This window comes from Haemorhous mexicanus, chromosome 7, assembly GCF_027477595.1.
Source record: "Haemorhous mexicanus isolate bHaeMex1 chromosome 7, bHaeMex1.pri, whole genome shotgun sequence".
In the NCBI taxonomy this organism is placed as follows: domain Eukaryota; kingdom Metazoa; phylum Chordata; class Aves; order Passeriformes; family Fringillidae; genus Haemorhous; species Haemorhous mexicanus.
The window spans coordinates 6,621,145-7,185,357 of record NC_082347.1 but is presented as its reverse complement, the minus strand read 5'-3'; the positions used below and the strand labels follow the sequence as shown (position 1 = coordinate 7,185,357).

General features: G+C 50.5%; 7 protein-coding genes, 1 long non-coding RNA gene and 1 other non-coding gene across 17 annotated transcripts; 4 read left to right on the top strand and 5 right to left on the bottom strand.

Annotated features, from left to right (window-relative positions):
• Nucleotides 1-205,211: 205,211 nt before the first annotated feature.
• UNC5B (unc-5 netrin receptor B) lies at nt 205,212-264,578 on the top strand. Of its 2 annotated transcripts, XM_059850912.1 has the most exons (17): nt 205,212-205,364; nt 244,978-245,199; nt 251,258-251,401; nt 252,949-253,052; nt 253,649-253,829; nt 254,353-254,520; nt 255,191-255,355; nt 256,026-256,058; nt 256,555-256,749; nt 257,252-257,647; nt 258,223-258,310; nt 258,395-258,563; nt 258,676-258,909; nt 259,732-259,881; nt 260,703-260,867; nt 260,955-261,154; nt 261,872-264,578. In XM_059850912.1, exons 1-17 carry the CDS (start codon nt 205,271-205,273, stop codon nt 262,035-262,037), a joined length of 2,874 nt encoding a protein of 957 aa, XP_059706895.1. In that variant the 5' UTR covers nt 205,212-205,270; the 3' UTR covers nt 262,038-264,578. The 2 variants fall into 2 exon arrangements, with proteins under 2 accessions (XP_059706895.1, XP_059706897.1); XM_059850914.1 differs by lacking the exon at nt 256,026-256,058.
• A 3,049-nt stretch (nt 264,579-267,627) lies between these two features.
• On the top strand, nt 267,628-276,570 carry SLC29A3 (solute carrier family 29 member 3). Of its 2 annotated transcripts, none has more exons than XM_059850911.1 (6): nt 267,628-267,683; nt 268,621-268,881; nt 271,176-271,258; nt 271,925-272,151; nt 273,024-273,186; nt 274,041-276,570. In XM_059850911.1, the coding sequence occupies exons 2-6, from the start codon at nt 268,633-268,635 to the stop codon at nt 274,708-274,710; spliced, it is 1,392 nt and encodes a 463-aa protein (XP_059706894.1). In that variant the 5' UTR covers nt 267,628-267,683; nt 268,621-268,632; the 3' UTR covers nt 274,711-276,570. The 2 variants fall into 2 exon arrangements, with proteins under 2 accessions (XP_059706894.1, XP_059706893.1); XM_059850910.1 differs by lacking the exon at nt 267,628-267,683 and adding an exon at nt 267,926-267,955.
• An 8,658-nt stretch (nt 276,571-285,228) lies between these two features.
• Nucleotides 285,229-481,478, top strand: CDH23 (cadherin related 23). 4 transcript variants are annotated; one of them, XM_059850905.1, is made up of 69 exons: nt 285,589-285,794; nt 296,341-296,415; nt 300,402-300,479; nt 328,259-328,401; nt 331,125-331,172; nt 331,362-331,454; nt 369,386-369,580; nt 373,372-373,500; nt 380,166-380,244; nt 390,291-390,403; nt 392,636-392,824; nt 400,957-401,106; nt 401,872-402,030; nt 416,806-416,870; nt 417,398-417,635; nt 418,171-418,276; nt 418,362-418,489; nt 421,442-421,514; nt 421,733-421,849; nt 422,189-422,301; nt 424,319-424,426; nt 425,595-425,784; nt 426,582-426,727; nt 427,473-427,692; nt 429,250-429,402; nt 430,487-430,600; nt 431,808-431,956; nt 438,910-438,970; nt 439,817-439,965; nt 440,951-441,086; nt 441,271-441,659; nt 441,752-441,853; nt 442,386-442,388; nt 443,428-443,577; nt 444,272-444,400; nt 444,522-444,650; nt 446,840-447,067; nt 462,689-462,910; nt 462,993-463,112; nt 464,942-465,122; nt 465,968-466,101; nt 466,308-466,517; nt 467,240-467,347; nt 467,722-467,824; nt 468,659-468,784; nt 468,869-469,072; nt 469,290-469,748; nt 470,560-470,676; nt 471,240-471,464; nt 471,548-471,717; nt 471,997-472,134; nt 472,290-472,409; nt 472,829-473,006; nt 473,635-473,846; nt 474,820-475,014; nt 475,307-475,417; nt 475,603-475,732; nt 475,891-476,154; nt 476,279-476,440; nt 476,557-476,813; nt 477,072-477,169; nt 477,255-477,375; nt 477,545-477,624; nt 477,923-477,963; nt 478,265-478,325; nt 478,708-478,837; nt 478,920-479,042; nt 479,221-479,334; nt 480,351-481,478. In XM_059850905.1, exons 2-69 carry the CDS (start codon nt 296,346-296,348, stop codon nt 480,675-480,677), a joined length of 10,083 nt encoding a protein of 3,360 aa, XP_059706888.1. In that variant the 5' UTR covers nt 285,589-285,794; nt 296,341-296,345; the 3' UTR covers nt 480,678-481,478. The 4 variants fall into 4 exon arrangements, with proteins under 4 accessions (XP_059706887.1, XP_059706888.1, XP_059706885.1 ...); XM_059850904.1 differs by lacking the exons at nt 285,589-285,794; nt 443,428-443,577; nt 444,272-444,400; ... (32 more) ...; nt 479,221-479,334; nt 480,351-481,478 and adding an exon at nt 285,229-285,385 and having other exon boundaries at nt 442,386-442,670; XM_059850902.1 differs by lacking the exons at nt 285,589-285,794; nt 296,341-296,415; nt 300,402-300,479; ... (32 more) ...; nt 444,522-444,650; nt 446,840-447,067 and adding an exon at nt 461,095-461,244.
• On the top strand, nt 368,886-368,958 carry TRNAK-CUU (transfer RNA lysine (anticodon CUU)). Its single transcript has one exon. It is a non-coding gene; the product is annotated as a tRNA-Lys (tRNA).
• C7H10orf105 (chromosome 7 C10orf105 homolog) lies at nt 433,633-434,028 on the bottom strand. The gene has a single exon (XM_059850757.1). The coding sequence runs from the start codon at nt 434,026-434,028 to the stop codon at nt 433,633-433,635; it is 396 nt and encodes a 131-aa protein (XP_059706740.1).
• VSIR (V-set immunoregulatory receptor) lies at nt 450,569-461,164 on the bottom strand. 2 transcript variants are annotated; one of them, XM_059850908.1, is made up of 7 exons: nt 461,033-461,164; nt 455,496-455,954; nt 454,818-454,865; nt 453,447-453,554; nt 452,203-452,230; nt 451,515-451,702; nt 450,569-451,283 (listed from the first exon to the last, which is right to left on the bottom strand). In XM_059850908.1, the coding sequence occupies exons 1-7, from the start codon at nt 461,094-461,096 to the stop codon at nt 451,246-451,248; spliced, it is 933 nt and encodes a 310-aa protein (XP_059706891.1). In that variant the 5' UTR covers nt 461,097-461,164; the 3' UTR covers nt 450,569-451,245. The 2 variants fall into 2 exon arrangements, with proteins under 2 accessions (XP_059706891.1, XP_059706892.1); XM_059850909.1 differs by lacking the exon at nt 453,447-453,554.
• Nucleotides 481,479-481,683: 205 nt separating the features above from the next.
• On the bottom strand, nt 481,684-491,699 carry LOC132329655 (prosaposin-like). Of its 2 annotated transcripts, none has more exons than XM_059850906.1 (14): nt 491,524-491,699; nt 488,376-488,500; nt 487,651-487,728; nt 487,440-487,565; nt 487,045-487,239; nt 485,979-486,122; nt 484,281-484,337; nt 483,868-483,975; nt 483,374-483,460; nt 483,099-483,282; nt 482,859-483,028; nt 482,700-482,780; nt 482,456-482,563; nt 481,684-482,367 (listed from the first exon to the last, which is right to left on the bottom strand). In XM_059850906.1, exons 1-14 carry the CDS (start codon nt 491,582-491,584, stop codon nt 482,332-482,334), a joined length of 1,560 nt encoding a protein of 519 aa, XP_059706889.1. In that variant the 5' UTR covers nt 491,585-491,699; the 3' UTR covers nt 481,684-482,331. The 2 variants fall into 2 exon arrangements, with proteins under 2 accessions (XP_059706889.1, XP_059706890.1); XM_059850907.1 differs by having other exon boundaries at nt 487,651-487,725; nt 491,524-491,698.
• Nucleotides 491,700-492,295: 596 nt separating this feature from the next.
• PSAP (prosaposin) lies at nt 492,296-514,820 on the bottom strand. Of its 2 annotated transcripts, XM_059850899.1 has the most exons (15): nt 514,703-514,820; nt 506,078-506,211; nt 504,532-504,606; nt 503,715-503,840; nt 503,272-503,466; nt 502,402-502,545; nt 501,822-501,878; nt 499,556-499,624; nt 498,985-499,098; nt 498,108-498,203; nt 497,724-497,910; nt 497,422-497,573; nt 495,747-495,827; nt 495,117-495,224; nt 492,296-494,585 (listed from the first exon to the last, which is right to left on the bottom strand). In XM_059850899.1, the coding sequence occupies exons 1-15, from the start codon at nt 514,755-514,757 to the stop codon at nt 494,550-494,552; spliced, it is 1,629 nt and encodes a 542-aa protein (XP_059706882.1). In that variant the 5' UTR covers nt 514,758-514,820; the 3' UTR covers nt 492,296-494,549. The 2 variants fall into 2 exon arrangements, with proteins under 2 accessions (XP_059706882.1, XP_059706884.1); XM_059850901.1 differs by lacking the exon at nt 499,556-499,624 and having other exon boundaries at nt 514,703-514,772.
• On the bottom strand, nt 508,328-514,694 carry LOC132329653 (uncharacterized). Its single transcript, XR_009487119.1, has 2 exons — nt 514,100-514,694; nt 508,328-513,465 (listed from the first exon to the last, which is right to left on the bottom strand). It is a non-coding gene; the product is annotated as an uncharacterized LOC132329653 (long non-coding RNA).
• Nucleotides 514,821-564,213: the final 49,393 nt, after the last annotated feature.

The following is a 564,213-nucleotide window of genomic DNA, read 5'->3' as shown; positions in this document are numbered from 1 at the left end:
TTCCCACACTCTCCTCTCCTCTGGGTCTTTTCTCTTTCTTAATATTTTTTTTTTTCTTACTGCAGGTTATTTTAGCCCAGTAAACACTTTTTTTTTGGACAGTAAATGACATGAATAAATCCTTTTCCTGTCCTGCCCCCAGTTTATTATTTAAGGGGAGAAGATGATTAAATGCAGCAGGGCTGATTTGAATTCTGTGTTGGCAGGAAGGGGGTGGCTGATGGGGGTCTGTCAAGCCACAGAGTTTGCCTTCATCAGCATCTTGGGAGAAACAGCCATGCCAGCTGCTAAAAACATCTGGTTTGGGTTGTTCCCTCCACTCCCTGTCCCTGCTGTTCTTTCTTTTTCTTTTCTTCTGTAGAGTTCAGCCTTGCTGACTCTGAATGTTGGATCTAGAGGGGTGGCAGCTTGGTTTCTGCTGTTCCACTCCAGCAGCAGTGCCTGGTGAGGCTGCTGGCTTGGACTCCAAGCCAGGGTCAGCCAGAGCAGTAAAAATCCACCACCATCTGCTCCCAGCTTTCTGCAGGAGAAGCTGTCAGAGGTTTGGGGCTCTGTGGTTCGTGTGATGCCAGCAGGGAGCAGGGAGGGCCCCTCTGTGCAAAGGGAGAAGGTGTTTTCCTAACCTTGGTGGCATGGAAACAGGAGCAGAGAGAGCGAGAGAAGCCCCAGCAGAGTTAATTAAGTGCTGCATTTAAGAGGTGGAATCGAATGGAATGGCTTTGCTTTTATTGGAGTTGGCTTTTCCTGCTCTCAGGGCTTGGGGGAGGGCTGAGTACCTGTGCAGTGGGCAGCAGTGCATTAGTGGGGGTTTGGCTGAGGGGTTGAGAGAGGAGGTTTGAGCCCTCTGAGCAGTGGATTTGCTCACCAGCAAGCCCTGAGCCTGCCTGATGGAGGCAGAGGGCTCTAAGTGCTGCCAGGAGGATGCAGGGGTGAGGATCCCTGTGACGGTGATCACAGGGGCCCCAGGAGGAGGGAAGAGATGAGAAAGTTACTCCATGTTTCAGAAGGGTGATTTATTATTTTATGATATATATTATATTAAAAACTATACTAAAAGAACAGAAGAAAGGATTTCATCAGAAGGCTTAGCTAAGAATAGAAAAGGAATGAATAACCAAGGTTTGTCTCTGACTGAGACAGTCTGGACAGCTGGGCTGGGATTGGCCATTAATGAGAAACAACCAGATGAGACCAATCCCAGATCCACCTGCTGCCTTCCACAGCAGCAGAGAATCATTGTTCACATTTTGTTCCTGAGGCTTGTCAGCTTCTCAGGAGGAAGAAATCCTAAGGAAAGGATTTTTCATAGAACATGTCGGTGACAGATCCCCTCCTTTCTATCCCCTTTCTCCTGACCAGGAGATGTGTCCATAAACCCAGCACCTTCTGGAGACTGACCTCACCCAGCTGCTGCCTCTGTGCTCTCAGTCCCATGCTCAGGTCTTGCTGTGTCATCTCCCAGTGGAGCTCAGCCTGGCTAATTAAGCAGGGCCTAAATCCCAGAATTATTTAGGTTGGAAGAGCCCTCCAAGGTCACAGGGTCCAACCTGTGCCCAATGCCCAGCCCAGAGCACTGAGTGCTGCATCCAGTCCTTCCCTGGACACTCTCAGGGATGGGGACTCCACCACCTCCCTGGGCAGCCATTCCAAAGCTTGACACCCCTTTCCATGCAGAAATTCCTGCTGCTGTCCAAGCTGAGCCTCCCCTGGCCCAGCTTGAGGCCCTCTCCCCTTGTCCTGTCCCTGTTCCCTGGCAGCACAGCCCGACCCCCCCTGGCTGTCCCCTCCTGGCAGGGAGTTGTGCAGAGCCACAAGGTCCCCCCTGAGCCTCCTTTGCTCCAGGCTGAGCCCCTGTCCCAGCTCCCTCAGCCCCTCCTGGGGCTCCAGCCCCTTCCCCAGCTTTGTTCCCTTCCCTGGACACGCTCCAGCCCCTCAATGATGGCCCCAGACCTGGACACAGCATTTAAGGTGAATATAAAACCCATAAACAACCAAACTGTAGCCCAGGCTGTGCTGATGGGGTGGCTCAGCTCACTGTGAGTTCAGACACCCCCTCCAGGCTGAGCTCAGCCATCAGAGGGGTTAGGAACCCTCCACCTGGAACAATCAGCAACATTTCCTGTGCTCTGGATGCCATGGAGCCTGGAAGACTCCAACTAATCTAGTTTGGTGTCTGCCTGCACCTTGCTGGAGGGGAATTCTGTCCTGCTGAACGCTGTGCTGTGCCAAGAGGAGCAGGTCACTGTCTGAGGCAGAGCCAGTTCCTCTTCTCAGCATGGAAAAGGAGCTCCTGGACTCCCCTGGCCTCGCCCTCCACTGCCAGGATTTTATTGGGATAGGTTATCTCCTGGTATTTTGGCCACAGAGGATGACTTGCAACATTTCAGGTTTTCCTGGCTTGTCCTTTCACCTGCCTGTCTTCTCCCTTCAGCCCCCTGTGCTTCTGATGCCTGACTTTATCATCTTTGCTGTTTCTAACCCTTTTTTTTGGTCCCTGTCAGAGCCTGATTTCTGCTGGGGGGAAGATGGAAAAGGTCAGGCTCTCACTGGTGAAGCTGATTTAATTTGTTTGCTGCATCTGTGGACAAACTTGCATGTATGTTGCAAGGATGAGCTACCAGGAGCCTCCTGGGCACATGGGCCCCGTGGTTGTTTATTTATTTACCTCTCCTCTGTTGTTCTTTTCTCCCACCTGATCCAGTATTCCCAATTTTACCTCTCCTGCAAGACAAAAAAGCTTAGTGGACTGCAAACAGTAAATGGAGCTGACATTTGCAGCAGTCAGTCTGATACAGGAGGATGGGGCATGCAGCAGCACTTTTTTGGGGGGCTCGTTTCCACTCCTTATTTAAAATCTCTTTTAATCAGGAGCTAATGACAAATTTTGGTCACGAGAGCTGATGCACAGGGGAAAAAAAAAAACAAAAAACAACCAAACCCACCAGTTTGCATTTAAAATAATGCAAACCATTATAAATAGGGAGCTCTGCAAGGATATAATCAAGCTAAATTGCTCATTGTTGCTCTCACCAGAGATGATTTCTTGCCTCTGTCTGGGTTGGGCTGTCGTCTGGCTTTAGGGAGGATGTGTTCTCTCTTTATTCCAGCTATAAACCTTTGCAGCAGCAGCAGCTGGTGGCTGTAAGAGCGAGTTTTTCCTCTGGGTTTTGTGCAGATTAAGCAAATATTCCTGGTGGCTTGGATGCTGCTGTCCAAACTGTGTGGGGAAAATTGTCCTGCAGGTTCTGCCCCTCTCCTCCTGCAGCTGAGCCGAGCCCTTCAGGTGGAGCTGTCCCCTCCAGGCAGGCAAGGAGGAGTCCTGCAACAGGTCACAGCCTGCCAGGAAAGCAGCTCTGCTTGGGAGCAGAGCCCCGTGGCTGCCTGCAGATGGTGTGCACCAAGCTCTGGATTTGAGTGACTCCTCTGTGCAATTTATCCCATTGAAAGCGGCTGAGCCTGGAGAGAATCAGGATGCTGAAGTCTCCAAACAAATCGTGATGCATTTGGTACTTGGGTGGTTTTTTGGTCCTAATTTTCCTCAGCTGTGAATGCAACATAAAAACTGTGCACTTTTCTGTGCTTTAATTGAAGTGGTGGGTTGGGAGCATGGAATGGTTTGGGTTGGGAAGGAATTAAAGCTCGGCCAGTCCCACCCCTGCCATGGGCAGGGACACCTTCCACTATGCCAGCTTGTTCCCAGACCCATCCAGCCAGGCCTGGGACACTCCCAGGGATCCAGGGGCAGCCACAGCTGCTCTGGGCACCCTGTGCCATGGCCTGCCCTTCAGCCCAGGGAAGAATTTTCCCAATATCCCATCTACACCTTCCCTCCTTCTGCTTTTCCCCTTTTTCTATCACTTCATGCTTTTAGGAAAAGCCTCTCTACTTTGTGTATTGTGGAGACAGCCAACAAAGCTGGGCAGCAGTACTCTGGTCTGCTGATTTTCCTACTAAATTATTTTTAAAAGATTATTTAGCAATAATTTGCTTGGTTGTTTCTTCACTGGGCAGCTCCCTGAGAAGTGTGGGTGGCTTCAGTCACTGCTTGGCAGTGAAGCTTGCCGTGGAAATGCCACAGCCTGAAAAACTTCATGGTTGTGGAAGGCAAACGTGGCTCTATGATATCACTCTTGTCCCAAAAATACAGCTTTTGGCTCAATTATTCTGCATGTGTCTCTCTTAAAGCTTTTTTCCCCTTTGCTCCACTGTGTATGGAGCAACTTTTGCTGAGGAATGAGAACGTTCTGAGGGTTAAGTGACCTAATTTCATCTGTGCTGCTTTTGTCTTTCTAACCTCAGAAGGCAGAGACCCCGCACTGAAAAGCATATAAAAAGATTCTAATTAGTACAGGACAAAAAATAAAAAAAACAAAATAAGGCTTCTCTTGAAAAAGGGGACTGATTTTAATCTTCTGAATTAACAGAAGGGTGGAGTTACAAGCAGCAAGTGTGGCACCTGCTTGGATATTCCACAGCATCCTTTTTTTTGGTAGGAAGGCAAGCTCCTGGGGTGGAATTACAGCTCCCATCAAAGAGTGTCTTGTTTGGACATGCTGACAAGCCACTGATGTCCTTGTCAGCTGTAAATGTCAACCTGACTGTCAGGTCTGAGAGAGGTGAAAGAGCCTGGTGTCACCTCCTGCCTCCTGGTGTGGCCCACCTGTGACAGGCTGGGGAACCTGGCTCTGGTGGCAGCTGGGAAAGCCACCAGCTCCTGGCTGAGTGTGACCTGGAGTCCCCTGCCATGCCAGGAGGTCTCCTCAGCGTAGCAATGTGCCTGGAGAGCTCAGTGTGCCCCAGCCCTCCTGCTGGTCACTGCTCTTATCAGAACCCTCTCAGGGCCCTCTGGAGTTCATCAAGTCACCAAGACATCAACTGTGCTAAAATGTGGAAGGAGAAGATGAGAAACCACATTCCAAGACCACAAGAAAGAGACAGCAGAGAGCTCTGAGCCACCTGTAACCAGCCCCATATTCTGAAAGGTGCATGGACAGGAGAAGGCACCAGTAAGGAATGTGTGATCAGCGTGTGCAGCAGGGGCAGAATCTATAAATAAGTCCATAATAGAAACAATAAATGGCTTCTCCTTAATCATGTTGGTCCAGGAGCCCTGACTTTCCCACATCTCAACGCCCTTCTCATCAGCAGCTGGCTCAGGAGGTCCCACAAGGAGCAGAGGAGGCAGGCACCCCAGGAAAGATGGTTTTTGGGGTGGCTCTTGGGAAGAAGCCCAGTGTGTTTAGCATTAGGCACTAGAGCACCACAGCTTGCAGCCTTTTTGGCCAGATCCCTGTTGGGCCTGGTGTTTTTGCCAGGTGGAGATGAAGAGTTTTGCTGGGTGCTCAGAGAACTCTGCTCTCCACCCGTAATTTTTTCGTGTCAGAACTTTCATTCCTCTTTATTACTGTTTCTCTAATTTTTCTCTGGGCTTCTAATGACAGTGATTATGCCAAATGCAGCACATTTCATGTGCTGTGGAAATGACTTTCAGACCCAACTCTCAGGGCTTGGAGGACCATTAAAAACCCTGCTTTTCAGAACTAAGCTTTGGTGTTCTCCCCACTCTATTTCCAGCCCTGTGTTAAGCTGTAAAGTAGTAAAATTGCTGACTTGATTATGTTGCATTAATTAATTATCTCTATAGCAACATGCACTGATGTCATAAATATGGGAATTCAGCAGTGCAGCTGGATGGAAGAGGAGCTAATGGATAAATGGGGAGAAAGCTTCTTTTTTTTCAAATCTCTGCAGTAGTTAAGTAAACAGATTACTAATAAAATAATATTTTGCACAGTTTCTCTTTCACTGCCCCATTTCCCTCGTGATGGAACCTTCTGCATTGCACAGGTCCTGTGTGTTCCTCCTAGGGAAGTTTCCCGAGCTGAAGGTCCCACTCTCAGCCTGCTCAAAGCCCTGCTCTCTTTTATACTGACCTGGAAACGTGGAAATTGAGGCAGCAGAGCTTCTCCTTGCAGGAGGAATCCCCCTGCCTTCAGCAAAGCCACCCTGCCAGGGATGGTTCTCCTTGGGGGAGGGAAGGGTGTGGGCCTTGAGAAGGAAATACAGATTATTTTGGCACTGTGAGGTGGAGGGGGGGGACACACAGCGTGAGACAGGAGATGTCAAGAGGCAGAGGAGATGGAAAAAAGTGGATTTTGGCTCTGAGGAGGCTGGGATGCTTTGCTTAATGTGGGTACAAGTAGTTGTTGCTTGTCTGGCTGTTAGGAGCCCTGGGTTATCTCTGGAAGTCCTGGCTGGCCACTGACAGTCTCCTATTCTGGCTCTTGGGTGGAAGGCAGGAGAGAGGTGTCTACCAGCAGTGCTTGTGCAGTGGGGCTTGGAGAGGGACCCTCTCCCTGTGTCCAGGAGTTTGCAGCAGATGTGGTGTCCTGAGAACCCAGCAGGAATGGCCTTGTGGTGACAACTGCAAAGTCGGGCTGGGGAGAGGAATAATCAGTTGTTGCAAAGGAAGAAATGTGGTCAGAAAGGTCCATCATTGCCCTGCAGGTCTGAAGCTCCACAGAGGTTGAGAGCTGGTGCTTTTCTCACTCGTTTTTGTTGTCAGTCTATCCCCCGAATAATTTTGTTTGGCTGTTTGTTTGATCAGTCCTTCCCAGTCCAGCACGAGGCTTGAGCAGCAAAGGCACTCTGGGGTGAATAATTTATTCAGTTAATCTATTTTGATTTCTGTCATTTGACAGAAAGTCCCAGGCAGGGTCTGTGTGGAGGAGGCTCGGAATGCAGCGCTGCTATTTATACAGCACCCTGGCTCTGGGAAGAGCTGCAGGGATCTGCTGGGTGGGGTGAAGAGCTTGTGATCTCAGAGCACTCTGGGGTGTCAGACACTCCTGAGCTCTCAGCAGGAAAAGAGCTGGGGACGTTGGATTCGTTTTGCACTGAGGAGAGCAGGGAGAATTCACGGGAAGGGTGTGATGGGCACTGCTGGGTGAGCTCTGGGACAGTCCCTGGAGAGGTGCTGAGGGTCCTGTGGAGCAGCCCAGACCATGGGCAGTCAGATCAGGGCTTTTTCTGACTCACATGGGGCAACTGAGAGGCGTTTTAAAAACTTTTATTGCATTTTCAGTCTCATGGGCGGGGTGAGACAATACAGATGTTATAATTCACACCATCACAACCAGAAGGCAACCATTTCCTAATTACATTTTAAGGGTTTCTTGGCCTATCAGCTTTTGCTGAGCATCTGCTGGAAACAGAAAGCCCCAAATATTGCTGGCCTGCTCCTTGTTTAATTAGCTGCCACAGCAAGTCAGGGAAGGTTTAACTCAGAGTGCAGGACACTGCACAAACATCAGGCTGTAAACCACCCTCTCTGCCTTTCTGCCCATGTGCAGGAAGGGTTAAGCTGTAAAACAAGCTGCCCTTTTCTACATAAATTAAAAAACTCGTTAACACGGCAATATTCTGATTTCCGCCGAAAAGTGTTTATTTTGGTAGCCTGCACAAAATTTCAGCTATTCTAAAACCCTGAGATTTTCACAGGCAAGCCTTTCATGTTCCCAGCAGAGAAGGAGGTGAGACACTCAAAGAATCTCTGTTCTTATTTCAGCACTGCACTTGCCAGCCAGATTTTCCAAAGGAGCCCCATTTTTGCTGACATAAATGGGGTTGCTGATGTGCCCAAGGAGAAGGAAGTGCTGGAGAACATATTCCTGCCTGGGTCCAAGTCTGTCCCATCTTATCTTCCCCTTCCATATGTTTCCTCTGTAATGAGAGGAATTATTTATCATTAAAGTGATATATAATTTAAAAATTAAAGTTAATGAATGCTTAAATTAATTTACTGACAAAAACAAATGTCTGTCCTTCAGCTCCTATAATTTTAATTGGAGTGGGCTACGGCTTAATTAACATGTATTGATTGTAGTCCTGAGTGCATCTATAGGTGGGTGGACTGTGTTGGGAGAAATCCTCCTCGGAGATGAGGATTTGCTGATAACATTCTGAATAATTGTCTGGTGAAGAGACAGAAGTCTTCGCTGTTTTCTCTGCAGAAAGCTTTATACAAAAGGTATTGTTTATAATTAAGGCAAAAATTTGGCACGGCCGCTTCTTAGATGGGAAGAGAATTCTGCTGCAAAAATATTAATGGATTGAGTCATTAATTAGGTGCACGAAGAAGACAGAAAATTGGAGGAGAGTTGGAGCAAATAAAGAAGTGGATGCAACTGGAAACTTTTTGGGGGATGAAAAGGTAGGCTTCAGTTTTGTGTTTACTCCCTGCAATCTTTCCCCTGGGCAGGTGCCCCCAGTTCCATGGTGGGGACAAGGAGTGTGTGACAGCAGGGAGTGGCTTTCCCAGGGGTGTGAGAACCACCTGCTTTGGGCCAGGGGGAGGAGAAGACATCCCAAGGCCCCTCCAGCCCCAGATGTTCTGGGAGCCTGTGGAGCTGGGGACAGGCCCTGCAAGCAGGAGCCCAGGGTGTGAGGAGAAACAGAGGCAGCCCTCACTCCCTGGCACAAAACCCTCTGCCTGATGCTGAGAACCTTTCCCCTGACCTGTTCCATGTGGCAAAGGACCCCAATCCATCTCCTTAAAGAGACCCCTGTATTCTCTGGTGTTAGCATTTTATGTTTTATGAATGACCAGAATGAAAGATGTGCCACATCTTTCATCTCCTCATCTTTTGTCTCCTTGCAGCTTCTGCCCACAAACTGCCTGGGCTCCCCTCAAGGGTTCAAGAGGGAGGCACCCCCAGCAGCCTCCTGGCCCTGTGGGGCAGGTTTGGGGTCTGCAAGGGGGAAAAGCCAGAAAATGCTGGTTTTCCCTGGGCAGGACAAGAGGAAACATCCTCAGGCAGGTTCAGGCTGGACATCAGGGAGAATTTCTTCACAGAAAGGGTTGTCAGGCATTGGAAAAGGCTGCCCAGGGAGGTGGTGGAGTTGTCACCCCTGGAATTATTCAAGATGTGACACTCAGTGCTCTGGTCTGGATGTGATGTGGTGATCAATCAAAGGTTGGAGTCGATGGTCTTGGAGGCCTTTTCTGACCTAAATGGTTCTGTGATTCTGTAATTCTGTGGTTCTCTCAGCCTTGGGTTTGAGAGGTTTCTTCTTCCCTAGCACAAGCCCCTCCTTCTTCAAAAACACATTTTAAAATTTGAATTGTAGAGGTGCAGAGAAAACAGCCAGCCCTCTAGACTTGCCTCACATCAAAATGTTTATGAATTCAGATCCAGGCTGCAGAGACAAAGAGTAAAACAGCAGAAGAGGGGATTTATTTTGTGAAGCCCTGTGTTACCTGGGTGGAAGAACTTCACAGCTGCCTCCCATCACCACTTTCTGCACAGGGGATGGGAAGGGGGCAAGTGGAGGTGGTGGTGATTTGGGGAGCCCCTCACCCCCTTTTCTGCACCCAAGCCCAGCTGGCAGCTCCATGTGCTCTTTCTTAGAATCACAGAACCCTTTGGTTTGGAAAAGGCTTCCAAGATCATCGAGCCCAACCTTTAATTCCCCCAGCACTGCCGAGGCCACCACTAAGCTGTGTCCCCAAGTGCCACATCCACCACACCTTTTTTAAACACTTCCAAGGATGGTGATCCCAACACTTCCCTGGGCAGCCTGTTCCAGCGTGTGGCCACGCTTTCAGTGAAGAATTTTTTTCCTAATATCCAACCTAGACACCCCCTGGTGCACCTTGGAGCCATTTCCTCTACCCTGTCCCTTTTTTTCCTGGGAGAAGAGCCTGACCCTCCCCTGGCCACAGCATCATTAAAGTTTTCCTTTTGGCCTCCATGCCCTAGAGGAGGAGGATTTTGATTCCTCCAGTGGGGCTGTGTAAATGGAAACTCCTCTTCCAACTTGTCAAGCCCATCCCTTGCTCTGTCCCTTTTTATGAATGCCATGCACAGGCAATGCCTTCCTGGAGACCTTTTTCTCCCCCTCCAATATATTGAATAAATTTTACATCAGGAAGGAAAGGAACTTGCAATAATGACCCATCAGTGGGTATTTAAGATTGCTTTAATGGGTCACATTGATGTAATCTCCACTTTTTCCTGGGAAGATCATACTGGGCCATGACCTCAATTCATATTTATGTCAGGAGAAACTATATGGTGGAAATGGCTCAGAAAGAGATTTTCCCCACTAAGCAGTCGGATACAAACGTACAGATCTGCCAGAAATGTGCTGGGGTTTGAAGGCAGACAGGGAAATATCAGATGTTTAGGGCATTTCTCTCTTGCCTGGAAAAATTCCTGAAAAACTGGTTTCTCACCCCAGGATGTGACCCAAGAGGGTGTGTGCTCATGGGACCAGAAATGTGCAAGGTTGAGCAACTTTAGGATTACTCTTAGGAGCACTTTTATCATCTTTTTCATGTGAGCATGAGAGGTGTCTGCTGCAGTTTGCCTGGCTAAAAAAAAAAAAAAAAAAAATCAGGAGGGAAAGAGAAATATAAATAAAAGCAATGGAGGTGTACGTATATAAATATAAATCCATAATATAAATATATTTACACATAATATCAGTAATGTTTGACCTTCCAGTCATGTCCTTATGCCTGCTATTCCTTATTGCTCAGACCCTTCTGAAGGCCAAAAGCCAGCCCGGCCTGGGGGTATCAGGGACATTTGGGTTGTCTATAAAATAAAAATAAAGGATGAGAATTGCATTGGAGGCCATTCCTCTTGGCCAGAAGCAGCAGCTCTGTCTTGCTCCAGCGCAGCAGGAAGATGAGATAAAGTTGCAAGTTCACTTGGCCAGGATGGATGAGGGTGCAGGGGAAGGCAATGAAAATCACACAAATTCCCCGAGCTGTCTCGGCCGGGAAGGGACAAACATGACTAATGCTGCCTGGATGATTTGCACAAAAGGATTTCTTGGACAAACTTTGCCTCTCTGGAGGTAAACTGTCAGAGGGCACAGCTCAAGTTTTCTGATGTGTTCATGAGTCAGAATCATTTAATGAGGGAGTGGAGCAGCCTCCCCCAGGCCTTGGAGCCGGGTTACCCAGGGGAGCAACACCAGCTCCCAGCAAAGAGCTCTGGCTCTTGAGGTCACCCCAAGCTCTCCCAGATAAAATCCCTCCTTAGTTTGTATTTTTGGGATCATGGGGAGCACATTTGCAGTGCTGTGAGGTGAGAAACCTGATTGCAAAGAGGCCTTTAGTGGTGCAAGCATTCAAGTGCTGATGCCAGTGCTCAGTTTCTAGAAATGCTTCCAGTGGTTCCCATCTTAAAAAAAAAAAAAAAAAAAGTGTGGCTACACTTAATATTTTTATTTTCTTTTTCTTCTTTTTTTTTTTTTTTTTTTTTGGTACACCACCTAATTTTATTGTTCTTTCTGTCAACCCTTTTGACACACTTGTGAGAAGAATAATTTATTCAGCCATTTTGTCGGTGCCATTATCTCTAGCAGAAAGCCAAAACCTAAAAATTAGTGGTGTGGCACACACACACATAGAGGCTAAAGAAAGAGACTTTCTTCCTTTCCTTCTTTCTCTTTTCTTTTTCTTTTAAAGCATTCATTTGTTGAAAAATAGCATTTCAGGTCAGCGGATATTATTTGTGTTGAACTCAACAAAAAAGATGACAGCAGAAAGCAGCAATTTGAAAAAAAAAAATCAAACCTCTTTTTTGTGCATTTTTGAAATTAGATGCTTTTACTTCTGTTTTCTGAAGCCATGTTTGGAGCCAAAATGAAACTAATGTAAACTTTTAAAAGATGCTTTTTGGAGCTTCCCCGTTGAATCTTCCCCCCTAATCCCCAGATTTTCTCCTTGCTTTAAATTTTGTTTAGGAAGAAATAGTTTGTCTTGAGCTGGCTCAGGATGATCCCACCTCCCTGACCAAAAGGAAGTAAATCCTCATGGTTATTAACTGGTTGAAGCCAGTTGAAAGAACTGGAATAACTCCTGCAGCACAGCAGAGCCTGGAAGTGTCTTGGATCCTCTTGGGCATCCAAGGGAATTCTAAAAACTGGAATAACTCCTGTACCATAGTAGAGCCTGGAAGTGTCTTGGATCCTTTGGGGAATCCAAGGGAATTCTAAAAACTGGAATAATTCCTGTAATGAAGTAGAGCCTGGAGGTCCTGGATCCTCTTGGGCACCCAAGGGACACCAAAAAAACTGGAATAACTCCTGTAGTGTAACAGAGCCTGGATCCTTTTGGGCATCCAAGGGGCACCAAAAACTGAAATAAATCCCATAGCACAGCAGAGCCTGGATCCTTTTGGTCATCCAAGGGACACCAAAAAAACTGGAATAACTCCTGTAGTGTAACAGAGCCTGGAAGTATCTTGGATCCTTTTGGGCACCCAAGGGACACTGAAAAAATGAAATAATTCCTGTAATGTAGCAGAGCCTGGAGGTGTCCTGGATCCTCTTGGGCATCCAAGGGACACCAAAAAACTGGAATAACTCCTGTCATTTAACAGAGCCTGGATCCTTTTGGGCATCCAAGGGACACCAAAAACTGAAATAAATCCTGTAGCACAGCAGAGCCTGGATCCTTTTGGGCATCCAAGGAACGCCAAAAAACTGGAATAACTCCTTTAGCACAGCAGAGCCTGGAGGTGTCCTGGATCCTTTTGGGCATCCAAAAAGTGGATGCTGCTGGAGGAAGAGCATCTGGAGGGGCAGTGACACCTGGCTGAGCTGCAGGATGGGATCCCTGTAGCAATCTGGATTTGCTGTGCTCCTGCTTGGAGCCCCCTCCCTGCTCACTGCGCAGCAATCTCTCCCTTTAGCACGTCCCAGGAGCAGCAAAATGGCCCAGGCTCGTGTGGAAATGGAAGAAGGGAGTGAGAGTTCATTTCTCCTTGCTCTCCCAAGCAGGAGATTCATGGGGTGGCTGGGTGAGTTTAAGGGAACTTGCAGTCTTTTCATCCTGTTGGTGGGTGGATGGATGGTGTGGCTTGGATAATGTTTAAGGCTTTAATTAAGTCAGGGCTGCACTCTCTGCAACAGTTCCCTGCTGCTTTGGGGAGTCATTCCCAGCCTCTTCAGACCTCGTGGGGTGGTGGGATGACCCTGGCTGGATGCCATGTGCCCAACAAGGCTGCTCCTTCACTCCCCTCCTTGGCTGGACAGGGGAGAGAAAATTTAATGGAAGGCTTGAGACCAGGACAGGGAAGGATCACTCAGGAATGAGCAAAATGTCTCACCTTGGGGAAATTAATTTCATTTATTGCCAGTCAAACTGGAGTAGTGTGATGGGAAATAAAACCCAAATCTTCAAAACACTTTTCCCCCCACCCCTCCCTTCTGGTCAGACTTAGTTTCACTCCTGAATGTTCCCCCTGCTCCTGCCCAGCAGTGCAGGGGCTGTGAAATGGGGCTGTGGTCACTTTGTCATACATTTACTGTCTCTGCCTCTTCCTCCTCATCCTCCCCCTGCTGCAGGAGGGCTCCTTCCCTTGGGAAGGAAATATTTGAAATATTCCAAGGTGAGTCCTCCCCACAGGCTGCAGGGGGATGGATCCCTGCTCCATCCTGGACTTCCAGGGGCTGCAGGGGCCACTCTGCCTCACTGTGGGCTGCACCAGCTCTGCTGGAGCCAGGAGAAACTTCTGGCACTTCAGAGGAGCCCCTCCTGTAGCCCTCCACTACCAAAACCTGGCCGTGCCAGCCCAAGACACCTTGAGTGTTAATTTTTCAGCCTAAAACAAGCTCTGGAGACCTGTTATTTGAGAGATTAAAGTTCCAGCACAAACAAACTCATGTGCTCGTTGTTTTTGCACGGGAGATGTTTTTAGTATCATGTTTAATGTTCCAAACAAAGCCATTGCTTGTGGTGTTTTGCAGCCTGGATGCCTTTGAAAGGATAGATATGGACCTTGTTTGATGTTGAGCTATTTGGGGCTTTTTATTTGCATTTTGTGGCTCTTATCTTATAGGCAGAGACTCCTTTCTGTGTCTGTGGATCAGGATGTCACCCACAAAGCTCTGTGGAAATGGGAGGCGGCTCCAGAGGTGCAAGACACAAGTTCAGGGGCCAATGCAAAAGAGGGATGTAGAACATTTTCACTTTGAGGCTTGCCTCATCCTAGCAGAGACTGAAGGCAACTTGTGTTTTTTCCATTCACCTTTGATTTATTTTATTTTATTTTTAAAGCCATCCCAGACTGGCAGAAGGGAGGGAGGTGAATTTGCTGGAAAATTGCAATGCCTCCCCAAAATTCAGTAGCTGCCCCTGGGTGCTTGGCTTCTGGGCATGGCCATGGTGCCAGGGGAACAAAAACCACCTGCAGAACTTCATCAGAGGGCAGGGAGAAGAGGAAGGGAGCAGAGCAGAGGGGCTGTTCCCTCATTGGCTCAGTGGTGGGTGATGAGCATCCATCCCTTTGAGCTGCAGGTCAGGGTGTGAGGGGAGGGCTCTCAGCTTCCTGCAGGCTCCCCACCATGTGGGGCATTGGAAAACTTGTGTCTGATGAGCTTGGGAGGCTTCCTGCTGGTGAGCAATGCCTGCTGGAGGGGAAAGCCCAGCAGGAGCAGTGGGAGGCTCTGAGGGTGCTGCTGCACCAGCCTTGTGCCACCACACAGTGCCATGGGCAGCTCTTGAGTACCAAAACCCCCTCCCAAAGCCATCCCAGCATGGCTCAGGGCTGCTCTGTGGCTTTCCCTTTGGCATCCAGAGCAGCATCTCAAAGGGGAGGGTGCAGGGATGGGTCAGGCAGGCACTGCTGCTGCTGCTGTTTGTGTGAGCAAGTCGTTCTAATGCACTCATCTCTTGTTTCTGTAAGGGTTATAAAAGTAAATAATCTTGCTCTAACACAGTGTCCTTGCAGGGCCTGTGTAGCTCCATGGATAACTCTTCCTAAGGCTGACTTGTGGTGATTAACACTCCACAGAGGGAAATGATTTTTTTTTTAAAAAAGGGAGCAGAGAAGTGAAGCTTGAAGATGCTTGTTCCCTTCATGCCCCCTGTGCTTCAGGCTGATTAGCCTTTGTTTCCTCCTCCAGCACGAGGGAGCTGGTGAGATGTGCTCCCTCCTGCCCTGCAGTGTTGATCCCCGGCACTGTGAGGATTAGCAAGTGGCCAAAAGCATCAGGAGGTGACTTTGCTCTGCCACAAGACCCCTCCTCACAGGCCTGGGCTGCCCAGGGGAGGCTGGCAGCACCCTGTGGACCAGGGGAGCACCATCAGGCTTCTTTCTGTGTGCTGGAGAGGGGCTGGGAGCTGGGCAGGAGAGGCTGGAGTGTCTCAGCCCTCCCTTCCTGGCACTTGGGCTGTGCTGAGCTCACGCTGATGCTGGTCCTGTCTCTGTAATGTGTTTTTTAGCACTCTTCAGAGACCTGCCCTGAGCTACAGCCAAGGGCTGGGAGAACACTGGGAAGTGGGTTGGTACTGCCCAAGATTTTCCTGAAGAGTGTGGCAGGGTACCAAGCACACACAGCCCAGGCTTGCACCTGTGTGAAACACTGAGATTAATGAAAAATGTCCCTTTTTCCCTCAATAGTCTCAGCATTGCACCTCTCCCCATGCTTGAGCTATCTTGCCTGGGATTACAGTCCTGCATTCCCTCATTTTCCAGAAATGTTTTGTCTTTGTGGAGGACAAAGGTTGCCCTGAGCCATCCAGCTCTGTGTGCTCCCCACCAACGTGGCTTCTCCAAAACTTTCCACTTAGTGCTCAAACCTCTTTTGGCCTTTGAAAGCTTTGGCTTGGGAGGAAAATTCTTCCACTCCAGGAGGGGATGCTGCAAAATAAATCCCACCACGGGCAAGGCAGAGGCATCTAATCTTCCTGCTCCTTAGATTTAGCTGTGCCATTAGCCTGGACCCTGCACATAAAGTTAATTTTATAATTTGTAAACGTTGCTGAGTGGGTTTTGTAGAGGAATGTCGGGAAGTGATGGAATACCTTCGATAGATTTATAAAGAACTTAAAGGCATAAAGCTCTCTGCCCCCCTCCTTCTGTCTTGGAGTTGCACACAACAGAAAACACGGCCATGGGAAGGGCTCTGTGGCCAGCACTCAAGCCTTTAATTTTGCTTTTACAAGACAGTTTTATAACATCAAGAAGAATGGAAAAGCTGCAAGGCATGCACGCTCCTGGAAAGTTCTGGATGGGCTCCAGGCAATGTTTGGTGGCAAAGAAAGATGAAGGGCTTGGAAAGAAGAGGAAATAATCAGCCGAGCCAATATTCCTGTTTCTGTGAGCTGGGAATGCCATTGGAGCATGGGAAGGACAGAAAAAATCTGCAACGTCACGTGTTACTGATTGCATCATAACAGCTGCTTCTGCTCCACCCCACTGAATTTTCCTGATCTAATGAAAATGAGCCTTCCCATGACCTGCAGGGCTCAAAAATCTGCTTTTTACTGGTGCTTGGGCTCTCTGTGGAGCTCCTGTGTGGTTCCTCCTGGTAGGAATTCCTCTCAATCAGTCAAATGTTCCCTGCTTTCACTGGGGAGGAAAACACTTGTGGTGCCCAGTGGGTGCCCCTGTGAATCTCCTCTGGGTTTGTTTTTTTTCTGGAGGGAGTAAAAATGGACTGACAGGTTTGGAACTGATTAGTGAAGGGAAGGACAGATGGATGTTGTGACTGCGTGTTCCCAGTTTTCCTCAGGAAACCAGGCCAGCAAGGGGGATGGATGTGACACCAAACCTCCATAACACAAGAGCCTGCCTCAAACAGCCCCACCACAGAGGGGTTTTCCAGGGTTTTGGAGCCACAGATCTGAATTGGCAGGATAACTGATAATCAGCTGAAAATCAGCATGCACAGAGCAGCCTCATCCCACCCTGTGCTCCCCCTCTTTATCACCCAAGGGCTGAGCAAAGCCAAGGCCAGCATCCTGCCATGGCTCTCTCCTGAGGATGGCCAGAAGGTCTGGAGGAGAAGGCTCCTCCCGGCCCAGTTTGCCCAGCTCTGGCTCAGCAGTTTGCAGATTAATCTCTGCCTTACACACACTGAGAACTGTTGGAGGGAGGAAGGATCACCAGGATGTGTTTTTCCACTCCATCAGGATGTGTTTTTCCACTCCATCTCTTTGGTTTTTATGTTCCTAGTTGTGTTTTCTTTTAACGATTCGCAGCTTGGACTCTTTCCTGATTTTTCTTCTCTTTTTTATTGGTATCTTTTTTTTTTTTTCCCCTCCTCTCTCTCTATTGAACGCTGATGGAGAAGGAGAGTGCTTTCCTCCTGCCTACTTAAATCTTTGGCTGAGTTGCACAGAAAAACAGTCACACTTACTGCAGCTCCCAAAGCCTTCAAATCATCAGGGGAGAGGGGAGGGGGGAGCTGCAGAGGGAAGAAAATCATTTGTACAGGCGTAGAGTGAAGAATCACCTTCCTTTAAACTCGTGATCTGTCTCTGTTCCTACAGATTGCTGTCTCTGATCTTTTTTTCTCTGCCCAATATCTCCTTTCTATTATCTCTTCCCTCTGCCTTTGCTGTGATGTGTCCCTTTTTGCTGGGATGTCTTGCTCCCTGGAGAGTTTGAATAAGAATGCTGGGACTTGAAGATCCAGGTTATTGACAAGAAATCATTACTGAAACCTTTTAATGTCTCTTCTGTAATTGATACAGGGATGGGCAAGGGGGGATTTTCCTGTAGACACAGGGTTTTTTTCCCCCTCCAAGTGTCTTTAAAAGCCCTGAGCGTGGTGTCCTCCAGCCATTTCCTAATGGGTTAAAGCATCCTGGTGCCAGATGCTTTGGGGTCTGTAAATATTGCCCTGCTTGCAGATGGATACACTTGCAGGGAAGCAGATGGAGCCTGAAATACTGAGCAGCAGAAGACCCCAGAGTGCTTGCTCTCAGCTGAGCATCATCCTGCCCCCATGTAGTTTGGGGGTCCCCCTTTAAGCTACCAAGATGTTTGGCTGCCCTTGCACAGCTGTTGTGGCCCTCTTGGCCCGAGTTAAGCTGGGCACAGAGAACAAGAGGGGCTGAAAACACCCAAACCTCCTACCCTGGCCACTGGGGGCAAAACCAGCCTGGCTGGGATGAGGGCGCTGGTGTGGTGCCCAAAAGAGGGGAAGGATGAGGGTCCCAGCAAAGCCCCCATTTCCTCTACCAAGACTATCTCCTGACCATCTCCCTTGGTTGTTTTTTTTTTTTCTTCCTCTTTTTGCTGGCATCTGTTGCTAGGAGATAGAAAGCACAGTTCTTTTTGAAGCATCTTCTGCTTGCCTTCTACCTTCCTGGAGAGCTTCAGCTTTGTTCAGTGTCCCTGCTTCTTTCCTTCCCTTGGACTCATCCTTTTCATCTTTCTCCCCTCACCTCCCCACACAGGGGTCAGGAAGGATTTGCCAGGTCCCTGCTTGTTTCAAACACTGCTGTGAGCCTGCTCCCCAAATCCTCTTGTTTTAACTAGCTCAGGATTCAGCATCAAACACCTGCCTGCGAGCTGAACTCCTGTTCCAGATGTTCTTCCCCAGGGATGGAGGAGTCAGGACTAGGGGAAAGGAGCCCCTCTGGGATGTGTGCCACTCCTTCTGCATGCAGATATGCACAGGCAGCTCCCTCCATCTCCTGGGTCAGAACATCCCTTGGGATGTGCAACAGCTTCTCACCCCTCTGCAGGCATTTCTCTGCTTCAGCTTCCCGTGAAAACTTGCTGGTTTAGGGGTTTCCCTTACACAGTTAAAATAAAAAGGGAGGTGAAGGATGCTGCAGAGGCCCGGGTGAGAACAGGGATGAGAAGTGGGTTGGGGCACTGACCCCAGTTTTGGACTCTAAACCACTCTGTGTGTGCCTTTAAAAAAAAAAAAAAAAAAAAAGAAAGAAACCGAAATCAAACAAAATGTGTGAAAAAAGAGAAACCTGTTCTTATTCTCCCAGCTTATTCCCAGAACTGCAGACACAAAGCAGGTGGGCACTGAGGGCAGCAAAATGTTTAGTGATCGCTGAGCGAGGAAGTGACATTTTCCAGCTTGCCTAAGGATGCAGGAAAAATGCATCTGTGTCTGCAGCAGCCCCACGAGCTGGTGCTGACCTATTTAGGTGCCCAATTATGCACACAGGCAGATGCCCTCTTCCCACCTCAGAGCAAGGGGCTGAGCCAGGACAAAAAATTGCCAGAGTGGAGTTTTTCCTGAGAACTAACCCCTCCCACCCCCCAGATCCTGGGATGTCAGCAGAGGGCTCAGCAGCAGCTCAGGGCTTTGCAGCGATGTGTTTAGATGAGATCTTGTTTATTTTCCTTTGGAGGGAGGGATGCAGCTGGTTTGGAGGGAGCAATGAAAAATCCCGGCAGTCTTTCCCTCTCTGCATCCATTAATGCTCACTGAGCCAGGGGCTCCCCCACCACGGTGCCTCTGGTAGCCCTCCAGTGCTCTCTCCTCCTCCTTCCCACCCTGATTTACCATTTCCCATATTTCATTTCTGTTATGGCCAGTGGCAGTGATTGCTTCACACATCCATCACGCGGTGGGCGTCACAGTGTCATGGCTGGTGCCTTTGTTCGAGTTCCAAAAACCTTAAACCACCAAGCCCCAGACCATTGTTAACCTGCCTTTAAAACTGAGGCTGCAGGAGAATTTTCCATGGGAAGTGGTGAAGTTTTCAGTGATTTGTTACCCATCCCCTTTGCAGCCTCACTGTAAGATTTGATTTTAACATTACGGGCACTGAGTTGGGAATGATAACAACATGGAAACGAGAACCAAGGATCGATCTCAAGAGCTAAACTGAGCTTTGTGAGTCAGAAAGAAACTTTTCTGGGAACTTTTTCACTTGGGTCAGGCTGTGCAAGCATTAACTCAGGATGGTTGGAGGCTTCATCATCAGGAATTCCTTTTCCTCTGTCACACCTGGGCAGCACCAGCTGTTTGAGCTTTAATTCCACCTGTGGGAAGGGGACAGCTCACTGGAGGAGGGACAACAATAAAAATCAATTTGCTCTGGAAGGAAGGGCTCATCCTACCTGGCTCCCTAGCTGTGGTGCCACACATAAGCCTTGTCAAAAATGCCTGCTGTCACTAATTGCTCACACTGAGCTGGAACAAGACAAACCCCACACCCAGGGATGCCGCCACCCTTCCACCCCACTTTCCTGCTCTGGGTAACCAGGGAAATCAGTCATGCTGCCCTGGGGCTGGCCATCCATCTCCTTCCTCAGCAGTGGCCAGAGGAAGCCTGGCCAGACCTCTCCCCTGTGAGCTCCTTGCAGGAGAAGGGCTCAGGTTATGGGAATTGCCAGGCTGCAATTAAAAGTTAATATTTCCACAGTGCTGGGCGCTTTGCAGTTGCTCTCTTGGTATTAATGATCTTAAAAAACCTGGCTCTAAATCTGCCTGTTTCTACCTGAGAAATCCTGTCACAAGACCTCCTTGAGTCCTCTGTAGTGGGCACTTCTCTCTCTTTGAGCAGTAACTGCTGGCTCAGAAAATCCCCAGCAACCCAGAGGTGTAAAACCACAAATGAAGTGAGTTTGCCATTTGCCTAATTTTTCTCACCCAGTTTCTGCAAATCCCCTGTGGAGGTGCTTGAAAAGGATGTATTTCTCCTTCTCTTTCCTTGCTAGTTTTGTCATTCTGACAAATGGTTGATGAGTTGGTTGAGTTTCTAACGCTGCTGGAAGTGCTCTTGGCTTTCCTGTTTTCCAGCCAGCCCCGTGATTTCCACAAAGAAATGAGAGTGACAGGCTGTGCCTGACTCTTCCTCTGGCCCTATTGCACCTCACCACAACTTGCTTTCCTGCAAATAACACCTGCCTATTTTACATCTCCACAGCAGCTTTCCTTATTTATTGAAAAGCTGGGGATTCTTGGAGGACATTTCCATTTTTCTCCGCTGTTTCTGGCGATTGCACTACAGCACATTGGTCTCCAGCTGCACCTTTTCCCCTCAGTTTGGGCTGGAGGGAGCCTGTCTGGCTTGCTGAGGGATCAAAAATCATCCCAGGAAATGGTCTGCAAGGAGCAGTTTGGGGATGCAGTGTGGAAACAGCTCAGCAGGGATGTGGTGGCACAGGGGGACAATCCCCTGTTCCTCTGCTCTGCCACGTGGGGCCCTGGTACCTCTCCTGGAGGAGAAGCCATGGAAACAGTGTTGTACCCCTTCACCTCTGCTTTTGGTGGTGCCAGGGACAGCTTTTGCTGGTTGATGTCTCATTTCTCTGTGGAAAATCACGGTGCTGGCTGGAAAACAGGAAAGCCACGACCATTTCCAGCAGCGTTAGAAACTCAGCCAACAGATCAACAATTGTCAGAATGACAAAACTAGCAAGAAAAGAGAAGGGGAAATCTGTCCTTTTCAAGCACCTCCAGGGGGTGGAGGAGACTGGCACGGAGCATGAGAAGTTTGGGATTCTGTGTGGAGTTGTTGAGAGCTGGTCTGGGTCACTGGTGGGAAGGGGACAGAAGGTTCTTACAGGAGGCAGGAAACAGTTTTTGCTGGGCTAACAAACATCATCATCTGAAAAGCAGAGTTGTTCTTCAGCAGAGTCCTGTTTAGCTGTCAGCCTTTACCAGCTGCAAAGACAGCGTTCTGAGTTTCTGACAGGATCCTGAGTCTCTGTGCCTCTGCTTTTCTTAAGATGTCATAGCCAGACACAAACCCCCTCCTGGAAAGAGGATGGCAATTCCCTCACAGAATCACAGAACCACTAAGGTTGGAAAGGACCTCAAAGACCATCAAGTCCTCAGGCTGTGTTTATTAATCTGTCCCCCTTTTCACTCATGTTGAAGGAAATGCCATCTTCTAGGTAGAAAATGAGAAATGAAAGGGGCATGAAAGATCCGATGTTATTGGCGTTGTTCGATGCATAGCTAAACAAAAAAGAATTGCAGAATATGCTGAGTTGGAAGGGATCCACAAGGATTAGCAAAGTCCAACTTCTCATCCCATGTTGCCACGTTTTGCTACTTTTTTGGGGTCTTCAGTTGTCAGGAAGTCCATGGGTTAGACTTCTTCCCCCAGTGCTCAGTGAAGCAGCAATATTTACATCCCGTGGAGTTCTCTTTTCCCGGGAAAAGCAGGAGTGAAAGCTTCTGTTGCCATCCGCTCTGCTGGCCACGGCTTTCTCCTTTTGCAATATGAGCTGCTGTCTAGCCCCAGATGGGATCATATTTAATCCCAGGGACATGGTGGGGTTTCCCAAAGTGCCGTAGCATAATTGGAAAAAGAAGAACTAGTGCGGGATCACGGCGAGACAACTCAGCCGAAATGTGAACCGAGCACACTGCAAACACCCCGGGACCTGCTCGTGCTCCTCAGCACTATCTGTGATCCTTAACTGGTCCAGAAGAGCTGCCAGGATAAAAGAGGAGCCTGTTTCTGTTCCTTTGCAATTAGGCAGCGGGCTCCCAAGCATCTGTTTTCAGGGGAGATCATTGCTGGTGGATGTGTGCCTTGTGTTTTCTTCCCAGGGATGCTGGAGTCAGCCTGGAGAGCAGGGCTGGGAAAGGGCTGCTAGAACGATAAAAGAAATGGAGCTGGTGCCTTTGGAGGGGAGACAAGGAAAGCCTGGCTTAATTAAATTAGCAGAATGAAAGCTGAGGAAGATAGCTGCCTATAAATACACTGGTGGAAGATGGGGAGAGCAGAGCAGCACTGGAGGAGAACTATTTATGCCCGAGGATAGTGTTGGCACGAGAACAAATGTACGTAAACTGGCCCAGAATAAATTCAGCCTGGAAACTGGGAGATTGTTTCTGATAATTAGAGAGCAGTGGGACTATGGAGCAGCCTTCCTGTGGGAATAGAGGGGGATAAAACCCTTCCTGCTTTTTGCAGGAGGGCTGGATCCGATGACCCAGGGGTGCCATGCAGCCCAACACTCCTTCTCCTGTCCTTATTTTCCTGTCATTTCTGCCTCAGCCTCCTATTTATGCCAATTCTCATCACGTCCAACCCTCCTTTCTGTCGCCTGATACGGATCTCGGTTGCTGGCTTTGCTCCCTCCTGATGCAGGTGGCTTTCTTCTAACAGCAATAAATTCCCCACATGGTCAGGAGCCTGCAGCATTCTTGGTGCCTTTCAGTTTCCTTTTGTTTTAAATCTCTGCCCAGTCCTTCTTTGTCCGTTTGTCCTTCTCCCATGGAGAGGTCCAGACAGGGGACAGCTGGTGTCTTCCACCCAAGGTGTCTCTGCCAAGCCCCACGCAGGTAAGAGGCTCCCTGGAGGGGGCTCTGATATGTCCTGTCTAGGTTAAATAGGCACAAAATGGCAATCAGAGCCTATTTCCAGCCCTTGCATCACATGGTGCTGAAAATAATTTGTCCCAGTGATGGAGATTTTTTGGGAGAATCCAGAGCGTCGGGAGCCATGGATGCTGACAGCAGTAGTTTGCAGCCTAAGCCCTGGGAGTTGTCTCATTTGCACAGCTCTTTCTGGGAGATCTCCCACTTGGACAGCTCTCTCTAGGATTGGGAAATGGTAGGATAACTTCAGAATAATTTTGTTGGCTTTTTGAGTGCCTTTTCTCAGGTTTCCCTCCAGCTGTTGTGGAGGGGATGGGGCAGGGAGGTGGCTGAGCTCTCCTTGTCTGCAGGGATGCCCCCAGGAGGGCACCAGTGATGCTTTTGGCTTGTGAAATTGGATGTTTATGTTTGGTTTATGTTTATTTAGGTTCAGTATTTAGGTTGACTTTGTGCTAAAAACATGGGCAGCGGAGGGATGAGAGTGGGTGTGAGGAAGAAAAGGGATTTTTCTGCTTGCAGGTTGTACCTGTTCCCCTAAGCTGGAGCTTTTCTTCATTTATTACCATAATGAAGCCCTGTGAAACTTCCCAAAAGGCTGGAGGCCTTGCAAGGAGAAGCATAAGACCAAATTTCCTCCTTCTACCGAATCCTAATGTTGAATCCCAAGTGTGAGGGAGAAGAAAGGGAAAAATTAGAAGTCTTTGTCAGGTATTATGTCAGCTTTCTGGATTATCAAAGGAAATCTTTTCAGCAAGGCAGTTGAAATACTGGGTTTTCAGGGGAATTAAATGCCAGCCTGTGTGTTTTGGGTGCCTAATTCTTTTAAGGCCTTTAAAAACTCCTGTCTTCATTCACATTCTCTGAGTGTCACAGCTTAACCCGAGCCACGTGCGTGCTCCATCCCACATGCAGACAATTCCTCTTGATGAGGGAGCAGGGTGGGTGCTACTGCTGCCTTCTGCACGCACACAGCTCTGCCAAAGGACTGCAAAGTGCCTCTGTCTGAACTTTGCTCTGCCTGCAGTTAGTTGCAATTACATATTTAGTGATCAGGATCAATAGGGAAGTTGGGGAGGGAGGGATGAGGGATGTGGGAAATAAACCCCTTTTGCTTGATGCTTCACCTCATTTCCCATTTCAAACACTTGTGTTTCTGACCCCCTTAATGCCCATTTTTTGCTAAACCCTGTCTTTATTGAGGGTTTGAGATTCATTCTTATCAGTCCTTTTTTTTTTTTCGTAGAGCAAAGCAGAACAGATATCAGATCAGAACACATTAAAATAACAACCCTAAACAATGCAACCAACCAAACTCATTTAGTAAAGCAACAGTTTGCATCCATCAAGGTTTTTCACTCCCTTAACTCTGTGTAATTGGGCTGCAGGTAAAGCTGAATAAATCATCTATGGAAGGGTAAAAGTGGGGAATTTCTCAGCAGAGTGTGCTCAAACCTCATGGATGGGTCACTGAGGAAGGGCTGTGGGGTCCCCACCGGGAGGAGCAGCCCTGCAGAAGGCTCTCTTTGGATCCCAGCTGCCCTGGCAGCATCAGGGAGGGATTTGGGCTGTGTGGGACAAACCCCAGCAGTGGGGGGAGGGATGCTGTGTGCACAGCACTGGCTGGGGCTGTTCAATCTTCTCTTTGATGCTGCAAGACCTTAAAGGGGGTGAATTGGGAAGAACTGAATTTGCAAAATTCCGCCTGCTCCTTCCAACTCCTCGCCACCCCCACGGACCCACAGGATATGGCCCCGAGGCAGCTTTGTCATTGTCACAATTGCATTTATTCTGATCCCAGCCAGGTCAAACCTGATGAGCCAAGTACAAGGCAGTTGGCTGTGCCTTGTTTCCCCCCCAGATTAAGCCCTTTGCATCACACATCTGCAGAATGACTTCAAAGCACTGAATATCCCATTTTCTTCCTCAGCTCCTGCCTTTGTTGGTTTGGGTTCTGAAGCAGCCAAAGGAATATTGAAATTCTCGTGCCTTCTCCTTATTTATTCAGCATTACCTTGGCTCTGCTTGGTTGGGGTGCCTCCACATGGAGATTTCACCAGCCCAGCTCTGCTGTGCCAGACATGGGAGCGTTTTCCCTGGGTGCAGGTGGAGAGTAAATCCATAATTCTGTGGAAACTCAAACCCAGGGGCAATGCTGTGCTCCACTCCAGCTGCTCTTCTCCTCTTCCCACTGCCCTCATCCTGCTGCATGGCTTCTGGGATGCTGCCCTAGACACCATTTTGGGGGAAATATGTTCAAGGAGATGGAAAACCCAGCTGAGTTCCCTGCTGGAGCTGCATCCCTTCGTGCCTCTCCAGTGTATCTATCTGGCAGCATGAAGGGAAAGGTCATTAGTTTTCAGCCTAATCCCTGCTGAAGCACTGGGCTCCTTCTCCTGATGGCCAGCAGCAGTCTAGAGAGATGCCAAGACACCTGAGGTGCTGGCCAGGGCTGTGGGAAGTGGTGATCCCAGCTGGCAGGTTCCTTTTGCCTTGCAGGTGCTGCAAAGCAGCTGCCAGGTCACCCCAGGATGTGACCCACGGGGCTTTTCCCTGTGGTCTTTAGCCCATTTCAGGGAAAATTCCCTCTCTCCCTCCTCAGCATTAATTGTGGACTCTTGTCTGTGTTTTGGAGGAAGGAAGGGGTGTCTCTGTGCCAGCACTGCCAGCCCAGCATCCCCTCTGGGATACATGAGGATAGAGCTGGCAGCAGGGAGACTCCAGGTGAGAGGAAAAAGAGGGAATAGGGATGGAGGGATGGCAGCTGGAGCTTGCTGGCCCCTTTATCAGCAGCTCCTTCAAACCTGGGCCGGCATCCGCTGCTGCTGGCACGGTCCTGGCAGAGGGGCTGTGCTTGTCCCTCCTGCAGTCACCCCTGTGACCTGCCACCATGGCGTGCTTCCAGGAGAGTCATCAGCTGCTAAAAATAACTGGGGAATAGCTGATGGTGTGGCTTCTCCCTGTGTGCTAGTGGAATCAGCCAGGAGGCTGATCCAGCCAGGGCTGCTCCCCCTGTCCTGCTGCTCTCCCCAGCAGGACGGGGAGGTCACAGTGCCTTGGCTGTGCTCCACGGCCTCACTGCTGCACTTGCTGGGCTGTCACAGCCGGTTTTCTCCTCTGCTCTGAGCCCAGGCACTGACAGGGAAGTCAGCTCATCCAGCAGGGCTTGTGGTCCTTGCCTCTTGCAGTGTCAAACCTCTGGCACGGCTTTGCTGGAGTCTGTGGGCGAGTAGAGGTTACGGGGGTAACTTCACACCAGAGGGAACAAACTCTTCCAGCTCTGTCTCAGCCTTGAGTGGGAGTGAGGAGCTGGTGCTCAGTGTCTTCAATCCAAAGCACAGCCCTCTGATGCTGGATGCCAACAGCCTTAACTTTCTCCTACAGGAAAAAAATCCAGAGTTCTGCGGTGGGAAATCCAGGAGATTTCTGTGTGTGCTGCAAAGGTTCTGTGTCCATCTCGTGATCATCTGGGCTTGCAAATTGCTTTGCTGCACTTCTCCCTTCCCAGGTCTTTGTTGCTTGTTATAACTCAGGCTTTTGCTCTCTCCAGTGGCCTTTCCTAGGAGATGATGCAAAGCCAAGTGACACAGGTCTCCAAGGAGGAGGTGCTGATTCAGCTGGGCTTGTCTGCTGGGGAGGTGGGGAGGCCACAGCTGCCTCTGGGTCATAACCACCTAGAACAAAGCCTGGCGTGCTCAGGGCACCCCCTGGCAGGGACAAAAGGAGGTGTGGGCACCCTTTTGTGTTAAACAGCTCTTTTATTCTGGCCTCTGGCTGGAGGGACCTGTGCTCTGTGACCTTGTGTGTGGGTTGCAAATAGAGAGATGCCCTCCCTGGCACAGCACATCCAGATCTTTAATCAGGGACCTCAGTGTCCATAACCTTGCTTGTAATAGCTCTCTGCAGTCACTGCTAAACATATTCAGCCCTGGGAGCAAATGCTGGAGGAAGCATCTCCATCCCTGCTTGTGGGAAAAGGCAGTGTCCTGTATCCCACTGGCTGTGTGCTCAGGGTTGCTCTGTTAGCCAGGGCCTCCTCATCCTCATCCTCATGGATGTGTGAATTCCTCTGGCTGGGAATGCTGAGTGCCCTTGATGCCTCAGGTTTTAGCTTTTCTATTTTTCAGATTCTGTGCTGCTTCAGTGTGTGGGTCTGGGCTTCATATAGGGGATGGTGAGCTCTCTGCACAGAGCAGGGAGACAAAACAATTCCTGCTCTAGGTGGGCACCAAGGAAAAATGATCCAGGTCTCAGGCCCAAGAGCAGAAACAACAGAAGAATGAAGAGAGAAAAACAAGGATGGGGCTGCACGGGCTGGAGCTGGAATTGGACAGTTAACCCCAATATGGAAATGGAACAGAACTGATAAAAGTGAGAGACCCCGTGACCACTGGTGCATTTTGGGACCATTTTGGTTCACCTGGGGTGCAGCCCTGGCTGGGCTCTTGTGCTGCCCAAGGTGGATCCATGGAGGAGATCCTTCTAATAAACCCCTCCTTTATCCTTTAGCTCTGCCTCTGTTCTAGGTCAGCCTTCTCAAGGCATCACCCTGGCAGAGCAAACCAGGTTCAAGGACTGATCAAATGCTACAAACTTGCCCGTGCTGAAGCTCTGCTTTTCTGCTCTGGACTTCTCCCTGCTTTCCATTCTGCTGTTGTATTTGTGCCTCTTACCCTCTCATTATAGGTGCTATGTTTCTCAGCTTTCCTTTCTGGGAAACGTGTCTGCTGTGTGCCTGGAGCTGCGCCTCCCCCTCGCCGCCCCCGGCAGGAAGCGGGATGTGATCCCTTCCATCCTCTCCATCCCTTCCATCCCTTCCATCCCTTCCATCCTCTCCATCCCTTCCATCCCCTCCATCCCTTCCATCCCCTCCATCCCTTCCATCCCTTCCATCCCCTCCATCCCCTCCATCCCCTCCATCCCTTCCATCCCCTCCATCCCTTCCATCCCTTCCATCCCTTCCATCCCTGCCATCCCTTCCATCCCTTCCATCCCCTCCATCCCTTCCATCCCCTCCATCCCTTCCATCCCTTCCATCCCCTCCATCCCTTCCATCCCTTCCATCCCCTCCATCCCTTCCATCCCCTCCATCCCTTCCATCCCTTCCATCCCTTCCATTCTCACGCCTCTTCCCTCCTCTGGCAGCTGCAGCGAAGTGTGGAGTTCACCGAGGGGACAGCAACCAGGATTCCAGGAGAGATTGGTGTCTGCTCCCTCTCTAACTGCAGTTGCCTCTTTTCTTATTTATAAGTGCAAGCAAACAGGTGCTAAAAGCTTTTTTTTCCCCCATCCTTCTTGCCTGGCACAGTCAGACTCTCTCCTGAGACTTCTCCTTGTAATGTGCTCTCTCCCCCCAAAGCTGCTTCTGCAATCCTTGGCATCTCTGCAAGGACTTGATTTATCTGTTTGTCTTCCCCTCTCCCCTTCTTCATTACAGCTGGGGTTTGGGGCAGGAATGAGTGGAGTCATCCTTGAGCTCTCTGCAGGTGAGCTGGGGGCTGGAGATTCCTGCATTCTGGATATTGGTTTTTTTTCCATGGGGTGCTGTGTCCAGAGCCCTGTTTTGCATTTGTTAAAGCCTAATTCTTTCCCAAGTTAGTAGCTGTGAACCTCTGCTTCAGTGGTCTAAGTTCATGCCCTCATTCCACTCGTGTGTGTGTGGATCCTGCAGGTATTGATCCACCGCTTTGGAAAGAGGATTGTGTGGTTCCTTAACCTTTCTGCTCTGGAATAACCCAGGAAGCTTCATGCCTCCCTTCATTCTGGCTGTTCCTGGTGCATTTTTTAAGCAGGCAGCTAGTAGATGTGCCCTCTGGAAAAGTCTGCTTTGTGGTAAAGCAAAACCCCATCACTGGTGCTGTCACTGGAGAAAAATGTATTCATTACAATTATTCTTACTATTATTTTTAGGAAAGATGTGATCTCACCTCATGCATAAAATTAGTTTAATGGAACAGCAGGAATGGGAGGGAATATTGGCTTTCCTGTGCTTGTCTGGGGAGTGAGTGAACAATTTCTTTGCTCCCTCTCAGGCCCTGGATGAATGATATGTCACTGGAACCACAGTTTTAGCTGAGGTGTGTCCATGAAGGCAGCAGGGAACAAAAAACCAGGTTTCAAGAATTATTTAAACAAAGAGAAAGGAATTTGTCAGCTTCTAAACACTGTCCTCGAGCAGCCAGTGAGGCTGAGAGCTGAGACTGACTGAGGGAGGGAGAAATAGGGGCAGCAAATGCATTTGTGGCTTGTAAATCCTCAGGTAAAGGGGTTACATCCCATCTTGGGTGGAGAGGGAAAGGGGCACCATGTCAGTAGGGTTGGGACACCAGGTCTTGAACCTCTCCTGAGGTTGTCCCTCCTGCTCTTAGCTGCCCCGATGAGCACAGCCAGCAGGCACTGTGTTGGCAGCTCTGTCAAAGTGCACTCGTGCTCGCCTGCCCCTCAAAAACTTCCTCTTTCACTTCACTCCCTGGGGATTGGAAAGGAGAGACGAGGATAGAAGTGATAATGTCATCTCGGGGCACCGAACGCCGGTGACGGCAGCGTGTGCAGGAGCTCTCGTCCCCTCCAGCAGTCCCACACAGCCTGGTCCCTCCGTTTGTTTCCCCTCAGAACTCCAGGTTATCTCAGGGAGAGCTTTTTTTCACTGGAAAGTGAACTCCAGTGAATTTCTCTCTCTCTTGTTGGAAGCAAGGAATTTGTAAAAATTTCGAACCAGCAACTCTTCCTTTGCCGGCAGCCAGAGGATCTTCCCTCTTTGTTCGGAGGAATATCCTGGGCAAAAATCTGCTGAAAACAGGGCTTGTCACAGCTTCTGGGCCTGGGATTTAGGTGGGACCAAGCCCTTCACTCAGAGATGAGAAAAGGAGCTCTCCCCTCCTTTCCTGGAGGGAGAGATCCCTTCCTGCTGATCCCCGGTGTCTTTTTGAGCTTTGACAAAAGTTGCCCACAAGAACTGGGGGTTCTTTGAGTGAGAGGGATCAAAGGATGAGTTGGGAGGGGAAAAAAATGTGGGAAGGAGGCCGTTTCAGGCAAACTCATCTAATTTCCATCAATAGGTGTGAGTCAAGCCTAAGGTTCTGCCTGTCTCCCAATTCCCTCCTTCCCTTGCAGTTCGTATGGGGTGTTTGCCCTTTTCCTTCCTCCACCACTCTTCCCTCTTGGGCTGCAGGAGATAGACACTTTTTAAAATGCAAGGTGAGGGTTTTTTTTTTTTCCCTTTTCAGCTCATCAAATGCTCTCTGGTGGCACCAGGGCTCTGAGAAAGCCTAAAAGACTTGGAGGCTGTATGCAATCTCATTCCCTTCGGGTGCCAACCCCCGGCATCCCTCCTCCAACAACTTCACTTCGTTGTGATGGCTTTCCAACATCTCCTCGCCCTCGGGCTCCTGCAGCTTCTCAGCACCACTCACTGCTTCTGACTCCACTCCCTGTCCTCCTTCCAAGTTGTCTTTGGGCCACCTCCACATCTACTTTGCATTGCAGGGGACAGAATCTCCCCGCAGCCTGGGAGGAAGTGAAAACATGGCCATGAAGGAGCTTCCTGTGCTCTGTGGGTGAAAAATCTCCCCTGCTACACACACACACACACAAAAAGATATAAAATTGCTTTTTAACCTGCTTGTCTGCCTTCTCCCCTTGGTCTTTGCTGAGATGATGGAAGCATTGATCTGACCCTGGCTGTGCCGTGCTGTCAGCGTTCAGGTTGTCTCCAGAGCTCCTCTAAGCCAGGATCACAGGCCAGATTAAACTGGTAGAAAACCTTACAGCTTGTGGGGGGACATTCCCAGAGAGTGCAGGGACTTATTAGTGACAGGGGATCTTGAGGAGAGCAGGCTTTGCTGGGAGATTTTATCTCTTTTTATAGCTGGCGCAGGTGGATTTTTCTGTGATAAAAACTGTAAACACCACAAAAGTCAGAATGCTCCTTCCTGGCTTGCAATAATCAGCTTCCAGCTCTGAACCACCACAGTAAAAGGACCCTACCCCAAAGTAATAGGACTTGGCAGAGGTCAGGCTCTGCTTGTAGGTGATAAGAGAGTTTAGCCTTGAACCAATTCCTTTGGAGGAAGCTGGGCGAAAAGGAGGTGCTGGTGGTGCCCCTCAGGGGAGGAATTTGGAGTTAACCAGCCCCTTAATGCACATCAGAGAATCCACCTCCTCCAATCTCTCTTTTTTTATTTTTGGAGACTGTTTTCCTTGCTCCTGCAAAGAAAGCGGACATTGCCTTTAATACCTTTCAATATTCTCTGCCTGGTGTGGTTTTACTTGGCAGGAGCATTGGGTTTTTTTTTTTTTTGTTATCCATCCTTTAATCTGTTTTTGAGCAGGAAAACACTTCCCCCAAAGGTTACTTAAAGAGTTCTTGTCCAAATAGTGACAACGATGGCACTTGGGGGTTGTGCATCGATCCCAGAAGGCAAACAAACTACACCAACTATAAACCTTACGTTTTTTAATTGGGAAATTGATTTTAAATCCAAGCCTCTTGAAAAATCTAATTAGTTTCCTTTAAAAAAAAACAAACAACAACAACAAAATGAAAATAGGGAGAGTCTTTCTCTCTGTCATGCTCCACCAGGCAAAAGAAAGTGAGGAGGAAATAATTCGTGGCTGCATCTCTGCAGGGTGCCCTGGTGATAACCTGGATAATACAATCTGATTTTGGCCTTGAGTCTGTTCCCTTGGATTATCACATTTCTTCAAGGACCAAAAGCTGCGCTGGTGATTCAGACCCGGAGGAGAATGTCTTTTTAGTGGTAAGCTTTCAGGTTTGGTTTGGTTTTTTTTTCTTCTCCCCAGCCATCAAAGGCCAGAGAGGAGGCTTTTATCATGGGGCTGCTTTATAGAGAGCACGTTGTGGGTATCATGATTAGAGCCTTTCTTTCCTTCCTTCCTTCCTTCAGCCACTTCCTCCCTTCCTTCCTCCCTTCCTTCCTCCCTTCCTTCCTTCCTTCCTTCCTTCCTTCCTTCCTTCCTTCCTTCCTTCCTTCCTTCCTTCCTTCCTTCCTTCCTTCCTTCCTTCCTTCCTTCCTTCCTTCCTTCCTTCCTTCCTTCCTTCCTTCCTTCCTTCCTTCCTTCCTTCCTTCCTTCCTTCCTTCCGCCACTTCCTTCCGCCACTTCCTTCCGCCACTTCCTTCCGCCACTTCCTTCCTTCCTTCCTTCCTTCCTTCCTTCCTTCCTTCCTTCCTTCCTTCCTTCCTTCCTTCCTTCCTTCCTTCCTTCCTTCCGCCACTTCCTTCCTTCCGCCACTTCCTTCCTTCCTTCCTTCCTTCCTTCCTTCCTTCCTTCCTTCCTTCCTTCCTTCCTTCCTTCCTTCCTTCCTTCCTTCCTTCCTTCCTTCCTTCCTTCCTTCCTTCCTAAGAAAAGTGAAGGGAAAAGAGAGGAAGGAAAAGGCCACTTTTGGAGACAATGTGCCTGTATCACCTTGCCCTGAAAGGAAAGGTGCATTTGGAGAGGAGGAGAGGAGGATGTGTGTGGGTGGAAAATCTAAGCCATGCCACACTGGGTGGGTCCATCAGGATCCATGCTGGATGTGTAGCCATTTCCCACACTTCTGTTTAAGTAGGGATCTCCTTGTGAGGTCCAACAGAAGGGCTGAAATCCCAGCTCTCCTGTGCCCGGGTCCTTTCTGTTTTAATCTTTAAGATAAGGTTCTGTGGCTCTCAGTGCAGGACTGTGCTCAGGAGCCTTCACTTGGGAGGTGAGGCATTCTTTCTTGGCTGTTTTCTCCTTGCTTTGGCACAGCTGCAGCTGGTTTTGCACCAGGGAAGGGAAGGAGGTGTGCTGCCTTGTCTCTGCATCCACTTAGGGATGCAGGACTCCACATCCCACAGCTCTCCTGCTGCAGAGGGGTTTCTTCCCCTCCCTGGTCCAGGGTGAGAGGAATGGCAGATTTGTCTTTCCAAACAAGCTGTGGGTCTGCTGGTGGATAAAACCAGCACTGGGAGATAAAAGAAACGATGGGAAGGACTCCTCTGATTGGTGAATGGAAAAAGAGATTTGCTTTTACAAATAAACTTTGGTTTTGCTGATAAATGAAGTTGGACATTGAGAGATGAAAGAAACAATGGGGAAGAAAAACCCCTACATTCCATAAGAATTAGAAATTAAGAGGGAGGGTTGTACATTAGAGGGGAATCTTTGGTATCAGGTGTTCTGGGAAGTTTGAACCTCTCAGGTACCTCAGCCAATGGGGAGAGAGAGAAGGGAAATGGGGCTAGGAAATTGGGATAAAAAGGAGGCTGCATCCTCCAAAAACTGGAGAGATCCCAGGGAATGCCCCATGGCCTCTCCCTGTATTCGAACAAAGTCAAAGGACTCCTCTGTCTCCTTTTTGGACAGAAAGCTCTGGTGTTTGTGGATTAATTTTCCTGACAAGGTGAGGGCTTTCTCCTGGGAGCCTGGGTGCTGAGGGATGCTGGGGCAGAGGGATGCCAGCTGGCCTGCTTCCAGCAGCCTCCCTCCCTCCCTCCCTCCTCACACACCCACAGCCACCTCAGAGCAGGGCTTGTTTGTAGAAACACTGTCAAGCAAAAAATCTTTCAATAGCTCCGAGGAGAGGGACATTTCCAGCTACTCAGTCACCCTCAAACCGTGAAGACGCCACATATCAGCTGCATAAAATTAATTTATTTAGTTAAGGGAGGCGTTAATTAAGAGATCTCATTTATTGTGTTTCTGCAGACAGCTCTCGAGGGCCTTTGGAGTTGTCAGCTCTGGTGACAGCAGGAGCTAATGGTGTCACAAATCCATGGTGGCAGGATTCCTGCCAGGGGAGGAAGTGGGAGGTGGTGGAAGGGGTTGAGGAAGGGGTGATGGCGACGTGGCAGAGGCTTGGGCACACACAGCTGGGGGCTGATGAGAGCTCTGCCCTTCCTTAGACTCCCCCCAGTGAATTCTGCCACAGGTGGCTGCAGGAAAAGCCCAGGGTTTGGCAGAGCAGCTTAGCAAAGCCATGGGTGCCAGGGCATGTGCAGCCAAAAAAGTATTTGGGATGGACTTAAAAGAACTGGCTGTCCATGTGAGCTGAAGTGGGAAGGAATCTTTGATTTATTTGAAATAATCAGCTTTTTCTGCACTCAGAGAGGTTAATTCTCCTTGGTTAATCAGGATGTGTCAATCTGACAACCAAGTGCAGGCCTAGCACCAAACTTGGGGGTTTAAATTTAAAGTGCCTAAGAAAATAACGAATACATTTTATCTGAAAGAATTACATGCTCCAGTACAGCTGTTTATAGGCATCTCCTTCAGGAAAAGCTGCACCAACACTTTTCCCCCCACTTTTTTTATCTTCTTATCATCTTTATCGAGTTGCTTTTGGGGGGAATTGAAATTCTCTCAATGCAGAAAATAAGCCAAAAGGGAAAAAAAAAAATCATACAAAATAGTGGGGTGCTGAACTTGGTGAGGAAGTGGTGCTGCCATCTCCCAGGCAAAGAGGTTTTGTGTTTTGAGCTTTTTGTTTGTTAAACAAAGGAGGCATTGCCTGTGCTTAGGAAATCAGCCCTGGCTCTTCTTTAACACTCTACTAACAAATACATATTATTGCTTCCTCCTTTTTTAATCGATTTTCACTCATTCAAACCCAGGGTATTCATCAGCCTCATGTAGGCTACCACTACTTTAACTTTGGTTGATTTATTTATTTTTTTTAAGCGTTGTTTTTAATGTGTGTGGGATGGCAGTGGCCATACAGTTTGGATGTGCCCCTAGCCCTGCCTCTCCCTGGGTGATCCATGTGCCCCTGCCCCGGGGGAATGAGGCTTCAGGGGAATTTTCTGCCACTGAGAGCTCAGGGTCGGATTTTGTAGCTGCTCAGCTGCTCCAGGAGCGGTTTGAAAACCAGGAAAGGCATTTTTCCAAGCATACCCCGAGGGGTTTTCAGTCCAAAAGAATCACTGGGAGCTCGCCCTGTGCCAAGGGCCTGTGTCCCCAGGGACGTGCTGCATTTTGCTGTCTACCTCTCAGAGGAGAAAGAAACCTCGTCTTGCCTTTGGCTCCCATCAGAAAAGCCTTGTGGTCCTCAGGCAGAGCTTGGCAGGGGTGGAAAGTGGTGAGAGATGGAGCTTTTAGTTTCTGATTTATTCCTGAAGCAACAGCAGGGCTTTCCTGTGGTGGGAGCTGCAAGGAGAAGAGGGTTTCTTTTCCCTATAGGAGATGCATGTCCAACAGATTTTTGTCTTGGGTTTGTCTCCTCTGAAGCCACACAGGGTCTGACCAAGGCTTTTCCTGCGGCAGCACAGTGTGGATTTCCCTCTGCTTCACTGCTGTGCTTGCATCCCCAGGGCTGCCTTGGCCCATCCAGCTCAAAACCGGATCCTAAAATCCAAACAGAACCATGAAACGCTTTGGAAGTGACTTTAAAGAACATCCAATTCCAGCACCCATTCCAGGGACACCTTCCACCAGAGCAGGTTCCTCAGAGCCCCATCCAGCCTGGCCCTGAGCACTGCCAGGGATGGGCACAGCACTCCCCTGGTTATGGGAGAGGAGCAGCAGGGCACTGTCCCAGCTGGGGCAGAGGGATTGGAGGGCTGGCACACAAAACCCACAGTGTGGATGTGTTCCAGGTCTGCCTGGGGAGCATTCTCCCTGCTCATGGAGTGGCCGTGCTGGAGGACAGGGTGCTGTGGGAGGGGGCCCAGCAGAAGATGAGCTCACGGGGGATTTGTTGGAAGCGCGGTGTCGGATCCCATAAATCCACGGGGTTTTGCATATTTCCATATTTATAGATGAAAATTTCCCCAGGTGGCTGAAAGGCAACTGAAATAAAAACAAGGCTGTCAGAGCTTGAGAACCACCAGCAAATCTCTGACAGACCATTTAATACAAATGTATGGGCTTGGAGAACCTCTGAGCTGGTCCCTCAGGGCAGCTCTGCTGGCCAGGAGGCTGCCCAGTGGAGGGACCTGGCTCATGTCCCATGGGAAGGGGACATTGGGCTGCTGGCACTTCCCCTGGGTGCTGTCTTGCTGTCTTGTGTGTGCTGTGATGGTTTGGGAGTGGGCAGGGAGTTGATCTTTGGGGCTGCTTGCTTGGGGTGCCCCAAAGCTGCCAGGGACGCTGGTGGCAGGGCTGGAATGGGGCAGAGGAATGTTTTACACCCTGCAGGGTCTGTGCTTGTGTTCAGCCTTCCTGGTGGAGAACGACTCCTTCTCCTGTGTCCTTTTCCTTCCTGATCTTCAGGTATCATCCAGAACAAGAATTCTCCAAACCACTGGTCTGCATCACCCTCGCTGACCTTCTGCTGCTTCACGAGTCCCTTCCCGTGGATTAATTTAAAGGAGCATCTCAGAGATTTATGCTCCATGACCAGGTGGGTGGAGGGGCCCTGCAGGTTGGAAAACAAACTCCTTTTGGAGTGCCATGCATATCTTCCTGCTGGTTTTTGAGTAACTCTAGGTGCTGTCCACCAACCCTTTCTGGTCTCCAAGAGCAGCCCCAGATCCCAGTGTAGTGCTCTGGCCTGAAGATTTTACAGAATCATGAAACAGTTTGGGTTGGAAGTGACCTTTAAAGTCCAATCCCCTGCCATGGACTGGGTTGCTCAAAGCCTCATCCAGCCTAGTCCTGAATATTCCCAGGGATGGAGCATCCACTGCCTCTCTGGGAGAACTCTGATTTCACCACCTTCATGGTAAAAATCGTGCACCAAATGTTTCTGGAGGCAAACTCCTGCTTTCCTGACGCAAGGACAGGAGTCCTCAGTAATTTTTCTCCCTCTTCAGCCCCAAGGCAGGAGTTGGAGGCTATGGACACCTTGTTTCAGCTGCAGTCTCCAAATCAAAAGGAAATAATTAGTGAAGGACGAGAAAGCTGGGACAAAAACAAGCTGTCAAGAAGAAGAAGAAGGTGCTAATGTGTCTGTCATCCCTCTTCCCTCCTGGCCAGCCCCCAGAGGTGGGAGGCGGGCACTGATGGAGAGGAGGGAGGGTGTCAGTGCTTGCCTGCCGGCTTTGGCTGTCTCCAGACATCAGCTCTCCTCTCAGACATCACCAGACCCCTCTTGCTGCCAGGCCACTTCCTTCTGCTGTCCCCCAAATCCCTGGCAGGGATTTGCTCCACACGGACAGTTTGATGGCCACGACTTCCCTGCACAAGTGCTTCCAGCTCAGGTTTGATCCCCTGCCATGGATTTGTGTCCTAACAGTGCCCATTTCTCTTCGTTACCCACAGACAGGAGTGTGGGATGAGCAGCTCACATGTTGGTGTCTGCAGTTATTAAGTTAAGCAAGATGAATCCCGGTGTCAGCATTTCCCCCTTGGCTTTGCTCAGGGCTCTGCTCCTTCTCTGCAGGGCTCCTGGTGGTGATTTGGGCACAGGGGCACATTCTTGGCACCCTTGAAAGGTGCTGGGTATTTTCTGCCTGAGAAAATCGCTTCCCAGGTCCTTGCTGTCGCCTATTGCCAGGCTGGGGAAACAAGCAAGGCAAAAATCCAGGGGTGCAAACCCCTGGGGAGCTTTGACTAAAGTTGTCCCCAAAGCTGTGCTCTCAAGGGTGGAGCTGTCACCCTCCATTCACAGTCTCCTGCCTGGTGCCATCAGTGATGGGCATTACTGGAGGCTGGTTTTAAGGCTGGCAGTTAATATTTAGGGGGTTTTTGGAGGCTGGGACTTGCTATTTTTTAACCAAACTTTTAAGCAAACTCTTGCACTCGGTGGTCCTGCTGCTGGGAAGCCTCGGCTTACACAGAGGAGAGTTTGCCTGGCCAAGCTTCTGACAGCTGGGATAGAGGGAGCACCCACCCCAGCCTTCAACAAGGCTTTTATCCATCATTTCTGAGGAAAAAGGGGAACCCCTGCCACTCACAGTGGTCTAAAATACCCCGTGAGGGTGCATAGTGAGGTCAGCAGTGTTTGCTTCAGAAAAGCAATTCGGTCCCTGCTCAGCTCTGGGGCTCCGGGAGGTTTAGGGCAGCATTTCTCACCTCTCTGTGGGGTTTGTTCCCAAGTCCTGCTGCCTTACCAAGGGCAGGTTCCTGCCATGCCCTGCAGCACCCATCCCTTTTTCCCTCTACCTGGCATTAGAGGGCAGTCAAAGGAAACCTTCCTCATCCTCCTGCTCCCCCGGCTCTGCCAGCTCTGTGCACCCACCCCGGGGGCACGGGGGGCTGACCTCCAAGCAGCACCCTTTGCCTTGCCCTCACCCTCTTGTTTTTGGCTTCCTGCCCGTGTTTCACAGGTGAAAACCTCTCGTGGTTCCGTGCCTGGCATTTGGGACGGAGCACCCGCAGCCCTGATGGATCCTGGGCACGGTTCCTCCCCTGCCTCTCCCCCTAATTGACATCCCTGAATCTTGTCTCCGTTTGACAAATCAGGCTACTTACTCTAAGTGATGACATGGATAAATATTGCAGGCATTGCTTTTACGTCTGGATACCCTGATAATAAAAGCTATCAGAATCTCTTCCCCCTGCCCCTGCATAGCAATTACTACCCAAGGGTTCCCTCCTCCATCACCGGAGCAGGATGTGCAATTGTGTCTGTGACAGCAAGATTTCCCACTTGCACTGCTGGTTTTGGGCCATAAAACTGCCTTTTTTTTTTTTTTTTTTTTTTTTTTTTCCAGACAATTCAGCAGCAGTGTGGTGAGACTGTGCAAGCTGTGGGTTCGGAGTAGGGGATCCCACAGGAGTCTTTTTGCTCAGGAAATTCCAGGTACCTGTGCCCACTTGGATGGACCTGGGTGTCTGGAGCGGCCACGGTGGGTGCCACTGTGGATCAAGGGTGTGGTTTTGCTTCATAGATGCTGTCCTGGTGCCTTCCTCGAGCCAGCCCCCATCCAGGCTCCTCTCCTCATCTCCACTGGCACGTTGGTGGCTCTCCTGGGTTGAGGCTGTCAAATTGCAGGGTATTATTTTTAGCTTGGTTTCCCGAGGAAAAGCAGCTTATATGATTGTACTGTCTGTCAGTGCCTTTCCTCCCACCAGCCTCCCCTTAACAAGTTTTGAACCCCCTGTCACATTTTCCTGGAGGGATGGAGAGCTCCATGATGTGACATCCCCACACGTTTCCCTGTAAATTAGCAGCTGGGGCCACCTTCCTCGGGAGGGGACGAGGCTGGGTGGCAGCACCAGGGACAGGAGGAGATGCCGGGGAAGGTGCGAGGTGAGAGGCTGGGAACGGTCTCCTCTGAAGGTTTAATATCTCAAACACAGATATTAAGCCTTAATTAAAGTTAATTTCTGGGAGAGGCGTTTCATTACAAAAGGTTTCTCCAGCTCAGGCGTGTCCACACCATCTGCTCGGAGCCAGCAAAGCCCTCGACCCCGCCGGCTGCAGGAACCGGCCTTTCCTGGGAAAAGGGAGCTCCAAAGCCTCTCTTTTCTCCCTCCCTGCCTCTCAGTCTGGCCCATTACTGACAGGAATTTATTAATTTTTTTCAGAGCCTAGTGCTGCTGCTGGCGGGGGAAGGCAGAGTTTTGTCTCCTATGGTTTTCCTCAGAGAAATTTGGGGTTGGTTCTTCTCCTCTCTCCAGCAATTATTTTTTTTTTCCCCTTAAGCTTTCCTTAAGAATTTGTGATTTCTACCCTTTGTGAAAACCGGGTGAAAGTTGTGAAATGGTGGCTTGACTGAGATGGTCACACACACACACCCAGAAGCTCCTGTTCCTTAGGGAGCTGCTCTTAATGAGAGACAGCTCCTATTAATGCTTGCTTACTTTTTAGTCGAGGTCTTTGCTGGGAATGGAATTTTTATGGGAAATCTTAAACCAAACAATGATGCTAATAAGCCGTAATCAAAAACAGGGAGGGAAGGGACCTGCTTCTTTCTCATCCCAAAGTCCTCCCTGAGGTTTCAGAAGGAAGGCTTTTCCTGCAGCAAGATAAAACTAAGATACTTTTTTTTCCTCTTTTTTTTTTTCAACCAGAAGGTGAGAGTGAAACTCCCAGGACTGGTTTATGGCTCGGGCCTCGCTGGGAATGTTGGAGAGAGAGAGGTACAAATCCCTGCTTTGAAGGGCTTGAATCTGAGCCATCTGCATCTCTGGCCAGTGCCCAACATACCAGGTTATTTGTGCTCTGTGAAGCTTTGTTTTTCTTATTTTCTTTCTTTTTTCTTTCTTTTATTTCATTGCTTTTTTTTTTTCCCCCTAAACCACTAAAAACTCTGTGATGACGCAGAAAAATCTGTGGCCTGGGTAAATAAATGTGTCATTTGAAAGGGCTTTTTTTTTCTCCCCTCTGTGTGAGATCTTGGGTTTGGCAAGTTGACATCCTCTGACTAAAAACCATTTTGTCTCAATTGCTGGCCATTCTTGCTCACAGTGAGTGGGTTTTGCCCATAAAGACAGAAGTTGCTGGGTAGAGCTGAGTAATTATCTGTTTAGAGGCCTTTGCTGCTGTCTTCTCTTCCCTCAAGCAGCCACCTGAAGAGGATTATTGTCACACATTTTGATGTAGAACCTGAATCTGTCTCCTGGTTTACTCAGGAGAAATCCAAATGCACTTTCAACGAGCCCAGGATTCCTCGTGAAATGTTCACCTGCTTAAAAAAGGCTTTAAAGGAAAAACCCTTTATTAAGAAAAAAATAGAAGAAAAAGCCGTTTTTCTCATTTTATGAGATGATGGATACTTTTTTTTTTCTGTCTGCAATATTTAGATAAAAGGGGCTGAACTTCTTATTACATTACCTAAGGAGGCTTAATGATGTTTGCCCAAAGTATCTGGTGGTGAAAATTCACCAGAGTCAATTCAGTTTAATTTCTGTTGAAATCCCTTTGCTTCATCCCTTCCTGCTTCCCAAGGGCTGTCTGAGGGTGGGAAATCCTTGGCTTTGGGTTCCAACAGAGACATTCTTGTGTTTGAAGAGGGCTGGAGAAGACCTGGCTTTGGAGATGTTGCCTTGGGGGACCTCATGTGCTGCCCAGTAACACCAATTTATGCTCCAGCTGTTCCTCAGCCTTTTGGTAGCTAGTTAATAGGTTTTTTCCCTTTCTCTCTCCTGGAAATATTTTGAGTTGTAGATGCATTTTTGCCATCAGGGCCCCCTGATCTGTTGTAGGACAAGCTCAGCCACACGGGTGGGGTTTCTCCACTGACTTTGGCACCCTTGCCACTGAAAGGCAAAACCTGGCCTGGGATTTTGTCCCGTTGAATGTCATTCCACATCCGTCAGTCTGGTTCTCAAAGGCATCATTTCCTTCCAAGTGATGCCAAAACTCCTTGTTTTGCCTTGTTTTGCCTCCAGACTGGTGAGTTTGATGAGTGTTGGTCCCCTGTTGTTAAGGAAGTGCTGAATGTGAGTGGTGGCTGAACAGCCTGCTCAGCAAAATCTCTCCAGGCTGCCTCCTTTTTTGGTATTATCTATTATAACATATATCTTTTTTTTAGGCAAAGCATTTCTTTGATTCATAATTCTTATCCTAACGTTCCCCTCCTACAGTTTAACTAATCGTTTGCCCATGTGGCACAATGTCAGATGCTTTTCTGAAGTCCAGATGGTCAAGCTCTCTCACAAAAGACAAAGATTGGCTTTTGTCTTGGGGAAAAAAAAAAACAAAACCAAAGCTGTTATCTCCCAGAAAAATATATTTACCAGGCTCGCCTGACTGAATCCATCTGCGTGAAATCTGGCTGGTTTTACCCATTTTCTTAGATTTTTGCTTTGGGGTCGCTTCTTAAGCTCAGACCAACATGTGGCTGCCCAAACCTCACCCTCTCACCCCTTAAATCTTAAATATTCCCTCATCTTTAGTCTTGCACCCTCCTTCCCCCCTGCTCTCCCTTGTTAGATCAGCTTAAGATGATCTGTGGAGAAAGGAGTCTCTGGGCAGGCAGGCAGAGGCACTGAAGTGATTATTTCCACCGCAGCCAAAGGTTGGAAACCGGTTACAATTATCACTCCTGGTTTTACATGCTAACAGGATTTGCCTTTGGGGGATTAAGTTAACTATTCTGTCACGAAGGTGAGTGTTTTGTTTTGCTTCTCTGAACCAGCCTTTCTCAGGCTGTCAGGGAGAGGAAGATAAAGGATGAGTCCCGCTTTACAAAGCCCCGACCGCGGCTCAAGGCTCGCCTTGCAGAGATTAATTTAGGCTTGTTCCAAGGTCATCTCAGGTGCATCTTATTGTTGAAGGCGCTTGCACTGCTGGAGAAGTGTGGATGCTTTTAAAATTCTTCCAGGCTGTGGATCAAGGGGAAGTGGGGGGGGATAAGCTCTGATGTTCCAAGAAAATATAAATAAAGAGACTCGATCCAGACACTCTGTGTGGTGAAGCTTTCAGGCTGTCACTGCATGGATTCCCAAGCTGAGGGCAAAGAGTTGCTCCAGCCAGAATTTCCACTTAGTTTTTCATTTTGACAGAAAATATCGGGGTGATTGACCTTTTTTTTTTTTTTTTGAACCCATTCCAGGGAGTTCTTGCGACTCCCTGTGAATATCAGCTCCTGAGCTTTGGGTGGCAGCTGGGTTCCACTGCCCAAAATGGGACCAAACCAGGGCTTTACAGGAAAAATGGCACCAGGGGAGGTTTAGATTGGAAAGATTTCTTCGCATAAAGGGTGGCCAGGCATTGGAACACACTGCCCAGAGAAGTGGTGGAGTCTCCACCCTTGGAAGTGCTGGGAAAATGTGTGGGATGGCCCTTGAGAACAAGGTGGTGCTGCTGGTTTGATGGCTGTACTGGATCGTCTTAGAGGCCTCACCTGGTCTTGGTGATTCTCTGGAAGAGAGAAACCTCAGACTGGCTGTGATTTTGGGGAGGAATGACCATTTTTGCTATAGCAAAGCTTTCAACAGTGATGGGAGATCAAGCAGATACAGCCAGTGAGCAGCACAACAAATGACAATGAGAGATTTTTTAGCCTCCACTGATAAACTCAGGTCAATTCCTATGCCTGAACTGTGCGAAGTAGGGGGCTTAAGTTTTGCATTGCTCCAGTTTTCTTTGAGAAGATAAAGACCTTGCAATTCCTAAGGAGTTGTGTTCTTCAGATGTTCATTCCTCCCTGAGAAAGGATTCCCTTAAACACCCCAGGGTAACCATCCCTCCTACCCCTTCAACAGCAGAAAAGCAGTTCTGCTGACTTTATGGGGAAGTTGCAGCTTTAGGAGATGATCAGAATGAAACAAATCCCTGGTGAAATAATTGAAAGGGTCAATGTCTGTAGTTAATCAGTTAAAACTGCCTCTGGTTACCCAGCTGTGTCTTTCATGTCAGCAAGATCTCCACCTAAGATGGATTTGTTTGGTGTTTTTTTTTTTGGGGGGGGACACATGGACAATTATGCTTTGGCATTTATCTCAGGCTTTGAGATCAGCTTTGCCTCACTTCCTCCTTGCTGGATATTTTTTTCCCCTCCTCCTAGTCAGGTGCAGGTTGGAATAACTTGACTTAATGACACTTTTTCAGCCCTGATTTTGGTGGTGACAGTTATTAACAGTTCCACGATAAGAAACAGGTGTTTCAGCATGGTCCATCAGGCAGAAGAAGAACAATGCCTCCCCAATGTCATTGTTCATGATGTATTCAGTGACTGCTGGCTTTATTTTTTTTTTTTCTTTAATGAAGATTTTATTCAACCTCATAGGTAGCATTTACTATTTAGTATGCAGGCTTTGGGCAAGCTAGTGGTGTGGAAAAGCTTTTAATTTCTTTTTAATGCAAACATGGATCTTGCAAGACCTTGTCAAGTGATTGGAATGGGCTCAGGCTCCAGCTTCTCTCAGCATCACTTGGTGGTCCCCTGCAAGAAAATCCTGAGTGTTTCTCATGGGATTTGTGGTTCAAGGGACAGGTCCAAGCCTGAAGGGATCAGGGAGACTCTCCTGGCTACTCCAGTTTTGTAACAAGGAGCCACATCTGGGATGGTTTGGGCAGAAAACATCATTAGTATAATAGGGGCATTGCAGCAGCTCCCGGGCTCTGCTGCCCCTTCCCAGGCTTTCCCATGGATGGGTGGGCGAGGAGCAAAGTTTTGGAGAACAAAGCCGACAAATATCCTGGGCAGTTTTTGTTCTGCTGAGGTGTGAGCATGGATCCCTGCCCTTGCTGGGATTGCTGATCATTTGCTCTGGGCTGTGAGGGGAGGGCAGCTCTCCCACAGCTGCACCCTAGGGTGTGCTGGGCAGGTCTCACCTTCCCCTCTGTGCTCCTGGGGCTCACAGGGAAAGGGGTCAATATGGGGCACAGCAAAACCACGCCAGCCTTTTCCCATCCTGTGCCAGAGTGGGTCCCAGAAGGAGCTGGCATCTCTGTGGGTCTGTGGGACTGGCTGTCTGGACACCTGGTAGGTGCTGGAGTTGTTTGATATCCCTTCAAGGAGAACTTCCTGAGGAAACTCCCCAGGTGATGGGAGAGACAGAGCTGCCAGTGCCGGGACTACAGCCTGAAGGATGCAGCAATGGGCATCTTCTCTTCCTCCTCATCCTCCAGGGATGCTGTGGTCCAGCATCTTCTCTTCCTCCTCATCCTCCAGGGATGCTGTGGTCCAGCATCTTCTCTTCCTCCTCATCCTCCAGGGATGCTGTGGTCCAGCATCTTCTCTTCCTCCTCATCCTCCAGGGATGCTGTGGTCCAGCATCTTCTCTTCCTCCTCATCCTCCTGGGATGCTGTGGTCCAGCATCTTCTCTTCCTCCTCATCCTCCAGGGATGCTGTGGTCCAGCATCTTCTTTTCCTCCTCATCCTCCTGGGATGCTGTGGTCCAGCATCTTCTCTTCCTCCTCATCCTTCAGGGATGCTGTGGTCCAGTATCTTCTCTTCCTCTTCATCCTCCGGGGATGCTGTGGTCCAGCATCTTCTCTTCCTCTTCATCCTCCAGGGATGCTGTGGTCCAGCATGTTCTCTTCCTCCTCATCCTCCAGGGATGCTGTGGTCCAGCATCTTCTCTTCCCCCTCATCCTCCAGGGATGCTGTGGTCCAGCATCTTCTCTTCCTCTTCATCCTCTGGGGATGCTGTGGTCCAGCATCTTCTCTTCCTCTTCATCCTCCTGGGATGCTGTGGTCCAGCATGTTCTCTTCCTTCTCATCCTCCTGGGATGCTGTGGTCCAGCATCTTCTCTTCCCCCTCATCCTCCGGGGATGCTGCAGTCCAGCATCTTCTCTTCCCCCTCATCCTCCAGGGATGCTGTGGTCCAGCATCTTCTCTTCCCCCTCATCCTCCAGGGATGCTGTGGTCCAGCATCTTCTCTTCCTCCTCATCCTCTGGGGATGCTGTGGTCCAGTTTTCCCTGGATTGCAGGGCCTTGCCTTGCTGGAGCAGCCCTTGAGAAGAGGGCTGGGACACCCACAGCCTCTCACAGCTTTATTTTGTACCACAACCTATGGATTTGCCCACTACCTGTTTACTCCCCATTGATTTTTGATATCACAAAGGGGTGGATCAGTGCAAGGCCCATCAAAGGTGCTCAACAGGTCCCCTTGGCCTCCTGTGCGACCCAGTCCTGCTGCTTGGGTGAAAAAGGAGAAAGAAGGATTAATTTGTGATAAATAATGCATTTGTTCCCACTTAAGTGTTGTTTGATCTCCACAGTCTTCATTCCTCTGATGACAGGCACCTCTGTGTTACCCATCAGGGGCTTTAGCAGCCCCCACAGAGCCATGCTCAGCTGATACATCCCTGCCACAGGCAGGGCTCCCATTATTACCCTCTTTCCAAAAATAATAATAATCTTAAAAAAAAAATCCACTCTCCTGTGGTGGCTTTTCACAGTAATTTCTCCAAATGAAACAGTTAATGAACATTAAACATCCTTTTTCTGGGAAGGCAGCAATCAGGAGAGAAGATGGAGTACCCCTTAAAAATCTCCCTGTACATATGAACGTGCACACAGAGCCCTTTCAAGGCTGAGAAGAATTGGAAGTGATGGTAACCAGTATAATATTTAAATGAGTGTTAATTACCATAAACCGTTTGGATTTTAATGTCTCCTTCTGTACAGTATGTAAATCAGGGCTGGAACGGGCTTGTGTGCATGCAGAGGGTGCTGTGGGTGAAAGGAATGTTCTCTAGGACTGGGATCTGGCCTCCTGGCTCTGGCCACCATTCCAGTTCACAGGAGCACTGAGGATGGACGATGGCCACTCTGGGGAGGGTTTCCCCTCTCCTCTTCCCTGCCCTGAGGATGAATTGTTCTCCTGTCTCACCCCTCTCCCTGCCCCAGGCTTCCCCAGGAGGATGCTGAGATGCCTGAAGGATGACTCAGGTTTGGATCTGCTCAGAGGGATGTCTCTGACAGCGTGACACAGCCCTTTTTATTGGGCACTGAGGGGTTTTTATGGGGTTTTCAGCATCCCAACCATGAGCAAGTTGTTTCTGTGGTTTGCTGTACCCACATCCCCACCCTTCGCTTCCCATCCTGCCTCCCTCCAGCTTGAGCAGAGGGGAGAGGGACTTTGCACGAAGCTGCTGGAGACCAGAAGAACCTCAGGCACCTCAACACCTGCCCAGCCCCCTTTTTGTCCTTCCTCCTTGCCCCCCTCTCCCTCCGTGGGGGCCTTGTTTGCCTTGCAGAGTGCTCTCATTATAAATGCATCAGCCTCTGCCGGTCTCACACGCGCAGCCTTCATTTAGCCCTCCAAGCTCAATTACATCTCAGGATGTCTTGGGCTAATTAAGTAATATTAGAACGTTTTCTTTTCTATTTTTTTTTTTTTTTTATCCCTTCCCTAATGCAGCTTTCAAAGCACCAGCCTTGGCTCTCACCCACTGGAGCCCACTTCTCCGAGCCTCTGAGCTCTCCCTAATGCACCTCGCCAGGAAAGCAGGCTAATTACATTTCTGAAGGATGTCATTAGTGTCCTGTTCCCGCTGGGTTTGAGGGCTGGGAACGCTCCCTTAGGGGTCTTTCAGCTTCACCGTGCTGAGTGCCACCAGTAAGGGGTGGCTGGGCTTGCAGGGGAGCTCAGCCAGCAAAGCTGCCTTGCTCTGGGCTTTGTTGGGAGCAATCCTTCTGATGCCTTGTGAAGGCTGGCCTAGAACAGAGGCCAGGCAGAGTTAAAGAATAAAGCAGGGATTTATTAGAAGGAGGTTTTCATAGATCTACCTTGGGCAGCACAAGAGCCCAGCCAGGGCTGCACCCAAGGTGAGACAAAATGGTCCCAACTGATCACGGGGTCTTTCACTGGGATCAGTTCTGCTCCATTTGCATCTTGAAGTTCATTGTCCAATTCCAGCTTTAGCCCAGGCAGTCCCATCCTTGTTTTCCTCTCTCCAGCCCACGTTGTTTGTGCTCCTGGCATGAGATTTGGATCATTTGTCCTTGGTCCCCAGCTAGAGCAAGAATTGTTTTGTCTCCCTGCTCTGTGCAGAGAGCTCGCCATCCCATAATATGAAGCCCAGGCACACTAAAGCAGCACAGAACGTGAAATATATAAAAGCTAAACCTGAGGCATCACTTCTCCTTGGATGTGTTGCATCCTTCAGCTCATCCTGGTTCACAAGTATGAACGGATTAAGCCTCTCAGAGCTGCTGTGAGAAAAGTAATTCCTCTCTAATGGTTGGCATTATATCCACTCTCATCTCCAAGCCTTGGACAGTGCAAAAGGAACAAGGAGGAAAATCCTGGGCATGAAAAAAAGATCAGTGATGCTTCTGGTTTACCTGACCATCTCACCTGCTGGCTGGTGCCCAGAAATCTGATGGAACCCTGGCTACTCAGAGTTTCAGACTTTCTGTGCTGACAGGCACCGACCCCCAAAGGACACTGAGTCTGTAGAAAAAGCTTCCAAAACGGAGTGACAGAACTAAGATTAAAAGTGTGTCGTTTAAATAAAAGTGAGTAATGTCACAGAATAGAAAACTTAGAGTTTTAAGTTTTAGAATAGAGTAATATAAAACAAAAAAAAGAAGTTTTAGAGCAGAGAGTAATCATCCTTCTTTTTCTTCATAAGAAGAGCTGCCCTAGCAGGCACCTCTGGCTTGTGGAGCCATACACCTCCCTCTTTTACCTGTGCAAACCCCAATGAGCTCTGCTGGCTTCAGTGGAGGCTCCTCAGAGGCTTCCCCAGAGGGAAGAGAAACCAAAATTTGTCTGTTTGGGGAGCCCATTGTTTGCATCAGGGATGGGATGCTGGTTCCCAAGGAAACACAAAGGAAATGATGGTCACACCTTATTGTCTCTCTTTCTCTCCCTGGGTGGGTGCAAGGACAATGTTCCACTTTTAGGCTACCAAAGCTCTCCTGGCTGGCCCAGTGCAAGGTGGCCACGGGCCTCCCACAGGTGAGTGCTGCTTTCAGTGGGTGTTAGAGGCTCACAAAAAGAAGTCACCTGTAATTCACAGTAAAAATTGCCATGGAAATTCCTGCTGGTGTTGTGCTCAGTTACTTTCTGTTGTCCTGGAGAGATGCATCAGCTCTGCTAGTGAGGCTGGAGCTCCCTGCCTCTGGAAAAGATGGATTATCCCAGGTAGCCCCTACCCCTGTGGGGAGCCTGATGCCCCCCTCTACCTGCCTGGCTTTTTGGGGCACTTCCATGAGCATTAAGGATGAGGATACTGCTGCCATGACCCTGGCTCACTGCTAATCCAAGTGGGATGCTAAGGTAGGCTAATATTGGATACCTCTTGGGCTTGGTGGCACTCTCTGATTGTGCCTATCTGGTGGCACCTGCTTTGGAAACATCACACTGGAGACAAATTTTCTGGAGCTGTCTTTATCCTTGAGCTGTCCTTGGCTTTATCCTTTGCTACAACCTCCTGGGTTTTAGGAAAGCCTGGATCTGACAGGCCTCTGTGCAGGGATGGATGGGCAGACTGGCTCTTCCCTTTTGTGCACTGGGGTGAAATAAAAGGGATTTTGGGGAAAAAAAAAAAAAAGAAAAAAAAAAAAAAAAAAAAGCTGCTCTAACAAAGCTAAGCTGCCCTGGGAAAGGTTGTACCCAAAAGCTGGTTGTCCAAGCTGAGGGAATCCCAGGTTTCCCACTGCTCTGGCCAAGCTGCCAGCTTGCTGTTGTCTGCCAAGAGAGATGGACATTAATTGAGAGGTTCTGTTTAATTTCAGGGACAAAAGTAGGATCTGGGCTGTGAGACACCTGCAAGGGGGAACTGCTGCATGCAGGGGTGAACTGGAGCAGCCACCTGGAGGTGGGGGACCAGTCTGTGTCCCAAAAATCTCAGAGAGAAACCGGAGAGAAGCACAGCCAGGAGATTGGGCCAGGTGAAAGAAGTGACTCACGGAGAATTTGGGGAGGGGACAGACCTGTCTGGAAGGTAGGAGAGTCCTAAAGCAGTTAATTTCTGTACACTGTGAAGTTCTCAGGAACCTGTTCTGGCTCTGACCAGTCCCATCTGTGATGAGCTGGCAGGGTTTTTATGAAGGTCCAAACTGACATTAAATCCTCTACTTTGTGCTTGCTGGTAGCTGTGAGATTCAGAAGCTTTCCCGCTGAAGGCAGAGTCCTGGCAGTGCCCAGCAGCAAAAAGGGACAGGAGGCAGGAGCTGGAAGCCTGCAGCTGATCCAGCCATTCCTGGTGTAATGGTGCTTATCCAAAGGAGTGCTGGGACTCTGAGCACCACATTTTGGCTCTGTGAGGGACAGCCAAACGTTTTAAAGGCTCCTGTAGCCTTTAATCTGCAGCAGGCCAGAGCTGTGTGTGCTCCCACACGTGTCCCAGGTCAGGAAGCACAGCCTGTGGTGGCTGCAGGGCTCCTGGGGACATGGTGAGGCTTCCCAGCAGCACATCACCTAATGCCGAGGCAGGGGAAGTTTGAGGATAAACAAGAAACTTCTCTGATCCCATTTAGACCGTTGGAGGTTGCCCATGCTGTGATGACACATTCTGCAGATTACAGAACCCAGTAATTACAGCTAATAAGTCCAAGATGTGTAATTACCCTGAAGCACTTGCAGCTAGAAGGCAGAGTTAAGCACGGCTGTTACACACTCCTTAGGTGATCCATGGCTTTCCCCGCTCCCCACAGGAAATCCAGGAGCAGCAGAAAGTGTAGCTGCTCTTTTCCCCACCCTCCTCAGTGCTGGGTGGAGGGGGAAAGCCAGCTCTTTTTCCTGCTTCCATTCCCCAGCTCCAAAATCCCATTCCTTCTCCATAAGAGAGACAATTCCTGCTCGGATTTCAGATCTGGAGTGGGAGGCTCTTGAGTGGAGGTTGTGTTTGTTTTTTCCTCTCACCGCTTTGCTTCCCTTCCTAATTAAAGTAGCTCTTTTGTCAGCCCCTGAATTCCTTCCCACCCTCCAGTTTTCCCAGAGAGGCCTCTTTACAATTTCTGCCTCTAATCAATACACAATTTATATGCAATAACTTTGCCCAGAGAATAGGGAAGCAGCGATCAGCGTTCCTCCTGCAGATCCTGCCTGCCGGAGCAGCTGACTGAAGGTCAATGCAGGCTTGACTGTGACTGATTTTTACTGTCTTTGGGCAACCCAGCAGCAAAATGCAAGCTTTGGAAAACCTCAGCTCCATGCAGGCCATAATGGACAGCGCTGTGCAACCTGCCAAGCATGCTGTGAAGCTGGATCCCTTGGAAAGCTCCTTCTTCATGCTCCTGCAGCCCTTTCTGATGGAAGAAGGGCACCCCATTTCTCCCTAGGACATGATGGATATCCTGAGAGGTGCTGTTTTCCCCAGGTGTCCAGATACTGGGTGCTCTGATGGCAGGTGAGGCTGGAGCCTGATCAGGGAGCAGGGGCAGAGCTCCATCAGGGGTGCTGGGGATGGCAAGGCAATCCCAGACAGAGAACCTCATGCTGAGGGAGCAGCACCTCATTTAACCTTCCTCCCAGCTGGGCTTGCTCTCCTCTGTCTCCTGTCACTTGAGGTCCTGCTGTCACCTCTTCACATCCCTCTGGCAGCACCATTCCCTCTCAGATCCCACCAGGATGGACAAAGAGCTGGAAGGGCAGGAGGAGATATGAGCAAGGACCCAAGAAGTCTCAGTCTGTCGCAATAGGACATGAAACAAAACGACAGGCATGCTGGAACTTCTAAGGTAAAAAAGAAGGGAAGTTTAATTTTTTATTTTGATATATATAGAATTGGAAAAGTGACCTTGGATTGGAGGATGAAATTGCCACTTCTCTAATGACACTGGTCAAATAAACAGCTCATCAAATTTCTCCTCCTCCGGAAAGGAATGCAAAACCAATCATTATTTACATAAAAGCACGTGAGAACTCCGCTGCAAAAATGTAAACATCAGAAGGCTTGGAAGAACTTGGAAGAACAGGGAGACATCAGTCCTCCAGGAAACTTCAAGGGATGGATGCCACCCTCTGTGGCTGCTCACACCCTCCCAAGGGCATGGCCAGGGAAGAGAGGATAATGTCCAATGGGAATGGCCAATTATGGGTGTCTCACTCAGTCAGGGATGCTCCGGCTGACACGCTTAACAAGCAGGGAGGTGCAGCCTCGCAGTCATTTGGTGTCTTATTAATCACATTTAATGTGTAGTTTGCTTTAGCATTGATCATTTGAAAATTCCCTGTCGGAAAGGTTACCTGGATAATTACAGGTATAAATCTCAGGGACGTTCTTGCCAAAACAAATGGAGCGTCTCTGCTCAGGCCAGGGAGGGACCCAAAGAAGCCATGTGTGGAGTGATGGGCCAGGAAAAGAAGGGTGTGGAGTGATGGGCCAGGAAATCTCCACCAAGCTGAGAAGAGCTGAGGAGCTCTGGAGACAAATGAGGCATTTGGGTGGTTGGGAAGAGTTCCTGCAGTTGTCCTTTTTTATTAGAAAAGCAGGAGCTGATGGTGGTGGTGTTGCTCAACGATGTCTTGAGCAGATTTGGGAGAGCTCCTGTGAAGGATCCCAGGAACAGAGATGGACTGGGCTGAGGTCATGAGGTGCCTCTTCCTGAAGGGCCTCAGGTATGGCTGAGGAAGAAGCAGAAGTGCTGATGAAAATCCTTGGTTAGCAGCCAAAAGCTTCAGTCGTTGCAGCCACTGGCTGGAAAATCCATGTTATTTGGTTCTGTCAGTGAAGGAAGAGGAGCTGGGCCCGCCTGATTGTGTTGGGGTTTTTTATATTTGAAGTGAAAAGCTATCAGAGCATCATTAAGTTCACATGTACCCCTAGAAACCAGGGAATGGCCTCTCCTCTGCAGCTCAACATTGTAAAGCCAACCTCACACCCTTCCTCCTCCTCAGATTGTGGCTGTCTCCTGAGCAGAGCAGGTCTCAGATGGAGACACTCACCCTTTTTCACATCCTCTGTCCCCTGAAGGCCATGTTTACCCACCTCCCCCCTTTCTGGAGAGGATGAGGCGAGTACTTGGAGAGAGAGGTGCTGATTTGGGTTTCTGGTCTGTGCCTGTGCTCAACACTCTGAAGGATTAGTCATGGTTCACACTGTCATGATAATTTAAGGTGCAATGACAACAGTGCTTTAGAAGTCAAATATTCTGTATTAGAAGTATTAGTGTTAGAAATAAGAAGAAATATTAAAGCCTTCAGTGTTTTGGATTGCTTGTAACAGCAGGATGTGTTAATTTCAAAGCAAGAAACACAGGCTGGGACAGGGGCCCCAGTGCCCACAGCTTACATTATGAATAGCAAGAGCAGCACACGGGACATCATCTTGATGGAACCAAGGCAAACAGCTAAAAACACTTAAAACACTCCTCTGAAACCACCCCCATGTCTCTGTGGTATCCCAGCCCTCCCTAAAAGCACCGCCTGGCTTTTGTCTTTTACACTTACGTTAGCTGCTTCCAGCTTTCTCATCAGCCTCATCTATAAATTCAGACTGTTCTTAAATAAGACTGGTGCCACACAAAACCACTTCTCCCATCCCTGTGTGCTGTCTAACGATTATTCCCTTATCCCTTTATATAACTGAATCAAGCCTGACACTTAAAGCACTCCCTTAGGGAAGTTATTGGATTTAGCAGGGCTGAAACCAACAGGGTTCGAGAGAAATGCTCTAAAAACCTGAGCAAGATCACATCCTCCCCATAAGTTTCTGAACCACCCTGTAAAATTCTAAAGAAAGAATGAACTTCCACAGGATTTTTTTTTTTTTTCCCCCCGAAAACTAATTATGAGTAAATAGACCTTGGTGCTGTTATGGCTGACCCCCAGAAATGCAGTGGATGCTGCTATCCTGCTTCTTCTTTCCCAGGCAGAAGGATGTTTTGGCTCTGCTCCTCAGCAATTCGTCCTCATTTTGATCCCACATGGAATTTTGTCTATTCCAGATCTGTGGTATAAAGCTCTGCTTTTCCATGGCTCCAACAGTTCTGGCTGCTTGGCCAAATCTTTTCCCCCCCCTTTTTTTTTTTTTTTTTTGGACTTCTGAAGGAAGCTGTGCTTATTTGTTCCAGCTTGAGGGAGAGAGAGTGGATGGGAGAGGAGAGGCAGAGGGACTATAAGGCACTGTGACAGAGAAACTGGGCAAAGATAATTCTCCAAACTTTTCCAACCCTTCTCTAGTCTTCCCAAAACCCCCAACATCCCAGCTTGGCCCCTCAGCTCTCAGGAAAAGATGCTTTCTGTTGGACAAGCAGGATTATGGACTGCCCAAAGCGTTGGTGCTGTGAGGGATTTTGTATTACCTTGGCTGATAATTCTCCCAGGAGCCTGTGCAAATATTCTCATGAATGAAAACTCCTTCTCTGGTATTTGCAATTCCTTTTATTCACGCTGACTTTTCCTTGCTGAGACTGCTCCCACAAAGGGCGAATAAATATTCAAAGTGCTCATGCCTGAAATGCTCCTGCCAATGTTAGGAAACGTTCTTTTCATTCTTTTTCTCGCTGCATTCAAACAATTTCGATTGATGAACCTTAAAAGAAGCTCCTGTGTGGAAGGGGAGGGTGACTCAGGAAGGGGAGAGAAGGATCACATGGTGGTATTAATGTCATTACCTACTCACTAAAGGGAAAGAAACCCTGGCGGTGGCTGGGGACATCTGGATATTAATTGAGAAGCTGAAATGAGTTCATTTAACACTCCTTGCACAGACAATAAATGTTTCATCCCATTGACTTGTTTGTATGCAGGTTTTGTTTTGCCCTCTTCAATAAATGGGGGGAAAGCAGCCACCAAAATGCTCTCTGTAAATCATTCCACTGGCTGTGTTCCCTGTTTTGGGACAGAGGATATTTGGAGACGGGGTTCAGGCTGTGCCTCCATCTCTCTGAGATGTGCTTTAAATTATGACGTGATCAGAAGTGACATCCTGTTCTTCTTGGGATAAGGTAGGAAAAAAGCTGAAAAGGAGCTGTGAAATCCTGGCCTGGCACAGCTGAAGGACCCGAGGGGCTCCTTGCATCAGCTGCACTAAAACACCTCCACTTCAGTCCCCAGCTTCCTCTCCCAGGACCTTGAACTGGGAGGAGCAGAACTGGCTGAGGAGACCCAGGAGTTGTCTCAAAACAGCAGCAACAGCCTTCATCCTTTTTGTCTTGCTGGGGCTGCCCAAAACCTGCTGCCCAGCCCGTGTCACTGTTTCTTGGCATCCCCCCCGTACAAACAGCACCAGGCATGGCTGCCTCAAACATCTCAGCACGAGATCCAAAGAAATGTTCCCTGCATGGAAAAAATTAAGGCTTTTTCTTCTTGAAGTCATAGACAGAAAGTCAGTTCCACTTGTTGCTGATTTTAAAACTGCTCTTACTCAAAGTGTCCTTGCCTGGTGGATCCTGGACTGTAAGAGGGGACAGACCTGTCTTGGTGTGGAAAGTTGGGTGGTCTTTGTGATTAACTCCCTGTCTTACGTTGGAAATGATGGAATTCTATCCCCATCTGTCAGAGCTGGGGCAGTTCTCTCTGCTCATGGGGCAGTTTGCTTTATCTCTCCCACAGCCAACCCTCCCTCCAGGAGATCTCTGCTGTTCATGGGCCATTAATTATTAATTATCTTCTGTCCATGGCCAGTGAGTGTCCCTGCAGGGCTAATCAAATTCCACCATCCCATGGGGAGATGCTCCGCCCAGGGCAGGAGCCAAGCATTCCTACCTGGATACAATCTGAGGTTTCAAGCATTCCTACCTGGATACAATCTGAGCCTGGGAACAGCACAGCAGCCTTTGCCCACTGCATTCCCAGAGGAGCAGCTTTCTCCTGCCCTGCATTCCCAGAGGGAGAGCAGGCCCATCTCCAGCAGCCCTGGAGCTGCAGAGGAAAACTCCCCCCTTGTGCAGGATCCCTGCTCCAGCAGAACCACAGCTGGCACTGCAGGAGGGCTGAGCCCCCCTGGGATGGGACTGTGCCACCACCCTGAGCCACCCTGGGATGGGACTGTGCCACCACCCTGAGCCCCCTGGGATGGGACTGTGCCACCACCCCGAGCCCCCCTGGGATGGGACTGTGCCACCACCCCGAGCCCCCCTGGGATGGGGCTGTGCCACCACCCTGAGCCCCCCTGGGATGGGACTGTGCCACCACCCTGAGCCCCCCTGGGATGGGACTGTGCCACCACCCTGAGCCCCCCTGGGATGGGACTGTGCCACCACCCTGAGCCCCCCTGGGATGGGACTGTGCCACCACCCTGAGCCCCCCTGGGATGGGACTGTGCCACCACCCTGAGCCCCCCTGGGATGGGACTGTGCCACCACCCTGACCCACAGGGGCTCAGAGCCTGCTCTCATTCTGGCAGTGTTTTTTTTTTTTTTGTTTGTACTATTGCCTCTGTATTTTAAAAATTTTCCTAGTTATTTATATAAATTTTCCTAGTTATTTATATAAATTTTCCTATTCCCATATCTTTGCCTGAGGGCCTTTTGATTTCAAAATTATAACAATTTGGAGGGAAGGGGTTTTACATTTTCCACTTCAGGGGAGGCTCCTGCCTTCCTCAGCAGGTCTATTCAAACCAAGGCACTCCCATTCTCTGGGCACTCAAAATAAATCTCCCTCTCCAGGCTGCACCTGGGTGATGGGAGACATGACTTGCAGCGAGGCTGGACCATTCACCAGGTGAATGGAAAACAGGGATGGAAAGGAGCATCCAACACCTCAACTACAGCCAGATCCTGGCTCTGCTCATCAGAGACCACCTGAATGCCCTGTGAATCTCCAGCCAGAGGCAGCAGGTGAGTGTTTTGGGGCTGGGAAGCAGGCATGGGACAGCTGGTGGCAGGCAGCACACAGCTCTCAGCTGGAGTGTCCTTCCTGCCCCTCGTCACTCCTGGCTCCATAAAACTGCTGGAAGAGGAGAAATGGCAGCCTGGAAAGTGCTGAAGAGAACCTCTGAGTGACCTGGGGTGATGTTCCCAGGTCTGGCCACGCCGTTGGCTCGTTACTGCCTACCCAGAACTCCAAAGTCCAACCTCAACCATCAGTATTTTGTGTTTCCAAGGCAACCCCAGCTTTAACAGCCTTCATAATGACATCATTTGGTTGAAATGAGCATGCATGATCTTTTGATTACCACTGGAAATATAAATTAGGTTACTCTCCCCATCCCCAGCCACTTGAAAAATAAATGCATTGGAGGGAGGGGGAGGGAAAAAAAAACACCTCAGAAGAGGGTAAATGGAAAAATCAATTTTTACATTAATGGAGTCCTCGTTCAGCATTTCTTCTCTTTATAGATTTAGATAACAGTGATATCTTAGTTTCACAGAGCAAAGAAATTAATTACTTACTAATGGTGCAATTCAGAAATTAATTTATGTTGTCCATTTAAATGTGTCATTATTAATCAATTTAAAGGAAGAGGCCTGTAAGGCAGCACCATCTGAACTGACTTATGTTGCCAGAGGAGTCTCCCTGCCCCTTCCTTTCTAGAAAACACATAATTCCTGCCACCTGTGAGTTGTACCTTGAGCTGCTCTGGCATCCCTGATAGAACAAAACCAAAATTGAATTCCTTAGGCCTGACAGGCCCATCCTTGATGTGTTTCCCCAGGTATGGGGCACTGACAGGGTGCTGCAAAAATGTTAAAGCTGGTTTTTGATTTTTTAAATTTTTTTTTTTTTTTGGATGTATTTATTTGGGTTCCTGGCCTGGAATTCAAATTCCACACTAAAGAGGCAATGCACAGAAAGAGGATGCTGTCTCCAGAGGATGGAGATGTTTTGGTCCTGCCTTCCTAGCAGGTCTTGGCCAGTTCCTGGGGTTTAGCACACCATGGGCACCCCAAAAGGATCAGGGTGGGGCAGCTGCCCCAGGAGGGTGATAATTAAATTGTCACAGACTTGATTATCTTCTTTTTACTGCTTTATTTCAATGGGAAGAGGTAATAAATCGCACAGGTCTCTTCTTTTTTTTGAGTAAGGCTTGTCCTAGGCTGGAAAGGGGGGTCCTGGACCAGGCAGTGATTAATGAATACACTAAAAAGCACTCCTTGAAACACTGAGGATTTCAGAATGTCACCTCTTCCCAAGTCCAGGCTTTTCCCTGGCAGGCAGGAGCCTGATGGAATGGTTTCCATTGTGCTCCTCTCTCCAGAAATGCTGCACCTGCTGCACACTTCCCTCTGTGCTCCCTGGGGCAGATGGCAAGGCTGGGCACTTGGGAGGACAATCTGCTGAGGGATCTTCTGTTCAAATCCTGTTTGGGCTGCTAGGATGAGGCTGGGATAGCCATTCCTTTCCTGCATTCATGGGATCACAGAATGACAGGGAAGGAAGGGACCTTAAAGATCACCTTGTGTCACCCCCTGCCATGGGCAGGGACACCTTCCACTACCCCAGGTCACCCCCAGCCCCATCCAGCCTGCTCTTGGACACTGCCAGGGAGCAGCCACAGCTTCTGTGGCCCCCTGTGCCAGGGTCTCACCACCCCACAGTGAAAAATCTTCTCCTAATATCCCATCTAACACTGCCCTCTTCCAGCTGGAAATCATTCCCCTTTTTCCTGTCACTTGCAAGCAGGCTCCCTCCATCTTTCCTGTGGGCTCCCTTTGTAATATCAATGCAATTTGGATGGTATCCCAGTGTAAAACAGAGGGATGTGAAGGTCTGGAAGCGCAGAGCCTACTCTGTATCTGTATTTATGGGTATTTCTTTCCTCTTTCCCCCCTCCCCTGCGAGCGAGGCTCACGTTTAACATCTGCTGCAGCAATAATGCTTCTTTATTCGGCTTGGAAAAGTTTAGACATGTGCCCATGATAGAGCAAAGCCTTTCTCTGGCTTCAAGGGTTTCAGATTAGTTTCATGCTCTTCGTCACTGTTTTCTTTTTCAAGCCAATTACTGCCCTGCTGCCCACACCAGGCACATTCCAGCCTGGAAGTTCTTTGTCGAGCTCAAATACTTTCCCAGCGAAACACCAAACAGAGAGAGAGCGGCAGGCTGCAGAATTAATCAAGAAGCCATTTAGCACCTGCAAATAAATACTTTTATCTGAAGATTTTTAGGTTTTTCTTTTCCTGGTTTCTGAGCAGAGGGGCTGCGGAGAAGCTGCTGAGGTTTAACAATGTGGTTTGACTTTAGCAGATAAGGGAGTGTTCTCACCCTGCCTGGCTGGGGCTCACCAAATTCTGATGGAAGGAGGTCACCCAGGCTGGGAGGTGGTGGCAGCATCCCTCTGCCCACCCTTTCTGTGCCCAGGGACGATAACAGGAGTTCAGCTCATCCTGGCTGGTGCCATTCTGGAGCCAGAAGATACCAAAACCTCCAGCTGGTCCCTGGAAGCTCCTGCACCCAGAAGTCAGTGAGGTTGTGTGATTTCTACCACAACCCATTTCTTTCAGACTCCATAAGCCAGGAGATAAACTTGGCTGGGCTCTGGAGGCTTCGATGTAGGAGTCAAACCTTTATTTAGTGCTAAAAGGGAAAACAAGAAGCTATAAAAAAATGTTTGTATATAGAGCATCCAAAATCTTTTTGCTTTCTCCAGTGCAGGAATTGAGAAGGAAACATAAAGCCAAGTAAAAAGCCTTGACTTATTTAATGCTGGTTATCTCCACCCAATTTTCAGAATCCTCGTGCTTTTTAGGATGAGAGAAAAGCAGTCTGGGGCACTGGCAGCCTGATTTTTGTTAATTTCCCTCCTCCTTCCTTCTCTCCTTGTTCAATAACCTCAGAATCCATCTTCTGTGGGGTATTTTGGTGCCCTGGACTTGCATGGAGTCATGCCATGAGCTGTTATTTATCTGCTGACAGCAGCCCCTTAAAAGTGAGCTCTAGGTCCTTGATTTCCTCCTTTACTGTTACAAGCTGTTGAATATAATTTTGGATTGCCCTCACCCTGGAGTTTCTGGACAGCTGGATTTGGTGCCATCCCTGGCACGGGAACATGGCCCTTTATAACCCAAAATCCTTGGATTCTTGTGACTCTGCAGATTCTTTTGTAAAACAACCCTGAAAGAGTGAGTTAGGGATGGAGCAGGGTTTTTGCTTGGCCTCGTTTCTCTTGATCTCTCTTGTTTTACTTTTCCTGGCCTAGAGGATCTCACCCCAATTTCCCTCACTTCTGTGGGATCTGTGGGTTGGAACCTGAATCCCTCCCTCCTCTAGAACAGATCCAGAGCTCCTTGGGCCTTCTGTGTCTTGCTGGGATCCCTTCTTCCAAATTACACAAATTACAACCTGCAACAGTCTTGGCAGCTGCCCCTCGTGTTGGTGGTTTTTATTTTTGGTTTTTTTTTTTTTTTCCTACTGCACATCTTATTCCCACATTTTAATAGCCTGAATTAAGGGTCTCAGCTCTAATTTTCAAAGTACAGCCCTGGGCAGTCATGTTGATAACACCTGCTGGGTTAAATATTGCACCTGCTCCATCCCTGCCTCCGTGACACGGAGGTCAGACATGATGTTACATGGAAAATGAAAGTATTCCCAAAATTGTGGTACCATCTCCAAGCCCCCCTGGAGAGGAGGGGGCTGCTGCTATTCCAGGTTTCCAGCAGAAATCTCTCCAGGGGTGGGGGACGTATGAAAAGGTAAACTTTGCCTAAAGATCTTTGCAAAGTGGGTTTATGTGCATTGATTGTTACAGTGACAATGTTAGTGAAAGAACAAGGCCATCAAAGGAGTTTTTTCCATTCAAGAAAGAGGGGGAAATGTGGGAAATGGATTTATTGAAAATTCTCAAAGCCTGACAGAAGGTTTACATAGTGTGTGCATCTGTGTGCAAACTTTGAGATAAAAAATGCTGACTTGGAAATGCCATGGAGCAGGACAGACATTGTGGAGAGAGAAATGGAACCAGAAACAAGTTTCAAAGGATGGCCTTGCAAAAAAGACTGGATACTTTGGAGAAATGGAGCTATGAAAGATGCACTGTAGTGGGACCCAGGAGGGGTAATTTTAGATGTTGGCTTTAAGGCATTTCCAGCATGGTGTGGCTAAAGCTGATAGGCCAAGAAATACATTAATAATATAATTAGGAAATAGCTGGCTTCTGATTGAGATGGTGTGAATTATAACATCTGTACTGTCTCACCCTACCCATGAGACTGAAAATGGAATAAAAGCTTTCAAAACACCTCTCAGTTGCCCCACCTCTGGGTCAGAAAAGGGCACAGTCCAACAAAGAGAGGAAGCAGGAAACAAACCCCAGCAAGCCCAGCCTGGGAAGTGCCTTGCAGGGGAATTGAGCCTGGATCAGCAAGAGCTGCACCTCTTGACTCAGCAGCTCTTCTGTGCCTGGGTTTATGGTGCAGGGGGGTTTATGGTCCTTGCTGCCCATCTGTCTCCGTGGTTCTGTTAAACCAAGAGAGGGATGCAGCCCTGCCCAGCCAGGAGGTTTGGGGATTGCTGCAAGGAGCAGCTCTCCATGGATCCTGTGTCCCCTCATCCCATGCCAGGCCCTGGTGACAGCTCAGGGGTGCAGAGCAGAGTCCCGTGGCAGGAGGGCTTAGGGCAATTTGCTCCCTCCATGAAGTTAATCCCTAAAGATGGTAACTGGCTTAAGACCTGAAAATAGGATTTTTAAAAATGCATTCCAAGCCACTTCTTTCTCTCCTTCTCCTTGTAACAGTGCAGTCCACGGGTAATTAGTTATTAGGTTAAAAATAAGAATAATTTAAGTATCATTTCTTAATTAAATAATTTAACCTGAAAAAACCTTTTAACAAAAAATAGTTAACTAGTTATTAGGTTAAAAATAAAAATAATTTAAGTGTCATTTCTTAATTAAATAACTTAACCTGAAAAAACCTTTTAACAAAAAATAGCTAACTGGCTGTGGTAACTATAGCTCATAACTCCTCATAGCTCTTGCCACAAACCAGTTTTCCCACTCCCCAGGTGCAATATTTAACCCAGCAGGTGTTATCAACGGGACTGCCTGGGGCCATACCCTGAAAATAAGAGCTGAGACCCTTAATTCAGGCTATTAAATTGTGGGAATAAGATGTGCAGTGTGACCAAAAAAAAAAAAAAAAAAAAAAATCTCAGCCTGAAGATGGGTTGACACATGGAAAAGGAGGAGTCCATTGTGAATGTCCCTTAGGACAGGGCTGTCCCCTCACTCATCTTCAGGATGGGTGAGTGTGAGACACCACAAAGCCTCACAGCAGCTTAATAATAAATAAAAATAAACTGGGGAGCAGGAGGCAGGTGGGGGAGAGGATAGAGATAACGTCTGGGGAGCACATCACTTATTCCCTTCCTCCCACAGCTCTGGTCCTTGGAGGCTCTTCCATCCCAGTGCTGCTGTGGGATTCCCATGGGCTGCTCCTGCTCTCAAGCCATCTTCCCCCAGATCTGCTGAGTGCTCAGCTCTCAGCACCACCAGTAAAACCATCAAACCATCTTCCCTGGCTGCTGCTGCTGCTTTTTCTGAGCACAGGGTGTTGGCCAAGCCACCCACTTCATCCCTTCCAGGCTGCTTCCAAGGGCAATGTCCCACTGCAGCAGGACAGCAGCACATGGACTTCACCTGCTCAGAGGCAGCAGCTCCTCTGGCACTGTTTTGGCCCAGCTGCAGATTATCCTGAATAAAATGAGAGTCCATGGAGAGCAGTGGGAGGCTCAGCAGCAAATAACTGAGGGGTTGGTACAGCAGCTGCCAAGAGCATCAGCCTGATTTGCAGGCTCACAGGTCTGTGAGTGCAGCTCATCTTCCTGGAAGGGCAGAGGATGGCTGGGAGAGAGAGAAATTTGGGAGATGGTTCAGTGGGAAGCTGGCCCTTTGGAGTGACAGTGATTAATGGGGCATGCTTTGCCACTAAGCAGGCTGAACATGTGGTGGGTGTCTACCAACGCTTCTTCTGAAGGCACTTATCTCATAAAAATGAGTTCTCCCATGTATTTGACAAATCTTGATTGATTTTCACTCCTGCCTACCTTTCTGGTCCCTGCCTCTCACAAAAGTGTACGTGGGAGTTTCCTCCAAGACAAAAGTGACTCTGGAGCAGCGAGAGGGAGAGCTGGGGACTGCTCCTTTGACGTGGAGTTTTTCTCCTGGCAGCCATCCTGCCCTACCTCCAATGCTAAAGTCTTCCCCATGCCTTTAGTGCTCTCCAGCTCTACCTGTCAGCCAATTAATCTACATCCTTGGGAAAGTTTTGGCACTGCTCACTGCAGTGCAGCTCTTCTCGATGCCAGCACAGTGGAGAAGAGACTTGCAAAGGGATGGAATTACAGAGGGACACAGCAGAACCTGCAGGAACACCACTGAGTGTCTGTGAATGATGAAAAAAACCCTTTTTTATTAAGCACAGGTAGCTCAGAGGCTGGGAAGGGAGAAGTCAGAGAGATGGGATCACCTTCCCCAGACAAGGTGTGAATGTGCATCCAGGGAGAGATGTTCCCATCTGAGATCAAAGCATTCACAAGCAGCCTATAACCAGGAAAAAAAAAAAATCACAGAATCCCAGTGTCACTGTCATATATTCTGGAAAAATCCCTTTGCCACGATTTCTTCTCCTGGGAAGCTGAGAAGCCTCAGAGAAAAATGAAAACAATAATTATCTGATTGCTTCTCCTGCTTTGGAATGTGGTTGGAGATTGTTTATCCAACATGTGAATTGTTTTTACTTAATGACCAATCATGGTCCAGCTGTGTTGGCATTCTGGAAGCAGTCATGAGTTTTTCATTTAGTATCTTGCTAAGCCTTCTGTCTGTATCCTTTTTGTATTCTTTAGTATAGTTTAGTTTAGTATTCTTTAAAAGAATAAAAAACCATAAATTAATAAATTAGCCTTCTAAGAACATGGAGTCAGATTCATCAATTCCTCCTTTGTCTGGGGACCCAGCAAATAGCACATCCCAGAACAGACTGGGTTGGAAAATGTCATCTTGTGCAATCCACCTGCCATGGGCAGGGCACCCTCCTCTATCCCAGGGTGCTCCCAGCCCTGTCCAGCCTGGCTTTGGACACTGCCAGGGATGGGGCAGCCACAGCTTCTCTGGACAAGATATGCCAGGGCCTCACCACCCTCACAGGAAGATTTTTTTCCTAATATTTATCCTAAATCCTGTCCCTCCATGCTCTCGTGAAAAACCCTTCTTAGGCATTGCTTATATTGATGGCAGTATTTTCTATAAATATATAAACCACCTCACAATTTATCCCAGGGAAGAGCCCTGTGATGCAGTAACAACCCAGATTATCAATATGCAGAGATGGCACCAGGTTGTTGAGGTTGGGACTGATGGTATTTTGTGTTTAGGTTTAAATGCTTATTTTTTAAAATCTATGTTATAGTTTTACAGGTAGTGAGTCTTGTAGTATTTTATTAATAAGGTATAAAATGGTTAACTATTTTTTATAAATTTTTTTCAGGTTAAATTATTTAATTAAGAAATTATACTTAAATTATTTTTATTTTTAACATAATTAACTACTCGAAGTCTGCAATGTGGACTTTTTTGCTTAATTATAAAACACTACTTAAATTTATGAAGAAGAAGGACTAGTTTTTGTTTTGAAACTTTCATTTAAAAAGAAATATTACTATATTCTATAACTCAGTTTTTTTATTTTGTGATATTATACACTTCTAATTAAACTACAGACTCATAATTTTAGTGTTATTAATTAATTTTGGAAGGTTTTTAATGGCTTTAGGTTAAATGTAGTGGGTTTTTTTGGGGGGGTTAGAGCTTGTTAGGATAGGAAGTTTAAAATTCTCAGTATTTAGAACTTTTTATTGCCTTGTCTGTTTCTTTTCACCTCACCTGAAGCTCACCTACCTCTGTGTTATCAGGCTGCCCCCATGAACAGAGAGCTCCTTTTCAAACCCCAGCACTCCCGAAGGAGTTTCAGGCCCTCCAAGTCCTGAGATAGGGGCAGCAAAATACAGCATTTGCAAAGCATTCTTCAAGTGATAAGCAATTCAGAGGTGGAGTACCCTCTCTGGGAAGATGCAGCCAGGGAAATTCCACCTCCAGCAATGGAAAGGTACACCTGGATCCACTTAAATGAAAGGCTCTCGTTAGGCAGGCTTAATTGGGCTGCCTTGCTTAGCCCGCCTGTGAGCAGTTTTGTGGCTGCAAGAGCTTATAAAAGCAGGAGCGAGGCACGCCTGAAGTTTTTTGTTAATTTCTTTTTCTTTTTCTTCTCCGTCTTCTTCTTCGTCTTCTTGGTCATCTTCTTCTTCCTCTTCTTCGTCTTCTTCATTGTCTTTGTCTTCTTCTTTGTCTTCTTCTTCATTGTCTTCTTCTTCTTCTTCTTCTTTGTCTTCTTCTTCTTCAGTGTCTTCTTCTTTGTCTTCTGTCTTTTTTGTCTTCTTCTTCTTCATCTTCTTCATCTTTGTTGTCTTCATCTTCTTCTTCCTATTCTTCTTCTTCTTCTTCATTGTCTTCTTCTTCTTCATCTTCATCATCTTCTTCTTCTTCATCATCTTTGTTGTCTTCTTCTTCTTCATCTTTGTTGTCTTCATCTTCTTCTTCCTCATCTTGTTCTTCTTTTTCTTCTTGTTCTTCTTTGTCTTCTTCTTCTTCTTTGTCATCTTCTTTTTCTTCTTTGTCTTCTCCTTCTTCTTCATCTTTGTCATCTTCATCTTCTTCTTCCTCTTCTTCTTTGTCTTCTTCTACTTCTTCTTCATCTTCTTCTTCTTCTTCTTCTTCTTCTTTTCTTCTTTGTCTTCGTCATCTTCATCATCTTCTTCTTCCTCTTCTTCCTCTTCCTGACGTTTTTCCTGCCTTATTCTGGAAGCTGAAGTTGGAGGAACCTTGAAAACTTGGGATGGCAGGTAGGCAATGTTTGGAGTCTGTGGATGTAGTTGGAATTTCTCAGAGGGGCCACTGCTCTTAGAGAATTCTTCTGTTTTGACTCGAGGCACACAAGCAAGTGAAGAGGCTGAGCCAGCTGCAATGTTTTTTGGAGCTCTTCAGGGCTAAGAGCTGGCAGTCTTTCCTCTCACAAACAAATCCTTTTGGGAATGAGCTTGGATCTGAGGTGCTCTGTTGCAGGATGCAGCTGAAACGGTGCTTGTTGCTGTATTTCTAGAAGGCATTAAATGAAACATGGACTAAGAGATGCTTATCTGGAGAGATAAGGCTCCAAAGTAGCACAAAAGTTCTTTAAAGAAAGCACTGTGTGGGTGAGCAGGGCTTTTTCTGGGCTGTGGGGGTGACTTTGGGCTGCTGAGTGTTGGCTGGGGGCAAAACTCCACAGATGGAGACTGGAATGAGAACAGTTCACTACTGCTTGGTGATCCTGTGAAGTCATGAAAAAAGCTTGACATGCCAGGTTGGACAGGGCTTGGAGCAACCTGGTCTAGTGGAAGGTGTCCCTGCCCATGGCAGGGGGTCAGTGAGATGGGCTTTAAGTTCCCTTACTACCCAAACCCTTCTGTGTTTCTGTGATTATTTTTTAAACTGCTGTAAAAACTATTAGGGCTGGACTCTCAGTCTGGAGTATCCATAAATGTCTATTTTGGGGCTAGGGGCTGCCTCCTTGGGCAGCAGAGTGTGGACAGCTGCCTCAGGTGCTTCTGTGCTCTCCCAAATCAGGGGATGGCCTTGGTTCAGTTTCAGCCCCAAGTGCAAGGTTAGACCCAAGCTTTGGCTGTCACTGCTTTCCTAGGGTTTGTTCATGTGCTGCTGGTGCTGGCTCAGGTTCCTGGCCTATCCTTCCCCCCTGTACCTTCCTCCAGAACTGCAGTAAAAACACGACATGGCTGTAGAAAGGCTGCTGGGGTGTTTTCCAGGCAAATGGCTGCAAGGAAGAGCAGCTCTCTCTTTCCTTTTTGTTTTAACTCTGCTTCTCCTGAACTATGTCACAAAATCCATTAGTTTAGCTAAATTTCTTCATGCTGTGGATTGTGGTATTCTGCTTCCCTGTGGAATTGTGGGTCTGACAAATGAATGGTGACTGCACGGGGACCATCAAATTATCACTCTGGCCACCACTGAGGGATGGATTTGGGGAAAATGAATGTGGATGCTGCTGAATTTTACTTGTTTAGATGTGGGAGCTCTTACAATGTTGGACACAGCTGGGTGTTTTCACCTGTCTGGGGTTCAAGGCAGAGTCTTGCATCTTTTCATTGCTGGCTTTTTTGGCTGCTTGTCCTTGTTAGACTCATTTTGTGGAGCCTCCCATCCCTGCTCCGGACTCCACTGTGGATAATGGGGTTGCCTGTGTTTGCTGAGGTTATCACAGCCCTGCAGTGACCAGGCCAGACTGTTTACAGCTGCATGTTGCTTTTTTTAATAAAAAAAGGACCCCCCTTGTGCAGCATTAAGCTACCAATGCAAAACCTGTCTCGCTGTCAGTGATAGACTAATAAATTAAATTTTCCTACAGGAGCGGGGGTACCTTCTCAACCATGAATATCCATGTGATCCCAGCCATGAAAAGCAGTGTTCAGAATCAAAGATGGTGAAATCTTTTCATTAAAGAAAGAAATCTCCAGCTGGACTGTCTGTTGCTCTCTCTTCCCTGCTGCCCCCAGAGAGCTCTCTGTGAATTCCCCCCTGAGCAGATCTGTCAGTTTGCGGTACTTGGGGCAGCACTTGGGATCATTTATCTCCAGTTATTTTATTACTGCTGGTTTCTGAGCTAATAACAAGAGATGAGGGCTCATCTCCTGCTCTGGGCACCTTCCCATCACTTAACTAACAATTAATAAGCCAGATAATGGAGTGTTTCTCCCACACAGGAATAAACACTGACTCTATTAAACTGCGGCAGCGCAGCATCTCCAATCTGTTCAGAAACTGCAGCCAGTGCACAATCCTGTGCCCTGCTTAGAAGGAGCTGTTTCCCCCAGTCTGCAAGATGAAAACTAGGCTCAATTTATTGTTTTCCAGGCTGGATGGGTGAAAAGTTTCTCACTCACTTGGATTAAGGGACCCTGCTCCAGCAGTGTGGTCACCCTGGGAGAGCTGGGGCCATCCCACCCCTCAGGGATGCTCTGGGCCATGGGGAAAGGGACAGTGGGAGCCCATCAGTGGGAGCTGGTGGCTGGGTTTGTTTGCAATGCACTTCTCTAATTGCTGGAGCATAGGAAGTGCCTGTTTATTACAGTGTGTGTGCATCAAAGTAAATACATTAACTCCATATAAACATTTCCTTGCTGAAAAGCCTCTAATTAAGAGTTCTCGCCAGCAGGCAGCCAATTACTTATCTCAGCAGCTTCGTGTGTCCCCTGGCCTTCACCCACTGCCTGGAGGTTGTGAGGGAGAGCTGGGACCTGCAGGGTGTCCTAGAGGAGGAGGAGGAGGAGGATGAAGGTTTCCCTGTGCTGCTGGGATGACAAGGACAAGACCTGTGTTCCTGTGACCAGCCCTGTGTGCTTCCCTTGTCCTGTAAACCACATCCATGAGCCACAGGATGTTGTGTGAGATGGGGAAAGCCCTTGCAATGTGGATTCAGCACACTGGAACGGCCAGCACACCCCTGAGGTCCCCCTGTGCCATCAACCCTGCACAAACCAGCCCACAAAGCCCCTCAGCCTGTGGCTGTCCTTCAAGGCACCCTTTTTCCCTTCTTCCTCCTCCTCCTGCCACTGACTCTTTCAACTGTTTCACCTCAATCTGTCCTTTCAGAGACCAGCCCCTGCAGAATATTGCTGGTGGCAGTGCAGACTTTTTTGACATCCAGAAGTGTGCCAGACCACTGGGCTGCCATTTGGAGAGATCAAATGATTCCCGTGGCTGTAGAATGATGACACTAGCCTTGAGGGCTGGAGGCAGTGGAGAGTCATCAGCTGAAAGCTGCCCCTTTGAAGTTTGGGATTTCTGGAGATGTCATCTTTTATATCCATCACCAGCCAGGTTGCTTTTCATTTTGTTGGAGAGTTTTTCTTGTCTGGATTCTTAGAGAGCAAGACCTTACTTCAAGGCAGGAGGGATGATGAGAAAGATAGATGAGCCCAGACACTTTTGCATTACAGATCTCTTTGAAATGGAGGAGTTCCAATTTTTCAGAGCTAACAACTTGCTAACACCCCGTGCATTTGTACACAAAATTTCTCTCTGGGCTGGGTAGAAATTGGGAGTTCCCTGATCCATGGGTGAAAATCTCTGCTGGGTCTGGTTTGAATTGTGCCAAAGCTGAGCCTGGCTTTGAGTCAGAGGTGACTAAATGCCAGTGTTTCAAAGCACTGTGTGCTTTCCCAGCTGGGGGGGGTCTCATCCCTTAGGCCCCCCTTCCATTAAAATTCCTGGGACTGTCTGAGGGTGACATGCCATCAGGTTGGACTATGACATGCCAGGTACAGGTTAGGCAGGAAGAGCCTTTCTCCTCCTTAGAAGCAAAGAAAAGTAAAATCTGCCTGTCACTTCTGTGCTTTTAGCACTTTTGTTGAGAATTAAGCAATAAACAATCCAGGCACAAAAATTGTCCAGCATATTTCGATCTTGGCCGTGGTTCCAACATCCCTGTCTTGTTCTGGCATCCAGCTATTGAGGGACCTGCTCTCATTTTCACCTTTTGTCCTGTTAGGGCACCTTGAAAGGAGTAATTATTTATGTTCCCATGGTTAGCATCTGATCCAGGGAGAGAGGAGCTGCTCTGCATCCTGTGGCATCCGCTGGGTGATCAGCCCTGGCCTTGCAGGACATCACTGTGGGCATGCAGCCTCACATCAGCCAATGCAAGTGGCTAAAAATCCTCACTTGAAGGTGCTGAGCCACCTCCTGCTCCTCAGAATCTTTGCCTGAGCAAGAAGTGCTCCTGCATGGACACCACAGCAAAGCAATAGCCTCTGCCTGTGCAGACACAGGCTTAAAAATGTGCTTTAGCCAAAAAGGGACTAGTTAAAATAAATCTTTCCTTGCTGGCTGTGACCTGGGTACTCTGTCTGATGAGACCTCAGTGGCTGTGGTCCTTGCTAGTGGAGCAGCAGCTCTGGCAGGTGAGCAGGCAGAACAAAGCTGTGCTGAGACTCTCCCATCAGCCTCCCACATACATCAATGTCTCGTGCCTGTGAGGAACTCTTGGACAAAAAAAAAATTAAAAAAAAAAAATTCCCCTTGCACACAGAGCAGTGACAGATCTGGATTGTCTGGAGAAGATGAAATAATTTATAAGCTTCGGTTTAATGTTCCTGTTTCCTCTTTTTTTTCCTACAGCTGCCACCTCCCCACCTTCTGTCACTGTCGTCTAAATGAATTTACAAGGAAAAGAAAATACTTCTTGTTAATGTTCTCACACAAACGAAACATTGGCCAGGGTGACAAAAAGGAAAATAATTGATTGTGAAAGCAAACCTCCTCTGAGACAGTCTGAGCATTATCAGGAGCAGCCTGGGAGAGGGACTGGGGGGAAAGGGACAGGGGAGGAGGAGAACAGAGCAGGCTGGAACAGCAAATGTGGCGTTTATGATAATTATCCACGTTTTAATCCTCGTTTCCAACCAAGCATTCACTTCCTTTAATTAGTTCTCGATTAGAAAGAGATTATCTAATAAATTGTACAAATAAAGAGCAGGTTATCTTTGCAGTATTCCTGCACACCAAGTTCTGGAAGGATGGGGACACGGGGATGGGGCTTGAGAGGGACATGGGCATGGAAAACATTGTTTTCCTTTTTTCTCATTTCCTTGGCTGCAAATATTGGCTGTTTCTGGCATTAGCAATGCAGCCAGTGAAGTAAATCCATAATTAAACTGAATTAGCATGTACTTGGAAGTTTTACATGCACAGACACAAAGAAGGTTCCTGCCTGGAGCATTTCCAGTATGATTTGCAGGGGAGGTGGTGGTGGGGGGGGGGGGGGAGCAAATAAAACCGTACAGTTTAGTTAAAAAGCACTTTTGCTGAAATTCACTCTGAATTTTTGTGCTAAGAGAATGTAACGTGGGCTTTCTGGGTGGCTGGGTGAACAGGGCCTCCTTAGTTTACCAGGAAATCTTTGGAAGTCACCTCTCAACTGGCCTCCCTGTGTGTGTGTGTCACCTCAGTGTGGCTGCACTGAGGTCTCTGGGTGATGCACTGGAAGCTGTGAGAGGTGGGTGTTGGAGGGTAATCAGCATTTCTGCCCTGCAGAGGACAAGCCCTTAACCTTAAAACTCAAGTTGAGGCAGCAGATTCATCTACAGCCCCCTGTTAGCTTCTCTCTGGTGAGGAACTCCTCAGACAAATGTAATAATTAAAGCTTTCCTAAATTAAATTTCCCCAGTATATGTCTACCAAAGTTTGGCATCTCTCCTTTAAAGTCAGACATAATCTAGGAAAAATGAGGTCACTGATTTTTTTTTCCTGATTGAACGTTTGAGAATCAAGCTTCCATTGCCCAGGAATTCAATACCACCAGTCAAGTCCTTTTCCCCACCTCTCAAATATCTTCTACTTCATCTTGCTGCAACAATGAAATCAGACTGTGCCTGGCATTTTCCACCAGCATTCTGTGTCTCATATTTTACTCTCAGCTTGGATTAAAATTTAGCTCAATTGTGCCAAATTATCCACTGTGTGCTGTTTTGCCAGGTTCTCAGAGTTGGTGGGAGCCACGTTTCTCTGGGATTTGTCTCGTGCTCTTGTCACCTGAGGTGTGGAGGCAGGTACTGGCTGGGTCAGGCCTGACCCTGCTGCCATCCCTGTCTAGACCTTTCAAAGCCTCTGTGTGACCCCTCCTTGCTGAGCTAGGCTAGCAGGGAACTTCATTTTAACTCCCACAAAGCAGAGCCAGGCTCTGAGCTCTTGCACTTCTTGGAAGATTTCCTTGGGCTTTCCAGCATGGAGCCATGGTTTTGACCAGCTTCACTAGTGAGAAGCTGGAGTGCCATGCTGCCCTGGCTGTTAAAAACAGCTCTGGGTGGCTTTGGAGGTGGGATGCAGCAGGTTTGTGATGCTGAGGCCCTGGGCAGAGGAGCTGTGCATCCTGCTGTGGTCTGGCTCCACCCTTCCCAATGATTTTCTAGGCCTGTGGTTGAACAGTCAATACTTTCATTGTCTGGTTTTAATCCAACTTGACAAGAGAGGAGAGATCTTGGAGATCCTGAGTTTGTGCCAGCCTGGATAAATCACCTGTGGCTCTTCCATTGTGTCACTTCTGGAGCTCATGGCTGGGTGGTGTCCTCCAAGGTGGTGCTGAGGGGCTGGAGGAGCCCAGGATAGTGATGTTGGAAGGAATAAAGGTGTTAGCTTCTGTCTTCAGCTCTGGTGATGAGTTACCTGTGCTGTTTTGGCTGGTTCTCAGAGTTGGTGGGATTTGTCTCCTGCTGTCTTGACAAGAGAGCAGAGATCTTGGAGATCCTGAGTTTGTGCCAGCCTGGATAAATCACCTGTGGCTCTTCCATTGTGTCACCTCTGGAGCTCATGGCTGGGTGGTGTCCTCCAAGGTGGTGCTGAGGGGCTGGAGGAGCCCAGGACGGTGGTGTTGGATGGAATAAAGGTGGGGCTTGGCAGAAGCAGGAGTGAGAGGCTGGGAATTTCTTCCCTGGGTCTGTCAGGAAGCTTCAGTCAAGGACGTGTCCCGCGGGCGTGTGTGCCCAAAGTGACCTCCCCATCGATCGAGACAGTCAATAGGCAGCTACTTAAGAGCAAAGTTCCGTTTTCTTTCCTTATTTCTATTTCTTCTTCTTCTTCACTTTAATTATCTAAGGTAGATAAGCAGCTGCAGGCCAATTAGCAAACAATTACCCGCTGTAATCAATGCTGGTGTGGAAAAAGGGTGAGCATGAGCGTAAAAGCTCAAGAAATGCCTTAAAACACAGCTCTGAGGTAACACTATCCACGACTCCCCATCCTTGAAAGCCCTTTGCCTTAACTTCCCCGAGGTAAAGAGCCAGAAGTGTGAGGAGTTTCATCCAGAAGAAATGGTCAAACTAAGTGAAAAAACTATGGAAATGCTTGGACCCTTTCAAAAGGGCAGAATTAAGGATTTCTGGATAAGGATGGGAACAACAGCTGTGTGATTTTTGAGCAGGTTTTTCCTGGTTTTCTGAGCAGCTTTCGCCTGGGAGAAAACAATCCTAATTTTATACAAGCTGTTATGGGCTCTGCACTGGCTGTTACCATTCACCAATGAGATCTGGTGGTTATAATGGATGGCTGGATGAAAATATCAACTCTGCTCTCAGTGCCAGTCAGAGGCAGTGACTGAAATGATAGGAATTATCAGGAAAACAAGGAACAAACCAGTAAACTGTGTCCTGCTGTGACAGAGGGTACACGTGTGTCATGGGTGGCCTGTCACTGACTCTGGCAGGAGAGGGAAGGGTGGGGAAAGGTTTGGGGAGAGGCAAGAAGGATGATGAAGGCATGGAAGTGGTTCTTGCACAGAACAGCTTAAATGGGTAGGTTTTTGGAGCCCCCTGCCATGTGTGCTAAAATCCCACCCAGACATGGGAATGACCTACCCCAGGGTGTCCTTGTTCATCCCAGGATGAAATTGTCTCCCAGAAACACTTCACACAGACCTTTCTGCTCTCTTTTTCTCGAGCTGGGGGGTGCCTGAAAGGAGTTATTTCCACAGGGCTGCCACCAGGAAAATGCACCCTAAGAACCTTCCCAGACGTGGGGAAACTGGGTGGCCAGTGTAGCTCTCTGATGTCATGCAAGCCAAAGTTGGTGATTTCTTAACTGTATTTGGGATAGGAGGCAGCACAGCTGGAAAAAAATGGGATATTTCTGAGCTAGGAGCTCAATGTTCTGGTCCTGCTGGCTGTGGCAGGCACTTGTGCTGTGTTGTGTGACCCACAAAATGAGGAGTTTATATTCACAGCATCGGGCACCTGGTTTTATTTGGGTGTTGAGAGCCCTCCCAGAGGAGCCTGAAACCTCTGAGCTGTGGGTGGATATCTGGGAGAGCCCGCTCCAGAAGCTGCTGTGGGTTCTGGAGCTGCTCCTGCAGACCCTGTCCCGGTGTGCCCTGTGGGACTGGGCAGGAGAGGAGCCACCCTGGCAATTTCTGCATCTCTGCACCACTGAGGCCAGGCTGGTGAGGGGAAAGGAAAGGGAAGCAACTAGTTGAGATGGGAGCACAAATGCTCTGGGGTGGAGCCCCTGCAGACTTTCAGGGCTATTTTGGTTGCTCTGCAGAAGGATGGTGTTGGCTCAGCTAGGCTGAATTGGCTCCTTGTGACAAAAAACAGAATCCCTGCTTGGAAGTGTGGGAGAATTGAGCTCTTCCCCATTTCCCTGGCAGGTGAGAAGCTCTCAGGGTGGCTTTCTCCTCTCTGCCTGGTTTTGTGCCAGCCCTGCCAGTGCAATGGCAGGTAAGTGGCAACTCAGGTGCCAAAATATCTCTGTGTGAGCAGCAGGTGGACGAGCAAAACTGAACTGTCTGCAGTCCTGGAGAGCCTGGATTTGGAGAGATTTCCAGCAGTCATCAGCAAAAGAAGAGCAAAAGGTGAATTTTCTCCGTGGCTGCCAGCTCAGTCTCTCAGTTTCTCCCCTCCTCACTGTGTGTTTCTCCAAGGAATGCAATCCTGGCTGGCTCTGAAACCAGAAAGAGGGATGCTCGGCCTGGTGCTGCGCTCGGCAGAGCTGCTGGAGAATTAGAAATAGCAGCGTTTTCCTCCCGCATTTAATCTCTCTCTGATTTCCTCTGATGGCCACCAATATTTCTGCTTCATTATATATGACATGCAATAACAAAAGTGGGGCTTTTTTGGTGAAATATTAGCTGCAGGCCAGCGGTTTGCTCGTAATGAACTGTCTGCGTGGAGATCGCTAACTACAGCGTAATTATCAGTGAATAATTCATGGTGAATAATTGAACCATTTTAGCCCTTTCTGCCCAAATCAGACAGTGACTCATGATTTCTGGGAATTATTCTTAGAACACTTTAATGGTGCCTATTTCACACGCTGAGGTCAATCAGGAATATCTGAAGGTGGGCTGTGGCGGGAGGATCCGTTCCCGGGCCAGACAGGAACAGGCTTTTGTTGCAGAAACTTGAAAGAGGAGAGATAAAAACGATTCTCTTTTGTTCCAACTTGCTGCTCCGAGCTCTGCTATCCCCCGAGCAGCTTTGCCTGTGGAATTGGGGCGCTGGAATGTTTGTGGCGAGGTGGAGGCATGGGAGCAGATAACAACACATTCCAGCAGCTGCCTTCTCAGCTCTCCTCATCCCCAGCCCACGAACAACTGGCCTTAAACCCATCCCCCTTGTGGGTCTGTGAGCACCCCATAGATTCAAGGAGCTGTGGGGATCCAGGGGTGAGGAGTTTCCTCCTCCCGTGGATCAGAATGGCACCAGCTCTGAGGGGAGAAGAAAAAGGCTGATGTAAATGTGCCTCCCAAGCCTTCTGCTCAGAGAATTTTGATCTATTCCCCAATTCCCTTTCGTTGTTCCTGCCTTCGCTTCCCAAAAACATACATGATCTGTCACAATTTACAACCTCCGGTTTAAGGAGAACGGGGCAGACAAATTAATCTCTATAAAAGCTCCTTTTTTTATTGCACTTAATGTGCACCTTTTGCCTTGTGTAATGGAGCTTGCATTCTGAAAAAAATAACTTTGACATCTTCCCATTTTATCTCTTCTTTGGCTGCACGAGCATCCTTCTCCCTCCATGTGAGCCAGGGCAACTTCCCTTTCTCTCCATCTCCCTTTCAGTTGCTGTGTTGCCCAGACCTCTCTCTCTGCTCTGTGGCATGTTTAGGTATTGTCCAGCTGCACAGAATTCCTCATTTCCTTCCCTTCTTTCTTGTCAGCACTCTGCAAAGTGCTGTGGAGTCACCACGACTCCAGTTTTCCGGGGTTGTTTTGCTGCTGAGGAGCATCCTGTAGATGATGAAAAGGGGTTTTTTTGGGTGATTACTGTGAACCTTGGCATCCCTCCCGTGCCAGCCTGCTCCAGGACCATGTCCCCCATGGTGGTGGCTGTAGCCTGGTGCTCTCTGGGAAGGGATGTTGGTGCTGAGAGGTGCCCGTGGATGGGGCAAGGGCAGCTCCTGTGCATTTGCCCTGGAGAATTCCTGCCTGGCACGACCCCTGCAGCCCCTCCCTATAATTTTCTGCATCCCCCTCCCTCCCTGGTGCTCCTGAAGGGGCTGCAGAGCCTCCCCCTGGCCGGGCTCCCACGGGGAAGCCAAGTCTCCTTTGACTTTGGCGTGTTAGCCTGTCAGAGAGCTGACCCCACCAGGGATCAGGCTTGACCCCAAACTGTTAAGGAAAAATGCAGACAATCCCACAGCCCCATCCTCTTCCCCTCTGCGCCCTCTCTCCTTCTTTGCAGGACCTGGGAATGTTCAGCCCCGCTCACCCATCAGGGCTTTGAAGATTTGCTGTCCAAAAAAAAAGAGGGGGGATGAAGACTTTGAGACACACAGGATGATTATTTTAGGGCTTTCTAAGAAAGGAGCATTGCCACTACAATTGCAGGAAGCTTCATTTCTAAAGCATTTTTTGTTATTTTGCTCCCAAAAAGGAAAAATCAGAGGCTGACCTGAGAATTGGACCCCCCTGACTCCAGGAGAGCTTCGCCCAACTTGAACTGGTGGTTGGATTGAATTGAATTTTGGCAAATAGCAGCTGTGGGGTCATGGCTTTGCCCTATGAATAGGGCGGCCTTCAGGGCAGAGGAGGGCTGGAAGCAGAGGGAATCAGGTTCTGCTTTCCTTTGGGAATCTCTGGCTTTAAAAAGTACCCAGGCAGCAAATGAACTGCCCTGAACTGCTTCCTCACTTTGAAGCTCAGAATGTGACTTGCACAGTGCCTGTTGGAGAGCTCAGCTGGAGCTTCCATAATCCAAGTCTGGAGAAGAAAAGGGGGGGAAAAAACCTCCACTAAAACATGAGTTTTATCCTTTTGTATTACTTGATGTGGAAAAAACCTGGTATGTCAGCACCTCCTGAGGTCCCCACAGTGCTGCTGAAACATGAGATCTGCTTTGAAACCAACTGGATGGAGCTGGAATAAAAAGGCTGTGAGCAGCATTGGGAAATGTCTGTGGCATCCTGCAGCCACTCAGGGGTTAAAGTAATGTTTTCCTCTTTGCCCTGTTCAAAAAAATCCCCGAAATGATGAAAAATGGGCATGTGTGCCCCTGTGTTCTGGTCCCTGCCAGTGCAGAATCTCTGGGGAGGAGGAGAGTGAGGAATCAGGTTCCCTGAGATGTTGTGGGGTGCAGCACCACTGGAACATGCAGCTGTCCTCCTTGGGAGCTCCACTGCAGGGAAAACCCTTCCCCAGGGAAAATGAAGGCTGGGCTCAGTGAGGAGAAGGCCCACCAGGATCTGGGCATGAGGAAGAACAAGCTGGGCATTTTTGTCTGGAAGAAACAAGCAAAAAAACCCCATGATTATGAAACAGATGTGAAATCCTATGGAAAAGTGAGAAACTTGACAGCAGTTCCAGTGTCTTTTCTCTCTCCACAGCATTTTTGCCTGCTTGGTGATCCTCTCCAAAGTGATGCAATCCCAGCTCCTCCTTCCAGTGTTGATCAAATGTATCCCAATATTCATGCTCCCAAAATCAAGTTATATCTCCTGGATGCCTCCTGAGTATTACAAGGACTTTTACTCTCCAAATCAAGGGGAAGAGAGCACCCAAATGATTTCCCAGGAGGTGAGGGTTCTGTGGATGCTGCATTAGACACTAAAATTACCCACTGGATATTACACAGAGCATGTTGACATGAAAAAAAAAAGAGGCTATTTTCTCTTTCTGAGTAGAAAGAAATTGGCTGTGTGCACTCAGACATGCTCCAGATTTGGATACTGCATCATTGTGAAAGGGATGTGAGGTGGAGAATATCTGGGGTATTGGTATGTAAATGAACACTTTAATTATTGCAGTCTGGTTGCTGATTTCCCATGTCTGGTGCAGCCAGAGCACCTGGATCCTGTAGGGATGGGGAGTTTTTTTGGATCAGGTGAGCAGCTGGGGAGTGGCACATTTGGGCAATGTATGGAGAATGGCTGACCCGTGGTGGGAGATGGAAAAGCAAAAGGGATTTTGGTGCTGTGCCATGAGGTTTTTGAAGCCCACACCTAAAAACTGGAGCTGAGGCAGAGCAGGGGTGCCAAGTGCTCCAGGCTGACCCCCTCCAGGCAGTCCCTGTGCCTCAGGGAGAGCCTTTCCAGGCCCAACGTTGACTGGAGTGTGGCACAGATGTCCCTCCAGCCTCCTCCCCACCCCAGTCCCCCTGCCCTGCTGGGAGGGGGGGAACCCCAAGCCATGCCAGGGCTTTGCCTCCTCATTATCTCATGGATCCCCCCTGTCTGTGCCCTGGGCTTTTCGCAGACCCCCATTATTTCCAATCCCCTTCACTTGTCAAAAGTAATTTGGCCACTTATTATCGGTCAGACAAAACAGCTCTGGGCTCTGCCAGCCCCGACTGGGGGCTGCTTCCAGACCTTTCTCCCCCCCCTTCCCCTCTCTCTGGGCTGAGCTGCTGAGGGGAGCATTCAGCAGGCAGATCCCAGCCCCAATTAGCAGCCCAGGAATTTTAATTAGTCGAGCAGTCAATTATATCAATGGACACCTTTTGCCCTCTCGCCTCGCTCCCCTCTCTCCCGCTGTCCATGGGCAAAGCTCCCAGCCCTGCTCCGAGCTGCCAGAGGGGCCCAGCTGTCCCAGATCCTGGTGCTGGCCCGTGGGTTTGTCCCCTCTGAGGCACAGCCTCATCCCTGACCTCCACTTGAACTGGGGCTTTGTGCCCTCCCAGGCCTGCCCTGCCAGTGGCAGTCTGAGCAAGAGGGACACAGAGCAGGGAAGAGCTTTGGGCTTGGGCTCCGTTCTCCTGCTTGGGTGTTGGGGAGAGGAATGGGATGGGGAGGTTTGGAGAGAGGAGCCTCTCCTTCCCTTCTTATGTGCTTCTTGATGCTGATCTACCTGTCAGTTCTCCTCTGAGGCTGGCTCACAAGCTGGGACACCAGGGGAGCTGCCAGCTTGTTAATGCTGTCACTTGCCTATCAATGAGAATCCCTTTGGAGCTGCTCTGCTATTTCTCTTTTATTTGCTTCCTAAAATTGCCTCCTCTCCCACTCCTGCACTCAGGGCTTTGCTGCATCTCCAAGGTAGCACTCCTGCCCACCACTGCTTCCTCACCTTGCTGGGGCATCAAAAACCTGTCCTAAACTTGCTGGCCCTTGCCATTGATTAAAGTCCTTCCTAATTTTGGTGTTTCTTATAGTTTTGTGTCAAGTGTTGCTCTTTTTGCTGCAAGATCAGGCTGCAGTGAGTCTCAAATCTGCACCAAATCACGTCCTCAAGGTGCTGGATGTGCTTTACAAGGTGACAGAGCTGGTGACAGGACCCTGCACAGGCATTCCCAAATTCTGGTCATGGTCTAAAGTCTTGTCCCAGTTCTTTTCTGAACAGCAAATGCCCCTTTCTGGGGTGTGAAATAGCTTGGTCATCCCTTCCTCCATCCATTCCTCCATCCATTCCTCCATCCCTTCATCCCTTTCTCCATCCCTTTCTCCATCCCTTTCTCCATCCTTTCCTCCATCCATCCCTCCATCCCTCCCTCCATCCCATCCTCCATCCCTCCCTCCATCCTTTCCTCCATCTCTTCCTCCATCCCTTCCTCCATCCTTCCCTCCATCCTTTCCTCCATCCCTTCCTCCCTCCCTCCCTTCCTCCATCCTTTTCTCCATCCCTCCATCCCATCCCTCCATCCCATCCTCCATCCCATCCTCCATCCCTCCCTCCATCCCTCCCTCCATCCCATCCTCCATCCCTCCCTCCATCCTTTCCTCCATCCCGTCCTCCATCCAGCCCTCCATCCCTCCCTCCATCCTTTTCTCCATCCCTTCCTCCATCCTTTCCTCCATCCAGCCCTCCATCCCTCCATCTTTCCACCTTTACCCCGTGCAGGATCTAACTCTGTTAAAGCCTGGCTTTGTAAAGCCGAGCCGGTGGCCTTTGGGCGTGGTGGCGATTGAGCTGTAGCGACCCGGGTTTATCTCCTGCGGTAATTACCGGCTGTTTGACGGCATCTCGGAGGGGGAATTCCCCTCCCACCGGGAATTGCGGGCTCTGAAAGCAGGGAGGCGTGCGCAGATGTTTGGGAACGTGCAGATCATTACCCTGAGCAGCTCGTTCCCCTCTGACGGGGCCATTACACATCAGCGAGATGATCGGGAGCTGACTACACACGGTGGGGAAGGGATGCTGGAACCATCTGGCTGTACCGAGTGTGACGTGGGGAACATCTGCTAGGCACGTGTAAAAATAGGATTATCAGGGAAAAAAAAAAAAAAAAGAGTGACTGTGAAAGGATGTTTTACCATCCTGCCTTAATCCTCCTCCTCCTCTTCCTCACTGTAACGTCAGGGGTTCTCAGGTTGCACTCAGAGTGGTTTTCTCTGTGCATCAAACACAGTTTAATAGCTGTGGGTTTTAATGTGCCTCAAGCACAGGGAAAAAAATAATGGGGTCTGATCTCAATGAAAAGGGGAGGGAAAAGGTTTGGAGGAGAAGGCAAAGGCCGTGGAGGAAACAGCACTTTGCTGTTGGTCATTCTCTCAGTTATGGGCAAAGAGAAAGGGATGGCTCCCCCACCATGAAGGCACTTCCTCCCCTGCAAGGTGCTTGGCAAGGAACTGAGGGAATCTCCTAGCTTCAAACCAGCTGGAATGTGAAATTAAAATACCTTGCAGAACCTCGGGTTATTAATACTTTGCAGAACCTCAGGTTAACCTCCTAAATTTCCCACCAGGGAAACACCAGAAGTGAATCAAGCAGAGAGGAGAAGACCATAGTTAGACAAGGAGAAAACAGCTGATCCCACGCTTCCCTGACAAGCTTCTCTGTTGCTTTGATTGATCTCTGTGAGGAACAAAGCTCTGCCAGGCTGCCAAGTGTCTTGTGTACCCTGTCAGGCTGGTTTGAGTGCCTCTGTCTATTGTGAATGCAAGATCTGAGAGGAATGCATCTTGCTTGAGATTTAACTGTGTTCCTTCTGTTTCCAACCTTTTCCAGCTGTAAATATTCCAGGATTAGAGCAAAACTGGCTGTTTTGTAACTCCTGGGTGATGCAGAGCAGGACAGGCTTTGCTGGTCACAGTGAACTGTCAGTTTTCTCATTAAATTAAATAGATGTGATTCACAGGGATGTGGTACAGGCAGCACATTAACCTCCTCCTTAGAAGGATGGACACTGTTCAGAACACAAAAAAAAACCCTCCTTCACCCTGTGCCCTGCCTTTTATCCCATGCTGTTGGGAGCAGACCTGTGGATGCCATGCAATACTTTGATTTCCCCTTTGACAAAGTGAAGCCAGGGAGGGCAGGCACATTCAGCTGCTGGGACTGGTGTTTGCTGCCTTCTGACAAAGACAGAGAATCTGCTCCTCCTGTGGGGGGAAAGAAAAGCTCAGGAGCTCATAAGTGTGGGCAAAGTGGCTGATTTTGTGCCTGGAGAAGGAGGATGGAGGGCACGTGTCTTCTTTGTCCTCGTTCCTTCCTTCTTCAGGGCAGAGATTCCTCTAAACACCCCTAATATGAGATGAGGATCAGCTTTTTTCACAGCAGTTCAGCCTTCACTTAGAACCCTAAATAACAGCCAGGTTCTTTGGGAAAGGCACCACATCCAGCAGCTCTTAATATTGCTGGACTCACTTGAAACTCCTGGCTGTAATGGCTACAGTTATGAATTAATGGCCTTAAATTCACCATCAGACCTAATGCCTAGCTCTCCTGCCTGCTTCTTGTTTCCATTCTGCCTTCTCATTGCCGTCCCACAATTATTTGTCATTAGTCATTAATCCTGAAAGCATCAGCTTTATTTTCTCTTATTTTCCTCCAAGAAACTCTTGCCTGCTCCCAGGTTTTTATTGTTCACTGTTTTCCATCACTCTTTGCCTTGCCTCGATCTAATCAGTTTTGTACTGCTCTAAAAAAAAGGTTTTTTTTTTCTTCCATTGGGGGAATAAAGCACTGGAGTGAACGTGCCCAAGAGATGTGTGTGACACAGCTGATGCTGCCAGCACCTGGGGGGTGTTTATGCCCTGCTTACAGCTCAGCCCTCTGGGGAGGAGGCAGCATCAGAGCATTTTTCCACAGAACTCTACCAATCCTGTCTATTTTTCCTGATTTTTTTCCTGTCCCACACTCAGCTGCAGCAGGGGAACCTCCACAGGATCTTTCTCCAGGACTCTGGCTGGTGTGGAGCTGTTTCTCCCTGCAGAGCCCAGACCTCATTAAAAGGCTGGCACAGGTGTTTCTGGGCTGAGATCTTGCAGGAAAAGGAGGAAATAATCCAAGAGGGACAAATCTCAGACCTTTGACCAGCACCTGAAGTGAGAACAAAGCATCAGGTCATGTCTCAAAGGCTGTAGAAGAGCTCAAAACCACATGAGGGTGTTTAAATTAACACTCCTCTCATTCTGCCATGCCAGATGCAGGTCAGGATGGTCCTCACTGGGGCAGGATGCTGAGAGAGGCTGGGAGCTGTCCTTGGAGCTGAATGAAGCCTCTGCTACCAGAGCATCCAAATATCTCCCAGCCCTGCATCCCTGGACAGTCCTGTGGGAGAGGAGAGCTGTTAGTGAGGAGGGACCCCTCTGCTGGGTCACACCTCCCAGTCATCCAGTGCCTTGATCCCACAGTGGGGAGATGTTCCTAGAGATGCTGGATATCTGGTTCCTGAGAATTTCAGGAACCAGGCACTGATGCGCAAGAGAACACTGCATTTGACCTGAGGCTGTGGAGAAAGCTTCCAAAATTGAATTATAGAATTGGATTATGGGTGTGGAGTTTGAATAGAAGTGTGTAATATGTGGTGGAAGACTCAGGGTTTAAGGTTTTAGAGAGGGTTTTAAAGAATTTTAAATGTTTTAAAGAATCGACACAGTGATTGCTTCCTCCTCCAAGATCTCCATTTGCTTCCTTCACTCTCCCTGAGACTGACTCCAACAGGGTTTTTCACCACTCCTGAAGTTCTTGTCTTCTTGCTGCTGCCAGGTTTCCTTTCTTCTTCCATCTTTCTCCCCTTGGATCCTGAGTCTTTCCAAGGAAATGGCAGGGGTGTTGATGCTTCAGCTGCTGCTGGCCCCTCTGGTGCCTTCCAGATGGAGAGACTCAGCACTGCTGCAGGTTTTGATTCCTCCCTGCACACACAGAGACTGTAGGATGGGGAGGGATTGAACCAGCAAAGGATGCTCAGGGCAAGAAGGGAGAGATTGTGCACCCATCCCATCGGTGTGGAGAAAGTGGAGACAAAGCAGGGGCCAGAAGAAGCCAGTTGAACCAGGCACATGTCCCACCCCGTGTGAGATTTTGGCAAAGGTGGCCAACAGTGGCAGAAAGTATTAACTCTGATAGCTGAGCACTCTGTGGCTTTAATCACAGAATTCACCAGGGCTCTGGCTGTAGATCCCTGGGCAACAGAGGTTGGGAGAAGGAGGTAAAAGATCTGGGCAGCAAAAAACCCCTGTTTTATTTTTTAAAATATTTTTCCCCTCAGGGTGATTCTTTCCCCCCTGCCCGTCCCCCTACTCAGTGAGACCAAAGGCAGATGGAACCTTTGTTTCAGGGGGTACCAAAGTGGAAGAAAATTGGACATTTTGGAGAGAAATGAGACAAAAACCTATCTATCTCCCAGGAAGACAATAACCAATAACAGCAGAGAGTTGCAGGAAGCAGGGAAATTGTGACATTTAGGGAATAGCCTAAAATTCAGCTGGACATGTGACCAACAGGGAAAACAATACATTTATGAGATTTGGGGACCAACTCCATTACAAACAGTGCTGCTGAAATGTGCCAAACCCACCTCTTCTCCACTGCTAAATGTGGGGAAATGGTGGTAGGGAGGGAGAGGGGAGAAAAGGGTTATTTTTGTTTGGATATGTTGGGACTAGAAGGGATCAAAAGCTGCGCCGAGTCTTCCCTGAAGCACTAAACATTTTTTCTGCCAACCAAGTGCCCAGAACTTGGCAAGGCTCCACTGACTTGATCTCTCTCCAGTAGTCAAATGCTGCTATGGAAATCTTCCAAGGAGCTGATGACTGATCATTAGTGTTGTTCAAAAACACATTCAGCTTTTCAGGCTGGGCACAGCCACGTCAGGAACGCGGAGGTGCTTCACCTTCCAAAACTGAGCTTAGTGCTTCCCAAGGCAGCCTAACTCCCTCAGCCCTGCATCTGCTGCTGTTGTAAGCAGGGAAGGTGAGGGCTGGGCTGGGCTTCTGGCTCAGGACCAAGTCCCCTTGGTGGCAGAGCTTTGGCTGCTCTCACTCCATGTCCCTGCTCATCATTCCCGGGGATCCCAGTCTGTGGTGGTTGTGTCCCCCCAGTCTGGTTTTGCTTTTGTGGGGAATTATAGACCAAACATACACCTAGTAGAGAGAATCTGTGGGGGTGACAGGCATCCAGCAGACATCTGCTGTGTTTGCTCCTGCCTCTCTGTGTGCCCAAGGGAGTGCAGCTCTGGGAAGGATGGATGCCTTCGGCTCAGCAGTTCTCCCCCCATTTACAGCTGAATGGAGAAGGGGAGGGTGCAACACCTTTTTGACTCTGTTTCCCATTGGGAGAAGCCCACAGGGATTTTCCTTGGTGGGTGAGGGGTGCTGGATCTGTCTGTCTGCTTCCTTCCTGATCCTCTCCAGCTACTGGCAATGGAGAGCCATGGGCTGACTGTGGCAGGAACAGATGGGAAGCTCTCAATCCAATAAACTCCCCAAGTTGTCCCTCTGTTTGTCATGGATGTGTTGCCTCCTCTTGGCAGCAAAGGCCTGGAGAGCTCCCAGCCCCAAGGCCACAGGATCCTGGTGTCCCTCCTGGGCGGTCACACAGCAGGAGCAGGGTGGCTTTGGGGACAGCAAAAGCTGCCCCTTTGTGCCAAGAAAGGGAAGAGAAAACCTGGATGTCTCTGGAAGCCCTTCTTCCTTTCCCAGCCCTGGCTCCATTGGAGCATCCCTCTAGGACAGTTGGTTTTAAAGCTTGTGGAAGGGGGGAGCTGTGTTTGACATATGGCTTAAAAAATGCTCATGTGTTCACAGCCCTAGAATTACCCAAACATTGTAGCAGGGCTAAGGGGGAAGAGATCAGCCAAACACTCTATTTTTCCACCTAAAACTAGCTAAGATGGATTTGGGAGGGAGACTGTGAGGGGAAAAACACAGGCAAAGTGGCCCTATTAAAGCCAGGTAGCACAGGCAAGTCATAATTTCAGACCACAGTGCCTGCCCTTTCTCGCTGCCTAGCAGAAATCAAAACAAAAATAAGCTGAGAAACCTTTTTCAGCCTCATTTTCAAAGCCATCTCTGACCAGGAAATAGCCCTGAAATGAGTGTGAGAAGTTAAGAGCCACACAGGGAGACTTAGGAAAGGAGCTGGTGGAGTGCTAGGAAGGTTTGTTTGTGTGCAAAATGTATTATTACCTATCCTGGAAAACACAGGATATTATATTGCTTTAAATTTGGGGTATTTTTGCTGCAAGGCTCCAGAGTGATTTGTGGTGGTGGGGCCGAGGGAAGATAACAAATGGGAATTATGAAGAATGGAATTTACCTCCCCCCCACTTCAGTTATAGTATTAAATAGCTGCTTGTATCACAGCAATTTCTCCCCCTCTCTCCCTTTTCCTTTTTGTGCTGTGCTGAGATTAAAAAAAAAAAAAAATCTTTATTTGCTAATGCCACTTATTTAATTTAATCAGGCTGAAGTACACCTTTAATAAATTTACCTCTGAAATGAAAAATTACAAAGATGTGGCAGAAGAATATTTTAATGAAAACTGATGATGTAGCAAGTTAGAGCAGAATTATGTCCTCTCCCTGCCCTTTCCTAGCACAAAGCAGCAGAAGAGAGCAGCCAAACATCCCTCAGAAAATCACAGGCTGTGCCACAGAACTCTTTTTAGTTTTCCTGTCCCAAGATCTACTCTCTTGAGGGGTTGTTGGCTGATTTCTAGACAGCCTGCCAAGAAATCCAGGAGTAACAGCACCAAAATAAGGCAAGGCAGCAGGATCAGTCTGCAGGATGTGCGATGCCAGGCTGGAGTGTCCAGGTGTTGGGATATTCATGGAAGAGGTTGTTCAAGGGCAGGGGATGCATGACAAGGAGAACTATTCTTGGATGGATCCTCAACCAGTCCCAAATCCACCCTGATTTCCTCCTGGCATTCAATGGTGCCAGCAAATATTTACGTGGCCCCAAGGCTGCTTCTCATGCTGGGAGAGGAGCAATTTGAAGGATGCAAAAAAAAAAATAAAAAATCAACATTTCCAAGTGGCTGTAAGGAGGAAGATCTACAGGAATTCATCAAGGCTGACTTCAGCCTCTTCAAATAACAGGGTCCTTGTCTCCAGAAATGCTGGGGTTTCGTTTTTTGAGCATTTCCCTTTTCTTCTGTGCAGGTGTATTAAGGGAAAAGGTCACAAGGTTATCACCAGGCTAAAGTGCAGCACCACAGTGACCTCAAAGAAGGTCTTGCCTACTCACAGCCCTGTTTTCCTCCAAAATCTCTCTTTACTCATGAAACTGCTCAGCTGTCACGTGGAGGAATGGAAGTTCTTGGAAACTAAACCCAGGAGGTCAGCAAACTTCCAGAATCAGGAGACACACACCTTCTCTTGGAAGCAATGTGTTCAAACCCACCATGTTGGCCAGGTCTCACTCTGGCAACAAATAGAAACGATAAATCTTGACTGTGAAGTGTGAATCCTTCCCTGTTTTGGGCACTTTGGTGTGAATCACTGCCATTTGTAAGAGGGAAGGTCCTTTGCTTAGCTCCGGATCCCTTCCTCATCATGCTTGGTCTGTCAGTGATGTCGTGGTGATGACAAATTTATGACATCAGAACGTGAGTCCCTGGGAGCCATTGTGACAGATGAAGTACTGCAGATCCCCTGCAAGCAAAAGGAAAACTCAGCAGAAGGAAACTCAGATGAGATTTATGAGTCTCCTCCAGGAACCGACGTCACTCCTGGCCTGGGGCCACCACAGCCTACAGGATTTATGCTGGGCCCTGGGCCTTGCTCTCAGGGGACCTGGCTGAGATTAATCCAGCCAAAACCAACACAGGGGTGCCACAGGGGCAGTTGTTGGGCAGAGCTGGAGAGAGGGACCAGCCAGAAGGGGAAGTGCCCCAGGAGAAGTCGAGTGCATGAGAAGCTCTACCCGATGGTCCATTTTTCCAGAGAACGAAGCCAGTTACATCCCTGTAGGACACAAAGCTGATACTGAGTCTTTTGTTTCTTGTCTCACTCACTGGATGGACCCTTGTGGTACTTGAAGGTCCTCCACCAGCCATGAGGAGCAAGGGCCGTGACTTCATTCTCTGATAATGAAGGTTCAGCAATGAACTCTCTCTCCTGGCAAGCGAGAAAGTTGGCACGTCATGTGAAGGACTTCTCTCCCACTTCTCCCTAATTCAGGCTGAACTTCAGCCAGTGGCCTCTGGATCCCACAGCTGCTCTCTTGGGTTGGGCAGACCTTTAATGACCTCCCCTCTCCCAAGCTCCATCAGCTGTAGAACAGAGGTGGCAACCAAAGCTGTCCATAAAACATCCTCTTTCCCAAAGGGTGAGCCGCGTTTTTCCAGGTTTGCTTTTCCTAGTTTCCATGAAAACAAATCACAGTTTTCATAAACACAAACTACCATCTGGCCTGGGAACGTTGGTGGGTGTTTTTATCTGCCTTCCATGGGATTTGCAAACTGTTGGGTAAATCCTAGCGAGGTGAAAAGGAGAAGTTTTGGCACAGCTCCACGGAGCTGCTGCTCCAACTCCCATCGCTCACGCCCTCCAAGGCCGGGTTTGCTACCGCGGGTTCATTTGCCTTGACTTGGTTGAGAGCTCCAGAGCATCATCCCAAGGAGGCTTTTCCTCATCCCTTCACCTGAAAAGAACCACCCAAGAGCTCTTCCTTCAACGCTGCTCTGGCGCAAGCTGTGCTCAGTGGTGACTCAGTGCTGGGCGCGAGCCGAGCACCATCTGCCCCTAGCCGTGGTGTTCCCATCCAGGAGCACAGCTCCAGGACAAACCAGCACAGGACTGGGCTCTACACCAGCACAAACCCAGCTCAGTCATCCTCACCTAAGGAGAAGCTCCTCCCCTGTCCCAAGCTTTAATTAACAAAGCCATTAGCACTGCCATTAAATATTTAGCTCGGTGGGTTGTCCTACCTGTGAGCGGGGAAGGGCAAAGACAGGAGCAGATGGGACAGGGATGATTCAGAGCCTGGTGTTACATCCCAGAGCACGAGCCAGGGAGCTGCTTAAATCAAATCAGGCTCAGTAATGAGAAAGTACAGAATTAGATGCTTTAGCAACCTTGGCTGCCCTGCGTGAGGTTTTGCACCATCTCCATGGGTTGTTTTTTCAGAGCGAGGCGGGATTTGGATGAATTGCCTGGAAGGGTTTCAGTGCTGGATCCGGGCTGTGGGAGTGGAGAGGGCATCTCCAGGGTGAAGGGAATTGAATGAACAGGTTTGTGCTCGTGGCAGAGAAGTATAAAGGGGAGACCTTACCAAAGATGGGAATTAAGCAAAGGCATGCCAGCTTTTTGGGAGCTGGAGAATAGAGGTGGCAAGGGGTCAGCAGAAGTAGGGTTGCCTTCAGTTTCTGCCATTCACCAAAAGAATGGTTTGGGAAAGCCTTTGAATTCCCAGGGGGCTCCAGCAAGAGGATTTGGATAGGTCTTTTATCTGTGCTGAGGCTTCAGTCTATCACTGGCATTCCAAGATGACCGGGAGGGAAGGAAGGAAGTGGCGGAAGGAAGGAAGGAAGCGGCGGAAGGAAGTGGCGGAAGTGGCGGAAGTGGCGGAAGTGGCAGAAGTGGCAGAAGTGGCAGAAGTGGCGGAAGGAAGGAAGGAAGGAAGGAAGTGGCAGAAGGAAGGAAGGAAGGAAGGGCAGACAGACTTGGACAAACACATTTTATGGAGCTTGTTCAGATAGGAAATTCTTCCTCCAAGGGTGTCCATCCAGGATAGAGCAGATCATGCTCAAAACCTCTTCTGGAGAGAGAGCTGGTATTAATTAAATGTGCACAGGGCCAGAGAGGGAATCAGCAGAGCAAACATGAAAATCCTTCATCTTCTCAGGGAATGTTCGTAACCCACCTACTGCATTTCTTAGCCTGGCGTAAGTTCCCTCTCCCTCTCAAAAGAATCAAACATTAAATTAAAAGTTCCTGGAAGAGAAATCCCCAGATTTCACAATTCACACAATTCTTGTTTCCTGGATAGTTCTCATTCCCAGAGCAGGATATTGACATATCCAGATAAGGGTAATTCTGGGGTTCTTTAGGTCTTTCTTGGAGTCTGGACTTGCTTGGACATTCAGAAATGGGAAGGGATGCATTTCTTCGTGCTCCTAATTTTTTTCCATCATTCCTGTGTTCTTTCCTGTGTGTTCTCCCCGCCAGCCACTGTCCTCCTGTCTGAACTACAGAGATTCTTAAAATGGTCTTCTTCACCACACCCAGCCTTGGCTGGTCTCTGTGCCCCCCACGCCTGCAGGGATTAGGAGACAGCACATCTCATTTCCTGCACAATTCCCGTGGGAAGCACCTTCAGCCCAAGGAAGAGGCCCTTCCATCAGTCACTGAGATCCTCTTGATCTGAAGCGTGTTGCACAAACACAAGGCAAGCATAAAGAACTGACTTGGAGCTTGCCAAAAAGGATTTTTATGCAAAAACCATCACAAACGTTTGCAGATGAGAGGAAAAAAGAGAAAAGTATCAATCTGAGCACCTCCTTGGACACTGCTGCTCTGAGCTGCTGTTTCCTTTCCAGTTCTTTCCCTGCATCTCTGAGACAAACCAGGAGCACTCTTGTATTTAATAACAGGGGAAATTCAAGTGATTTCGATCAATCAGCCTTACCCAGGGTCTCTGGAGGACTGCAGCTCCTGCTCTCCTCCCCTTCCCTGTTACACTCCAAAACTACTCAAGGAGATCACATTTGTAGGTTGGCAATTAATAAAGCCATCCCATCATTCAGAAAAAAAAAGGGAAATTGTGTTAAAGTCAGATTGTGGGCTCAACTGCTTAACAGCAAGAAATGTGTGCCAGGCTGGATTTTAGCCTGCTTGGCATTTTTTAAACAAAGCATTGTCCATCTACTTCAACTCAAAGGGCTCGAAAGAGAGAAATAAACGTTTTCCTGGGGCCAGCCTAAAAAAGCTCTTCATCTTGGCTCTGAAAAGGAAGAGCTGAGGATCTGATTGTGCCTAAATGGATCAATTTTTCCCTCCCCTATGAAGTCCATCAAGCTGCCATCTATTGAAATCTATTTAAGCAGCCTCCTCATCTCTGGTGGCCTCTTTGTGGTGGTACCCCTGGGAACTGGGGAAGAAGAAGTGAGATGCACCAGGGAGCTGGTGCAGGGGGGTTAAAGAATAGAGAAAATGAGAACACAGAATCTCTTCCACTCTTTGCTCAACATGCAAGGAAAAAAAAAAATCGCCTCTTCCCTTTAGTGAAAGCCATTAAAGAGAAAGAGGGAAGGAGAAAGGAAGGAAGAGGAGAGTCATTACAAGGCTTTGAATCTGGAGGCCTTTTCAATCTGTTACACTGAATGTAGGTTGCCAGCAAAGAAGAAAAGCAGCTGCTCTGCTGATAAGGCAGGTACCAGTAAAACCTGCCGTGCTCCTAATGAATCCTGACTAAGCACTTTGGGAGGGGAGGGAAGGAAAAACCACTGGCTTGCTGGAGTTTGCCCTGTGGTGTGGCCCTTGTGTGAACCAAGGAGGGACCCAGCAGTTTGTGCTGGGCTTGCAGGATTGTTCCTGGGCAAAAGGGACAGTCCCTGATGGGCTCCAGGGGCATTTTGGCATGGGATGACTGCAGGAGGCAGCTCCTTTCTTCTTGCACCTGATTAAACTCCAGCTTGGGGGGATTGGGAGGAGCTGGCCCTGCTCCTGCATGAGTTTATGTGGGAATTGGAAAAACAGAAACTTCCACAGACACTGACGGGTTTGATTTGCAGCCTTGGGAGAAGCTTGGATTGATGTAAAAATAAAATACAGAGATATTAAGCAGAAAAAATCATAAACTTGTGTTTCTATAGTTGTAAAGTAAGTAGGAAACTGTTTGGGTAAGGTGGAGGGTTTAGAGTCTATTAATGTAATAGTATGGAGTAGGTTGGGAGTTCAGAAGTTATAACAGAAGCAGATGTGAGCATGTGCATGTGAGACAGAAGCCACTGGACAAAAGTATCTGCAGTGCAGCAGAAGTAAGTAAAGGTGGTAGGTTAGAAAAGCAAAATACACCTTGTGGCAACTGTCTATTGGACTAGAAAGTTCTAAAAGTCTTGTAGCAAAGAACTTGTGACTGCTTTGTGCTATGACTGACTGCCTGCTCCTCTAAAATCTCACAGCCTCTGAGACTGATGTTTGCCTGACAATAAATCGCTCTTAGCCTGATGGTGGTCCCATCCCTTCATCTCTAGTGGTGACAGGGATAGGTTTAGGAGGGGCCTCCTGAGCTCCCAGAGCAGGTCTTTTGAGGTTTCAATGTTCCCCAGGGCTTCCCGTGGAGCATTTCCAAACTCAGCCTCCACGGGGGCCGTGGGTTGCTGGTTCAGGGCCAGGTGAAGAATGATGGTGAAGATGCTGTCGTGGGGCTATCCCTACAGCTTCAGGCTTGGGATCTCTGTCCACAATTTCACCTCTGAACTCATTGTGACAAAGAATTTCCAGCTCAGTGCGAGCTCTTTACCACCACCCTGTGCCACAGAGTGAGGAGCAGCGTGTGCCTCCCCTTCTGCCTCCATTCCAGCTGGGAGCAGATGTGTGTCCCCCAGGGAGCCTGTCCCCCTGCAGCCAGCTGGGACAGCAAATGTTCAGGGCCCAACTGCTTCTACCAACGCTGCCTTCAGCAAAGGCAACTTTTCCTTTTGTGGAGAGAAGGAAGAAAGGGTAGAGATGGACGAGCAGGGATGACAACAGTGGGAATTAGCAGTCCACACAGCCCAGAGATGTGTGTAGTAACCTCTTTTATGTCTTATTCTCGCCCAGGGATACCTTTATCTTCTGCAGCAAGGAAGGATTTTTAATCTTCTTCACAAAGACAATCTTTGCAGGAGGAGGAAACAATCAGCTTTTATGGGGCTGTTCACTCCTTTATTTATTTGCAAATTCTCAGCAACAGTCAAACTTGAGCAAAGGATAAAAAAAGGAAACAAAACAAAAAAAAAAAAAAAAGAGAAGAATTCAGAAAAGGTGAACAGAAAGATGGGTATTTTTCTTCTTACTGTATCCCACAGAATAAGAAATGGATGTCTTACATGTCTATAAATAATAGCCATCTATAAGTTACCAGCATTGAGATGTAAATGAGGTAACAGTGGGAATTTCATCTCGTTCAGCATGAAAAATGAGTCTCCTGCTCCAGAGAGTTTCAGGACATGCCTTTGAAGGTGGAGACAGACCCTTTGCTGGAGCAGGGAGCAGTAAGGCAGGCAGGTGACCTCCACCTGAGCCCCCTCTGCCACCCGAGCATCCCCTCCTGCCGAGCCTCCAGCGTGCCTGGGCTTCCCACCACTAAAAAACTGGAGTGGGAAGAGGAAGGGGCTGTGTGCTGCTGAAAAAGGGATATCTGAATTCTGCTTGAAGCCTGGGAAGAGGTCAGTCTGGATCTCCTCCTCTCTGGATTGTCCATGTGGCAGGTGTGGAGAGAGGCAAGGGACTCTGGGCTCTCCAAGCACCGAGATGTTTTTCCTCTTGGTCCGACGAGTGTCTGACAGCACTTTGTATCCATCCTTGTCTCCAATTTTCCATCAGAAAGTTAGCACACAAAGGGCTCTTGATGCATCTCCTCATTCTCCATGAGTGTTTCCAGCCCTGGCATACCAATTTCTCAAGCTCCTTATTAACAATTCCGAAGGAGATCCTATTAAACTGCTGCTGTCAAGTTGGGTAGGACCAGCCTCTCTTCGTCTGTCAAGGAGTCTCCTCTTGATTCCACCTGCCTTAAAAACACAATGAGACAGAAAAAAAAAGGGGGGGGGGGCAAACTACACCTCAAATTCACAGCATTTGTTGGGAAAACACAGGTTTTGATCATTGTTACCTAATTTTATGGGAGCTGTTGTTCAGGCAAGGTTAAACCACGTAGCTCAGAATTAGGAAATCAGGATCACAAAGGTGAAGATCGATCATGGTCTGGCTCCCTCTGAGAGCTCTTGTCAGGAGATGAAGGAAAAAACCTACAATAAATGAGATTCCCCCAGTGCTGTCACATCCCTCCTTTTTGCAAGAGGTTTTTGTTCACAACAGTATGACTGGAAACATCTTTTTGGAAAAAAATCATATCACACTATTGGAAAGATGCTGTCCCTGAAGGGCTTTGTAGTCTCCACTCCTGATTTCTTATATACATATAAATGGCCTCTCACGGATTCTTGGAATGATTTGGGTTGGAAGGGACCCTAGAGATCATCTTGTTCCAACCCCCTGCCAGGGGCAGGGCCACCTTCTTTCACTTATTAAAACACAGAAAAGCAATTAGATCTTACAGCTCCGACTGTGATTAATCATCCCACAAACAGCATATGGACACGGAGAAAAGGAATAGGTCCTGAATCATGTGGGATGTGTTCAAGTAGTGAACAAACTGGGATAATCCGGGAAAACATCTGTTGGATTCTGCAGGCTCCCCTGGAGCTGCTGTTGAGGGCATTCTTAGCCCTAAAACCTGGCCTTGCCCAAAAACCACAGGTTTGTGGATAGAGAAATGCTCTAATCTTGGCGCTTTGTGAACGTGGGGCGTGGAGATTCATCCCTCTGCTCCTCAGCAGTGGAAGAGGGAATAACAGCATTTCTGTCCCGTTGCTGCTGACCTTTCCTTGGAGAAGTCCTTCTCTGATGCACGTGGTTTGCTCACCATCCAGGCTACTGACTTTTTCCTTTCCCTGCCTAATATCCCAGTGCTGCCGTGGTAAATGGTCATTATGAAGCTATAAATTGTTCACAGCACTCCAGTTAGGGAGCTGCACTTAATTGCAGGGGGGGAAGAAAAGGCAGAGGAAAAAACTAGCTGCTGCAGCAGACCTTGATGAGAAGACCCTTGATGAGGAGACCCTTGAACTCAGCAGAAGGCATCCTCAGGTCACTCCAGGGGCTGGAGAGAGTGGGATTAGATGGGGGGGGGGTATTCCCACTGGGTCAAGGGTGTGAGGAGAGAAGGAGGGACCTCTTGGAAGACAGAATTAGGTGGTGCTGTTGGGAGAGTGGGAACAGAGTGGAGGGCTTTTGGAGCTCTGACAGCCAAGCCTGAGGTCAGAGGTGCCATTTGGGCTGTGGATGAGCAGCTTCACCCTTTTCTCCTTGCTGCTGGCATCACTCTGAGTGAATGAAGCACGGCCCATGGTTTACCTTTCCTTTCACACTCACCTTTCACTCCACACTGGGGTGAAATGTCACACTTTCACAGTGCTCTGCAGCTTCCAGGGGGTCTGGGGAGAAACCAAGGGGTGAACCTGGAGGAGGAAATGGTGGCTCTGCTTGCCCCCAGAGCTTTGCTGAAGTGGCTGATGCTGCTGGGATCTAGTGAAGAATGCAGGAATCCATCTGGGATTCCAGCCCGGGGTGGAGCAGCAACCTTGGGGGCTTTATGTGCCAACTTCTGCTAGAGTGTCCCAAAAAGCAGAGTACAACAATTGCACTGGGAGTTGGGAAGAGTGCTTGAGAGTGTCCTTTTCACATTGCACATTGGCCTTCCTTTCCAACGCCTTTGGAGCAATTTGCATGGCATTACCCACAATGCCTGCAGCTGTAATGCTATTACAGCTTGGCAGCCTCTCTAACCTAATGATGACAAACACTGCAGCAATCCTTATCTGCTCTTTGCCAAAAAAACCCCAATAATTATTTGGGGGAGGAAAAAAAAAAAAAAGTGATTTGTCTGCTCTTTTTCCCTCTTCTTTTCCATGCTTTTTTCTTACTTTAAAAAGGAGCTGGGAGAATGGGAAGTTTAGGAAAGGGCTGGCCTTGATGGCAGCTACAAGGTAGAGACCACATTGCTAAAGCACAGCCCATGTCCTGCCAGCCCTTCTCCTGCCTCCTGCTTCTCCCACCTTTTTCCCCTGATTCATTTATTACCAACTATATTTCCTTTCATCCACTTTCATCTCAGCTTCAGGGCAGGGACCTGTGTTTGGCAGAAATGCTTGTGGCTGATGGTTTCTTCTAAGTCTGTGTGGATCTCCAGGCTTCCATGCTCATCTTTTGACAGGAAATACATATCTGAGTGATAAAATGGGATATTCTGTGCCTGAAGATAATTTATGCTTTTCTGGCAATGCTAAGTCAGTGTTTGAACCTAAGATTTTTCCCACATGGAAAAACTCCTGTAGCAGGGCATTTGCAGGCCTGAATTTTGCTGTGCTGTGTTTGGTGGGTGCCTGCCTCCAGCAGAACCACGGGATTTGGTCCCGGGGAGGCCCCAAAGGACAAGCTTTGGAAAGCCAGGGAGACAGCACTTTGGCAGGGTGGCAGTGTGGCATTTTGTCACCGTTCCCTGGCACAAACCCAGCTTTTCATTATCTCCTGAAAGCAAACAGAGCTGGGACAATCATTGCTGTTTGCCCACAGGGCTGAATTGGCTCCTGGCCGCTGCAGCCCAGGTGAGCCCAGGTGAGCCCAGGTGAGCCCAGGTGAGCCCAGGTGACAGGGATGTCCCAGGGGTGGGGCTGGCTGTCCCAGGGGGTGAGTGAAGGCTTTCCTGATGAGCCTGGCACGTGGCTTTTCCAGCCTGGGAAGCTTTCTCCCAGGGAAGCAGGGGTTGGCAGGGGCAGTGTGCCAGGCTGGCCCGGCGGCTGCGTCTCTGCAGACAGAGAATGGGAAGAGTAAAGCTCATAAAACACCCCAAAGAGCTCTGGCTTTGGCTCCTGCAGAAAGCCCTGCCACCTTCCCCTCTGCAGCTCACTTCAGGCATCCCACGGGCTCCTGGGGGACAGCAGGGAGCACAGCCTGGGATGGGCATTGCAGGGGCCAAGCATCCACACCCCAATCCTTTCCTTTGAGTTTAGAAACCATTCTGAAAAGAAAGTCACAGCAGCACGCTGGGAGCTTGCTGAGGTGTAGGAGAGGTATCCAGGTTCCCTTGTGAAGCTGCCCCTCCCTCCTCCTCCCACTCTCTGGCTTATTAATTAACCTCTGTTAATTAAGGCTCAGCTCTCATTGCTAGAAGGTATCGGTGTGTTCAGAGCTTAGCAGGATTAAATATTATTAGATGTTCTTGGATAATAGGAATGCCTCTGTGCTTGGAGCTTTGATTTTCAGGGGCTGGCCTGTAAACTGGAGCTAGAAAACTGAGAGAAAGTTTTTTTGTGGGTAGTCATGCCCAAAGTAATGAGTTTGGAGAGAGGGAAAAAAATAAAAAAAATCTGTTTTCAGCAGCAGAACTCTCCTTAACCTCACCGTGAGCAGCCAGGTGACACAGGAGATGTCACAAACCAAATGCAGGTGCTTTGTCTGGCTGAGATCAGCTGAAGTTTGCCTGGTTTGTGACCCCCTTGCCACGTGTGCTCAGCGCTGAGCCCTGTGGGGCCACCCTATACCCCGGCCTGGAGCGTGAGTGGAGTGTTCTCATCCCTCTGTCCCTTTGTGTGAGGATCCTACAGCAACCCTGCAGAGCAGCAGGAGCTTATAAAGTGAGCAAACATAATATTTACATCAGTAAGAGTGCCCGTGTTTGAGCAGAAGCTAAACAATTTAAAAGAGGAGATTGATTTGTTACGTTAAAGGGTAAAGCAGGTCAGGGTTATGAAAAGAAGCTTTAAATCCCATTCACAAAAGCAACATCCCAAATCCCTGCACTGCTCTTTCAGAGCTGGAAATGTCACAAAGAGATAATTCAGGAGGTGGCACATCAAAGTGGCTGGGATGATGGCCACTTCATCCACTTCAATACAGCTGGACTGGGAGCTGGGGTTGGAATATTCAGGCTGTTTCCAGGTTGTTGGTTGATTTATTATTTATTTTAACTCAGGGGCACAAAGCTGAGAATTTCCCATAAAACAAGAAGTGGGATTCAGCGAGGCAGCTTGTTTAGATAACAATGCAGCAACCTAAAATTGTTACAAAGAGCTTATAAAAGTAAACAAAGCGAGCGTGAGAGAAATTCAAATGGTTCCCTTCCCCCACTCCAGTTAAACTTTTAATTGCCAGGAATTCAAAGCAGCTGCATTTTCTGCTGGAAAAGTGCTCAGTTGCATTTTTATGGCAGCTCCTTTTAATGCAGGAGTCTCAGGAGCAGGATGGGGCCTTGCTCCATGGGTCAGATGGGCTGTGTGAGGAGCAGGGAATTTTGGGGAGGTGTGTGGGGGAAGCCAGAAAGGCTCTGGCTGCCTATTAGGCAGCTCGTAATATTTCATGGCAGGAAAAAAATGAGGGTTATTTGGCCCTGAGTCATGCAATGAATGGCCTTCAGCATGTTTCACCCATTTTCCCATGAGCAGGCTGTGACTTTTTCCTCCCCAAATGAACCATGACAAGCCCCTATCCAAACAGTAATAATAGTAGTAATAACAGTAATTATCCCAGCAGCAATATTAATCATAAAACCCTCTTTTTTTTCTTTTTCCTTTTTTTTTTCTTTTTAATTCACTGCTTTCAAGAGCACTGAGATCACACAGCACTCCTGGGCTGCTGGGCAGGGATCCTGCTGCTCCAGGACCTTCCTGGCCAGGAGCTTGATGACCCAGAGCTTGTCTGGGGTGCACTGAGACCCGTGGGGCAGAATTTGGGCATTCCAAGCTGGTGGAGCTCCATGTGCTTGGTCCCTTTTGCTTCCAGGGATGCCCTGCGTGGGTGCCCCCTCCCACTCACCAAATCCCAGCAGCCTTGCCAAGGGAGAATTAAAGCATCCTCTGATACCACTGAAGTCATGCCTAGCCCCAGGTGCTGCTCTGAGGCGCTGCCCTGTGTGTCCCCAAAGCTCTCTGGGTGCAGGGACATGGTGACACACTCATGGAAGGGACAAGGAAGCTCATCCCACGGGAAAGGGCAGCTGGGAGAGCAGCATCCTGCATGGATGCTCTGCTGCTTGGGAGCTTTTCCCCTCTATTCTTTTTCCCTCTCTTCTCTTTTCCCCTCTCTTCTCTTTTCCCCTCTGTTCTCTTTTCCCCTCTATTCTCTTTTTCCTTCTCTTTTCCCCTCTTTTCTCTTTCCCCCTCTATTCTCTTTTCCCTCAATTCTCTTTTCCTCTCTATTCTCTTTTGCCTCTCTATTCTCTTTTCCCCTCTATTCTCTTTTTCCCTCAACTCTCTTTTCCTCTCTATTGTCTTTTCCCCTCTGTTTTCTTTCCCCCCCTATTCTCTTTTCCCCTCTATTCTCTTTCCCCCTCAATTCTCTTTCCCCCTCAAATCTCTTTTTCCCTCTATTCTCTTTTCCCCTCTGTTCTCTTTTCCCTCTATTCTCTTTTCCCCTTTTCCCCTCTATTCTCTTTCCCCCTCAATTCTCTTTTCCCCTCTATTCTCTTTTCCTCTCTATTCTTTTCCTCTCTATTCCCTTTTCCCTCTATTCTCTTTTCCCCTCTATTTTCTTTTCCCCTCTATTCTCTTTTCCCCTCTATTCCCTTTTCCCTCTATTCTCTTTTCCCTCTCTATTCTTTTTCCTTGTATTCTCTTTTCCCTCAATTCTCTTTTCCCCCTCAATTCTCTTTTCCCCCTCTATTCTCTTTTCCCCTCTATTCCCTTTTCCCTCAATTCTCTTTTTCCTTGTATTCTCTTTTCCCCCTCTATTCTCTTTTCCCCCGAATTCTCTTTTCTCCCTTTGCTCTCCCCACAGCAGCCTCTCTGTAACCAATGTCTGCAGAGTCCTAAAGGACAGCAGATTTGGTAAGCTGTGTCAGGGCTGCAGCAATGCTGGTCCATGGAGGAGTTCCTAACCAAACCAAGGGAATGCAGCCCCCATCCCAATCATCCCAATGCTCTTCTGGGTGCTTGACACCTCAGCAATTCATCACTTTGTAAATATCTTCTGGTTTATTACATAAGCAATAAGCACTTTGTTGGAAATTGCATAACTTATAATCCAATTAAACAATAATTACGTTGTAATGGCTTTGTAACTATGGCATTAATTAACTTTTATTGCCCTGTAAATTAAGCATGGTATTGATATGGAATTGGGAGCAGACAGCTGGCTCTGGTGGTGGCAGGAGAGGGACAGGGAGCCCCAAAAGCTGTTGGGGCCATCACCAAGATGTGTGGTCACAGGGCTGGCCTTAGCAAGAGGGAGCTTTGTCCGAGCTGTGAGCATCCTGCTCCTCCTGGAGAGGCCTCTTTTCCCAAGGAAGAGGTGGCCAGGGGATTCTGGGGACCAGGTTTGTGGCATTGACAAGGAGCTGGTGACTCCTGGAGGAGTGGGAAGCTGGTTCCACCCACCCACACATGGGTGTTCATCCCCACCAAGCACCCAATTCCCCCACGGCTGGCAGGTGCTCAAGAGGTGGGAGCTGTGGTGCAGGATTGCACCACGGGGAAATCCTCCTCCTGGAGAGGGCTCCTCAGCTGAGAGTGGTGCTTCAGGTGGAGCAGGAGGCAAATCCTGCCTGTGCTCCTCACCCCCACTTACAGCCAGGGATTTGGTGAGCGGATGTGTGGGAGGGACACATCCCATCCTGGGACAGGCAGCTGTGCTTTACATGGCTTTCCCTAAGTCCAGCAGGTTGAATCCTGGTGACAAACTGAGGTGCCAAGCTCTGACCAAACACAGCTGCTTCACCTCTGGGGGGATTCTGTGCACCTGCATTGATACCTCGGAGGTGGCAAAGGGAAACATTTGCAGCCTAAACCTCCCAGATTTTGGAAGCTAAATCTCCAGGTCTCACGGGGTTTGCCTCTCCAGCTCCTGAGCACACAGCAGGCAGGTCTGATGAAAGGTTGGAATGTATTGCTCAGGCTTTAGAAACGTGTTCCTTACAGCAGGCTTGCTTGGAAACTGGAGAATCAGCCAGGCCTCTCGGCTGCTGGCAGAACCGGTGGAGTGATGCAGATAGGGAAATGTAACAAAAATAATTATCCTTTTGATCTGGCCTAATCTCTAAATCTCCTCCCCACCTTCTGAACCTTGTTGAACAACCTCTCTGCTCCCTCCTGGGTTTCTGCCTCGCCGGCATCCTCCTGCTTTGCCACGTGTCTGCTCTGAACTCTGCAATCAGCCAGGACCCGCCAGCAGCCAGGATTTGACTGTGCCTCGTCCTAGATTTTTTTTGTGCTGCTTTTTGATAATTTATACAGGCATATTCATTTCGTTAAAAAAAAAAAAATCATCTCAGTTTACATGTGCAGAAGAACCATCTTATCCACGGAAAACAACTGGCTGGGGCTCAGCTCCCCTCCGGGCAGAGCGGCTGCTGCCGGTGGGCTTCCGAGCAGGATAAAACAATTATGGAGATCTGCCACCTTGTGGGAGCTGGGAGACGTGGCAGGACCCCCCCTCCAGCCCCTCACCCTCTGAGCAGGCTGGCTTCAGGGGCGTCTTCAGGCTGGATTTTGGGATGTGCACCTCCATGGAGGGTGGAGGGTGGGGATGGGCAGTGCTGTGTTTGGCCTTGATTTAAACTGGGTCCTTCTGGATGATTCTGTACCCAAAAAGGGGCAGAATAGCTTTTTAGCCACCAAAAAAACCCCAAAAGGCTAAAACTCACCCTCCCTTAGAAAAACAAAGGATGAGGAGAAAGAGCTAAGTGAAGAGAGATGGTGGGAGGTGAGCTGTGGGGATGGGTGATGGGAGTGCCATCCATCATGTTCCCTTTCTCCCGATGGGAATTTCCACTCTCCCTCTCCAGCCAGCGTTCTGGCTCTGTGGCTGCCTCAGTGAGAGCCTCCCCAGCTCCCCATCCCCTGGTCCTGGGTCAGTGGTCCATCTTCTCTTGCTCTGCCCTGCTCTAGAGAGCTGTCAGGGGGAAGGTGGAGGGCATTTGTAGGAGTAAAAATTGGTGTTTGTGGCAGCTTGGTTTTACTCCTAGAGAGTTTGTGATCCTGGAAGAGAGGATCCTGGACGTAGAGAGGCGTGGAAGGCACTCCCCAGCATTGCTCAGAGGCTGCCATACTTCTGCTCCCCTCTCCTTTATCGAATTTCCATTTTCTTTTTAATTGGAGAAGTTGGTTTTTCTCTCACCTGGACGTCCATCCGGCCATGCCCAGCCAGCTGGTGCTCTCACAGCATCCCACTTTCCTGCAGTGATGGGATAGGATGTTGTTACAGGCACCTCTGACTCCAGGTGGGCACCAGGCAGCGGGAGGATCATTTTCCTCTGGCAGAACAATCCGGTGTGTGAGCAGCTTCAGTGACTGAGTGGGGGGGGCAAAGAAGGAAAAAAAGGAGAGGCAGGAAAAAAATAGAATGCATTAAGTGATTTCCATAAATAGCTCTGAGCTGTTAAATGAAATACTTTTCATGGCTGGTCGTGAAACATCTGCAGGGTTTGTTTCAATGCCTGGGTTTTTCCATCTGTCCAGCTCTGCTGGCAGATGTATCCCATTGGTTTGGTCCCCCCATCTCATCCTGGCAGATGTATCCCAGGATTCTGGTCCCCCCATCTCATCCTGACAGATGTATCCCAGGATTCTGGTCCCCCCATCTCATCCTGGCTGATGTATCCCAGGATTTTGGTCCCTCCATCTCATCCTGGCAGATGTATCCGAGGATTCTGGTCCCCCCATCTCATCCTGGCTGATGTATCCCAGGATTCTGGTCCCCCCATCTCATCCTGGCTGAGGTATCCCAGGATTCTGGTCCCCACATCTCATCCTGGCAGATGTATCCCATTGGTTTGGTCCCCCCATCTCATCCTGGCAGATGTATCCCAGGATTCTGGTCCCCCCATCTCATCCTGGCAGATGTATCCCAGGATTTTGATCCCCCCATCTCATCCTGGCTGATGTATCCCAGGATTCTGGTCCCCCCCGTCTCATCCTGGCAGATGTATCCCGTTGGTTTGGTCCCACCATCTCATCCTGGCAGAGGTATCCCAGGATTCTGGTCCCCCCATCTCATCCTGGCAGATGTATCCCGTTGGTTTGGTCCCCACATCTCATCCTGGCAGATGTATCCCAGGATTCTGGTCCCTCCATCTCATCCTGGCTGAGGTATCCCAGGATTCTGGTCCCCACATCTCATCCTGGCTGATGTATCCCAGGATTCTGGTCCCCCCATCTCATCCTGGCAGATGTATCCCATTGGTTTGGTCCCCACATCTCATCCTGGCAGATGTATCCCATTGGTTTGGTCCCCCCATCTCATCCTGGCTGATGTATCCTGTTGGTTTGGTCCCCCATCTCATCCTGGCAGATGTATCCCAGGATTTTGGTCCCCCCATCTCATCCTGGCTGAGGTATCCCGTGATTTTGGTCCCCCTCTCATCCTGATGGCCAAAGGCTGTGCCTGTGGCAGTCTGGGGACAGGGGAAGGTGTTTATTGTCCAGCAGAGCTGTGCCTGCAGGTCTGCATTCCTGCCTGGATGCCAGGGCAGGAGGAAAGTGGCAGCCTGAGGGTGCTTCCCCCAGAGCAAGATTTTGGCGCCAGGAGCAGCCTGAGAGCTCCCAGCACTGCCCTGCTCCTGACTGGAGCTGGCAGGGCTCAGGGCAGGGAGAGGAGCAGGGGACACGTGGGGAAAGCACAGGGATGGTTCTTCCTGGAGAGTCCTGGGGTGCCACAGCCCTTGGATGGGCACAGCAAGGTGGCAGCTCCTCACCTCACAGAGGGATACCTGGTGCCAGCCCAGGGCTGTGACCTGGGCCGTGGGGGCAAGCAGGGCATTAGTGGGGGGAATAAAATAAAGCCCCCTCCTGGGTGGGAGGAGGGGGTAAAAGAGGAAATCCTCAAGGAAATTTCCTTTCCTAAAAGGAAATGTGTTATTTCCCAAATGGCTGCAGGAGGAAAACTCCAGACAGGGTCAGGCAGGACCCAGCCATGGGCACTGGGTGTCCCAGTGTCCCTGTGGAAGTGCTGTCCACCTGGAAGGACCCATGGAATGTGGTTATTAGCATTTATTCAAACTTTTTCACCCGGCCAGCCAGAACTTGCACCTCATCCCAGTGAAAACCCGAGTCACACAGATCTGCTGGAATTCATCGGGCATCGAATCCCTGAAGTTTTTTGAGGTTTTCTTGGATTAGATTGCTGACACCTCCCGGCTTCCCTGAGGCTGAGCAGGCACTTCCAGCAAATCCCAGCATCCAGATCCCCCCTGTGCCAGCTAAAACATTCTGGGATGCCCTGGGTCACACCAAAACATCCTCCTGAGCTGGGGCACGTGTGCTTGTACTTTTGACAGGGAGGGGGAGGCAGGAGCAATAATTAATCACCAAAGATACTCTGCTGGTTTGTTTTAACAACTGGAGTTTAGCTTGAATTATTTATGCTGAAGCTTCATAATGCACTAGGAAATGCACTGCAACACATGTCACCCAAAGAGTGAAGCCTGGGAAATGTGAAACCACACTCCATCCCTATTAAACCTGAATTTAAGTGGGAAGAGAGGACCTTTTTTTTTCCCCCTTTTTAAAATTTTTTTTTCTTTCCAGCGAATTAATAACGTGTGCTGATTAGCACAAAAGAGATTAGTGAGGTTTCTCTCTGTGTGCTTTGTTTCATCAATAGAAAGTTAATTAACAGCCCTCTGCCTTCTGATACCCAGCTATAAGGCAACACCCTGGACCTTAACCTTAGATTATGAGGTTTTAGTTTTCTTTAAATTTAGATATGAGCTGGACAGGAGGTGTTTTCAAAGTTTGGATTTACTCATGCTTTCCACACTTCAGGGTGATGCTGCATGGGGCAGAGCACTGGGGCTCTCTCTTCCAGCATGGAATTATGACCTGTTTCACCCCCAAAACGTTATTAAAATGGTATGTGGAAAATTTGGGACATGGCACAGATAAGCAGGAGTGATAAAAACCAAAAATACAGCATGGCTTGTGAGACAGAGGCTCTAAAGCATTTTTAATTACAGGATAAAGCTTTGTAAAAGAAGAATTTCACCCTGCTACAGCCTCATGGACCCAAAGAGATCCAGAGACTCCAGCCCCGAGGTGCAAATCCCTGGAGTGAGGTAAGGATTTTCTGAGCTCGGGGTGAGGAAATGTCCAGTCCTGTAGTATTGTGGTGCTAGATCCAAATTAAAAATTAAATGAAGGCTAAAAATGTCTTGGAAGCTTTGGCACCCCTCAATATGTTCTGCCCACCCAGACAGACACAGAGTGCTTGAAAAAAATGACATTACACCATGGTCCTTTCTCATACCTTCAGCTAAGGCCTCTCATTCCCTAATCCCTCAGTGGTTTGTTTTCCCACATTTGCCTTTACTTTCCCATAATTAGCTCTCTCTCTCTCCCCATTAAAGCCCTGGCAGAGCTGCAGGCCCCTTCCACATCAAACCAGGTCCTGTCCCCCTCCCCACGGGAGTGTCTGCAGCCTCAGGTTTCACACCAAACCTGCCCAAGGTGCCCACACACCTCTTGGGACCCAGGACATTCCTCTGGGTGATTCCAGACCCTGGCAAGGGGCTCAGAGACCCTGGCACGGAGTCAAACACACCTGTGCCTTCCATTTTAGCCCATGGAAACAATTCCCAACTTTGTGTGAGGATTTACAAGCCACAAGGGTTTGAGTAGAATGATAGTGAATTTGTCACAGGGTGAAAAAGTGGAATTTTGGGGATTAGGAATGGGGGTTCAAGAGGGAAAATGGAGGGGTCTGGGTGTGTCCTGTCCTTCTTGTCCTCCACCTTCTGCTGTGATGGTGGCACTTTTGGATTGGTTTAGAGTAGAGACAGACTGTCTGACATAGGTGATAGGTATTGAGAAATTATTGTAAATAAAGCACAGGTAGTTCTTAGTATAAAAAACTAACAGCACCCCAAGGGCAGGCAGTGTGCCACAAACTGGACAGATCTCAGCAGGTCAGAGAGAGAATGGAATAGATAAGGAAAAATAAACAACCTTGAAAAGCAGAGCTGAGGAATCTCGACTTCTTCTTTGGTCGTGGGGCTGGGAAAAAAAGAGTTTCTAATACCTTGGGGGTCATTTCAGCAACACAAACCCTGAGACACCAGGTGCCACCCAAATTCCTCTTCATTCTTCCCTGAAGGAGACGAGCCAAAGTCCTTCTCCCAGCTCCCCCTCCTGGGTTTCAGCCCTCCCTTTCCATCCCAGCCACCATCCCCGGAGAAACCACAAAGAGGAGAGGCTTTGCCCAAATTAAGGACGAGCCGGGCGCTCCCGGCCTTTGATCTGGTGGGCAGGGAAAATAACTCCTGTGGCTGACAGCAGCTTGGCCCTCCCCTCGCTTAATTAAAGGGAACAAAGGAAAAGTTGCTAATTAAAAGGAACAAGGGAAGGAGGGGGGAGAGCACGAGGGAGGGAGGGAAGGGCGGCAGAGCAGTGTTGGCAGTACCAGGACACTGGGATGGGGAAGGAGCCAAAAGCAGAGCTCTGCTGCCTGTGTCCCTGTGCAGGCTGAGCTGTGCTGTTGGATCTGGGAAAGGGGTGCTGCTAAGGCACCCCAGATCCCCAGGGAATTAAACCCAGGGGCAAGAGGCAGCCAAAGGAGCCGTCTGAGGGCTCGCATTGCAGGAGCTGCTGTGTGGCAGTGCTATTTAATCACAGAGCTGCCTTCTCCCCACCCTCCTGCTGCTCTTGCCAGGATGCAGGAGAAGGTGGCCCATGATTTTGGCTCTGGTGCCTGTCTCCCTGCTTGTGGCAGCCCATGAAGTGGGGGTGGCTGGGAAAGAGGGACTGCAAGGAGCAGTTATGGAGTGAATTTGGAGGCAAACGAGTGGCAGCACCAATGTGTGAAACACTTGGATCTGGAAAGGTCTTCTGGGACTTTCAGAGAGGGGAAAAAAAATAGCCTGGAGGTCCAAAACCCCCTTCTAGCTGTAGGAACCTCTCCTGGCTTTACCTCATGTGGCTTTACCTAACCTCACTTACCTTCCCTTACCCAGTGACTTTGCAGTCTCTGATTTCCCGAGGAAGAGTGACATGCACCAGCAAGGATTCCCAGGCATGGTCGCCTGCAGGACAGCTATTCCTGCAGAGTTTCAGGTTATAGGCTTATCCCTGCTGGCCCTCCTGTGGAAGCTGTGCTGATTTGGGCAGCAGGAAGGAGCCCCTCACGTGGGAATGTGGCTCCAGCCAAGGCTGAGGGAGGATGCTCGGGGAGAAGGGGGGAAACAAGGGATGGGTTCAGATCTGCTCACCCATAACCTGCCAGCAACTTGCAGCCCCCAGGAGAGGTCCATGTGCATCCTTCCATCCTCTCCTGCTCCATGTGTTCCCATGAAGAGCACGTCCTGTGCAGGGCCAGGAGCTGGGCTCAGCAATGCTTGTGTGTCCCTTCCAAGGCAGGATGTTCACAATCCTGTGTTCCTCTTCCAGCTGACGCTGGAGGGGCCTTTCAGAAGCACAAATCAAAAGCTGTTTCCATCTTTACCTCCAAGCTGTCCCTGGTTTTGTGCATAATTCATGTCTTCAGGCAGATGTGCCCTGCCCCTCCATAGATAATGCTCAGCTCCCACTGAAGTTGTTCCTATCTCTACTGCCATGTGTCTGAATCCTTCCACCCTGCAGGCCAGGGGCATTTTTGGAGGGAGACCCTTGAGCAAATCTGCATCCTCTCTGGGAAAGTCTCAACTCTTTTGGGAGATTTTTGTGGTTTTGTCGTGATGGTGATGATTTTACTCCTTGTTGTCTTCCCTGTGAGTTGTCCTTCACCTGCTGGCAGCCTGATGTCGTGCTGACAGAAAATCCAACCTGACATCAGTGGGGTCAAAAAAAAATGTTAAAAAAACCCCAGAAGATCCAAACTGAGAGTTTAACAATGGAATAAACAGCCAGGGCTGGCAGAAGGAGAGGAGAGAGTCAGGAGGGTTGCTCAGGGAGCTGAGCAGCTGCCAGCAAGCAGTGGGGTGAAAAAGTGACGCAGGATGGTGAGAGGGCAAAAATCTCGTGAAAGCCAAGGAGAAAAGGAGGACACAGGGAGTTGTAGGGAAGCAGGAAGAGTTTGTGAGGGTGTCAAGGGAGATTTCCTCAGCCTAGCTCCATCTAAGTGTGCCAGGAGTGCAGGGGTCCTGCTGTAGCTCAGCACTACCCAAACCACCCTGGGCTCTGGGGAAAGCACCACTGACACCTATTGCTTGGAAAAATGCACCCGGTTCCACCTGTCCTGCCACTACAGAGGAGCCAGAGGAGATGAGGGAAACACCCACTTCCATCCAGGAGCCATGGAGGAGAATGGCAGGCAGGGTGGGGGGACAGCCCATCTCCCTGCCTGCTTATCTGTCATTAACCCAGGTGCTAATGAAGCGCAGCCAGACAGCTTCCTGCACCTGATGGAAAGCTCACAAGGAGCACCACTGGCTAATGAGGACATTAGAGGCTGATCTCTCCCTTGTCATCCTCCCATCGTTCTAATATCAGGCTAATTTCGCTCTAATGTGGATTAATTGGCACCTTTCTGCCTGCAAATTCCTCTGTTTTTCTGGAATTGTATTTCCCACCCAAATAAAACTGTTTCCTTGGATTTGGGAGAGAGGTGGAGAAAAGGGGAACATCTCTGCTGCAAACCAGAAACAAGACCCAGACAGAGGCTGGGCAGGAGGAAAAAAACCACATTTCATTATTCAGTGAGCAAATTCGTCTCGTCCATTCCCTCTTTGCTCAGTGTGATGGCAAGGCAGGATGAAAGGGAGCTAAATATGGCAAATATTGTGAGGAAAAAGCAGGGGCAAGCGTCACTGAGTGTCTGGCCCTGCAGACCAAGGGAGCCAGAAGCCCTTCTCTTTGTGTCAATGTCTTTGCTCGTTCTCCTCCTGGGGTGAATTTGGCAATCCCTTCGTTTCCATGTGGTGAGCAGCCACAGTCCAAGCCTTGCTGTCCCATCGTTGTGCTGCAAGGCTGGGGAAGGGAAGGGTAATTGCACGGATCCAGAGCCTGGCTGTGTCCAACTGAGGCAAAAGCTGTGATGGCGTGGAAAGGAGCTGTGAGGAAAACCTCCAGCTCCTCTGTAGAAGGCTGTCAGAGCAAGGCTGGGTGGAAAATCCAGCACAGGAAACCAACAGGGTCTCCTGAAAGCTGTCTAGAAGCGGGACAGCAAATCTGGCACAATGGCTGATCCATCCCTGCTGCGAGGCAGGAAGGGTGATTCAGAAAGGGAAACAGCATTGGGGGAGTTTTGCAAATATCCCTCAGATTTTGTGGACCAGGCTTCTGGGGAATCCAGCTGGGATCGTGTGGAGCGTGGGAGGAACAGTCCAAGGCAAAGCTGTTCTGGTGGTGCATCCACGTGTCCAGAGACGTGTAGGTGGGGGAAGGAAGCACTGCCTTGAGGAGAAAGGACTGGCTTGGCCCTGGATCTCATCCTGTAGGACACCCCTGACATCTGCCAGTGGCTGAACTCGGGTGCAGCTGGTGACAGCCGTGACAGCTCGGGCAGGACTTTGGGATCAATGGTTTTGTGCTGCGAGAAATATCTTCCACTCCCCAGCATGCAATTCTGAGGTAATGCTTCCCATTAATAAGGGGGAAAAGCAGGTTTCTGCAACCTTGGATGTTCTTTGTGTTTCTCATTACTGGTGCCCTAATCGTGTCCCCAGAAAGGAAAAGCAAGATTCTTTTACACCTGACTAGTTCTGCTGCTGTTACTCAGTGCTGCTTTCACACCACTTCCCAAGCCTGCCAAGACACCCTTGAACCTGTTTGGAAAAGGTTAGGATGCTAATTAAGAAAAGCTATTCCCCCCACCCCAAAACTGAGGGAGAGATGTAAAAAAAGCCTGTGTGCTGCGGTTGGATCTCTTATTACCCTTTCTCCTTTTCCTGTGTTATGAGATGTGTGTCCCACTTTTTTCCTGGGGGAATCCGCTGCTCCCGCGGGCCTGGTGTGCCAGAGTGGATACGGGACAAGAGGTTAATTTGTAGCCCTGCCATGCACCAGCTTTCCCTTTGCACAAATATTGATCCAAGGCTGTTCAAATATCCATCCTGGCTGGAATAGCAGCAGTGTGATGCTGCTGCTGGAGATGCACAAGGACATTGGAGGGGACGGGAACGGGGAAAGAAAGGAGAGCTGGGCAGAGCTGCGGGCTGGGCATGCATGTCCTCGCCTTCTCCCCTCCCTTCCCAACTTAAATTTCTTTTTATTGACATTTGTCTCACTGGGCCGAGCAGTCTTTCGAAGGAGAGGGAAGCAGCAGTGTTGTTCCACCCTGGGCATTCATTAGGGGATATTGTTTCAGCACTTGAGCTGTCTGAGCTGCCCGGGCAGTGCTCAGGAGAAGGTTAAATAGAGCTGTTGAGTTCTGGGCAAACAAATCTCCCTTTGCCAGCTCAAAACAGAGGAGAACTTCAGCTCTCCTGCCTCTTGCCCAGAAGAAGAGCAGTCAGAGCAGCTCCTTTGCTGAAGGAGCACGAGCAGGACTGGTTCTGACCCTCGGCAGCCCAAAACCAGTCGGGCTGAGGAGATGCTGAGGTTTTAACCCACCCCGGTGGAGTTTGAGCGTGCCCTGCTTTGCTCCCTCTGCTCCCACCTCGCCCCACGCCAGGGCTCTCCAGAATTCTTTCTCCGTGAATAACGATGAGAAACCTTTGTAAATTAGCTGATTAGTCAGCTCCCCTAATTAGCTAATTACCCCTCTCTGCTTTCACTCGCGCTCTCCCGTTGTTTCCCCAAGCTCAGGTTGGAGGAAGGAGCGCGCACGTGGCCGCGCCGAGATCTTATCCTGCTTTGAAGCCTTTAAACTTGCATGATTCAGCCGTGCAGGGCTGACACGTGGCCGACCTCACACAACTTCTCTCCTCCAACCCTTTTGTGAGTGCTGTACCTGCCTCCTGTGCCAGGCACCAGGAATCTCCAGTGCCGCCTTATGCAACCGTTCCCTCCTCCGTCCCCGCTGCCAGCAGCTATTCCCGTTCAGCTCCCATCCATCTTCCTGCTCCCTGGGACATCTTGCCATTGCCTAGGAAAAAACTGCCTTGAAGGTTCCCCCCAAAGCTGGAGGAGAGGGGATGTGTTGTCTGGAGCTAGCGAGGTGTGAAGGCACGACAGCAGTGTCAGACCAGGCATCCCCCGAGCACAGGATCCTGATTCCGGCACTGACGTGTTCCTGGAAACCTGTGTGAGTACAGGGTCTCCAGCAGTGGGGATTCTCTGGAATATTTCCCCAGCCCCCATGGGGAAATATTCCAGAGTTTGCATAGAAACATTGTTGAAGTATTCCCTGGTTTGTAGATCAGGGACCTCCTCACCCACACGCGGTGTGTTTGTTGGTAACAGCTTCCGCACACGGGCTCTCAGCTAGAAAAATCTGGATTTTTTTTTTTTTTTTCTGAGCTCTTCTGAGCTCCAGGCAGGCACAGTTCCTCTGCTGAGGAGTCCCATGGCATAGAGACAGGCAGGGTACAAAAATAGCTCGTTTCGTTTGTTCTGAACTGGTGAGTTTCCTCTGATGCCCCCAGCCCTTGCTCCAGGAGAGATGGAAACAGCTTTTCTTGTAGTTCTCAGATCTCTGTTGTATCCCTTTGCAAGGCTGAGGAGCCCATACCCAGCTAACATTCCTTGTGCCTTTGATCATCTCGGTGCTAGCCTCTGAAGCTGCTGCTCCCTGAATCTGTGATAGTTACCCTATAACCTCTGGATGGGGAGGAGGGGGACACAACTTCATGGGGAACTCAAGGCTGGGACAGTGCTTGTCTTTTGCTCTTCCCCCCCTGCAAGTCTGATCCTCCGTGGAAATTTATGAGCGTGGTAGAAAGCTGAGAGGGTCAAGGAGAGGAGGCTGTCTTGGTCAGGGGGGCCCAGGAAAGGAGACTGCAGGGGGAAAGTTAATGGATTGTGAAAGGGAGACAGAAGCCTTAATGGGAGAGAGAAAAAAGCCAAGGGAAGTGCCAGGAAAAAAACCCCTCTGATAATCTTCAGGTGGACATTTTTATGTGGCTTTGGCTGTCGTCCATGTGCTACATCTTCTGTCCCCTTCTGCAGGGAAGGTGTGGGAGATGAGCAGGCGCTGCAGGTCACGGCACAACAGAGACCTTTCCCTCACCAGGAGCTACACAGAGGAAGCTGGTTTTATTCCAGCAGCATCTCAGACCCTCTTTTGGGGTGTTTTGGGGTGACTACAAGTACAGGTGACACACAGGGGTTGCTAAGCAAGGACCTTCCTCACCCCACACTTGGTGTTGGCTTTGACACGCTGCTAAGTTGACTTTACTCTTTTGTTGCTGTCACATCACGCTCGTGCTGAGGGCTCAGTGATGATCCCATCTGTAATCAGGGGCAGGATTCCCCCCCTCCTGCTCCTGCCCTGCCTTTCCCATTTACAGATAGAAATGAAGTCTGTGGTACGGACCCTTAAGCTGGTTAGACACTTGAGACTTGGAAGTCCTTAAGCACATTAGCAGCTGGAGGTCCATTATTATTCATTGAATCTCTCCGGGCTGGTTGGAATCCTCCTTTTAATTGTGTGCATTTCCCTCTGTCCTTTTATCACGGGAAGAAAGAAAGAAAAAGGGCGAGAGACACAGCAATCGTGTTATCTCATTACCCATCCTGGCCCTGGAATGGGACACAGGCTGGAGTCTGCTCTTCCCCTCCAGCAAAAGGAGGGAGAGGTGCCCATTTTACATATTAATGGCAAAATGTCACCCCCCCCCCCCCCCCCGCCTCTATCTCCCTTAGCACGCCGCAGTTAATAATTCACATTTCATTAACACGTCTGCGCGGCCTCGCGGTGTTTCCCTCCTGTCAATGAAGAGATATTGGGAAGGCTTAGAGGAGCGGGAATTGGGGCAGGAGCAGCTGAAGCAGCTGCTTCAGGCTGGACTCGAAGTAGATGAGCTTTCAGAGCAGGGGAGCTTTGGGCTCTCCTCTGTGTGTTCATGTTTCAGATGTACTGGGGTCACAGCTCCTCACCAAAAGTGCTTCCAGCCCAGAAGTATCCCGTTGGTCAAGCAGGAATAGGGGAGGAGAAGCTTTGTGCACTGTCACAATCTGGCCTGGCTGTAGTGACAGAGGGGAGGGAGTTGGGAACACCAAAGCAGGGTGTCCTGGTTTAAGGCAAATTGGGGAGAAAATCCTCCAAAAGGGGGCCCCTCCAGAAAGCAAACCCATATGGCCTTTCCCCCCAACTGGTTTGGGAAAGATTCCTCGAAGAGAAATGGAAAGAACCTGTTTATTTGACAAGCACAGCCCCCCCCCAGCACACACAATGAACAATACTGGGTGACACCACTCTGTCACCGCTCTGAAAAAGATGACAAATTCAGAAAGTCTCTCCTGGGGTGGTCACTGTTATCAGTCCCTCCAGCACTGGGGCAGCTGCTGCAGCCACAAGGTGCAAACTCTTGGTGTTTCCCAGGTCCCAGTCCGGAGCAGGCTCCAAGAAAGAGAAAGAAAAACAGTCCAGGGAAAAATTCAGACTGCTTAGCTAAACTAAATAACGAGCAGAAGCAAAAAGCGAGAGCAAAGCAGGAGCAAGAGAAAAGCAAAAAGCAAAAGCAGCACTATGTACTGCCCCATCTCTGTGTCCTGCCAGCTGTGGGGGAGCAGGCTGATAACAAAACAAAACTTTCACTCTTCTTGAAGGCACAGAACACAATATCCAGCATGAACAGCACACACAAATGGGGATACAAGCATCCTAACGTCACCCTAGGACACAGGGCCACCCCCTGACCTGACCACACTCTCACAGCACCAAGCCAGTGGTTTGGAAGGGGGTTAAACAAAACACACCCTGGGAGAAGTTGGCCGTACAAGTCCTGCTGCCAGCCTGAAGAATTTTACATGAGGAAACCTGTCTCTTGAGCTTGGTTTTCCACACGCTGAAACATTAATCAACTTTTGAACCATGTACCGTATGAAATATTCATCTTTTTCCCTTGCAAAAAAACCAAACCATAAACCCCAGCTATCTTCAAAGCTGTCTCATGGCGTTCCATGTTCTGATCCTTTAGGAATTGCTGTGTCATTTTCACCTAAGTTTATTTTGTGATTGCTCAAGAGCGAGAGAGCTAAAAATCATTTCAGGAGGGACTTTACTGATGTGTCTGGGTGTGAGAAAAAAGTGGGCTTTGGCTTGGAATTTTGCTGGCCAGGCCCAGGCTGGGTTTGTTTCCCTGAAGGAGAAGAAAGGGGTTTAATGCCATCTTCAAACTTAATTTCATGGGGAAACCAATTCACGCTGTGATCCACCAGCCGGTGATTTCCTGATTAAAATGTTGGAAGAGAAAGCAGCTTAGATCAGCCACCCTTGAAAGGGGAAAATTCTGCCCTGCTGGTCCTTTAAACTGGTGGAAAACCCTTCCCCAGCAGGCATTGATGTCTTTCAGGAAAGGGAAGAGCCACAAGTCTTCACAGGGATGGGTAAACACATCCTCAGCAAGGCTGCTCCTCTCAAACTTACCAAACAATATGTGCTTGGAAAGGAGCCCTCATAAATAAGTGTAAAAAGAAAATAAAACCCCAGATATAAAATGTCCCTTCCATTAGCAGATCTTAAGGCACTTTTAGAAACATTGGATGAATGAAGTCTCTCCCTTGCCCTGTCTGGGGTAAACAAATCCATCCTGTCCTTCAGCTCGATCTTGCAGTAATGTCATAATCCCACCTTTATTGCATCACTGTTGTCATGGAAATAACTGTGATTTCATAAAGTCTCCGTAATGACTTTACCACAAGATCCATTAGGATGGGAAGATGGATTGTGAAGGCTACAAAAATGCTTTCTTTAAGCAAATGCATACTGGATAATTAGCAAATGCGGCAAAGGGAAGGAATGGAAATTGGATGGGAAAAAATAAATGGGTCCATCTTTAACACGGGCTATTTATGAACATTTTCTTTGATTCGGTTTCAAATGGCACAAAGGCACTATTATAATATTCCAAATCAGCCTAGAAGTCCCATGCTTCAGGGCATAGTCAGCACATGTTGAACAAAAAGCCGAGCCCTACCCTAACCATTTCCCTCTGAGATTCCTCAGGCTTTGGAAGAAAGGCTTTGGGCTTTCCCTGGTGTCCCAAAGAGCTTCCTGCTTTACCTTTGCCTGGCTCAATGGAGGAGCAGGTTGGATGTGCTGAGGAGGAAGATCCTGGGGGCTCTCCTGGCCAGGAAGCCTTTTGTGTCTCCAAGGTCTTTGGATTTGCCTGAACTGGGGAGCCTGGAGAGGGCAACCCCTCCAAGGCCAGAGAGGTGCTGGGACCCTGGACACGTGCAGGAGGCAGATGGTGGGATTAAACCTTGGATGAGGGGGAGCTGGGCTGCAAAGTGGCAAAGAAACTGCTTTGGCTCGAGTCTCATTAAAGGTGTTGGGGGAAGGCTGTGTGAGCTCCCTGTGAGCACCCAGAGGCACGGGGCTGGATGCAATTCCTGCCTGGAAGGCCTGCACGTGCCCCTTGCACTGCACCCTCAAAATACAAGTGAGGGGCTGCTGCCCATTTCCCTGAAAGGAGGCACAGGCAGGTGATTAAAGGTTTGATGGAATATCAGAGCTCCCTGGACGAGAGTCCTGCATCTCTCAGCACCCCACGCATCAGTGCCACCTTGCACTAACAGTTAATGCACGGAGGGATTCCCACTCTGCCTGCTTCTCTCCAAGAGCCTTCTGATGCTGGTGGCTTTTCCCTTATTTCTGCTTCCCTTAGGAGCATCTCAACCCCTTACTGAGATGTAGCTCCTTTTAATTTCTGGAGATTTGTGATGGTGAGGCACGCCTTGCTCGATGCACAGGCCCACGGTGAGGGAGGAGGCTGCAAAGTGCTGGCAGTGGATTCCTGCTCTGACCTGTGCAATCTCTTCCCTCCTGTCCCAGTGCCCTTGTGGCACAGCTCCCTGGGGACACAGGAGCTCAGGGAACAAGGAGGAGCAGGGCACCTGGGTTCAGGGAGGAGGTGTGGGAACAGGCTGCTTGGGAAATGCTCCATTGAGGGCTGCTGGTTCAGTGCTGAAACACCTCTGGGTGAGCAGGGGCTGCCTGTGCTGCCCTTGCCTTCAGAGTTCAGCATCTCTCCAGCTCCTCTTTGCCAGCTCTTCCTGGCGTGGGAGCAGAGAGGCAGAAGAGCACTCGTGAGCTAATTGAAGTGGTCACATCCTCGCCAGCAGCACTTCCCACATTAGCCAAATTCGATCTAAAACTAATCTCCCAGTCAAGACAAATCTCTTCTCTGCAATCCTCTTATCATATTTACATACTGGAATCCAGGGATGGCTGCTGAACTGGGCCATGGTGACACTTGTGGGGATGGCTCCTGAAGTCCCTGGCACTGCTGGCTGGAGCAGGCTCAAGGCACTTGTGACTCCTGCACTCCCCAAGTCCCTGCCTGCCCCGGAGGGGTCTGAGGAGTGGAGGAACTGCAGCTCAACTGCTTAAAGTAGTCTTGAGCTGCTGATCCCTGCTCCCCCTGGTAGGTAAAAAATACCAGCTAAGGGGAAAAAGCCCTGTGGTGGGGCTCCACACAGATACAGGATGATCAGTGAGCGTTATCTCGTTAATCAGATCCTGCCCAACTTTAATTGCCAGCGCTGTTACTGACTGCTGTCCAACCCGTGATGGAGACAGAGCATCACTTGGCCCTGGGAAGTAACAACTTTTGGTGATTAATCCTTGCTGCTGGTCACATGGAGCTGTTAATGATCCCCTGGGATGTCTGGCTGGAGCAGGAGGAGATGGCAGGAGCCCCTCATCCTGGCTGGACTCCAGCTTTGGCTGTGCAGCTCAGACAGACAAAATTCCTCCTGCACTGTCAGCCATCCATTGTGGAACACTAAGGTGAGAGCAGCCAGCCTCGGGTTGTGCCAGGGGAGGTTTAGGCTGGAAAAATTTCTTCATGGAGAGGGTTGTCAAGCCCTGGAACAGGCTGTTCAGGTAGAGTCACCATCCCTGGAGGGATTTAAAAGCAGTGCAGACGTGGCCTTTGGGGACACGGTCAGTGGTGGGGGAATGGTTGTACTTGATGATGTGAGAGGGCTTTCCCAAGCTAAACAACTCCATGTTCCTCCCTTCTTTCAGGGCAGGGAAATGTGTGCTCTGAAACATCTGCTGCAGTTCATACAACCAATGTTTTAAGGAGAGGGAATTCTTCCTGCCTGCCCAAGTGCAGTGAAGCAGGTGACCACGGATGCTGACAGGGGAGGGAAGAGATTGGCAGAGCCCAAATGGGAATCACCTCAGCCCTTCCCATGGGAATACCTCAGCCCCACCTACAAACCAGCTCTTGGACACATCCCAAGCTGCCTTCAGGTGCTTTGCTGGAAAGCAGCAATATCCCAGTGCTGACTCACAGGCTGGGCATTGGGAATGCCACATCCTGGCTCTCAAACTCCAGCCTTGCTGCCACTTTTTCCAAATAGCAAATACACTGTTATTCTCCAGAAATTAATTTTATTCCTTCTGACATCACTTTGGGGCTCACCACCCTGGGCCTTGGAGCTTTAGCACAGAAAGGTGGTCAAGAGGGTTTTTTCCCCCAAGCTTTGAGTTTGGAAATTGGGCACCAGTGAAGGAAGTAAATAGTGTTTTCATTTATTCAGTTAAAAAATGTGATTAAAAAAAAAGAAAACCCCACATAAATCAACTGAAATCAGAACCAAGCCTCCTAAAATGAAACATTTTGATTCACCTTGAAATTAATTTGTTGACTTCCAGAGCACTGGTTTTGGGGTGTGATTTTTTTTTTAAACTGTAATGATTTTTGGGTGATCCTTTAGGGTCCATTATGAACAGAGTCCATCTTCTTCCTTCCCTGAAGACCCTTCCTGGGCAGCTCTCAAACTCTCAGGATGTTTTCCTCTTTAAACATGCTCTGCCATCGATGAGGTCTGTAAGGAATGTTGCCTTTGCCAGCGTGGTGGGGTCTCATGGAGGAGCCAAGGAGCAGCAGGACAGGAATTATCCTGTCTCCTTGGCTACCTGTGCCATCCAGGAGAAGAAATCCTTCCACTGGCAGCCACCAGGCATGTGTGCTGCTTGTCTATGCACTCACTTATTAGCAGTAAGATTTGCCCTCCTGGCAAATCCCCAGAGACTGAAGAACTTTTCCCTGCCAGGGCTGAAAAATAAACCAAGTCCTGATCTTGAACTTACCCTTCTGTGCTCACTTTGGAGCAACTTGTGAGACAAACACCTTATTTACCAGGTGAGTTGCAGAGGTAGCCCTCTGGATTAGGCACATCCTGGCTCTCTCCCTGTGTTTAAATTGCCTTTGATTTAGCCCTTGGAAAAAACAATTACCAACCTTTATATGAAGAATTACAAGCCACAAAAGTTTAAGTAGAATGATAGTGAATTTATCACAAGGTGAAAAATAGATTTTTAAGGTTTTTAACATAAGAGTTCAGAAGACAAAATAGAAGAATATGAGCATGTTCTGTCTTTCTCCTTCTTCCTCTTAGCCTCCATCTTCTGCTGCGATGTTGGCACTTTTAGATTAATTTAGAGTAGAAGCTCACTGTCTAATATAGATAATAAGTATTAGAAAGTAATTGTAAATATTGTACACGTAGTTTTTTGTATAAAAAAATAACACCACCCAAAAGCAAGCAGAGTGCCTCTGTCTTGCTGAAAAAAACACAGCTAGACAAGAGAAAATGTTTTATAAATAAGGTACAATAAACAACCTCGAGACCAAAACCTGAAGAGCTCCGACTCCTTCTTCAAGCACCAAACTGAAAAAAGAGACTTTCTAACTTATCTCAGAGTCACTCTGACCAACTGAGGGCCCTGAGAGCTGCATTTGCAGCAGTCCCCCTGTCCCACCCCGTGAGGTGCCTGCAGATGGAAGGAGGGGACCACAGACACCCCGAGTGCAGCTCCCAGCTTGTGCAGCAAACCCTCGAGGCAGTAGGGCATCCTCAGGGATCTGAGCAGCCCCTCCTGACCTGAACCTCAGGCCGGGCTGTGAAACCAGCTGAGACTTGTTCCTACAGCACCACAGGCTTGGAAATCAAAGCTGAGCTCCAGGGAGAGCACGGGCAGCGCTCAGAGAGCCGGGAGGAGCTGGTGGCTCTGATCAGCCTGACACACTGGTGGGGTCACGGCTGAGCATTCCCCTCTCCAGCCCTGCCTCTAATCACAGCTGCCTCAATTAGTGCTGGAGTAGGTGAGGAGGGACGGATGGGCTGGATTTTCCCCCTGCTGCCTCTCTGCAGAGGGGCCAGTGCAGGTCTGAGAGATCAGGAGCTCTCCTCAGCGCCGGGCTGTGGGGGCATGGCAGCCCTGAGCAGGGCAATCCCTCCCTCCTTCCCTTTTCTCTTTTCATTTCATCACCGTGCTCAGGAATGAGTGGTAACGAGCAAGTCCCCAAATAACCTGGTTTCCAGCAGCAGCCTCGCTTTTCCACTGTGAGCAAAACCTGTTTCTGGCACAGTTTGTCCTCATGTGTGTCCTGCGTGACCCCACAGGAGCCGTGGGCTCTTTGCAGGGGCTTGGGACAAAACCCAGAGCAAAGCAAACCTGTCTGAATTCACCCCGTGGGGGTTCACAGCCCCACGAACCAAAAGGTTGAAAAATCCCTGCCTTGGGAGTCCTGAGTGCAGTGAAAAGCCTTGGGAACACACAGCCAGTGATTTGTGTGAGGGAGGATTTGGCTGAGCAGTAAGGGTTCAGACAAACTCGCAGAAGTGGAAGTGCAGCTTAACGGCAGAGCTGGGTTCATTTGTCAAGTCCCTTCCTTGCTTCTGTACTTGGGAGAGTGAAACAATAATTGGGAGCAAAGCTCAGGTTAATCTTCACTGAGAACACGGTATTCAGTAGCTTTATTAAAAGGGCTGGGGAGGGGGCAGGCACGGGGCTGCTTTGGCTCATTTTAATTTTCAGCTTCATCTTCGGAGTGTTGGAAAATAGCCCCGTGCTCCACCGACTGCGTGAGGAAGGAATCTCAGCTGGAGAAGATGGAGCAGTTGCTCCCTTTCAGAGCAGCCTGCTGATTGTGCAAGTGCCATTAGGCAGCTTGTGGAAGAAGGCTCTTAGGTGTGAAAACTGCTTTTCCCCGTGCCGGCTGGAAAGGCCAACGTGGCATTTGCAAAGCCCTGGTGAGCGTCATGGGTGTGAAACTTCCCTCTGTCCCCTTTCCAAATCCAACTCCCTGCCAAGCTGTCCCTGAGCAGCAGCATCATCACTTTCCCACTGCAAGCCAGGAGAAACCTGGCTTCTGCCTCTTGCTTGCTCTCACAGCTGGCTGCTTGTTCCAGCACGGATCCTCACAGAGCCCCGTGCTGTCTTCCCCATGGGTTTGATCCATATGATCCAGGAGGCTTTGCAGGGTCAGTGTTCATCCAGGGGGAGGAATAAATGCCAAGACAGGTCGTTTTATTGAAATAGAAGTGGAAGGGAATGTATCAGAAGGGTGAGGGAGGCAGGGGGAGGGAGGACATCCCCATCTCCATCCCCATCTCCATCCCCATCTCCATTTCCATCCCCATCCCCTCCACCCAAGTCTCGTCAGGCTGCCCTTGCACCAAGCTGATAAAAGTCTTCTCAGCTGTTGGGTTGTCCTTGTTGGCATCCCTCAGAGGAATTATAGGACCATAATTCACAGCTGCTCTGCTGGGAATCTCCATATACAGGAGCACCTGTCAGGCATTTATCCCTTATGTATTTTTACAGCAGCTTTTACAATAGGTAGAGAAAAGCTCCAGCTGGCTCGAGTGACCTTTTAATCACCAAAGGATGCCTGCAGCTAAAAGCCCTGCACCTGAGGGGACAAACACCCAGCCTGTTGCTTGGAGCCACTTGGCTTGATGGGAGCTGCAGGACTCCTGTCTCCTGTGGAAGGAAAACACAGCCCTGCTTCCTCTGTGCCAGCAAAGGAGTCAGCTCTGGAATACAACAAGAGTGGCAATGCCCTTCCTGAGCCAGGAAAGTCATGGCATGGAGTTATTTTTCACCTGAAGGCCCTCAGGTGGGTGCTTGGGTACCGTGTTTGCCAGCTGGAGTGAGGGCAGGCTGTGCAGGGAGGCAGGCAGGCTGCCTGCAGAATGCTGGGGGTCAGATTTCCCTCCTGTGTGGTATTTGTTGGGTCCCCAGCATGAAGGAGGAAATGAACTTGACTTTATGTTCTTAGAAGGCTAATTTATTATTTTATATTATATTATATTAAAAGAATGGTGTACTAAACGATACTAAAGAATACAGAAAGGATACAGACAGAAGGTTTAATAAGAATGATAATGAAAACTCGTGCCTGCTTCCAGAGTCCTGACACAGCTGGACCCTGATTGGTCATTGAGTCAAAACAATTCACATGAAACCAATGAAACAATCACCTGTTGGATAAACAATCTCCAACCACATTCCAAAGCAGCAAAACACAGGAGAAGCAAATGAGATAATTATTGTTTTCCCTTTTTCCTCTGAGGCTTCTCAGCTTCCCAGGAGAAAACATCCTGGGCAAAGAGGATTTTTCAGAAAACATGCTGGTGGCACTGCTGCACACCTGGGAGAATCCTTTTGGATGTATCAGTTCCCAAGGAAGGGACAAGGGCAGCTCACTGAGGATGGAGGGATGTGTTGTAGCAGAGCTGGGTAGTGGGAAGGGATAAATTTTTCTGCAGGCTCTCAGAGGAGTCTTCACACGTCTCCAAAACCAAGTTCAGCTGCAGGAGCCACCCAGGCTGCAGGGGCTTGGCTCTGCCCCCTCAAATAAAGCTGGTATCAGTCAAAACAAGAGACTTACAGCAGCTTGCTCTAGATAAGTGGCTTAAGAGCCTCAACTTTTGTTCTCAGGGAAATGCAGGTCTCCTCACCAGGTTGCCTGGAAGTGGGGAGAACAGAAGTAGGAAGGAGATAAGCAAAGATCTCGGTGCTCCAAAAGCCAAACAACCATCTCAGAGTCCCAACAACTGGAAGATGATGGATGTGCATGTATGGAGATAAGGACGTGGGAGGTCCTGAGATGGTCTCAAGCTGTTTAAAGGAGAAAAACAAAACAAAACAAAACTGTTGGCTGGAGTCCCACATACACTGTAGGAATACATGCTCAGGTTTTTGGGAGCTCTCTTCCCACTTCCTGAAGGAAGACAAGGGCTTTGCGCTAGTGGAAGAGTTGGGCTTCGTGTGACCAAGTGAAATCACCTCAGTACAGGCCTCCTCCTCGCCTAAGAGGGGCTTCCCATGTGGATTTTACTCCCTGTTTTAGTGGGAAATTGAGGAAAAAATGGGGTTAAATTTCCACTCACCAGCATTGCTTGTGATGGTGTTTGCAGGGGTCCCGGGATGAGGGAAGAGACAAGGATGTTGACTCCATGTTCAGAAGGCTGATTTATTATTTTATGATATATATTATATTAAAACTATACTAAAAGAAATAGAAGAAAGGATTTCAGCAGAAGGCTAAGCTAAGAATAGAAAAGGAATGAATAACAAAGGTTTGTCTGTGACCCAGACAGTCTGGACAGCTGGGCTGGGATTGGCCATTGATTAGAAACAACCAGGTGAGACCAATCCCAGATCCACCTGCTGCATCCCACAGCAGCAGAGAATCATTGTTCACATTTTGTTCCTGAGCCTCTCAGCTTCTCAGGATGGGAAAAATCCTAAAGAAAGGATTTTTCATAAAACGTGGGTGACAATTGCTGCTCCTCACCTGGGTTCACCGCCTGGGTATTTTAGAACCTAGAACGAGCACTGCCCTGCAGATCGTGGGGTTGAAGTGCCAAACAGCTCTGTGCAGGATCTTCTGGAATTCCAGGCTGCTGGAGGGGGCTCCAGCAGTGATGAGACCCATTTGAAAAAAGGGTCCAGCATTGGATTTTAAAGAGCAGCTAAAAGCCAGCATGTGTATGGAAAAAGATGCTGGGAGAGCATTAAGATTTGTTCCAGAGAGAGAAGAGAAGAGAGAAGCACCCAGCTTGTTTTCAGACACAACACTCACTCCTCCACTCTCCTTTATTTTAATTAATTTTTACTAACTAACTAAAAAAAAAAAAATCCTTGAACTATAAGTTTTTCCCCCTTTTCTTTAAACCTGTTTAAACCTACTCTAAACTAAACACCCAGAAAAACACCAACAACTCACACCTGTAACCCACCAAACCAAACCTGATCCACAACATTTCCAACACCAAAAAAACCTAATAATAGACTAAATGAACTAAATAATAAATAAACTAAACTACTACCCAAAGAGGAGACTTTCTAAGTTTATAATCTCTTTTAAAACAACAAAAAAATTATTATTTAATATTATTTAAATTTTATTATTTAAGAAACAATTTTTTTCCACTTTTCTCCAAAAAAATATTTTTCTCCCAAACAAATTTCAAAAACCCAATTAAACCTACTTTCCTAGAAAAAAAAAAAATTAAAAATTCTCTCCCAACTTTACCCTAAACCAAAACAAATACACTGTGCACACCTGGTGACAGTGTCACCACCATGCTGACAGCACAGAAGGGTCCTGCACTGACCCTTTTCCCCAACACCCCCAGGAAATCCAGGAATTTTCTCTTGTGAAGCCTCCTCCAGGTTTTTGTTCCTCCACCAGACACAGAAAGCTCCTGGGAGCTTCCTGCTCAGCCAAGAGCTGGGTTAAATTCAGTGTTCCCTGGAAATGTCTCTTGATATATTTTACAGTTTAATATTTGTCCTCTGTGAAGCATCTTCCTTTCATGCTAAAAGTGCACCTATTATATGCATGGCTTATTCTGAAATTCCTGGAGGATGCTGGAGGCTTGGGCTGTCTGCAGCACAGAGGAATGCATCCCTCCAGCAGGAAGGCTCCCAACTTCATAGAACTCTCAGCCCTTATGGGCTGCACACATTTTGAGGGGATAAATTCACCACAGCAGCCAGGGTTATATTTTCTGGCTTGAAAAAAAACAGAACAACCAACCAACCAAAGAAACAAACAAAAAAAAAAACCCAAAACCAACCAAACAAAAAACACAAATCCACCTAAAACAAACAAACAAAAAACCCCCAAAAACCAAAAAACCCCAAACAAACAAAAAACATAAAAACCCAACACAAAAAAACCCCAAAAAAACTCAACACAAAAAAACCCCAAAACCCCAAACAACAACAACAAAAAAAAAAACAACCCCAAACATTCCCCAGCCAAGTGGATTTCTTTTCCCTGTGCCTCCTGGATTCTTGACTAGAGGCTCCATAATCATTACCCAGAAAAAACCATTCTGGAAGGGCAAGGTGTTGTTTTTCCTACCTGCTGGTGAAAAGTCTTTATCTCTGGATTTGGAGTTGTGACCTCCTGCAGTCCCTCTGCAGATTTAGGAATCTTATCCCACTGACAGTGATTTTTTTTTAAACCAACTTGACAGAGCTTAATTTTTCCACTCTAAAGCTTGGCTTACTTGTCATCAGCTCTGGGGTCCTGCTAGAAGAAAAACAAAGCCTGAAAAAGCAGCAAGTCCTAAATTTTTACTTTGCTGATAGGAGTTTGGGATGGATTTAGGATTGTTTAGGTTGTAGATGCCCCATGCCTGGAAATGTTCACCTCCAGGTTGGATGGAGCCCTGAGCAGCTTGACCTAATGAGGGGGAACCCTGCCCATGGCAGGAGGTTGGAACTGGGTGATCCTTAAGGTCCCTTCCAATGATAGGTTGGAATAAACTGCATGATTTTATTCAAAAAACTCCCCCTCAGTGCTCCTGAATTTCAGTGCAAGCTGTATTCTCACCTCCTTTGCAAACATCAGTCCCTGTTTCCATGGTCCCACTTTTCTCTTGAGGAGAATCTGACCATGCAGGAGATCAATCTCTGCTGGACAGCCCAGAGGAAATTCCCAGAGAAATAACAGGTACAAAGCCAGGCTGGGAAGCTCTTTCTGCCCTGGGCTGCTCCAGGCTGGAGATCAGGCTTGGCACCCAGGTGGTCCCACCAGCAGCATTCCCAGTCCAAACCAGTTCCCACCACAAAGGACTCGTGGGGAGGTCACTTTTCCTTTGCTGCTCACTCGGGGCTTGCAAGACAAATGTCGGATTTGAATGACTACACTGTGGGCAGCCAGTGCAGAAAATCAATTAAAATACCAAGCAGCTTAGAAACAGGAGCTTTAATTACTCACAGGCAGGTCTTTAAAGGGGAATGAAACCATCAGCCCAGAGGAAGGCCTCCTCTGCCCTTATTCCTGAGGTCTCAGGATGTCTCCATGGAGCTTCTCTGAGCATCCAGAGTGGGTGGCTGGATCTCTGCGCTGCTTCTCTGGTGGTGTGTGAGCTCTGCCAGCCCTGGACATTGGTGGGGATGGGGCTCCCTGCAGGTCCAGGTGTTGGCAGCTGGGTTTGCAGCTGCCTGGCAGGGTGTCCCCATCTCTGTGGCTGGAATTTGGGCTTCCCAGCCCCTCTGCAGGCAGCTCAGTGAGCATTTTGGGAGACAAACCGTGCCCCAGCACAGGCAGACTTGCTGACAAAGTGCTGGGCATTAGAGGGGAAAACAACAACAAAATAATCCTGCTTTTCTCAGGGAGCTCCAGGCTGCAGAGCCTGTTTATCCTGTTTATTTGCTTACTGCAACACATCCAACGTGGGCCTTGAGCGAGGGCAGGAGCCGTGGGGATTTTTGGTGGCTCTTTGGTGGCCCAGCTCCTCCTCCCCCTTGCAAGCAGCCCTTGTGCCATTTGTGGGGCTGTTGCACAAGGCAGGCAGCGTGGTAAGAACACCCCGAGCGTGGAAAGCACAGAACAAAACAAAGCACTGATGAAACTCTTGCAGCCTTTCCAGATGCCTGTCCACATCCATGTCCTGCTGGGAAGAGCACAGAGTGAAATAAGGCTGGGTGGGAGCCTGCCAGGGAACAGGCTGAGCTTCTCCTCTCCTTTCCCAGCCCACTGGAAGAGTCTCGGGACACAAGGTTGCTCTGCAGGATGTGCTGCTGGCTGCCAAAAAACAGGAGGAGGGAGCCTGGGTTTATTTTTATGTAACTTCGGGAAGGAAAGGCAGGACAGGCTTTGCTTTGTGCCCCGAATCAGAAGTTTGGACACACAGAGTTTCAGCTCTCCTTCCTGACTGCCTGCCACCAGCAATTCTGAGTCTTCCAGGGGGCTGCCCCCTGGCTGTCATTCCCCCCACCCTAGAAGGAGACAGGATGGTTTAAACCTCTCATCTAGAGGAAAAAAAGAACAGCCATAATAAAAAAGGAATCTGCCTGGGAAGAACAGAGGAGGCTTCTGCCTGCCTGCAGGGAGGAAGACATTTAAAAATATTCCCTGTTGACAGAGAGATGAGTTATTGCAATCCCTGAGCAGCCAGGGTGGGGCAGAGCTAAGAGGCTGTGCTGGGCAGCGAGGGGGCTCTGCAAAAGGGGGGATCCCACCAGGGACTGCTGCTTTTGTGGGGCTCCTGGCCTGGATTGCAGCAAAACTTGTTGTGGAGAGCTCGGTGTGCTCGCACCACGCTCTGTGGCTTCCAGGGGATGGTGGAGCCAGGCTGGGGAAGCTGGAAGGGACACACAGTGTGCCACGGTGCTGTTCTTGAGGGTGATTCAGCAGCTGGAGCTCTCTCCTGCTCTGTGATGTGCTTCTCCTTCCTGGAGAAACCTTCCAGGCCTGAGGGTGCAGAGAACATTGTCTCAGCAGAGAGCTGAGCTCAGCCTGTGGCTCGGGAAGAGGCTCCAGCACCAGGGGAAGGACTCAGGGTGCCTTAGGGACCACTGGGGTGGAGCTGGAGCTGCTCTGGGATAAATGGGGTGTGAGTGCTGCAGGGAGTCCAGAGGAGAGGGCCAGGAAGGTGATTAGAGGGATGGAGCCTCCAATGAGGAGAGGTCTTCTCCTGTCAGGAGAGAATGGGGACTGTCCAGCCTGGAGAAGAGAAAGCTCCAGGGTGACCTAACTGTGGCCTTTTAGAGGGTTTAGTACTTAAAGGGGCTGCAGAGGGACTTTGGACAAGGGGGAATGGCTTCACACAGACAGAGGGCAGGGCTGGATGGGATACTGGGGAGGAATTGTTCCCTCTGAGGGTGGGGAGGATCTGGCACAGGGTGCCCAGAGAAGCTGTGGCTGCCACATCCCTGGAAGTGTCCAACACCAGGTTGGACAGGGCTTGCAGACACCTAGGGAAGGTGTCCCTGCCCATGGCAGGAGGAGTGGAACTGGGCAATCTTTAAGGATCTTTAAGGTCCTTCCTTCCTTAAAACCATCCCATGATGGTTTAATCACAGGATTCCCTCTGGAGTCTCTCCCATGTCCCCATCAGGGACTTGGGACGTGCAATCCCCAGCAAGACCCTGCCCTGCCAGCTGCTGTGCCCAGCTCTGCTGCAGCTCAGACCTGTGGAGGGGCTGTCTGGGCCCTGGGCTGTCATGCCCTGTCCCCACGCAGGTGACAGCCCTCCAGGAGAGCCCAGGACACGCAGCCCCATGCGGTGCCAGTGCCAGCTCAGGAAGCTCCCACGTGCTGGAGCCAAGAGATGACATTGCAGGAACAGCCTAGGTCGAAATAAATTGCTTTCTGGCACTCTGAGATTATCTAAACCCTCCTTTTTCCCAGGATGAAAGGGAACAAAGGCTCAGGAAAGAGCCTGGAATACCATTTTCCCTCAGCCACGAGAGCTTATTAGGAGTGAGGGTAAACAAAGAGATTTGGGGTTCATTCCCTCAGGATGGGGAGGAGGGAAGCAGAAGCTGCTGGGTTTTGAAGGCTGCTGGTGTGGCTGTCAGGGGCTGCAGTGCCTTTCCAGGCTGTGGACTGGCAGCCCTGGGTGCTCTCTCTAATGGCTCAGTTGGGGCATTTTTGGGGTCCCTGGACAGAGGAGGAAAGAATGAATCTGACTCCATGTTTTGGGAAGGTTAATTTATTATTCTATTCGATTATAAATGTATTATTATATTATATAAATCATTTTATACCATATTATATGATATTATATATTTATTATTATATTATATTATATTATATTATATTATATTATATTATATATATTATATTATATTATATTATATTATATTATATTATATTATATTATATTATATTATATTATATTATATTATATTATATTATATTATATTATATTATATTATATTATATTATATTATATTATATTATATTTGTATTATACTGTATTATATTATGGTTATCTTATATTATATTACATTATATTATATTTATTATATTATATTATAAATATATTATACTATATTCTATTATGGTTATATTATATTATATTATATTATAAATGTATTATACTGTATTATATTATGGTTATCTTATATTATATTACATTATGTCATATATTATATTATATTATATTATATTATATTATATTATATTATATTATATTATATTATATTATATTATATTATATTATATTATATTATATTATATTATTATATTATATTATATTATATTATATTATATTATATTATATTATATTATATTATATTATATTATATATACTAAAGAGTAGAGAAAGGATACTTACAGAAGGTTTAACAAGATGTTAATGAAAAACTCATGACTCGCCAGAGTCCTGACACAGCTGGACTGTGATTGGTCATTAAGTCAAAACAATTTACATGAAACCAATCAAACAACCACCTGTTGGATAAACAACCTCCAAACCCCGTTCTAAAGCAGTAAAACACAAGGAAAAAAAAAAAAAAGAGAGATAATATTGGTTTCCTTTTTCTCTAAGGCTTTCTACCTTCCCAGGAAAAAAATCCTGGGCAAAAAAAAAATTTCAAAAAATAGGATAGTAACACTCATTGATCCTCCTGGATCCCTTCCAGCTCCTCGGCTGCCCCCTGGGTCAGAGCAGTGGCAGCACCACTCCTCTGGAGCCAGGGGATGCTGATGTTGGCACAGCTGGCAGGCTCTGAGTCCTCCAGCACATCCCCATCCTGGCTGGGTACAGCTGCTGGCACCTCTGGTGGTGGCACTGGTGCTGCCCTTCTCTCTGCTGAGGTACAAAACCACACAGAAAAAGCAACTTCTCAACCTCCATGTATAAAAAAAATTAGAAATAATTTAATAGTAAATAGTTTTATTAATTTTTTTATTAAATAATTTAAAATTTTAAAGGGAGTGACTCCTCTGGGACAAGTGGCAAAGTCTTTTCCAGAGCAGTGTGCTGAGCTTCCACAGGTGGGGATTTTCTCTGAGGTTTCATAAAATCCTCATTTTTTTCATGGAGTCACTTAGCTTCATTTCATTTCCTAGAATGGTTTGGGTTGGGGAGGGACCCTACAGACCATCTCATCCCAACCCCCGTGCCATGTGCAGGGATTCACCCCTCTGGCTGCTGCAGCCAGGTGACACACAAGATTGCCAGGCCCTGGTGCAGCACAGAGAAGTTTGCTCTGCTGGGTCTGGAAACTGGAGGGAGATATGGAGAGAAAACCAGAATTTTTTTTTAATTCTTAAGGGTTTGGAATGCTGACAATTTGCCATAGTGGAAGCCTTTTTTTTGTTTTTTTTCCCCCCCAAAGTTCCATGTTCCTGCAGTCCATGGAGAACCATGGCATGAAGGGAGAATTCCTTATCCTTTGTTCTGAGCTTCCAAGCTGTGAACTGAATAAAATCCCTCCTTCCTCTTTCCTGGGATTTTTTTTTTCCCTTTTGCCTTTGCTGTTTCTTCCTGTTTGTTTTTTCCCTGTTTCTCCCCCACTTCCCCTTTTTCCTTTCTTTTTCTTTTCCCCTCAGTTCACTTTAGCAAGTGCTTTTCTCCTGTTCAGGAATTGAAGGAGAAGGGGCTGTAGCTTAAAGATAAATCTTTAGGTCCCCACAACTCCTGCTGAAGGGTGTTTGTATCCACTGGAGCAGGGCTGACCTGCCTTTCCCCCTTGGAAGGAAAACTTTGACTTCCAGAGGAAATTTGATGTAAATTGAGGCCACTTTGATTTATCTGTGGGAATACCTTGTTTTAGCAAAGAAAAAAAAAAAATCAAAAAACTTTTATTTTCTCCCCCCACCCTCTGTTTGAAATGATGCCTCAGGTTTGAGCTTTTCTATTTTTCAGATTCTGTGCTGCTTTAGTGTGTGGGTCTGGGCTTCATGTTAGGGGATGGTGACTCTGTGCACAAAGCAGGGAGACAAAACAATTCCTGCTCCAGCTGGGCACCAAGGACAAATGATCCAGGTCTCAGCCCAGGAGCACAAACCCCGTGGGCTGGAGAGAGAAAAACAAGGATGGGACTGCCTGGGCTAAAGCTGGGACAATGAACTGCAAAGTGCAAATGGAGCAGAACTGATAAAAGTGACAGATCCTGTGAGTGGTCATGCATTTTAGGGCCATTTTGGTCCATTTTGTGACCATTTTGGTCCATTTTGTGACCATTTTGGGTCCATCTTGGGTTCAATTTGTGACCATCTTGGTTCATCTTGGGTGCAGCCCTGGCTGGGCTCTTGTGCTGCCCAAGGTGGATCTATGGAGAAGATCCTCTGAATAAATCCCTTCTTTATTCTTTAGCTCTGTCCAGTCTCTGTTCTAGCTCAGCCTTCTCAAGGCTTCAGCACAAGCACAGCAGCTTTGCCTGCTGCTCCAGCTTCTCCCAGCTGCCTGTGGGATTCCTGAGGAGCAAAGGCCACACTTCCCACCTCTTGTGTGGAGCTGGGAACACCTGTGTGTGCTGGTCCAGCCCCAACATCTGCAGTGCATCCTGTGTGGCAGGAGCAGGAGGATGGATGGGCTGCCTGGTCCCTTGCCAGGTGAGTTGGCAGCAACCTGCACATCACTCCTTGAAATTCTCCACGGGCTTTGATGGATGCTCAGGCTCAGAAGGTTTTGGGTCTGTTCAACTGGCAGGTTTTGATGAGAGGCTCTCACCTCTCCCCAGGGCTGGCAGAAGCCGTGGGGGAACAATCCCTTGAGTTCTTCTGTTTCTGAGTTTTGTGTTTGGAGCAAGCATTTCTTTGTGGGCTGAATTTTAAAAGGGTCACGCCTGGTTATGCTGGTGCAATGGTAAAAGTTAAAACTGGGCTTTTCCCACCTCCGCCTTGGGCAGATGGAGCTGTGTTAGAAATGACCCCTAAATTTCATCCCTCAGTGCGAGAGAACAAAAACCTGCCCGGGGACTGAAGCTGAAAGTCACCTCTTTGGGTGGACTCAGAGCTTCCAGAGAGAATCCCAGCTCTCATCCAAAACTAATCGAGAGAAAATTTCCCCAGGAAATAGCGACACAGACCTGAGAGCATTAAACTGGAACTTCACACCAATTAATAGCCAGATAATTACAACCCATCCCCTCCTTCTTGCTGCTGACTTCCCAGTGTAATTTTCTTTTAATTTTTGCTTAATAGGCAGGCAGGAAAGATGAGTTACTCAATGTGCTGCTTGCATTTGATATGTGGTAGACTCAGCAGAAGGGAAGGCTGATGCCCTCCATCCATCCTGGACCAACCTTTGGGTGTGAGGAGTGTGCTGGAGAGACTGATGGTGCTTCTCAGCTTGTCCCTGGATCCCTGGAAGTGTCCCAGGCCAGGCTGGACAGGGCTTGGAGCAGCCTGGGACAGTGGAAGGTGTCCCTGCCCATGGCAGGGGGGTGGCACTGGATGGTCCTAAAAGTCCCTTCCTACCCAAAGCATTCTGTGATTCCATGATTCCACAAAAGGCAGAGGAACTTCCACCAGCCAGGCTCTGCCACACCAATTCCAAGGAGGGGAAAAAGAACAAGAAGAAAGCAGAACTGCAGACTTTCACCAGCATTAAATTAAAGCAGTGCACAGGTCCTGTGTTGGTTCCCAGGCACAAACACAAATCTCAACTCTCCCCCTGCCTGCTCTCTGATAACAGGGCTGCCCACAGGCTAAGATCAGCCTGGGGGTGAGATGCAGAAAAGAGGGAAAGAAATAGAAAAGCACCAGCTTTGTGCAGCCTGGTAAATGTAATTTCAGGTGTCTTGGCCTCTCTGGTTACTCCTGTTCCCTGGCTTCCAGGAAATTAATTCTGCAGAAGGAAAACCCCAGATGCCAGAGTCCATTACCTTGGAAGTGGTGGGAGCTGGGAGCAAACTCAGCTGTGCCAGACAGTGGGTCCTGCCCAGGGAACAGAGATTTCAGGGAGCCATGGACTGGTCTGGCTTGAGTCTTTAAAGCTCATGGTGTTCCATACCTCCTGCCAGGGGCAGGGGCACCTCCCAGGGTGCTCCAAGCCCTGTCCAGCCTGGACACTTCCAGGGATGGGGCAGCCACAGCTGCTCTGGACAAGCTGTCAGGGCCTCCCCACCCTCCCAGGGAACAATTCCTTCCCAGTATCCCACCTAACCCTGCCCTCTGGCAGTGGGATGACATTCCCTGTGTCCTATCCCAAGTCTCTCTCAACATCTCTTGGAGCCCTTCAGGCACTGGAAGGGGCTCTAAGTTCTCCCTGAAGCTTCTCTTCTCCAGGATCCCACTTCTCTCAGCCTTTCCCTATGGGATAGGGGTTCCTTCCCTCTATTCACCTCCATGGCTTGCCCCTGGACTTGCTCCAAAAGTCCTGTCCTGTCCCTCATCCCAGGGCAGCTCCTGTTCCTGCTGCTCCACAGGCTTTGATGCCTCTCCCTGCTGCACTCGTTAAGGTAATTAGATAACTGCTGCCAAGACACTCGTTAGTTTAATCAGTATGCTAATTGGTATTGACCAACTGTGTGGCAGGCACTTTGTCACCTGCCAATTAGCAGTGCCTGGGAGCTGCTCCAGAGCCTGGTGGTCAGATCTTCAGGTGGTTCCCACTGCCATACCACAAATCTTCTTCTGTGCTGAATATTCTAATTCTCACTGACAAATCTAGTACAAGACACAAATCCTACAGCATTTACATACAGCCTGTAAGAATCATTACATTACCATGCTGTGTTACATTTTAAACCCTAAAAACTCCTCTTTGAGTCCCTTCTGCCAAGCCAGGAGGGTCGGCTCTGACCCTTGGAGCTGCCTGCAAGCAGAGGGTGTTGTTTCATCAAAAGGAGATTACTTTCAGCCAGCCACACCATTGTTTTCCAGTTGTTCAGTAACTGAGGGATCTCAAAGCTTGCTTTCATTTCAATCTCTCTTATAGTTTCCATATTCTCAAAAACTTTTGCCAGGCCATCATATTTATAAGGCTTTCCTGTTTCATCTTTCCCAACACACAGCCTGGTGGTCAGAATCTCCAGGTGGGGATCCAAGGAAATGCCCAGGCAGGGGTGGGGCGAGCCCAGGGAAGCTGAGATTACACAGCCCTGTAATCATTCAGGGCTTGCTTGAGATGGATTGAGGTGATCAGTATCAACCACAGTGTTTTTAGTTCTGCCACCAGGAGAGTGGGAGGTGGGATAAAACAGTGGGATGCAGCAGGCAGAGCCAGGGCAGGCCAGACAGGATGGTGGCTGTGGAGGAGTCCAGCTGCAGCTGGGGGCAGAGCTCATGCTGAGCACAGAAAAGGGACAAACCCTCAGCCACAGCTGCTGTTGTCCCCCTGGGGTGCTCTGTGCTGGCCCACCCTCCTCCTGCAGCCCCATCTCACCCAGTGTGTCCAAAAAAAGTGAGTGCTAGCCCTTCCCCATGCACTCCTTTCCCCAGAAATGTTCTGCAAAACCTTCTCCTTCCCCTCCTCTTCCTTCTACTGCGCCGGCGGCCGCTGGGATGCTCTGGTTTGTCTGGGGTGGTTAATTTATTGCCACCATTAATTAATTTCCTTTGGCTAGGAAGGACACATCCTCTGGGACTGTCTGTGTGCTGGAGACCATGACTGCATTGGTGTCACTGGAGTCCCTGGCTGCTCCTGGCCCGGCACAATCAATCAAGTGGCGCCGCTCGGTCCCGTGGCTGACGAGGCTGGCCCTGGGATCTCTTCCCAAAAAGGAGCCCAGGCGTTGCATGGAAAAGGCCACTTACTTCTCCAGGTGGTACTCTGGAGTTCCTACCTCCCTCCCACCCCAAAATGGGAGCTCCTGCCTCCAGCTGTGAGAGCTGAGCTGAAAAGCCAAAGCAGAAGTTTGTGCTGGTCCCTCTTGACTTGGCCCAAATTCAGCCTTTTTTGCAAGAGAACAGCCCTCGCCTTCTCCAGGCTGTGCCTCTGCCTTGGCACACACAACTGGTCCTGGAGCAGCATAGGAAGTGTGAAGGAGCAGGAGCTGGTTGGGTTTATGAGCTATCAGGAGCCCATTTCTCAGAAATACACTGACCTAATCTCACTCCTATTGATTTTGAGCTATATTTGTGCACACACACGGGGACAGACAAGCGCTGCTGAAAATACAAAATCCTCTACTCCTGGAAGGGCAAAAATTGTTTCCTCCAGCTTTGTTTTCAAGCCTAAGGAAACAAAGGAGCAGGCAGAGAGCCTGACCCAGTTTCTGGTGGGTCTGTGAGATGAGTCCCCCCATTCCCAGCACTCAGGAGTCTGGTCCAGGTTGTATTTTAAGGAGGCGCTCCTCCCCAATCCCCAAGGTATCCAGCTGCCCAAAAACATCCCCTTCTGCTTTTACTGCCTCCCTCGCTGGAATATGCAAAGTGGGAAGAGAAAAAGCCCGGGAAAATCAGGCAGAGCAGTTTATCTGACAGGCCAGAGCTCTCCCAGATAAAGGAACAAACAGAGTTTGTCTCCTGGTCAGGGTGACACTTTGCCACAAAAGAAGAGCAGGGAGAAGTTAATTAAACTCTGAAGAAGCCATTTATTAGGAAAGGGAAGTAAGACATGGCTTTTCTTCAATGCTGCAGAAAGGTTCATTATAGAGGAAAGGCATCCTTTAGCAGTTAATAAACTATTTTCTCCCACCTGGCTTTGAGGGATGGCTAACAGAGGGCCTATGGCTCATTTTAATGGGCACTTCTCCAAGGTGTCCATGGCCCACTGGATAAAGGGGTTTAGAAAGCAGCTGTTTCTGAAAGCCAGGGAACCAGAGAGCTTGGCAGGGCTGTAAACAAAGGCAGAACCTTTTCTGGAGCGTTTTTCATTCGCTGTTTCCATTTCCAGTGCTTCCATGCCCTGTTGTGTCCCTGGGAAAAAAGGGTTTTCCTCTGCTCATCCCTCCAGTGAGACAACAGGAGGCTTCATCAGGGACAGCCTTTTCCTGCTGAGGCATGACACTTTAAAGAATCCATTGCCACTGGATAGAGATTTCAAAACAAAACAGAAACCCCTCACCCAAACCTGATTTTAGATGACGAGCCTCAGCAGCTCTAAAGGCCCAGAACTGGGAAACCCTTTAAATCCTGAGTCTCTGATTGCTCCCTGCTGCACTCATTCACTCTGCTCACCCCCTCCCCTGGGGTGGGAAACTGAGACCTCCCACTGTCCCCAGGCTCTGAGATCACCCACTTTCACAGAGCTGCTGGAAAACACTGCAGCTGGAATTCCAGAGGGGAATTTACAAGGAATTTGAAAAGACTACTGGTGTCACTGTCACATATTCTGAAAAATCCCCTTGCCCAGGATTTCTTCTCCTGGGAAGCTGAGAAGCCTCAGAGAAAAATGAAAATATTAGTATCTCATTTGCTTCTCCTGTGTTTTGCAGCTTTGGAATGTGGTCTGGACATTGTTTATCCAACAGGTGGTTGTTGGATTGGCTTCATGAGAATTGTTTTTACTTAATGACCAATCACAGCCAGCTGTGTTGGACTCTGGAAGGAGTCAGGAGTTTTTAATTAGGATCTTGTTAAGCCTTCTGTCTGTATCCTCTCTCTATTCATTAGTACAGTTTTAGTATAGCACTCTTTAATATAATATCATAAAATAATAAATTAGCCTTCTGAGAACACAGAGTCAGATTCTCAATTCCTCCTTCGTCCCAGGGACCCTGAAAATACCACAACTACTTGTTTTAGAGAGTCTTTTTCTCATTTCAGCTGGTGTTAGCTATGCTAAAATTCAACAGCCTTGTTGTCTGTAAAGCCACTGCTCCTGGTGGTGGATGTGACTTTGTCACCTGAATCCTCTGCCCCGTGGAGCCTTGAGAAGATGCTTTTGCACTTAGTGACCATTTAATATTGACAGGCTTTTTCTTGTGCATCACTCCCCTGAATTTGGGGAGCCCAGGTGAGTCTGGGAGAAAATAAAAATAGAAGTAAGAACATTGGGTGGCAATGCTTAGTTAATACCAAAAAGATGAAAACACAGCCAACCTCCAAGAGTGGGAAAAGGACCTTGTGATATTTAGTGAGCAGATAATAAAAGAGCAGATGAAATTCAAGGCTGCTAAATGAAAAACAATGCACAGGGGGGAAGTCATTGGGTTCTGAACTGGCTGTTACTGCTTGGGAAGGAGATCTGAGAGTTGTGCTGGAAATATCTGTCAAAATTACACTGCTGGTCCATAGTAGTCCAAAAAAAACCAGGGAGGTAAGAGAGGCCAAAATGGGGAATGTTATTGTGCTGCTTAATGAATGTCTGGTATCTCCTGCCTTGAGCAATTTGTGAGTAGCCCACAAAAATGGATGGGAAGAAGCCTAGAAAATTATCCACAGAAGGCAAGGGTTGATAAAGGAAGGGCCAGGCATGAAATTGTTGTAAAGCTGGAGAATTAATCAGCAGCGATGGCTCAGCTCAAGAAACACTTGGAATCAGGAGAATCACTGAATCCCAGAATGGTTTGGGATGGAAGGGACCTCAGGGATTATCCAGTTCCAGCCCCCTGCCATGGGCAGAGACACCTTGAACTGTCTCACGTTGCTCCAAGCCCTGTCCAGCCTGGCCTGGGACACCTCACTTGTTGAAGTCCATGAGGTTCACACAGTCCCAGCTCCCCACCTGTCCCTCTGGATGCCATCCTTCTGCTCTGGATACAGGGAAGAGCTTGAGAAGCTTCAAGAAATGAAGGCAAGCTCTTTACCTAGTAACCTGTTAAAAAGTAGGACTCGTTGCCCTAATTTCCTAAAAGCAAACTTTAGGTACTGGAGGCTTAAATAGACTTGGAAAGTGGCTAGATATTTTCACATGGGGACCAAAAAAAAAAAAGGGATGAAGTGGGTTTTTTCTCCCCATCCTGTTCCAGAGCATTTGGTGTGAGAAGACAGAGGCTCACGAGGACCTGCCTTGTGTCCCATCCCGCTGGTGTCTTGGACTCTCTGCCTTTTCCACCTCCATCCAGACCTGCTGAGCTGCTTCTTGGTGACTCTGAGGGAACAGAAACAGCTTCTGCAACAGCTTTGTTAGCCAAGCATGGAATTCTACTCATTATTTTTACTGTGAGTATTTAAACCGTGTGCTGAAGGTGCTTGTGGTGTTTTCCCTCTTGCAAATCCATTGGGAACATCCCCTCATCCTGCTTGGCATCCCCTCCCCAGGGGATCTCTGGGATCTGGGTCTGCTTCCCCAGGCAGGGATTTGCAGGCACAGCATCCTGGGAGCCTGGAGGTGATGCTTCCCTCCTCAGCAGAGCCTGGCTGCTGGCTATCACCTGCCCAATGGTCCCCTTTACGGCCAGGCAGACAGGCTGAAATTCACAGCCACCGCTTACCAAAGAATAATGAAACATTTCCTGAGATGGCAATAAATATCCCCTGCCATGACAGCACTCACCAGAGCCTCTTCGATCCAGGGAAATGCTTTAAAACTCAGCAAAGTGCGATTTTTTTTTTTTTTTTTAAATTTTAATGCCTCTCTACTTGCTGGCTGCAGCTGCCCTGGCTGCTCCCTGTCAGGGTGAGGGGAGCATGGATGGGGTTTGTGGCTCCCTGGAGAGCTTCAGCACTGGCCCTGTAAGGCAGAGGATGACTGAGGAAAACTCCTGCTCCCCAGGCTGATGGAAAGGGACAGGTTTGCAGCTGCTGTCCCCTTCCAAGGGGTTTGTTCTGGTCCAGAGCAGCTCTCTCCCACCCTGAGGAGGTGATGACACCACGGTGTGATTTTGACACAGCCAGCTTGGCTCCTTTGCCCCAGGGGTGTTGCAGTGGGGTGCTCAGCCTGGCCTCTTGGTTGTCGGGATGATGGAGATTGCAAAGAAAAGCCATTCAAAAAATAAGAAAAAAAATTGGTTTGGGACAAAAATTCTCTCTGAGGGTCTCTGGGCCCAGCCAAATGTGGTCAAGTCCTCTTTAGGCAGCAGCAGGTCTGACTGTACTGGATGCAAACCATTTTGTGCTGGTTTCCCCAGAGGGCTGGGCTTCCCTCACCCCACAGAACCAGACCTGTGAGAGCCAGGAGAATATTCTGTGCCAGGGACTCATCCTGCCTCTCCTGCTCTGAGGAAAACCAGCCTGGAGCCCAGGCATGGGGGCTAAATCCAATGCACAGGCTGAATCCAGGAGGAGATGGGGATGAGGCAGCACCAGTCTGGGGGGGTTTGCTGCCTCTGATCTGGGTGAGAGCCTGGGGACAGGCACCCCAGGAAGAAATGCTCCTAGCAGCCCTGGCCATGGAGGGAAGAGGAGGTGTTTGGTGGCAGAAGAAAAGCTGGTGGTGGGGAAGCGATGGGTTTTTCAAAACCTAGCCCCTGAATCAGTCTCATGGATGTGGTGACTTGGAAATGGATCAGCAGAAATAAATAAAGTGGGTTGAGGTCTGCAGGGGGAACAGGCAGCACGGAGCAAGGGGAGGCAGGAGACATCAGATGGCAGCAACCAGCAGAGGAGATTGACTTAATGGGATCAGCCCTCATTTTGTTCTTATTATCAGCACCTTGGGAGTGCAGCTTCTCTTAATTAATTCCTTTGGTCTCTCAGACATGCAGCTGAGGCCTGTGTCCCATCCTGTGGGCCAGGACAGGCAGGGAAACACCGAGGTCCCTGTGCAGTCAGTCAGTGCCAGAATCCCCAAATTTGGGTTTGGGTTGGAAGGGACCTTAAAGCTCACCTCATCCCAACCCCCTGCCATGGACAGGGACACCTCCCACTAGACCAGGTTGTTCAGAAGAGATCTTCTGAATCCTGGCTGGGAAAGAGTGGCTTTTCCCCACATGACACTTGTGGAAGATCCCAAAATCAGCATCCATTTCAAATGCTGATTACAAAGTCAGTTGTAATGTAGGATTCTCTTGCTGGCTGCATAACTGGGCTGAAACACAGCCAGACCTGGCCCTCCCTTCTCCTGCCACCAATTCACTGGCTGGTGGGGGAAAGTTCTTCCCTCAGTCTCCCTTCAATGGTTCACCAGGTTTTTAATGTGGAGCAGGAAAAAAGAAAGAAAGAAAGAGCAAGCTCAATTTATGCTCTTGGTATCACTCAGCATTTTCTACGCCCGTGGTTAAGTTGTGATTGCTATCAAGGCTGGGGAAATCTCCAGAGGCTGAAAATCAAGGTGAAAGCTTGCTTTCATGGATTATTTCCAGTCACTTTTCTTCTGGCTCTGCTAAAAATAACTCAGGAATAGCTTTCTTCGAGCATTCCTATTCCCTCCTGGCTGGAGCAGAGAAGGTCAGGAGGATGAAAGTGAGCAGCAGTGGGGGGAAGGAGCCACAGCACACTCCTTGCTTCTGTGGGTTTGGCTGAGATTTGTCTGCTGGTTTGTTTGGGTTTTTTCACTTTGATCTCCACCTGATTAACTTTCTCTCTGCATTTCTTCCCCTTAGCCCAAAGCTGGGTGTTGTGGTCCTACTGAAGCAAAAGAACTCACTGGTTTTACCCATTTCTGTTTAAAAATATGTGAGAAACATCCCCAAATCTAGATGGGGATGACAATATTTTAAGATCTTTATCCAAGACCTCGGGATGATGCAGTGCTGTGTCTCTTGTGTCAGGATAGCCAACCTGCTTTCCCTTGCAATGGTCATGGGTTTCCTTCATTGCTGGTTGAGTCCCTAAACTTCCTGCAGGATTTTAGTCTGGATTGTTTCATGAGATCCAACAGGAGATAATGGTACCCCAGGAGACAGCCAAGGAGTTTTCTCAGGGCGGTGTCCTGGATTGTAAAGTAAATGTGTATTCTATCACCATCTCTTAGAGCTGGGGCAGTTTGCTTTATCTCTCCCACAGCCAACCCTCCCTCCAGGAGATCTCTGCTGTCCATGGGCCATTAATTATTAATTATCTTCTGTCCATGGCCACTGAGTGTCCCTGCATGGCTGATCAAATTCCACCATCCCATGGGGAGATGCTCCGCCCAGGGCAGGAGCCAAGCATTCCTACCTGGATACAATCTGAGGTTTCAAGCATTCCTACCTGGATACACTCTGACCTGGGAACAGCACAGCAGCCTTTTGCCCACTGCATTTCCAAAGGAGCAGCTTTCTCCTGCCCTGCATTCCCAGAGGGAGAGCAGGTCCATCTCCAGCAGCCCTGGAGCTCCAGAGGAAAACTCCCCCCTTGTGCAGGATCCCTGCTCCAGCAGAACCACAGCTGGCACTGCAGGAGGGCTGAGCCCCCCTGGGATGGGACTGTGCCACCACCCTGAGCCCCCCTGGGATGGGACTGTGCCACCACCCTGAGCCCCCCTGGGATGGGACTGTGCCACCACCCTGAGCCCCCTGGGATGGGACTGTGCCACCACCCTGAGCCCCCCTGGGATGGGACTGTGCCACCACCCTGAGCCCCCCTGGGATGGGACTGTGCCACCACCCTGAGCCCCCCTGGGATGGGACTTTGCCACCACCCTGAGCCCCCTGGGATGGGACTGTGCCACCACCCTGACACTCAGGGCTCAACTCCTGCTCTGACTCTGGCAGGGTGGTTTTCTGGTTTTGGCGGGGGGGTTTTTTGTACTATTGCATTTGTATTTTTATTTTCCTGGTAAAGAACTGTTATTCCTGCTCCCATATCTTTGCCTGAGAGCCCCTTAATTTAAAACTTAAAATAATTCGGAGGGAGGGGTTTACATTTTCCATTTCAGGGCAGGCTCCTGCCTTCCTTAGCAGGCACTGGTCTGTTCAAACCAAGACAGGTGAGCATCCAGGAGAGGAGAGCTCCTGGAGGAGATTCCCAGGGCAAGGCAGCTGGAGCAGGAATTCCTGCCGTGGCTTGGCTGATGAGAGCCTGACTGCAGTGCTTGGGTGGACCTCGGGTTAATTAGAGGTGGAAACATCCTTTCATTTGCAGATAAAACACTTTTCCTGCTGCTTTGCTGATCGCCCTGAGCTGGCACAGCAGCAAGGGGAACTCTCAAGGCATCCCAGCCTTCCTTCCCCAAAATTTCTGCTTCTGGGCTGCCCCAAGGATGCCCAAAGAGCTGACTCCCACATGGAGGAGATTGCCCCACAAGAAATATGGCCCTGTGGAGCCAGGAGAGCCCTGCTGGTCCCACAGCAAGGCTGTTGTGGGGATTTCTTTGGCTTGGTGCCAATTGCAAGTGCCAAGTTTCTTTGGTCCTGGGTTATTGATCCAAGCACTGGAGTTTCTGCCTTGTGTTGCCCCAACTTTTCCAAGGATGGCTTTCCAGAAACGTGGCCCAGGATGGAAGTGGTGGGAGGATAACCCTGGAAAAGCAAAAGGAGAAATGTGTGTTTGTCCAAGGGTTGTGGTACAAACCCTGACTCAGGCAGGGCTTCCTGGAGAAGACATTACAACTTTTTTTTCCCAGCTTTTCCAAGGGGGGGCAAAGCCAGGGTTTTCCCTATTCTGGGAGAAAGGTTTAGGTTTTGAAGCAGAGCGTGCAGATGTGTAAGACAAGGGTCTTTGAGGGTGTTAGAGATGGTCCAGGGGGAAACTAGAAGGGAGCAACAGCCAAAACCTGAGGCAGCAATAATCCCTTCAGCCCTGGGAGGCACCAGGGCATAGCCCAGGGCAGAGGCAGCACCATGGGAGAGCATTCTAAGGCAGCTGGGAGTATAAAGTGGGTCACCAAGAGCTCAGGTGGACTTTAAAAAGGATTAAAAAAAAAAAGCAACATGTGGAAGCATTTGGCAAAATTCCTACTGAACAGAGGAAATACATTTATATTTATATTTATATTTATATTTATATTTATATTTATATTTATATTTATATTTATATTTATATTTATATTTACTTATGTGTATAGATACAAGCCAGCAGCTCTGCCAGAACTGTGGTCCCCTTGTTTTTCAAAGGGGAAGAAAGCCTATAGCACACCTGACAGCTAAAGTGAGGCAAAAGCAATGCTGTATTTTTAGGGGCATGGCCATTGTGAAGAGTTAGGCTGCAATATGCTCCCAAAGATGAGGACCAGACAGGCATTTACAGCATGGAATCCTCAAGTGATTTGTGTTGGAAGGGACCTTAAAGACCATCCCATTCCAACCCCCTGCCCTAGACAGGGACACTTTCCACTAGACCAGGTTGCTCCAGACAGCTGGATCCCAAAGTCTGCAGTAAAATTAAATATCATTGCTGTGGGATGTAGCTCTCTGCCTCGTTCTTAGACCAGGAAACTTTATCTTCATAATAACTTTTATCTGTCATTCTTTTATATTTATCCATTCTCACCCCCTGAGCGAGGTGCTGGCAGGCAGAGGAGGGAGCTCAGCCCCCATCCAGGGGCTTGTGCTCTCATCCTGAGTGTGTAAATAAATAATCCAAGCACTGATGGGATGGCAAAGGCTTGGCCTTGAGGGGGTGTTTGGCCTGAGATCCTGCTCAGTGAACGTGGGAAATAGCAAAGGTAAGATTTCCAGAAAGCTGGAAAAGCAGGCCTAAGAAACAGAAAGAACAGAGAACTGGCTGCAGCTGCAAAGGCTGGAAGTAGGGAAAGTTACAGTGGTACAGCAAGCAAGGACATCAAACCACAGCTTGAGTTTTAGTCTGGATAAGAGAGACCTTAAGACTGCATAGCAAGGTAGTAGAAGGTTTTAAGCTTAATGATTGTGTATTGCTAATAGAAAGAAGCCAAGCAAGCACTGTGTGAAGCAGGTGTACATGTGCTTTTAGTGGTGTAGAACAATTGTAGAATCTAGAACAACTGTCTGTGAGCTTTAGCGATGTGCTGTTGGCTAGAAAGTTTTTAAAATGCTCTGTAACAAAGAAATCTTTGGCTGCTGCTGGCTGTACAGGAGCTTTTGCCATCTTTCTTTTGTCTCAACCATGTAATGAGGCTGCAATAAAAGCTCAAGGCATGTACCCCAGCAGTCCTGTCCTGTTTGTGAAAACAAACTCCAAACACAAGTGAGCACTGGGCCAGCAGCAGCCCCTGGATCACCTGGAGTGGTCACCCCAGCTGTTTGTTGGTCCTTGTTGGAGCCTGTGACTGATCACTCTGGCTTCTGTGCTCTGGTTAGGTACCTGCAGTTTTGGGAGAAGTGGAATAATAAATAACAAATCCTGAGCAGTGAATAACAAGTGCCTCTGCTTGTGCCAGGGGGTCCTTCTTTGCATGCCAAAAGAAGGATTTACCTGCTCTTGCTCTCCTCTCCTCTGTGACCTTTTGTTGGTGTGATGGCTTTGGGGGAGTTGTCCCTCTGGAGCTGTTTGGATGTGCATTAGGCAGGAGAGCTGGCAGCATTTTGGACAGAGAGGTTGTGGGTAACCCATCCTGGAAGTGCTCAAGGAGGGAGCTTTCAGCAGGGGAAGGTGGAACAAAATGATCTTTAAGGTCCCTCCCAGCCCAAACCATTCTGGGACTCCTCCCGCTCAGAATCCACTGTAGAGCCTTTAGGCAAAGGAAAACAATATACAATAAACCCTGGGGGAGGGGAGGAACCTGACCCTAAAGCTTTTTGTTCCAGCACTTAAATAAAGAACCAGATATGATCAGCCAGGTAGCAAAATGAAATTAAGATCAGGGTTTGCTGTTTTTTTGGCTGGGCTTTTCTCCCCGTGCACACAGAGTGCCGCTGCTGACATAGCTCTGGCCGTGTCAGCAAAGGCTGGGAAGGTGCTGGGTTGTTTTTTCCTCTGCCTGCTGCTTTCAGCTGCTGGGATGGAGTCACCTCCTGTGTCACCCCTGCTCTGATGTCCTTTGGAAGCCAGCAGTGTCACCTTTTCAAAAGTGAGTGTAAAGCTGGAACTCATCTACAGCTTTGCTGAAACGCTGGGGGAAAGGGGCAGGAAGGATATGGGAGATAAATTGTCTTTTCCTGCCCATCAAAAAAAAGAAAAAAAGAAAAAAAATAAAAAAAAAGAAAAAATCTGGTCCCCACAATGCCAGCCAGCTAGCTGTGTCAGGGATGTGATGCCACGCTGGAGTTTTGGGGTGGCTGCAACCAGGTTTGCTTTTTTTTTAAGGCTATTGTGCATTTGCAAGGGCAGTGCTGGAGATACCAGTGATGCTTGTGAGGCAGCCCACACCATTGCCAGCCCCTTCCCTACCAGAAGGGAGTTAAAAGCCCTTGCAAACCCCAGTGTGTCACCGTCACATTTTCTGAAAAATCTCTTTGCCCAGGATTCTTCTCTCCTGGGAATCTGAGAAGCCTCAGAGAAAAAGGAAAGCAATTCTTATCTCATTTGCTTCTCCTGTGTTTTGCTGCTTTGGAATGTGGTTGGAGATTGTTTCTCCAACATGTGAATTGTTTTAACTTAAAGACCAACCAGTGCCAGGCTGTGTCAGACTCTGAGGAGAGAGTCACGAGTTTTTCATTATTATCTTTTAGCCTTCTGTCTGCATCTTTCTCTATTCTTTGGTATAATTTTAGTATAGCATTCTTTAATATATTTCAGTATCATAAAATAATAAATCAGCCTTCTGAGAACATGGAGTCAGATTCTCAATTCCTCCTCCATCTGGGGAACCCAGAAAATGCCATGTCTTGCTCTGTGCATGGAACAGCATTGCCAGCTCCTTCTCCCTCCAATTTTATTTCTCCCCCCCAACTTCTTATTTTCCCTAAGGACTTTTGAAATATTTAGTTGATTTTTTTTTTGATCCCCTCTACTTTAGAAAAGGCCACCAGGAAGGTCTTGTCAGCAATTTAATGGGGAGATAAAAGAAGATGGGAAAGGGGGATTGTGAGCAGAGGGAGAGCGCCTGACATCTGGACGGGGCTAATGTGTGATAAGACAGGAGGGCTGGAGGAAATCTGCTCTGCTTGATCTCTGGCCAAGGCAGGGCTTGGACCTGCTGGCTTTAAAGCCAGGTCCATGTGGATGGAGCCTGGCTTGCCCAAATCCCTGCCAGTGCCTGGGGATCAGGTAGATGGAGGCCTGGGGTCCCGCTCACTCGAGTTAAAAGTCTTTTCTGGCTGACTTCAAAGAGCTGTAAACCCAGATTATCTGCACTGCCCGCCTTGACTGGGGGAGATAAAGAATGAAATAAATCAAAAGGGAGCTGCTGCTTGCAACCTGAGTGCCCAGAAGATGGAAAATGCTTGTAGGACCAGCCGTGGGCTCCAGAAAGCCCCGTGATCCACCCCAAACCCAAACACGGAGCAGCAACTAGGAAGAGCAATTTTAGTTTTTGAGCTTGTTAATTATTTGGTTTATCTCAGTGTTTTTCCATTCCTGCAAGGACTTGGGGCTGGAGCAGCTGGTTTTCAGTAAAAACCAGGCAGGCAAACAGGGATATGTTTGGATGCTGCTTTGGGGCTCCTGTGGAATTGAGTGCTCCAACTGGTTGGGTTTGTAGCAGCTCCCTCACCTTGTCCCCAGCCCAGCATGGATCTGGGGGACAGCTCCAAATCCAGGCTCAGTTTTGTCACTTATGTCCCATTTTGGGTTTCTGCTGGTCTCCTGCAAAGTTTTGCTCTGTGCCAGAGAAAAACCCGATGATAAAAGCTCAGCTTTTGGGAAAGAAGTTTTCTCAGAAGTGCAGAAGTTGGTGTGCAAGGAGAGCAAAGAAGTTGTAGTCAAATGCACAAAATCCCTTTTTTTTGGTCTAAGATAGGCTTTAATTTTTTTTTTTTTTTTTTTTTTTTTTTAAGGACAAAAGGCAATGATTAGGCACAGAAATAATTTGGGCTGCTGCCTGTGTTGGAGATAACTCCCCATGAGAGATGCTGGCTTGGATGTTTCTTTCTCTCCATCCACAGGTGAGAATAACTTCAAAACTTAAACCCCATACAGAAAGGCAGAGAGGGAAAGGTTTAATTGTCCCAACTCTGCTGCAGGCTGATAAGCTCCCATTGATTTTCTGTAGCCAAGTCTCCAGAGTGAACGTGGGTGATGTTCCTTGCAGGTGAATGCATGAAAGTTTCTCACTCCTTGGGTATTCCTAATTCTCTATTTCCTATTTCTCATGGAGAGAGCTTGATGCTCCCTCCAGTAAATGACCAATTGCAGCACTAATTTTTTAGGGTTTGGGGGTTTTTTACACCTCTTTTTCACCTTTTCTATTGGCTTCCTATGAACTTCCCTCAAATGTCCCAAGGTGTATCCGTCAGCCTGAAGCAGCTTCATATTCACCCTGTCCTTTAAAACCATCTGTTCCAGTGGTCTAAATCCCTGCCTGTTTCTGCCTGCAAACTCAGACAGAGGGAATAACACAAATAAAGGCAGTACCCAGCCAAGGATTGAACTATTTTGTCCTGGAGAAGACAAAAATATCCAGTTGACTCTTAATCAATTTATTTTGAAAGTTTGTTGGAAAGAAAAAAAAATGAACAGAGGAAGAAGGGATAGTCCAGCAAGTTTTTTGTGCCCTTCAGAAACCTACCAGCTCCAAAAAATTTTGGATGTCTAGCTGGAACCTGGCTGCTTATCTCACCCGAGCCTCCAAACCCACTGAGACTATTTTTTATTTCATCAGTGCTAATTATAAAAGGTGAGTTTGTAGCGATGGAGAAATGTCCAAAGGAGCCAAAAAGGAGCCAAGCAGCATTCAGATGGGGGGAGGATAGGAAGAAGAGAAAGCCCCAACCTCCCTGGAGATGTAATAGGCTTAGTGGTCCTGCTTGTCGGATAAAATAAAAAAAAACCCACAACAATGTTTATAAGAAGATTAGCTTGAACACGGTGTAATTTCTCCAGGGACTGGCCATGTTTGAAGCTCAAACCACCAACTCTCTGAGCTTTATCAGAGTAATGAATTTCCACCACTTTGGGCCATTACAAACCCTCACACCAGCCCCTTTTCCCCAGCTGGAACATCTCGGATTGGGGGCATATCTGTGGGGCTGGGTGGATTTGTGCTGTCCCCTTTTGCTGGGCAGGAGGTGCAGCCTTGGGAGTTAACTTGCTGGAAATAACTGGATGTGACTGTCTCATTTGTGGCTGCCATCCCTGCAGGGAAAAATCCCTGTCTCTGGGCAGCAGATTATCCTCAGGCTCATTACAGCATTGTTCCCAAACAAATCCCCCAGGCTCCTGCCTGTAATCACTTCTGCATAGTGTGGGCAAATATCCCTCCAGGTGGGGATGGAGAAGGAGCCATGTGAGAAATGGGAGCAGGGATGTGGCCACAACCCCAAATGGAAACCACCAGCACTGACCACTGGTCAAATTTCCACCAAAACCGGGTTGGAATCGGGTTTGGTTTCCCTGAAAACCAGTAGACATTGGGTCTGTTAGCCTTTTCCTTGGTTTGCTGAGTTTGTTTTCTGGTTTTTTTTTTAAGAAAAGCAACTGAAGAGCAGACATAAAGCAACCAGCTTTTTAAAATTCAGCTGAAATTCTCAGCAGGTCACAGGTTATGCTGTACTTCCCGTGGCTGTTGCAGCATGGTGCAGCACGTGGAGCTGCTCCAGGGCTTGGTCCCTGCAAGCATTGCCTGGGGCTATGTTCCTTCAGCCCACTTTTTCCAGGAGTGCTCCTGTGCTAAAATCCATAATTCTCGTGGTTTTGACCCATATGTATTTTGTATTTTGGTGTGTCAGAACCAAGAGGCCACAGCCAAGTGGCTCTTTGATATCTGCTCGTTAACAGTGGGGATGTGCTGGAGGTGGTGCCAACCCCAAGAGCAGGATGGTCACCTGTAGCCAGCCCTCAGAGCTTGTTTGGGGACCTCTTTGGTGATATTTTGGGGACAGCCCCTGGGGGAACATGTCAGGGGATGGGTGGGGTTGAGGGGTTTTGATGATGCTTAGTGGTGGTGGTGATTTTTGTGGGGTATGGGGTGAGGAGTCAGTGAGATTGGAGATGTTTGTGGGATGTGGGGGGCAGGCTCGTGGTGCTCAGGGGATTTGGATGGGATTTGTGATGTTTTGGAAGGTTCTGAAGGGGCTTGTGGCGTTTTGGAAATGCCCAGACCCACCCTGGAGCAGCTGGTGGGGGAGATCCTTGTATCCCACCTGGCAAGCTCCTTCCCTGGGATTGCAGCAACCCTCCCTTGGCAGGCAGAGGGAGGCAGGAGCAAAGGTGAGGAACCCCCTCACCCTTCTTCCACCTTCCCCCCTGCTCTCCTGGCTGTCCAGGGGGATGCATTTCCCCCTGGCCCTGCAGACTCCTATGGGAAGAGCCGTGCAAAGGGCTTGGAACTTGTCCTTGCTTTAAAAGTCATTTCTGCAGGAATTCTCCATGGCCACAGTGCCCTTGCTAGAGCAGATACTTGGAATGGGTGGTGCTGCCTGAGAGAAACTCCCTGAGACATCCCTGCCTATACCTCCTTCCCATGACTTATGACTCCTGCACACAGTGAGGAAATTATTTATTCAGCAAGGGAGGGGCTGTTAAGAGAGATGGCTCTTCTTCCTTCTTCCCCCTCCTCCTCCTCCATCTCCCTTGGTGGGCTTGGGCCCACATCCCCTCTTTTTCATCCAAATGGAAGGGTTTATTTTTATCTCTCCAGAAAAATAAGCCTTAAAAGTTCCAAGATGGATCAGCCACGTGCAGCTCTTGCAGGGCTGCAGGGGAAGGAGGCTGGGGGGAATTTTGTGGCCGAGAGGGACAGGAAGGAATAACTCAGGAATATGTGTGGAGGGATATGTATGAAGGGTGCCTGGACCATTCATTCCCATTAGGCAGAGGTGCAGCACCATTAATAATCATTTTACCAGGAGCTGGCCTGAGCCAGGCTGCATTTCTGGAGAGGGAATTTGGGTTTAATAAAAGCAATAGCGCCGTGCATGCAAATGAGAAGGGGTGGCAGGGCTCTCTTCTCCTCCCTGATATTTATTATTGCTCCACCTGCCCTGAAACAGGAACATTGATTTGGCATTAAGAGGGCTGTGCCTGCTGTGTTTCCTTTCCTACCCCAGAATCCTTGGGGGTGAAGCTCCAGAAGTGCTGGGTTCTGAGCAGCTGGAACCCTTCAAGGAGGGCAGGACCATCTCACCTGGCTGAAAGCATCCAACCAGCAGAAATCCCATTTTTTTCAGGGGTTTTCATGTTTTCAGGGGGTTTTACACATCTCAGGAGCCTGCACAGTGAGGTTGGAGTTGGCCAAAACTTTTCTTTTTTATTCAGGAGCTCATTATTTTCAATTTTTTTTTTTTTCCCCCCCAGGGGCTCATTCTTTTCCAGAAAAATCTTTTATCTTTTTATTTTTTCTGGAGCTCATCCTTTTCTGTGTTTTTTTTGTTTTTTTTCCCCAGGAGCTCATTCTTTTCTGGAAAATTCTTTTATGTTTTTTTCAGGAGCTCATTATTTTCTTCTTTTCTGTTTTATTCTTTTCAGGTGCTCATTATTTTCTGGATTTTTTTTTTTTTCCTTCAGGAGCTCATTCTTTTCTAGAAAATTCTTTTCTGTTGTTTTTTTGTTGTTTTTTTTTCAGGAATTCATTATTTTCTGGTTTGTTTCTTTTTTTTTTCCAGGAGATCATTATTTTCTGGAAAATTCTTGTATGGGTTTTTTTTCTGGGAGCCCATTATTTTCTGGATTTTTTTTTCTTCAGGAGCTCATTCTTTTCTGCTTTGTTCTTTTTTTTTTTTTTTTTTTTTTTTTCAGGAGTTCATTCTTTTCTGGAAATTTCGTTTCTGGTTTGGTTTTTTTTCCCCCCAGAAGCTAATTCTTTTCTGGATTTTTTTTATTCTTCAGGAGCTTGTTGTTTTCTGGGTTTTTGGGGTTTTTTTTTCTCTTTCAGGAGCTCATTCTCTTCTGGAAAATCAGCAGAGCACAGGTTCTGGAGGTGGAGCATCACTGCATATTTTACCCACAAACCCAAATGGTTTAAAATAGACAAGACATTCTTTTTTAGAGAAATAAAGGGCTAGAAACCTTTTGGGTCTTTCATGAAGCAGCCATCAGGAAGAAAGGTTTTTAAGCTTGGTGATTTAAGAGGGCTGGGGAATTAGCTTTTCACCAGCCACTCCCTGCCTAGTTGATTTTTTAGGGGAAAAAAGCAGCAAGGCAAAGAGCCAAAGCTGAGATGGGACTGGGAGCTGAAGGAGCTGCTGCAATCCCTGCTCCAGCTGTCCTCACCAGGTGGTGGGGATGGAGAATTGTGGTGAGGATGGAGAATTGTGGTGGGGATGTGGGAACAGGGAGCTCTCCTCCCTCTCACACCATCCGTGCTCCCAAATTCTGTCACAATGGTGTCCACACAAAAGGCCAGGGCAGGGATGTGGGATGTACAGCCAGCAGATCCTGCTGATGGGGTGGGCTGTGACCCCTGGAATGCCACTGGGAAAGGCTCAGCAGGGCAGAGAGGCAATGCAGAGCTCACTCAGACAGGAAGGGTGTCGCCCTGATTTTTTTAAGTTTTTCTGAGCCTTCTTATGTTTACGTTCTTGTAATGAACTTTCTCACACACTGTCTGTAAATAACTTACTGTTTTGCATTCTTTTATAGAAGAGGAGAAATTTGATGGACTGTTGGTTTGCCCAGTGTCATTGGAGAGGTGGCACTGTCACCCTCCAATCCACTGTCACTTTTGGAAACCTATAAATGTTGGAGTCAGAAAATAAGCTTCCCTTTTTTACCTTGAGAGCAGCAGTGTGTGCACTCGTGTTGTTTCGTGTCCTCTAGTGACAGAAGGGTGTGGGTGAGGAGCCTCTCTCAGTCAGAAAACTCTGCAGAAGGAATGTCCCAGGGAGCTTCTCCTGCCATGGTGGTGCCACGCTCTCCTGGCACCTGATTCCCTGGATCTTCTCAAAGACAGACCCCCAGCTCCACCAAGGAGCCTGGATTTGGGTACAGCCTGCCTGGTACTGCTGGCACTTTGATTCCAAAGGGAGTTTAACCAGCTTGTCCTCAGGAAACTGTGGGGTTTTAATTAACACAGAGGGAAAAAAAATAAAAAAGAGTGAGAACACAACATCAGCTGGGCTCCTGCTACGTCTGACACCTTCATCCTCCCCTCCTGGGGAAGCTCTTGGCCAGGCTGTCTGGGGAATGTGTTTGATGTTTCCTTCTCTAGATGGGCAGGCACAAGGGATGATGAGCACAGGGAACCACCCCTGAGGTGTGGGACACCCACACTGACAGCAAACCCCCTACTCCAGGTAAAAACTGGATCCAAGGAGATATCCTCTCGTTTAGCTGAGCCACTGCAATCCTCTTTCCAGGAATTCCTCTTTCAATCCTGTCCTCTGGAACTCCTTTTGTTTTTGCAGGGACACTCACAGGAACAGCCCCTCGCAGCCTTTGCCCCCAAAATCCAGAGGATCAGAACCATGGAATGGTTTGGCTTGGAAGGGACATCAGAAGTCATCTTGTTCCATGAGAAGTCATCTTGTCCCATAAGAAGTCATCTTGCTCCATAAGAAATCATCTTGTTCCAACCCCCTGAAAGAGCAGAGACACCCCTCAGGTTGCTCAGGGCTCCATCCAGGCTGGCCTTGAGCATTTCTAGGGATGAGGCATCCCCAGCTCTTATCTCTTATCTCATACCTGCTCTTTCCATCTCACAGAGTTTGGAAATTGGGCTCCATCTGGTTCTTTCTGATGCAGAGATATCTTCTCATTTAGCTGAGCCACTGCAATCCTCTTTCCAGGAAGATCCTGTCCCTTGGAGCTCCCTTTGTTTTGCAGGGACACTCACAGGAACAGCCCCTTGCAGCCTTTGCCCCAAATCCAAAGGATCAGAACCATGGAAAGGCTTGGCTTGGAAGGGACATAAGAAGTCATCTTGCTCCATAAGAAATCATCTTGTTCCAACCCCCTGAAAGAGCAGGGACACCCCTCAGGTTGCTCAGGGCTCCATCCAGGCTGGCCTTGAGCGTTTCCAGGGATGAGCCATCCACATTTCCTCTGTTCCAGCTCCTAGGGGGATTTGTTGTGGCCTCTGCACAGATTTCCTTTAGAAGAAAACAGAAAATCTAACAGTGGGGGGGATCCCACCTGCTGTTCTCCTCCTTAGGAAAGGAGGAAAAAAGTAAATGACAGAGATTTAGGTTTCCTCTCTGGTGATCCACAGCCTCCTGCCTCGCCCAGTACCCCCAGCTCTTATCTCTCTCTTATCTCTTATCTCCTACCTGCTCTTTCCATCTCGAAGAGTTTGGAAATTGGGCTCCATCTGGTTCTTTCTGATGCAGAGATAGTGTATCACAGGCAAGGCAGGCAGGGCTCTGTAATTAATGGTAATTAATCCCTTAATCCCGGGGAGGTGGAGGGGCTGAGCTGCCCTCGGAGAGCACAGAGGTGGCAGAGCCAGAGCAGGAAAACTGCCCACCCAACACAGCACCAGAGAGGTTTTCTCCCCTCTGATTAGCAACATTTCTAATTTCTGTTTTTCAATAATTATCTCTTAGCACAAGAGGTTTCTTTCCCCCACAGCTGATTGTCATAATCTGGTGAAACCACTTTTGCCATTGAATAAAAAAAAAGGAATTTTTATTTATTTTTAATTTTTTAATTGTTTTTTTTTCAGTTTTAAGGGGAATTAGAGGTGAAGTTTGCTATGTCAGCTTTGCTTCCCTTCTGCCTTTCCTCCTGGCATCAACATTTTGATTTAGAGGTGCCAAAAAGCACCGTTTCACTTGGACAATTTGCCACATTTAATCTGGAACATTCCTCAGTGCTTTCATCCAGTCAATCAAAACTGTTCATCTCTCAGCTTTGCAGCATAAAAATACCCCTTCCTCATTTTTTTTAGGGTAAAAAATAAAGTGTTATGTCAGTTCTTCAGCACCACCAACGAGCAAGAGCAGAAAACATCCAGATTGTGTAATTCCCTTGGAAAATTGCATTTGAATGGAGAAAAATTTCTCCTTAGAATGTTAGTTTTAATTTAAAAATTTAAAAATTATATGCATTTCTATTTATATATATTTGACTATATATAAAGATATATTTGACTAGCTATGTGTAAATATATAAATATACACGATGGATATATTTAATATATAAAAATATTATAGTATATTTATAGAATAATAATTTTATATGTGTGTATAATTTATAATATATTAATTTACATTATATATTATATATACTATAGATTATACTAATATATAGTATATATAAATATTTATGAAATATAATATGACATGGCAATATATAATAATATATTTCTATATTGCATTTTAATATATTTATCTTATATATTTTATATATATCTTATTTATATTTAATTTTAGATATATTTATCTTATATATATTATATATAATTTTAACTATTTATTTATGTATTTTTATGTATATATATATATAAATATATATATTTTTAAAATATATATATATTTTATTAATTCTGCTGGTTCTGGTGCCTTTGTTTCCTTCTCCAGCAGGGAAGCACCACACCCCAGTGCATGCCAGGAGGCACAAGTGGCCTGTAGGATGAAGGCCACGGTGACACATCCTCCATCCTTTACCTCTCCTCCTTCCCACTGGCTCCCTTTGAGCTCTCAAAGCCACTGGCCCAGCAGGAAACAGCAGGGCACTGTTCTGATGGCCTGAATTTCTTCTGAGTCACCTGAGCAGGGCCTTTCTGGCCTTTAATTGGCTCTGGGTTTGTTGTGTTCCCTGTTCCTGTGTCTCCCATTGTCCCTAGATTGGGGCTGAGCATTGAGAAGTTTGTGGGGTCTGGCACAGGGGTGGGATGGGATGGGATGGGATATTGGGATGGGATGGGATTGTGCTGACCTGGGATTCAAAAGGCTGGGAGATCTCTGTAGGATGGGATGGGATGAGGTCAGGCAAGGCAGAGCAAGAAAAGAAGGGGGATGTTTTGCTAATTACCAATAACAAATTTGGGATTTGTTGAAATTTCTGTTCCTGTGTCTCCCATTGTCACCACTGAAATTTCTGTTCCCTGTTCCTGTGTCTCCCACTGTCACCACTGAAATTTCTGTTCCTGTTCCTGTATCTCCCGTTGTCACCACTGAAATTTCTGTTCCCTGTTCCTGTATCTCCCCCTGTCATCGTTGAAATTTCTCTTCCCTGTTCCTCTGTCTCCCATTGTCACCACTGAAATTTCTGTTCCCTGTTCCTGTATCTCCCACTGTCACTGTTGAAATTTCTGTTCCTGTTCCTGTGTCTCCCATTGTCACCAGTGAAATTTCTGTTCCCTGTTCCTGTGTTCCTGTCCCTCAGCCTTGGGGTGAGCACTGAGGAGTTTGTTGGGTCTGGCACAGGGGTGACTTTTACCCCTGGATTTGTGCTGAGCTGGGAATTAAAAGGCTGGGAGATCTCTGTGGGATGGGATGAGGTCAGGCAAGGCAGAGCATGAAAAGGAGGGGGATGTTTTTGCTAGACTTTGTTAGAAATGACACAAATTTGGAATTTGTTGATCTTTGTGCTGTGATGTGGAGCTCCTGGGAGTGGTTCACACCCTTTCCAGGGTTCTTGAGGGACCTTCCCACCAGGGTGGTCTGTGCCCTGTGCCAGCATTCCCTGCCCCTCCCTGTGCTCCTCAGCAGAGGAGGAGCTCTGCATTCTTTGTTTCTTTCTTTTTTTATTTTTTGGTGTTGTTTATTAGTTCTTATTTATGTTGCAGTCTCAAAATGTGAGTTCTGCAGTACTTCTTATTAATGAGCTGAAAATGAAGCTGCAACTCTCTTTTTATAAAGTTTTTAAGGAAAATGGTCTCATTAGGAAATTATGTTTAAATTATTTTTGTTTTTAACTCAATAACTAACTACTTGTGACTCGCAGTGTGGATTTAATTGTTTAATTACACAATATTACTTAAACTCATGAAGAAGAAGGTAAAGAAGGAGTAGTTTCTATCTTAAATCTTCTAAATAGATTTTTATATATATTTGTTCAATGGAATAATACATTAATAATAAATTTGTATAATAGAAATAAAAATTGATGGGATGGGATTGGATCACTGGGTTGGGATGGGATGGGATGTGATCACTGGGATCACTGGGATGGGATGGGATGGGATCTGTGGGATGGGATCTGTGGGATGGGATCTGTTGGATGGGATGGGATGGGATGGGATGGGATCACTGGGATGGGATGGGATCACTGGGATCACTGGGATGGGATGGGATCGCTGGGATGGGATGGGATGAGATCACTGGGATGGGATGGGATGGGATGGGATCACTGGGATGGGATGGGATGGGATGGGATGGGATGGGATGGGATGGGATGGGATCACTGGGATGGGATGGGATGGGATGGGATGGGATGGGATGGGATGGGATGGGATGGGATGGGATGGGATGGGATGGGATCACTGGGATGGGATGGGATGGGATGGGATGGGATGGGATGGGATGGGATGGGATGGGATGGGATGGGATCACTGGGATGGGATGGGATGGGATGGGATGGGATGGGATGGGATGGGATGGGATGGGATCACTGGGATGGGATCTGTGGGATGGGATCTGTTGGATGGGATGGGATGGGATGGGATCTGTGGGATGGGATGGGATGGGATCACTGGGATTGCCAGGATGGGATGGGATGAGATCACTGGGATGGGATGGGATCACTGGGATGGGATGGGGTGGGATGGGATGGGATGGGATCACTGAGATGGGATGGGATCACTGGGATGGGATGGGATGGGATGGGATCTGTGGGATGGGATCTGTTGGATGGGACAGGATCACTGGGATGGGATGGGATCACTGGGATGGGATGAGATCCGTGGGATGGGATCTGTTGGATGGGATGGCATGGGATGCGATGGGATCACTGGGATGGGATGGGATCACTGGGATGGGATGGGATCACTGGGATGGGATGGGATCACTGGGATCACTGGGATGGGATGGGATGGGATGGGATGGGATGGGATGGGATGGGATGGGATGGGATGGGATGGGACGGGACGGGACGGGATGGATGGCATGGCATGGCATGGCATGGGATTCCAGGTGAGGCACAATCCCTGCTGAGGCTGTTCTGTGGAGTGGACCCAGCTGCTGGGGGATAAGGAGGGACCCCCTGAGCAGCTCTGGCATGGCAGGAGCTCCTCCTGGCTGGGTGTGTGCAGGAAGAGCTCCAGGTCTGCAGTCAAGGCCAGCATTAATAACTTTCCCTTTCTTTTAAGAGCCAAAGGACTTGCTGGCTTTCTGCAGCTTTTCTTTCATGGTACAGGAGAAGATTTTGGGGAAGCAGAGCTCGTCTTCTGATCAGTTGTTCAGAGAGCCAAAAGCACCAGCTTTTCCTTCTCTGTGGTGCCTGAATTCCCTTATCTTGTGGCACTTGGAGCAGCCTTTGGGGTTTTTTGTTTGGTTGTTTGGTTTTTGGGGGGTTTCTTTTGGTTTCTTTTTTTTTTTTTTTTGGTGAAAGCTGCACGTGGGAATGGCTGGGAAGCCACAAATGGTGCCTGATGGGAAGCCAGGAAAGATGCCTGCTGAAAAACACCTTGGAACAGCAGCAACCCTTGACATGGGAGGGAAAAAATAGCCCTGGTGCTGTGCTGTGTGCTGGTGCTGTGTGTGTGCAATGTGGATAAAACCCCAGCTGTGTTTAGCTTTGGTTTTATGTTGCTTTGGATGGCTGAACCGGAAAAGGAAAGGAATGAAAAAAGAGCTGTACATGCATAAAAAATAGAGCTGGGTAAGACCTAGGTCGCCTCCTCAATACTTTCCTGCCACCAGATGATTGTTCCTGGACTCAAATCTCTGCTCTGAGTTGCGGCTGGGAATACATTAACCTTTAAAACAACAGTATTAGATTTTTATATATTTTCTTTACCCACAAGGCTGGAAACCTGGTGAATGTGAAGGGCAGGTCACGCCGAGCGAGTGGTCCCCCAGGAAATTGGATTTTGGGGGGTTTATTCATGAAGGAGCACTCAGCATGTTGGAGGTGGTGCTGACCTGGGGCCCAGCTGGCCAGGCTGACCTGGGGGGCTGGGTTCTGTCCTTCCAGGAGTTTGTGGCCACCAGGGAAGCCCAGGCCAAGCCCACAGGGTCCCTGTGACAGCAGTGCTGTGCTTGCATGGTCCTGCAGCCTGGTGTGTCCCTGGGAATCCCAGCTGTGGGAGCAGCTCATGGCAGTACAGGGAGAGGAGAAAGTGTTGCCTCGGGGCTCGTGGTGGTTTTTTAACCCCTCATGTAGAGCAATTAAAGGGCACTCTGCAGAGCTCCTGTGGGATATCCACTCCTGTTCCTGTGGCTGCTCCCTGGGATTGGATGGCAAGAAAATCATGGAATGGTTTGGGTTGGAAGGGACCTGGAAGAGCAACTAATTCCACCCCCCTGCCACGGCAGGGACAACTCCCACTATCCCAGGTTGCTCCAAGCCCTGTCCAGCCTGGCCTTGGACTCTTCCAGGAATCCAGGGGCAGCCCCAGCTGCTCTGGGCACCCTGGGCCAGGGCCTGCCCACCCTGCCAGGGAACAATTCCTTCCCAATCTCCCATCCATCCCTGCCCTCTGGCAGTGGAAGCCACTCCCTGTGTCCTGCCCCTCATCCCTTGTCCCCAGTCCCTCTCCAGCTCTCCTGGAGCCCCTCCAGGCCCTGGAAAGGGCTCCAGGTTCTCCCCCAGACCCTTCTCTTCTCCAGGTGAGCATCCCCAGCTGTCCCAGCCTGGCTCCAGCCCTTGGACCATCTCCATGGCCCCCTCTGGACTCACTCCAGCAGCTCCAGGTCCTTTCTTTCTGCAGCATGGAAACCAGCAGGGAATGTGTCTCCCTGAGCTTGTGGCTTTTAAAGTGGTGCCCTTAAATTTCCATCTTTGCATTTCCATTTTTTTTTCTTTCTTTTTGGCCTGTGTTTCACAGGCAAGACAAGCAGGACACCAAATCAGAGGAGCTCTGTCTGGTGCCTCATCCTCTGAGCATTTCTTCCCATCCTGAGCCTCTGCTGCTGAATTCTTGTGTGCTGAGGTGGTGCTGCAGTTTTAAGTGGCTGGAAACTTTTTCCAAAGGAAGAGCAGGTCCAGTTTGGAAACAACATCTTTTTTAATCTTCTCTCTTGACTGTTGTCTGCTGCTTTTCTGAGTTATTCAGCGAGTTGCAACACAAAGACACAAAGAGAGATGTACTGTTATTATTGGTGGTTGTTGTTCCTGAGTCTTTATTGATTTTTATGAAAGAAATAATAACAATGTGCATGAGGTATCCAGCTAACAAAAGAGGTCCTGCAGTACTCATCTCGAATTAAACACAGAGAAGCAGAATCCAACTGGGATATTGACAGGCAAACACAAAGCTTTGTGTTCCAGGGTAGGGCTGGAGTGAAAGCAGGACTCTGCCTTGCCTCAGCCCACCTTGGTGAGGAGACAGCCAGCATTGTTCTTCTCTGCAGCTCCCCAGCAAACACTTCCTGAGGCCAGCAAGAAGGATGTGCTCAGGGGGAGGGAGCTGCTCCCCAGGCTGGGCTTTACCTGGGGGGACCTGGGGTGTCCCCAGGGCAGCAGTAGTGGGTGTGAGCCCATCCCTGCCAGGCAGGTGGGTCAGAGTGCTGAGCTCCAGCCCACAGACGTGCTTCTGCAGGGCTTTCTGCTTTCTCTGGATTTCTGGTTCATCAAAGCCAGGCTTGGAGAAACCTGGGGGAGCAGGAGGTGTTCCCTGCCTAGAGCAGGGGGTTGGAGCTGGGTGATCTTGAAGCTCCTTTCCAACCTAAGCCATTCCATGGTTCCCTGATGAGCTCAGGGCGTCCTTCCAGCAGTGAGAAGGAGGTGAGGAGGGAAAGCAAAGAGGAAATCTGTCCCTCCTGGTTGGTCTGACTTCCCTCCTGCCAGATCAGCTTGCCACTTCTGACTCAAGGGCTGGTGCATCCCAGGTGGGGAAGGGTGGAGGGACCAGCTCTGGCACTGCTGCTGCTCTGAGCTCCATCCCCTTTATCCAGCCCCAACAGAGGGCTTGGAAAAGCTCTCCCTCCTCCTTTTCCCTCCTTCCCTTCCTGCTGCAGGTTCTCACACGTGTCAGGACATAACTTACACCAGAGAGGCGGTGTTGCTGCTGTTCCACCTGAGAGCAAGAGCTACCAGACACCACATAAAAAAGTGTCACCGTCTTTGTCGCTGGGTTCTCACTCCAAAAATACTCTGATAAGCTCAACGAGGCTCGGGTAATGTCAGAATTTGTCTCCCCCCTGACTTTACAAGGAATTCCTGAGCACGATATTGAATCACAACCATATTGAATCACGGCCCTATCTCTGCTCTTAAATCATTTCCTCCAGCAAAACATCACCCCACAGAGGAAGTCCTTTCAGCCAAGACAAAAATGAAAGTGTTTATTGGTTTGAAAAGATCCCTCTGTGTGCCAGAATCAGTGTGAGAGAGGATGGGAGTGTGAGTGCCTCTGGCAATGCCTTCTCAGGGCACTTTGTCATCCAGGCACGAGAAGGAGCTGAGCAAACACAAATATTCAACTAAACTAATATTTTTGGCACTGGGTGAATTTTGATTGTCAGCTTGAGGTGCCCGAGGCAGCAAACAGGAATGAGATGCAGCATCCTTAAGCTTTGTATTCATGGCTGAATTGATGCTCCTTTTCTATTTATTTATAAGTGTGTGCATGTGGCTCTGGGTATTGCTATTTATCTGTTGTGTGAGGGAGAGATGCTAATGAGGACCTGGCCGGGGTAAAACAGCAAAACAAACAGGGTTTGGTCCTCAGGACACCTAAATCCACCCCAAACTGATGGTGTGGCAGCTTTCTGTGCTCAGGTGGGATTGGAGAGAGGGCCGAGGGTGTGCAGGATGACTGGAACAGGCTCCACATTTTCCTGGGTCAGAATCCTTCCTCCTACCAAGATGTGGGGCAAAAAAAGGAGAGCAGAGGACTGGCTGATCACCAGAAGGTCAAGGCTAAGTCCAAGGCTCTTGCACAGCTGTGGGATGGAAACCTGTCCCCTTCCTCCAGCTGTGCCCCAAATTGGTGCTGCCAGGCTCAACCTGGAGGAGCTGGGCTGGTGTTTTTTGGTTTGTTTGTGTTTTTTGGTTGGTTTGTGGTTTTTTTCTTTGGACAGACACAGAGGAAAATAAACAAGGTTGTCAACCCATGACCTTTCTGAGAAGACAGGGCCACCTTTGGAGCTCCAAACAGTCCTGCTGCTGGTTGGGAGGCACTCTGTGGGGGCTGCAGCAATTATGTGGGATTTTTCAGAGTGTGGGAGCTGTTATTTTCTGGAGTGAGCAAGGAAGAGGCTGAGAGGTGACAGACAGCTTTGCAAGGGAGCTGCAGTTAACCCAGAGTCAAACTGAACTCCCTGGGAGCATCACAAGCTCTGTGTGCTGAGCACTTCCCAGCTCACTGCAGGTGGCCTCACAGAGGGAGCTGGTCCAGCACCAGGTTTGCTCATCTCCCAGGCTGTCCTTATGGGAAAATGCAAGAACCAAGCTCCCTCCTATAGAAAGATTCCAGAAAATTCCCCTCTTGTTCTCCTTACTCACAGCTGGGTAAAAAAAAAAAAAAAATGAGTTGAGAGACGGAGAGGAAAAGGACAAGAGGTTGTCTCTCTGTTTCTCTTCTCAGCTATCTTTGAGGGTGATTCACCCTGCCCAAATTCCTGGCAATTTCTCTCGGTGACCAGCAGCTCTGTCTTGTGTTTCTGACTCATGAACTGCTGGAAGCTTCTTTGGCTGGGCTCAGAGTAACAAAAATGTGAGCGCTGGGTTTGATCCTGCAAGAAGTTGTTCTTGTAGAGGGTGAGGGGCAAACCAAGAGGGGAGAAGCAGAAGATGTGGTGAGGAAGAGGTAAAGATGAAGGAACAAGAAGTAAAACCCCCAAAAGGAGCCCTGGATGTGGATTTTGAGTGATGGAGGGGAAAAAAAAGAACAAAACATCTCCAAGGCCAAACAGATGAACAAAATGATGAAGGATGCAAAACTCTGAGCTGTGGCTGGTTTCCAATTGTGGCAGTGAAATTAGTAATAAAATCAATAAAAATATTAGCTGGGCCTAATAACTACACAGATCAGATTGGATTAGATGGGCATTACTTCTCCTGATAACCTGCTTCTGTTGCCATTGCACTCTAGGAAGGCAGAGCTATCTTGTCTTTTAATTTAAAGCACTTTGAGTCACTTGTAGTCAGAACTGGAAATGGCTGGTCCATGCCCCAGCAGTTAAACCTGTCCTGGAGGCTCTTCTGAATGAAAATAAAGGCAGATTCCACGGAGAATCCTCTGCCTGGCAGCCTCAGAGCTGTGTGTGGCACGTGTGACAACCCAGAGCAAGGTATTGAGGATCAAGGTAGCTAAAACCAGGCTTGACCTGGGCTTTGGACCACAAAAACCCGCCCAAAATGGGCTTTGCAGTGATTTTTGGAGGGTCTGACATCAGCTCCCAAGGCTCCATGTGGTGTCAGAGCAGCACCAAAGCCCTATAGACGTTTTTTGACCACTAAAACCTTCCCAAAATGGGCTTTGCAGTGAATTTTGGAGGGTCTGACATCAGCTCCCAAGGCTCCATGTGGTGTCAGAGCAGCACCAAAGCCCTTTGGGTGTTTGTTGACCACTAAAACGCTCCCAAAATGGGCTTTGCAGTGATTTTTGGAGGGTCTGACATCAGCTTCCAGGGCTCCATTTGACGCTGGAGCAGCACCAAAGCCCTATAGACGTTTTTTGACCACAAAAACCCGCCCAAAATGGGCTTTGCAGTGATTTTTGGAAGGTCTGACATCAGCTTCCAGAGCTCCATTTGATGTCAGAGCAGCACCAAAGCCCTTTGGATGTTTGTTGACCACTAAAACCCTCCCAAAATGGGCTTTGCAGTGAATTTTGGAAAGTCTGACATGAGCTTCCAAGTTTCCATGTGATGTCAGAGCAGCACCAAAGCCCTATAGACGTTTTTTGACCACTAAACTCCTCCCAAAATGGGCTTTGCAGTGAATTTTGGAGGGTCTGACATCAGCTCCCAAGGCTCCATGTGATGTTAGAGTACCACCAAAGCCCTCTGAAAGTTTGTTGACCACTAAAACCCTCCCAAAATGGGCTTTGCAGTGAATTTTGGAAGTTCTGACATTAGTTTCCAAGGTTCCATGTGATGTTAGAGTACCACCAAAGCCCTCTGGAGGTTTGTTGACCACTAAAACACTCCCAAAATGGGCTTTGCAGTGATTTTTGGAGGGTCTGACATCAGCTCCCAAGGCTCCATGTGATGTCAGAGCAGCACCAAAGCCCTCTGGAGGTTTGTTGGAGAAGGCTCTGATGGAATACCTGCTCCAGGTGAGGCAGGCCAGGCTGGGGGTCACCACCTCTCCCAGCTTGGGGTGACCCCAGTGCTCCAGGTCTCATCTTGGCAAAGTCCCAGCCTCAACCTGTGCTCCTCCAGAGCAACTCCAGCTTAGAGAAAACAGCACATTCCAAAGCAAAAGGCACACTGGGCTTTATTGAATTTGCTCCAAACAGTTCTCCATCCAGTCACCCAGAAACTGTCTCCTGCAGGCAACAGGAGTGTGTGGAATAGCTGGGCTTGGAGTTCACGAGTTCTTTGCTCTGACTCTGCACTTGCCCTCTGTTGGGGCTCCTCTGCCATTTTTTTGGGTGGTTTTGGGTTGTTTTGTGTCAGTGAAATAATCAGCAAAGGGAGGGGAAGGACAAAACAAGGGGTGAGGTCACTTTAGGTCTGAAATGAGAAGGATCACCTCAAATCTGTGAGCTGGAGAAGGGGACTTTGGGTTGCTCTCCTGCTCTCCAAGTGGCACCTGGGGGGCTGCTGGGTGTCCTGGACACTTTGGAATTAACTCAACCATGGGAAACGTTGCTCCTGCTCCACAGTGTGCAGGGTGTGGGTGAAGGGATGCTCTAAAAATCTCTGCCTGGGCATCCCCCCACCCTGAATCTGCCCCCCCTTCAGTGCCTGAGGGGTGTTGTCCCAGCTGAGCAGGGAGACAGGGACCCCACAGCATCCTCCCCTCAGCATGGTTGCTGCCTCTGGAAAGAAGTGCTTCCAGACTAAAAATAAAAAGACAGATTGTCCACTTCAGCTGTAATTACCAGCTGAAAAAAAATAAAAACAACAAAAACCAAAAACCCAGGAGGAACAGGAGGGCTGGAGGAGGTAGGGAAAAGAGAGGCAAGGGAGAAAGCAATGAAGAAATGCATTGCAGGGTGGGGTTGTGTCCATCCCTGTGAGGGATCCCACACCAGGGAGGCTGGACCTGGGACTCCCCTGGGCTGCAGAGGAAGGGTTTCTGTCCTGAATTATCCATCTGCCCCATTCCTGCCTGTCCCAGCAGGCAGGGCTGCCTGGGGTTGTTTATCCTTGCCCTGGGGCCAAGGCAGGCTCTTCTCAGGCAGGTCTGTGGTGTCCTTGCCTGGTCTTCCATCAGCCCTGGCCTGTGGAAAATTCACATGGGAGAGGGAATTTCCTCTGGTCAGGAGCCAGGATCAAAATACACAGGGCTGCTGGATCCATGAGAATTTATTTTTTGGGGGTGGTTTTTTGCCACCCTCCCATCCCATCTGTGTCCTGACCACTCATGTCCCCATTTTTTGGCAGCCTTTAAATACCAACCTCCCCACCAGCCAGGCAGAGCTCTGATCTGGATGATGTTGATTTATTTCTCAGTTTTTAGGTGTATCTGCCCCACTGCTTGCAGGAGCTGGTGACCTCAGACTGGGCTGGAGAGGAGGGAGGTCCCAGAGGTGCCACCAGCCCCATCCCTTCCCACCCTGGTGGGTGAGGGGGGATCCTGGGTGTCAGAGGGTGATGAATGAACTGGGAACACTGGAGCAGCTCAGGTGGCTTTCCCAGAGTCACTGACACCTCTTGGCACTGCAGCAGGGGGAGCAGGCTCCTGGGGTGACCAGGGGAGCAGCAAGGGAAGGCAGTGATGGTGTGGCAGAGAGGATTTGGGGTTGCCAAACTCCCCCTCCTCCAGCACCCAGGAGCCCCTGGGTGTGGCATTCACATTCTCTGAAGAAATCACCTGGGCCCAGAATTTTCTCCTGGGAAGCTGAGAATCCTCAGAGGAAAGGAAAACAATTCTTGTCTTGTTTGCTTCTCCTGTGTGGTGCTCACATGTGCAATGTGTTTGGAGATTGTTTACCCACAGGAGATTGTTTCATTGGTTTCATGTGAATTATTTTGACTCATTGGCCAATCAGGGCCAAGCTGTGTCAGGACTCTGGAAGGAGTCACGAGTTTTCATTATTCTCTTTTTAGCATTCTGTAAGTATCCTTTCTGTGTTCTTTAGTATAGTGTTCTTTAATATCATATAAAGTAATAAATGAGCCTTCTGAGAACATGGAGCCAGGTGGATCCTTCCTGCCTTTGTCCAGACATTCCCTGCAAATACAATAACTGGGATCTCAGGGAAGCACTGGCCAGAGTGGCAGATGGAGAGCACAGCACACCCCAAGCCCAAAGCTCTGTCTGTGCTGGTGCTCTCCTTTGAATTCCAGCCATGTCCCCTCTAACGGGGCCATTAACCAGCTCTGTCTTTGCCTTGGCTTCTCAGTCCTCCCTCCCCTCCACATCATCAGGCAGCTTTACCTGCTCCAGAAGATAGGATGGCACTCCCTAAATCTGTGCAAGTGACAGCTCTGAGCCAGCAGCCAGACATGCTCGCCCTTCCTTGGCCGAGCCAAGATCCACCTCTGGCATCCTGCATTCCCTGCAGGAGCGTGGCTATCCCCGAGGGCACCTGCCTGGAATTGGAGCAGATTTACAGCAAATAGTTTCTCCATCCCTGCAGGGCAAAGGGATCTCTGCTTCCTCTCCACCTCTTGTCAACCTGGTCTCTGCCTCGAGCTTTTCTCTGAACACTCCAGCCCAAATTGTGAAAAATGCCAGTCACTTGGTTTTAAAAATTTAAAATTTTAATAGTAATAAAATGTTTACAAAAATAGCAATATAATTAGAGTGATAATAATTTGGATGATTAGGATTTAGGACAAATAGGAGACAATAAAAACAAAGAGTTACAGACAGTCCAGGTACCTTTTCTGGGCAAAATAAGCCTGAAAAAGGCCCCACGTTAACAGAGGATTAACCCTTAAAAGCGACAGCCTGTTGCATATTCATACACCTCACCCATGATGCATCAATTCCATTCAAACACAGGATTCTGTCTGGGCAGTGTCAGCTTCTGCCTCTGAATCCTGACGGCCTCTTCAGGGCTGAGAGAGGCAGGAAGAAGTGTGTTTCTCCTGATAACGGAGCAATAAATTCCCTTTCTCTGGAATATTTGGGTGTCCTGTGGCTGCTATCTCAGTGCGAGTCCTTTCTTTAAAAAAAGTATCTTCCATAGCATAGTTTCTATTTTACCTTTATGTTATAACCTAAAACTATATTTAACACACTACTTAAGAAAATTAACACAGCATCACTTCCTAACACAACACATATAATATTCATTTGAATATTTGCAAAAAGCCAATCCTAAAATAGCATTTTTCACACAAATCTTTGCTCACTGCCAGGGCAAAATCTTCCAGGAAACCCAGCAGGACAGGCACTCATCCCTGTTTGCCTCTGCATGGAAGCACCTCCTCAAGCACCAGAGGAACAGGGGCTGGAATGACTCAAAATTGACTCCTTTTTGCTGGGTGCTTGGTTGGCTTTCTCTGGAGCTGGGGGAAATTTTTAATAGTGCTGACTATTGATAATCTGTCACTGGGAATTTGCTCAGCACTCCCCGGCACCGGCGCTGGAAATGCAAGGTCCTGCTCCCCAGAGTGCCTGGAAACATCCAGAGAAAGCAAATTTGGGGAAGTGGAGAGATGAGGAGTTCCAAGGGCACTGAGAAGGCTGCAGGGGACAGGACCAAGCAGGGCTTGTCGGGGACTTGGAGGAGAAAAGGGAGAGAAACCTGGGTCTGGTGGAAACTCACTGGAGGAGCACCACGGTTTTGGGGTCCACCACATCACCTTGAGTCACATCATCTGCTTTTCTCTGCTCCCTGAAGATGGGGAAACAGGGCTCTGGGAGCTCTTTAAGACCCATGGCTAGAACCACATGGTGATCAGGAGGAAGGTTACAGGAAGATACAGGGAAGAGAAGCCCCAGACAGGAGATGGAGAAGGGCAAGCACAGCTCCGTGTCCTGTCTGTAGCAGAAGGCAAGGACAGAAATAGCCTTTAAAACAACCTTGCTGCAAACTTAAAGTGCATTTAACTCTGTTTTAGTGTCACTTTTATTCCTGATGACCTCTGATCCTGCAGGCTGATCCTTCATTTTCTCCTGTTGCTGGGCTGGGCTCCCGGGTTTGTTTTTCCCCCTTCCCGTGTTGCTCCCTGATAATGTCACTTGGAGTCATGTCATTTGCTCTTCTCTGCTCCCTGAAGATTGGGGAAACAGGGCTCTGGGAGCTCTTTGAGACCCATGGCTAGAACCACATGGTGATCAGGAGGAAGGCTACAGGAAGATACATGGAAGAGAAACCCCAGACAGGAGATGGAGAAGGGCAAGCACAGCTCCGTGTCCTGTCTGTAGCAGAAGGCAAGGACAGAAATAACCTTTAAAACAACCTTGCTGCAAACTTAAAGTGCATTTAACTCTGTTTTAGTGTCACTTTTATTCCTGATGACCTCTGATCCAGCAGGCTGATCCTTCATTTTCTCCTGTTGCTGGGCTGGGCTCCCGGGTTTGTTTTTCCCCCTTCCCGTGTTGCTCCCTGATAATGTCAGGATGAGCTGCTGAAGCCAGCTGCAGTTTTGACAGATGATGTACCAGTTCCCTCTGCTTCAGATTTGACATTTCCACGAGCACTGAACACACATGCTTACAAATTTTGAAAGGGAAAAGAAGCCCCACCACCGCTCTCTCCTGGTTGGCCTTGTGTGAGCGTGTCATTTTGGAGCTGTTGAAAAACGCTGCATGAACGGATCTTGAAGTTGAAACCCTGGTGGCAGTGCCATCCTTGGCACCTTCCTGCCATGTTTTTCCCCTCATCATTACTCCATGGTGCTGGATTTAGCACTCAGAGCTCTGAATATTCCAGGGCTATGCTGTGAGACACAGCAGCTCCTTCCTCCTTGGCAGCCGAGGCAGTGGAACACAATGGTTTGGGAAAGATGATCCTCTGGAAGATGGGAGGAAGAGCTAACCCCAGAGGGGAGCCTGAACCTGAAACTTGGTCTTCTGGCAGAGAAAGAATGGGGTAAAAAAGTGGGAAGAACTTTAAAACCATCAGCTGATATTCTCTGAGCTTCCAGCAGAAGAAGCCGAGGGGAACTTTTCCTTCCGTGTGGATGAAAGCAGGATCAGGCTATTTATCTTTGATGAAATGCCAAGAAATGGTTGATTGTGTTTAGAAGCAGCAAAAAGCTGTAATAAATAGTGCTTGCTGCTCTGAGAAATGAGTGAGGAGCCCAGATCTGATAACTGCCTGCACACCTCCTCTCTTTTGTGCAGTGAGTGATGGGGCTCCAGCATCCACAGGGGCTCTTGGGTTGGAGAACACACCGAGGTCTGACACTTCTGCCACCTCGAGAGCTGACTAAACTTGCCTTGGGACGTCCCAAAAGGGGGACTGGGAGCTGTAGAGGTCCCATTTCCACAGGGCAGTGCAGAGGAGGATGCTGTGGGGCAGTCACTGCACAGAAGAAAAGCAGCCCCAGTGCTGGGGCTCACCTAACTTTGGGAAGCCAGGTGATGAAAATCACCTCCAAACTCCAGCCAGGGCAGGGGAGAGCTCCAGGCTGCTATTCCTTGGGGGAAAGGAAGAAGAAGGACCTCAGAGAACCCCTCTGAATTCACAGCCAGCACCACCCCAATTCCTGTCCAACAAAGGGCTGCTGCTGTTGGAGCTGAAGAGATGTGAGATTTCAGAGGTTGCTGGAGATGCTGTGTTCAGCTGCCTGATGCCACCTCAGCGAGTGAACACCACGCTGAACATTTGGCTTTGAAAATTGGAAGTGCCATACCAATCCAAAACCCCATTATTGGATTTTTTATCATTATTTCTCTTGCACCAGAGCCAGGGGAGCAGCTCACCCTGCCCACCTTGCAGCATCCTGGTTTTCCCTGCGTGGGAAACACCAGCCCATGGCATTGCACAGGCAGTCAAATAATATTTCCCTTCACTAATCACAGGAATTAATGCTGGCTCAGGCATAAAAGAGGAGCAAAAAAATTGATCTTTGCCCCAGCAGTGGCATTCCCCTGCCTGGAATGTGTTTCAGCATCAGCCCTGGGGATGCCAGGGAAAGCAGAGGGACAGGGAGGTGCCAGCTGCTCAGGTGGCACCTCCTTGTTTTTGGGAGTGATCACGTTTGTTTGGGAGGTTTGAACAGAAGTGGCAACAGATGCCCTGTGTAATAAAACCCCAGAAACCACTGTTATGCTTTCAGGAGGGGAGCAGAGGGGAGAAAAAGTGCAGGCAGCAGAGATAAACCCAGGCAGAGCTATGGAAAGGCAATATTTAATAGTTCAAAATTCCATTTCCAAGGTGTGTTACCCCTAGAGATGAATGAAGTATGGACCCCTTTTTTTGGGGGGTTGTTTAAAAAAATAAAAAGGCACAAACCCAAGCATCTCCCACCACCAAAAATTTCTATTTCTCACACCTGAATGAGTGCACCCCCCCTTTTTAGGCTGCCTGGGTCAGTTCTTGTTTGGCATCTCCTTCCCAATGGCTCTGCCCAGGGTTTGATGACCCCACTGCTTCCTGAGGCTGAGCTGAGAGCCCAGCAATTGGGAAATTTTTAAATTGGGAAATTGGGATTTTTTTTTTTTTTTTTTCTGGAGCCTTTTCACCAGGTGTGTGTTTTACCATTCACACCTGAACTTTTTACTAGCACAACTGCAAATCCAAAGAAACTCGTGCAGCTCGGGGAGGATGGGAAGGGGTGGGAGGTAAGGGGCAGTTCTGGAAGCTTCTGGTACCAACTTCAGCTCTAAAACCTGTAACAGGGCCTTGTGACACTGCATTAATACCACAAATAAAAATAATCATCCCTGAGTGGCCTAGCTCTTTTCAGGAGGTATCTGCTTGGATAATTAGTAAATTTGTCTAATCAGCTTGGAATTACCTCCAAAGTGCTCCCTATAAAGCCAGATTGTGCTGCATTTAATACATGTGCTTTTAGCCCTTTCTTCCCTGATTTTTTTTTTTTTTTTGGACTTTGATTGATATTTCTGTGGAGGAGTTTATTTTTTATTCTCTTTTTAAGTGCCTGTGCTGGCTCACAAGTGACTCAGTGCTTGATCAATACTGCTGGTGGCTGTTGGTGCAGCCACTGATGGGAAGCTGGAGGAGAATTTTTCCAGTGAAAGCCTCGAGAAAAATCAGTCAGGGAAGGCTGGTGAGTTTGCTTGGCTTAAATATTCAGTGTTTTCAGAAATGGGCAGGGGAAACAGCCAGTAAACAGCTTTTGGAGAAGGCCAGAGGTACCTAAGTACTCGGTGAAGGGAGTTTAGAGTGACAAATCACATTACCAGCAACCCCCTAAGAAGCAGATTCCCAGTGCCTGTGCACTTGGCAGCAGGGAAGAGCCTGTCAGGACACAAGAAAGGCTTTTCTGGTTCAGCTGAAAGGTTTTTCTGGTTCTGTGCTCGCCACAAAGGCTGTCCTGACCCCCAGCTGTTTTCCTCTCCAGGGAATCCTGGAGTCTGATGTGATTTCTCTGCCTAGTAACACCCAGCAGATTTTCCTGCCTGCATCCCTCTGTGAGCCCACACAAATCCCTTCTTCCCCAAGGTGTGAAATGTGCAGAGCAATGCTGTCGAAATTTGTCTGGGGGGAGGGAGTCAAAACCTCCTTCAGGGGTCAAATTTTCTGGTACAGAATCAGACTGGTTTGGGTTGGAAAGGACCTTAAAGAGCAGCTGGTTCCATCCTGCTGGGATATTCACCTTCCACTACCCCAGGTTGCTCCAAGCCCTGTCCAGCCTGGCCTTGGGTGTCACCATGAGATTTTCTGAAAAATCCTCTTTGCCCAGGGTTTTCTCCTGGGAAGCTGAGAAGCCTCAGAGAGGAATGAAAACAATAATGATCTGATTGCTGCTCCTGTGTTTGCTGCTTTGGAAGGTGGCTTGGACATTGTTTACCAACAGGTGAATGTTTGATTGGCTCCATGTGAATTGTTTTTTATTAATGACCAATCACAGCCAGCTGTGAGTGACTCTCTGAGGAGTCAGGGGTTTTTATTTTTATTTCTTTTCTAGCCTTCTGATGTCTCTTTTCTCTATAATTTAGTATAGTTTTAATATAGCATTTCTTTTAATATAATATCATAATATAACAAATCAGCCTTCTAAGAACATGGAGTCAGATTCATCTCTTCCCTCGTCCTGGGACCCTCACAAACACCACACTTGGGCACTTCCAGGGCTGTGACTTTTCCCTTGGAATGTGCCTTGCTGTCCTTTCCTCTCATTCCAGCCCATGGATGCTGTCCTACACAGGGTGTGCACCATCCATCTTCCCAACTAAGTGCTCCCACACCTCCCAGGAAGGGGCAGATTAAAAAAAATTGGTCTGGACAGATGTCACCATCACATTTTCTGAAAAATCCCCTTTGCCCAGGATTCTTCTCCTGGGAAGCTGAGAAGCCTCAGAGAAAAAAAGGAAAACAATAATTAATTCATTCACTTCTCCTGTGTTTTGCTGCTTTGGAATGTGGTTGGAGATTGTTTATCCAGCAGGTGAATTGTTTTTACTTAATGACCAGTCAGGGTCAGGCTCTGAAAGTGTCAGGGCTCTGGAAGGAGTCAGGAGTTTTCATTATTATTTTTTAGCCTTCTGTCTGTATCCTTTCTGTATTCTTTAGTACAGTTTAGTATAACATTCTTTAATATAATACAGATCATAAAATAATAAATCAGCCCTCTGAGAACATGGAGTTGTGTTCATCATTTCCTCCCTTCGTCTGGGGGACCCTGAAAATACCACAGACAGGGGTTCTTTGTAAAATGGAAACTGTTTTAGTGGGAAAACAGCAGTCTGTGTCCCTAAGTGAGCACTTCCAGGTAATATTTGTGCATTGAAGGGGGGAGGAGAAGGTATGGGGCCAAACTTTGGCTAAAGCCTTGCAGTGCACACGGCTGCAGTGACCTGCGAGGATGTGCCAGCCCTGGGTTCAAGGCAGCCCTGAGAAAGCTGCCAGCCCAGGTGAAACCAGCCAGAAGTGACTCCTCGGAGGGAAGATAAATGTCATCAGTCATCAGCTGTCACAGCTTGTGCAAGGCACATTTTTCTCTCCCTGGTGCAGAGCTGGAAGTGCTCTGGAGGGAGAAGGGAAAGCAGGGGGAGGGCGAAGGGGAGCTGAGAATCCTGAACTCCTCCTGTCCCTTGGGTGGCTCTGTCAGTGCTGGTAGAAAAATGTGAGCAAAGCTGGGGGAAACGAGGCGTGGGACCACCCCAGGCAGATGAAGCAGGGAGATGAATGGGTGCAAAATAAAATTTAAAAAAAAAACCTCTCCAAAAGTCATCCCGGCTGCTGCCAAGCAAGGTGGGGAGGAGGGAGCGTGCTGGAAAGGGTCAGGGCAAGGGGAGGGGATGTGGAGCTGCTTCTCAGCCAGCTCCCAGGTGGTTTAAAGCTAATGGTGAGGAGCTAATGGTGAGGAACAATTCCTGCAAATCAGTTAATTCCAGTCCCCAAAGGCAAGGAAATAATTTCAGTGCTGGGCTGGGAAGGGGCAGGCAGGGATGGGGATGTGCATCCCAAGAGACAAGTCTGTGTCCTGGAAGCCAAATTCTGACCTGAGTGAGCCTCCCCTGCCCTGATAGAAGACAAAATTATAGGTCTCCTCTTCCCTGAAAGCCTGGTTCTTGCTGCTCTGTGTCCCTTGGCAGGGCAAGGGAAGGGAAAGGAAGAATTTTCTGGAAAAATCCCTTGGCCCAGGATTCTTCTCCTGGGAAGCTGAGAAGTCTCAGAGGAAAATGAAAACAAAAATTATCTCATTTGCTTCTCCTGTGTTTTGCTGCTTTGGAATGTGGTTGGAGATTTTTTATCCAACAGGTGATTGTTTCATTGGCTCCATGTGAATTGTTTTGACTCTTTGGCCAATCAGGGCCTAGCAGTGTCAGGACTCTGGAAAGAGTCAGGAGTTTTCATTATTCTCTTTTTAGCCTTCTGTCTGTATCCTTCCTCTATTCTTTAATATAGTTTAGTACAGCATTCTTTAATATAATATAGCAACAAAAAACACTAAATCAGCCTTCTGAGAACATGGAGTCAGATTCATCATTCCTTCCTGCCACAGGCACCCCAAAAATACAATATCTGGGCTTGACCAAACTCGGGCATCTTCCACTATCCCAGGCTGTTCCAAGCCCTGTCCTACCCAGCCTTGGACGCTTCCAGGGATCCAGGAGCAGCCACAGCTTCTCTGGGCAGCCCATCATCATCCCCCTTGTTCATTTTTCCAATGCCACAAGCAGAGAAGAGGATTCCAGCCAGAATTTGTTGGTACAGCTGACGCTCTGCATGAGCAGGGGGGTTTATTTAAGGAAAGGAAACAAGTGCAAAGGTATGAAATTACCTGAGGATTTTGTCTGAGCGTGACGGGATGGGGCTCTGGTGGCACTGAAGAAAAGAGATAACAAGAGAAAACTTTGGCTCTTCAGAGATTAATCTTTGCAGAGATTAAATTGAAGCCTTCAGCTCTGAGCCATCGATTGCATTTCCCTTCCCTGACAGTTTTCTGGAAGTAGAAATTGCAGAGCTTGTTGACAGGACATTTTTTTTTTAGCCATCCAGCAATTGGCTCATTGATGGGCAAGGATCTCCCTAGGGCCAGGCAGAAGGCTGGGATCTGTTGGGATGCCAATGGGACTGGAGGATCTTTAGGGTCCTTCCATCCCAACCATGTGGTGATCCTATGAATTCCAGCCAAGGGAAAGGCCAGCAGTGGCACCTACCCCACCCTTTCCCCCTGCAGGGGACAGGTTTGAGGGCCTGAGCACTCCTCCTCCCACAGGAGCCTGCTGGTGTTATTCCCACTCTATCAGCAGCAATGATCCTTTTAACCCTTCCCTCTGAGCAGGAGACAATATCAAATGGGATCAACTCAGATTTAATAAACAAAAAAAAAAATTTTGAACAGCTTAAAGCACCTGTTAGGCACAACCCATCCACTTCTAGGCACAATCCATCCACTTCTGCCTGTTCCCTGGAGGCCAAAAATTGGTACAGGGCAGTGGAGAAGCACGAGCTGTGCAAGAACCTCTGCACCTGGTGGTGCCCAAGCTGAAGGAACATTTGGGAGGAGCAGACTGGAAGGGATGTCTGTCTCTCCCTGGCTCAGGCCCAAGGGGAGGGGGTTGCAGAGATCAGCTTTCTTTTTTCATTTCCATCATATCTGTCCAGAAGGGCTGGGCAGGCAGAGGAGATGGACAAGATAAGGGAGCATTCAGTTAATTCCACTTTAAACCCAATTCCATTTCCTTTCTAATTAGAGCAGCAGGCATGTTTTAACAGCTGATTATCTCTCCTGGGCAGTTGTGTGTATTCTTCTTGGCTACTCTCTCAGTTTTTCCAAGCAAAGCTCTGCTGTGATTGTAACATAAATAAAAGGGGAGCAGGGCAGAGCACGAGCACTTTGGAGAATGCTCTGCCAAGAATCAGGAGCAAGGTTTCCTTTTTCATTCCTCAGGGTGAAAAATGGAAGGTGCTCACCACAGGCAAACATAAACTCTTACAAGTAGAGCAGAGACCTCAGCAAATTGTTCTTACTAAGGACAATCTGGAAAAAAAAAAAACCTTTCTGTGACAGACACTCAACCCTCACAGATGTTCCAGAACCAATGGATCTCCAACCTGTGCATCCCACAGGGCCCAGAAGAGGCTCTGAGCACCAGCAGCCCCCACAAGCCTCCTTTGGAGCTGAGAGCAGGACACAGGTAAAGGAATCCCAGCCCTGGTGTGGCTGAAGCCTCTACAGGTGGATGGAGCATCACAGGATCCTCTGGGAAAACTCTCCTGCTTCCCAGAGTCTCACTACAAGACATGATTTTTTTTCCCAAAGCCTGATTATTATTATTATTATTATTAGTATTATTATTACTATTCTTATTTTATTTGGGAAAAAAACCCCAGTGCAGAGTTGAGTTTCCCCTCAGCTCTGGAATCCCCTCCCCATCCTTGGGCTGCCTCCACCACCAGCAATAGGCTGGGAAGCCCTAAAATCCCTTTTTCCACCCTTCTTCCACGCTGGCAGCCAATTCCCAGATGTGAGACTGAGCTGGTTTTCCCTTTTCCATTACCTCACCCTCGTTTCTCTTGGCACTGCCTCTCCCCCTGCCCAAGGGCACACTCCTGGGGGTGTATTTTTTAAGGAAAAGGGGTTTTGGCAAAAATTAAGAAAAAGGGGGGGATTTGCCACTGTTGCAGACACTTCACGTTGCCAGGATGGCACTTTAAATGTTCCCATCCTCTTCATCATGTTACAGTCACTGATTCCAGGTGAAATTCACGGATACTCATCCCACAATAAACACCAGGTCACGCAGAGGGAAGAGCAGGAAAACAAAAAGCAGTGTAAACACCAGCACTCCTGACACATTTTTTTTTTATTTTTTGACTCCCTGAAGTCCTGGGCTGGTGCTTAAATTTCCTGTGCTCCATAAAAGCTCATTAAACAGTTTCAGGGGTCATCTGGATGGCATTTTCCTGGCTCCAAATGGGATGAGACAGCTCCGAGTTAATAAGTCCGAAAGGACCACTTATAAAATAAGATGTTGTCACAAGGTGTTTTTAAAATAGCAGGTGAGCTGGCCCATTTGGAGAGCTTAATGGCCCCAGGTTTTAAAAATATCTGTGCTCCATTTCTCCCAACAGATCATAAGTCTGAGGCAGGTATGGATTTTCCTGCCTGGGTGCTGCACTGAGTTCCAGCTTTTCATCCCAGGGGATCTCCCTGTCTGCTCAAAGCCCTCCCTCCCACTGCCCTTTGCCACTGTGGTTTTGGGGATGGGGCTGCAGGGATGGGCGGGAACCATCCCCATCTCCATTTATTCTGCTGGAATAAATCAGCCAAAGTTCCATTTTCCTCATGCAGAAATTCTTCATTCACAAGGCTTGTATTTGTAGGAAATATCAGAAGGCACTGTGTTAAACCTAAGGGGTCAGCAATGCAGCGAGACTCAGTTCATTCATATTGTCTGTGTCCATCAAATTTTCTCTCTCTAGAAATGTTTACATTTTCCCCTTTTTGAGTTCTCGTGGGACAAACTTCATTGGTTACACAGGTACATTTGCTTTTCACCCCCAGAACAGATTGCTGTGTTAAACAAACTTCTCATTCTCCAAACAGCTTCACGTGGGAACTTGCAAACTGCTTGTTAGAAGAAATGACAGGCCAGCTTTGGCAATTCCAGCAGAGCAAGGCCTGATTTCATAAGGCCTTTCTTTTATAAAATCCTTCTTCCTGTCTGTGAGGTGCTGCCCTGCTCCTTCTTCCCAAGCCACTCTTCCTTCCCAAGGCTCAAACTCCTGGGGGACAGCAAAGCTGCTCCCACCCAGGTCAATATTCTGTTTCTTTTTACCTCGTGCTATTTGCAAGAACTTCACGCCCAGCACGGAATTTTCCAACTGCCAAGTGAAATTTAGTCAGCAGAGCTTCCATTACTCCCAATTTTTTCCTCCACCAGAGAGTTGTGCGGGATGAGGGGCTGGAGGAAGGAAAATACGGCCCAGCAGCAGCCAGCAAACCAAACCCAAGCAGAATTATGATCCACAATTTATCAACCATTACGTGCAGGGGATTTCAAGTGTATTTATTGCAATCTGACTGCGAGCAGCTCAGAAATCAATTTGGTAAATGTGGAGGGGAAGGGCGGAATGCTGGTTTTTTGTTATCCTTTCCCTGGTAAACAACCACAAACCCTCAGCTGCTGAAGGGTTTGCCATCAGGGATAGCATTCAGGCCGGGGTGGCTCAAACAATGGGATGAACAAAAGGGGAGGGATGCACAGAAAAGGATGGAAAAGCCTTGGGATGGGCATGGGGACAGGAGGATGTGACTTGTTGAGGCAGGGATGGATCACTGGGAATGAAGCAGAGCCACCCATGAAAGTGGAGGGGTCTGAGTGGAAGGATGTGGCAGAAAGTCTCCAGAAATCCCAGCTCCAAGCTGATGCCTCACACTGGGCACTGCTGAGGTACCTCAAACCCTCAGGTCTGGGCCCCTCCATTCAGGAAGGACTCTGAGAGGCTGGAGCTTATCCAGACAAGGGAATTGATTTAGGGAAGGGTCAGGAGCTCCAGGAGCAGCTGAGAGGGCTCAGCCTGGAAAAAAGGAGGCTCAGGTAGGTAGGACCTTCTTGCTCTCCACAACTCCCTGACAGGAGGGTGCAGCCAGGTGAGAGGCTCTGCTCTTTCCCAACCTAAACAATTCCAGAATTCCATGACCCTAAGCGAGTGGATAAAGGAAAATGTAGTGGGCATGACCCCCAGCACACTGGACCTGCTGGACCAAATCTGAACACCTGAGTGGCTTTAATCCTACGTTAGTCCCTGTCTGGGACTGACTTGGAAAAAGCTTGGCTTTCTCCAGCCTGACCAAGAGCAGCTTGGTGCCAGACTGTGGGGATGCCAGTTGTGGGTTTCTCTGGGTCTGGATTGAAGGCACTTGAGACAGCAGTTCATGTTCAGACTCAGGTGTTTATTATTTCTTATCAGTAAAACAGTCTCACTGCTGGGAGTTCAGCAGCTTTTCATTACAAGGCACAAAATGGCCAACAATCTCTTGTTCCAAGGTCTTTTAAAGCTAAACTATCCAATTAAGAGCTGACACCTGGATTATTTTCCCTTTTAACCCCATAACTGATCCCACAGAGCCCCCAGTGCAGACATTTCCACCCAATTACAAAATGCCACCCAAACCCAAGAAGAAGGAAGAAGAAGCAGCATGAAGAAGAAACCCAGGACAACACCCTGTGCCCTCCATCTTGCTTCCATCCAGAACGTACTAAAAATCCCCAAACCCTAAATTTCCCACCTAAGTGATAGACCCACAGTGCTCTCTATAATCTATTGCACACTTTTGTGGATTCCAGTCTATCTTGAAGTCTAGGAAACTTTCTCCATGAATGAGGGTCAGAGTCAGTGCTCCCCTGGGGGTCAGGGCACCCCAGGGCAGACAGAGAAATATTCCCAGTGCCCTGGGTTTCCACACCAGACTGCTGGGTGGGAAGGGGGAAAATTCCATTTATATCCAGGGAAGGGATGGGTGGAGCCATCCTCCCCAGTCCTCACTCCTCACTTCCAGCTTTGGGAGCCACCAGCCCAACTTTGCCAGGAAAGCTCTCCAAAGGCACAGGAGAGGTGGTGGCTGCCATGCCTGTGTGGAAAATCAGGGCATCTGCTCCCAAAGGTTGGATGATGCCAGCTTTTCCATTTTGGTGATATGCAACCATCTGGTGCACTTCAAGAGACAGGGTTTCTTCTCCTCCAATTTAAGATTAGATGAGAAGCAGAGGGGAGTTTTGCATCTCTTTAATAATGACCTTTTTCCAGGTTTTTTTTTTTTTTTTTTCCTGTTGCACTGGGAAGAAAACTTCTATTTTAAAAGAGAAACTGGGTTTCTCATATGTTCCCATGATTCCTGATGCTGGCACTTTCAATTAATCACTGCAAAGGAGCCACCACGAAAATAGCGATACCAGAACTGAATACCCTCTGGGCAAATGCTGCAAATTCTGCCTGATGAGATTAAAAAATGATAAATAAAATCCTTCTTTTCCTTGGCACCTCTCCTCTGGCTCGTCTTATGCAAATCACCTCAGTGAGGAGAATTTCCCAGGCTGTGGCTGAGGTTGGTCAGTGGGGCAGATCGAAGCAGCAAGTTCCCAGGTAATTATTTATGTGTGAACTCAATACCAGGAGATTAAATCCGAGCCACGTTCTCTGCCTGGGTCCCTTCTCCCACAGAGCCACAAAGTTTAATCTTGTATTTGTTGGGAATGTCCTGATGAAGGCAGGAATGATGAATCTGACTCCATGTTTTTAGAAGGTTAATTTTTTACTTAATAATACTATATTATATTAAAGAATATTATATGGAAGAATACTGAAAGGATACTTACTTAATGCTAAAAAGATAATAATGAAAAGCTTGTGACTATTTCTAGAGTCCTGACACAGCTTGGCTCTGATTGGCCAAAGAGTTAAAAAAATTCACACCAGAATCTAATAAAACAATCACTTGTGAATAAACAATTTTTAATCACATTCTACATGAGCAAAATAACAGAATTGTTGTGGGTTTTTCTCTGAGGCTTCTCAGCTTCCCAGGAGAAAAAATCCTGGGCGAAGGGATTTTTCAGAAAATGTGACTGCCACAGGGTGGGAAACAGAGGAAAAGAATTCAAACAATTATTATCTCTCTTTCTGTAACCATGGTTTGTAGATATGGTTTGCTAGAGTGTGCTCTTGATAGCTCACCAATAGTGTGAGAGAGTGGTGTTTGCTGGACGAAGGAGGAATGATGAATCTGACTCCATGTTCTCAGAAGGCTATTTTATTATTTAATGATATTATATTATATTAAAGAATGCTATACTAAAGCTGTACTAAAGAATAGAGAAAGGATACAGACAGAAGCTTAACAAGATACTAATTAAAAACTCGTGACCTCTTCCAGAGTCCGACACAGCCTGGCTGTGATTGGTCATTAAACCAAAACAATCTCCAAACACATTCCAAAGCAGCAAAACACAAGAGAAGCAAATGAGAGAAGAATTCTTTTCCTTTTCTCTGAGGCTTCTCAGCTTCCCAGGAGAAAAATCCTGGGCGAAGGGATTTTTCCAGAAAATATGACTCTGACACCCAGACATGGCCCAGCCCTTGGATGCAGCATTGTGAAAGGAAATCCCATCCTCCAGGAGGCTTCTCTGCCCTCTCCAAGCTGCTCAGCTGCAAGGAGCCCACCTGCACCAGCTGGGAGGTGGCTGATCTGCAGAATTTTGTGGGTTTTTTACTCGTTTCTGGGTATTTTAGTCCCGTGCAATCGGCTCTCAGGCCTTGCTCCCCTTTCTGACCATTTGTTGTGCTGATTGTTTGCCATGAAAATTTGGGCCTGAGCCAGGGAGAGAGGCAGTCTGTGAGCCAGCTGGTAGCTGGAGCTGAGCCCTGGGCTGATGCACAGGTTATTTTGTGATGACTTGTTTTGATCCACAGCCATGAAGAGGTGAAGGTTTGGCCTTCACCAGACAGGAGTTATCACTCCCCTTAAAAAATCCCCACAACACCAAAACCACAAACTCCACCACAAAAACCCAAGCTCTGCTCACTGACCCAAACGTTTGGCTCCTTCTTCAGGTCCTGTTCATGCTGAAAAAGTAGGGAATGACTCTTCAGTATGAGTTGAGGCTTTATAGTGGATGGTGGTCCACAGGAGAGGGAGATTTTGGGGTTGCTCCACGAGGATTTTGGCAGGACATCAGGACAGGAGGGAGCATCACTGACAACTCCTGCTTTCATTACCTGCTTGCTGCCAGCTCAAAAAAGACTTGTGGTGTAAAAGAAGACTTGCTCTCAGAAAAATTGGGAGGCAAAAACCCCCAAAAAACCAACTGGGATGAAAAAGGGATGATGGGAAGCATGAGTAGCTTTTGGGTCTCGGTGCTCCTGCCTCCCCCAGCTGCAGCTCTGGCAGGGGGATGAGCTTCCCCCATCACTCCCAGGTATTTTGGGGTGCCCCTCTGGGAACTTGGGCTGCTCAGGAGTCCCTCTGTGCAGGACATGGCACAGAATCAGCCTGAGATCACTGCTGGCTTAGAAAGAAGCAATAATTCATGTCTCTGTTCCTGGGTCACACTTGAAATTAATGAATGGCTTTGCAAAAATTGGCCACTTTTCCTTTGATTAATATGGTTTGGACTCTTTTTTTGCCCACAGGTGTCTGAGCACAATCAGGTCATGCTTTCAAGCTCTCTTCCAGCCTGGAAAAGACACGGTTTTATTTTGTAATGAGATGTTCTGCTCATCCCATGACTTCTGAAGCAGGGGGGAAAAGCAAATGCAGTGAGCAACCTGTGATGAGACTGGCATGAGTGTGACGTGGATCTCCATCTCTAAGAGGCATGAACCTCCCCACCAGCATTCACAGGGGTGTACTCAAGTCATCCCAAAGCATTTGCTGCCTGATGCAGGTCCTAAAGGGCCAAGAAGTGGGAGGCTGTCCCAGGGAGGCTGAAGCAAGGCCCTGATGGTGAGGCAGGGAGGTGAAAGTGGCTCAGAACCCCGAGTTTTGTGTTACAGGTGGGTGAGAGGAGCAGGGGAAGTGGCATTTCTGTGAGAGCCCATTGAAGAGGGGTGTTTGGCAGGCACTGGATCAGGGAGGATTTCTTTGTGGGCAGAGGAATATTAAGGGCAGTTTGGAGGTTTTCCTTCCCTAGGGGACGTTGAGGGATGTGTGCATGTAAAAAGGAAAAGCCCCTCAAAAGCTGCTGGGGCTGGAGCATCACAGCCTTCTTGCCACCCTGCAGGAACCTCAGGCCACTGTTCCCTCTCCAGCATCACCCTAATCTCAGTTTGGGATAGGTGCTGCTGCTGCTGCTGGCCTTTCCCTTGGCCATTCCCCTGATCCCTTGATTCATAGGATCACCAAACAGTTTGGGATGGAAGGGACCCTAAAGATCCTCCAGTTCCACTAGGATTCCAACAGATCCCAGCCTTCTGCCTGGCTCTGAGGAGATCCTTGCCCATAAATGAGCCAATTGCTGGATGGCTGAAAAAAACAATCTGGGGGGATTTGGATGCTGACCCCCCCCTGCTCCTTCACCCATGGGAGCTGCATGCCTGGGTGATGGTGACAGCAGAACAAGAGGAGGAAGGAAAAACAACATCTGCACAGGAGGGGAAAATAATCAAGCCAAGGGGAAGGAAAAAACCAACCCAACTTGTCCTCTTATAGCATAAAAGCCCTCCTCCCCTGGAAAGAAATAAAAGCCAGAGTGAAATGAAGGTAAATGCCAGAGGTTTAAGTACTGAGTGTGTTTTAAAGGTTACCTTTCAGGGGGTTGGAGAGAGAGCAACAGAAGGGGAAGGAGCTGGAGCACTTCCCATTGCGAGGGCCACTCCAGCCCTTAATGGATTTTTATATCCCTGTCTGGTTTTGTGACATTATTAAAATTGCTTATTTTTCATTTTTTTCCCCCTTTTCTTCATCTGGGGGAAGGGGTCAGGGAGGGGAGCAGGAGGACAAACCCTGTTGCCATGGCAATATCCAGCTGCACACCTGCATGGCTGATTTGGAGCAAAACCAAAGTTTTGGGCAGTGTTTGAAGAGGAGAGAGAGGATCTGTGTCTAGGTGTGTGGGCATGCTGGGACAAAAGGCACAGGGTTTAATTGCAGGCATGGGGAGGTGACATTTCCCGGGCTTACCTGGTGAGGATAGAGAAATGAGGAGCCTGGAGGAAGGTAAACACCTGTGTATAATGGGAATGCTGTATGGCAGAGCCCCCTCCTTGAGGTCCACCTAGCAAATTTCACCCCATTTCCTACTCAAAAATAAGCCTGAGCTGCCCTCTGGAAAAGCAATTCCAAGGACAGCAGTGGAGAAAGCAAAGTCCTGCTCTGCTTTCTTGGGAGCAGGATTCCTCCCATCCCAAACCCAGGAATGGGGGAAAGGGCTTACCCCAAAGTGGATGCTGTACTTGGGAGTCCTCCTTCAATTCCATTTCCCTGGCAGAAGCTCTGTGCCCAGTGGTGTTGGGAATCCCTCGTGGCCATGGGAGCTCCTGATCCCTCAGAAGGAGCTCTCTGCCCCTAAAGTCCAATTTTCCCCTCCTGTGCAGCCCTTGGGGAGAATCCTGAATGGAAAAAGCTTTGTTATCTGCCTGTGTGAGCTCCTTCCCCCATCCTCATCATCAGCTGAGAAGGGAAAGGGTCTTGGGGTGAGGAGATGTTCTCAGAAGGCTCATTTATTACTTTATGATACTTTATTATATTAAAGAATAATAAACTATACTAAAGAATACAGAAAGGATACTTACAGAAGGTTAAAAGATAATAAGGAAAACTCATGACTCTCTCCAGAGCCCTGACACAGCTTGGCCCTGATTGGCCAAAGAGTGAAAACAACTCCCAGCAGAATGCAATGGAACAATCACCTGTGGGTAAACAATCTCCAAACACATTCCACATGTGAGCACAGCACAGGAGAAGCAACTGACATAAGAATTGTTTTCCTTTTCTCTGAGGCTTCTCAGCTTCCCAGGAGAAGAATCCTGGGCCAAGGGATTTTTCAGAAATTGTGGATGCCCCAGCTCTCCTCAATTTCAGCTGCTCTCTCAGCTCCTGCAGGGAGGGGTTTGTGTTAATCACAGCTGCAGACAGAGGGAGGGGAGGGAATCCCTTGCATGGGGTGCCCAGGAAGAGCTAGGTCCCTCCCAGTGGGACATGGGGGTGCAGAAACCCCTCTCCCACCTGGCCACTCCCTCCATGGAAAAGTTTCATCAGCAACCTCTCAGCTCTAATAAAATTAACTGAATCCTTAATCCAAAGTTAGGTGTGTGTTCTGTGGTTTGGGAGTTTTCTAGTGGTTTTTTTTGTTTGGTTTTTTGAGGGTTTTTTTGGGTTCTATCTCCAGGATCTAAGTGATTTTTAAAAATTACTTATTCCCTTGTTTCTTTTGCTCTGATTTTAACCAGAAATCCCACCTTAAAAATACACTGGAAACACCAGGGGAAAAGCAGCAAGACAAGCAGTTCTTGAGAATTTATGGGGCTGACACAGAAGTCATGGAGCTACTGAGCAGTGACAGGACTGGAAAGGTATCAGTCTTTTTTTTGTTTTGTTTTGTTTTTTGTTTTCTTTTTTTTTTTCCTGTCTGTTTGGGTTTTACTTTGGTCTTTTGGGTTTTTTCTTTCGCAAGAGCAGGGTTTGGCATCCTCCCTTAAGGAAAGACCAGCACCTTCTTGGGCTAGTTCATGGGGTGATGGCAAAGGAGAAAGGATGGGCTCCCAAAAAGGGGAGAAAACCACTGGTTACCCCCTCCTGAGACAATTTACCATGTGCCAGAGTATATATTTAGGTTGGGATTAATTTCCCATGCCTCCCAGCAGCCCAGAGCCCTGCAGGGTCCCCAGTGTCCCCAGTGACAGCTCAATGTGGCCAGACTCCATCAGGAGCCTGCTCACTGCTCTGGGTGACAAAGCCACCACAGTGGGAGGGGGGCAAAGCCACAGGAGAGAGGCAGAGATGGAGATTTAATTGGATAATTCTCACTGAAGCATCTCCTGGTTAACCAGCCAGAACCCCACCTGCATCTTCCCTTTATTTTGCATGTTAACAAGGTTTGCATCCCAGGGAGGGGCTGGGGGGGTGATTAAACCTGATTAAAGCACTTCTACTTGTTCTCCAGGGGACTAAAGGATGGAGCTGGGGGTAACTGCTGCCATCCTGCTGCCCTTGGGGAGCTGGGCTCTTCCTCAGCATGCTCACACACATTTTTGGAGCAGAATGCAGCTGTTGAGGAGCTTGGGCAGCTTTGGTGTCCTCAGGATCAGAAAACATCCAGCAGCAGGGAGAGGAATGACGAGGTGTTGGCATGGAACTGCCATCACAGTGAATAAAAGGAGTTCATTTTTGCCTTTTTCCCTGCCTTTGACCAATATCAGCACAAAGCAGGGTAGTGGGAGCAGAATCAAAGAATCATTTAGGTTGAAAAAAAGGTCCTTTAAGACCCTCAAGCCCAACCATTTCCCCAGCACTGCCAAGCCCAGCACTAAACCTTGTCCCCAGGTGTGGTAGTGGGTCTCTAGCTGGGTAATAATCAGTATTGACCCCATGATCTAGAAGGCATGAAAAAGACACTTTATTATCAGAAATCTACAGTTCTTATAGAAACAGGGGTGGATCTAAGACCTGATTGGTCTCAAAGTAAAAACCTCTGACACACTCTTGGTGTTTATCAATAACACACTCTAGAGAGCCATATCTATAAACAATGGTTACAGAAAGAGAGATAATAATTGTTTGAATTCTTTTCCACTGAATTTTTCATAGCTTTTACACAGCTTCCCAGGATTTTTCTGGGGAAGTCTCTGCCTGCTCTCTGTGGCCAGAGCTGCTGCCACACCCAGGTGACTTTCACCTCCCTCCAGGGATGGGCAGACCAGCTCTCCTCTGGCAGCCTGTGCTGGTATTTGGTGACCCTTTCCATGAAGAATTTTTTCCTAATATCCAATCTAAACCTCCCCTGGCACAGCTTGAGGCTGTCTCCTCTTGTTGTTTTGTACCTGGCAGCAGAGCCTGACACCCCCCTGGCTGTCCCTTCCCATCAGGGAGTTGTGCAGAGCCCCCTGAGTCTCTTTTTCTCCAGGCTGAGCCCCTTTCCCAGCTCCCTCAACCACTCCTGGTTCTCCAGCCCCTTCCCAGCTCTGTTCCCTTCCCTGGACACGCTCCAGCCCCTCCATATCTGTCTTGAAATGAGGAACAACTGAAAATGTCTGGAGCTGTTTGTTTTGCACTTCTATCCATGCAAACCAGCCTGAATGGATGGGTTTCCTTCTCCCAAGGCCAGGCTGGGCACGGACATCAAGCTGGGTTGGAAAGATTTGCACAGGAGAGTCACAGGAACAGGCTTAAAAATCTAAAAAAAAAAAAAAAAAAATTTATAAAATCACTGGAAATTTCTGGAGCATTTCCCATCCCAGACAACCTGACCTTCAACTGGCTGAACTCCCTCCCCCAGTTTTAGCAGCTGTCAGTGCAAACAAAACACAAGGTGGCTGTTCCTGGAAACACTGAGCCACCCCCCAAGCCTGGAGAGAAATTCGTGCTGCCCTTGTCTTCATTCCAAGAACTTTATTTATCTCAGGAGCATCCCAGTGCTCTCTGGGAGCTTGCCCCCTGCTTTGACCCTCAGGAAACACATCCTGAAAGATCTCACTGGGTGGGGGAGCAGGAATGGGTTTGTCTGGAAAGCTGCAGAATGGAGCTGAGGAGCTGAGCCCCAGGAAGGAGCAGGAAGATTCCCCACAGTCCTAAAAGCAGTGGGGAGCCATGGAGAAAGCTGCTGCAGGACCCACTTCTGCCACAGGACCCCACAAGATGGATATTTCCCACATAGGAGGGGGAAAAATCTGAATAAGAAGCTGCTGAGGCCCAATTCTCACAATTAGTGTGGGTAGTTAATTAACAGCAGCGAGTGGAAGGAGGTGACTCAAGGTGACTCAGAGGGAGTCACAGGGAGCATCCCTGTCCCAGAGCCTGGCCACAGCGTGGCTTGGAGCAGCCTCTGACAGGTGTCCTTTAACCAAAGGGGACCTCTCTGAATGCCATCAGTTTGCCCATTTTGGTGCTGAGCCCTGCTCTAAAGATAATTACAATTAATTAGACAGCCTGGCTCCATCCAGGGCTCAGGTTCCACAGGAGAAGTGGCTGCTCCAGGAGCTGCACAGCTCAGGCTGAGAAGGGGTTTTTGAAATCCCTGAGGTGCCCAGGGCAGATGCAGGTTTCAGCCAAGGAGCAGGGGTGGTGATAAGTTATTCTGTTCACTGGGAATGTCTTGACAAAGGCAGGAATGATGCACCTGACTCCATGTTCTCAGAAGGATAATTTTTTACTTTATGATACTATATTACATAAAAGAATACTAAACTAGACTAAAGAATACAGAAAGGATACTTACAGAAGGCTAAAAGCTAATAATGAAAACTCCTGACTCTCCCCAGAGCCCTGATTGGCCAAAGAGTGAAAACAACTCACACTAAAATCCAATGAAACAATCCCCTGTGGGTAAACAATCTCCAAACACATTCCACATGAGCACAACACAGGAGAAGCAACTGAGATGAGAATTGTTTTCCTTTTCTCTGAGGCTTCTCAGCTTCCCAGGAGAAAAATCCTGGGCCAAGGGATTTTTTCAGAGAATGTGAATGTGCCACAGTAGGCACTAGAGACCCCTCAGCACCACCCACCTGCCCCACAGTCCCAGACTCCATCCCAAACCAGGCACCTCCAGCCCCCACAGAGATGTCAGGATCTCCAAAACTCCTCAGTGGCTCTTGTTTTCACCACCTGATCAGAATTCCAGCAGCTGCCACCCTCCTAGACTTCTCCCCTGTACCCATCATGGGGCTGTGGGTGCAGACAGAGACCTTGAGCCCCATTTCAGCATGTGAGGAGGGAAATTGAAGCATTAAAGAGAGCTGGAGAGGCTCTTTGGGCAAGGACATGGAGGGAAAAGATGAGGGGGGATGATTCACATGGACAGAGGGCAGGGTTAGCTGGGATCTTTGGAGGAAACTCTTCCCTGTGAGGCGCTGGTATTGAATTCCCAGAGAAGCTGTGGCTGGCCCATCCTTGGATGTGCTCAAGGCCAGGCTGGAAGGAACCTGGGATGGTGGAAGGTGTCCTTGCCATGGGAGCAAGTTCATCTTCAACAAGTTCATCCTTCCAACCCCAGCCATGCTGTGATTCCATAGCCAGGAAAAAGACCAGGAAATGCAAGTGCAGGCTCACCACAAACAGGAATGCACTGGGATGTGTGGCTGGAGACCTCCACCTGTGACCTTCCCAAAGCCAGCCTGCCTGGTGGGTCCCCCTGCAGACCCCTGGGGCTGCTGGCAGGTAAAATGAAGCCAGGCTGTGCTTTGGGGAGCAGCACGTGTCACTCACCAGAGGATGTTCCCAGCGCTGGGCAGTGACACACATTGTTAGCAGGGCCAGGCTGAATCCAGAAAAACAAGTGAGATGGCACTCAGAGATCAGTAATTCCTCCCCCTCACTCATAACTCTGTCAGCCCTTTCAGCTGCGTTGTCAAAATACGTTTGTCACAGAACAATTCCTTCTCTTCTTTTATTTTCTGTGATTATTATTTTTTCCTTTCTTTCTGACGCTGGCTGAACTCATCCTTTTGGAACAAAACCCAATATTCATTTCCTCTCTGGGCAGTTGATTTTATTATTGGCTCACCTGCTCCAGCAGTTGAAAAGCTGTAAGACTGGCTGGGTCTTCAAAATTAAATTCTGCTGGATTTTTTTTTTTATTTTTTATTTTTTTTTTCTTTTCCCCAGCCTCACGTATTCCATGACTGCAGGTTACTGGCAGGGAATTGAAGATGTACTTGGCAAAGGTACTTTCTGTCTGGGACAGGGATGAGCAAAACAGGAAGCCTCTTTCTCTCTAAATCAGCATTTTTCCAAAGGCTCAGCCTGTACCACACCTTGCTTGTGCCTTGCCCATCTTTTCCTGGGGATGGAGTGGGGCTGCGGGCAGCCACTGATGATGTTCTGTTGGGAAAATGAGGCTAAAAGAGGAAAATGTGGGATACTTTGAGGGGTTTTTGAGGGGAGGAAAGCTCCAGCTCACCTTCAGCTCAGCAGCTGGTGATCTCTCATGGTTTAGCTTTTATATTTTTATTTTGTATAAATAATATTTATATTTTTCAGGTTCTGTGCTGCTTTAGTGGGTGGGTCTGGGCTTCACATCAGGGGGTGGTGAGCTCTGTGCACAGAGCAGGGAGACAAAATTCCTGCTCCAGCTGGGCACCAAGGAGAAATGATCCAAATCTCAGCCCAAGAGCACAAACAACGTGGGCTGAAGAGAGAAAAACAAGGGGGGGACTGCATGGGCTAAAGCTGTAATGGGACAATGAACTGCAAGGTGCAAATGGAGCAGAACTGATCAAAGTGAGAGACCCCGCGAGTGGGTGTGCATTTTGTGCCCATTTGGGGTCCATCTTGGATTCATTTTGTGCCCATTTTGTGACCATTTTGGTTCATTTGGGGACAATTTTGGGTCCATCTTGGGTGCAGCCCAGGCTGGGCTCTGGTGCTGCCCAAGGTGGATCCATGGAGGAGTTCCTTTGAATAAATCCCTGCTTTGTTCTGTAACTCTGTTTGGCCTCTGTTCTAGCTCAGCCTTCTCAAGGCACCACTGGGAGCTCTGCCAGGCCAGGAAGGACTTGGGATGATTCTTGGGTTTGGGTTTCTTCCCAGGTTTCCCAGTTCCTGCCAGGGCAGGATGAATTTTGCTGCTTCAGGGCCGGTGTTGAGGAGGCCAGGAGAAGTTCTGCATTCCACTGCCAGCTTTGCTTATTTTAGCAAAGAGATGGGAAAGATTTTGGGGTAGGGAGGGAGAAATCCATGTGTCCTGTTGCATTGCTAGGACAGGCTCTCCCCAGCTGCGGGAAATGGATTTGTAGAAAATTTTAAAAACTTGATAGAAGGTTGACACAGTATCTATTTGTATGTAAAGTTTGAGATAAGAAATGCTGGCTTAGAAATGGTATAGAAAAGGACAGACATTGTTGAGGGAGAAATGGAAAAATAGAAATAAGTTTTAAAGGATGGCTTTATAAAAAAGGCTGGATATTTTGGAGAAATGGAACTATGAAAGATGCACTGTATTAGGACTTAGGAAGAGTCATTTTAGATGATTGGCTTTAAAGTATTTGTAGTATGGTGTGGTAAAAGTTGATGGGTTAAGAAATGTTTATAGTAGGAAACAGCTGGCTTCTGATTGTGATGGTGTGAATTATAACATCTGTATTGTCTCACCCTTCACATGAGACTGAAAATGGAATAAAAGTTTTTTTAAATGCCCCCCCCAAAAAATTATCAAATTAAGCCCTTTTCTAACTCAAGAATAACACAACCAAAAAAATGTTTTGAAAACTTTTATTCCATTTTTTAGTCTCACTTGAAGGCTGAATTTTCTACAAATCCATTTCCCACACTCATCCAGCTCCAAAATACTCCCAGGGCTGCTTGGAGAGCTGGGTGAAGGACTTGGAAACTGCAGATCAGGCTCTGCTGGATGAAACCCCTCAGCTTTCCTCGGGCAGGTGATGTGACCTCCATCCTGGGAGGGCAGGAGCAGAGTCAGCAGGGATTTTGGGGTGGGACACAGGGGGACAGTCCCTTTTTGGGGGGATTGTCCCCATTTTGGGGTGGGACACAGGGGGATTGTCCCCATTTTGGGGTGGGACACAGGAGGAACAGTCCCTTTTTGGGGGATTGTCCCCATTTTGGGGTGGGACACAGGAGGAACAGTCCCTTTTTGGGGGATTGTCCCCATTTTGGGGTGGGACACAGGAGGAACAGTCCCTTTTTGGGGGATTGTCCCCATTTTGGGGTGGGACACAAGGGAGACAGTCCCTTTTTGGGGGGATTGTCCCCATTTTGGGGTGGGACACAGGGGGATTGTACCCATTTTGGGGTGGGACACAAGGGAGACAGTCCCTTTTTGGGGGATTGTCCCCATTTTGGGGTGGGACACAAGGGGGATTGTCCCCATTTTGGGGTGGGACACAAGGGAGACAGTCCCTTTTTGGGGGATTGTCCCCATTTTGGGGTGGGACACAGGAGGAACAGTGCCTTTTTGGGGGGATTGTCCCCATTTTGGGGTGGGACACAGGAGGAACAGTGCCTTTTTGGGGGGATTGTCCCCATTTTGGGGTGGGACACGGGGGGATTGTCCCCATTTTGGGGTGGGACACAAGGGGAACAGTCCCTTTTTGGGGGATTGTCCCCATTTTGGGGTGGGACACAGGGGGAACAGTCCCTTTTTGGGGGGATTGTCCCCATTTTGGGCTGAGACACAAGGGGGACAGTCCCTTTTTGGGAGGACTGTCCCCATTTTGGGGTGTTAGGCTGCTGACTGTAGCTTTCACCTCCCTGGCAGTATTCTCTGCCCCTTTTCTACTCCTGTTTTTTCCCTGGGAGTCCTGGCAGAGACTTTTGCTCCCTGCCTGCAGCTGCTCCACAAGTTTTGGAAGAATTTTTTTTCTGACCTTAAGATGGGGTAATGGAGAGGTGTGTTAAAAATTTTTATTTTATTTTTAGTCTCGTGTGAAGGGTGAGACAATACAGATGTTATCATTCCTGCCATCACAATCAGAAGTAACTATTTTTAAATTAACTATTAAAATCCTACATAACAAAATAGAAAAATAGTAAAATTACTATATAATTTAATTAACTATTTTTTAAATCTTAATACATTATAAGTATTTCTTATTAACTTTTGTTGCACTATATTATAATATTTTTAAACTAATCCTTTAAAATCACTTCTCACAAATCTTGCTACAATATATTTTTCATAATCTTATTTCTCTCAAATATCTAATCTTATTTATAAAGTTATTTTTATAACTTATTTCTAGTTCTATTCCTCTCTTAACAATATTTATCTTAATCTATAATATCTCTAAGTCAATATTTCTTATTTTAAAATTTACATACAAATATATATTTTATATATACATATGTATGGATGTGTATATATGTTTATATGTATACATAAACATATATTAATATAGATACATTTTGTATATTATATAAAATATTATCTATATATTGTATATAGTATTATATATATAATGATAGATATATTTTATATATAAATATAACTCATATCTATAAATATATAAACATATATAAATATAAATATAAATAATATAAATAAATATATATATATATATACACACAAATATATTCTAAATATAAATTCTCTATTAAATTAAAAATTGCTGTTAAATTTCTTACAAATCTATTTCCCCACAAACAAGAGGCCAAGAGTTGACCTCATTGTTTCCCAGCAGGAAATGGGTTTTGCCAACAACTGGAATTTTTCAGTGCCCTCATGCCATGGAATCTGCATCTTGTCCTACCTGGAAGTGCCAGCCACAAGGCAGAGCTGGAGTTTTTACTGGAAGGAATATTTTTAGCCTGGCAAGGTTGAAAAAAACAGAATAAAAAAGCAGTTTATTCCTTCAGACAGTCGTGCCTTGGTCTGTCCCAGCCAGCACAGGGATGGCACTGGCACCATCCCAGATGGATCCAGACCTGGGTCAAGGCTGGACACGTGTTAGGACAGGAAAATCAATCACAGCTGAAAATGAGAGGAAGGGGAGGTGTGAAAAAACCTGGTGGGTGTCAGATGAGCCCCCTGAACCTGCCCTGAGAGATCTCCCAAATTCCAGGGAGGGTGCACCCCTGGAGTGCTGCCCTGGGAAATGCTGAAGGGGGGGGTGAGCTGGGGGTGCTGGGTGATGCTGCCACTGCTCCCCAAAATTCCTCCCTGGGATGGGGTGGGCTGTAAGAGCTTAAGTGAGAGGTGCAGGACTGCAGGCAGCTCTCCAAAATGCAGTTTATTGGATCCAAGATGTCACAGCCGTCCAGGGTCATGGGTGACAGAGCTGTGCCCACAGCTGTCAGCTCCAGCTGCAGGCAGGCCTGCAGACCCTTTGGTTTTGGTTACAGTGCATTATTTCTTTTTCTTTGCTGAGCGTCCTAATACAGTAGAACCAATCTATATCTTAACTATTACCTATAGCTTATCATAACTCTTTAATTACCATATTCATGCCACTGTTCTCCAATCACTAAAAGTAAGTACATTACAGTTTAAGCTGGAAGTTGTTTTTCAGTTTTCTTGCAGTGGAAAATTCTGAGACATTTTTTCTACTTCCCACATTTGCTGCCTTGTTTGCCTGTGCTCTCTTTCTGCTTGGTAAAAACATCTTCTTCTTTGGGGAGGGTTTGTCCTTTGCTCTAAGCCATAAAAACCCCTTCTAACCAACATTTGCCTCCTTGGTTATCCAGTCAGACAGGCTCAGCAATTCTTTTCTTCTAGATCAAAACTTGCTCTCATTTCTATTCCTTCATCAGACTCTACATTCAAAAATCTTTCTGCCAAGCCCACATGTCTGTGAGACTTCTTTGTCAAACTTCCATCCATCCCAACAGTAGGTGCAGGTGAGGAGGGCCATGCACCCACCCTTCCTCCGGGCTGGCATCTTCCTGGTGACCCTCCTGGTAAGCCAGGGGTAGGAGGATGAGGAGCAATATCTGAAGGTCAGCAGACACTGATTACCAGCTGCAATCAAGGAGAGGGCAGGACCAGCCTGGTGAGTGAGACTGGGATGGCCTGGGCTGTGCTCTGTGCCTGCTCACCTGGAGCTGGCTCCCAAACTAGCTTGAAACCCAGAAGAGGAGGATAAACCCCAGTGGAGTGCGTGCAACACCTGGATTTTAGGATGAGGAGGCTGCAGGAGGCCCCAGGGGATGTGGAGGATGGCAGAGGATGTGTGGCTGGCTGGGAAAACCTCTCTGCCTGCACCTCTGCCCCAGCATTGTGTCAGGACACACAAAGCGAGTGCTGCCTTTGTGCCGGTCTGTTATCAAACCCCTTGCTAAATAAAGACCTCCAGCCTCCCAAAATCAGCACTCCCAGCCACCCTGCAGAGCCCTTGGCTGTGCTGCCCACGGCAGAAGCAGCCAGAACAGGGAGTGGAGATGGGGTGGAGAATGGATCTGAGACCCAGAGAGCGCCAGAGCAGCTGATTATTTTATTCTTTTGGAGGAAGCAATTGCCATGTGGCACTGCCTGGTTTTACCTGGAGGGTGATTATTTTATTCTTTTGGAGGAAGCAATTGCCATGTGGCACTGCCTGGTTTTACCTGGAGAGTGATTATTTTATTCTTTTGGAGGAAGCAATTGCCATGTGGCACTGCCTGGCTTCACCTGGAGGGTGCAGCTGATGAATAGGAGTGTTTCCCTTGCCTCAGGCTGAGCCACAGAAAGCTCAGGAGAGTTTTTTTCCTGAGCTGCTACATTAACACAAACAGACAGCAACGGGAGCTGCTGACACCGGGGTTAATTAAATCCATCTCTCCATCAATTCTTATTCAGCTATTATCGATGGTCATTAGATCAGCGACAAAGTGACAAGCAAACAGTAATAGACTCATCTTAACCCTTGTGCTGCTGGAGGAGGGGGAATGCTGCAGGTGAGGGGGGAGGTAGCTTCTCTGCTCAGATTCTGTCTGCTCTCCCTTAGAGCATCCCAGCTGTATTTGAGTCCTCTCAGTGGCCAGGTCACACTCTTCCAGCAAGGAGGAAGAAGGGACACATTCTTCCTGAGTCCCTCTCTGTCCTTCTCCCACAGCTTCGTGGCCCAAGGTCACACAACCCCAGAAAGGTTTGGGTTGGAAGAAGAAGATTTAAGAATCATCTTGTTTTCCATCTCCCTGCCATGGGCAGGGACACATTCCCCTATCCCAGGCTGCTCCAAGCCTGGCCTTGGACACTTCCAAGGATCCAGGGGTGGCCACACCTTCTCTGGGCAGCCTGTGCCAGGTTCCCACAGGGGCTGCACTGTTCCTCAGTGGATGTGACATGAAGGCTGAAAGCAGCAAGGTCCCACTGCCATGGCACAGAGACAGGGCAGGATTCTCTGGGGTAACTGCACCTTAATGTTGTCCCTTGGCTCACAAAATCCCCCTGGTCACAAAGCTGCCCCAAACTGCCAGGCAGAGCAAATGGGTGATGCCACCCTCAGCAGAGACCCACAGAGCTGCTGTGCACACCCAAGCAACCAAACAAACCATGGAATAAAAACCCAGGATAACTCCACCTGTGAAAGGACTGAGAAGAAGAAGAAGAAGAAGGGAATATTCAGCTCCTAGAGCTGTTCCTTCTTGCAGAAGGCAGAGCTGCCTGCCCCCCTGCCCCACACCCATGTCCTGCAGGCCCTTCCAGTGCCACTCACACTTTTGCAGTCAGCCTGGTGGGGAAAAGCTGTGGCTGCTGCTGCTCTGCTCCCTCTCCCCCTCTGATTAACAGCTGAAATGAGAACTGAAGGCTGCCCAAGGGCTGCAATACATTTTCACGCTCCTGCCACTGCAGCCAACAAGGCAATGTCCAGCTCCCTTCAAGGTCACTCACAACCTTCAAGTGACTTTCCAGTGCTGGTGTTCTGTGCTTTTAGCTCCTGGAGTGAAGAGGTGGGAGTGCTGGGGCTTGGTGCTGGCCCACGTGATGATGGGTTGGGAAATGTCAGCAGTAAAATAAACACGTAATTTGTGCAGGTAAATAACTCAAATAGAAGGTGGTTTTTTGTGGTTTTTTTTTTTTTCTTTTCTGCTTGTAAATCATAGAATCACAGAATGGTTTGGATTGGAAGGGACCTTAAAGATCATCTGATTCCAGAACCCTCCCATGGGCAGGTACACCTTCCACTATACCAGGTTGCTCTAAGCCCCATCCAACCTGGCCTTGGACACTTCCAGGTGATGCCCTGTGAAGGCTGAGCTAGAACAGAGGCCAGACAGAGTTACAGAATAAAGCAGGGATTTATTAGAAGGATCTTCTCAATGGATCCACCTTGGGCAGAACAAGAGCCCAGCCAGGGCTGCACCCAAGATGAACAAAAAATTGTCACAAAATGGATGCCTGGTCATGGGGTCTCTCACTTTGATCAGTTCTGCTCCATTTGCATCTTGGAGTTCATTGTCCCATCCCAGCTCCAGCCCATGCAGTCCCACCCTGCTTGTTTTCCTCTCTTCAGCCCACGGGGTTTGTGCTCCTGGGCTAAGATCTGGATCATTTGTCCTTGGTGCCCAGCTGGAGCAGGAATTGTTTTGTCTCCCTGCTCTGTGCACAGAGCTCACCATCCCCTAACATGAAGCCCAGACCCATACACTAAAGCAGCACAGAACCTGAAAAATAGAAAAGCTAAACTCTGAGGCATCACAGGGATGGGGCATCTTCCACCCCTCTGTGCCTGTATTTTATCACCCTCACTGTAAAGATCTTAAGTGTGTGTAAGGTGACAGCCTAACATACAATAAATACATTTAAAAATATATTTGTTACTACTTTTCTCCCTCTCACGATCCTCCTTGTTCTTGTGAGGCTGGAATTGGTGTGGTCCTGGCAGCAGGGATGTGATTTTCTGGAGAAGATGCCTAAAATCCCTCCTTCCAACCTGTGATGCAAGGACAAAGTTTCTGAGTGCTGGCACTGATGCCTCAGGTTTTAGCTTTTATATTTCTCAGATTCTGTGCTGCTTTAATGTGTGGGTCTGAGCTTCATATTATGGGATGGTGAGCTCTCTGCACAGAGTAGGCAGACAATTCCTTCTCTAGCTGGGGACCAAGCAAAAAATGATCCAGATTTCAGGCCTGAGAGCAGAAACAACAGCAGAATGAAGAGAGAAAAACAAGGAGGATGGGACTTCATAACCTAAAGCTGGAATTGGACAATGAACTCCAAGATGCAAATGGAGCAGAACTGATAAAAGTGAGAGACCCCATGATCAGTCGTGCATTCTGTGCCCATTCTGTTCCATCTTGGGTTCATTTTGGGACCATTTTGGTTCATCTTGGGTGCAGCCCTGGCTGGGCTCTTGTTCTGCCCAAGGTGGATCCATGGAGGAGATCCTTTTAATAAATCCCTGCTTTATTCTTTAGCTCTGTCCAGCCTCTGTTCTAGGCCAGCCTTCACAAGGCATCAGCACAAGTGCCCCACCTGCACTGGCAGGGGAAGTTTGTGCTCCTGCAGGATTTCCTGGGATTCCTGGACACAGTTAATGGTTCAGTGCTGGTTCATGGCTCTTCAGGACCTGCTGCTGTTTTTGTGGAGCTCAGAGATCTCAGAGTGTGCTGCAAAGAACTTCCTTTGTGTTTCTCTTCACAGTGGCTTTTAACACCTGCAGAAGCTGCAACGTGCTCGAGAGCTGGTGGAGAAACAATTTCTGAGCTGGGGCAGAAACAATTTCTGAGCTGGTGGAGCCTTCCTTGCCAGAGTGGGCAGGCACAGAGTGAATACCCAGGGGGAAAAGGAGGCAGGATGTTGCAAGGTGAACGTGTGACACACCTGTCTCCAAACACAGCCCTGCTGCTGCTGAAGGACCTCCTGGATGCCATCCCAGCACACAGCAGGGATGATGGAATTCGTGATTTTTAATGTCCCTTCCAGTCCAAACCAGCCTGGGATTCAAGATGTCTCTAATTGTTGGATCAGGCTTTTTTTTTTTTTTGACCCAGAGATGGGGCAACTGAGAGGTGTTTTAAAAACTTTTATCCTATTTTTATAGAATTTATTCTATAAAATATCTGTTACTTATAATAGATATTTTGATAGATATTTTAATAGATATTTATAATTTATTCTATTTTTATATCATGTGAAGGGTGAGACAATACAGATGTTGTAATTCATGCTGTTATAATAAAAAGCTAACAATTTCTTCTATCAGACTTTAAGAATTCTCTACAAATTCATTTCCCACATCTAATCATCCCATAGCCAAGGTGGTATTTTTATCCTTGGTGTGAAGGGTTACAGGGTGGGCACATTAGGGAATGTCCTTAATTCCAGAGGCAGGGGAAAACAGCACAGGGGATGAAAGCTGATTCCAGCTCAAGGGCTGATCTGAGAGTATTGCCCCCCTCAGCACAGCCCCTGATCCAGGAAAGTGCCTGTGTGTGGTGGGGGTCCAGCTGGGATCCCCCTTTTCCACCTGGGAAAGGGAAGATGTGGCTGGGTGTGAGCAGGGGACAAACACTGAGCAAAGCCTGAGCTCGTCCCTGCTCTGGGAAGGGACCAGGGCTCTGCTCAGCAGCTCAAACTTCACACACACCCCTCCCTCCCCAAAAGGGAAATAATTGCCATATTCATTTGTGGAGGGAAATAATTACTTCATTCATGACACAAAGTCAATTTTTGTCCTGAACCAGAGGAAGCCCTGCACTGACAGAGGGAATTTGAAGGAGAGCAAGAATCAGCCTGGCATTTGTATCCTCAATTAAAGGCGAGAAGGAGCCAGCAGTGAGCTGGGGGGACTTTTCCCCTCTCCCTCTGTTTTTTTGCACATCAAATTAGATAACAGCTAAAATGTTCTGGCTTCTCCAGCTCAGGCTGGGGGGAGAGGAAAGGTCTCCTTTAACATTCTTAGCTGTACTGAAATCAAAAGCTGACTGAGACAGGAGCTCTTTCCCTCCCTCATTTTGTGGCAACTGATGAGCAGATAGGGGCAACCTGTTGGTCCTTTAGTGGGGCCAGGAGAGGCACAGGCAAGTGCTTCACCCAGGTGAAACTGTTTATAAGGATTAAAAGGGAAAATATTTTTTTAAAAGCACTTGGGGCCAGTGTGCTGTGGGAGGTGGTGTCTGGTGTGGGTCCAGGAATGTGGGAGAATGGGAGTTCTAGGTGAGGGGGAAAGGGCAGCTGGCATCCTGCAGTAGGAGCATGAGTGCTCTTGCAGGTAAATTATCAATGGGAGCCTTTGGAATGGCTACTGAGCTCTGGGATGGCTCCAGATCCCTCAGAGCTGAGTGCTCAGCATCTCTGTGCAGAAGGCATCCCGTGCTCCGTGTGGATTGTCCCCTGGAGTCACTCCTGTGTCACCTGCTCTGGAGGGCACTGCTGGCTCACCTGCAGCAGAGAGAGGGGGATGCCTGCATGGGCTAATTAATGGCTACTAAATTATGTGGGAAAAGAGGCAGCTGCAGGTGGATTTTTGTGTAAATATATGTGTTTTTTCCCATCCGCACCACCTTGATTGAAAGGGTGATCTGCGATAGAAAATTGTCAAAACATTGATAAATATTTCAGGAGGAGCCACATACATTGTACAGGGGTTTTCTTAAATCTTTAACCAAATCTTAAATCTTTGAGAGGGCTGTTTAGGAGTTTATTCAGCAGCAGTGAGAGCAGGGAGCCCAAGGGGGTCTGGGCTGTGATATCCTTGTGTGAGGCTCAGCACTTCCCTTGGGATGGGGCTGTCCAGCTCAGCCAGCACCACAGGCAATGTCATGGAATCCTGTAATGGGTTTGGAATCATATAATGGCTCAGGAGGGCCCTCACAGTCCATCTACTTCCAACCCAAATATCCTTAAGGCCCTCCATATGGCAAGCTTTCCCTGCCTCCAAAATCAAGTGCAGAATGTGAAGATCAGCCCTGGCTCCATCTTCCTCCCTGCATCCCTCAGAGCATTCCCAGCCTGTGTTTCTCCTGGGCTCTGGCTGAATGCAATTCCTGAGCCTCACATACTTGAGCACAGCCCTCTCAGAAGGATGGAGAGCAGGTTTGCAAAGCTGTTTTTTCTCCTCCACGTTGACTTTTCAGCGTCAGCACCTGGCTTCAGCAGGGAGCTTGTCCTTGTGGGAGGGATCTGAACTGGAGGTTTGGGGCCAGGCTGGGAATAGCCAGCCCAATCCATGAGCATTTGCACCACGGGGGAAGCAGGGAGCAGCTCTCAGCCTGGTGAGTGGAAAAGTCCTGCTGGCTGGTAGCTATTTTGAGGGAAGGCATTAATTGAGGACCGGGGGAAAACAATAAAGCCATCCCCGAAATAGAAGCTGTCAAAACGTCGTTGCTAGGAGTGAAGCTGAGCCCAATTTATGGTATTTTCTTCCTGTTGCAGAGCTTCAAAGCAGCTGTAAGGGGGCCCAGGTTTGGGGGTTTCTTTGCTCCCACCAGAGCCAAACTTGCCGAAGATGTCCCCGTGCCCGGGGCTGGCGCCGGGCGGGCAGCGCCAGCCGGGCACGCGGCAGGGCAGATGCTTTTCCCTGACATTTAGGAGATGCCTTCAGGGCCCTTTGCATTTGCTGCTCCAAAGATTTGCTTGTTTGTTTTGGAAATTAGCAGCCTTGGAGCTTTTTGATTGAGAAAGCCTCTAAGAAAAAGGGTTTTTTTTTCAAATGGAGGGAAGATTGCCTGAAGGATGGTTTTACTTCCAGGATAGGGAGAGAGAAGAGGGATTTTTAAGGAGTAGTTTTGATGTTTCATGTACAAAATGAGTGGGTGTGTGGTTCTGGGAGCAGGACCTCCTGCTGCATCAATCCTGGAAAGCCAGCCTGGAGCTGGGACCTGGGAGGATCAGCATCCCAAAGGGATTGACTTCTCCCAGCACCCCCAAGTGGGAGCAAGTGGTTTATGCTTCTCCCACCCCACCTTGGGGTGGACCTGGGGAGGATCAGCATCCCAACAGGACTGGCTTCTCCCAGCAGCCCCAAGTGGGAGCAGGGTGGTTTGTTCTTCTCCCACCCCACCTTGCCTCTCCATAAACAGCATTTCAGCTGAAGAAGCAGGATGAACACCTGTGAGGGGAGGAAGGGAGGGAAAAGCCTGCTCTGCTTCCTGGGCTGGGCACATGTGGTGGCCCGTGAGGGCTGCTGGTGTCAGAACCCTTCCTGCAGAATCCTTGTGGGCTGTTCCCATGCCACAATTTCCAAGGACCCCTTAGAAAAAGCATTCTCTTTCCACCAATATTATCTCACAGCACTTGCCATCTCTTTTTCTCCCCCATGCAGAAAGCTGCAAATCGAGACCCCGAGGTGCCCGTGCAGCGCCAAGACAACTCTGGGATCTCTCTTTTAAAGCTATATTTTCCATTTTGCAGTGTTCAAACACCATCTGCTGTTTTGCACGGTGGTGCTTTCACAGGAGGGGAGCGTTTTTAGGTGTAAATTGTTCTTTAAAGTACATATTGACAGTGCTGGAGGCTGGAGAGGCTGGAAAAACCCTACAGAAAGTACCACAGCCCTGGGCTGTAATGGCCACTCTCGCTGTGGGGGGACTTCATGGTTAGATGGATATTGGGAAGGGATTGTTTTCTGTGAGGAGCCCAGAGGAGCTGCCCGTGGCTCCCTGGAAGTGCCCAAGGTTGAGTTGGACAGGGCTTGGAGCAGCCTGGGATAGTGGAAGGTGTCCCTGCCCCTGGACAGGGGGGGTTGGAATGACTCTTTAAGGTCCCTTGCAGCCCAAACCTTGTAGGATTCTATGAATCAAGACCCCAAAAAGACCCCTTGGGTTTATAATAATGAACTGACAATGCTGCCTGTGATGTGCAACTTTCGGGGGACCGGGGTTATTCAGAGCAACAAGGCTTCGTTTCAGAGGGATGCTCCTGACAAAAACCAGGATAATGAGACCACCCCTCAGCTAATCCTCTGTCTCTCTTTCAAGGCAAGTAAAGCAACAGCAAATAACTGCTGGAGAAACTTAGTCCCTGATCTGCAGCACTTCAACCAAATACAATTCCAATAATTGCAGCAGCCGGGTGGCTGCTCTGCCGTTCCCTGCTCCAGTGTCCCTGGGATGGAATGGCTGCAGCCCTGCACTATCCCGGCACTAATTGGCTCTCTCATTGCCAGCTATCACCTTATTTATTTTAGGAGCTGTAATTTATGTCGGGCCAAGTGGCCCAATTACACCAAGGTCAGGGAGTGGCTCCTGTGGGAAGCGTGAGAGCCCGAGCCCGGCGGTGCAGCAGCCTCTGGCCCAGCCTCTCCGGGAGGATGCTCCCAAATCCCTGCATGGCCCAGGCTCAGGCACGCTCCCCAGCCAAGCACAGGGAAGCAAACTCTGATTTTCACACGGGATCTTTATTTTTCTCCCATTTTTTTATTTCATCTTCTCTTTTTTTTTTTTTTTTTCTCCTGCCGTTCCAGGTTCTTGCTGGCAACAACAGCAGTTGTGTTTTGACGAGTTAATAAACATCTCCCCCAGGAGCGAGGGAGCTCCAGCATGCTCTGCTTCACCCATGTTTTACGTCTTGACTAACAGAGCTTGCCGAGCAAGAGGTGTTTTTCTAATCTGAGAACTCACGTTTCCCACCTCTCCCCGGAGCTGCTGCGCTTCCCTGCTGCTGCTGTGATGCTTCTGTTATCTCCTGGAGGGCATCCCGTGGCTGCAGCCCCCCCTCTCCTTTCTGCCACCCCCAATCCCATGTTATCACTTGGATCCCGTGCCTTGGAGCCATTTATCAGCCTCGGGAGTTGAGATAGCAGGGTTTGCCTTGCTCTGGGACCTGTGTGCTCCCATGGCACTGGATTCCTCTGCTGACAGGGTTGCCTTCATCACCAAAAACACCACGAGCTGCTGCTGAGTGCCAGGGCTCTGCAGGGCTGGCACACCTCGTCCTGCTCCTCCCAAGTGCCTCCATCACTGCTCCACCAACACAGAGCCCCACAGCCTGTGGGTTTTGGCAGCCTTGCGGACCAAAATCCAAGATTTCTTCATCACTTTCAGACCAGCATGTGAGGAAGGCCTCGGGAACCTGAAGAGGGACACTGCTCCAGAAGCTGCTGTTACTGGGATGCCCCTCAGGGCTGCATCCTGCTGCCTTCGTGCCTTTTGGCAAGAAGAATCGAGTCCTTGGACGTGGCATGAGGCAGCCCTGGGAAGGTGGAGCGTGGTCCATGGAGCCAAATTGCCAGTTCTGACTTGTAGAACATTATTGCTCCTGAATTATGGATGGTTATTGCACCTCCTGGACAATAAATTATTGAGCTGACATGCTGGATGGCGAGCGAGGAGCAGGGGCCCTGCTCATGGCAGGCGGGTCTGGAGTGTGGTGTCTTCATGGGAAGTGGGGGATGTTTTTTCCTCCTTTCCTTCCTGAAAAAGAGGAAGCTGTCTCCACAGTTTAGCCCTGCTCACCCTGTCTCATCCAGCCAACTGTGAGGGAAACCCCATCTAAAAATCCCTGGTGACGGATCCTGGACAATCCCTGCACTGGGACATGGATGGAAACTCCAGGGTCCCCTGTCTGCCTATTCTGCAGCATCATCATGGGCACTTGTGAGCCCAGTAACCTCTCCTTGCCCTCAGGGGGATGTGGGCCATGGTTTATTTGGCTGATTAGGTGCTATTTATCTCCCAGGCTGTGCTGGTCCAGCAATCCTGGCAAGGTCTGCTGAGCCCTTGTCCGACACGTGCTGCCTGCAGCCTTGGGCTTTAGGGACTCCCTGAGGTGGCTGTTCCATCATGTTTAACAGACCTTGACAGACCCACGTGCCCTGTGAGTTTGCCTAAATGCTTTCTGGGGGCCACTTAGGCTGCAGGTCTCCATAGCACCCTGTGGCAATGAGTTCCATAATTTAATCGTGGGTGGCGTGGAAAAAGCGCCGTCTTTTGTTTGTCCCTAAATCTGCTGCCTGATAACTCGATTTGGACACTCCTAGTTCCTCTCTTGGAAGAAATGGGGAATTATCACTGCCTCTGCACCTGCTCCTCAGCACTGCTGCTTTTATACTGTCCTGCTGTGGCTTTTCTTTCCCTCTCCCTTATTCATCCCTCCTGGCAATTTCCAAGTCTCCTGCCAGCTCTGCTTCACACTGAGGATGAAGATGGGAAGGTCCCTGCTTTGCTTTGTGGCTATGCTGATCTCCCTCTTCTCTTCAGATGCTCAGGAAGCACCACTGATACCAGCCCAGGTGCTGACAGCTCTCTCTGGAGCAAACTCTGGTCTCAGTGAACACCCCCAAGGTGTGTCCTGGTGGTCTGGGGGGCTCACTCCTTCCCCTTGGTTCCCTGTGTGCACATGTGGTCCCAGCTGTTCCCAGCCACCCTGTTGGTTCTCTGTGGACACGTGGAGCTGTTCCCAGCCACCCAGCCCAGCCTCTGCCATGGGAAAGGGTCTTAACATGGGTTATGGCCACCTTGGGAATCACCATCTCCTAACCAGCCTTTCCTGGCCCCAGGGGAGCAGCTTTCACCTCCACCCTCCTGCAGGACACAGATGCTGTGAAGCACCACCAGGGTGGAGGAGAGAGGTGACACGAGGGTCCAAGAGGACACAGGGGGGTTAGAGGGGGAGGGTTTGTGTCTGCCCCTCCCCATGCCCAGTAGGATTTCCATCTCATCTCAAGCTGAAGCCAAGGAGACTCTGGAGTTGGGAGAAAGTGAAGCGCTATCCTTAATCGAATCACACGGCAGCGTCACTTGTAAAGCTCTGCAAAGCAGAAAGGACTTGGGAGCCACTGAACCACAAACTCCTGCTCCCTCCCCAGTGCCTCGTGGAGATCCTGCCTCTCTTCTCCATCTCTTGCCCGTGAGCTCAGTCTGGGAGGGAGCCAGGACTCAGAGACCCCACCTCATTCCCCACACCAGCTATCCCATAGGCTGGAGGATCTGGGGATATGTAAATGGTGTCTCCATCATCTTGGGGTGTTCATCTTGGGGTGTTCTGCCCTCTCTGGTCATGTCCCTGACAGGGGATGCATGATGTCCTGCTAATCAAGGGTGTCTCCTCCATCCTCAGCTCCCATGAAGGTGCTGCATCTTCTCCTGAGCCCCCAAGCATGGAATGTGCCGCCCTGTTTGGAGGTGAGGGGCAGGGCTCTCCCTTGCCTTCACCTCCCTGCCCTGGGCTTAACCTGGGGAGCCCCAGTGTGGGGTGGGGGAGCCCATGGAGAGGGGGAAGGAAGGGAGGGTGCTGGCTGTTTCACCCTCAGGGAGCATGGGAGGAGATCAGGGAATCATAGAATCATGGGATGGTTTGGGTTGGAAGGGACTCTAAGGAACACCTTGTTCTAACCCCCTGCCATGGAGCCATCTGGTCCAGTGGAGGTGTCTCTGCCCAAGCCCCTTCCAACCTGGCCTTGGACACTTCCAGGAATGGGGCACAGCCTCTCTGGGCACCCTGTGCCACCCTCACAGGGAAGAATTTCTATCTTACATCTCCTCTACATCACCCCTCTTTCAATTTCAAACACTGCCTGCCCCAGGAAGCTGGCCCATGGCAAACCAAGGGGACATGCTTAGGTGATCCAGGTGTCCCCCAGCAACAACCTACCTGTCAAAATACACTGCACCACCTGTTTTGCAGGAAAATCTGCTCTGTCCTCCTCCCACCTTTTTCTGCCCTGTGTAGAGAAGTAAATTCCTTGTCCTTTCCAGGCAGCATCCAGGACTTCTCCGTGGCAGGAACAGCATCCTTGCAGCAGGTCTGTCAGCAGGAATTTCTGCAGCCTCCTCTGGTGCTCCCAGAGCTCTCAGGTGAGGAAATCGTCAGCAGTAGGGGATAAAAATGTAATGAACCACGGCTAACTCAGTGTTTACTTCGTGCCTGGTAACAACAAGCTCCCTGTTAAAATCCCCTCTTTACAAAAAGCAGAGGGATTTCAGCCTGGCTGCAATCCTGGAGGAGGGAAGAGGATTTTTGTGGAGCAAGAGTGGCAGGGTGAGCTGGTGGGGAGGCAGTGCCAGGGCACCTGGGCAGCAGCATCCCAGGGAAATCAGAGCTCTCTGCAAGGCTTTCCCATACTGGGGAAGCCCTTCCCAGTGCCTCAACCCCACGTTATCAGTAGCTTTGCTGTGTATCCCTTCTTTATCCCCTGTGTGCTGGTCTTCAGGCACTCTCTCCTTCCTAATGCCTGATTAGGTTGGCAGGACTGTTTGTCCTGATAGCACAGCTATGGATAATGCCATGCAAATTGTCTCCAAGACCTCTGAACCCCCAAATAAAATAGCACCTCTGGCTACCCCTGGCTGCAGCCTTTCCAGCTGATCACAGCTGCAAATAACATCTGAGAGCTTGAAAGAACAAGCTTTTTAAAAAGATAAATAAAACTGTCCTTCTTCCCACTGAATGAAATTTTCTTTGTACCGTAAAGATGTCTTGATAAGTTGGTGCCAGCAAGCCCAGCCTCATCCCAGATCACTGAGATATTTGGTGAGGAGCAAGGTCTGAAAGGAGTCAACAGAGGATGTTTCAGCCCACCTCAGGTCTGCTCTGCCTCCGAAGGAAGTTTGGGTGGGAAAAGAAACCCACCCCTCCCATGACGTGCGGTCAGAGCTGAAGGGCACCGTGACCTTGAATCCCAAACAAGTGAGTCTTTGTCTCACCTCCTGATGAAGCTTTGAGAGTTCCCTCTGTTTATTATTCATCTGATTGCCTTCTTTTTTAACGCTTTCATGCACCCCCTTCCTTCTGCCTGTGCCTGAGAGCCCAGTGTCCAGCCAGGCGAGGTCCCATCCCACCAGTGGGATGTGCTGGTCCTGCTGCACCCCTGAGCTGGGAGCATTCCCTCCCTTTGCCTGGTGCAGAATGCCAGGAACCCTTTCCCATGTACCATCCCCCTCCCCTTGGCTGCACCCAGTCCCTCTGGGGCTGATGGCAAGGGCTGGAGCCTGCCCGGTGCTACGCCTCGCACCTCGGGTCGGCTGCTGGGAGCGGTCCTGCCGCGCAGGGAATTTGATTGACACGTTCACGCCTGGCCATTAGAGGGAAAACGAGGGCTAGTACGTAAACACCTGGGAGGAAAAACAGCCCTTTGCCTTAATGATAGTTTGTCATGTCATATTTTTCTCAAATGGCGCAATGGGGGTAAGTGAACCCTTCATTTGCATGGCTTTAATTTGTATTTTGAATACCAGACCGCCTTAAAAGCTGCCCGGTTTAACCCACCCGCTCTCGCTCGTTTTCCACACTCTGCTTCCCAAAGCAGGCACTTTGAAATTGCACTCATCTGGCCTGATCCAGCAGGAAAACACCTTTTTGTCCTGCCTTATTTTCCCAGAGCTCTTACCCCCAGTGGCAGCACTGCTGGGTTTGCATCAGGTTCATCCCTTCTCCAGGCTCTTCCCTTACAGCTTCACTCCCTCGACAGCAACTGGAAATTAGATTTTTTTTTTTTTTTTTAATTTTTTTTCCTGCTCTTCAGCCTTTTCCGGCACATCCCACTGCTCTGTAAATACTGGCTGAAGTGCAGCTGAGTGTGGGATGCTCGAGGTAGCACTCAAGGCAGCTGCACCACCACTGATGTGCAGGTGGCCCGAGTTTTTCCTGGTTTTTGGGGGTGCCTCTGGCTGAGGGAGAGGGTGGGAGAAGCAGCCTGGGCAGCAGCAGGTCCGATTTTAAAATATATTCTGAAAGGGAGTAACATCCTTAACTAAAGATCGATCTTTCCTTGTGTCATTGAATTTTACACAATAAGTCATGTACATAGAGCCAAGGATCTCTAATTCTTGAGGCTCAGAAGGTGCCTTGGGAAGGCGAGGAACCCCCTGCTCCCATGCCTCCACCAGAATCCAAGGATTATTTGGGGATGATCCCATAAATGTGCCTGGTATAGCTTTTTGAATGTCTTTTGGGGTTGGCCAAACATCCACTGGCACACCAACCAAACAGGTGGAAAATGGTTTCTTGGGGGTTGTGTTGGACAAACATAAGATATCCAAACCTGAAGCATTAGCTAAAGTCACCCAAACATTTCTTTTATGTTGGCTAACTGGCAAGAGCTCATGTCAGCTCCAGAAGGTTCTCCAAGGTGGATTTTCATTCTTTTGGGTGACAGCTTGCATGCAACACCCCAACTGAAGAGCCTCTGCCTCCTGCCAGGGTTTGTACTGCAAGGTGGATTTTCACTTTTGGATGGCAGCTTGCATGCAGCACCCCGATGGAACAATCTCTGCATCCTGCCAGGGTTTGCCCTCGCTCTGAAGGCTCGGAGCAGGCTGAGCCCTGGGATCCAGCCCGTGGCTGGAGCAGCTCGCCGAGCCCAGAGAGTTCCGGCGCCAAACCCACAGCCCTGGCTGCACCGGGCTGGCAGCGAGGCACAGGCTGTAATTACTGCCAGGGCGCCTTCCCCCCGCTGCCCTAGCCCGGGGAGCTGAGCAGCTGCCAGCAATTAAAACTAGTTAGCAGTTCCCAGGATGTTTTAACCATTTCTAGGCGGCCGTGGCAGCCCCTCCTTCCTCAGCGGCTCTTGTTGGCACTCTGATGACACAGGCACTGCTGAGCGTATGGCTTTGCTGAGTTTTGGGGTCTCTCTCCCCCCCAAAAAGCATTGCTGAGTCCTTTTGGCCTCTTCCCCTTCCTCCACTGAGACAGGGTGGGGTTTAAACCTATTCTGAGGAGGGACTCAGTGGCTGGAAAATCACAGCCCCACCAAAGCTTGCAAAGCTGAGGTTGTTTCCAATTCTTTACAAGGACAGAGATATGGGCATATCATGGAACGGTCTGGGTTGAAAAGGACCTTAAAAATCATTTAGTTGCAACCCCCTGCCATGGGCAGGGAGCTTCCACCATCCCAGGCTGTTCCAAGCCCTGTCCAGCCTGGCCTTGGGCACTTCCAGGGATCTGGGGGCAGCCACAGCTGCTCTGGGCACCCTCTGCCAGGGCATGCCCACCCTCACAGGGAACAATTCCTTTTAACATCATCTCTAAATCTCTCCTCTTTCAGCTGAACACCATTCCCCCCGTCCTTGTACTATCTGCCCCAGTAAAAAGTCACTCTCCATTCTTTTTATTAGCCCCCCTTAAGCCCAAAAGGCCACATATCAAGAAGCAGTTGCAGGATACCTCCCTCAGTGTGTGAATTTTATCTTTTATTACAGTGTGCGTCTGCATCTGTTATTTTTATGCTCCTGCAGGTACATCCTGCAGCCTGGATTTTAATGGCCCTTTTTGGGGGAGGAGGTGAGAGGAGGGGTACAAGAAAGGTGGAGAGGGACTTTTAAAGAGAGGGTGTAGTAATAGGACGAAGGGGAATGGCTTCAAACTGAAACAGGGCAGGGTTAGATGGGGATATTTCAAAGGAATTGTTCCATGAGAGGGAGGTGAGGCCCTGGCACAGGTTGCCCGGAGAAGCTGTGCCTGCCCCATCCCTGGAAATGTCCAAGGCCAGGTTGGACGGGGCTTGGAGGAAGGAGATGATCTCGCCGTCCCTTCCAACCCAGCCCGTTCCCGGTGCTGTGACAGGAGCGCGGCAGGGTTTCTCGCCTTACAGAATTTCCGCGGGGGGCTCGGGGGGGGGTCCCGGCTCTGCCGGCGTTGCGCGGCTCCCCCTGGTGCCCGCCGGCCCCGCTGCACAGCGGCTCCCATCCATCCGTCCATCCATCCATCCATCCCCCGGGATGCCTGCGCTGGCCCCGCGCATCCCGGGCTGGGCCGGGCGGGGCGCGGCTGAGCCCGGGCGCAGCTGCTGGCAGAGCCCGCCCCGGCCCGCCCCGGGTCCGCCCCGGCCCGCCCCGCCCGGCGCCGGGCAGCCCGGCAGTGTGGCGAGGCGGGCGGGCAGCGCTCCGCTCCCGGTGCCGCTGCCGATCCCGCTGCCGCCGCCATGCCGCCGCCCGGCCCCCGCCGCCTCTCCCTCCTCCTCCTCCTCTCCTTCTTCCTCCCCGCTCTGCTGCTCCGCCGGGCGCTGGCCGCCGCAGGTAAGGGGGGCACAACTTTGGGGGGCTGTGGGATGAACGGCATCCCCCCAAAAAAGTTCGCTGCGGTTGAGGGGCCCGGCCTTGGGACGCCGAGTTGGTGTTTTTATTTCTTTTTTCTTTAATATAATGGTGGAGGTGTTAGCGGAGGGGGAGCCGGGCGCCCTCGGCGCAGTGGCGGGGGGATGCTCCTGGAGAGGATGATGCTGGCAGCGCCCTCCGCGCCGGGGGGATGCTCCGGTCCGGGGGGGATGATGTTCTGGGTGGGTGCGGGCTGGCAGCGCTCCCCGCTCCGCGGGGGATGCTCCGCGGGAGATGCTCCGCGGGGATACGGGCTGGCAGCTCTCCCCCTCCGATGCTCCGCGGGGATACGGGCTGGCAGCGCTCCCCGCTCCGGGGGGGATGCTCCGGGGGATGCGAGCTGCCAGCGCCGCTCCCTGCCCGCCTCGCCGTGCCGCTTCCTTATATTTCTCTCTCTGTGTATATATATATATATATATTTATTTTTCTTGGCAAAAGCAAAACAAACCCAGCCCTGTTTGTAGTAGCGCCGGCTGTGATTCCCCGTGAGGTCAAATAAGTAACTATTCAGCCTGGATTTTTTAATTTTTTTTTTTTTTACTGATTATTATTAAATCTGCATTTTCATAAGCTGAGCGATTGATGGCCGGGCAGCCGAGTGGTCTTTTCCTATGGCTGTTCAAAGTTTCCTGTACGCAGCCCAATCTTGTGATTGAGATGCACTTAAATCCAGCCCTTCCGTTAGCAATCCCTGCCACAGACAAGAAACAGAGGCACGTCTCTCCTGCTGCCCTCTCTCGTTAGGACTCCTGCGATCAAACTCAGCCTTTCCTCCTTATATTCCCCCCTAAACGCACTCCGCAACTCCTGGACATCCTCAGCACTTTGTCCTTTGTCATCCTCCGGCGGTGGCAGAGCACAGCCGCCCGCGTTTATTCTCCGCGTGTAAAAAGATGTGCTCGAGTGTAGAGCTCAGAAGGGCAGCCCTGTGAAGTTTGATGGTTTTTCGGAGGCTGGCAGAGACCGTGAGCGTGTTGGGCAAGGTCGTTATCCCGCCGGGAATTCGGGATCTGTCGCTCCCCGCAGCTCCCGGCGAGGGTTTGAGGACGCGTCGCGAAGCACAGATCGCTCTTGTTAAGGAGTTGAAAGCGTCTCCTGACGAGCTGATTTTCTAGGAAAATGAACCAAGCCTTCTTTTCTGAAGCGTAATTAAGGTGACGAGGAATTTTAGGGAGGGAGTCTAATTAGATTAATATTTTTTCCGCCTCCGCCGCACAAAGATCCAGTGTATGTCGGCAAATAGGGAACAGGAATGGCACTATTGACTTATCCAGGGGCCCGGACCGTGCTGCAGCAGCGTCCTCCAGCCAGAAGGAACTCTCTCCTTCGGTGGGAAGGGAGAGGTTTGAGAGCTGGCAGCTCCTGCTTGGCTGGGAGCGGTGCCGTGGGGATGGGCAGCGAGGGGCCCGGGGGCTCTGCACAGCACCGGGGTTTTGGGAAGGCTGGATTAGCCAGGCTGGATTAACCAGGCTGCTGTTGGTCAGGGTTTAGCCAAGCTTTCCGTGGATGCTGAGGGGAGTTGGGGGGGGATACCGCTGTGTTACTGCCTGGCTCTGTCCTCTAGTTTTTGTGTGAGTCAAGTTCATGCAGGGGTTGAAATAAAACTGGGCAGGAAGGAGGGAGGGAGGGAGGGAGGGAGGGAGGGTATGAAGAAGAAAAAAAACAAGTTAAACCTGACCCACCTGGCTCAGTTTGAGTCTGGGGAGCTCTCTCAAGGCACTGTGCTGCTAATCTGGCATATGTACGTGTGTGTATAAGAAAGTTTTTAGCTGGAGAGCTATAATTAGTGTTTCTCCAGGAGAGTTGTGTAGTGGTGGCATGTGATGGCGCAGAGGAGGGAGCTGAGATGGGTGCTCAGCCTGGGTGATCATCCACTCCCTTCCCCATGCTTGCCTGGTTTTTAGGGAGAGGCAGAATTGTTTTCACCCAGAATTGTTTTCACCCAGAATTGTTTTCACCCAGAAAACAATTTTCTCTTTCAATAACAAAGAAGGCACATGTTGTTTGTGTCGGGTTTTGCAGTGTGGGGGTAGAAGTGTGGTTTTGGATGGGGGTTTGAAACCCAGAAAGTATCTGGTCCACTCATCCATCCCCAGGAGCGCTGCTGGGTGGGGGAACCCAGCTCCCAACGTGTCCCTCAGCCTGGGGCTTTACCTGCCAGGCTGCTCTCCAGGCTTCATCCTACTCCTCTGGGTAGGAAAACAATTTGGAGTGAGGATTTGGAGCTTGCTTGAGGGTCTTTCCCCACAGGGCTGCACAGAGGGTGTAGGAGGGTGGCTGAAATCCAAAGGGTGACGCTGGAGGTGGGGACTCGGCTGACAAAGGTGGTTTTGGACAGCTGTCATCCTGCTGAAGGAGCATGCTTCCATCCTTCTGCCCTGCCAGCAGCAGGAAAACACCCAGGGACAGGGGGTGGAGGGGGGACAGCAGCACTGCTGTCCCCCAGCAGCATGGGGACATGGGTGGCAGGAGGCTGCCTGCCCGCTGCTGCCAGTGTGTGCAGATGGCTGGGGAAAAAATGCTCCAGGACCTGTTGCCTATCAAATCCTGCCCTTTGGAGGTGGAGGCTTGAGGAGAGGGGTGTGTGGAAGGATCTGCTTGGTGTTTTTTATCTCCTTCAGCTGCTTTGTTGTGGAGCTCTCCCCCTCAGAAGCCGGTGCTCTCTGTGCGTGTAGCAGCAGAAGGAAATACTGGAACAACAACAAAAAAAAGGAGAGAAATGGAAAAAGACTACTTTAGAGGGGGCAGAATCAGTTGGAAATGGTAGTTGTGGGGGGCAGGGAGGAACTCCAGCTTGCATTTACTCTGCTCAGAAGGCAAAAGCTGACCCTGTAAGGAGCTTGGAGGGTTCAGCTCTGTCCTTCATCCCTGGGTCCCTGAGGTGCTGTAGATGCTGGTTCCCTTTCCATCCCTGTCCTAGTCCAACAGGAATTATATATATATAAATATATAAAAAACAGATCTGTATTTTGGGTCAGTTAAGTGAGTCAAGATGCTGCAAGGAGCTCTGCTTCCCTTCCATTCCCAGCAGTGGCATCCCCACAGCTTTCTCCCTCCCACTGGGATAATCCTGGCAGCCCTGTGGTGTTTTGGGAGAGTCCTGAACTGGGCTTTGCTGGGCAAAGCCAGGCTGGCAGGCCAGTGGCAGGCCAGGAATGCTGTGAGGAGAGGACAGAGGGGCTGTGTGGAGTCTGAGGAGTTCATTACAGCAGATGTTGGTGCCATAAAGCCACAGGTTCCTGCTGTTTCCTATTCATTTATATCTTCCCAGCTTTAGTGATGCTAATGTGAGTGAAAACATTTCCTGGGGGGGCTGGGGAGGTGGGGGGAGAGATAAATCATCAGCCCATTCCCTCTGCCCCCTTCCTGCCATCCCACCTATGGGAAGGGGGGATTAACAGGGGTGCAAGGGATGCCTGAGCCGCTCAGTGGCTGCCATCAGCTCCTCCGTGGCAGTTGGAGGCCCACTGGCTCCAATTTTGGTTTTCCATAATCTGCAAAGCTGTAATTTGCTGTAATCAGTTGTATTGTGCAAGCCACCCCTGCCTGTGAGTCAGAGCACGGTGGCACCGAGCTGACACAGCCCTGGCCCTTGGGATGCTGGGCTCTGTGCAGGGGATCTGCTGAACACTTCCAGGCATCTTAGCCCTCCTGGAAGTCCTCAAGGCCAGCCTGGATTGGGTGCTGGTCCAGTGCAAGGTGTCCCTGTCTGTGGCAGTGGAATGAGATGAATTTTAAGGTCCCTCCAACCCAAACCAGTCTGTGACTCCCTTCTGTTCACCTGGGGCTGAAGGGAGCCTGGGTGATCCTTCCCTGGCTCTGCCAAAGCTTTAGAAAGCGTTGTGTGAGCTGTATCCCCAAAAAACAGAGCTTTTGGGGTGAACCAGCAGCTTCTGAGTGGTGTCTCCCCTCACAATAGGCCAGAGCAAATCCTGTGTGGCCTGCAGTGGGGCTGGGAATTCACCTTGGGCTCAGGGGAGCCTGGGTGATCCTTCCCTGGCTCTGCCAGAAATAAGGACCTTAAGGAAATGTTCTGTGAGCTGTATCCCCAAAAAACAGAGCCTTTGTGGTGAACCAGCAGCTTCTGAGTGATGTCTCCCCTCACTCACACCAGGCCAGAGCAAATCCTGTGTGGCCTGCACTGGGGCTGGGAATTCACCTTGGGCTCAGGGGAGCCTGGGTGATCCTTCCCTGGCTCTGCCAGAAATAAGGACCTTAAGGAAATGTTCTGTGAGCTGTATCCCCAAAAAACAGAGCCTTTGGGGTGAACCAGCAGCTTCTGAGGGGTGTCTCCCCTCACATTAGGCCAGAGCAAATCCTGTGTGACCTGCAGTGGGGCTGGGAATTCACCTTGGGCTGAAGGGAGCCTGGGTGATCCTTCCCTGGCTCTGCCAAAGCTTTAGAAAGCGTTGTGTGAGCTGTATCCCCAAAAAACAGAGCCTTTGGAGTGAACCAGCAGCTTCTGAGTGATGTCTCCCCTCACAATAGGCCAGAGCAATCCTGTGTGGCCTGCAGTGGGGCTGGGAATTCACCTTGGGCTGAAGGGAGCCTGGGTGATCCTTCCCTGGCTCTGCCAAAGCTTTAGAAAGCGTTGTGTGAGCTGTATCCCCAAAAAACAGAGCCTTTGTGGTGAACCAGCAGCTTCTGAGTGATGTCTCCCCTCACAATAGGCCAGAGCAAATCCTGTGTGGCCTGCACTGGGGCTGGGAATTCACCTTGGGCTCAGGGGAGCCTGGGTGATCCTTCCCTGGCTCTGCCAGAGTTTAAGGAGCCATTGTGTGAGCTGTATCCCCAAAAATCAGAGCCTTTGTGGTGAACCAGCACTTCTGAGGGGTGTCTCCCCTCACACTAGGCCAGAGCAAATCCTGTGTGACCTGGGGCTGCACTAGGGCTGGGAATTGAGCAGCTTTGGCTTGGGAGAGGCAGAGAAAACCCAGAGAAAAGCCCGGAAAGCTGCTCTGATGTCTGATTTCACACCAGGCATTCATTAAACCAGTAAGAATTTTGCCATCAATCCCCAGCAGAGAGGGGCTGAAACACAAGGAGAGAAGACACCAAGGCCTCCATGGATGCTCCAACCAGGCAGGCAAGGGAAGGGGCCTGGCACAGCCCATGGGAAGGTGGGAAGCAGAGCTCACACACCAGACAAACACATTTTTTTGCCTCTCAGGTTCTAGGACACCCTGCCTGTGCTGGGATGGTGATGAGGTCCCTCTTTGGGACCTGTCTTGGGGGCAGCCCAGAGGCCCCTGGCTGGCTGAGCCCCCTCCCAAGCCCTCCATGAATCCTCCCTCTCCATCCCTGCAGGCTCGGCTACATTTTTATTCTCAGTAAAAATCTCAGTTCAGGAATGTAGGCTCGCTGTGTTCTTCTCCCTGCACAGGGGGTGATGCTGCTCCTCAGGGTCCCAGCTGGGGTAAAACATTTCTGCCCTCGGACAGGGCAGCCTGCAGAGCAAAGCATCCCAAAGGCTGCTGCACCAGGAATTATTTTTGAAGCCTCCTGGTTTTTTGGAGGCCTGACTCACGGCACAGGAATGTGATGGGCTGGCAGCCCCAGACCTGCTCCTCAGCCAGGGGAAGAGCTGCTGCTGCCGTCTCCTCCTCCTCCTCCTCCTCCTCCTCCTCCTCCTCCTCCTCCTCTGGAGCCCGTTCCCCATCCCAAACCGCTGGGCTGGGCTGGTAGCAGCCACGTGTTTGCTGAGCTTGGATTTTTAGGGGATTTTTTTTTTTCCATCCCTTTCCTATTTTTTTTTTTAAAGGGGCTTAACCCCCTTTTTTTTTTTTTGCTTCTTTTAATTTTTATTGGGCTCAGCACCTCTGCTGAGGGAAAGGCAGAGATCAAACGCCAGCCAGGCTGGGAAAAGCTGGGTGAAGCCACGCTGGAAAACGAGGAAAGGGAAGGGAAGCGGGAATTAGTTAGCACGGGGCTTGCTCCAGCGTGTCCTGCACTCTGCCTTTAATCTCCTGCGAGTCCCTCCCTGCCTCAGCCCGGGTCTCCTCTGCTCCCTCCTGCCTGGGGTGGCTTCTCCCACTCTTAGGGAGGCTGATCCCAGTTCCAGAGGGCTCCCGAGACCCACACAGGTGTGGTGTAGCTGGGTCAGGTTTGTAGTGAAACACCTGGGTTGGTGGGGAGCACCTGGGCCTCCTTCCTGGCTGGTGTAACTGGGGGTGTTGGAGCTGAAAGCTTTAAACCAAACTCGTGGTGGCTGGGGGGGTGTCCTGGTCAGGGGACAGTGGTGACAAGTGTGTGTTTCTGCAGGCAGCCCACTCTTCCTCCATGGAGAAAGGGAAGAAGCGTGGAAGCAAAGCAAGCCTCATGTCACCACCATGCTCAGCACAGGCAGGGTGTCCTACAGCCTGAGCTGCATAAAATGTGTTTGGTGTGTGAGCTCTGCTTCCCACCTTTCCATGGGCTGTGCCAGGCCCCTTCCCTTCCCTTGCCTGCCTGGCTGGAGCATCTGTGAAGGCGTTGGTGTCTTCTCTCCTTGTGTTTCAGCCCCTCTCTGCTGGAGATTGATGGCCAAATTCTTGCTTGTTTAGTGGAACATCCCCTTTTCAGCTAATTCCTTGCTGCACCAAGGAGGAATTACCAGGTCCCAAGCCTTGGGAATGGCTGTGAAGCCACATGGGGTACGAGCACGGGGATGGCAGACATGGCAGTGGCACTGGAGGCCCAAAATTGGCCTGTGACTGTGGCACTTGAGTTTATCCAAGTGAAATATAAATCAGGAGCTGCATGCCACTGTCTGCCATGCACAGCTTGATCTGGGTGGACGTGGCTGACAGAGTCCCCCAGCATTTAAAAATCAAATGTTTTTGAGCTATTTTTTCCCTTTGGCTTTGGTTGCTGTGTAAGTTTGAGGCAGTGCTGGTGTGTTGTGTTGTTTGTTGTCGTTTTTTATACCCTGGGAGGTGAAGGGTGTGAGTTGAGACACTCACTACTTATATTATTACTGAAGGGTAATAATATACCTGAAGAATAAAAGTGAGCAGAGCTTTTCTGTCCTGGAATTCAAGGTCTGGGCTGTCCCTTTCTCCAGAGAAGCAAGTCCTTCAGGAAAGCAAGAAGACCTTATGGATTTGGGGAGCATTTTTTCTAATACCTGTGTACACATACACACATATACAGCACAGCTGCCCTCGCTTCTCTCCCCTGTTGATTCCCACATCTTTTGGGAATAACAAAGGAGGAGGAAAAGGGCTGGTTTGTACCTCGAATGATCCCTTCCCAGCTGGAATCCCCAGGGCTGTGAGCACAGGCTGTCAGCCCAGTTGTGCTGGAGCCAGACACAAAAGTCACATCCCAGCATCTCTGCTGCTTCCGGGGGGTCCCGCCAGTGTGGTTTCCTTCAAGACCCCATGAATAACCTTTGCTCCCCTCCTTCACAAGCCTGCACCCAGTGTGAGAGCTGAGGGATTGTTTCCCTTTGAAAGAGCGCGGAAAATCTCATTTTGAGACGTTTAATGCCTGTTAGATCCATCTGCCTTCCTCTCAAGCTGGGGGAGAGCCCAGGACATCCGAGATGGGTGGGCTTGGGGGTTCCGTGGGAATGATGCTGGGGGCATCAGCTGAGGATCCCTGCAGGTACAGAATGCTGGGAAGAGGTGTGGGGACTGGAAAAAAGCTTCTGTGGAGGTGGGGAAATGCTCTTGGAGGTGATGTTGCCGCATGTGACATCATTTTTGGGCGCTTTGTCTCGTGCTAGGGATGAGGTGCAGCACACCTTGATGTGTTGAGCCAAAGGCTGTGCTGGTCAAACGTGGGTGAGAGGGTTTGAGTGCAGGGTGGGAGATGGGGGGTGCTCCTTCCTGGAAGGCACCATGATGCTCCTCCCCCACCAGGCATCCCTCCCTGTTGGAGCCGTATGGAGACACACGTGGTGGCTTTTCAATGATGGGAGGTGAGGGCACAGCTGAGGTGAGAGCAAGGCTTTCTGCACCCAGACTTTGTCCTGCTGTTGCTTTGTGAGTCTTTCCTTCTGTGGGGCTCCTCTCCTCCCCGGGAGCTGCCACTGGCATGGAAGTGACCCCTGCTTGCCCCCTTTGCCACATCAACAGCATTTAAACACCTCTACAGGTCCAATTTAGCCACTAAAACGGGGCATTTGGGGCTGGGTGTGCTCCTGGGTGTACCTGCCCCTCCTGGGGCAGTGGCAGGATGGAGGGATGGGACATTTCCAGCCAAATCCAGGCTTCCATGCCAGGTGGCTTGCAGGGGCAGAAGGCTATTAAAAGGGTTGTGTTGCACTGCACAGCGTGGGAGTTCTCCTTAGGCAGGAGGTTGCAGAGCCCAGGAATTCCTCAGGACAGATTCCTGGGAGGAGGGACGCGCCTGGGGTGCAGCGGTGCTGTCAGCAGTGTCCTCAGAGCTTTCCAGGCTGTGAGGCTCAGGACACACGAGAGGGCATCCACAGCAGTGACTGAAGGCATGAGGCGCCACTGACCCTCCAGTGGACTCTCATGGTGTCTGGGAAACTGTAATTCCTCCTGACTGCTAGCTGGAGGGCTGGAGCAATTGGGATGGAGAACAATCCCACAGCTGACAAGTTGGTATTCTGTCAAAGGTTGGACTCGGTGATCCTGGAGGTGTTTTTTAACTTCCATGATTCATACCAGGGCTTTGGAGGGTTTCATGGAGATGGATGGAGCAAAGTTCTTCCACTGGGTTGATGGGCTGTGCCTCCCTGCCATCTTCAGGGGGTCTGGTTGCCCCTCGTGGGGTCTGTGAGCAGGGGCTGCTCTCCCCCATGGGCCGTCACCAGCCCACGCCATCACCCGGCTGCCTTATTGGCTCCATCTGTTTGGGTTGGCTTGGAGAACAGAAGGGAGGGTGTTTTCCAGCAGCCAGAACGTGGTTGCTATTTAAAACAACCAAAAAAAAAAAAAACAAAGAGAGAAAAAAAAAAATGCGGTCTGCTGCCTGCTTTTCGTCCGTGGAGCTGAACAAGCGTCCCCGCCCTCACCTGGAGGGGCATCTCTGAGGGCTTTGCAGGGCCCTGCAAGCCAGGGCAGTAATTAGCGCTGGTCGTCAGGGAGGATCCTGCAGTGTGGCCGTGCTGTCTGCCCTGGGGCCGCTGTTGCCTTTGGGGTGGCCGCTGCCCAGGTGTGGGATCCCAGCACCTCCCTCCACCCCTGTTTATCCCAAACAAAGGGTGCAGCCTCTGCCTCCCCGCTGCCACGGCTGGTTTGGCAGATGCTGGAGGGTGCTGCGGTGTTCCTGCACTGGGATATTACTTTTGAAGGTTTTTCTTTCCCCCTTTGACAGATGTGAAATGTAGAGACAGGCTTAAAATGAAAGCATGGCTCCCAGAGTCCAATTACACAGCAATTAAAAGTAATCAGTGGTCTGGGTCGCTGAGCTGGAGAAGGGGTTCACAGAAGGGTTTTCTCTGCCAGCTTATCTTGGAAAAGCTTAAATGTCCTGTCTCTTCTGCTGTCTGGGCCCTGGCTGGGGGGCATCTTCACAGAGTGGGTTGAGCATTGCTGGAAATCTGAATTAGGCTGGGGTTAAGCTGTTCCTAGAGCTCCCAGCTCCTCGCTGGGGCTGTGGTATCCCTACCCTGCTGGAGTTCTATCAGTCTGTGTTTTGGGGCATTTGGTGATGTGATGTCGCTGCTGGGTGCACATTGTCATTCCTGAAGCCCCTCTTGGCTGGAAAGAAGAAGAGGAGGTGGCACTTGGGGCTCCCCTGCCAGCTCCATCCAAGCGCGTCCCCCAGGCCTGCAGTTCCTGCTGTCCTCCCCCGGTCTTTGGGAGGAGATGCTGACTCAGTTGTGGAAGCAGGTTTTCCTGCAGGATGTCTGATTCCCCTGCACATCATTTTGGCTGCTTTTCTGCAGCCAGAGCCTTGCAAGCGCCTCCTTCCGCGCTCCGGCGTCGGCGCTAACGGGATTTGTTACAGGAGAGGGGATTTGGCTGGGGAGCTGCTCGGGTGACTGGGATCCTGAGTGTGATGAAGCGGGATGTGGGCTGCCAAGGGCTATAAAACTGTTTTCCTCCCCCTTTTCATTCCCTCTTTTCTTTCTTTTTTTTTTTTTTTTCCATGTGTGTCTCTGCTTAATGGTTTGCTACTGGTGAATGACTCGGTTTGGATTTAAGGACTTAGAGCCTCGTGGCTAATCCCTATCCTGGCTTGTGGATCCTTTGGATACCTCGATATACATAAAGCACATATGATATATATGTGTGTGTATATATAAAACAAGGCATCAAGGCACTTATTTCTAAAATTTATACACCAAGATAAAAAATGTTGGCTGTGCCCAAAGCTGGAAAAGCAAGATCCAAAAGCCGGGAAGAGGGTTGGGTTTTGCTTGGGCTGAGCAGTGACTAACCAGAGCTGAGCTTTTAAAACAAATGCTTGGGATAAACTGGTTATGCAAACTGGGGCAAATTGGGCAGGTTCCTTTGTAGTTTATAGCAAAACCCCGGGAGTCTGGGGCGTGTTGGGGCTGGTCCTGCCGGGGATGGAAAAACCCACACGCCGGCTTTGCAGATGGGGTCGCAGCCGACGGGGAGGGATCCTCAGGGATAAGGAGCAGGGGAAGCCACAGGTTCAGCTAAAACCTTGAGTAACACCGATCCGAAACACAGAGCAGGTCAAAAATAGATGACTTTTCTACCTTTTTGAAGTGTGGTTTTTAATACCTGCTCAGAGGAATCCGTGCTGTGCTCAGCTCCAAGGAGCTGTCAGGCTTGCTGGTCTTGTGCTGCTGAAATTCACCAATTTAGAGGATTTGGGGTTGTTTTGCCTTGGACACACAGGCGTGCCAGCAATGCTCTGCATGCCTCAGGAAGGCTGTCAGGCTCACAGACCACAAGGCTTCTGGTTTCCATCACAGCCACCGCTGTTTTGGCCAGGGGCATCCATCCATCCATCCGTCCGTCCGTCCCACAGCCTTCCCAGGGCTCCTCTCCAGTGCGGTGCTTTGAGGACACTGGGAGCAAGAAGGGGCTCTGAGGGCCCTTTGGGTGGATTTTTAACTCCACCCAGCCCTGTGGGCTGGGAGAAGGTGATACCTGGCTTTTTGGAGAGGCAGGGTAATGCTCCATAAGAATCCCACTTGCTGCTTCCTGCTGGATCAGGGTTTTGGCTCAACAAAGACCAGCTTAGGCTGTCGTAGTCATTTTCAGGGGGAAAAGCCTGGCTGCTGGATGGAGCAGAAAATTAAATGAAAACTGCCTAACAGGAAAATAAAAGATGATTTTTGCACGCAGGCAGGGGAAAAGAGGAGGTGAAGTTGCTGCTTAACCCTAAACATCCTCTGAGTACTGCTGGACCCATTCACCATTCCTGCACCCTGAAGGATGCTTCTTTCTGGCTTGTGCAGAGGGATGAGGTTGGATGTGGGGCCCTGTGAGAAATGGACTTGTAAAGAATTTTTAAAATTTGATAGAAAGCTTACACAGTCTTGTACAGTTGTATGTAAGCATTGAGATAAAATGTGTTGACTTAGGAAGGTTATGGAATAGAGATGATATTGTTGAGAGAGGGATTGAATTAGAAATAAGTTTTAATAAGTTTTAAAATATGGCTTTGTACAAATATTAAACTAAATACTAAATACTAAGCTAAAATATTAAACTGAATACTAAACCAGGACAATTAGATATTTTAGAGAATTAGAATTGTGAAAGATGTGTAGTAGTAGGATGATGTGGGGTAAAAATATAGGTGATTGGTGTTATAAGTAATAGTGGTGTGGTAAACTAAAATCTTAAATAAAATCTTTTAAAACACCTCTCAGTTGCCCCATCTCTGTAAAAGCTGGGAAAACCAACAGGACCTCAGTGGTCCTGTCCTGGCTGGGGAAGGAAACTCTTCCCTTGCAGAGCAAGTTCTTGCTGTGCTGCTCCCCCCTGCCTTTTCAACTCCACTGGCTGTGTTTTCCTCAGTATTTATGGCCTGGCTGGAAGGAAGGGGACGCTCCAGCCGGGTCGTTAATGACCCCTGCACGGAGCAGCAAAGCCCACTTAGCAGCCTCGGCCGAGGGGTTTTAGTGCAGCCTCTCTCCTTCCCTCGGCGAGGGATGGATGGGAAGGGCTGCCAGCACCATTCCCTGCTCGCAGAGAACAAGGGCTGGGGTTTGTGTGCCACGGGGAGGCGGGGGAAGGAGCCTGTGGAAAGTTTAGGGGGGAGAATTCAAACCATATGTTCCGCCCAGGGTCGAGTTGCAGAGCTAAAACCAGCAGGGAAGCCAAAGGAGCCGGAATCCTGCAGCTTGGCTGGGCTTTGCATCCCTGTAGGTGTGGGGGGGGATGCAGAGTGGCCTGCTCAAGGCTGGTTTTATAAAATAAACCCTCCCTAAAAGGTGATTTGGGTCCCGTGCCTAAACCCTCCCTAAAAGATGATTTGGGTCCCATTCCTGGCACTCTGCTGTCCTGTGTGTTTAGAACTGGGTTCTCCAGGGTTGTTTCCAAGCCTTGGGGTTCCTCTGAATAATGCTGGGAAGAGGCTTGTCTGGGTTGTCCTGAGTTCATGGTGTTTGCAAGTTTGATGGGAAGTTGAAGGAAGAAATTTCTGCCAGAAAGGGAGTGCCTGCAGCTTGCTGGAAAAGCAAGGGTGATGTGCCCTGCACCAAGGCTGTCCTTGTGGTCTCTTTCCAGCTACAGAGAGGAGAGTCAGAGGAAAAGTGGAAAAAGTTATGTGCAGGCAGCTTGTAGAGTCCTACAGGCTGCAGACCTGAGCAATCTGAGTGCTTTGAAAAAGAAAACCCAAAAGCAGGAGAAGCACTGAGGTCTCCCAGTAAACTTTTTGAGCTGGGAGATCTCTTTTGTTCCCCAGACTAAAGGCATGGAGACAATATCTGATTCCCCAGCCGGCTCCACGGAGCTGTTTGCAACCTTTCAGCTTGGAAACCATCTGCTCACAGCCCGTGGGGACTGTGCTGTATGTGGGACACAGGGAGAGGGAGGCTCTGCTGTGACCCCTGTGGGATCCAGCCCCTCTGGGCCACCTTGTCCCCTGCCCCATGAGGAGCTCCTGTGCCTAAAACGCCAAAAATCCCCATGGATTTATCTTTGGGCTTGCTGGATTATTTTTTGTTGCTTGTTTGTTTGGGAAAAGGGTGGGGGGGGGTGGTGTTTCTTTTTTTAGCTTCATTTCCTAAAAAAAAAAAAACCTAGACTTTTTTTCCCCTTAGCTGCCGTGCTGTTTGTATGTCTGCATCCCTCTCCCTCTGACTCAGAAGATGTCTCGTAATTAAGCGCCTGTCTGATTAGGAAATTAGCAATAAAGTTTTTATCTAGGCTGGTCGGCCAGTGAGAGGGATCTATTAATATCCCACTTAAAAAAAACCAAAAAAAAAAATCACAAAACATCAACAGCATAACACTTGCCACCTACTATTGGGGAACACAAATGCCATGTGGGAGGGAGGATTTGGAGCAGCAGATCCATGGGAAAACGGCTTTGCTCTGCTGCTTGGGGGACCACAGTGTAGGAGCAGAGATGGTGCACCTGGAAATTAATGAAGGATTGAGGAAAATGCTGGGAAAACCTTAGGCAAGGTGAGGGAAGTGCTGAAGGCTGCTCTCAGGGCATGGAAAAAGGAACTTGTTGGCAGGTGACCTTAATTTGAAGGAAATGTTCCTTTGCTAATGATGTTTGAGATGGAAGGGGAAGCAGGAGAGGAGCATCCCACGCCTGGGTCAGCAGGGAGAGGTGGGGGGGCTTCCTTCCAGCTCTGCAAGAAATCACTTGGCACATTGGATGTGGGGCACTGATGGCAACCACAGGGCCAAAAGGTTGGAGGAGTTTGGGTTATCACAGACTTCTGGGCCAGGATTATCCTGCAGCTTTGGCTTCCCATGTTTTTGGGGAGCAGCAATTCCTGGCCCCTCCAAAAATGGAGCACCAAGGGGAAGGATGGTGGAGGGGAGAGCATCCTCCACTGAGATGGTTTCAGCTGCTTCTGCAGGTCCTCAGGGAGTCCCCAGGGTTTGATCTGGCTGGTGTTTGTCCCTTGGGCAGTGCCACAATAAACCTGGCTCTTGCCTCACTGGGTTTGGGACACTCCTCCAGCTGCCCAGGAGATGCTGTAATCCAAGAGGAGCTGAACCTAGGGAGGACTGGGTGATGAAAGGAATCCTTGTCCTATTGCAGACAATATTGCAGAGTCCCCTGGGTTTTAAAGCATGTTCTTTGCAGAGACAGGCTCTTAAAGCAGTGCAGGAGAAGGCCTGGAAAACCAGGAGGAGGTTCTCAAGGAGCTGGTGGAAATGAGAACCTGGAGCTAGGAAAGCTGAAGTGTGCTTTCTTCCAGCACCAGGATGTTTATTGCAGATAATTCAGAGAGATGGCATCTCTTTGGATAAAAAAAAAAAAAAAAAAGAAAAAAGAAAAAAAAAAGAAAAACAACCTCTATTTTGAGACTGCTGAGAAAGTGACTGCCCCTTGTGATTTTTCACAGCTGAGATCATTTCTGGCTGAGTGAATCCACTCTGGAGGTTTTAGGCTCGATGTGGATGGGTGAGCTCAGAATCTGAATTTTTATGGAGTGTGGGGTGGGGGTAAATCTCAATCACTTTGGACCAAAAGATGCATCAGTGAAGAGAAGACTTTCATCCACTTTTGGGGTGAACTCTGATCTGGAACTGCTGTGCTCTGAGGGAAAACAAGAAACAAGTGTTTGCTGAGAGCACATTAGCAAAAGCTGGAAGGAATTACTCCTCTTTTCAGAAATAGGTAATGCCCATCATTTTGGGAGACACTGAATTTCACAAGTGCTTATTCAGGCCCAGCTTCAGTCTGTTCCCTGGACTGCAGACTTCGGGAGAAGAAATTAAGTCCAAGGCAAAGCAGGCTGCCTGTGGGAGGGACTGAGGCTCAGAGCAGGGCTTTAATTTCAGTGCTGCAGCAGTGTAATAGTGTTGTTTATAAGCTTCTCTTGCCACATGAAAGCAACGTGGCATTATCCTGGTTGGCCCTAAGAGCAGGGAAGCAGCCAGAAGAGGCCTGATTACAGAGAAGCAGCTCTTTCTTCCCATCACTACAAAAGAATAGACAATAGAAACCAGGATCCAGTTTTAGCTGCAGTAATGCAATGCCCTCCTTCTGGTGGTCATGTCACATGCTGCCTGAGTAACTCCCATCCTTGTTTTGCCTGGAAAACCAGCCTTGGAGGGAGGGAGGGAAGGAAGGAAGGAAGGAAGGAGGGAGGAAGCAATGGCTTGGGCTGGGTGATGCTGGGATCAAGTGCCCAACTGTGGGTGGACCTTGTCTCTGGCCACCTTTGGGACCTTCCCCAGCAGTGGAGCTGGTGGGCTGTTGGTTTTTGGGTCACCAGCCCTAGGAATGAGGGGTGGTTTGGCTGGAGCCTGGGGTGTGCTTGGGAGGCTGAGCCTGAGGCACTGGAGTAGGAACCCACAAAATCAGCTTTGTGCTCGCTCCTTGCTCCTGCCATGAGCTTCCCATCCATGTGTGGGGGGGGCTAAGGCATCAAAAACATTGGTTTAATTTTTTTTCCCCTCAAGGATAATTAACTTGATGGTTTTAAGGCGGTTTGGAAGCAGGATGGGGGATGTTCCCAGCTTATTTTGTGTTGCTTGGCTTCCCCAGGTTGGGTGATCTGTGTGGGATTTAAGAGGTGAGTGGGTGGTTGCTAAGGAGAAAGAGGACCCCTCTGAGGCCCTGTTGTCATCCCCATCATTGCAGAAGGTGTGGAGAAAATTCCAGTCGAGATAATTTTTTTAAAGTAGCCACAGGTCACAGCTGCCTTGCTTTGTGCTCTGGCATTCCCAAAAAAGCTGGATGGGAAAGCAGTGCAGGGAAAAACCCACAGCAGAAACCTCACAGAGGGGGACGAAGGGCTGGTTTGGAGTTACAGGGAAGAAAAGGAGCTGTGTTTGTGGAGGGAAAGGTGTTGTAAGATGGGTATTGGGACTGGGACGAGCCAGATGAGGCCAGAATGAGAAAATACATTGTTGAGGATGATTGAGGATGCTGGCCCTGGGGAAATCTTTCACCAGGCTCCTGGTGCTTTGGATGCTGATTTTTCCACTTCTCTGCAGCTTTAAGCATGCAGGAGACAAACTGTCCCTGGACACTGAAGTGGCAGGAGGTGGGTGCCCACTGCCAGCATCACAAGTGTGTGCTGGGGATGCCACCAAGCCCCAGAGCTGGGGCAGCTCCCAGCCTTTGTGGGGTTTAACCCCATTTCCCCTCCTCACTCAGTCTGCAGTTAGGGGCACCTTTTATTACACCTATTTTATGCCCAAGACTAATAGTTCAGGCTGAATATGTTATCAGAGCAGTGTCTGATAAGTTTTCTGCCTCGAAGCCCTGGGGAAGTGCTTGTTCAGGGCCACTGCAATAGATTTTCCTCCTCTTTCCCAGCTGCCTAAAAATTGTGTGATTTTTTTAACTTACTCCTTAACTGAGCATTATTACTTTAATCCGTGGGAAGAAAGATGCAGGGCCCAGCCAGTGTTGTCCTTAAAGGCTTGCAGTGCTGATAGGAAAGAATGAATCCCTGATTGCTCAGATGGGCTCGGACCATGTCAGGGAGGTGACAAGGGTGGAGCTGGTGGCTCGGTCTTGGCTGTGGAGGTGATTGAGGGTGGTGGTGAAGAGGATTTGATGTGGATGTGGAGCAGTGGGGGCGCCAGGACACCTTGGAGGGGGATGCAGAGGCCCCAGGTGAAGTCTGGAAGACAAGAGGAGGTCCCACATGGAGTGGGATGCTGAGCATCCATGGAAGCAGCCTCATGTGCATTAATCCAGGAGCTGCCTGCAGCTCCCCTTTCGAGCTGTAATAGCCAGAGCTGGGAGAGTCAATCCATATCTATTTAAAGCACTTCAATAAATAAAGATACTAAATAAAATCACAGTGGCCCTGCACTCTCTCTGAGCTTCTAGGATTTCCCTTTCCCCTCCCCACGTTTGCTTCTGGATGCATCCGGAGGTGAAGGAAGGGATGGGATGGGAAGGGTCAGGAGTCTTGGCTTGTGTGGGTCACCTATACCTCTCAGCTGTGGGTCTGGAGCCAGACACCAGCCTGGACAAATCAGGGAGGTTGTGCCACCCAAATGAGGGATCATCACCCCAAATCAGGACCCAAATGAGGACAGGAGAGGTGGCACACACATTTCCTCAGGGATGTTTTATTAAAGGCAGTTTTCCCTGCACAGCAGAGGAGTCCCAGTGGTTGCTGTCTTCTGTGGCAGGGAGGTGACAAGTGGGGAGCTGTCTTTGCAAGCCCTCTGTAATGCTAATGGAAGTGCAGGTTGGGTTTTTGTTGTTGTTTGGGGTTTTTTTATTTTCCCCCCTTGCCCCTCCCTTGCCGAGGACTAACCAGGGAACACTTGTTGGAGGATAAAATTAAAAAGCCCGTGGTGGTTTATTTTGAGGGCAGTGTGTTTGCTTTCACTTCATGCTGGAGGGAATTGCTCTGCTGCTGTCAGCAAATAAATAAAATAAGAGCTTTGTTTTAAATTAGACTTTCTTCTGGTAGCTAGTTAGGCGAGCTGATACCTGCAGTTGCATTACCTAGGCACCGACTGTACCCAGCATATTTGAGGCATATGGCTTCTGTCGGCAGCTTCTAAACTTCATTAGCCCCTCATTATGATTTTTTAAAATATCCCCTTAATTGGCTGCGAATTCCCTGGGGCTCTGATGGCATCAGGAGCCCTTCCCTGAGAGGCTGCCCCTGCCAGGGATGAAGCTGGGGGATGCTGTCCGGCACGGGGTACACGCTGCCATGCTTCCCAGCCACCGAGGGCAAACTTCTGGGTCCCTAATTGTGAAAACGAGCACTCGGAGCTCTTTTTTGGGTGTTATAAGAGAATGCAGCCCTCATGCCGGGGGGGAGCTGCGGGAGCGCCAGGCTGGAGCCGCGGCTCCTGTCCCACCTGGAGGGAGCTTGGCTGTGTCTCGCCTCCTCTCCTCGCCGCTGCTGTGGGCTGGCTGGAAGTTCCTGTCGGTCCTGTTGGTGATGGGGATGAGCCCCGGGCAGCTCCAGAGCCGGGGGCTGAGCAGAGCCCGCCGCCCTCCTCCTCCTCCGAGCAGAGCCCAGGGATGAAGGCTCTGGGGTCCCGTCCCACCGGAGGGACTGCGGGGGTCCCCATGCTGAGCCCTGAGGGTTCGGGCTGGTTTGGAAACAGCTCACAGCTCTCACCCGGCATCTTTCGGGGTGAGACCATCGGGAGTCCCTCCCTGAGAGGCTGCCCCTGGCCGGGATGAAGCTGGGGGATGCTGTCCGTGCACCCACGGTGCGATGCTTCCCAGCCACCGAGGGCGAACTTCTTGGTCCCTAATTGTGAAAATGAGCACTCCGAGCTCTTTTTGGGTGGAGAGGACGGGGCTGTCCCTGCTGTCGCCCGGTGCCTGGGGCATTCCCAGCCGGGTTCCCGCGCCCAGGCTTTGCCTCTCTGGGGAAATGAAGCAGAGTCATTATCCCCGGGGATAATTACCGGCCCTTGGCAAGGCGGGGGCGCTTCCGACCCCTCGGGCCGTGCCGGGAGCCGGGGCTGGGCACCGAGCCCCGCGCACCCCTCGGGGTCCCCCCGGCCCTCCCCAGCTCTGCTCGCTGTCGGCAGGGGCCGGGGGAGGGGGTTCTTCCTCCCCCTCCTCCTCCTCCTCCTGCCCCCATGCCGCATTCCTGCTCGGGAGGAGATAAGGATCCAGTCTGGCGCCGGGGTTTCAATGCGCTCCCTGATTATCGGCAGGCGCCGGGCAGAGCCCCGGGCAGCGATAAGTGGGGAAGGGGAGCGGGGAGGGGGCTGCCCTGCCCTGGGCAGCACCGCTGCGCTCAGGCTCAAGCCCACTTAAAAAGCTTTTCCTTTATTTTCCTCTTCTTTCCTTTCTTTTTCTTTTTTTCTGATTTTTTTTTCTGATTTTTTTTTTTTTTTTTTGCCTGTGTATCCAGGGCTGCTGGGCTTGTGTGGGGTTGGAGGGGGTTGAGGGAAAGATGTCCCAAGCTCAACAGCTGGGTTCACAGAATCACTGAATGATTTTGAGTCAGAAAAGACCTTAAAACTTAAAGACCATAGGCAGGAGCACCTTCCCCTATCCCAGGTGGCTCCAAACCCCATCCAACCTGGCCTTGGGCGCTTCCAGGGGTCCAGGGACAGCCACAGCTTCTCTGGGTACCCTGTGCCAGGGCCTGCCCACCCTACAGGGAAGCATTTTTCCCTAATACCCAATCTAACCCTGCTCTCTGGCAGTGGGAAGCCATTTCCCATTGTCCCATTCCTCCAGACCTTTGTCCAAAATCTCTCTCCAGCTCTCCTGGAGCCCCTTTAGACACGGGAAGGGGCTCTGAGCTCTCCCTGGAGCCTTCTCCTCTCCCAGCCTGGCTCCTTGCAGAGGCTCTCCAGCCCTTGGAGCATCTCCTTGTCCTCTTCTGGACTGGTTCCAGCAGCTCCAGGTCCTCCTTGTGCTGCTGCACACAGCTCTGCAGCTAGGGAAGGCCATCAGAGGTCATCGAGTCCAGCATTTGGGCACAAAGAGGTCACCACCAAGCACAGGGGGGTGCTTTCCTCCCTGGGAGGGGGGGACATGCATGTCCAAAGTCACCTGCAGCAGGCACTGTGTCCATGGGACACTGCCCCTTCCCCTTCCAGATGTTGCATTGCACATCTGGGCCTCCCACCTTCCCCACCAGTCCCTTGCAGCTCTTCAGCCAAGGTCCCTTCTGGGTTTTAGAGGCTCAGGGCAGGGTCTTTATCAGCTGGGTGAGCCCACCACGGGACAAAAGCTCTTATCATGTGGGTGTCAGGGCTGTGGCATCTCTGTCTGTGTGCAATTAGACCCCATGTGTCTCCTCTGTGCCAAGGAATCTGGAGGCAAGGAAGAGCCTTATCTTCCTGCTGGTGGCTGGAATGCTCTTGCAGCCCAAAGGCATTTCTCTGCTGTGCTAATGCTGGGGATAAAAAAAAAAAAAAAAAAAACACCAAAAAACCCCCCCAACAAAACCAGGGAGTTTTGACCTCTCTTTTCACTCTTAAGCTTATAAATAACAGTGCAGCATCCTGGGGGAAGGGTGGTGGGGATTGGGTTTTTTCCCTAAAGTTTTTTTCCTCCTCTAAGTGTAACTCTGGGCTGATATCCCAGGAATGTGATCCCTGGTGCTCGTAAAAACCCAGCTTCTGGCCTCCTCCTTCCTTCCCAGGCATTAAAGAGCCAGGCCTTGGGGATGAACTGGTGGGATCTCACATCCACTGGGATACTCCACAACACATGGGGCTTCTAGTTTCCGGTGTGAGCTCTCTCTGAACCTTCCTGCATTAATATTTGATGCTTTTCCTCGGGGTGAGCATTAACAAGAAGTGAGCACCACCAAAAAAAAAGTGCTTTTTTTTGGTTTTAGTGGAGGAGAGAGAGCAAGAAGGAGGGGAGAAAAGCTGAAATGCAATCGTTTTTTATGGCTTTCCGGAAGGGCTTGGATGTGGCTTGGACAGCATCGGGTCAGGAGGAGAAGGAGCAGATAGCCCCTGATCCTCCCTGCCTACTTGCATCTTTCCCTTTCAGGTCGTAAATATAAAACCACTTCTTGAAAAACAAAAAGCTCGTTAAGCTGTCAGCGGGCTCCCTCTTGGAGGGTCGTAAATGTGTCTCTGAGCAGTGGCTTTTGTTCCTGTCATGGCTGGGCTCAGGAACTGGGTTTGGAGGGAGGAGGGCACTGCCTACAGGGGTGCTGGTGGTGGGGCTCTGACCCCACTAACATCCCACTGCTGCTGATTTGAGGCTCCCCATCCCTTCTTGGTCTTCCTTGTGGACCTCGAGGTATGAAGGTGCTCCAGTGGAGCAGGATTGGGTGAGAAACGCCAATCACTTGTTTTTAAAATTCTAAAAGTGGAATAGTAATTAAATGGTTATAAAAATAGCAATATAATTAGAGTGATAATAATTTAGACAGTTTGGATTAGGACAATATGAGACAATAGAAACAAAGAGTTAAGGACAGTCCGGGTACCTCTTTCTGGACAAAATAAGCCCGAAAAAGAACCCACATTAACAGAGGATTGACCCTTAAAAGCAACAGCCTGTTGCATATTCATACACCTCATCCATGATGCATCAATTCCATTCAAACCCAGGATTCTGTCTGGGCAGTGTCAGCTTCTTCCTCTGAATCCTGACTGAATCTTCAGGGCTGAGTGAGGTAGGAAGAAGTTCATTTCTTCTGATAAGGGAGCAATAAATTCTCTTTCTCTGGAATATTTGGGTGTCCTGTGGCTGCTATCTGGTGCAAGTCCTCTCTTTAAAAAAAGTATCTTCCATAGCATAGTTTCTATTTTAGCATTATGTTATAACCTAAAACTATATTTAACACACTACTTAAGACAATTAATACAGCATCACTTTCTAACACAACACATATAATATTCCTTTGAATATTTGCAAAAAGCCAATCCTAAAATACACATTTTTCACAACTGGAAAGATGGGTGCTGATGTCTCTACAAACAACTCGATGGGTGAGGGTCTTTAGGAGAAATGGGTGCTAATGTCTGCAAGATGGGGTTTATGTTTGTACCTTACAGATCTCAGGCAGTTAGAACTCCTGAGCTGTAGGGTGATAGGCAAATGGGTCTGCAGAGGCTATTGCAGAACACAGACAGCATGAACTTCTGAACTTTGGGGGAAAATGACGTGTTTGAGGGGGAAATGTGTGGTGGGCTGCTCGGGCAGGCTGTACCTCCCTCGTACCTCAGCCAGCAGGGAAAGGAAGAGGCAACATGGGGCTGGGAGAAATCTCTGAGCCCTGTTGGGTGGTGGAGTCCCCATCCCTGCGGGTGTCCAAGGACATGGCACTTGGTGCTCTGCTCTGGGTGACACGGTGAGGACGTGTCACAGGTTGGACTCGATGGTTTTGGAGGTGTTTTCTGACTGAAACGATTCTGTGAGTCTGCTCAGGGTTGTGCTGGCAGTGACAGCCACGGTGGCTGTCCCCTGGCGAGGCCGGGCGCCTGGGGCAGGGGCTCAGACATCTGCCTCTGTGTCACCTCATTGATTTCAGCAGAAACAGCTCGGCTCAGCTCCTTGCAGCTCGCTGAGACAGGTGCTAGAGATGATCCAAACAGCCCACAAACAGCAGGGAGGAGCAGGAGGAGGTGATGGGGAGAGCATCCCGTTGCCTTCTCCTGGGAGGTGCTCTGCAAAGGGGAGTTGGTTGCTATTAGAACTGAATTAAACTCAGGTTGTTTCGGTGTGTCTTGTGCTGGTGGTGTTTTCCCTTTGTCCCTGGATAGGCAAAACCACTTTGGGGATCCTTGCCATGTGGGGACAGAGAGGGGGGAGATGCAGAGCTGGCACCGATGTGACCCACGAGTGCCAGGAGGCTGCTGGTGGGTGCAGGAGCAATCCATCCTGGTGTGGAAGGGATACCAGCATTTTATGGCCTGTTTTGCTTCCAGAGGGAGGTTTTCCATGCTGAGAATAAGGACCCTCAGCCCTATGATCTGCTTGTCATTTAGGGCCCCGATGTTTCTCCTACACGATGCCGCTCCCGCATTAACATCTAATTAGCAGCAGCTAAAAAACCCCCACGCCTGAACTGCCTCAACCGGGAGGGGAAAGAAAAGGGTGAGGAATTAAAGATGCAAAAGACCTGTTAGATCATCTGGTCCTTCCTTTGGGATTGTTCCGGCGGTGTTTTGTCCAGTCTTGTTCAAAAAGTCTCCAGGGCCATTACTGCTTCCCTCAGAGGGCTGTTTCATTGTGTACTGAGAGAAACCTTCCTAAATGTAAAAGCTTTATACAATTGAGGTAGAAGAAACAGATTGAGTCATTGTATTGTTCTTTGTAATCAGCTTTGCTGTTCATTAATTTCCTCCCCAAAGCCTTATTTAGGCTGGGAATCTGAGAAAAAAAGCACGTGTGAGGGATGGTGGGAACAGGCTGCCTGGCTCCGGTGGGTTCCTGTGCATCACCCTGCTCTCCCCGACAGCCTGGATGTGTTCAGACACCTCCAGGAGCCCTGGCTACCCCTGGGCTGGGCCAAATTCAGCTGCAAAGATGGGGATGGGTTCATCCTGCAGCAAGGTCTGGCTCTTCTGGGCAGCTCCTGATGCTGGAGCTTTCTCATGTAGCTGGTTTGAAGTGACAGCACAAAAAAAAAGGCTACAGGTGGCATCAGCTGCTGCAGAAATGAGCAGAAAAGAGGAGGCACAATGCTCACCCTTGTGCTGCAGTGGCTCAGGGGTTTGGGAGCTGTGCCCTTGGCTGCAGGCTGTGCAGTGACACGGGATGGGACACGCAGCATCTCTCTCTGTCCCTGACACATCAGATGCTTTTTGCTGGTGGCGTGTTCTGGGTGAGGCTTCTTTAATTAGGTCTCCCTATCCTTCTGTGTCCCAGTGTGTGTTTGCTTTTTTAACCTTGCCAGCCTGCTGGATAATTTTTTCCTTTAATGTGCCTTGCTTGTTTCCCTTTCCAAACAGTGTCCTTCCTCCTCTGGTATTTCAGTGGAAGGTGTCCCTGCCCTTGGCAGGGGGGTGGAATGAGGTGATATTTAAGCTCCCTTCCAAGCCAAACTGTTCTGGGATTATTTTCTTTCCTCCCTGTTTTTCTCCCATCCTCATCCCAAATATTTCCCCAAATCCCCTGCATCATGTCTGGGCTCTTCCAAGGGGGGATGCTCCACACTCAGGCCAGCTGCCAGCGTGGCCCAAACAACGTGTCCTTGTCCTTCATGTCCTTGTGGGACACCTGGGCCACCAGCAGTGTGGTTGGTGGCCCTCAGCAGTCCCACGTGCAATAAGTGAACAGCAGTGCCAGATGTTGTGCAGCCAGCTGCTGCTCCCTCTCCAGAGTGGTCCAGCCTTGGACCAGCTTTAATCCTCCCCTCTGGAATACTCCAGGTGCTGATCCTGGGCTCTGCCAGAGGGAATGGCAGAGGGAGTGTTCTAGGGAGAGCTGAGGGTGCTTTGGGGTTCTCTGGTGAGCTGGGGGGATCCCAGCCTGTCCAAGGAGCTGAGGGAAGCTGGCTTGCCAGGAGTTTGGTGCAGCAGTGAAGGATCAGTGGCATTGCTCCAGGTGTCTGAGTGTGGCTGTTTGCATTTCCTGGCTGGAAATGCAGCTGGAGTTGCACGGGGGAGACAGAAGCGATTCCTGCTGTGATCCACACCGCTCCTGAGCATCACCTCTCTTTCCATTACACCTTCCCTTGCTGTCTAAGGGCTCTGTGGGGTCTCTTGCAGCCCCCCTTTCCTTGTCTCCAGAGCACCCTGCTGGCCGTGGGCGGGTGCAGAGGGAAGCTGTGGGGAATTCCCAGTGAGGAGAGCCAGGGGTGATCCTGCCAAGCCAGCTCTCCTCCCTCGCAGCCCTGCTGGAGCTTACCCAAGCATCAGGCCCTGCAACCTCCCCAGGCTCCCCAGCTCTGTGCATGGGGCAGTGCTGGGAGGCTCTTTCACAGGGCTTTTGGAGGAGGAAGAGCAGGAGATGACAACCAGGAGGAAGAAAATACCTCCAGCCCCTCTGACTGCTCGGCAGCACCTCCTCTGTCCTGGGGAGGAGGATGTGGGGCAACTCCAGGGCTGGGAAAAGAGTGCCCTGGTGCCTGCTGGCCAGCCTGCCTTCCTCCTGCAGTGCTCAGAGCACTGGACCAGAGAGTCCTGAAATTCTCAGGGCACCCTTTATTGCCCAGAGCCTTTCTCAGGGCTGGCCTGTGGTGCTCAGAGCCCTGGACCAGGGTGTCCTGCACTCCTCAGGGCACTCTTAATGCTCAAAGCCCTATTCAAGCCCTATTGAAATACCATTTCTGACTCCTTTTTTAACCTGATTCAAGTACAAACACATTTATTTCAACTGTTTTTACTTTCTTTTTTCTTTCTCAGGTGGCCTACACGGCTGTTTCTGCATCTGCTTAGACCTTAACCCTATTTAGGGGATGTTCTACAATGCTCAGGGGGGGTCCTGAGATGCTCAGAGCCCTTTTTGAGAGGGAATCCTGCAATATTCAGAGCCCTGGATCAGGGATCAATATTGATCAGCCCTGGATCAATATTCCTTGCACTGTTTAGGTCATCCTTAATGCTCAGAGCCCTTCTCGGAGGTTCCTGTGGGGCTCAGGGGATGCTCAGAGCCCTGGACCAGAGAGTCCTGAAATTCTCAGAGCACCCTTAATTGCCCAGAGCCTTTCTCAGGGCTGGCCTGTGATGCTCAGAGCCCTGGACCAGGGTGTCCTGCACTGCTCAGGGCACCCTTTATGCTCAAAGCCCTGTTCAGGGGATGTTCTGCAATGCTCAGGGGGGGTCCTGAGATGCTCAGAGCTCTTTTTGGGAGGGAATCCTGCAATATTCAGAGCCCTGGATCAGGGATCAATATTGATCAGCCCTGGATCAATATTCCTTGCACTGTTCAGGGCATCCTTAATGCTCAAAGCCCTTCTCAGAGGTTCCTGTGGTGCTCAGGGGATGCTCAGAGCCCTGGACCAGAGAGTCCTGAAATTCTCAGAGCATCCTTTATGCTCAAAGCCCTATTCAGGGGATGTTCTGCAACGTTCAGGGGGTGTCCTGAGATGTTCAGAGCCCTTTTTGGGAGGGAGCCCTGCAATATTCAGAGCCCTGGATCATCTTGCACTGTTTAGGGCACCCTTAATGCTCAGAGCCCTTCTCGGGGGTCCCTGTGGTGCTCAGGGGACACCCAGAGCCCTGTGCCGGGGTGTCCTGTGCTGCTTGGGGTGTCTATTTTCCCCTTTTGGAGCAGAGGTTGTGGGGCTCTGCCCTGGCTGGGAGCTGTGGGAGCAGGTACCCAGAGCTGTGCCGGCGGCCGGGCTCGCGGCACAGCCGGGGCCAGATGTTTCCCAGATGTTACTCACTTCCTGTCTGGCCTCTCCACATTTAGCTTTTTATGTACTTGTTTGTTTTGGACTACAAACAAAATAAAAAGGGTTTTTATAACCCTGTTCCCGTGGGGCTGTGAGTTCAGGATATAATCTGGAGTCTATTCACTATTGTCTCGGTCCCCCCTTGCCCTCGGTGCTGTCTCTGGGCACACACAGCCTCACGCTCTGCTTTTGTTACAGTCCTATTTTTCCCACATGACATCTTCCCTCCACAGACCATTTTTTCCTTATTTTTTAATTACTTTTTTAATTAATTTCCTTATTTTTTTTATTTTTTCCTTTATTTTTTTCCCAATCCCCTTCCAGCTCCCAGGGGGAGCGCTGGGAATATCGCTGGGCAGTTTGGCATGGAAGCTGGAGGAGGAAACACCACTTTTCTCAGCCCCAGCCTGTCACTGTGTTGTTAGGAGGGCTCTGCAGAATACCTGTGGTGACACCCAGCATCCTGCTGGATTGCTTTTGTGAGGAATTGTAACCCCTTTGCCTGGCTGAGGATGTTTGGAGAGTGAAACAGCCGTGTAGACCACCTGAAAAAGGAAAAAGAAAGTGAAAACACGTGAAATAAATGTGTTTGTGCTTGAATAAGGTTAAAAAAGGAGTCAGGAATGGTGTTACAAAAGGGAATGCTCTCAGCTTAGGGGTAGGGAGGATGAAAAAAATTATCTAAAAGTATTGTTTTGGCATGCCAGGAAGTTCTGTTAATCACTATAACAAAACCATGGAGTTTTTCTCTCTGGAAAAGATGCAGATCAGAATCTGTCCTGCTCCGTGGGGCTGTTTGGTGGATGCTCCTCTCCCTGTCCCCCTGGATCTGGGGGCATCCACTGGAACACCAGCCTGACTCAAACAAAATGAACCTGGCAGCTTCCTTTCAAAATGTGTGTGTTCAGCTCTTTCTGCTCTCCTCACACTTCATTTATATTTTTTTTTCTGCCTGTTGGGGTTAAGGCCCCTTTTCCTCTTTTCTTTCTCCTTCGCTCTTAATTGCCTGTTAAATAATTTAAATATTTAGGACTAAAGGGCTCCAATTATCCATTAATTTACATTAGTAATTTATATATCAGGCTGAATGGACACACCGTTAGTGTAATGGGTCCCTGTGGACTGGCAGGAAGGGGGCTGCAGTGCATTTTCCTGGAAGCATGGATGTTTCCTTACACCTCTCAGCCTGGCATCAAGTGTGTGAGAGGGACCTCTGCTGTGGGGTCTGGCTTCCCATCTCCTTGGGATGGAGGTGTTTGAGTTTCAAAGGAGCATTTTTGGGTTTTTTTCAGCTTTAACTGTGCCTGCAGGGGGTTGGATGGGAAGCAGATCCAGGCATGGGCTTAGCCTCAGAGTCCAGTGTCCCTGGCCAGTTTCAGCTGGCTCTTCCCCCAGGACTGGGATGGGGCAGCACCTTTTTTTCTGCATTCAGAAAATGTCTGGGGGAGGATTTGGGGGTTTCCAAGGGCTTGTACACGTTTGGTTTGAACCCAACCCAGTGCTGGGCTAGCTGGCAGTCCTGGTGACAAGTCATTGCCAGTGGCATTGCCAGTCCAAGCAGGAATCCTGAGATCCATCCCTGTGGGGGCTCAGGAATCAGGGGCAGCAAAATAAACCCGAAAAAGGCCCCACGTTAACAGAGGATTAACCCTTAAAAGCAACAGCCTGTTGCATATTCATACACCTCATCCATGATGCATCAATTCCATTCAAACCCAGGATTCTGTCTGGGCAGTGTCAGCTTCTTCCTCTGAATTCTGACAGCATCTTCAGGGCTGAGTGAGGTGGGAAGAACTCGATAATGGAGCAATAAATTCTCTTTCTCTGAAACATTCAGGTGTCCTGTGGCTGCTATCTCGCTCTTAGTCCTTTCTTAAAAAAAGAATCTTACATAGCACAGTTTCTATTTTAACATTTTGTTATAACCTAAAACTGTATTTAACACGCTACTTAAGATAATTTGCACAGCATAACTTTCTAACACAACACATATAATATTCCTTTGAATATTTGGGAAAAGCCAAAGGCATTTTTCCCAGGCTGCAGGGCAGGGCAGAGAGGCCATTCAGGGATCGGGCTCCAGGGAGGAGTAAATGGGAGCCCAGCTGTGTGCCCGTGTCTGGCCAGGCTGCGGCCCCGCCCGGAGCTCCCGGGGCTCCCCCGGAGCAGAGGTCGCTCAATGACTCCCATTGCCCGTGGTTAAAGCAATTAGTGCCAATCGTTTATGGAAATGCAGCCGCTGCGGGACAGCCAGGGGAAACGTACCGGGCTGGTGGGCAGCGGGATGTTTTCCTGCTTTTTTCCATGACGTTCAGGATATGGGTGACCCTTTGCCCTTGCTCCCTTGAGAGCTTTGTGGATCACCTGGAAGCCCAGGATACTGCAGAGGGATGCCCAGGATGCTGTGGTGGGATGCCCAGGATACTGCAGAGGGATGCCCAGGATGCTGTGGTGGGATGCCCAGGATGCTGCAGAGGGATGCCCAGGATGTTGCAGAGGGATGCCCAGGATGTTGCAGAGAGATGCCCAGGATATTGCAGAGGGATGCCCAGGATGCTGTGGTGGGATGCCCAGGATTCTGTGGTGGGATGCCCAGGATGTTGCAGAGGGATGCCCAGGATGCTGCAGAGGGATGCCCAGGATTCTGTGGTGGGATGCCCAGGATTCTGTGGTGGGATGCCCAGGATGTTACAGAGGGATGCCCAAGATGCTGCAGAGGGATGCCCAGGATGCTGCAGAGGGATGCCCAGGATGCTGTGGTGGGATGCCCAGGATGCTGCAGAGGGATGCCCAGGATGCTGCAGAGGGATGCCCAGGATGCTGTGGTGGGATGCCCAGGATATTGCAGAGGGATGCCCAGGATGTTGCAGAGGGATGCCCAGGATATTGCAGAGGGATGCCCAGGATGCTGTGGTGGGATGCCCAGGATTCTGTGGTGGGATGCCCAGGATGCTGCAGAGGGATGCCTAGGATGCTGCAGAGGGATGCCCAGGATGCTGTGGTGGGATGCCCAGGATGCTGCAGAGGGATGCCCAGGATGCTGCAAAGGGATGGCCCAATGTGGGGGTGTCACTCACTCAGGGTCACTAAATGTGGCTGTGTTTGAGGGTCCCCAGGACGAGGGGAGAGATGAGAATCTTGACTCCATGTTTCAGAAGGCTGATTTATTATTTGATGATATATATTATATTAAAAGAAAATGATATATTAAAACTGTACTAAAAGAAAGAGAGAAAGGAAACATCAGAAAGCTAAAAAAAGAATTATAATAAAAAACTAGTAACTACTCCAAGCTTCAACACAACTAAGCTATGATTGGCCACCAAGCAGAAACAATTCACATGAGACCAATCAAAGATGCACTTGTCAGTAAACTACCTTTACACTACGTTTTACAGCTATCAGATAGCTACTGTTTACATTAGCTGCTGTTTACATTTCCTTTCTGAAGCCTCTCAGCTTCTCAAGAGGAAAATCTTAGCGAAAAGATTTTCATAAAATATGTCAGGGACACCCAGGGTGCTGCAGAGGGATGCCCAGGATGCTGTGGTGGGATGCCCAGTGTCTCTGCCCTCAGAGGTGCCTCTGAGCCCTGCAGGAGCCATTCCACTGCTGTGCCAGGCATGTCCTGCACCCAGCAGAGCCACGCTCAGCTTTTGGAGATGCTCAGCCTGTTTGTCACTGAATTCAACATGCCAAACTTCATTTTATTTGTCAGCACTGTGTGTTTTGAAGGTCAGTTTTTATCAATCCCTTGGGGTCTTGTAGCACCAGCAGAGGGAGAGGAAGGAGTGGGAGGAAGTCTTGGCTTGTTGCAGCATCAGCAGGGATGCTTCCAGGTGGAGTTCCACCTACACAGGGTGGCACAGACCCCCAAAATGGGGGCATTTCCAGCCTGGGCTCCTCCAGCAGCAAGGGGTACGCATGCTGAGACAAAAAAGATGCTTGTGGGAGTTTGGGCCACCTAGGAGTTTAGTTTGGTGCTGCACACCAGCAGGGATGTGTGTGCCAGAGGACAAAAGGAGGAAAGAGAAGCTTGGTGGTGTGGGAGCACGGGCTCTGTCCAGAGAAGAAAAGGTGGAAATTCCCAGTGGTGAGAAAGGAAGAAACCTGTGGTGACACAGGGTCCAGTGGAATTGAAATGCCAGAGAGGGGAGGAGGGTGCCAAACAACAGTAGGAAGCTCGTGAAGGCTCCCCACCTCCCTGGAAATGGAGCCTGAGGGGAAAAGCTTTGTTTTTTGTGGGGGTTTCCTTCTGTGCTCCCCAGAAAACCCCCCAAAGCTCATGGTTTTTATCAAACCACAGCTTTTTTCCTCTGTGTTAAACCAGGTGTGAGGTGCTGGGAGCCCAGGGGTTTAGAGGGAAAGGAATAAAACTAATCAAAATAATTGCTAAAATCCTTTTGCCACTGGCTGGACACCTCTCTTTGTGCCATGATGGGCTTGAGGTACCTGCCCCCATCCCACCTGCTCCTGGCTTCAGGGATCAAATCCTAGCCCAGAAAAGGGGATGGGGAAGCCTTGTCATCTAAGCTAGTCTCACTGGTGGTTTGGGGGCTTATTCTTTAATAAGGATATTACTGAAAGAGGGGGGAGAGAGAGAAAAATCTTAATATTTGACATTCAGCATCAGCAGGGATTATTTTTTTTTCCTTAAATCTTTTTCTATCCCTGTTTCTCCCCCTCCCCCCATTTTTTTCCTTCTGTTTTCCCCCCGCTGCAGTAAAATGAGAAGGGAAGAAAGAAAAGGGCAGAGAAAGGACAAAAAAGTAAAATATTTCCAGCCTCCATTTGTGGTGGCTATTTTGTTGTTGTCGGGGTTTTTTTTTTATCATAGCAACAAATCTGAAAGATTAAGGGCAACTTTAAAGACTGTATAATAAAGGGACCTTAATCAGCCTCTCCTGTGATGTTCCTCCCCCAGCTGAATTAATGGGGAATTTGAGGCACGGAGTGGACCTTTTCTCTAGTTGTTCTTGTTTAATGATTAAATAATAAAAACATGATGATTAAAATGATTTCAAACCAGGGCAGCGTTGCTGGCAGCGCCTCCCTGGGCTGGGCTGGAGGGCGGGAGGTGATGCTGGGGCGGCTCCGGTGGCACAGGGAGCCCCGGGAGCTGCAGGAGCGGGATGCTGCTCCCAGCCCACGCCTGCCACCGAGCGAGCTGCGGGAGAAGAGTGGGAAAAGCGTCGGGAAAAGTAGGGCAGCAGCTGGCGAGGGGCTGCAGAGAGAGAGAGGCTGGCTGGAGGCGGCGGGGAGCGTCCTTCCAGCCAGCCTTGGCTTCCCGGGAGGAGAGAGTGGGTGAGAGAAAGACAAAAAGGATGGGTGGGAAAAAAACCCTCCCAAAACCAAACACAACCCTCCCCCCCAACTTTCTATTCCTTTTGTACTGCTGTTCCCTTCTTTGCTGCCTCAACTTTCTGCTTTACCTTGCCTGCACCTCAGCTTCCTTGGGGTGGGACGTGCTCAGCCACCTCCTCTGGATTTTGGGATTGAAGTGCCAGCGCCCAGGAGTACCAAACCTTGTGAGCCACTTTTAGAAGGCCTGGCTGGGCTGTCCCTGGCTGGGCTGTCCCCTCCTCGATGGGGTGCTCAGAGGAGTGAAAGCTGCTCCCTCCAGCCCGTGGTCCTGTGGGATGTGCGTGCCCAGGGAGGGATGCCCAGTGGGCAGCAGAGCATCCCTCTCTCCCCAAGGAGCACTGGGAGGTTCACAACCCTCACAGCTCACTGCTGCTGCTGCTTGAAAGTCACTTTTCGTGCCCAAAGTCGCCTCCAGATTTGCACGTTCAGGGGAAAAAAGCAGAGCCACCCATTGCAAAGCAGCCTCCTGAAAGTTGCACTCTCAAGGGGAACGCTGGGGAATTTACATTTAGAAATATGTATGTAATTTGGGTGAAGGGGAAATCGCTCTCTGTCTGCAAAACCATAGACTTTCTCCCAGAGTTAGCATTTTCCAAACTGCAGTGCTCAGTTGAACAAGAGACCCTTTTTTTTTTTTAAATTTCTTTTTTTTTTATTTCCTTCTCTGTGTTTTCCAAGGAGAGCTCGCAGCTTCCAGTTGGAGTTTGCTGCAGTTTGAAGGATAATTAATAATTCTTTGGACTTTCTGGCGTTAACCAGGGCAACAAGTCCCTGTTTGTTCCTTGTTTTCTTCTCCCTTCTCTCTTTTCTTGTTGAAATGATTATTCTTTTCACAACAGGAGCCCAGCACACGCCGTACATGTGAATAAACAGCGCGTTACCGCCTTCTCCGCTGCTGGGGCTTTCCTTTCATGGGCCAAAGCAAATAAATAAAAAGTTCATATAATTATTATATCCATTAAAAGCAACGTTGTAGCTCAGTAAACAGAACAAACTCGACAAGAGGACCGTGACAATGGAATTAAAATAGCACAAAGGGAAGTGTCTGTGCCCGTAACAAGAACCAGCGCTAGATGAAATTTGGAGATAGTTTTCCAACAAAACTGCTTCCCTGAAGGGAATGTATAAAACAGCACAAAAGAAGCCAGCACAATAGAGTGTAACAGGGATTTGCTGCATAATTCCTCCTCCTTTTTTTCTTCCTTTCTTTCTTTCTTTTTTTTTTTTTTTGATTTGAATTCACTCTGTTTTCCGTGGGTATTTACGGGGATCCGCGCGGCTCGCGGCGCCGCTAAAAGCAGAAATAAGGAACAATTTACTCCAATCTGCCTGTGTCGTGTTGTAAATCCATTTAATGAAAAATGAAGAGATTTTTACCATAAGGGATCTCAGCTGTTTACACTTCTCAGGAGGCTTCGCCTTTGATTATCATAATCATAAAGATAAACAAAAGAGTAGTGCCTCCATAAATACTCCAGTGTAATGCACAGCCAACAAGAAAAATCTCTCTCTTTCCAGCTCCCAGGATGGGAGGTGCTGCCAGAGCCTGGCTGTTTCTCCCCTGGGGACTGGGGATGGTAGGAATTTGGGTTGGACTCTGAGCTGAGGCTGGCAGGGGCACAGGGATGCTGAAGTTGGATGCCCAGGATGCTGAGGTTGGATGCCCTATGTGAGGTCACCCTGCATTACTTCACCTCTCAGGCTGCTTTGCAAAAACCTGACCTGAGGGTTTAGCTAAAAAGTCAATGTATTTTTATATTTATTTATATAAGTGAGGTGGGTTTTGATCAACAAGGCTGTTACGTGCAGAAATATCTGTGGGGCTGCCCAGCTCCTCCTTCCCACCCATTTCTCAGCACAGACTTTGCTTTCTTTACTCCTTTCCCTGTCCCCATCCAGTCCTGGTTTAATAAAGGTATGCAGCCAGGGAGGCCAGCTGCAGGCTCTTCCTTTAGCTGGGAGAGGAGGAATCTGGTTTTTGCTTTTTTTTTTTTTTTCCAAGGGTGTAATTAGGGCTGGCTGGGTGCACCCCCTCATTACCCAGGCTGGGGAGGAATGCTCTCTAATTATCAAGTTTGCCTGTCGCCGGGCAGGAGGGACAGGAGGGACTTGTAACCCGCTGGGAAGTGTCTGTCTGTCCTGGGAAATGCCTGTCTGTCCGTCCCTCTCGGGCTGGGTGGGCTCTGGGAGGAGCTGGAGGGCCTGGGATGGAGGGATGGGGCTGGATGATGCCAGGTTTGGCAGGAAGGGACTGTGAGGCTGCTGGAAGAGGGCAGCCAGTGGAGGAAAAGGAGCGAGTTGTCAGGCAGAGAAGTGTGGGGGAAAGGTTAAGTGGTCCTTTCCAGGTTTAGTTATTAATAAGAGTGGTGAGAATGGAGAGGCCAGGTGCAGATTCCAGCTGCTTTTCCTGGCTGGTGGGAGCAGGAGGGGATGGGCTCCAGCTTTGGAGGGGCCAGAGAGGTAGAACAACACCTTCTGCACACCCCTGGACACAGCAGCACTCTGGGTGCTGGGTTTCTGTGCTCCAGCCCCTGCTGAGTTACCAAGCTTGGGGGCACGAGGGTGGTCACCCCACAAGCACAGCATCCCTGTGGGGTTTTCAGCTCAAAATCCATCCTGGAGGTGGGGCAGATTCATGGAATGTTTTGGGTTGGAAGGGACCTTTAGAGATTGTGGGTTTCCAACCCCCACAGTGGGCAGGGGCACCTTCCACCAGAGCAGGGGGCTCCAAGCTCCATCCAGCCTGGCCTGACACTTCCAGGGATGGGGCAGCCACAGTTTCTCCAGGCAGCCTGTGCCAGGGTCTCACCACCCTCACAAGGAAGAACAGCTTCCAGAAATTTCCCCTCTCACTTTGAACCCAAATGAACCCGGGTGCTGGGTACCACTGCTTATCCTGAAGGTTCCACACTCAGCTTTGTGGCTTCTGCTGGCAGCTTGGGGCTGTCCCCTCCCGGGAGGGAGAGGTTAATGAGCCTCACTGAGTTAATGAGGCTGGGGGTTACATCAGCCAGCAGCAGCCCTGGGGACCTGTTACATTCCCTGCATCTCACACTCCCAGTCAGCACTTCCCAGCCTGTGCCTGAGCAATCCCAGCCTGCTGAAGGCACAGGGGGTTGTGGGCTCTGTGCGAGGAGGCAGCAGGGAGAGAGTTTGCTGTGGGTGCCTTCAGATCTCCCAAACCCATGCTCAGTTCCAGCCTGGATCTTGGGTTCTCCTCCTTTCTCCCTGCTGGGATGTAACTCCCGAGAAGGGGCTGTGGCTTGGTGTGGCACTGCTCCACCTCACGGAGACTTTGCCTTTGAAGGTGCCACCTGCTGCTGGGGTGTGTGGGAGGCTGAACTTGGCAAAGCAAGGGTGAGGAGGGGATGCTTGGGGAAGAGAGGATGATGTTTGGGGGAGGGAAGATGCTCAGGGTGCTTTTAGGAGGGGAAGTTTGGGGTGTGTTACCCTGGATGCAAAGTTGTCCCAATGGCAGCCCATGGGAATAGGACAGGACTGGGCTGGTGGTGGCAGTTCCTGCTGAGCTCAGGGATGGGCTGGGATGCCTTTGTGTCCCTTCAGGGCTGGCAGCAGGGATGCCCTCAGTCAGGCAGGGTTTCTGGAATGGCAGGGAGCCATGCCATGGCTCCAGTGTCAAAATTTGCTGGAGTTGAAATGGCAACAGCACTAATCTCCAAATGAGCCTGTTCATACATTCTCCCTGGAGGCAATAGGAGGGGGGATTTGAGGGGGGGGGACAGCCCCACTCCAGCCTTCCAGACACCTCCTGGAGCCCAGCTGGTGGCTGGAGCATCTCTCCCTCTCTGTCTCAGGAGCCAGAGCCATTCCCATCCCTGCTGGGGGATTGGGAAGGGGGATTGGGAAGGCACATGACTCCTCCTGTGGTGCTGCAGATAAGCTGTCATACATTTTTTCATTTCTCCAGGAGGATTTTAACCCACCTGGCAGGTTTAACTCTTCCCTGCCAGGCCTTCCCAGGAGCCAGCACCTGCCCTGAGGCAGGCAGGGATGTGGGGAGGTGGAGGCAGAAGGGGTTAAGTGTCCACAGCCACCGAGATTTAGCTGGAGAAACCCAGGCATCCCAGCCTAATCCCTGCATCCTTCCATCCCATCCCTGCCTGCCTGGGACCGGCAGGAGGGAGGGCTGGATGTGGGTGATGGGCAGCCACTAATGCTCCTGTAATCTTCCAAATATTTGGAGGGATAACAATTGCAGGAGAGAGGATTTTAACGCTTTCCTGGGGAGGTTTGCTTGGCCATTGCTGCAGGGGGGAGTCGCTTCCCGGTCTTGCCATCCTCAGTGCCACGTGTCTGGGGTGGTGGAGGGGGGGTGAAGGCTGGATCCCACCCCGGTGCTGCTCCCTTTGGGGGGTGAGGTGGGTTTGGGGTCGTGGGTCTTGACAAAGTTGCAGAGGCTGGCGGCAAACATCTGCAAATCAGCCCCCAGGGAACAGATGCTGCAGATAATCCAGCTCAGCCCCAGCAGATTAAAATGTGTGATGAGGGATGGGGAGAGGAAAAGAAGTGCCTGTTCCCCTCCTCCCTTTTCCTCTCGTTGCTCCTACTACACTCATCCCCAAGGCTTCAGGATTTGGTCCCGTGGGTTGAGCTGGGAGCTGCCCCCTCTTTTTTGTCTCTCCCTGCCCACAAAGAGCTCCAGACACCCCGGAACAGCGTGCCCCCAAGTCGTGTGAGATTGTGGGATGGTGACAGCCTGGGACTTCCAAAAAAAAAAAACCCCAGAAGAGATCTGGGAAGCAGGCACCCACCTCCAGCAGGAAGGAGGGAAGCCAGCAGATGGGAACCCCCTGCAGACGTCTGCCAGGGAGATGATTACAGGCAGCGGAGCGCGCTCTCAAATATTTATTAGTTTGTCACTGCTGGGAGTTTTATTGCTGGTGTGATGGCAGGACTGGAAATCCCGGCTGTGCAGGGCTCCTTTCCTGCTTTCCCATGCAAAAACATCTCCCCTGCCTGCTGCTCCTGTGGGTCACCGGGCCACAGTGTCACCTGGGGTGGCACCAGAGCCGCGGTGGCCTCTGCAGGTGGTGGAGTGGCGCCCCTGGGAAAGTGCCTGTTTCAGGGGGGGTGTTCTGCAGTTGTTGCTGGGCAGTCAGGGCACACAGCAGCAGCAGTTGCTTGTGCACAAGCAGCGTGTTCCTCCCCCCAGTGACTCTGTGTGTGGATTTTTTGGGGGGCCCCGTGAGTGTCGGCAGAGCCAGAGGTTTCCCATGCGGCGGGTGGCAGCGGGGATGAAAGGCTGGCTTGATGGCTTGTGATAAATGTGCCCAGCATGGTTCTCCTCCCTTTTCTCATCCAATGTCCCCCTTGTTCCTATGCCTTAATTCTTCCCCAGTGTGTTTAAACAGCAGTGAGCGTTTCATGCTGGAGGAAAACGCCCTGCCCAGCTGCAAATGCTGTTTTTCCCAGCTAATTTCTGAATGGAAAAATTACCCTCCCCCTTGGTTTGCTCCCATCCATGAGTCTGGGCAATCTGTGGGGTTGGAGCTCCATGGCATGGCCCCAGTTGTGAGTCTGCCATGAAGAACCCATCATCCTTTTCCCCTGTCTCCTGTTAGAGCTGCTTTTTTGGCCCCAGATCTTTCCTGGAGAGAAACAAAAGATCCCTCAGCTGTCGTGAGTTTGTAGGATTTTAACCTTCCCAACATGCTTCTGGCTTAAAAGGTTCAGGTGTTTTGGGTTCAAACCTTAAACCCAGCAGGTTTTTGTAGCCACCAAAAGCAGATGTTGGATCTGACACTATCCTATTCCCCCACCTTCATCCCCAAAGTCACTGTGCCCATGTGGAGAAGAACCTTGAAGTTCTCATTTGGGCAGAGCCCCTCTCGGAGCAGGGTCTGGATGGGATTTTTGGTGCCACCAGGGGTGTCTCAGCCCCGAACATTGTTCTGGGGGCCCAAGTGGCTCCACTGCAGCCTTCACCCTTCCTGCACAGATGATCCTGGTGAGTCACAAATCCGGATTTTCATCCCCATCCGGCTGTGACTCATCCCCTCCCAGCTCCTCTTGGATGACCTAAAGTCTTGTTCAGCATCACCAAAGTGGTGATGAGGTGGGAGAAAACATATCCTTGCTATTGGCTCTTGGAGAAGGATCTCTCCTCCTGGCCTGTGGTTTTGGATCAGGGCCATGTGCACTTTGGAATGTCACCTCCACAGGGGAAGATCCTTCCAAAAGCTGGCTCTTGGGGATACCTGTGCTCATTCCCAGCTGCCAAGCCCAGGTCTGACTTTGCCACAGGGATGCAGGGAGCATCATATCAGGGAGGTTTGCACACAAGCCCGTGAGTGAAGTTTTGTTGGCTGCCTCTGCTGCCAGTTCGATTATCTCCTGCCAGCCCCCTTTGCCAGGGAATTTAGAGCCGTGGCATCGAAGTGGTTTTTGAAATTAACCAAAAAAACAACACACAAACAACAGAACAACAACACAGTGGATGAAAAATTGATTAGCAGATTAAAAAAAGGGATATTTGCTGCTGTGACAGGTGAAAGGCTGCTCAGCAGGACAGGGGAGCAGGAGCAGTGGCCTGAGGTGGTCACAGGGAGCAGTGTGGGATTTTGTTTCCAAGATTTTGTTCAGGGTGGGAGTCACACACCTTGGCATTCCCTGTCTCCCTGCCTGCCACGGGGTGTGGGAAAATTACAGGTCTGCAAATGAGATGGGGAAGGAAATAACCAGCAGCAGAGAGGTGGGGAAGAGCCAGCCAGTGAGAAAGAGAGAAATTAGCCCAGAGTTTAATTCATTGTTTCCAAAAGAGCAGTTAATGGATTATGACAAATGTCCTACCGCTCTCCCTTAGTGCTGTGTTAAATGGAAATGGAAAGTCAATTTTCCTAAATGGATTTTAAACGACTGACCTGGTGCTTTTTTTTTTTTTTTCCTCTCACTGATTTTTGCTCAGGAGGAAGCCTGGTCATCTTGTTTTCTTGGTGCATCTGATTATATTTTTTTTCCTCTTCCTCCTCCTCCTCCTCCTCCTCCTCCTCCTCCCAGCTTGGGATTCTGATTCTCTCCGTGCAGTGCTGCTCCTTGCCAAGGGTGATGAAGGGAGTGGGCTCCTTTCTTCTCCCTGCCAGCTCTGGAGATGTTATCGTGGGGCTGGGGATATTTACTGTTTTCCTGCACGCTGCAGTGCCTGGAGTTGAGAATCACAGCTCTGGCTGGGGGGAAGAGAGGAGGAGGAAAAGCTCATAACTCCTTTGAGTGTAAAGAAAAGCCTCGAGATGTGACCTGACTGCTAGTGAGATTCCCAGGAACAACAGGTTAAGCAGCAGCATCCCTGTGCACCTGTGTGGGGGTTTTTATTGCTCCTGTGACATTTGGGGTTGATCTTAATGGGCTGGATCTCCTACAGATGATGCTCAGCTTCAGTCAGAGCATCTTCCCAAGCTGCTGCTGGGAATGAGGCACCCTGGAGCTCCCACTCCTAAGGGATAACATTCCTCACGCACAAGTGCACAAGATTTTTCTTGGCCTGGCCTGAGCAGACACGACCTCCAGTTGTTTTTGCTTTTAGAGGGCTTTTGAAAGCAAACAAGCAGGAATATGGAGCTCCCCAGGGCACAGCCCCCCGTTTTGTGGGATAGTGGGAATCCTGGTGGCACCTTTGTGTGATGTTCTCTGGAGGTGGCTGGGCTGGAAGCCATTGCTCACCTGTTGCATGATGCTGAAATCCAATTGCTGGCAGGGGGTGAGATCCCAAATGCAGCTCCACTGAAGGTGTGGCTGGCTGAGATTTGTCCTGGGGATAGGATCAGCATTCCCAAAATGCCCTGCCAGCGTTTTGCTCAGAACATGTCCATGCATTCCTCAGGGCTGTGAGGAGGAGGCGTGGGGTGGGAGACCCATGGGCCTGTGTTTGTTTTGCTTTTCCCTTGCAGTGTCCTCTAGTGAGATCACCCAGCTTTGGGCTTGGGGTATAGGGGGACCTGTAGATGGGGACCTGGTAATCAGGTGGAACAGGATCGATCCCACAGCTCTGGGTTGCTTGCACAGAATCACAGAATCTCTGGGTTGGGCTGGAAGAGACCTCCAAGATCATCGAGTCCAACCCAGCCCCAACACCTCAACTAAACCCTGGCACCCAGTGCCACATCCAGTCTGTTTTAAACACATCCAGGGATGGTGCCTCCACCACCTCCCTGGACAGGCCATTCCAGAACTTTATGACTCTTTCCATTAAAAACTTATTCCTAATATCCAACCTATATTTCCCTTGGCGCAGCTTGAGTCTGTGTCCTCTGGTTCTGTCAATTGCTGCTTTGCTGTTTTTGCTTTCCCACCCTTGCTCACCCGCTGGTGCCACCCATGTGTATGCAGGGTGGGGAGGGTGACACGGGGCAGCTGCTGAGGCTCTGTGTGTCCCGGCAGGGCTGGAGTACAGCGATGTGCTGCCCGAGTCGTTCCCGTCGGCGCCGGCCGAGACGCTGCCGCATTTCCTGCGCGAGCCGCAGGACGCCTACATCGTCAAGAACAAGCCCGTGGAGCTGGTGTGCCGCGCCAACCCCGCCACGCAGATCTACTTCAAGTGCAACGGAGAGTGGGTCAACCAGAACGACCATGTCACCAAGGAGAGCCTGGACGAGGTCACCGGTGAGCAAAGCCCTCCTTGTCCCACTGCTCTCCAAGCCCTTCTCCCTCTTGCCGCATCCACGCTTGTTGAATTTCCTCCCCCTACAAGAGGAGGGATGATGAATCTGACTCTGTGTTCTCAGAAGGCTGATTTAGTATTTTAAGATACTATATTATATAAAAGAATACTATACTAAAGAATACAGAAAGGATACTTACAGAAGGCTAAAAAGATAATAATGAAAACTCCTGACTCTCTCTCCAGAGTCCAACACAGCTTGGTCCCAATTGGCCAGTGAGTCAAAACAATTCACATGAATCCAATGAAACAATCTCCAAACACATTCCACATGTGAGCACAACACAGGAGAAGCAAATGAGATAAGAATTTGTTTTCATTTTTCTCTCAGGCTTCTCAGCTTCCCAGGAGAAGAAATCCTGGGCGAAGGGATTTTTCAGAAAATATGACTGCCACACTGTGGGAAACTGAGAGGAAAAGAATTCAAACAATTATTATCTCTCTTTCTGTAACCATGGTTTGTAGATATGGTTTGCTAGAGTGTGCTATTGATAGCTCACCAATAGTGTGAGAGAGTGGTATTTGCTGGTAACCCCAGTGAGAGGAGGAATGAGTGAATCTGACTCTGGGTTCTCAGAAGGCTAATTTATTATTTTATGATACCATATTACATAAGAGAATGCTATACTAAACTATACTAAAGAATACAGAAAGGATACAGACAGAAGGCTTAACAAGAATGATAATGAAAACTCCTGACTGCTTCCAGAGTCCAACACAGCTGATGGTGATTGGCCATTAAGTAAAACAATTCACATTAAACCAATCCAACAACCACCTGTTGGATAAACAATGTCCAGACCACATCCCAAAGCCGCAAAACACAGGAGAAGCAAATCAGATAATATTATTTTCATTTTTCTCTGAGGCTTCTCAGCTTCCCAGGAGAAGAAATCCTGGCAAAGGGATTTTTCAGAAAATATGACCGTGACACACACTGTTGGTGGTTCTCCTCCAGGCAGGCCAATGGTGAAAGCACCATTGTGGCAGCAGAGAGCAGGCACAGACTTTCCCAGAAAATTCCTGGGAAGCTGTGAGGAAGCCGTGGTGTTGTATTTGAGGGGTTCCCAGATGAAGGAAGGAATGATGAATCTGACTCCATGTTCTCACAAGGCAGATTTATTTTTTTATGATATGATATGATATATGATATGATATATGATAGGATATGATATGATGATATGATATGATATTAAAGAATGCTATACTAAAACTATACTAAAGAATAGAGAAAGGAGACAGGCAGAAGATTTAACAAGATACTAATGAAAAACTCCTGACTCCTTCCAGAATCCTGACATAGCTGGACTGTGATTGGTCATTAAGTAAAAACAATTCCCCTGTTGGGTAAACAATCTCCAACCACATTCCAAAGCAGGAGAAGCAATCAGATAATTATTGTTTTCGTTTTTCTCTGAGGCTTCTCAGCTTCCCAGGAGAAGAAATCCTGGCAAAGGGATTTTTCAGGAAAATATGACAGTGACATGAGAGGTTTTGACTTTGAGACCAATCAGGTCTTAGATCCCCACTGTTCCTATAAGAACTGTAGATTTCTGATAATAAGGTGTCTTTTCATGCCTTCTGGATAATAAAGTCAATACTAATCATGACTTGACTGGGAACCTACTACCACACACCATGATGGTGCTCTGATCACCACACCCCCCAGAGGCTTGGGGAAGTCACCCTGCCTGATTTCACTCTTACCCTTGTGCAGGACTTGGCGTTCTTACAAGGGATTTTGAAGGCAGCATGTTTAAATCTGATTTAAAAGAAAAAAAAAAAAGAAGGGACTGCTTTTCTACAAAATGCCTAATCAACATGTAGGAGTCATTGCCAGGAGGGGTGGCAAAGGCTGGCAGCTTATGCAGGTTCACAGAGGGATTAAGTGTTTAATGGGTAATGAGAGCAATTGCAGGTAGGATTTGAAATGCCTGTTGATGGCAAATGAGCTCTTTTCTGCCTCAGAGGATAAATCAGCCTCTGGCTGCCTGGAATGGGGTGAGAAGGTGGTTTAGGCATTTTAGGGGGGGATCTTGCTCCATGGGATTGGGCTCTGCAGAGCTGCTCAGTCCATGCCTTGAAACATCCTGGCATGAGAACAAGATATGTGGGGTTGGCTATATCATGTAATCAAGTAGATTTGCTAAAATTGGGGTGCTTTAGCTCTGCACCCACCTTTTCTGCACCAGTTTTGATATCTGGGGCTGATCAGGAGTGGAGGACAACAGTCCCATTTCCCCTGTAACATCTGCCCTCTGCTAATCCCTGCAGATGTGGCATCCTGAGGGCTTTAAATCAAGGCAGCCTTTTGAACTGCAGTGGTGCTGGCCTTGGAAGGCAGGCTGGGCTTAGAGGAGAGGCTTCACCAGCCTGGAGGAGCCACCAGTATTTTGACAGAATCTCCTCTTGCCCCTGTGATTTTCCCCACCCTTGCCCTTCCCTGGTGTCTCTTGCTCTCCACCCTGTAGTAGCCATGAGCCAGTCTGTGCTCAGGTGCATCCCTGAGCCTGATCTGGAAAGGGAAGATCCTTTTTTTCCTCTGCAGCTTTTTGAGCCTTTCCTCCTAAAGCTGCTTTAGCCATTCATGGGGTGTTTTTCCTCTAGAGGGAAAATAGTCAGAGATGCCCAGGCAGCCTGTCCCTTTGCTTCTCTGGAGGCTGACAGGAGCAGGGGACACTCTGTTTCTCCCTTTCTGGGTACATCTCCACCTCCCAGCTCTTGCAGAGGCCAGATTTGAAACCCTCACCACTCTGAGGCAGAGTCAGTGCTGGTCAGTGACCGAGCAGCCTTTGCCAAGGGGTTTTTAATTTATTTATAACTTCTGGCCACCCTGGGCTGAGCCAAAGGTCTGTGTGCCCCACACGTGGCACTGGAGGATGCTTAGGGGAAGATCATGGAAACAGGACGAGGAGGGAGCCATGGAGCTGCCCTGTCACCCTCCCAGCTTTCCACCACTCACCACCAGGCTCTCCCAGCTCTGGTGGCAACATCTGAGCAGTGTGGTCCAGCCCTGGGTGGGATCCCCCCTCTTTAATTTGTCTAACTCCTGTTAGGGCTCATTTCTCTGGAGCATCCTGTGGGATGCCTTTAGCGATGTGCAGTGTGGAAAGAAACACTCTGTTTCATACTCATGGAATGGTTTGGGTTGCAAGAGACCTTAAAGATGATCTAGTCCAACCCCCTGCCATGGGCAAGGACACTCTCCACTAGCCCAGGTCGTTCCAAGCCCTGTCCAGCCTGGCCTGGAACACTCCCAGGGATGAGGCATCCATCTGTTGCTGTGGGAACTCACTTGCTTTGGTCCAGCATCTCCCTCTCAGATTCCAGTCTGCTGTGTGCCTGCAGTTTGGGGAGGAAGCAGCACACACCTCCTTCATCCAGGCTTCAAAGATGGCATTGCTGCTATCAGGGGGTGAACCAACAGTGCCTGCAGGTGATGTGGTGCATGCTGAAGCTGCTGGTGTGGGCATCTCTGCTTGGCAGCCTCCCTAAGGAAAAGGGAGCTGGAACCAAAGTGGTTTAAGGTGGTGTAAAAAATCTGCATTTGCAGCCCCCGGCGTTGTTCAGGAAAGCTGCAGGAAAGGGCACAGGGGAGAGCTGGGCACAACATCACGGGTTAACATGGTTAGTTTTTGAGTGTCCTTGCTTAAAAGCTTGGAAAAAGGGACCTTTAAGAAGAAGAAAGGGGAGAAAGAAAAAAAAAAGGAACTTTTAAGATGACGTGTCTTGAATGAGCCTGGCTCAGTAATGCTCTGACTGTGTCTGATCCAAAACATTTCATGCGGAAGAAAGCAAAAATAGGCCAAGTCAGAGAGGATAATTCAGCAGGCTGAGGAGGGCTGGGCGGGGAGGGCAGCTCTGTTTGGGTGCCTGGAAGTCCTTAGGAAGTGACTCCTGTGTGCCACGAGCTCAGTCTTCAGTTTTGGGGCCAGAGGCAGGGCATTTGCAGGATGCTTCCCACCTTTCCAGGGCACTCATCCCACCAGAGCTTCCCAAGATGGATTGGAGCCATATCTGCATCCTGAGTCTTTTTAAAATCCCAAAAGTGCTTGGCCCAAATATACCTTTGCTTTTGGGATTTTCTTGTTGTGGTTCTTTCTTTTTTTTGGTTCCCCCCTGAACAGTGACAAAAGAAATTGTATTTCCTTGTCAGCTCTTCTGCAGGAAGGTGGCAGGGAGACAGTAATTGCTCCTCACAGCACTGGGAGTGAGCTGTAACAAAATTACAGCCGGGGAGCGTGCGGCTCTCCATCACTGTGAAATTGAGGCCTTTTTAAAATAGAAACTGAAAAAAAAAAAAAAAAAAAGAAATAGGCAGGTATTGCTTAAAATAAGGAAAAGTAAGGCCCAAGTCCCTCCTGCCCTTGGTGGTGATCACTGGTGCCCCTGCAGACCAGGGGACTGTGTCCTGGTTGTGGTGGTGTCACCTTTGTCATTGCCCCCCCTGCCATGGCCAGGCTGATTTCTTTAAGGTGTTATTTGTCTTGTTGTATTTGTATTTGTCTTGTTGTATTTGTATTTGGCACAGACAGGGGTGGTTTCTCCCCATGACAAAGCATCCTTCAAACCCTGGTGGGTGGGAAGGGGTGCTTGGATGTTGGGATACTGGGAAGATGTGGGAGAAAGCTGGTGGAGGAGGGTGATGCCTTGAGAAATGGTGAAGGGATTCTGCTCCTGCACAGCTGGACTGGGGGGAAAAAAGAGGCACTTCCACGTGATCCATAGCCCTGGCTTCATCCCAAACCATCCTTCACGGGGGACAGTCTCTCTGATTCTGCCAAGCCCAGAGGAGAAGCCTCCAACCCTCTGTCCTCCAGCTTTGCACACGATTGAGGGACGCGATGCGCCGCTGTGCAACTCTGGATCCTAGAGAAAATGTGGGAATTCATCCACTAGTGCATTTACTTTTGGGTCAATCAACAGTGGGTATCAGGCACAAACTTCAGAAATTAAAAGGGCCTGACGTAAGAAACCTAGAAAAATTAGTAGATGAGGCATGGAGAGTATGTAGTAATAGAGAGGAAGCATATAAGCAGGATATGAAGAAATTTATGGCAGTTGTAAGGGCAGAGAAAGGAGGAGGAAGACAAAGTTGGTGAAACCAGGGAGGTCCATCCTGACTGGGCAAAGATCCATGTGCATTGTGTAGAGAGTTTGGGCACTGGGAAAATTAATCTCTCAAAGGGAGGAGGGACAAGGCAAGAAGGATGGTTGCTGGTGTCAAAGGGGGTTGAAGGGGACCAGGAGATCCTGCCCCAGAGTGTGGTGGTGTTCACAGGGGTCCCAGGAAGAGGGAAGAGAGGAGGATTTGATTTTATGTTTCAGAAGGCTTGATTTATTATTTTATGATATATGTTATATTAAAACTATGCTAAAAGAATAGAAGAAAGGATTTCATTGGGAGGCTTGAAAGGAAAGGAGAGAATGGAATGATAATAAAATCTTGTGACTGACTGAGAGTCTGGACTGTGATTGGCCATTAATTAGAAACAACTACATGAGACTAATCAAAGATGCACTTGTCGCATTCTACAGTAGCAGATAATTATTGTTTACATTTTGTTTTTGAGGCTTCTCAGCTTCTTAAGAGAAAAAATTCTTAACGAAAAGATTTTTCATAAAATGTGTCTGTGACCCCAGAGGATCCCCTGGTTATAACAGTGAGGCTGAAATTTTTAGTTGATACAGGATCAGCACACTCAGTATTGAATAAAACCCTGGTGCCCGTGGGAAAGGTTTATATCATGGTACAAGGAGCCACTGGCCAATCTGAAAAGGTTTGTAAACACCTGAAGTACAAATTTGGGAAACAATGGGGCACTCACACATTTTTTTATCTGCCCAATTCTCCAACAGCTCTCTTGGGAAGAGATTTATTAGAACAATTACAAGCGACTGTTATCTTTAGGGATGGAGAGGTCGCTCTGGGGTGCTGCCTCAGTTTCCCCGCTCCTGGCTGCTCCTGCCCATGGATGCTGTGCCTCTGTCCCCCTGCAGGGCTGCTGGTGCGGGAGGTGCAGATCGAGGTGTCCCGGCAGCAGGTGGAGGAGCTCTTTGGCCTGGAGGATTACTGGTGCCAGTGCGTGGCCTGGAGCTCGGCGGGCACCACCAAGAGCCGCCGGGCTTACGTCCGCATCGCCTGTGAGTGCTGCCCCCAGGGCTGGGCTTTGTGTTCTTCAGGGGCTGGGCTGCTTCAGGGGTGGGTCTGGGCTGCTTCAGGGGGTGGTGAGCTCTCTGCACAGGGCAGGGAGACAAAGTCCTTCTCCAGCTGGGCACCAAGGACAAATGATCCAGATCTCAGGCCCAAGAGCACAAACAACGTGGGCTGGAGAGAGAAAAACAAGGATGGGGCTTGATAACCAAAAGGTGTAATTGGACAATTAACTGCAATATGCAAATGGGCCAAAACTTATAAAAGTGACCCCATGACTGGTTGTCTATTTTGGGACCATTTTGGTTCACCTTGGGTGCAGCCCTGGCTGGGCTCTTGTGCTGCCCAAGGTGGATCCGTGGAGGAGATCCTTTTAATAAATCCCTACTTTATTCTTTAACTCCATCCATTCTCTGTTCTAGGCCAGTCTTCACAAGGCATCACTCCCATCTCCAAATGTCCTTCTCCACTTTCTGATCAGTTTGGGATGACCCATCCCTGCTGGATGACCCTGGCTTTCTGTCCCCAGCCCAGCTGTAGCTTTGTTCCTGAGGGGTGGTGGCACTAGCAGTGTTAAGGCTGCAGTGCCCAGCAGCGTGCTCAGCGCTTCCCAGGGTTTTATTATCCTTAATAACCCAACGTTTATTATCCTTAACAAGCCAACGGATGGCACCTTGCACGCTCAGCGACTCGGTGTCCTCCCAGTCCCTGCTGTCACATGTCACTGCCCCTGGGGGTGTCAGCCTGATCAAAGGCCAGTTAGTCAGGCTGGGCACGCCTGAATTTGCTCAATTAGCAGGTGAGATGGCAGAGCTACAGGGGGACAGCCAGGTTTGCCCAGTCCCAAATGGGTTTGGCTGTTAGAGGGGTAATAATCCAACATGTTATCCAAAACAGAGTGGTGGATCAGCCGTGCTGCTGAAGGGTTATGCTGGGAAAACTGCAGACTCAGAGAACCATAGAATTACAGAAAGTCTGGGGTTGGAAGGGACCTTAAAACTGACCTCATTCCAACCTCATGCCATGGGGAGTGACACCCTCCTCTAGACCAGCTTGCTCCAAACCCCCTCAAGCCTGGCCTTGAACACTTTTTGGAGCAGAGGGTTCAGGAGCCACATGGAGAGGTCTGGGAGCTGTAGCAGAGGATTGCAGCACCATCTAGTGATGCTCCTGCTCCTTCCCAGGCTCTGGAGCAGGACACTGCTGTGTCCCCCACATCCGGAGGGGCTCTGCTGGGAGGGATGAAGAAACAGTGGATAAGCTGAGCTTAGCCCCAAAAGGAAAAGACAGGATGGGGTATAAGCTTGCAAGCACATGAAGGAGGAAATGTATCATCCACCATGTGCTGCCCCAAATCCATCCTGGAAAACATGGTTCTTCAGCTCCTTCCTCCCTGGGCAGGTTTTGCCTGGGCTGTCTATGCCAGAGGGACTTCCTGACCTGAGGGTGCTTGGTGCTGAGGTGATCATCAGAGTTTTGGAGGCTGCCCTGTTCCTGCTGCAGGCTGCTAACCCCTGGCTTCTCCTTCCTCTCCCAGACCTACGGAAGAACTTTGATCAGGAGCCACTGGGCAAGGAGGTCCCGCTGGAGCACGAGGTGCTGCTGCAGTGCCGCCCACCTGAGGGGGTCCCACAGGCTGAGGTGAGTGGCTCCTGAAGGAATGCATGGTGGGGTGTCCCATCCCATCCCATCCCATCCCATCCCATCCCATCCCATCCCATCCCATCCCATCCCATCCCATCCCATCCCATCCCATCCCATCCCATCCCATCCCATCCCATCCCATCCCATCCCATCCCATCCCATCCCATCCATCTCCTGCCAGCTCTCATTAAGCAGAATGGTTTATTTTGGGCAGCACCCTCTCAGCACACTTCTCCCACACTTCCTGAGGTGCCTCAGAGGGAAGATCTGACAGAGGCACCCAGGGAGTTGTCTGGATGGGAGCAGTCACCAGAGGGCTGGGAAGATCAATTTGGGCTGGTTTTCCTACCATGGTAGTGGAGCTTTCCTTGCCCACAGCTGTGTCAACTGCTGGGAGCTGTGTGTTGGAGGGAGCCACAGTGTCTCATCCTTGGCCAAAACACCAATAACGTGCCCCATCAGGCCTGGTTTGGCCCAGTTTCCAGGAGAAATAATTCCAGTCAGAGGCAAGGTTGTCCAGTCAGTGGTTAAAGTGCTGAGGATATCTTTGGTCTTGGTGATGGCTTAATCCCCATCCCTCCCTTTCCTGCCAGGTGGAGTGGCTGAGGAACGAGGACGTCATTGATCCCAGCCAGGACACCAACTTCCTGATCACCATCGATCACAACCTGATCATCAAGCAGGCCCGGCTGCTGGACACTGCCAACTACACCTGCATGGCCAAGAACATCGTGGCCAAGCGCCGGAGCACCACGGCCGCTGTCATCGTCTACGGTACCGGCCCGCAGAGGGCACCTTGGGTGCTGCCTGTGCCCCCCAGCCAAGGGGGACTATGGGCACTTCCTGGCAGTGGTAGGAGTCAATTAGTGCATGGTGTTTGGTGATAACCAATATCTGCAGAACAGGCTTCCACAGGCAGTAAGGAGAGGTTTGAGGTGGAGGGGTGGAGGTGTTTCCGAGGATTCTCGGCTGGGTAGGAGGGTGGATGGAGATGGTACAGATGCTCTGACTCTCAAAGCAGCTGGAAAGCTGTATTTGGCTGAGCCTTGCTATGAAATCAAAGATCTCCCCTGGGCCAGACACAAAAAATATTTGCCAAGTGGAAAAAGGACCAAAGGAGTCTTGAGCATCTCGGGCAGGGGGTGGTGACACGAGAGGGAGTTTTGTGGTTTGCTGTTCACGAGGCTGAGCTGCCACAGGGGGTCACAGAAGGTGTAAGAACTCGAGGCTTGGCACCAGCCCGAGGCTTAGCTGATGGATTGGGCTCCAGAGCTGACTCTGCCCCTCTCCTCTGCAGTGAATGGTGGCTGGTCCACCTGGTCCGAGTGGTCTCCGTGCAACAACCGCTGTGGCCGGGGCTGGCAGAAGCGCACCCGGACCTGCACCAACCCCGCGCCCCTCAACGGCGGCTCCTTCTGCGACGGGCAGCCCTTCCAGAAAATCACCTGCACCACCCTCTGCCCAGGTGAGCAGGGCTCAGAAACCGCCATGCCCACGCTGCCTGTACCCCAGGCTGTGGTTGGGATTGTTGGGATTGTTCAGCCTGGACCAGAGAAGGCTCTGAGGTGACCTAATTGCAGCCTTCCAGCACCTCAAGAGAGCCTACAAGGAACATGGAGAGAGATTATTTACAAGGGCCTGGAGTGGCAGCAGAACAGACAATGGCTTCACACAGACAGGACTCAGAATCGCTTCAGAGGGCAGGATTAGATGGGATAGTTGGAAGAAATTCTTCCCTGTGGGGGTTGGGAGGCTCTGGCATGGGTTGCCCAAAGAAGCTGTGGCTGCCCCTGGATCCCTGGCAGTGTCCGAGGCCAGGTTGAATGGGGCTTGGAGCAACCTGGTCTAGTAGAAGGTGTCTCTGCCCATGGCAGGGTGTTGGAGCAAGCTGCTCTTTAGGAGCACTGGGATAACAGTCCCCAAAGTGGGAAGGTTTTGCTGACCCTGCCCTGGACGGCATGTGGATGAAGTGGAGCAAGTGGTCAGTGGTTGAACAGGGCTTGGAGCACCCTGGCATAGTGGAAGGTGTCCCTGCCCAAGGCAGGAGGTTGGAACAAGCTGCTCTTTAGGAGCACTGGGATAACACTCCCCAAAGTGGGGAGGTTTTGCTGACCCTGCTGTGTCCGTGCCCACAGTGGACGGCGCGTGGACAGAGTGGAGCAAGTGGTCAGCGTGCAGCACCGAGTGCACCCACTGGCGCAGCCGCGAGTGCGCGGCCCCCGCGCCCCGCAACGGCGGCAAGGACTGCAGCGGGGTGCTGCTGGACTCCAAGAACTGCACCGACGGCCTCTGCCTGCACAGTGAGTACCCAGGAGGGTGGCCACGGGCATGGGGACGTGCCGCAGGAGCTGCCACCCTGGCTGTGGCGCTCCGGCATTCGGCCACGCGTTGTTGCCTGTGCCTCCAAGCTGATGGAGCAGCCGCTGCCGCCTGAGTTTTAAGTGGTGTCTTTAAAAAGGTGTTTTCGAGCAGATTCGCCCCTTCCAGAGCTATTTCTTACCTGGAGGAAGAGATATTGGGGATTTTGGGGGATCTGAGTGTGCTGCTGGCATTGAGGCCCCTGTCCCACCCCTGTAGGTTAGGGGTCTCTGCTGGAATAAAGCTGGTTGTGGGTAGGGCAACAGGAGGGGTTTCTCAGTCACCTCCCCTGGGTCACTGCTGGGAGTCTTGGAGGTGTTTTTTTGAGGAAATTAATCCATAATGATGATAATGGTGCTGCTACCTGTGAGTGGGCATGCTGAAGGCAGCCAATGCTGCCACCTGCTGCTGTGTGACGCCACTGTCCCCTTTACTGCCTGGGCATGGGGATGTCCTTGTCACCATGCCTACCTGGGTTTTGGAATGCCCCAGGGAATGATGTTGATCTCCCACACCCCCCACCCTGGGCTGGCTTACCTCCCACTTTCTGTTTCATCTCATCCCCATCATCACCTTCACCTTTTTCTTTTCTAACTTTGTTTTTCCTAACAGATAAAAGAATTCTAAACGAGCCCAAAAGCCACCGTAAGTGCTCATTTCATGGCCATTTTTATTTTGGTTTGTTCCTGTGGTTTTTGTTCTGTTGAATCCATGGCAGGGATCCTGGCAGCTGGGAGAGGAAAGGGTGGGAATATGGAACAACTAAAGCCCACTCCAAAACTCCTGTGGGCTCCTCAGGGTTGTCTCTGTTAGGATCTGAGGGTTGCTCACAGCTTCTTGAACCTGAGCTGCACAAACCTGATATTTCTGGGACTGTTGGTGCTCAGGTGAAGTTTGCACTAGCTGTGGCCAGGTGTCCTCCAAAGGTCTGAGGGCTTCACCTCCATCTCATTCTCTGGCATTGCTCTTGACTTCCTACTCTTGGAAAACACTTTCCATCCTCTTGCCAGCCTTTCCAGCAGGCCCAGGGCACGTCCTTTCACCCATGCCTGAGTCAGTGGTGGGACTGGGGAGCGATGGTGGGTCTTGACTGCTTTTCTGCTTCTCCTTTTTTCACCTCAGTGTCTTTAATCCCTCTCAGTGCTGGAGGCAACGGGCGATGTGGCCCTGTACGCTGGGCTGGTGGTGGCCATTTTTGTCTTCATTGTGATCCTCATGGCCGTGGGGGTGGTGGTGTACCGGAGGAGACGCCGGGATTTCGACACGGACATCACGGACTCCTCAGCCGCTCTGACCGGGGGCTTCCACCCCGTCAACTTCAAGACATCCCGGCATGGTAAGAGCCATGGAGGTCCTCACTAGCCTTAGGGCTAGCAGAAACAAAGTCACAGGAAAGGGTGGATCCTCATTGGACTCCCAGTCCTGTTTTCCCAAGGGAATATACTGATTTTTGAGGGCTTAAAGCTCTGTGGAAGTGGTCAGGTGTTGATGGTGGGAATCAGGGCAGCTTGGTCTGATGCCCCATGGCAGGGGTTTGGGATGAGGTGAGAAGGTCCCATCCAACCCAAACCATTCTGGGATGTCTCCCACTCAAGCAGTACTTCTCCATGTCCTTCTTTCTACTGCTGTCCTCATCCCACCTGTGTTTGCTGCCCCTGCAGACAACCCTCAGCTGCTGCACCAGCTTGGTCTGGTGCCCCATGGCAGGGGTTTGGGATGAGATGAGAAGGTCCCATCCAACCCAAACCATTCTGGGATGTCTCCCACTCAAGCAGTACTTCTCCATGTCCTTCTTTCTACTGCTGTCCTCATCCCACCTGTGTTTGCTGCCCCTGCAGACAACCCTCAGCTGCTGCACCCGTCCATGCAGCCGGACCTGACGGCCAGCGCGGGCGTGTACCGCGGCCCCATGTACGCCCTGCAGGACTCCTCTGACAAGATCCCCATGACCAACTCCCCCCTGCTGGACCCCCTGCCCAGCCTCAAGATCAAGGTCTACAACTCCTCCACCGCCTCCTCCTCCTCGCCGGGGCTGCACGATGGCACAGACCTGCTGGGGGGGGTCCCCGCCACCGGCACCTACCCGGGGGACACGGCCAGGGACGGCCACTTTGCCAACGTGAGGAGCAAAGGTCTGGGCTCCCAGCACCTCCTCAGCCTGCCCCGGGAGCATGGCTACAGTGCCAGTGGCACATTTGGCTACCTGGGGGGAAGGCTCACCGTGCCAGGCACAGGTAAGATGCTGGCTGGGTTGGTGTGGCTGCTGGACCATCATCTTGTCCTGCGTGAGCAGCTCTTTGCTGTCCCAAACGTGGCTCAGGAAGGAAGGCAGAAAGCCATTCCCAAGCCAGACATGTCAGGCTGGAGGTTACAGCCTCCTTGGGCTTGCCTTGGTCTTTTCCCTGCCATTGATCCAGGGCCAGCACCTTGCAAAAAAACCCAAAGATTAGGATTTCCCTCTCTAAGGGAGAAAAAGCGTTGGCCTGGCTCATCCTGGCAAGCAGTGCAGCCATGGGACAGCCTGGAGAAGCTGTGGCTGCCCCTGGATCCCCAGAAGTGTGAAAGGCCAAGATGGACAAGGCTTGGAGCAGCCTGGCAAAGTGGAAGGTGTCCGTGCCCAAGGCAGAGAGGCTGGAACTGGGTGATCTTTAAGGTCCCTTCCAACCCAGAGCATTCCATGTTTCTGTGACCTGTGGGTGTTCCTCTCCGTTCTGCCCTGGCTCCCTGCTCTCCTTGTGCTCTCTGGCTGGGGTGGAGGGTGGTTTCTCCCTCATTCCCTGTGACTGACCCCGTGACTGTGCCATTCCAGGGGTGAGCCTGCTGGTGCCCCACGGGGCCATCCCCCAGGGGAAGTTCTACGAGATGTACCTGGTGCTCAACAAGGCTGAGACCGCCCTGTAAGTCACCCTGCTGGCCACCCACCCTCCTCGCTGGCCACCACGGAGTTCCCTGTCCAACCTGTGTCCCCTGTCCCTCCCCAGGCTGCCCTCTGAGGGCACACAGACAGTGCTGAGCCCTGCAGTGACCTGTGGGCCCACGGGCCTGCTCCTGTGCCGCCCCGTGGTCCTGACCATTCCCCACTGCGCCGACGTCGGCTCCTCGGACTGGATCTACCAGCTGAAAACACAGTCCCACCAGGGAAACTGGGAGGTAAGGGGGCAAGCCAGGCCCTGCAGCCAGCAGAGACCCTGGGGGGCAGGCACAACCCCTTGCATGACGGGCTGACATCCCTCAACATCCCTCAATCTTGATGTCTCTGTAGGAAGTTGTGACCCTGGATGAGGAGACCCTCAACACTCCCTGCTACTGCCAGCTGGAAGCCAAATCCTGCCACATTTTGCTGGACCAGCTTGGCACCTACGTCTTTGTGGGGGAGTCCTACTCCAGGTCAGCCATCAAGAGGCTCCAGCTGGCCATCTTTGCTCCCACTGTCTGCACCTCCCTGGAGTACAGCCTCAAGGTCTACTGCTTGGAGGACACGCCAGATGCTCTGAAGGTAAATATCCCCTTCCCAAAGCTGTTTGTGCTGGCAGCAGGATGCTGCCTGGTGCTTCTCAGGGTGGCCTGGCCCTGGGGAGCAGACAACCTGATGCAACTGCCTGCAAAGTGACCACAATGAAATAACGAGGTGTTTACTGCTTTGCCTGTCCTTCCTTGTCCTCTGCCAAGGAAACAGGGCGGGTGTTGTGTAGCTCCTCTGCTGGGACCCCTCCTGCAGGCATTACACGAGAGGTTTGGCTGCTGATGGGCAGGTTTTTTATGGATCCTGTGTGGATCTCCCTGCCCTGGAAGGGTTTTGTGGCATAGGTAACATTGAGTGCATCACGGGAAGCTGGGCTTTGGATGCTTTGGCTGCCTGGACCCACCAGTGCTGTGGCTGTTTGGTTGCCTGTGACTTGTCCAGTGCATCCTGTTGGGATTGATGTGGTGCCTCTAGGTGGGGATGTAGGCAGGGCTCTGGCTCCTGGCTTGCCTTTTTCTCCTAAAAGCTGCTGGTATTTTGAAGGGATGGTGTTAAAAGCAGATAGAGTGGCAGGAGTCAGGTCAGGAGTGCCTGACCCTTGTGTTGGAGCTTTGTGTTCTCCGAGGAGTACAGAGGCATTTATGGATGCTCACATTAGGAAATTCAAGTTTTAGGTGGGGCTCGTGTACGAGATGAGCTGGCAAGTTCTGTTAGGGTGACAAAAGCTGTTCTTCATGCTGGCTCTTCTTGGCAACTCCTCTCCCCCCTCCATCCTGGCTTTGGGCGTGGAGCTGGGCAGAGGAGCAGCCCCTGCCCTTCTCCTGGGTCTCACCCTGCCTGTCCTGCTGCCCACAGGAGGTGCTGGAGCTGGAGAGGACACTGGGAGGGTACCTGCTGGAGGAGCCCAAGCCCCTGCCCTTCAAGGACAGCTACCACAACCTGCGCCTCTCCATCCACGACATCCCCCACGCGCTGTGGAGGAGCAAACTGCTGGCCAAGTACCAGGTGAGGAGGGGCTGACCTGGGGCAGCTGGCCTTCCAGACTGGGAGCTCCATCTCAGCCAGGCACCACAGGGCTGTGGTGCTGAGTTGTGTCCCAAAAGGACAGAGGAGGAAGGGGATCAGTTTTCTGCTCTTTTTGGTGGAATGCTCTCTGTGAGGTCTGTCACTGGCCAGGCTCTTTGTGCAAACCACAAACAGGACAGGGCTGCTGTGGAACGTGCCTTGAGCTGTTTGATTTTTCAGCATCACTCTCATTACATGGCTATGGCAATGGGAAGATGCCAGCAGCTCACATCCCAGGCAGCAGACAAAGAACTTAATGTTACAACTTACTTTATAACTTTTTGACCAATCACACAAAGCAGAAGCACATTGACAGTGGTTCCATCCAACCACTATAAGCACACATACCTTTGGTTAAAACAATGCTTCCTTATTTCAGATACAATACCTGCTTGTGAGCCTTAAAACACAATGCACAGAGCTCCATTATTAAGCTTGGAACTTTCTAATATCTTGCTAGATAAACTTTTATGCAGCTTAGGGAGTTATTCTAGACAAGCACTAATACACAGACCATTGTTCTATTTGTCCTTACTTTTCTACTTCTTCTAAAATTTTTCTGCTGACCTATCTCATGGCTACTGCTCAGCTCCAGTCACAGTTCTGCTGTCTCTGAGGCTGCCTTTTGCAGCTTTCCCAAAACCCTCTGATTTTATGGATTCCCACAAGGTCCTGCTGTCCCACCTCATCCCTCACGGGGTGGCTGGAGGAGGTGGGAGCTGCTGGAGCCTTGCCTGAGCCCGTGCTTTGGTGGCCCACAGGAAATCCCCTTCTACCACATCTGGAGTGGCAGCCAGCGAGCTCTGCACTGCACCTTCACCCTGGAGAGGTACAGCCAGGCCTCCACCGAGCTCACCTGCAAGATCTGCGTCCGGCAGGTGGAAGGGGAGGGGCAGATCTTCCAGCTCCACGTCACGCTGGGAGAGGTGAGCAGAGGGGAGGGGAGGTGAGGAAGCAGCAGGGGACACACTGGGACATGTCAGCAACATCTCACCCTGTCCTTCCTCTTCCAGCACGGAAGCTCCTCCGACACCCTCCGCTCCCACCACAGCGGTGCCACCACCACCTCCAGCACCACCACCACCACCCAGGTGGGACCCTACGCCTTCAAAATCCCCCTCTCCATCCGGCAGAAGATCTGCAACAGCCTGGATGCTCCCAACTCCAGGGGGAACGACTGGAGACTTCTTGCCCAGAAGCTTTCCATGGACCGGTGGGTGTCCCCAGGCTTTGATTTCCCTTCCTGTGCCCCCAGATGGGAGGCTTCACTCTGTGCTCCCTGCCAGCTGTAGACATCCAGTGGGGTTGTGTCCAGCTGTATGGGTCCATCCATAAATGGGGACATAGCTCTGCATAGTTATATCCATCTATGTCCTTGGACATGATTTTAGATTTTAAAAGAGCAGAGGTTTAGATGAGATATTGGGAAGAAATTCTTCCCCTGGGGGTGGGGAGGCCCTGGCACAGGGTGCCCAGAGAAGCTGTGGCTGCCCCACCCCTGGAAGTGTTCAAATCCAGGTGGGACAGGGCTTGGAACACCCTGGGATAATGGAAGTTGTCCCTGCCCATGGCAGGAGGTTGGAACTAGATGATCGTGAAGGTTCCTTCCAACCCAAACAATTCTGGCATCCATCAGTGTGTCTCCTGTCACTTTGAATGGCCCTTGTTTATCTGGGACAATGGCTGTGCCATTCCCACCTGGTTTCACCCCAGGACCAAAGGGAGAAAGGGTCATTTCAGCAAAGCAAAGCTTACATTGCTTTTGCATGAGCACCATCTCTAAGAACTGCAGATGGTCTCTCGAGGGCTTCAGCACTTGCGTTACAGCATTCCCGTCCAAGTTCATGTTCCAAACAGGTCCAGCATCCTCCCTCCTCCATCTCCAAAGGGCACCACAGCAGCTCAGCTCTCTCCTGCTTCTCCCTTTCAGGTATCTGAACTACTTTGCCACCAAAGCCAGCCCCACCGGGGTGCTCCTGGACTTGTGGGAAGCCGAGCACCAGGACGACGGCGACCTCAACACCCTGGCCAGTGCCTTAGAGGAGATGGGCAAGAGCGAGATGCTGGTGGTCATGGCCACAGAGGGGGACTGCTGATGGTGCTCCCCACGCCTGGGGGGCCAGGAGGACGAAACAGGGGGTGAGGAAGGGTCCTCCCTCCATGGCAGGGGGAGGCACATCCGTCCTGAGCGGGGAGGGCGCTTCTCCCGCACCACTGTCAGCCTTAGAGACCCATCCTCAGCGTTTACAAGCAATCCAAGTGTTACACAGCATTCCTCCTCCTCCTCCTCCTCGTGGCACGGGGAGGAATTAGGGCTTCTCGAGTCGGGATGGGGGCTTTCCTTTTCCTTCTTCTTTTTGGGTTCCCTTCCTCCTCCTTTAAGAGCATTTCTGCGTTGAAGAGATGAATACAATCCCAGGCTTAACTTCTGTCAAAGGCTTCAGGCAGCTTAACGAGGCAAATAGGAAAGAAAAAAAAGGAAAAAAAAAAAAGTTTCCTAGGAAACGCAAATAATTTATTATCCAAATATTTGGATGTGTCCTTTTTAAAAAAAAAAAAAAAAAAGAAAAAAAAGACAGATTTATAAATCTTTTTTTTTTTTTTTTTTTTTTTTGGGTGTGTGAGAGCAAGAGCGCCGCTGTGGTCAGGGTGGCAGAGAGAGAGATTTCAATGGACACACTTTTGTAGGGAAAAGCGTGTGATCCAAGTTGAGGAAAACATGTTTACATGTCCTGGGACCCCCAGGGAGTCCAGAGGTTGAAGTGCCTCCCCACCCCTCTGCTTCAGGGCCAGCTCAGTCCCTTCCCAAGGCTTTTGTCCTTGCAAACTCCCTTTTCCCTGGCAGTGGGAATGACAGGTGCCACTCCACCTGCAAGGAGGAGTGCTGCCCTGGATTTAGGGTTCAGGGTGGAGAGAGTGCATCCAGATCTGGGTATTTTTAATGAATTCTTCCCTGGCATGGTTTGGGGGAGCTTTTTAGGATGACTACGCCTTCATTTACACAACTTCAGTACAAACCAAAGATTTCCAGACTCAAGGCTAAACGGGGGGGATGTTGTAAACCCAGCAGGATTTTGCAGTGAGCACCCCAAACCTGGGCTTGGGGCTCAGAGAGGGGGTGATGAGTGGGTGTGGAGGGGTCAGGGGAGAGCAGGGGCTGGGGGGCTGGGATGTGGCCACTTCAAACCACCTCCACTTCAGGTCCCTGCGCTCCTGCCTGGGTTTTGATGCAGTATTTCAGCACGGATTCAGGGAGGGATACTCTGGTGTTCCCAAGCTGCCAACCAGGCTGAGCATTTTCACATGAGGGACAGCATCATGAGCAGTGCTCAGGTTTCCACCCCTCACTGCAGCTCCTGTTTTTCCCTGGAATAGGCTTTTTATAACGATGGAGAAGCTGTGGGGTGAGTGGAAAATAATCAAGTGGTAGGCAAGGAACGAGGTTCCTCACACAGATACGGTGTCTTGATGAAGGTAAAAAAATTTAGGTTGCCTGCAGGTAGAAATAGTTACTCACTGAGTGCTGTATCTTAGAAATTTGTCTGTTTAAAAAAATAAAAATAAAAATAGGAAGAGGGTGGTAAGCTCAGGATTAGACTAGGTCACACGGCCAGGCTGTGCATTCTCCATCAGTGGAAGTATTAGGAGCATGTCTGATCAGTGTCCTGGAGTGTCTGTGCCAGCCCACAAAGTGCTGGGCACAGGAGCACACCCAGGGAGCCTGGAGAGCATCACCTGCACGGGGCAGCTCGGGAGGAGCTTTCAGTATTGCTGGGACATGACAGGATTCCTGTGGGCAGCTCCTGAGGCACTGCTGGAAAGCATTGAGCTGCTCCCTCCTTGTCTCAGGATCCCTGGGGTTCACTTCTTGCTGGGTTTTCAAGGCTGTGGGAGAGAAGGGATCTTTTCCCCTTGTGCTGGATGGGAAAACTGCTGCTGGGAGAGCTCCTGTGTCACGTGGGAAGGGATTTATCCCTCCTTTGGGTTGCGTTTGACCATTTCTGAGACCCTCTGAGCTAAGGAAGAAAAAGCAAATTTGGAGAGCAATAAACACTCAGTGGATCAATCCAGCTGCCCGTGGTCTCGAGGGCTCCCTTCTCAGTTCCACGGGGCTCTCTGAGGGATGAGAAGCTCTTTCAGGTCACCTCGGAATCTCTCTCGCTCCCATCCTCCGCTTTATGGATCACTGTGCTGGGATGTGTGTCTGTCTGTCTGTCTGTCCCTCCCTCCATCCTGCCCACGGGTGCCTCTCTCCATCCCCCTCCATCTCTGTTCCCCTTCCCTTGGGCAGGCAGCAGCCACCTGGCTTGGCTGAAGTGCATCTTTGGGGAAATTCTCCCCGTTTTTCTGACCAGGGAACCTGCAGCAGGAGCAGGGCAGGGGGGATGCAGGGTTTGCCTCCATCTCCCATGGCTGCCAGCTCCCAGGAGCCCTCCACACCTCCCAGGGCTTTCTCCAGCCAGGCATTTTGGCCAAGGCAGCCCCGTGGTCTGGCAGTGTCCCATCTCTTGCCCCAAAATGTGTTTCCATATTTATATGTCCAGGGGATGGGCCCGGTGGCATCCTCTAAACCCTCACCTGTTTATTCTGTAAACTAAAGAACTGTAAATAAAGTTTAGCATTCCTATTGTAACAAATTAATTTTTATGCAATAAATTATATTTCCTAGTCTAATAAAAAAAAAAAACAAACCAAGAGAAAAAAGGAAACAATCTGTTTAATCTGCTTGCCACTCTGCTGTTCATCACTCACCATTCCTGCTGTGTTTGGCCTCTGCAGGGACTGGGGATCCCTGTGAGATTCCTCTCTTGTATTTGCAGGGTTCCCAGATGAAGGAAGGAATGATGCATCTGGCTCCATGTTCTTAGAAGGCTAATTTTGTATTTTAAGATGCTATATTATATTAAAGAATGCTATACTAAACTATACTAAAGAATACAGGAAGGATACAGACAGAAGGCTAAAAAGATAATAATGAATCTCGTGACTCTCTCCAGAGTCCAACACAGCTTGGCCCCAATTGACCATTGAGTCAAAACAATTCACATGAAACCAATCAAACAACCACCTGCTGGATTCACAATCTCCAACCACCTTCCAAAGCAGCAAAACACGGGAGAAGCAATCAGATAATTATTGTTTTCATTTTTCTCTGAGGCTTCTCAGCTTCCCAGGAGAAGAATCCTAGGTGAAGAGATTTTTCCAGAAAATGTGATGGTGACACTTGGGGAAAGCAGAAAGGAAAAAATGGAGCCCCTCCTGCTGGAAGTGAGCTGGAGATTGATGGATGGTTTGTTTTGGGTGCCTCCAAGCAGGAGGTGAGGGCTCCAGCTGTGGCTCCTGGGCTAAGCCACACTCTCAGCAGTTCATTGCCATCCCTGAGGGATATCCTACAGAAAGCAATGCCCCTTCCAGGACTGGGGGGATAATTTGGGATGTGGGGAATGTGTAGGAATGTGTCCCTTGTTGATGGAGTGACAAAAGTATCCTTTGTCCCCTCAAAAAGGAAATGAGCCCAGAGGTTTCTCTCCTCAATTAGGTGAAAGGACACCTCTTAGTACCTGGGGTACTTCACCTCAAATTCAAGGATGGCTAACTGGACAGGAGCCAAAAAGTCCCACCTAAGCAATTTAGTAGAAAAAGAAGAGTACAAAGAAACCAATCGATTTTGTGAGGTGTTTTACCAGCAGCAAAGACCTCCTGCACCTGGCTGGGTTTTTGTCTGTTTGTTATTTTGCCTTTTATTAAACCTTTTTGTTTCCAACACTGCCACAAAAGCCATCCTGCTGATTTTTAAGCCTCCAAAGGTAGCTGAGCTATCCTGGGTGTGAAATAGACCTCCAAGAGTTTATGAGACCTGGCTTGAGGAGGCAAGTTATTTCTGGAATGGAGCATGGAGCTGCAGCTGCAGGTGGGGCATCCCTGTCCTCCAGCATCCCACTTGGCTTCCCCCCCTGCCTGGGGATTCCTGCTGTTTCCCCACCTGAGATGGACTATGAAGGCACCCCTGGGTGGTGACAGGAGACTCTGGTGGGTGGGAACTCTGCTCAGGTCACCCCAGAGCCCAGCCAGGCTGCTGCCCAGAGAAGAGTGAAGATGAGATTTTGGATGTGATTAAGATTTCCCTTCATGGCTTTTGCCCAGATTCTGAGGTGACACATGGTATTTGCAGGGACGAGGGAGGAACTGAGAATCTGACTCCATGTTCTTAGAGGGATAATTTATTATTTACTATATTATTTTATAAAATGTTATATTAAAACTATATTAAAGAGTAGAGAAAGGACACAGACAGAAGGTTTAATAAGAATTATAATGAAAACTCCTGACTCCTTTCAGAGTCTGACACAGCTGGACATGAATTGGTCATTAAGTTAAAACAATTCACACGTTGATAAACGATCTCCAACCACATTCCAGAGCAGCAAAACACAGGAGAAGCTGAGGCTTCTCAGCTTCCCAGGAGAAAATCCTGGGCAAGGGGATTTTTCCAGAAAATATAACAGTGACAGGGACATATCTGGTCAAAATATTACCTGTTGGAGGTTGCAAGAAATAAAATTTCGTCCATGACGTGCCTACAGTTCACAGATTGCATGTTTCATATTAATGGTGCAATAAACATTTTCATTTTTGTACTAGAGGCAATACATTATTTGAGCTAGTGTCTGCATTTCAAGTAGTTCCATGCACCAACACAAACAGCAAAGATGTGCAAACTAACCATCCAGACTGGCTGGGGGTGAGAGAATTTTTATCTTGATCAGGTCCCAGCAAGGGAAGGAAGGCAGAAGGGTTTGCAGGGAGGTTCCAGGAGCCCCCTGTCCCTGCCTGGGCCACTCCCCTCATCCAGCTCACCGGGACCAGGTGCCACCAGGAGATGGCAACATTGCCCGTGCTCTGGGCAGGAGTGGGAATTCTGCAAGCAGGGAGGAAAAATGGGGATGAAATTGCTTCCAGCCAGGACAGGATGCTGAGGCAGATGCCTTCTCAGGAGGGAGAACCCTTTCACAGAGCCCCAGAGTGGTTTGGGTTGGAAGGGATGTTACAGACAGTCCTGTTCCACACCCTGCCATGGGACATCAGACCAGGCTGGTCCAGCCTGGCCTGGAACATTTCCAGGGATCCAGGGGCAGCCACAGCTTCTCTGGGCACCCTGTGCCAGGGCCTCCCCACCCTCCCAGAGAAGAATTTCTTGCAAATATCCCATATAAACCTGTCCTCTTATCAGCTTAAAGTCATTCCCAATTGTCCCTTTCCTTACATCAGGATTCAGAGGAAGAAGCTGACACTGCCCAGACAGAATCCTGGGTTTGAATGGAATTGATGCATCATGGATGAGGTGTATGAATATGCAACAGGCTGTTGCTTTTAAGGGTTAATCCTCTGTTAACGTAGGGTCTTTTTCGGGCTTATTTTGCCCAGAAAGAGGTACCTGGACTGTCTGTAACTCTTTCTTTCTATTGTCTCATATTGTCCTAAATCCAAATTGTCCAAATTGTTATTACTCTAATTATATTGCTATTTTTATAATCTTTTTAGTACTGGTATTTGGGGCGGAGGGGCGTGGCATGGGGGCGTGGCCAGCCCGTGCCTCCCGCCTTTTTCCTGCGGGGCGTGGTCAATCCCGGCGGGGGGCGTGGCGTTGCCGTGTGTGGGCGTGGCCTCCCTTCAAAGGCGGGGCGGGGCGGGGCCAGAGCCCTGAGGCGGCGGCGGCGGCGGCCGGGCCGGGCGGGACCCCCGTGAGTGTTGAGGGGAGCGGGGCCGGGCTGGAGCGGGGACGCGTGGGTAGAGCGGGAGGTTGCGGGGAAGGAGGGAAGGAGCGGCGCTCCCCGCTGCCGAAATTCCCCGTTTGTTCGCAAAATCCGCCGATTCCGGCATTTCCGCCTCCCCCGCGCTCTGCCCGGCCCGGGGTGGGCTCTGAGGCGCCCGGGTGGGTGCCGGTACCCCGGGCAGGCTCCTGCGGCGTTTTCAGGTGGTTTTCCTGCGCCTGGTGATGATGCCGGGTGTCTCTGTGAGTCATTTGTCACAGCCGGCTGACGTCGCGCTGGGTTGGGAGCCGCCAAGCCCGGCCGGTGCTGGAGTAGTTTACAAGTGGTTTCCGAAAGCCCGGCGCTGTTACTACGAGTTTGCGCCTTGTTCTGCAGAGCCCGGCGGCGCTGCGGGTTTGGCAGCTGCTGTCGGGTGTTTTTTGGAGCGTGGCATGAGCTAAGCGAGATTTCTTAGTCCTGCAAGTCCAAGGGGACGGGTTAATTGTTAATTATTAATTATAGGCGGAAATAGGGCTGGGATCTGCTGAGTCTCGGTCCCTTTCCCCATGCCTTCCCATCTCTGGCTCACTCCAGTGTTTGGCTCCTGAGGTCCTGGCACAGGAGCTGTGGCTGCCCCTGGATTCCTGGAAGTGCCCAAGGTTGAGTTGGACAGGACTTGGAGCAGCCTGGGATAGTGGAAGGTGTCCCTGCCCATGGACAGGGGGGTTGGACTGACTCCTTAAGTGTCCCTGGCCAGGACTTGGGCTAGTGGCCCTGCCCATGGCAGGGCGGCTGCAGTGAGATGGGCTTGGAGCTCCTTTCCAGCGCAAACCATTCCGTGGTTCCACGATTTGCTGGGGCCAGAGGGGGCTGGAGGCAAAGCTTGTGAGCAGCCCTGGTGTGACAATGTCCTCGTTGTTTTTCCCAGCGGGCCAGCACGATGCTCCCGGCAGCCGGCAGCTCTCCCCCGGACCAGGAGCCCCTGCTGGAGGATGCCGTGGGGAGCGGGTACAGCCTGCAGAAGCCCAGGGACCGCTGGCACGGCGCCTACCTGATATTTTTCCTCCTGGGCATCGGGTCCCTCCTGCCCTGGAATTTCTTCATCACGGCCAAACACTACTGGAGGTACAAGCTGCAGAACTGCTCGGATGAGCCCGGCCCGGCGGGGCAGGCGGCCTCAGACCTGAGGGTGAGTGCTGCTTTGGAGGCAGAAAAAATAACCTGTTCTCCTTCCTAATGTGCTCATTTCCCCCCCTCCACTTCCCCAGAAGGTAGGTGAACATCCTCTAGGGTCTCCCCTGCTGCAAACCTGAGGGGAGAGTTTATTTGGTGAATATTTACAAATAACTGCGGGGAAGATGCTTCAAATCCTTTTATGGTCTGCCTTTTACCTGTATTTGGACTGCTGAGTGTTAAGGTGAATCTAAAAGAAAAATAGGGCTTAACCTTTTGCAGGGCAATTTCTACAGTGCAAGGTGTCTTTGTGTCCTTCATGACCTGGTAGGTGTGCCATGAGTATCTCCTTGCAGTGATCAGCATCTGGCTTTGGCATATGGAGCAAGGAGCTTGTCAGGGCTGATGGATGAGGCAGCCTTGGGGTGGCAGGTTAATGGCCTCTCTCTGTCCCCAGAAAGGCTGCTTTCTCTTGCTCCTCCTGCCACAGCAGCATTATTTCCCTGTGCCTCCCTGACTAAGCTGTGGGTTTGTTTTTTTGTGGCTGTGTGGAAAAAGTGTTGGAGCGATGAGGCTGTGTCACATCCTCCTCTCGTGGCAGAGCTTGTTCAGGTGGTTTGGGCACTTTTTGTTTTTATATAAACACAGGGCCACATGTGATGCCCGTGCTTCTCCTCCAATTTCTCACTCCCATACACCCACAGCTCTTTTAATTTTCATAGTTGTTAGGTGTCAGCTGCTGAGGGTTACCTGGGCACAGAGCTGGGCTCTGGAAGGATGCACCTCTGACTGACAGCCATCTCCTGGCTCCAGCCTTTCCACTGCTCCTGATTTCATGCCCTGTGTTCAGTAGCACTCCAGCACCTTTCACAGACCTGGATTCCATTTCCAGCCTGGCAGGAGCAGAATAGAAACTCCTTTGCAAAAGCATCTTGTGTTGAGTTTGCCACCACAGTGCTTTGTTCTGGTTTGGGGCTTTCTAAGGCATCCTGGCAGTGTGTTTGAAGTTAATGCGGGGTTAAACACTTCCATGGTGACACTGTTCCCCATCAGACCTGGATGTGGGAGGAAGATTTGCTTTGGGGTTTATCTTAAGGGTTCAGCAGAAAGGGAGAAGAACCAGGTATGTCCTGCTGTGCCAAAAATGAAAGCATATCTCTGAAGGGTGGGAAAACCCAAGGAGGGAGAAGAGTTGCCATTGGAGATGGATTAAAACCTAGCAAGCAGGAGAGAGGAGTATGGAACCTGATCCTTTCCACTAGTCCAGGCATGGATTAAATTTGCCACCCACCATTCTGCTGCTGCATTAAAAATGTGATGCAGGGGCTCTTAAGTACTTGCCCAATTCTCTCCTCACTGCTGGTGTGAGCCCATTTGCTGGGAATGAATGAATATTTCCCTGGGATGTACTTTGAGTACACTTCTGCTTGGTGCAAAGCATTAGAAAGTCATCTTTCCTCCCCAGAAGCAGAAGCAAATTAACTTTTTAAGCAAGTTTACTGAGTATCCCCAGGATGGTTTGGAGGTTTGTTTTAAGTAGGTGGGTAAATAAGCTGCAGTTTTAGCAGCCAGCTTTGTGTTTTGCTTTGTCTTTTCTCCTGATTCATCATGTGGCCACAGAGCTTTGAGCCTCCTGCTTGGCTGAGCTGATGCCATAAGCACAGACATTTAAATCTCTGCCTATCTGGACCCTCTAGGAGTGATTATTAGATTTCCTGTTGCTTCCAGGGAAGCTCCTGATAGGGAAGAGGAGATGAATGTGCTTGTAAACTGATTAAAAATGATGCAAAGCTGTAAAAAATAATGAACTGTGCAGAGCAAACCTGCCAAGTGCCTTCTCCTGGCTGGATGTGATGAGACCCCATCTCTGTAGCTGAATAAGTGCAGAAAATGAAAGCCTGTTGTGATAGGGGTGGACATGTAGGTCATTTTCTTCTTTGTGTGCATCATCCTACCTGCTGGCTGAGATTGCTGCAGCAAAAAAATGGGATTAAGCTCCTTGAGGGGAGGGGAGAGGGAGCAGCCACACTTTGGTGGTGCACAGCACCATGGCAGCTATTTCTTTCGCTGTTTATTTTTTTCCTTCTGTATTTATGTCCCTGATTTCCTGAAACAGCCCAGGACTATGGGAGGGCAAATCCCAGAATTCCCATTGCCCTGAGCAATTTGCAATGTGGGCTACAACACAACAATGTGGACACCTACACCATAACTCCCTGTGGTGTCATATTCAAGACCTGAAATTCATGTGTTGTTCCCCCCTACAATGTTTTTTACTTTGTTTGTTTGTTTGTTTGTTTTCCCTGGCAGGACTATTTTGAGAGTTACATCTCCATTGCTTCCACCATACCCTCAGTGCTGTGCCTGATTGGAAACTTCTTGCTTGTCAACAAGTAAGTGTTGCTTTGATCCCAAGTGTCTAAGTCACATTTCTCCCTGGCTTTGCTCCTGTCTCCCTTCCAGCTTCCCAGCTCAGGGGAGAGACCACGGGGCATCCTGAGCTCAGCCTCCCTGTGCAGCCAAAATTCCCCTCCTTGCCCCTGCCTGAGTTGCAGCTGGCTGAGGTGAAGTAGGAGAAGCACCTTGCTGCACACCTGCCTGCAGTTGGCTTGAGTAAATAAATTCCTAATTAATTCTTTGGTTAATTGCTTGGAAACAGTCTTGCCTTTTAAAAATGCCTTTATTGTCATCAGGGGACTGGTTGACAAAAGCCAGGCTCATCCAGGTAGGAGCAGCACCTTGCCCTGGCCTTACCAGCCCTTGAACTGGGATAAGAAATGGACCAGCTGCACCTTGTTGCAAGCTTGGCTTAAATCTCAATCAGCCTCCTGCTTTCATTTGTAGCCTTCCTTATGCCACATCAAACTGCTGCATGCTTGCAGGCGTGGGTTTGCATGGCTAATCTCCAGATTCCAGCTCCCTGCCTCACTGCTTCCTCATCTCCTCCCACCTCTCTTTATTTTCTTTACCCTTTCTGCCAGCACAGGAGCTGCCCTCCCATGTCAAACCTTCACGCTGTGGTTTGAAGCACAGCAGTGACTTCTTCCCCTTGTGCCCAGGGTCGCTGCCAGTGTGCGGATCCTGTCGTCCCTCTTTGTCATGCTGGCTGTGTTCCTGGTGATCACAGTGCTGGTGAAAGTGGACACCTCCACCTGGACCACACCTTTCTTCACCTTCACTGTGGGCTGCGTGGCCGTGGTCAGCAGTGCCTCCACCGTCTTCTCCAGCAGCATCTTCGGCCTCAGCAGCTGCTTCCCCATGAGGAACCTGCAGGCTCTGCTCTCAGGTTGGCTGATCCCACTGGGATCGTGCTCTTGGACTTTGCCTGCTCGGCTCTGTGGTTTTCTCTCTGGGGCTTTTGTCATGTGGGCTTTGTTTTAGAAGCTTAACTTTGCCCTAATGATAAAGGGAAGTTGCTGAAGGAGAAACTTGCTCGGTCACATGAGCTTTGGTTTCTGTAAACAGCCATAAACTGACCCTGGAGTGTTGCTGTGTTCAGGGAGAAAGGAGGGAAGGAGGTGACATTCCCCTGCCCTGCCATTTCCAGCAGTGGGATCTACAACTTTGCCTTGTCTGCTCCTTTCTGATCAGCATTTCCATGAGTGATGAGGGGCAGCTTGGGAGCTGTGAGTGATGAGCTCCCTGCAGCATTGATAACATTATAAATGTGCTGTGGAATGCTTGACAAACCAAGAGGAGAAGGGGGGGGGTGGAAATCAGGATGGTGAAATTTTTCCTGGGGCCAAGACAGGAGTGTTTTTAATGAGTTTATCTCTGAGAAGGAAAGCACCACGTCCCTGAGATGGCATTCCTGCCGCTGGTGCCTCGAATCCCCATCTGGGGGAGTGCAGAAGGGAGGTTGATTAGTTTGCTGGTGGAAAGCCAAGTTTAGGCTTTGGGAAAGGTTTGGACTTTTTCTGAAGGACTTGAGCACCTGCCAGCCCTGACCCTGTGTGCTGTGCTGTGTTGGAAGGGGGTGCAGGATGGCACCTGGGCTGTGGTGCAGCCCCACAAGGACCTGAGCTGTGGAGATGGAGAGGAGGTTGTTTGTGCAGCCGGGTGTGGGGCAGTGTTCCCTGGGGACCCGTGCATGTCAGAAGAGGAACTTCTGGGTTGCCCCTCTTGTTGTGTGTCCCTCACTGTGCCCACCACATTCAGGCCAGGCCATGGGTGGCACCATCAGCGCCGTGGCCTCTGTGATAGACCTGGCAGCGGCGGCCGACGTCACCGACAGCGCCCTGGCCTATTTCCTCACCGCCGACATCTTCATCGTGCTCTGCATCGTGGTGTACCTGCTCCTGCCCAGGCTGGAGTACTCCAGGTGTGTGCCAGCCTGCCCTCAGAGGGCTTGCAGTGGGATTGCTGGGGGATCCATGGGACACTCGCCCTGCTGGTCCCTGCCCTGTCACTGCCGCCAGCTGTGCTTCCCCTTTCACCAAAACCACAGGCTGAAACTGAGTTTCAGCCTAGTGCTGAGTTTCTACCAAGCCTTCCCAGGGTCCCCAGCGCTGGCTTTCCCAAAATGTATGGAGTCAGCAGAGAGCCCTAACCTGGAGGCAGCCAGCCAGGAGTGTCCCCATATCCTGTCTGCCACTTGCATGTGTGTGACCCATTGGTGTGGTTGGTGCCCCCAGAGCCCCCAAGGGCCTTCATGCAGTAGGATCCCCTCTGTGAACACTGAGGGTGCAGAAAGATGGGGAGAGGGGATGGTGGGTGTGCAAGGGTCACCTCTCTGTACAAGGTGGGAGCTGCAGGTGTGGTGAGTGTGGTGTTTGTGAGGTTCCCTGGGATGAGGTGAGAGATGAGCAATCTGACTCCATGTTCTCAGAAGGCTGATTTATTGTTTTATGTACTTATATTAAAGAATACTATACTAAAACCATAGTAAAGAAAGATAAAAGATACAGACAGAAGGAAAAACTCATGACTGACTCCTCAGAGTCCAACACAGCTGATGGTGATTGGTCATTAAGTAAAAACAATTCACACGTTTGGATAAACAATCTCCAGACCACATTCCAGAGTAGCAAACACAGGAGAAGTAATCCTGGCGAAGGGATTTTTCAGATAATATGACAGTGGAGTTGCTGGGTCCAGCAGGCATACCTGTGTCTCCAGCTTCTCTCCAAACCTCAGTTGCATTCCCCCCATGCTTCTCTCTGTCTCTTTCTCCAGGTATTACCTGAGCAGCCAGAAGGAGAGCCCCTCTCTGGTCGCCGTGCCCCCTGACAGCTCCATGGAGGATGAGGCAGAGCCAGGAGGCACTGTGAGCTCCTCCTTCCTCACAAGAAGTGCTGGCATCCCCCCACTCCGCCCCATCCTGCAGAAGACCGCCCTCCTCGGCTTCTGCCTCTTCTACGTCTTCTTCATCTCCATCATCATCTTCCCTTCCCTCTCCTCCAACATCGAGTCTGTCAGCAAAGCCTCGGGAAGCCCGTGGAGCACCAAGTACTTCACACCACTCACCTGTTTCCTCCTGTACAACTTTGCTGACTGGTGTGGGAGGCAGGTCACTGCCTGGATCCAGGTGCCAGGCCCCAAGAGCAAACTGCTGCCTGCCCTTGTCCTCCTCAGAACCATCTTCCTCCCTCTCTTCATCTTCAGCAACTACCAGCCCCGGGCTCACATCCGGACCGTGGTGTTCAACAGGGACATCTACCCCGTGGTGTTCACAGCCCTGCTGGGGCTCAGCAACGGCTACCTGGGCACGCTGGTCATGGTCTATGGCCCCAAAATCGTGCCCAAAGAGCTGGCTGAGGCAGCAGGGGTGGTGATGTCCTTTTACCTCGGGCTGGGGCTGGCTCTGGGCTCTGCCTGTGCTGTTTTTGTGGTGCACCTCGTGTAGAGGGGCAGCTGAAGAAGAGGATGGCCTCAGTTTGTTTTAGGGTTTGGGGTTTTTTCCCAAAAAAGTCAGGTAGCCTGTGGTTTTGAGGCAGCCTGCTTGCCTGTCTGGGCAGGGGGGTAGCTGCATCCCGGGGGGATGCAGTGGGAAATTCTCCCTTCTGGGAAGGGGCATCTCCTGTGCTTGGGAAGGTTCTGGCAGATGTTACTCCCCAGTTTAATGGAGCAGGGACCAAAACAGCCTCATCCTCCCCAGGGAGCTCAGGGAAGCACCAGGGCCACAGGGACACCATCTCTTACCTGTGTGCCAGTGGTTTTAAACTGAACCCAGGGCTTTTGGGGGCACCTTGGGTTTTGCTGCTGCACTGTTACGAGTTCAGCCCTTCAGGAGTTGGGTGGTCTTAGGGAGGGTTCACCCCTCACTGAGCTGTGATAGTGGTGTTGAACTAAAAGGGATTTGAGCCCTTCTCACAACTTAGAGAATGAGTAGCAGCTGCCCCAGGGATTGGGGCACAGTTTTGCACAGATTTCACACAATCATTGCACAAAAAAAAAAATTACATATATATAAGGGAAAATGCTCCACTTGGAATTTTGCTTGCTTTAATTTTTCCATGTAAAATTGAACTGAGGGATCATCTAGCTCCTAGCATGGTGCCACTAGTGGTGGGGACTATTCCCTGACCAAGCTGAGAGGAGCATTCTTCCTGCTGTGGCTGTGGTGTGACCCCCAAGGAAAGTCAAATGCTGAGTGAGCCTAACCTGAGGTTTTTAGGGTGTCTTCAGTCTCTGTTCAGAGATCTCTGTGAAAGCCAGGGAGAGGTATGAGAGAGGCCCTGGTGTGAGGTTCACAGCAGAAATCTGGTTAATTCGTGTAGACAGGCACCATATGGCCTCCAGATGTTTTCAGAGGGGTGAGCTACTGTGACACCCAAAAATATGGCCCACCCAAAGACAACTGGCTTTTAAAGTCATTTAAACTCCCATATGCCAGCACAGCCTGGACTAAATCCGATTATTGTATTTATTTTCTCAAATTGGCTGGATTTATGCTCTAGAAGAGGTGAAGTGATCAGCAAGGGTCTAAAGGCAGAGCTTGGCAGTGCAGTGATGCCTCAGAGATGCTGGCTGTGGAAATAGATTCCTTTAAAGCTGGGTTAGGAGCAGATGCTCCATTCCTGGATGCTCTCTCAGCACCTCCTGCTTGCCCACGGAGTGGTGGAGCTGCTGGATGTGGGAGAGCAGCAGGATCCATGCTGGTTACTGCCCCAGGGTGCTATGTGGGTGTGCTGGACACTGGGTTTTTACATCAATCCTTCCAGCAGTGTTTAGTTTGGGCCCCTTGGCAATGCACACACACACAGTTTTGCTCAATGGCTGATTTTTATTTCAACCTTAAATCCACACAAGTGGAAAACGTGTGGGGTGTGCAGTAGTGAGGAGCAGCTTTGTGGAATGTGTGGGCTCTTAATCCTGTCCCTTTGGTGGGTTTGGAGCCCTTTGGGCTCCAGGGACTGCATTGACCCAGGTGAAGGCCCACCCTAGGGCTGAGGTCAGGATGCTGGGGGCCCCTCCTGGGGGTCAGGGCTCCCATCCCCTCCCTGGTGCTGGAATAATGCAGCAGTTGGTCAAAAAGCCCAACCTGGTGCTGGCAACCTAAAATTCTCTTTGTAGCCTTCAGTGGGCCTGTCTTCAACCTGTGCATTTCCCCCCCCCAATCCAAGGAATGATGAGATTTAGCTTGGTTTTTTTACTGCTTTGCATCTCTGCTCCTCTTCTCCTTGTTACAGACCAAATTCCTCTGGAGAGAGAGCTTAATTATCTGGTACTGTTGCTAATAAAGAGAATTCCTGATCCTGTGCAACTGCTGGTGGCTGGAATGATTTCTCTTGGAGGTGCACTGATGCATGCAATTTCAGCTTGCATTTTTTTCCTTCTGGCCATCCCTCTCTCCCAGCCTGGATTCTGAACTCAGAGAAATCCCTGTCAAGGGCTGGGTGAAGGAGCCGTGAGAGCACTGCTTGGAGAAGTTTTCCAGTGGTGTGGAGAGCATTCCTGTGGCAGAGGGGAGTGAGCAAAAAAGGGATTTATCCTTTGGCTTTCGTGGCATGCAGCTGAGGAAGGTTAACAAATGAGGAGAGAAATCAATGCAGATGCAAATTGGGCAAGAACCAGGTCTGGGCATGGAGCAGGGAATGCTGGTGGGAATGCCATGAGGTGGGGGTGGATGCTGCCAGGCCTCTGAGCCATGAGCTGTGGGTGATCCCCTGCAAAAGGGGAGGATAATTTACAGGGAATTGCAGAGAACAGCAGGGAAGTGATCACAGTGCCTGGGAGAAGCCACATCTGCTGCTCAGCGTGGGCCATGCCAAGGAGCTCAAGGTAAGGAAACGTGGGATGAGGAGAGAAATGGTGCTGGAGGGGTGGAATGAGGCTGCTGGATCTGGGATAAAGTAGAAGTGCAGCTGCATCTTGTGCCTGGGTGGGTTGAGTTGATGTCCCTGCCCATGGCAGCAGGGGTTTGGAGCTAGGTGATCATCACATTCCAACCCCAACTTCCTCCATGATCCTGGGATAAGTGCATCTTTGACAACAAAAGCAGCCATGGAGCTCAGTTCCAAGGCTTGGAATGATGCTCTAGCCAGGAGGAACACTGCAGGGATCCAGATCTGTGGTGGAGTTTGAGGCTCTCCAGGATGAGGTGAGAAATGAGAATCTTGACTCCATGTTTCAGCAGGCTGATTTATTATTTTCTGATAGATATTATATTAAAAGAAAATGATAAAACTATACTAAAGAATAGAAGAAAGGATTTCATCAGAAGGCTAGAAAAGAATGAATTATAAAAACCTGTGACTGACCAGAGAGTCTGACACAGCTGGACTGGGATTGGTCCTCTAGTAAAAACAATCCCCATGAAACCAAAGATGCACCTGCTGGTAAACCATCTTCAGACCACATTCCTCAGCCACCAGATAATTATTGTTTACATTTCTTTTCTGAGGCTTCTCAGGAGAAAAATCCTAGTGAAAGGATTTTCATAAAATATCTCAGTGACACAAAAACTGCCTTCCAGTTCTCCAGGAGCTTTAGGAGAGGCAGTTGCTTCCCAGAGCTGAGTTCCAGAGAGAGACCCTGGCTGTGGGCAGGGCTGGATCTGAGCTGGGTCCGTGTGTCTCCCTCACCTGCCTAAAAATGCACTCCCAGATTTTTGTTTCTGTGATCACCACCATCCCCTCAGCTATAGGACACAAAAGAAAATGACATGGACACTGGAAGTTTTAAGGTAAAAAGAATGGAAATTTCCTTTTTGATTTCAACATTTATAGATTTTCAAAAATGACAGTAGATTGGAGGATAACAGTGCTGCTTCTCCAACAACACCAGACAAACCAACAGTTCATCAAATTTTTCTTCTTCCAAAAAAGAATGTAAAACAGTAATTATTTACAGAAAAGTGCTTAAGAAAATTTGTTAAAAGAAGGTAAACACCAGATAACTTGAAAAAAACTTAACAAAGCAACACTCAGCCAGCAGGGCTGTTTTTCCATCTCCCAGCCCAGGAGGGCAGGTGTTGATCTGCCTGGCATGGGAAGGACCTTGTGCTTTCCACAGGGAAACAGCCCCCTCTCCTCTGAGGATGTGAAGTGAGCCATGCAGGCCCTGCAGAATTGCCGAGGGGGAGCCCAGGATGTGAAACTGAGCCCACAGATCCCTGGCACCGTGACCCAGGGTTTGGAGAGCCCCAGTGCTGGCAGCCCAGCACAGAGGGGCTGCTGTGCCTGCCCCACAATGCCTTTTCCAGCAGCCTTTGGAGCTCAATCCAACTGGCCAAGGGGGAAAGGGAGCTGGGAGCTGGCAAAGCAGCACAGCAAAGGCAGTGGGGTGCAAGGAGGAGGAAGGGATGAAAGGGCACAAGGGGGAGGAGATGCATCTGCTGCAGCTTCTGCTCAAAGGAGACCAACTGAGCCTGTGCCTGACCTGGTTTTGTCCCCTGTCAGCTCTGGGCTGCCAGCTCCCCCTGCCTGCTGCAGGGCTGGACCAGGCTAAGTGTTGGTGTTGGGGGGCTTTGAAGCAAACAAACGTGCTGGAGGAGGAAAGGGAATTTTTGTTATGCAGCCATATATTTTTTATTATGTGAGCTATGCTCACATCGGTTGCAAGAGGCTTTCTCCAAAGCCTTGCCTGGGCTTCCCTCTCTTAGTGGAGGGTAGGAATGCTGTCCCTGTCCATCTGTGGCACCAGCCTTTGCAGTGCTGGGACCCCTGGGAGGCAGAAGCACCTCTGAAACCACCTCAGCAGCACCTTGGTGGTGGCCAAGGAGCAGCAGGAAGACGATGGTGTTCCATCTTCAAGGCCCCTTCCAACCCAAACCGTTCTGGCATTCCCTGAAACACAAGTGGCCACTGGGGGCTTGGGGCTGAGCTGATCCTGCCCCTCCACGGGTGCCCCAGAGGAAAAACACAAACCCTGGCTTTGAAACCTTGCCAGCCAGCTGCAGGCTTGCCCGGATGCTGTTCTCCTTTTCCGTGTTTTATGGAGTAATTTGTACTATATTTACACAGCAGCGATAAACAGTTTTTAAAATGGAAGCAAAGAAAAACGCTGCTGGATGAATTGTTACAAAAAAGCCCTGTTTGCCATTCCAGCAGGGGGAAAAAAAAGGGATAAAAATCACCATCCTAGGGACATGCTGTTCATCAGATCTGGGTATTTTTTCCCTTGATTTGTGTGCCTAATGTGAGCAGAAGAAGTCGCAGATGCATGCTGAATTCTGCAGGGAACATATGCATGCATTTAAATCATTTACAGCATTTACTGGTGCAATTGTAAAGCACATTATTTTTCTGCATTTGTAATTAGGCTCCAAACAGATGGTGAAGGACTGTAGCTCCTGATTAGACAGCCTTGTGCTCTGTTGGACGGCGCTGCGAGAACAAACCGAGATGAGAAACTTTTCCTCCTCATTTATCACGCCAGGGCGGGGGAGTGCAGGAGCTGGGGCTGCCTGGGTGTGAATTCCTGGAGCATTCCTGGGCAGAGCTCTGCCAGGCATCCCTCTGCCATCCCCCTGCTGATGGATGGGGCACCCAGACCCCTTTCTCAGCTCCTCTTCCATCCTGGATTTTGTGACCCCGCCTGACTGCGCAGCTCGGGACACCCGGCAGCGCGGGATGGAGCTGCTGTGACAAATGCCTCGGGAATGAGGCAGGAGCTGGGAGCTGAGAAGGGTTTTTAAAGCAGGAGTGGCTCTGTGTCTCTGACAGAGGAGTGATCCCACCTGCCCGGCCTGGGGCAGAGCTTTCCTCCTCTTCTGGGGGCAACCTTGAGCCTTCAACAGCACCACGGGCTCTGCACTGGTTCCTCCTGATGCCTCAGGGTTTAGCTTTTATAATATTATTTTACATAAATAATATTTCTATTTTTCAGGTTCTGTGCTGCTTCAGTGGGTGGGTCTGGGCTTCACATGAGGGGATGGTGAGCTCTGTGCACAGAGCAGGGAGACAAAACAATTCCTGCTCCAGCTGGGCACCAAGGACAAATGATCCAGATCTCAGCCCAAGAGCACAAACCCCGTGGGCTGGAGAGAGAAAAACAAGGATGGGGCTTCATGGGCTAAAGCTGGAATGGCACAAATAACTTCAAGATGCAAATGGAGCAGAACTGATCAAAGTGAAAGACCCTGTGACTGATTGTGCATTTTGTGACCATTTTGTTCCATCTTGGGTTCATTTTGTGCCCATTTTGGTTCACCTTGGGTGCAGCCCTGGCTGGGCTCTTGAGCTGCCCAAGGTGGATCCATGGAGGAGATCCTTTGAATAAATCCCTGCTTTATTCTTTAGCTCTGTCTGGCCTCTGTTCTAGCTCAGCCTTCTCAAGGCATCCCCAGCACTCACTCCCCCTTGCAGCAGTCCAGGAGTCCCCCTTGCTCCTGTCACCCCTGTCCCCCACTCACACAGGGGACAGTTTATCTGGTGTTATTTGCCTTTCTTCCTGAAGCTTCTTATTTTCCTGGCTTGCCTCCTGAAATCACAAAGGTCAAAGTGGGGTAAATGAAAATCACCTGATCCAAATGGGTTAAAGGAGGGGAAGAGCAGAGCAAGGCAGAAGAGGGGCATGGTGTCAGTGTGAGACCCTGGGTGAGCAGCACAGGAGCCCCCCAGGATTCCCTTGTCCAAAGTTCCTTTGTGTCCCCTCTGCTGGTCCCCCCCAGGCTGTGGAGAGGGGTGGTCACCTTCCCTTGGGTTTCTATTTTGAATTTCACTGAGTTAGCAGCGAGGTTAAACACAGGTTTAAGGCCAGGGCTGGCCAGCAGGGAGCTCATCTTCCACCTGGCACAGCCCCCTGGTGTTCCCTGACCCCAAACAGGGACCCAGCAGCTGGGAGGGCACTGCAGGAAAGGTGGCTGTGAAAAACGCCAATCACTTGGTTTTTAAAATGTTAATAGTAATAGAATGGTTATTAAAATAGCAATATAATTAGAGTATTTATAATTTGGACAATTTGGATTTAGGACAATATGAGACAATAAAAACAAAGAGTTACAGACAGTCCAGGTACCTCTTTCTGGGCAAAATAAGCCCGAAAAAGGCCCCACGTTAACAGAGGATGAACCCTTGAAAGCAACAGCCTGTTGCTTATTCATACACCTCATCCATGATGCATCAATTCCATTCAAACCCAGGATTCTGTCTGGGCAGTGTCAGCTTCTTCCTCTGAATCCTGATGGTGTCTTCAGGGCTGAGCAGAGAGGAAGAAGTTCATTTCTCCTGATAATGGAGCAATAAATTCTCTTTCTCTGAAAGATTTGGGTGTCCTGTGGCTGCTATCTGGTGCAAGTCCTTTCTTAAAAAGACTATCTTACATAGCACAGTTTCTATTTTAACATTTTGTTATAACCTAAAACTATATTTAACACACTACTTAAGAAAATGAATACAGCATAACTTTCTAACACAACACGTATAATATTCATTTGAATATTTGCCAAAAGCTAATCAGAAAATACACATTTTTCACAGCAGCCCAGCAGAGGGTGTGGGGACAGGGGACAGGGGACACGGGCAAGGCTGTGCTGTGGATTCTCTGTGCCTGTAGATGGCACCTTTTCCTCTGCTGAGGAAGAAAGAATCAACCTAAAGAGGGGAGGGAAAAATCCCAAGCAGGGCTCGCAGCTAGGAGGGGAAAGGTGCTTCATTCAGGTGTGTGGCACGAAGTGACTCAGGGTGGTCCCACAGGTGTCCCCTCACTGTGGCTGTTGATCCTGATCACCTGGATCATCACTGAACCCTCTCCAAGTTTAGAGGAAATCACAAGGGCTGAGTGAAAAGCCCTTCCAGCTGCACAGGGAGCTGCTCCAAAGGTTTTTTTTTAACATTCATTAACCCATTGTGGCCCTAACAAGCCCAGCCTGGGGCTGCAGGGTGCTCTCGGTGCCCCTAAGAGGGGACAGGTCCTTCTGGCCCCACAGGGGGACAATTCTGTAAGCAGGCTGCTTCGGGCTCTCCAGCCAGGTCCTGCAAGGCTTTTTGGGGCTCACCAAAATCACCTTGATCCTTCTTGCCATGTGCTATCACCACAGGAATGCTTGGCCCAGGGGTAGCTCACCTGGACCCAGGTGTGAGCAGCAGCTGGAAGATCCCTGAGGAATCCCCCCAGAATTAGGGCTAGGCTGAAAAGGTGAGCCCAGTTCCTGCCCCTCCTGCTGTCTCCATAAGATCACCTTACAGAGATGCAATTTGAAACCCAGCACTTCTGTATTCCTAAAGAAAAAACCACCAGGACAAACCCAGCTGCTCTTCCTGTTCTTTTCCTCTTCAGAGAGAGAATTCCAGCAATCCCTTCACTTTTGCTCAGCTTTCTCACCAGCCCTCCTTCACTCAGAAATTCCTAAAAAATACCCAGCATGATACTAATATTGGCCCTAAAATCCTGTGTGAAATGGACCTGGAAATTAATTTCACACCGGAAAAGCCAGCTCACTGTCAGCCACAGCACAGGTGGTGGGAAAGAAAACTCCAAGATGGCTCTAGAAATTAATTCTGTGACTTGGATGAGAGGCTGGCAGGTGGGGAGCTGCCACCATCCCAACCCACACTGCACCTGGAAAGCTGTGGGAGAGGGAGGATGCCACATTCCCCTGGGGCTTGTGGTCTGGGGGGACAAAATCACCCAAAAAAGTGGGAGCAGGGGGTGTGGGCTGCTTTTTCCTGAGCATTAAACCAGCCCTGCCCTTTTATTTAATGAAAAAAGAAAAGAAAAAAAGGATGGTAGTTTGGGAAAGCACTTCCAGGGATCCTTGTGGGGGACTCCTGAGTGAAGAAATGACTGATGGCACAACATTTCATGGGCTGGCTGTCCATGCAGACCCTGGAGGCCGTGGCAGAACGTGCTCCATGGCAAGCAGAGTTAATTCAGTGCCTTAGCAGGGCAGGATTTTGAACATATCCGTGTTTCACCTGCTTCCCATGTGATATTTCATCTGTTTAGAGCCAAATGGTGATCCCAGCTCTCGCAGGCAGAGGAGTGAGCCACCGTGGGGGGAGCTGGATGAGGGAATGTTCCGTGCCTGGGTGGGAAATGAGAGGGGGAGAAGCCCTGCAGTACAATTTCAAGGTTGAGTGAGTGGTGCCAGGAGGCTGTGAAAGGCTCTGCTGAGCTGCTCTGTGCTCACAGGCAGGACGGAGAAGGGAGGTCACGGGATCTGCCTCCAAAAAAATCAGGTTTCTCTGTGATGAGTGAGTGGAGAAAGGCTGGGATAGCAGGGAGGTTATCCCAGCCCTGCAGCTCCCTGCTTTGGGCTTGGTGTTAATTGTGATCCCAGGAGCATCTCCCTGCTCACAAAGCATCACTTTCTTCTGCTGCCCTTTTTTCCCAGCTCTGAGCCTGTGGAAAGGCACATCTCCCAGGGGCTGGCTCTCAGAGCACCACAGATTTCTCCAGCCAGGAGCTGGGGAACACCAGCTCAGTGAGCTGCTTTGAGGTCCAGCCTGCACACAGCTATTGCTGTCCCTGCCTGATTTAAACCAGCCCTGACAGGGAGGTGCAGAGCACTAGGTGCTGAATTCCTGTGTGTTTTGTGAGCCTAGGCACTGAAATCCCCCCAGCCCTCTCCTCCCCAGTGGGAAAGGCTGCAGCCTGAACTCCATCAGGAATGGGGCTGGGAGCCCAGGCCAGGAAGAACTCAGCCTTGTTAGTTCTGGCTTATGTAAAACATCCTCAAACCAGTCAGGATGTGAGCAGAAATCCATGGTGTGAAGCCAGGGCACGGGGACCTGGCAGAGGAGAACTGTGTCCCTGTAGAAATACAAATCCTGACCTGAACTTATCAGGAGAGGCCTTAAGTGAGACATCACCTGTGCAAAGCCACAGCAGCTGCAGGCACCCAGGCCTGAGACACATCTGCACCTGTGGTTTTGCTTTGGTTCCTCCCCTTTTTTTGGCATTTTTTCCCCTCCTTAACTCCCTGACTTCGTGGGCTGAGCACGGCATGAGGAGCCCGGCTGCTGCGTGAGGATGAAGAGGGCAAGGAAGGGATGAAGAGCCCAGGAGACAGAAACCCCCCAGAGCAGGTGGCTCAGAGCCCCACCCTGCACCCTTTGCACTCCTGGGGACCCCAAGGTCAGTGCCAGCCACCTGGGCCATTCCTGAAGGACCCTGACCCAGCCCAGATGTGATGGGAGGAAATCACCTGCCAGCACCTCAATCAGCTGCAGAGAGCTCCCTGCATTCAGCTGTTTGCCAGGGACGGTGGGGTTTAGCCCCAAAGCATCTGCAGGTGTGCCAGGGCTGGCTCTGGGCTGCCAAGTGCCTGCAGCTGGGCCAGCTTTGGTGGGGGAATGCCCCCAGCTTGGGGGGGGGGGGGGGGGGGGGGGGGGGGGGGGCAGAGCTGTGCCCAGTTCCAGCCAGTGCTAATGGCATCATTAGGAGAAGCTGCTCAAGAGAGGTAAAGGTTTAATTACCCCCTCCTGCTGCTGCAGGGGGTGTTTGCCTGTTTGTTCTTCAGGAGGTGAGTGGAGGGGAAGGGTCCTTGCAGCCCCCTGCTCCTGTGGAAGGTGTCCCTGGCCGTGGCAGGGGGGTGGAATGAGGTGATTTCTGATGTCCCATCCAACCCAAACCATGCTGGGGTTCTGTGACTCCCAGGCAAGGCTCCAGGGTGAGCATTAACAGCATAAATTGTGCTTGTTTAGCATTTTAACCCGAACTGGCCGTGATGGGGTGGTAAAACTCCCACGGACCCAAAGCCCTGCTCCTTCCTGGGATGCAGGAACGAGGAGTCAGCCCCTGGGTGTGAGGGTCGGTGTAACTGCAGGTGGCTTTTGTGGATTTGTCCCTTCCAAGGCGGCACGAAATGGGGTGAAACAGGGGCATTTTCCCTAAAGCTGCTCGTGGGGAGGTCTTGGATTGGGGGCGGGGATGTCCTGCCAGGCTTGGGGAGACACGGGAGGGTTTGGCGGCAGCACGGCAGGTACAGCCCCGTGTCCAGCGAGCTTCTGGGGAAGCAACTGGGCAGGAACCTCCACCCATCCGTCCGTCCGTCCATGCCTCCCTCCATCCGTCCGTCGGTCCGTCCATCCCGCCGTGCGGCTCTCCTGGCAGCCGTGCCCGGATCGCTTTCCCCCCGCTCATCTATGATTTATTTCCGCGCTCCGAGCCCTGCCAGCTGCTCCCGCGCACAGGTCAGAGAAACAACAATACTAACAGCAACAAAAAAAAAAAAACCCTAAAAAAAGCGAATTAAGCGCACCGAGGTGGAGTTAAACTTTCCGTGCGCAGCGCCCGCTCGGGCTGAAGTTGGGTTTGAGCGGGCGGGGGCAGCCCGGGATTTGGGGGGCGAGCCGGGGGTTTTGGGGGGCTGGGAGCCCCCAGGAGAGGTCGGGAGGTGGGGGGAGGAGGAGCCGGCACCGAAATCCCGGTACCGACATCCCGGTACCTGGGCGAGGGGCGCTGCGCCGCCCGCGTCAGCGGCTCCCGCGCTCCCTCCCTCCCCTTCCTCCTCCTCCTCCTCCTCCTCCCGCGGCTCACGCAGGGCGCAGGGGGGGCATGGGGGGTCGCCGCTGACACCGGGCTCCGAGACATCCACCGCAGGTAATGCCCCGCCGCTTCTCCTCGCTCCTTGCGGTTTATTCACCCGGGCGGGATGGGGGATGCGGGCATCGCCCCCTGCGCGGGCATCGCCCCCTGCCCTTCCCTTCCCGGGGGGCTCCTTGCCGGGGGTCCCCCTTCCCAAACCTCCTCGGTTTGCTTTCAGCCAAAACCATCCTTTTCTGGGGTCCAGCCCTGCTCCTGTCGCTGTTATTTCGGGCGGGGGGACTCGCTCACCGCGGTGGTTTCCTTGGCAGGAGAGGGGGAGCCCAACCTTCGTCGCCTTTTTCCCCAAAAACACGGCTGTGAATGAGCGGGGATATCCGCTGTCCTGCCCCCATCCCCGGCTCTGATCTGGAGTTCGGGCTACTGGGAAGCTGCAAAGTTTCTGGGATGAGCGGGGTTGGAACTTTGTCCCGGCCGTGGGGGCTGAGCCGCAGTGCCAGCGGTGGGATTTTTAAATCCCCTCCCAACACTACGGCAGCGGCAGGCAAAGCCTTTCCGAACGCCAAACTTGCCCTGAGCCTTTTGGGAAAACACTTTATTTTATTTTTTCCCCCCTCTGATTCTTTACTTGCTGCAACCCTCAAAACCTGCAGTCCTTTTCTTTAAATTTCACCTCTCCTTTCCCCAAATCGCCTCTCCCACCCATCAGCTGGAGGAGAGGGATGCTGGAACGGGACGTTCCCTATGAGATGTGCGTTTTCTTTGTTGTTGGGTTGGGTTTTTTCCCTTCTTTTTTCCCTTCCCTTTTTCCTTTTTCCCTTTTTCCCTTGGCAGGAGGGCTGGCAGCGCGGGCTGCTCGCTCCGAGCCCGGCTCCTTCCCGGGATCTCCCCGGAGCATCCTGCGGGAGCCTCCGTGCATGTGGGATAGAGCTGCTGCATCGAGACGTTTTAATTTTAATTTTTTTTGGTTCTGTTTTTTTTTGAGGGGGGTGGGAACCGGGGAAAAGGAATTCCCATGGGATTTGTGCAAATCCAGCTGGTTGTTTCGGCAGAGTGAGTTTTACCTTTGTGTCTCCTTCCCTCCTGTCCTGGGGAAGGAGGGGAGGAGAAAATCGCTGAGCAGTTCCATTTTCCTTCACTCCCCACCCCATTCCCTCCCTCCATCCCCAGCACAAAGCTTTCTTGTTTCTGGAGGAGGCATGAAAAATACAATGTTTAAAGAGCAAGTTGTAAGACGTTATCTTCGTGGGAAACTGTAAAAATTGATGTTGCCCCTTCTTTTTATTTTCTTTTTATTATTTATTTATACATTTTTTTCGGTGATAAGTGGGAGCAACAATGTTTGGAAGAGGTGGGAGCTGTGGAGCTTGGCTGGCTGAGCCTGGGGAGGGCCCCCCAGCCCCTGTCCCTTTTCTCAGGAGCATCCCCTGGATGCAGCACCAGAACCATTCCAGCTGCAATCGTCTCCAGAGGGATGCCCAGGGCATGGCAGCTCCTCTGTGCATGGAAAAAGGGCAATCCTGCCATCCTGCCCTGAGCAGCTGGGGGTGAAAGGACCCCTCCTACAAAGGATTCTCTCTGAGAAGTTTCTTAGGTGCTCTGCACAGATGGTCTGGAGAGCAGATTATTTTGGAATTTAAGAAGCTTTAGGATATGGGATTGGCTTGGTGAGGGGGGCTGGCCTGTGGCCTCTTGTTAGGGTGTGAAATATCCCAGCTGCTCGCAGCCAGGCTGATGGAGCTGCAGCATGAACAGCTCCATCTGCAACCTCAAACTTCCCTGGTTTTCCCCACTACACTCTCCTGCTCCCTCCAGTAAGACTTCTAACAATGTTGCAGGAAAAATAGGGTTATTTTGGTTTTTTTGTGGCCCAGGACCTACAAAATTCCTGCCTTTGTGCTGATGTTGTTATCTGACTCCATTTCAGGGTGTAGATGGTGGATCTGAAATGGGGAAAAACTGGGAATTCCAATGGTTAGGACCCAAATTTTACAGATGTCCTGGATCTTGCCAGGGGGTTGGTGAAGACCAGGGGCTGGGGTAGCATTTATCCACGGGCTTGATGTTTCAGTGTGGGCAGGAGATATTTGCTCATGGCTCCTGGTGAGGCTCAGTCTGTGCAGGTGAAGATTAGATGGGATATTGGGAATTAAGAGCTGTCAGGATCCCTGGCAGTGCCCAAGGCCAGGCTGGATGGGATTGGAGCCCCCTGGGACAGTGGGAGGTGTCCCTGCCGTGGCTGCATGGTCATGAAGTCCCTTCAGAGCAGAGGGGCACTCCTGGCACACAGTGACACTTCTGCTGCATCCATTTGAAACTTTGTCCTGGGGCCAGGGACCTGGCTTGGGATGGGAGCTGTGGGAGGGCTGGGCTGTCCCTTGGGAGCCTCTGGCAGAGCCTGGTTTGCTCTGCCCTGGTCTGTGTTTGATAAAACCACTGCTCTCCCTAGAGGAGAGAGAAAAATCCTGCTTGGAAGGCACTGGGGGCAAATTCCTGATGGAAATGAGGAAGTGCCAGCGTGCTGCACCTTTGGGAAGGGTGTGGAGGAGAGGGACTGGACAGCTTCAAGGGCCCTCAGGCACAGCTGGGGTCTCAGGAGGGCTCTCATGAACCCTGGTGATGAGCTGTCTTTAATCCCAATAACTTCACTGATCCAATAACTCCATCCCTGCTGCACCTCCTGTCTCCCCATTCCATCCCTGCTCTCAGGGGCTGCTCCTCAGGACTGAGGGGGTTCCTCCTGAGTCCCCCCACCCTCCTTTCCCTGGGCTGCCTGTATTTTTTCCCTGCTCCCACAGTGCTGCTCCCTCTCTCAGCTGGAGCAGCCGGAGGGCCTTGGAGAGGTCTGGAGCAGCCAAGTGCCCCTTGCTGGAAGTTAAGTGAGCTTTGTGTGGAAGCAGCAAGGACTGCTTGATTTGGATGAGGCAAGAAATGGCCTGAGAGCCTTTGCAGCTCTGGTTCATCAGTGTGAAGCTCTTTTTGGTAGATTTTCCTCCAGTTGTTGTATTTTTTTCGCCCTTCTTCTGAAGCATCCCTTTTCCCCCCTCTAAGATCTGACATTCCAGTTACCACAGGCCCAAACAAAATGGCCCTGCTGCTTTTTTTTTAGTGTTGCAAACTGCCAGCCTGGAGCTTAGGGGCAGCTGGAGGCAGGGAGATGGGATAAAATCCCAGGTGCTCCCACAGCCAGGGCCCTGGGCTTGGAGCAGTGTCTGCTGAGCATTTTCCAAGGGCTTCAATAACTCACCCATCTCCTTTGGCAGGGTTTAAAATGCAGCTTGGTGACTGATTGGGAGGAGCTGGTGGTGCTGCCTTGCTCTTGAGGCTGGTGCTGAATCCCTTATTGCTGTTGTGGGGGGACACCCTGGGGCAAAGCCTCCCTCTGCTGCAAAAAGGAAATCCTTGCCTTGAAAGCTGGATGTGGCAAGGAGGGAGGGACTGAGGCAGTCCCTTCCAGCACACACTTTTTTCCCCCCCTTTAATCCCACTTCACACACATCTTGTCCTCTTCTTTCCCTTGAACCCCCTCCCCCCCCTGAACCAAGCAGATGTGTGCCCAGATGTGGAGCCCCCAGGATGTGTGGGCAGGGGCTGGGTGGCAGCAGCACAGCCACACTCAGGGATGCTCTGAGGGAGCCTGGAGATGTTGGACACTTCTCCTGCACCCTTTGGTGGCAGTGCTTGGAATTCCAGCCAGGCTGCTGCCTCCTTCCAGGCAGGGCACAAGAAGAAAGTGTCTGGCATCCCATCCCTGGGCAGCCTTGCAGCCAGGCCCTCAGCAGCTGCCATTTGCCACTTTGTCCATTCCTGTGCCTTTTCTGAGAGCCTGCAGAGAGCCTCCTGCCTTGTGACACCAGGCTGTGCGTGTCACTTCACTGCACTCAGCCTTCCACTTCCTCCTGGAGCAAGAATTCCCACCTTTCCTCCCCCTCCTCCTCCTTTTCCTCCCTCTTTTCCTCCTTTAGGCCAAGCTCTGTTGCTGTTGGCTGCTTCTCCACCTTTTCATCCCACGTTGGCATCATCTGCTCCTCGGTTTTGCTGTGTTGATTCCCTGTTTTGGAGCAGCCCAGGAGCCTCCTGGCTTGGTCTCCATGCCCCATCCCAGCCTTCCTCCTGGCTCAGGAGCTGCTGCTCCAGCTGGAGAGAGGTTTTGTGATGGAAAATGGTGGCTATGATGCCTATGGTGACTAGGAACCAGTGCTGGAGGCTCCCTTGAGCCAGTGCTGCCCCACTTAAAAAGGAAGAAATTGGGAATTCCCACTTCTCTCTCCCCAAAATTGAAGCTTCCCTCACCATGGAGGGGTGGGTGGCAGTGACTGATGCAGCAGGGAGTGGGGGCTCTCCTCCCAAAGCTCCCAGGGTGTTATTTTAGCATCCCACGGGTGCAGGAGTTGAGTTGGATGCATTATTTGGCTTTTCCTTGGAGATGCCACGGTGGTGGTGAAAGGTTTGAGTGTTGCTTATGCAGAGCTGGGAGGTTATTGGGATTGTCTTGTGTCAGGGGCTTGGAAAACCCATGGCATTCCCCATGTAATTCCCAAACCCCTGTAATTCCCAAACCCATGGCATTTCCCATGTCATTCATTCCTAGTTTCATGTCATTCCCAGTTTCATGTCATTCCCTGTGTCATTCCCAAACCCGTGTCATTTCCCACAGCATTTCCCAAACCCATGGCATTCCCCATGGCATTCCCCATGTCATGGGACAACCCCTGTCATTCATTTCCCAAACCCATGTCATTCCCAAACCCGTGTCATTTCCCGTGTTATGGGAAAACCCCTGACATTCCCCATGTCATTCATTCCCAAACCCATGACATTCCCCATGTCATTTCCAAAACCCATGTCATTCCCAGTTTCATGTCATTCCTCGTGTCATTCCCAAACCCATGGCATTTCCCAAACCCATGGCATTCCCCATGTCCTAACCCATGTCATTTCCAAACCCATGGCATTCCCCATGTCCTTCCCACGTCATTTTCCATGTCATTTCCAAACCCATGTATTTTCCAAACCCCTGTCATTTCCATGGCATTCCGAAACCCATGGCATTCCCCATGTCATGGGACAACCCATGCCATTCATTTCCCAAACCCATGGCATTTTCCAAACCCATGGCATTCCCAGTGTCATTCCCAAACCCCTGGCATTCCCAAACTCATGTCATTTCCCACGTCATGGGAAAACCCCTGTCATTCCCCATGTCATTCCCAAACCCATGGCATTCCCAATGTTATGGGAAAACCCCTGTCCTTCCCCAAACCCATGGCATTCCCAATGTTATGGGAAAACCCCTGTCCCTCCCCAAACCCATGGCATTCCCCAAACCCATGTCCTTCCCCATGTCATTCCCAAACTCATGTCATTCCCATATTATGGGAAAACCCCTGTCCTTCCCAAACCCCCGTCCTTCCCATGTCCTTCCCCAAACCCCTGGTATTCCCATGTCCTTCCCCAAACCCATGTCCTTCCCCATGTCATTCCCAAACTCGTGTCATTCCCCATGTTATGGGAAAACTCATGTCTCTTCCCAAACCCCTGTCCTTCCCATGGCATTCCCCAAACCCATGGCATTCCCTATGTCATAACCCATGTCATTTCCAAACCCATGGCATTCCCCATGTCCTTCCCATGTCATTTTCCATGGCATTTCCCAAGCCCATGGCATTTCCAAGCCCATGGCATTCCCCATGTCATGGGACAGCCCATGTCATTCATTTCCCAAACCCATGGCATTCCCAGTGTCATTCCCAAACCCCTGGCATTCCCAAACCCATGTCATTACCCATGTTATGGGAAAACCCCTGTCCTTCCCAAACCCATGGCATTCCCCAGGTCCTTCCCAAACCCATGTCCTTCCCCAAACCCATGGCATTCCCATATCCTTCCCCAAACCCATGTCCTTCCCCATGTAATTCCCAAACCCATGTCATTCCCAACCCAGGCCCAGCCTTCCTGCAAGGACTGGGAAGTTCAAAGGTGACATTTCCTCCTGGACCTGGGTTTTTGCTGAAACGATGGCTCAGTGTCATTCTGCAGCCAATCTTTGTTTCCTGTGGGAAGGGAAATGTCTGGAAGCACCAAGCAAAATACTTCCACTCCTGTGCTTGGCTCAAAATGGAAACAAAGGGCTGGAAGTGAGGGAAACTTTTGGGTGTGAAGCAAGGAGCAGCTCCAGCTTTTTCCCTGGAGGAAGGAAGGTTTGAGTGCCCCAGCTGGGGAGAAAACACCCCTGTCTCCACACCCAGCTTTGGTTTTGGGGTGGAGGAAGAAGGGAGAGGATTTCCCACGCTCTTTTCTCCTGCAAACACCCTCTCAGGTGGGTGGTGACAGGTGCCAGCAGCTGTGTGTCCCTTATTCCCTGTGGGCATCCATATTCCCCCTCCCCGTGCATGCCAATATCCTGGCCTGTATTTATTTAACAGGGAAATTTTATTTCCTTTCGCTGCAGGGAATAGAAGAAAAAAAAAAATTAAAAAAAAAGGGGGGGGCAAATTTTTTCACTGGGAACAAATCTCATTTTCAAGAGTCCTGACAAAATGAGCCATAAAATTACAATATTTCAAAGTGCTTTGTAATTCTGGCGTGGATGGCTCTTCATCATGGAATCTGAAAGCTCAGAAAATATAAAACTCATTAGATTAAAATAAACCACCTACTGCACGGGAGAAAAGCTTATTTATCAATATCAATTTACTTCTGATTACCCTGTTCTGCAATTTGTTATTTTTGGGAATTATGATTTGGGTATGGTTCATGCCAACATGGGGGTGGGAATTAAAAAAAAAAAAAAAAAAATCAGGATTAACTTGTAATTTTTTTTTTTTTTTTTTGAATTGTACTTATTGTAAAGCCCTGGCCAAGAGGCAGTAATGAGGAGAAAAGGAGCTTTTCTAGCAGTGCTGTTTTTAAGGAGCAGAGGGGAAGCTGGGAAGCAGGAGAGGCTGGTTTTTGGTGTGAGGGGTGGTGTTAAGCCATGTGCTTGGCCAAAGGGGATCCCAGGGATGGCTTTTTGGGACGGGGGGTTGGTGGTGGTCCTTGTTGGGCCAGCTCCTGGCTTCTCTTCCAAGGTGGCCCCAGTGATGGAAGAAGCCTGGGGGAGAGAGAGGGGTCCTCCAGCTGCCGTGTCACAGACATATTTTATGAAAAATCTTTTTGTCAGAAGAAGCTGAGAAGCTTTAGAAGAAAAAAATCCTAGCAGAAAGGTTTTTCATAAAATATATCCGTGACACGGCTGTGGGGACATCCTGGTGGCACCTCAGGTACCTCCACCCCACCTCCCACATCCAGTCCTCTGGGGGGACACTGCTGTCCCTCTTTGGGGCACTTCCTTGCAGGAAAAGGGTTTTTTTTGGGGTGGCACCCCCAGTTCCCTGTTGTGGCAGCCGTTTGGGAGCTTTGATTCACGCTTCCATCCACGGAGAGAATTCTGAGGCTTGGGCATCTTTGGAAATGTCATTTCTTTGGGAATTCTGAGGCTTGAGCATCGCAGGGCTCTTTGGGCAAGGGAAGGCCAGGTTGGGGGTTAAGGCACAGGGGTTTTGGCGTGGCTGAAGGTGCCAGGGTGGAGCAGCTCTGCCAGCCAGGCTGTGGGAGGGCAGCTCGGGCAGAGGCGATGCTGCGTTCTCTGTGAGTGCCGAGCAGCACCCTGGGAAAGTTTATTTTAAAATGAACCAGTTCAGGTGCAGAGCCTGTTGAGGCACCCCGAGAGCTGGAGCAGGGAGGTGAGGTGCCAGGGGGCTCCTGGAATGCAGCAGGTGGGATTTGCCACGTTTAGGGAGGCAGCAGTGCTTTGAGGCAGGGGAAAAGCCACTTCCCAGGCTTGGGAAGAAGGAGGCTGAAAGGCCTCTGCCTGAGCTGATTCCTGAGCTTTGAAGCCCGGGATTTGTGTGCACTGTGGTGTTTCCTCAGCTTCCCATTTCTGGAGGCTCTCTGCAGCTCCTTGGGAGCAGGTGCCAGCGGAGGGGGAAACCTCTGGTTTAACATCAGAGCCTTGGCAGCCAGGAGGAGACAGCACCTGAGCTCCCAGGGACATTGCCATGCTGGGAACTGCTTCCTCCAAAGAGCCTCTTTCAGGCACAAGGTGCAATTTAATCTGCTCTTAGTCACAATTTTTTTCGAGTTCTCCCCAGAGACTCCTGGATCCCGTTCCTTAAATGTGCAACATTCGAGTGAACCATCTCGAAGAACCACTGAAGAGCTGCAATATTAATGAAGACAGAGAAAATCAAAATGACATTTTCAGGCAATTACTGACATAATGAAGTGACTGGCTTGGAATATCCAATATTTAGATTCATCATGGCACTCGAAAGGGGATGCTGTCAGCTGCCTTTATTCCTACACCACATAAATTGTTTCCCCACTGCTCTGGTGCTTTTTAAACACGGGCTGTGAAGCTGGGAAATGATGTTCACGCTCACTTGGGCTGATAGTGGTGCTGTTTGAGAAGAAAGTTGGTGTTTTCTTCTGCCATTCTGGCACTGCAGAAGGCAGAGGAGCTCATTTCCATCCCATCCTCTCTGCCTGCAGTGCCAAGAGCTTGGGCTCTGCATTCCCTGCTGGGTGCAGGGGTCTGGAACAACAATGCTGAGGTTCCCCCTCCCCCAAAACCTATTCAAGCAGGGGGGAAATTGAGATGTTTGGTGGCTTTTCTTAATTACAAGAATCCATTCTGCTTTAGTTGGCCAAATGTAAGGATTTAAAGGGCTTGTCAGGGTGCCTGGATTTGGGGAAAGTGGCCATTTTTGTTTAGAAATTTGGCTTTTGGACGCTCTGCTGACACTGAGCAGGAGTCAGAAGCTTGTTCTGCCCTGACTGTGCTAAACTCCTCTGCCCTGGCTGTGTTTTCTGGGGTGATGGGCATGATTGCACCTGAATGTTTTCTCAGGCCTGCGCTGAAATACCTGAAGGTGCACAAAACACACCACAGCACCATTTTTCTTGTCTAGGCACGAGACCTCTTCATCCCAGAGAGACTCCCCGCAGCAAAATAGCAGGAGAAATTAGAATTTCAGGCCCTTTCTGTGGTGACAGGGTTGTTAGGAGCTGTCTTCTGTGACACATCCATCAGTAAAAATAAAATAGGTGTAGCTGGGGCTTTGGAGCTCCTTCAGGAGCCTCCAGGAGGGTTCCCATGTGGGGTATTTTTGGGGTCCATGTGGGGTATTTTTGGGGTTCCCAGGAGGAAGGAGGATTTGAGAATTTGATTCCATGTGCTTAGAAGGCTAATTTATTAATTATATTTGTTATTATTTATTTTATTTATTATATGTACTTATATTAGAGGATGTTAGACTAAACCTCTACTAAAGAATAGAGAAAGGATGTGTACAGAGGGCTTAACAAGAATGATAATGAAAACTTGTGATTTTTTTTCAGAGTCTTGACACAGCTGGCCTGGAATTGGTTATTAAGTAAAAAACAATTCACCTGCTGGATAAATGATTTTTAAATTACATTCCAAAGCAGCAAACATAGGAGGAGAAAATGAGATGATGTTGTGGAGTGTTTTAAAATCCACCTGTGCCAGTTTCCTTGCAGAGGGGCACTTGGCTGAGGTTTTGTGGGGCTGGCTTGGGAAAAGCTTTGGGTCTGATGGTCTGAGCACCCCCAGGTGAGGATGTGGCTGTGCTGGCAGCTCCCTGCTGCTCTTTTATTCTGTGTCCTTAGCGTGGGGAGCCTTGTGCTGTGTTGGAAATTTGGGATGGGGGCAGGCTTGGCAGCCTCCCTGCTTCCCCTGCTCCTGCTCTGTGGCCACCCAGGCGGTGTGAGAGATTCCAGGGGCTCTGCCCCCAACCCTTGGTGCCTCTGCAGGGATTCTGGGTCAAGCTTCTGCCAAACCATCCCAAATCTGGGCGCTGACAGCTCGCTGCTGAGCCACTCCTGGGTCACAGCAGCTCCTCCCAGCTGGGGCTGCTCCTCTGCTGGCCACTGTGGCTTGTCCCCTCACTGGAGAGGAGCTTGGGTGTTGTGTTGTGTTGGGTGTTGTATTTGTGGGGTTCCCAGGTGAAGGGAGGAATGATGAACCTGGCTCTATGCTCTCAGAAGGCTGATTTATTATTTTATGAAACTATATTATATTAAAAATTGTTAAACTAAGCTATACTAAAGAATACAGGAAGGATACAGACAGAAGGCTAAAAAGAGAATAATGAAAACTCCTGACTCTTTCCAGAGTCCTGACACAGCCTGGCCCTGATTGGCCAAAGAGTCAAAACAACTCACAATAAAACCCAATGGAACAATCACCTGTGGGTAAACACTCTCCAACCACATTCCAAAGCAGCAAAACACAGGAGAAGCAAATCAGATAATTGTTGTTTTCCTTTTCCTCTGAGGCTTCTCAGCTTCCCAGGAGAAGACTCCTGGGCCAAGGGATTTTTCCAAAAAATATGACAGTGACACTTGGGGAAGCAAAAAGGAAAAACTGGAGCCCCTCCAGCAGGTGAACCCTGCTTTCCATGGCCAAGGGGATGTTGGAAGCAGAGCATTGATGTCCTGAGGGCTCCCCTGTGGCACAGCCTGCACCCTGAGCCTGATTTAGGGAGACCAGGTCACACCTGACAGTGCTGGACTTGACAGTGCCTCTCTTGTTTGACAGGAACCATGAAGCACCCCGTGGCTGCTGCTGCCAACCTCCTGCCTGTCCTCCTGCTCCTGGAGCTGGTCTCTCCAGGTAGGTCTGTCTCTGCTCTCTCCCTCCTTGGGGATGGGTGTGCAGGGTGCAAAGGGGGCAGTTGCTGTCCTTGCGGTGTGAAAAATGCCAAATCACTTGGTTTTAAATTTTTAATGATAATAAAATAGTAATATAATAAGAATAATAATAATTTGGACAATTAGGATTTAGGACAATAAAAACAAAGAGTTACAGACAGTCCAGGTACCTCTTTCTGGGCAAAATAAGCCCGAAAAAGGCCCCACGTTAACAGAGGATTAACCCTTAAAAGCAACAGCCTGTTGCATATTCATACAGCTCATCCATGATGCATCAATTCCATTCAAACCCAGAATTCTGTCTGGGCAGTGTCAGCTTCTTCCTCTGAATCCTGAGGGCATCTTCAGGGCTGAGCGAAGCAGGCAGAAGTTCCTTTCTTCTGATAAAAGAGCAATAAATTCTCTTTCTGTGAAAGATTTGGGTGTCCTGTGGCTGCTGTCTGGTGCAAGTACCTGATTCCTTTCTTAAAAAAATACCCCACAGACACAGTTTCTATTTTAACGTTGTTATACCCTAAACTATATTTAACACACTACTTAAAAAATTGAATACAGCATCACTTTCTAACATGACACATATAATATTCATTTGAATATTTGCCAAAAGCCAATCAGAAAAGACACATTTTTCACAGTGGTCTCCTGGTGAATACGCAGAGCTGCACTGCTGGGGTGAAGGGGTGGGGGTGAGCAAATCTCCTGCCTCCATCAGATCTTTCATGCCTCCATCCCAGGAAATCGTGGGGACCTTCACATCATGCTCCCAATTTTCTTGCAGCCCTTCCTGGCTGCACACGTGGCCCCTCTTGGGAGAGGGTTGGTGGGACTGGAAAAAGCCTTGGAGAAGGGTGGATGTCCTGGTGAGCCCAGCAGGGGGATCTTGGTGAAAAGCTCTTGGGAGCTTCCAGATGTGGATTGACCAAGGCAGAGCTGGTGCTGGACCTGGCATGAGGTCAATTTGCATCAAAAAACCTCAAGAAAACCAGAGGGAGGGAGGGATCCCAGGCAGGGATGTAAACCAGAAGCTTGTCAGCTGTGTAGCAGCAGAATATTGCAGGCAAGGCTCTCCCCCTGTTTTCAGCAGCAAAATGATGACCTGAGCTGTGCTTAAATATGTGCTGGGGGGGAGAAATAATTCCTGTCCAAGCTGCAAAACCTCTTTTCTAATTCCAGCTGGGGGAAAGGCAGGGCTGTGGGCCAGAAGAGCTTCCACAAGAAGTTCTTCCCACTGATGGTCTGGGTCTTTCCCGGCACAGGGAGGGAGCTGGTGGGACAATGGCCTTTTGGTGTAGAAAACGTGCCTTTTGGGACAGGTTTTGGCACATCCCAGGGTGCACAGGAGCTGTCAATGTGCAGCAAAGCCCCGTGAAAATTGGGATTGTGACATGGCTGGCCTATCCCCCCTGGGTGCTGGTGTGGGGACAGGGTGCCTGTGTGGCTCTGCTGATAAACAATAGGCAGCCTGTGTCCCTTTGATAGCACTGTGCCCTTTGGAATAAAGGCTTTTTCCCCCCTTTTTTTCCCCTCCTGCAGCCTGGAGATGGCTCACCCAGATTGGCAGGCTGATTAGGCAGTCAGTGGATGACATTAGCTGTGAGTGACAGGCGCAGTCAATCTCCCTCCGGTGTCGAGTTGGATCAAGGAGAGCCTCACTGGAGCTGGAGATCCTCTGGAAAGGGAGCAAAGAAGGAAAAAAGCAAGTCCTTTACCTCCCTGAGAGGTCACTTGCCACTCTGTCCCGTTGCAAGTGGGGACTGCCAGCCCAGCTCCCTCCATGCAGTGACAAACTGCAAAGCCCTGGACCTGGAGCCAGGGATTTGGAGGCTCTGCAGCTCAGCAGAATTCCAGCCCTTCTCTCCCAAACCATGCCCAGGGCTTGGGTTGCCATCTCTGTGATAAGCAAGTGCTGGCACAGCTGCTGGGCCTGGGATTGGGAGAAGGGATGGGTGCCTGGGATCACTGCAGCTGATGGAGCAGCTCTTCTGTGGAATTTGCAGGCAGCCCCAAAAAGGGAAGAGGTGAGAATCTTGACTCCCTGTTCTCAGAAGGCTGATTTATTATTTTATGATAAATATTGTATTGAAAATGCTCTACTAAAACTAAGCTAAAGAACAGAAGAAAGGGTTCCATCAGAAGGCTAGCAAAGAAAGGAATGAATAATAAAACCTTGTGACTGCTGACAGCCTCCACTCAGCTGGCTGCCATTGGTCATCAAATAAAAACAGCCCACATGCTGGGTAAACAATTCTCCAGATCACATTCCAAAGCAGCAAAACGTGGAGAAGCTGAAGCTCCCCAGCTTCCCAGGAGAAAAGATCCTGGCCAAAGGATTTTTCAGACAATACGTCGGTGGCACTCTTGCCAGGAGGTTTGCAGAGCTCCTGGCGAAGCCACCAGCTGGGATGTGATGGGCAGGTGGGGCTGGGTGGCTTTGGAGTGTTTGCAGGAGGATGGCTCAGCTCTGGGGTGGCAGTGGGGTCCCCCTGCTCCTGCCTGGCCATGGCTGCAGGACATGGGCAGAGACCTCCACCAGCCAAGGTGTCCCTGGAGCCTCCAGTTTTCCCAGCCCAGAGGAGCCCAAACTCTCTCAGATCTTCACGGCCCCCTCTGGGGTCTCTCCAGCAGCTCCATGTCCTTCCTGTGCTGGGGAACCCCGTCTTGTGCTGAGGGTCCCAGGGGTGGCACATCCCAGGCTGCACCTGGCTGGCTGTGACAATCTGAGAAGGAAATTCCAGCTTTGTCCTGGGATTTGCAGCCCAAAGCAGGGCCCTGCTCTCAGGGGCAGCTCTCCCTCCTCCAGAGCACACAGATCCTCTGTGCTGGCTGGGTTGGAAACCTCCCAGCACCTGCTGCAGCTGGAGATGGAAAGTGCACCTTATTTTTAGCCTGCTGGTGATATTAAGGAATGTGTTTTGGAACAGAAAGGTTTTGCAGAAGCGAGTCCTGCGTGCCAAGGGCTGCTGGGGGTGTTTCAGCCTCATTTGCCTCTCCCAGAGCCTGCTGGCCCCAGTGGCAGGCAGTGACAAGTGTGCTGCCAAGCCCCTGGAGATGCCCTCAGCTCTCAAATAACCCATTTTGTCAGGTTCCTTTTTGTTTTCTTTCCAGGTGCTTAACTCCAGAGGCTGGGATTTAAATGTGCCTTTGCAACAGGGCTGCTTCCAGTGCTCTCCCATTTCTCAGGGTGTTTAACCAGCCTGGTGCCTCAGGAAAGAGGGCAGTGCTGAGAAATCCCTGCCTTGTTATGGAGGGAGCAGCTCAGGCTGCTCCCCCATCCCATGCCCGCGTTCCCAGGAGCTAGTTTGGTGGGATGCACACCTGGCACCTGTGCTTGAAAGGTCTCAGGAGCATCTCCCTCCCCTGGGAGCTGGGCAGGCAAAGAGGCTGCTGAGGTTTGGTCTGTTCTGCTTTCCTGGGATGCTGAGCACGCCCCACCAAACCTTCCCGGGAAATCACTGCGTGCCTCTCCCCCCACCTCTCTCCCCCCAGCAGATCCTTCCTGGCTGACTCTTTCCCCGGCCCAGGCTGCCTTTGTCACTCTCCTACGTGCTCTGCACTTGGCTCTGTCCCCTAATGAGGCTGCGGGCCGGGGGCAGGCTCGGCGCTCCCAAGGAGGGAGTGGAGAGGAGTGAGCCCGGTGATTAGAGGTGAAAGGAGGCAATTAGAGGGAAAGGCAGCGCCCGTGATGGCAGAGGGAAGGAGCACGGGGCTTTGCTGGGGTGTCTGACGAGGCAAAAGGCTCTCAGCTGTGGGAGCAAAGCAAAGGTAATAACCGTGGGCTGAGGCAGTAATTGATGCTCCCAGTGCCTGGGCTGTCGGCCTTCCCCCTCCCCTCTTCCTTTTGGAAAATACCACATGCAGAAAGGCTGGTGGAGGGAAGTGGCTCCTGTGAGCATTCCCAAGCCCTTCCCAGCCGTGGGAAATAACTCCTTGTTTCTGTCCTCTTCCCAGGCCAGGGCAATCGCCTGCCATACTTCATCAACTACTTCTTTGACACCTACCTGCTGATCAACGAGGACACACCTGTGGGTAAGTGGGATGGGCACTGGCTGCCACCACACTCTGGAAAAGTGTGGAAGAGGAGTGTTTTTCTTTGGATGGGCAGATGGAGCTTTTCTTGCTTTCTTTGGCTGGGGATTGGTTTTTAGTAAATGCAGAAATCGACCCGGTCGCTCTGGGCGCCTTCCCAGGCTCTCAGTCCATTAAACTTGTGCTCTTCAATCAGGGCTCCTGACTGCCCTGTAATGGGGGAGGAATCGATTGGGAGGCTGGGATGGAGCCTCTGGAGGTCCCTTCTCCCACCTCCAGCCCGAGCAGACCTTCCTGAGGGAAGGGCTCTTACTGCACCCACGTCCCCTTCAGGGCTGCTGAGGGTCTGGGCAGATCCCCAGGGACTGCTCAGCTGAGCCTTCTGCCCCTTCTAGGGTGCCCTTGGTCAGGAATTGGCGGCCCCAGTGGGATTTGGGGTGGTGCCTGAGCAGTCAGGCAGGATGTGGAGTCTTGGTTTGGGTGGATGGTGGAGCGTGGTGGCTGAGCTCCCCCTCAGGAGAAGCCCTGGAGCTGGCTGGGAACAGCTTCATGGAAATGCTTCCTTGGAGCACCTTGCTCTCCAAGCACTGGAGCCTGATACACCTCATGGAAATGGGACTGAACTCCTATTTTGTCAGAAAATAAGGAGATTTCCTCCAGCCTGCTTTCCAGTGAGACATTATGCCCGTCAAGTCACTCTTAGAATTACTTTGGCAGTTGAACTTCTCTTTTTTTTAACTTTGTATTGCACTGTGTGTGTGTATATAATCGACTCTTAAGAATATTGGCACCTTGAGATTTTGTTTCCAGATGCACCGGAGGGAAATGTCAGCCTGGGAAGTGTTGACACACACAGTTGTTTCTGTGTTTCCTGCTGTTGGTAGGTGTTTTCTGAGTTAAGGTTTATTAACTTCAAAAAAAAAAAAAAAAAAAGGTACCATCTGGAAACACCTTCCTGATATCCTGAGTGTGAGGAGCAGAACTGTGTGTGGTGCCTGTTTCCTAGGGGGGGAAAAAAAAAAAAATTGTATTTTTTTGAGGTCTGTTTGAGCGCCCATCCCTCCCTCCAAAGCCAGCAGCTCCCTGCCTGCTGCCTGCCGTGCCAAAAGGGATCTTAAGCAACAATTAAGAGATCATTCCCCCTCTAATCACTTACAAGAGTAAATTAGTCTTGTCAGGAGCTATTAAGACAGAGAGCTCGGAATTCATTAGGCGAGATTGGGCCAGGGGAGCTGCTGGCGCTGCCGCCGGTCCAGGCTGATTAATTTCTCCCAAAACATCATCAATGCCCATCTGTTTCATTTAGGTCTGGGGAGAGCAATTTTCAGGTGGACTGACCCTGTAGTCAGTTATTTCACCCAGAAGTAATGGGTGAAATAACACACACACGTGCGGAGGGAGCGGGAGGTGGGAGCTCTGGGGAGGGAATTGTAGGGGAAGGAGGAGGATGAGGAGGAGGGATGGGGATTGGTTGAGTTGTGGTGGCATGGGCAAGGCATGGAGAGCCCATGCCAGCTGCCAGCAGCTCTGTCACCCTGTGTTTTACTTGGAAAATGGGAGTACTTACTGGATGAAGCCCCTTGGGAGAAGAGAGTGCAGGAGAGGCACTGTCCATCTCCATCCTGCTGCTGTTTGCCTCAAGCAAAATCACCCCAAGGGCCATTTTGCTTAATCCCAGACCTTCCCAGAGCTGGGAAGGTGGCCCTGCTGCCACAGGGGTTACTGCAGCCCTGGATTTGCCAGCAGCTGGGTGTGGCATTCACATTTCCTGAACATGATGCCTTCACCCAAGGTTTTTATCCTGGCAAGCTGAAAGGCAGCAAGAGGCCTCAGAGAAAACGAAAGCAATTCTTATATCAGTTGCTTCTCCTGTGTTGTGCTCGTGTGGAATGTGTTTGGAGATTGTTTACCCACAGGTGATTGTTCCATTGCATTCTGCTGGGAGTTGTTTTCACTCTTTGGCCAGTCAGGGCCCAGCTGTGTCAGGGCTCTGGAGAGAGTCAGGAGTTTTCCTTATTATCTTTTTAGCATTCAGTAAGTATCCTTTCTGTATTCTTTAGCATAGTATTCTTTAATGTAATATAGCACAATAAAGTAATAAATGAGCCTTCTGAGCACATGGAGCCAGATGCATCATTCCTGCCTTCACCGGTGGCCCTGTGTCACTGAGATATTTTATGAAAATCCTTTCTCTAGGATTTTTCTCCTGAGAAACCTCAGAAAAAAATATAAACAATAACTCTCTGATGGCTGTGGAATGTGGTCTGGAGGTGCTTTACCAAGGTGCATCTTTGGTTGGTCTCACGTGAATTGTTTCTACTTGATGACCAGTCCTTGTCCAGCTGTGTCGGACTCTCTGAGTTGGTCAGGAGATTTTATTATTCATTCTTTGCCAGCCTTCTGATGAAATCCTTTGTCTTCATTTAGTAGATCATTTCCTTTTAATATAATATATATCATAAAATAATAAATCAGCTTTCTGAAGCACGGAGTCAAGATCCTCATCTCCCACCTCGTCCTGGGGCCCCTCAGTCCCCACCCCAGCCCAGCATTTGCCGTAGCTGGGAATGGGCAGGCAGCACTCCAGGCTGGTCAGGGTCCCTGCTGCTGCCAGAGCAGCGTCTTCTTAGCATAATGTAATGACTGCAGTCTAATTGCCCAGCAAATGGATCTGCTGTGAGCAGGACAGGAGTGGGGAAATGGAGATGATCCATCATGTCAGCTCTGTAAGCAGCCCTATAAGCACCTAGCCTGGCTTCAGCCAGGTTTCTCTGAAAGCATTCACGCCCCGACGCCTCGCGAAATGCGTGACAAAAGAGGCTGCCCTGACCAGAGCAATCCCACTTCCCTCCAGCCCAGCGAGAACATCTTGGAATAATGTTGTCTTAGGAGAGTGGGAAACGCTTCACCCGCTGCACTGGAGGTGATGACAGGCACTTGGCCTTGCCCTCAGGCTGTGTCCTGTCAGGGGCACGGCCACCAGGGTGGGGACAGCGTGGCCTGTTGGGTTTGTGAGGTCCCCAGGACGAGGTGAGAGATGGGAATCTGACTCCAAGTTCTCAGAAGGCTGATTTATTATTTTATGATCTTATATTATATTAAAGAATGCTATACCATAATTATACACCCTAACTATACACCAACACTATATACTATAACTATATGCTACAACTATATACTATAACTAACTATATATACTATAACTATATTAAAACTATACTAAAGAATACAGAAAAGATACAGACAGAATGAGAATTTAAAACTCCTGACTGACTCATCAGAGTCCGACACAGCTGATGGTGGTTGCTCATTAAGTAAAAACTACTACTCAAAAAAACTACTATTCAAAAAACCTACTACTCAAACTCATGAAGAAGGTGAAGAAGGACTAGCTAACACCTTAAAATCTCTATCTTAGCTTTAAATATATTACTATATCCTAAAACTTTAAACTCTTAAGTTCTCTACCACGCTTCTATTCAAACTGCACACCTATAATTTCAGTCCTGTCAATTTTGGAAGCTTTCTCTACAGCCTCAGGTCAAATGCAGTGTTCTCTTGGGGGGCTTTGAGCACGGAAAGTCTGAAATTCTCAGCATCCAGGCTTCCAGCAGCTGCCTCAGCACCACAAATTTCCCTGGGACCACGGAGAAGCCCCAAGTCAGCAAGTCCCAGGTCAGGAGCAGTGAGCAGTGCCAGCCCCAGCAGGGCCATGCCCAGTGACCTGGGCTGTGCCTGCTGCTCAGAGCCCCCTTTTCCTTCCCTCTGGCTCTCCCAGGAGCCCTGGGCTGTGCCCTCCATCCTGGGGGTGCACCATGCTCAGAGAGCAAGGCAGACGGATGGATGGATGGCTGACAGGGAATTTCATGGTTGCTCTGCCCTCCTCTTTCTCTGTGCAGCTTTTGCTGAGCTGGCAAACGCTGTGGGACATTTCTGCACTGAATTTGAATGGGCAGAGCTGAACCTTGCTCTTTGCAAGGCCCACATCAGAATGGGCTGGAGCAGGTGCTGCCCGTGGGGCTGTGGCTCTCCCTGTGCCCCTGCAGCCCAAGAGGAGCCAGGGGTAGTGGCTGCACTTTGCTGGCCAGTGGCCACTAAAGGGTTTAGGTTGGTGTGTGACACTTTGTGCCTGCTGGGACACAATTATTTCACAAGGAAACCAAAGAGGAGCGTGGTGTTTCACAGGCAGGGGGGCTCCTCACGTGGATCCGAGGCAGCACACCCCTCTGATATTTGTGGATGATTTAATCCTCTGTCCTAGGCAAGGACTGGCCCAGAAGGCTTTTCATCTCCAGGCTTCCATCCTCCACACTCTGTCTGTCCTTTCCAAGGCAATCATCCCTTCCAACACTGCCTTTTGCACAGGGAGATGCTCTGGCAGCCAGGACAGGTCCCTGGGGGTGCTGGGCCACTCAAGCTGCTGCTGGAGATAATGGTTATCAGTGTGGGACTCAACCTGCTTGATCCCACAGGCTGTGCCCAGGCTCCTCCAGATGCATCACTGGAAGGAAAAAAAAAAAAAAAAAGACCAAAAAAGATGTTGGCTCTCTGATCCCTGCCTGCTTCTGGGCTGATTAAATCGTTTCAGAGCTCAGGGATCCATGGTGGAAAACACTAATTATTTGTTCTTAAAAGTTTAAAAGTTTGATAGTAATAAAATGGTTTTAAAAATAGTAATATAATTAGAGTGATAAAAATTTGGACAATTAGAATTTAGGACAATATGAGACAATAAAAACAAAGAGTTATGAATAGTTTGGGTACCTCTTTCTGGGCAAAATAAGCCCGAAAAAGGCCCCACGTTAACAGAGGATTAACCCTTAAAAGCAACAGCCTGTTGCATATTCGTATACTTCATATATGATGTATAAATTTTATTCAAACAAAAGGTTTTGTTTGGTCAGTGTCAATTTTTTTTTTTTTTGAAATTTAACAGCGTCTCTTCAGGGCTGAATTTGATAACGGAGCAATAAATTCTTTTTTTTGAAAGGTTTGGGTGTCCTGTGGCTGCTATTTAGGTGCAAGTCCTCTCTTACAAAAAGTATCTTAGCATAGTTTCTATTTTAACATTTTGTTATAACCTAAAACTGTATTTAACACACTACTTAAGAGAATGAATACAGCATCACTTTCTAACACAACACATATAATATTCCTTTGAATATTTGCCAAAAGCCCATCAGAAAATAGACATTTTTCACAGTTCCAAGGGTCCCTTCCCACCCAAACCATTCTGTGAGAGGGCAGGGCAGGCTGCCTATCCCTCTGCTGCGGGATTGTCTCTGCTAAACTTTGGCTGCTGCATGTCAATAATCCCAGCTGGGAGGGCAAACACGGGCTGAGACCAGTGGCTGGCCACAGAACCTGGGGACCAGGTGTGTTGGCACTGACAGGTGGCTCAGGATGGTAAAAAACCAACCCCACAGAGCTGCTTTTGCTGTTTTCCTGACAGAAATCAGGTGAGCTGGCAGGCTCTGGAGGACCCTGAGCTGCTGGGTTTGCTGGCTGGGTGGGCTGCCCAGGGAGCAAACAGCTGTGGGGTGCCTGTGTGCAGCAGACAGGATTGATCTGGCCTTTTAGGAAGGGTAATTCCAGAGGAATGTGCCAGGCTGTGAGGGAGACTGCCTGGTTTTGAGCCTTCCTCGTGGCCATTGCTGAGATTCTCCTTCACTGGGGGAGGCTGTGGCCACCTCGCCCTCCTCTTCAGTGTTTATCTATCACCCAGTGGCTGTTTGCTGCCTAAAACTGAATTCTCAGGGCTCTTGAGAGCTCTCCAGAGGAGCAGCCTGGTTTCTGAGTGTGCTGAGGACCCTAATGAGCAGCAATGTTTGAGGAGAGCTCAGGGAGGGGATCTCAGCTCTCCCAGCTCGAGCCCTTTCTCTGTCATTTGAAGGCCCATTGATGAAATTACTTGTTGAGCTGCAGAAAGTACAGCATCTTTAATGAAAACTTAAGGCTAGGAAATTAGTTATTCCCAACATCAGGAAACTTAAGGTTTAAAAAAAAAAAAAAAAAAAACACCAAAAAAAGGAGCCCCACTCCCACCCAAACCCTTAACCCTGCATCATTAAATTAATCACTTCATCAATCACTTAAACTTTCATATCTGCTTTGCTAATAGGCAGTAACATTAATGCTGGTGTTTAAGAAGGGGAAGAGGGAGTATATTTGCAATATGGACTCATTAACATGCCAGGGTAACCTTGCTCCTCATCAAACCACCCAGAGGTTTGATCTCACCACCTTCTGAGCCCTGGCACGGGGGCCAAACCCTTTCCAGGGAGAGGGGGAAAGAGGTGGGAGTTGGGTAATGAGGGCTGGGGTGATGTTTTTAATGTCTGGGATGGCTTCAGCAGCATTAATTATCTGTACAGGGCTGGCTTCTCTCTGGCTGTGCCCTGGTCCTTGTCACTCTGGAATGCCTGGGATGGATGTCAGCACTGCCCCAGCTCTGGAAAATTGGGTCTTCCAGGCTGATTGGAGGCTTTGACATGGGGGGCAAAGCTGAGAAAGAGCAGTGAGTCAGGCTTAACAAAGGGAGAAAATACCCACAGGAGGGGGGAAAAGCACATGTGTATGGATATATCAAGCTAGGAGACATACATACATACATATTTATATATAAATTTTTTTTTAATTTTTTGTGTGTGTGTATCTTTGTGGAGGTATTCTATTAGCCAAGGGTCGTCCCCTGTGCTGGAGGGAAGCACTTACATTTGCACACACTCATAATTTTATTTTTGCAGGGGAAGGTGAGCTGTGATTTCACCATCAGGGAAAAAAAATAAAAGCCCTGGTTGCAAACAGTGGTGAGCATGACTGTGTGTTTTGCCAGACCAGAAACTTGATGTATTTGGGTGGTGTGAGTTTAAAAAAGAAGGGAATAACCCTAACTCCTTTAACCTCTGCTTCTACTGTTGGCACATCTGAGATCTCTGCAGTCTGGATCTGCCCCTGGATCCCTGGAAGTGCCCAAGGCCAGATGGGAAGGGGCTTGGAGCACCCTGGGATGGTGGAAGGTGTCCCTGGCTGTGGCAGGGAGTGGAACAAGGCAGTCTTGGAGCTCCCTTTCTACCCAGACCATTCCATGACACCCTCAATGACTCTTTTTATAGAATTGTCAGGCTAGTGAAGAAAACTTTCAGTGTCAGCTTCTTCCTCTTAATCCTAGCAGTGTCTTCAGGGCTGAGCGAGGCAAGAAGTTCATTTGTTCTAATAAATGAGCAATAAATTCTTTTTCTCTGAAAGATTTAGGTGTCCTGTGGCTGCTGTCTCATTCCTCTCCTTAAAAAAAGTATTCTACATGGCATAGTTTCTATTTTAACATTATAGCCTAAAACTGTATTTAAGACACTGCTTAACACAATTAATACAGCATAACTTTCTAACATAGCATAAATAATATTCACTCAAATATTTGCAAAAATCCAGTCAGAAAATACACATTTTTCACAGGTGTGTTGATGGCTTTTGAATGAACTGCAGCCACTCAGGAGGGGGGGAAAGGGAAGCCTTGTTAGACAGCTCTGTGAAAACATCTGCTCCGTTTGCAGCACTGGTCAGGGCAGGGAAAAAAGCTCTGTGAGCTCCCTCTCCTAAAGATTTATTAATATTGCTGGGTACACGAGGGGGAAAGATTTCAACCACTTGACATTTAATGGTTAGTAACTCAATTTTATTCCATTCATCTGCATGGCTTTGTCAGGTGCCTGCTCTGGTATTGTATCACCACGGAGGTTGTCTTGCTGCCTGTGAGCAATTAGGAGGGTGATTTGGTGCCTGAATCTGGAGAAACCTTTTTATTTTTCCTTTCTAATTGATTATTAGCTTAGAGGTGAGAGCTGGTGTGGTGGAACATAATATCCTTTCATAAACAGTGATGTGGTGGCTTTACTCGCTCTGCTATTTTGGTTTCAAGCAGATAGTTTGAAAAGAAGAGGAGGGGGGGAAAAAGATTTTGAAATAGGAAAAGTCCAAGGGAGATGAACAATTTGGGGTATGGAGAGAAACGAGGAGCATCCTCCCAGGCAGAGATTAATGGTTGTTACTAATGATTTTGGGAAATAGAGGGGAAGGAATAAGATGTGGCAGAAGACTGTAAAATAAGTACCAGCACTGCAGAAAAGCCTGACTCTGGAAATGCACCTTTTCCCACACGGCAGCAGCACCAAATTAAACACATCCTGCTGGATGAAGCAGCATTTCCCTGCCAAGGAGCACTGCTGCCTGGTGGGCTGGGGAGGCAAGAAGTCAGGGGATCACACAGAAAGCACCATCCTGCCTCCACATCTCTGCCAGCAGCTTTCCTAAGGGCATGAAGGGTGGGAAAGGGGAAAAAAAAACCAACCAAAAGCATCTCCCAGGATTTGCAAGTTGTCCTTTGCCTTGGAAAAATTGTGCTCCTGTCAGGTGAGGAGTGAGGGCTTGCAGAGAGCATCAGCCAGAAGTTGTTGCCCACCTGCTTTTCCCCTGAAAGAGTCAGAAATTGAGGCTCTGTATGGGGGGAGGAAAAAAAAAAACCAAGCTGGTTTCATCATCCTGCAACAGGGTGATCTGGTGGAGCCATGAAAATTGGCAGCATCCTGGGAGTTAGTGGCAGGAGAATGAGTTTCACTGGGGCTGGGATGCTCCACAGGCAGTTTCTGGCAGATATAGGTGGGAAAATGTCTCCCAGGAGAGAGGGCAGGCCCCCATGGGTTTTAAACCAGGAGCTTGATTTTGCATCCCAAGCTGTAAGTTGGGGGTGTAACTTTTTTATTTTTCATTTTGCTGGTCAGTTCGTCTCAAAAGCCAAAATTGCTGTGCTTGGTGCAGGCACAATTCTACTGTAAAATCAGCTGGAATCCGTTGGAATCCAGCTGGAATCAGCTGGAATCTGTTTTCCAGTGGTGGTATTCCCCTCTTCAGCCCCCAGAAGTAGAAGTTCACCCCAGGACCAGCAAATCCTGTAGGAGGTCTGGGTTTGCTCTTGGTGTATCCTGCACCCAGGCAGGCGCTGGGATGCTGCTCCCAGGAGAGGAGAAAACTTCTTTTAAGGAGCTTTCCTGTCATGGATCTGCACAGAGCCTCTTTTGAGGAAGGTGCAGGGTCAGTGTTTGGGGTGCCCTGGCTGGAGGGGGTGACAGGGCAGCTGCTTTGGCAGGCAGGGGCTCATCCCTGCATTCCATGAAACCCACTGCCTGTGCAAGTGGCCCCAGGTGGTTGGATAATGGCATCCTTAATTGTGCTCTGAAGGAGATTAACTTCTTATCTGGCAGCCTGACACCTTTATTGTTATTAATGTGTGAATAATGCACTGTGCTGGGGGTTCTGTGCATGACTTTGGTAGCAAAATGTTTTCCTTTTGTTTACTGGTGTCTGGGACTTTGCCACCCCAAGGGTGGGGAATCCCAGAGGTCAAGGAATGCTGCTCCTATTCCTTTCCTTATTAGATGGTCACTGCCTTTCCACTGCAGCTCTTCCTCTTTATTTCTTCTGGGAGCAGGGGTGGTGGGGAGCAATTCCTCTGCTGGCTCTGGAGTTTGTTGGGACATGAAGGACTAGGGACCATCAGTCGGGTGGGGCTTGGGATTTTGGGGTGCAGGCAGGGATGGGGAAGCTTGGGATGCTGCCAGGCATGGGTGAAGGTGCCCATGGGGCTGAGGGGGCTCTCCAGGGCCCCTGGAGAAGGGGAAGGGAGCTGTGGAGGGTGGGAGGCAGCTGCAATCTGTCGGCTCCACGAGAAGCAGTTTCTGTGATGTAACTTGCCATGGAACAGGATAACAAGGTCAATAATGCCTTTGCCTGGGAGAGCTTCAGCCAACACTCCTATCAAAACCAATATTAATTTTCACTAATTAGGAGCTGCAGCTAATGAGTGTCACAGCTAATTTACCTCATCCACAACGAGGGAGAGGAGGGGGTCGGGCGCTTGGGATCAGAGCCTGCAGATCTGCCCCCTCTCTGCTCCCCCTTTCCTCCTGGCCCAGCCTGTGTTTGTCACCTGGGTGGCTTCTGTCTGCAGGGACGTGGCAATGAGTGTGTGCTCCTCTGCTGCCTGCCCTGGAGCACGGGAATGCTTTGGGAAGGCAGGGAAGGAGCTGGATGGGGAGATGCACCGTGCAGCAGGTGTTGGCTGCTGCAGTGAGGGGAGGGCTTGGAAGGATATGCAAGGGAAGTCTTGGGAGAGGAAAGGATGCCTGTTGTCCTGGAGGGGAAGTTGGAGTGGAGTGTTTGCTCTTGAAACTTTAATTTCAGAATTTATTGTGTGTTTTATTATCCCCGTTCCCTTCCATGCATTTTACCCACTCAAATCAGCCTGGAAGGCACCGAGCAGTGAAGCAGTGAGTCTGTCACCATCCATAGTCCTGTGACTCACTCTAGGGGGTCTTTCTCTTGTCTTTGATCCTGGGACAAGCTGGACAAGTGTTGCAGATGTTTGTGGGGGGTGAATTTTTGTGTGCAGATATCTCTGGTGCTGTGCAGGTCACCTTCCTGCCCAGGTCACAGGCAGGAGCATTGCGTGGATGTCACCAAGAGAAAGCAAATTCCTGATTTGGAATTATCCCTGTTTGGCTTGTAGGCTTGGTCTGATGGCTCAGGCAGGGGGAGAAAGGGCACAGTGAACACGTGAAACATCTCTGAAACATCTTTGTACTCTGCGCTTTCCAAACAAGCCGGAGTCTCAGAATCATCCACAGGGATTATTGCCTTAAATAGGAATACACCAGAGAAATCTGTGGGCTGCTGTCAGACAGCTCGTGGCTAGGGATGGCTGGGATTGACTGAATAAATGATTCCCTGGTTTTATTGGTGTTGCCCTGAGTGCAAAGCCCAGGAGCCTTCCCTGTCGGAATTGATCTGTTCTGCCAGCAGCACGTGCACCACCAGCCCATCCTGATGCGTTGCAGGAGAGCTCTTGCCTCACCCAGGGGGTCTTCCCAAACAAACTCCCTTCTCTTTGAGGTGTCTGGGGCCTTGAGAAAGGGGCTTGGGAGAGGAGAGCCTCTCCTGGAAAGCAGCTGATGCCAGAGCATCCTTTTGGGGCATAGCAAGGTGGGAGCTGCTCGTGGTCCTGGCTCTCAGCCCTGCCCGGGGTGGGCTGTGCCTCCAGGTGTGTTCTCCAGCTGCCCAGCTAATCCTGCTTTGGGCAGGTTTATTTGATTTTTTTTTCCTTTAGCTGTTGGACTGGAATTGCCATCCAGCCCCTGGCAGCTCCTGGAAGGTGTTTTCCCTCTGCCTGCTCCAAGACTCACTCTTAAATGTCTGGACTTGTTGTTCCTCAGCAGCTCCTCCTGTGTCTGTCATCAGCCTCAGTGGGGAGAGGAGAATATATAAAGATTAATAATTATTATTTATAATTTATTTAGTGTAGAATAAATAAATATATTTTTATTTATAATTCTAAATATATATTTATTCTATATATAATTCTAAATAAACATATATTTATTATTTATAATTCTATTATTATAGAATATATTATTATATAATAAATATTTATTCTATAATACATTTTATATTATAATATAAAATGTATTATAAATTAAAATACTATTGAAATAATATTATATTCACATAATAATATTGTATATACATAATATATAAATATTATATAATATATTATATATTGTATAACAATATATATAAATATAATAAAATATATTATATAACATATAATATATAGAGATTATAATCATATATTGTATAATACCTTATTATACTGTAAATACATATAAATATCTATTTATTAGTTTTTAAAAATATATAATAAAATACAGTATATATCTTTCTATATAAAAATAGATATAAATATCTATAATAAAATATAAATATATCGTATACTATGACTATATATGATATATATTATTATATATTCTATTATATATATAATATATGTATATCATATACAGGAGAAATTTGTGCCCTGAGGCTGCTCACATTATCTGGTGGCCATCCCATTCCCTGCTTTCCCTTTGGTGTGGGCCAAAGTGGCTGAGAAAGTTTCTTGGAGCTCAGTGCCTGGGGAAAAGCGACCTTCAAGCAGATTTCTTGGGGGGAAAAGCTCCCCCAGGCGTGACAGATTTGGCTGTAAATCTCCAGATGAATGCCCAGGTTCCCAAGGTCTGGCATCCTGCCTGGCACCTGAGCTGCTCAGAAAAAGCCTGCAGGCTCATCAGTCATTTGGGAGCCTGTGGCCATGCCTGGGAGGGGACACCAGGGACAGATGGGACAACAAACTCATCACACAGCCATCCCAGAACCTGAGGAGCCTGGGATTTATGTCTCAGGTGGAGGTGGAGCTGAAAGAGAAGCAGGGGTTTTGCAGGAGAAACCCCTGGGGTGATGGAGACCCCCAGGGTCTCTCTTTTCTCATCTCTTTTTTTTTTTTTTAATGGACAAACTGGTTTTAAAGTAGATTCTTCATGAGTATCTCTTCTTGGTGCAGGTATTAAGTTGGTTATGAATTTCTTGCACTTTCACTCCTAGGAAAATCCTTCCCTTATTCCTTTTGCATTCACTCTTGATTGATAAGGTTTATTATCACTCTTTAATAACCACTGATACAATCTCAGCCCAAATTTGAGGAATTTATGGGAGTTACCAGGCCAGGGTATCTGCATCCTGCCAAGGACAAGGGCTAGAATAAAGGACAACCTTTATAAAAGGGTTTTTTTAACAAAAAAAAAAAAAAAAAAAAAAAAAAAAAAGAATGGCTCTCTTTTAATGGGAAGGAGGAAAAAATGTGCATTTCTTGCTGATGGCAGCTCACAATGCAGCACTGCATGGAAGTGCCTGTGGCGTGGTTGGACTGGTGGAGTGAATTTATTTTGGGGTTTTCTTTGAGGTTTTTAGCTGTGCCACATCCCATGGGGATTGGCAGCCTTTGGGACAGTGTCCCCAGGGCTGTGGGGTCTCTCATCTCTCAGCTGAGATGCACCAAGACTCCTTCAGGGAGATCCATGAGGTCCTTCAGTGGGGCCAAGGGGCTGATGTGGGCTCAGTCTGGAAATCAGTTTTGGGTGGGAAGGGTAGGGAGGGTTTTCTACATCCAACACAGGAAAGGTTCAGCTTGGTTTGCACAGGAGTTGGAGCTGCTGCTCCAAAGGGGCTGGAAAAAAATGGATGTGTGTGACATCTGTTGGGTCCCAGGAGTCTCTGGTGTGTGCCTGTAGCAGGGAGATGCTGAATTTGGTGGTCAATGCCCATTTCTCCCTCACTCAGGGCTCCAGGGGAAAGAGAAGCTCTGAAAGTCTTCACTCTGAGCAACTGAAAGAAAAAAGCCTAAAACTGGGACTTACTGGATCACTTTTCATAAATTTTCACTTTTAGAACAGTCTGTGAAACCTCAGTGATTGCTTTCTTTTTGCTTTCAAACAAGCCAGCAGCTGGGATTTAGCGTGGAGTTCTGCGTGCAGTTTGGATTTTTAAATGGGATTTGCTTTTAGATGTGACTGAGGGAGGTTTTTTTGAGCCCTGGCTGATGTGGACACCGGGTGAGGAGGGGTGTGCAGGCTCAGCCACCCCTTGCAGTTCTGACCCAGCCTGCAGAAAGAGCAGCCAGGCTCTCACAGGTCACTTTGGCCAGGGAAATCATAGAATCCTGTCCAGGAGGAGCCTGGGCTCGTGGCACACCAAAGGATTGCATCAGTCCTGGAAATAACCCTTCACTGCCTCCCTGTCACCCTGCTCTCTCTTGCTGCTGTGGTCAAACTCTGCAGGAAAAGTTTCCTGGAGCTCTGAGACACAGGGGGCACCTGGGCAGGGAGCATCCCGAATCAGGAGCCCATGGATTCCTGCAAGGTGCTGTGGAAGTGACTGAGAGATGCTTTTGGTGTTGTTCTGCCTAAAGTCAGTTAATTCTGGTGTTCTGCTCTTGTTCTCTTTGTGACAATTTCTGGACTGGTACATATATGTAAAACCTTAGAAAAGCCTTATAAAACCAGAACTTGCCATTTCAGCTAAGCTAGCAACTAGCCTGAGAAGTTCTGGTGAGAAAAGAATCATCAGAATAAAAATCAATCTATTCTTGTGAGAAAACAGTTTGCACATGTAATAATAAAAAGTCTATCCAGTGAGGAACAATGTGGGAAAAAAAAGGTAAACCTACCTAGGAAGAAAAAAATTAATAAACATGTGCACTAACCATTACCAACCAATAAACTGAGTGTCAGTAGTTTGCTGACCTATTAAATCCAAACGCAGCGCCTTTTAACACCATATAAAAATAAACTGTGTACAATAAACATTTAGCTACTCTACACCAAGAAACAAGTCTTTGTCCATCACTCTCACAGCCCTGGACCAGCTGCTGAGTGCTTTTTTGGGCAGCTGAGGCAGGCTGGATGCTGTGTGTTTGTGTGAGGATGTGTTCTCGTGCAGGTGCCTCCACAACCCCTCGGAAAGCTCTTTCCAGAGGCAGATTGCATTCCATCAAAATGCAAAGGCATTCCCACCTGACCACGGTGACCATTTCTGGGGGCTGAGCTGCCAGTTGCCAGCACTCAGAGCGACAGTTGCAGGAGCAATTAGTGAGAAATCCTGGGCCTGAAATATGTTTTTAATAAACCATTCACTGGATATATTCAAATAACAAATAGATTCCCGCAAAGCCGAGTCTATTTGCAGACAACTCGCAAATGAGAAAGGCTAAATTAATTGAATGCTCCAGCCACTGGGGATAATGGTCCAGCTGTAACAGAGCTCTCCAGATGTTTGTTTGCAGAAGAGTGTGCTTTCATAGGAAAAGAAAAAACACTCGTGGGTGTATTAACTCAGAAACAAGTTTACAGCTGTGTGCTCGCACGCTCTGCCTCGCTCTCCCACCAGCCGCTGCGGAGCTCTGTTCCAAGGTTTCCTCTTGCAATAAACAGCCTCTTTATGTCTCACTCATTGTCCTCTTGGCCACGTTTAGACATCTGTGACGTGCAGAGTGAGGCAATGGCCCTGGGAAAGCCTCCTGGGCTTCAGCAGAGATCAGCCCTGCCGCGCTCCGGGGCGCGCCGCGTGTTGCGAGTACAGCCGGAGCGCTGCCGCTCGCAGCTGGGGCTGCTGGGTTTTGGCTTTTCCCTGGTTTTGGGCTGGGTTTGCTGCACAGGACCAGGGACTGGAAGCTGTGTGTGGCTGTGGGAGCTCACAGGGGCGAGTGGGAGAGCCTTGCTCGCCGGGTTAGGTTTAATTCCATCCAAAGGCTGGAGCTTTGCCCGACTTCTCCCAGAGGAGCTCGGCTTTATCAGCAGGCTGGAGCCATCAGTGCAGTGCTCCCCATCCATTTCCCTGGGCCTTGCTTTGTCCCTGCTGTTGAACAGGCCAAGCTGGTGGTGAAGCCCTGTAGTTGAGGTGGCCCATTACTCACAGGGAGGGGACAATGGGACGTGGGGCTGCTCTGCAGTGTCTCTGCACGTCGGGGTCATTAATAACCAGCGGCTCCTAAATAGCCTCATTCATCAACAAGCAATTTGTTGCGTGCCCTGGCGGGGCTGCAGATAAGCTCCTGCCTCACACGCCCAGCCACCACCTGCCAAGGGTCCCCCCCACCTCCTTTTTGGCATTTCAGAGGGACAGAGAGGGAGGCACAGGAGGAAATTCTCCGTCTGGGTTGTGCCTGGTTGATGGGCTGCATGTGTTTGTCACCTTTGAGGAGAGACTTCCAAGGCCCTTGGTTGTTTCTCTTGGCTCTCTCTAAGGTTTTGTTGCTTTTGTTGTGGTTGCCCCATCCCTGGAAGTGTCCAAGGCAAGGCTGGACAGGGCTTGGAGCAGCTTGGGATAGTGGGAGGTTGGAACAAAGTGGTCTGTAAGGTTCCTTGCAGCTAAAATCCTGCCACAACTCTGTGATGCAAGGAGGAAGATGTAGGGGGATGGAATATTAGAAAATAAAGATAGTGTAGAAAGTAATCTGACCCCTGAGGAGTTGCAGCTGGGCCAGTTATCCAAGATTAGGAGCAGGCCTGACTTTACCAAGAGTTCTATAAAAGAGTGGGGTGGTTGGGAAGGGCACTGGGGTCAGGTGGCTGCTGTGTGAGGAAGGAAGAGTCAGTGCTCTGAGGAGCTGCCCACGAGAAACACCAAGAAGGAGTGGAACTTTTGTGATGAGGAGACCACAGCATGGAGCCCCTGCAATAAGATGCCAACAGGAAGAGGAGCAGGAAACGTAACCTTTCCAAAACTTGTGTTTCTGATTCCTGCCCCGCTGTTCAAGCCCTGCTTTTACTGCAGCCATATCTTGGGGATCAGGAGGTACTAACTCACCTCGGGAGAGATAAATCAGGAGGGGATTTCACTGCATCTCCATTATAACGAGGCAGAATTCATCACCCAGTGCATGTTTTGAAACCTCAGAGAGTTACGGTGACAGCCCAAGGCCGCTTCACTCGTGGAGCTGAGATCTGCAGACGAAACCTGACCGCCGGCACCATTGCCTGTGCCTTGGGGATGTTAGGAAATTAATCCACAAACACCAGAGGTTTATGTCCAAAAAGGAGACAGAGGAGTCCTTTGACTTTATTTGAATACAGGTAGAGGCCATGGGGCATTCTCTGGGGTCTCTTTGGAGGACGCAGTCTCCTTTTTATCGCAATTTCTCGGCCCCATTTCCCTTCTCTCTTTCCCCATTGGCTGAGGTACCTGAGAGGTTCAAACTTCCCAGAACACCTGATACCAAAGATTCCCCTCTAATGTACGACCCTCCCTCTTAATTTCTAATTCTTATGGAATTTAGGGGTTTTTCTTCCCCATTGTTTCTTTCATCTCTCAATGTCCAACTTAATTTATCAGCAAAACCAAAGTTTATTTGTAAAAGCAAATCTCTTTTTCCATTCACCAATCAGAGGAGTCCTTCCCATCATTTCTTTTATCTCCCAGTGCTGGTTTTATCTACCAGCAGACCCACAGCTTGTTTGGAAAGACAAATCTGCCATTCCTCTCAGGGACTTGGATGCCTGTACCCAGTCCTGCTTGAGATCAAGCACCCTGTGCTATTTGGGCTGAGCGTGGCTGGATTTTTTGTTCCCCCAAGCCATTCAGAGAGCAGAGCAGCTGGGCAGAAGCTGTAGCACGAGGAGGGTTTGTATTCCCTGTGAGGCTGAGAGCTTTGGGGATGGCTCAGCTTTTGTGAGGCACAGATGAGATTTCAAACGAGACGTGAATGAATCCCCTTCTCTGGCACAAGTGGAATTTGCTGACATGTTTGTTTTGTTGTTGGCTTCTTTTTTTTTCTTCTTCTTCTCTCCCCCATTCATATTGATCAGTTCCTCAGCTTGACAGGGCTGCTGGTGGAGGAAGCAGTCCAGCAGAGGGTCTTTCAGCAGGGCCTGTTGCAATGGGAACAAGGGGTAATGGCTTCAAGCTGGAAGAGAGTTGATTTAAATTAAGTGTAAACAAGGATTTTTTGACAGTGAGTGTGGTAGGGCATCTTGTTTCAGTGCTTCATCCCTAGGTCAGGTTGGACAAGGCTCTGAGGAACCTGCTCTGGCTGAAGATGTCCCTTGGCAGGAGGTTTGGGTTAGAAGGACTTTACAAGTCCCTAGGAGCCCACAGCATCCTGTGAGCTCTCCATTAGCATTGTTAATGTGCCTGCCCTACGGCTCTGGGGGTGTCTGACACCCCAGAGGCGTCCGTCAGTCCTGGCAGACCTGCTCCTTGGGCACTGCAACCTAACGAGCTTTATCTCCCACCTGATATTAATTGCAGAACAGCTTCTCTTTTCTAATTAACACGGAGCTATGTTACCTCGCCTGGCCAAAATGCAAAACACCGCACGTGTCACCTTACTCATAAATCATTTATTTTCACCAAGTAGCAAAGCACCTCATTAAATCCATTTCTGGGGTTCTGCTCTTCTCCTGTTTGCCCTGGGGCTTTTTCTAGAAAGTGGGATAAGGGCAAAGAGAAGCACTGAGCTCAAGGGCTGCATCTTCTGGTCTCCTTTCTGTACTCAGGAGGAGCTGGCAGTGGGTGTGTGCCCCTGTTTTCCCAAGATGACACCTGTGAGAGGGTTTCCTTTGGTCTAAGTTAGTTTAAAAAATGAATATTTTAGGAGGGAGTTGGGAAAAAGGCAGGAAGGAACAAAGGAAACACTCCTCCTTCTTTCTGGGCTGTTCATGGTTGCAAAAGTTAATTAGGAAAGGATATTGTCTGGATTTAGGGTTTCAGCTTTGTGTCAGATGTGTTAATCAAGGCTGAATCAGCCAGGCTTCCCTGGAGGAGTCAGTGGGGAGGGTGGGCTGAGTTTTTGGCTTGTTTGGAGACAGGCATGGATGTCGAGCAGGACTCATGGAAGTCTTTGGCCATGCAGAGGGGATGGATTTTGCCTCCAGAGGTGCCAAAATTGGGGTTTGGGTCTCATGCAGCCAGAGGGGCTATGCCAGGATGGGTTTGCCATCAGCTTTTCTAAATAAAAACCCCCAGGCGATGCTGGGATGTTTCTGCTAACCTCAGATTTATGTTTTCCTTTGCTCTTCCAGTTCATCCTGCCCCCTCCCACCCCTCTAGGTGATTCACAAAGAGCTGTTAGTGGTCACATGAAGGCAGCTTCCAGGAGTGACGCTGATATTTAGGGTTTTTCCAGGATTCCCCTGGTATTTAGGGTTTTTCCAGGCTTCCCTTTCCCCATCCTGCTAGGAGGGGTGTGGGTACTGCTGGAGTTCTCAGTCTGATTTCCAGCTGGCAGTGCCCAGCAATGAAATACATTTTCCTGCTTGAGTGGGAAGTAGTCCTGCCTCTTTTGGACCATCCTGTCTGTGCTCCTAAGGATTGCCCTGTCTTCAGGAAAATTCAGGATTTGCAAGGTGCTAGACCTGACCTGATGGGACATCTTGTGCATTTACAGCTCTGCCATAAAAAATTAAATTAATCCAGTGGGATTTCCCCCTTTATGACCCCACGAAGCTCAGTGCTAATGCTTACCTCCCTCCCACCTTTTCTATTTATTCTCCAAACTTATCAAACACAGACTTTCTACTCTGGGAAGTGTAAATACTTCAATTTCCCAATTCCCTGCTGCTCTTCTTGTTCTCTGACCCTTCACAGGCAAAGGTGTGAGTGAACCACCAGTTAATTTCCTTTAAAATAAGTGCTTTGAATGGTTGGTTCAGCTGGTGGGAGCATGATCCCATCCAGGCTGGAGCCAGCTCCTCTCCTTCCCCCTCCTGTTGTGGGGATGAGGAGAGAGGGACAGATATCAATAAAAGTCAATGAGACTTTCTGACAGAGCAGCTTCTGCAAAGGAACTTTTTTTTTTTAAAAAAAAAGGGTGCAAACAATGGATGGAGGAGAATTTGCATAAAACTCATTAGGAAAAAAGTACAAGTTTCATAAATCTTGTGATAAATTAATGCTATATGGTTCCGAACATGATGTATTAATTTTAGGATCAAATGAATGGGTCTGTGATCATTCTTGGTAATTATGAGGCACCCAGGCAGTTTGGAGAGGAAATTATTTTTAAGGGTTTTTTTTTTTTTTAAGTGCTGGAACCCTTTTTTCACCAGAAATATCTTAACAGACCCAAACCCCTCCTTTTACATCTGCTTCTTTTCTTATCTCCTGGGTGTTCTGGTGTCTTATTTGATTTTATTTACTTCCCTCTTTCATGCTGGAGCAGCCTATTCCTTCCCAGACAAAAAGAGACAAAACCCCTTTCAATTTTCAAAAATTCTCCATGGTCCCAGGGGTTTGTATTGAGGGGAAGGCAGGAATTGCTGGATCCCAGCTGGAGCAGGCAGGGAGACATATACCTGGGGTGCTGCTGGCCAGGGGCTTGCCCAGGGATGAGCATTATGTGATTCCCTTTTTTCCAGGCAGGTTTGGAGATCCCACCGTGTCACCCTGATTTTTTAAGATTTTCTAAGATGTTTACATTCTTGTAACGAACTTTCTCACACACTTCCTGTAAATAACTTCTTGTTTTGCATTCTTTTATAGAAGAGGAGTAATTTGGTGGACTGTTGGTTTGCTCAGTGTCATTGGTGAGGTGGCACTGTCACCCTCCAATCCACTGCCACTTTTGGAAACCTATAAATGTTGAAGACAGAAAATAAAAAGTCCCTTTTTTCCTTGGAAAAAACAACGAGTCCGTGTCAAGTTGTTTGGTGTCCTGTAGTGACACCACAGCAGTGCTAAGGTGCATCTGTGATTTTGGCAGCAGCAGCCCAGCCTGGCTGGAGAGTTTTGGTTCAGAAACCCCTGTCTCCAGCCCAAGGAGGTGCCAGTGAGTGAGCAAAGGGATATGTCATCCCAGGGATGTCATCTCCATCCATGGATTGGGTTGGAAGGGACCTTAAAGCCCATCCAGTTCCACCTCCTGCCATGGACAGGGACATCTTCCACTGTCCCAGTTTGCCCCAAGCCCTGTCCAACCTGGCCTTGGGCACTGCCAGGCATCCAGGGGCAGCCACAGCTTCTCTGTGCCAGAGCCTGCCCGCCCTCACAGGGAAGAATCCCTTCCCAATATCCCATCTAAATCACCCTCTGGCAGTGGGAAGCCATTCCTCCTTGTCCTGTACCTCCATGCCCTTGTCCTAAGTCCTTCTCCAGCTCTCTTGGAGCCTCTTCAGGCCCTGGAAGGGGCTCTAAACTCTTCCTGAAGCTTCTCCTCTCCAGGCTGAGCAGCCCCATCCCCCTCAGCTTTTCCATGCCCTGCAGACACACAGCACCAGCACAAAGCCATGTGGTTAAAAGTGGGTTTGGAGAGCCTGTGTGGTACCTGTGCTGCTTTAAGACCTGCTAAAGGTGGGTTTGGAGAGCTTGTGTGGTACCTGTGCTCTTTTAAGACCTGCTGAAGGTGGGTTTGGAGAGCTTGTGTGGTACCTGTGCTGCTTTAAGACCTGCTAAAGGTGGGTTTGGAGAGCCTGTGTGGTACCTGTGCTGCTTTAAGATCTGCTGAAGGTGGTTTTGGAGAGCCTGTGTGATACCTGTGCTCTTTGAAGACCTGCTGAAGGCTGATGGAGGGCACTCACTCTCTCTGTACCATGTCAGTGCAGATGTTGACTTTAATGGGGAGGATGCCAGCAGCCAGGGGCTGCATGCACAGCATCTGCCAGGAGAGCCTCAGGAGTTTTGTTTATTTTAATGATCATGTGAAGAAATTTCAACGTGCCATTGATATTTTTGTGGGTTTTTCTCCTCTCATTTGTGTAGTAGAGTTAACCAAAGTGATCAGTTCTGAGCAAACCAGAGGAGCCCTCCGTAAATGGGAATGCTCAGCTCTTCTTTGCTGCTGCTCTGTCTGTCTTAAACAGCTTTAAAAGATCTTTTAAACAGCTTTGAACAGCCTTTTGCACACCTCTGAGAGCTGGGGGCAGGGCAGGCAGTGCCTCTCTCTGAGGTTTGCCCACTGGCTGTCAGCTCTGCTTATGGATTCTGCCTCCACACTGAGTCCCCACTTAAATAACCAAACACAGCAGAGAAATTACAGGCTCTGTCTCAGAGCATCTGAGGAGCCAGGAGAAACTCTTCTGCTGTGCTTTTTGCTCCCCAGCTTGACAAACTCCCTCAGAAATGGTTTTGACTGCACAGATTTGTTTTCCCTCTTTCCTGTCACCTCTGTGTTTGGCTCCTTTCCCTGCCATACATGACAGCAGCTCGTGGTTCCTGGGCCAGCTGGTCCAAGGCTTTTTCCTCACACCCCTGATGAAAAAAAAACTTCTTTTTTTTCATTTGTTTATTGTGAAAGCCTTTTTTAAGAGGTGCTGGTGTCTGGCTGGCTCTGCAGTGCAGGAGTTGGAGTGGAGGAGCTGGTGCTCCCCATCAGCAGCTGGAAAGAGAAGCGAGTAACGCTGAGCTCAAATTGAATTTTAGGAGTGGAAACTTCCCTGGCCAAGTCCTTCTGGAAAGTTTTGGCTCAAGTGATTGAGCCCACTGCGAGAAGGAGGTCAGGGAGGATCTGTTGAGGTTGTGCTTATGGAATGAGCTACCAGACACCTGCTTTGGGAGAGAGGCTTGGGATCAGGGGATGAGTGGAGCTTGGATGTGCCTTTAGGTTCCCCTGAGTGTAGCTGGGTGATATTGGCCAGGGTTGAAGCTCAGCATGGTTGTGTGGCAGGAAATTTGTTGTTCTGGTTCCCCCAGGGAATGCAGGAATGGAGGTGGAGAGACCCTGGTGAGAAATGATCCTCACTTCCAAAAAAATTTCAAAGGTTTATTAAAACCTTATCCAAAAAAAATGCAACAAGACTGAATAGAGAAAATATTACAGTGCTGGGAGCAGAGGATTTTTTTCCCCACCATGTGCTCATCCACACAATGGAGGTTTCACCTTTTAACCCTTCAGCCCCTCCCAAAGTTCTGTCCATGGACTCCTTCATTGTCCAGTGATGGAATTTTACTTCCTTAAATCTTGATTGGAGGTCAGGTGCTGCCACAGTGATAAACCAAATGTCCTCCCAAATGTCCCAAACCCAGGCACCCCTGATAGCAGCACAAGGGGGAAAAACATAACTATAAACCTTTAAAACTTCTATTAGCATGATCTTTATCTTTAAATTGTGAGAGTCAACCATGGCATTGCTCATCCATCACACCCTGGAGCCTGCAAGAGATGTCCTGAGCCCTCCTGGGCTTTGGATGCCCTCCCAGGCTGGCATTGTCCCCTCCACATCAGGGGTTTTCTGTGCACACTCAGCTCTGGGTTTGTGCCCTGCAGGAAACTGAGGACGCCTCATTCCAAACATGGGAGCAGCTCCCACTTCCTCTGACCTTCTGCTTGAAGCAAGATTTACTTTACTTCCTTGGCCTGGGAGTCAGCACCCTTTTCTTTCCCTCTCATTGCTCAGAGATTGCTGAGCAGCACAGAAATATTGGCATTTCATCTTTTCTTTTCAAAATCTTGGGGGAAAGCATCTCCAGAAGAGCTTTCTATTCCTCCTTTTTTATTTTATTTTATTTTTTTATTTTATTTTCTGAGAGGTGAAAGAGAAAATGAATTAGAGGCAAAGAGAAGGGAGCAGGTGACAAATGAGAAGAATAGGGCTGGAATTTCGAGATCAAATCCATCAAATCCCCTGTGAGGGACCTGTGGTGAACTGGGCGAGTTGGAGAGGCTGTGCTGGGGTGGCTGGGGCAGGAAAGCAGGGCTGCTGGGAGAAGGGAATGGAGCTGGGCTGGCCCACCTCCCTCACAGGGAAAAAAGGGAGCCAAGGAAATGTTTTGTATTTGCAGGGCACCCCCAGCAAAGGCAGGAATGATGCATCTGGCTCCATGTTCTCAGAAGGCTAATTTATTACTTTATTGTACCATAATTTACTAAAATATTATAATATTTTAATTATTACGATATTATATTATTGTAATAGTACTATGGTGTAATATATATTATTATATATTATAATGTGATACAATATTATAATATTGTAATAATATATTATTATACTATATGATATTATATTATACTATACTATTATATTAATTAAATATATTAGATGCTATTATAAATATCTATAATAATATATATATTATAGATTTATATAGAGAGATATATAGGTGTATATATTATATATATCTCTATATATATTATAGATATACAATATATCTATATTATATTATATATATTGTAGATTTAGAGATATCTATATATATGTAGATATATAGATATATATATAAAATATACATCTATATATATAGATATAATAGATATATAATATCTCTATAGATATATAGGGATATAGAGATATATAGATATATAGATATATCTAAGTCTATAGAAACATATATATACACAATATATTATATATATTGTATTAAATATACAATATATATATATTGTATATATATTATATATACAATATATCTACATTATAATATACTATTATACAACACTAAAGAATGAAGAATATTATGTTATATTATACTACACAAAAGAATACAGAAAGGAAACTTACTGAATGCTAAAAAAATAATAAAAAATAATAAAAAATAATAATAAAAATAAAAAATAATAAAAAATAATAAAAATAATAAAAAATAATAAAAAAAGCTGTGTGACTCTCTCACACAGCTTGGTCCTGATTGGCCAAAGAGTGAAAACAACTCCCAGCAGAATGCAATGGAACAATCACCTGTGGGTGAACAATCTCCAAACACATTCCGCATGAGCACAGCACAGGAGAAGCAAATGAGATGAGGATTGTTTTCCTTTTTCTCTGAGGATCCTCAGCTTCCCAGGAGGAAAATCCTGGGCAAAGAAATTTTTTCAGAGAATGTGAATGCTGCTGGAAGTTTTACTCTTGGAAGTTAAGTGTGGTGGTGGCCTTTGTGTAAGGCACTGAAATGATTTTTAACTGATTTTCTGCTGGTTGAAGGAGTTGAAGAATGGCTGAGGGGTTGGTTGCCTGTGCCAGCCTGTGGCCTTGGTGGAAAAGCCAAAATGTGGTGGCTGTGCCCACACAAATAACCCAGAGCTTATTGGTGAGCCCAGGAGAAACTGGTTGTTAAAATCGGGATTAAATGTTAAAATAAGGATTAAATGTTAAAATCAGGATTAAAATGCTTTTCCTATTAAAGCTGAGCTGATGCCTCAAGTCTTGAGCCCAAAAGCCATTGCAGAAATTCCTATTAACTCCACATGGGGATGAATCAGACCTCTTAAAAGAGAAGCTTATTAGGCAGTTAATTAGAAACCTGCTCCTTCTGTGCCCTCCAGCCCAGCCCAGCCCCTTCCTGCTGGCCTGGGTCAGCATCTGGATCTTTCCCTGACCCTGGGGCCCTGCACGTTCCAAAACCTTCCAGGAGTTCTAGGATCATTCCAGAGACTGAGTTTGTTTGTTTTTTCTCCCTTTTCATCCTCCTCTGGAGAGCAGAACCAGTGGAGAATTAATTGGTGGGGTGCAGCCCCTTTTCCCACTTTCCTCCTTGGCAAAGTGGAAGGGCAAGAAAAATGGAAAGAAGAGTGCAGATGTTTACAGCTGCAAGCGAGGTGCTGAGGCCAGGGAACCTCAATGGGATGGAAAGGTGCCCCCCTAAAACAGCCACACCTAAAAAAATATTTATAATAAAACCAGATTAGGAAGAAAACAACAGCAAAAAGGAAAAAAAGCAGCTCCTGAGGTCAATCAAAGTTCAGCACTTGGAGAAAGAAGAAAATCTGTGTATGTGTGAGAAGGGAGAAGTAGCTGTGATTGAGAGAAAGGAGGCAAAGGGAGACAAGATAAATTCTGATTATCTGGTGGAATCAAGACACTTAACTGCCCTGTCTGATTCCTGAGAGGAAACAAATGGAGCCTATAAGTTTGTGCTGCAGGAAGATCATTTGTCCCTGTTCCCTCAGGGAGGAGGCTTGAGCAGCATCTCCAGCACGACCCTGGGGAGAGATGAAAGGTGTTCTCCTTTGGGAGAGGCCTGAGAGGGGCTTCTGACAGATGTGCTGCAGCTCTGGCTCTGCATGCCCTGTCCAGCCTTCCTGATGATGGGGGGAAAACAGGAGAAAATCAATAAATACAAGAAGAAATCAATGGAAGGGAACCCGACCAAACTTTTGTCACGGTGGTGAAAGTGGCGAGGCTTTAATGCCACACTCCTAAACTTAGGGGGGGAAGCTTGGAAAAAAGCTTGGAGCAAAGCAATTGTGGAGTCTCATTTCTTATCTCAGGCCTGTGTTTCTCCTTACCTTCTATTTATTTGTTATTTTTGTGTTTTATACATTTGCAATACTTTTATTTTCCTTTCCTGAACAAGGTTCTCTGAAGGTAGGATGGTGATTACTGCCTGACTGGGAGATAAGGGGAAAGAGGTTTTGGTGCCTCACTTGGGAGGGTTTGTTTAAAATGGATTTATTCTCTGCTCACACTGCTTCTGAGCTGCCCCTGTCTAAGCTCTAATGAAGTTTCTTGTTTCTAACAAATCAAAGCACAGAGAAATGGAGGAATCTGTCACTTTTGCTCCTTTTGGAGAGGAGGGTGGTTGAGCTCAGGGTGCTGTTTTCCATGGATCCTACTCCAAAGGCTGACAGGGGGAGCACATGGAATTGTGATGATGTGCTCTGCCCAGAAATGTCCTGCTTCCTTCTCCAGGTTGTCCTGAATTTAGGAACTCAATTCCCTGACAGCTGGAGGTAGTTGCAGTGCAGAGAGAGAAGAGCTAAATACTAAATGCTTGTTGATTTAGTTATTTATTTATTGCTACAATAGGTTTTGCAGACCACTAATGTTATTAAAACTGGGTGGCACAGGGTTTTCCTGTTCAGCAGGAATTTTGAGATCCTTTTTCTTCCAAGGATGTGCAACCCAGATCTTTTGAAGTATTTGCTATTCTGGAGGGAAATGATGACCTGGTGGTGTGAGGTTTTTGAATGGGATGGAAAGGGTGGAAGCCTGTTCTCCTATTAAAAAAAAAAAAAAAAAAAAAAAAAAAAAGGCAGAAAAAAGAGACATGATCCTGGATTTATTTTGTCCTAGTTACTGGCTTTGCCAGCCATGGAGTTTGCTTTTTTCCTTGGGGCAAAGAAACCTTTGCTAAGGATGGCTTTGAGCATCCTCCAGCATAAAATCAAGCTGCTGCCTTGTTTTATACCAGGGCTACAAGGTTTGAGAAGGTGTAGGAGCTTGGTATCCTTGGGGCTGGCTGCACTGGAGAGGTGAGAAGGTGGCAGATGAACACTCTGGTCACAGGCTGGGATAAAGCCACTTGTTTCTGTCTTTATCCAAAATACCTTTGGTTGTGACCCATCACTCACTTGCACCTGTTGGTGGAAGGAATGTTTGGGGTTTTTTTCCCCTCACAGTAAATTCTAGCTGCTCCTTTTAAAACAAAGCTGCTGTTCCTCCTCCAAACAGGAATTTGGCTGGGCACTGAGTCTTGCTCATTGCTCAGTATCACATTTTGTCCTCTCTGTGGATGTGCTCGAGATGGCCTGAGTCATCTCACTCTTCTTAGTCATAGATGAGGCAGCTCAAGCTTTTAAAACCTTTTTTTTTTAAAAAAGGAAAAGCATTCCTGCTAGCTCTTGAAATTTTGTGGCTTCCTCTTGCATCCAGTCCTGCAGCCAGGCCAGCAGCTTGTAGCTCTGCAGCCTTGGCAAAAGCAGCTTTTTAGCCTAAAAGCCACTCCTGACTTCCCCAAGAGCCCTGTGGCTCTGCAGGCAGGGTGTGCAACCTCTCCTTGCATGCTTGGAATTAATACATTTTTCCCCAAAAGAGTTCAAATTTCCTAGGGCTTCACCTGGCTGCTGGGTCCCCCCTGTTATGTGTCACCTGAGTTTGTACCAACAGCAATTTTACATCCCACTGTGATGAACCCAGTGAGGTTGGTGGCCTTGGGACCTGCTAGGCCAGCTCCTCACTCAAAGTGTTCTTCACCAATGTCCTAGGGCACTAAATTTTTAATCACAAAGTCACTCAGGGCGAAGGCAAACGCCTCACAGAAATCTATTATTTCTTCTTTATCTGCCAAAGTGGTACTCTCATCAAAGAATAAAATCAGGTTTGTTTGACAAGCTCTATTTTCCATAAAATCATGTTGACTGGCATTAATTATGTTCCTATCATTTAATTCTTTATTAATGGAATCTCATATTGGCTTTTTCCATTATTCCAGCAGTGACTGATGTCTCACCAATTGATTGGGAATTGCCCAGCTCACTCTGCTCTCCAGGGCTGAACCAGGCTGGCTTTTTTCTTCTGGTAAAGGCAAGGAAGGAGAGGATCTGTGGTTCAGCCCATGCTCAGCCTGGCTCCCCTTGAGGCACTGGAGCACCGTGGGCGCGATCCCAGCTCTTCCGCAGACCTGCTCTCTGACCAGCTGCATGTTTTCACCATTTCTTCTCCTCTGCCTGGTTTTTTGCTCAGGGTTTCTTTCCTGTCTGTGTCTCCCAGGTTCCTCAGTGACTCAGCTGCTGGCCAGGGACCTGGACAATGACCCCCTGGTCTTCGGGGTGGTCGGGGAGGAGGCGAGTCGCTTCTTTGCCGTGGAGAGCGTCACTGGCGTGGTGTGGCTCAGGCAGCCCCTGGACAGAGAGGTAAAGCTGGGGCAAAAACCACCTCTGCTCAGAGAAGTGGTGGCTCCCCATCCTCTGTGAGAGCTGAGGTGGCTGTTGCTCCCTGGTGGAGGTGGGAATCTGGGTGTGCCCACGTTCTCCAGCTCCGTGGGGACATGGGAAGTGAACATCCTGCTCTGGTTTCACCTGGCCTGTTGGTTTTCCTGGGTGCTAGAATAGCACCTGTGGGTCTGGAAGTAAAGGAATTGATAGGTGGAGGTGATCTACCAAGGAGCCAGGCTGCTCACACAGTCAGGGAAATGTGCAGGCTTCCTCTTTAAATCTCTCTGCCAATTAAATCCTTTACTATTTAGAACAGCGTGTCGAGAGATGTGAGGTATCCCTGCTTATTCAATCTCATCAAGACTTTTCATCCTCTTGTGGATTCAGGCTGCTGGATGCTAAATTTGGCAAGATCCTTGCCTCAAAGCTATTTCACCACCCTTATTTTCAATGGCAGCTTTGGTGTGCAAGGCTGGAATCCCATCCAGGTGCCTGCTTTGCTAAAACCTTGGCCCTTTTTGCATTCCTGGAGCAAGGAGGGAGTGATAGCAGGAAGACTGGGAAAATATGATGTGATTTGAGCAACGTGCTTAATTTCCCCTGTGTTTAGTGCTGCCTTGGCCAGCAGCAGCCTTGGGAAGATCAAACCCATTAACACACCTCTGGTGTTCCCAGTCAGATCCAGCCAGGCATTGGCATGCAGAGGAGCAGGGTGCTGGATGCTCTCGGGCTGGGGCTGGGGGGAAGGCCAAACCCAATTTCACAGTGTTAGGAGAGAGACTTTGGGAAAATAAAGTGCTTTTCTTCACCCCCTCCCCTCCGCCTCCCTGTGCCAACAGCTGCTGGCCTGAGTCATAAATCTTCCCTCATCCAAATGCCTCCTGCTTCCCCATATTTCCCATGCCAGCCTGAAGCCCAGGAGGGTGATCAACAGATTTTAGGTGTCTTGTGGTGTGGAGGGTGGGGAGGGAAGGAGCTGGGCAGAGCTTGGGTGGGCTCAGCTGATCCCAGGGGCTCAAAGGACATGGGAGACAGGAGGGCAGGATGGGTGTGGGTAAGATGTAAAGGATGTGAGAGAGGTGTAAGCAACAATTTATGGTGGAGGAAGTGGTCAGAGGGAAGGGATGGAGATGGGCACAAAGCTGGGAGCAGAGAACACTGGATGCATGTGCTCAGAAAGGCAGGGTGGGGGGAAAGCCACTCAGGAGAAGTGGTGGGAAGGGAAAAGGAAGAGGTGAATTCTTGTACTGTGGAGCAGAAAGAAGGGAGAAGGAGTCATAGCAAGGTAAATGATGCAGGAAAAGATGAACTGGAGAAAAAGAGGAAAGAGCAAATACATAGAGGCAAAATGAATTTTAAAAGATTTTTTTTTTTATTCCTATGAAGATTAGAAGGAAAACGGATTTCTAGAAAAATGGGAGACCCTGAGGCTAAAGAATTGTGTTAAAATAATTTTAGAGACAGCAGTTGGTACGTGGAAGCTTCCTCTGATTATTTTATTGAGTTTTTAAAATTTAAATGCTCAACAGGTTGTTCCTTATCTCCTGCTTTTCCTTTCTTCCCTATTGCGTTGTCCCTGGTGGATGAGGAGGGGGAAGAGAGGGCTGAAAGGCAGGGATGCAGCAGGGTGGGGTGGCACAGGCAGCTGAGCATCTCCTCTCCCTGGGGATTTCAGCTCCTCCTTCTGCCTCCCAGCAGTGCCCCGAGGCAGGAGTTAGAAAGGGCTTTCCCTGGATGGAAATGTGGGAGCAGGAGCGGGCACACACCATGGGGAGCTGCTCCCCAATCCCTTCTCCGAGATGAACTTCGACCCTGGTGCATGCAGAGCTCCTGCTGGCTGCTGCCTGTCCCCAAGCCCATCTCATTAGGAATAAATCAACCAGAGCTGCAGCATGGAGAGCCATTTCAAGCTGCCCTTTCCAGCCTGATGCTGTGGAAACATCGAGGTGCTGTGCTCCAGCAGCTCAGAGCTGGGAAGGGATTGCCAGGAGTGGAGGGGAACAAAAACCACCAGCTGGTGGGCAGCTACCAGATGTAGTGGCCCAATCTTTACACTATTCTTTGGTAAAATAGGAGCAAAATGATTGCTGGTGGGAAAGAAAGGGTCAGAAAGAGAAGATCTGCCTCCACGAGCAATATCTCCCTGCCCTGATGCCAAAATAATTCATTCTTTCCCACTTGTTGCTCACCCCCAGCATCAGTGACTTGAATAGATCCCAATTGCAAGCTGATAATTTAGTTAGAGCAGTAAGGAGCAGAGAGAATTCTGTGGGAATTTTAATGGAATTTCAGCCAGTTCTCTCTACACAGGCTTGTCCCAGGATTCCCAGCTGTGTGATAGGGAAGCTGGGAAAGCAACAGCAGGATTTAGAGGTCCTCACTGAGACTGTGTTGCATTGCCACGAGTCCTAAATCTTGCAGTGTTTTAAGTGCCCAGCTGCCAGTCAGGGAGCTGATTCCTTAGCCCTGCATCCTCCTGTGCCTGTGGAATACACAGGAGCCCTGCTGGCATGCAGATTCCCCAGCATTTTCTGCCCAGTGCAGGTAATGGCACTCCAGCACCTCTCCTCCTCTGGAAGGTCCTGGAAGCGTTTTGCGTGTAATAACATTGGCTGGAAGTCCCCAGCCTGCCACCTGCAGATAAACACTTCAGTATCTTTAATTATAGTTGTTTTTTTTTTTTTCTTCTCTTTCTCTTTCAGACCAAGTCAGAATTCACAGTTGAGTTTTCTGTCAGTGACAGCCAAGGGGTGAGTGTGACTTCTCATTTCATGGTCTGCGGCACGGGCGGAGGGGAGCAGGGCTCGTGGGTCACTTCTGCACCAGGGGAGAGGGCTCACCCCTTGGCCCAAAGCCCAAAACCACAGCCACAAGCTGCTTTTTTAGGCTCTAAATCCACACCTAAAGCTGACATCCTGCTGTTATCCTTGGGCCCACAGGTGATCAAAGGGACAGTCAACATCCAGGTGGGAGACGTGAACGACAACGCGCCGCAGTTCCACAACCAGCCCTACAGCGTCCGCATCCCAGAGGTAGGAGCATCTCTGTCTGGCTTCTGCCTCTCCTCTCAGTGGCCACTCAGGCTTTGGTTTCCACCACGGAGCTGGCCACCGATGCACAGGGCTGTCCTCTTGCCCTAGAGCCTCGTGAGGTTGCAGGAGGATGAAACTTCTGGAAGTCTGAGGTTGCGGGAGGATGAAACTTCTGGAAATTACAGGCTGAAAATGGGCAGGAGCAAAGTGTTTGGGGTGTTGGGGGAAGGAGGTGGGAGAGGAGATGTGGTGCTTTGGTGACATTTTTCCCATGACAAAAGGGAAGTTTGCAAATGGGTGTCAGTGAGGATCTTGTTCTCTTCCGTGGAGCTGAGGGCGTGCACAGCTCCCGTCACAGAGATGACCTGAGGCAGGACTGAGTATTTCCCCAAATGCCTGAATTCTGGCAGAGTGCTGCCCAAAGGCTGCTGCCCTGGCTGGTGGTTTCCTTCAACAGCTCCATGGCAGGACTGGTCCCATGGTGTCCTTGGGATAAAAATAGGTGGGAAGGGGCCACAGGAGATCATCTGGCCCAAGCTCCCACTGATCCAGAGAGAATTTTCATGTTAGGTCGGATTGCTCAGGGCTTTATCCAGCCAAGTGTTGAAATATCCCCTAGAGCAGAGTTTCTACAACCTTCTGCTGCTCTCTGTGCTGGCCACTGCAAGGGAGGTGACATCTGCTCATCCATCAGGGACAGCTTCTGCACCTGTAGCTTGGTCAGGAGTACAGGTCTGATGAGAATTTAGGCTTTAAGCTTCTGGTGCCAGGAGGAGAAGGTGAGGATATTCCATTTGAGACAGGGGTTTAGTAGAGCATTTGACATCCTCCAGTGGAGGAAACCTCTCTTTGCACCACAGTGCCAGGGCAGATTTTCCCCAGACTCTTCCTCAGGGTGTGGGTGAGGTCCCATGTGCCTTGTGTGTGTGTGAAATGGAGCAGCTCTGGTAACTGAGAGGTGCAAAAGATTGTGTTACCAGGGTGTATTTAATATTCCTGCTGCTGCTGCCCTGCCATGCCAGGCTGTGATCCCTCCCCATCCCTCTGCTGTGAGGATGAGGTTTCTTCATTCGAGCTGCTCGAGATGCATGAGCCAGGAGCTGGAGTCTCATCTTTGCACCAAGTCACCTGAAACCTCCCCGTGAGAGTGACACTGGGTCAGAGGCATTTCTGCTGCTCTGGGCACGAGGGCTGGAGAAATGTCTTGGCAAAACCCCCAGCAGGTGCCCCCTGTTGTATTTTCAGGGACCCCCAATGAGGGAAGGAAATTATGAATCTGCCTCGATGTTCTCAGAAGGCTAATTTATTATTTTGTGATATTATATTAAAGAATACTAAACAAAACTGTACTAAAGAATACAGAAAGGATACAGACAGAAGGCTAAAAAGATATTAATGAAAACTTGTGAATCTTTCCAGAGTCCTGACACAGCCTGACCCTGATGGGCCAATAAGTCAAAAAAAATCACATGAAACCAATCAAACAATTCACCAATTGTTGGTAAACAATCCAACAATTGTGGATTGGTGGTAATTGGTAAACAATTGGTAAACAATTGTTTACCAATTACCACCAATTGGTGGTAATTGGTAAACAATCTCCAAACACATTCCAAAGCAGCAAATCATGGGAGAACCAAATCAGATAATTATTGTTTTCATTTTTCTCTGAGGCTTCTCAGCTTTCCAGGAGAAAATTCTGAGCAAAGAGATTTTTCCAGAAAACATGGTGGTGCCATGCCCCCTGCTCCTGCCCATGCTCAGGGCTCTGGAGCCGTCGTGCCTTGCTGCAGCTCCTCTGGGTCATGCTCTGCCTGCAGAGGTCTGCAAAGCAAAAGGAATGGCAGTGGGATGGGAGGAGAACAGGCTCCTCTCCCCTGCCCTCAGACTGACCTCTGGTTTTGCTGCTACCTGCTCTGTGAAGAGATGGAAATGGGTTTCTGTGACTCCCCTGGGAATCAGGGCTGCATTAAACACCAGTTTTTTATATACCTGGAGTATCTGTGCCACGTCTCTTCTTGCTGATGGCTTCTGTCTTTGATGCCTCACTTTTTTTAGCTTTTATATGTTTCAAATTCCCTGCTGCTTTAGTGTGAGGGTCTGGGCTTCACATGAGGGGATGGTGAGCTCTGTGCACAGGGCAGGGAGACAAAACAATTCCTGCTCCAGCTGGGCACCAAGGAGAAATGATCCAAATCTCAGGCCCAGGAGCATAAACAAGGGTGAACTGAAAAGAGAAAAACAAGCAGGGTGGGACTTCATGGGCTAAAGTTGTAACTGGACAATTAACTGCAACATGCAAATGGACCAGAACTCATAAAAGTGAGAGATTTTGTGACTGGGTGTCTCCATTTTTGTGATTATTTTGGGTTCACCTGGGGTGCAGCCCTGGCTGGGCTCTTGTGCTGCCCAAGGTGGATCCACTGAAGCCATCTACTAAATCCCTGCTTTATTCTTTAGCTCTGTCTAGTCTCTGTTCTAGGCCAGCCTTCCCAAGGCATCCCCCTAAGAGCCAATATTGCAAAGCTTGAGTTTTCCCCATTTCCAAAATTTACCTGTGCCCGGCCTGGCGAGCAGGGAGGACAAAGGTCCTGGCTTGGAATCATGGAATCTTAGAGCCACAGGATGGTTTGGATTTTAGGGGACCTTCAAGCTCCTCTAATTCAGCTCCTGTCATGGGCAGGGACACCTCCCACTGGTTGCTGGCCTTGCACACTCCCAGGGATCCAGGGGCAACCACAGCTTATCTGGGCACCCTGTGCCTCCCCACCCTCACAGGGAAGAATGTTTTCCCAATATCTAATTTAAACCTCCTTTCCTGCAGCTGAAGGCCATTCCACTGTGTCCTATCACTCCATGCCCTCGTATGTAGAAAATTAGGGCTGGCAGAGGAAAGGGAACTGCAGGCAGGTGATGTGGACAAAAAAATTATGTAAAAGGAGAAGAGGCTGAACCTTTGAGCCATATCACATGCTGTGCAGGTGAGCTGTGGGTGTGCTGGGAAGGATTTCCAGCACTGCCGGGCTGTTTGGGGTACAGCAAGCCTGGTGACCCCCCCTTGCAGCCACCCAGCACTTGGCCTTGGGAGCTGTGCTCTTCTGGAGGTTGGCCTAATCTAATTACAAGGCAGAGTGTGCCAGCTTCCACTTTCTGCCCGTGATCTTTAACCAAGGGCACTGACCAGAGGTAATGAGCCACGAATGCCTTGCTCCGCCAGCATCCTGGAGGCACTCCTGTTCTGTTGCCAGGGAGAGAGCCTTGCCTTGCCAGGCTCTCTGAGAGCAGGGGATGGGGTCTCACCACCTACAGAGGACTCTCCAAGGGCTGCAGGAGGGTCAGCAAGAAACTTTCTGGGTGTGGTGGTGCAGCTCTCAAGGAGGAGATGCACACTTGGCTTTGAGACTGGTGCTGAGCCACGGGTTTTCCTGGCTGCTTGTCCATGACCAGTCAAAGCTGGAGGGGATGTGGCATGGAAAAGAGGTGGGGGACCCAGCCATGGTGAGGAATGACAGGTCACCTCATGCTCCAGACAGCTTGAGGGTGAGCAGCGAGGGCACAGGTACCAAAATCCACCTGAGAGCCCAAATCGAAGGGCCTGTGGATAATGAATGAAGAGAGCTGGAGCTTGGAGAAAGAGGAGAGGCTGGTGTGGTTTTCAATAGACTGGCTCTGTGCAGATTTGGCAGCTAATGAGGGTTTTTCTCTTTTTAATTTTGAGATAAATGGATGTATCGATTTGCAGTTGTCGTAGCTAATGGAGCAGCGACCGCAGGGCTATTTAAACCTCGCTGCTATTGTGTGGCACTTGGAAAGTCAAAAGAAGAGTGTGCATAAATAAATGGAACATGAAGTAAACTGACCTTTAAAAACAATACTGCCTCTAAATACCCATCCTGGTGCTTTACGTGCTCCGCTCGGTGTGCCAATGGGGATTTATTTGGGCACGGGCTGTGGGCTGTGGTGCGGGCAGGGATGCAGAAGATGCACCACAGCAGCTCGACTGCTGGAGTGGCACAGCTCCTCTGTACTTGCCGTGTGCTGACCTCATCCCTGGAATAGCTGCCAGGGGCCAGGAGAGGGATCTTGGGCTATTGCTCCAGCCTAATCGTCCGTCCCGTCTGGGCAAGGGCTCTGCCGGTCCCAGGGCAGCCGGGCGGGGCAGCGCTCTCACGGCCGCGGAGAGAAGGGGGAATCCTGCTACAATTGGCAACTTAATTCGCCAAGCTGGCCTCGACAGAGCTCATTAAGTTGCCGTGTATTCATTTCAGGCTAATGGCTGTCATGCTGGCTGCCGTTTGATTTGCTGTAATAGACTTTTATGGCTTTCCAGTTTGCGAGGACGTGCGTGCCCGTGGCTGTGCCCCGTGGCGCTGCTGTAGTACATTAGTTAGCTGCTCGTGTGCTTGCTACTCTGACCTTCAGGGGTTGTTCTCCTCTTGGATGAGTCTCTTGCACTTCATCTCCTGCTCACAGCCCCTTTTCCACCCCCCTCATCCACCCCCAAGGCTCCACGTTTCTGGGAGTCGCGGGGTTTCGGCTTTTAAACAAGGAGAGATCTATTGCCAAGCCTGTGGCAGGTTGTTGTGGCCATGCCTCAGTTTCTGGCAAGTCCAATCTGTTTTATCTAATCTTTTTTCCGTTTGGCTGCATCTGCAGGGAACAGAGAGTTCTTGGATTGTCATGGTTCAATGCTCTAAGGTGAAGCAAGCACGTGGAGACGAGCCAAGCCCCTGTTTGTGGTACCTGCTGTGATGGGGACATCAGGGTGGGCTGCTCCCCCTGGGTGCCTGCTGGGCTTCTTGTCCCAGTCCCAAGCTGGAAGCCTCCTGAGGCTTCCACACAACTTTGCCTTTAACTCCTGGGGCAGTGGTGCGGTCACCATGCCTGGAGAGGATGTGGCACCTGGGGACGTGGTTAGTGGTGGCCTTGGCAGTGCTGGGGGAATGGCTGGACTCGATCCTGGAGGGCTTTTCCAGCCTCAAAAGCTGTTTCCTCCTGTAAGCCCCCAGCATCCTGAGCTTGCTGATCAAGTTCAAGCCACCCGTGGCCTTCTCTTGGCCTTGGAGCCTCAGCAGCTGTGGCATGCTGGCAGAAAGGTCATTTAATTGTTGGTTTCTTTGCTGAATGTTCCCTCAGGAGGTTTCCATGGGAGTTTCCTCTCCTTCTGGGCTCTCCCCCACCTCGTTCCTTGTGTTTTATTTATAGCAGACGGAGTGATTTATGAAGTGATGTGTGTTACATCTTGAGGTCACTCACCCCCATCCCTGGAAGGGTTCAGGGACAGGGTTGGATGGGGCTCTGAGCAACCTGGTCTGGGAGCTACACGGTCTTTAATGTACCTTCCAACCCAAACCATTCCATGATCCTATGATCTTCCAGCAAAAAGCTTGGCACTGGGCCAGGGATTGCAATTCAGCACCTCAGTCATTCATGAAATCACAGCTGCACCACAAGAGAAGTACCTGTAACTTCACAAGGACACAGGAACTGTGCTTTCAAATTTGTAACCACAGCCCTCTGCCCTGGAACTGGGCTCATCCCCTCCTGAATCCAAGCAGGCAGGGCTGTGGGAAAGGTGTTTAAAAGTGGAAAGGGAAGTTTCTAGTCTGCACACAGCAGTGTTGAGGCAGCCACAGTCCAGCTTGCAGGTGTCTTATCTCCTGGGCTTAGCCCTGATTTGCCAATTTATTTTAATTGGGAGGCAGGCGGGCACTCGCCATCAGCAGCAGTCCCTTCTGCTCGGGGAGCAGCCTTTGGGACTGAGCCTTCACAAGCTGCTGGCCACCATTTCCATCCTTAATATGGGGGTGTAGCTGAAATCGTGGCTTTTATGATGTCTTTTTCTTAATTGTGCAGAAAAGCACTTGGCGGGGAAGGAGGGGAGCGTCAGTGCCCCGTCCCATCACACAGCCTGGAGCCAGACCCTGCTCCACAGTGAGCAGGGGCAGCCAGGAGCAGAGAAAGGCCCAAAAGCCCTTGCTGTAATTAAAATTATTATTTTGCTTTAAGGGTAATAATGTCAGTAATTACATCAGTTTCCCTGCCATCCTGCCCGAGTCTTTGGGGGCTCGTATAATTCTATTGCCATGGCTCAGGGCCTGGTGCTGTGCATGCAAACCAGCTGCCACGGGCTGAGCTCCCCCTCAGCTGCATTAGCCAGACCCTTGCACGCTCCCAGACACCTTCTGGGGCTTGCTTCCCTCCCCTCCTTTAAATAAAGAGCCTTTATAGTGGAGGTGATGATAACAGAGCTGATAAGGGAGATAGAGCACGCGACAGAAATGGTCTGTAATCATTGCTGGATGCTTTCCTTCCTCCTTTCTTTTTTTCATTCACTCTTTGTTTTCCTTCTCTCCTTATCCTTGTGTTTCCATGTGGAGTTTAGAGCTGAACAAATAATTTACAGTGAATAACTTCTCCCCCAAATCCAGTCATCCCTTCCTTCCGCTACCATTTGAGCGTGCAAAATTTGCAAGGGTCTTGAACTTCTCCTCAGCAAATTGGATTCAGTTTTAAAAATTTATTCATTTAGTTATTTATTTGTTGTGGGGTTTTTGTTTGTTTGTTTGTTTTTAAAACTTCCTGGAGAGTTTTTGAAGCTGCGTTCACTAAGCACTGTTGGACAGAAAATCTGGTTCTCCTTTCTGGGTACATCAAGCCCTTCCATCTCCCCTCCATCCTGGCATCCCATTGGCATGCCCAGTGCTGATGGTCTCTCACCTCCAGAGCCTCTTGGACAAATAGGAGGTGGGGATTTGAGTGGTGTTTGCTGTAGCAAGAGGATCTCTGTTGCACAGGTGATAATCTGCAGCAGGTGAAGCTCTTCCCAAACTTCCCAGCCATCCTCAGTTTTAATTGTCTTTATTGTTGCTGTCCACGTGCAAGCAAAACATAAATGGGCTGGGAAGTGCAGGCCCTGCCTTGGGCTTTCCTTCTGCCTTTGGGATGCTGGCAGTGTCTTCAGGCAAGAGCTTGGAAGCACAGCAGGCACCAGCTGTCATCTTCTCCCTGCTTTTTTCCACCAGGACTGGAGAAAAGAATTTCAATGAGACAGAACTGCAGTGCGTTGAGTAAAACACGGGGTTGGGGCTGAAGGGGTTTGCACAGCTGATGGTGTAGAAGTCAGAATCCTAAAATGGTTTGGCTTGGAAGGGATATTTAAAGGTCATTTAGTCCATCCTCCTGTCATGGGCAGGGACAATTCCCACTGTCCCAGGCTGCTCCAAGTCCAGTCCAGCCTGGCCTTGAACACTTCCAGGGATCCAGGGGCAGCCACAGCTGCTCTGGGCACCCTGTGCCTCCCCAGCCTCATTTGAAATAGCTTTCTCCCCTGAAGCTGTGCCCAGGTAGGTGCTCAGACCTGGAGCACCCTTCACTCTGAAGGTCACCTGCCTGCACGTTTTTGTTGTCACTGCTGTGACACCAGAGGGTCTCGAGTGACATCCTAGGGAGGGAGAAAGTGTCTCCTGTCCCTTGTGTGGATTCACCAGTGAGCAGCAGAGCTTGGTCCTTTAATCCACGTGACCAAGGAGTGAAATGAGAGATGCAACAGAAACTACTGGGGCGGAAAACTCCAAATGGCGTGGAAGTAATGTGTAAAGTGTCCTGGAGATAACAGTCATTTCCACCAGGCACAACTTGGGCTCTTTCTGGAAGGGGACTGCAGCAGGGGTGGGGGCAGCCTGAAAATTAGAAATAGTCATGTGGTTCTGGCCAGTGGAGTGCTGGGCAGGATGAGGGGGATGGGGAAAAAAGCGGGTTTTGACCAGAAAGGGAAGCTAGTGTGGGGCAGCAAGTAATTTGGTGTCTCCATGGAGGAGCTGTCATGATGGGAAATTAGGAAATTATCTTGAGGGAGAGGAAGGGAAAGTGTACAGCAGCATCCTCTGAGTGAGGAGAATACAGGCAAAGAGGGGTGAGGTAACTTGGGTAAATATTGATAATAATAGTTAATTAATAATAATTCATAGTATTCACTCCTCGTGGGAGAAATGGGAAAAAGGAAAAACATCCTCACTCCCTGAGCTCCTTCCTATGGGTGCTGAGGGCACGTATCTGCTGATTTCAGAGCTCTGCTGGGTCTGCCCCAGTGCCACCCCTGAGGGCAGCACGGTGTCTGAGCTTAGGGTGGCCAGTGCCAGGTGATGGGGGCTCCTCAGGATCCTGCTGGCAGCGGGTTCCTCAGGCCAGGCACCTTCCTCTGGAGCACAAACAGTGGTTTGAGGTGCCACAGCACTTCCTGCTGCAGGAGCAGCTCAGGCTGGCCTGGAAGGTCTCTTTTCCAGGGGACACACCAGCCCAGCCCTTTCAGTGTAATTACACTTACACATCTGGGCAGCAGATGGCTTCAAGGTCTCTTCCCTGTCCCTGTGCTGCTGGGAGCAGAGGGGTGAGGAGGGAGTGAACGTGACCTGCTGGCAATTAGTTTTGTTTTATCTCCCTTTCCTCTGGTCACCATCTCCTCCCAGAAGCCTGGGATGGAACTCATCTCATGCCAGCCAGCCAAGGATGCATCCTCTCCCCTCACATCCCTGCTTTGTTCACCTCCCTCTCCGTGCCTCACCTTTGGAGTCACCAGCAGGACTGTGCCTGGATCTAGGAATGGTTTTTAGGAAAGGTTTTTAGGAGTGTTGTTTAGGAATGGTTTTTAGGAAGGGTTGTTAATTTGTTCAGGTGGTGAGTGGCAACCCCTCCGTGCCAGGAAACAAAAAAACCCCATCACTGAAAATGTATTTAATGTTTTTTATTCACATTATCATGCAGTTTGTTGGTATATAGGTTTATATTAATTTTTCAGTCACAGCACCTAAATTAAGGGATGATTAGGGTCTTGCTAAAAAGTGCTGTGTGAGAGACTGGAATTTTAGGGTCCAGGGTCTCCCCTCACATCCTTGTTTTGTTTACCTCCCTCTCCGTGCCTCACCTTTGGACTCACCAGCAGGACTGTGCCTGGATCTAGGAATGGTTTTTAGGAATGGTTTTCAGGAAGGTTTTTTAATTTTTTCAGGTGGTGAGTGGCAGCTCCTCCGTGCCAGGAAGCAAAAAAACTCATCACTGAAAATGTATTTAACGTTTTTTTACTCCCATAATCATGCAGTTTGTTGGTTTATACTCATTTTTTAGTCACAGTGCCCAAATTAAGGGATAATTAAGGTCTTGCTGTGTAAGGGACTCTGGAATTTTAGGGTCCAGGCCCTTTTCCACCTGCAGTAACCAAGATCAGCAGCAGATCCATGAGGTGGGCACACATTAGCATCCTCACTCCGTGCAGCATGGGAATGTGAAGCTGCAGCTGGCACAAGTGGCTCTTTTTTTCTCGATAAAAACACCATTTTTAATTAAGATGGAAATATTTAGGGAAAATGGTGCCATTTTGACAGCAAAGCTGGGGAGAAATAGCATTTCAAAAGAACCATAAAAATCGCTCTTGCAATAGATTCATTCCAATTTCTTCTTGAGAATTGCATTTTGTGTTTTATTAGTTTGTAATGTGTCAGTGACAGTCATGTATAATAAGCTTTCTACTGCTGGTCAAACTTTGTGGTAAAATAATAGACTAAATCAGCCTCTCTATAAGTTTTTTAAATATTTATGTGTGAACTGAACTGTTTGTATCGGTTTCAAACTATTTTCATTACAAATGGAGGGAATTTGATCAAAGTAGAAGTTTCAATCAAAATTAGGGGCCATTACTTAATTTCAAACATTAATTGCTGTGGGAACTTAAAATGTGGGTGATTTATTTTGTTAGTGCAAATAATGGAGAGAGGAGGGAAAGTGAATAGAGGGTTCAAGGCAATTTTTGGTTCAAGGAGGAAAAAAAATGGGGAGCTTTTAGTTTTGGAGATTTGCTTTTATGGGAGATGTGTGAAACATACTGATTTGCTTTTCTGAGACAGGACGCAAACCCAGTGGGTGAAAAAGGAGAGGTGGTCACAGCTGTCACTTTGTGTAGGATGATGGTTGCTTGGCCCTCTTTTTCCAGGAAATTGAGCTCATTCTGGGTGGTCAAGGGGTTGGCTGCAGGTCTGAGCTCAGGTGATGGTTATACCAACAACCCCCTTGTTTTTCAGACCCTGCCTTGGCTTTTGTTGTGGTGATGTTACTTCCTCAGGCTTGTCCTGTAAATTGCAAATCAAACTGGAAAGGGTGGTGGGAAGGAGGGAAGGGAGAAGAGGAGGTGTGAGTGAAGCCAGCCACCTCCAGCCCAGCCTGTGTGTTATTAACCTCAGTCATTCCCATGTGCTTGGAGGCTCCTCCTGACCTGGAGGCCGGCTGCTTGTGCCAGGATGGCCACCAGCACTGCCTTCAAACTGGTGTTAAAGGAGGAAAAAAAGGAGTTTGTACTGATGGGCTGTATGCTGGTATCCAAGGGATGCTTTTTTAGCTCTTCTCTGCTCATTACCATCAGTGGAAGATGATCTTTCCCTAATTAGCAAATCTTTATTTAAAGGTAAGTTGAGAGCGTGGTTTTCTGAGCCATGGAAAAAGAGGGATCTACCCGTGCTCCATCCCATAACCAGAGCTGGATGAAAACCCTGGAAGGGGAGCAATTTTTACTGCCTATATGATTTAGATGACCCCAAATTGAAATGCTCAATCTCCCTGAACCTGCTGCACCAGTGCTTGGAAAAACACTTCATTAAATGCACAGCCAGATGTGTGTTTGCAGATCCCTCAGCCCCCCAAGGAGAAAAAACTCTCTGGGATGTGCTGCCCATGTCTGGCCTGTGAGGGGGCTGAGAGGGAGCTGGCAGGACAGGGGGATGGTTTGTTCTCCTGTGTGCAGCTCATGCCTCTGGGGAAGGAGTTTTGCAGAGGCTGTGCCTGCTGGTGTGAGCCCCACGAGGGTGGTGGCACTGCAAGGCACACGGTTCTTGCAGCCAGCAGGGAGAATTCACCCCAGTCCTTGCAGTCAGCAGGGAAATGAGTGCTGGGGAGGAAGGCCAGGAGTTGTGCAGGTGGGGACACCTCTGCCCTGTGGGACACAGCCATGGCCTTGCCTCTGAGCACACCTGGAAGGTCCTGCTGGGGTTGGGGAGTGCTGGGAGAAGCCTGGATCCTCCTCCAGTGACAGCGATCCCCACCAGCCTGGTGTCCCAGAGCTTCCCTGCAAGGCTTTCCCTTGGCCACCTCCTTTCTGAGGGCCTGGAGCACAAGACCTGCCCTGTGTGGAGGGCAGTGCTTTCAGCAAGTTTGCACCTCCATCGTCTGTCCCTCGTCACCAGCTCCGTGTCTCACCACGCGCCCGCGTGTCACCGCGGGTGTCACCGCCCAGGCAGTGTCAGGAGGAGGTCAGCCCTCCTCTGGCAGGCACAAACCTGCTTCTCACCTGGCTGTGGGAAGCAGAGAGAGCTTCACCACCTCCTTCTCTTATGGTAGCACCTCTGAAACAGTGTCTGCACTGCGCTGGCCCCGTGTCTGCGGGGTGGATGGGGTGCTTGGTGGCCCAGACCTAACACCGAGGAGCCTGTTTGGTGTTTTGGGCTTGGGAGAGGCAGGCAGAGGCTGGAGGAAGGGCACAGAGGAGCCACACAAATGGTAGATGGTGAGGAGAGGAGAAGGCAAGCTCAGGGAGAGGTTAGGGTCAGGCAGGACAGAGGGAGAGGAGAGCAGAGCCTCACCTCCATTCTGCACGTTCGAGCTTGAGGCTGGGCTGCGGCAGGCAGGCTTTGTTTGGGGTGGGGGGGATCTGCTTAAAAAGCCTCACTGGAGCGTTATGGAATGGAATGTGAAGGGTAATTGAGCTGAAAGCCATTCTCCTCCCGCTGCCCGCGCGGCGGGACCCGCTCCAGCACCCCCAGTGCCAGCCTGGATCCTGCTGGAAGAGCAGGAGCTGGGGCTGGGTCACTCAACGCCCCGCTAAACCAGAGCTGCAGAGGAGAAGCCACACCAGGTCTCAGAGCCTCTGTGGTCGAGATGACCCCGAGGTGTTAGAAAGTCTCTTTTTCCCAGCCCAGAGATGGAAGAAGGAGTCAGGATTCTTCTGTTCTGCTTTTCAAGGTTGTTTATTCTCTGTCATCTGTTACATTCTTTCTCTGACCTGCTGAGATCTGTCCAGCAGGTCGGGTTGTGACACACTGACACTTTCAGGCTGGTGTTATCTTTTTATACTAAAAACTACCTGTGCTTTATTTACAATAATTTCCCAATACCTATCACCTATGTCAGACAGTCTGTCTCTACTCTAAACCAACCCAGAAGTGTCACCATCACCCAGAAGATGGAGGACAAGAAGAAGTAAGAAGAAGGACAAGGCAAGCCCAAATCCCTTCATCTTGGCTTCTGAATCCCCATTCTAAACCCCCAAAATTCTTCTTTTCTACCTTGTGACAAACTAACTGTCATTCTACTCAAACCCTTGTGGCTTGCAAATCCTCACACAAAGTTGGTAATTGTTTCCATGGGTTAAAATCAAAGGCACAGGGGTCTTGGGCTTCATGCCAAGGTCTCTGATCTCCCTGCCAGGGGCTCGAGCCATCCAGGGCAGCCAGAGGGATGTCCTGGGTTCCGACAGCTGAGGAGAGATGAGGAGGAAGGTTTTTCTTTTTTACAGAGCGGTAAAGAGGTTCCTGAGCTGCAAATCTCCTTCCTTGGAAATTCTTCAGTCTGCTCTTCAGTTCATCCCTGCAGCTCAGGCGCCATCACCCAGTGTCCTCCTGTGGTGACACCCCCTGGCTGTCCCCTTTCCCCACCAAGCAGCCCCGTGCTTTCTCCTTGTGGTGCCCATTAAGAAAATGCCACCCACACCCACAGAGATGCTCCAGAGCACTTGGCTCGGCCCAATGGCTAATCCCAAATGGTGATTTGGAATAACCTGAAGGAGCAGAAGAGTAAAAACCTTAACAAAAAGAGGAGCGTGGCTGCTCAGCGTGGATGTAGTCACTAAACACAAAAGGGAGGTTTTAGTCACTGTCCCTTGTCTCTCTAGTCCTGGAACTTTGTGGAAGGGGGCAGGGGCTTGGAGAGCTGCTGGTGCAGCCCCAGGGAGGGGATGAGAGAAGACCCCCCCAATTTGGAGCCCAGCACATCAATGGTGTGAGATGCTCAGCCCAGTTGTGCACCCTGTCCTCTGTTATTGATTGCTGAACAGGCACAGTTAAGTGCCTCTCATTAATATTTGTTTTGGTCTTTTCCCTGAATTCTGATGAGTGGAGGAGATGCTGCTTATCTCTCTCCTGCAGGTTTTCTTTCTAGAGGATTCCTCTGGCTGGTGACAAACCTGGGCTCTGTAGCCCTCAGGATGAGGGATGGGTTGGTGGCTGCCACGAAATCTTGGGAACTCTGCAGAAAGCAAGCAAGGAGGCAAAATTAACATGAAATTAAGATGTAAAAACGCTCTGTTCACATTGTCCAGGTGAAATATGGAGCTCCAGGCTCAGCTATGTTTGTAAATGGCTTACTAGGGACTCTCTGGGCAAGTAGGTTGTGCTGGCTGAACTTTGAAAAGGGTAAGCAAGGAGGAATGTTGGGATGTGGAGCAGGCAGCCAGGGACTGCTGCTGTGGTTTTGAGGTTTCAGATTGAGAGCAGAGGCTGTGGGAGTGCAGAACCCAAACATGTTCATCTTTTTGGGTGGGAAGGGACCTTCAAGATCATCTTGTCCATGGACAGGGACCCCTCCCGCTATCCCAGGGTGTTCCAAGCCCCATCCAACCTGGCCTTGGACACTTCCAGGGATCCAGGGGCAGCCACAGCTGCTCTGGGCAGGCTGTTCCACTGCCTCTGCCTTTTAGGGTGGTCCATGTTCTTATTTCTTTTCCCTGTCCCTAACCCTGCTGTGGGTGGATGACTCTCCCTTTACTTGCTGCCCCCTTTTCCCAGGCAGCACACCATGGCCCCACGGGGCTGCACTCTTGGGGTCTGACCAGTTTTTCTCATCAACTCAGACACAAAAGAGATTTTCAAATAGGGCAAAGCACTTTTCCTTTCTGCCTTGTATAATAATGCCTTGTTTGTTAGGCTTGACTTAGCTGAGCCTGGCCCACCCAAAGCCATTGAAATGGTTCTGAGCAGCAGTTTCTGCCTGCTCAGGTTGTGCTCCCAGGCACTTTAGGTGCAGCTCCTGAAATGAAAGATTTCTGGTGTGCCCAAAGGCAGTGAAGAGAGCTGTTTTAATGTGGTTGCTTCTCCAGCTTTTCAGTGGAGAATTGGGTTCAGGCTCTGCTCTGAAGTGATATTAGAGTCCATGGAGCATGAGAAACTGCATTTGTTTGTGGGTTACAAATGAAGACCTGTCAAAAACCTTTTTAGGCAGTGACAGAAGTTTTCTTTTTCATGATACATTTAACTTTTGAAGGCTTTGCCTCTCAAGGAGGCTTAGCTCTTCTCTCTCTCCCTTTCTTTGAGTTTGGAAAAAGATGGTTGGCCAAAGTTGCTCTTCTCTTTTTCGTTCTGCTTCCCCATCAGTTTGGTGGAGTGTTGGATCCTCTGGGGTGCTCTTGCTTCTGGAGAATGGTGTGGCCAGGAATGAAGGGGGTGGCAACCCTGGGGGAGGGTGGGAATGGGACATGGAGCACTCAGCATGCTTCTTGTGGGCAGAGGGCACAGGTTATTCCCATCAATTTGCTGTCAAGAGATGTTCTGCAAAGGATAAATGTGCTTATAGGATTTCTGTCCCTTTGTTGTAAGAAGTTTTCAGAAGGCTGATTTATTATTTTATGATAATTATATTATATTATATTATATTATATTATATTATATTATATTATATTATATTATATTATGAAAATAATCTACTAAAACTATACGAAACTATAGAGAAAGGATACAGACAGAAGGCTAGACAAGAATGAATACTAAAAACCTCTGGCTGACCAGAGAGTCTGGCACAGCTGGATTGGGATTGGGCACTAAGTAAAAACAATTCACATGCTGGGACAAACAATTCCCCAAATCACATTCCAAAGCAGCAAAACGGGGAGAAGCTGAAGCTTCCCAGGAGGAAAAAATCCTGACAAAGGGAATTTTCATAAAATATCATGGTGACATGTGGGCTCTCCCCTGTCCATCCAGGAGGATGGAGGGTGTCAGGAAATGGGCTGGCAGGTGTCAGCCTGGATGCAGAGAGATCTCCTCTGTGAAGATAAGGAGGAGAGGAACCTCCTTAGAGAGAAGGAGGAGGAACCTGCTCCTGAGTGTTTGGGGGGGTTTTAGCAATCCAGTGGGTTTTTCCTTGGAGAGGAAGTGGTAGTGCTGACACACGGTGGTTGCCTGGAGCTCCCAGACAGTCTGGGACAAGGAAGTTTTAATTAGCTGTTCTTCTCACATCTAAAGTTCATTTGTTTCAGTTTACTTAGACATCTGCTTTTCCCCCTCCCTTTCCCTTGGGCAGGGGGTGGGCATCCCTTGGCTCTGGAGCTGGGGGAGCTGCTCCTGCTGCCCACCCACCACGTGCCAGCAGGCCAGGGAGGGTTTAGCACAACCCAGGATTGCTGGGGTGCCCCAAGGCAGCATTTCTGCTCAGCTGCAGCTTGTGGAGGTGCAGGAAGGGTGGCCTGGTGTGTTCTGCTCAGGGCACTGCAGGGGCAGCACCAACTCCTGGTTTCCATCCTCCAGAGGCTGAGCACAGCTGCTCATGCCCAACACCATGGAGCTGTCCCTGCTTCAGAAACTGCCCCTTTCCCTGGTTTCTCCCCAAGTTCCTTTGATGCTGATTGCTGAATTACTAGCAGAGTAGATCTTGCTTGTTTCCAGCTTGGCATATTCCTGCTGTGTGTCCCTTCCAGTGCTGTGCTCCCACCATGGTTCACACCCTCAGGGGTGCTGTAGGACCACAGACCTGTCCCCACTGCCTCAGAACCTGTTCCTTGTAGGTCATGTCACATTCTCTGCCCTGATGGTGAGTGGAAGACACCAAATATTTCCCCTCCATTCTTCCTTGCTGTGTTTTTCCAGCAGGGATTTCTCTCACCTCGTTGTGCTCCCAGATACATCCACCCAGAGTTGGCACGCTGAAAGTGCTTTCATTTAATACTTCTTTTATCAGGGTTGATTTTCTATTGCTTTTTCCCTCTGGGTGTGCTTGGGGGAATTTATTCTTTTTAACAGGTTTATTCCAGTGTCAGGTATTGGTTCTAAAAGGCTGGGGGGAGGTGGGGGGGGGGGCTTTGATTTGTTGCATGGAAAATGCATTTGGCTTCTGTTCCCTTCCTTGAACTGGGAGGGATGGAAACGAGGAGGAAACTGAAACTTCTGCCTGTTTAGCAGCAGCTTTCTCATCCTGTGTGTCTGTGTCACACTCTTCTGTCTTCCTCTGTCACCAGAGGCTGGGTCCTGCAGGAACCTGATGCAGAGAAGGTGCCAGACTTCTCCTTGAGTGTTTTGAGTGGCACATTCCTAATCCTTGCAGGTAGCCCGCAGTTTTCCACCTGCACAGTGCTGGCTGATGTTGCTATTCCTGGTGGAGCTGTGCTGGTGTTCTCAGTTGCAGCAGTACCTGTAGGAATAAGCACTTTTTCTTGTTGTGAAGGTGTGAAGACAGTGATTTTATTCACAGAAAATGCATGAGCTGGTTGAAGCCCCCCCACTGAGAGCTAGGGGAATGGGCACATGGAGACAGGATGATTTTATTATTTTATTGTATTTCTTTTCAGTGCTATTTTCCCTTTATTTTTCCATTATGTTCCACAAGTCTCAAGTTTCTCATAAGCAGAACTAGAAGCAGGGTTTTGGGTTGGTGATTTGGTTAAATCTCTGGGAGGGATTAAATTGAGAAATACCCCCATACATCTCCCTTGCAGCTGAGGGCAAATTTAACCACTGATTCCAAAGCTTCCGAAAATGGCTTTGTCTGAAAATGAATTTTGGCCTCTCAAAGTTCAAACATTTATCCTGAGCCAGAAATATACACAGATTTGCTCTCTAATTTAATAAAGCCATCCAAATAATATGATTTCTCCCATAACCATCGTTTATGTTTCACAGCAAAATGATAATGAGAAAGTCATTAGAAGTAATAAACAAAACAAAACCCACACAGCAAATCCTTCACTGAGCCTGACGGATGGAGGGACGAGCAGCATTTCAGTCTTAGGCCACGGAATGTGCAGCTGTTTTGAAGGAGATGTGTTCCTAAAACATTCTTTTCACATTTCAATGGGGTTTTTGCTGTGCTTGGGGTGGGTGCTGCACCCGTGCCAGGCTGGCATTGCTGCTCTCACCCCTCGGGGCTGGTTGCAATGGGTGATTTACAGGCACCTCTCTTCCCTCCCCTCTAAAAAATCCTCCTCCTTATCACAGCTTTGACAAGGTGCTTCTGTTCAAATTTCCTGGCTCAGTCTTGAACCGAGCACAGGGAATGTGTTGAGAGCAAGAACTCCATCCAGGTACCAAAAGTGCTCTTTTTTAGCTTTTATTTATAGCTGGCTGTGCACTTTGAGCTGCAGCCTTAGCACTCGCTTCTGGGTTATCCTCAGCCAGGTGAATTTTTCTTTGAACTTCAGTGTTTTGCTCCAGTGGGCGTCTAGATTGGATATTAGGGAAAAAAATCTTCACTGAAAAGGTTGTCAGGTTGTGGATAGGCTGCTCAGGGCAGGGCTGGAGTCACCATGGCTGGAGGGATTCACTGGTATTGCTGGCCAGGCTCTTTGTACAAACCACAAACAGGACAGGACTGCTGTGGAACGTGCCTTGAGCTGTTTGATTTTTTCACCATCACTCTCATTCCATGGTTATGGCAATGGGAAGATGCCAGCAGCTCACATCCCAGGCAGCAGACCAAGAACTTAATGTTACAACTCACTTTAAAAGTTTTTTGACCAATCACACAAAGTAAAAGCACATTGGCAGTAGTTCCATACTTTGGTTAAAACAATGATTGCTTATTTCAGATACAATACCTGCTTGTAAGCCTTAAAACACAATGCACAGAGCTCCATTATTAAGCTTGGAACTTCCTAATATCTCACTGGATAAACTTTTCTGTAGCTTAGGGAGTTATTCCAGCCAAGCACTAATACACAGACCATTGTTCTATTTGTCCTTCCTTTTCTTCTTCTTCTAAAATTTTTCTGCTGACCAACCTCATGGCTACTGCTGAGCTCCAGTCACAGTTCTGCTGTCTCTGGGGCTGCCTTTTGCAGCTTTCCCAAAACCCTCTGGTTTTATGGATTCCCACACACTGGCTGTGTGGATGTGGCCCTTGGGGACGTGGGTGAGTGGTGGGCTTGGCAGTGCCCAAAATATCCCACATTTGTTGCTGCTGGATGTTCATTCACTGCTTCTGATCCAGGCATTGGGGAAGGGTCAGGATCTTGGTAACAGCTCTTACCTGGTGGTTTATTGGGGCTGTTGGGCTTCCTTACAGGTCTCATTAATTGTTTTCTCAATTGGAGGACTCCTTTTGTTGATTTTTGTGCTTTCAGAATCACAGCAAAGGTGTGTGGACCCAACACACCCCTTCCCATCACAGACAGGGGTGGGATGCTGGAGGAGGTGAGATTTCATAGTGCAAAAAGCTCTGTAATGTGAGGAAGAAGCTTACCCCTGCTGCCTTCATTTCTCAGCTCTTGCTGTCCTCTGCCCCTTATCCCTGGGCTTCCCCTTCCTTCCAGATCCCAGAGGAGCTCCAAGGGCTGGCTGTGGCACTGCTGGTTCCAAGCATCCTGATTTTTTGACCCTCCTTCCCTGGCCCGAGCAAAGTGCTAGCAAATAACTCCTCCAATTAAGCAAAAAAAGCTTTTCATTCTTCTTACACTGAACTGAAAATAAAAATCAATAGAAGAAATTCTGCTGGATGAAGGTTTTGGAGAGCACATCTTGCTCTTTTCCTGCTGCAAACTGAGGCATGTAGTACCTTTTTAACTTCCTTTGAAAAACAAATGGTACATCTGAGCTGTCCTTGGGCAAACTCTTGCCTGCTGACATTTCAAAAATTGCTCTTTAAGGTTCCTCCTCACTCCCTCCTTCCTTGTGCTTCTCTCTCCTCCTAAAAGAAAATCCCGTTTATGTTTTCACCTTTGGAAAAAAAATAAAGGGTTTAAATAAATAAATAAATGCACAGGCTGGAGCTGCATGGGGGGCAGAGAGGAGAGAGCTCTTCTGCTTTTCACTCCTTTTCTCTAGCCAGATATGCTGTGAGCAATTGGTTCTCCCCTGGGAAAATGACACTCCCTGGACTCCTGGCTGCTCTCATCCAGGAGGAACTTTTGTATTTAAACATGCTTAGCACTAAGCTGAACACGAGTTTCCCCCAAGCCACCAAAAGCAGCTTCCAAGCTGCCTTTTCAGCAGCCTGCTCTCGGCAGAGAGAGCTGCTGGGTGTGTGAAACCTGGGGAAAGCTGGAATGCCCAGAGGCATCCTTGTTTAAAATCCCTGCTTGTCCAGAGGGCAAATCTTCATCTGGAGCTGCCTGAGCTTGTTTTTTCCAAGAGGCTGAGCCTGAGGATGGTTTGGCAGGTGTATGCTTGACGTGGCAGGGAGAAGCAAAGCCGTGTTGTTGTCTGGGCTGCTGGGATGCTGGGCTGTCCCTGGGGAGCAGGGGGGCTGCTGTGGGTAACCAGCTCTCCTGGGGCTGAGAGCTGAAGTCATTGTCACTTGGGAGAGCTGGGGGAGATCCTGGTGCCTTCCCATGGAGTAAGAGCCTGAATGAGGGATGTAGGACTCCAGGCAGCTCTGCAAAATGCAGTTTATTGGATCCAAGATGTCACAGCAGTCATGGGTCCTGGGTGACAGAGCTGTGCCCAGAGCTGTCAGCTCCAGCTTCAGACAAGCCTGAACACCCTTTGGTTTAGGTTACATTGCATTATGTACTTTGCTGAGCATCTTAATAGGGTAGAACCAATCTATACCTGAACTATTGCCTATCATCACTACCATTACCATGTCATGGTCAATACCATCCAATCACATCAGTTACTATGCTTCAGTTTCAGCTTAAAGTTGTTTTTCAGTTTTCTTGCAGTGGAAAATTCGTAGACCTTTTTTCTGTTTGTTTGCCTTTGGTATCTTTCTGTTTTTTCCGAGATCTATTTCTGCTTGGTAAAAACATCTTTTTTGTTTGTGGTCAACATGTCCTTTGCTCCAGTCATAAAAACCTCCTTGCAACTTAACCTTTGCTTTCTTAGTTGTCCCCTAAGACTGGCTCAGCAATCCTCAATTTACACATCTATTATTCTTCTGTGTCAAAACTTGCTTCCATCTCCATTTTGCTCTCAGGTTCTACACTCAGACAGCTTTCTGCCAAGAAAAGCTTTTCACAGGTGACTGTGAAACTTTCTTGTCAAACTTCCACCCTTCCCAACACCATGGCTTTGTGGAGAGGCACAAAACAGATTCGCTCATCATTTTGGGGGGATGTTGATGGTTCTGTAGGATGGGCCTTGTGTGTGGCTGCAGTGTGGAGAGCATGGAAACTGGGGTTTAAAAAGTGCTGGTGGAACACCACATCAGTCAGATGTGGTTTGTCAGTGGCTGCAGAGGTGCTTTGGGCGAGAAGAATTGCAACCCCACGTTTTTTCCTGCAGCCTCTTTTTGCTGCCTTTCTGAAGGAAATGAATTTGTAGGAAATTATTGAACTTGATGGAAGGTTCACATAGTACGTATCTGTGTGTGAAACTTTGAGACAAGAAATGTTGACTTAGAAATGTTATAGAATAAGACAGACATTGTTGAGAGAGAAACAGAACTAGAAACAAGTTTCAAAGGATGGTCTTGTAAATAAGACTAGAGACTTTGGAGCAATAGAACTGTGCAAGATGCATTGTAGGAGGATACATTTCGCAGAGGCCAAAATGCCAGAGCCCACTTTCCCTAAAATCCCTGTCAGGATGTTACTTGGCAGCTTCCAGGGGGCACCAGGGGAAGAGGAGAGCTCCCTTTTGCAAGAGGAGGGCCTCAGGAAGCTGGGGGATGATGGCACAGCCATGTTTTGCTGCCAGACTTCTCCATCCCTGCCCGAGCATCCCCAGGCTGAAGGCACACCCTGGCATCCTTCCGAAGGCAATTCTCATTCAGCCAGCAGTGGTTTGGAAATAGTCACTCATCAGGCACTTATGGATCTTTCAAGCACCTTTCTCTCCCTAATAATCCCACCTCTTGGGAGGTATTGATTCTCCTCTGTTGGCTGCCTCTTGGTATTCCACAGTCTGTGCGAGCCCGTGGAAATCGCTGCGCTGTCATTTTCACGCAGCAATCGCCTGCTCCTGACTCCTTCCATCCCCAGTCCCTTCCCTGAGATCTCAGCTCTGCTTTGAAAAACCACCCTGCAAGAAAGATGGGCTCAGGGAGTGGGAAGAGGGCTCACACAACAAAAACTCTGGGGAGTGATTGAATCAAAGGTGCTCAGCTGGTTTTTGGGGGTGTTTTTTGGACATCTAACACAAGAGGGATGCCGTGGCTTCCCAGCCTGCAAATGTGACTTCATGCCTTGCTTTTTATGCCTATAAAATAGGAAATTCTTCACCTGGCTCCTGGGCAAAGGGTCAGCCTGGAGAGATGGGGGCAGCTGTTTTCAAAGTCATCCTCAATCTTCTGCTGGGGAATGGGCTCCTTCCAGTACTTGGAGGGGCTTTAGACAGGGGGAAGAGGGAATGGCTTCACTGCCATAGGGCAGGGCTAGATGGAATGGGATATTGGGAAAAATTGTTCCCTGTGAGGGTGGGGAGGCCCTGGCACAAAGTGCCCACAGAAGCTGAGGCTTCTGTGCCCACAGAAGCTGAGGCTCCATCCCTGGAAGTGTCCAAAGGGGCTTGGAGCAGCCTGGTCTAGTGGAAGTGTCCCTGCCCATGGCAGGGGCTTGCAATGAGATGGTCTTTAAGGTCCTTTCCAACCCAAACCATCCTGGGACTCTTCTCACCCTCCAGAAGGTCATCCTTTGGTTTGGGGTTACAGTTCACCCATCTGAGGAGGGGCAGATTTGGGAATTCACTTTGATCCCATTTTAGGTGATTTTTCTTTTCTTTCTGGGTGAACACAGGTTGAAGAACAGGATGACTTGCAGCAGTGGGGTTTCCTCCAGCCCTGCCTGCTGTGGCACAGGAGCTGCATCCCCCCCAGGAGTGGCACCGAGTCTCACCTCCAAACTCGAAGGCATTTTGTTATTAAAGCAGCATGCCTGGGCAGTGAGGGCTCTCACTTGAACAGAATCCCCATTCTAGCAGAGAATAAATTAAAAAGCCAACTGGCCATGGCTGCCTGAGGAGCGCCGAGACCAGAGATAGGGCCAGAAGTCAGATAACAAACAGGGTCCAAAATTGCAGCGCCTGGTGCATGGCGTGAAATTAAAACCTTCCCTGCCTCCTCCTGCACGCTGGAACAAAACAGCTCCTGACACAGCCTGCCAGCACCAGGAGTGAAGGGGAGAATAATTAAATACCTGGGAGTTTTTGCATCTGAGGGAAGGGAAGGGATCAGGCTTTTGTGCCATGGATGTCAGCGGTTTGGTCCTGCAGCTGGCTGAGCACCTTTGATTCAATCACTCCCCAGAGTTTTTGTTGTGTGAGCCCTCTTCCCACTCCCTGAGCCCATCTTTCTTGCAGGGTGGTTTGTCAAAGCAGAGCTGAGATCTCAGGGAGGGGACTGGGGATGGAAGGAGTCAGGAGCAGGCGATTGCTGCGTGAAAATGACAGCGCAGTGATTTCCACGGGCTCACACAGACTGTGGAGTACCAGTCTGGGCTGCCCTGCTACCCAGACAGGCAGGAATCTGCCTTTTTTCCCACTGTTTTGTTGGCTTTTCCTCTGGGTTTGGTGCCTCCACCTTCCCTGTGAGGCTCAGCCCTGGAATGTGCCTGTGTGGAACTGGCTGTCCTCTTTCCATCCCTCAGGAAGGACATTTCTCTGGAGTTGCCACCCAGGAGTGATGAAGAGGGCAGCACTTTTTAATCAAAGTTACATTAGGTGAAGCTGATATTATTCACTCTGCTTTATTGCAGCTATTTTTACACAGGGGTTAGAAGTTAATACTACCCAGAGAGCCTGGTTTTGCTGGATTCTGGCAAGCCCCAAAATCCATCAGCACATCCAGGCAGGGCAGGAAAGAGCCCAAGCAAAAATAAACTCACTAGATGAACTGGGAGGAAAAAAAAAAAACAACAAAGAAAAAACAGTTAAAAACCCAAACCTTTTATAAAAACCAGACCCTTGATAATTGAGGGTCTGGTCTGGAAGGGCAAAACCCAGGCAGGACCATCAGCTGCAATCAGCAGAAGGATGAGCTGCTCCAATCAGCACGGGAGGGGGAGCAGGAGCCTGGCAGGAGGGCTGGGAGGGAGGGATGCAGGGCTAGTTTTTCCCTGCCCTGGCAAATGATCCTGACTCTCTCCTGCTCCTCAGCCACACCACAGGTGATAAGGCTGGGTCTGCTCCTGGTGGGGGGTGTCAGCACTCAGGGAAAGGCTGAGACTGGAGACAGTGCCTCAGAGGGAATGGTTTCAGCAAGGAAGGTTCTGCCAGGGTTATGTGGGTTTGGGTCTCTCTGGGTTTGGGCTTTTCCCCCCACTCAGGCAATGCCATGTGAATTCCTTGGACCTGGCAAGGATGCTGGCAGAGCTGGGATCTCCTCTGCTGCTTGCAAGAAGAAAGCAGATTCAAAGTGTGGTGACCTGGGGGAGGGGAGGATGGAGTCATCGCTCTGTTTCTAGAAAAGGACAAAAGTGCAGGTGTTTTCTTTCTCGTTTGCTTTCTCTCTCCTTCTCCTTTCCCACCTTGTTCCTGCTCTTTTACACAGGTGTCCCATGCTGGAATGTGCTTTGTAAGCCTTTTCCTGCTGAGTTATCCCTGCAGGAGATGTTGTGGTGAGCTTTTAGGACCCCATTGCCTTGGATCTTGTGATGCTCCCAGTTAAAACAAACCCCAGCACACCAGCCAAGCCCTATGGCCATAAACACCAGATCTTTTAAGAACCACTGAAGGTATCTTTAAAACCTGCTTGACATAACTGGTGTCACCAGTAGATTGCTTTGACCCCTCTTCTGGTGTGACTTCCCAGTGTGCTTGGCCAGTTCTTTGGGCTGGATTGTAAAGGCTGGTTCCTTTGGCAACACCAGGAGAAATTAGAGGGAAAAATTGTTTGCCTCAGCACAGAGGTTGGGACACTTCAGGCAGACACATGCCATTGCAGAAAAAAAAAAGGTTTCTTAGAAGTTTTTCCTGCCATCCTTCCCCAAACCATGGTTAGGAGGGAGTTTGAAGGAGAGGTCAGGTTTTCAGAGGGGCTTATCAAGCTAATGTTGAGGACTGGCTTCACACTGACAGAGAGCAGGTGTGGGTTAGATATTGGGAAGAAATTCTTCCCTGTGCTTCTAAATCCCCAAGAGACAGCCTGAGCAGGAGGTGAGGAGACTTTTCAAGCTGCCAGGCAGTGGAGACAGGCTGAGGTGCAGAGGGCAGAGCCCAGCTCAGCGAGGTTCAGACCCAGGGCTGCTCCCCTCAGGGGTTAAATCCCAGCACAAACACCTGATTTCTAATGACACTTATCAAAAGCACAGCTGAGGGAGTAGACCCACAAAATAAATCAGGTTGGAAGTGGCTTAGATGCATCAACAAGTTAAAAATAACTTTTCCCTTTTCTATCTCATTTCCTGAATGTCTCAATCCTGAGACCAAAGCAAGGCACCCAGAAACACCAGGAATCTTTAAATGGTTTGGGTGGGAAGGGACCTAAAGCTCATCTGATTCCAACCCCCACAACTTCCACTGTTCCAGGCTGCTCCAATCCCATCCAACCTGGCTTTGGACACTTCCAGATCCAGGGGCAGCCACACCTGTGCCAGGGCCTCACCTCCCTCTGAGTAAAAAAATCTCTTTCTCACATCTAAACTAAATCTCCCCTCTTTCAGTTTAAAGATGATACTTTTTTTTTTTTTTTTTGAAAGATGATACTTTTTAAAGATCGTGCTTTTTTTCCCCATTTGGGCAAAAAACCCTCCTTAGGATTGCTGTTTTTAGGCTTCCCTGTCTTTATTAAGTGTCTGATTTGCTCAGCCTAGCTCCTGCCTGGGCTTTCCTGCAGTTCAAGGCCTAGTCAGCCTCCATATATTGTATTTTAAAAGGCTGTTCCCTGTGTGAAAAACGCCAATCACTTGTTTTTAAAATGCTAAAGGTTTAATGATAATATAATGGGTATAAAAATAGTAATATAATTAGAGTCATCATTTGGACAATTAGGATTTAGGACAATAAAAACAAAGAGTTACAGACAGTCCTGGTACCTCTTTCTGGGCAAAATAAGCCCGAAAAAGGCCCCACGTTAACAGAGGATTAACCCTTAAAAGCAACAGCCTGTTGCATATTCATACACCTCATCGATGGTGCATCAATTCCATTCAAACCCAGGATTCTGTCTGGGCAGGGTCAGCTTCTTCCTCTGAATCCTGACTGAATCTTCAGGGCTGAGTGAGGCAGGAAGAACTCGATAATGGAGCAATAAATTCTCTTTCTCTGAAAGATTTGGGTGTCCTGTGGCTGCTGTCTCACTGTTAGTCCTTTCTTTAAAAAAAGCATCTTACACAGCATAGTTTCTATTTTAACATTATGTTATAACCTAAAACTATATTTAACACACTTCTTAAGAAAATGAATACAGCACAACTTTCTAACACAACACATATAACATTCATTTGAATATTTCAATCATAAAATATGCATTTTTCACACCTGCACATCCCACTGTCCCAGGGGCAGTGGGACACAGGGAATTGGGGTGTAACCTCCTGTGGGAAGTGGTGCCTTGGCTGTGGCAGGAACTCTTCCTGCTGGAGTTTGCTGCCTCAGCACAGCCCAGCCCGATGAGGAGACCCCAGCTGAACCCCTATCGATCCCTCCCCTGCTAATGAAGCCATCCAGGGGAAGACAGGGAAGTAATTTTTTGAACCAGCACAGCTGTATGGATTTTGTGTTCACTGGTGTTGAGGGTGGCTGCCTGCTCTCAGGCTGCTGCAGCGTTTTCTTTTTGATGGATCTTTGGGATTTACAAATCCCAGATTCCAAAGGGAGTTGTGGGGTTTTTTCCTTTGTTTTCTGGGGGCATGTTACTCACTCCTCCCATGGTCAGAGGTGGGCTGCTCTGTGCTGGGAAAGGTGCTTTTAGCAGATGAATGGGCAGTAAAATAAATAAATAAGGTAGAACAGCAGGCCTGGCTAAAATGAGAGTGCAAGAGATGGGGCAAGGAAAGGTGATCCTCTTTCCAGGATTACACGTGCTGCATCAGAGGGTCTTTGAGCATCCAAGAGAAGGGGATAGTGAGAAGTGCTGGCATTAGAGGAGATAGCAAGAAGGCAGTGAAGTGATAAAGCAAGGCCCAGTTCTTCCTGGCCAGCTTGGTGGCCCTCCAAGGTGCCTCGGGGAGGAGGCATGGAGAGGGACATGTGGCTAGATAAGCATCCTTAGATTCCATGTATATATTTGCAGTATGTTGTAGAAATGCAGACAATACCTAATGACTCGTGGCTATTGTTTGAAGTGTCCCACTGTTAGAGATTTATTTGTCATTTCTTGTAGAAACACCGATGATAATGAATTCATTTGTATTAATGGGGGTGTCGTGGACTTCAGTTGATATCCCGCATTAATTAATGTACCATTAAAAGGAAGTGGCACCCAATTAATATCAAGAGGGAGCGGTGTCCTGTCATTAGGGTTTCATTTGTAATGCATTGTTTGAATGCTCAGCCTTAATGGAAGTCATTTGCCATCCAGAGCATCACCCAGTGGGCTGCCATGGGGTGCCAGACAGTGAAAGTTTGTGGCAACTGAAAAAAAAAAAAAGAAAAAGAAGAAAAGGATATTTAAAAAGCAGGATCTGTCAGGTTTATGGCATAGCCCTCAAGCAGGGATTGGAAAAAGGATTTCTTGTCTCACCCCACACTGAATGCTGGCTGGTAGTAGTGGTAAATCACTCTGGTGGCTTGACTTTGCTACAGAATTTTGATCTTGAGGGGAGAGACGGTGGAAAATCCTCCTGGATTCTGTAACCCCCCTGCCTTTGCTTCCCTAACCAAAAGCAGCCACTGCAGGAGTGCAGACCTTGACTGTGACCACCTGGATCCACCTGCTCCGTGCCCACCATCTCCAGGAAGATGAGAGCCAAAGGGGTGCCGGGCCATCTGCCGTGGATGCCCTTGCAGAGAGTTTGGAGACTGCTCCAGACGCCCTTTTCCAGCAGGAAAATCACACCAGCAGGAGAAATGTGATGCTGCTGAAGCCGGGGGCTCTCTGACTGACAGGTTTTCGCATTCCTGGCGCTTGTGTCTGACTTTCAAATGTCTCGTTAGACCATCTTGGCTTCCCATCTGCTGTCTCCAAAACTGGGGCTGACCTACCAGCAGCCAAGGAGGGAAGCACAGTCTGCCTCCCAGCCCTTGCCCTGGCCCTGCACGCTCCTCGAAGGCTGGAGATGCAGAATGGGAGAGAAATGTGGCTTTTGTGATGAAATTTGGCTGTGGATGCTGAGTTGGTGAAGTGATGATTGCATCACCACCCTTTTCTTCTGCCCCCTCCCACGGCAGTGGGAAGCTGCTGGCTTTTGTGAGCTGGAGCTGGGTGATCCTAAAGGTCCTTCCCCACCCAACCCCCAAACCATTTTAGGATTCCATGATTCCTCTCCTGATCTTTCCCCTCCAGACCTGTGCTGCAGGTGTCACTGGTGCCACTGGGAGCCCCCAGCTCCTGGGGGTGCTGTGCCATGGATCAGCCACCGCGTTGGCAAGGGCAAGGTTCTATCTGGTGGGCAACGGGGGGATCTCTGGGCTGGAAAAAGCAAGCAGGTTTATCCCACGGGATACCAGAGCATCCTCTGCTCAGTGTGGCTGTTTGTCCTCTGCCTCTGAGTGCCATTCTCCTGCCAGCATGGCGAGTTCCCCCGTGGTTGGGTGGTTGTGATGTCCCTTCCTTGCACTTTGGGCTGTGGCTGCAGTGAAGGAGCACTCTCGGCTCCGAGTGTGGTTATCCAGCAGCTAATTCCTCTCCAGATCCTGTAAAGCATCCATCCATTCCAGCTGTGTTTATGGTGTTTTCAAAAGCCCCTCAATTGAATTATAGCTCTGCGGTGGCTGTTTGCCAGTGTCACCCGATAATGAGGGAGGTCACTTAATAGAGATAGCAACAAGAGGTACATATTAATGAGAGCTGATTGAAAGGTGGGGTGGATTTCCACCAAAAAGAGGGGAAAAAAAATTGCACAAAGGGAAATTATCAGGTTTTAAAATCAAACTTAGAAATTGGAAATTGCCTGGCTCGGACGAGCAGTAATGCAATTAATAAATGTAATTAAAAGTGCAATTAAGAACACAGGAATTGGGAATCTGTGCGCATCCGTGGGAGCGTTCCGAGCTGGCACTCGGGCCAGGGACCCAGTCTGGCAACACGGGATGGAGCACGGGCACAGAACCCAAACCACGGCGCTGGATTTTTCCTCTCGGCAGGGGCTGGAAGAGGGGCTGGCACTCGCTGTGGCTCTGCTTCTGCCGCTATTTCCTGCAGCAAGCCACACCTGGGCAGGGATAGGTGACTTCAATCAGCCCAGGATGAGCGAGACAGGGTCCCAGGTGTATCAGGAGCGTAGTTGGAATCCACGTCAGCTCTGTTGCACAGCAGCGCTGCCTTCAGCAAGAAGCACTGAGCCCTCCTTGCCGCCAGCAGTGATTCGGGATCGGCGGGATCGCTTTTGCCTGGAGCGCTGGGATGGGCCAGCCGGCTTTTAGCAGAGCGCAAAGCTCCTTCCATCCGCCCCACTGCGCCGTGAGACGCTGGGAGGAGAGGGAAAAGAGCCGCCAGGAGCGGCAGCAGGGATTTATTTAAGAGTAATAGGTTGACCTGAGCTGTAAGAGGAGCGAGGATCAGCCGAGCATCTCCTGATGGGAGCGGTCAGCTCCCGCCTTGCTGCGGGGGCAGGGGGGCGCAGGAGAGGGGCTGGCGAGGTCTCGGGTTTCTGGGGTTGAGATGACCCCCAAGGTATTAGAAACTCTTTTTTTTTCCCAGCCCCAAGACCAAAGAAGAAGTCGAGATTCCTCAGCTCTGTTTTTCAACGTTGTTTATTTTTCCTTATCTATTCCATTCTCTCTCTGACCTGCCGAGATCTGTCCAGCAGGTCGGGTTGTGACACACTGCCTGCTCTTGGGGTGGTGTTAGTTTTTTTTACTAAAAACTACGTGTACTTTATTTACAATAATTTCCCAATACCTATCACCTATGTTAGTCTGTCTCTGCTCTAAACCAATCCAAAAGTGCCACCATCACAGCAGAAGGTGGAGGACAAGAAGGACAGGACACACCTAGACCCCTCTATTTTGCCTCTTGAACCCCCATTCCAAATCCCCAAAATTCCACTTTTTCACCCTGTGACAAATTCACTGTCATTCTACTCAAACCCTCGTGGCTTGTAAATCCTCACACAAAGTTGGGAATTGTTTCCATGGGCTAAAATGGAAGGCACAGGTGTGTTTGACTCCGTGCCAAGGTCTCTGAGCCCCTTGCCAGGGTCTCAAGTCCTCCAGGGCAGTCAGAGGAATGTCCTGGGTCCCGGCAGGGAGGCTGTGCCAGGGAGGAATTAGAGCTGGCTCCTTCTGGAGCCCCGTGTGTGCCCCCCGGCCCGTTTGTGTCGCCTCATCTCACCGACCTTCCGCCAGCTGCTCGGCCAGATTGCTGCTGCTTCTCCACATTTATTTGCATGGCTACAGCATGCATCAGCATCCTAATCATCCCCACCAGCCTCTGCTGGGTGACTTTGCCCTGGGAGGTCAGATGGAGGTCCTCTACAGAATCACAGAATCACTGGGTTGGAAGAGACCTCCAAGATCACTGAGTCCAACCCAGCCCCAACACCTCAACTCAACCCTGGCACCCAGTGCCACATCCAGTCTGTTTTTAAACACATCCAGGGATGGTGACTCCACCACCTCCCTGGGCAGACCATTCCAGAACCTTTCCACCCTTTCTGTAAAAACTTATTCCTAATATCCAACCTGTATTTCCCTTGGCACAGCTTAAGGCTGTGTCCTCTGGTTCTGTCAGTGCTGCCTGGAGAAAGAGCCCAACCCCACCTGAGCACAGCCACCTTTCAGGAGTTGCAGAGAGTGATGAGGGCACCCCTGAGTCTCCTTTTCTCCAGGCTGAGCACCCCCAGCTCCCTCAGTGGTTCCTCACAGGGTTTGTGTTCCCAGCCCCTCTCCAGCCCCGTTGCCCCCTCTGGATGCACTCCAGCCTCTCAATGTCTTTCCTAAACTACATGACCAGCCACTGGAGAGGGGCAGCAGGCATGGTGGAATGAGCCCCAAATACACCAAAACAGGCATTTCTGGTGCCCAGCCCTCTTCTGAGAAGGTTGTTGTGGTTTAAGCCCAGCCAGCAGCTCAAAGCCACTCAGCTGCTCGCTCTGGGTGTTGGAAAAGTGGATGCATTGAAGGCAGTGTCTGGAGAATGAACTCTGCTTCATCACCCACCTCTGCAGCCTTTTTGTTGTTGTTAGCCCCATGGGAAAGGAGAGCCTTTTGACAAGAATCCCTTGAGTTGGAAAGGACCTCTAAGGCTCTTGAGGCACTAACCCAGCACTGCCAGGTTACACGGCCCTGTCCCCAGGTGCCACAGCCACACAGCTTTTAAATCCCCCCAGGGGCAGTGACTCCACTTCCTTGGGCAGCCTGGGCCAGTGCTGGACAAACCTTTTCTGTTGGGCTTGCAGGGCCTGGTTTTTGAAAGAAGAAGTGACCCAAACTCCCTGACCATGGCTCCCTGTGCTGTCAGTGGGAGGGAGGGAGGAATTGGGGAAAGAGAAGGTGTTTGCTAAGGACTTCTTTTAACTCTCATCATCCTCCTCTGATTTTGATAGTAATAAGTAAACTTTCTACTTCTAAGTTGAGCCTTTTTTGCCCCTGGAGTGTTTTCCCCCAGTCATTAACTCATGAACCCTTTGTTTAAATTCTCCTCTCCTCTGCCCAGCTGTGGCAGGGGAGGCTGAGTGAGCAGCTCTTGTTGGTGCCTCATGTTTGGCCAGTGTCAAACCACACCACCTTTCCATGAAAAAAAATTTCTGCTATTCAATCTAAACCTCCCCTGGCACGACTGAAGAGGAACAATTTGTGGCAGATAAGAGGAGGTGGTGCCCTGAGTTTTTCCAGGAGTCCCTCACGTTCAGCTCTGGCCATGTCACCTGCCTGGTTGGACATCATGGAATGGTCTGGGTTGGAAGGGACCTTAAAGGCCCCCTGGTTCCAACCCCCTGCTGTGGGTAGGGACACTCTCCACTGTCCCAGGTTGCTCACATTGTGACCCCAGAGAGGTCATCTCCTCGTGGTGGAGCAGCATCCACCCAAAATTTCATTACCAATGCACATTATAGCAGGGCTCATAATAAGACAATAAAAAACTATTGGTGTGGCCAGTGAGTGAGGTGTAAATATTTTAAAAAATTCCTTTTTGGTAAGCTCTTCTTCAGCCTTAATTGCCCTTCTGCAGAGCATGTTGCATAAGGCTGTGGTGTCCCAGCTGTGGGGGTCACCAGGGCACATCTGTGTCTGGTAACTCTTGCTGGGGTCACACAGGAGGTGACAGCCCAGGGCAGCATTTGTTCTGGTGGGCTGTGCTGGGGCCATCCCACAGCAGCTCTGGGATGGAAACACAACTTCCTGGGAAGATGGCAGGAGGATGGAGCTGAGGGGCCCTGTAGCCCCACATTTCTCTTCCCAGAGAAAAGCAAGGCACAATTCTTTCCAAGAATATTCCCGGGATTCACATTCTCTGAACCTCAGAGAAAGGAAAACACAATTCTTATCATTTGCTGTGCCTGTGTTAGTGCCAAAGTAGAATGCAACATGGAGATTGTTTATCCAAAGTCAGGGTGCTTTGTTTCCTTGGACTATCAGGGCCAAGAGTGTGTGTGTGTCAGGACTGTGGGGTGACAGCCACGAGATCCTGTGCAGTGTGTGCAGGGTGGAGTGCTTGGCAGGTTCAGTTTCAGATGCATAGAACAATATAGTATAACAAAGTAATTAATTAGCCTTCTGATATCCATGGAGTCCTCCTCATCATTCTCTCCCCTCACTGGGGTCATCACAGCACTGCTGTAGGTCCCAGCAACGGGGCAAGAGGCACCAGGCTAAAACTGATGCACCTGAACACGGGGAAGAACTGTCCTGGGCAGTCACTGAGCACTGGAACAGATTGTCCAGAGAGGGTGTGGAGTGTCCCTCTCTGGGGAAATCCCAGGGCCCTCTGGACACGATCCTGTGCGGTGTGCTCTGGGATGGCCCTGCTAGAGCAGGAAGGTGGGAGCAGAACACTGTGGTCAGACCCATTCTGTGATCCTGTGTTTATTTGTGGTTTCTCACCTCTGCACTGTGCAGAGAGAGGCAAGGTCTTGGTCTCTCCTCTGCCTCTCCTGTGTGCAGCAGCACCCTTCCATGTTTGAACAGGGATTTTAGGGTTTAGCTCCTTGTTTTAGCACAGACCTGTCCTTGCTGCTGGGGAGCAGAGCAGTCTCCTTATGATTAAGGAGCTCTTGCATTACTGTTCAGTATTTCTTTTTGGACCCCCCCCAAATTTCTTCCAATTTTTTTTTTTTTTTAACTTTTCTTTCTCATTTATTGCAACATAAGGAAGGCACAAAGGGCATCACCACTTAGCACCCCAGAACCCTTTCATTCCTGGAGCTGCTCAGGGGGTCCTGGGTGCTGGAGCTGCTCCTGCTGGGCTGCCAGGTGAAGGAAGGGGTGCTGGAGACAGGTCAGGAGCAGGTCCCACTCCCGTTTGCCCTCCTCCTCCCCCCCCAGCAGGCTGCATCTGTCTGCATGTTTATTTTTAATCTCACATCTGCTGGCGTCGTAACAAAGATTTAATGACATGACACAGTTTTGTCACCAGTTCTTTTTTCTGTAGTGAATGAAGCTTCCATTGCAGGCTGCTGCAGAGAGCTGGAAGCTTTAAAAAAATGACAGAATTTGGTGGCTCGTGTAGAAAGCTCACCTGTTTGCCACCAGCACCTGTAGGCTGTTGTCTGCCTGGACATAAAAAAAAAAAGATAGATTTTGTTATTTTTGCCCGTTGGTGAGATAAGCATAACCACAATTAGTCTTTGTTAATGAAGAAAAACCATGAAGGATATGCAGAAGAGTCCTACAAATGCTGAAAAAGCAGAAATATGGTCCAGCACAGGGCTTTCCAAAGGCATCTCCCTGGCTGGTGTCCTCTGCTCGGTATTTACCATCAAACAGAAGCCCCAGGCTCTTCTGTTTATCCAGATGTTTTGCTTCATTGTTTAGATGATGGGCCACAGCCTCTGAGAAATAAAGATGCCAGCTTCCTGCTGAGGAATATCTCCAGCCTCTTTGACCCAGAAATGGCAAGAGGATTTTAAAGACATACTTGTTATGCTTTTTAAGGCAGATGGCCTGAAATTCCTCTGAGTCCTGACTGCCTGCCTGGGCACGAGCATGGATGAGACCTTTTTCCCTGCAGGACTGTTAACACGGGATGTTTGGTTTGGGGGAAATTTTTATAATTTTTTTTTTTTTTTTTTTTTTTTTTTTTTTTTTTTTTTTGCTTGAACTTCAGCTGTGGGGAAAAAAAAAAAAAAAGATGCATTACCCAGAGCACTCCTTAAGAATCTGCATTCTTTCCCCTGTGTGCTGTTGGGAATAAAGGCATGTGTTTGGTAGTGAAATATCCTCACTGACCTGTGCATTTTGGGCAGAATCAGTGATTTCCCTCTCTGCTTCCTGCAACACTCCTCCTATTGCCTGGAAGCCCTTCTGCTCCCCTCCTAAATCCACTGGGGCTGTGCTTTGCTCGTGATCCAGCCCTGGGGTCTCTCTCAGCCCCTCAGATGCTTTGGTGTTGATGTCCATGACTGATTCCCAGGGCCAGATCTTTGTCCAGAGCTGATCCCCTGCTTGTGCAGCTCCTGCTGTCCTGGCCAAGGAAGGGAGAAGCTGTAAAACAAGGATAAAGCCATGGAAGTCACCCGGCGGTGTCTGCAGAGCCTGGAGCTGACAGCACCAAAGCTGGTGACCTCCGTGTCCCCTCCAGGCAGCTTCTCCTTGGCAAGGACAGGAGATGAAGTCCCTTCAAAGCCTGCTTTGGGGCTATTGTACGGAGTACAATGCAGGGGAAATCAAGCTCTCCTCTCTCCCAGCCAGCCCAGAGCAGCCCCGTAATCACGGGTGACCAGAGAGGATTTGCATGTTAAAAGCAGTGGCTAGGGGCACTTAAAAAGGAGAGGAAACACATTCATCAAGGCCAGCTTTATCCTTATGAATATTATTATTATTCCCAGGGCAATATAGCCCAGACCCTTCAGTGCAAGCCTGCGTGTGCTCTTGCTCTGCCACTCCCTGTGAATGGTTAATTTGTGGTGCTCTGTGTGGTGACATTGGTCCCCCAGTCTGGCTCTGGGAAAGGAGCTGAGTCGTTGTAGCACCTGGATTGAGGTGATGGAAGCAGCAAGAGGAGGGCTGTGGGATGCTCTGGAGCTGCTCCTGGTGGTGGTGGCTTGGGGGAGGCAGGTAGCCCAAAAGAGAGGCTGGGGAGATGCTCTGCTCTTGTCTGGAAGATGTTTTAGGGGTGCTCAGAAAGCAAACACCCACCGCAGCCACCCATGAAGGGCTTCTTCATCCAACACACCCCCCAGCTGATAAAATCCTGCTTCCTGAGCAGTTTAAAGGCCCAAGCCAGGATTAAGGTGCTGAGTGTGTGGCACAAAGTCAAGGGTTTACACAGCAGCAGGGCAAGGCTGGGTTAAGCTTCCAGAAAATGAGCAGCTGTAAGGCAAAGGGCAGCAAAATTCCAGGGCAGATGGGCTGGGGAGGATGTGGTGTCTCCGTTGCTAGGAGGCTTTCAGGATGGGAATGATTTAGGTGGAGCACAGGGGACAGGTTTCTCTTCTGAGGTCCCTTCCAGCTATATCTTTTATGCTTTTGTGACTGCTGATCACCAAAAAACTTGAAGGCGCTTTAAAAAATAATCCTCAGGCTGTGCCCTGCGAGGCTTTCTAGAGCAGCTTGATTTAGAGGAGGGGAAAAACAGGAAAGGAAATGTAAAACCTAGGTGGGAGCTGCAACCTCTCACACCTTGGCAGAAGGGGCACAGGCAAAAGGCAAGAGGAATTTTGCTGGAATCTGAGGTGAGCTTGGGTCCCTGCAATGCCTCGTGCCTGGATACAAGGGCAGGGGCATGAGGGATGTGCATGGGATCAGTGTCCTGAGCCTGGATTCACCAGTGGGAGCTGCAGAGTGTGCCCTGGGTTCCCTGCTCTGTTGTACCGAATCCTGCCCCCTGCCTTGAGGGCAAATTTCTGCTGGCCTGAGACTTAACTGGGAAAATGTGGATTCTTTGGTTCTCTGCTGGTGCCCTCACCCAGTCTTAAGCTGGTTAAATAAAATTCCCAAGTGTGGAGCCCTGTTTTCTTATATTTTCTAGTAGAAGTGTTAACTGGGACAATCTTTGGTTTACTGCGAGCCCTGTGGTTCCCAAAAAAACTTGGAAATGGCTCTGTTTGTTTCTCAGCTTTGGCCAAGGATTTTCTGGGAAGCAGTGCCCCATCTTTTAAACTCTGCCTCTCCTCAAGCCTCCTTTTCATCCTCTCAGCACTTCAGAATATTTCTCTGTAAGCTGAGGGCGAATAACTCAATAGGAAAGGAGTTAACAATAAAACACAGAGACTTGGGGAGAGGTTTTCAGGAATAATCCGTATTATCCCAGCTGGCCATAACCAGCCACTGCCAGGTCTCACTTGTGACCTCTGCTGTGTCCCCTTTTGAGGTTTAGCTCCTTGTCAACCCTTCTGATGGTGTCACAGGCAGGGGGACGTGCCCAAGGTGTTGTGATGTGTACCTGGAGCCCCAGCAGAGCCTTTTAGCTGGCAGTCTGTGCTCGTGCCTTTAGGGAGAGACAAGAATATGCATTTTAAGATTTGCATAGGAACATGCAGCTGCTCCACCAAAAATGGATAATTGTTCTCCCCGCTGTGAAGTTAAACAATAAGAAGTGCCAAACTGCACTTGCCATTGCTGATTTTGTGCACTCAGCTGCATATTTTATGCATGTAGATTAGTTCCAGATTTATGACGATGGAACTGTTCATGCCTGCGTTAATCGGGCCAGGTTGTAGTTGCTGTGGAAACTACAACTGACTTTTATGTGAAGTTCTGTGTTGCATTTAATGCTTTTTTTTTTTTTTTAATTTTCCCTTATTTTTTTAAAGCTCTCCTACGTTTAATACTTTGTGGTGAAAACAGTGAGGGAGTCAGCGTCAAAAATAAAAGCGCCTTTGGGCAAAAAACAAGTTTCAGCAAAGAGAGCAATTTTTCTGGAAAGTTGGGATGTCTGGGAAAAATAAGGGCTTGTGATAGAGTGCCACCTTGACCACAGCTGTATAACTATTATTATAAGTGTGTAACAACTATTATAGGCCCTGCAATACTGTAATAAAGAATACAGCTATGTAACTTATAAATGTTCTGGAAATACAGGGCTGAAGTTGCTGGGTCTCTGGATATCGCTCCTGGTGGGGAAGAGAAAATTGCTGGTGTGTGTTTGATGTGAAAATGGTGCACAGTGCTGTGGCAGGCACAGGGCCTGCTAGGCCTCCCTGGTGGTCAGTTGTCTAAGATAGGAAATGCCTGGTCATGATGCCTGGAGCAAAAGAAGCCCCTTTCCCACCTTTGGACCCTTGTTATCTCTGTGTCAGTCTGCAGGTCACTTTTGCCCCAACTCTTACTATTGGAGTGTTTCCCAAAACTCCTGTACCCTATAAAAACCCCTATTTCTGCTCATTTTGGCAGAAGAGCTGTCACTCAGACCCTTTGCAGAAGATACCAATAAAGACACCTCTGTGGAACCTCACACAACCTCCTCCTCCCTCTCCCTGCTTCTGCCAAAGGCACCTAGCAAGCCAAGAGCCAAAATCACAAATGAGCTGAGATTCACTGGGGCATTTTCAGGGTGGTACCCCAGCCTGTTGCTGGCAGCTCAGTTTTGGAGAAATCCAGCAAAGTTTGCCGGATTTTGGAGAAATCCAGCAAAGTTTGTGAGTGGCTGCAAAGGGAGACCATTCTCCATGGGGAAAAAAAAAGTTTTTTCCCCAGGCTCTGGGTATCATATGAGAGGTGGCCTTTAGTGCTCTAAGGACTTGCAGGGTCCTCCTTGGTGGCAGCATTAGTTTTGGAGAAATCCAGCAAAGGTTGCAAATTTTCAGGGCGGTATCCCAGTGCTGCCAATGGAGACCATTTTCCATGGAAAAGAGAAATCATTTCCCCAGGGTCTGAGTGTCAGATTAGAGGTGGCTTTGGAGGCTCTAGAGCCCCAAAAGAGCTGATCTCACTTAAGAGCTGAGCTTGCTAAGACTGCCTGAGGCTCTGGAGCCTGCCTGAGGGGCCCAGACAGGTCCTGCTTAACTGGACTTTGCTGTCTGGGACACCCATGGCAGCTGTTTTTGGGGGAGACCCCAAAAAACCCAGAGCCACATTACAGTGTTACTGAAAAGGAAATTTCTGCTGTGAAATTGCCCAGCTAGCTCAGTTGGTAGAGCATGAAACTCTTAATCTCAGGGTTGTGGGTTTGAGCTCCACATTGGGCACCACTAGGTGTATTTGTTTTGGTTTAGGGGAAATTTTTGAGAGAAGTTTTAAAGGCTTTGGTTTTTTGAGGAAAGTAGATTTAATTGGTTTTTTTTTTTTTAATGGTTTGGGAGAAAATTTTTTTGGAGAAAAATGGAAAAAAATGTTTATTAAACAATGAAATTTAAATAATATTAAATAATAAATTTTTTTGTTGTTTTAAAAGAGATGACAAATTGAGAAATTTTTGGGGGGGTTGTAGTTTAGTTTATTTAGTTTTTTACTTTTTTTTGGTGTTAGAAATGTTATTGTTTAGCTTTGGTTTGGTGGGTTATAGGTGTGAATTGCTGGTGGATTTTGGGCCTTTAGTTTAGAGTAGGTTTAAATAGGTTTAAAGAAAAGGGGAAAAAAATTACTGTGTTACTGATATTTATTTTTTATCTCCAGAACACCCCTGTGGGCACTCCAATTTTCATCGTGAACGCCACGGACCCGGACCAGGGGGCAGGAGGCAGCGTGCTCTACTCCTTCCAGCCCCCCTCCAGCTTCTTTGCCATCGACAGCGGCCGCGGCATCGTGACAGTGATCCGGGAGCTGGACTACGAAGTCACTCAGGCCTACCAGCTCCAGGTCAACGCCACGGTGAGTCTGAGCCTGGCCTGCAGGGGTTTATTGTATTTGCTGGGAATGCCTGGAGGTGTTCTTTGTATTTGCTGGGAATGCCTCGACGAAGGCAGGAATGATGCACCTGACTCCATGTTCTCCAAAAACTAATTTATTACTTTGTTATACTATATTACATAAAAGAATACTATACTATACTAAAGAATACAGAAAGGATACTTACAGGATGCTAAAAAGATAACAATGAAAACTCAGGACTCTTTCCAGCTTCCCGACACAGCTGGGCCCTGATTGGCCAAAGAGTGAAAACAACTCACAGCAGAATGCAATGGAACAATCACCTGTGGGTAAACAATCTCCAAACACATTCCCACTTGAGAAGCCTCAGAGAAAAGGAAAACAATTCGTATCTCGTTTGCTTCTCCTGTGTTGTGCTCACATTCCACATGTGAGCACAACACAGGAGAAGCAAATGACATAAGAATTGTTTTCCTTTTTCTCTGAGGCTTCTCAGCTTCCCAGGAGAAAAACCCGGGGCGAAGGGATTTTTTCAGAGAATGCCACAGGTGTTGTCTGAGGTTTATGTTGTTGCCCTTCTCTGGCAAATCTGCTTTTGGACACATCCAGTGTTTTCTGCTTAGCAAGGCGTTGCAGTTGTGCAGTCTCTGGGTGGTTTCAAGTCGCTGTGGGGAGTGGCTGCACCTCTCCAGCAGCCTCTCACACGTGCCAGGGGCTTCTGCAGGAAGGGAAGCAGCTCCTGGGTGATGAAACCCAGGACAGGGCACACAGGCCATTCACAGAATCATAGACAGGTTTGGGTCAGGCACCTTAAAGACCATCCCATTCCAACCCCCCATTCCACCTTCTGCTAGACCAGGTTGCTCCAAGCCCCATCCAGCTGGTCCTGGAACACTTCCAGGGATGGAGCTACATCCTCAACTTCCCTGGGCAAGCTGTGCCAGTGCCTCACCACCCTGAGTGAAGAGCGTCTTTTGTATCCTCCAGACTCATTCCTTGTACACTGTGATTTATTAGAAGTAAATTCACCTGTATTAAGTTCAGACATCAAGAGTTAAAATTCTGGTGGGCAGAGGAGAAGCCAGGGTCCTAATTACAGTCAGTGCCACCACACTGGGAGGGGACCCTTGGGATGGGAAATGGTAAATTCATGCCCCATGAGGGTGGGTGTTCAGTCCCTGGTGTTCAGTCTGGAGAGAGCTGGAGAATGTCAAGGAGCACACAGGCTGGAGCTCTGGCTGCTGGCTCCTTCCCCACCTCGCACGCAACAGAGGAAGGTGAGATTCAGCCCTACAATACATCTGCCCAACCCCACGCTCAGGAGAGGGGGGGAAAACCCTCTCTGCCCCCTCCAGGCAGCTGGCTAGAGCTCTTGGAGCATGTGATTTAATCAAGATCATTGTCTTGATGCGGAACTACAAATGTCAGGAGGACACGGAGGGCTGTGCTTCTCTCTTCACAGCAGCGTGCCTGGACACTCATTCACTGCAGGGCAAACATCACAGCCTTTCAGCCCAAGCCCTGCATGTTCCAGGCTGTGGAATTTGCTCCAGAAACTTGGGGTTTGCTGTTTGTTTTTTTGCTTTCTTATTTTGAAACATACCTCTTTTATTTTAACACTCCAGTACGAAGAGGGCCTCTCTGTTTTTGGCTCCCTTGCCAGTGTCTGTCGCTGACACACTTTCCTGGGATGGGTTACTGAGCTGTCTAGCAGGTTGGAAAATGTGGGGCCAAACACAGTCCCTGATGGAAATGTAACTTTCATGCAGGATTCTGATTTCCTTAGGGATGCAATGGTGTCATCTTGGCCCCATCCAGCTCTGCCTGGGCCTGTCTCCCAGCAAAGATAAAATGGGGGCTTAACTGGAACTTCATGGAATCCCACAATGGTTTGGGCTGGAAGGGGCTGTAAAGCCCAGTTCATCCCAACCCCCTGCCATGGGCAGGGACCCCTTCCACTATCCCAGGTTGCTCCAAGCCCTGTCCAGCCTGGCCTTGAACACTTCCAGGGATGAAGCAGCCCTGGAAGCTGCTGGAAGCAGCCCTGGAAGCTTTTCTGGGCAGCCTGTTACTTGCTCAATACACTCCTGGCATCCAGTTCTTTCCAGCTTGGGGAATCCAAGGACTTAAATGTTGTCTCTGGACTGGGCTGGGTGGCAGCTGTGGCAGTACTTCCTTGCCTTGGTCAGTGCTAGTAATTCCTAGAAGGAGAGGGATGAGAAAACCCAGGGCAAAGAAATGTGCCGGGAAAGAAATGTGAGAGTTGCACCAGTGTAGCAGGAGCTGGAAGAGCAAATGCAGAATTTTGTCTGCCTGATGAACAGTTTGCATGGTCCAGGGTAGGAAATGGGGTGATGGTGGCTTCAGAGTGGCTGCAGGGATTGCTGAGGAGCATGGGTGCAGGGCAGGAGTGGTTCCATCCCAGGGATGAAGGCAGCAAGCACAGAAAAAGGCTGGAAAGGACAGAAGGAGAGACTGGAAGCATTATTGTTTCTTCAGTGCTATCCGTGATGCCTGAAACAAAATTTAAGAGTTGAAGGGGAGGGGAAGGAACATTATCTGAAGAAACAAAGGACTTGAACCTGATGGCACTAACAGCAGAGTCAGAATAAGCATCCACCCAGGCCACAGACACTGAGCCCTGCGGGTTAAGAGGATAATGTACAAGCTGACTTGTTGCAGAGAGTTTAAATTAACATTAATCTTCTGGCAATCAGTCTTTGCCCCTGATCAGAGCTGCTTTGGAGGAGTGTGTGGTAACCTCTGAGGGTCACCTGCCAGCACAGTGCCTGACTGGGAGTAAGGAGACACTGATTCCCTTCCCTCCGTGTGCTCTCTTTGCTCCTGCCCTTAGCAAAGGGCTGGGGGCTCTGGGGTCGCTTCTGAGCACCCGTGGGACAAGGATTCAGCAGGAAAAGCAGTGGCAGCAGGAGAAGCTGGTGGCAGTGCCTGCTGATGTGGCATTGGCTGCTGGAGGAGGGTCATGCTTGGGAAAGAGGCCAAGGCTCTGTCCTGGTGGGATGTGATGGGGTGAAAGGGAGGTGACCATGGAATCATGGAATGGTTCAGCTGGGAAGGGACATTTAAAGACCATTTAGTCCAACCCCCTGCCATGGGCAGGGACACCTTCCACTATCCCAGGGTGTTCCAACCCCCATCCAACCTGGTCTTGGACACTTCCAGGGCAGCCACAGCTTCTCTAGACAATCTCACGACCCTGATAGACAGGAATTTCTTCCTAATGCATAATCTAACCCTGCCTTCTTTCTGTTTAAAGCCATTTCCCCTTGTCCTGTCCCTCCATCCCTTGTCCCAAATCCCTCTCCAATTCCCTTGGAGCCCCTTTAGGCACTGGAAGGGGCTCTGAGGTCTCCCAGAGCCTCCTCTTCAGCTGTGTAAAGGCATCAGCACTGTGGGTATGAGAAAGGCTGCTGGCACCCACCCCTGGGTCTGACCATGCTGAGGCTGTGTCTGCATTAGGAAGGAATTTACATTTTGAAGTAGATGTTGAACAGCATTGCTGCATTTTCACTCAAAATGTGATGAAAACTAAATTGGTGTTTGCTTCATTTGAAAGGGCTGATGCTGCAATGAAATGCATATTGTATTTCAGCTTAGAGGGAGGTGCAGTGGACAATAATTCCAGCAGGTAGCTTGAAAAAGAGATGATTACCTCCACTATTCAGAAATCCTGTCCCAGCTACGACCACGAGAGACTTAATGCTGCTGAATAATTCTGTTTTTCTGATAGAAATCCTTTCTCTCCCCTCCCTGCCCCTTCTTTTTTCAAGGACCAAGACAAACACAAGCCTCTGTCTACTCTGGCCAACCTGGCAGTCATCATCACAGACGTGCAGGACATGGACCCCATCTTCATCAACCTGCCCTACAGCACCAACATCTACGAGAACTCGCCTCCGGTAAGGGCTGTGCTCCGAGGGGTTTCCTTCTGAAACACCACAATTCCAGCCAGATCCAAAACATTCACTCCCTTTTTAAAACAGGCAGCTGAAACACAAGGGTTCAGGAAGCCTGGACCCCAAATAAATTATTCCCTTGAGGGTTTTTTCTTAAATTCTGCAAAGGTTTTGTGTCATTGGGAGCAGACAGTCACCCCGTCTCCTCCCCACGGTCTATCTGCATGCCATTTCCAATAGAGGACTTGAAGGAAAAATCTAAACGTTCCTGAAATGAGGCAGTTTTGAAAATGCCAGAATCATCAGCCATTTCAGCACTTTGAGTCTTTTCCCCCAGGTTTTGCCAAATTGGTCCAATCATTTTAGTTCTTCTGAAACTCGGTTTGTCAGCAAACTCGCTGTTTGTGGAAAAACGTCTCCCAGTCCCTGAATACAGCAGGGATGAGGTTGTTTTTTTCCCCCCACAGATGTCAGGGAGCGTGGAGGGCAGCTTGGGCTTTGGGAGCTGTTTCTAGAGGGAATCTCATCTAGGACTTTCAATGAGAAATTTGTTCTCTCTTATTTTTGGTGCTTTCTAGTCGGATTTAAAAGCACACTCTGAAATGCAGTAAAGCCCTTGCAATCCACCCAGGGAATGGAGACCATTTTGGAGACCCACCAAGGGCTTTAATCCAAGCACCAGCCCTTCTCCACAGCATCCACAGCTGTGCATCCCATCACTTTGTCCACAGGGAAGCATTTTTGCGTGTGGAAGGGAACACCTGCCATAAAATCACGGCATGGTGGGCACCCACACCACATGTGCACCCCATAACTTGCAAGGTGCTCTGGATCCCAAATGCCTGGTGGCTCTGTTCAGAGAGAGAGGGAACTCTAGTAGGCTTCAGTTTATGGCTTTTTATTCACTCTGGGGCAAAAGTGGACATGGAGAGTGCTGGATCAATAGGGCTGAGCTGTGCTGTCCCAAATCCTGTGGTGACACAGCACATTGCCTGTCTGCTGGCCCAGAAGTGGCCAAAAAAACAGGTTATTCATGAATTGCTCACAAAGTAAAAGTTTTGTTGATATTAAGGAGTATCTCTGGGATGGACAGAGTGAGCTGCAGGGAAATAAAACCCCGCAAATTAGATCACACTTAACTAGGAGGAAAAAAGCTTTAAATGAAATTCGAGGAATGAAAGTGCCATAAGTATTAAAAATCATAGACTGCATCACCTCCATGGAGTGATCTGGTATCCAGGAAAAGGAATGTCTTCCAAATAATGATATATATTAAGGCTGAAGGATCCCTTTGTGTCAATATACCAGCATGCACCACAGTTACTCCTGGAACACTCACTGTTTGCAGTCAGGGAAGCAGCAAATTGCCACTGTGCAACGTGCTACAGGAAAAGGAGGAAGGAATTCCCACCAGGTTCAGAGACTTTAATTCCTCTTGGCCACGTGCATCATCTCCAAAGGCACTGAGGTATCTGAGACGGATAGGTGCCACCAGAGGCATGGTGAAGAGGAAGATTGCTGGAGGTGGGAACTGCTTGGAGTGGTGTCACCCTCTGGTTTGGACCCAAATTCCCAGCTTTCCTAGGAGAAATTCCACTGCTGAAACAAGGGTGTGGTTTGCTTTGGCAAGCCTGGCGTTTAACACAGAGTCATTTGGTTGGAAAAGACCTCCAAGTTCATCAAGTCCAGCCATTAATTATGTGCCTTTTTTGTCTCCCAGTGTAAATCTTCTCCTCAGCTCTGCCCTACCCCCTGAGTGGAGCCAGGTGTAGAGTGAACGTCTTGGTTATCAAAATGATCACCACCAATTTGGGTGGGGAGTCTGGGCTCGGCCAGCTCCCACCCAGAACCAGGCTTGCAGGTCAAACCAAGAGGCTGTGGTGCATTTTTGGGTGATGTTTACCCTGACATGTGACTCAGCAGGTCAAAATGTGCTCAAGGCATCTCATCCCAGCCCTAAATCCACGGAGCCGCTGCTCTTCCCTCTTTTTATCTGTGGTGCACAGCATGTCTGTGCTCCCCTATCAATGTATCAGGCAAGAATACCTCATCTAAAGTGTATACATTACCTAATAAAATCCTTCTTATTTGGGATTATTGCATCAAATTTTAATTTCCTCACTCTAGTAACAGCATGTCAGCCAGCCCGTCAGCAGAGAGCCGATAGAAGGTGAAAAGAGTGGATAAACTGCAGCAAATTACCACAAACAGATCCCTATCAGCCCTTTGACTGGAATTGACTGGAATTAAGAAGTGAGAAATGGGATTTTTTTTGCCGTGGCAGCTTTCTGAAGCGTTCACCCTCCCCCTCCCCTCCTCCTGCTGCAACGCTGGGCTGCGCTTCGCCTTTCAAGTCCCTAATCCTGTAAAAGAAGAAGAAAAAGGGGTGGAGGGGCATGAGAGGGGAGAGGAGTGCAGTTGTAGTTCTTATTTCTCTTAGGCCAGGATCTGGGAGCAAAATTGAGAAGCATTTTGGGCAGGTGCTTATTGTGACACCGAGAAGAAAGCGCTTTCTTATCGGGCAGAGGAAGAGGACGCAGCAGGGAGAGGCTCTGGTGTCCCTGGAGGTGTTGTATCTTCTTTCTTGATGTTGTTTACCATCCCAGCATGGCTCAGCCATCTCTCCTAGGGCACCCAAGTGTGCCTGCAGCTGTGGCAAAGCTCTGAGGTGTGATTTTCATCCTCAGGAGGGATTTTGGGTGTTTGTCCTGGCAGCAGCTGGAGGCTGGGTGGCGTGGTTGGTGTTGAATGTCCTGGAAAGGAAGAGCTGTGCAAGCATTGCCACAGGCTGCCAGGGTAGTAGTGGAATCACCATCCCTGCAGGGATTTAAAAGACACGTGGATGTGGCACTTGGGGACACGAGTTAGTGGTGGCCTTGGCCATGCTGGGGGAATGGCTGGACTGGATGATCTCAGAAGGCTTTTCCAACCTAAACAGTCCTGGGATTCCCTGTCCTCCAGACAGGCTGGTAGGGGCTGGAGGAATGGCTGGACTGGATGATCTCCAAAAGCCTTTTCCAACCTGAATGGTTCTGGGATTCCCTGTGCTCCAGACAAGCTGGTAGGGGCTACAGGAATGGCTGGACTGGATGATCTCAGAAGGCTTTTCCAACCTAAACAGTCCTGGGATTCCCTGTCCTCCAGACAGGCTGGTAGGGGCTGGAGGAATGGCTGGACTGGATGATCTCAGAAGGCTTTTCCAACCTAAATAGTCCTGGGATTCTGTGTCTTCCAAACATGCTGGTAGGGGCTGGAGGAGAGGGGCCATTTCCCCTCACAGAGCTGCTGTGGTTCCAATGAGCCCCTGCTTTTCTGCACCTCAGCTGGTGCATGGTTCTGCCCCAGCTTCTGCACCTCAGGCTGTGCTGCATCTTCATTTTGTGGGTGCAAGGGGAGGATTCCGCTCTCCAGAAGACAAGCTGAGGGCTGTGAATGTGTGCTTCATCCCACAGGGAGCCACGTGAGGCCAAGAGTGGGGCCAAACCCCGCTGGCACACAGCCCCAGGACCAGCACTTGTGTTCCCCTGCAGTAGAATGGTACAGATAACATGTCAAACATCATTAAAACAGTTTTAATTCTTCAGCACCATCCCCCTCCTCCTCAGAAACTCCTTGAGTTGAAGAAATAATGTAGAATCAGTGCTGGTTTTGCCCTAGAGTCTCTATAGCTCCGAGTTAATTCTTTCTTACAATATTTCCAGCCCATCAGTGTGAACACTTTATTAAAAGCTCAGGGTTTTATTAAAAAAGGATTGATTTACCCCTGCCCCTCTTCAAAAAACCCTCAGATTTTGTTTGGATAATGTGCCATTCTTTATTTTCTTTGCCTTTTTTTAAGCATAGGCTTTCCCAGATTATTACTTTTCTAAACCTTCTTCCTCCTCTCCCAGAGGGGAAGGGTTATTCTGTTCTCTCTGTACCCACCAGCCGAGCCCTCTCCTTGCAGCCACTGCTGTCTGCAGTGGGTGGGCGAGGTGTGGCTTGTTTTAAAAGGAAAGTTCAGGGATATTTGGGAGTTTCTAAGAGCTCCGGGGTCCTGCCCTGTGTCACTTCTTCAGCCCCTTTCCTGGGAGCTTCAAGGCTGCTCCCAAACGCTGTGGTTGCTCAATAAAGGATTGTCCCTCCCCTAGAGGTGGCGTCTGCCAGACTTGTGGGCACCTGGATGGAAACCAGGTGGGATGTGAAGGATCTTGTTGTGGTTCCAGGAGTGGCATCCATGGATGGCAGGGAAGCCAGCACCACTCCACCACAAGAAGTACAAACTTTGTATTTCTTGGACGCTGGTGAAATGTGGCTCATCCCCAGGAGGTGTTTATGGAGCAGGAGGCTGCAAGGAGAATGGGGGGGAGCCTCAATGCCAAAACCCATCATCAGGATATCATCATCATCATCATCATCACGGGCCTGCCGAGGGTGAACCTCAGCGTGGTCCCTCACAGCCCTCACTCCTGTGATCGAATCTCTGGATAATTTCTTTCCCGTGGGCATCTCTATGGCTGAGATATCCGAATGGATCCCCCCTCCACCCCTCCCAAACTTCCCCTGCTGCCGCATCCCCGCTCATCCTTTTATCTCTCCCTCCAGCCCTTCCCCTTGGCTCCTCCAGGAGGGGCCTCTCCCGCAGACAAAGCGGCCCATTGCTATTCCCCAGCCATCGCGGGGCCCTGCCTTCCCTCTGCAGGAGGCAATTCCCATTCCCTGCCTCTCCCGAGCCGTGTGACAGGTGACAAGAGAGCTGTCACGCAGCCCCGGTGCCGGCACCCACCGCCCCTCCCCACGGGGCAGCTCCCGCTGTGCCAGGCTCTTACCTGTCCCGCGGGGATGGGAGATTAAAGATTGCATCGAGTTTGATTCTGCTGAATGTGAGGCTAATGTATAATACAGTACAGAATAGCTAGTAACACAAAAAATACAATATATAGTATATAATACTATTTATATACATATATATATATAGAGAGAAATATAGATATATATATAGAGTGTAAATATATATATAGTACAGTACAGTATATATACAGTATAATACTATTATACTGTATGATTATATATTATAGAGTATAATAGTATGATACTGTATATTGTATAATTATATATTATATATAATTATACTGTATAATAATATAATACTATTTATATGCATATATATAGAGATAGTATATAGATATATATAGAGTATATATATATATATATAAAAATAAATATATATATATAAAAAACATAGAGAGAGAATATAGCATAAAGTATAATACATTGTCATTTATACAATGTAATTTTACATTGTAATTTTGCACTGTAATTTTACAATGTAATTTAAGCAAAACTGTGCTGGGACAGGGCACACTGAAATGCATCACCCTTTTTTTTCCCCCTCCACTTTGCCCTGCCCTCCTTCCCACGTCCCCTGTTCTGCTTTCCCACCTTCTCCTTCGCTGCTTTGGCAGTGGTTTTCCTCTCTCTGTGCTCTTGGGAAAGCACAGTTATTGTCAGTAATTTAGAGGCTCTCTGGGTGGCTGCTGAGCCTCAGCAGCCGAGTGCTGCTCTGAGGCCAGTGACCTGGGATTTATGGCTAATGCTCTCGGTTAATAACATGGATTTACTTAAGGAGTCTGTTGAAATGCCCTCGGAGATCAGGGAACAGGCAGCCTGCCTGGCCCTTAGAGCCTTCTTTATGGCCAGCAGCGGCATCAAGCCCCCAGGGACAGGGATCTGGAAGTCCTGTGAGTCCCTTCTTTCCACCAGTGATGTTTCAGCTTTCCCTCTGGCCTTCAATTGATGGATTGCAGGGCCAGCACGAGGCCGCCGACCCGCTCTGCTCCCTTGTTAGATATGCAAACGCCTCTGCTGACATTTCCTTTGAGGGAAAAGGAAAAAAAATAATAAAAAATTTGCTGCTTTCCCCACTGTTAATAAGCCAATGAAAACAAGAACAGCTGAGTTGTAAATTTTTTCACACTACATTAATTACGGGCATGTGCATGTGTTGGTATTCACAGGGGCTCGCTGCACTGCGGCGGGGGAAGTTGACTTATGGAGCTGGATATTTTTATTTCAAGAGCTAAACAAGAATTTTGGGTCTCTCTTATGTTGCTCCTGCCAGTTTTGGGGGACTCTTGGATCTTTCTGCTGGGCTATAAGAGCAGTACAGGATGGAGGAGGAGGTGGGTGAGCCGGCAGCTGCAGAAGCTCCTGCCTGTGGGTTCTCAGCATCTGTCCAGCCCTCCTCCTCCTCCTCCTCCTCAAGGGTTTCAATTAAAATCTCTTCAGCTCACTCAGTTGGGCAGCTGGCTGCCAGTGGTCAGTGTGAGCAGCCCTTATTGCTTGGGGTGCCTCATCTCAGGAGCACAGTGGGAGAAGAGGCCAGGTTGAAATTGGGAAGCCAGTGGCAGATCAAACTGCAGGTGGTGGTGGAAGGGAATTGTTTCCTGCTGGTGATGGCCTCAGCATTCCCAGCTACATCCTGGGGTGGCTTAGCAGAGTGGATTAACACTCACACCAGAGTGATGAGTGCAGAGCCTGAACTTCTTCAAGGGCAGGCAGTGGGACTTTTCCATGACCTGCCATGTGCTAGGACAGGTTGTCCCCCAGCAGCTGGCCCAGGGTGAGAGGTGCAGGTCGTTGTGGCAGCCCCAGCAGTGCTGTAACACCTGTCCCCTGTCCCTCCCCAGGGCACCACCGTGCGGATGATCACGGCCGTCGACCAGGACAAGGGACGTCCCCGGGGCATCGGCTACACCATCGTGTCTGGTGAGTCCTGGGGGCACGGAGGGGACCCCAGCAGGGATGGAGGGATGGATAACGGATGGATGGATGGAGGATGGATGGATGGATGGATGGATGGATGGATGGATGGATGGATGGAGGATGGATGGATGGATGGATGGATGGATGGATGGATGGATGAGGGATGGATGGATGAGGGATGGATGGATGGATGAGGGATGGATGGATGATGGATGGATGGACAGGATAACGCTGCAATAAGTCTTTGTGCATCCCATCCCTGGGAAATTATAGAATAGAATAGAATAGATAGAATTATTTAGGATGGAAGGGATCTCAAAGATGATTCTTCCCACCCCCCTTCCATGGGTAGGGACACCATCCACTAGACCCAGCAAATTTTTCACATTGAAATGATGAGCCGCAAACAGCTCAGCTTCACACAACCCCATGGAGGGGATCTTCTGTTCCAGGAGGGAATGGGACTGAGTATGGACTGAACGGCTCCTGGTGGTTTCTGTGGTGTTTCCCAAAAGTTTCAGAAGATGTGATGCAAGGACTGGGCCTGTGAGGGTGCAGAGCTAGAGGAGGAAGCTTAATTAAAGTGGTGGTGGCTTTCTGCCTTCTGACAGGATTGAGCCTGCCTTTGCAGCCTGGCTCTGAAGCATGGGAACCCTTCTTGGTGTGGATGAGTGGATCATTTCTGGGCAATGCCTTGGCTCCATAGCCTGAGCATTCCTTCTGATGGCAGCAGGGGCTGGGCAGGCTGGGAAGGTGTTTCCAGATAATACCCAGCTGCCTTATGGGAAGGCCAGTTTTGGAAGGTTGGGCCTGTTTCATTTAAGATGCCTTGAGCTCAGCAATCTCTGACTTTGATGCTCCCAGGGCTGCACTCAGATGCTGCTTTGGTGAGGACAGACAGACTGCTTGGGGTGACCCAGGAGTGAGGCACCAGCTTGGTGGCTGTGGGTTGTAACCCTCTTCCTGGCATCACTTTTTGGGGGTTTTCTTCCCAGCAAGAAACAGCAGCAGTGTTTCCCCTCCCCTCCCCACCACATGCTCCAGGTGCTGCCCTCATGTGCAGGAATAATTTCCCAGTTTCTTTTCCTTAAAGCCCAGCCATTTCAAACCCTCTTTTAATCAGCCTCAAGGGTCAAGGTGATTTCACCCTGACTTTCAAGTCCGCTGATCCTGACTGCAAGTATCCAGCCTTTGAAGATGCGAGGATTATTTATTCCTCTAATTCCCTCTGCAATTTATTCAAGAGATTGTCCCAGACTGTTGGTATCAGCTGGCCAAGGTGCAGCAGGGACTGTCTTCTGGCTGATACAGGTTCTTTTTCACTGTAGACTGGATTGAAACATCAATCTAATTTTGCAGAGGTTGCTGAATTACGGTGAGGATGGTAAAATAGCTGTCAGCCTGGCCATCCTGGATGGGCAGTGGGATGGTGGAGGGGTAATCAGGGTGCTTTGGGATCCAGGTGGAACATGGAGAGACCTGCAGGCAGATCACTGCACACAGCCTTGCATGCCTGTGTATGCCAAGAGCTTAACCCTTGCCCGCAGTCCTGCCTGGTGAGGGCAGCTCTCCTGCCAGAGGATCCAGCTGAACAGATCAAAAGAATGATTAAACTACTTTTCACTTTTTTTTTTTTTCCCCAAACATGAGAATTACAAAGTATTTTACTAATTGGCCAGGAATCTTTCTCCTGTCATCACCAGGATTTCATGGAGAAGGGGTTGGATGGGAATGATCAGATTCTGTGAACAGAGCTGATGTTCCTTTCTGATGTGTGAGAGTCCAGACACAGGACTGGCATCTAATGTGCTTCCAAAATCCCGCTCAGCCAAGGCAAGCCATTTTCTTTTTGGCAGGCAGGTAAAGCCTAATTAATTTCTCATTATCCTCAATCACGATGGTAAAGGTCAGCGAGCAGATTTTTGCGCCCGAGCTGGAAAATTTTTATGGCAATTTTGCAAAAAAAAAGAAAAGAAGGAAAAAAAAAAAAAAGCCTAACATATGGGAACGGGGAGGCAAATTAAATTAGAAACCGACCGTAAGCAAAAGTGAAAGTGGCTGGTAGAAGTAGTAATTAAACCTGGCTCTTCAGCTCCCTTCCAGGAGGGGAGGTGGCAGTGATGCTGCTCCCATTCCCCTGCAGGGATGCATGATGCCTTTTCCCAGCTCTCAGAGTTTTTTGGGCACAGGGTTAGCATGTGGCTGGTCTGCTTTTGCCTTTTGGGCTGGTGTATCCAGCAGCAGGGAGCTGAGAAGCCACCTGGCCGTTCATCATACCTTTGGTGTTACTGCCTAAAGCATTGGTGTGATTTGGAGGTGGGGTTTAAAAATTAATTTGGAATTGCTGCTGTCCCATTCAGCTCCATCCCTCGGGCAGCCACGTCTGGGGATGTACTGCAGCAGCTCTTATTTATACAGCTATCTCCAGCACAAGGTCCTCCCGTGACAGGAACACAATAAAACTAAAAGATTAACCATAACCACATAAAATAAGACTCGAGATCTAGCTTTATGCCACCAGCTTACAAAGCTGTTAAGGCTGAGATGATGGAGGAGCACTGATGTAGCTGTGCCATGGTTTTGGCTGCTTGTCCTGCCTGCACTGGGAATCATTTCCATATCTAATAGGGAAAAGCCACTCACTTGTTTCTGTCCCTTCCTTGCCATCAGAGTGTTTTAACTCCAGGAAAATGTACTTTTTCACTTCACACTTTACAAGGAGCAGGCTCACTGCCCGATAGAAAAAGAAACCCAAATTGAGACCTCACAATTCAACCCCCTCGTGCCAACAGGCTGGTCAGTGCCAGGGCTCCCATTGCTCCAGAGGGTGTTCCTGCTGCTTTTCCTGTGGCCAGAGCCCTGTGTTAGCCCTCCCTGCCAGGCTGCAGTGACAGGTTGGAGATGCTCAGCCACTGAGGTCAGGACTCTGCTTGAAGGACAGATAATTAATCCAGCAAAGTAATCCACAGCTCCTTTTTGGCAGATTTATGGAGATAGCCTCTGTGCCGGGGACTCTGCCTCATCATCTTTCATTTCCCAGGCAAAGCCAGTGACTTGTTGTATAACACGACCTGTTCTAGATAAGGCTTTTCATTTAGGGGAGCTCTCCTGGCTAACAGAGATTGATTTTCCCGGCGGGAATCGGGAGGGCCCTGGCAGTTTTGGGCAGGATCAGCCCTGCAGACGGCAGTGTGTTTTCACATTTGCTGCCTCTGCACACTGCCTGGGGCACGGGGAATCCTCTGGCTCTTTAAGGGAAGGATTTTCAGCGTGAGTTAAACAGCGATTTAATTAATAGGCGGGAGGAGACTTCAGCCCGCCAGCTCTTCTTAGGAAAACGCATTGACTCACGTGTTGCTTGCTAGCAGTAAACTTTGGGCTTCATTTATTTCCAGGAGAGTCAGGAGACTTGGAGTGTCTCTGGCAGGAGGGTGTGAAGGTGACCTGTGCTGTTTGGGCAGGCACTGCCCAAGGGGTTAACCCAGGGGACAGGGTCCCACATGTCACTCTCTGCCTGCCTGACGCATTTCAGGTGCAGTGATGGATGGGCAGTGGGAGATTGCACAAGGGTAATCTATACGTCCTTCCTGGGGCTTGGAAAGTCCTTCAGGGGAGAGGGGAGGGAGCTTTCGGTCAGAGATGGTCCTTAGGGCCATTCACAAACCCTCAGGGTGGGGTTCTTCCCCCCAGCACCCCACCAAAGTGGATTGTTTTATGAGTCTGATGCAGTTTCTAGCAAAGCCTCTCTTCCTTAAGCTGGTGCACCCTGAGGGAGACATGAATTAAAAATCATTATTTGCACAACGCAACAAAAGTGTGAGTTGCAAAACTGCGAGGGAAGCTGAAAATAATTGGTCTCCATCTTCTGAATTTCCTATTAAGGAATAAAATGTCATAAATATATTTTTTTACCTGTATAATATGTATATATGAGTAATTAATCAGTGCAGTAGTGCTCTCTGAACATGTTTCTTGTGCTCCTAACAGAGCCAGAGTGCCCCACTGCCTTCCTTATGAAAGTGCAGCATGAATCCTTGAGGAAAGGTCAAGTGGCCAGAGGTCTCCAGGCCCTCAGCTCCTGACATTCCCCTCCATAACTTGACCTGACTTAATAAAGAAGGCAGAGCAAAGCAAAGCACTTCCTAAAACCCTTAAACCAGACATTGGGGGAGCACCCTTGGAAGTGGGGACCTGCTGGTGTTGCTGTTCCCTACCTCAACCCAGTTTTTCCCACATTCGCCTCGCTCAGTGAACTGCCGGGGTGTTGAAGCCCTCATAAATTCCAGCTGCTGGGAGGGCCTTCCCGTGTGATTTAAAGGCAGCCATCACAGCAGAACATTTCTGTAGGAGGACACGCTGATGGGTGGAAAAGTGCCTGGCTCCGAGTTATCCATCAAAAGCTGTTTTTTTCCCCACCCTGCCAATGCAAGGGGATGAGACAGCACAAAGCAAAGATGGTGGCTGCAGTCACAGCCCCTCTTCCCTTGGCTCAGTTGCTCCCCATCTTCCTCCACGCTGTTTTTTGTCATCATGTTGGCATCTGGCTTTGGCTCCCTGGCAATCCAGGAGGCATTGGAAAGAGATATGATTGGGATAATGGTTTGTGTGGCAGGTGGTCCCCCGGCAAACGGCCCGCTGTAATTAAAACTATACATTCCCTTTTATGTGGAGATAGGAAACAAAAGCATCTTTTCTGTTTAATTTCTGGGACTTCCTGTTTAGCTTCTTGGGATTTAGTGTGTGTTCAAGGCTGAGCAACCTGGACTAGTGGAAGGTGTTTGGAATGAGATGATCTCTCTTTCCAACCCAAATTGGTCTGGGATCCAATGTTGGGCACCAGTGGAGAATGATGAACCTGGACCACCTCTGTTCATGTTGTGGCTAGCAAAAACAACTGGTTCTGAGATGGTTTAATGGAGGAATTTCAGAAAGCTGTGGATCCTGGAGATGTGGGCTTTATGTCAAAAAGCCCATTTTAGATGATGTGGGGGAATGATGGTTGTGGTCCAAGACTCAGAATCCTTTCATGTGAGGAATTACATTCAGAGCAGAAACTCTGAGGGTTCTGTTCTCCTCTCTGGTACTCGGCCACAGCTCCCAGTAAATCCAGGAGGGGGATTGCACTTTGAGTGATAAATACCTCCTTTTATTTCCTTGTGCTGTACATTCTCTTCTAAAAAAGGGAACTGTGCGAGCATTTGGTGCGAGCTCCTTTTGTGGCTCTGCAAGATCACAAGTTCTGCTGGTTGCGCTAGAATGGACAAATCCTCAGGGAAAGATACTAAAAAGGCCTGTTTGCAGAGCAGGCACGTGAGAAGGAGAGCTGGCACACAGCTTTGGGCTCAGATCTGTTATCCCAGGGAGCTGCATCTCCCCAGAAGAGCAGCAAAACCAAGAGGAGAAGGGGACACTGTTTTTGTACAGCATCTCGATTTGTAACGACAAGCTGAGGTTGTAATAACCAGTTTTCCTTTGGAAATGACTTGTTGCCTTTGAATTTAAGCACAGGGCAAGGTCCTTGCCCTGGCAGTGCTTCCCTGCCGGCGGCCTGGGGGCAGCAACTCAAGGTGAAGAGCAGCGAGGTGCTCACGGCAGCTGATGGACTATTTATCTGCTAATAACTGTGTCTGTTGCTGACTCCATGAACCACATCCAACAGCATCTATTTCTGTGCCCGAGGAGCCCTGACGGAGCACATTTTGATTAATAAATTATCCGGAGCAAGGTGTGTGATGGGTTCCCCTTCCACATCTCGTGAAAGTCACCCGCTCCAAGTTCAGCCGTGGCTCCCAGCGTGAGCAGCCCTTCCTGCAGAGGGGGTGGGGAAATCATCCTGCCCTGGGAAAACAGCTTGCCCTGACTGACAGGTGGCTCTAGAGCAGGGCAGTAGCTGCATGTCTCCCTTGAAAGGTGCTCAAGGCTAAAGGGGTAGGGAGGAAGGAGGAGATACTGATGGTGTGGTTTTTTTCCCCCTTTTTTTCTCCCTTTTTCTTTCCCCCCCACTCCTTTCTCTGGGTTTGAGCCAGTACTTTTAACAGCCTTTTTAAACTGAGAGCTTGGCTGAGGGCAATTAAACATTATGGCTCTCATCTATAAAACCCCTCGTTATAGCAGTGTTTCTCAACAATGATGCCTATGCCACCATCCGTTCCTCAATGAGCTTGGAAAAACACTCTGAATGGGCTCCTGTGATCCATCCCAGTGCTCCCAACCCAGCATCCCATCAGTGCCTGCCTCCCCAGGCCCCTGTCTGGCTGCAGTGTATGCAGGAGCTGCTGCTGCCCCTGTACCTGCACACAGGCAGATGGATGAGAAACTTCTCCTTCTTCTTGACCCATGTCATAACAAAAAGCTGGGTTTGTAGGTCCTGAGCAAGCCTGCTCTTTGCCAGGTGGGAGCAACAAGTGGACTCATACTGCAGTCCCAAAGTTCTCAATTTTTTCTCATTGTCATTCTCCCCTTTCCCTCTGTGTTTCTGATATTTAAAACATTTCTTGCCTTGTTTTCCTTTTTTCTGCCCCTCATTTTCCTGCTCAGCCTTTCCTTTCCCATCCTTTAATTTCTGCCACATTCCTGCGTGCACCTCTGGTCTCTCCAGAGAGAGGGAAGACAAAATTGGCTAATTTCTCCCCACCTTATTTTTTTTCCCCCTTGTTCTCTGGAAAGTCAAGGCACCTGAAGATGATCAGAGAGATTTCAGCAAGGAAAATGTCTCGGGAAATGGGCATTGTTCAGCAGTGTGAGTGCTTCAGCAGGGATCACTGGTCAGAGCAGTGAGGCAGTGGTGGTTGGAGAGGTATTGGAGACACCTCTTTCCCTAAATTTTCTAATTTGCAAAGCCAGGAAGCCTCTGCTAGCAGAAAGGAAGCCCCAGTGGGCATAGGGTGAGTGTTGGGGAGGATGAGCTAGAGAAGAGCCTCTGATGAGCAGCCTGGGAGACCTTTGGGCCCCAGTTTAGCTGCCCATCCTTCAAATAGCACCGTGGTCAAATCTGAAATGCATGACCCTTTTTAGGGCACGGAACACGGCGCTGCGTTTAGTCAAATTCCTCCCCTCTTGACCTAATTCCACTAAATTCCATTGTTTCTGCACTTTATTACACTTCATATCAGGGGGAGGTGACCCTGAGGCACAAACTTTACCATGGCAACCTGGTGTCCTGGAGCATTTAAATGCCTGGCAGCACAGTCCCATCCATCTTGTGGAGCGTCCTTCAAAGCTGGGATAGGAAGAAGCTTCCTAAGGAGTCAGCCATAAATTACAGCAGGAAAGTGGGAAGTCAGGATGGAAAGAGGGGAATTGTCCGAGGGAGGAGGTTGGAGATCTTCATGTAGAGCAGCAAAAGATCAGGAAAAAAAACCCCACAAGGCCATTGCTAATATTTTAAGTAGCCTGGTGAGCTCATTAAGCTGGCGAGCAGTCAGTGGGGCATTTGGGATGGAGAGAAGAGAGGAGCAAGGACAGGAAGGGGAGGAATCCTGTCCAGGAGGAAGATAGAATGGCTCAGTAGGGGGGAGAAAGGTGTCAAGGCACCTAGGGCTCTGGAAGAGAGAGGAGAGGCCAGGTGGCTGCTGGGGTGGGAGAGAGGGGAAGACCAGACCCGCAGGCTTTGGCCATCCCGAGGATGTGGCTGCACATTTCTCTTCACAGAGAAAAGCAAGGCACAATTCTTCCCAAGAATATTTCTGGGTTTCACATTCTCTGAACGTCAGAGAAAGGGAAAACAATTCTTATCATTTGCTGTGCTTGTGTTTGTGACAAAGTGGAATGCAATGTGGAGATGGTTTACCCAAAGTCAGGGTGTTTTGGTTCCTTGTCCTGTCAGGGCCAGGTGTGTGTGTGTGTGTGTGTCAGGACTGTCACAAGATCCTGTGCAGTGTGTGCAGAGTTGAGTGCTTGGCAGGTTCAGTTTTAGATGTATAGAATAATATAGTATAACAAAGTAATTAATTATCCTTCTGATATCCATGGAGTCCTCCTCACCATTCCTCCTTCATCAGGGCCCTCGCAGCATTGCTGTATGAGGAAGGTGCAGCTGTGATCCAGCAGAGGTTGGAAGGGAGCAAGGTGGATGCTGAGTGATGGGAAACAACTTTCTGTGGCAGCAGATCTGTCTTGCAGCTCCCTTCCAGGGAAATGACAAATGCTGTGTATGTTTCATTCGTGCTGAGATGTATTGAGAAGACAGGATTTATTTTTTACTTCCTTTTGACTGGGATGACTGGAATTTACCTGCAGGGTTTCCTGACTCCTGTCTGCGTCTGGTTCAGGGGTTTCTGCATGCCTCAGGATGCTGAGGGGAGCTGTGTGGGTGACCATATGCCTGGATATATAACCTCCTTGGTCATCACTAATTCAGCAGCCTGCTCTGCTTTCGTGTCAGGCTGGTGTCAGGTGTCCCAGGCTCCACACACCAACTGCTTGCTTTTGTCTGGCTCACAGGGAGAGCACCTGGAGCTGCCACAGGCACGTTCCCAAGCAGGACATTGTCCTTTTGGTATCTGCTGGCCATGACACTCGAGCATTATTGTTGGTCAGGGTCTCTGTGAAAATCACAAACAGAACAGGGCTGCTGTGGAACGTGCTTTGAGCTGTTTGATTTTTCAGCATCAGTCTCATTACATGGCTATGGCAATGGGAAGATGCCAGCAGCTCACATCCCAGGCAGCAGACAAAGAACTTAATGTTACAACTCACTTTAAAAGTTTCCTGACCAATCACACAAAGTAAAAGCACATTGGCAGTAGTTCTATCTAATTACTATATGCACATGTACCTTTGGTTAAAACAATGTTTGTTTATTTCAAATACAATGCCTGCTTGTGAGCCTTAAAACACAATGCACAGTTCTCCATTATTGAGCTTAAAACTTCTTAATATCTTGCAAGATAAACTTTTCTGCAGCTTAGGGAGTTATTCTAGACAAGCACTAATACACAGACCATTGTTCTATTTGTCCTTACTTTTCTACTTCTAAAATTTTTCTGCTGACCAACCTCATGGCTACTGCTGAGCTCCAGTCACAGTTCTGCTGTCTCTGAGGCTGCCTTTTGCAGCTTTCCCAAAACCCCCTGGTTTTAAGGATTTCCATAGAGCATGTTGTCTTAACCCCCTCTAGGTGTCTGATTCCAGAGGAGAATTCAAGCTGGGGATGGGATGGGATGAGATGGGATGGGATGGGATGGGATGGGATGGGATGGGATGGGATGGGATGGGATGGGATGGGATGGGATGGGATGGGATGGGATGGATGCTCTGTGGAGGCAGTGCTCAGTGGCATCCTGCCTGCTTGCCTGCATGCAGGGACAGGCACAGGGGCCAAATTTGACTCCAGCAGAGGAAAAGCAGGCAGCTGCACAGGGCCAACACATCTGGCAAGAGCATAAAAACAGGGCAATGCCTACACTATTTTGCTGATACTTTCACTCGCTTCTAATACATCTAGCTAAGAAATTCCTGAGCTCTGTGAGGCTTCTCTATTACTTGATGGATTTTTTTTCATTCTTTAAGCTCTGCAACCTCTCCTTGAGTACATGTGGAATTGTATCCCCCTCAGCCCCCTCTGGCAAGAGCCCCCACAGCTAAACCACTGCCTGTTATGTGGAGAATTCCTCATGAGCTTGGTCCATCTGTGATTATCCTGGACTGATGTCCCTTAACCCCTGGATTTTAGGAGAGAGGCCATGCCCACACCAGGAACACAGTACCCTGCAAATGCAGGTGGTCACTCGGAGGGGAGCAGCTGGATTTGGTCCTGCTTTCAGCTTTGCTGTTGCAGATTTTAATAACTAAAACCCTTTGAAATTCTTCAGCTGCCTCCAGCATTGGCAGCTTTTAGCTGTGGAAGGAGATCCCCATTTTGAGCCCTGAGCTGGGACAGGTGAGAGGAGGAGTGTTACAACCATGACATTTCAAAGCATGTTGGAATGGTGTGCCAGGTTCCTGGAGCCCGCTGCTTGGAGTCTGTGTCCCCTTGCTCCCCTCCCTGTTGCCTCCAGCACTTTTTTTGTGCCAGCTGCTTGTGCTCACATTCCTGCTATTTTTCTCAGGTAACACCAACAGCATCTTTGCATTGGACTACATCAGTGGAGCCTTAACCCTGAATGGGCCCCTGGACAGGGAAAATCCCTTCTACAGCTCTGGATTCATCCTCACAGTGAAGGTGAGACTGCTCCAGCTGGGAAGCACATTGGCAGAGTAGGATGGGGAGGACATCCTGCCTGGGGACACCCCCTTCCAGATAATGCTGCAAACTTTGGCTGTGTTGTTCTCTTGGGCATCCAGAGCCATGATGTGCTGACCAAGTGAGATGTTAAACACAGTCTGTCACTACAGGACACAAATAACACGACACACACAAAACTGCCGTTCTCAAGGTGGAAAAGGGAAGTTTATTTTCTGACTCCAACATTTATAGATTTCTAAAAGTAACAGTGGATTGGAGGGTGAAAGTGCCATCTCTCCAATGGCACTGGACAAACCAACAGTCCATCAAATTTCTCCTCCTCCATAAAAAAATGCAAAACAATAAGTTATTTACAGAAAGTGTGTGAGAAAGTTCGTTACAAGAATGTAAACATCAGAAGGCTCAGAAAAACTTAAAAAATCAGGGCAACAACAGCCCCCTTGTCTGGTGGCCCAAAACATGATGTGTGAGGCCATTTTTGCCATCCTGCCTGTGGCTATGCCTGCTGGCAGCATGCAAATACCCCATGCTTGCATATAGCACCAGACACATGCTCAGGCACCTGAATTGTGTCTGCTTTTGCCTTTTTCCCCTCTTTCTCCTCACCAAAGCCCTGGATAAACACAACATTTTGTCTTGTCAGCAGGCAGTGGTGTAACAGGGCATCATCCGTGCCTCCCTGGCACAGGGAGGGAGGGATGTGGAAGTTGCCTTGTCAAGAAAAGGCAGTGGAGCATGGCTTTCCAGCCCCACCAGCCCCACCTGAGAGTGACTCCCTGGCTCTGCTCACAGCCCTGTAATTAAAATCAATACCAAGCTGGGCAGCTGGTTGGAAACACATTTAGAAGTATGGATTCTGCTGGGCCAGGGTGGGGAAAAATCAGCAGCATAGGAAGGGTCATTGATTGGGAGGGAGGCAGCCAGCACTTTGCCTTCTTGTTTTGGCAAGTTGGTGCTTCCTTGGAGGGGGGCAGAGGCACAAGAAATCACCCCTCTAGGTCCCAGACACAGTTCACACCATGAGGCTTTGTGTGTGAGGAGGAGATCCTCACCCATCCCCGGTTTCGTTTCATTCAGGCTTTTATAGTTTCAAAAATCAAGAGAGGGAAGATTGTCTGGTTTTAATAGGGACAAAAATATCTGTTTAATCTTGGAAAGGTTTGTGAGCCTGAAAACTTGCCCGTTTTCCTGCCTGCATGACAATGGAGTTCCAGCCACGTTCTGTTGCTCTGACAGATTTCCATGTCCTCTCCCCACCAACTTCGCATCCTCCCGCAAATGCCAGCTCTGTGCATCCCTCATCCCCAGGACCCAAAATGTTCCCTGCTGCTCTCATCCTGGAGCACACAGTGAAAATACAGCTGGATTGCTCCTCGCTGGGATCAGCCTGTTCTGCTGCTGTGTGCAGAAGCAGTGAATAGCAATGAGCCGTGTGGGTCGTGAGAGCGTTGCTTTTCCATGCCCACAGCAAAGCAAGATTATCCAAAGGACAAGAGGAGGGACTCGGCTTGAAAAGGCTGTTTCATGAGTCTTGCTTCTCTGGCATTAAAATCTGCACTCTCTCCTTTTGGGAAGGCAGAATTAAAGTCTTTCTTGAGACAGAGGTGTGATGTGGACTCATGACTCAGCTCTGTATTCAGACACGTGTTGCCAAGCCTATTTTAAGGTCTAAGTCTTCTTTTCCTCTGGTGCCCTAGTTTTCCATCCCTATGTTTTTCAGCATACTGAGTGGTTCACTGTCAGCTCCCAGTCCCACATCAGGGATGGCAGAGGAGAGAGCAGGCATGCTCTTTGCCCCGTTGACCCTTTCCTTATTTTGTGGACTGTCCCCTACATCTCACAAAGCACATCTTTTTTGTGTGTGTGTTTAAATGCTTGTGGCAGGGAAATCTCCTACTTGTTCTTGTGTGACTCCAGATCCTGCCAACCTGTTGCATGACAGAGGCAAGGAAGAACTTGGCCACAGCCATCCCAAGGGAAATGCTAAACCTCTGACCTCTGGGAAGGTTTTTGATGGTCTTGTGGGACTGCAGCATGAGTGATGGGAGAGCTGGGCCAACATCTCTATGTGTTTATGGAACAATGGAAGAGCCAATTGGGAATCCTTCAGTGGCAAAGTGGGGGAAGAGAAAGCTGCAAGAGTGTCTCACTTTCTCTACATTCATTCCTTCTGGAGAGCCAAGGCTGCCCTGTTTTCTGTCCTTGCAGGGGACAGAGCTGAACGATGACCGCACGCCCTCCAACGCCAGCGTCACCACCACCTTCAACATCCTGGTCATCGACGTCAACGACAACGCCCCCGAGTTCAACAGCTCCGAGTACAGCGTGGCCATCCCAGAGCTGGCCCAGGTGGGCTTTGCCCTTCCCCTCTTCATCCAGGTCCAGGACAAGGATGAGGTGAGGTTTCCTCTCCCTCCTTTGCGGGGTAGCACTGGCTGGGTTTCGGGGTGGGCAGGGGAGAAGTCACTGCCCGGCTCTGTCCCAACATCCCCTTTTCCAGCTCTCACTGCGGCCATTGCTCTGTTTGCTGTGTACCCCGAGCCCAGTTTCCCTCCCCAGTGTGCAGGCACTCATGCAGTCAGGATTGCAGGGCCCCTGAGAGCCAGAAAATAGGATTGTCTGGGAGGCTGATCCCTGCCTGCTTCTGAGGGCTCTTGTCAGGCACTGCTTTGCCAGTCTGGTTTAGCAAAGGGGGAGTTTTCCTTCTGGGCTCCCAGGGGGGACCTGCCAGGGACAGGGAAGACAGAAGCCCCAAGCTAAGTCAGGGAGGATGTAGGAGATGCCCCTCAGAGTGGGGAGGAGTGGGATTCCAGTTCATCACTGCAAACAAGGCAGGAGCTTTGGAGGCTTGTTCTTCCCACGTGTCACGGGAGCTCCTGTTTGTCACGTGCCGATCCGTGCCGTGTTTGGGATTGCAGCCTCTGTCCCAGCCTTGGGCTCCCAGCCTTCAATTACTCTGATTATTTGATTTGTGCAGTTCACGTCTGGCTGCTCCTCTGTGCTGGTCCCCCCCCAGCCCTGCCACGCTGCCGGGTGCCTGCTCCAAAGCAGTGCTGACACCTCATGGTGAGCTGTCCAAAACCGCTGGGAAAGGCTCTGCCCGCAGGCTCCTGCTGTTCCCGTTCCTCTTTGGGCTGAGCAGGAGCTGAGGGGAGAGGGTTTGTCAGAATAAATGCCATCACAGAATGGGTTGGGTTGGATTGGAAGGGACCTGAAAGATCAGCTCATTCCAACCCCCCCGCCACCAGCAGGGACAACTTCCACTAGAGCAGGTGGCTCAGAGCTCCATCCAGCATCGTGGCAAAGCACCACCAGGATGTTTTCCTGATGTTTCAGGTAATGGGAAACAAAACACCCCCCCCCCAGCCCCCAAAATCCTGGTGGGTCAGTTAAAATGTGCATCTTTCAAGTTGCCTTTTCTGGCTGAGAAGATGGATTTGCTATTCCCCAGCCCTGGGTGGAGTTCACCCCGTCTCGTCAAGCCACCCAGAAATCCCATTTTTTTCCATCTGAAGTGATTATGACACAGAACTAATAACTTACTGGTGACATGATGTCACCATCCAGGAGTTATGAGTTCAGCCTGAAGAGGTGCAGATGAGCTATTAAGCAGATAAAGAGACTGTTTTTTCTTGAAAATGTCAATTGCTAATAAAGAAGATATGGATATGACAGATGCTTAGGATAGAGCTCTGAATAGAGCTGCTGTCGTACTTGCTGAGAGATGTCAGCAGATCCATTCTTGAAGGGCATTGTAACACTTCTGTTTGTGCCACCAGGATGAAGGATCTGTCATTATTTCTGGTTAAAAGCTCATTTTACTGGAGTGACTCCCATTCAAGAATTCACTTTTCAGCCTTGCTAATTTTAAAATGGGAGAATAAAAAATAGCCTTGCCTTCCCCATCACACCAGCAAAAAATACACGCTGTTCTTTTGATGTATTTCTTTAACTTCCTGAGATTTCCCCAAAAGAATTAGCTGAGATTTTTAAAACTGCTGAGAGAGGATCTCTTGTGCTAAGGGAGTCTGAAGGAGTTTTGCTGTACACGTCTTCAGAGACCATCATATTAACACAGATTGCTTTGACCATGGCATTATTTTCACTGATAAGAAGCAGAGGAGAGCTGATTCTTGGAATATCTGGAGGGAGGAAAGTTATGAGCAATTGGTTACTTTTTTTCCTGCATTATCCTGTGATGGATCTCCCTTATTTCCTCTCATGGATGCTTGCAACTGGGTTAACTGTCAAGGTAGCACTTTTCGGGGGGGAAAAAAGGGAGAAGATGCACAGCTTATGAAAAGGTTGTGTATGAAATAGAAGTAGGACTGCACCTGCAGGCAGCACTGCTTCCCAGAGAAGTATTTGTGGAGCCCTGAAGACCCACCAAGTTTCGGTGAAAAAAACCTATAGAAAGGTTAGGTAGCTGCCTAGCAGCGATGTTTTGGATGCTCAAGTGCCCCGTGAGAGCTGTGAGGGTTTTACAAACCATCTGGATTCGAGGTAGCTGAGGTGGCACCAGGCTCTGTCTTCTCTCTGTGGGTGCAGGGATGGAGGGATGTGTTGGCAAGGACTGAGGTCTTCAGGCAGGGATGCGGCTGAGGACGCGGCTGACAGAAGCTGTTCTGGCAGCACTGGCTTCGTGCTGGAGATGACATGACTCATTTGTGTAAGGGGCAGAGGGAAACCAGAAGAGAGTTATACACATCTCCAGGGAAAGCAGAGAGAGAAATAAAAGAGAGCAGATGGGTTGAGACACAGGAAATCAAAACCGGAGTCTTTGGGAAGATAACTTTGCTCGAGTTTGTCTCCTGCCTCCCAACTCATGTCACAGATTCCTGGGAGATTCCCTTGGCAGATTGGTTCATTTCCTGAGCCCCTGAGGGTCTGGAAAATTCAGACCACTGCTCCTTTAGCCCTCCAGCTGGTTGAGGGAGCAGCTTGGACTCTGCCCTGTGCAGGGGTCCCCTGGTCTGGGTGGTTTTGGGGAGCCTTCCTGTCATTGTGCCTTTGTAGAGTTGGGGAAAGGGCTGTCACATGGGTCTGGCCTTTCACACGCACCGTGTGGGCTGCCAAGGCTGTTAAACAAGGCTTTTCAAAGCCAGGCCCACACAGCCTTTTTTAACCATGGGGTTTTTGGCCTTTCTTTCTTCTAGTGTGTTTTGCACAAACTGAAATGATGGCTTTTGGAAGGAGTCAGATTAAACAAGTCAGCAAAGCACTTAAAAATGCATTTCTGAGGCACACAAGACCACACTTGAAAGCCTATGCTTGGCTTTCCCTCTGTGCTGTAAGTGCCTTTCTGCAGCTCAGCTGGCATTAACCTCTCAGACGAGGTTCCCAAGCGAGTGTCTCCAAGGAGAAGCCCTTCCTCAGAGCCCAGCCCCTGCAAACTCCCAGATTTCACCCCCCAGGCGTAGCCATGGTCTTGCTGCAGGAGGAGCTGGCTGGGGCTCCGAGGTGGGATGGGGAGCTCCTCAAGAGGGAGGCAGCTGAGCAGAGCTGAGGTGGCCCCACGCATGGATTTGGGGTGCAGCCAAGAGGTGTTCAGCCAGGTGTGCTGCTTTTCCTTTCTGCATTCTCTGGGACCTGTTGAAAGGGAAACCAGTACACAGGGCTTGCACAGGGTTTTTGATTCGGCCTTCTTGAGCAATCTGTCTCGTGGAAGGTGTCCCTGCCCAGGGCATGGGGTTGGAATGAGCTGAGTTTTACGATCCCTTCCAACCCAAACCATTCTGGGGTTCTCTGAGCCCAGAGAAAAACATTAACTGCTGTGCAGCTGAGTTTCTCTCCCTGCCAGATGGAGAGCAGACCCTTGAACAGCTTTCCCAAGCCATTCAAGAGCTCCATAGGCAAATCCAGTGAGGTTTCCCAGTGTTCAGGCTGAGGCTGCACTCAACTGGACACCCCCAGGCTGTGGCTGGGTTCTCCTCACCCACATTGTGGTGGTTCAGCAGGGGGAATAAATCCTGTGTGTGAGGTAGAATATGAAAGCACTGACTTATCTGCTTTTACAGCAAGGTTTGTTTCCAGGTTGAGAACAAGAGCCCTGAGCTGGGGGACAGGTTGGTGTTAATTCAGAGATCTCATCTGCTGCTGGGCTGGAATTTGGGAGAGATGGATGCTGATTTGGGAGACAGGGTTGTCCTTTTTGATACGCTGGTGTTCCATACCTTGGTGGCTTGATGCAGTATCACAGGGAGAAGGCAAGGGTTTGGCCATCCAGGGAAAGGAGCAGGGCATCCTTTGGGGCATCCCCCATTTCCTAATGGCTCTGAGATCCATGGATTCCCGTTAGGGGAAACAGCAGCCTGCTCTGCCAAGGCATGCCAGGGGAACCAGCTCTACGTGGTTGAGTGAAGAGGAAGAAAAGGGCAGAAGCTGTCTGAAGCACCACCATGATGGCCTGACATTTTAAAATCATTTTGAAACAATTCTCTAAAATAAGCATATCGAGGAAGGTAAATGGGGAATTTCAAATAAGGAAAATCTGGGCCGTGGGAATACGCTCTCTTTGTTGCACAGAGCTCCACCAGAGACCCCCACCAGGATATCCTGTGTGCCCATGAGTGTGCAGGTGGCTATATATGACTCATCCAGAGCATATATATGCATATGACAGGCACAAGCACTATAAATATGATCTACATGGCAAGAAACTGTACAGGGAAATTGACGGCACACGAGTATTCTCTCCCAAAAGTGCCAGCTGCCAGTCGGGCTGAATTAGATTTCACAGGGGTTTTTGCAATACATGGAATTCACCAGCAAATTACCCTTAAAGAGGGAAAATCAATCATTTGGAGCAGAGATAAGCTGAAGGCGAGGCAGCCTCGGATTGATCCCCGTCTGTGCAGGCGTGTGTGGAATTCAGCAGATAACCTGGGGAGAGCAGGGAAGGAGAAAACTCCTCCAGGAGGGAGGGAGCGGGCAAGGGCTGACACTTGGGAGGGACAAAAAGATGGGAGAACAGGGCTGCTAGCGTGGGGAGGAGGATCAGAAGGGTTGGGGAGCATTTTGCTCCAGGCATCCTGCATTGCCTGCCAGCCCAGTGAGTTCCTTAGGGAGGCAGGGGACAAGTGGCAGTGCCCAGTGAGCCCTCAAAAGGGTTATTGGCACCAGGTGGGAGAGGGGTGCTGGGATGCCAAGCTGGCTGGGCAGTGGGAGAGAGGCAGCGACACCCAGAGAGGCTGTTGTGAGTTAAATGCTTTGAAGTGGGTGCAGGGAATAACCCCCTTCATGCCTTGTGTTTTCAGAGGAGGGATTAAGCACCATTTGTGTCTGACTCACTAGAGCCAGGTCTAAGTTATCCAAGCCCTACAAAAAGGCTCTAATTGCTTTCCAAAAAAAAACCCAACTTCTTCTTTCCCCTTCCTTCACCTCCACTCCAGAACTCTCAGCTCTTTCCTTTCTTTGGATTAGAATACAAACAGAATTTGAATGAATTCAGAATGAAGGATATTAAATCCTTTGTAGCCTGTTGCAGGTAATAGCCCAGAAAGTGCCTAGAAAGTGACTGGGAGGAAAGCTGGAATTGCACTGGATTTTGTGCTTCAGGAAGGCAGGGCTCTCCATTTTGGAAAAGCAAATTGCTCTGAGAGACCCAAAGGCAAATCTGTACTGAGGCAGCGTGAAAAGGACAAAACTGAGGATTCCCAGGCTGCTTTTCCCAAGTCTAGTTCACTTTGTGCTGAAAATAATTGCAGGAAATCAACCTACCCATGCACCTCAGGGAATGGTGCTGTTGAGGAAGGGTTGTCTGCTTGTCTAGGGATTTGGCTTGTTTTATTTTTTACTTTGTTTTCTTGTGTAGCCATTGGTAAGTGATGCTAAATATTTGCTGTGACTGCTGGAAGGTGGAATAATTCCTGAAGCATTTCTGGGTGTGCTGCCACAAGGAAGGGGCTGAGTGGGAGCATTAGTGATGGATGAAGCCAGCAGGTGGTAGTGGGTGGAAAAGCAGCAATAAAAACAGTGATCCGTCCTCAGTCCCAGCTGAAACAGCTGATGTGGCTGCCCTGGCATCCTGGTGGAAGCAGGGGTTTCCTGCTTTATGGTGAGCTCTGCTGCATGAGTGTGGATTGCAAGCTGGGAGAGCAGATTTTTGTCCATGAATCACAGCAGGTGCATGAGCAGGTCCCACCTGAAGCCTCAGACTTGTGGGGTGACAGCTGGACCCACCTGCTGGCATCTCACACCTGAGCTCCTGCCCTTGCCTGCCAGACTCCTGCCTGTGCCCTGGGTTCTTCCCCTGGAATTTCAGAGGGGATTTCAGGCTGGCAACCAGGCCTGTCACAAATTGTCCAAAAATGCTGTGTGATCAGCCAGGGGTGGCTGTTTTGGAAGCAGGGTTTGGGTGTGAGGTTGATGTGGCAGCTCCGGTTACGCGCTCCGCGGAGAACAAAGCCCTAATTACAGCCAACTGCAGCTCCAGTTGCCTTTGAGCTGAATCAACACAAAATTTCCCTCGGTTGTGGTGCTGCCTGAGAGATTTGATTGCCAGGAAGGAGGCAGTGGGCAGCAGCCTTGAGCCACAGCAAGGGCAAGCCCCGAGTGCTGGCACGGGATGAGAGGAGCTGGAAAACGTGTGGCTGCATCCCGGCCTTGGGTGATAGCAAACTTCCCTCCTTCCAAAACCTGCTTTTTATGGGTCCATTTGTTTCAGAGGCAGACAGGTTTATTGTGGTAGGGTTGCTGAGCTTTGGCAGGCTGCTCCTTAATTTGTGGCTCTAAAGGAAGGCAAGGGGCTCGGTTTGCTTTACAGTGGTGGGGAAAAACTTGAGCCATGCAGGAGCTGGGAGGTCAGAGGATGGAGAGGGGAATGAGCACACAAAGCAGGTCACTGATAACATCCTCATCCTCATCCTTGGCACTGCAAGGAGATGATGGTGCTGGGCTGTGATCACTGCACACCAGGACCTTTGAGAGCCCGGGGATGCAGATCTTGTTTTTCCTCTTCCCAACCACGTTTCAAATCCGTTGTTTGCTCTGGGTGGCAGGAGCAGGTAGGAAGGGGTGAGGGAAATGTAAGCAGCTCCCTGTGGCTTCCTCTGGAGTGGGGGGTCCTTGCTGTGAGCCTGGCTTAGCCAGGCCCTTCTGCTGGGCAGCTGATAACAATTTGAATATTCAGATGTGCTTTCAGGCATCCGCAGGGGGCTCGCAAGCTCTGGGAACCAGGAGCAAAGAAAGCAGCATGGGGGCCCAGGCAAAAAAATAAATAGCTGAATAAATATATAAATGGCAACTCGCAGCAGCCCTCCCCAGAGGCAGCTGTATCCCCCTTCTCCAGACCTCACATGGGGAGACTGAGGCACTGGAGGGGCTGCTAATTAGGGATAGTGGGTATCTGGAGCTGATCTCCTTCCCCAGCTAGAGGGGAATTAATCCACCTGGCGCTCTTCCTGCAAATACTTGGATTTCTTTTGATGTTTCAACTTTTATCTCGTGCCTCCAACAAACTCACTCTTCTCTGGCTTCCAAGAAAATCCCTCTCATCTCGCTGCCACAAAAGGTGCTCCCGTGTACTGCAGGGAGGGTGCAGGCCCTGGGAGGGATCCTGAGGGCTCCTCAGCAGAGATGGGCAGAAATTCCTCAATGGAGTAGCTTTTTGTCACTGGTGGGAAGTGGGAAATGTCCATTTGTGTAAACCAACATCCTGCGGGTAGGGCACAAAATAGATTGGGAAGTATTGCTTCCTTCTGCCATTCTCTGTATCTTCTGCTCCCTCCCTCCCAGGGGTCTGTCTGGGGTGCTGGGAGCATCCCTCACTTCCTTGTTCAGCACTAAAACAGCTCATGGAAGGTGCCAATCTACCCTGAGATGCTCCCACTGTCCACCAGCAGAGCACTGCTGGGCTCCTGAGGCACTGGATGCCCTTGTGTGGTTCTGTGGGTGTCCTCGGGGCTTGCTCCTGCTGTGGGGCTCCACTGGGAGATGCTCAGTGTGCCCTCAGCTCCATGGACTGCATGGAGGTGTGCAAGGAGCAGGGCAAGGCAGAGATTCTGCTCATGTCACCCGCTCTCAGCGGTCACACTTAGGCAGCTTTTGCTATTAGTGCCCCTTCGTGCATTTAATTGGCCACTTTTTCTGATAGGAGGGAGGTCATTCAGGGAAAATTGGAAATTCATCTCTGGCAGCTTCTGAGCTTGCTTTTCATGTGCTCTGCTGGGCTGTGCTCTGGGAAGGGAGCTGTGCTCAGAGCAAGGCTCTGAAAGCATCAGTATGTCCACGACCTCGCTGCTTTGCCGGCCAGGTCTTGGGAGAGGAGGCGTTTTCCCAGTTCCCAGTTTGAGCTGCCTTACTGGGAAAAGCCTTCTGCATGGGAGAGGCACCCAGGCAGTGCCCCCAGCCCGAGGCAGTGAAATCCCAGTGCATGGTTCATCCCCTGTGTGGTGTGTGCACCTTCAGCCAGCAAAAGGGACTTTCCCTCTGTGTGCTGCGCGGGCTCATCCCAGGGGTGCGTTCCCACTCCCGCCATGTGCATGTGGATTCTGTAAATAAAACACCAACCTTGCTCTTTCCCTCCCCAGGGACCCAACAGCGTTTTTGAAGTTTATCTGGTGGGCAACAACTCCAACCACTTCATCATCTCACCCACCTCCATCCAGGGGAAGGCAGACATCCGTGTGCGCGTGGCAGTGCCGCTGGACTTCGAGACCATTCCCCGCTATGAATTTTCGGTAAGGCTGCACCCCTGGGCTCTGTGGGACAGCCACAGTTCTCAGCATGACCTAAAAATGACCATTAAACAGCTTCCTCTCTCTTGTCCAGAACATGGAGAGGGCCTAGGAGAAAGATGGAGCAAACATTTCAGCCGGGACTGTTGCCATAAGGACAAGGGGGGATGGCTTTTGGTGGTTGATTTAAATTAGGCGTAAGGAAGGGTTTTTTCCATGGGGGTGGTGAAACACTGGAACAGGATACACAGAGAGGTGGATGTCCCGTTGCTGGAAATTAAGGGTCAAGTTGGATGGGGCTCTGAGCAACCCTGTCTAGGGGAAGATATTCCTGCCCATGGCAGGAGTTGGGCTAGGTGGCCTTTAAAGGTTCCTCCCAACCCCAACCATTCTATCACAATCCTCACTTTGAAAGAGTGGAGCACTACAAAACAGCCAAAAAAACGGAAATTATAATAAAAAAGGAGGTGGGGAAGAGATTTGCCCTGCACTTTCTCTTTCCAACATCCAAAGGCTCAGCTGCAAGAGCTTAAGCAGACCAGGGCCATAAAAGCTTTATTGAGCATAAAGCTTTGTTTTAAGAGCACCTATCAGGCGCCAAAACCCTCCCCGTCCTCCTGGTCCAGCTCTGTTGCTGGTTTGCCTTCAGCTGGCTCAGCTGGTGAGGGAGCTGAGGAAAGCCTTGTTCACTCCACTAAAGAAGGATGGGTAACTCTCCCAAGCTTCCCAGCATCTCCAACCCTCCCCTTGCCCTCCCATTTTGCCCAGCTCTTCGCAAATGAGAGCGTCCCAGACCACGTCGGCTTCGCGCGGGTGAAAATCAACCTGATCAACGAGAACGACAACCGGCCCGTGTTCAGCAAGACCCTCTACAACGTCAGCCTCTTGGAGAACACCACCGTGGGCACCACTGTCCTCCAGGTCCACGTGAGTAGGAGCATCCCAGCTCCCTCCTCCGAGTCCCCAGCATGTGTGTTGGCTTGATGGAGTCCCTGACCAAGGGCTAGCCTGGGAAGGGAGCATTAGGAGATGCTGGTGGTGGGGTTCACCTGGTGGGCTGAAGTCCTCCTGAAAAGCTCTGATAGCCAAAATCACTGAAGCCTAAACAAACCAAGAGTAGCTCGTTTTTAACAACACAGTGCGTTTGATTTGCCTTGAAGTGTCTGCAGAAAAATGGTTCTCCAGGAAAGTGTGGAAAGTAATCCTGGCTCTGTGATCCCTCCTCTCTGCTTTATTTGCCTTGGAAGTTGGAAGGTTGGCAGGGTGTTGACTTCTCATGGGCTTTTGGAGCAAATGTCCTGACCTTTCCTGCTCTCTGGAAGATGTGTGTGTGTTTCCTGCCACACCAGGAATTCAAAGAGAGAAATGCTCTGCATTTCATCTGCAGACACCGACCCCAGTGGTCACGGTGCCCCTGGTGTGGCTTTTCTCACTGGCCTCTTTGGACGCATCATCTTCCTCAACCAAACTGAGGCTGGCCACACCATTAAAAGGGCGAAGGATGGACAAGGAGGGGAATGGCTCTGTTTAGCTGAGTGTGGTATTACATGGCTGGCAGCAGAACAGAGGCAGGCAGAGGTGTGGTGATAGCAGGGAGCATTTCCATAGGGCTCGTTTCCTCCTCTGTGGTCCGGTTGGAATCCTCATAGAGAAGACACATTTCCTCGTGCAAGAACCACAACAAAACCCTGTGCTGAAATACCATTGGAAAAGGCATCAAAGCTCCTCTGGGATGGGGAATATCACAGCAGGGAGCACCAAACCCCCTGCTATACTTCGGGTGTGCTACTGCCACTACTGCTAGTCATGAATGAGTTTGCCTGGCTCTCTCTCCAATGCATTTGCTCCAGCTGCCCTCCTGCCCCTTCCTTGTTCCCCTGCTCTCCCCAGGCACAGCCCCTGGTCTCCCATCCATGCAGGAATGCCCATTCCAAGGATAAAAAGCCCGGACAAAAGAGTGGGGTGCATGTGCCTGTGTGTAAGTGTGTTTACTTTACAAACAGATGGTGTGAAACTGTATAGAGCCCCCGAGCTGTTCCCATCTGACAGTTATTAATATTTCAAGCAGATGTTTAGCTAGTCAGGCCGTCAGACACTAAACAATGAGATTGTTACTGCGTCTCCTCTTTCCCCAGCTAACTTCCAGCTATGCCAGCATTTCAGAGCGAACACAAAATGCCAGGAGTTGAATTGTCTATGGTAAATCAGAATGGATGCAATTAGCACTGAAATCCAAATTGCCCTCCCAGCTGATCCCAAACTTTTAACAACCCTCATAAAGTACCAGCTCCTCCTGCTGAGGCCTCTTGCCTTTGAGCTGCAGCCCTCTGGTCGTTGCCTCTCTGCGCTGTGTCTCTCCACCTGTCCCACGTGCTGCAGACAAAAAGCCTGCTTTCCTTGCTGATAAATCCCTCCTCTCCTTCTCTTCCTTCTTTTCCACTTGCTCAGGAATATTCCTGGGTATTTATGCACAGGGGTTGGAGACGGGGTTTTGGAGAAAGCCTGGCCAGCCACGTGGCATGCCCACTTCTTTGGTGGCTGATGGATGACATCCTCATGAAAGGGGGCTTCTGTTGGCTCCTCTCTTTTTGGGCTCCTTTGTGCAAAAAATGCAGGTTTGGAGACACAGTGGGGCTCAGGGTGCTAAAAAATCAGCTGGCTTGTGGGGTCAAGGAAATTGATGAGCAGGGATGAACAGGGGAGTGTGTGGGCTGGGTGAGTGGTTGCTGAAAGGTGGCAGGAGGCTTCGTGCCAGCTGCTGCTGGAGATGGCCAGGCACAGCTGGCAGGACAGAGCAGTGCCTGCAGCACCTTTCTGGCAGGGAGACAAGCAGCTAAAACCACGGGAGCTGAGGCAAGGGGAGGTCACTGGTCTTCTGCCCAGCCCAGCATTCTGGGGGCTCCCAGCAGCCCAAAAACACCTGGGCTCTTTGCCCATCCTCCAGTGAGTGCATCCTGGCTATCCCACCTTGGCTGTGGCTAGGAAAGGAGGGGAAAGGCTCTCCTCAATGCCACCCTCTCCAGGCTGCCCTCAGCGTGGCCAGCTGAAAGGGAAAGGCAAAAGGAAAGAGCAAGTAGACTTCATTTTCTGTGACAAATGGCCATTTGTTTCTACAGCTCTTCAGCTCCTCATGCCCGTGACAGCAGAGAAACATTGCCTGTTACACGTATAAATCAACTGTAAAACAACCCCAAGTGCAGGCAGCCAGCAGGGACCCAGAGCTGCTGCCTGCTCTCTGCTCCCTGCCTCCTTCCCTTTGCCCAGGGAAGAGTGGGCTCAGATCCTTCCATTCCTGGTCAAACCTCAGCCACTTCCCTAGCACGGCACAACCTTGTCCACCCTCTAAGAATTTGTTTGCTCTCTGCTTAGCATTCCCTCCATCTCCCTGTCCATCCATCCATCTGTTTAATTCTGTGCCTGAAAGACATTTATTGTTCAGGCTCAGGTGGTCATTCGCTTGCACAGGAACATCTGGAGAGGCCAGGCTTTGTGGGAACAGCCTGTACAGGGAGCCAACAGTGTGCCCAAAGGGGAAAGGGGCCCAGCCTGGATAAAAGGAGGCTCAGGAGGGCCCTTCTGGCTCTCCACAGCTCCCTGACAGGAGGGTGAAGCCAGGCGGTGTCGAGCTCTCTTCCCGGTTAAGCAGTGACAAGACAAGAGGAAACAGCCTCAAGTTGTGTCAGGGGAGGTTTACATTGGATATTAGAAGTTTCTTCAGTGAAAAGGGTGGTCAGGCATTGGAGCAGGCTGCCCAGGGAAGTGGTGGAGCCACCATCCTTGGAAGTGTTCAAAGAACACATAAATATTGGTCGTGGGTGCGTGACGAGCTTGGCAGGGCTGGGTTTGGGGCTGGACTCGATGATCTCAGAGGCCATTTCCAGCCTTAATGATTCCATGACTCTTTACACATGTGATAAGCCCCTTAGGCCACAGATTCCTAGTTTTGCAGTGTGGAGTGCTCCTTGCTCCAGCCAAAGCTTCCAGGCCACATAAATCATGGCTGTCTGGAGTTACGTGTCCATTGCATGTCTGTGATGACTGAAGGACAAGCAGCCTGTCCAGGGCTCTGCAGTTGTTAGAGGCCTCTCTCAATGCAAACTTCCTTTTTTCCCTACCCTGCTGTGCCAGGAAAAGGCAGGCTGGAGAGGCTTGGAGGTCCCACATAGCAGCAAAAACCTTCTGTGAAGCAAGAGCAAAGCAGGGAGGTGAGCAGAGCTCATCCTGAAGAGATGGACCAGTTCTGCCCCAGTACCAGCAGATATTGAAATACAATTTTTTTTTCTGAAACAACTGGCCATGAAGCCTTTTAATAACATAACAGAAAAGGTCAGGGAAAGAATTTCACACTTCTTGAGCAAGGAGGCAGCCAGTATAACTTCATGCCTTCCAGGAACGAGGCAGAGAGAACATACACTGCACCCTGAATTAACTGGGGCTCTGACACCCCCACCAGGTCCTGCCTGCCTGGTGGCCAGTGGCTTTGGTGGTGCTGGCCTTCCTGATAGGAGCAGGCTGGAAGGATGGAGCCTGGAGAGGTGTGGTGAGGTGTGCTGCCTGCTCTGGCTCGGGGCAGAGGGTGTGGGGCTCTGGGATGGGAAGCTCTGGGGAAGGACCATGCTGGGGGGGATGAATGTGCCCAGAGAGAGCCATGATCAGAGTCACAGAATGCTTTAGGTTGGCAGGGACCTTTAGAGCTCATTTAATTCCAACTCCACTGCTGTGGGCAGGGACACCCTCTGCTAATCCTTAGGTGCTTGAGTCCAGAGGCAGGAGAAGCCATGCTGCTCCAGGCTGCCTCACTGCCAGCAGCTGGGAGTTGTGCCACTGCTTCACAAGCCCTCCTTTAGCACCTCCTTCAGCTGGGGCAGGAGAAGAAAGAGAAGACTCAGAGCTCCATGCCCAATGGCTGTGAGGGGCAATGATGCTGGTCTGGCATCAGACATAGTTGCCCAGGTCTCTGCTCCTTCCTCTCCCAGGCATGGAGGGTTTGGGAGCAGTGGAGGGTCTGGAAGCAGTGGAGGGTCTGGAAGCAGTGGAGGGTCTGGAAGCAGTGGAGGGTTTGTAAGCAGTGGAGGGTCTGGAAGCAGTGGAGGGTTTGGAAGCAGTGGAGGGTCTGGAAGTACTCCCCTGGGCTCATTCTGGTGGAGCTCCCCTGAGGAGCTCTTCTGCAACCTGGCCAAGGGGAGAGCAGGAGGGAGCTTTCAGCTGGCAAGGTTTTTTGGCTGGAAGAAGCTACATAAACATGGCCTTGCTTCTGAGGTCACCAACACCCAGCCCAGCTTCCAGTGAGCTCCCTCCACCAGGGAGAGGAGGGGGCAGTTCAGCCCAGCATCCCCTCCTGTCCCTGGGCTGGTGCTTGGCTGGGAGGCTCAGGGAAGGTGCTGAGCCCGTGGCATCTCAGGGTCCTGCCTCACTGCAGAGCTGCAGAGCAGAGGGCACAGTGCCCCTCCAAGCCTGCCTTTGGACACCGCTGCTTTGCCAGCAGCTGCCAGGGCCCTCCCAAAGCTGTGCTCCAGTTGCTGATGGATTTGCTAGACCTGGAGAATGGGGAAGGGGGCTAAGACGACCCAGCAGGAGGCAGGAATTAAGGGGCGGGAGATCTCCTTAAGCTCCTCGTACTCCACAGATCCGCACAGCAAAGTCCTCCTGAAAAGCTCTGATAACCAAAATCATTAAAGCCCAAACAAACCAAGAGTAACTTGTTTTTAACACAACAATGCATTTGATTTGCCTCGAAGTGTCTGGAGAAAAATGGTTCTCCAGGGAAGTGTGGAAAGTAATCCTGGCTCCGTGATCCCTCCTCTCCGCTTTATTTGCCCCAGTCTGGCTTGGCTGCACAGGCTGGGATCGATGGCTCTGGGCTCCATCAGCTGGCTGCCAAGCAGCAGAGAGCTGGGGGGATGCTGCTGACCCCCTTCCTGCTCTCCTGCTGGAACCCTGGATGCTGAGAATTTCAGACTTTCTGTGCTGACAGGCACTGGCCCCCAAGAGAACTTGACCTGAGGCCGTGGAGAAGGATCCCAGAATGGAATGATGGAACTGGGATTGTGGGTGTGGAGTTTGGATAGAAGTGTGTAATATCACATAGTTTTAGACTATAGCAATATATGGGAGGGTAATGTAGGATTTAGGGCAGAGGCTGGTCCTTCTTCTTCACCCTCTTCTCCATGGGTTTGGGTGGTTTTGTGGAATTGGACAGAAAAGTCCACATTGGAGGACACGGAGGCATGGAGGGGCTTGCAGGGAATGAATTGCCCACTTTCCCTCCTTCAAGCCCCACACAAGCATCTCCCAGCAGGCATTAGCCCCTGCTGTTCCTGATCCTCTCCTGCCAGCTCTTCCTCGGGGCTTGATAACCTGAATTTCCAAGGCAGTCTTGTGTGTAAAAAACCCCACTACTTTCCCTGTTTTTTAATGAAATCTGGATTAAAATTTTCAGGTTGTTTGGTGGAGGAGGTGAAGAGATGGTGTCCCTGTGTTTTTGGTAAATGCATGAGCCTGTGGATTCTTATGTATGGGTGTGCATTCAATAAATATATATACACACACACACACATATGGGTTCACATTCCTGAGCAGTCCCTTTCTCCTACCCTCCATGGGTTGAGCCTCCCTGAACATCATACCCAGCACATCCCTTCACCTGGATTCTCATCTTCCCCCTCCCTGCCACTGCACTTCCTCGGGAGAAGCCTTGTTAGTAGGAACCTAATGAAGTAAATGTGCTAATTAACCTTCCATTACTCTCCTCATTAAATCAACCTTTAATTTGGTTGGCAAAGTTCCTCTCCTTTACCACCCAGCTGTCAGTTTTCTTCCGCTGTCTCCATCTCTCTTTGGCCTCCTGTTGGGGATGGGAAAATCAATCCCGGTCTGATTTTCTTTCCCCTTCCTTCCAGCCAGCTGTAAACGCCAGTCAACAAGAAAGCAATAATGTACTTTTCCCACCCTGGCAAGGAGAGTTGCAGACATCAATAAACAGCTATTTAGGATGCAAATCACTTTCCCAATCAGCCATCAGCCTTTGAGTTTGGCAGGGATGGTGCCGTGGTCTGTGGGCTCGGGCATCCCCTCACGGCGCTCCCACGTCCCACCACGCTGCTTTGCAGCCATCCCAGAGCCACTGTGGGATGCCCAGAGAGCTGCATCCCTCTAGGTTTGTCCCATCCCAAGCCCTGATGTGGGTGGAATGAGGCTTTGTGAGCTTTTGGGATTCTTCTGGTTCCCTTCAGGAGTCACCCCACCCTGCATCCCGCCATCCCTGTGGCCAAGGGCCATATAAAGCAAGCTGGAGGTTTTAGGGCAGAGGCTGGTCCTTCTTCTTCTTCACCTTCTTCTCCATGGGTTTGGATGGTCCTGTGTAATTGGACAGAAAAGTCCAATTTCTGCCATCCCTGTGGCCAAGGGCGCTCTCTGTCCCCCGACACCTGTGGAACTGCTGCTGTCTGATGTTTCTTGGTGATCTCCAAAGCTTTTCTTTCCCCCTTTTCTTGAAGAATAAATAAATGCAGAGGGGCAGAAGCAGTTGGGGATCCAAGGCAGCAGTGGAGGCTGCAGCTCTGAGGTCCTGGTGGGTGAGGGGCTCACCCTGAGCTCTATTTCTCTCTCATATGGTGATGGTGACTTGAGGACCAGCCACAAAAGAAAACCTACACTGCTCCAAATTTTGGGAAGGTTGCATGGAATCAGGACACAGCCATTGAAGTGAGGTGGGGAAATACCTTGCAAATCAGTGGATGGATAAAAAGGCATCCAGGGGTCTTCCCTGGGGAATCAGTGTGGGATAACCCATCCCCTGTCCCTTTGGTGGCACCTGGGGTGCTCTCCCAGTGTTAGGACCAGAGGTGGTCAGCAGGGGTGCCACCATGAGGGCAGCACAGGGCTTCTCAACCTTTTTCAAATGACTGACCCTCCACATCTTGCTCAGGGGGTTGAGTCTGTGTCCAGCTCTGCAGGGAATCACCTGCCCCACCTTCCTTAGGAGTGCCTTGCACCTCCTCTACATCCTCACATGAGTTATGGAAGTACAGGGTGGGGAAACACTGGGAGGACTCCCAGCCCAGCCTCCTCCTTTCCTTCTGCTTTATGTGGAGGGAAAATATCTTGGAAAGTCCTTGCTGCAGAGGAGGAATGGACAGGGTGGTGGTAACTGGGGGCTGCCAGCCAAATATCCAGGGCAAGCTGGGTGTTGCAGAGGCTCAGACGTGTGGAAAGGATCTAAGAAAGCAGGAGGGCATCCAGAGGGCACTGGTGGGAATATGAAAGCATGGCTCAGCAGCAGCTCGTGGGGTTGGAGGACTCTCAGCTGGGCGTTTCTGATGTCCTCCAAGCCTGGGCTTTGTCCTTTCTTCCAGCCCTTCTCCCCACCTGTGGCCCACACAGCTCTGCCTCCCTGTCAGCATCTTAATTGATCTTGTTGTTCTCAGTCCCCCCTCCCCAGTGCTCCATCTCCAGCTGTGCTTAAACAGAACAAAATCTCTTCCAATTTCCCTGCCGCTTAAAAGAAAATTGAATCCTTTATCTGCAAGAGGAGAGGAAAACTGCAAACACAAGAAACAGTAAAGAGTTAAATAATCAAAGCAGATGATTCCAAATTGCCTGGAAAGTTAAACATGAATGGCTTGGCTTCTTCCTGCGTGCTCCTTGGGTTTTTACAAGTATAAAAATATGCTTGCACTCCTTGTTCCCATTAAATATTCTTATCAAGCCAGCTCTGTAAATAAAGGGACGGGGAGGAGGGAGTTACCAGGCATGATTGACAGATCTGAAGTCCTCGTCTTTCTGTCAGGGCCCAGTGCTCTTTGGCTGTGTTTATCTCTTTAATCTAAATATCAATCTGTGAGACCGAAATGGGGTGGAATAGGAATCATGACAGCCCGAGAGCTGAGGAGAGAGAGAGAGACACACTTATTGCAGCTTGTGCAGCCTCTCCCTGTCCTGATGGAGCTGTCAGGAAAAATGCACAGCTAGAGCAGAGGTGGGAAAACAAAACAAAATCACAGCCTGGCCCCTTCCCCCTGCCCAGCCGAAAAAAAAGGAAAAAAACCCCAACAATTCAGCCCATGAGAGGGGAAAGAAAATCAGGAAGAAAATGCAGCCCTGCTCCTGTCCAAAGTGCACAACCAGGCAGCAGGATTCCCCCCCATGCCTCCCACTGCTCCCAGTAGGAGATGGGGTTGGGTGGTTTCCTTTTGCTGCTGCTTTGCCTGGTGATTTGGGATGTGGCTGAGAGTTCAAGGGAGAAGCTTTCCCAAGGTGATGCTCTTTGCCATGTGAGCACCCCAGCCTCACACCTCCTTCTCAGCAGTCCCTTTAGGGCCATCACTGTCTTCACCTTGATGCATCCTCTCCCAGACTGCTCATGCTTTTACACCCACAAAGTTCCTATGGAGCCAACGCTCCTGGGATTTTAACCTGTTTTCAAAGCTGCCCTCAGTCTCTCTCAAAGCATCCAAGGCTGTGTTTCCTCGAGGAAAAGGCTCCCATGGGAATCAGCACCCAGGGGCTGCTGTTGGCTGAGCGACACTGTGACACAGGCAGTGTCACCCCTGGACAGATGACCTTGAGGTGCCCCTGGTGCTGCTGACGTGCTGAGGTTGGTGTGTGAAGAGCAGGGCAATTTGTCTGAACTGGGTGTTTGGGAGCCATTGGATGTGCAAATCACTTGGGTTTTGCCATTCCCTCTCTCCAGGCTGGGATGCAACATGTTCATGTCCCATCTCATGGCAAGCACCTGTTCAGCCCATCCCTCCTCCTTTGTTTTTATCCCCCCTGTGCCTGCTGGGCCTCTCACCTGGGTAAGGTGGCGTGATCGGCTTCCCAGAGCCCTTGCAAACACTTTAGTGATCGCTGAGAATTTATATTTCCTCCACCAGACTTTGACCTTAATTTCTTCCATTTTGCTGGGCTGTAAAATTCATTAGAGACCCAACAGCGAGGTGATTGAGATGTCAGGCCAGGCAATTGTGGGGTTATTTAATCGCTGAGATGTGCCACTTGCCATTTAGGTGGACAACAGGAGAATATGAAATCAATGCGGTTCATTAGTGGAGGACTTGCACCCAGCTCCAGTAAAACCCGTGGACATTTCAATGGTCTTGGGTGTCACCAGTGAAAACCCATGCTGGAAGAGCCTGTTTATCTCACTTTTGGGCCATCTTCTGTCACCTGGTGCTTTAAAGCCCAGTCTCCAGCCATTCCAGCAGCCTGGCTACAGTAAATCACTGCCCACTAAATCACGGCTGCCCAGGCAAGTGTTAACCTCGCCCGTGTGGAGCTGATGTTGCAGGGGCTGCTGTTATAAAACACAATCAGGAAGGCTCTTGTTTTCCCTGGTGGCTGGCAGAAGAGGTGGGGAAAAGCTCTGCCATTCCCAGGGGGGTTGATTGACTATTTTTCCCCCCTATGCGGGTTCAGCGCAGCCCTCCAGGGTCATTAGCACCGATTGAGCTGCTGGCCCTGGGCAGGCCTTGGAGCTGCTGGGGAAGCAGTGGCAGCCCGGCATTGCCTTGATTCCCCACTCCCTCCTTCCCAGCTAATCACTGGAGCCACTGGGCTTCCAGAGCCAGCCAGCCACCAGCTCTGATTGCCACCTCCCACCGGGCAGCCTCTCTGTAAAAGCCTGGGGGAGAGCATGGCCGGGCCAGGCAATGCTGACAAAAGAGCTGTTTTCCGACTGAAGTCATTCCATAATAACTTTAAGTAGGTTTTCCATCGGTTTTCCATTCAGCTTTCTCAGCCCGGTGATTGCATCTCATGAAAGCCCTTGGCCCTTCACATTTGTCTCCTCCAAATCACAAATCAAATCCCAATCCCAGTGGCTACCAGCAGGTAGCTGTTATTCCCCTGGGACCTGAGGTTGCCTTGAGGAAGGGATGTTTGGATGGCTGCCTACTTAATACATGCAGGTTTTGGTGGCTCCAAAAATCAGTCGGATGCCAGGGTATGGCTTCCCACCCTGGAATTCCTGTACCACAGTCTGAGCAGCCCGTGGCTGCCCGGTCAGCCCCAAGCAGCAACTACATCTTTCCTAGAAAACAAACAAAAAAAAAAAAGCCTAGGAAGCAGATGGGAATCCTCCTTCTGTTTGCTTTCCCAAGCCACAGGCATCTTGCTGGAGCAGGCAGGGACGAGGCTCTGCCCGGTCACTCCAGCAGCCTGACAGCTTTTTGACGTCCTGTAATTGCTTTCCTGCCACAACTCTTTTAAGCAGAGAGCTGCTGGCCAAAGCAATTTGTTCCCCATCAATTTTTATTTCCTGCTTTGTGCATGTGAGGGAGGGAAAACAAAGAGGGCGAAGGAGAACAAACAGAGCTGGGACCTGCTCCGGTGGGAAAGGTGGGAAAGGTTTGGCTCTTCAGCCATGGCAGCCCTGATCATCATTCCAATGCACTCTGCTCACCCTTGCAACCAACTTCCAGCTGCTCATCCCTATCCTGACAGTTTTGGGAGGAGGACTGCCATCCCAGGGGCTCCGTGGGGGAGTTTTGGCCCTTCAGCCAGTCAGGACAAGGCAACCCTTATCATCATTCCAACGAGCTCTGCTCACCCCTGCAACCCACTTCCAACTGCTCATCCCTGTCCTGACCGTTTTGGGAGGATGACTGCCATCCCAGGGGCTCCGTGGGGGATCTGAGCCACCTCGAAGGCTCTTCTTGGTTCTTTAAGCCCGTGCTGACTCCTCCTGCCGTGCTCCCTGAAGCTGCTGCGAGCAGAGTTAATCTCCGGCACTTTAAGGAGTCGTTGAGTGGGTCTGGCGGATGATGAATGTCTAAACCATTACCGGGTGAAGCTCCGTGGAGCTGTTTAAAACTGAATTCTCCCATGTAAATTTCTGCTCCATCAATCCTGATGACATGTCAAACATTGCTATTGTTTCCTGAACAAATTGGACGACATGCCCTTTCCTGCAGATTTGCCCACGAGAGCAGAACCGCTCGCCAGCTCCTCGCTTTTGTCTCCTGCTCTGCCGGCCTGGTGGATGTGATGGCCCTCGGTGGGACAAAAAGGGACATCCCAAATGTTTGTGCTTGGGGGATGCAGATGGACAGAGAGCCAGGCCGTGGGTATTTTTGCGTGGTTTGTGTGCTGGGTGCCCGCACCATGCTGCAGCTCAGTAAATTAATCCTTTGGGTTATCCAGGCTTCCTCTTCTTGCCACTCTCCCAGAGTTTAGCTGCACAAATGTGGGGGTTTTTTTTTAGAAACGGTCTGCGCTGGTGACAGCTCATAAAAGTACAGATGTGGACCTGCGTTTTCCTCCTGCCCTTTTGCAGGCTCCAGTGGGCAAATCCCGCTTTAATATTCCGGGCAGGAGAGGAGAGCCGTAAAAGCCATTTGATTGCTTCTCCAGGTGGAACCCCAAGAAACTTCCAGCCAGATGCCTTTCCCCCCTGGGCTATGGGGATGGATGCTTGCATGCTGCGGGGGGAAAACGAGTCAGTGATTGGGAAAAGCCACAGGAAAACAGCTGGCACCCTGGGACTGCTGACAGCTCGGTGGGATTTGGGGTGTTCTGCAGGCGTGTGCTCCCTCACAGCCCTCAAAGGGAGCATGTGTTGCCTCCCCGGGGGCTTGAGCAGCTGAGCATCCTTTTTTACCCTTAGAGGGGAAAAAGCTTGGTGATGCAGAAACAGGTGAAGATCCCAAATTAAATATGCTGAGCGTGCGTGGTTTGGCTTTTTTTTAGCATGTTCCCTGTCACGCTCAACTAACCTGCTCCATTGCCCAGCATTATCTCCATGATGTTCAGTTGCCAGGAAAGCCATCCAGCCAGCCTCACCTTCCACCTCCCTGGTGTAAATCAGGGACATTAATTAGCCTGGCTGGTGAGGTGGTGGAAGGGGCAGAGTCATGCTGCCCATCCTCCTGGCTCCTCAGGAGAGGGGCTTTTTGCCTCACTGGCACTTTTGATGTCATCACAGCTTGTGGTCCAGCCACCCTCCTGGCTCCCCTCTCCCCAGGGCTCCCATTCCCTCCTGGCTAACCTTCTTTTAACCTTCCTCCTTCCCTATCTTTTCTTTTTTTTTTTTTTTCCCTCGTCAGAAGAAAATTACACTTTCCCAGTGTTGTCTGTCACTGCAATAAGCACTTAGGAGTGCAATTGTATGGGGCCAAATGAAGGGAATTCGTTTTGCCCGTGCTTTCTGGTACTGTCAGACCCCCTGTAAATCATTATCTCATCACCAGCCCATCCAGGTGCATGGAAAATGCTTTTCTGGGCTCTGCTCTCGCACCAGCCACTTAGGGATGAATGGAACTGAGGGACTCACAGCAGTCGTGGGCACAGAAGTAATGGATAGGAAAAAATCCTGGCTGGAGGTTGAGGGCTGGCAGTGCTGAGGGTGCTCGAAGTGCTCAAGGATTTTGGGGAGAAAGGACCCAAAAAAGGGGCTGGTGGCAGGTGTTAGGATGGGGGATTAAGCCCAGAATGGGTTGGCTGAAGGATGCTGGTGTGGGCAGATGGTGGGGTGACCCCCCCCCCCCCTTCTCTCCAAGTGTTTCCATATGGAAGAGTTGCCACGCTCTGCCTGGGATGGAGCACCTCCGTGGATGTCCTCTGGGAGGGAAGGTGGACCCCAGAGGGACTTGACCCCCAGGAGTGGGTGCTGCTCGCTCTCTGGGCATCTCTCCAGGCAGATTTCCACAGATTTGTTCCATTTCACCCAACACAATCCCAATGCCCATGGAAAGGAAATAGCATCGCAGCAGTGAGGAGGAAAATCAGCAAAATCAGTAGGTCTGGAAGGGTGGATCCTCCAGAGAACCCTTCAGCTGGCACCAAGCAGCAGGAGTTCAGTTCTCAGCCTGGGAAAGTGTTTGGGGAGGAAAACTTAAATAATCCTGCCTGGTTTTTCTGCCTTTTGCTCTCTGCCAGCCCGTGGTGTGGCAGGGGAGCAGCACACGGGGTAAAGCTGTGCTCAAGCTCCTACTCTGCTGTCAAGGGTAATCAAGGCCATGGATAAATCAGGAAGGTTTCAGGAACAGGCTGTATTCCATGCCACTCCTAAAATACAGCCTTTTCCTGGTATCTGGACATAAAATGTGTCTTTGACCCCGCTTCCTCACAGACCTGTTGGTCTCTAAGTAATCCAGACAGGACTCAATTTAGAAAATATACTGGGGGAGAAATAGGGTATTTTGGGGATTGCATTCCACTTTCCTCACCTAAAAATAAAATTTTCTGCTCCTTTTTCCTGCTGCCACTCATGCATATTTTATATATTCATTAGAGCAAATACTTTGAAACACAAATAAATCTTGCTTTGCTCATCCAGAGCTGACACAGTGAGTTGTGAACACCTTCCCCAGAAGGTGCTGGTCATTTAGCCGTGACCAGCCTGCTCCAGCTCCAGCAGCTGCCGTGGAGTAGATGCATCCCACAGCATCCCAAGCCACTCCATCTGTGGGAATGCAGCAGATTGTACCCCCAGAAGGGCTGTCCTTGTGGAAAGCAGGACCAAAATCACTATTCCTTGCTTTTGCAGGTCTCTATTTTTACCTGGGGGGCCATTCTAAAGTGCAATAGGTTTTCATTCCTCTACTCTTGTCGTGGTTTGACGCTGGCAGTCACACCACTCACTTACCTTCCCCTGCCTGTAAGTGAGTCACACCACTCACTTACCTTCCCCGGCTGGGCAGAGAAGAGAAAAATAAAATTAACAAAGGGTTCATGAGTTAAGGACTGGGAGAAAACCCTCCAAGGGCAGGTACAAAGTGAGTTTATTATAAACAAAATCACAGGAGGATAATGAGAAGTAAAATAAGCCCTTAAAAAACACCTTTTCTTCCCTCCTTTCCACTGAGTGCAGGAACAGGGTGTAGGGGTTTGGGTCAGGTCATCACTTGAGGTTTTCTTCTTCTTGGCTCAGGGAGAGGAGTCCTTCCCCTGTGAGACCATGGGGTCCCTCCTGCAGGAGACAGTTCTCTGTGAACTTCTCCAGCATGGGTCCAAATCTCATGAGCAGCACTCCTACCACACCTGCTTCAACCTGAGTCCCTCCCACAGGCACACATCATCCCAAAACTGCTGTGACATGGGGTGCAGTCCTCCAAGGACAGGCTGCTCCAGCCTGGGAGCAGTACTCTTCTCTCCACTGGGTCTTCCACTGGAGCACAGCCTCCTCCAGCTGCTTTTCTTCTAAAATCTGCCATCACAGGGGCATTACCATCATCCCTCATTGGCCCAGCCTTGGCCAGCAGCATGTCCATCTTCAGAGCCACCAGGGATTGGCTCTGCTGGACATGGTGGAAGCTTCCAGCAGCTTCTCACAGAAGCCACCTCTGTGGCCCCCTGCCACCAAAAACCAGGCCCAGCAAGCCCAGCACAGCTCTAGAATGCACAGGGGAGGATACGAGCTGTGGCTGCAGAGTCCCAGCGGGGACAAGGAAGGGTGGCCCTCAGGAATTATCCACGGGGACTTTTATTTCAGGTGTGCTTCCCAGGTTAGCTTGGTGTGTCAGGAAAAGTAAATAGGTGTAATGCTTCCCACTGCCAAAGGTTTTGGGAGAGATGCTGAGGAATGTTGATGGAGGGCTGTTAGCTAGAGCAGGCTGGGAGTCAGGGATGAGCAGGGGAGTGCAAACAGCCCCTGCCCTGCGGCTCTTGAGGAAGAAATGGCAGCACACCAGGTCTGCAGAGGTGTGTTCAATGCAACGTTTCCATAAATACCTTCATTTATTAATTACATTTTACGTTTTCCAGGCAACTGACAATGATGTGGGCACATATGGGAAAGTCAGTTATTTCTTCAGCGATGACCCTGACCGGTAAGTGGGACTGAATAGCAGGAGTTTGACCCCCCAAAATCCTCTTCTAACCCCACTGGGCAGTCACAGGGCAATTAAAGGCACTGGGTATGTCCTAGCTGTGAGATGCCCTATGATCCCCAGTCTGTGCTGTCTCCCTGAGGTGTGAGCTCAGCACATTTCTGATGCTCAGCACGTTCAATTGCTTTGCTAAGGTGGGACCTGCTGGCACCACCAGCGCTGCCTGAGACCAGTAAATGGTTTCACAGCGAGTTGTCACCCCTGGAGCAACACCTGTGGTGGAAAGTTGGGGAACATACATGGGCTGCCCAGCAGAACAGATCTGGGGGCCTCTGCACCCATTTTCTCTGCCTGTGGAGCAGCACTGAGGGTTGCTCACTGCTCAGCTGTGTGGAGCTCTTGGAGGTGCTCTGGGACCTAACATCCTGCACAAAAAAGTCGTGAACTTCACGCTGTCAGGCTGCTGCCTCTCCATCTCCAGTGTGTGGCCACCAAGGCTTTTTCCCCTCCCTTTGCTGTCCCCTCAGCTTCTCCCTGGACAAGGACACGGGTGTGATCCTGCTGACAGCTCGGCTGGACTTCGAGACCACGCAGCGCTACACCCTGACCGTCATCGCCCGCGACGGCGGCGGGGAGGAGACCACGGGGCGCGTCAGGATCAACGTCCTGGACGTCAATGACAACGTCCCCACCTTCCAGAAGGAGGCCTACCTGGGGGCCCTGCGGGAGAACGAGCCCTCCGTCGCCCAGGTGGTCCGGCTCCGGGTGAGGGACTGCCGTGGCTCCTCCGCTTGGCATGGGCAGGAGGGAGATAGGAGTGGGTTACAATCAGTTTGGGATGGTTTGGGTTTCAAGGGAGCTTAGAGCTCAGACAGTTCCACCCCCCTGCCATGGCCAGGAACATCTTCCACTGGACCAGGTTGCTCCAAGCCCCATTCAGCCTGGCCTTGGACACTTCCAGGGATGGGGCGGCCACAGCTTCTGTGGGCAACCTGTGCCAGGGCCTCACCACCCTCACAGGGGAGAATTTCTACCTGATATCTAACCTAAACCTCCCTCTGTCAGTTTAAAATGATTAGTGCCTGTGATGGGTGTAACAGACACCTTCCAAAGCAGGTCCCAATAACCAGTTTCCTTCTTGCATGAGAGAAGCAGGTGAGAGGAGGCTGGTTTACAGATTCCCTCAGGGCCCCCGATGGGCACAGCTCCCTCCATCACTTTTCCAGCCTGTACCTCCCACCCCCTCAGCTCTCCCTGGCACAGCTCCCATGCCCATGTCTTCCCTCTGCTCACACCCTAGGCGTCTGATGAGGACTCCCCTCCAAACAACCAGATCTCCTACAGCATCGTGCAGGCGTCTGCCTTCCGCGACTACTTCGACATCACGGTGTCGGAAGGGTACGGAGGTAGGTGCTGGTCCTGGCACCCCAGGGGCCCCCCTGAGCCTGCCACATCCTGCTGCCCTGACCCCCCCACTGTGCATCCTTCCAGTGATCAGCGTGAACCACCCCCTGGACTACGAGCAGGTGGCCAACGGGGTCATCTACCTGACGGTGATGGCCAAGGACGCCGGCAACCCGCCGCTCAACAGCACCGTCCCCGTCACCATCGAGGTGTTTGTAAGTACAGTGCCTGCCATTCCCCTCATGCTCTCCCTGCAATTGCTCCATGGCAGTGCATTAAGTCATCAATTAATTCAGCAAGACTGCCCCACCCCGTGGAGGATGTGTAGATTCCTATGACACGTGTCTGGTGCGTGTCTCGTGCCACAGCTAACCACGGGGTGAGGAGTGGAGCAGGAGCGGTGTGGGAATCCCTCTGGAGGAGGGGTTTCTGCTGGGAGACTCAAAGCACTGCAGCGTTCCTCGGGAAGATCAGATCAGATCAGCGTGTCACTTTGAGGCACATTGTGGTTTGAGGGTGTCTGCAGGGAGGTGTCAGTGATGGAGACAGTTTGGTTGATAACGTGTCAGTCTCACAGCTGTGGGATCTCTGCCAGGCTGGCAGCAGCGTCACTCTGGGGAGGTGAAGGAGATAAAGTCAGCGATGCTGTAAGATGGGAATGAAGTCTCATGAGCACGTCTCTCCTTCAGATCCCTCACTGTGCTCGAGAGAGGGGGAACAAGGCAGCGCCCAGGGAGCCAGTGATGGTTAAATACATCCTTCCCACACTGGGCTTTCGACAGCATAAACACCTCGTTTTCAAGACCACACTTCAGTGGGTCATCTCCCCGGGTGGGGTCTGTATGCTGGCAGGGTTTAAGTAGCTGTCACTTTTCCCGCTCTCCACCAAAAGGAATTTCTCTCAGCTGGAAAAAGAAAAGAAATAAAAGTCAAAAACTAGGAAGAAAATGAGGGGGAAGTGTTTTGTGACGGCACTTGAGGTACGAGAGCTGCGAGAAGGCAGAACCAGAGCGAGTGGGGAGGGAGGCGATTTTTTTTCATCCTTTGGTTGTTGGTTTTTAATAAAGAAGTCAAACTCGCCTTGTAGATTTCCCATTAGGGGACAATACGCTTTTGTAGAGGAGCCGCCGAGTCAGAACTAATAGCGCACGCGGCGCCAGGATCCCAGGAAATAGCACTGCTAATAAGTTTCTGCCTCACTCCCTGCCACTGACACCCTGCTCAGGGCCATGAGCCGGCGGCTCACGGCGTGCCTGTGCCTGCAGGAGAGGGGTTGAGTGCCTGGCGTGAGCATGAGCCTCTCTCAGCATCCTGGGAGATGGCCTGGAGTGATAGGACAAGGGAGATGAGCTTCAGACTGGAGGAGAGGAGAGGTTTAGGTTGGATATTGGGAGGAAATTCCACCCTGTGAGAGTGAGGAGGCGCTGGCACAGAGAAGCTGTGGCTGCCCCTGGGTCCCTGGCAGTGTTCAAGGTCAGGTTGGGATGGGGCTGGGAGTGACCTGGGACAGTGGAAGGTGTCCCTGCCCGTGGCAGGGGGTGGGAACTGTCCGAGCTTTGGTGTCCCTTCCTACCCAATCCATTCTCAGATTCTGTGGTACAGTGGCTGTCTGAGGGTGAGGTAGTCGGGAGGAAGGCTGAGGGTCAGGAGAGCATAGGAAGCTGGTTTTAGTTGGTTAGGTGGATACTGTCCTCTGTGGGAGTGGAAGAGTGCCAGGTTCTGTCTGGCATTGCTGCAGGTGCCTTGGGGAGCTTTGCAGCTCCTGTGGCTGAAGTGGGAAATGTCCTCCTCGAGCAGAAGGCAGGTGCAGGCCAGCTCTGGCCAGATGGAGAGCCAGCCAGAAGCAAACCCTGCCTCCTTGGGACTAGGCTTGCCGGGCCGTGGCCTTGCTGAGCATGGCCTGATGATCTCAGGAACATTAATGACACCACACAGCATCTGCTCTGGCTCGTGTCCACCCAGCTGGAGCCCCAGCTCAGCCCCATCCAGCTGCACTCCGCTGCCTTTAACCTGCCCAGGCCTCCTGGATGAGCTCCACAGATCCCTGGAAGAAGAAGGAGGAGGAGGAGGAGGAGGAGGAGGAGGAGGAGGTATGGTGAGGACATCACCAGGACAGGCAGCAAGCTCCTCATTACCCTCAGAGGAGGTGCCAGCAAAGCTGAGTGATTCAAAGGCTGATTAAAAACCACCTGCTTACAGAAACTAAAGCAGGGGCTGGCAATTTGATTGCAGCACAATGGGCATTGTTGGCACGTGAAGTTGCTTCAAATCTCAGGTTGGGTGGCAGCAGGAGAAGCTAGGCCTGCAAGTCCATCTGTGGTCTCCAGGTAGAAATCATCTCCAGAGCAGCCCCAGGGAAATGGAGAGGTCCATAATGGTGTTTTAATGTCCTGGCAGCTCCATCCTTCCCTCCATAGGCTGTTGAGTTTGGTGCATTTAAGGCAGATTCTTAACCATGTTTAAACAGCATTTAAAGCCCCCTGGGGGAGCTTTAAACCAGTCCAAAATCTGTTTTGAGGTATGTTGCAAGCAACTGCTCCTGCCTGCTTCCTCCAGGATGGCCGTAGTCCCTGGCAAAGACAGGCTAGGAGGGAGCTCATGGGGATGCAAACCAGCTTCCCCCCACAAAAATGCTTTTGTTGCCCTCTGTGCAAGCACCCACAACACTCCTCCTCTGGAAGGAAGGCATCCAAAGCTCAGCAGCTCCCCTGGCCAGCCCAGTTTGCCTCATGACCTTGTGGCCAGGACGACCTGGAACACTGAGCCACCCCTGTGCTGCTCAGGGATGTGCAGGATGCTCCATGTGGTGCTTCATGTGGCGCCTGAGGCTTCCCAGGCTTGTGGTAGAGTCAGGAGCAGCTCAGAAGATGCTCCTCTCCCAGTGGTGGTGGTTCCTCAGCCCTGTGCTGGCTGATGAGGTGATGGGGTGGTCGGTACCATCCCCAGTGCAGGGTCAGCAGAGTCACTCACCTCAGCAATCATCTCAGCTGCCTCCACGGTGAAACCCTCTGCTCAGCCCCCCAGGGCCACCTTTCCCTTGCTGGCATCCTAAACTGGTCACACCTTGAGATGCAGCCACCCAGGAGCACCCCCATACCAGACTCTGGCAGCTGCTTGACCATTTTGCCTGTTTCCCAACCAGCCTCTCGACCTTCTCTTTGCTTCAGGATGAAAACGACAATCCCCCCACGTTCAGCAAGCCCTCCTACGTGATAACTGTCATGGAGGACATTATGGCAGGTACAGGACACACCCCTGCTGCTTCTCTGGGCTCCCAGGAGGGCCCTGAATGGGGTGGGTGATCCCTTTTGGGGAGGTAAAGTCTCATAGCTGTGGGCCCTGGGGGTTTGGCCACTTTGTGCATGCGCGGGAAAAGGGACCCCTTGTCTGGGTGACTTGGAGGAGCAGTGTGAGGGCAGTTCTGGCTCATGCCTGTCCTCATTTCTGCCTCTCCCAAGGAGCCACAGTGCTGTTTCTCAATGCCACGGACATGGACCGGTCCCGGGAGTACGGGCAGGAGTCAATCATCTACTCCCTGGAGGGCTCCTCGCACTTTCGGATCAACGCTCGCTCAGGTGAGCCTCTGCACGTGCTCTGCTTTTCCTTTCAGTTCCCTCTTTCATCCCCAGCCTTCCCTCCTCTCCCCCAGTCAGCCTGCTTAGGAGTCCCACAGTTTGAGGGATTCACCAGATTTCAGGCACCGCCCCTTGCTCAGTCAGCTTCAGCAGAGGCATCCGTGGAAACTCAGCTCCTCAGCCTGAGGGAAGGCTTGGCTGTGAAGGTTCCTGTCAGCTCTGGAGCTGCCTGATCCAAAAAAGCTGCTTTTGGATCCAAAAAAAGGGCCCATTTGGGGACTGTCCTGACCCTGGTTTTAACTGTTTCTTTTTCAACCTTGTCATCCCCTGTGGCTGCAGGAGAAATCACCACAACCTCTTTGCTGGACCGGGAGGCCAAATCCGAGTACATCCTCATTGTCCGGGCAGTGGATGGAGGCGTGGGGCACCACCAGAAGACAGGGATTGCTATGGTGAGTGTGGGAAGAATTCCCATCTCCCTGAGCCACTGCTGCCCACCTGGGGCTGTGGAGAGCTGCAGTGGTTTATTTTTGCTGTCTGAAGAGCACACAATGGCTCCTGCCCTCTGCACCACCCATACTGCGGCTCCCAAAGTGACTGTCCAAGTGGTGCAGACCTTTGAAATCAGCTTGCTTTCCTGGAAAACTACTCACACAGGAGGCACTTGACTTCCCAGGGCCTGTGGATGTGGTAATGAGTCCTATTTCACCTGCAGAATGCTCCCTTTGTTCGGCTCCCTCTGTTCCTCTCGAGAAGGGGCTTACTCGGAGAGCCTGCAGGTACAGGTGATTATTCCTTAGTCTGTTCACATGGGCCAAGGGTTTCCAGCCAGTCTGGAATGGCTGTGCTCCTGGGAAGGTTCTGGTGGAGCTGCACGTTGAAGCCTTGTGCTTTGCCTTGCCCTTCTCAGGCCTCAGGGAGCCCCATTGTTGGCAAAGCCAACAGGAAATACCAGGAGATCAAAAGCCAAGGATCCAGCCTTGGTGATCTTAGAGGTCTTTTTCCAACCTTAACTATTCCATGATTCTCTCTCTCACTGCTCATGGCATCACATTTCTTTGGACGTTTCATTCATTTGGATGCTCCTGCTCCTGGGATGCCCGGTTGGGTTGCAGGAGAAATGTCCCACACGACACAGGGGGATGCAGAAAAATTTGTGGTTGTGCTGAGGAATAACCCTAAAAGAACTGTCCATCAGGAGGTCTGAGGTAGCAGACTGGGAGCTCCCTATGGAACCTCCCAGAGATGTGTGATGGCCTTGGCTGGGCACCAGCATGGACTGTTGTGTGCTGAGATCTCCTCTGGGGCTCCAGATGGGATAGTGTTCTCCTAATAGCCTTGTTAAAAGGCAAAACAAGGGGGGAAAAGGTGCCTCCAGATCCCTAAAAAGTAAAAGAATGTTAAAACTCAGTGAGACTAGGGCAGGAGAGTAAGTTTGTCTGCTGAGGTATACACGTGGCACTCAAAATTATAATTTTTGATCAGGAATAAAGGTCCATTCAGGGGCCTTGCAATGTCCCCAGGTGATGTAAAGCACACGAGCTGCTCGGAGTAGGAGTGGGTCAGCAATCTTCCCCAGGCACCACCGTGGTGCCTTGGCTTGTCCCTGGAGGCTGTGGTGTCCAGAGTGGCCTCTTCTACCACGGGGTGGCACCAGCAGCTCAGCCTGGTGTGACAGTGGGACACAGAGAATCCCAGGAAAAGCTCCACTAGGACCTGCTGAGGGATGGGGGCTGCCCTGGAGCTGCAGCCCTTTTCCTCAGACACCTGGGGAGAAATGGGTGCTGTGGGGAGGTGAGAGACTCCCAGGCAGCAAGTTGCATCCCACAGGCTCGCTGCTGTCACTGGGATGCCATTTGTCACAGGGAAAATGAAGAAAGGCAGCATTTCAGGGCAGCATCCTTGCCCCTGCTCTTGTCTCTGCACCTCCCACCCCCTGTGTAATGTACCCTTGCCTGGTTTCCCATTTATTCTTGGTTTTTTCCTGTTGCTTTTTACCAGCCACTGGGATTTTTCCTTCTTTTCCTGCCACATTCCCACTGCATCCTCTCCCCCACTGATTTCCATCCCCCTTCCAGTGAAGGAGCTGTTCGAAGACACACCTTGTGCCCCGTGGTTGTTCTTAACTGAGATAAATACAAACAAAACCCAGTTCAGCCATGCCCAAGGAGCCTTGGCTGCAAAGTTGCAGGATGTTGATTTTTTTGCAGCTTTTCCCTCCAGAGGGTGAACACAGCATCCCAAAGCCATAGAATAATTGAGGTTGGAAAAGGTCTCTGAGAGGATCAGGTCCAGCCATTCCCTCAGCGCTGCACTAACCCACGTCCCCAAGTGCCACAACTATTAAATCCCCTGAGGGATGGTGACTCTGCCACAGCCTGAAACACGTGTTGGGTACACCCAGGGGACATCCCACACCTCAGGAACCCGTGCCTCCTGCAGCAGCTCTGCTCCCTTGCTCTCCCACAGGTGAACATCACGCTGCTGGACATCAATGACAACTACCCCACCTGGAAGGACGAGCCATACTTCATCAACCTGGTGGAAATGACCCCCCCCAACTCGGATGTCACCACGGTACGTGTGAGCCAGGCTGATGGCTGCCCCCAAGGCTTGGCTGGAGCAGGAGGTCACCTCCAAACTGGTGTCACCAGTGTCACCTTCAGTCCAGCACCATCCTGCAGAACTCCATTTAAAACCTTCTCCTGAGCCTCCCCGCTGCTGACCATCCCCTGTGTTTCTTCTCTTTCCCTGGGATTTTTTTTTTTTTCCCTCTCCAAATTGTGTGGATTTTGGCCAAATCCTCCTTTTCTTAGCCTCGCCTGCGACCTCCTTCAAGGACCTCTCTGAGAGACTTTGATTTACAGCCTTTCAAGTCCCTCTGGCGAAATAAAAGAGGAGAAGAGGGGGAGGCTTCTATTCCATCACGCCGAGAGAAAAATGACGGGAACAAAATGGAAAATAAATGAGGGAAAAGTGAAGAGAATCCACAAAATCATATAAGGAGGAAGGCTGCAAAAAGAGGAAAAAAAAAAAAAAAAGATTTTTTTTGAAAGGGGAGAAGGGTCTGGCAGTGCTGCCCGAGCCAGAGCACAGTGGTTTTCTCTCCTCCAGCCCTGCTGCTCAGTGCCAGCTTGAAGTCATCCTGCCTTTGACAACCCAATTAGTTGCTGGGAAAATAATTATTTTGTCACCGATCCGATGTAAATTCAGCTGCGGGACGAGCAGCGGGAGCTGGGGAAGTTATAAGGGCAGTGAAATTGGGGTGTTTTTTAATGTAAATGTCCCCTGTAATTAAAAAGGTCACAGGGAGAGCAATAAAGCACAAAATATCTGGCGTGGAGGAGAACTCCAGCAAGGAATTATTCCTGATGTGGCAGCACAAGTTCCTCGGCGTGCCTCTTTGTCCCATTTATTTTATTTTTCCAAAGGGTCCTCGTTTTCTAGCTGGTTTTATTCCAAAGGAGGAAAATCCAGTTTGATTGCTGCACGTTTGTGTCTTGTCATGCCATTACCTCCTGTGCTCACAGGCCAATTCTGGGGAGATTTAACACTGCAGCAGAGGTCTTGAGGGGGCAAAATCTCTGCAAATGCCATGAAAACACAGAGCTGGATGGAGGAAGAACTCCCTTGTGCTGCTGGTGCAGGGAGGCCAAGCTCGACAGCAGCAAATCTCTGCGGGGACTCCCCAGGGCAGTGAATTCCCAGCTCTCTCCTGTAATTTTGTGCTGTTCCCCCACGGCAGGTGGTGGCTGTGGACCCGGACCTGGGGGAGAATGGCACGGTGGTGTACAGCATCAGACCTCCCAACAAGTTCTACAGCCTCAACAGCACCACGGGCAAGATCCGCACCTCGGGCGTGCTGCTGGACCGGGAGAACCCCAACGCCCAGGAGGCGCAGCTCATGCGCAGAATCGTGGTGTCTGTCACTGACTGTAAGCCTCCATCCCACCCTGGTTGTTTTCACTGCTCAGCTGAACCTTCCCCAGCCTGATTTTGCCTTCGTGGCAAAGCCTCTTCTGTTTTCTTCTCTCCTGTTTTGAGCGGGAGTGTTTCTGAGGTGAAAAAATGGGAGCAGTTTTAAACCTGCTGCTAAAACAAGCTCTGAATGTGAGTGCAGTCATTCACGTAGCAGCCCTGAGAATGAGCCTGAGAGGCAGGAGGAACTCTCCCTCCCCCTCAGCCCTGCTCCATTGGCATCCCAGAAAATCAATTGAGCAGGTGAGGGAAACAGAGCTGATGGGTTTTTCTCTGGAAATATTGCCGTAGGGAAACTTTCCATAGGAAGAAAGATAGGTATACAAAGATAATTCTTTATTTTCAGGACAAAGGGGAATGGTTTTAAACCAAAAGAGGAGAGGTGGAGATTAGATGTTGGGAGGAAATTCTTTACTAAGAAGGTGGTGGAACAGGTTGCCCAGAGAAGCTGTGTCTGCTCTAACCCTGAAAGTGTCCCAGGACAGACTGGAAGGGGCTTGAAGCAACATGGGTTAGTGGAAGGTGCCCCTGCCCATGGCAGAGGGTTGGAATTAGATTCTCTGTAAGGTCCCTTCCATCTCAAACCATTCTATAATTCTAATTGTCCATTGGTGGCAGATCACCCATGACAAATCAGGGCCACCCCCCCCTTCCTGCACTGCTGTCTGCAGAGTGAGTGAGGGCTCCTTTTTAGGGAAAAGGGGTGGAAGCAGCTCAAGCATTAACCTTGAGACCCCAATCCTGGCCTCTGCAGGTGGGAGGCCACCCCTGAGAGCCACCAGCAGTGCCACAGTTTTCGTCAACCTGCTGGACCTGAATGACAATGACCCCACTTTCCAAAACCTGCCCTTTGTCGCTGAGATCGCCGAGGGGCTCCCCGCGGGCTCCTCTGTCTTCCAGGTGAGCATGTCCCCCTGCTGCCATTCCTCACCCTGGGAGCTGCTGCCATGGCTTCTGCAAAGCATGCTAGCAACACATCCTCTCCCTTCTCTGCATCTTCTCCACCTCCTCCATCCTCTCCATCTCCTTCTCTTTGCCATCCTCTAGCAGTGGAACAGGGGCGATGCAGAAGGGGTTGGGCACCTTTACTCCATGGGCTCACTCTGAGTAGGGAGGATCCTCCAAGGCCATTTTATCCCTGCATCCCCGGGGCCAAAGGCACTTGGGATTTCTGTACCATGGCTTCCATGGCCAGGAGATGATGATCAGGGTGCTCTCTTGTAGGGATGTGCCCCCTGTTGATGGAGTGACAAAAGGAAATGAGCCCAGAAGTTTCTCTGCTCGATTAGGTGAAAAGACACTTCATAGGACCTGGGGGACTTCACCTCAAACTTAGGGACAGCCAATTGGACAGCAGCCAAAAAAATCCCACCTAAGCAATTTACTAGGAAAAGAAGAGAACAAAGAAACCAATCACTTTTGTGAGGTGTTTTACCAAGAGCAAGAAGGCCTCTTGCACCTAAATCAGTTTTTCTCTGTAAGGAGTTTGTAATTTTGCCTTGTATTAAAACCTTTTTATTTCCATCACTGCCACGAAAGCCACCCTGCAGATTTTATTCCTTCTAAGGTAGCTGAGCTATCATAAGACCTCCAAGAGCTCATGAGACCTGGCTCAAAGAAGCTCCTGTTTCCCTCTCCCCACCAGGTGGTGGCCATCGACCTGGACGAGGGCCCCAACGGGCAGGTGTCGTACCGCATGCAGGTGGGCATGCCCCGCATGGATTTCCTCATCAACAGCACCAGCGGGCTGGTCACCTCCACAGCCGTGCTGGACAGGGAGAGGATCCCTGAGTACCTCCTCAGGGTGGTGGCCAGCGACGCCGGCGCGCCCGCCAAGAGCTCCACCAGCACCCTCACGGTCAAAGGTGGGTGCAGCGAGACCCCACGGTGGTGACAAACCTCCCTGCAGGAAATGCAGCTCTGTAGGAGACTCAGACAAACCTCCCTGCAGGAAATGCAGGCTCTGTAGGAGACTCAGACAAACCTCCCTGCAGGAAATGCAGGCTCTGTAGGAGACCCACTGAGGCCTGTGTGAAAAACGCCAATCACTTGGTTTTGTTTGTTTTTATTTTAATTTTAAAAGTTTAATGATAATAAAATTGTTATAAAAATAGCAATGTAATTAGAGTAATAATAATTTGGACAATTGGGATTAGGACAATACAAGACAATAGAAACAAAGAGTTACAGACAGTCCAGGTACCTCTTTCTGGGCAAAATAAGCCCAAAAAAGGCCCCACGTTAACAGAGGATTAACCCTTAAAAGCAACAGCCTGTTGCATATTCATACACCTCATCCATGATGCAGCAATTCCATTCAAGCCCAGGATTCTGTCTAGGAAGTGTCAGCTTCTTCCTCTGAATCCTAAACAATATCTTCATGGCTGAGCAAGGTGGGAAGAAGTTCGTTTCTTCTGATAATGGAGCAATAAATTATTTTTCTCTGAAAGATTTAGGCATCCCGTGGCTGTTATCTGGTGCAAGTACCTCATTCCTTCCTTAAAAAAAAAAAAATCCCACATACATAGTTCCTATTTTAACTACAAAAGCTACCTTTTAACTACAAAACTACATTTACCATACTATTAAAATGTTAATACAGCACTACTCATCGATACAACAAAATACATACAGTAAATATCTGCATAGAGCCATATGATGTGCACTTTTCACAGCCTGGAAACAGGGTCAGGTCTGGCTTTGTGCCTAGGGATGGCTCCATCCCCACAGGCTCCGTGTCTGCTATCAACACACTGCAGAGATGGGGAAAACATGGTGGTTTTGGCAGGGCACCCAAAATTATCTTTTTTTTTCCTCCATTCCCCCATCCCCAGCGTTTTTTCTTTTGCTTCAGCATGTGATTCCCATCAGCTGCGTGCCTGGACAGCCCTCCAGCTGAGCAATCCCAGCTCAGAGCTGGAGCCTTATTGCAAGGCCTGCCTTTAATTTAATGCCTTGCTGTTTACTGGCTTCGTGCAAGGCTAGTGCCGAAAAAGGATAAACAGCATCTGGAAATAAACTGACCCTGGATTGTCCTCAGGCCTGAGTTTGGAAAAGTTCCTGGTCTCTGCCATGCCCCAGGAAATACTGAGCTTATATTTCAGCCCCAGATTTTCCTTTGAACGGGGATGGAAACAGGCTTGGTGAAAGCAGTAACTTGAATTTCAGTGATGCAATGGTTTTTTTGCCTGTGAGGAGGGTGATCTGTGCTTATCAGAGGCAACCAAACACAGCCTACAGCCACCCTGCAGGCACCCCCACTGCTCAAATGGCAGGGAGGGTCAGGCAGGGCATTCCCTGGGATGCCGACAGGTCATTCCCTGGGATGCTGACAGCAGCAGGCAGGAGGCTTGGGAGCCCAGCCTGGCATCTGCAGCAGGGGCAGGCCTGGCAGCACACTCAGCTCTGCTCTCCCTTTTCAGTTCTGGACATGAACGATGAGAACCCCACCTTCTTCCCCGCTGTCTACAACGTGTCCCTGCCCGAGAACGTGGCCCGGGATTTCAAGGTGGTGCGGCTCAACTGCACGGACGCCGACATCGGGCTGAACGCTGAGCTCAGCTACTTCATCACAGGTGGGAGCCCCATGCCAGGAGGGGAACTCGGCTTGCAGGAAGGCACAGGCTGCCCCAGACTTCGGCCAGAGTGTTCTGCTCTTCAGCTCTGCCTTTCCCAGCCCCTCCAATCCTTGTCCGGCATCGCCCTCTGCTGAACAGCCCCGCTCGGCTCCCGGCCACGCTGACCACTCTGCTGACCCTGGAAACGCCTGAGGATGGGCAGAACACTGCTAGGGAGCAAGGGCCGGGGTGGCTTTCATCAGTGTTTATGGCTGGAGGGCATAAATATAAATTTTGGGGCATTTTTGGGCAGGTGGGGTTGGGTGGGCAGCAATGCCGCCCGGGCAGTGCCTGGCTCACTCCACAGCTGCAGCACCTGCAGCAGGAGGCTGGGGAATCCCCTGGTCACGGTTTGACTTGCAAACTGCACAGCGAGCCCTCAGGAAGAGGGTAAAAACAGAAGTGTCACCAGAGAGCCACTTTTCCCATGGTAACAGCCTGCTGTTCCATGTCCCAGCCCCTCCGGGCACTCCGCAGGTGAATCAGGGTGTGCTGTCCCACAGGTACCACAGCTCACCTGCCCAGTTTACCCCAGTCTGCCTCAAAGCATTCAGGAAATGACCCAGCTTTTCCTACAGCCATTGGATTTTTCCTGTGCTGTGAGGCAGAGGGAAGGTGCTCTGCCAGGAACAAGATACAAAACCATCCTTGCACAGCTGGGCTGACCCCGTGCCCAGGCCACAGAATCCAAGGAAATGGCCTCAAGTTGCACCAGGGAAGGTTCAGATTAAATATTGGGAGAAATTTCTTCACTGAAAGGGTAGCCAGGCCTTGGGACAGGCTGACCAGGGAAGTAGTGGATGCTTCTGGATCCCTGGATGTGTTAAAGGTCAGGTTAGACAGGGCTTGGAGCAGCCTGGTCTAGTAGGTGTCCCTGCCCATGGTGAGGTGTTGGAACAAGATGACCTTTAAGGTCCCTCCCAACCCAACCCAACCCAACCCAACCCAACCCAACCCAACCCAACCCAACCCAACCCAAACAACCCAACCCAAACCAAACCAAACCATTCCAAGTTTCTGTTCTGCTTGTCCTTTGCTGCAGGTGGCAACCAGGATGGCAAATTCAGCGTTGGCTTCAGGGACGGGGTGGTCAGGACGGTCGTGAGTCTGGACAGGGAGACCGTGGCATCCTACACACTGATCCTGGAGGCCATTGGTAAGGATTTCCCAGGGATCCCCCTGCCACACAGCCACATGTGGTGGCCATGCACGTGTGGAGCTCCCTTGCAGGTGTTTCAGAGGGGCAGCATCCTCTGAGGAGCTCTCCAAACCAGAGCCTGTGCCTTGTGCTCACATTACACAGCCCATGTGAATTGATATGTCCCACTTCCAGCATGGCTTTTGCAGAGGGTGTATTCTCCTCCCAGGTTTGCCCAGCCCCAGGGCTCTCCCTTTCACCCAGGGAAGGCAGGCCCCCAGTTCCTCAGAGGCTCCATGCTGTCCAGGGCAGGCCTGTACCCAAAAATGCCAACTCCACAGCATCGTTCTCCTCCTGCCATGCCAGCCCTTTGCTCTGTGGCTGCTGATTAACCCTGAGCCACCTGGCACAGGCAGAGGGTCCCTGTGCCAAATTCAACTTGGCTGTCATCCCCAGAGCTTTATAATGATGTGCCTGTTCCCAGATGACTTGGATGTCCCTTTTGAGAGGAGAAGTGAGTGGCCTGGACAGAAATGTTGGGGGCACAGCACTGCAGGTGCCATTGCAGGGGCTGCAGCAGGGATGCTGCGCTGCCTGGGCACACAGGACTGGATCCCACGGGGCAAAGTGTCTGTTGTGCCCCTCCCATGGGGATCACACTGCCTGTGTTTTCCCAGATCCCATAGGCTCCCAGCTGGGTGGGTTTAGTGCTCCCTGCAAGCCAGGCATGTGGAAAAATCCAATTCCAATCCATGCTTCCCAGTGCCTCATTCTTCCTGGAAAACCCAAGAGCTGTGCTGCCATGTCCTTGTCTACTGAACATCAACCCATCCTGGTGCTCCTTGGCTGTGAGCTGAGCTGCAGCTATGGAAAATTCACCAGGCTGCCTTCACCTCCCAAATCCCTGGCTCCAGCAGTCCCTTCACTTGGTGTATGGAACTGCAAATCCTCTCTAATGATCAGTTGCATTTCTAGCCTCACTGGGCTCCATGGCAGAGCTTGGGGGTGGCTTGGCTTCTCCTTTGTCTTTCAGAATAGCGTGGTGGTTTTGCAAAATAGAAAGAGGGAAAAAAAAACCTAAAATCCCATGGTTCAGTGTGGGATTTGAATAGGTGCAAAAAGATGAAATGTTTTAGTTCAGAAATCTTGATCCTGTTATTTCAGCAGGCTGAGCACCTCCTGTGCAAAGAGGAGGTGACTGAACCTCCCCTTTCTGTCCCTCCAGACAACGGCCCCACCGGGAACCGGCGCACCGGGACCGCCACCGTGTACGTGACTGTGCTGGATGTCAACGACAACAGACCCATCTTCCTGCAGAGCAGCTACGAAGTCAGTGTCCCCGAGGACATCCCAGCTGCCAGCAGCATCGTGCAGGCACGTGGCTCTTCCCCTGGGACCCTGGTGTGGGAGGTGGGGGTCCCCCACTAACTTTGCCATGACCGTGCGCTGCCGGAAGCCCAGGGAAGAGATTTTCCCTCCCTGTCTGTTCCCTCGGGCAAGGTGAGGTGTGTTCTTGCTCATCCACCCCTCTGCTAGCCCAGGCTGGAAGCGCCAGGGAGAAGGCAGCAAAGAACAAGGGAAAATTAAGAAACTCGCCCCATTTCTGCAGGGGGTGAGAGGGGAAGAGCCAAGCCCTTTGCTGACGAGGCCACTTGGGCTGCATCCCTGCTTTCTCCCTCCTCCCAAGCAGAGATCTCCGTGGGGAGGGAGAAGAGAGCCTGCAAAGGGATGCTCAGAGAGGGGGGAAAACCCTCAGAGAGGGAGAAAAGCATTTGGACTTTGCTTTCATTTTTGTTCCTCTTTGAGGGAGCGGTGGGCAGAGCTGAATGGCTCAGTGAGCACGGAATGAATGCGGGCATTCACACGGGCTTCCAGCATCCCTTCAAACCCTGGGCTCTTCTGGAGCAGGCACCAAAGGCTCTTTGCAGAGGGCCCTGGGAAGGCTCCTCCTGCCTTCAATACCTCTGCCGGCACAGGGAAAGGGACAGCTTTGTCCCTGCCTGTGGCGGGCAGGATGAGTCACCGGCAGAGAAGAAAGGAGCCTTTTGCCTCCTGCAACAAAATTTTGCTGGGAGCCCTGTGTCTGCTCCAGGCAGCCAGTCCCCGAGGGATCCTGTGGCTCCTCATCACCTGGTGTGCCATGGCAAGGTGTACCTGATGCTCTGGGACCAGTCTGCAATCCGAGGATGGAGGTGTGTCCCTGCACAGGACTCCTAAAACTGAGCCAGTGTGGCAAATTGGAGGAATGGAGGGAACTCGAGTCTGACTGGCAGCAAAGTGCCTTTTCTTAGAACCCGCTTCCCAAAAGAGGGGGATGCCCTTGGAAGTCCATGGCAAAAGAGATGAAGTAACTGGGGGAAGTTGTTTTTCCACAGAACAACATGGAAGAGAAACAGAAATGAACCATCACCCAGCTTCAGTTTAATTTGCACCCTTAGCGTGAACTATTTGTACAGAAAGTCTCTCCCTTCAATGCATCCCCACATCCCCAGGGCAGCAGGAGAGAGTTTCTGAATGTTTCCCCATCCCTTTCTCCCAAAACCAGGCAGAGCAGGGCCAGAGAGCAGGGATGGGGATGCATTGGCCACAGCAGCCCACAGCTCACTGCATGGAGGGGGGTGACAGGGACCAGGCAGCACATGGGGACACGAGCCTCCCTCCACCTGCTCCAGAGGATAACCTCCACTGAGGATTGCTTTCTGGGGAGCAGGTTTGCCCTGGGCTGCCTCTCTTCAGGTAGCCAGGTTGCTCCCACTCTCTTCCAGGCTGTTTGTTCAGGTGGAGCACAACTTGTCCAATGCTTTCCAAAAGAAATGAAGCAGCAGGATTTTTTTTTTGGACTGCCCGGTGGTAGCTGTGTGTGGGTGTAGTTTGGATGCCTGCACCTTCCCTGGCAGGAAGCAGTAACCTGGAAAGCATTTGGGAGCCTAACATTGCAAAATCTCCTGTCACAGAGCCTGGAAATGAGTTGCTCAAAGGGTCCCTACTCAGGATACCAAGTGATGCTTGAGAAGTGAGCCAAAAGCTTGGGAAGGAGGAGCAGGACAAGATCACATTTTGGTGGACTCCATGATGTCCCAGTCCTGGCTGCTGGAGAAGCTCCTGGGACAGGCATGGGGGCTCTGAGACACCAGCTGGCTCCTCCTGAAGCTGCTGATGGAGCACCTCAGGGAGCCCAGACGCTTCCAGAGCCTCAGCTGGGGCTGGCTGGCATCCACGGGGTGGGGGGGCAGCCACTCCTGGGGACCCCAGAGGGACCGGCCCAGCGCCGCTGGCTGGCAGAGGGTGACAAAGGTCAGGAGGGTGGCCAGCACCAGGAAGATGCAGATGAGCCCAACGATGATGGGCAGCCAGTCTGTCACCTCAGGGGAGGTGGCACTGGGTGGCACTGGCTCCAGAAGGCCAAGGAGAGGTGAGGTGGGAGAGGTCCCGTTGCCAGAGTCCATCTTCCCTGCAAGGTGACACAGAGAAGTGGCACAGGTGATTACCACGTGGAAGATGGACAGACAGCCACCCTCTGGTTAAACTGATGGGCTCTTGTCATGCCTTGATGTCCAGGATTCTCCCAGCCATGTTTTCAGTGGCACAGGGGGACAGGAGGTCTCCATCTGCTTTGCCAGGAGGCAAAGCACAGAGGTGGGGTTCACATTTGCAAAGTACCACCCTGAGCTGAAGTGCAAAACCACCTGGCAAAGAAATCTACCTTTATTTATGGCCTCTGGGAGGACACTTTCAGGGAGCACATGCATGAAGATTTTCTGGGAGATAAATATCCATGTACTACAGAAAGTTCAAAATCCTCCCCACGAGCTGCTGAGGTTTGGTTCTCCTCTGCTCCCCAGAAATGCAGGTTTGTTGAATTGGCTGTCATTTGGGGCTTTTGTGATTATTCTCCCAAAGAAATTGGACAGTTGGTTGAGCCTGTGCCCTGATAAGTCCCCATCAAGCTGTGGTATTCTAGTAGCACTGTCTTTATTATTTTGCAAGGGTGAAGAGTAACACCCTCAGCCTCACTCGTCCCAAAAATCCTCATGCCAGGCATTTTGCTGACCTGCTTTCAGGCTCAGATGTGTCACAGGTGATACAAACCAGCTTCCCTGAGTGCTAGCAGTGACATCTCCTGCCTAACACCTGGTGGAGACTGTCCTCTCCTTTCCCCAGCAGGTCAGATCTTCCCAAGAGCATTTTGCACCTTTTTTTTTGCTCACATGCCCACCCCCAGCCCCAGCCAGGCTGTGCCAGAGGCTGGCATCTCTCCAGAGGGAGATGAGGAGATGAGGGCTGGGGAAATCCTCTTTGTGCCAAGCCTCTGCAATACCCTGTGTGCTGGAGGTAAAGCTTTATTATGCTGACTTTCCTGTGGAGATGTGGGAGATCTCTCTGACTGGCCTGTGGCTGGGGAATCTCCCAGTAAACTGGGATTTGGATTGAGCCAATTTAAAACCAAGATCTCAGGAGGGGAAAGGCAGGGCTGCAGGGGCTGCCAGGGTCTCTGGGTCTGCTCTTGCAGAGTGACACAGGTGTGTGTGAGGCAGCAGCCAAACACTCACCATAAAACCTTCCAAAAAGTGGAGAGAAGGCATCAGTGGCATGGTTTTATTCACTAAGGGTGTATCAGCCTGCTCAGAGCTTGGGGGTCTTTGGGGAGATGGTGCTGTTTCCATGGGTCAGAGCCAGGTCTGTGCCTGGAAAATGGGAAGTGCAAAAACCAAGGGGTCAGAGTTTGAGAGGGTGAATCCCTGTGTGTATTGCAGGCAGTCCCAGGGATGGAGCTCTGCTCTCCTCCTCCACAGCGATGTTTTCACCTCTCTTCACCCCAAATGTATTTTTTTCTCCATAAGCAGCTCTGTTCCTTCCCCTCAGCTTTGGGAACAGAGCAGCAATCCCAAGGACCCCCTGCTCCAGGGACAGGCTCCTCTGTGCTGCCCAGGGCAGGAGAGCTAGCAGGCAGGGCTGCAGTGTGATTCAGGCAGCCTGAATCAAGGTTTCCCGGGCTACCTTAAAGCTGGCATTTACCACCGCATGTGGTGACCTTCCATTGTTCCTTAAGAGCCAGCCAGGAGGCGTGGACAATTCCTTCGGGCTCTTTAATTCCTTCAGGCTGGTTTTGCTCCCTCGCTCATGGCTGCAGGGTTTGTCTTTTAAATTCACTTGACAGTGTTCCATAGAAACCCATCAGGAGGGATCCCACTGATGTTTTCCCAGGCTTTTTCAGCCATGCCCTGGTTCTCCTCACACCCAGCTCAGCTGGCAGAGCTTTCACGGCATTGCCCATTCCCAGCATCACTGTCCCACCCAGGCTCCATATTCTTCACCCTGTTGGGCTAAAAGAGATTTTTCTGCCCTGGAAATCCTCCCCAAAGATTCATTCCCTGCCTGATCAGGTCCAAATCTGACACATCCCTGTGAGCACTCGGGCTCCAGCACTGGCCACAAGGCAGATGAGGATCGGAGGGGAAAAAAGAGAAATTGCAAGAGGTAAAATGCCCTCAAGAAAGGTGGAAAGGTAGAAAAAAATTATTCTCATGCCTGAGCAGCAGAGAGGGTTCTTCTGCCCAGCACCAAGCAGCGCTCCCTGGCCTGGCCCAGCTGCCTAGTTTGGCAGTTCTTCCATCTGCTCTCTCTCCCTTTCCTCAAACTCCTGCAAAGAAAAGCCTGTTTTCAGGCACAGCTCCCATGAAAAGCAGCTCTCATTCCCCTCCCCGGCTTGCTTAGCAACATTTTTCCTTCAGCTCCCCAACTTTTTCCAGTGCACTAAATCTTTCCACGGGCTTGCAGGAGGAGGTGATGCTGGGCAGGACCAAACCCGCGGCTGCCTGACCCTCCTGCTTCTGTTCCCAGGGCTGTGAGTGATGCTGCTCCCCATCAGCCTCAGCTGCCTCGGCAGGACCTTCCCTCTCTCCCATCACCGGGAGAGACTCGGCTGGGAAGGGAGGAGGGATGCCTGACCCCATGCCCACCCCAAACTTGGCATCCCCACCCATTTTCAGGGCAGCCGGGGGTCTGTCTCAGCCCTGGGGGTGACCTAAGGAGCTGGCAGTGGTTTTGCCGGGGGGGTTTGGGCTCCCTACCTCTCAACAGCCGGCCGAGCCCGGGCTCTGCCTCCTGCACTGCCGGTGCCTTGCCGCCTCTCCCACCGCGTTCTGCCGGCTGCCAGCCCCCTCCTCCCTTTGGGGAGGGTGGGACAGAGGTGGCAGCCGGGTGGGGACAGCCTGAGCCAGCAGAGCCAGGGGCCCTGAGCCCCTTCCCGGCGCTGCAGTGCCCCGGAGCTGGGTCCTGCTGGAGCGGTGTCCTCCCCCCGGGATGCTTTTCCTCAGGATTTGTCCCTGTAGGATGACTGAATGTACAGTCGTGGGCTGAGCCCCCCGTGGTGGGAGGGCTGGCACCTGCCTGCTCCCACTTTTCCCGGAAAATCGACTTTTTTTCCCATTCTTTTATTGCCCCTCCTCATCCATTTCTGGCATCTTTCCCCCCAGGGCTGGGACAGGCTGGCTGTGCCTGCAGCCCACCCTGCAGCAGAGGGATAAAACAGGCTGGAGCTCAGCTTGGCTGCACTAGGTGCTTTCCACCTGCAGCAGAAAGAGCTTTTCTCCCACTGCTTGCCCTGCAGTGCCACTGTTTTCCCAAGTTTGGGACAGTTTGTCAAAGTACCACCTTCCCTTTGGGACCTCAGCAGGTCAAACCAGCAGCAGCCAAGCTTTCCTCAGGCTGCAGGCTGGCAGGAGCACGCCTTGCTTTAGTGCAAACTCCAGATTTTTAATAAAAAAAGCAAATGCCTGGGCTGATCCATATCCCCTAATTTATGTAGCAGAGCTTCAGGCTCGGGGTGAGCTGGGAAGACGATGGCCCAAGGTGCAATTGGCTCATCCTGAAATGCACTCTCCTGGGCACTGTGGGGCAAGGAATGGCACAAAAAGCTGAAAAGTTTGCCTTCTATCCCTTTGTTTTCCCTGCTCTGGCTACATGATAGCTTTTCCCTGTGCCATGCCAAGGCAGCTGCTCTGCCTGGGCATCGCCTGCCTGCTGTTGTGGGGCCCATCCGTCCCATCCCATGGGATAAGAGACAGCCCAGCTCTGCCTCAGGGATCCCAGCAGGTGAAAGAGCTGGTTTGGGGGGGAGAACTCCTCCCTGTGAATGGAAGTTCTTGGTGGAACATGGAATAAGCCACAAGCAAGGTATAAACTGGTCTGGGACAGAGGGAAAGAGCGTGCGTGGGCACAGGGCTGAGAAATCCAAATAGAGGTCAGTATTTTCCAAGTTTTCTGCTGATGCAGGGGGAAGGGAGCAAGAGAAGCTCAAGGTACCTCAAAACCACATTCCAGAGGAGCATCCCTGACTCCTGCAACCTGTGTGGGGCTGGGGGTGAAAGCCCTCACTGTTCCCACTGCATGTGCATCCTTTGCAGCAACCTTTCCTCTTCCCTGCACAAATCTGGGTACAAACCTTCCTGGGAAAAAGAAACTGATGGGTAGTGTTGTGGGAAGAGGCAGAAGGTGCCTTGCAGAGGGAAGTAGGGAGAGAATAACGGCTCAGGCATTCCCTGTATCCTCCCCCCGGGGATTTGTGAGTGGCCACGCTGTGGTCGAGCTGTGGGTGCTCTGTGGGGAGTGGGTTTTGCCAAGAAAAGATGCAGAGGCTCGGTGCCAGCTGGACTGGAAGCCCTGGCCCTGCTGGTCACTGCCAGGTCCCGCTTCCCAGCTGCTGACTGCTGGCTGGGGTTTAGGGAAAGCACTGCAGTCTTGTTCAGTGACACCAGAGGGGAGCCGTGCCTTGGTTTTCCCGGGGCGGATGGCAGACCCGGTCCCTGCCGGGACTGTGCAGCGCACCAGAGCCTGGGGCTGCTCCACCCCGCTCAGGGGGCTCACAAGGACGCTCTGGGCTGGTTGCATTCACATTTCCTTTAGTAGTTTTTCCATGTGCTGCTGCTTGGGTGACTCACCAGGATGCCGCGGGCTGCGTGCCCACCAGGCACGGGAGCAGCTCATCCCGGCAAGGCTCCATCCTTGGCGGCAGAGCCACTGGGACAAGCTTTGGAATGCAGGGCAGGATTGAGGGAGGCACCTCCTCCAGCACACAGACCCGTGGGATTTGTGGGGTGGTCCTGAGGCTCAGCTCCCACCTCAATCCAGGAGCTGAGAAGGGCTCCTGAGCCCGCAGTCCCTGCTGTCCAATGATGAGGGGAGAGTAACCTAATTTTGCTTTCTGTTTGGTAAGCTCTCCAGCTCAGGTGGAGGAGAAGGATGTCCAGCTTTGGCAGGGTAGGAGGACTTGTCCTAGTCTGGAATTCTCTGCCCTTGACCTCTACTCCTCTGCTTTTCTCATGAAGGTGAAAGCCACGGATGCGGACGAAGGCATTAACGGGAGGGTGTGGTACAGGATTGTCAAGGGTAAGTCCAGCTGCCCCTTCATGCATCAGGGAGTTTGTCCCAGGCTCTGCCCAGCCTCAGGAGGATGAGCTTGCCATCCTTTTGCACTTTGGAGCCCACAGAACCATTTCTCCCAGGCCTAAGCAGAATTCAGCTTTAGGGCTCAGTGCTGGGGACTGGTTTGTCATGGATGGACAGCTAGATAGAATCCTAAAATCAGAGAATGGTTTGGGTAGTTAAATGGTTTGGTTTGGTTAAAGTTCACCTTATTCCAACCCCCTGCCATGGGCAGGGACACCTTCCACTACCCCAGCGTGCTCCATGACCTCCAGGGATGGAGCAGCCACAGCTCCTCTGGGCAGCCTGTGCCAGGGCCTCACCAACCTCACAGGGAAGAATTTCATTCCAATATCCCACCTTTCCCTGCCCTCTTTCAGTCTGAAGCCATTCCCACTGGTCCTGTCACTCCAGGCCCTTGTCCCAGGTCCCTCTCCAGCCCTCTTGGAGCCCCTTTAGGCACTGGAAGGGGCTCTAAGGTCTCCCCAGAGCCTTCGCTCTCCTCCAGGTTGAACAGCTCTCCCAGCCTGGATCTAGAGCAGAGCTGCTACAGCCCTCAGAGCATCTTTGTGGCCTCCCGTGGGCTCACATCCACATTTTCCTTATTTGATGCAATTCTGTAGCTCCTCCTGGTCTGACCCAGGGCCGAACGCTGATGCAGCTGAATCTGTTGTAGCCAGAGGTGACGGGGCTGAAGTTTTGCTCAATAATCTCCCTCCAAAAGAGCCCCTTAGGGAGGGCTCAGTGTGTCACCAGGATGGGTGTGGAGGCAGTGGGCAACATCCCTGTCGTTTTTTTCCCCATTTCCAGGAAACGAGCACAACCACTTCCGCATCAACCCCAGCACGGGGCTGGTGATGCGAGGAGTGCGGCACCTGGACAGGGAGCAGAATTCCTCCCATGTGCTGGAGGTGGAGGCCTACAACACGGAGCAGGGGCCCATGAGAAGCTCCGTGCGGGTGAGGAGCTCGCAGCCCCCACGGGCTGCGCTGCACAGCCGTTCGCGCAAAACGTTCACGCAAAACGTTCGCGATCTTGGTCCTTCCCTGCGCCCGCAGTTGGACAGGAAATTAGAAAGATCTGGCATGGGAAGTCTCTAGGGGCTGCTCGTGGACAGAGAAGAGCTTGTTGGTGGGGGGGTTGTTTAATTTTTCTTTTTTCCTGGGACCTTTTGGTGCTGCTGAGGGGGGCAGCATTCACTCGGAGGGAGTCTTGCTCGCCCGGTGAGATGCAGCTCTGCTGCTGGGAAGAAAAGCTGAGCCTCAGCCTGCTGAAAACCGTGTATCCTGGCCAGGCACTATTTAAATAATCCAGGACCCAGTGGTGACAGTCTTCAGCTGCAGCACAGCAGCTTCCCACAGTTCCCACAAACCCAGCCCTCCAGTTGTATCTATTATTAGACCCAGCGGCGGGGTGGGCTCTGGCTGAGTGTGAAGTGCCCCCAGCACCAGCAGCAACCAGAAAACCAGGAGAAGGAAATGTGTTCCCTGGGGAAACAGCACTGAACTTGGAGCCAAAATTTCCCAGCGAGTCTCCAGCGTTTCTGTGTTGCGAGGTCTCCAGGGGTTTGATCAGGGGATCCCAGAGGATGGAGGAATTGATGTACCCAGTGTGCCTCCTCCCCAGCAGGGAAAGACTGACTCACTCTGACCCACAGGGCTTGTTTAAATCTGCACTGTTAAACCCTCTGTGCTCACTCTCCATCACGTGGTGTTTGTAGAAGAGGTTATCACAGGATCATGGAATGGGTTGAGTTGGAAGGGACCTTAAATCTACCCTAGTTCCAACCCCCCTGCCATTGTCAGGGACACCTCCACTAGCCCAGGTGGCTCTGAGCCCTGTCCAGCCTGGCTTTGAACACTGAAATGTTTCTCCATGAGCACCACATAGAGCTGGTTCCCCAAGCTCACCCTGCTCACGCGTGGTTTCTCCGGGGCTTCCCAGGTGATCGTGTACGTGGAGGACGTCAACGACGAGGTGCCGGTGTTCACCCAGCGCCAGTACAACCGCCTGGGGCTGCGGGAGACGGCGGGAATCGGCACCTCGGTGGCAGTGGTCCGGGCCACCGACCGAGACACAGGTGGGAAGGGCGGGTGGGAAACACCCAGTGGGGGGGATGGCGGTGATGTCAGCCACCGCGTGGATCCTGGCTTGGCTGGGCTGAAATCCCGTGGGATGGGCTCTGCTGAGGGGAGGCATCAGTGGTGTTGCCTCCTCGGGGTGCTTGGTGCAGCCAGCACCTCCAGTTCCTGCTCCCTCCCCAGGGAACGGGGGTCTGGTGAGCTACAAAATCGTGTCAGGCGCGGAAGGGAAGTTCGAGATCGACGAGAGCACGGGCCTCATCACCACCATAGAGTACCTGGACTACGAGACCAAAACCAGCTACCTGATGAACGTCTCTGCCACGGACCAAGCGCCCCCCAACAACCAGGGCTTCTGCAGCGTGTACGTCAGCCTGCTGAATGAGCTGGACGAGGCCGTGCAGTTCTCCAACAGCAGCTACGAGGCCGTGATCATGGAGAACATCCCCCTGGGCTCCGAGGTGCTCCGCGTCCAGGCGCGCTCCATCGACAACCTCAACCAGATCACCTACAAGTTCGACCCCAACACCAACCCCCAGGCCCTCTCCCTCTTCAAAATCAATGGGATCACGGTAAGTAGCCACAGCATGGTCCCTCCTGGCTTTTTTGGGCAATGTGAGCTTTGGTTTTGGTGGCCAGCACAGCTGTTGCTCATGCTTGGCAGGGAGTGATCACGGTCAAAGGCCAGGTGGACCGAGAGAAAGGGGATTTCTACACCTTGACAGTGGTGGCTGATGATGGAGGACCGAAGATTGACTCCACAGTGGTGAGTAGCTTCTCCCAGCTTCCCCACCATCCGCTGTCATCTCCCTCTCCCAGGAAAGCCTGTCCTAGCAGAGCTTTCTGCTCCAGCTTCCAGGGTCCAGAAACCCTGTTTTGGGGAAAAACCTGCTAAAACAGTTTTGAAGGAGGTAAATTTAGAGGCCTTGAAATACTCCACTGTGGTTTGTGTTTCAGAGGGTTATATTTAGCAGTTTCACAGGCAGCCAGGCAGGGGCTGATTTGCATTTCTCTGCCGGGTGCAGGGCCATCCCATGGGTGCCGATGGCTCTGCTCTCCACACAGCACTGTCCTCTTGTCTGAACCTCTCCCAGGGTGAGGGGCAGATATGCCAGCCTCAGCTGGGAAAAAACAAAGAGATGCCCCAACATTGGAGCCTCCAAATTGCTGCAGAGGGCTAGTACCCATGACCCCTGGCAGTGCTGTGGTAGGATGCAGGGTTAACCCACACTTCCTCATCCCTCGCTAACTCCTCATTGTTTGTGTTCTCTGTTTCTCCCTCTGCTTTCCTCCAACAGAAGGTAAGCGTGCTGGAGACCAGAATCCCTCCCAGGGTCCACACTGAGCTGCAAGGAGGGACTGGGGTGGAGGTCTCCAGCCCTGTCCCACCAGCACCAGCCTCCGAGCCCCGTGAGACCCCCTGCTGCTGGCGAGCAGGATCCTGATCTGGCACCCTGATCCAGCGCTTGGGACAGCAGCTGCCGGATCTGCCTCAGTGGCTGAATGAGCTCTCCCTGCTCCTGGCTCTCTGTTTTGAATCCAGCAGCAACAATAAGTGAATCACCCCAGGGCTCACAGCTCGCTCCCCAGCTTCCTCCCGGAATGTTGTCGCATTCAGCCTGGCCGCACCTGGGCGCTTGGGGCGCCCATAAATAAATCCCCGGGAACAGAAAGGCTCTTCCTCTCTCATCTCTGTGTTGCCCTGCAGCACTTTGATTGCAAACTCGATGAGAGCATTTCCTCTGCCTAACTGTGGCCAAGGTAGCCAGGTCCCCTTCGAGCATCTCGTGCTCATGTGCCTTTTTCCAGGAGGGAGCTCAGGACTCCTCCACACCCAGCTTGTCCTGGTTGAGTTGAACACACTCAGCTCTGCCTTCTTTGTGTCCCTTGAGCTTTACAACAAATCCTGCCTGACCCTGCTGCTGTGAGCATGGATGAAATCACTAGTGAAAAGTTAATTAGGCAAAGTTTAGCAGAAAAGGGTTACCCTGCAGCAGTCCAAGTTTCTCCATGCCTGGCTATTCGAAGGATAAAAACCAGAGGATGTTCCACAAAAAATTATACTGCTTGAGAGATGCAGCAGCCTTGCACTGTTTTTGCAGCCTCCAAGCATCCCTCCTACTCCTTCTCCTCCTCCTCCTCCTCCTCCTTTACAGGCAGGGATGTCACTTCAGCTCCTGGGCCCAAACAGCTGCATCATTCCCGTGGGGGATGGATGACACACTGTTGGCCCCTCAGAGGGGTGTGGTGTGTTATGCCAGAGTGCCAGGGTGGCTGTCAATGCCAGCTGGGCAGGGGTCTGGCTCCTGTCCATGCCCTGAGCCCCGTGCCCCCTCACAGGTGACCATCACAGTCCTGGATGAGAACGACAACAGCCCCCAGTTCGACATCACCTCTGACTCGTCTGTCAGCGTGGCCGAGGACAGCGCCGTGGGCAAGAGGGTGGCCCTGGTGCTGGCCCGAGATCCAGATGCAGGCAGCAATGGTCAGGTAGGGAAGCAGACATTTGGATGATGCTCTTAGACACATGGGGTGATTCCTGGGGTTTTCCTGTGCAGGGCCAGGATTTGGACTCGATAATCCCTTCCAACTTCTCTGAAGCTGTGTCTAGTGTTTCCCTGACACAGAAATCCCCCTGCCAGCACCCTCCCAACCCCTTCCCTCTGCATCCCTGTAAGAGCAAACTCTGGTCATTAATGCCAAGTTTTGGGGGCATTGTGCAGTGAGTGCCAAGAGTCCTCAGGCAAGGCAGCAGGAGAGGTAAAGCATTGTCCTTGGGCTGTCTGGGGCAGAGAGCTCTGTGGGACCAGTGTCAAAAGGAGCCCTGCAATCTGAAAACCAGCTGTGGCCTCTCCTGCCGTGGGGGCCAGCAACAAAGTCCTTGGCAGGCTAAGCAGGAAGCTCTCTGACATTTGTTATTTTCATTACCCTGCAGACGAGCATTAATGAGGTCCCATCACCCTCAATAACAGAAATTGCTGGCAGCATGGGAGCTGTCGGGGGGGGTTGGCCCTGTTTGCTTTGGGGTGGCTGCAACAAGCCAGCACACCTGTGGCTCCCACTACGTTGGACCTTTTCAAAAGTTGGGGGGATGCTGGATTTATTTTTGTAGGGTCTCCTTCCCCTTCTCCCTCCTCAGCATCACTCTGCCTGCCCTGGTTTTCTTTCCCTGTGATGATTCCAGGTGACTTTCTCACTGACATCGGGGAATATCGGACGGGCTTTCGAGATCCGTACCACCAACGGCACCTACGGCGAGGTGTTTGTGGCACGGCCGCTGGACCGGGAGCTGCTGGATCACTACACCCTACGGGTCAGCACCAAAGCACCCCCTCACCCCCTGGCCTTCTGGTTTGAGCACCGAGGCTCTTTTGCTTGGAGCTGTGAGCTTCAAAATAGCACCTCTTCCCTCGGAAATCCATCCCTGACTGCAGATCCAAGCGTCAGATGGCGGCGTTCCCCCCCGGAGGAAGGAGCATGTTCTACGGGTGAACATCCTGGATGTCAATGACAACCCCCCTGTCATCGACAGCCCCTTTGGCTACAACGTCAGCGTGAGTGAGGTGAGCACCCAGCTCCTCTCCTTCCATCCTCCTGGGGCCAGCTCTGACCACAAGGCAGGTGGGGACAGTAGAGTGTCCCTTGCAAGCGTCACCTTGGGTCATTTAGGCATTAGTGGCCCCGTGCAAACCTCATCTTTGGTCATCTGATGGTTAGTGTCCCCTTGCAAATCTCACCTTGGGTCATTTAAGGCTTGGTGACCCTGTGCAAACCTCATCTTTGGTCATCTGATGGTTGGTGTCCCCTTGCAAATCTCACCTTGGGTCATTTAGGCATTAGTGATCCTGTGCAAACCTCATCTTTGGTCATCTGATGGTTTGTGTCCCCTTGCAAACCTCACCTTGGGTCGTTTAAACATTAGTGGCCCCATGCAAACCTCATCTTTGGTGATTTGATGGTTGGCGTCCCCTTGCAAAACTCACCTTGGGTCGTGTAAGGATTGGTGACTCCTTGCCATCCTCACATAGGGTGATGTAAGGGTTGGTGACCTCTTGAAAGCCCTCATTGGTGATGTACTCCTCATTTTGGGCTAGGAAAAAGCTCTATGAGCAACTTAAGCCCCTGAGGCTGCAGGGACCAGCCGGAAGGAGAAGTGGCTACACACCCATGGAAATGCCACCAAAGTGACACAAGAGACGGTGCAGTGCAGAATAAGAATGGCTTTCAGGAAGCAGCTTAGCAAGGGACAGATAATTAAGCAATAAAACACAATCAGGCATGAGAAAAGACGACTTATTTCCTGACATTTTAATTCCTGGACTGAGGCGGGGGGGGATTCTCAATTTGGTGATGAAAAATGAAATATGAGTAATAGCCAGTGCCACTTAGCTGTGAGGAACTGCAGCTCGTGATTTATAGCTTAGCATTAAGGATATTGCCCTGTTAAGGTTTTCTTATCTATTTAATACATGTTCAGAGCAGGTTGAAGAACAGAATTTCTGTTTTGATTTTCCCCATAATGGGACTATCCAAAAATAATTAGCTGAGCTCTGGGTCCATTACGTGGCCTTCACCTCCGCGCGCACTGCGGGTTTTATGCTCTTCCAGGCTGTGCCAGACTAGATAAGACCTAATATGCAGCTTTCTGCTGAGCTGCCGCGTGTTGGGGCAGCGTATCTGGAGCCTCAAGCACATCAGTGCCCTCTCTATATTAGAATTACGTTATTAATTAATATTGGTATTTACTAATATAGCAGACAGGACGTGCCTTGGCTTGTCTGACCCCTGGTGCTGAACCAAACAGTGGCACTGTGGTGTTTCACCCCAGGGACACTTTTGGCCATGGGTGTGTGGTGCTCCACCCCAGGGACACTTTTGGCCATGGCTGTGTGGTGTTTCAGCCCACAGACACTTTTGGCCATGAGTGTGTGGTGTTTCACTCCAGAGACACTTTTGGCCATGGGTGTGTGGTGTTTCACCCACAGACACTTTTGGCCATGGGTGTGTGGTGTTTCACCCCACAGACACTTTTGGCCATGGGTGTGTGGTGCTCCACCCCAGAGACACTTTTGGCCATGGGTGTGTGGTGTTTCACCCCAGGGACACTTTTGGCCATTGGGTGTGTGGTGTTCCACCCCAGGGACACTTTTGGCTGGCTGGGTGCTGCAGCTGGGCACGTGGGGACAAGTCCAGGAGTGCAGCAGCTCTGATGGTGGCAGGATGGAGCCTCCTCCCTTAAGAGGGGCTGCTCCTCAGGTTTCCCTCTGTGGAGAAGCTTTCAGGTGATGGTGAAGGAAAGGAGTCAGTTCTGATGGAGGGTTTGGATCCAGAGCTTTATTCTGGCCCATAGACCTCTGAACCCAGCCCCAGCTCCAACAGAACTCCCTGACAGCATGGTTGCTGTTCTTTTTAACCCAGGGAGAGGAGGAGGGAAGGGGTAAGGAGCCACCAGCCAGGTACAGGACAGGAGGTCTCAAGGGACAAAGGACACCTGGATGGCCCAATGCCCCCCGGGGGTAGAGGGCATCCTTTGAATCTGCCAATCACCCCACACACTTCTGGAATTCCAGGACTGACAGACAGTGCTCGGCAGGGGTCAGGGTGGGGAAAAGAGAGGTGACTGACACACCTGGGAGGGAATCTTCACGGGAGGAACCCGGGGTTCTGAGGTAAACCCTGAAATCACACTGCAACCACTGAGCTACTCCATGCGTGATGAGGCCGGCGGTATTTACGCGGCGTCTCTCCGCAGAACGTCGGCGGCGGCACGGCGGTGGCCCAGGTACGCGCCACCGACCGGGACATCGGCCTCAACAGCGTCCTCTCCTACTACATCACCCGTGGCAACGAGGACCTGACCTTCCGCATGGACCGCGTCACCGGCGAGATCGCCACCCGGCCCTCGCCGCCGGACCGCGAGCGCCAGAGCTTCTACAGCCTGGTGGTCACCGTGGAGGACGAGGGCAACCCCTCGCTGTCGGTGAGACACCAAAACGGGCCTTTGGGGGCAGGACGGGGCTGGGCAGCGCTGTGGGAGCCAGCTTGGCACTGAGTGTGGGGTGTGAAAGGGGAGAAAGGGCACAGGGTGTGGTGTTTCGGAGACTGGAGCGAGCTTGGCATTGAGTGTGGCATGTGAAAGGGGAGAAAAGGCACAGGGTGTGGTGTTTCAGGGACTCGGGGTCCAAACCTGCTGTGCACAGGTTTTGTTTGTTCTCCTTCGATGCCTGGCCGTGCAGGAGCTTCCCTCACAGTCGTTCAGCAGGGCTCATCCCCCATCTCCAAATGAAAAAAAATGTGAGCATCCCTATGGGGAGGTGTGCTGGCTGCTGCTGCCCTGCTCACAGGGTGCTGGGTCTGGAAGGGCTCCAGGCAATGCCCTCCCATCTCAGCGCTGGGAGTGGCTGGAGCAGCAGCTCAGCCACAGTTCCTTTCACCATTGACATGCATGTCTGCTGTGGGCCTTGTGAATGAGAAGAGCTCTGGTGATTTGGACAAGGGCCTGGAGTGCCAGGACAAGGGGGAATGGCTTCAAACTGAGAGGGGGATGATATGAGACCCCACCCATCATCCCGTGGTCTGGGGAAGTGACTGTCTCTCTTGGGTCCTTGTTTGTGCCTCTGAGGAGGCTCAAAAAGTCAAAAGAGCAAATACCACGTGGAGCATTTTCCAGCTCTGAGTCGCTTCTAATCCCACATCTCTGTAGAGAGGTGAGTGAGCACAAATGGCGAGATGAGCTGACACTCTGCCATCCTTCCTGTCCCCCACCTCCACCTGCTATCTCTCACCATCTCTCTGCTCTGCCTAGAGAGCTCTGCCTGCAAAGCCCTGCTCTACATTTTGATGAATCAGGTGGCAGCCCGCAGTGCAAACTGTGGCTGTGATTCTCACCTCAGGCTTTGCACTCTCAGCTCCTCCCTCCCAGTTGGTTCACGCTCCAGCTTCTGCATCACCATCTTTTCCATTAGCTGCACTGTCACTGAGGCTTAAACCTAGCTAAGTCACTTCCCCCAGAACGAGAGAGAGAGCTGTGCTGTGGCTGCAGCACATGATGCCACCAGCTCCTCACAGTCACTGTCACTGTGGATGTGGGACACTGATCCTGCTCTGCTGAGCTGGCAAATCCCATTGCCATGGCAATGGCTGTTTCCCTTCCCAGTGCCAGCAGGGACAAGTGGCACAGCTCATCACCCCACACTGCCCAGGCAGTGTCCCAGCAGCCCTGCCTATCCCCTGTGTGCCCACCATGTCACGAGCACACGTTATGCCAGCAGCAACAATCCAAACACCAGGGACACAAAGTGCCCAGTGACCCAATTCCTGAGTGGGGAGAGGAGTTTTGGCCCCTCTCAGAGCTCAAGGACACTCAGCTCTTGTCAGAGGCGTGTTGCTGGGTGCCTGCTGGCCTCATGCCTGCCTGGGGAAATGATGTCTGTCAGGGCCTTGCTGCCTGCCAGAAATTGGGGCTTTCACAAGGAGCTGCAGGCTGGTGCAACAATGCACAAAAGGGGGTGATTGTCTGTGATTTGTACATCCATCCGTGGGTTTCGAGGTTTGGCCTTCTCTGCGTGGGAGAGGCAGAGGAGACGGAGCTGGGAGAGGACTGGGAAGTCCTCACTGGGAAGTGTTGATCTGGGATGCCCAGGACAGCAGGGGAGCAGGGAAGACTGGCCAAGAGGAATCTCTTGGGAGCTGGAAATGTGGGAACAAAAGGATAAAATGCTGCTGATAAAACAAGAATATTTTCATTTAAAAAAGCATTGCAGGAGGAAAAAAACCTTCACAAGCTGGTGAGCTGCAGCTGGAAGGTGTGTGGGAATTGCAGGAGTCACCTGGGCACTGTCTGACCCTGGGGCAAGCCAGCAGCTGCACCTCCCCAAGGGCTGGCCCTGCTCCAGAGTGGTCAGGGAGCTTCCTGCAGGAAAATCCCTGCCCAAGGAAGTTGCAGCACCCCTGTGCACTGGGACAGGATCCTGTGGGACCCACTGCCCCAGGCACTGGTGGCTCCAGCAAGGCAGGGTGGATCCTCACTGTCCAGATGTTGTCTTGCAGCTGGGTCCCCTTCACCTCAAGCGTCTGTGTCATCTTCTCCATGAAATTGGGGGCTGAGGTGGGGAGCCAGCACCCCTGTGCCAGGACTCTTGCTCCAGAATGCGTGGAAGCCTGGGAAGCCATTTCTTCTCTCTCCTAGAAATCTTAATTTTCCTTCTGGAGGGAGAACTGATGTCACTCAGTGCCCCAATATGCCACACCAGAGGCTCTGGCAGACAGCTTAGCTCAGCCTGCAGCACCAGGTATCCACAAAAATGGGGCTCCTGCCACACAGAGCAAAACCTAATTCCAGCAAAGCTTCATTCTGTCATCAGGCAGTGCATTCCTTAGGGAGCACAGCCACTTGGAGACGGTTTCAAAGCTGTTAGGACCTGCAGGCAGGCAAAACACCAGCATGCCTTTCCAGCTGGAGCTGCTGAGACAGCGAGAAGGAAGTGCTGGAGGCACCAACCAGCTCTGGATTCCTCTGCAAAGCCAGGATGGGGCTGAGCCGTGGGTGGCAGTAAAGCCCCATGCTCAGGAAGTTCCATCCATGGTACACGGGGGTGTGGGTGCTGGCTTCTCCCTCATCCCTAAACCCCCTTGTGGGTGCTGGCTTCTCCTTCATCCCTGAACCCCCTTATGGGTTCTCCCTCATCCCTGAACCCCCTTATGGGTTCTCCCTCATCCCTGAACCCCCTTATGGGTGCTGGCTTCTCCTTCATCCCTGAACCCCTTATGGGTGCTGGCTTCTCCTTCATCCCTGAACCACCTTGTGGGCTCTCCTTCATCCCTGAACCACCTTGAGGGTGCTCCTGCTGAAGCCAACGGTGGATTAATCCAATCCTGCAGCTCCCCAGCACGTTCCAGAGGCAAACACTGTTTCTTCCAGCCCCACAGTGTGGAATTCTGTGTGCTGCCAGGGATGCTCAGCCTGGCCACACTGCCTGGTGCAGCTGTTGCTCAGGTCTGACTGTGTTTTGCTATGACTAATGTTTATGTTTGTCTCGTGGCCATTTTTTTACCCACCTTACAACAAAAAGAGAAACAAGAGAGAAAAAAAAAAATCAAACAAAACCAAACACACTCTGAGTAACAGTGTCTGCCACAAGGTTTGATATCATCACCAGGGCTGAGTCACGCTGGAACCAAAGTTTCTTTTGGATAAGCAGTGCCAGGTGCTGTTGTTCAGATGCTGCACGAGCACCCAGGGCATCACAGAGTCCTCTCACAGTGGCCCCAGCTCTGGCTGTTCTGGCCCTGCTGGCCCCAGGAGGGCAAGGGGAAGCCATCCCCAGCATTTCCCACTGTGGCCCCCATGCCTCCACCTCTCCACAGGGGCTCAGGAGCATCCTGTTCCATCCTGCAACACCCTCCAGATGAACTTCCTAACTGACAGGCATTAGGAAAGAAAAAAAAAATTGAAAAAAAACCCCAAATGAAAACCATAAACTTCCTTTTTTTCCTTTTAATCAGCACTGATAATGAAACAAACAGAAAGATAAATTGCCCTGATCCTAAGCCAAGGATAAAACTGCAGCAGAAGTAAGGCTCCTCCCAACATGTGTTCTGCTGAAAGGCAGCAACATCACAAGTCCATGGCCATTTCAAAAGGCTGGTAAGGAAAGAGGGCTCTGGTGGCAGCAGGGAGCCTCTCCCCTTCCTGTTTTGCAAAGAAAAAGGTAGTACAAGGTTGGCTGGTGATCATGTTTTGTTCCATGCTGAATAAAGTATTTTAACATCCACTCCCAGAGAGGATGTTCAGTCAAGGATCCAGAAACGTGTTGATGTTGCAGAGCTGAGAGCCTGGCAATAAGTTAATCCTCAGGGAAGCCTGCAGGTGCAGGACATCCTTCCATCCCCACATCCTCAATTTCCAGCTAGTCTGTAAAATGTGAGCAGTACAGAGCCACGCACTTCTCCATGGAAACAGGTGGTTAAAAATTGAAATCCGAGCAAGAGAGGTTCACTTCCAGTCCCAGGGCAGCGGCAGGATGGGAGGCAAGGGCAGGGATCCTGCTCACAGCTTCATTTCTTAAGGCACTGCTGCCCCTGGCCCTGCCAAACTCCTGGGGCTGTTGTCTTGGTGAGCATGGCGTGCTCTGCAGGATGTGGTTTCCTCTGGGGTGCTCAGGCTTTCAAGGAATTTGGTGAGTCAGGAACGGGATCTGGAAAAGGCAGACCAGGGATATTAGTCCAGCTTACAGCTGGAGGGGTATCATTCCAGGAAGTGACCAGACTCTGCTTCTGCATGGAAAACAGAGGGTTTAGGTCCTTCCCATCTTTCAAGCCATGTTTTTGACGTCGCCAACACCAAGTTTCCCGCTGATATTTAACCCTCCACTTTCCCCCTTCCTTCCCACCCTCTCCAGAGGGGCTGAGCATTGCCAGTCACTCACCCAGGGTGGGGAAGAAGCAGTCCCCGGGCCCGGGGGGGGACAGGGGGGTGCTGGGCTCCGAGAGCAGATGCCGGCCGGACTCGGAGGGCAGCCTGCTGGCCACGTAGCGCAGCTGGGGCCGGGGCCGGGGCTCCGCACTGCCCGCCGGCCCCGCCTCGAACACGGGGTTCTCAATGCCCTGGGCGCTGCTGTGGGACAGGAGAGGCGTTTGCACCTTTATTTCAGCACAGCTTTGTATCCCCAGGGCTTTGGCTGATCGTTGGGAACAGGCAGGGAGCAGGTTCAGGCAGTGGCATCTCGGCTGAGAGCAAATGGGGAGCTCAGAGCGGGGGGAAAGTTCAGCCCAAGTGGTTTCAGGCAGTGGGATCTCAGCTGAGAGAAAATAGGGAGGCCAATGCAAGGGGGAAAGTTCAACCCAAGTGGTTTCAGCCTTCCTGGGGTGCAGGGAGAGGCAGGCCCTTGAAAAACGGAAGGAGGCACTTTCCACGTGGAGAGAGGGAAGAGAAACAGTGATTTCCCAGAAAGGGAAAGGACTCAGGGTGTGGGGGACACCAGCACTGCTTTCATTCTGCTGGGCTGGGGATATGTGCCAGCTTCAAGGGGCAGGAGAAAAGGACAAGCCCTGGGCAGGGTCTGGGATGCAGGCTGCAGGGCGTGTGGGGAGCTGGGAATTCATGGGTTTCCTTACCTATCCATCCTGACAAGCTCATGGGCACCTGCCAAAGACAAAATGTTTGGGTGAGTGCTGGCAGCACAAGGCCCAGACCCACAGCCAGGGCTGTGCTCTGGTGTCTTATCCCCCTCCAATTCCTCACCTGCTCCTTTAGCCCTCTGCTTTGCTCCCTAACCTCCTCCTCTGCATCCCTGCCCTCCCTAGATGGACACCACAGGCTCCAGAGAAGGGGAAGGGACACTTCTGCAGGCAGGGGTTGAAGTGAGGTGCAGCTACAGTCCGACCCCACTCGTGCCCAGATGCACTCACCACCCCCCTGTGGCTCTGCAAACACCACCTGGCACTTGGCTGCCCCTCTTTGGCTGGGCAGCACCAGGTTAGGCATTCCCTCACCCCCAGATCCCACAGCCCATCTCACTGGGCTCTGCTGGATGCCTGCCTGGCTGAGATGCTCAAGTTTTGGCCCAAGGTGTGCCAAAGAAAAGTGCTGGGTGGAAATAACCTGGTCCGTGGCACCTGAGAGGCAAACCCCCCTGGATTTTGCCTGCCCTCTGGGGTGAAGCAGCAACCAGGGGTGCCTGCAGGGCGTGGCCGTGGAAAGCACAGTTCCCATTCTCGTGGCTGGCACTGTGCCCTCCTTCTGCTGCACAAACCACTTCTCCAAAGGGCTCCTCGGAGCCCCACAGCTGCCCCCCGAGCTGGGAGAGGAAAACCACAGGGCCCCTCTTGCCCAAGGGCTGATGAAATGGCTCTGCCAGTTAAGGTGGTGCCCCTTTCCGCTTAATTACTGAAATCTCTGGGAGCCAGGCACGGGCAGGAGCTGGCAGCAGCTCTGCCTCAGCAGAGGGGACACCCATCCAATGGCCACAGACATGTCAGGGGTCTTTTTAAAGAGGAAGGTGAGAAAAAGTGCAAATAATGCTCTTCAGTCACTTAGAAGGCAAAGCTTCTGTTTCGGGTGTGCAGTGGAGGGAGGGATGAGAAAATGCGATGGCTCTCACAGTGGATGTGGAGGGAGCATCCTCACAGCCTCAGAGCCTGCAGCATGCTGCTGGTGTCCCCTCCTATCCCACACTCCTCACCAGCAGCCTGCAGGCGTGCCAGGTCCTTCCTAGGACAGCTCCAGGAGGCTCCTGGCAGGGACCTGTCCTTGGGCCACCTTACAGCACACCCGTGGGACCTGGGGCAGCCAGAGCAGCTGATCCCAGTGGGGCACATCCCACGCAGCCCAGGAGGTGAGATGGGGTGCAGGTACATACGTCTGCTGCTGGCAGCTTGTCTCTGCTTGTAGATGAGGAGCAGGATGAGGGGCAGGCAGAGGATGCCCACGATGCAGGCGCCCGTGGCCAGCGCGGCGGCCGTGATGTCTGCAACACAAGAGCAGAGGTGAACCCTCCCATTCACCTGCCCTTCCCTTGGCCTCCCCAAAATCACAGGATTGTTTAGGATGGAAGAGACCTTAAGGATCATTAAGTCCAGCACAAGGCAGCCCTGTGTTGCCTCAGAGCTGAGGCAGTGTGGCTCCCACACACACAGGATTCACATCAGGATGAGTTGCCAGCTGTGGAGATAAGCTCTGAGGTGTCCTGTTAGAACCCCAGCCAAACCCCCTCATGGCTGCAGGACATCCCAAGGTTTTTGATCTTCTAGGTATGAGGAGAGAAGCCCTGATAAAGGCTCCCAGCAACTTTGGGTCACTGGCTCTGGCCCACAGCCAGCCTCAAAGTGCTCGGGCATCAAAGGGCTTGTTACCCACAGCCTCTGCTAATTAATGTGCCCCTGGAGAATGTCACCCACAGGGGCTCCCAAAAAGGCTGGCAGCCTGCAGGCACATCTGTGGCCATCAAGGTCCTTGTGGGATGGCTCCTGGTGAGGCTGTGAGCTGCTTAAATCAAGAGCAGGTTCAGCTCCTCTCCTGTGCATCCATCTGAGGAAGCAGCTTCTTTCCCTGTGTGTCTGTGTTTTAGGAGGGGACATTTTTCTCTTTTTTCCTGACAGGGCAGGGTGTCCCAGCACTTGAGACTGAAGGTTAGGGACAAGAAAGCACAGCTCACGGGGACCAGCAGCTGCTTCCCTTGTCTGGGCATGCTGCAAAATAATTTTAGCCAAATCTGCCCATTTAGGAGCCAGCAAAGGGGGACAGACAGAGCAACCCAGCAAGAGCCCAGCTGCACAGTGAAGTGGGGGCATCTCCATGTCTAGACACAGCTCTGGGGGAGCCCCACTTTGTCTGAGCACTCAAGCAAGATTTGGGATTCCCCTGCTGAGGCAGAGGTGGCCCAGGCTCGGGGTGTAGCAAGAGGTTCCTGCAACTCTTTACCTTTCTGTCCCTTCCCGTTTGCTCGTGGCAGCAGCCACTAAATCCCTGTTGTGGGAGGGGGCTCAGGGGCTTTAGAACAGCAGGGTGAACCATCTCCATGGGCTTCAGGACAGGCATGTCCAGGGATGGGTCTGAAGAAGGCTCTCCTTAGCCTGAGGATGTGCCTGGCATGGAACAGCATTGCAAGCCACCCTCCCAACCCCAGGGTGTGAGGTTGTGTGTGCCACTGGTGTGTTGGCAATGATCCCTAGGAAATTCATGGGCCAGGATGGCGAGCAGCACCTTGGAGAGAGGGGTTTTGGCCCTTTACCTTTGCCGGTGGCAGTGTGGAATGTGCAGTTTTGAAGGCCTCCTTTGCCTGCAGAAGAGAACAGAAAAGCTCACTCAGGATTCTCTCAGGTCCCACAGAACTCCCAAACTGCTGGCTGCCCTTGCCTTTTCTCCCTGGTATTGAGAACATCATCCCAGAGCAAGTGTTCACTGAGATCCCTGCTGCAAGACCCTCTTTGTCCATGGCAGCAGGGCCCATCCCCGACCATGCAGCCAATTTCTTTTCTTTTTAGTCCAAAAGAAAAGCTATCTAACACTGCAAATCAAGGCCAGGAGATGCCTTCCCCTCCCTCCTGCCTCTCCCACTGGGCTGCTGTCCCAAGGTTATCTGTGAGCCCTCAGCTGGGCTTGCACCACCAGCCAGCTCCTTTTAAGTTGAGCCTTGCTCTCCTCTCTGCCAGAAGGAGGTTGAAGTAGATCAGTGAAACTATGTGTTGCATTCCAGCCTCTCAAGTTATTAAGATTTTTTTTAGGTTTTTTTTAATGTTTCACTGCTCTCAAGCTCTAATTCAAACCTTCAACTTTGACTTCTGGAACTGCATCCAGAAGTGCCCTGCGCTTCCAACATCAGCACGCGCTGCCTCCCCCTCGCCAGTGCTGCATCCCCCACCTGGCACTGCGCCCTGGCGTGGCTGCAGAGCTGCCAGGGCAGCCTCACCTCTCTGGATCTGCAGCTCCACGAAGCCGTGAGCCACCTGCACGGTGTGGGGCTTGCCATGCCCTTCCCTCCTGACCTCCACGGCGTAGCAGCAGTAATTCCCGCTGTCCTGCAGCGTCACGTTCATCACCACGATGTGGAAGGCGCCGTGGTGGTCAAGGACAAACTCCACACCGTGGTGGCCGCTCTGCCTCCCCGGGGAGGGATTTTGGGAGACGTTGGCGGGCGCCAAGTGGCTCCTGCCAAGGTCGTGGTGCAGCTCCTTGTCGGTGACATTGCGGATGTGGCGCTTGTCGGAGCAGCTCTGGTCCCCCGTGCTGCTGAAGTACCAGGTCTTGTAGAGCAGGTCGTGCCGCTCGGCCAGGGCGCCGCTGACCCGGCAGCTCAGGGTCACGTTCTGGCCCTCGGGGCACACACACAGCGAGTACGGCGTGGTGATCAGGAAAGCTGCTCCTCCTCCTGCCAGGGACAAGGTACCGAGTCAGAGCCTGGGCTTACCCCGGGGTTTGTGGTGCTGAAATGGCTCCCGAGGTGTTAAAGAGTCTTTTTTCCCAGCCCCACGACCAAAGAAGAAGTCGAGATTCCTCAGCTCTGCTTTTCAAGGTTGTTTATTTTTCCTTATCTATTACATTCTTTGTCTGACCTGCTGAAATCTGTCCAGCAGGTTGTTCTGTGGCACACTGCCTGCCCTTGGGGTGGTGTTGGCTTTTTATACTAAAAACTACCAGTACTTTATTTACAATAATTTTCCAATACCTATCTCCTATGTTAGACAGTCTGTCTCTACTCTAAACCAATCCAAAAGTGTCACCATCACAGCAGAAGGTGGAGGACAACAACAAGAAGAAAAAAGACAGGACACACCCAGATCCCTCCATCTTGCCTCTTGAACCCCTATTCTAAATCCCTAAAATTCTACTTTTTCGCCTTGTGATAAATTCCCCAACATTCTACTCAAACCCTTGTGGCTTGTAAATCCTGACACAAAGTTGGTAATTGTTTCCATGGGTTAAAAAGTCTTTGACTCCGTGCCAAGGTCTCTGAGCCCCCTGCTGGGGTCTCGAGTCCTCCAGGGCAGCCAGAGGAAGATCCTGAGTTCCAGCAGTAAAACATTTTTTTGTAGCAAAACTGGCCAAAAAAGCACTGCAAACCCACCACCGATGTTGGCAAAGGGTGGGGAGGCCCTGGGACGGGTTGCCCAGAAGAGCTGTGGCTGTCCCATCCCTAGAAGTGTCCAAGGCCAGGTTAGATGCTGCTCTGAACAACCTGGGATAGTGGAAGATGTTGAAACTACGTGATCTTTAACTCCCTTCTAACCCAAATCTTCCAGGATTTTGTAGTGGGGCTGGGAGCACAACTTCACCCTAGAATTGAACTCTGCAGGAGAGACATGCTTTAAATACAGTTTAGCACCTGCAGCAAGGAGGCAGAAGCTCCCTGGGGCCAGCAGAGGTGTGGGGCAGGGAGGCCAAGGAGGACGAGAGGAGAAGCAAGGCAGCAAGGTTATGGCTTGTGAAGGAGGAAACACAAGCACAGCTGGACCAGCTGCAAAAAAATAAAAGGAGCGAAAACAAACAGAAAAGTTCTAGGAGGAGCAGTGCCCCCCCCTTCTCCCTCAGATGAGGCGGGGAGCAAGTCCCACCCTCCTTGTTTTTCAGCCCCCAGGGAGGAAAAGGGGGAACTGGCTGATGCTGACAGCGAGGAGCTGCTGGAAAATGAAAACAATTTTCAGAAAGAAGTTCTGGAATGTGGGCAGGAGGCGTGGCAGAAGTGGGAGCAGGAGGCACTGCACATGGGTGGGGGATACTGCTGGGTGAGGGGAGCTGTGCTTGAGGGGAGGGAAAAGTGCAAAGCCAGGAGAGGTTTTGGTGCTCTGGCCCTGCCACTCCTTCATGTTTGCAGAAGCACTAACATCCTGCTTTGAAAGCAGGAGAAAAAGCAGATTCTGGGTTTATTTACTTCAAATTACTGTGGAAAAGAGATTTCTGGGGCTGGTTTGCAGCGGAGAAGATGTTACAAGGACAAGATGTTTTGTTTTTTATTTTGGTAACATCCTGTTGTGCCATTAGCTCCGCCACGTTTCGCTTTGAGGTTTCTCGCTTGCTATATCGAGAGGGCGTCAGTCACAGGCAGGGTGTGATGAGCCTGCCTGCAAGCATCCAGCCAGGCCAGGGGCTCCCAGAGGGCATCCTCCTCCTGAGAGCTCTGTGTCACCTGCCTGGCCCAGGGCTCTGCTGGAGAGAGTGAAACCAAAAACGTGCCTCCCACCCCTGGTGGTTATCTCTGACTCTGACGGTGCAGGAGCAGCCCTGAGTCGCTGCCCGAGGGTGCTCTGCAGGGAGAGGGAGGCTTTGGGAAGGAGATCAGCCCCATTGCATCCCTGCTCTGGACAGTGCCAAGGAGTCCCCAGAGGCAGGGCTGGTGTGACCTTTCCCTGACCACTCCAGCTAATTGCTTCCTGCTCCCCACAGCACGTGCAGAGCACGTCCTGATGCTGCTCTGGGGCTGAGGTTTGTGCGGCCTGAGCTCAGAGCTGCCTCATTCAGTCTCGTTTTCAGGGCCTGACTTCTCCTTCTCCTGGGGTGTTGCTGGGGCCAGGATGCACAGCCAGGCTGGAGGGGTTCTGGCAGGCAGCAGAGTGAGTGCCCCAGCTCCTTGCCAAAGCACTGAGCACAAAAGGCACTTCAGACATGCTCCTGATACCTGCTGCAAGGGGAAGTGCCCCATTCACTTCGGGGCTCTCCTGGGAGCCAGAGGAAGGGAAGCCAGGGCTCTATTGGAGGAAGCCACACTTCCAACACCTTCCAAAAGTATCTGCAGGAGTCTTTTGTTTTCCACACCCCCCCCTCAGACGAAGTAGGGCTCATCCACGCGCGGTTTGCGAAGCTCTGCCTAGCTGAAGCATCCAGCCTCCACCTCCGGGGCTTGATGGGAACCGTCTGGATGGAAAGTCAGCTCAGCCCACGCTTTCAGGGAGGGGCAGAGGTTACCATGTGTGCAACCTTCAGCATTACAGACTCCCCTTCCTTCCCCACAGCAGGGGAAGGCTCTCAAAAGCCTTGCAGTGGAGGGGAAAGCAGCTGGCAAGGCACGGTGCAGCCCAGAGCAGTGCCAGGGCAGTTGGTGTTTCCTCCCCAAAATGTACCAAGGCTTCAAACACACGCTGGATGCCAGATGGAGCCCAGTGCAGACATCTTCTGGTGGGGTCTTTATACCAAAGCCCATGGATCTTTAGTCTCCTGGGCTTCTTCCATGCCCAGAGCCCAGGCTTGGCTCCTTCCACACCCCAGCCAAACCATTCCCTTTGAAGTCGGAGCTGCTGGCAAATGCCAAAATGAAGCCAGATGCCCATCTCTGTGCATCTCCAGCTGGTTGGGCCAGCTGAGGGCTGAGCTGAGAGCTGTTGTCTTGTCACCATCTGGTAAAGGCAGAGGAGGTCTCAGGCAGGTGCCAGAAGAGCCCTTTTTCCTCTTTGTCTGCTGCCATTGGTGTTGTGTTGGTGCAGCGTCGGTACATCCCAGTGCTGGCTGGCATCACTCTCCTGACACCTGGGAACTCTGCTTTCAGACAAAGCAGAAACACAAAGAAGGGCAGAAACCTGTGCTGCTTGGCTGACCAACAGCTCAAATAAAACAGGATTTCACACCCCATTCTGGGTCGGTGACCAAAAGCCTCTCCTGGCTGCTTCTCCTATGTTTGGTCTCTGGCCCTGGCAAGCAGGTGTTTGATCTGCCCTCCTGTACTTGGCAGAAGTGATTTCCATTCTTTCCACGCCAAGGAGATCTGCAGGGATCAGGGCATGGAGCCTTTGGAGGGGCTCACCTGCTGCAGAGGAGGGGCTGCTGGAGACAGAGGTGGGACAAGGGGCTCTGCTTGTTTCCTCTTTGGGGAGTTCTTGTAGCAGGCTCACATCAAAGTGCCCCGAGCCCCATCGTCACTGCGCTGTGATTATGCCTCAGTTATCAGCCAGGTGAGATGTGCAGGGGCACCCATAGCTCTGCAGAAGTACGAGCACAAAAAAACCAGAGGAGACAAAAAAACTTGCTGGAGATGCCTGAGACATGTTAACAGCCCTCATCTCCTGCACCCCAGGGGCCAAATGGCTTTCCAGCAGTGGGGTACCCATCATCCAGGCAGCCTCGGGGGGTCCTGCCTTGCTCCTCTTCCAGCACAGCCCTGGCTCAGGGACAGCACTTGGGATGCAATTTTGGGAAGCCCAGCTCAGCTGTCGTGCTTTAGGGGAAGAGGAGCCACTTCCCCATCCACCTTGCTGCCAGCATCCCCAAGCTGGATGTCTCCAAGGGCTACTTCTCCATCAATCCCTGCTAAAATTAGCCAGGGGCTCAGAAAGTTTTGGCAGGCGTGGGGTTGCGCAAAGCTCAGTTCCTCTGGCACCGGCCTCGCGCTGAACATCAGCATCCAAGCTTGTTGTGTTGCAGAAAGCCTGAAGTTCAGTCCCAGCGCCCCAGATGCATAAATGAAATCATCCATATCCCTGTGGAGATGCTGGGAATTGCTCCCTGATGATTCGGATGAGAAGCAAAACGCGGTTCAATCCACACCAGCCTTGCTGTCCCAGAGGAGAGGAGAAGGCACCTCTGGCCCCATTGCAGCATCGGGGCAGCTTTGGGAATCTTTTCTTCCCGGAGATGCGCCGGCAGAAATCTTGGAGGCAGTCACTTTGTCCCGGGAGGGAGGGTGAAGCCAAGCCCGATGCTCATCCTCCGCCTGCGCAGGGCAGGGAGGGATCACGGTCCTTCCCAGCTTCCTTCTCTGAGTCGCCGTCCAGGGTGGAACCGAGATTTTAATGCCACCGCCCCCGCTGCACTGCCTGGCCCCGGAGCCCCGAACGGAAACGCTGCCTGCCGGGGCTGCTGCGGAGTCAGGCGTGAAGCAGCCCCCTCCCACAGCATCCATCCCGCTGAAAAGCAGCCAGCGAGCTGGGAAGCGCTTCCAGCACCGGGAAGTGCTCGCTCCGGGCAAGGGCAGCTCGGCAGCCACTCCCGGTGGCCCTGGGTGGGCTGGTTGCCCACCCGGAGGAGCTTCCCGGCAGAACGCAGCATCCTTAGAGAGGGCATCCCAGCCCCGCTCGCACAAATCCCCTGTCTCCGCTCCCCCTGGGCTGTTGGAAGGGTCTTCTCACCGTGGCACAGCTGGGGACCCCCACGGTGCCAGGGAAAAGTGCCGTGCGGGAACGGAGCAGCTTTTCCAGCCCAGGGTCTCCAGCGGGAGGCTGGCGGGGACAGGGGCTGCTTCCCTGCCGCGCATGTTAGATCAAAGCAGAGGAAGAAAGAAAAAAACAGTCTCAGAGTTTTAGAACAGCAGCTCCCCAGCGGGCCCTTCACCCCAGCGCAGCCAGCACCGTGTGAAAGGCTGGCTCGATCCCCCCACACCAAAATCACGGGGGGAGAGAGCCAATAACGCCCCAAACACTCCGGATTCCTTGCGGCGAAGCGCAGCCCCGGGCAGGCGAGCGCGGTGCCCCGGCGAGGAGAGTTCTCCCGGGCAGGGAGGAGAGCAAAGCGAGCTGGGCTTACCGTGGGAAGCGAGCAGGGAGAGCGCAGCCAGGAGCAGCCCTGTCCGGCGGGACTCCGTCCCCATGGCGGAGGGGTGGCAGGGGAGAGGTGGCCTCTGCGGAGCCACCGCACGCTCTGAGCAGCCCCGCAGCGACAGCCGGACTGGGACACACAGGAAATTTCATTGCGATTGGCAATGCAGCGCTGCCGAGAACTGCGAGCACCCCCCGGAGGTGAGAGGCTGCAGGGAGCACCCGCGGGTGGGGATCGCTTCGGACCCCTCCTTCCCCGGGTGCCTCTGCTGGGTTTCTTCCCTTACAGCCTCACTTAGAGCCCGCTGCGTGCGTTTTGGGGGGCTAAGGAGGGTGCTCGCCGTGCCAAGGGACTTGAGGGTTCCTTTTTCCAGCAGGAGCTGATTCCTTGGGCCGACTTGTAACTTTGCTCGCAATCACTGTACTTGCCTTGTTTGTGAGGATTAAGGAGGCAGAACCTGTCCTGGGATGAACGGGCGGGAGGTAAAGGAAGGGTTACTCAGAGCAATGCCAACTTGGAAAAGGAAATTGAGCTTTCCAAAAAAAAATAGGAGCAAAGCCCCATCTTGCCCCTCCTACAGCCCATTTGCACTTTGCCCTGAAACAGCAAAGCAGCCCCGTGGTCTGACACATAATTCCTCCTGGAGCTTCTCATCGAATTCCAAAGGCATCAACAAAATCTCTGGCTGCAGCTGAGAGCTGCCTCATTTCCAGTCAGCCTTCCCTGGAAAGTGGAGCCCAGAGAATGTGGAGTTTTGCAACCCTCAGGAAATCTTGCAGCTCGCCTGCTCTGAATCCGGAGTGTGCAGGGAAATACAAAAGTACCTAATTACGGTGTGGCATTGTGGTCTTTACAGCAAACACGGCTCTGATGCTCCTGCCAAAAATGTAACCCTTGGCTGGCTGGAAGAAATTGGTTGCTGGGGGAAGGTGTGGGCATGAAGCCCAGACACTCCAAAGAAATGGTTTATTGTTCCAAGCCCCCAGCTCTGTGCTGTGCCCTTAGGCAGAGTGGAGTGCCATTGTCACCTGCTCATCCCCAGGTGAGGTGACACCCCTGTGAGACAGCCAGGACATCCAGGTGCCCATGCAGGGCCAGGGTGGCTCTAATCCAGCTGAGCCTGGCCAGCAGTGATGTTGTGGTCAGCAGGGAGGTGGTGGGACCATGAGAGGTCAGTCCAGTGGTCCCAAATGCTCAGTTTTGTTCCTCCTCTGGGGAATTTTCCATCCATTTTGCCACACTTGTTAGAAACAATCAAGGTGTCCCCAATGGCAAGGCAAGGACTCGCACACGCCTCCTCCAAAGGCAGGGAGGCACAGTGGGGCTCAGTGCCTGGTGTTCCCTGTGCCATGGGCTGCTCCCCAGTGTTGCCAGCAATGATAAGCTGGGAAAAGGGGAGGGATCCCACAGAGACACACTTTGTTTGGGAACAAGGGTGTGATTTAATCTCTGATTAAACCTCTGATGTATCTCTGTACCCAGCTGTCACCTACAAATGCCTCTGAAGCCACGGCTCATTTCATTTGGAGCCCTGCACGCTGCTTGTGTCTCTTGGCAGTGTTGAGCCATTGCTGACCTTGACAGATCCAGCCTTGCCCAGCAAATGCCCCCACAGTGCTTAAGGTGCTGTCCCGTGTCCCACAGGCCACCACCACGGTGTATGTCACCGTCCTGGATGAGAACGACAACGCTCCCGCCTTCCGGCAGCAGCTCTACGAGGTGACCCTCGACGAGGGTCCCTCCACGCTCAACGCCACCCTGGTCACCGTGCAGGCCCTGGACCAGGACGAGGGACCCAATGGCACGGTGGCCTACGCCATCACCGAAGGCAACATCTTGGGTACCTTCCACATCGACAACACCACGGTCAGTACGGCCGCCGGCCCCGCCAGGGACGTGTCCCTGTCCCTCTCCCTTCACTCCCAGCTGCTCTCCCCTGTCCTTGCAGGGGGAGATCCGCACGGTGAAGGAGCTGGACTACGAGATCAGCCACGGGCGCTACACCTTGGTCGTCACCGCCACCGACCAGTGCCCCGTCGTCTCGCGCCGGCTGACGTCGACCGCCACGGTGAGGAGCTGGCGGGGGGGTTGCGACACCGTGGCCTCTCTGGGGTCAAGGAGTTCCCACTTGGTGAGCAGTTTCACATCTCCTTCCCAGTGGTCACCAGTTGATTTTGCCAGCTGTGGCCGGTTTGCCCAGTTGCTGTCGCCTTGCTCCCTCCAGGGTGTTTCAAAGCAGGGTCACGCACAAGAGGTGCTTCTGGGTTAATGAGCGCAGTTATTTGGTCCTGCACAGACATAGAGAAACTTCTGGAGCTCCTCTGAAGTTGCATGATGTTTTCTTGAGATGTTCTCTTGGTCCTTCCTGCTTGAACGAATGGCAGGGAGTGAAGAGTTGCTATAGCAATAATTTCAGCCTCATCTTTATCTTTTCTTGCTATTTATGTGCTTTGAAAATTCCCTTTTCCCTTGCAAGGAGGTTATTTAAAGCCTCTAGTCATTTTTATGTTGCTTTCTCTGTAGCTCTTTCTGTTTTCCCTGGGCCATGGTGACCTGAACTTAGTGCACTGCTCAAAGACTGGGGAGGGCAGGCGAGCAGCTCCAAAGCAAATATTTTGCAGAATTAGAGTACACTGATTCTTTTTGTGACCCAAACCAAAATTTGACAAATTGTGCAGCACGCCCAGATTGATTTGGTGAACTGCAGGTGGTAGGGATGTGTTAAACCTCCTGCCTTGATTGCCATGGACCATTGTACCTCGCCCTGACATTGAGCCACAGGTTTTGTAATCTCCTAAAAGGAGATAAGTGTATGAAGGGGGAAAAAAAAGAAAAACTAAAGGGGAGGTACCAGTGTGGGAAATTTCTATGGATGAAATCTGTGCACACAAGCCTGGCAGTGGGACTCCATGCTTGGACAAAGGGAAAGCCTTCAGATTTGGGCATCTGATAGCGCTGGGGATGACTTCCTGGCCCAGGACAGAGCCAGGGTTTAACTGCAGGGAGCGAAGGCACAGCTGCCATTTACTGCAGGCGAGGGCAGATCTTCCCCTGCACTTGGCTCAAGCAGAGACATGAACTTGGAAACCCCTCCAGCAACAAGCACCGAAGCCAGGAAGGATGGAAACACCCTCCCTCCACTGTTCAAGGAGTTTCTGCCAGCAGTGTATGAAAACACAGCTTTTAGGAGGAGGTTTAGGGATTATTTCAGATCCCCAGTGATGGGAAGTCCATCACCCTGATAAGGCATGCCAGTATTTGTTTTCTCCACTGCTAGGAAACGGAGCAGAAACTTGGATGTACTCTCTGTAAAGATTAGATTTAATCAGCAGCAAATGCCCATCTGGTGGGTTTCGCTGTTCTTCAACCCAGGAGGTCAGAAAACTCCTCATTCCCATTGTCTTTCTCATAACCACCTGTACCACCTGTGGTGGTGGTGGCTTTGTTGGGACAAGGATGCAACCTGTCAATTTTTTAAAGTTTGCTCAGCATTAGGAATTTAGCATTTGTTGGAGGATAAGGAGTAAGCCAGTGTGCAACTGGCTGCAGAGATCATGTCTCCAAACTCATCTCTGTGGTTTTGTCTGTCCTGCTTGGACTTGGATGTGGAGGACATTGGGCTTTTGGGTTGAGTTCCCCACCGTGGTGTGTGGCCCAGAGGTTTGGCAGTGTGCAGCTGGAGTCCTGTAGTGAGTGTGTAGGACAGGCACGATCAGGAATAACCGAGTTCGAATCTCCGAGCAGTGAGCTGGATGTCTGGTGAACCCAGAAAAGCCAGAAATACAGGAGCTGTTCTGCCATCCACAGCTCCCCATGCTCATGGCCAGCGGGGTGGTCTTCCCTTCCCCTTCCACCCCTCTCCTCTCACAACCCTCACGCCTCTCACCGTGGCCGCAGGTGCTGGTGAACCTCAATGACATCAACGACAACTGTCCCACCTTCCCACGGCCCTACGAGGGTCCCTTCGATGTCACCGAGGGGCAGCCCGGCCCTCGTGTCTGGACTTTCCTGGCCCACGACGGGGACTCGGGGCCCAGTGGACAAGTGGAATACAGCATCATCGCCGGGGACCCCCTGGGTGAGTGGGGACATGGGGTGTACCCTCTCCCACTGGCTGCCCCATGGAAGAGCCTGGCTCGCAGGAGCGCGGGGAGGAAGCGCTTCAGAAAAGCCATCCTCCAGCTCAGCCTGTCAACACCAGGAAATCCTGTTTTGAGCAACAGGAAACTTAACCTGTTCGTGCCTGGATGGGGGGTGGCTGAGGCTGGTGGAGGGAAGGGGGAAAACTGCTAAACAATAAAGGCAAAAAGAAGTCGAAAAGGCAAAAAAACAAAGCGCAGAAAGAGAAACTGAGCCTTGTCCCTGAGTCCCTGTGGGGTTTTGCAGGGTTTTGGGGGACTGAGTTGCTCTCCAGCACTCACAGCTCTACCAGCACCATGGTGCAGATGGCAGAGGAGCTGGGGGCATTCCTAACCATGGAGTCATCTGGATGTCCCTTGGGGAAGGAAGCGGTGACTGCAGCCCAGGGGATCTGGAAGGCAGAGCCCAGTCCCATCTCCCAGCTGACCCCACTGCAAAGCTTTTCCAGAACAAGTAGGAAGAGGCCCTTTGGCTTGTGGGGGTCTGTGCTGTGTAGCCCACCCTGCTCTGGCCATCCCAGGGCACAGAGGGGCTGTTGGCATCTTCAGAAAGGCCCAGAAAACAGGGACAGGCACCTCTCATTTGGCCATTCACTGCATCCCCTTCTCCTGCTGCTACCTGGGAGTGCACCCAGCACAGTCCCCAGCTGTCAATCCTCCTGTGTCTGCAGTAACGAGGCATGGGTCTGTCCCCAAACCTGCCACAGTGCCCCAGCTCCCAGACAAGCCCCTCCCTTGAGGAGCCAAAGCACGGTGAGAGCCAGGGCCCCGCTCTCTCCTGCAGGGGAGTTTGTCATCTCCCCGGTGGAAGGAGAGCTGCGGGTGCGGAAGGACGCCGAGCTGGACCGCGAGAACATTCCCTTCTACAACCTCACCATCGCCGCCCGGGACCGGGGCGTGCCTCCCCTCAGCTCCACTGTGAGTCCCCCAGGCTGGCACGGGGGGCTGTAAGCTGTCCCTGGTGCTTAGTTCCTTCCTTTTTGGTCTCTGGCTTCATTCTCCTCCCCTCCACCTCCTTCTCCTTGTCCCTAGGCCTTCCCACCTCTTTGCCAGGGGAGTGCAAGAAAGGGATGGGAGGCCTGGAAACACGTGCCACATGTCTGCCCTGCTTCTCTCCCTGGCAGATCCTGGTGGGTGTCCGTGTGCTGGACATCAACGACAACGACCCCGTGCTCCTGAACCTGCCCATGAACCTCACCCTGAGCGAGAGCGCCGCCGTCTCCAGCTTCGTCACTCGCATCCTCGCCCGCGACGCAGACCAGGGCCCCAACGCCCTGCTGACCTTCGATATAACAGCAGGGAACACCGAGAATGCCTTCTACATCAACAGCACCGTACGGCCCGGGAGCGGGGTGGGATGCTGGGATAAGGAGAGTGGGATGCTGGGATAATGGGGGTGGGAACCCAGCTGTGCCGTCTGGCATCCTTGTCCTGCCAGGAAATGCCCTAGGGGAAGCATTCCTCGCATCCCACGTGGTGCTTTTCTCCCTTGTTTTCCCCGGTAGAGTGGCATTGTGGTTTTCTCCCTTTTTTTCCCAGTAGAGTGGCATTGTGGTGTTTTCTCCCTTGTTTTCCCTGGTAGAGTGGCATTGTGGTGTTTTCTCCCTTGTTTTCCCTGGTAGAGTGGCATTGTGGTGTTTTCTCCCTTGTTTTCCCTGGTAGAGTGGCATTGTGGTTTTCTCCCTTTTTTTCCCCAGTAGAGTGGCATTGTGGTGTTTTCTCCCTTGTTTTCCCTGGCAGAGTGGCATTGTGCTGTTTTCTCCCTTGTTTTTCCCCTTAGAGTGGCATTGTGGTGTTTTCTCCCTTGTTTTTCCCCGTAGAGTGGCATTGTGGTGTTTTCTCCCTTTTTTTCCCCAGTAGACTGGCTTTGTGGTGTTTTCTCCCCTGTTTTCCCCAGCAAAATGGCACTACAATGTTTTCTCCCTTTTTTTCCCCGTAGACTGGCATTGTGGTTTTCTCCCTTGTTTTCCCCGGCAGGGTGGCATTGTGGTGTTTTCTCCCTTGTTTTCCCTGGCTGAGTGGCATTGTGGTTGTTTTCTCCCTTTTTTTCCTGTAGAGTGGCGTTGTGTATGTGAACCGCCCTCTGGACAGGGAGCGGGTGGCCGAGTACAGGCTGACGGTGACGGTGAAGGACAACCCCGAGAACATCCGCAATGCCAGGCGGGTAATTACGGACAATGCCGGGGCCTCCAGCGGGGCAGATGGGAGGGTGGGCAGGAAAAATGTCCAAAGAGAAGCGGTGCCTTTACCCACGGTGTTTCTGATAGCAGCCACATCCCCAGCAAGCACCTGGGGATCACAGGGAGGGGGATACAGCCCCATTCCCAGCAGGGAACAGGAGCAGTAGGATCTAGGGCAAGTCTGAAGTCATTTGTTGACTCCATGCAACAGCAGTAGATGGAAAGGGGGACAATGTTGGGCTGGAGAGTTGGACAGCCACAATGATAGTGGAGCATCCTTTGACTGCCCTAGAGGGGGAAGGTGAGCTCAAGGAAAGGACAATATGGTCATCGCCCTCTTGTCCCAATTTTCCTTTAGGATTTTGACCTGCTGGTCATTTCCATAGCAGATGAGAATGACAACCGCCCCCTCTTCACCCAGAGCTCCTACCAGGCGGAGGTGATGGAGAACTCGCCCCCTGGTAGGTCTCTCTTCATTCCTTTTTATGGATCCTGGAGATTCCCTTCAGGGCTGGATGAGGGGAGGTGTCTCCTTGCCATGGTGGAGGAGACAGGACATTGGGCAGGGCAGGGCTGCGGCTCACTGGGACAGGGATGCTGAGTTTGACAAGGTTGATGAGCCTTGAGGAGACCATAGCTTTGGTCCATGCTGCTTGTGGAAACCCTTCCTGGCACAGGTCAAAAATGGGCACCATTTGGGATTTGCTCAGCTGCAGCAGGTGCCCCTGGGCTGAGCAGAGCCATGGGGGCAGCCTTGAGGGCACCCATTGCCCAGCGCCCAGAAGAGGATGGGCTGCCATCTCTCCATCACCTGGAACTGCCTTGCTCCAGGGGTTAGAGATTTTTTAAAGAGTCCAGCCTGTCCAGATAGACATTTCCCAGACAGAGAGATAGAAACACTATTCTTATTAATTTGTTTTGCCTTCCTGCCATTTAAATTGCTCCCTGCTCCAAGACCTCAGGTATCCTGTCCTGCCGTTGAGCAACATCTCAAGCAAAGGGTTTGGGTGCCTCCAGGTGACACCCTCGGTGGCAGGGTGCTGCTGCCACCCTCTGATGGATGTGTCTGTCTGTTTGCTTTTAGCTGGATGTCCCACCACCTCTCCTGGGCCTCCCGAGTCGGTCTGCAAGGCTGCAGCAGCCACCCCCCAGTGCCTCACACCCCATGAGGCCTGCCTCTGTCACCTCCTCCATCCATTCATTGCTGTCCCTCATGTGTCACCGGGGTGGGAGGGGGACAGGGGGGCCCTGTGGGGGACTGCCACCCTCCCTAATGCTTTTGTTGTCTCGTCCAGGGACTCCAGTCACAATGCTCAATGGCCCCATCCTAGCTCTGGATGCTGACCAGGGCAGCAATGCCGTGGTGACCTACGAGCTCCTGAAGGCATCCCTGGACCTTTTTGTTATCAACAACAAGACAGGTGGGGCGGCTCAGCTGGTCTGTCCCCAACCCAGGGCCACCAGGCCCCCATGTGGTCTGCCACCAGGCTTTTCCCCTTCTCCAGGTGTGGTTTCGGTGAAGCCCGGTGGTGTGATAGACCGAGAGGCTTTGCTGGACCCTCACCTGGAATTCACGCTGGTGGCTCGTGATGTGGGGGGGCTGAACAGCACGGCCAGCCTGGCAGTGACCATCCTGGATGACAATGACAACCGCCCTGTCTTCCAGCCAGCATCCATCACGGCGCGGCTGCTGGAGAACAGTCCTCCAGGTCAGGACTGGATGTAAGGGTGGGAAATGGGGTGACCTGGGTGTCCCCTTGGGACTGTGAAAATCCATCTCCCAGTGACGCTGTTGGTCAGGATGGGGTCAAAGGGAAAATCTGGGAATTGAGGCTGCCCATATTGATGATATTTGCCTTGGGACCAAGGGCTTGTTGCTGCTGCTCTCCAACCCTCTCTTGAGAGGGCTGTGTCCCACCTTTCCAGGCTTCTCCGTCCTCCAGGTGACAGCCACGGACGCTGACAGTGGCCTCAACCAACAGCTGGACTACCGTATTGAGGGTGGTGGCCAGGACAGGTTCCTGATTGATGCCACCACGGGGGTGATCCGCGTGGCCAACATCACCATCGACCGGGAGGAGCGCGACGCCTACCGGCTGACGGTGGTGGCCGTGGACCAGGGCACGCCGGCGCTGTCGGGCACCGCCACCGTCAGCATCGTCATCGACGACATCAACGACTGCCGGCCCGAGTTCATCAACCCCATCCAGACCGTCAGCATCCCCGAGTCAGCTCCCCCTGGCACCGTGGTGGCCGAGGTGACCGCCATCGACAGGGACCTGCACCCCCGCCTGGAGTACTACCTGCTGGGGATCGTGGCCCGCGATGACACGGACGCGCTGGTGCCCGACCAGCAGGGAGCATTCACGGTGGATTTTAGGACAGGTAGGAGAGCAGGAAGGGCAGAGTGGGCAGTGTGGACTCCTCTCCTTGTTTCTGCTTCTACTTCTTCTTCTCTGCCTGGAGGTAGGTGTCCTAGGTACAGAGTGGTGGTGCTCCTCTCCTGTCTCCCCTCCAGATGCACTGTCTCACCCTGCCCTGTCTTCTCTTTCCTGTCTAACTGACTTAACTTTGCTTTCTTTCCTGGCTCTCAGCCTGCCAGGTTTGTATCTGTGTCCGTGCTCATTCCTGTCTCCGTGCCACCCGTGGCCTCCCTCCATCTCATCCATCTCCACTGGCAGAGATGGCCTCCATTGCGGGCCAGGGGCTGCTCAGCCTTGGCAGACTGCACCCAAGCACCCTCCCTGGGGGAGCAAGGGGGCACTCCAGGGCAGGTGGTGGGCTCCTTTGGAGAAGCAGGGACAGAGCTCCTCACATCTCTTTTGGAGGCACAAAGCTGATCCAGGACAGAAAGATGCCCTTGTTGGAAAAGATACAGGACAAGGTTGTTAAAGATACTGAGCTCAGGTGGATGGGGTTGTACAGGGGAGCAGCAACAGATGCTCCCAAACCACTTTTGGATGCACAGCTGGAAGCACCTGAGGCCATGTGGAGCAGGCAGGTAGGAAGAACATGGAGAGCAGGAGGAGAGAGCAGTTGTCTCTTCCTGTAGCTCTTAAGTGTTTTCCTCACTCACCCTTTGGAGAGGCAGGAGAACAAGTGCGGTGCAGGATGCAGCAGTGGGCTGGTACTCACCTCCCTGCCCAGGCAGGGGCACAGGCACAGCCTGTGACATCCATCTTTTTGGGATTCACAGGAGCTGTGAAGATCAAAACTCCCCTCAACCGTGAACTAGTGGCCACCTACGAGGTCACCATCTCTGTCCATGACAACGCCAGCGAAGTCATCGACCGCTCGGTCAGCGTGCCCAACGGTAAGGGTGGGCTCTGCCCAGGCAGTGTGGGGACAGGGACTGGCACAGCCCTTCCAGGCACCAGTGCAGCTTCTGGGTAATCAGCAGCCCTCCCACCTTCCTCTCCATCCTGACCAGCAGCATTTCCAGTGGGACCAGTCCTGGACAAGCTCCCATCAGGTTCAAGTTCTCCCCTGATGACTCCTTTAGAGAATGTCTGAGACATTCCAGTGCTCCAGCGGGTGTGGAAAGGACTGTGTGCCCATAACCTTACCATGGGAGACAGTCCTCTCTTCTTTACCATTCCTATCATATCTTGCCACCCCACTTTGTGTAAATTCAAGCTCATGTGTGAGAAGATCAGGAGCAGGTGTCCCACTGCAGCATAGGATCACCCATAGCATGCTCAGGGCATAATGGATTTGGGGCATAGTAAAATTTTTCTTGATGAACCAGTGCCTGCTGGCTCTCCTGGACTTTCACATTTGTGCCTTTACAACCCTCCTTCCTCCTAACCTTCCTTCCCTTCTCTTTCTCACTTGTTCTTCTCGTCTCTCCCCCTGTGGTCTCCACCATGGCCACAGCCAAGCTGACAGTCAACGTCTTGGACGTCAATGACAACACACCCCGCTTCCGCCCATTTGGGGTCACCTACTTCACTGAGCGGATCCTGGAGGGAGCCACGCAGGGCACCACACTCATCTCCATCTCAGCAGTGGACCCAGACAAAGGTGCCAATGGGCAGATCACCTATGAGCTGCTGAACCTCTCTCCAGAAGGTTACGCCTGTCTGGAAGACCATTCGGCAGGTTGGTGGCCTGGGGAAGTGGGACTCTGGGGCAGGTCGGTGACCTGGGTCAGGTTTCTCATTTCAGGGTCTGCCATCCTCTAGGGAAGGTTGTGGCCAACAGGACAGTGGACTATGAGGAGGTGCAGTGGCTGAACTTCACCGTCCGCGCCTCCGACAACGGCTCTCCCCGCAGATCCGCTGAGATCCCGGTGTACCTCCAGATCGTGGACATCAATGACAACAACCCTGTTTTCAGCCAGCCGTCCTACCAGGTGAGCACCCCTGTCAAACTGTGTGTGGGGCTGGGCCCTGCCTACCCGGTGAGGACAGGCACAGAGCTGGGGACTCTCCAGGGGCACCTTCTCTTCCCTCTGCCTGTGTTTGAGTTCTTTGGAGAAGGTGGCCAACCCTGGCACGTGTTTTGTGCCAGCACCTTGTTGGGTGTCTGGCTGTGCCCAGTGCTGGGTGCCAGCTGTGCCAGCTGTGCCCTCGATCACTGCCTGCTGAGACAGCAGGGGCTGAGCCAGTCCTGCCTGCTGCCTCTGTTGCAGAAAGCTGTCTTTGAGGACGTGCCCTTGGGTACGGTCATCCTGAGCGTCACGGCCACCGATGCAGATTCCGGGCAGTTCGCTCTCATCCAGTACAGCCTGGGCGATGGAGAGGGCAAGTTTGGGATAAATCCCAACACGGTAAGGAGCCAGCCGAGGCTGGAACAGAGCAGGGGAAGGGAGGGGAGGCTGGAATGGTCCCAGCTTGTGCCTTGCTCCCACACCTCACCTTCTGCCCCTTCTTGAGTACCAGCTCTGCCAGACGAGGTCCACCTGAAGGTCTCTGTGTGCTGCAGGGTGACATCTACATCCTGTCAGCCCTGGACCGGGAAAAGAAGGATCACTACACACTGACGGCCGTGGCCAGGGACAACCCTGGGGATGTCTCCAGTAACCGTCGGGAGAACTCTGTGCAGGTAGGGCTCTCCTCCTCCCATCACCCCTTGGGTGCTGGTCACAAGCAAGAAGGTGTTAAAGCTCCACCTTTCCTCCCCAGTGGCTGGACTGGGGGGAATTAGGCAGAAGGAAGAGTGAGTGACGCCAGGAGCTGTGGGGTGGATGGTGCAGGGCACTTTGTGCTGTGGGGACAGCACGTCGGCAGGAGGGGCAGGGGAGGGTGACACTATTGTCTGCAAGTGCTGTGGCATGAATGGCTGCCCCAGCCACGGCAGCCCCCATTGTTGGAGGCAGGAATTCAGCTGGTGGAGTTAAACAAATAGCAGGAAGGGCACTTCTCTCCAGCAGCAGAGCTGCAGGTCACAGCAGGGGTACGGCCCCAGGGGCTGCCCAGCCTTCCCCAGCCTCACATCACCCAGCTGGCTGTGCTTTGCCAAAGGTGCTGATCACAGTGCTGGACATCAACGATGTCAGGCCCCAGTTCAGCAAGAGCCAGTTCAGCACCAGCGTCTACGAGAACGAGCCAGCAGGGACGTCAGTGATCACCATGAGTGCCACCGACCTGGACGAAGGGGACAACGGCGTGGTGACCTACAGCATCGAGGGTCCTGGAGCAGGTGGGTGCTGGGGCAGGGGGCTCTTCCCCAGGGAGGAGGGTTAGGAAGAGGAAGGAGTTAAAGACACCAAGCCTACCTCCCATCTCCTGTGTCTGGTTTGGACTCTGGGAGCGATACTGAAAGTGGGAGCTTTCTCCATTTCTCTGTAGTTTCCAGTTCCTCATGGTGTGGGATGTTAGGGCTTTGCCTGCCTTCATCCTGCAGCCCAGCCTTGGCTTATGCTCTTGTCTTCCCCACCCCAGCAGGATTTTCTGTGTACACCCAGTGTGCCTCGGAGCAGACTCGCTGCCTGCTTCAGGTGAAGGCTTTGAAGGGCAAAGAGGTGTGGGTGGATAGTGACAGGGCCTGAAATCCAGGATATCTGCACACTGAGAAATTACAGAAATCAGCCAAAAGCTCCACTGTGCCAGCCTGAGCAGGAGTGAAGCACAGACAGGGCTGACCAGGGAGTAGGTCCCAGAGACAAGGATGTGGCAATGGGCTGGTATGCTCTGAAAGCCCTGAGACCACCCACACCCCTGGCCTGCTGTGGGGGGTGCACTTCAGCTGGTTATACTCATTTCTAGCCATATTTTATCTGGTGCAAAGCAACCTGAGGCAGAGATGTGGGGCTTTTCTCTGTCCCCAGAGGCTTTCAAGATCAATAAAGACTCCGGGCTTGTCACATCCCGGCGGCGCCTGCAGTCCTACGAGAGGTTCAACCTGACTGTGGTGGCCACAGACAAGGGGCATCCCCCTCTCTGGGGGACCACCATGCTCCACATCGAGGTCATCGACATCAATGACAACCGCCCCGTCTTCGTGCGCCCGCCCAACGGCACCATCCTGCACATCAAGGAGGTAAATCCTTGGGAGGGAGCAGGGTCGTGGCATGTTGGGAGTGTGTTCAGGGGCACTCCTGCCTGTAACAGCAAAATCCAAACTCCATCTCCGTTGGGCATGCAACCAGACCTTGATTTAGCATGTGGCAAGAGGATTTGGGTCATGGGGGTGGAAGTTCCAAAACAGCCTCTCTCCATACGTGCGAGCAGGGTGGTGGGGCAGATTTGAGGAACAGAAACCCCAGCAGCACTCAGAATTAGTAAACAGTCGGTGCTTGCAGACCCTGTTTATAAACATGGGCTGGAAATGCTGACACTTGAGATGCTTCTCCTTTCTGGGAAGCCAGGCTTGACTCAGCCAGTCCCCAGTGCATGTCTCAGCCAGTCCCCAGCCACCCAGACACTGCCTCAGCCAGTCCAGAGGGGATCACGGCTCCATGTTGCCAGCCCTGTGTTCTGTTTTGGGTGGTGGGAGCTTGCTGACCTCCAAACCAAGGGATTTTGGACCAAGGAGGTCTGGGAGAGCAGGGGGTTTGCATGCAGTGCCAAGGCTGAAGGGCTGTCGTGGTGTTGTGAGGTCCCCAGGACGAGGTGAGAGATGAGAATTTGACTCCAAGTTCTCAGAAGGCTGATTTATTATTTTATGGTATTATATTATATTAAAAGAATTATAATTATATTATATTTAAAACTATACTGAAGAAAGAGAAAGGATACTTCAGAAGGCTTCACAAGAATGATAAGGAAAGCTGGTGACTGACTCCTCAGAGTCTGACACAGCTCGCTGTGATTGGTCATCAATTTAAAACAATTCACATGGAACCAATCAAGATGCAGCTGTTGGTAAACGATCTCCAGACCACATCCCCAAGCAATCAGATAATTATTGTTTTTATTGTTTTCTGAGGCCTCTCAGCTTCCCAGGAGAAAATCCTGGGCAAAGAGGATTTTTCAGAAAATATCAGGGTGACAGGCTGTGTGTGTGCAAGCAGGAGATCCCCCTGCGATCCAACGTCTACGAGGTCTATGCCACGGACAAAGACGAGGGTCTCAACGGAGTGGTGCTCTACAACCTGCTGAAGACGGGGGCAGGGAACAAGGACTGGGAATATTTCAGCATCGACTCGGTCAGCGGGCTGATCCAGACGGCCATGCGGCTGGACCGGGAGAAGCAGGCGGTGTACAACGTGAGCCAGCCAGGGCCTTGGGGCTGTGGGTCTGCTGTGGGGCTGGTGGGATGCACGTGATGTGGTGGGGATGGCATCAGCTGACACAGCTGTGTAGGTATCACACCTTAGCAGGGACTGGGTGGTTATCAAGTGTCTTATAGGGGTTGCATCTTGGTGGGCCAGCACCCAATTCCCTGTTAAATGCCCCCAAAATTCTCCAGCATCCAGCTGTCCTCTCTGTCCCTGCCTCAGTGATGTCTCCCAGCCCGTGTGGTTTTGCCCAGCACAGCCCTTTTGCCTCTCTCCCCAGCTGATCATCGTGGCCTGCGACCAGGGCCAGCCACCCTACGAGACCATGCAGCCCCTCCAGGTAGCGCTCGATGACATCGATGACAATGAACCCATCTTCCTCAGGCCACCTGTAAGGCACCAGGGTGAAGGGGGTGGGATGCAGGGGATGCAGGGGATGCAGGGGATGCAGGGGTGGGGATGCCAGTGAGCACGTGTGATGGAGTGTGCACACCTGGGCATCACCATGGTGGGGAGCACCGCAGGATTTGTTCACTTTTGTGCTCATGACGTTCCTTTCCCTGGGGTCTCTGGCAGAGGGATAGTCCCCAGTACCAGGCACTCTCTGTCCCCGAGCACTCACGGCCAGGCACCGTGGTGGGGAACATCACCGGTGCGGTGGATGCAGATGAGGGCTCCAACGCCATCGTCTACTACTTCATAGCAGGTGGGCATGGAGATGGCAGCTCTGTGTCCCCCACACACCCCTCACCCAGGATTTCCATCCTCTACTTGCTGCCTCCCTGCCCTGCTCAACGGGCAAGGTGGCATTTTGGAAGTGCCAAGCCCGAAGAGGACTGACTGGGGATGCCTTTCTGCACCCAGCTGGGAACCAGGAGAGCAACTTCCAACTGAGCCGAGAGGGAAAGCTGAAGGTCCTGCGGGACCTGGACCGGGAGAAGGAGCCGTACCACTCCATCATTGTCAAAGCATCCAGCCAGAGGAACTGGGCTCCTCCCCGAGGCCAGCGGGCAGCCAGAGCCCAGTTCTGGGACCTCAGCGAGGACCTGACCCTGCAGGAGGTGCGGATCTTCCTGGATGACATCAATGACCAGTCCCCCCAGTTCACCAAGTCGGAGTACACGGCAGGTAAGAGGTGCCAGGGGCTGGGGGGGCGCCTGGAGCCAGAGATACTTCCAGGAAAATCCAGCAGGGTAATGGGGCAGCGAGAGCCAGCCTGGCCCCAGGTCCCTTTCCCATCTCTCCCTCAAAGGGGTTGCCACTGATGCCAAGGTGGGGTCGGAGCTGATCAGAGTGCTCGCAGTGGACGCCGACGTGGGCAATAACAGCCTGGTCCTGTACAACATCCTGGGCATCCGCTACATCAAGCAGCACTCCAATGACTCTGAGGAGGTGGCCAACATCTTCAGCATTGGTGGGTGCCCAGCCTGCTGCAGGAGCATGGGCCCTTGGGCAGAGACGTCCCTGTGGCCAAAGATGTCCCTGTGGCTGGGGTCACTGATCCCGGGCTTGTCACCGTCCATTCCACAGGAACTCTTGATGGCATCCTGAGAACCTTTGACCTCTTCACGGCCTACAACCCCGGCTACTTTGTGGTGGACATTATGGCCTCTGACCTGGTGGGCCACAACGACACGGCCATTGTGGGGATTTACATCCTGCGGGATGACCAGCGGGTGAAGATCATCATCAATGAGATCCCTGACAAGGTCAGGCAGTTCGAGGAGGAGTTCATCAGCCTGCTCTCCAACATCACCGGTGCCATCGTCAACACGGATGATGTGCAGGTAACCACCCGCCTTGGAGCTTGCTTTGGGGGGTAGATGACCTTCCACATGCTGTTTGGGAGGTCTCCTTTGAGGGAGTCGTGCCTGGATAGCCACAGACACCCCTGGGCTCTGAAGGTGACGGATACTCCCCAGGTTGGGGTGTACTGAAGGGGTCCAGACTGATGCTTGAGGGTCTCCTGCCACACAAGCATATCTCGAGGCGTGCTCAGGAGGAGACTCCTGTCCCATCCTGCAGACCTTTCTGTCTCTCCCCAGTTCCACGTTGACAAGAAAGGCCGGGTGAACTTTGCCCAGACGGAGCTGCTGATCCACGTGGTGAACAGGGAGACCAACCGCATCCTGGACGTGGAGCGGTACGTCCCCCGGCCCCTCACCCAGCCTGGCTCCCCGGGCACCCTGATTAATGTCAAGGTGCCCAAGCAACCCTTCTCTTCCCAGGGTTATTCAGATGATAGATGAGAACAAGGAGCAGCTGAGGAATCTCTTCAGGAACTACAACGTGCTGGACGTGCAGCCTGCCATCACTGCCCGGGCCCCGGACGACCTCTCGGCTCTGCAGGTAAGGGTCCAGCTGGGGTTGGAGGAGCTGCTCACAGCCCTCTGGGGGTGGTGTCCCTTCCCAGGGGGACTGCTCAGTGCTGGAGAGATGTTACACCCGTATAACTTGGGGCCACCAGCAGGTGCTGGCTGCATGCTGGGGGTTCCCCCCATGCCTCTGTCTCTCCTAGATGGCAATCATCGTGCTGGCCGTCCTGCTCTTCCTGGCTGCCATGCTCTTCATCCTCATGAACTGGTACTACCGGACAGTGTGAGTAACTCCTGGGCCCTGCCCAGCCCCTGCAACGTCCCCTTAGACCAGGAGGACCAGCGTGGCTTCTCCTGGCCCCTGCCCTTGCCAGCAAGCAAAGGAGGGCATCAGCTTCCTCCAAAATGCATGGTTTTAATACTGATGGTGTCAGTACATCTCCCCTCAAAGCTCCCCAGCCTTATTTAATATTTATTATTTAATGCACCCCCTGTATGAAGGGTTACTGCAAACCTGTGTGTCCTTCTCCTTTCCAGCATCTTCCTTATTTCTTCCCCAACTGGCTGTGTTTCTTTTGCAGGCACAAAAGGAAACTGAAAGCCATCGTGGCTGGCTCCACTGGTGAGCAGTGCTTGGGGTGTCCCAGCTGCATGGGAGGGTGGGGTGCATGGAGAGCGTGGAGGGGTTCACAGGGAGACATGGGGGATATCCTGGGGTGTGTACCAGAGGTGATTCTGCCCAGCAAGGTGTGATGGTGGGAGGCTTTTCTCAGCATCAAGCTCTGTGTTACCTGCCTCACCCCACCGTGCTTCTCACTGCCTTTTTGGTTGCTCTTTATCCCTCCCTGATGAAGTGTCATCCCGTGGTTTGCTGCTAAGCTCACCTACGTGCTGCCCTGTAACTCTCATCCCTGCCTTTGCAGGGAACAGAGGCTTCATGGACATCATGGACATGCCAAACACCAACAAGTACTCCTTTGATGGGTGAGTGCCACCTCCTGGGGCTGGAGGCTGCTCCCAAGAGAGGGATGCCTGTGTTTTGGAGCCAGGAGGTGGAAACATGATGTCTCTCTGCTCTGCTCTGCATGGAGCATTACTGATCCTGGGACACACGCTCACTCTGAGAGCTTTCTAAGCTAAAAAATAATATTCTATCTTCTGTGACTCCATCTCTGCCAATCCTAGCCAGGTTTGGGGTAGGCAGAGATAACGGGCAGAGTTTGACACACATCTGGATCCAGAGCAGCCAAATTCATACCTGCACAGGGCAGGAGGAGGCAGTGCGGCCTCAGCATCAGGCTCTGGATGGGGTTAGGGATAACGCCGCTCTTTGCCTGCCCTGATGGCTGTTCCTCCCCCTGGGCAGGGCCAACCCGGTGTGGCTGGACCCCTTCTGCAGGAACATGGAGCTGGCGGCGCAGGCGGAGCACGAGGACGACCTGCCGGAGAACCTGAGCGAGATCACCGACCTCTGGAACAGCCCTGCCCGCACCCACGTGAGACACGGCCCCGCCGGAACAGCTTTGTCCCCGCCACTGCCACCCCCGGCAGCTCCTGAGCCGCTGTCTCCTCCCGCAGGGCACCTTCGGCAGGGAGCCCTCGGCAGCCAAGCCCGAGGATGATCGCTACCTGCGGGCAGCCATCCAGGAGTACGACAACATTGCCAAGCTGGGCCAGATCATGCGGGAGGGACCCATCAAGGTGAGTGCTGAGCTGAGGGCAGGCGTCCTGCACCGAGGAGTCTTCTCTCACAGCTGCACCTTCCAGGTTCACAGCGCAGGAGGGTGGTGTCGCTCCAAAACATGCTGGGATGAGGCCAGCCTCCCTCTGAGCAAACCACCTCCCCTGGATAACCCACGGTCTCTCCCCCTGCACCCAGGGCACTCTCCTGAAGGTGGTGCTGGATGATTACATGCGCCTGAAAAAGCTCTTTGCCCAGCGGATGGTGCACAAGGCCACCGCCAGTCAGGGGGACCGCTCCTCGGTCTCGGAGGTAGAGGGGTGTGCATGGCTCTGGGGACATGCTTGCCGTGCCCTCTGGGATGCAGTGTGTCTCCCTGGCTGTGGTCACTCCCTGTGGCCATGGTCCCTGTCACCCAGTGCTGCCCCCACTCTCTGCTTGGTCAAAACAAGCCAAATATCGGTTTTCCACTGGTTCCCGCTGCTGTTTTTTCACGGGTTTTCCAGGCTGCTGGTTCCCCACAGTGACTCCCTGTGTTTCCTCTGATCAGCACGCAGCTCCTTCTCCCGTGGTCTCTCTGACCCCAGGAGAGGACGCCCCTCTTTGCAGATTGGGCTCCGTCCATCAGCTCCCATTTCTGCCAAGGCTGGCCAAAGCTGTGGGGGATCATCTTCCCTTCCTTCTGCTTCTCTGGTTTTTGCCTCAGAAACACAGGTTTTTGAGGCAAAACTGTTGGGATGGAGAGTGTTGGTGCAGAAAGGCTGGTATGGGGAGAAGGAACTCCTCCTGTGGCTTTCTACCCTTCATGGGGGTGCAAAACGAGGGGCAAAGAGAACAGAGGACAGCAGTGGGATGGGAGACGCCTTTCAGCCCTTCTGCCCTCCATCCATCCCTGCCCTTATTCCCCTTCAGCCCCATCTAGCCTTCCTTCATCTTCTTTTCCTGTCTGCCTCCTGCCCCTCCATCCTCATACAACCCCAAATTTCAGCCTGGGTCCAAACTCTTCCTTGGACACTCTGGGGGCAGCTGCAGGACACATCACCCACCTGGCAGTGGGTGCTTGAGCTGGGGCATCTGCCCAAGGATGGAGCAGTGCCTGAGCTGGGGCATCTGCCCAAGGATGGAGCAGTGCCTGAGCTGGGGCATCTGCCCAAGGATGGAGCGATCCATCTGGAGGTCATCTCCTGATGATCCTCACCTCCATGCTCTTGAGGGTGCTTCAGAAGATGAGGGCCCTTCCCTCTGGCTGCACTCCAGCATTGCAGGAGTCAGGGAAGCCGGGAGCTGCTGTGGTGATTCCCTCCCTCCTCCCCACGGCTCTCTTGCAGCTGATCCAGAAGGAGCTGGAGGACGAGGAAGAGGAGCGCAGCCCCAGCCAGGGCAGCCTGCGCTTCCGGCACAAGCAGCCGGTGGAGCTGAAGGGTCCGGACGGCATCCACGTGGTGCACGGCAGCACGGGCACGCTGCTCGCCTCCGACCTCAACAGCCTGCCCGAGGACGACCAGAAGGTGCTGGGTCGCTCGCTGGAGACTCTGACCGCCGACTGCGGGGGCTACAGCGACCACAACGCCCGCACCGAGTCGGCCAAGTCCACGCCCCTGCACAAGATGCGGGAGGTGATCATGGAGAGCCCTCTGGAGATCACCGAGTTATGACGAGCGGTGCTGCCGCTGCTGCTGCTCCTCTGGGCAAGCCGGGGATGAAGCACGGAGCAGGGGGGCCGTGGTGGGGGCCGGGGGCAGCCCGAGCCCGGTGCTTGGCCCCCTCTTCCCCCGCAGGAGTCCGGGCTAGCCGGTGCAGATCGCTCCGGCAGCCTTGGAGAGCTTGGCCCCGGCAGAGGGCTCTCAGGACCGGAATGCTTTTACTCGCCTGTCATTTATCCATGAAACCATTAAATTTTTTTTATTTTTCTTATTAAAAAAAAAAAAAAGGTTTTTTTTTTCTAAAAAAAAAAAAAAGGGAAAAGAAAAGTTAAATGAATCTGATGAGTCCAGACTGGACAGGGGGGGAAGGTGCAGTGAGGATGCAGTGAGGATGCAGATGATGTGCTGCCACAGCATCCCCGGGCACAGGCTGGGGACAGGCAGCTGTCACACCTTGACCACGAGCATGGGGAGGGAAGCTTGGGGAGAGACCAAATCCTTTTGGCATTGTCACCTTTCCAGTAAGGAAAGACCCAAAAAATTAAAAAGAAAAAAAAAATCCCCAACCCAAAGACTTTCCTCCATTTTGCTGGCTTTACCAAAACTTGTTGTGATGTCAAAAAAGGGAGAGGCTAACTGGGGCTTCTGGATGTCGAGTGCTCGTGCGTGTCTTTTGTTGCCCTTTTCTTTCCCCTTCTCTCTTGCATTTGGGTTTGTTTGTTCAGGGGTTTGTTTCCAGTCATAACCTTGTGGAGAGTTTCGGGCACGGTCTGTTACGGGACTCAGAAATACACTGTCTGTGGCTTTGGGTAACCTGTCTGTCGTCCTTCCTGCCCACATCCATCAGGCCCAAACCCTCTTTGGAAGAGAAGACCCTCTAGTAACTCATCCCTCAATCCATCATCTTCACAAGATTCCACCCTGGGTGCTGCTGCACCTTGGATTTTGGGGGAAGCATTAAATGTTCTCCCACACTCCCACTGCAGCCCCCAGCACGAGGAGGAAGGGCACAACCAGCCAGGCTCACAGGAAGAGTTTATTTGTGGTGGGATGCTCCCATGCACGCCCAGGAGCAGGCACTGCAGGCATCCCCCCGACACGGCGGGGAGGGACGAGCCAGCACCCCGCTGCCCTCACCACCACGGCCGGGGCAGCACAGGGCCCCCAGCAGGGATGGGGGTGTCAGAGGAAATCCTGGCACCCAAACTCATTCATTTTATGTTCGGGTGAGGCTGCCGCCAGCCAGCAGTGGGGGGCCAGCATTTGGGCAGCAGAACCCAGCCCAGCCCACGGGGGCAGATCCACGTTGCAGGATCTGGGCCGTACGAGTGGTTCAGAACGGGATGGAGAGGTGGAGAAGAGACCGGGGATGGAGACAGAGGTGGGAATAGAGGTTAGGGATTTTGCAGCCACCCTGAGAGACGTCAAGGCTGAATCCCTAGTGCTGAAAATATCAACGAGTCCCTTAACCTGATTTGGAAATCCAAGCCCCAGGAGTGGAAGAGGAAGCGGCCGAGGCCACTGGGGTTCCCCGCAGCCCCGCCGGCGCGGCGAGGCCGGTTGGCTCCTGCCATTGCCGTCTGTGAGTGCGGGCACGTCCCGGGGAAGGGAGCCAGGATCCCCAGCCAAACGGCAGAGCAAGTCCAGCCAGCTGGGGAGGCGGCTCCTAGTTCCACACGTGGCGCCGGCAGTGTGCGACGGCCTGCGGGAGGGACGGGGATGGCACTGGCACGCAGGCACCGCCGGCACGGCACCCTGGGACACGGGGAGGGGACACAGCTGTCACTTACATTGCACTCCACCGCCGTGGCCATGTTCTTGCACCAGTACTGCGGGCCCCAGACACAGGGGGCCGAGCCCAGGAGATCCTCCTTGCCCGAGTCGCAGGCTCTGATTTTCTGCATTGCGAAGGAAAAGGGTGGGAGGGAGAGGAAGAAAACCCCCATGAGGAGCCTCTGACCCTCTCCCAGCCCGCAGGCTGGGAAAAAGGAGGTCCATCTTGGCCCGGGCTGCCCCAGGGCTGAGAGCACTTACAGTGCAGACGAAGGTGGGGTCCATCATCTGCACGAAGAGCCGCACGGCCGCCGGCTCGTACTGCAGCACCAGCGCCTGGCACTGGGGGGGAGAGAGGGGTGAGCCCGGCAGGGGGGTCAGGGGTGGCTTTGCTGGCTTGCTGGTGCCCCCTCAGCTCACCTTGCTGGTCAGCGGCATGGGCAGCATGGCACAGCCCTTCTCCAGCACCTCGCCCAGCTCCTCCAGCGTCTCGTTCTTCAGCAGCTCGTTGTCGAAGTAGGTGATGACGATCTGGCAGACGTTGCAGAAGGCGCCGGCGCTCACCGCCAGCTGCTCCAGGGATTCAGCCCCTGGAGGACACGGCCGTCAGCACCAAGCAGAGGGCACGCCCCGCTGCCCGGGCTCGGAGTGCCAGCTCACCGGGCCGGGTGTCCCCGCCGCGGGGGCAGCAGCGCATCAGGGCGCACACGGCCGCCGGGTCGGTGGCCTGCAGCAGCATGATCACCACGGCCTTGCCGTAGGAGTTGACGAAGTCCTTGCACTGCCCGATGACGCCGTGGGGCAGCATGTAGCACACCTTCTCGATGTCGTTCACCAGCTGCTCCTGCCGGCACAAGGCAGGAGAGGGGAACCGCGGCTCCTCGGTGCCCCTCGGCCCGCTGTGCCAGCCCCCAGACCGCAGCGGCGGGGCTCACCTCTGTCACGTTGTTCTCCAGCAGGCTCTCCACTGTCTTCACGGTGAACTGGCACACGTCACACAGCGGAGTGCTCCCCACCCTGTCCTGTGGGGACAAGGGGGTGGGATGCATGCCGAGCCCCCCAGAGCCACCCTCATCCTGTCCTGCCATCATCCCCCACGTAAGGCATTCCCCAAATAGGGCATCCCCCAAGTAAGGCATTCCCCAAGTATGGCATCCCCCAAGTAAGGCATCCCCCAAGTAAGGCGTCCCCCAAGTAAGGCGTCCCCCAAGTAAGGCATTCCCCAAATATGGCATCCCCCAAGTAAGGCATTCCCCAAGTAAGGCATTCCCCACGTAAGGCATTCCCCAAGTAAGGCATCCCCCAAGTAAGGCATTCCCCTCCCGGGATAAACAGAGGCGTTTGAGGAAATAAAACACCACATGGGGCTCTCCCTCCAGAGTGTTTGGATTTCAAGGAGCACAGCAGAATTGAGGGGGTCCCCACTCACCCCCAGCACGCTCAGGACCTGCATCACCCTCTCTGCGAGCAGCGTGTGGAGGGGCAGCGCCGAGTTGGAGGCACAGAGTCCCAGCTGGCCACACAGCTCCGTTGGCTCCTGGGGAGAGAGACATCCCAAATCAGGTGGGCTTTGGCCCCAGGGAGGGGAATTTCAGCACATCAGGGCATGGATCTCACTTACCTCAGCCTGCTACCGGTGGAGGGGCCAGAAAATGGCAAGAAAAAATGAAAACAAGATATAATTGCAGAAGTTGCGAGGCAGAGAGGAGGGTGGGAAAACAAATTAAGATTTTGTAGGAATATTCAGCAGTGAGTTTAACAAAAAAAAAAGGGATAATTTGCTGGTAATGGTCACTGGCACCCAGTGACCCCTGGCACTGCGGGGAGCCCTCAGCCTCTTACCAGGTGGTGCAGCAGCTGGGCAGCCGTGTCCGTGTACTCGGCCAGGGAGCGCTTGCACTGCGGGAGGGAGGCACAGCTTCAGCGCCCGGCCCGGCCCCGCCGCACCTCCCGGGCACGCGTCTGCCAGAGACGCGGCCAGCCAGGGGGAGGAGGCGGCGCATCCATCCCTGGAAGGGCCCAGGGCAGCCGGGACAGCGCTAGCGTTAGGTCGGGCCGGACATACACTCGTGATTCGGGCCCAAGAAGAAAATATTCTGCATTTCCTTTATATATTCTTAATAAAGTTAATATATTCTTTGTATATAGATATGTATATATATATGTGTATATATATATATATATATATGTGTGTGTGTGTGTGTGTGTGTGTGTGTGTGTGTATATGTATATGTATATTCTTTTATATATCATATATATATTCTTTTTATACTCTTAACAAAGTTTATAGATATGAATATATAAACTTTACATATTTTATATATATATAAATATATTTTTATATATTCTTATATATATAAGAATATTCATATATAACAATATTGCATATATAAGAATATCTATTCTTTATATATTCTTAATAAAGAATATATATTTTTATATATTCTTAATATTTTTATATATTCTTAATAAAGCATTATTTTAAGGTATTAACCGTATCAACTATATATATAACATGCAGAATAAAAGCCTTTTCTTTCCAAGAAGAAAAAAGTTTTTTATTCTGCATGTCCTTTATAGATTCTTAATAAAGTTTATATATTCTTAATATATAAACTTTAAATAATTTTACATATATATTTATAAATTTTTATATATTCTTATATATATAAGAATATTCTTATATATGTATAAGTATATTATATATATGAGTTTTTATGCCTTATATATTCTTAATAAAGAATATATATTTTTACACATTCTTAAGAAAGCATGATTTTTAAGTTACAAACTGTATTAACTATATATATATCTATATATAACATGCAGAATAAAAACTTTTTTTTTTCAAGTAGAAAAAAGCTTGTTATTCTGCATGTTCTGTACATATTCCTCATAAAGTTTATATATTCTTAATATATAAACTTTATATATATTTTATATTTATATATATTCTTGTATGTATAAGAATATTATATATCTATAAGAATATATATTTTTATATATTCCTAATAAATCGTGATTTTAAGTTATGAACTGTATTAACTATATATATAATTATATATATATAACATGCTGAATAAAAAACTTATTTTTCCAAGAATAAAAATGTTTCTTATTCTGCCTCTTCTCCAGCTTATATTCTCTTAACAAAGCGTGGTCTTAAGCCATTAACTACATCACAACAACGTATTGTATACATTGGTGCAAAGCAATTAACATCAATATAATTGGCAAATTTTTACAGAAATTTACTAAGGCACGTACACATCTACTTATGCACGTAGCTTAAAAAAATGTTCATTATTTTTTTTTATGCTGTCGGCCTTGTCTTCTTCCTTGCTGTGGACACACTCGAAATCATCAATTATTGCTTCTATTAACTCAGCTTTGCTTGCAGGCCAGCTGTCGAGCCCCTGCTCAGGACAGGGCTTGGAGCAGCCTGGGACGGTGGGAGGGGTCTGTGCCCAAGGTGGAGCGAGGTTGTCCTTAGGGCCCCTCCCAGCCACGCCCTGGGCTCATTCCCTGCTGGCCGCTCACCTGCTGTGCCAGCTGGGCTGGCAGCGTCTCGCAGACCCGCTTGGCGTGTCCCACCAGCGCCCAGCTGAAGGCAGTGTTGGTCCCCAGCACCTCCTGCAGGGCCGTCACCAGGTGCAGGCAGTCCCCACACACCTCCTCCATCTCCTGCATTATGACAAGGGCAGGGACACCTTGGTACCCTATAGGGATGTGCCCCTCTGTTGATGGAGGGACAAAAAGTGTCCTTTGTCCCCTCAGAAAGGAAATGAACCCAGAAATTTCTCTCCTCAATTAGGTGAAAAGACACCTCATAGGACCTGGGGGACTTCACCTCAAACTGAAGGATAGCCAGCTGGGCAGGAGCCAAAAAATCCCAATTAACTAAAAAGAGTACAAAGAAACCAATCGATTTTGTGGGGTGTTTTACCAGCAGCAAAGACCTCCTGCACCTGGCTGGGTTTTTCTCTGTTTGTTATTTTGCCTTTTATTAAACCTTTTTGTTTCCAACTCTGCCACAAAAGCCATCCTGCTGATTTTTAAGCCTCCAAAGGTAGCTGAGCTATCCTGGATGTGAAATAGACCTCCAAGAGTTTATGAGACCTGGCTTGAGGAGGCAACTATCACTGTACGCCATGAAATAAAACCAATCCCCCCACCCCCAACCTGGATTTGCAGGGCTGGGATTTAAACACTGGCTGCTATTTGGGGCAGCACTCTGACCAGCATCTCTCATTTCCTTCCTGCATCCTGAAATATCCCCCCAAACTGGCAACACTGCCAGCCAGAAGTCATTTCAGCTCTGCAGAAATTTTAGGGGCTTTCTGTAATTGTTATTAAGTTGGTGATACTTTTTAAGGGGATTCTCACCCCTGAGCAGCATTAGGATGCTGGCCCAGATTGTCCAGAGAAGCTGTGGCTGAACCATTCCTGGAAATGTCCAAGGCCAGCTTGGATGGGGCTTGGAGCAGCCTGGATGCATTCCCTGCCCACGGCAGGGGTTTGGGATGAGATGATCTGTAAGGTCCCTTCCCACCCAAACCATTCCATGGTTCCACGAGCAGCACCACCCTTGCCTGTGCCACGGTACCTGGGCCTCGCCGTGAGGCAGATCCTGGGGATGGAGCAGGAGGGGCACGTTGGCCATGAAGGGGGCAATGAGGTCAGCAAAGTCCTGGGTGGGGCCTGTGGCAGCTGGTGGTGGCTGCTGGTACTTCAAGGTCCCCGTGGCTCTGTCCCGGGGCTGGCACAACCTGATGGTCCCACACACCACCTTGGGTTCCGACTGGGGGAGCAGAGGGGTGGGGTGGGGGCTTGAGGCTGCATCCCGCCCAGCCTCCCACCCACCCCACCCTGGGTCATTTCCCTCTCCATCTCGTCCTTCAGATGGTTTGTCCCAGGCTCCAGGAGCATCCTTTGTTCTGCAAGCCCCCAGGACATCCCGAGCTCTGGAAAAACCCAAACCTGGGGCTCCCCCTGCCTTACCAGCACTTGCTTGCCCAGCTGCACAAGGACGAGGATGCCCGTGTCCACCATCCTCTTGCACTTGACAGACCAGTCCTGGAAGGGCAGGTACTGGCATCTCTTATCCAAGAACAGCCTCAGCTTCTCCTGGGTGGCAGAGAGAGAGGTCAGGGCCTCAGTGGTGTTGGTGGGAAGGAGCACCAGCCCCACTCCCCCTTCCACCGAGACCCACCTCGGTGCGGTTGTCCTGCAGGATCTTGCCCATCACAGAGACTGCCACCTGGCACAGGTGACAGGGGATCCCCTTCTGCTGAGAGAGGGGACACATCAGGATGCTGTCACAGCACCCAGACCCTCCCCAGATCCCAATCCTCCACCCCAAAACCACCCCATGTGAACATCCCATTGGCTTCTGCCATTTGCTCTGGAGACACGTGTAGCCCCACATTTCTCTTTCCAGAGAAAAGCAAAGCACAATTCTTCCCAAGAATATTTCTGGGTTTCACATTCTCTGAACCTCAGAGAAAGGGAGAACAATTCTTATCATTTGCTGTGCCTGTGTTTGTGCAAAAGTAGAATGTAATATAGAGATTGTTTACCCAAAAGTCAGGGTGCTTTGGTTCCTTGGCCTGTCAGGGCCAAGCGTGTGTGTGTGTGTGTGTGTTGGGACTGTCAGCTCACAGTCATGAGATTCTGTGCAGTGTGTGCAGGGTTGAGTGCTTGTCAGATTCAGTTTTAGATGTATAGAATAATGTAGTATAATAAAGTAATTAATCAGCCTTCTGATATCCTCCTCATCATTCTCTCCCCCCCGTCAGGGCCATCACAGCACTGCTCTAGACACGGATGCGGTATGCTGGGGTGGGCAGGCAGGGATTCTCCTGCCATCTCCGTGGTTGGGGCAGATGGGCACCTCTCCCGCAGCCCCCCGCACTCCCTGCTCCCCGCCTCGGTTACCCCCAGCGCCCGGTCCCAGGCCGTGAGCCGGCAGAGCTCCAGCGCCCCGCACTTGGCCGCGGTGGCCGCGTCCCGGCACCAGTCCTCCGGCCGCTCGCTGCACTCGTGGAGGGGGCTGGCCCCGGCTGTGGGAGGGGAGAGGACACAGTCAGCCCTCGAGGCACCCCAAACGAGTGATGCTCATCTCCCTCCTGCTCTGATTCCACCTCAATCCCAAAGTCGTGGAGGGGGTGTTTCATTTATAGATGATTTTTTAAGGTCGGTTGTGCCAGGCTGCCAGCTTTTCCAGTTGGATGTCACAGGGTCAGAAGCGAAGGGAACTTAGGGCTCATCCTCAGCCTCTCAGCACCCTCTGACACGCTGCGGAGGCGGCTGCTGATAAAAGCAGCAATAAATCTTGCAAAACGGGCAAACCCGAGGCGCCGGCGCTCAGCCCCGCACGGCAGCCGGATAATCACGCCACGGCTCCCGGCAACGATTGAGCAACCCCACTTTTGGTGGGGTTCTTTTGGTTTTATTTCCGCCCCACGACAGCATTTTCTCCTGGCTGTAAATGCCCGGCATGGCCCGCCCCGGCAGCGCGGCGGCGTGGCGCAAGAGCAGCGCTCTAATTGTCACCTTGGTGTGTCAGGACTCATCCTGGATGGGGCGAGTGTTTGTTTGCACCGGCAGCTGTGCCCACCCAGGATGCGGCTGGGGAGGAGGCGGCGAGAAGGCACAAGCCAAGCCCTTCGCCTCCTTGCTTCGGCCGGGAGCTGCTCCGGGAATTTGGGGGCAGCACCCGAGCAGAGGGACAGACGCACAGACCCTGCTGCAGAGCTTCAAGCAAGAGGCGTTTCTAAGCAAAGCACAACCCTGCCCGCTCCGAGCATTTGCATCCAGCTTTTATCCCCCAGCCCTGCCTGTGATTTTGCAGAGCAGGAATAAAGCTAAAGGCAGAAACTGCTCCTTCCACCCGACCCTGCCCTTATCGGGTTTCTCCCCAAAAGCCGCTTTCCCTGCATGCTGGATTTTGGCAAAGCCTCCAATTCATCCCTGAGACTGCAGCGTGAGGTGCCCAGGGCCACCCTGCAAAGTCCCTGGGGTTGGGGGTTGCGGGGAGAGGGGTCCAAGCCCCCCCCACCATTCCTGCCTGCGCTGGTGCCGGGCGCTGTTTCAGCCCCGATTTCCCCATCGGGCTGCCAGCAGCGCTGGGGCAGGCGGGCCCCGGGGCAGGGCGAGTCCCCCCCGGGTTCCCAGGCTTCCCACACACCTTCCCAGCTGCGCCGTGCCGCTCTCGCCCCATCAGCTGAGAGGATATATTTATGTTTTTCAACCCCGGCCCCAGCATCAGGGCAAACAGGAATGACAAGTCAGCGGAGGCATTAAGGGGCAGCACCAAAACCAAGGAGGCGGGAGACACAACAACCCCACAGCTTTTTTTCTGAGCTGGTCCCGCAGTATCTCTCACGGAGCTGGGTTGGAGCCCGGACCCTGTGGTGGGGTCGGGAGGATCTAAAAGACACGGGTGGTTTGGTCCTGCCCTTTCCTGGCTCGCAGAGATCCTCATCTCAGCACTTACTCCTCATCCTGCTCAAGCTGAAAGTCAAGCAGCAAGTTCTGGGCCAGAAAGTAATTAGGACTAATCATAACACCCAGCAGCTGAGAGCAGGGGGAGCTTCCCCAGGTGGAAACCACTGCCACGGGGCAAGCAACTGGGGCAACTGGTGTCCCGTGAGCTCTCCTACACGTCTCAAAGCCGTGCTGGAGCCACCTCACGCTGCCAGGCACACGGGCAGCAGGGTTAATAAATGATGCCGTTTTGGGCAAAGGAGCAAGGTAGGGATGCTCCCGTGCCCCTGCGCTTCCAGGCCAGCCACAACTGCCCTATTGCTGTGTGCCAGGCCCGGGGGATGGGGTGGGCTTTGCTCATGGGGGGATCCAGCACCGAGTTCCAGCTGTGGCGGGGCTGTGCTGGCATTCCTGGGAGCCCCGGAGCGCCCCGGCCGAGCCGGCAGAGCCTGGCGAGCCGGTTGTGATGTAAACCCCGGGGGTGGCAGCGTGGGCCCCAGCGCCCCAATTCCCGGCCTGGCGCACACCCCTGTTACAGCAAGAACCATAAATACACTTTTCCCAGCTGGCAAACCCTTCTCTCCGAGGCTCGCGGGGTTCCCGGGGCCACGGCATCCCCCGCGCCGTGCGGCCGAGCCCTGCCGGCTCCCGGGGCTGGTGGCACCGCAGGGCTCGGACGTGCCGAGCACAGGTGAACTTTCCTGCTCTGCCTGTTGCTGGCTGGAACATCCAGACACGTCCCCCCACCAGCCTGGGTCATGTGTGTGCACCCACAAAACCTCAGCACGTCACATCGGGGGTGCCCAGTGGGCCAAGCCTGGGGTAACTGGGGCGCAAGGGGGGCTCTTCATCCTAAAACATGGGGGGGTTTGCTTGCCACAGCAGGACTCATCTAATTCCGGGGAAGATTTCCCCAGGAAGCAGCGATCTGCCCTCAAGCAAGGAGCAGGGGGTGGGAGCAGGCCTTCCCCAGCTTGTTTCCTGGGGATGGGCAGAGGATGGATGACTGAGGGAGAGCAGCAGACGTTCGCCTGCAGGAGGATTTGCTCACAGATACCCAAGTGCCAGCGCTGGGAGGGCTCCTGAGGTGAGTAGAGAATATCACCCCATCACCCTTCCCAGAGCTCAGCAAGCCACAGCAGAGCCAACTTCCTGCCTCCTACATCTCCTGAGGACCCTGAGGATGAGGGCAGCTTCATGGTCACACTGTTGTGACAACCAAGCAGTTTCCCCCAGCTCATAGCAGCAGCCAGGCCCCAAAACCAAGGGCAGTAGAGAGAGCAGCCCCTCTCCCCCACTCTGTCACAGCTTCCCTCCTTCCACAACCCAGCACACCACCAGCTGTGCCTGAATCCCAGAGAAGGGAGGGAACAAACCCCTCTTGCCCTGAGATCACCTTCAAAGAGGAAAGTTCCAACTCTCACCTCCAGTGGGTAGCACAGACAGCAGTGCCACCTTCCCCAGCTCTCCTCTGCCCAACTCCAGCGCCAGAGGAAGCACATTATGGAGCTTAGACACCAAAGCTGGGAATAGTTTTGGGATTCAGCAGGGTTTTCTGGGCTGTCCACATCCTACCTACCTCCAGGCCTGGCCTTACCTTGGTAGGAGCCCAGGCACACAGAAATGATCAACACCAAGCCACTCCATTTGCTCTCCATGCCGTTCCTAAGAGTCCTCAGTGGCTGGCTCCTCTCCTATGCTGCTCCCAGACTGAGGAATCTTGGATGGGCTGGGAGAAGCAGTGAGAATCCACACCTACGCAGGGCAATTACCACACCCCTCACTTTATGCCTTGATTATAAAATCATCACCAGGGAGGGAGAGAGGGAGGGACCAGAGGCAGGCAGGTACTCCCAGGAGGTCAGAGGCAGCTGCTCAGAGCTAACCGGGCTGCAGAGGGTGGGCACACACAGGGAGAACTGCCCCAGAGCCACGTGACAGCACCTTTGAATGACATTTTTATATTTTCTTTCCCTGCCTTTGAGTGACATTTTTACATTTTATTTGGAAGCAAGCAGGGAATGAGGACACAGGGGAAGCCACATTCAGTGCGAGTCAGCAGGCAAGGCCGGTATCAAGGAGTCCCTCCGGCCTGCGCAAGGCAGCGATTGCAACACGGGGCTCTTGCCTCACACCAGGCATTGTGTTTGTCCAGGGAAGAGAGAGGCAGCAATCCCAGGCAAGCCTCTTCCACCTGCAACCCTGCTCAGCAGAACAGAGGCTTGATGGGACACGCAGCATAATGGGAACCTGAATCCATTCAGTCCCAGATTCCCAGTGCCACCTTGGGATGTGCCTTCTCCTGGCCCTGCAGCCAAGGGGAACCTCAACAAGAATCTTTGCCACAGAGAAAAATGAATCAAGGAAACTTATCGGTTTACAGAAGTTTTTATTGTTCATTAAGGAAGCTTTTGTGCAAAAAAAAACCAAAAATAAAACCAAAAAAAGGGGAAAAAATCAAGACAATGTTCTTTAGAAAGCAACTGCACAGTGTTCCCCCAGCATGACTCAAGCAGGTTGGGTGCCACAGTCCACAGGAAGGGAGAAAACTAAAGGGACTCCCAGCAGCAGCACAGGACTTCCCCTGGCTCACCTTGCCCAGCATGAATCCTACTAAAAACCCCAGGAAAATAAAACCTTCCCACCAACCTGCCAAGCTGTCGATGCAGCCCCACCTCCCTCGGAGAAAGATCCACACCATCCAGTTTGAAACACCAAATGCCACGCTCCGTGCCGTGGTGTCACACAACCTGTCCCTCCAGGGCAGCACTGCCCAAGAAACAGAGCCCATCTCCTATCTGCTCCATCTGGGATACACCACCAGAACCACTTCACAAGCCTGCCAGGACAGAAAGCTGCAGGTATTTTATGTCTTTAGGGGAAATGTTCCTTTTTTTACCTCTTGTTTAAAGCCATGAGTGCTTCAGCATTCAGGAAACAGGGGAGAACAACCTCTGTTGCCATCTGTCAGCGCTGCCCAGGCTTTTAGTATGCACACAGATCAACTAAAAACCTGCAGTCTAGTGGTTTTTCCAATGAAAAATACTCTACTTGCTGCTACAGCATTGTTACTGGAGCAGGAGTTACCAGAATCTTTCTGAACAGGACTGGAATTTTCAAAGCTCTACATCAGCCCAGCTGCTCCTTCCCAAAGGTCTCCTCAGAGCTACCTCCGTGCCCCTGCTTTGGGGGTTAACCAGAGCAGAAGTGCACACCCAATGCAGGATCTGTCCCAAGCAACACAAGCAGGATTCTCACCCCAAGGACCCTTCACATCAAGAGCTGCCATGTTCCCAGAGAGCAAGCCTGCCTTGAAGGCTTTTTTTTGGGGGGATTTTAGGCCATTGAAGTGGAATCTCAGAGAGGTGTGAAAGGCAGGCTGTCAAGTGTGCCAGCAGAGCTTTAAATAGCTACTTCAGTGCTCCTACCACCTGCCATCTCTGCTTGCTGCATTTCCCAGCAGAAATGGGAACTCTGGGTAACAATTCATCCCCCCAGTTACTCAGAAGGACGTCAGGGAGAGTGGGTGGGCAGCAGTGGGAGGGGCCCCCAGGCCTCACAGCACCTCTCAAGTTTTAGATGACTGAAACATGCTGTGAGAGCAAAAGCAGAGCAGGAAACAAACAGGTTACAATAAAACCCGTTTCTCCACAAATTCCACCCTCAGTGCTGAACTCCTTTTGACATAATCCCAGCTCCTGCTGGCTTGATCCTCCTCCATCTTCCAGTGACAGCTCATGCTACCTCCTCAGCACCCAGCTGGCTGCTTGTGGGAAGCTGCAAGATCAAGCAGAATTGAGCAACTAGGATAAGGAAAAAGGGAGTCATTCCTCAGGTACACCAGCATGCTTCAGGAAACTGACATCCCACAGGACTGAGCTTGGCAGCAGAACACCCATGCTGAGACTGAGCAGTCCAAGGAAATCAGAAGGATGTGATCAAAGGCTGAGGGAGGGTTTTCCTTAGCTATAACAACACCATGAGCCACAAGCGTGGTCACTCAAATGCAAAAGGCTGTTCACTCACTCCAATGCATCTTTTTAATTACCAGTGACTTTGAAAGTTAGCTGGGCACACAAAGCCCACTCCTCTGCATCTGCAGAGCTTTGAAAATTCCAGCCAAAAGGATTCCCAGATTCAACATTATCCCTTAGAGTTCCCATACACAGAAAATAAACATTCCAGCCAGATGTTAAAAATGCAAAGCATGTAAAATCTTCCCAATGCTGCCTGTACAGAAAGACATTTGAAAGTTTAGCTGTTATCTTGCTCTTTTTTTAAAATTAAAAGATAAGAGCCTTGTCTCATTTCACCATCTCTGTCATTCTTCCCAGCACATAAACACTTCAGCCTACCAATAAAAAAAAAAAATCTACAACACACTGACTATTTTTAGGAGCATAATGGGTTAAACTGTACAATCAGAAATATCTTTGTTAAGTCAACAATGAAAATCTGATCCTTCAACAGCAGCACTGCTACAGAAGAGTTACAACAAAGGAACTTGAAGGTCAAATTGTTAATGAGGCAGAGAGGAGGGACAGGTGAGATACAGCTCTCTGCCAACCTCGGCCCACATTTCCTAAGAGCCATGGCAAACTTTCAGAACTGGAAATTCTTCTTCTAGTTCCACACATGACGTTTGCAGTGATCAACAGCCTAAAGGGGAAGAAATAGCTGATATTAGTGGAAAAAAGCCAGTTTGCAAACAAGCAGTTCAACACCTTATCCTGAGCCAAGATCTTGGGAGCAAATCTGTTTTTCTTAAAGTAAGTGATTTCAAAGAGGACTAGAATAAATAACATCCTCAGCCTCACCAGCCAGGAGCTTTAGGAAAGAAGGCTGATGACCCTTAGCCATTAAGGCCTGGCAGAAAAAGCAATACTGGAAGCCAATTTTTAGAGCCTGCTGAGAGATTCTGACACGGTCTGTTGGCTCCAGGAACACTGACTAAATATAAAGCTAGATTCCTATAGATTCTGAAATACTGGCAGACAGGTGTGGGACTCAAAAAGGAGAGAAAAGTCAGCATTGAGAAAGCTATGAAACACCTTCTAATCAAACTAGTACCCTTTTGCTTATTTTGAACTGGAGTTCATCCACTCTGAAGTGCAGTAGAAGCTAAAAATGGCTCAGAAGGAGCTGTCAAGGGTCAGAAGGAAACTGGAGGCAGAAGGCAGCTTTACTTACATTGCACTGAGCAGCAGTGTCCATGTTCTTACACCAGTAGCCTGGACCCCAGACACAGGCATCATTCCCCAGGAGAGGCTCTTTAGCTGACTCACACACTCCAAGTTTCTGGGAAAAGAGCAACAGCACAGTCAGCACCTTCCTAACTGCACCAAGAGATCTCAAGTGTAGCCTTATGTCTGAGCTTCCACCTGAGGGAGTGTGGAAGCTGCACTGAGGCAGCTGCAGGAGCTCTCACTGAGTCACACCTGCAGCTGAACCAGCAGCCACGTAACCTGAGCCAGGGAAGAGTTAAGTTACTGGAATTCCTTCGTATCAAGTTTGGAAAAACACATCTTCTAGAGAGGGACCTTTCTCAAGAAATGTCACTTTACCTCCCACCACACTGAGGGCACATCACACCCTGTCACTGAACCTCAGCCGTGGATAACCCCTGGCAGTCTCTCCTGCTGCTGGACTGGCAGTCCCACAGCTGGCCACTCAGGAAGCCCCAGGCCTTGCACAAGGGGCTTGCTCCAAGCATTCAGCGTGCTGATTTTGATTCCAGCAGAGTTTCTGCTTGCTGGGCACTGAAAGGCACCCAGGACTGTATCAGAGCCTGCCCTCAATAAAACCAAAAGCAATACTCACAGTGCAAACAAAAGTGGGATCCATCACCTCTGCCAAGAGTTGCACAACCACGGGTTCATACTGTTCCACAAACTGCACACACTGTAACAAAACACAGGGTGAGAAATTCTCCTGCTGGAGCCTCTGAAAGCAGAGGAATGTGTGGTCTGCAGCAGGCAACAACACACTCCACAAGGATAAAGCAGAGGCTTGAGCTCTGCACATGGCACAGGAGTCAGGCACTAATCACAAAACTACATCACTGATTCTGCCAGCTCATACCTGCCTGCAGCTGCCTACAGACACACTATGAGGAGAGAAGGGGTCACAAGGAAAAGAATCAAACAGGACAGGCTCTGGGAAAAGAACCAAGCAGAGGAAGCTTTGACTGCAAAGCTTCATCTCTGATCGTGGAGATCACGCCTGTCTCAAGAGGGAAGCACACAGAACCAGCTGGAGACAAACTTCCTGAGCAGGACAGCAGCAAGGACTGCCAGGCACTTGCACTCAAGTTATTCCCTCAGACAAGGCTGCAGCAGGAGCACTGCCTGCCAGAACAGCCTCTCTCCCTCTAGTGGAGAGACTGGCTCCAGAGCTGAGGAAGATGCTGCTGCTCTCAGCAGAGACAAACAGCAGCAATTAATAAACCAACCACAGCTATTAAACAGCCTCACAGCAGGAAGAGCTGCTCCACAGCAGCTTTAAGCCTCTATATTCTATCCCCAATAAACTTACAAGCAGTTGCCACTTGCTGGCACTCAGCAGCCACCTAATAAGATTTTCAGGTAAATCTTGATATCAGTAGTGTAACAGGTGTACCACTGGAATTACACCAGCCTACCTTCAATTACTTCATTAATCCCCTAAGCAGGATCAGTGTTGAGGAAAAAAAAAATAAAACCTTCAAGTGTTCCCACCCACTGTTCTCAGAGGATTTCCAGGCAAACCTTTCCTGACTGCAAATTAGTGCAACAATCCAGCCAGTCAATTCAGACCCTTAAAGCAGACATCTATTCAAGGGCCTGCCAACTCCCAAGGATGGGAACTGAGCAAACCTAATCCCCCTGCACCCCAAACTCCTCCCAGCCTTTAGTAGAGAATGCTGTTACAAAAACCAACAGGAGAAGCAGCTCTCTAGTTTTCCCACATACTCTGCAAGATGTCCCTGCCTACGGCAGGGGGGTTGGAATTAGATAATCTAAGGTCCCTTTCAAGCCAAACCATTCCAGGATTCTGTGTTTCATCCTTCTGTTCATCTCCATCTGCCTTGCCCTGACTGGAAGGCAGGCTGCCACACAGCAAGGTCATTCAACTGCCTCAGATCAAGCCTTTTCCCCCTTTTTTTGGTTTGCTCTACTGGACAGGAGAAGCTGCTATGCTTTGAGGGTAATTAGTACAGGGAAAAACCTATGAAGGATCAGGTTGCTGGACACAAGCCAGTCCCAGCTGCACCTGTGGACAGTTTGTCTCCAGCCAGAGACAAGGCATTTGGCCAAACACAGAGACCTCTGTTAGGAGTACCTGGACATTTATAGCAGAAGCAGAGACACTTGAGAGACGGACCTAAAATTAGCATACAGACAAAATATCAGATGAAACACTCAGAAAATGAGGCTGAGCATAAGTGTCACTGTTAGGACCTAGGCAAACACCAAGACCATGGCTTTTTAGTCTGCCTCCTGCACAAACACCTTACCTGTTCACTGACAGACTCTGGCAGGAAGTGACAGACTTTTTCCAGTAAAGCTTCAATTTCAGCTGTCGTGGCATTCTTCTCTAGCTCTTTGTCTGCATAAGCCACCACCATCTTGCAGATATCACAGAAGCCACCTGCAGGTTTCACCACAACTGAGCAGGGAAATAAAAAACCAAACCAAACATCAGTTCTTGGGTAAAGAGAAAGAGAAGAAAGGAGGCAGTATTAGCAGTGTCCTCAAAAGACATCTCATCATAGGTGAACCAGCTCATTTTGAACACCACAGACCCCTCATCACCCACCTGGCTGCTGGGGAAGCTTGCTGGCTGCACAGCATTTCAGCATGGCACACACGGCTTCAGGATTTGTTGCCTCCAAGAGCATGTCAATCACAGCCTGGCCATAGACCTCGATGAAGTCCTTGCACTGGTCCTTGACACTCCCTGGGAACAGGCGGCAGACCACCTCCATCTCATGCACAATCTCCTCCTGAAGCACAGGACAGGAGGAGGAAATGAGGGAGAGAGTTTTGACTCAGTTTATAAGCACACCTTTTCTGTCCCACCCAGGATAGAAATGTTGTTGTTGTTGTGAAAACAGGCAATGACATTGATTTTCCTCCCCCCTTCAGTGCAGCCCTGTCTCAGCCAAAGCTGGAAGGGGTACAATGCCCACCACTCACACACCTCTGTCTTGTTGCTCTCCAAGAGGCCAGTCACTTCTTTCACCATGGTCTCACAGATTTCACACAAGGAAAAAGTCTTCTCTTGAACTGAGGCCTTCTGAGTACACAGAAGAAGAAATGCACACACAATAAATCAGCACTGGACCACATCTGACAGGGACAATTCCTAACAGCATTTATCCAGCTGCTCACTTTGGGCTGTATTCAAAAGGTCACACAGAACCCAAAACCAACCTCAAATGACTCAGTAAAAAGCCTGTCTGAATGAACAGGCATTTTTTTATGACTAATTTTCAGACTAAAACCCCCAGGCTGTACAAGGAGTTGAATTTAGTAGACACAAAGAAATAAACAATCCCATAGACACAGAAGTCAAGGGAAATATATAGTGGTTTTTAAAATACATTAAGGGAGGACAACATTTCCTAGACTTGAGAGCACCCTCCTGTTTGCAAAAATACCCTTTGGAAAAGCCAAGGTGCTTCTTCAAACTCAGAGCTTCAGCACTCTGACTCTGATCCCTCATCTGCACATGCAGAGTGCTGCCCCATTTTTAAAAGAGATCAAAGTATTACTCCAAACAAAGAGCAAAACTCAAACTGAGAATTTACATTTAAGGTGTCATTCAGAACTGCTGGAACAAGAGTTCCCTTTTCAATCCTGAAGCATTACCTTGTAGCTCTGGTTCAGTGCAAGCTCTGCTGTTCAAACAAATCAATCAGCTTTCCTACTTCACAAATCAGCATCAGAAACAAGAAAAGGCCAGGAATTTATATGCAGGGAGACTTGGATTATTCTGTGCATGAAAGCTCACCTTTTTCACCTGGTTTGTTAGACTAAAGCAAAAAGGAAAGCAAAGTACAAAATGCCCATCTTACCTCCACAATTTCCATTTTCACCTCATGAACCACCTGAGCTGGCACCAGAGGCTGAAGGGGAACAGACTTCACAGAAGAACAGAACCCAACCATGGCACAAATGTCCTTTGGTTGCTGGAAAGAGATGTACAAGCAATTTTTAAAAGTCTAGAAGTCCCTGTCCTTTCTACAGAGCCTGTGAGCAGGCACAGAGAGCAAAATTTTCAAAAGTTCCAACACAAAGTTTCATGACTACTTCTACTTCAAGTATTGCCAAAGCATTTGGTAAGGTTATAGGCAGGACAGCTACTGGATGGAATTTAGCAGTTCCTGTTAAAGAGGAAGAGGTTACAAACCCCATTTAAAAAACCACGTCCCATGAGCCCACACTTTGCAAGCCCTTCAAAAGGAGTTGACTTAAGAGCTACCAACACCAGAACAAGCCACCAGCAGCCTCACATCAGAGCTGCATCCACAAAGCTGCTCCCCAGCTTTAAGAAATCACAGGAGAGGCCAATTATCCTGACTTCAGAGTTCACCCAAAAGCTGAGACAAATGCCTAGAAGAACCTCTTTCCTCAACCACGAGCTACCTTCTTTAAAGCTGCCAGAAACATCACGTTCTGCAAACAGAAACAATTTCTCTCATTCCTGAACACAGCCTACAAGAAACAAAAGTTGAGCTTGTTAAAACCCAAGCCTAACCATTAGTACTGGAACAATTGAACTTGCAGTGTTCTCACGGTAAGAGAAAACAGCAAACAGAAACCAAGTCTGTAAAAAGGCTTTCTGTCTCAAAGAAATACACTCTTCATGCACTTCTTCTTTGGAACATACATTACTAAATGCACAAGTAAATGCCAGACACGAGGCAAACTGTTCTAAGGAAGACACCCAAAGTGAAAAAGGCTGTACAGAGTGAGACACAAAACTTGCATTTTCTCACCTAAAGCTAGAAAATGACACCCTTGGTCCTACAGGTAATTAGAAGATCACATCTCACCCTGTTCCAAGCTTCCTATAGCAGAGGCTTATCCCAGAGTTAATATTAATACACCATGCCACAATCTCATGCACAGGCAAAAGCAGCACCTCAGAGACACTGTGCTGCTTCAGACTACTCCAGGCAGCACCTTTAAGTCAAGCCCTTTGGTTCATGCATTGTAAGAAGCAGTTCCAGGTATTAATGTTACAGCAACACCCACATACACACATGTTCCCTCCCAGAGGGGTGACAGACACAAGGTCCCACAGGACAGGTTCAATTAAAAAGCCCAAATTGCTCTAGGAAGACTTCATCTTTTCAGTTCACATACTTCAAACATCTATACCATTGCCCTAGATTTAAAGGTTAACCAAGGAAAGACCTGGGGACAGCTTTGCTCAAGCCCTTTAGAGCCCAGACTTTAAACCAGCAGCTGCCAGGAATCACTGTCATGCTTTTTCCACATCTATCCTTCTTCTGTAAGAGGGAAGATATTTTCTGCTCTACTGGCCAAAGCATAATCAAGTTGAAATCTTGGTAGCACAACAGTGGTATCTGGAGCTGGAAGTAGGACTGATGCACTGGAGGAAGCCTTTAGTCTCTGTTTTAATCACATAAATATCCCTTGTATCTGTCAGCACTGAGCACAGTCACACCAAGTGTACAGCTAAGAGAGCAAGAAGTGAACTACAAGCTCTTTAAGACCAAAGGGTGAACTACAAGCAGGCTATCACCACAGGCAAAGTTGCTCACCTACCTGATCCTTCTGTTGACAGGGGAGATTGGAGACAGAGGAAGAAAGGAGAAATTGAAGATAACAGTTAAGAGAAAAAAAACACATCAAGCACTTGGAACTGCATATATTCTTTCCACAAAGATAATGGAATATCACACAGTCCCCACCCCAAAGATCCTCAGCTACAGCAACTCACATTTAATTGCACAGTGCTAACCAGCATTATTCATCTGCAGTTATTAAGGCATCCTGGGCAAGAATACCTCCAGAGAGTCTGGACAACACTCAGATGCACACAAGGTGTAGTCATATTCCAATTTCAGCTATGAACAACACACTGCATTGCAATGCTTAGACTGAGAAACTAAGTGCTGCTGGAACAAACATTGACTTCCCCCCAAATGTTTAAGGAACAGGATGAGCTTCTAAGTAGCCTATTGCAACTGGAAACAAGAAAAGGCCACTATGTTGCCAAATTCAGGTTCAAGTTAGCCAGGTATTCACCTGCAGTTTGCTACGTCACCTGTGGCATCTACAGACTGCACTAAGGAAAGGCTTAGCCATGTTTTTTAGAGGCACTCAGCTCTCTGGATAAAGAGGTGCTGGGTATGAGGTAAATGCATGCTGCTGCAGAAGGCACCACTCACTTTCCATGGCTCCTGTCAAGAGCCCAGTGAGCAGGAACTTTCAGACAGCAATTCCAGAAGGATGTGTAGCCTTGTTTCCAGGAGACACCTTATCTCTCACACTCATGAACTAATTTTGCAATACTGTGACAAAGCCAACTCTTATGTCCTTAACACAGTATTTGGGGGAGAGGGGAAGTGGTGTAAGCACAGGACTGAGATAAAAGAATATAAAGGAACATGTGGAATGTATCTTCCTATTTCAAAGGATTAGAGTGCCTTTTGCACTGCAGAAGTGGTTATAAAATGGAAGGAAATGTGCTAAAGAAAGCATCCTGAAACAGAAATTGCTATCCAAAAACCACCAAGTTCAAAGCATTAACACCAAGTCTTACAGAGCAAGGGCCCTGCCCAAAGTTCTACTGCAGTGCACGTTTCCTGTTCCCAAAGAAGTTAGCTACACAAGCCAGAAAAATGAACTGAGAGCAAATACTGCACTCTGCTGATCTTACCATGTGCATCATCATCTGGATGGCCAAGTCAGAATACTCAGAGATGTAGCTCTTGCACTGCAGAAAGTGGGAAGAGAAAGTCTAGTGACTACCAAACCACTTGTGCTGTAGAGTTCATCTAGAATTTTCTAATACATCTCAAGGTATTAATTTACCTGCTCTACTGCATAACAACAGGTCTTTCAGAGCTTGGCCCAAATACAAGATGGCATTTCAAGTTACAAAACTGCTGCACAAACAACTGTTTAACCTTTTCTCTTCCTCTGAGGGCAAAGAGCCCCAGGTCCCATTGGTATAACCCCATTACCCACCCAGATCATGTTTGTGGAAAAGGCCTTTAAGGGCTAGAAGCAATCTGGAGTCCTCCTGCTCCCCAGTCCCACACATCCCACCCAACTTTCCTGACCACAAAGTTTACAATTTCAGTGGTGTTATTGTTATACTGTGTTAACACATGCAACAGTGTCTCCTTTGTGATACTAAATAGAGAATATGATCAGGGTAAGATTAAGGCACTGAACAAACTATTTTATGTTTGCTTACAGGAGCAGAATTTTCCAATGAAAAAAGGACAGTTTACCATATCGGACATGCCAGGTCCCAAACGGTCACACTCCTCCTTGGCATGAGCAACCAAAGACTTCACAAAAGAGGAGTTTGTCTTCACAGCTTCCTGAACATCAGTGACCAGCTGAATGCAATCCTGGCACACATCCCCACTCGCCTGGACAAAGAGTGAAAGGAAACTCAAGTTGACACAACTTCACATGACATGTTTCAGAAGCTCCTGTTACTATCAAGTTTTACAAGCCATTCTGAGCTATGCACAAACCTTAATAAATACTCTGGAGAACACTTTGAAGCCTCAGCTAGTATGGAGACAGACAAACTACTGCTGGTGTATGCAGCAGCCACTAGATGGAGATTAGGTACCTACTTGGCTCCAAAGCCCAGATAATAGTTAAGACACCCAATCTTCAAATCTTTTGGTTTTGTTACAGACCACACTGGGGAGGTTTCTAACTCTGGCATAGATCTTATCTGCTCCACCCACAGCAGCTTGTTCTCAGCCCACTCACTGCTCAACTCCCACACCCTGGCTTGCTGATAACACTCAGCCTCTGCACCCAAGTTCATTGCCTCATCTATTCCCCTTTGTCAGCTATTTGTTCTTTTCCAATACAGTCTGTCACCCTTACATTCAGAGACAAATGCATGCCCTGAGGGGCACAGCTAGCAGGTTGCTCAAAATACGGGAAGAGCTGTTCTTCCTTTGAACCTTTGAACACAAGCTTTCTCTCAGAAGAAATGGTTTCCAGCAAAATCTGCTTGATTATCACAGTCCTGAATGGCAACAGCACAGCACAAGACTTGCCTCTGCAGACTGTAGAACTTAATCCAAGATTATACATATGGCCCACACTAGAACAGCCCTTAGTCCTAGGCTTACCTTAGGCTTCTGCTTGGGTTTGTCCTGAGGGTAAAGGAGAAGAGGCACATTAGCCATGAACGGGGATGCCAGCTCAGAGAAATCCAGCTCTGGGATCTTGTTGGTCTGGAGCTGTTTCTGGAGCTTCATTGCTGCAAGGTGCTTCTGAAGGGAGTGGCACAGAGCAAGGGCACTGCACACAACCTCAGGTTTATCCTGGGGGAGACAAGATACACACATAAAGCTCCAAACTGATGTCACTTCAAAAGTTCACAGTAGAGAGTCATTCAGCTAAAACGTGGTAAGACAGGGAAAATGTTTCATAGCAAGGAAGAAGTCCTCAAACTAACAGTACCAGTGATCCACAAATAACTCATATGCACAATCTGAGGCAGAAGAGAAATTCTGACATCAAGAGGAGCACAACTTTTAATACCAACAGCTGAAAATTGCTATCTACTTACAAGCTCTTCCTTGATCATATCCATGATAGCTGGTAGGTAGGAATCCACGATTTCTTTGCACTCAGAGATGAGGCCTGGGTCAGGAAGAAACTCGCAGGTCTTTTCCAAGTAAGAGCGGATCTCATCCTAGGAAAGATGAGGTGAGCAGAGATGGATTATATCTCTCTCTCTCAAATGCTCCTTCCTTTTCCAAAATGCACAGTACAAAGCCTGAAACAAATTCCTCAGACTCAGGTAGGTCCAGGTAGCAACAAGCAGAACTAGAATGAGGTTCTACACTACAGACACATTTTCCCCACTTCTGGACCTTCGCTGAGACCCTGCCCCAGCACAAACATATCACACTGCTTGTGTGGCCTGCACAGCCCAGCCTTGCCAGAACAGAACACTTACAAGGAGAAAGTGAACTTCTGGGCTCATGGGACAGTGACTTGTTTAAACAAAGTACCCACAGGTTGACAAAAGAAAAAGGGAAGCAGTGCCCACAAACCAAAACAAAGGCCAGCTGGTGTAACCACCCACTCCTAGGGACTGCAGTACCCCACCTTTTAATACTGGTGCCCCACTGGCACAAGAACAACTTTTTTAAGCATCTACAGTCAATCAGGGATGTGTTAAGGCATGGGAGGCGCTAGAATTTGCTCATTTCTAAACCAGCAGAGGCTGTTTAAAAGCCTTTTTCCCCATGCACTCTAGTCCCTTTCAACATCTGCTGCTTATGTTAGGAAAACACCACAGACGACTCTTCCATCCCCTCACCACGAGACCTTGAAACCAAACAGTGTTTCAGGGTGAGGAGAAAAAGAGCTCTGCTTACCTCAGTGCCATTATCCTTTAAAATTTTGCCAGCAACTGTCACAAGCTCCTTACATAAGTCACAGGGAATACTGCTCTGGAGAGAGAAATAGAGAGTTACTTGGAGAAATAATTAAGTGCCTGTGAGAGCAGAGTGTGAACAACAACACAAAGGGCAAACATTACACCTGGAATTAAGGAAGAAATACTGGTTGAGGCCAGGGTGGGAAGAGGTATTTTTAAACAGAGTGAGGCTATTTCAGGCATGTCCAGCTACAGTTTCATCAGTAAACCAATGCTGGATGAAAGCTGGCATGCTACCACTTGCTCATTTCACCTCCTCCAGTCCCTTGAAATACAAAGTTGATTGCCCCAAGGCACCTTCTCCTTTTACTTTTTCCTTCAGAGTTCACACTTGCTAGAAATCTTAGAACATTTCAGGCTGCTTCAACCATTGTAGCTGTGCCCTGACATTCCTCCCTTCCCCTACTTTTCCTGAAAGTAAGTATCTCTGCACAGATACAGCCAATGTGGACTGAATGAATCTGTAAGTAAAACACCTTTTTCTCCCCTAGAAAACCGTGGAACAATACCCAGACTACAGCTACATCTAGAAAAGCAGCCCTCACATTTAGTGCAAATGCAACTTGAAAAGTAATGAGAAAATGATGTGCATATGTACTGTATGATAGGTGGCAATGTAAGAACTTAGACAGTAATCTGAAGATGGACATTCCATTCAATTTGAAGATGAAGAGGCCACATTAATCAAATCCATTATCTATTGGAAAAATGTACTCAGTTCAAATAATTCTCACATCTTCATACAGGTCATGCAGCTGCTGCCTCAGTAACAACCTAGTGAATGAAATGTCTGATTTTAGGGACATCTTGGAGACAGCAGGGCCATGCATTACAAGATATAGGCCTGAACTGCTCCTAAGCACCTTGAACTCCCCAGTACCACTGCACTGATTGTCTTGCCTAGGAAGCCTGCTGCATATTCCAAAGCTGCATTTCAGTCATCTGCAAGCTCAGGCAGCCACTTTTCACTGTGCCTGGTTGATATTTCCAAGCCTTTCTTTAAACTTGCAAAAGTTAAAGAATATGTATGGGGGATCAAGGGGTGCTACTAAATTTGTACTATTGTTTTCTGTCATGCCTTCCATAATTTAGCATATGGTGCCTCTTTCTGGGAATTTTAACCTTTGAGAAAGACCCAAACAAATACAGAGCCTTTTCACAATAATTGCTCAAATTCAGAAAAGACTCCTCCGAATTAGGAGTCAGTAATAATACAGAGGAACAAGTGAAATCCACTAGCTCCATTCCATACATTGCTGAGTGATTGTGCAACAGGTCACGGGAGAAGTCAGCAGACAAGTTGTGCAAGGCAGAGCAGTGAAAAGCAGCCTCCATCCACCACCCAAATTAAGGCACGGCAACCTCAGCAGAGTCTAACGTAGCACTTAACTCCCATCACAGACTTGAGAAATCTCCCTCAGCGTGTGCACAGCAGCCACCTGAGCCCCAGGTGGGCCTGGGGGCTCTCAGAGGCTGGCACTTACCACGGCAGGCTTGTTCCAGACGTTCTGCTGGCAGTGTTTGAGTGCCCCGCACTGCGACGCCGTGCGAATGCTCTGGCACCACACCTCGGGCCCCTTGGCGCACTCCTTCTGCCACAGCACAGGGCTCGCCACGGCTGCCAGAGAGAGCAAACTCCATCAGCCTTCCCAGCTGCCAAAACAACCACCTGTTTGTTCATGGTTTTAAGCACATTGCAATCCAGAAAGTTTTGGCCTGTCCCAAACACAGGTTACAGAGTCAAAGGAAAAAATAAAATCTGGAAAAGCCGTAAAGGGGAACTTCCTTTTCTCAGCACCTCAGCAGTCTGTTCCCCCATCATCCACCTTTTGTAAAAAAAAATTTGAAATCCCAAAATACAAAGCCTCACTTTGTTTAGCACACAAGAACTAGCAGATGATTTAAAACAGAAAAACTACTCATTACAGACATTTACCCTACAGACAGCTGATTCCCAAAGCTACAAGCTCCCTGTTCTCCTGCCCTACTGGCACTTCAGCTCTGAGCCAGCTTGTGATTGCTGCCTGCATTCCTCCTCCCACATGAAGCATCCTGTTCTCACAGAGCAAGTGAGAGAGAGAGGAAAGATTTTAGATTAGGAGCCACAACAATGTACACACTGCATGCAAGACTTAAGAGCAGGTACAGACCAAAACACTGACCATAAACAAAGAGCTTTAAGAATGTTCTTAAGGAATGTCCTATCACACTTTTTAAACCCCCTAAATCTATTTAGACTTCCTTTTTTTTCCTCCTGGTTAGGTCTTCAACTGTGTACAGAAAAATCTGTGGGTGTGAAAAAATGTACCAGTCCTATTTTGGACATTACCTCCCAACCCATGTGGGACTGCCATGCAACCTAAAGAGCTTTCAAGTAAGATACAGAATATCTTCTCTGGACAGTCCTGGTAAAGAAATGTAAAGCATCTGCCCTATGAGCAATCAGCAGGACAAGTGAATCAAATGCATGTTTTTACTGACTTTCCAAGCTCTTTTTTTTTAATTGTGCTGTCTAGACCTGGCACCCAACTTCTCCCAGTTTCTAAAACCATCCTATGTGTCAGTAAGCTCTGTTTCCTCAGGAGACAATGCCCTACATTGCACTAACCAATCAAGAAACAACTCCTAAAATCCTACAGCAGGCAGGCTCCAAAGAAATCCACCACAGTACGAGCCTACGAGGCACTGCTGTCAAACTTGACAAAAATTAAAACAAAACAAAACAAAACAAAAACCCAACCTGTTCAAACCTATCAGCTGCACAGGTGTTCCCTTTACAGCAATGCTGTTTGCACTTCACAAAACCCTGTAAAATTCCTCTGTCAACCACGAGGCAGGAGTTCAGGTGTTTCATTCCTATGAAGCTTCTGGCAATGTTAGAGCAGATGAACAATCACTTTCCCATTTCTCATGCCTTGTTGCAGGCAATGAGAGGATCGATTTAAAGCTGAATTACCAGTGCATCTACAAGGTACACAGCCACCACTCACCAAACACTGCTCTATAGGTGGCATTCTGCAGCCTTCTCAGCTGTTGATTTATAAAGCCTGTTTACACTGGGCTTCAGAGGAATGACCCATTTATTTTAAGAAAAACGTGCTTTGCACGCCTGATTTTTTACACAAGAGCTTGAAGCTTGTCACCCTCTCTCCCAGTAAAAAGCTTCATTGCATATTATCCTTGAGCAGAACAGCCTGGGAGACTGCAGGGGTAGACTTCAAAGCTTCTAATAATGTATGGTTAGCAAAATATTTACAGCCTATTCTAAACTCCAACATTATTGATCTGGAAGCCTGAAGAATAGTTAATTTTCAAAGTCAGAGTGGCCAGCCAAAGAGCTGTTGGCACTGGCAGGGTGACAATAAACAAGAATACACTTGGTTGAGGGAAAGTTATTCTTCCCTTTCAGAAACTGGCATTGAACAGTGGTAGGAAGGCTCTGGAAGGCAGAGTCAAGCTCTGAATGAAGTCAGTCAAGACCTGGACTTCAAACAGTGGAATCAAGGATTCCCAACTATTTACAAGCACAGCTTTTAACCTAGGCCTTTATCAAAAGACAATTACTCCTACACTGAAGCACACTGTAAACTACAAAACTGAACTATTCAACCCCAATAATAGTTATTCAAAGGAGTCTCTCAAACTCTTGATTTAAGAGAGTGTTTTAAAGCCAAATGGAGGCATTCATGCTGTAACTTGCATTGGTTTGATCAGGCTCTTAGTGAGCTTTCAGGTTTTGTTTGATTATTTTAAGATCCTGTCATTGTATGATTTTTCAGATCTGTACCAGCTTCAGCACAATGTCTTGCTCCTTCTTCCTCAGAGCCCTAACAATAGATCATTATTAAGTGTATGGCAAAAATACTATGTTTCAGAATTATTTTCAGTTATCAGCTTTGCTGGCTGTGTGTCAAGACAACTCTAAATTTTAATGTTTTCAGTACAGATCTTTCCAGTCAGGCAGTGACTAAGCAATTTTGTTTGTTAAGGCCACACATGGCTGGCACATTTTAGAGCAGCTACAGAACAAAGATGACACACATTAATTCTTTTCTGACACCTTCCACAGTGACTTCAAACATAGTTAAATTCTTACAAGTTTGTTCTGCGCTATGGGGAAGTACTTTTGTTTGAAATATTGTATCTAATATGAAAGGATGCACCCTCATTGCAACAATACCCACCCTCCCTTTTTGAACATCCTGGGAAAAACAGAAACAAAGCTAAAAAACTTCTGCATTTATTCAGATCCTGCAGATTCAGAAAATAATAGCTGGAAACTCTCTGTTACCACTTCTTCCCTTTTAGCTTGCTCTCTTGTTTAACTATGAAACAGAATTTTTCCCTCATATATTAACTTATGTTACAACAAAAGCAAACATGCCAGCGAAGTGTGTTAAGACCTTGTGCTGTCTCAGAGTAAATAGTTTTGAGTTTTAACTCTCCCCTCCAAATCACCTTTGCTGCAAAAGGAGCGACACCTTAACATGACATTTCATATCCTCAGCACAGCAAGCAACCCAAGAGAAAGCAAATAAAGACAAACCCAAGGGAATTACTTTCTTTGTTATCTCTGGCATCTCTGTAATTTATATATTGTTCTTTAAAAAAAATCTATTTTTTAATAGATTTCTCCCTTCTCTGTAGATCAGCTCAACAGTCACATGTCATGCTCACCAAGAGCTATCCCCCCATTTCCTCCAGTTCTTGCAAGCCATTGTTTTTAGAGCATCAAACAAGTTCATCTGTGTTCCTTTACTCATCCTCTTCACTGGTTTCTCCCTGCCTGAACCACTTCAGATGTGGCTTCTTCAATATAAGAAAAAAGAGCCTTTGCTTTACCAAGTTTATCCTAACACACAGACACAAATTTGGGAAGTAGAGGTGATGGCCCCCTCAGAAAATATCACCTTTTCCACCTGGCTTACAGAGCACAGCCCAGTTCTTCACTCCTCTCCAGGAAACAGCAACCTAAGAGGAAGGAAGTTTATAATGGCTGGATTACCATTCTGCAAGGACAGCTACAGGAAAATTGCTAGGTAATTACCTTTCTTGGAAAACACCTTCCCTTCCCTCAAGCATTTGTCTCACTCTTCTTCCACAGAGAGCCAGTCTGAATTTTTTCCTCTAGATTCTCAGAAAAACACCCTAAGAAATCCCCTCCAAAGCTGCACTGAAGCTACAAATGACACTTAAAATTTAACACCTTATATAAGAGTCAAAGAACAGGGATTCTGAGGGGCCAGACCAGATCCCCTAAAGAGTCAAAGGATGAACCAGAAAACTACCAAACAGAACACAGAGGAATTCAACCTGCAGACTCCAGCCTCCTCCAAACCTAGCTGCTAGAAAAACCCTTGGTTACAGACAAATTAACCTGAAATTTGGGAAAAAAAAAATAAAAAACATGAGGAAAGTGCTGAGCTGCTGTTCAACACAATGGATTAAAGTAAAATGTGAAGATCATTTAGGGTGCTGTCAACTCTCATGCTTTTTGTGTGTCCCCTGCATAAGTGTATTAACCTATTCATTAGGAAGGATGTCATTCCCAGGCTGTCCTATTTGCAATACTAAGAAGAATTAAAAATTCATTATCTCCCAGAGACACCACAGACCAAGCAAATGCATCAGCCTGTGCCATCTGTGCTCTGCCAGTTACTAACTTTTCCCCATGTCCTTTGAGACTGGCAAAAGCAAAGTGTGTTTAAGTTAAAGAAGTCAAGAGGGATCAACTTCTCTTCACCAAAGTTCACAAAGTGTCAAGAAGTGAAGGAGTGACCCCAGCCTGAAGTTATCTGAAGGGCTCAATACTCCACAGCCTCTCTGGTCAGTTAATGAGTAAAACTTCAAAAGTTGTAACTGCATCACACACCAGTGACTCTTGCCAAAGGGCTCCTATGCCTCTGGATTAATGAGGCAGTAAAGTGACCAACATTGGAGGGATTACAGGCAATGTGAAGAAAAAGTGGAGGAAACGGGGCTACCTGTTACCAGCATTCCAGTTAAAAATGAGTCTTCCTGTCCAATACCTACTGAGGAAAAACCAAACTTGAAACATTTCTAACTAGCACAATGGGCAAAAAATGAGTTTGGAGCTAACACCACAACCAGGCTCTTCCTCAAAGCTGGGGACTCATTCTCACTTTGGCACACTGCCTCTGCCTCAGGTGCTCCCTTGCTTCCCTCACCAGAACACAAGATGACAAGAGAAGCAGTGTGTGTACAAGCAATCACAATAAAGTTAAAGAGAGCAGAGAACTGGATGAGCTGGGACAGTAAAAGCACCTCTACTGGCCCAGAAAATTGTCCCAGGTAAACGCAAAGGTTGCAAAAAAATAATTTCCAAGTTGGCCAGGTGTTGCCTGCCTGAGATTTTCCTGTAGCAGAATCTAGAAGAGATAAGTGGATGTTCTGGGACACCTGGTAGTCACCAGGAGTAAGTGGCCCCATACTGTATGCTAAGATATTCCCAAAAAGTTATGAGCAGCATTTTTCTCTGCAGCAGATGCCTGCAGAAATACTCTAAAATGTTTGGGACATTCTGCTGGTCCATCTCCATTCTTTCTGGCTTTGTTCTGAGGGTTTTTTTGGGGGGGGTGCAGGGGACAGATTTCACCTAAGTGTCTGCAGAAATCCTGTATCTATCATTCCTTTTTCACTAGACAAATATATCCATGGCACAAAGACTGGGAAAATCTACTATCTGAAACCAAACATTGCCTCATGACCAAATACAGAGAAGCACTGCCCTAGAATACATACACACACTTCAATGTAGCCTTTTTAATTGCAACAGGAACTCTGATATCTTAGTAGCAGCAAACAAATTGCATTTTAAAAAAACCAAACAGAAAGTAAGTCAATCCTTTAAGAAAAAACAAAGTCTCTTTCTATGTCTTAGAGTCCGATGGCATTGCCCCAACCTGCTTTGAAGAATGAGATGTACAAGAGACACTGAAACAAAAACCCATGGCAGGCAGCAGGAACTGCTCCTGCCTCCCCCACAGATACAAAACAAAGATGTCCCTGCATTTTATACCAGAAAAGCCTTCCCTGAAATAGCACAGCCCAGCCTCCCGGGGAGCCTCAGCTGACACATCCAGTTTTGCTGACAAGCTCCATCTCTCTGGCTCCACCCTCCCCATGCCCTCGGTGTCTGGAGGCTGCCGGAGCAGCTCCTTTGCGGCGCACGAACAGCACAGACCGGGGCTGCGGAAAGGCTGCCCGGGGCAGCTCCGCTGGGCGTGACCGGGGGCGGGCAGAAGGGCCGGCTCAGCTCCTCCAGACACAACCAACAGCAACCCTTTCTATTTATACCTGCCCGGCAAACAAGCAGGGGATTGTGCAAGGGCAGGTTTACACAGGGCACATGACTGCTGTGCTATCAAAGCGCTGTGTGACAGCCTGACCGTGCCTCAGAGCCAGTTATTGCTCCAAGAAAACACAGATTTTATTTGTGTATAATCACAGCACCATTCAGGTTGGAAAACACCTCCAAGATCATCGAATCCAGGCTGTGACCAATCACCACCTTGTCATCCAGACCAGAGCACTGAGTGCCAGCTCTGACATTTCCTGAACACCTCCAGGGGTGGTGACTCCACCAGCCCATTCCAGCACCTGGCAACCCTTTCTGAGCAGGAATTTCTCCTGAATTCCAGCCTGGACTTGCCCTCCAGACCCTTCCCAGCTCTGTTCTCTTCCCTGGACGTGCTCCAGCACCTCAGTGTCCTTCCTGTAGTGGACACAAGAGTCGAGGTGTGGCCTCAGCAGTGCACAGCACAGGGGGACAGTCACTGCCCTGGTCACACCACTGCTGGCACAGGACACTCTCCCCCCTTCTCCTAATTTAATCTGCAGCAGTGGGCTGCACCAACCTGGCTTTTTTTGTTAGAAATCACATTCATGGCAGAACAAGCCTGCAAACTACAGAACAGTCCAATTATGTGCTTTATCCACATCCTCAAGAAAATTCAAGCCAGGCTAATTCAGCTCACAAATTTCCTGTCCCCACATGTTCTGACCAGTGTTTGCTAGAGGAATTACACATTAGCTTGAATCTGCCTTCCTTACAAGCTTTTAAGCCTACTATTTTAGGGGAGGAGGGATGGGAAAAAATCATATCCTTAAAGTTTTTACTTTCCACTCCCAGCTTAACTTTCAATTTAGCAAAAAGGTGTGGAGGGAAAATAGTTAAAGAGAAACTGAGTCCTGCTTTAAGAGCACACCCAGCCTTTCTCCTCCCTGCCTGGCCTCAAAGACAAGAAATAATCAGAGTGCACATCAGTAGTCCAGAGATGCCAGGACCTGTACACCCTGCTTTAATTCTTCTGTGTCTCCCTTAAAGGGAAGATGCACAGAAGCCCTGTAAGTAGGTCAACCAAAAACCCTCACGGCCTGTAAGGCAGCCAAGTGACTCCATCAGGATCTGACAAGGGTGGCTGAATGTTTGCACAGCTAATTAGCCAGCTGGGCAGACAAACGGTGTTTTGGGCTGTCCCAGCAAAATCTTCAGGAAAAACTGCACGGGAGGTGAGGCAATGAGCACTCAGAACCCTGGTGAGAAAAGACAGCTGTTTATTTGTGTAAAAACAGTGACTTCTAAGGAAAAACAGGCCTGACTAGTCTCCTGCTGCCCTCAGCTGCATGACATGCCTTTAACAGGTAGGCCAAGTGAACCCTCACTGCTGAACTGGTTTCTCATTACAATTTCCTTAAACACACCATTGGGAAAGCTGGTGGATACTTCAAGGTGAAGCCTTTTCACTTTCAGAGCCCAGGAAACTGCAATGATTTCAGCGATTTGGAAGCTGTCCCAGAAGGAGTGGCAAGTGATGGCAGCTAATTCAGTGCAGAGCAGACTCAAAGGACACTATGAAAGCACACAAACACACAGAGTGAAAGCTGATATTTGCTTTCTTGCTTCCTGCTTGAAAATTCTGAGGTAACCCATTTAACTATCCACATATCAGCATATTAAATATTATCAGTATATCTAGGGGAAAGTGTCCCTGTCCTAGGCAGAAGGTTGGAACTAAATGACCTTTAAGGTCCCTTCCAGCCCAGTCCATCCTATGATTTTATGACAGTAAAACTACAATAAAGTAGAAGACTTATGTACAAGCATGAAAAATTTCACAGGATTATTTACTGTACTGTGCCAGCTGGTTACTCCTATGGCCTTTAAACAGCCAGTTGGGCTTTTTTTTTTTACTTTTGAAATACGGCAGGTTAAACTTGTGAGCAAATAAGCTTTAATATTAAATAGTCTAATTTAGAAGAAAATTCTCCAAGCAAATGTGCACATCATTGTGTAAGTCCTTACATTTTGGGTTCCCAGCTATTCCATCCCACAGCCTAAAGGTGTATTACCACTTGTCAGACTATGAATCATTTCTGCACCTCTGTCAAGCTTCTGCAATGTACAAAACACAAGCATTGCATGCTCTACCCTTGAGTCCTACAGCTAAAGGGAGACAATAATCCACTCCCCCCACCACTTTCACCTCAGCAACAACAGGTAACGACACGACGAGCAGCAAAACCAGTGGAATTTTCCATAGGGAGCGGGAGATCCTAATGCAGAAACACAACAGCAAAGGCAACCTCCCGCCATCCGCAAGAGGATTAGCAGCCATCTATCCCTGAAGTGGCGGAGATAAACAGCGCTGCTGGCAGGAGAAAAACAGTCCCTCCCGATTGTCCCCACCAGCCTGGGCTCCGAGCCGCCCCATCCGTGTGGGACGAGGATGCGCATCCAGCACGCTTCCATAGGGAAAGCATTTCCCCACCCGCAGCGGGAACGGCCGGATCCTCACGGGGACTCCCCCCTTCTTGCCCTGGCGCTATTTTTGGGCCACTGTCCCTCCCCCAAGCACAGCTTTTCCATCATAGCCACCCCGAAGGCGCCCTAGAAACCCCCACTGCCCCCCCCGCTCCCTCAGGTTGGGATCAGGGAGCGGGTCCTGCTGCGGGAATACAAACAGCCGTAGGACCGGCCTTCGCCCCTCCGCGCTGCCCTCGTCCCGAGCAGGCTGAGCGCTCTCCCCGAGCCCGCCGGGGCTCAGCTGGATGGGGAAGGGGCTCGGGAGGCGGAGGGCAGCGCTTACCGGCGGCCAGGAGCCCGAGGAGGCTGAGGAGCCCGAGGATCAGCGGCCGCGCCATCGCTCCCCCTCCGTGCCCGTCTGCAATGCGGCGCCGCCGGCACCGCCCGCGCCCGCCCTTATATAGGGGCGGGCCGCGCACGCGCGCACGCCGCCCCGCCCCTCGCGCGCGCGCAGTGGCGGGACCGGGGAGGGCCGGGGGTGTGAGGGGCCGCGGCCTCTGAGGGGGGGGGGGGGCAAAATGGCGGCCTCGAGTTCGTGGTCGGGAGTCGGAGCTGCGGCTCCCCAGCCCCCCTGCGGGCCCCGCCGCTGCAAACGGCGGTGTCAGGCCGGGAGGAAATCAAGCCTTCAAAACGATTTTTGCCTCCGCGGGCGCTGCCCTGAGGCAGTGGGAGTCCCAAAGGCAGGAGTCCCCCCAAACAGACCAGCCACTCTGGCAGCGTCTGATTAAGGCACACACCGACATGGAGACAGCGTTAAGAGGTTGGAATGCACCTTTTCCAATCCGCTACCATGCACTTCCCACTAGACCAGGCTGTCTCCCTCCTGGCTTTGAACAGCTCCAGGATGGTGTGTCCGCAAACCTCCCTGTGCAGCGTGTGCCAGTGCCTCAACCCCCTCACAGCAATAAACGTTTCGTCCTAATATCCAACCTAAATTACCTCTCCCTCAACTTGTACCACTGCTGGTGAAGAATCCCTCCCCAGGTTCCCTGTGGCCTCCTTCAGACAGCGGGATGTGCTCTCGGGTCTCTGCAGGACCAAACATCGCATTGGGTATGAGCCATCGGGGTGCTTCCCCTCACAGCCTTGCCACCAAATGAACAGCAATTAAAAGTATAATTAAGAACAGCCTGCATTCACTTGCTGTGTCCCAGCCTCTTACTCCTGCCTTGCCCCTTGCACTGATGCAGCTAACTGGAAAAACAAACTAACCCAGAGGGAAAAAAAAAACCAAAAGAACAAGCGGTGTTTTCCTGACTGGATCAACAAACTGAACCAGCCCTGCTGAGGGACAGAGCAGATCCCTCGTGGGCTCCCCAGGACTGGGCAGAGCAGCCAGACCAGCTCCCCTCTCCGCCTAAACCCACACTCCAGGCCTGCTGTAGCTGCAGGAAGGGCCCCTGATGATGCTTCCCACAGCCTGGGGAGTTGGGCATCCCACAAACTTCTAAAGAGCTTGGTCTCTGCCCAGCTTACCCTGTTCCCTGTGGGGACCTTCCAGGTACTGCCCTCCATCTGATGGCACACACACGGTTTTGCCTTATTAGGTCCTTACCTACATGTTCGTTTTTCAAGGACCAGACTTCTTGATAACATTTAAGGTTTACTTGCAGCATAAAGGTTAGGAGGAAGTGGATCTGTTCTGTTTCACTTTGCCTAGCTACACCTAACAGCATAACACACATTTCTCCTTTCCTTATAAGACCCTTTTAAAAGCCCAGCTAAGAAGCCCCAGTTCCTGTGATTTTCTTCACAAACCACATCAGGAGAACTTGATGCTTACACAGGGCCTTTGCCCCTCGACAAGAGAACACAGTTTCATTTGAAGCCTCCAGAACCTCTGCTATCACCTCCATCGGGAGCCAGGTTCTTAGGTAATTCCCAAACTGGAGCCAGGTGCACCCAGACTGAATCAACGAGGCAGAAAGCCACCCCCAATTCTGGCCAGACTAAACAAGCAACCTTTACTCTGGCTCTAAAGCCACCCTGCCTAGGCAGGGCTCAGTGTGCTGCCCTTATCTCATGAGTGCACATAAAGTGTTGACGAGGCACCTCAACCTTCCAACCAGCAACCAGCTACTAACCTGGGAAAACACACCAAAAAAAATGGAGCTTTGTGAAGGATATTTAAAAGGAGGTTAAGTAAGACTGTCTGGAACAGGAGAGCTATTTCAGCAGGCAGGGTGTTTTTCTTCTGGGAGCTGAAGGACAGGGGGAAGGAAGGAGTAGCTTGGAGCTAGCAGATTCTACCCCCAATCTGTTAGCATTTCAGGCTAGCCCAGGTTTTCCTGGAGATTTGCCAATTCCCATTGATTTGGGATTTTTTTTTTCCCCTCTCTCAAGCACACAGCATATAATATTTGGCATTAACAAATTGTCTCCATGACACAGCTTTCCCAGTCTTGCCATACTGCCTGCTAGTTTCCTCACTTAAAAATTGAATTAATAAAGCAGCATCAAGAGTTCAAGCACCAGCTGTCTGCTGTGAATGTTTGGAAGAGTGGGAAACTCCAAAGGATATCTCAGCCTGTTGGGACCAGGTCCAGCTCACAGATGTGACACTGGCACTGAGGGCGTGAGCTGCAGCCACTGTCTGCCTACCACCTTCTGCTTTTGCTGAGCTTCTGCTGAGATTTGGGGTTTTTCCTGCAGATAAACCTCCCAGATAAGGTACCAGATGGAGCTTCTCAGGAAGAATCATGGCTTGTCTGTGCTGACATACAGTTGAGTCACTTGGCTGCAGCTGAGGGAGAAGCAGGCCTTCCCCAGCCTAAACTTGGTTTTTAGCCCCATTTTCTGGGAGGCATGTGCTCGGAGTTGAGAAAGCGAGTAGGAAGAGCCTGGCAAGCTGCAGCCAAGTGAGGGACTTTCCTGCACACATGACTCACTTTGCAGCTGCCTCCCTCCCCTACCAACCAGTTGGACTGGGCCAGCACCAGAGCCCGGCTGGTTTTGATGCTCAGTTTTGTCGTGCCTACAGCACACAAATTCCTTCCACGTCACCTCGCCCTCCTGGCGCCCAGTCCTCTGCTTTGCATAAGTGGGGCACGTGAGGAATCTCTTTTTGGCAATCCCTGGAGGCCAGCCAGAGGCCCCTGCAGGCTCTGGTTTTGCAGCCACAGCCAGCTCTGCAGGAGAAGTGTCCTCTTTGCAAAAGAAAAAAAACAAAACAAGTGAAATAAATAAAGAGAGGCATTTTCCACAGCAGCCTGCCTTTCAGACTCTTTTGCATTTCCACTCAGACTGCAGCAGGAGGAGGAGAAGAAGCAAAGCCAGCCACAAATTACAGCCTGACAGCCTCGTGCAGAGCCTTGAACATGTTTGAAGTTTATTCCAGCCCAAGAGCCGCCTCCCTGTGATTCACCAAATGGTTTGGCTTGTGGGTCCCGCTGGAGTGGGGACAGGCACCCCCACACACTCACCCTTCCTCACCACTAGGCTGCAGAGAAACAGCTCCTGCTGACATTCTTCCCAGAGCAGAAAGCACCAGAGCACGTTCCAAATGGGATGGCAGAGCTGCAGGGACTGCATCGAAGGGCAGAGCTGCAGCTCAGCAACACCTGCAGCAGCCAGTGCATGCAATACCTGTCCCACTCCTCCTGGCACACACACAAAAAAGAAACAACCAAAAAAAACCCCATCCCTGACCCACAGAAACTGATGGTTCTTGACTGGATCAGGGGCCTGAATCAGCCCAGGGTGCAGAGAGCAGCACACGAGGAGCCAGTTGGGCTGCAAGAGCAAGATTACAGCAGCTTCAAGCTGAAAGAGAGTAGCTTTAGGTGAGATTTGAGGAAGGAATTCTTCCCTGTGATGGAGGTGAGGCCCTGGCACAGGTTGCCCAGTGAAGCTGTGGCCGCCCCATCCCTGCAAGCATTCAAGGCCAGGTTGGACAGAGCTTGGAGCAACCCAGTCCAGTGGAAGGTGTCCCCACCCATGGCAGAGGGTTGGAACAAAATGGCCTTCAAGGTCCCTTCCAACCCAAACCATGCTGTGATTTTATTACCCTGCACATTTTCATCCTCTCAGCCCCAGCATCAGCACAAGCAATCCCACACTGCCGAGCCCAGCAGCTGATCTAGCTTTAGGGTTGATTCCTTCCTCTCCCCAGGCAGTTTTCTGGTAGGATCCAGTTCCTGTCTGAACTCCATGGGGTGACAGCATCAAGGACCATCCCCCCCCTTGGCAACCGTGCCACACAGCTCTCAGTTAACTCTGGCATGGTCACAGGCTGCATTCCTTCCCACACTCAGCTCAGCCACAACTTCATTATCAAAAGGGGTCAAGTACACTGGATTTTCCAAGCAAAGCATAACATAAAACCACAAATCACTGCAGCTAATTCTCATTTCAGTGTTTCCTTTGTCAGCTGTCACAAGTTGTGCTTTTTAGCTACAAGCTGTGTTTTGTTTCCAGGTTTCCTCAGCATTTTAGGTGCTACTTACCGGGATTAGACTCCTATTTCAAGGCAAACCATATCCCAAGACAACTGATACTCCAAACCAAGAACATCAACACAAAGAGCATCAGTAGCCATAAAGGCCTTGCCCTCGTGAATCAGGATTTCTGACCAGCTCTAGCAAGTTCTGAAACAGCCACAGAGTTGCCAGAAAAGCAGATGATTCCTCCTAAATACAAGGGAATCAACAGTGCAGCACCAGCTCATCAATGTTTTAAAGGATATGCACCAAGATGCAGAATTCTGTTCCTGCTCCCATTGTGTCATCTTGTCAGGGTCATAAGCAGTAAGATTGCAGCCAGATAAATCTCTGCCACAACCTTTGAAGCAGGGTTTCTTCTCATAAATGTAAAGTAATATGTTTCTCTAAATACTATTTAACCCAACCCCAAAAAAATTTAGAACTGTACATCTAGGTTATCCAGGAAGAAGAAAAAAACCAAAAAATGTATAATAGATTTTAAAATATATTTCAATATCAATATATAAAACAAAAATATATAGAAAGTAGAGGGCTGAGTTTCTTTCATTAGGTCCCTGCTTTGCAGCTTTTCAAGGATTACATTTAGAAGCTGCTTTTTTTTTAACACTTAGGGCTTTTTCAGCAGTGGAGGTCATTGCCATCCAGTGTTTTCCATCTGCTGTGACTCATTTGGGCTCACACAGAAGTGATTAGAAAATCATGGGACTCCAGGAGCTAAAGGAGGTTTTAAGGAAAAGCATAAAGAATTACAGCTTCTGCAGGAAAAATAAAAGTTGGCAGAGAACAGCTACAAAGGCTACTGTAAGGAACTGGGCTGAGGAAACACACCCATCACCCCAGCTTTCTTCACACTGTTTCATTCTCTGTTGAAATACCTTCTTTCTCTTCCCTCATTATCCAAAGCAAAAAGGAAGACACTAAATATTGAGGAAGTTACAAAACCAAAGAGTTTGGACCGGAAACAAAAGCCCAAGCAAGCTGTCCTCAAAATGGAAATCCAAACCTTTGGATGAGCTAAGAGCTGATGTGTAGGAAAGAGAGGAGGAACAGAACAGAAAGATCATGCAGTTTAATATCTTAACAAACAGCCTGATAAGTCAGGCAGGGATTGCTCCTTTCCTGCTCACTGAATTCTGAGCTATTGTAAGGTCTACAGTTCTGTTTTTAGGTCACAAAAAGCCTCAGGCAGCACCTCCTCACATGTGATCTCACCTCAGCTGCATGCTCATGGGCCAGGACTTTTAAGCCAGGCTGTGGATTTCAGTGAATTTGCAGCAGCAGCCAATCGCTGAGGCCAAAAGTGGCATGGGTTGGGATTAATCAAAGTCACAAGGCCACAGGGGGGAAGTGGCAAGTGCAGCTACTGTGGCTTCCACCATGAGGTTCTTCTTCATCATACCAGTGAATACAACCCACACCCAGAGTCACGGGCATCTGAATAGCTGCCCTCTGCCCTCTCCTACCAAAGGGTAAAAACACAGCCAGTGATTCAATCTCTTTCTTCCACTGTCCCAGCTAAGCCTGGGATTTTAACAGTTTGGAGCAAGTTGCCCTGTGTGGTGTTCATCCCTTGCTTGCTCCAAGTCTGACAGGCATTCCACAGCAAACTTCCTGAGCCTCTTCCAAGGTTCCTTCACCTTCCATGTTTCACTCCAAGGGAAAAAAACACCATGATTGTGGCACAAGGAGGGCAAACAGCTACGATTCAATGCCTTCGGATTTCACAAGAGGACTCCCTGGAACAGCCTTCTTTCCTGTGTCCTTCCCACTGTTCACCCAACAGCAGCTGGGGAAACATTGGAGCATCTCCTCAAGACAGCAAACACAGTGAACAGAGATGCTTTATGAATTCCAGGGGCAGTGCTGACTAATGAAGTATTGGCAGCCTGGTCTTCCATGGCAATCACAGTGGCAGCCAGCAGCCTGGTTTTCCATGGCAGTCACAGTTTCCATGATTATCACCTCATATGTGTCTTTTCACCTGCTCTTCACAGAAAAAAAAAAATCAATACAAGTTTATTTTCTCCCTCAGTTTGTTAATCTTGGCCCTAAGAAAGTCAGCATCAGGTACCCACACAAGCTCAGCTACTGCCAGGAAATAGCTGGAGCAAAACTCACCATTCTACTGAGCTGTGTTTGCCATGGTGAATGTCAAAGGAGAAACAAAACCTTCCTTATCCTTCCCCAGGGAAGGGCAGAGAGGCGTAGGAGTCTGCATTCAACCTTGGGCACTGCAACCCAGTCAGCTGTAGAACAAAAGCATGGCTGAGCCCGTGGAAGAGAGAGGGAAAAAAAATGGCATAAAAACCCACTCTGTCTAGAGCAGCACATGGTATTCCTGACTTTACACACTGGGTCACACCCAGCACTTGTGGAAGGACAGGGAGAAAAAAAAAAACACAAGGCACCCACCCCAACCCTGCTGGAAAATAACCATCCCCACATCACCTCACTAGGCCACTGCAACTGCCTTTTAAAACTTATCCAACAGCTGCTTCCCCTCAGGTTGTAATTCTCTTGCTCAGCTGCAGCTGGTCTCTCTCTGTGCTCTTTTAGTGGGACAAGGTCCAGAACCATGTTCTGTCCTTGCTAGCCCATCTGTAAATGAGACTTAATTAACCCCAAGAGATTTGGAAACTGTTGTTTTTTTTTTTTTTTTTCATAAAAATGAGGATTGTCAGGTTTGTGCTGCTCTTGTTTCACAGGGAAGCTTAGAAAGCAAACAGGTTTGTATGACAGGAACAGGGAGATAAACATGGAATTTGTAGTGATTTCTAGTAAAAGGGTCTGGGTTTCCCCAGCTTGTCCTGAGCAGCTGTTCCAGTGACAGCCTCCCTGCTGGCAGCAGTGGTTCCTCCTGCAGGTGTCCACACAAAGCAGGTGATCTTGGAGGGCTCATCCTGCCCTCTCCCTGAGACCCATGGGCTCTCTAGCAGGAGGGTGCTGCCCTGTGTCACACACTCTCTCTCATCCCACAACCCCCCTTTCAAATGAGACCCACCACAACTAGAGCAGCCGAGGTGGAGAGGCAAGTTCCATCCTTCCAGGCTGCCAGGATGCAGCAGTGCCATTTCCTAGATGTGGATCTTGCAGAGGTCCTGCTGCAGGGCTTGGCTGACCCCATGGATGTCCCAGTGAACTCCCCAGGCTCCTGGGCAGATACTGGTTCTCTGTCCCTTATCTGTTCAGCTGCTTTTGTTTCAGATCCCTTTTTGGAAAGGCCCTTCTCTGTATAAGCAAGGCTCCAAAGGTCCTGATGTCCTCATTGTGTGTAAAGCAGTGAGGATTTGGTTAATCACCAAGCCAGGAAGGTCTCCAGGCAGGGATGTTATCTCCACAAGGCCAGAGGATGAATTTAGGGACTGTCAGGAGCTACCCAGGTGGTGTGAGCACTGAGTGGTGTTCCCAGTGGAACTGTTGCATGCCTGAGCTGCTGCTGGAAGGGGCTTCCCTGCCTCCCCTCACTCCCTGGCCGTGTGCTCCTGCTGCTTCCCTGCCCAGGGATAGACTGAGTAGACCTGGTCAGCTCCTGATCCAGCCACATCAGGAGGATCAGGGGAATTCAACTCTAAACTCCCTCTGCAAAGGAAAGGCAATAAAAGATAAGATTACAGGCTCACTTTACTGCAGGTCTCACAAAGGGGGGGAGAGGGAACATGTATCAGGGACAGAAAGAGAGCACAGATGATCCTTGCCCCGCATTAGGTGGATTTAAGCACCCCTTGGAATGGCAGGGCAACAAAAAGATGAGATACAAATAACCCATTAGGGCAAGGAAATAAGCTGCACCAATAAACCTCACTGATGAAAGCATTCAGCATGAGGAACCTCTTCCAACTTAAGGCTTCTTGAAGATTTCATCAACATTTGAGTACACCTTGATAAAACCACACCATTTCATAAACATCTCGACACCAAGGGTTTGGCTTAGATATTAACAAGTGACTGTTGCCAGAATTTATTTCCATACTCTTAAGACTCATTCTGGGTGAGGAGCAGAGGAGGACAGCCTGCAGCAGGGACCATACTTTGGTCTGTGCCTGCAGCCCTGTGTGGTGCTTCCCAAGTCAAACCCAGTGGGCACCCCGGCTGAAAAGCTCAGCACCCAAAAACCTGAGTCACTCCTTGGGTTTTCTGGATGCTCAGAACTTTCCACTACAAAATGGTTCTCACTTCCTTCTGTTTGGAGGTCAGAGAATGAGACAAGTGATCATTTTGCAGACATTTTCTCTCCCACTGAGGCCCAGAGTGGGTAACTGCTGCCATTTAGCACAATCAGCTCCTTTTTGCTGGGGATTTCTCTTCACACACAGACTTGTCAGAAAGAAAAGGAGATACACTTGGTTGATCCTAAATAGCATTCCCTCCCTTGATTGGTGTGTTGGGAAAGTGGGTTGGCCAGATGGGGACTTTTCATGTGTGTAGAGAGCAGGGATGTCACCATGACATTTTATGAAAAATCCCTTCACCAGGATTTCTTCTCCTGGAAAGATGAGAAGCCTCAGCTTCTCCATGTTTTGCTCCTCTGGAATGTGATTTGGAGAATTGTTTACCCAACATGTGCATTGTTTTAACATAATGACCAATCTCAATCCAGCTTTGTTGGGACTCTGGTCTGTCACAGGTTTTTATTAATCATTCTTGTTTAGCCTTCTGATGGCTCCTTTCTCTTTCTTTAGTATAGTTTTAGTATATAATTTCTTTTAATATAATATCATAAAATAATAAATCAGCCTTCTGAGAATTTGGAGTCAATTCTCATCTCTCCCCTCGTCCTGGGGACCCTCAGGGATTTTACCCAGCTGAGGATGCTGCTGACCTTGCTGAGATGCTGACAGCTACATGATGGCATTTTTTTCACTGCAGGGCTGCTCCAGAGCCATTGACACTGGTACAAATGCACTTGCAGCCTGCATGTGATCCCCCCTCCCTTCTCACTTGCCTTTTTTCCTCCGTGACAGAAGCTTCAAACGCCAAATCAGAAAACAAAAGGCTTCCTGCTCACCTGGGAGAGCAACAGATTGGCCTTGCTGGGATAGGGGACATCAGAGGCTTTTTCGACTGGTGTCACTGCTTTAAGGTTTGCCAGCCTCTCTTCTCAACAGAAATCCCCCTGGCTCAGCTGCTCTCATCGTGTCAAAAGTGAATTTTTTGCATTGCAGGTTTGGAAAGCGTTTGTGATGATTAAAAATAAACCAACTTCTTTATTTCACACTCAGCAGTTTTAGAGAAGTGGAATTGAAAAAGGAACAGAAAATGAGGTGCAGGGTCATTTGAAGATTCTTCCCATGTTTGTGGGGGGCTGAAGGAGGCAGTGAGGGTAGGGTGAGTAGAGCTCAGTCGAAATCACATCAGCTGTCAGCACCTCGATTCCCACTGAGCTCCCACCCTCATTATGAAGGCCTGTTTTAATTACACCTGCTGTGAAAGTGGGGGGAAGAGCCACTGAAAGTCTCTCTGGAGAGCTCAGCTATGGGATGTGCTGGGGCTGCACAAGCCAGACAGCCAGGAAAGCAGACATGAGAAATTAGCATCCACGGGCCCTGGATAAAAACTGACCAAGTATCAGTTCTCCATGGAAAGCAGAGCTCCTTCCTTGGGTGCTGAGCAGACAGCAAATCCTTCTGGCTTAGGGACAGCCCTTTTCATGCTGTTTGCTGGCTGTCATCTCCCCCAGCCCCTGGGCCACTGTCTGGGCTTGCTGCCCTCTTGGTGGGCAATTTGCTTGTTCTTGATGGCAACACCCTCCCCGTGACAGGTGATGCACCAGGGCATGGGGTCTGGGACAGCAGAGTGGCTGAGACAGGAACAGGCACTGCTGGGGCAGACAAGGGTTAGGCAGGCAGCAGCCAGGAGCTTTTTTGGGTTAATCCGTGGAAGAGATGGGGAAGGAGGAACAGAAAAAGCAGATGTGGGGTCTGGCAGCGCTCGCTTTCCCCCTCCAACCTGCAGGGCCGGGAAGCACGGGGGGAGCTGGGCTCCCTGGGAGAGGAACCCTCCAAAGCCAAGGCTCCAGTGAGGGCTGAGGCTGTGGTACTGGGACCAGTTGGCACAGAGGCCAGGGGGCGGTCGGCAGGTGGCAGCAGGAGCGCGGGGAGAGAAGCAGCTGCACCGCAGGGCTCTGAAAACGGGCTGAAAACACGGAGCTTCCAAGCTTGGCTTCTTTACAGCCTTCTTTGACACGAGACCCATCGGGGCAGAGAGGGTGGAACACCCCGCTGATGGTTACAAGGAGAGAGGTTTCCCAGTAGGAGGGAACAAAAGTGTTTAATTATTCGTACAAACATAAAAACAAGCCAAAAAACCCCAAAAACTCAAGCAAGCAAACAAACCCCAAAACCAACCAAACAAAACAACCAGAAAACAAACAAACAAGAAACCCCAAACAAACAAAAAAACCCTAGAAAAGTTCCAACTCTTAGTTCTGCATTCCACAGGAAAAGCGGGGCAGCCTTGGCACAGAGGATGGAAACTCCCTTGTGAGGTTTATGTGGGAAGGTTTAAAAGGAAAAATCCAAGGACAGGTGGATCAGTGATTAAAAATGGTATTTAGCCCTTGGAGGATAAAGGGGATTTTCCCACTGTCACCTTCCTGGTAGCAGCCCATAGCCAGGGAGTCTTTACTGAAAATGCTTTTCTTGGGAAGGCCTGGTGCAGGTTGTGGGAAACTGGAGCCCCTGGGATGGCTGAGCACACACCCACACACACCCTGCTCCCAGCTCCAGGGTGATACACCCACACCCTTCAGAGGGTGGGGAAAATTGCTAGTAATTGTTTAATTTCCTTTGGGAAAAGGAAAAGAGGAGGAATTGTAAAGTCTTCTGCCAATAATTTACATCCTTTGGGGTATTCTGTTCTCACACTCAGCATCCACATGGGGCAGTTGGTTTTAAACAAGCTTTGGAGATTCAAACAGGTGCAGAAATAGCAATGCTTTATTATGCCAAAAGAAAGTGCAAGTTAGCCTGTTCCCTGAAGTTGGGGAGATTTGCTTTTAACTCATAGCAGCTCAAAGGGCTTTAGATAATACAGTGGGAAAAATAGATTTCATGGTTGGAACTAGGTGATCTTTTAGGTTTTTTCCAACCCAAAACAGTCTGCAATTCCCTGATATCTCCCTACATTTATTTTGCATGGTTTCCCACTTTCTGCTCCCAGCAGATGAAGCCACTGGTGTTTTAAAAAGGTGGAAGTGGTTTGGGACAGGAATCAGTCCTGCTGCTCATTGAGTGAGATGTTCTTCAAACTGAAAAGATGATATTGTGCAATAATCTCTGACGAAGACTGAGCTCCCTAGAGGGAAGGGCCGGCCTATATGTTCCAGGGTCTGTGGCTTGGAGTGGCCGTCTGGCTCCTAAATTCGGCATTGGGCAGGATTCCTCCCCAAGTGAAGCTGCCACCAGTGCCACGTCAGGCTGGATTGACAGTGCCAAGTACCTGCTGCAAACTGACACCAAGAACCTGGGCTGGTGACTTTTGTTTCTTAGGTGGAAGGGCCTGCCTATGTGTTCCAGGGCCTGTGGCTCAGAGGGACCGGCTGGCTCCTGAAATTCGGCATTGCGCAGGATTCCTCCCCGACTGAAGCTGGCACCAGTGGCAAGTCAGGCTGGATTGACAGTGCCAAGTACCTGCTGCAAACTGACAGCAGAAACCTGGGCTGGTGACTTTTGTTTCTTAGGTAGAAGGGCCTGCCTATGTGTGCCAGGGCCTGTGGCTCAGAATGGCTGGCTGGCTCCTGAAATTCGGCATTGCACAGGATTCCTCCCTGAGTGAAGCTGGCACCAGAGCCAAGTCATGCTGGATTGACAGTGCCAAGTACCTGCTGCAATCTGACACCAAGAAACTCTGCTGCTGACTTTTGTTTCTTAGGTGGAAGGGCCTGCCTATGTGTTCCAGGGTCTGTGGCTCATAGTGGCCGGCTGGCTCCTGAAATTCGGCATTGCTCAGGATGCCTCCCAGACCAAATCATGCACCAGTGGCAAGTCCGGCTGGATTGACAGTGCCAAGTACCTGCTGCAAACTGACACCAAGAACCTGGTCTGGTGACTTTTGTTTCTTAGGTGGAAGGGCCTGCCTATGTGTTCCTGGGCCTGTGGCTCAGAGTGGCCACCTGGCTCCTGAAATTCGGCATTGCGCAGGATTCCTCCCCGAGTGAAGCTGGCACCAGTGGCAAGTCAGGCTGGCTTGACAGTGCCAAGTACCTCCTGCAATCTGACACCAAGAACCTGGGCTGCTGTCTTTTGTTTCTTAGGTGGAAGGGCCTGCCTATGTGTGCCAGGGCCTGTGGCTCAGAATGGCTGGCTGGCTCCTGAAATTCGGCATTGCACAGGATTCCTCCCTGAGTGAAGCTGGCACCAGAGCCAAGTCATGCTGGATTGACAGTGCCAAGTACCTGCTGCAAACTGACACCAAGAACCTGGGCTGCTGACTTTTGTTTCTTAGGTGGAAGGGCCTGCCTATGTGTTCCAGGGCCTGTGTCTCAGAGTGGCCGGCTGGCTCCTGAAATTCGGCTTTGCGCAGGATGCCTCCCCGAGTGAAGCATGCACCAGAGCCAAGTCCGGCTGGATTGACAGTGCCAAGTACCTGCTGCAAACTGACACCAAGAACCTGGGCTGGTGACTTTTGTTTCTTAGGTGGAAGGGCCTGCCTATGTGTTCCAGGGCCTGTGGCTCAGAGTGGCCACCTGGCTCCTGAAATTCGGCATTGCGCAGGATTCCTCCCCGACTGAAGCATGCACCAGAGCCAAGTCAGGCTGGATTGACAGTGCCAAGTACCTGCTGCAAACTGACACCATGAACCTGGGTTGTTCTCTTTTGTTTCTTAGGTGGAAGGGCCTGCCTATGTGTTCCAGGGCCTGTGGCTCAGAATCGCCCGCTGGCTCCTGAAATTCAGCATTGCGCAGGATTCCTCCCCAACTGAAGCATGCACCAGTGGCAAGTCAGGCTGGATTGACAGTGCCAAGTTCCTCCTGCAATCTGACACCATGAACCTGGGTTGTTCTCTTTTGTTTCTTAGGTGGAAGGGCCTGCCTATGTGTTCCAGGGCCTGTGGCTCAGAGTGGCGGCTGGCTCCTGAAATTCGGCATTGCGCAGGATGCCTCCCCGACTGAAGCATGCACCAGAGCCAAGTCAGGCTGGATTGACAGTGCCAAGTACCTGCTGCAAACTGACACCAAGAACCTGGGCTGGTGACTTTTGTTTCTTAGGTGGAAGGGCCTGCCTATGTGTTCCCGGGCCTGTGGCTCAGGGTGGCCCGCTGGCTCCTGAAATTCGGCATAGCGCAGGATTCCTCCCAGACCAAAGCATGCACCAGAGCCAAGTCAGGCTGGATTGACAGTGCCAAGTACCTGCTGCAAACTGACACCAAGAACCTGGGCTGGTGACTTTTGTTTCTTAGGTGGAAGGGCCTGCCTATGTGTTCCAGGGCCTGTGGCTCAGAGTGGCGGGCTGGCTCCTGAATTTAGGCATTGCGCAGGATTCCTCCCCGAGTGAAGCATGCACCAGAGCCAAGTCAGGCTGGATTGACAGTGCCAAGTACCTGCTGCAAACTGACACCATGAACCTGGGTTGTTCTCTTTTGTTTCTTAGGTGGAAGGGCCTGCCTATGTGTTCCAGGGTCTGTGGCTCAGAGTGGCCGGCTGGCTCCTGAAATTTGGCATTGCGCAGGATGCCTCCCCGACTGAAGCTGGCACCAGTGGCAAGTCAGGCTTGATTGACAGTGCCAAGTACCTGCTGCAAACTGACACCAAGAACCTGGGCAGGTGACTTTTGTTTCTTAGGTGGAAGGGCCTGCCTATGTGTTCCAGGGCCTGTCGCTCAGAGTGGCCACCTGGCTCCTGAAATTCGGCATTGCGCAGGATTCCTCCCGGACTGAAGCTGGCACCAGAGCCAAGTCAGGCTGGATTGACAGTGCCAAGTACCTGCTGCAAACTGACACCAAGAACCTCTGCTGCTGACTTTTGTTTCTTAGGTGGAAGGGCCTGCCTATGTGTTCAAGGGCCTGTGGCTCAGAGTGGCGGGCTGGCTCCTGGAATTCGGCATTGCGCAGGATTCGTCCCAGACCAAAGCTTGCACCAGTGGCAAGTCAGGCTGGATTGACAGTGCCAAGTACCTGCTGCAATCTGACACCAAGAACCTCTGCTGCTGACTTTTGTTTCTTAGGTGGAAGGGCCTGCCTATGTGTTCCAGGGTCTGTGGCTCATAGTGGCCGGCTGGCTCCTGAAATTCGGCATTGCTCAGGATGCCTCCCAGACCAAAGCATGCACCAGTGGCAAGTCAGGCTGGATTGACAGTGCCAAGTACCTCCTGCAAACTGACACCAAGAACCTGGGCTGGTGACTTTTGTTTCTTAGGTGGAAGGGCCTGCCTATGTGTTCCTGGGCCTGTGGCTCAGAGTGGCCACCTGGCTCCTGAAATTCGGCATTGCGCAGGATTCCTCCCCGAGTGAAGCTGGCACCAGTGGCAAGTCAGGCTGGATTGACCGTGCCAAGTACCTCCTGCAATCTGACACCAAGAACCTGGGCTGCTGTCTTTTGTTTTTTAGGTGGAAGGGCCTGCCTATGTGTGCCAGGGCCTGTGGCTCAGAATGGCTGGCTGGCTCCTGAAATTCGGCATTGCACAGGATTCCTCCCCGAGTGAAGCTGGCACCAGAGCCAAGTCATGCTGGATTGACAGTGCCAAGTACCTCCTGAACACAGACACCAAGAACCTGGGCTGCTGACTTTTGTTTCTTAGGTGGAAGGGCCTGCCTATGTGTTCCAGGGCCTGTGTCTCAGAGTGGCTGGCTGGCTCCTGAAATTCGGCATTGCGCAGGATGCCTCCCCGAGTGAAGCATGCACCAGAGCCAAGTCCGGCTGGATTGACAGTGCCAAGTACCTGCTGCAAACTGACACCAAGAACCTGGGCTGGTGACTTTTGTTTCTTAGGTGGAAGGGCCTGCCTATGTGTTCCAGGGCCTGTGGCTCAGAGTGGCCACCTGGCTCCTGAAATTCGGCATTGCGCAGGATTCCTCCCCGACTGAAGCTGGCACCTAAGCCAAGTCAAGCTGGATTGACAGTGCCAAGTACCTGCTGCAAACTGACACCAAGAACCTGGGCTGGTGACTTTTGTTTTTTGGTGGAAGGGCCTGCCTATGTGTTCCAGGGCCTGTGGCTCAGAGTGGCCGGCTGGCTCCTGAAATTTGGCATTGCGCAGGATTCCTCCCGGACTGAAGCTGGCACCAGAGCCAAGTCAGGCTGGATTGACAGTGCCAAGTACCTGCTGCAAACTGACACCAAGAACCTGGGCTGGTGACTTTTGTTTCTTAGGTGGAAGGGCCTGCCTATGTGTTCCAGGGTCTGTGGCTCAGAGTGGCCGGCTGGCTCCTGAAATTCGGCATTGCGCAGGATGCCTCCCCGACTGAAGCTGGCACCAGAGCCAAGTCAGGCTGGGTTGACAGTGCCAAGTACCATCTGCAAACTGACACCAAGGACCTGGGCAGGTGACTTTTGTTTCTTAGGTGGAAGGGCCTGCCTATGTGTTCCAGGGCCTGTGGTTCAGAGTGGCCGGCTGGCTCCTGAATTTAGGCATTGCGCAGGATTCCTCCCCGAGTGAAGCATGCACCAGAGCCAAGTCAGGCTGGATTGACAGTGCCAAGTACCTGCTGCAAACTGACACCATGAACCTGGGTTGTTCTCTTTTGTTTCTTAGGTGGAAGGGCCTGCCTATGTGTTCCAGGGTCTGTGGATCAGAGTGGCCGGCTGGCTCCTGAAATTCGGCATTGCGCAGGATTCCTCCAAGACCAAAGCATGCACCAGTGGCAAGTTAGGCTAGATTGACAGTGTCTAGTACCTCCTGCAAACTGACACCAAGAACCTGGGCTGGTGACTTTTGTTTTTTAGGTGGAAGGGCCTGCCTATGTGTTCCAGGGCCTGTGGCTCAGAGTGGCGGGCTGGCTCCTGAATTTCGGTATTGCGCAGGATTCCTCCCCGAGTAAAGCATCCACCAGAGCCAAGTCAGGCTGGATTGACAGTGCCAAGTACCTGCTGCAAACTGACACCATGAACCTGGGTTGTTCTCTTTTGTTTCTTAGGTGGAAGGGCCTGCCTATGTGTTCCAGGGTCTGTGGCTCAGAGTGGCCTGCTGGCTCCTGAAATTCGGCATTGCGCAGGATGCCTCCCCGACTGAAGCTGGCACCAGTGGCAAGTCAGGCTGGATTGACAGTGCCAAGTACCTCCTGCAAACTGACACCAAGAACCTTGGCTGGTGACTTTTGTTTCTTAGGTGGAAGGGCCTGCCTATGTGTTCCAGGGCCTGTGGCTCAGAGTGGCCGGCTGGCTCCTGAAATTCGGCGTTGCGCAGGATTCCTCCAAGACCAAAGCATGCACCAGTGGCAAGTTAGGCTAGATTGACAGTGCCAAGTACCTGCTGCAAACTGACACCAAGAACCTGGGCTGGTGACTTTTGTTTCTTAGGTGGAAGGGCCTGCCTATGTGTTCCAGGGCCTGTGGCTCAGAGTGGCCCGCTGGCTCCTGAAATTTGGCATTGCGTAGGATTCCTCCCCGACTGAAGCTGGCACCAGAGCCAAGTCAGGCTGGATTGACAGTGCCAAGTACCTGCTGCAAACTGACACCAAGAACCTGGGCTGGTGACTTTTGTTTCTTAGGTGGAAGGGCCTGCCTATGTGTTCCAGGGCCTGTGGCTCAGAGTGGCCGGCTGGCTCCTGAAATTCGGCATTGCGCAGGATTCGTCCCAGACCAAAGCATGCACCAGTGGCAAGTCAGGCTGGATTGACAGTGCCAAGTACCTCCTGCAATCTGACACCAAGAAACTCTGCTGCTGACTTTTGTTTCTTAGGTGGAAGGGCCTGCCTATGTGTTCCAGGGTCTGTGGCTCATAGTGGCCGGCTGGCTCCTGAAATTCGGCATTGCTCAGGATGCCTCCCAGACCAAAGCATGCACCAGTGGCAAGTCAGGCTGGATTGACAGTGCCAAGTACCTCCTGCAAACTGACACCAAGAACCTGGGCTGCTCTCTTTTGTTTCTTAGGTGGAAGGGCCTGCCTATGTGTTCCTGGGCCTGTGGCTCAGAGTGGCCACCTGGCTCCTTAAATTCGGCATTGCGCAGGATTCCTCCCCGAGTGAAGCTGGCACCAGAGCCAAGTCATGCTGGATTGACAGTGCCAAGTACCTCCTGTAAACAGACACCAAGAACCTGGGCTGCTGACTTTTGTTTCTTAGGTGGAAGGGCCTGCCTATGTGTTCCAGGGCCAGTGTCTCAGAGTGGCCCGCTGGCTCCTGAAATTCGGCTTTGCGCAGGATGCCTCCCCGAGTGAAGCATGCACCAGAGCCAAGTCAGGCTGGATTGACAGTGCCAAGTACCTGCTGCAAACTGACACCAAGAACCTGGGCTGGTGACTTTTTTTTCTTAGGTGGAAGGGCCTGCCTATGTGTTCCAGGGCCTGTGGCTCAGAGTGGCCGGCTGGCTCCTGAAATTCGGCATTGCGCAGGATTCCTCCCCGAGTGAAGCATGCACCAGAGCCAAGTCAGGCTGGATTGACAGTGCCAAGTACCTGCTGCAAACTGACACCATGAACCTGGGTTGTTCTCTTCTGTTTCTTAGGTGGAAGGGCCTGCCTATGTTTTCCAGGGTCTGTGGCTCAGAGTGGCCACCTGGCTCCTGAAATTCGGCATTGCGCAGGATGCCTCCCCGACTTAAGCTGGCACCAGTGGAAAGTCAGGCTTGATTGACAGTGCCAAGTACCTGCTGCAAACTGACACCAAGAACCTGGGCTGGCGACTTTTGTTTCTTAGGTGGAAGGGCCTGCCTATGTGTTCCAGGGCCTGTGGCTCAGAGTGGCCAACTGGCTCCTGAAATTTGGCATTGCGCAGGATTCCTCCCCGACTGAAGCTGGCGCCTAAGCCAAGTCAGGCTGGGTTGACAGTGCCAAGTACCTGCTGCAAACTGACACCAAGAACCTGGGCTGGTGACTTTTGTTTCTTAGGTGGAAGGGCCTGCCTATGTGTTCCAGGGCCTGTGGCTCAGTGTGGCCGGCTGGCTCCTGAAATTCGGCATTGCGCAGGATTCCTCCCGGACTGAAGCTGGTACCAGAGCCAAGTCAGGCTGGATTGACAGTGCCAAGTACCTGCTGCAAACTGACACCATGAACCTGGGCTGTTCTCTTTTGTTTCTTAGGTGGAAGGGCCTGCCTATGTGTTCCAGGGCCTGTGGCTCAGAGTGGCTGGCTGGCTCCTGAAATTCGGCATTGCGCAGGATGCGTCCCCGACTGAAGCTGGCACCATAGCCAAGTCAGGCTGGCTTGACAGTGCCAAGTACCTGCTGCAAACTGACACCAAGAACCTGGGCTGGTGACTTTTGTTTCTTAGGTGGAAGGGCCTGCCTATGTGTTCCAGGGCCTGTGGCTCAGAGTGGCCGGCTGGCTCCTGAAATTCGGCATTGCGCAGGATTCCTCCCAGACCAAAGCATGCACCAGAGCCAAGTCAGGCTGGATTGACAGTGCCAAGTACCTGCTGCAAACTGACACCAAGAACCTGGGCTGCTGACTTTTGTTTCTTAGGTGGAAGGGCCTGCCTATGTGTTCCAGGGCCTGTGGCTCGGAGTGGCCGGCTGGCTCCTGGAATTCGGCATTGCGCAGGATTCCTCCCAGACCAAAGCATGCACCAGTGGCAAGTCAGGCTGGATTGACAGTGCCAAGTACCTGCTGCAAACTGACACCAAGAACCTGGGCTGGTGACTTTTGTTTCTTAGGTGGAAGGGCCTGCCTATGTGTTCCAGGGCCTGTGGCTCAGAGGGGCCGGCTGGCTCCTGAAATTCGGCATTGCGCAGGATGCCTCCCCAAGTGAAGCTGGCACCAGAGCCAAGTCAGGCTGGATTGACAGTGCCAAGTACCTGCTGCAAACTGACACCAAGAACCTGGGCTGCTGACTTTTGTTTCTTAGGTGGAAGGGCCTGCCTATGTGTTCCAGGGCCTGTGGCTCAGAGTGGCCACCTGGCTCCTGAAATTCGGCATTGCGCAGGATTTCTCCCAGACCAAAGCATGCACCAGTGGCAAGTCAGGCTGGATTGACAGTGCCAGGTACCTGCTGCAAACTGACACCATGAACCTGGGTTGTTCTCTTTTGTTTCTTAGGTGGAAGGGCCTGCCTATGTGTTCCAGGGTCTGTGGCTCAGAATCGCCCGCTGGCTCCTGAAATTCGGCATTGCGCAGGATTCCTCCCCAACTGAAGCATGCACCAGTGGCAAGTCAGGCTGGATTGACAGTGCCAAGTACCTGCTGCAAACTGACACCAAGAACCTGGGCTGGTGACTTTTGTTTCTTAGGTGGAAGGGCCTGCCTATGTGTTCCAGGGCCTGTGGCTCAGAGTGGCCCGCTGGCTCCTGAAATTCGGCATTGCGTAGGATTCCTCCCGGACTGAAGCTGGCACCAGAGCCAAGTCAGGCTGGATTGACAGTGCCAAGTACCTGCTGCAAACTGACACCAAGAACCTGGGCTGGTGACTTTTGTTTCTTAGGTGGAAGGGCCTGCCTATGTGTTCAAGGGCCTGTGGCTCAGTGTGGCCGGCTGGCTCCTGGAATTCGGCATTGCGCAGGATTCCTCCCAGACCAAAGCATGCACCAGTGGCAAGTCAGGCTGGATTGACAGTGCCAAGTACCTGCTGCAAACTGACACCAAGAACGTGGGCTGGTGACTTTTGTTTCTTAGGTGGAAGGGCCTGCCTATGTGTTCCAGGGCCTGTGGCTCAGAGTGGCCGGCTGGCTCCTGAAATTCGGCATTGCGCAGGATGCCTCCCAGACCAAAGCATGCACCAGAGCCAAGTCAGGCTGGGTTGACAGTGCCAAGTACCTGCTGTAAACTGACACCATGAACCTGGGTTGTTCTCTTTTGTTTCTAAGGTGGAAGGGCCTGCCTATGTGTTCCAGGGCCTGTGGCTCATAGGGGCCTGCTGGCTCCTGGATTTTGGCATTGCACAGGATTCCTCCCTGAGTGAAGCATGCACCAGAGCCAAGTCAGGCTGGATTGACAGTGCCAAGTACCTGCTGCAAACTGACACCAAGAACCTGGGCTGGTGACTTTTGTTTCTTAGGTGGAAGGGCCTGCCTATGTCTTCCAGGGCCTGTGGCTCAGAGTGGCCGGCTGGCTCCTGAAATTCGGCATTGCGCAGGATGCCTCCCCGACTGAAGCTGGCACCAGAGCCAAGTCAGGCTGGATTGACAGTGCCAAGTACCTGCTGCAAACTGACACCAAGAACCTGGGCTGGTGACTTTTGTTTCTTAGGTGGAAGGGCCTGCCTATGTGTTCCAGGGCCTGTGGCTCAGAGTGGCCGGCTGGCTCCTGAAATTCGGCATTGCGCAGGATTCCTCCCCGAGTGAAGCATGCACCAGAGCCAAGTCAGGCTGGATTGACAGTGCCAAGTACCTGCTGCAAACTGACACCAAGAACCTGGGCTGGTGACTTTTGTTTCTTAGGTGGAAGGGCCTGCCTATGTGTTCCAGGGCCTGTGGCTCTGGGTGGCCCGCTGGCTCCTGAAATTCGGCATAGCGCAGGATTCCTCCCAGACCAAAGCATGCACCAGTGGCAAGTCAGGCTGGATTGACAGTGCCAAGTACCTGCTGCAAACTGACACCAAGAACCTGGGCTGGTGACTTTTGTTTCTTAGGTGGAAGGGCCTGCATATGTGTTCCAGGGCCTGTGGCTCAGAGGGGCCGGCTGGCTCCTGAAATTCGGCATTGCGCAGGATGCCTCCCCGACTGAAGCATGCACCAGAGCCAAGTCAGGCTGGATTGACAGTGCCAAGTACCTGCTGCAATCTGACACCAAGGACCTGGGCAGGTGACTTTTGTTTCTTAGGTGGAAGGGCCTGCCTATGTGTTCCAGGGCCTGTGGCTCAGAGTGGCGGTCTGGCTCCTGAATTTAGGCATTGCGCAGGATTCCTCCCCGAGTGAAGCATGCACCAGAGCCAAGTCAGGCTGGATTGACAGTGCCAAGTACCTCCTGCAAACTGACACCAAGAACCTGGGCTGCTCTCTTTTGTTTCTTAGGTGGAAGGGCCTGCCTATGTGTTCCTGGGCCTGTGGCTCAGAGTGGCCACCTGGCTCCTGAAATTCGGCATTGCGCAGGATTCCTCCCCGAGTGAAGCTGGCACCAGAGCCAAGTCATGCTGGATTGACAGTGCCAAGTACCTCCTGTAAACAGACACCAAGAACCTGGGCTGCTGACTTTTGTTTCTTAGGTGGAAGGGCCTGCCTATGTGTTCCAGGGCCAGTGTCTCAGAGTGGCCCGCTGGCTCCTGAAATTCGGCTTTGCGCAGGATGCCTCCCCGAGTGAAGCATGCACCAGAGCCAAGTCCGGCTGGATTGACAGTGCCAAGTACCTGCTGCAAACTGACACCAAGAACCTGGGCTGGTGACTTTTGTTTCTTAGGTGGAAGGGCCTGCCTATGTGTTCCAGGGCCTGTGGCTCAGAGTGGCCGGCTGGCTCCTGAAATTCGGCATTGCGCAGGATTCCTCCCCGAGTGAAGCATGCACCAGAGCCAAGTCAGGCTGGATTGACAGTGCCAAGTACCTGCTGCAAACTGACACCATGAACCTGGGTTGTTCTCTTCTGTTTCTTAGGTGGAAGGGCCTGCCTATGTTTTCCAGGGTCTGTGGCTCAGAGTGGCCACCTGGCTCCTGAAATTCGGCATTGCGCAGGATGCCTCCCCGACTTAAGCTGGCACCAGTGGAAAGTCAGGCTTGATTGACAGTGCCAAGTACCTGCTGCAAACTGACACCAAGAACCTGGGCTGGCGACTTTTGTTTCTTAGGTGGAAGGGCCTGCCTATGTGTTCCAGGGCCTGTTGCTCAGACTGGCCAACTGGCTCCTGAAATTTGGCATTGCGCAGGATTCCTCCCCGACTGAAGCTGGCGCCTAAGCCAAGTCAGGCTGGGTTGACAGTGCCAAGTACCTGCTGCAAACTGACACCAAGAACCTGGGCTGGTGACTTTTGTTTCTTAGGTGGAAGGGCCTGCCTATGTGTTCCAGGGCCTGTGGCTCAGTGTGGCCGGCTGGCTCCTGAAATTCGGCATTGCGCAGGATTCCTCCCGGACTGAAGCTGGTACCAGAGCCAAGTCAGGCTGGATTGACAGTGCCAAGTACCTGCTGCAAACTGACACCATGAACCTGGGCTGTTCTCTTTTGTTTCTTAGGTGGAAGGGCCTGCCTATGTGTTCCAGGGCCTGTGGCTCAGAGTGGCTGGCTGGCTCCTGAAATTCGGCATTGCGCAGGATGCGTCCCTGACTGAAGCTGGCACCATAGCCAAGTCAGGCTGGCTTGACAGTGCCAAGTACCTGCTGCAAACTGACACCAAGAACCTGGGCTGGTGACTTTTGTTTCTTAGGTGGAAGGGCCTGCCTATGTGTTCCAGGGCCTGTGGCTCAGAGTGGCCGGCTGGCTCCTGAAATTCGGCATTGCGCAGGATTCCTCCCAGACCAAAGCATGCACCAGAGCCAAGTCAGGCTGGATTGACAGTGCCAAGTACCTGCTGCAAACTGACACCAAGAACCTGGGCTGCTGACTTTTGTTTCTTAGGTGGAAGGGCCTGCCTATGTGTTCCAGGGCCTGTGGCTCAGAGGGGCCGGCTGGCTCCTGAAATTCGGCATTGCGCAGGATGCCTCCCCAAGTGAAGCTGGCACCAGAGCCAAGTCAGGCTGGATTGACAGTGCCAAGTACCTGCTGCAAACTGACACCAAGAACCTGGGCTGCTGACTTTTGTTTCTTAGGTGGAAGGGCCTGCCTATGTGTTCCAGGGCCTGTGGCTCAGAGTGGCCACCTGGCTCCTGAAATTCGGCATTGCGCAGGATTTCTCCCAGACCAAAGCATGCACCAGTGGCAAGTCAGGCTGGATTGACAGTGCCAGGTACCTGCTGCAAACTGACACCATGAACCTGGGTTGTTCTCTTTTGTTTCTTAGGTGGAAGGGCCTGCCTATGTGTTCCAGGGTCTGTGGCTCAGAATCGCCCGCTGGCTCCTGAAATTCGGCATTGCGCAGGATTCCTCCCCAACTGAAGCATGCACCAGTGGCAAGTCAGGCTGGATTGACAGTGCCAAGTACCTGCTGCAAACTGACACCAAGAACCTGGGCTGGTGACTTTTGTTTCTTAGGTGGAAGGGCCTGCCTATGTGTTCCAGGGCCTGTGGCTCAGAGTGGCCCGCTGGCTCCTGAAATTCGGCATTGCGTAGGATTCCTCCCGGACTGAAGCTGGCACCAGAGCCAAGTCAGGCTGGATTGACAGTGCCAAGTACCTGCTGCAAACTGACACCAAGAACCTGGGCTGGTGACTTTTGTTTCTTAGGTGGAAGGGCCTGCCTATGTGTTCAAGGGCCTGTGGCTCAGTGTGGCCGGCTGGCTCCTGGAATTCGGCATTGCGCAGGATTCCTCCCAGACCAAAGCATGCACCAGTGGCAAGTCAGGCTGGATTGACAGTGCCAAGTACCTGCTGCAAACTGACACCAAGAACCTGGGCTGGTGACTTTTTTTTCTTAGGTGGAAGGGCCTGCCTATGTGTTCCAGGGCCTGTGGCTCAGAGTGGCCCGCTGGCTCCTGAAATTCGGCATTGCGTAGGATTCCTCCCGGACTGAAGCTGGCACCAGAGCCAAGTCAGGCTGGATTGACAGTGCCAAGTACCTGCTGCAAACTGACACCAAGAACCTGGGCTGGTGACTTTTGTTTCTTAGGTGGAAGGGCCTGCCTATGTGTTCCAGGGCCTGTGGCTCAGTGTGGCCGGCTGGCTCCTGGAATTCGGCATTGCGCAGGATTCCTCCCAGACCAAAGCATGCACCAGTGGCAAGTCAGGCTGGATTGACAGTGCCAAGTACCTGCTGCAAACTGACACCAAGAACGTGGGCTGGTGACTTTTGTTTCTTAGGTGGAAGGGCCTGCCTATGTGTTCCAGGGCCTGTGGCTCAGAGTGGCCGGCTGGCTCCTGAAATTCGGCATTGCGCAGGATGCCTCCCAGACCAAAGCATGCACCAGAGCCAAGTCAGGCTGGGTTGACAGTGCCAAGTACCTGCTGCAAACTGACACCATGAACCTGGGTTGTTCTCTTTTGTTTCTAAGGTGGAAGGGCCTGCCTATGTGTTCCAGGGCCTGTGGCTCATAGGGGCCTGCTGGCTCCTGGATTTTGGCATTGCACAGGATTCCTCCCTGAGTGAAGCATGCACCAGAGCCAAGTCAGGCTGGATTGACAGTGCCAAGTACCTGCTGCAAACTGACACCATGAACCTGGGTTGTTCTCTTTTGTTTCTTAGGTGGAAGGGCCTGCCTATGTGTTCCAGGGCCTGTCGCACAGAGTGGCCACCTGGCTCCTGAAATTCGGCATTGCGCAGGATTCCTCCCCGACTGAAGCTGGCACCAGAGCCAAGTCAGGCTGGATTGACAGTGCCAAGTACCTGCTGCAAACTGACACCAAGAACCTGGGCTGGTGACTTTTGTTTTTTGGTGGAAGGGCCTGCCTATGTGTTCCAGGGCCTGTGGCTCAGAGTGGCGGGCTGGCTCCTGAAATTCGGCATTGCGCAGGATTCCTCCCGGACCAAAGCATGCACCAGTGGCAAGTCAGGCTGGATTGACAGTGCCAGGTACCTGCTGCAAACTGACACCATGAACCTGGGTTGTTCTCTTTTGTTTCTTAGGTGGAAGGGCCTGCCTATGTGTTCCAGGGTCTGTGGCTCAGAATCGCCCGCTGGCTCCTGAAATTCGGCATTGCGCAGGATTCCTCCCAGACCAAAGCATGCACCAGTGGCAAGTCAGGCTGGATTGACAGTGCCAAGTACCTGCTGCAAACTGACACCAAGAACCTGGGCTGGTGACTTTTTTTTCTTAGGTGGAAGGGCCTGCCTATGTGTTCAAGGGCCTGTGGCTCAGTGTGGCCGGCTGGCTCCTGGAATTCGGCATTGCGCAGAATTCCTCCCAGACCAAAGCATGCACCAGAGCCAAGTCAGGCTGGATTGACAGTGCCAAGTACCTGCTGCAAACTGACACCAAGAACCTGGGCTGGTGACTTTTGTTTCTTAGGTGGAAGGGCCTGCCTATGTCTTCCAGGGCCTGTGGCTCAGAGTGGCCGGCTGGCTCCTGAAATTCGGCATTGCGCAGGATGCCTCCCCGACTGAAGCTGGCACCAGAGCCAAGTCAGGCTGGATTGACAGTGCCAAGTACCTGCTGCAAACTGACACCAAGAACCTGGGCTGGTGACTTTTGTTTCTTAGGTGGAAGGGCCTGCCTATGTGTTCCAGGGCCTGTGGCTCAGAGTGGCCGGCTGGCTCCTGAAATTCGGCATTGCGCAGGATTCCTCCCCGAGTGAAGCATGCACCAGAGCCAAGTCAGGCTGGATTGACAGTGCCAAGTACCTGCTGCAAACTGACACCAAGAACCTGGGCTGGTGACTTTTGTTTCTTAGGTGGAAGGGCCTGCCTATGTGTTCCAGGGCCTGTGGCTCAGGGTGGCCGGCTGGCTCCTGAAATTCGGCATAGCGCAGGATTCCTCCCAGACCAAAGCATGCACCAGTGGCAAGTCAGGCTGGATTGACAGTGCCAAGTACCTGCTGCAAACTGACACCAAGAACCTGGGCTGGTGACTTTTGTTTCTTAGGTGGAAGGGCCTGCATATGTGTTCCAGGGCCTGTGGCTCAGAGGGGCCGGCTGGCTCCTGAAATTCGGCATTGCGCAGGATGCCTCCCCGACTGAAGCATGCACCAGAGCCAAGTCAGGCTGGATTGACAGTGCCAAGTACCTGCTGCAATCTGACACCAAGGACCTGGGCAGGTGACTTTTGTTTCTTAGGTGGAAGGGCCTGCCTATGTGTTCCAGGGCCTGTGGCTCAGAGTGGCGGTCTGGCTCCTGAATTTAGGCATTGCGCAGGATTCCTCCCCGAGTGAAGCATGCACCAGAGCCAAGTCAGGCTGGATTGACAGTGCCAAGTACCTGCTGCAAACTGACACCATGAACCTGGGTTGTTCTCTTTTGTTTCTTAGGTGGAAGGGCCTGCCTATGTGTTCCAGGGTCTGTGGCTCAGAGTTGCCGGCTGGCTCCTGAAATTCGGCATTGCGCAGGATGCCTCCCCGACTGAAGCTGGCACCAGTGGCAAGTCAGGCTTGATTGACAGTGCCAAGTACCTGCTGCAAACTGACACCAAGAACCTGGGCAGGTGACTTTTGTTTCTTAGGTGGAAGGGCCTGCCTATGTGTTCCAGGGCCTGTCGCTCAGAGTGGCCACCTGGCTCCTGAAATTCGGCATTGCGCAGGATTCCTCCCGGACTGAAGCATGCACCAGTGGCAAGTCAGGCTGGATTGACAGTGCCAAGTACCTGCTGCAAACTGACACCAAGAACCTGGGCTGGTGACTTTTGTTTCTTAGGTGGAAGGGCCTGCCTATGTGTTCCAGGGCCTGTGGCTCAGAGTGGCCGGCTGGCTCCTGAAATTCGGCATTGCGCAGGATTCCTCCAAGACCAAAGCATGCACCAGTGGCAAGTTAGGCTAGATTGACAGTGCCAAGTACCTGCTGCAAACTGACACCAAGAACCTGGGCTGGTGACTTTTGTTTCTTAGGTGGAAGGGCCTGCCTATGTGTTCCAGGGCCTGTGGCTCAGAGTGGCCACCTGGCTCCTGAAATTCGGCATTGCGTAGGATTCCTCCCGGACTGAAGCTGGCACCAGAGCCAAGTCAGGCTGGATTGACAGTGCCAAGTACCTGCTGCAAACTGACACCAAGAACCTGGGCTGGTGACTTTTGTTTCTTAGGTGGAAGGGCCTGCCTATGTGTTCCAGGGCCTGTGGCTCAGAGTGGTCGGCTGGCTCCTGGAATTCGGCATTGCGCAGGATTCGTCCCAGACCAAAGCATGCACCAGTGGCAAGTCAGGCTGGATTGACAGTGCCAAGTACCTGCTGCAAACTGACACCAAGAACCTGGGCTGGTGACTTTTGTTTCTTAGGTGGAAGGGCCTGCCTATGTGTTCCAGGGCCTGTGTCTCAGAGTGGCCGGCTGGCTCCTGAAATTCGGCTTTGCGCAGGATGCCTCCCCGAGTGAAGCATGCACCAGAGCCAAGTCCGGCTGGATTGACAGTGCCAAGTACCTGCTGCAAACTGACACCAAGAACCTGGGCTGGTGACTTTTGTTTCTTAGGTGGAAGGGCCTGCCTATGTGTTCCAGGGCCTGTGGCTCAGAGTGGCCACCTGGCTCCTGAAATTCGGCATTGCGCAGGATTCCTCCCTGACTGAAGCATGCACCAGAGCCAAGTCAGGCTGGATTGACAGTGCCAAGTACCTGCTGCAAACTGACACCATGAACCTGGGTTGTTCCTATTTGTTTCTTAGTTGGAAGGGCCTGCCTATGTGTTCCAGGGCCTGTGGCTCAGAATCGCCCGCTGGCTCCTGAAATTCAGCATTGCGCAGGATTCCTCCCCAACTGAAGCATGCACCAGTGGCAAGTCAGGCTGGATTGACAGTGCCAAGTTCCTCCTGCAATCTGACACCATGAACCTGGGTTGTTCTCTTTTGTTTCTTAGGTGGAAGGGCCTGCCTATGTGTTCCAGGGCCTGTGGCTCAGAGTGGCCGGCTGGCTCCTGAAATTCGGCATTGCGCAGGATGCCTCCCCGACTGAAGCATGCACCAGAGCCAAGTCAGGCTGGATTGACAGTGCCAAGTACCTGCTGCAAACTGACACCAAGAACCTGGGCTGGTGACTTTTGTTTCTTAGGTGGAAGGGCCTGCCTATGTGTTCCAGGGCCTGTGGCTCAGGGTGGCCCGCTGGCTCCTGAAATTCGGCATAGCGCAGGATTCCTCCCAGACCAAAGCATGCACCAGAGCCAAGTCAGGCTGGATTGACAGTGCCAAGTACCTGCTGCAAACTGACACCAAGAACCTGGGCTGGTGACTTTTGTTTCTTAGGTGGAAGGGCCTGCCTATGTGTTCCAGGGCCTGTGGCTCAGAGGGGCCGGCTGGCTCCTGAAATTCGGCATTGCGCAGGATGCCTCCCCGAGTGAAGCATGCACCAGAGCCAAGTCAGGCTGGATTGACAGTGCCAAGTACCTGCTGCAAACTGACACCAAGAACCTGGGCTGCTGACTTTTGTTTCTTAGGTGGAAGGGCCTGCCTATGTGTTCCAGGGCCTGTGGCTCAGAGTGGCGGGCTGGCTCCTGAATTTAGGCATTGCGCAGGATTCCTCCCCGAGTGAAGCATGCACCAGAGCCAAGTCAGGCTGGATTGACAGTGCCAAGTACCTGCTGCAAACTGACACCATGAACCTGGGCTGTTCTCTTTTGTTTCTTAGGTGGAAGGGCCTGCCTATGTGTTCCAGGGCCTGTGGCTCAGAGTGGCTGGCTGGCTCCTGAAATTTGGCATTGCGCAGGATGCCTCCCCGACTGAAGCTGGCACCAGTGGCAAGTCAGGCTTGATTGACAGTGCCAAGTACCTGCTGCAAACTGACACCAAGAACCTGGGCAGGTGACTTTTGTTTCTTAGGTGGAAGGGCCTGCCTATGTGTTCCAGGGCCTGTGTCTCAGAGTGGCCGGCTGGCTCCTGAAATTCGGCATTGCGCAGGATGCCTCCCCGAGTGAAGCATGCACCAGAGCCAAGTCCGGCTGGATTGACAGTGCCAAGTACCTGCTGCAAACTGACACCAAGAACCTGGGCTGGTGACTTTTGTTTCTTAGGTGGAAGGGCCTGCCTATGTGTTCCAGGGCCTGTGGCTCAGAGTGGCCACCTGGCTCCTGAAATTCGGCATTGCGCAGGATTCCTCCCCGACTGAAGCTGGCACCTAAGCCAAGTCAGGCTGGATTGACAGTGCCAAGTACCTGCTGCAAACTGACACCAAGAACCTGGGCTGGTGACTTTTGTTTTTTGGTGGAAGGGCCTGCCTATGTGTTCCAGGGCCTGTGGCTCAGAGTGGCCGGCTGGCTCCTGAAATTTGGCATTGCGCAGGATTCCTCCCGGACTGAAGCTGGCACCTAAGCCAAGTCAGGCTGGATTGACAGTGCCAAGTACCTGCTGCAAACTGACACCAAGAACCTGGGCTGGTGACTTTTGTTTCTTAGGTGGAAGGGCCTGCCTATGTGTTCCAGGGTCTGTGGCTCAGTGTGTCCGGCTGGCTCCTGAAATTCGGCATTGCGCAGGATGCCTCCCCGACTGAAGCTGGCACCAGAGCCAAGTCAGGCTGGCTTGACAGTGCCAAGTACCATCTGCAAACTGACACCAAGGACCTGGGCAGGTGACTTTTGTTTCTTAGGTGGAAGGGCCTGCCTATGTGTTCCAGGGCCTGTGGCTCAGAGTGGCCGGCTGGCTCCTGAATTTAGGCATTGCGCAGGATTCCTCCCCGAGTGAAGCATGCACCAGAGCCAAGTCAGGCTGGATTGACAGTGCCAAGTACCTGCTGCAAACTGACACCATGAACCTGGGTTGTTCTCTTCTGTTTCTTAGGTGGAAGGGCCTGCCTATGTGTTCCAGGGTCTGTGGATCAGAGTGGCCGGCTGGCTCCTGAAATTCGGCATTGGGCAGGATTCCTCCAAGACCAAAGCATGCACCAGTGGCAAGTTAGGCTAGATTGACAGTGTCTAGTACCTCCTGCAAACTGACACCAAGAACCTGGGCTGGTGACTTTTGTTTTTTAGGTGGAAGGGCCTGCCTATGTGTTCCAGGGCCTGTGGCTCAGAGTGGCGGGCTGGCTCCTGAATTTCGGTATTGCGCAGGATTCCTCCCCGAGTAAAGCATGCACCAGTGGCAAGTCAGGCTGGATTGACAGTGCCAAGTACCTGCTGCAAACTGACACCATGAACCTGGGTTGTTCTCTTTTGTTTCTTAGGTGGAAGGGCCTGCCTATGTGTTCCAGGGTCTGTGGCTCAGAGTGGCCTGCTGGCTCCTGAAATTCGGCATTGCGCAGGATGCCTCCCCGACTGAAGCTGGCACCAGAGCCAAGTCAGGCTGGATTGACAGTGCCAAGTACCTGCTGCAAACTGACACCAAGAACCTGGGCTGGTGACTTTTGTTTCTTAGGTGGAAGGGCCTGCCTATGTGTTCCAGGGCCTGTGGCTCAGTGTGGCCGGCTGGCTCCTGAAATTTGGCATTGCGTAGGATTCCTCCCCGACTGAAGCTGGCACCAGAGCCAAGTCCGGCTGGATTGACAGTGCCAAGTACCTGCTGCAAACTGACACCAAGAACCTGGGCTGGTGACTTTTGTTTCTTAGGTGGAAGGGCCTGCCTATGTGTTCCAGGGCCTGTGGCTCAGAGTGGCCGGCTGGCTCCTGAAATTCGGCATTGCGCAGGATTCGTCCCAGACCAAAGCATGCACCAGTGGCAAGTCAGGCTGGATTGACAGTGCCAAGTACCTCCTGCAATCTGACACCAAGAAACTCTGCTGCTGACTTTTGTTTCTTAGGTGGAAGGGCCTGCCTATGTGTTCCAGGGTCTGTGGCTCATAGTGGCCGGCTGGCTCCTGAAATTCGGCATTGCTCAGGATGCCTCCCAGACCAAAGCATGCACCAGTGGCAAGTCAGGCTGGATTGACAGTGCCAAGTACCTCCTGCAAACTGACACCAAGAACCTGGGCTGCTCTCTTTTGTTTCTTAGGTGGAAGGGCCTGCCTATGTGTTCCTGGGCCTGTGGCTCAGAGTGGCCACCTGGCTCCTGAAATTCGGCATTGCGCAGGATTCCTCCCCGAGTGAAGCTGGCACCAGTGGCAAGTCAGGCTGGATTGACAGTGCCAAGTACCTGCTGCAATCTGACACCAAGAACCTGGGCTGCTGTCTTTTGTTTCTCAGGTGGAAGGGCCTGCCTATGTGTGCCAGGGCCTGTGGCTCAGAATGGCTGGCTGGCTCCTGAAATTCGGCATTGCGCAGGATTCCTCCCCGAGTGAAGCTGGCACCAGAGCCAAGTCATGCTGGATTGACAGTGCCAAGTACCTCCTGCAAACAGACACCAAGAACCTGGGCTGCTGACTTTTGTTTCTTAGGTGGAAGGGCCTGCCTATGTGTTCCAGGGCCTGTGTCTCAGAGTGGCCCGCTGGCTCCTGAAATTCGGCTTTGCGCAGGATGCCTCCCCGAGTGAAGCATGCACCAGAGCCAAGTCCGGCTGGATTGACAGTGCCAAGTACCTGCTGCAAACTGACACCAAGAACGTGGGCTGGTGACTTTTGTTTCTTAGGTGGAAGGGCCTGCCTATGTGTTCCAGGGCCTGTGGCTCAGAGTGGCCGGCTGGCTCCTGAAATTCGGCATTGCGCAGGATTCCTCCCCGAGTGAAGCATGCACCAGAGCCAAGTCAGGCTGGATTGACAGTGCCAAGTACCTGCTGCAAACTGACACCATGAACCTGGGTTGTTCTCTTCTGTTTCTTAGGTGGAAGGGCCTGCCTATGTTTTCCAGGGTCTGTGGCTCAGAGTGGCCACCTGGCTCCTGAAATTCGGCATTGCGCAGGATGCCTCCCCGACTTAAGGTGGCACCAGTGGAAAGTCAGGCTTGATTGACAGTGCCAAGTACCTGCTGCAAACTGACACCAAGAACCTGGGCTGGCGACTTTTGTTTCTTAGGTGGAAGGGCCTGCCTATGTGTTCCAGGGCCTGTGGCTCAGAGTGGCCAACTGGCTCCTGAAATTTGGCATTGCGCAGGATTCCTCCCCGACTGAAGCTGGCGCCTAAGCCAAGTCAGGCTGGGTTGACAGTGCCAAGTACCTGCTGCAAACTGACACCAAGAACCTGGGCTGGTGACTTTTGTTTCTTAGGTGGAAGGGCCTGCCTATGTGTTCCAGGGCCTGTGGCTCAGTGTGGCCGGCTGGCTCCTGAAATTCGGCATTGCGCAGGATTCCTCCCGGACTGAAGCTGGTACCAGAGCCAAGTCAGGCTGGATTGACAGTGCCAAGTACCTGCTGCAAACTGACACCATGAACCTGGGCTGTTCTCTTTTGTTTCTTAGGTGGAAGGGCCTGCCTATGTGTTCCAGGGCCTGTGGCTCAGAGTGGCTGGCTGGCTCCTGAAATTCGGCATTGCGCAGGATGCGTCCCCGACTGAAGCTGGCACCATAGCCAAGTCAGGCTGGCTTGACAGTGCCAAGTACCTGCTGCAAACTGACACCAAGAACCTGGGCTGGTGACTTTTGTTTCTTAGGTGGAAGGGCCTGCCTATGTGTTCCAGGGCCTGTGGCTCAGAGTGGCCGGCTGGCTCCTGAAATTCGGCATTGCGCAGGATTCCTCCCAGACCAAAGCATGCACCAGTGGCAAGTCAGGCTGGATTGACAGTGCCAAGTACCTGCTGCAAACTGACACCAAGAACCTGGGCTGGTGACTTTTGTTTCTTAGGTGGAAGGGCCTGCCTATGTGTTCCAGTGCCTGTGGCTCAGAGTGGCTGGCTGGCTCCTGAAATTCGGCATTGCGTAGGATTCCTCCCGGACTGAAGCTGGCACCAGAGCCAAGTCAGGCTGGATTGACAGTGCCAAGTACCTGCTGCAAACTGACACCAAGAACCTGGGCTGCTGACTTTTGTTTCTTAGGTGGAAGGGCCTGCCTATGTGTTCCAGGGCCTGTGGCTCGGAGTGGCCGGCTGGCTCCTGGAATTCGGCATTGCGCAGGATTCCTCCCAGACCAAAGCATGCACCAGTGGCAAGTCAGGCTGGATTGACAGTGCCAAGTACCTGCTGCAAACTGACACCAAGAACGTGGGCTGGTGACTTTTGTTTCTTAGGTGGAAGGGCCTGCCTATGTGTTCCAGGGCCTGTGGCTCAGAGTGGCCGGCTGGCTCCTGAAATTCGGCATTGCGCAGGATGCCTCCCAGACCAAAGCATGCACCAGAGCCAAGTCAGGCTGGGTTGACAGTGCCAGGTACCTGCTGCAAACTGACACCAAGAACCTGGGTTGTTCTCTTTTGTTTCTTAGGTGGAAGGGCCTGCCTATGTGTTCCAGGGCCTGTGGCTCAGAGGGGCCTGCTGGCTCCTGGATTTTGGCATTGCACAGGATTCCTCCCTGAGTGAAGCATGCACCAGAGCCAAGTCAGGCTGGATTGACAGTGCCAAGTACCTGCTGCAAACTGACACCAAGAACCTGGGTTGTTCTCTTTTGTTTCTTAGGTGGAAGGGCCTGCCTATGTGTTCCAGGGCCTGTCGCACAGAGTGGCCACCTGGCTCCTGAAATTCGGCATTGCGCAGGATTCCTCCCGGACCAAAGCATGCACCAGTGGCAAGTCAGGCTGGATTGACAGTGCCAGGTACCTGCTGCAAACTGACACCATGAACCTGGGTTGTTCTCTTTTGTTTCTTAGGTGGAAGGGCCTGCCTATGTGTTCCAGGGCCTGTCGCACAGAGTGGCCACCTGGCTCCTGAAATTCGGCATTGCGCAGGATTCCTCCCCGAGTGAAGCTGGCACCAGAGCCAAGTCAGGCTGGATTGACAGTGCCAAGTACCTGCTGCAAACTGACACCAAGAACCTGGGCTGGTGACTTTTGTTTTTTGGTGGAAGGGCCTGCCTATGTGTTCCAGGGCCTGTGGCTCAGAGTGGCGGGCTGGCTCCTGAAATTCGGCATTGCGCAGGATTCCTCCCGGACCAAAGCATGCACCAGTGGGTAGTCAGGCTGGATTGACAGTGCCAGGTACCTGCTGCAAACTGACACCATGAACCTGGGTTGTTCTCTTTTGTTTCTTAGGTGGAAGGGCCTGCCTATGTGTTCCAGGGTCTGTGGCTCAGAATCGCCCGCTGGCTCCTGAAATTCGGCATTGCGCAGGATTCCTCCCAGACCAAAGCATGCACCAGTGGCAAGTCAGGCTGGATTGACAGTGCCAAGTACCTGCTGCAAACTGACACCAAGAACCTGGGCTGGTGACTTTTTTTTCTTAGGTGGAAGGGCCTGCCTATGTGTTCAAGGGCCTGTGGCTCAGTGTGGCCGGCTGGCTCCTGGAATTCGGCATTGCGCAGAATTCCTCCCAGACCAAAGCATGCACCAGAGCCAAGTCAGGCTGGATTGACAGTGCCAAGTACCTGCTGCAAACTGACACCAAGAACCTGGGCTGGTGACTTTTGTTTCTTAGGTGGAAGGGCCTGCCTATGTGTTCCAGGGCCTGTGGCTCAGAGTGGCCTGCTGGCTCCTGAAATTCGGCATTGCGCAGGATGCCTCCCCGACTGAAGCTGGCACCAGAGCCAAGTCAGGCTGGATTGACAGTGCCAAGTACCTGCTGCAAACTGACACCAAGAACCTGGGCTGGTGACTTTTGTTTCTTAGGTGGAAGGGCCTGCCTATGTGTTCCAGGGCCTGTGGCTCAGAGTGGCCGGCTGGCTCCTGAAATTCGGCATTGCGCAGGATTCCTCCCCGAGTGAAGCATGCACCAGAGCCAAGTCAGGCTGGATTGACAGTGCCAAGTACCTGCTGCAAACTGACACCAAGAACCTGGGCTGGTGACTTTTGTTTCTTAGGTGGAAGGGCCTGCCTATGTGTTCCAGGGCCTGTGGCTCAGGGTGGCCGGCTGGCTCCTGAAATTCGGCATAGCGCAGGATTCCTCCCAGACCAAAGCATGCACCAGTGGCAAGTCAGGCTGGATTGACAGTGCCAAGTACCTGCTGCAAACTGACACCAAGAACCTGGGCTGCTGACTTTTGTTTCTTAGGTGGAAGGGCCTGCATATGTGTTCCAGGGCCTGTGGCTCAGAGGGGCCGGCTGGCTCCTGAAATTCGGCATTGCGCAGGATGCCTCCCCGACTGAAGCATGCACCAGAGCCAAGTCAGGCTGGATTGACAGTGCCAAGTACCTGCTGCAATCTGACACCAAGGACCTGGGCAGGTGACTTTTGTTTCTTAGGTGGAAGGGCCTGCCTATGTGTTCCAGGGCCTGTGGCTCAGAGTGGCGGTCTGGCTCCTGAATTTAGGCATTGCGCAGGATTCCTCCCCGAGTGAAGCATGCACCAGAGCCAAGTCAGGCTGGATTGACAGTGCCAAGTACCTGCTGCAAACTGACACCATGAACCTGGGTTGTTCTCTTTTGTTTCTTAGGTGGAAGGGCCTGCCTATGTGTTCCAGGGTCTGTGGCTCAGAGTTGCCGGCTGGCTCCTGAAATTCGGCATTGCGCAGGATGCCTCCCCGACTGAAGCTGGCACCAGTGGCAAGTCAGGCTTGATTGACAGTGCCAAGTACCTGCTGCAAACTGACACCAAGAACCTGGGCAGGTGACTTTTGTTTCTTAGGTGGAAGGGCCTGCCTATGTGTTCCAGGGCCTGTCGCTCAGAGTGGCCACCTGGCTCCTGAAATTCGGCATTGCGCAGGATTCCTCCCGGACTGAAGCATGCACCAGTGGCAAGTCAGGCTGGATTGACAGTGCCAAGTACCTGCTGCAAACTGACACCAAGAACCTGGGCTGGTGACTTTTGTTTCTTAGGTGGAAGGGCCTGCCTATGTGTTCCAGGGCCTGTGGCTCAGAGTGGCCGGCTGGCTCCTGAAATTCGGCATTGCGCAGGATTCCTCCAAGACCAAAGCATGCACCAGTGGCAAGTTAGGCTAGATTGACAGTGCCAAGTACCTGCTGCAAACTGACACCAAGAACCTGGGCTGGTGACTTTTGTTTCTTAGGTGGAAGGGCCTGCCTATGTGTTCCAGGGCCTGTGGCTCAGAGTGGCCACCTGGCTCCTGAAATTCGGCATTGCGTAGGATTCCTCCCGGACTGAAGCTGGCACCAGAGCCAAGTCAGGCTGGATTGACAGTGCCAAGTACCTGCTGCAAACTGACACCAAGAACCTGGGCTGGTGACTTTTGTTTCTTAGGTGGAAGGGCCTGCCTATGTGTTCAAGGGCCTGTGGCTCAGAGTGGTCGGCTGGCTCCTGGAATTCGGCATTGCGCAGGATTCGTCCCAGACCAAAGCATGCACCAGTGGCAAGTCAGGCTGGATTGACAGTGCCAAGTACCTGCTGCAAACTGACACCAAGAACCTGGGCTGCTGACTTTTGTTTCTTAGGTGGAAGGGCCTGCCTATGTGTTCCAGGGCCTGTGTCTCAGAGTGGCCGGCTGGCTCCTGAAATTCGGCTTTGCGCAGGATGCCTCCCCGAGTGAAGCATGCACCAGAGCCAAGTCCGGCTGGATTGACAGTGCCAAGTACCTGCTGCAAACTGACACCAAGAACCTGGGCTGGTGACTTTTGTTTCTTAGGTGGAAGGGCCTGCCTATGTGTTCCAGGGCCTGTGGCTCAGAGTGGCCACCTGGCTCCTGAAATTCGGCATTGCGCAGGATTCCTCCCCGACTGAAGCATGCACCAGAGCCAAGTCAGGCTGGATTGACAGTGCCAAGTACCTGCTGCAAACTGACACCATGAACCTGGGTTGTTCCTATTTGTTTCTTAGGTGGAAGTGCCTGCCTATGTGTTCCAGGGCCTGTGGCTCAGAATCGCCCGCTGGCTCCTGAAATTCAGCATTGCGCAGGATTCCTCCCCAACTGAAGCATGCTCCAGTGGCAAGTCAGGCTGGATTGACAGTGCCAAGTTCCTCCTGCAATCTGACACCATGAACCTGGGTTGTTCTCTTTTGTTTCTTAGGTGGAAGGGCCTGCCTATGTGTTCCAGGGCCTGTGGCTCAGAGTGGCCGGCTGGCTCCTGAAATTCGGCATTGCGCAGGATGCCTCCCCGACTGAAGCATGCACCAGAGCCAAGTCAGGCTGGATTGACAGTGCCAAGTACCTGCTGCAAACTGACACCAAGAACCTGGGCTGGTGACTTTTGTTTCTTAGGTGGAAGGGCCTGCCTATGTGTTCCAGGGCCTGTGGCTCAGGGTGGCCCGCTGGCTCCTGAAATTCGGCATAGCGCAGGATTCCTCCCAGACCAAAGCATGCACCAGAGCCAAGTCAGGCTGGATTGACAGTGCCAAGTACCTGCTGCAAACTGACACCAAGAACCTGGGCTGGTGACTTTTGTTTCTTAGGTGGAAGGGCCTGCCTATGTGTTCCAGGGCCTGTGGCTCAGAGGGGCCGGCTGGCTCCTGAAATTTGGCATTGCGCAGGATGCCTCCCCGACTGAAGCTGGCACCAGTGGCAAGTCAGGCTTGATTGACAGTGCCAAGTACCTGCTGCAAACTGACACCAAGAACCTGGGCAGGTGACTTTTGTTTCTTAGGTGGAAGGGCCTGCCTATGTGTTCCAGGGCCTGTGTCTCAGAGTGGCCGGCTGGCTCCTGAAATTCGGCATTGCGCAGGATGCCTCCCCGAGTGAAGCATGCACCAGAGCCAAGTCCGGCTGGATTGACAGTGCCAAGTACCTGCTGCAAACTGACACCAAGAACCTGGGCTGGTGACTTTTGTTTCTTAGGTGGAAGGGCCTGCCTATGTGTTCCAGGGCCTGTGGCTCAGAGTGGCCACCTGGCTCCTGAAATTCGGCATTGCGCAGGATTCCTCCCCGACTGAAGCTGGCACCTAAGCCAAGTCAGGCTGGATTGACAGTGCCAAGTACCTGCTGCAAACTGACACCAAGAACCTGGGCTGGTGACTTTTGTTTTTTGGTGGAAGGGCCTGCCTATGTGTTCCAGGGCCTGTGGCTCAGAGTGGCCGGCTGGCTCCTGAAATTTGGCATTGCGCAGGATTCCTCCCGGACTGAAGCTGGCACCTAAGCCAAGTCAGGCTGGATTGACAGTGCCAAGTACCTGCTGCAAACTGACACCAAGAACCTGGGCTGGTGACTTTTGTTTCTTAGGTGGAAGGGCCTGCCTATGTGTTCCAGGGTCTGTGGCTCAGAGTGTCCGGCTGGCTCCTGAAATTCGGCATTGCGCAGGATGCCTCCCCGACTGAAGCTGGCACCAGAGCCAAGTCAGGCTGGCTTGACAGTGCCAAGTACCATCTGCAAACTGACACCAAGGACCTGGGCAGGTGACTTTTGTTTCTTAGGTGGAAGGGCCTGCCTATGTGTTCCAGGGCCTGTGGCTCAGAGTGGCCGGCTGGCTCCTGAATTTAGGCATTGCGCAGGATTCCTCCCCGAGTGAAGCATGCACCAGAGCCAAGTCAGGCTGGATTGACAGTGCCAAGTACCTGCTGCAAACTGACACCATGAACCTGGGTTGTTCTCTTCTGTTTCTTAGGTGGAAGGGCCTGCCTATGTGTTCCAGGGTCTGTGGATCAGAGTGGCCGGCTGGCTCCTGAAATTCGGCATTGGGCAGGATTCCTCCAAGACCAAAGCATGCACCAGTGGCAAGTTAGGCTAGATTGACAGTGTCTAGTACCTCCTGCAAACTGACACCAAGAACCTGGGCTGGTGACTTTTGTTTTTTAGGTGGAAGGGCCTGCCTATGTGTTCCAGGGCCTGTGGCTCAGAGTGGCGGGCTGGCTCCTGAATTTCGGTATTGCGCAGGATTCCTCCCCGAGTAAAGCATGCACCAGAGCCAAGTCAGGCTGGATTGACAGTGCCAAGTACCTGCTGCAAACTGACACCATGAACCTGGGTTGTTCTCTTTTGTTTCTTAGGTGGAAGGGCCTGCCTATGTGTTCCAGGGTCTGTGGCTCAGAGTGGCCTGCTGGCTCCTGAAATTCGGCATTGCGCAGGATGCCTCCCCGACTGAAGCTGGCACCAGAGCCAAGTCAGGCTGGATTGACAGTGCCAAGTACCTGCTGCAAACTGACACCAAGAACCTGGGCTGGTGACTTTTGTTTCTTAGGTGGAAGGGCCTGCCTATGTGTTCCAGGGCCTGTGGCTCAGTGTGGCCGGCTGGCTCCTGAAATTTGGCATTGCGTAGGATTCCTCCCCGACTGAAGCTGGCACCAGAGCCAAGTCCGGCTGGATTGACAGTGCCAAGTACCTGCTGCAAACTGACACCAAGAACCTGGGCTGGTGACTTTTGTTTCTTAGGTGGAAGGGCCTGCCTATGTGTTCCAGGGCCTGTGGCTCAGAGTGGCCGGCTGGCTCCTGAAATTCGGCATTGCGCAGGATTCGTCCCAGACCAAAGCATGCACCAGTGGCAAGTCAGGCTGGATTGACAGTGCCAAGTACCTCCTGCAATCTGACACCAAGAAACTCTGCTGCTGACTTTTGTTTCTTAGGTGGAAGGGCCTGCCTATGTGTTCCAGGGTCTGTGGCTCATAGTGGCCGGCTGGCTCCTGAAATTCGGCATTGCTCAGGATGCCTCCCAGACCAAAGCATGCACCAGTGGCAAGTCAGGCTGGATTGACAGTGCCAAGTACCTCCTGCAAACTGACACCAAGAACCTGGGCTGCTCTCTTTTGTTTCTTAGGTGGAAGGGCCTGCCTATGTGTTCCTGGGCCTGTGGCTCAGAGTGGCCACCTGGCTCCTGAAATTCGGCATTGCGCAGGATTCCTCCCCGAGTGAAGCTGGCACCAGTGGCAAGTCAGGCTGGATTGACAGTGCCAAGTACCTGCTGCAATCTGACACCAAGAACCTGGGCTGCTGTCTTTTGTTTCTCAGGTGGAAGGGCCTGCCTATGTGTGCCAGGGCCTGTGGCTCAGAATGGCTGGCTGGCTCCTGAAATTCGGCATTGCGCAGGATTCCTCCCCGAGTGAAGCTGGCACCAGAGCCAAGTCATGCTGGATTGACAGTGCCAAGTACCTCCTGCAAACAGACACCAAGAACCTGGGCTGCTGACTTTTGTTTCTTAGGTGGAAGGGCCTGCCTATGTGTTCCAGGGCCTGTGTCTCAGAGTGGCCCGCTGGCTCCTGAAATTCGGCTTTGCGCAGGATGCCTCCCCGAGTGAAGCATGCACCAGAGCCAAGTCCGGCTGGATTGACAGTGCCAAGTACCTGCTGCAAACTGACACCAAGAACGTGGGCTGGTGACTTTTGTTTCTTAGGTGGAAGGGCCTGCCTATGTGTTCCAGGGCCTGTGGCTCAGAGTGGCCGGCTGGCTCCTGAAATTCGGCATTGCGCAGGATTCCTCCCCGAGTGAAGCATGCACCAGAGCCAAGTCAGGCTGGATTGACAGTGCCAAGTACCTGCTGCAAACTGACACCATGAACCTGGGTTGTTCTCTTCTGTTTCTTAGGTGGAAGGGCCTGCCTATGTTTTCCAGGGTCTGTGGCTCAGAGTGGCCACCTGGCTCCTGAAATTCGGCATTGCGCAGGATGCCTCCCCGACTTAAGGTGGCACCAGTGGAAAGTCAGGCTTGATTGACAGTGCCAAGTACCTGCTGCAAACTGACACCAAGAACCTGGGCTGGCGACTTTTGTTTCTTAGGTGGAAGGGCCTGCCTATGTGTTCCAGGGCCTGTGGCTCAGAGTGGCCAACTGGCTCCTGAAATTTGGCATTGCGCAGGATTCCTCCCCGACTGAAGCTGGCGCCTAAGCCAAGTCAGGCTGGGTTGACAGTGCCAAGTACCTGCTGCAAACTGACACCAAGAACCTGGGCTGGTGACTTTTGTTTCTTAGGTGGAAGGGCCTGCCTATGTGTTCCAGGGCCTGTGGCTCAGTGTGGCCGGCTGGCTCCTGAAATTCGGCATTGCGCAGGATTCCTCCCGGACTGAAGCTGGTACCAGAGCCAAGTCAGGCTGGATTGACAGTGCCAAGTACCTGCTGCAAACTGACACCATGAACCTGGGCTGTTCTCTTTTGTTTCTTAGGTGGAAGGGCCTGCCTATGTGTTCCAGGGCCTGTGGCTCAGAGTGGCTGGCTGGCTCCTGAAATTCGGCATTGCGCAGGATGCGTCCCCGACTGAAGCTGGCACCATAGCCAAGTCAGGCTGGCTTGACAGTGCCAAGTACCTGCTGCAAACTGACACCAAGAACCTGGGCTGGTGACTTTTGTTTCTTAGGTGGAAGGGCCTGCCTATGTGTTCCAGGGCCTGTGGCTCAGAGTGGCCGGCTGGCTCCTGAAATTCGGCATTGCGCAGGATTCCTCCCAGACCAAAGCATGCACCAGTGGCAAGTCAGGCTGGATTGACAGTGCCAAGTACCTGCTGCAAACTGACACCAAGAACCTGGGCTGGTGACTTTTGTTTCTTAGGTGGAAGGGCCTGCCTATGTGTTCCAGTGCCTGTGGCTCAGAGTGGCCCGCTGGCTCCTGAAATTCGGCATTGCGTAGGATTCCTCCCGGACTGAAGCTGGCACCAGAGCCAAGTCAGGCTGGATTGACAGTGCCAAGTACCTGCTGCAAACTGACACCAAGAACCTGGGCTGCTGACTTTTGTTTCTTAGGTGGAAGGGCCTGCCTATGTGTTCCAGGGCCTGTGGCTCGGAGTGGCCGGCTGGCTCCTGGAATTCGGCATTGCGCAGGATTCCTCCCAGACCAAAGCATGCACCAGTGGCAAGTCAGGCTGGATTGACAGTGCCAAGTACCTGCTGCAAACTGACACCAAGAACGTGGGCTGGTGACTTTTGTTTCTTAGGTGGAAGGGCCTGCCTATGTGTTCCAGGGCCTGTGGCTCAGAGTGGCCGGCTGGCTCCTGAAATTCGGCATTGCGCAGGATGCCTCCCAGACCAAAGCATGCACCAGAGCCAAGTCAGGCTGGGTTGACAGTGCCAAGTACCTGCTGCAAACTGACACCAAGAACCTGGGTTGTTCTCTTTTGTTTCTTAGGTGGAAGGGCCTGCCTATGTGTTCCAGGGCCTGTGGCTCAGAGGGGCCTGCTGGCTCCTGGATTTTGGCATTGCACAGGATTCCTCCCTGAGTGAAGCATGCACCAGAGCCAAGTCAGGCTGGATTGACAGTGCCAAGTACCTGCTGCAAACTGACACCAAGAACCTGGGTTGTTCTCTTTTGTTTCTTAGGTGGAAGGGCCTGCCTATGTGTTCCAGGGCCTGTCGCACAGAGTGGCCACCTGGCTCCTGAAATTCGGCATTGCGCAGGATTCCTCCCCGACTGAAGCTGGCACCAGAGCCAAGTCAGGCTGGATTGACAGTGCCAAGTACCTGCTGCAAACTGACACCAAGAACCTGGGCTGGTGACTTTTGTTTTTTGGTGGAAGGGCCTGCCTATGTGTTCCAGGGCCTGTGGCTCAGAGTGGCGGGCTGGCTCCTGAAATTCGGCATTGCGCAGGATTCCTCCCGGACCAAAGCATGCACCAGTGGCAAGTCAGGCTGGATTGACAGTGCCAGGTACCTGCTGCAAACTGACACCATGAACCTGGGTTGTTCTCTTTTGTTTCTTAGGTGGAAGGGCCTGCCTATGTGTTCCAGGGTCTGTGGCTCAGAATCGCCCGCTGGCTCCTGAAATTCGGCATTGCGCAGGATTCCTCCCAGACCAAAGCATGCACCAGTGGCAAGTCAGGCTGGATTGACAGTGCCAAGTACCTGCTGCAAACTGACACCAAGAACCTGGGCTGGTGACTTTTTTTTCTTAGGTGGAAGGGCCTGCCTATGTGTTCAAGGGCCTGTGGCTCAGTGTGGCCGGCTGGCTCCTGGAATTCGGCATTGCGCAGAATTCCTCCCAGACCAAAGCATGCACCAGAGCCAAGTCAGGCTGGATTGACAGTGCCAAGTACCTGCTGCAAACTGACACCAAGAACCTGGGCTGGTGACTTTTGTTTCTTAGGTGGAAGGGCCTGCCTATGTGTTCCAGGGCCTGTGGCTCAGAGTGGCCGGCTGGCTCCTGAAATTAGGCATTGCGCAGGATGCCTCCCCGACTGAAGCTGGCACCAGAGCCAAGTCAGGCTGGATTGACAGTGCCAAGTACCTGCTGCAAACTGACACCAAGAACCTGGGCTGGTGACTTTTGTTTCTTAGGTGGAAGGGCCTGCCTATGTGTTCCAGGGCCTGTGGCTCAGGGTGGCCCGCTGGCTCCTGAAATTCGGCATAGCGCAGGATTCCTCCCAGACCAAAGCATGCACCAGTGGCAAGTCAGGCTGGATTGACAGTGCCAAGTACCTGCTGCAAACTGACACCAAGAACCTGGGCTGGTGACTTTTGTTTCTTAGGTGGAAGGGCCTGCATATGTGTTCTAGGGCCTGTGGCTCAGAGGGGCCGGCTGGCTCCTGAAATTCGGCATTGCGCAGGATGCCTCCCCGACTGAAGCATGCACCAGAGCCAAGTCAGGCTGGATTGACAGTGCCAAGTACCTGCTGCAATCTGACACCAAGGACCTGGGCAGGTGACTTTTGTTTCTTAGGTGGAAGGGCCTGCCTATGTGTTCCAGGGCCTGTGGCTCAGAGTGGCGGTCTGGCTCCTGAATTTAGGCATTGCGCAGGATTCCTCCCCGAGTGAAGCATGCACCAGAGCCAAGTCAGGCTGGATTGACAGTGCCAAGTACCTGCTGCAAACTGACACCATGAACCTGGGTTGTTCTCTTTTGTTTCTTAGGTGGAAGGGCCTGCCTATGTGTTCCAGGGTCTGTGGCTCAGAGTTGCCGGCTGGCTCCTGAAATTCGGCATTGCGCAGGATGCCTCCCCGACTGAAGCTGGCACCAGTGGCAAGTCAGGCTTGATTGACAGTGCCAAGTACCTGCTGCAAACTGACACCAAGAACCTGGGCAGGTGACTTTTGTTTCTTAGGTGGAAGGGCCTGCCTATGTGTTCCAGGGCCTGTCGCTCAGAGTGGCCACCTGGCTCCTGAAATTCGGCATTGCGCAGGATTCCTCCCGGACTGAAGCTGGCACCAGAGCCAAGTCAGGCTGGATTGACAGTGCCAAGTACCTGCTGCAAACTGACACCAAGAACCTGGGCTGGTGACTTTTGTTTCTTAGGTGGAAGGGCCTGCCTATGTGTTCCAGGGCCTGTGGCTCAGAGTGGCCGGCTGGCTCCTGAAATTCGGCATTGCGCAGGATTCCTCCAAGACCAAAGCATGCACCAGTGGCAAGTTAGGCTAGATTGACAGTGCCAAGTACCTGCTGCAAACTGACACCAAGAACCTGGGCTGGTGACTTTTGTTTCTTAGGTGGAAGGGCCTGCCTATGTGTTCCAGGGCCTGTGGCTCAGAGTGGCCACCTGGCTCCTGAAATTCGGCATTGCGTAGGATTCCTCCCGGACTGAAGCTGGCACCAGAGCCAAGTCAGGCTGGATTGACAGTGCCAAGTACCTGCTGCAAACTGACACCAAGAACCTGGGCTGGTGACTTTTGTTTCTTAGGTGGAAGGGCCTGCCTATGTGTTCAAGGGCCTGTGGCTCAGAGTGGTCGGCTGGCTCCTGGAATTCGGCATTGCGCAGGATTCGTCCCAGACCAAAGCATGCACCAGTGGCAAGTCAGGCTGGATTGACAGTGCCAAGTACCTGCTGCAAACTGACACCAAGAACCTGGGCTGGTGACTTTTGTTTCTTAGGTGGAAGGGCCTGCCTATGTGTTCCAGGGCCTGTGGCTCAGAGTGGCCACCTGGCTCCTGAAATTCGGCATTGCGCAGGATTCCTCCCCGAGTGAAGCATGCACCAGAGCCAAGTCAGGCTGGATTGACAGTGCCAAGTACCTGCTGCAAACTGACACCATGAACCTGGGTTGTTCCTATTTGTTTCTTAGGTGGAAGGGCCTGCCTATGTGTTCCAGGGCCTGTGGCTCAGAGTGGCCACCTGGCTCCTGAAATTCGGCATTGCGCAGGATTCCTCCCCGACTGAAGCATGCACCAGAGCCAAGTCAGGCTGGATTGACAGTGCCAAGTACCTGCTGCAAACTGACACCATGAACCTGGGTTGTTCCTAATTGTTTCTTAGGTGGAAGGGCCTGCCTATGTGTTCCAGGGCCTGTGGCTCAGAATCGCCCGCTGGCTCCTGAAATTCAGCATTGCGCAGGATTCCTCCCCAACTGAAGCATGCACCAGTGGCAAGTCAGGCTGGATTGACAGTGCCAAGTTCCTCCTGCAATCTGACACCATGAACCTGGGTTGTTCTCTTTTGTTTCTTAGGTGGAAGGGCCTGCCTATGTGTTCCAGGGCCTGTGGCTCAGAGTGGCCGGCTGGCTCCTGAAATTCGGCATTGCGCAGGATGCCTCCCCGACTTAAGGTGGCACCAGTGGAAAGTCAGGCTTGATTGACAGTGCCAAGTACCTGCTGCAAACTGACACCAAGAACCTGGGCTGGCGACTTTTGTTTCTTAGGTGGAAGGGCCTGCCTATGTGTTCCAGGGCCTGTGGCTCAGAGTGGCCAACTGGCTCCTGAAATTTGGCATTGCGCAGGATTCCTCCCCGACTGAAGCTGGCGCCTAAGCCAAGTCAGGCTGGGTTGACAGTGCCAAGTACCTGCTGCAAACTGACACCAAGAACCTGGGCTGGTGACTTTTGTTTCTTAGGTGGAAGGGCCTGCCTATGTGTTCCAGGGCCTGTGGCTCAGTGTGGCCGGCTGGCTCCTGAAATTCGGCATTGCGCAGGATTCCTCCCGGACTGAAGCTGGTACCAGAGCCAAGTCAGGCTGGATTGACAGTGCCAAGTACCTGCTGCAAACTGACACCATGAACCTGGGCTGTTCTCTTTTGTTTCTTAGGTGGAAGGGCCTGCCTATGTGTTCCAGGGCCTGTGGCTCAGAGTGGCTGGCTGGCTCCTGAAATTCGGCATTGCGCAGGATGCGTCCCCGACTGAAGCATGCACCATAGCCAAGTCAGGCTGGCTTGACAGTGCCAAGTACCTGCTGCAAACTGACACCAAGAACCTGGGCTGGTGACTTTTGTTTCTTAGGTGGAAGGGCCTGCCTATGTGTTCCAGGGCCTGTGGCTCAGAGTGGCCGGCTGGCTCCTGAAATTCGGCATTGCGCAGGATTCCTCCCAGACCAAAGCATGCACCAGTGGCAAGTCAGGCTGGATTGACAGTGCCAAGTACCTGCTGCAAACTGACACCAAGAACCTGGGCTGGTGACTTTTGTTTCTTAGGTGGAAGGGCCTGCCTATGTGTTCCAGTGCCTGTGGCTCAGAGTGGCCCGCTGGCTCCTGAAATTCGGCATTGCGTAGGATTCCTCCCGGACTGAAGCTGGCACCAGAGCCAAGTCAGGCTGGATTGACAGTGCCAAGTACCTGCTGCAAACTGACACCAAGAACCTGGGCTGCTGACTTTTGTTTCTTAGGTGGAAGGGCCTGCCTATGTGTTCCAGGGCCTGTGGCTCGGAGTGGCCGGCTGGCTCCTGGAATTCGGCATTGCGCAGGATTCCTCCCAGACCAAAGCATGCACCAGTGGCAAGTCAGGCTGGATTGACAGTGCCAAGTACCTGCTGCAAACTGACACCAAGAACGTGGGCTGGTGACTTTTGTTTCTTAGGTGGAAGGGCCTGCCTATGTGTTCCAGGGCCTGTGGCTCAGAGTGGCCGGCTGGCTCCTGAAATTCGGCATTGCGCAGGATGCCTCCCAGACCAAAGCATGCACCAGAGCCAAGTCAGGCTGGGTTGACAGTGCCAAGTACCTGCTGCAAACTGACACCAAGAACCTGGGTTGTTCTCTTTTGTTTCTTAGGTGGAAGGGCCTGCCTATGTGTTCCAGGGCCTGTGGCTCAGAGGGGCCTGCTGGCTCCTGGATTTTGGCATTGCACAGGATTCCTCCCTGAGTGAAGCATGCACCAGAGCCAAGTCAGGCTGGATTGACAGTGCCAAGTACCTGCTGCAAACTGACACCAAGAACCTGGGTTGTTCTCTTTTGTTTCTTAGGTGGAAGGGCCTGCCTATGTGTTCCAGGGCCTGTCGCACAGAGTGGCCACCTGGCTCCTGAAATTCGGCATTGCGCAGGATTCCTCCCCGACTGAAGCTGGCACCAGAGCCAAGTCAGGCTGGATTGACAGTGCCAAGTACCTGCTGCAAACTGACACCAAGAACCTGGGCTGGTGACTTTTGTTTTTTGGTGGAAGGGCCTGCCTATGTGTTCCAGGGCCTGTGGCTCAGAGTGGCGGGCTGGCTCCTGAAATTCGGCATTGCGCAGGATTCCTCCCGGACCAAAGCATGCACCAGTGGCAAGTCAGGCTGGATTGACAGTGCCAGGTACCTGCTGCAAACTGACACCATGAACCTGGGTTGTTCTCTTTTGTTTCTTAGGTGGAAGGGCCTGCCTATGTGTTCCAGGGTCTGTGGCTCAGAATCGCCCGCTGGCTCCTGAAATTCGGCATTGCGCAGGATTCCTCCCAGACCAAAGCATGCACCAGTGGCAAGTCAGGCTGGATTGACAGTGCCAAGTACCTGCTGCAAACTGACACCAAGAACCTGGGCTGGTGACTTTTTTTTCTTAGGTGGAAGGGCCTGCCTATGTGTTCAAGGGCCTGTGGCTCAGTGTGGCCGGCTGGCTCCTGGAATTCGGCATTGCGCAGAATTCCTCCCAGACCAAAGCATGCACCAGAGCCAAGTCAGGCTGGATTGACAGTGCCAAGTACCTGCTGCAAACTGACACCAAGAACCTGGGCTGGTGACTTTTGTTTCTTAGGTGGAAGGGCCTGCCTATGTGTTCCAGGGCCTGTGGCTCAGAGTGGCCGGCTGGCTCCTGAAATTAGGCATTGCGCAGGATGCCTCCCCGACTGAAGCTGGCACCAGAGCCAAGTCAGGCTGGATTGACAGTGCCAAGTACCTGCTGCAAACTGACACCAAGAACCTGGGCTGGTGACTTTTGTTTCTTAGGTGGAAGGGCCTGCCTATGTGTTCCAGGGCCTGTGGCTCAGGGTGGCCCGCTGGCTCCTGAAATTCGGCATAGCGCAGGATTCCTCCCAGACCAAAGCATGCACCAGTGGCAAGTCAGGCTGGATTGACAGTGCCAAGTACCTGCTGCAAACTGACACCAAGAACCTGGGCTGGTGACTTTTGTTTCTTAGGTGGAAGGGCCTGCATATGTGTTCTAGGGCCTGTGGCTCAGAGGGGCCGGCTGGCTCCTGAAATTCGGCATTGCGCAGGATGCCTCCCCGACTGAAGCATGCACCAGAGCCAAGTCAGGCTGGATTGACAGTGCCAAGTACCTGCTGCAATCTGACACCAAGGACCTGGGCAGGTGACTTTTGTTTCTTAGGTGGAAGGGCCTGCCTATGTGTTCCAGGGCCTGTGGCTCAGAGTGGCGGTCTGGCTCCTGAATTTAGGCATTGCGCAGGATTCCTCCCCGAGTGAAGCATGCACCAGAGCCAAGTCAGGCTGGATTGACAGTGCCAAGTACCTGCTGCAAACTGACACCATGAACCTGGGTTGTTCTCTTTTGTTTCTTAGGTGGAAGGGCCTGCCTATGTGTTCCAGGGCCTGTGGCTCAGAGTTGCCGGCTGGCTCCTGAAATTCGGCATTGCGCAGGATGCCTCCCCGACTGAAGCTGGCACCAGTGGCAAGTCAGGCTTGATTGACAGTGCCAAGTACCTGCTGCAAACTGACACCAAGAACCTGGGCAGGTGACTTTTGTTTCTTAGGTGGAAGGGCCTGCCTATGTGTTCCAGGGCCTGTCGCTCAGAGTGGCCACCTGGCTCCTGAAATTCGGCATTGCGCAGGATTCCTCCCGGACTGAAGCTGGCACCAGAGCCAAGTCAGGCTGGATTGACAGTGCCAAGTACCTGCTGCAAACTGACACCAAGAACCTGGGCTGGTGACTTTTGTTTCTTAGGTGGAAGGGCCTGCCTATGTGTTCCAGGGCCTGTGGCTCAGAGTGGCCGGCTGGCTCCTGAAATTCGGCATTGCGCAGGATTCCTCCAAGACCAAAGCATGCACCAGTGGCAAGTTAGGCTAGATTGACAGTGCCAAGTACCTGCTGCAAACTGACACCAAGAACCTGGGCTGGTGACTTTTGTTTCTTAGGTGGAAGGGCCTGCCTATGTGTTCCAGGGCCTGTGGCTCAGAGTGGCCACCTGGCTCCTGAAATTCGGCATTGCGTAGGATTCCTCCCGGACTGAAGCTGGCACCAGAGCCAAGTCAGGCTGGATTGACAGTGCCAAGTACCTGCTGCAAACTGACACCAAGAACCTGGGCTGGTGACTTTTGTTTCTTAGGTGGAAGGGCCTGCCTATGTGTTCAAGGGCCTGTGGCTCAGAGTGGTCGGCTGGCTCCTGGAATTCGGCATTGCGCAGGATTCGTCCCAGACCAAAGCATGCACCAGTGGCAAGTCAGGCTGGATTGACAGTGCCAAGTACCTGCTGCAAACTGACACCAAGAACCTGGGCTGGTGACTTTTGTTTCTTAGGTGGAAGGGCCTGCCTATGTGTTCCAGGGCCTGTGGCTCAGAGTGGCCACCTGGCTCCTGAAATTCGGCATTGCGCAGGATTCCTCCCCGAGTGAAGCATGCACCAGAGCCAAGTCAGGCTGGATTGACAGTGCCAAGTACCTGCTGCAAACTGACACCATGAACCTGGGTTGTTCCTATTTGTTTCTTAGGTGGAAGGGCCTGCCTATGTGTTCCAGGGCCTGTGGCTCAGAGTGGCCACCTGGCTCCTGAAATTCGGCATTGCGCAGGATTCCTCCCCGACTGAAGCATGCACCAGAGCCAAGTCAGGCTGGATTGACAGTGCCAAGTACCTGCTGCAAACTGACACCATGAACCTGGGTTGTTCCTAATTGTTTCTTAGGTGGAAGGGCCTGCCTATGTGTTCCAGGGCCTGTGGCTCAGAATCGCCCGCTGGC

Bases quoted from the DNA above. Each gene is read 5' to 3' on its own strand.
- VSIR (XM_059850908.1), bottom strand. From the start codon at position 461,096: ATGGGGACGGAGTCCCGCCGGACAGGGCTGCTCCTGGCTGCGCTCTCC. The intron at 455,955-461,032 runs GTAAGCCCAGCT...TGTCCCTGGCAG, and splicing joins CTCCCTGCTCGCTTCCCACG to GAGGAGGAGCAGCTTTCCTG. The intron at 451,284-451,514 runs GTGAGTGACTGG...TGCCTTTTCCAG, and splicing joins CTGCTTCTTCCCCACCCTGG to ATCCCGTTCCTGACTCACCA.
- LOC132329655 (XM_059850906.1), bottom strand. From the start codon at position 491,584: ATGGAGAGCAAATGGAGTGGCTTGGTGTTGATCATTTCTGTGTGCCTG. The intron at 487,566-487,650 runs GTGGGTCTCGGT...TCTGCCACCCAG, and splicing joins TGCAGGACAACCGCACCGAG to GAGAAGCTGAGGCTGTTCTT. The intron at 483,283-483,373 runs GTGAGCCCCGCC...TTGTGCCGGCAG, and splicing joins TGGAGAACAACGTGACAGAG to GAGCAGCTGGTGAACGACAT.
- PSAP (XM_059850899.1), bottom strand. From the start codon at position 514,757: ATGGCGCGGCCGCTGATCCTCGGGCTCCTCAGCCTCCTCGGGCTCCTG. The intron at 502,546-503,271 runs GTAAGCCTAGGA...CTCTTTGTCCAG, and splicing joins AACCCAAGCAGAAGCCTAAG to GCGAGTGGGGATGTGTGCCA. The intron at 498,204-498,984 runs GTAAGATGGGCA...CTGTGTACTCAG, and splicing joins TGAAAATGGAAATTGTGGAG to AAGGCCTCAGTTCAAGAGAA.
- C7H10orf105 (XM_059850757.1), bottom strand. From the start codon at position 434,028: ATGGACTCTGGCAACGGGACCTCTCCCACCTCACCTCTCCTTGGCCTT.
- CDH23 (XM_059850905.1), top strand. From the start codon at position 296,346: ATGAAGCACCCCGTGGCTGCTGCTGCCAACCTCCTGCCTGTCCTCCTG. The intron at 300,480-328,258 runs GTAAGTGGGATG...TGTGTCTCCCAG, and splicing joins CAACGAGGACACACCTGTGG to GTTCCTCAGTGACTCAGCTG. The intron at 479,043-479,220 runs GTGAGTGCTGAG...CCCTGCACCCAG, and splicing joins TGCGGGAGGGACCCATCAAG to GGCACTCTCCTGAAGGTGGT.
- SLC29A3 (XM_059850910.1), top strand. The intron at 268,882-271,175 runs GTGAGTGCTGCT...TTTCCCTGGCAG, and splicing joins AGGCGGCCTCAGACCTGAGG to GACTATTTTGAGAGTTACAT. The intron at 272,152-273,023 runs GTTGGCTGATCC...CACCACATTCAG, and splicing joins CCTGCAGGCTCTGCTCTCAG to GCCAGGCCATGGGTGGCACC.
- UNC5B (XM_059850912.1), top strand. From the start codon at position 205,271: ATGCCGCCGCCCGGCCCCCGCCGCCTCTCCCTCCTCCTCCTCCTCTCC. The intron at 253,053-253,648 runs GTGAGTGGCTCC...CTTTCCTGCCAG, and splicing joins AGGGGGTCCCACAGGCTGAG to GTGGAGTGGCTGAGGAACGA. The intron at 255,356-256,025 runs GTGAGTACCCAG...TTTTCCTAACAG, and splicing joins CGACGGCCTCTGCCTGCACA to ATAAAAGAATTCTAAACGAG.